General features: G+C 45.4%; 8 protein-coding genes, 5 long non-coding RNA genes and 1 pseudogene across 78 annotated transcripts; 9 read left to right on the top strand and 5 right to left on the bottom strand.

Annotated features, from left to right (window-relative positions):
• Positions 1–23,022: 23,022 nt before the first annotated feature.
• On the top strand, positions 23,023–32,183 carry HPCAL4 (hippocalcin like 4). The gene is made up of 4 exons (XM_082687045.1): positions 23,023–23,180; positions 29,030–29,199; positions 29,384–29,599; positions 31,118–32,183. Exons 2-4 carry the CDS (start codon positions 29,038–29,040, stop codon positions 31,313–31,315), a joined length of 576 nt encoding a protein of 191 aa, XP_082543171.1. The 5' UTR covers positions 23,023–23,180; positions 29,030–29,037; the 3' UTR covers positions 31,316–32,183.
• LOC309842615 lies at positions 31,431–38,922 on the bottom strand. The gene is made up of 2 exons (XR_014299704.1): positions 38,721–38,922; positions 31,431–32,420 (listed from the first exon to the last, which is right to left on the bottom strand). It is a non-coding gene; the product is annotated as an uncharacterized lncRNA (long non-coding RNA).
• A 710-nt stretch (positions 38,923–39,632) lies between these two features.
• NT5C1A (5'-nucleotidase, cytosolic IA) lies at positions 39,633–60,321 on the top strand. Of its 2 annotated transcripts, XR_014299876.1 has the most exons (7): positions 39,633–39,842; positions 46,206–46,373; positions 46,801–46,930; positions 48,567–48,689; positions 51,004–51,188; positions 52,731–53,516; positions 56,119–60,321. XR_014299876.1 is itself a non-coding variant. In XM_082688000.1 (6 exons), exons 1-6 carry the CDS (start codon positions 39,717–39,719, stop codon positions 53,094–53,096), a joined length of 1,098 nt encoding a protein of 365 aa, XP_082544126.1. In that variant the 5' UTR covers positions 39,633–39,716; the 3' UTR covers positions 53,097–60,321. The 2 variants fall into 2 exon arrangements, 1 of the variants encoding a protein (XP_082544126.1); XM_082688000.1 differs by having other exon boundaries at positions 52,731–60,321.
• A 12,424-nt stretch (positions 60,322–72,745) lies between these two features.
• On the top strand, positions 72,746–87,800 carry HEYL (hes related family bHLH transcription factor with YRPW motif like). 3 transcript variants are annotated; one of them, XM_082685227.1, is made up of 5 exons: positions 72,746–72,889; positions 79,240–79,306; positions 80,336–80,419; positions 81,660–81,741; positions 84,825–87,800. In XM_082685227.1, the coding sequence occupies exons 1-5, from the start codon at positions 72,810–72,812 to the stop codon at positions 85,496–85,498; spliced, it is 987 nt and encodes a 328-aa protein (XP_082541353.1). In that variant the 5' UTR covers positions 72,746–72,809; the 3' UTR covers positions 85,499–87,800. The 3 variants fall into 3 exon arrangements, with proteins under 3 accessions (XP_082541353.1, XP_082541354.1, XP_082541355.1); XM_082685228.1 differs by having other exon boundaries at positions 72,785–72,889; positions 79,244–79,306; XM_082685229.1 differs by lacking the exon at positions 72,746–72,889 and adding an exon at positions 78,158–78,425.
• Positions 87,801–119,414: 31,614 nt separating this feature from the next.
• PABPC4 (poly(A) binding protein cytoplasmic 4) lies at positions 119,415–135,252 on the top strand. 15 transcript variants are annotated; one of them, XM_082687035.1, is made up of 17 exons: positions 119,415–119,738; positions 119,956–120,600; positions 123,339–123,532; positions 124,292–124,407; positions 125,660–125,799; positions 126,149–126,243; positions 126,881–127,018; positions 127,620–127,715; positions 130,707–130,979; positions 131,285–131,372; positions 131,499–131,570; positions 132,116–132,202; positions 132,297–132,424; positions 133,318–133,411; positions 133,524–133,654; positions 133,853–133,955; positions 134,945–135,252. In XM_082687035.1, the coding sequence occupies exons 2-16, from the start codon at positions 120,408–120,410 to the stop codon at positions 133,940–133,942; spliced, it is 1,935 nt and encodes a 644-aa protein (XP_082543161.1). In that variant the 5' UTR covers positions 119,415–119,738; positions 119,956–120,407; the 3' UTR covers positions 133,943–133,955; positions 134,945–135,252. The 15 variants fall into 15 exon arrangements, with proteins under 15 accessions (XP_082543161.1, XP_082543152.1, XP_082543162.1 ...); XM_082687036.1 differs by having other exon boundaries at positions 119,416–119,738; positions 133,853–133,912; XM_082687022.1 differs by having other exon boundaries at positions 119,416–119,738; positions 131,499–131,618.
• A 2,408-nt stretch (positions 135,253–137,660) lies between these two features.
• LOC309842613 lies at positions 137,661–168,265 on the top strand. Of its 9 annotated transcripts, none has more exons than XR_014299694.1 (7): positions 137,661–138,006; positions 138,619–138,713; positions 139,794–139,990; positions 145,042–145,139; positions 147,687–147,810; positions 150,075–150,266; positions 167,749–168,265. It is a non-coding gene; the product is annotated as an uncharacterized lncRNA (long non-coding RNA). The 9 variants fall into 9 exon arrangements; XR_014299697.1 differs by lacking the exon at positions 167,749–168,265 and adding an exon at positions 150,659–152,551; XR_014299699.1 differs by lacking the exon at positions 167,749–168,265 and having other exon boundaries at positions 150,075–150,657.
• BMP8A (bone morphogenetic protein 8a) lies at positions 155,079–190,047 on the bottom strand. Its single transcript, XM_082687042.1, has 7 exons — positions 188,625–190,047; positions 175,800–175,989; positions 175,254–175,402; positions 167,274–167,468; positions 166,428–166,507; positions 165,748–165,858; positions 155,079–158,537 (listed from the first exon to the last, which is right to left on the bottom strand). Exons 1-7 carry the CDS (start codon positions 188,956–188,958, stop codon positions 158,388–158,390), a joined length of 1,209 nt encoding a protein of 402 aa, XP_082543168.1. The 5' UTR covers positions 188,959–190,047; the 3' UTR covers positions 155,079–158,387.
• OXCT2 (3-oxoacid CoA-transferase 2) lies at positions 169,408–173,867 on the bottom strand. The gene is given in 6 exon segments (XM_082687046.1): positions 169,408–171,711; positions 171,714–171,750; positions 171,754–171,835; positions 171,837–171,989; positions 171,991–172,056; positions 172,058–173,867. Coding segments are annotated over 6 exon segments (693 nt in total). The 5' UTR covers positions 172,360–173,867; the 3' UTR covers positions 169,408–171,658.
• LOC309842614 lies at positions 189,548–191,425 on the top strand. Its single transcript, XR_014299703.1, has 2 exons — positions 189,548–189,653; positions 190,042–191,425. It is a non-coding gene; the product is annotated as an uncharacterized lncRNA (long non-coding RNA).
• Positions 191,426–193,806: 2,381 nt separating this feature from the next.
• MACF1 (microtubule actin crosslinking factor 1) lies at positions 193,807–533,401 on the bottom strand. 39 transcript variants are annotated; one of them, XM_082686968.1, is made up of 101 exons: positions 533,238–533,401; positions 529,377–529,648; positions 405,969–406,030; positions 393,593–393,682; positions 389,213–389,290; positions 385,646–385,738; positions 361,561–361,727; positions 360,667–360,779; positions 360,459–360,565; positions 359,943–360,062; positions 359,696–359,791; positions 358,798–358,925; positions 358,622–358,715; positions 358,267–358,421; positions 357,192–357,468; positions 355,875–356,003; positions 354,947–355,024; positions 354,174–354,335; positions 352,018–352,122; positions 351,029–351,124; positions 349,891–350,016; positions 347,271–347,423; positions 345,182–345,336; positions 343,748–343,874; positions 342,998–343,181; positions 342,408–342,577; positions 337,773–337,951; positions 336,977–337,115; positions 336,125–336,318; positions 334,767–334,929; positions 333,532–333,615; positions 330,907–331,014; positions 330,602–330,700; positions 328,221–328,373; positions 327,817–327,905; positions 324,577–324,712; positions 315,567–321,011; positions 314,902–315,051; positions 312,843–313,058; positions 312,609–312,755; positions 309,610–309,843; positions 307,192–307,341; positions 305,391–305,624; positions 303,471–303,671; positions 300,316–300,834; positions 299,170–299,346; positions 298,788–298,911; positions 297,767–297,975; positions 297,068–297,385; positions 293,731–293,897; positions 292,102–292,258; positions 290,139–290,256; positions 285,662–285,724; positions 284,768–285,009; positions 283,522–283,651; positions 282,655–282,854; positions 279,020–279,515; positions 276,934–278,405; positions 249,189–249,350; positions 248,827–248,997; positions 248,032–248,198; positions 243,975–244,134; positions 243,286–243,612; positions 242,248–242,332; positions 241,497–241,738; positions 240,600–240,806; positions 238,734–238,853; positions 237,974–238,081; positions 236,670–236,888; positions 235,481–235,684; positions 233,515–233,746; positions 232,293–232,519; positions 230,977–231,099; positions 230,783–230,884; positions 230,064–230,165; positions 229,800–229,973; positions 229,553–229,708; positions 229,210–229,407; positions 228,499–228,627; positions 227,644–227,817; positions 223,890–224,045; positions 223,579–223,785; positions 223,324–223,443; positions 222,682–222,851; positions 221,410–221,569; positions 220,407–220,601; positions 219,948–220,076; positions 218,900–219,043; positions 218,228–218,416; positions 215,538–215,658; positions 214,705–214,868; positions 213,178–213,340; positions 211,718–211,872; positions 210,798–210,872; positions 209,672–209,689; positions 206,624–206,741; positions 205,803–205,871; positions 199,256–199,467; positions 198,636–198,746; positions 196,076–196,205; positions 193,807–195,264 (listed from the first exon to the last, which is right to left on the bottom strand). In XM_082686968.1, exons 2-101 carry the CDS (start codon positions 529,594–529,596, stop codon positions 195,008–195,010), a joined length of 22,650 nt encoding a protein of 7,549 aa, XP_082543094.1. In that variant the 5' UTR covers positions 529,597–529,648; positions 533,238–533,401; the 3' UTR covers positions 193,807–195,007. The 39 variants fall into 39 exon arrangements, with proteins under 39 accessions (XP_082543094.1, XP_082543091.1, XP_082543090.1 ...); XM_082686965.1 differs by having other exon boundaries at positions 533,080–533,240; XM_082686964.1 differs by lacking the exon at positions 533,238–533,401 and adding an exon at positions 533,080–533,163 and having other exon boundaries at positions 349,885–350,016.
• Positions 516,704–519,602, top strand: LOC309842604. Its single transcript, XR_014299692.1, has 3 exons — positions 516,704–516,766; positions 516,847–516,900; positions 519,518–519,602. It is a non-coding gene; the product is annotated as an uncharacterized lncRNA (long non-coding RNA).
• A 19,443-nt stretch (positions 533,402–552,844) lies between the features above and the next one.
• On the top strand, positions 552,845–553,392 carry LOC309842600 (small ribosomal subunit protein eS24 pseudogene; annotated as a pseudogene). The gene has a single exon. The product of its transcript is annotated as a small ribosomal subunit protein eS24 pseudogene (transcript).
• A 15,547-nt stretch (positions 553,393–568,939) lies between these two features.
• On the bottom strand, positions 568,940–574,627 carry NDUFS5 (NADH:ubiquinone oxidoreductase subunit S5). 2 transcript variants are annotated; one of them, XM_082687019.1, is made up of 3 exons: positions 574,445–574,627; positions 572,720–572,937; positions 568,940–569,167 (listed from the first exon to the last, which is right to left on the bottom strand). In XM_082687019.1, exons 2-3 carry the CDS (start codon positions 572,933–572,935, stop codon positions 569,063–569,065), a joined length of 321 nt encoding a protein of 106 aa, XP_082543145.1. In that variant the 5' UTR covers positions 572,936–572,937; positions 574,445–574,627; the 3' UTR covers positions 568,940–569,062. The 2 variants fall into 2 exon arrangements, with proteins under 2 accessions (XP_082543145.1, XP_082543144.1); XM_082687018.1 differs by having other exon boundaries at positions 574,453–574,623.
• On the top strand, positions 574,585–575,473 carry LOC309842605. Its single transcript, XR_014299693.1, has 2 exons — positions 574,585–574,667; positions 575,085–575,473. It is a non-coding gene; the product is annotated as an uncharacterized lncRNA (long non-coding RNA).
• The last annotated feature ends 1,243 nt before the right edge of the window (positions 575,474–576,716 follow it).

Raw genomic sequence — 576,716 nt, 5'->3', positions numbered from 1 at the left:
GTTTAAAAAAAAAATTTTTTTTAAGATTTTATTTATTTATCTGACAGAGAGAGAGTGAGAGAGGGAACACAAGTAGGGGGAGCAGGAGAAGGAGAAGCAGACTTCCCGCTGAGCTGGGAGCCAGATGCAGGGCTCAATCCCAGGACCCTAGGACCATGACCTGAGCCAAAGGCAGACGCTTACCCTCTGAGCCATCCAGGCACCCCTATTTTTATTTTTTTAAAAAAGATTTTATTTATTCATTTGACAGAGGGAGAGATCACTAGAAGGTAGAGAGGCAGGCAGAGAGAGAGGGGGAAGCAGGCTCCCTGCTGAGCAGAGAGCCCGATGCAGGGCTCCATCCCAGGACCTAGACCGTGACCTGAGCAGAAGGCAGAGGCTTATCCCACTGAGCCATCCAAGTGCCCCATATCCCATTTAGTATGTTATGCTATGAAGATATTACATATTTGATTGTCAGAGTTGGTCCAGACTTTGCTGGAGGTGTTATACACAACTTGTACATTGTACTATCTTTCTTTCTTTTTTATTTTTTACTTATTTTTTTTAATTTTTTTTATTTATTTATCAGAGAGAGAGAAGGGGGAGAGAGCGAGCACAGGCAGACAGAATGGCAGGCAGAGGCAGAGGGAGAAGCAGGCTCCCTGCTGAGCAAGGAGCCCGATGTGGGAGTCCATCCCAGGACGCTGGGATCACGACCTGAGCCGAAGGCAGCTGCTTAACCAACTGAGCCACCCAGGCATCCCTGTACTATCTTTCTAAACTCCCAAACCCCAAAGAATTTAAGATAAAGGATTGCAGACTTAGTTTAACCTAATAAAATGAATTGGTCAGGTTTCTTCTCTCTCTTTCTGTTGTTATTTGAAGCCATTTGTATAAGAGAGGGGATCATTTCTTTCTCTGACCCGGGAACACTCTGGGTTTCATGCTGCTGTTATTGCTCATAGCAGGTCACTTTACGTTTCATGCAAATCCCTTCTTTGGTGCCACAATGCCCTGCAGTACTCACCTGGGCCGAGCCTTGCTGATTCCATTTGAAGAAGCCTAATCTTGCAATTCAAAGACATCAGAGACTCTACAGAGTGGTGGTTATTGGGCCATTTGATTTGCAGAAACTACTGGCTTTGTCACTGAACAGTTGGGGAAGTATACGGCTTTTCAGAGCTGTATTTTGTGTAAGGATAGAGCGCAAATTTTAATCTTACCTCTAGGGGGCAGTCATGGACTACAAATTGGTATGCTTTTAAAAAACTGATACAAAATAGATTAAACTGACTGCTCTTTTAGGTATGTATGTATTGTTTTTCCCACTATACAGATGAGGAAACTGAGTTTAGAAAAGCTAAGTAACCTAATGAGTTCATTGAAGTTGTAAGTGGCATAAGGTAAATCTGGAGTTTTAGCCTAGATTTATGGAGCACTAGAGTCCGTGCTCTTAACAATACTATATTCTTATTTATTTATTTACTTATTTATTTGACAGAGAGAAATCACAAGTAGGCAGAGAGGCAGAGAGAGAGGAGGAAGCAGGCTTCCCCGCAAGCAGAGAGCCCGATGTGGGCCTCGATTCCTGGACCCTGGGATCATGACCCGAGCCGAGGGCAGAGGCTTTAATCCCCTGAGCCACCCAGGCGCCCCAGCAATACTATATTCTTGGTCTCTCTTTCTTTCACTCTCACTCTCTCTCTCTCTATTGCCCCCTCCTGTTAGAAAGAGTGTACCAAAGTGGTTAAATATACCAACTCTGAGGTCAACCTGCCTGACCAGGAAGGCTTGGCCTGTATGAAGACCTGTAGGAAAGGAAATACGGCCTCAGGAAACCAATTCCCATGAAAAGCCACCTGCCATACCTACCAATGTCTGGCTCTATCACTGAGCTGCCATGGGACCAACGGGAGGCTGCTTAACTGCTCTGTGGCTCAGGTTCCTCGTGGTAAGAATGAGATGATAAGAAAATGTACGTTTAAATCAACCAATCCCCCTTCTGCTGAAACTGGGGCTGTCACCCTTAGAAACTCACCCTCATGGGACGCCTGGGTGGCTCAGTTGGTTAAGCAGCTGCCTTCGGCTCAGGTCATGATCCCAGCATCCTGGGATCGAGTCCCACATCGGGCTCCTTGCTCAGCGGGGAGCCTGCTTCTCCCTCTGCCTCTGCCTGCCATTCTGTCTGCCTGTGCTCGCTCTCTCCCCTTCTCTCTTTGATAAATAAATAAAATCTTTAAAAAAAAAAAAAAAAGAAACTCACCCTCTGTTTCTACAGGGCATGTTCAGCCCCTGTACATTAACTACCTCGAAGGAAGCCTTCCAGGCATCCCCAGGTATTTGTTAACACTTAATCTGAAGATGCGATCTCCCAGGGCCTCACTTCTCTACTGGATCCAGTTCCCCTGCTTTCCCTGGCCGTGTGTTCAATTGAATACTCACTACAGATAAGTACTTATTTTTCCTTTTATTAGGGATAACAATTCCTATCTCATCAGATTACTTTGACAATTAAATGAAGAAAGGCCTGTAGGGCACTTAGAACAAATCCCGAGGCAGTAAGGCTCATAAGTGTTATTGCCATTAGTTCGACAAATATCTTTTTCAGTGCTACGGTGTCCTGCACTATGGTGTATGTATCAGGAAGGGTCTGATCAGGAGATAGAAACCGCACGATTTATTTGAGCAGAGAGAATTTAACCTCAGTGATTGTCCCCTAGGTCTAAAGTTACTGAGTGGTTAGCTGTGGGTATCTTGGAGGCAGCAATTACTGGAAGCAATACCATCATCTGGGCTGGGAGAACAAAGGGAAGGTATTTAAATTTTTAAAAACTCAAGCTTAGCGGAGAAGCAGGCCTTGCAGAGCGGAGACTGAGATCTCTGAGGAGGGGTACTGTTCAGCTGTGGTTGGGGTTTCTGAGCGAAGCGCAATAAGGTTGGTGTCCCAATGTTGGGAAAAACCCCAAATGGATTCAGCAAGCCCCACAGGAGGGTCTGCTGTGACCATGGTGAAGTGTTCCTGGAGGATACAAGTTTGGGAACTCCAGGGGAAGAAGCCAGTTCCTCCTTCTGGCAATCCTGTCGTCCCTTGTACCGCATGTAGACAGAGACTATAGGGAGCCTACTTTTGGCAGAGCAGAGAAGTGATTGGCGGAGTCCCTGCCCTCACGTTGCAAGGCAAAGTCTGGAAGGGCCGGTTGGAGCTAACAGACAACAGCTTAACGAATGGCACCCTCCCTCCCTTTGGCTATTCCGCATCCCTGTGCACAAGTCTTCACGTATCCCCCAAAGGAGAAGATGCAGTAATGGTTGCAGTAATGGTTGCAGTAATGGTTGTATCCATTTTTAAGACATCCATTTCTAAGATATGTTAATGACTCCTCAAATTCAAGTCATAATCCCAACTGACTATTCATGTGAGCTCATCCATCTTCTTTCCACAAGCACTCTGGGGCATTCAAAAGAATTCATGCCACACCATGGTCCTTGTAGTCATGGTCTCCACCATAGTGACCAAGGGAAGCAGCTGCTTTATCCCCTGGCACTTCCAATAGGCATTTCATCACAGTCAACCAGGGGTGATAGTTTGATTGATTGTGAAGTCTTTGCATGCTACTGTTGTGCCCCAGTTTTCGCGTCTCTCAGAGCCAAGCACCGATACAATCACATGAGGCTTTATTTGACAAGCTTCAGCTTGGGCCCAAGTATACTCAACACAGCAGCGGAGTAGGGACTTGGACCCCGAGCTTAGTTAAGGCAGAGGTAATTATGGGTTCCTGTTACTAAAGCAGGGTGGGGATTCCTGGAACCAAAGCAGGGTGGGGCTTACTAAAGCAAAGTAGGGGAAAGTTCAGCCCTTGGGCACAGGGGTCTGAGATGGCTGCCAGAGCTAAGATGGCTGTACCTATGCTAAGGCTAAACCTGAGGTGGGATGGCCTTAATTTTCTTGGCCTCCACATTTCCCCCTGAACAATTTTGACCTTTAAATCTTTAAGGTTGTTGAAGGTGGGAGGTCTCATCTTCTGTAACTTATTCCTGCTGAGTAGGGGCATAGAGTTGTCCCTACATACTCGGGTCAACATTGATCAGTTGGGGAATGTAGAGGAGAGTTATGAAAGACAGAGGCAACTGAGTCCAGGGGCTTAAATCAATCATTAAAGGAGAGAGGGACTGTTTAAAGTGCTCATCTGAGTAGGTCAGAACCCAAGAAATATTTTGTGATAATCTGGAACATCAAGATGGCTGCACTTATGTCAGGGCTAGACTCGAGATGGGTACAGCCTTGTTTTTCTTGGCCTCCACAGCTACAACTGCTATCATCCCATTGTCCACGGACAAGGAGGTCAGCACCAAATCCAACTCCAAGAACACAACCAAAGCAATGTCCAAAAAATTCCCTCCTGTCACATTGTCTCAGTTAGCCAGAGCCCATTCAGGAAGCAGAAGCCCACCAATGATTGCAACAGAGAGAACGGACTATCAGGAATTGCTAACTAGCTATAAAGGTGTTAACGGACTCAATAAAAGTTGCTAAAGGAGCTCAGAGATGAGAGCTGAGCGATCCAGACTCCGTGTGAGTTTGGAGGAGGGCAAAGCAGAGCAGGAACACTCTAAGGATGGGCACTGTTTGGAGGATGCTGGTGTCTCTGAATCTGGAAGAAGTTTCCATGGGGCTGAGACCCATGTTTGGGAACAGGACACGGGCTGGCTAGTGCTGGTATCTCTGAGATGGGCACAATGGGGCTGGCTTTGCAAGCAGTTAGGAAATTGGACCCTGGAATCTGGGGCTGTAGCGGGAAGGCGCTGCTGTTACTAGGGAGTCAGAGCATTGCTGGAGTGACACAGAAAGTGTCAGCCATCTCAAGAGCCCACGGGAAGTTCGCAGGGCTTGGGGCAAGGGAGTTAGTTTCTTCTTCCATTCTTGTCCTTGCGTGCTCCCTCCCTGTCTAGGCACACCTGGGAGATATGGCAAATTCCCTTCCAGGCCACTGCAAGAAAGCAAATATCAGAATAAAGCAAGTTTTTGGTTTTTTTGAAGTTTTTGGTTTTCCAGTGCATATAAAAGTTAGTTTACACTGTACTGTGGTCTAAAAAAAAAAGTACGTACCTTAATTAAAAAACGCTTCATTGCTAAAAAAGAATGCTAACCATCACTTAGCTTTCAGCAAGTCATAATCACGGATCAACAGATCACCATAACTAATATAATTGTAATGAAATATTGTGAGAATTAGCAAAATGTGACACAGAGACATGAAGTGAACAAATGCTGTTGGAAAAATGGTGTCAATATGGGTGCCTGGGTGGCTCAGTGGGTTGGGCCTCTGCCTTTGGCTCAGGTCATGATCTCAAGGTCCTGGGATCAAGCCCTGCATCAGGCTGTCTGCTCAGTGGGAAGCCTGCTTCCCCCTTTTTCTCTCTGCCTGCCTCTCTGCCTACCTGTGATCTCTCTCTGTGTCAAATGAATGAATAAAATCTTAAAAAAAAAAAAAAAGAAAGAAAGAAAAATGGTGTCAATAGATTTGGTTGACGCAGAGTTGCCACATTTGTTTAAAAAAAAAAAAAACAACACACATTATCTGTGAAGCACAATAAAGTGAACTGCCATAAAACAAGGTATGCCTCTAGTAATTATGCTTTTTGATTCCTTTTATTTGATGCTTTGGCACCTTGGGGACTTACTGGCTCTGGAGGGACTGCTTATACCATCACCTTTAGAGGTAAGGGGCTCCTGGCTGGCTCAGTCTGTTGGGCATCCAGACTCTTGATTTTGGCTCAGGTCATGATCTCAGGGTTGTAAGACTGAGTCCCATGTCAGGCTTTGCGCTCAGCTGGGAAGACTGCTTGGGATTCTCTGCTTCTCCCTCTGCCCCTTCCCCTGCTCTTGCTCTCTCTCTCTCTCTCTCTCTCTCTCAAATAAATAAACAAAACCTTAAAAAATATAGAGGTATGGGCACCTGGGTGGCTCAGTCATTAAGCGTCTACCTTCGGCTCAGGTCAGGATTGAGCCCTGCATCGGGGTCCCTGCTTGGTGGGAAACCTGCTTCTCCCTCTCCCACTCCCCCTGCTTGTATTCCCTCTTGCATTCTCTCTCTCTCTCTCTCTCTGTCAAATAAATAAATAAATAAAATCTTAAAAAAAAACAAACAAACTAGTAGTAGCACACAATTTGCCCTACAGATTGCCTTTCATATGCAAACCAGCCACCTCCTCTAGTGGGCTTTCACACTCAGGGTCACTATTCTCTTGCTCTAGGCACCCCAGAGCCATGTGCCAGACAACTAAGGACAGCCTCTATACCCCAGAGCCCCCGGAAATTACTCAACCTAGTCAATTCAGGACCTGCTAACTCTGCCTTGCCTCTTCCTTCCAGTGGAAGCTGCAACCCATCAGTCAGTTCTCTTCCCCCATTTTCCCCTAAGTCCCTCTCCCTCCTGACCCATCCTGGCATTTCCCGAAGCAGCCCTACACAGCGAGCTCTGCCTTCCTGTTTCCAGGACTGTGCATAAGCAGTCTCCTTCACGACTGTCATTTCTGTGTGTGCATATCCCACCATATCTGATTAAACAAACCCCACGTTCCCCTAGAGCATTCTGTGACAGCCCCAAGGGCAGAGCCCGACTAGCAAAGTCTGCTAGCAAAGCCGAATGCCGGCCCCAGAATCCTGGCTCCAGCCTCACAAAGTCCGTATAGGAAGTGGGTGGGGTTTGCAAATTAAGGAGTTTCTAGTCCAGAGCACAACTGTTGACGATGAGACCGCATGAGCAGAAAACTGTGCCTCTGAGACACGCCTCACCTGAGACCACTTTACAGGGAAGCCCAGCAGAGGGGCGACTGGGTGTGCTGGGACTGTCTGAGAAAGCGTCACAGAGTGACATCCAGCAACACCCACAGGAAGTGAGCGGGGACCTTCTGGATATCCAGGAGTCACGTGGAGCAGAACACTGGGGCAGAGAGAGGAGTGAGGGTGAGGGCCCGAGACAGGACAAAGCGACCTTCAGGGAACGGCAAAAGGGACCGCATGATGCCAATTTTATGTGCCAACGTGGCCAGGCCGTGGTGCCTGGTGTTTCTGTCAAACCAGCTGTTCCTATGAAGGCACTTTTTGGGTGGGATGGATGTTTCCATCAGCAGACTTTGAGCCAGGCGGGTTACCCTCTATGTGCGGGTGGGCCTCATGTAACCAGCTGAAGGCCTGGAGAGCCCAGACTCAAGTGCCCCTGAGGAAGAAGGAAATGCTGCCCCCACGCGGCAACACAGAACTCCTGCTGGACCCCAGACCACACCAACTCCTGCCTGAGTTTCCAGACTGCGGGCCAGCCCTGCGGAGTTCAGACTGGCCTGCCCCAATGTGATGCGGAGAACTCTTTCTCCACACATATGCACGCCCCTCTTGGTTCTGTTTCTCTGAAATAGTCTGCCGAATGCAGGCCAGGGGCACAGAAGAGAGTGGGCGCCATGGGCTGGATGGGACGTGTGGGGCAGGGAGCCCGTGAGGTGAGGCCTTGCGGCCACGGGGAGGATGCTGGCCTCTCCATGGGCTGGGGAGTCCTCAGAGGGTGCTGAGCAAACGGGTGGCCTCATCTGACTTGTGAGCTCAAGGCCACTCTGGCTGCTGCGAGGATCACGGACTGCAGGGCGAGGGCAGAGCCGCGGGTCCCCACGAGGAGGCCGCTGCAGGGATGCGGAGGACAGAGGGACACGCGCTGCTGGCCCGGACCGGACCGGCGGACAGAGGCGCCGCGGTGAGAAGTGGCTGAAGACAGGGCCGTGCCCACGGGATTTGCCCACGGACCAGGTGCGGGCTGTGAGGGAGAGAGGTGTCGGGGACGACCTCGGGGCTTTGGGACAGAGCAGCCAGAAGGACAGAGCGGTCACTTCCTGAGACCAGGAGGAGCTGGGGTGGACGGCGTCAGGGAGGGGGTGGCAATCAGGAGTTCGGTTTTAGACACGTTAGTTGGGGTGCCTCTTAGAGACCTGGCCATGGGGTGTCCACACCTGGACTTCCAGGGCTTGGGCAGCGCTGTGCATTTGGCCACTTGGAGCCGTGGGCCCATGGCTACACAGGGAGGTGGCCGGTGCTCCTCCCAGGACTCGGGCCTGCGTGTTCCCGTCTGCACCTTGCAGTGGGCGGCGCCCTGCGGCCCCGCCGTGCAGCGCCCAAGAGAAGCCCGAGCTCCGGGCCAAGGCTGGGCAGGCGGCGCCCACACCTGCTCTCCACTGTTCCCTGCACAGGGTCATCGCCCCGTGGGTCACAGTTTTCACAGAAAACAGGAACAAATCCCAAACCTGGTTACCCATTAACCCAGCCCTGAGTGAGGGTCACGGGACAGGCCTAGGGTTTTTGTTTGTTTTTTGAAGACTGACTTCTTTCCTTCCTTCCTTCCTTTCTCTCTCTTTCTCTTCCTTATTTCCTTTTCTTTCTTTCTGAGAGAGAGCACACTTGTGCGGGAGGGAACACAACGGGGTGGGAGGAGCAGAGAGGGAGGGAGAGGAAGGGACAATCTCAGGTCGACTCCTCACTGCTCAGTGGAGACTGATGGGGGCGCTCCTTCCCAGGACCCAGAGATCGTGACCCGAGCCGAAACCAGGAGTTGGAAGCTTTACCGACTGAGCCACCCAGATGACCCCTGAGGTCTCATTTTTTCACCAGAGCTGATTACATTTAGTCCCAGGAAGGCCAACAGGTTTCATCTCATGTGGCAATCTTGAATAGCTAAATTCTGGATAAAGTGTCGTAACAAGTGGGAAGCAGCGCAGTCATCCATCAGTAATCTTTCCAGTAATCCGGAAAGGGGCAGGAGAAAGGAAAAGCTGCTCTTTAAATTCCTGTGACATGGTCCTCACATTTAGGGAAGTTGAGGACTGGTATGGGGGTGGCATATACAGCTGAAAGGGTAGGACAAGCAGCTTGTGTGGAGCCCATTCATTCATTCAACAATAATTTTTGCATGCCTACTGTGTGCAGATCACCATGCTAAGTGCAAGGGATAAAAACATAGAGACAAGCAGACTCTGCAAATCTGCTGTCTTAGCGTGGACGGCTATAACAAAATACCACAGCCTGGAGGGCTTATGCAGAAATGTATTTTCTCACCGTTCTAGAGGCTGGGAAATGTCAGATTAAATCCAGTTCCTAGCGTGGGCGCTCTTCCTGGCTTGTAGACAGCCACCTTCTCACTACGTTCTTCCATGGCCTTTCCCTAGGGTGTATACTTGGGGTGGAGGAAAGGGGAAGAAAGATTAAGAGAGAGAGGGAGAGAGGGAAGGAGAACTCTTCCTCTTCTAAGTCCATCAGTCCTATTAGATTTGCACCCCATCCTTATGACTTCATTTAATCTTTTTTTTTTTTTTTTGAGAGAGAGAGCGAGCATGGAAATGTGGGGGTGGGGGGAAGGGCAGAGGGAGAGAGAATCCTAAGCAGGCTCCACAACCAGAACAAAGCCCAAGATGGAGCTTGAGCTCACCATCCTGGGATCGTGACCTGAGCTGACACCAAGCATTGGACGCTTAACCGACTGAGCCACCTCGGGGGGCCCATGACTTCATGTAATCTTAATTACCTCCCAAAGACCATATCTTCAAGCACACTGGGGGTTAGAGCAACTTATGAATTTTGGTGTAGAGGGACACACAATTCAGTCCGTAGCACTCACCCTTATGGAGATTATCATCTCATGAAGATTGACATTTCAACAATATAAACAGGTAAACAAAAATATCATTATGAGTCCTACTGAAAAATAAATAGGGTCCTGTGACAGAGAACAGCAAGAGAGGGAGAACCTAAGTGCTTCTGAGGATATGCCATATGGGTGGGGATCTGAAGCATAAGGAATCGCCATTCAGGATCACCTGGTTGGGTCAGTCTGTTAAGCGTCTGCCTTTGGCTCAGGTTGTGATCACAGGGTCCTGAGATCGAGCCCTGCATTAGGCTCCTTGATCAGTGGGGAACCTGCTTCTCCCTCTGCCTGCCTCTCCTCCTGCTTGTGCACATGCTCTTTCTCTGATAAAGAAAGTAAGAAAGAAAGAAAGAAAGAAAGAAAGAAAGAAAGAAAGAAAGAAAGAAGAAATAGTCATTCAATGTTCCAGGAAAAGAGACCCACAAGTGCAAAGGCCCTGAGGTAGGAAAGTGTTTGGTATGTTTGGGGGACTGAAAAGACAGTTTTTGCTTTTAAAAGATCACTCTGGTTTCTTTGTGGAGAATAAACAATGTAGGAACAAGCATGGAGGAGAGTTGACCAATTCCAAGGCTATTCTATCATCCAGGCACAAGAAGATGGTAGTTGGAACTAGAACAGTAAAAGCAGAGATAGCAAGAAGTTGACTGATCCTGGTGTATATCATTTGAAGTTGGATTTGGTAGGATTTATCCATTGATTAGAGTTTGGGGGTATGAGAAGGAGGTGAAAAGCATGAATCCTGGGTGACTGGCCTGAACAACTATATGAAGCATGGTGCCAAGGGTTGATGTGTGGATGCGTGCAGTGGGTCTGGATCTGGAGGGGTTAATCAGAGTTTCTAATTTGGAGTTGTTTGATTTGAGATATTATTAGATATACAACCAAAGAGCCTGCAAAAGGGATTATGGTGAAGCCAGCATGTTATAGGAAAGGTGTGTTATAGGAGTCCAAGGAAGAAAGTGTCTCAAGGAGGAATTTGTTCAACTGCATTGTTGATGGGATTAAGAGGGACAATAACATAGAAATACTATGGGATTCGGTCAGGGGGAAGATATTTGTACACTTAACTGCCTTTAGGTAGGAGATGAACACTCCTCCAAGTTCATGGGGGCAGAAGAGATGGATCCAGATCTGAGCTCTTTCATAAACTGGGTGATAGAAAGACAATGGAGTTTGCCCTTTTCCTTAACAAAATGCCAACAAAATGAACTCATGTGTTGTGACCATTAGTCAGAAAGAGGTATATGAGATCATCAAAATTCAATCAAACACATCAAAAACAGCTGGTCAGAGCTGCAAGACCAACCCTTTGACACAGTGCCTATACAAAGGGTTCTTGTCACAGTGCGATGTTGAGCACGACCCCCAGAGATGTTCACAGCTCATCAGATCCCACCAGATGAAAGCCTCCAGTTGCGTGTAACTTCAGTAAATGAGCAGAGATGGTTATTAGTCAAGGCAGTGAATGTCGGCTACTGTAGCACACAGCTCCTAACTGTAAATGGCTTAGTAGCAACATGCTCTCATTCATGTATGTCCCAGCCCGGGGCAAGGCAGTGAGGGCTTTGCTCTACCTAGTTCCTCAGAATCCCAGACTACTTCTACATTTGGGTTTTCCCTTCTTCTAGGTCTTTGAATTTCTGTCTGTTGAGCTAATAGATGGAAAAGAGAAAGAGTCATACAGGAAGTTTGTATGGGCCAGGCCTGGAGGAGATCATACCACTTCCACTCATATTCCATTGGCCAGAGCTCAGTCCCATGTCTACACAACAGCTCCGGCTGAGGTCCCCGACTGACTCCAGCATCAAGTCCCTGATGTGCATGTGAAGATGGCCCCAGATGACGTTAGGCCTCCGTCTCTGATTTTCCCAGTTGAACCCCAGATGTTAAGGAACAGAGAGAAGCCACATTTGCCAACTATGCCTTTAAGGGAAACTTACAATTGCATAAACTCTAATCCCTTCATAAATTCCTTTTTCTATATTGTTCATACTGTTTCTGCTTATCTGCTGTAACCCTGATTCATGTAAGCCATGAACTTCGGTAGAACAGATTTGTCATTCCAAAGAGTACAAGCACCAAGGGGCTCGAATACCTTCTACTTTTAGGAAAATTGGGGTAGGCTTTGACCCAACATTTCTATGCCTAGCAATTATTAATACCTTTTTGAATATTTCTCCCTTAGAGCCGGAAGATTTTTCTTTCCGATATTTAAAAGAAACATTTACCCAAACACCACCGTCTTTCTCCTGGATGTTCATCTTTAAATTTTTTTCTGTAAGTTCTGGATCTTCCAAGAAAACGTTAACACCCTGCCCACCTACTACTTATACAAGCATAATGGGCCACCAATTAAAGCCGATGGAAAGGGTAAACTATTTAGAGCCCCTAACACGTGAGTAATTTGAAGATAAAGATAAACTGATGATTCCCCTAGAGCACAGAGTGCTTTAGAAAGAATGAGCAAGGCACCGGGCGCTGGGTGCAAAGACGTGGGCAGAGTCGCTGAGAGCGCCATGGGTGTTTCTCAGCAGTGGTTATTTTAGGAGGACATTTATCAATGTTCATGAGGGTATCCAATGAACTAATGAATCTAGAACTTATATTTATATATAATTAACTTTGCAATTTAGTGAGGCTCCGACTGGTATGTCAGCTGGCAATATTTCCTCACCTGTCCCAGTTGTCCTGCCACGATAGGGGGGCGGGTGTGGGTGGGGCAGAACTGGGTTATTTACTTAGAAAACTCTCCCCACTTGCAAATTCTCCTTTCAGAATTCACATCACAGAAGTGTTTTGTTTGTTCTTTTTTTTTTTTTTTAGAGAGAATCTTTTTTAAAAAATATTTTGTTTATTTGACAGAGATCACAAGTAGGCAGAGAGGCAGGCAGAGAGAGAGAGAGAGAGGAGGAAGCAAGCTCCCTGTGGAGCAGAAAGCCAGATGCGGCACTCGATCTCAGGACTCTGAGATCATGACCTGAGCCGAAGGCAGAGGCTTAACCCACTGAGCCACCCAGGCGCCCCTGTTTGCTCTTTTTAAACAGGAAGAACATTTACCTAATCCAGTCAAGCCCCATGTGTTCACCCGTTGCCTATCTCATTCATTCCAGGGGGTCTTGTCTTTCCCCTCCAGCCTCCTCACCCAAGCGCACCCACTACCCTGCCTTTAGTTCTCCTCCTTTGGCCTCGAGTCTTCATGAACCCAAAATAAATAAAATGGACAAGACAGTAGTTCTCAAACTTCAGTGTACAGAGAATGTAGATTCCCAGAAGTCACCCCAACATTTCCAATTTTATTCTCTGGGTCACTTCAAGCTCTGCCTTTTCTTGCCTCTGGCTACCTCCCCACCTTCCAGACAGATCTCGAGAGAGATTATCCAGCCCCATGTAACCGGGCTCCATCTGCAAGTAGAGGATAAGTGAGGCTTCAGAGCCAGCCCAGATGATATGACCTAGCCCCAGATGACCCTTCAGTCTCAGCCAGAAACTAGAGTTTCTCTGGGCATGAGGATGCAGCTTCCATGTGTTGACTCCCTGCTCTGTGCCTGACACCGTGCTAGGTATTTTTTCATGCATTGCCTCACCCAATGCAGATCACAAATCCTGTGAGCCTAGGACCATTATCAATCTTGCTGACACCAAGTAATTACTGAAGGGGAAGTCCCAGCAGGGAGTTATAGCGCAGAGCTGGGATAGAATCAGACTTGTCCTGAGCTCTCCTCTTTCCCTTCCCACTTGCTCACCCGAGATCAGGAGCTAGAACTCGGATCTGGAATTGACCCCTGAGTTCAGTCTAGCTAGCCGCGGTCTACTAGGAAGAGGGAATAAGTTCAGTGCTTCCCTTTCCATGGGCTGGCTACTGTTGGGGTTCCCCTTCCCCAGCACCCTAAAGCATAGGCACCTACCCACCTGGCACCCAGAGGCCCCCAATATCCAGAACAGTTAGGCTTCCAGTCTCCTTCCACGGTATTGGTGGGGGAGGCCAGGGGAGCAGGCGTAGAGACCCCAATCCCAAGTTTTATCTGTCACCCCTTTCCATCAGGCTGCTGGTGCTCTCCTCAGGACCCAGGCTTCAACCCCCTCCAGCCTGGCCATCTCCACTCTCAGCCCCCTCCAACCCAGTCTCTCCCTAGAAGCCTGAATAACACCAAACAATGTGATTCAGACAGCTCACATAACCCACCACCCACGCACAAAACAGTCTGGTAGCCCTTGGGATAAAACCCCAGCTCCTGGCTATAGTCTTCTCTCAGTGAACTCCCTTCTCTTTCAGCTACAGAGGTCTTTTCCGAGCTCATGTGATAAACCACCCTTCATCACCAGAACAATCATCCTCTTCTTTCCCCTGGCTGGCCACTGCCAATCCTTGACATGTCATCTTCTTAGAGATGCTCCCCTAAACCTCCAATCTGCATTCAGTTCAGTGCCCCCTTATTTGATCACAGACCCTGTTCATTTCTCTCATGGCATATTGTGACAGTACGAATTACATACCCGTGGTTTTACTTTTTGGGTCTGTTGTTCCTGTTGGACCATAAACTGCAGGAGAGGAGTTGCCATGTTGGTCTTTGTAATTGTTAATTTCACAGGTCAACATGACGGGGCCATGGGGTGCCCAGACGTTGTTCTGGGGTGTGCCTGTGGGGTGTTTCTGCACGAGTTAGCATTTGGACCACTGGACTCAGTAAAGCAGACGGCCCTCCACAATGTGGGTGGGCAACATCCAACCATTCAGGCCCTCATAGAACAAAAGGTGAGGAAGAATTTGCTCCTGCTGCCTGACCATCGCCGAGTTAGGACATCCTTTGGATGGATGAAGACTAGAATTTATAGCATCAGCTCTCCTGAGTCCCCAGCAGGCTGACTGCAGATCTTGGGATTTCCTAGCCTCTGTAAGTGCATAAACCTTTCCTTATTATCTATTATCTATCTATCCATCTACCTACCCATCCATCTCTATCATCTTTTGGTTCTGTTTCTCTTGAGAACCCAGACCAATATAGACTCTTTTTTATTTATATCCCCAGAGCTTAATACTTAATAAGCATCCAATAAATATGTATTCAGTAGATGAATGGTGAAAACTTAAAGAAGACAGACATAGGGCTCACATGATAAAGAAGGTCTGGGGCCGTGATAGTGGAGAAGGCTGGGTCTCCCCAGCCACGCCCACCCCCTCACTCTCTGCTAAGCACATGGTGTGCTTTACAAAGACTTGACCTCCACATCTGTACCTAATTTTTCCGGTGTTTGCCTGATTGCCTTTCCTCTTGCCCCAAAGGAGAAAATGCCCCATTTCCCTTTTGCAGACCATTCCACCAACCTTCCTTCCATCCCTTCTCCTCTTCTTCCTCTGTACCAAGGGCTTCCTGATAACATTCCTGTTCTTTGGAAACCTCTGAAGTCTGTGGCCACGGTTCAGTGGTCTTTATTTTTTTTTCCTGTCCCTTGCTATTTTCTGGCTCTTTCTCTGACCCTTTGGTTATGTGCGTGGTGAAATGAGAATAATAATAATAATAACTAAAACCTATTAATAGTGTATTTGCTGGACAATGTTTTGTTTTGTTTTTGTTTTTTAGAGACAGGGAGAGAGAGTACACAAGCATGGGTTGGGGGACAGAGGGAGAGGGAGAGAGAAAATCTTTTTTTTTTTTTTTAATTTTATTTATTTGAGGGAGAATGAGTGAGAGAGAGCATGAGAGAGGAGAAGGCCAGAGGGAGCCTGATGTGGGACTCGATCCTGGAAGTCTGGGATCATGACCTGAGCTGAAGGCAGTTGCTCAACCAACTGAGCCACCCAGGCATGCCACCCAGGCGCCCCAGCCAGGGAGAGAGAAAATCTTAAGCAGGTTCTTTGCCCAGCGTGGAGCCCAGCACGGGCCTGGGATCTCACAACCCTGAGGTCATGATCTAAACTGAAACCAAGAGTGTGATGCTCAACTAGCTGAGCCACTCAGGTGCCCTCCCTACTGCAAGGAAAAGCCTTCTCCCCACTGCCTGGCTCCTCCACCCAACTTCCCTTCAAAGACCTCCAGAACCTTTGGGGCCCACTCAGAAGCCCCTTTAGAATGAGCCCACAGGGGCGCCTGGGTGGCTCGGTGGGTTAAGCCGCTGCCTTCGGCTCAGGTCATGATCTCAGGGTCCTGGGATCGAGTCCCGCATCGGGCTCTCTGCTCAGCAGGGAGCCTGCTTCCTTCTCTCTCTCTCTGCCTGCCTCTCAGTGTACTTGTAATTTCTCTCTGTCAAATAAATAAATAAAAATCTTAAAAAAAAAAAAAAAAAGAATGAGCCCACAGTGCCCTCTGCTGGTCTCTACCTCTCACTGCATCTCCTGTCTCTGACCTTAAATGACCTTTATTAGTTCAATCATTTGACTGAAAGTCATAGAAAACAGCTCTGGCTAACTTAAGGGGGAAAAGGTATGTTGGCGGGTGAGTGAGGAGAGCAGAGGATGAACATTAGAAGAGGTATGGAGTAGCTCATGGATTCCAAGACGGGGTTGAACAACCAAGACAATTCACAGAAGGGCAGGCCTAGAGCCCCCCCAACTCCCCATAGGACTTTCTCCCTAGAGGGCTGCCATCAATGTGCTTCTGCTCTAATGACACTGGGGTTTCTGTGGCTCTCTGTTCAAAATTCCAAATGCCCAGGAAACAACATCTGACTGGTCCCACTTGAGCCAGGCATTTTCCACAAGAGCAGACTGAGGTTATGGGGTCTCTTCATTGGGTCTCCCCCTCTAACGGCCAGACTGGCCCCTGAATGCCTTGATCTGCTCCTGTATTCCCAAAGGACCTTGGGAGTCTTCAGAGCAGACAGGTGTGCTGGGGTATGTGTGTGCATGTAGGTGGCCAAAGGACCAAGCAGGCATTCCCTAGGCTCAGTGGCTGACATCCCAGGGCCAGGGTAAGAGAAGATCTGCCTGGGAGTGGTGATGGCAGACAGGAGAAGGAGGTCCCTAAGGAGATCGGCACTTGAATTAAGGGAGTTGATTCCTTTCACTGGGCCACTCATCCCTACTCCACCCCTGAGCCCAACATCTCAGTCACTTTTGATTCTTGAAATTCAATTAAAGTTTCCATTTCACGTTTGACTCAAAGCTCTTTCCCAGCCCCACCTTATGAAGCGCAGACTTAAGGCTCCAGCAGCTGGAGGCAGCGGGGGAGCTCTTAGACTCTCACTCCTGTCCTTGTGTTTGCTTCTCTGGTCTGGGTTTGAGGATGGAGGGAGACAGGAAAAAACAGGTTCTCATGTGACTGCCCCGAATGAGTTGGGGCAGGCCTCTTCCTTTGGGTCATAACCGCTATTCCCCTGCACAAGGAACCACATGTTGGTTGCTGGGCTTTTAGGGTCCAACAACAGCAGCAAGTGACTTCAGACTTCCAGACTAGCATCAGCAAGAGTAGGAGCTCCTAGCTTCTGGCAGGCAGCAGTGGTGGTGTTCTGATGGTGGCGGTTCTGATGGTGGTGGTTCTGATGGTGATGGCAGCAGGCATTCCACTCGATCTAGCCATGCAGTGAGGAGGGGGCTCTGGCTAATATCATTTTCCCCTTTGCGCCTTCAGCCTAACGGTAGTAGTATCTTCCTCCAATTCGAAATCTCTGGGTCACCTCACTGTCTGCCTCCTCCACTCTCTCTTTACCTTTCCACTGGCTGGAGACCTCAGGGAATGGTGGAACCACACAGGAGATGAACACTTGCTCCCAAATCCCTGTAAAAGGGAGAGCCACCCATCCACCTGACAGTGACCTTAGACTGTATGTAAATGAAAAATAAACCGCTGGGGTGCCTGGGTGGCTCAGTGGGTTAAAGCCTCTGCCTTCGACTCAGGTCATAATCCCGGGGTCCTGGGATCGAGCCCTACATAGGGCTCTCTGCTCAGCAGGGAGCCTGCTTCCTCCTCTCTCTCTGCCTGCCTCTCTGCCTAGTTGTAATCCTGTCTGTCAAATAAATAAATAAATAAATAAATATTTTAAAAAAGAAAAAGAAAAATAAATCTCTCCTTTAAAAAAAAAAAGAAAAAGAAACTGCTATTGCATTTGAGTTTTTGTAGGTTGGGGTGTATCTGTTACAACAGCTTCACCTTTGCCTCAATTAATAAGGCACATTCACAGCCATGGTCGGCATATTTACGTGAATGTCAGGCACTTTGCTAAGCACTCTGTCCTCACTGGAGTCTCACACAACAAGTACTTCTTTTTATTATTCCCATTTGCAGAGTCTCTGAATTGCAGAGAGGTTAAGAACCTTGGCCAAGGGCTGTCTCACTTGGAGCCCTACGCACTTGGGTACATATATAGATAGATATTTTACATGCAAATACATAACATGTGTATCCAGACATTCTCTATTCCCATTAGGTTTGTTTTCTGCTCGTCTCCACTCTCTCCACTCACGAGGTTTCTGTGGGACCGCATGAGTTGGAGCTTCTTTGCTCTCTGGCTTCCAGTTGGGTTTGGACAATAGAAGACATAAGTAGGAGACTCACGGGCTGCGGGCGTAGAAGGAGGTCAAGGTCTTTATTCCACCCACTCTCAGTCTTTCTGTACCAGGCCATGTATTGGCAGTGCCGTATTCCCTTACCAAAGGCTACAACTCCTGCTAGAAGACTCTCTCCTACAACAGTTCTGCTCCCTCCCCTTGCCCCTTGAGGCCTGGAGTTGGTAATGGCTCTCCATTGGCCCTAGTCCCAGCGTTTCAGGATACCTTCTGGATTTCTCTCCCCATAGCCCAAAACTGTGCTAATAGTTCCCTCCCTGACCTATCTTCAGTCATCTCTTTGAGCGCCATCTGTTTCCTGCTTGCACCCTGATAGTACAGCTTGTCTGTGTTTTTATAATTTAGGAATTTCTGCTGTCCTTGGTAAGAACACCCACTTGCCCTAGGCTTCGGACACAAGCTTTGGGAGGAGTTGACTTTATCTAGGGGTAAGTATGTGCCTCAGCTCTGGCCAATTCAAGCACTGTATCCCCTGTTTTAGTGACTGGTTCAGAGCACAGCATGGATCCCAAACCAGCCCAGTACACTGGCTGCCTGCACTGGGGAAAAGAAGCTCTCTTCCTTTCTCTGGTTCTCTAAACTGAGAGTGTGTGGGCCTAGAGATGCTGGCTGATACCTTGCCTTTATGTGGATCTCAAGAATGAAGTCAACACAGAAGAGAAAAGCCATGCCCTGAAAAGAGGTTATATTAATCACACTATTTAAGCCCCTGAATCAAGCCATCCCCAGAGTCCAATCTACTCCTGGGTTTTCTCTTCCTGCATCCTCTTTTTGCTTAACCCATTGTGGGCTGGATTCTCTGTCACTTGCAACCAAGAGCCATAATGGATAGAGAAATATTCCAAACTCATGTTTTCCACAAGTAAGCAGAAATCACCTCTAGATAACTTAAGCTAAAAAAGAAAGAAAGAATAGAAATTTGGGGGAGGGATGTAGAGTGGCTCATAAAACCAAAGGAAAAGCAGAAAAATTAGGTCTTGGAAAGGATATGTACCAGAGTTCACCCCCTGGGGATTCAGATAGGAGGAATGAGTGGACATTCACCAGAGCAGCCTTGGAATAAACCAGTGGTAACCATCTAGAGGGCTTGGGTCACTTCACTCCAGATTCAGATGAGCTTGGGCAGGGGGTAGAGTGTCCCTTTAGCCCTAGTTGAGACTCGTGTCCAACCCTTGTCTACAGAAGGGCAGGACTCCTGGACTGATAATACCACTAAGAAGATATACAGTTGGGGCTGCGTAATTCCCCCATAGCAAAACCTGTTTTAAGCAGTTGGTGCATACTAACTCATTTTAGTACTCAGAGTAGCCCTTTGATATAGGTACTGTTACTACCATCCTTATTTTACAGATGAGGAAATGGACACACAGAGAGGTTAAGTAACTTGCCCATGGTCATACAGCTGGTAAGTGATAGAGTGGGGATGAAAACCTGGGCAGCCTGGCTCCAGAGTCTGTGTGAGTAACCCACTACACTATAGGGTTTCTTCAGAAGAAAGTAAATGAAGGGTGGACAAAAACACAAGGTCCCCTGCAGGTAATGTTCAAGGGAGGAATTACCGGGGAACTTCCACTCTCTCAGTATCATTTTTTTTTTTTAAGCCACCATGTATTAACAGGAAGAGAAAAAAGATAACAGATTTCTATTTTGGAAATTAAAAAAAAAAATTCTTACTTAGCCAATAAGGGAGAGGGAAGGAGTCCAAAGCTGGTGATCTCACTCTCTCCCAGCCATAAAGGCTGTGAAATATCTAGGACCCAGGGGAATTCTAGCTGTCACCAGGCTGCACTAGCCAGGGCTGAGGAAACCCAGGGAGTTAGGGAGGTGTTATCCATCATAAAGGCCTTGTCCCTACCCAACAGTGAGGAATGTTAGCATTTGGGGAAGCAGATTGAAGGGGCCATTGTCTGCAGTTCTCTGCCCTCATCAAAACCCTACTGGGTTTCCCCCTCTGTGCCCCCATCTTGGGTTCTCCCACACAAGCACGCTGTTCCAGGCAGCTTGCTCTGCCCTCCTCACTCTGCAGGGTAGGGCGCACTCCTTCAACAACACGGGACAGGTGTTGTCAAGGCTCCAAGCCTGAGAATAGCAAGGCCACAGCCTAAGTCCCAGAACTTAAATCTCATTCTTTGGGATTGGCTTTTAGCTGCAGGAAGTGGAAACCCTGACTATCTCTTCCTAGGAACACAGGTCAGTCGGTGGTAGGAGTGTGGGTTCTGGAATCAGACCTGAATGGGTATCCCAACTCTGTTGCTAATGACCTATATGAAATAAAGTCATGTTCCCCGGGCTGAAATTCAGTCCCCAGGCCTGGTACAGCTGAGTTGGTTGAGAAAAACATCAAAATACTTCCAGACTGATTGTAAATAGAGAACCACAGGTCTTGGGCTCCCCCAGCCCATCCCTAGCTTCTCTCCTATTTCCCTTGATCCAGTAGCTGAAGTGCTAGCTCTTGGCAGAACAGAGACCTACTAAGTCTTTGGTCTAGCACTAAGGTCAGCATCCACTTTGACTGATCATGCTCCTGTCTGAATGGATTGTTAGGTATTTATTTTTAAAAATTTTATTTGACAGAGAGATATCACAAGTAGGCAGAGAGACAGGCAGAGAGAGAGGAGGAAGCAGGCTCCCCGCTGAGCAGAGAGCCCGATGTAGGGCTTGATCCTGGGATCATGACCTGAGCGGAAGGCAGAGGCTTTAACCCACTGAGCCACCCAGGCACCCCCAGCTGTTGTTGTTTTAAACATCAAACCTAAAGGCAGATGCAGGATCAAGATCAAGTTCTCAAGTCTTAGAGCGGGTGAAGATAGGTTTAGACTGCAAGCTCAGGAACAGTCAGTCACTGGGCTTGAGATGATTCATGGGCAAGGTTGCCTGGGTCCTATGTCTTGCTTCACTAACTGCCCCTTGCATGGACCCCATGCTGATGGCTGGGTGGGGGATGGGGAAGTCAGGAGCAGCCACATTCTAGCCCTCTTGAAGTTCAGGGGAGCTTCTTTTTGTTCTCACAGTTACCAGCTCTACTATGACAGCTACTGCTGGAATCCCGTCTTGACCACTTCAGAGTCAGAGAAGCTGCTCACCAGAAGTTGAGCTTTGCCTTTCCCATGGCTTGGAGGGTCCGAGAAAGAACATTCTAATCCAAGGTTTCTGCACTTAAGGACTTGAAAGATCTTCAAGAGAGGCAGTATTGTTTTCTGGCTAGGAGGGTGGGTCCTGGAGCCAGACTGCTTGGGTTCAAGTCCCAGCCCTGCAGCTTTACTAGCTTTGTGAGCTCCGGCGAGTCACTTAAGCGCTCTGAGCCTCAACTTCCTTATCTGTTAAATGGGAATCATAATCGTACCCGCTTCACTGTGAAGATGGGGAGTTCTTGCCTATCTCTAGGTCCCCAGGGCCCACAGCAGAGAAGGTGCTCAGGAAGTGACACTGTCAGGGCTTTCAAAGCCCTGTCCCGTGAATCATCAACCAAGGGGTCAGGATGTGCCGGCTAACTGGAGGCCTAAGTAGTGCTGTCATCCCGTGGGGACCACCAGAGAGAAGACAGCCTGCAGCCCGAAGAATGGGACTGCAAAACGAGTTCCAGAGGGAATGGGACCTAAACGGGTTCCTAAAAAAAAATATCCTCCGGTTCCTCCCCCACAGAGCCTGATCCAGGAATTTTGAAGATCAGCCTTGGCTGACCTGTCCTCATCCCCCATCACCCGGCTCACTTCAACTTTTGCTCCTGCGGCGGAAGCCCCGCCCCCCATCTTTAGTATCCCAGCTCCCATTCGACCAATCTCCAGAAGCCCCGCCTCACTTTTTTGACAGATGCTTCGAAGTCCCTCCCCCGCACATGGCCCAGTCTGAGAGATACTCGCTCTTATCCCCCGCCCCTCAGCGCCCCCCCACCCAACCCCCAGTTTGGAATAAAAGAGTCCCTTCCCACCGCCTTGGTTCAGGAGCTCTCAGCTGCCAGAGCAGCTAGGGCAACCTGGCCGGGCTTTGGGGAGACCCCCAAGTGCAGGGAAGAGGTGTTCCCGCGGCCCTGAAACCTTCCAGACCCACTCAGTGTAAACCGCCACGGGTTTGTGTCAACATCCGAGGCCGGAGGCTGGCGGCGTCTGGGGACCGGCTCCGTCTGCGGGACGGGAAGATGGGAGTGTGTGGAAAGGAGGGTCCATGGGATAGGCAGAGGGACTTTCTGGAGGCGATCCCGAGAGGCCTGTTGGGGGTCCATGAGCACCAAGCAAGGCCTGTCTGGAGAGGATCGGAATTAAGGGCTGTAGGGAAAGCACGAGGAGTCTGGGGCCAGGTAGAAGTGGGGCGCTTCGCCATCCGTGCTGCGCTCTCGGCGCAGTCCCACGGCGGCAGCGCAGTGGGTGTGTTGCGGAGGCGGCGCGAAGGCGTGGGGACGCAAAGCCGACCACCCCAACTCTTCCCTCCCCCACTCAGCTACTCCACAACTCCTCGTCGCCCTCCTCCGATTTCGGGTGGGACATGGAGGGGGTCACATCTTGTGACTCATCCTCTCTTCCATCCCCACCCCCGTCTGGGGCCCTGGGAGGGAAGGCTTAGAGACTCGGCTGTGGCTCTCACGTTTCCATAGCAACCGTGCGGTTGTTTTTGCGAATCCACTTCAATCATCACTTTTCGCCCCAGACTGCGGCCCGGGGTCTGAACCCTAGGGCGGGGTACCGCTGGGAGCACAGCCCTCCCCCTTCCTCGCGACTCGGAGAAGGTCAGCGCGGGCGGGCGGGGCGCGCACCGGCAGCGGGGCCTCACTGGTCATCCAGTCCCCACCTGAAACCCCGCCTGCCACTCCGCCCCAGCGGAGCCAATCAACGCCCGATCTGCTCGGGATGAGGCGGGGCTTATGCAAATCCTGTCGCCTCCGAGAGACAGAGTGATACAAGAGCTGGGAGGCGGCTCCGGTACGGACCTCGGAGAGCCCGGCCGCCAGTCCGCGAGCCAGTCTCGGTCCCCGCGGCCCGCCGAGGCTCAGAGCCATCCTGCGACCCGGCGAGCGGCCTCAGGTAACGCGGGCGGGGCCGGGCAGAGGCCCCTGTCCCCTCCCCCTCTACTCTCCATTCCCATTCTCCTCTCCTGCTCCCCTCATTCATCCTTGACCCCTGGTTCCCCCCATAGGCGGCAGCATCTGGGGGGCCGCCCTTGGGCAGGGGACTCCCACCCCAGCCCAGGCCCCATGGGTCCCAGGGAAGGGGGCCCAGCCGCCTCCTTACCCCCAGCTCAGGTAAGAACACCCACTGCTCTGGCCCCCCAACTCACTCACACATACACACCTGGGGGTGTGGTGTTGCTGTTGCTTGAGGAGGCGTCAATCACCCTTCTCCTTTGGAGATGGGTAATTTGCCCAGCATCATGGCAACCTCCTACCTCCACAGATAGCCCCCACCCACACATCCCCCCAGCAGCTCCCTGTGCACTTCACACCACAAGGCCGCTGCCCCCAAAGACAGCCTCCACCTCCACAGAGAGCCTACTCCCACTTCACACTGTCCCCTCCGACTGTCCCCACCTCCCACCCTTCAAGCTGCCGGAGCTCACAGCATATCTGGAAGAGGAAAGAAGCGCCCCCCTCCCCCAGTTCTCCTCCTCACATTCTCTAATCAGCAGAACCACCCCACATGGTCCCAGGGCTAGGAGAAGTCCCATGCTTGGCTTCTTTCATCCTGGCTGGAGGATGAACCAGGGGCACCACCTCCCAGCACACCTGTCCGTCAGTGTTGCCAAGGTCCCAGACTTCCCTTTTCCCCTCACTCCTGACAGGCACCAAGTTCTCTCACTCTACTTCGCAAACACTTCTAATTTGGATCCTCTCTGGCCTTCTTGCGCCCAGTCACTCCTGCTCTGCTATCTTCCCGCTGTTCCACAAGGGCCTGCCAAAGCTCCATGTGGACTGTGTCACTCCTTTCCCTAAGGTGGCCTGAATCTGGAAGGCAGAAGAGATGGGTTAAATCTTGCCTTTGCCTCAGCTGCTGTTTGCCTTTGGCCAAGCCACTTCCCTCTCTGATCCTTCATGAAATGGGGAAGGGGCAGGACAGAGGGTGGACTGGATGAGATGGTCTTGAACAGCCTTCCAACCCTGACGTGCTCTGGTTCTGTGGCTGATTATGAGCAAATGGGACCGTTTCACACTTGCCGTGAACCGTTAGGACATTTCAGAGAAGAGGCCTGAGTGGCGTTAGTCCTCACCAAGGGGACTTGCTTCTTACTCAGGCCTCCCCCTCCCACATGTTCTCCAGGCCCAGACCCCTTCTCAGCTGTTGGGAGTCCCTCCCAGGCCACCAGCCCATGTGGCATGGACAGTTCTGCGGTGGAGGTGGTCACTATGGCCCACATCTTGTTTATCATGCCCTGCCCCTCATTAAGGACAGGGAGAAGACCTGGCTGCTGCCGCTATGGCTGCTGCTTGGAGAAGAGCAAAGGGAGGAGAGGAAAGAGAAAATCTCCTGACCAGGGAGCTGTTGTCACTATGGCAACCGTCTCAGCACCAGCTCCTCTGAAGCTGGGTGAGGATGTGGGATTATTGCCTCCCTCAATCCCTCCCACCCTCACCGCCTCTTCCTCATTTGAAACTCAGGACCCCGAGCTCTGCCCTCTGGAAGAAGCCTCTGAGCACAGAGGGGCCGTGGCTTTGTGTATGAGGCAATGCCATCTCCTTCACGGCTGAAGGGCAGCCCGCAAGCAGTAGGCAAGAAGCCTGCCCATGTCCAGCAGGGCCACAGCTCCAACAGAACACGCCATGCCCCCAAGGCCTTTACCTTGCTACTGTGGTTGGCCTTGGGCGAACCCTTCCTTTCCCGGGTCGGGGTTCCATGGTCTCTGAAGTGGGTGCAATGGCAGGAGAACACAGATAAACTAGAAAGCCCGACGCCATTCCGAGGAGGAAGAAGGGGGTTCTGCTCCTCTCATGGAACCCACCAAGGGACATTCATTGAACATCTCTGTGTTCCAGACATGGCCTTTGGGTCTCTGCAGGCAGTTCTGTGTAGCCACAGAGGGGAGAGCAGGACCGGTGTGGGGCAGCTACAAGAGGAGAAACCTCAATGATGGGAAAAATGCTTAATGCTTTTCTCACTCTCTGAGTTGTCCCGAAGAGGACTTGGCTATAGGGGGAGGGGATAAGCTCTTTGCCATTGAGAAAAAGGCTTAAAGGACTTTTTTTTTTTTTTTTTTTTTTTTTTTTTTGGCTTGGGCCAAGGCTTAATACGAAGATTTCTTCCAAATCAGGTTACATTCTGGAATTCTAGAGCACTGGGTGAGGGTCAGAGAGTTCTGGAGTCTACACACTTGTGGGGCTCACTTTCACAGCCCTCAAATGCTGAATCCATGCTGCTGACTGTCCACTGTCCAGGCTGGGAGAGGCTGATCATAAGGAAGTGGGCTTCCGCCAGGCCTGAAGGCTGAGGAGAGCTGCATTAGCCCAGATGGGAGGAAGAGATATTAGGGGAAGGGAAAGCAGCTATGCAATAGGGACGTAGGTCCTGGCTGGGTGAAGACTAACTGGAAAGCATATAGTTGTGCGAGGAGCAGTGGAGATAAGGCTAGACAGGTTGGGCACCATGATGCCAGATTCTAGAGGATTCTAGAGTGTGAGGGGCCTAATGGGCATGTCCACCTCTAGCCTATATTTTCTGGGCAAAACCAGATATGACATTGTCTCAGAACACAGAAGTCAGAAGAAAGGCACTCTCTCTGAGACCCCTGAGCCCATGGGCATGCCTTAGGCTGCAGTGTAGGACCTCAGCCTGTCAGCTGTGCCCCTGGCCCTGACTATGGGGAGAAAGAAGATATGGTGAAGGTTCTAGAAACACTTGAAAAGAAAAAACAACAAGACTTGGTGACAGCCGGACGTAGGGAAAAGGAAGAGGGGAAACTAAAGGTAACTAAGATTGCATTTCGGCCATGGGACAAGGGAGGGAAGGAAGGAAGGGCTGACGGAGAGGGAAGATGGCCACAGGTTGCGAGTGTCTGATTGTAGATGAGCGGAGTCAGAGGAGATGTTGGGCCATTCCAAGGGATGGATGTTTCCTAGATGTCAGATATGGTGGCCTGAAGCTTGGTGAGATGGTCCCCCTGGGGCCAAGAGAGAGATCAGAGCTAGGGTTTTCCCAGAATGCAGGCAGGAGTGGGGAAAGTCTGTACTGGACAAGAGTAGCCATGATTTGGAGAGGGTGGTCCAGGCAGGTGGCATGGACTCCGCCTGGGTGCTCATCTGGATTCTTATACTGACCGGCTGTGTAACTCTGAGCGTTTTCTCCTTTCTCGAGGTTCCAGTTTCCACTAAAATAAGGGGATATCTTGAAGGGACTGCCAACTTTGACTGGCAATGTAAGGACAACAGAGGAAATGAAGAGGGAGATATAGTCTCCAGTAAGCCTGGGACCAGATTTGGGCTGGGAATGTGACCCCAGGACATAGAGAATTGTGGGAAGGGAGCACAGGACAGGGAGGAGGAAAAAGGTGAAAGAAAAGCCACACAGACACCATGATACATACACGTATACACACACACATGTGCTCTGACAGATACGCAATCTCATAAAATGATGTGCTCCCACCCACATCCAGCCCCTTACACAGACACTCGGGCACGTCCCCCAGGAGCATGCTAGAGAGATTTCACTTCCCCTACTGGACACCTCTTTCTCTGGGTTCTCCAGCTTCCTTGACTATACCCCAAGACTTCAGTGTGCTTTGGACTTGGGGATGGATCAACAGAGGGGGAAACCTGTCTTCTTCTGCCCGTAGGTGTCCAAGAGTCATCCTTGCGCCTAATGTGGCTATTTTAGACTGCACATTCCAGGTTCCTAAGATAGCATACCTCCCTCCCCACCGGCTTCTCTCTTCCCCTGGGAGCATGGAGGAGTCCTCATGCTCTGGGGGTGGTGAGCGGGGGAGGATGTTGTTACTCCCGTTGCTGCTTGATCTTCCTGTGGCCCAGTGGAGGAGGCCCAGAGATATCCTATGACTAACTTGAAGCCATGGAGCAAGGGAGGGGGTGTGGCAGAGACCCAGCTCAGGTCTGGTTGTTTGAGGCACTCCCAGCAGTAAGGATTAAAAGCCACACTGGCAGGCGGTGGGCTATGGATGTGGAATTCCTTCTGCTAACCTGATGGTTTCCTTTTCCAAGGTATCTTTATGACAGGCTACCCTGCGGCCGGGGTCTAATGCCCTTCCAAAAAGACTAGACAGGTCAAAGTTACCTCCAGGGCCATGTCCTAAACTCAGGCCCTGGAGGGATATTCCTCCCATGGAGGTCAGACAAGAGTGCCCACCTTGAGGCCCTGGCAGGGCCTCACTCCTGATGCATCCTGGGGAGGTCCTGTACCTCTCTGCAAAAACTGCCTCTGTCACAGGCCACATGAAGGGGCTTCTGTTCCCATGGGGGACTGACTTTTCATCCTCCCCAAACCTGCTTCTCAACACTACCACTTCTCCATTCAGCCCCAAATCTAAGCATCTGCCTCAACTTCTCTGTCCCTCTCACCCCCACATTTGGTCAGCAAGCCCTGCTGATGCCCCTCCTAACACACCTCCATCCATCTATGTCACTCCACAGCCTCTGCCCTAGTGTCACCATCTCTCGCCTGAACTATGCAGCTTGCCTCTCTCTGCTCTACTTGCCCCCACTCCGGCCATCTTGTACATTGTAGCCAAAGGAAAAATTCCTAAATACATTCCTTCTCTCTCATCCCAGCATCTAGTTCAAGATCTGCCACATAAGCATTCTGTGTTTGTGGACTGAGTGCTATGTTCCTAGCCTTTGCTTTAAAATCCCTATGCAGGGGAGGGAGCACCTGGGTGGCTCAGTGGGTTAAAGCCTCTGCCTTCTGCTCAGGTCATGATCCCAGGGTCCTGGGATCGAGCCCCACAACAGGCTGTCTGTTCCATGGGGAGCTTCCTCCTCTCTCTCTGCCTGCCTCTCTGCCTACTTGTGATCTCTGTCTGTCAAATAAATAAATAAAATCTTTTGAAAAAAAAAAATCCCTATGGGTATAAGCCAAGCTCCTTGGCAGGGATTGAAGGGCCTTCACAATCAGCCAGCTACCTCTTTGACCCAATTATGAGTTATTGAAGGTTGGCCCATATTTCCTTTATCCCCATCACTGGCACGGGACCTGGCACACACAGTCAGCCTCAGTAAAGGCTCAGGGAATGAATGACTAATGGAAAGCAGGATGAGTCAAGGTCGTCAGTGCTATCAGCTAGGACTTCTCTTTGTACAGAGGAAGGAGAGAGAGAAGCTTCCTGCTGGGATGGCCCTGAAAGTCTTGAGGAAGAACTTGGGAGATGGTGCCAGGGGGATACACGAGGGACCTTCCTCAGGTCCCGGGCAGAGAAGAGCCTGCCTTGACGGGTGGGGACCAGGGGCTGAAAGCTCTAAATAACAAGGAGAGGATTAAGACTTTCACAGGGTGTGGGGTGCTCTGCCAGGTGTACACAGGAGAAGGAGGATGAAGACTGAGGCATCCGCGCTGGTCTGGTCGGGGAGAAGGTGGGGATCTGAGACCCGGGGGTGGAGAGGAAACCTGTGTGAGGAAAGAAAAGGCCCTGCCATGGGGGAGCTTCATGGGGGAAGGGATCCCCTCCCGTGTGCTGGAAGGGAGACGGGACCTCCTATGGGAAGGAGTGTGAAGGACAGGGCCTAGTTGTAGGAAAGTGAGCTTGTTGAGGGTAGTGATGACCGGAGAGGACTCACCCTGCTGTGGAAGGAGGGATCCTGGCGGTGGGAACGTGAGGTCTGTTATGGGAGGGGTCGTTGTGGAGAAAGGGAACCCTGTCCTCTGGGGACTTGGGGGGCTGCTGCTGAGGTGAGGGCCTTGCCCTGAACCAAACTGAGGGAGCCCATGTCCCCCAGGCCCTGCCATGGGGAAGACCAACAGCAAGCTGGCCCCAGAGGTGCTGGAGGACCTGGTTCAGAACACTGAGTTCAGCGAACAGGAGCTGAAGCAGTGGTACAAGGGCTTCCTGAAGGACTGCCCCAGCGGCATCCTCAACCTGGAGGAATTCCAGCAGCTGTACATCAAGGTGGGCGGGCAGGGAGGCCGGGGGCGGGGCCAGGGAACCCCAGGGGGCGGGGAAGGCGGGTGTGGGCGGGGTCAGGCCACCTAGGGAGCTCGCCGGACGGCCAGGGGGCGGGGCCACGCAATCGCGGAGACCCGCAGAGACCGCGAGGCTGTGGCTTTGCCCCAACGCTCGGTTCACTCCTCAGTTCTTTCCCTATGGCGACGCGTCCAAGTTTGCGCAGCACGCCTTCCGCACCTTCGACAAGAACGGCGACGGTACCATCGACTTCCGGGAGTTCATCTGTGCCCTTTCGGTCACCTCTCGCGGCAGCTTCGAGCAGAAACTCAACTGGGCCTTTGAGATGTACGACCTAGACGGCGACGGGCGCATCACGCGCCTGGAGATGCTGGAGATCATCGAGGTGCGCGGGGGTGGATGCGGGAGGCCAGGTTGTGCTGGGGTGATGCCCCTCCTATTTTCGTGGCGGGTCCTCTCCAGCCCTCCCCAGGCACCCTACTGTCGGGCCTCAGGAGTGTCCTGGCTGTACTCCACCTGTCCCCGCCTCCCGCCTGCCAGGACCCAGTGGCTAACTGGCACTGGTTGGGGGCGCAGTGTAGGACAAGCCTTGTGCTAAGTGCTTTACCCAGCAACCCTATGGAGTAGGTACTGACAGAAACCCCATTTTACATAGGAGGAAACGTAGTGTAATGGTTCTTGAGTCAAATCCAAGGACTCTTGACTTCAGAGCCCAAGTTTCTAATTCATTATTTTTTCAACAAATATCTATTGAGTGCCTACCGTGTGCCAGGCAAAGTTCTGTTTTATTAGGGCACTCATTCTATAGTGAGGAGATTTTATTTATTTATTTTTTAAAGATTTTATTTGATAGAGAGAGAGAGAGCCAGAGAGAGCACAAGCAGGGAGGAGAGGGAGACGCAGACCCCCTCCGAGCAGGGAGCCTGATGCAGGGCTCCATCCCAGGATCCTGACCACAACATGAGCCAAAAGCAGTCACCCAACTGACTAAGCCACCCAGGCACCCCAAAACAGGGAGAAGGTTTTAAAACAAGAAAACAACCTGTGCTATGTCAAGAAGTAAGTGTTATGAAGAAGATAGGCGAAGCTGAGTAAGGAGAGTGAGAGCAATGGAGAAGTCTATGGGGTGAAATTTGAGCATCAACCTCAATAAGGTGAGGGAGCTAATCATGTAAATGCCTGGGGGAACAGTGTTCTATGCAGAGGGAACAGTAAATGCAAAGACACTGAGGTGAGGTTATGTTTGCAGTGTTCAAGAGTAGCCAGGAGGCAAGAGTGGTACGAGAGAAGTGAGTGAGGGGAGCGTGGTAGGAAGCGGTCAGGTAGGCAGCCAGGAACCAAATCACTTAGCATCTCACAGTCTGTCGTAGAGATTTGACTTTATTCTGAGTGAGATGGGAAGCCATTTACAGTGCTCTGTTCTCTGTGTGGAGAACAGACTAAGGGCGCAGGAAGGCAGAAGCAAGGAGACCAGTTAGGATGCGTCCACGGCCAGCCAGTCAGGAGCTGATGGACCCAGCAACTCTGGGGAAGCAGCGGAAGTGATTGGATACGGGACCTGTTGCCAGATTTGAGCTGGCAAGAGTTGCTGAAAGATTGGACATGAGGGAGAGCCAAGAATGGCGTCAGGGTTTTTGGTCTGAACCAGAAGGTTGAATTTTCTATTTACTGAGACTGGGAATGCTGGGGGAAGAGCAGGCTGGAGGTGAAGAGTTGGGTTGTAGACATGTGTGGTATGAGATACCCATTAAATATTCAGTCTTAATGACCACACATCACCTTCCAGTATCCTTGCCATCTCCCATGTTCTCCCTGCCCATCCCCAACCCCCTTCATTCACCCCGGATCATTCCTGCCCACTGTGAGTGTTCACAGTTCCCCCCTTGCCCCCCACCCCCACCAGGCTATCTACAAGATGGTGGGCACTGTGATCATGATGCGCATGAACCAGGATGGGCTCACACCCCAGCAGCGTGTGGACAAGATCTTCAAGAAGATGGACCAGGATAAGGACGACCAGATCACACTGGAGGAGTTCAAGGAGGCGGCCAAAAGTGACCCGTCCATTGTGCTGCTGCTGCAGTGTGACATGCAGAAGTAGAGGCTGGTGAGGGGCAGGGCCCCTGGCCAGGAGGGGCGTGGCCACCTCCCAACCTGATGACCTCTCAGGGGGAGGGGTACTCTAGCCTCACTCTCTGGCCCACCCACCCCTCTGCCCAAGCCCTTGCTCCCCTCAGTTGAGATCCTTGAGGGACCACCTCACCCTGGAAAAGAGACAGATCCTCGGGTATTCTGTGGTCTAGCCCCACCCCGTCTTGGCCCAGAACCAGCATCCTCTGGGCATAGGGAGATGGCTTTTGCCCCAAGAGGCAGGATCGAGGAAAGGGGGCTGCAGGTCTGCTTTGAAATTCTGTTCCTCCTGGGATTACGCTTTACAAGATCCCAGTTAAAGGGCCAAAGTGGGTCTGTCCTTTGCTGAGGACCTAAATTCCTTGAAGGTGGTCTCTGCCCTGCCCCCTTGACTCTACCTGGCCCCTCCGGCCCCAGCCTGTGGAGCGTTCATTCAGTCCTTTCTTCACCTAACGTTTATTGAGCACCTGTTCAATGCCAGGCATCTCTGGGTGCTAAGGTTATGGTAGTTTACAAGACACATTCTGTGCCCTGTGGAAGCTCGTAAGGGAAGAGAGGCAAACGTCCAGTGGTCAGAGGCTCAGCTGGGAGCATGGCACACAGCTGAGCAGCGGGCGTGCTGAGGCCAGTTAGTTTGAAAGGAACCATGAAATACCTTCAGCTCACCTCCACCCGGAGCTGCAGAGGGATGAAATGAAAGATATTCAGAAGTCTAGGAACAGTTGTGAGTGGAAGGTTTAAGAAACACTGATATTTGTGTAATACTTATTTTTTTAGTACCCTTTAGAAGAGCTAAAGTCATTTTATTAGTTTAGGATATTAAAACATACTTTATATTACTTGGTTTCTTGTAAAATGATTAAATGAATATAGAAAATGCTAACTTGGGGAGTGGTGGGGAGGGAGAGCTGAGAAAAAACGAGGGAAAATACCAGCAAACTTACCAAATAACCCTCTTATCAGACTAAGTCCTGAGGCGTCACCATCAGCAGCTTCTGCTGCTTCCTTTTTCATGACCTTTTTCAACTCGGTGGGCAGCTCTCTCTCATTGTGCACTTGCTCTGGCTGGATGCTGACTGCGGAAACAGAAAAAAACAAGGTTTGCTAAGAGTGAGACAAGTGTATCTTCTACATCTTGGTAGTTCCTTTCTGGATTAGGTCTTGTTTCAAGGATGGGCTTGTTCTTTCTGCTACCGAAGCAGAAGAAGCTAGAAGAGAAACGCCCAGCCACTGTTTAGGTTGCCAGACTGCATTAATGGACCAAATGCCTCAAGTGCTGGGGATGTGCTCCATTTGCAAGGCTCTTCCTAACCCCAAATCCTCACTGTGCCAGGTAAATTCATCATCTTCCAGGTGTACTGGCTTTGCTTTCTGCTTTTCTGATTTTGGGTTAGTGAGCTCTACAGCTGCATGCTTTGACTGCCAGAAAACTTATCTTGCTTCTTCAAGCATTTCACTTTATTTTCTCCTGTACTTGTGATCAGAAATTAGCTTTGATGTGCAGTGGCAGTTTTCCTCTTGAGCTGCTGGTGAAAACAGTCTTGTACACAGGTGCTGTCAGCCCAGGGTGGGAGCCGGGAATGATTGCTGAGTCAGCGGGGTGGCATTGTATCTCCGGGAAAGAGGAAAGGCATGCCTCTTCTGGGGGCTCACCTGTCCTCCCTCTCTGAAAGTGGAAGCTCTTGGGGCTGCTGACCTTTGGTCCCAAGCTCTATTGGACCTTCCTTCTTGCTGCCCTTGAAGGTAGCAAGGCCACTTAGTAGCCACTCTCTTTCTGTCTTATGCCTATGACCAGCCATGTGGTGAGGCTGGGAATTTACATCCTCAGGCAGGAACCAGCAGGTTTTTATCCAGTAATGCCTCAAGGAATGTTCCATTGCTTTGAGGAGCGGGTCTTTAGGCGTATCTTGTGCTACTAGTCAGCACCACAGATACATAGATGCTTAACAGCTTGGCTGAGCTGAGCCTGCCAGACTTTTTATTTACCAAGTGGGGTTCCCAACCCCCAAATGTTGAATCTAACCTGATATATAATCACACAGAACTTCACAGCTTTCAGACACTTGCTTGATCTACTCGATCACATTGTATCCTCTGGCCTGGGGAAATAGAGATTTTCATTCCCTTTCTCCAGACTTGGGAAGTGAGGCACAGAAAGGGGGGCTGCCCTTGTGCAAGGAGGGTGGCACAGGCCAGGACTTGAGCCCAAGGCTTTAAGAGGATTTCGTCCTTCAGAGTCTCTCCCTTCTCATCTCTCTGACTCCAAGTCATACCAAGTTGACTGTGGGGCAAACTAAGTTAGCTTTGGTCTTTGACAAGCTTCCTGTGCTCGCTTCGGCAGCACATATACTAAAATTGGAACGATACAGAGAAGATTAGCATGGCCCCTGCGCAAGGATGACAAGCTTCCTGCCAAGAAGTTTCTGAGGCAGTGGTCTTCCAAAAAGAAATAGGATGTTGGCTGAACTCCTGACATTTTCAAGCATCTTGTTGTCTGCTTCTGGGCAGCTCTGCCAACAGGTCAGTGCTGTCCTGGGATGCCTCTGACTAAGCACCCTAGAAGCATCTTGCTATATCTTTACCACCATATTCCTCCCTAAGAGAACAGTTTCTGTTTTTCTCCAGCAGGTGGGCAAGTCCTATCTGTGAGAGCATGTTTGATCACCAAGATTTGGACATATCCCATGGCCAAAAATTCACACCCAGCGGTGTGAACACATAAAGCCAGACTGGGAACTGAGACCAACATCTTGTTGATGAGAGGAGACACAGGCAGGCCAGATCTTGCTCCCACATGCCCCTGGATGTCCCAGGGACTGTGTGCTCAGGGACTCCTGTGGTAGAGCACTGGCCCTCCCTTGAGAAGAGAGGCAGGCCTCTGATCTCCGTGCCAGCTCTGAGGGACTTGCCATAGAGCACATGGTAAGGAGACATTGAATTATGACTGACAGAGACAAAAATATACAGAGAGTGAAAACAATGATACATTCAAACTCTCCTTTTGAAGTTTTATATCTTCTTGCAGCAAGTCTGAATATATATGAATTAAAAGGTTCTAGAATCTACCTCCTAACTGCATTCTGTCCTTCATCCTTTTGGACTAACTGATGAGCCGCTTATTTCTTATCTCTAAAACCATCAGCAGGGTCCACTTCAGATGGCTGCTCTGGTCCTTTCAGCTGTAGTCAGGGTTCTGTAACTTACCTTTAAATCAAAAGTTAAGAAGATACAAGCCCATAAGCAAAGGCACTTAATCTTTTACTGACAGTTTCTAGAGGTAGAAATTCATCCTGCTGCAGAGAGAGAGAGAGAGAGAGAGAAGGAGGCAAGGGAAGAGAAAGGAAAGAGAATGAGAGAACAGCTGGGGTTTCTACACAGGGTAGTAAGCTGACACTGTAGATATTTTTACACAAAAATTTACTAAAACAACAATTTTCCTGAAGATCTGCCCTGGGTGAGGTTTTGTTCTGACTTTAGAGATCACTGTGTAAGAAAGAATATAGTTCTTATGTATTTTATCATTTTTGAAGAAAAATCTTTCAAATCCTATAATTGTGAAGAAGTCTCAGAATAATATGGAATTTTCTTTCTGAAATTTTCAAGGTTTTTCTTTTACCTTTGCCAGAAGGTGGGGCAGAACTGGGCCTCCCAGGGCATATGGCCCTTCCTGCTTGGTGGAGGCTGTGGGGGTATGGAGGCCTGGGGGGAAGGGGGAGCTGGGTGCCAGAGGGGGGGCATCCCAACTCATTCTCTAGTGTGGCCCCTGTCCCTTCCACATGTGCTGCTCCTGGCTGTGGCTGCAGAGACTGTCTTCACTGTTCAACCCTGTGCTGTATGGTGTGTTTGTCACTGACCGTGAATAAAGGTGTGACCATGCTGAGGGCTCTTGCTCTTCCGTAAGCTGAGGTAGCCCTAGGATACAAGACAGGGGGAGAAGAAGCCTGGAGGGAGCTCAACAGTGAGGGTGCCTCAGGAACCTCCTTGGGCCTGAGGGCCTTTTTCTAGCAAGGACTCTGGTTATGTGGAACAGAGACCCACTTGAGCTAGTTCAGAGAAAGGGGTGAGCAGATTTCAAGGGGCCGTGAAGAGGGAAAATCAAGAATGGCTTGGCCTCAGAAGGACTGGAACCGACAATAGGGCCTCACCCTTCTCCTTTCTGGGCCTCTCAGGCTCTCCTCCCCTTGGCAATATTTGCAACTGTGTTCTTTTCCTCGGTTTCTCTTCAGACTTCCTTGGTTTCCCTGCAAAAGTGGCTGCATCCCCAACTCTGTATCAAGACTTCCCAGCAGGGGACAAGTCCCCACTGCACCAGTTAGTTCCAGTTCTCAAGCAAAAGAATCTGACTGGTTGAGCTTGGCTTATGGTGGGAGCCCTTGGTCCATTCATCAATGACCACACCAGGTGCTGATAAGGTGGGCCTGTGGGCGGAGCAGTTTCCCCAGAAGGGAGCCAGTGGCAGACAGCATTGGATGTAGTTTCTCCCTCCGTCCAGTGGAAGGCTCATAGAGCCCCAAAGAGTGAATAGTGGGGAGTGGGGAGTGGGGAGAAAGGCCAAGAGCCAGGATTATAATTAATTAAGCTATATGGTGCCCTTTGTGCAAATTAGGAAAAGACACCCTTCTGGGTGTAAACAGCCTCATAAGAACACAGCTGGGCCAGTGGATGGCACCTTTGGCCTAATGAAAAAGTATACCCGTTCTTCTGAATAAACAGCCTTGTCATGCCATGGTGCATGGCTTGGCAAGTGAAGCATATCTTGAATTTCAGTCCCACCTACCCTGCTGGTGGAGGGTGCAATGCGTTACCTGTTCCTCCGTCCCCAAGGAGACCAGCCCAGGCCCTGAGACCTTCTGGAACGGAGTTAGTGTTGACGTGTTTTTCTTAGAATACCAACTCCCACCCCCACCCAACACAGTGGCCAGAGAGGTACTGCTTGTTGCAGGGAGCTGGGGGCAGTGGCAGCTGGAGGGGACTGCTTGCTCCTGAAACACTCAATTGCATTAACAAGGATTTTCTCAAGGACGCTTGGAGGGGGCCAGCTTCCTTGGCAGGAAGCAATTAGGACAGAGGAAGGAGGCTGACCTGCCCTCAGGGCAGCCATAAACCTCCGGAGGTGACTCAAGAGCCTAAGAACTTGGGGCTGCTATTCTCCGCTGAAGCCTTGCTGGGGGAATCGGGAGGCTTGTTCCCCACCTACTTGGGGTGCACAGGTCCGGGTCCAGGGTTACATCCTCAAAAGTACCCTCCTGGCCTTCAGCACCTCTGACACAGGTTGGTCTGCCTCCTGCTTTCAGGCTTGCCCTCCATGCCATCCAGATGTCCCCAGAAATCAGAGTGATCTTCCTGAAGCGCAAGTCTGACAGTGTCAAACTCCGAAATCTCCACTCTTCCCTCAGTGTGAGTGTGATAAGCTTCCTAAAAGTCCCTTAAGGCCTGGGTGACCCAGTTGGTTAAGCATCTGCCTTGGGCTCAGGTCATGATCCCAGGGTCCTGGGATTGAGCCCCGCATTGGGCTCCCTGCTCAGTGGGGAGTCTGCTTCTCGCTCTCCCTCCCCCCCCCCGCTCATCCTCTTTCTCTCTTAAATAAATAAATAAAATCTTTAAAAAAGGGAGAGAGAGAGAGAGAGTCCCTCAAGGTCCTACAGGATCTGCTTGCCACCTGTTGACCTCCAAAGCCTTTCCTCCCCTACCTCCCCAACCTCCCCATCTTTCACCCTGCACTTGGCCTCCCCATACTGCCCTCCATTTCCCTAAGGCATCTCTCATGCTTCTGTGCTGGTGTGCAAGCCATCGCCTCTCCCTGAGCCCCCATTCCCTATCTCAGTGATGTCCTTCCCTGCGAAGCCCTCCTAAAGCTCAAACAATGACCCCTCTTTCGAACACAGTCCATGATAGCTACCAAACAGTTTTCCATGGGATTACCTGTCAGCTCCAGTTTCCAGTTTAAAGAAACTGGAAGCCAAGTCTCCAGTTTAAAAAAAAGGCAAGGAAATAAAGGCTCAGGGAATGGCAAGAAGACAACTTGAACTCGGGTCTTCTAACATCAAGCCTACTGCTTATTGTGCTTTCTGTGTGGGGGAAGGGGAGAGCAGAGAAGGGTGAAGGGAGCCTTCATGGAGGTGGCTTCTGCCCCAGGTCTTGCTAAAGACCAGCCAACAGGCACGCTGGGGCAGGGCTGGCCAGATGAGCAGTTCAGGCGCGGAGATCCTTGGAGTCATGTGCAGAAGGGTGTGTTCCCGGTTTATCCAGCTGCAAAAGAGCTGAACCCTGAGGTTCAGGTTCAGCTGAACCTTGAAGCACTGGCCCAAGTTCAGCAATGCAGAGCCAGGGAATCCCTGCACCAAGCCCGTGGTCGGAGGTGGCAGAGAAGATAGAGGCAATGGCCCGAAGCCTAATAGAGAGGAAAGAACAGTCTAGCACTGAGTTAGAACCCTTTCAAAGAGGGATCTAGGGAGGATTCTTAAAGGACCTGAACCCAGAGTCAGACAGGATCCTTAGAGGCTTAGTCATGTCCATCTAGATTGGTTGAGATTTTTGGTTTCAAAGGAACAAAACCCAATTCAAACAAGCTCAAGAAAAAAAGGGAGGCTTATTGGCTCCTGTAATTGGGAATTTGGGCACTGCTGGGGCCAGAGGCTCAGTGTCACATCCTCTCTTCCTCTCTCTACTTCTGCTTCTCCACCTCTGTGACCTCGGCGTCTGCTCTGTATGGGCTTCTCCCACGTTCTTTCGCCTGCTGCAGGGAAAGATGGGTTCCCAGCTCTCGCTGCCCCAAATTAATAACCCCAGAGAAGAGCCAAATCTCCCAGCAACCCTAAATAAGAGCACAGGTGGGTGGCTCAGCTGGGGTCCCAGGCTCTTTCCTTGTTCAACTGCTATGTCCAGGGAAATAAGGTTTCCGATTGGACAGGTCTGGTTCACATGCTTACTCCTGTGACTGGGGAAGCCAGGCTCCTGAACTACAACTACCCTTGAACAATGCAAGGATTAGAGGCACTGACCACCCCCTACCACCGAACATTCAAAAAACACATCTATACATTTGGACTGCCCCCAAACTTCATTCTTACAGCCTCCATGTTGCACATGGCTGCAGCCTGCTGAGGCTCACCCAGATCTCTGTCCAAGTCACATTGCCAGAGGGTAGGCAGACGGGAGAGGGTTGGGGCCATCTATGGAAACTATCAAGTCTGGAGAAGAAACATACTTACCCCGATCCCAAATTTTGTTATTATTTCCCTCTTCCTCCCACACAAACTTTCGTTGGTTCCCCCCAGGACATGGTGGAGGCTGGGCATATCTTTCCATTCTGTACCCCCTTCCAGCCAGATGCCTTCCAGGCTAAGCCAGTATGTTCTTCTGCTTCCCCCACTCACCTGTGTGGACTTCTAGGCTCACACAGAGATGCCCCTTGTCTGCTTCCTGACCTGTACTCCAGGACAGGTGACATTAGTGGCCGCACCCCGGGCTCTGCACCAAGAGGGGACAGTGCTCTGGAACTCCAGGATGGTGGTCCAATAGTCTTTGGTACCAAGCTCCTTTTCTACCCTCCCTCTTCAGGTGGACCTGTAGGCGTGAGCCCCCTACTGGCCGTCAAGGGGCCAGGAAGAACCTGGGTTCAGAATCCCTTGGTGTCTTCCTGGCGTGGGTCCCCGGTCAGGCTGTGGGGACCTGGTTTCTCCACCGACTTTAAAGGTCCTTCCGCCTTAGAGGGGAATAGCTGCCCATCCGGGCCGTCTATTGTGCGCCCGGCTAGGAGCAGAATCCAGCTCAAGGATGGAGCTGTCCATCCACAGCCACCTTTCCCTCCGCAGAAGGGACTACGGTCTGCCAATCAGATTCCAAGGGTCCTGGCACCGGAGGGGAAAGCGGCCGCCGGCTAGCTTTTGGCGACGGGAGGCTAGCTTTTCATTTTTTCCTTTTCCTTTTCCCCTCCATCCTGGGGGGAAAAGTTGTCAGACCTCTCCTCTCTTGGCGCCCTTAAGCACCAGCGAAGAACACGATCCCCGAAATCCCGAATCCGCGGCAGCCCGCAAGCCCAGCTTCAGGGCCGGTGCTCCAGGGAGCCCGAAAGGCCAAACCCTCCCCAGTCACCACCCCCCACCCCCACATTCACTTGGGGACTCAGCTGCCCCCTCACCGCCCCCCCCCCCCCCACAGGACACATCCAACATCAGCAACCAGCCGGCAGCGGAGAACGAGTTTAACAAACCCCCGCCCACCCCCACCCCCAGCGGCTCGCGCGCGCGCACACTCCCCGCGCGGCCCGCCCCCTTCTCACTCCCCGGCCGCACCTCCCTGCTGCAGCCCATTCCTGTCAGCGCCGCGTCCCCGCCGCCGCCAGCTCGGGCCGGCAGGGTGGCAGCCGGATCATGGAAGCCGGGGAGCTCCGGGAGCCCCGCGAGCCCGGGCCAGGGGCAGAGACCGCGGCGGCCCGGTGCTGGGAGGAGACCAAGACTTTCTACGAAAACCTCGCGCCCAAGAAGAAACCCAAATCGGTAACAGCAGGGTCTGGGTACGGGGGGAGGGCAGGGGAGGGGTCACTGAGGGAGGGTCGTAAGCCCTCTGGAGAGGGACCCGTGGCAGGCCTCCAGGAGGGGACGCAGCTCCTTAGCACCAGAATGTGCCGGGCCCTTGGCACCGGCTCGCGTTTATTTTGGGAGCTCTGCGCCGGTGTTTTTTTTCCCCGGGCTCGGGTTCCACGCCAGGAACCCCCTTCCCCCATGCTGTCCTCAGAGCCCAGTTCCTCCGAGAGCCTGCCCAAGCGCCCTGGGCTGGGGTAACCTGACCCTGGAAACCCGGCTCCTCGTTGTGCGCTCAGGTCCCTGCCATCTGGGGCATTGGGCTCCGGACCCGAGAGTCTGCGTTCGGGCTCTGGCTCACGGCCCTGCGCTGTGGGCTCCGGGGGCTGCGCTGTCCGCGTCCTAAGGGAAGGGAACTGCACTGGATCTTCGCCCTACGTTCAGGGCTCCCGAGGCTGGACTTTGCCCCACAGCTCCAGGTTCTGGTCCTGTTGCAGTGGGCATCAACATCTCCGTGACTCCCGTGGTGGTCTGGGAGACTCACACAGTGAAGAGAGCTCCTCTTCCCATCGGACAGATTCCTGATGTCCCCGCTGTCCCCTGGGCCTTGCTCATTGCTGCTTCCCAGATCTCAGAGCTTGGGAAGGGGGCTGAACGGAGGTTGGCCCAGAGGCATCCTCCGAAAGGTTCCAGCCTGACCTTAAAGCATCCTGCTGCTTCCCTCCTAGGGCCCTTCCCCAGGAGGCCCACCCTATCAACAGTCATTCCCTGCAGCATCTCCAGGTCCTGCTTGCTCAGCAGTGGGGACTGAGAGATGAATTTGGTTGAGTCCCTGCCTCAGGAGCCCGCGGTGCATTGAGGGAGACTTTTGAGGGAGACCCTGGCCAGGTTGAGTGTTCAGATGAAAGACCCTACATGGTCCAGAGGGAGCATACAGGAGTGAGAGACTGCCCGCTAAGGAAGGCTTTGCAGACACAGACTAAGAAAGGCTTTGCAGACGCAGCGTTTGAGCTCAGCTTAAAGGCTGAGTAGGCAGCATTTCTCAGCCAGACTGGGAAACAGGATGGGCAAACGACTTGAGGATGTCTTTGATACTGGGTGGGAGAATGCAGGATTTTTGGGAGATACATGGGTCAGGTGCCAGAGACCCACATAGGGCCTTGAATGCCATACTCAGGAGCCTGGGTTGTCAGTGGGGTTAGGGGTTTTAAAACCAGGTTCCACTGGGGCCCTATGTTTCTGGAGGTCTGCACACATGCGGATCTAATTTCTTTTCTTTTTTTTCCCAACTACCTCTTAAACAATTAAATGTGTAATAAAACTCCATTCACTCAAATGTGTTATGTGGACATCTTAGCACCTTCAGTACCACCAGCATACTAATTTAATGCTGTAGGTTGATTAGTTGTTGTTGTTGTTGTTTTGTTTGTCTTTTGGTTTCTCATTAGCAAACCTCAAGACAAAGCCTTCCCTTTGTTTTATCTTGAGTTTGCTGGCAATTATTGTTGCCGAGTATCTTGAGGCTTATATTTTAACAGAAAACAAATTTTTTTTTGCGATTTGCAACCACTTATTGATGGGACTCAGGATGTTCTAATACTGTGCACAAACCAATCAAATACAGGAACAAATTAACTAGGAGATGACGTTTAAGTCTGCACCGACAGCCTAATTCCTAGGTTCAAATTTATCACTTACACAACTGTGCTGTTTCCATTGGTTGACATTATAAGAAATAGATCATGTACAGGTAATACACTGGAATCAAAAAGTAAACTAGTAAAATAATTGTATGCTAATCAACTATAGTACTAGCTGATTTACATATTGGGGTTCTACCCAGGAGTTCATGGAAATAAAAGGTCAACCTACCTTTTTAAAAGTATGAAAACCATTTTTCAGCAGGATATTAACTGGTCCCATTTCATTTGAGCGCGATCACTCTGGGGCTGCTTGGGGAGTGGATGGGAGACGGTGAGTCCAGCAGCAAGCAGACCAATGAGGAGCTGGTCCCTGCCTGAGGGGGAACCTTGACTGATCTCATGGCCATGGCTCAGGAGATGGACACTGGGGCTGGAGGGGCGAGTAGAGCCTCACCAATACATCTCCCCCTCAAGGACCATGTAGCCAGGGAGCTCAGGCCTAGTTGTCAGTCATGACCCCTGACGCCTCACGGGCCTCTGGGAGGTAAGGGGCCTGGCAGCCTCCCAGCCTCTACTCCTTCCTGCAGTAGCCCCTCCTCCCACAAGCTATTTTGAGGTCTTTAGGCCTCCTGGGTCCCATTAGAGCCTAGTCTCATTCCCAGGAGCCTGAGTGAAATATTTAAGCCCTGACGGCCCAGAGGAGCCCCTCACCTCATGGGGTCAGAGGACTCCTCAGTCCAGACCTATCTTGTCCCTTTCTCCTCCAGCAGCTCTTCTCCCAGTAAGACTGTTCGGAAAGAACAGCTTTTGGCTGTGTTCCCTACTTGGGCCCAATAGGCAGAATCATGTCGGTCTAAATGAGAGCTCCTCAGGCAGGCTGGCTCTCCTCCATTAATCCCCCACCAGCCCCCCAGCACCAGTGGAAGGCAGAGAACTGGCAGGACCCTAGCTCCCTGGAGCCCATTGTTCCCAGGCTGAGTCCCCTGTCTAGGACAAGGGTCCCCCTGACCCATTTCCCAGTCTGGAATCGGGACTTCTTTCTGTGTTCTGGAGGAACAGTTTGTTCCTAGCCATGCCTAACAACACATGAAGGGGTGGTCTCCCTCTGCAGCTAGGCCCAGGGGTGTCTCTAAGTGTTTGGCTTCTCCCCAGCTCTGGCCAGCCCTTTACCTGTCCCTTCAACTCTGCTGGAGCCTGGAGAGGCTGCTCTTTCTGTATCTTTCACAGCAGTTCACGCCTTCTGGGCCCCAAGACCCTACCCTCCTGTACAGTGTGAGAGCAGGTGGAGCTGGTGGAAAGGTTCTTCCCTGGGGATCCCCATTCTGAGGAGAAAGAGAGCCCTGCAGCTTAGAAACCTCATTCTGGGGGCATGGTGTTCCCCCACCATTTCTCCCAAATCTGGAAGGGGAGGGCTCCCTTCCTGTCCCAAGGAAGTGGCTGAAATGGAAGGGGCTGGGGACATCTGGAAGCTATCGAGGAAGCGTATATGGGGGGATGCTGCTATGTGGACAGAGGCCAGGTTAGAGGCCATAGCCTAGGGATCTTACCTACCTGGATCTGCTTTGACTTTGCTGTGTGACCTAGAGTGATATTCTGTCCATCTCTGAGTCTGCTTGCCCATTTGTAAAAGAAGGAAGTGGAGACTCCTAGGGCCAAGATAACTAGGATATCTTTCTTGTGATGGCCAGAAGTGGGATGGGTAGGGATGGGGTCTGAGCAGCTCAACCAGAGGGGACCCAGAATGGAGAAGACTGGCAGGGACTGTGGGACAACAAGACAAGAGTGAGACCTTGGCTGGCTGCCTGGGCTGGAGCGGCTGGCTTGGGAATCTGCCTGGAGGGGCCAGGAGGGCAGCTGGCTCTCTGTCCTGGATGGAGGGTGTTGGGCCTGTCCCTGGGAAAGTAAGCCCAGCAGGTGGGGCAAACTCAGTCTCCATTCTGAAGGCCATTCCTGGGTTTATGAGAGTTGTCTCCCCAACCCACCAGCCCCACCCACACTTACCATCCCTGGCCATCCCTCTATGCTTTGCTTTTGCTTTCCCTTCTTTCCTTGAAAGCTCACAGTTGCCAAGGGGGCTGGGAGTTCCCCAACCTGTGATCACACAAACAGGGGTGGCTGGCAACTGGGAGAGTACCTGGGTTGAGTCCCCAGAAGAGGCACCTGTCCTGCCTGCCACCGCCTTTCCCTGACCCTGCTGGCTGGATACACCATCTTTGTTGGGGTCAAAGTCAAAGGCAAACTGAGATTTACTGCATGCGCTTGGGGAACTCTTTGGTCTTCCATTTACTGCTTTGAGGTTTAAAGCTTTATTAGCCACTAGCCATTCATAGCTACTCAAATTTAAATTGATTAAAATTAAACACAATTAGAAATCCCATTCCTCAGTCTCAATAGTCACATTGCAAGTGACTGAACGTGTCTGTTATCACAGAAAGTTCTAGTGGATAATGCTCTTCGAAAGGGTGGCACAAATCTCTGCTTAGGGACAGATCATAAGCTCTGTGGGGGCAGGGATCCTGTCTGTGTTGTTTCCTGCCATGTCCCCAGCACAGTGCCTGTCACATGGTAATCACTCAATGTTACCCACTGATTGGGTCCCAGGCTTGATTCCAGAAAGAAGCAGTGGAGTTGGGTACATGGCCTGCAATGCTATCAGGAACAGGCCTGAATTTGAGGTCCATTTATGAATCTTGCCCCCATCTTGAGCCTCTGTTTCCTCACATGCAAAGTGGGAGTCACCCCCCACATTCTGATCCTCCCCAGGGATTCTTAAGGGTCCAGCTGCTGTCTCTCTCTATTCCACAGAGGGTGGTGAAGGAGTTCTGAGGCCCTCCTGGGCCTTGGGGAAGGCCTCCTAGCACCTGCCCACTCTTCTGGACTTATCGGCACTCACGCTCCCTGCCCTGGGCTCTGCTCACCTCTGTGAATGCACTGCGTACCTGCTCACTTCCTGATACCTTCCTTTACCTGATTCCTCCTTCTGGGCTGCACACAAATGCCTCCTCTCCCGTGACAGCCTACTGTGAACCCATCATCAAGACTCTGCTTTCCCTTGTGTCCTATCACTCATGCCAGCCCCTTTTGTGTCTCTGTTTACCTGCCTTTCTTCCTTATCAGCAGGTGACTCTGAGGGCAGGAGCCCTGTCATTGCCAGGACCACTTCCCAGGCAGAGCCCAGGGACCTGGAGCAAAGAACCAGTAAATGTTTGTAAAATTTGCATCAACCAAAAACAAACAAACAAACAAACAACACAATAGAGCACCTATAGAAAACTCAGAGCCCATTCTTGGAGCATCTACTGTATGTCAAGCAATCTGAACAGATTAGGGTATTGTCCTGGAGTTTCTAGGTCATGTTAAATCTGTCATAGCAAATATTGTTTCTCATTGAAATAGATTATGTGAGAGTTCAGGAGCATTACAAATTTACTGAGCATCTACTAGGTGCTGGGCACAATTTTAAGCACTATAGATACTCTGAATGAACAAGATAGTTCTGGCTTATGTTCCCTCCAAACTTAAGCATGGTCCCTGTTTCCTCCCCAGGACTCTGTCTAGAAATAGAAATAGATAAATAAGCAATTAGGGCCATGCTACATTTAATTTAAAAAGGAAATCTATGGGAGAGGTAGGAAACCTATGACTAGGACCAGGAAAGGTAGGGGACAGGTAGTTTGAAACCTGCAGGTTGGGGGGAAGTTAGCTAGACGAAGAACCAGGCAGAGGGCACATCATGTGCAGAGGCTCAGGGACAGACAGGAAACGATACTCAGACACGAGAAAGGTCAGATTGAGCAAAGCTGGATAGCAGAAAGTTGACAGTGTGAAGAGGTAGGCATCTGTCTCCAAGGGCTTCCTACTCCATACTCAAGGCTGTGGAACAGAGTTTGAGAGGAGCAGTTACCACTGAAAGGGGGAGGAACATCCTCAGATGTGAAATTGAGAACACCCCCTAACAACGATATGGATGACCTAGGATGGGAGATGGTGATGGACTGGACTCTGGCAGGGAGGGCACAGAGAAGTGGATGGATTCTATAGAGTTGACAGGTTTGGGTGATTGATTGATTGATTGATTGACTGGTGTAGGGAGGGGAGTTGATGAGCGGGGAGGACTTGAGGTTGACTTCTGGGTTTTGGCCTCAGCGTTGAGTCTATGGTGGTGCTGAGCATTGAGACGAGGAGGCAGATGGGAGACCAGGTTTGGAGGTGCAGGCGGTGGTGGGAATCCAAACTTGGGCATGTTAAGTTTGAGTGTCTGTTAGTCAACTGGGGCAATGAAATATATCAGCCTGGATCTCAGGAGAAAGATCTGGGCTGGAGATGAATTTTCTTACATAACTACCATGTTTCTGGGCACCATTTCTTCCTACAGGGCATGTAGCTCTCATGTTATAATGGAAATCATCTGGAGACCATCTCAAGCATCAGTTACATTCTGGCTACAGGCACTGTATTCATTTTTCCCGTGTGTGCAGATGGCCCACGAGATTGTACACTTCCTGAAGACATGTCTTCCCACTGGATCATGCTCTCTTGGCAGGGAGCCCCCGTCTCCCTTAGGTCCTGGCTGGGTCCCACATGGAAGGGGTCCTGACCCAGGTCTGCCCCTGCCCAAAGCTGGGCACCCAGAGAGGCTGGCACGGGAGACCTGCTTCAGAGTGGGAGTAACAGCCCTCCTCCTGCACCTTCACAGCCCAAGCCTCAGAATGCTGTCACCATTGCTGTGTCCTCCCGAGCCTTGTTCCGCATGGACGAGGAGCAGCGCATCTACACGGAGCAGGGCGTGGAGGAGTATGTACGCTACCAGCTGGAGCACGAGAACGAGCCCTTCAGCCCAGGGCCAGCCTTCCCTTTTGTGAAGGTAGGTGCCATGCAGTGCTTTTGTGGGGATTAGAAAAAAGCCCTCCTGGGTTTGAATAAGGAAAGGGGGCTTCCTCTGGGTAGATGCCAGCCGCAGGAACACGGCTTGACAAGGGGACAGAGCCATCGTGGGAAGAAGCCTCCCTGTCCCCTGCGCTAATGCAACCCCACTCCAGGTCACTAGCTCAGTGAGTGGAGCTGGGCAGGATTTCGACCCCCACTCACCCTGTATGGAGGCGCCCCTGTGCAGATATCAGCCAGCGCAATGGCTGATGTTAGGATGAGACAGTCCATGTCCACAGCCAGCCCTTGACCATCCCTGTCTGCCCCCATTAGATACCAGCTCACTCCTCCTCCCCAAAGCTGGCTACCAACTCCAGATGTCAGTCCCTGGGGTTCTGAGCAGGAGGGTCCCCTCTCCTATCCAGGCTCTGGAGGCTGTGAACAGGAGGCTGCGGGAGCTGTACCCCGATAGTGAGGACATCTTTGATATCGTCCTTGTGACCAACAACCACGCTCAAGTGGGTGTCCGTCTGATCAACAGTATCAACCACTATGGTGAGCATCAGGGGCTTGGCCATGGGACACGCCTACCGGATGCTTGCAGATGGGGCCGCTCCTTTGGGGAGGGGGTAGGTAATACCAGCTAGAACCTGAAGCCCAGAGGTATGCCGGTAATCTGGTTCCTCAAGAAAACAAAACAAACCAAAAGAAATAACAACAAAAACCCTGATTGTAACATAGTCATCTTAGGGTGTGAATATCCCTAGGTGCCTGATTTCAAGTTATCTACAGTTGGACACTCTAACTGGCTCAAAAAAAAAAAAAAAAAAATCCCTGAATGTTTAACCTTCGGCTCCTGCAAGCTGGTGCAGGCCAGCGCCAGCACACCACTGCATAGGCCCTGTTGTATTGGGCAGAGCACCTGCTGCCTCCGTGCCTCAGTTTCTCTTTCGCCAGTGGGGCTCACAGGCCTTACAAGGCTGCTAGGAGAAGCAGGTGCAATTGTCAGAGTGAAGGGACTTTGTGTCTTAGTCCAAACTCTTTTGTTTTTAAGAGTTTATTTATTTATTTGACAGAGATCACAAGTAGGCAGAGAGGCAGGCAGAGAGGAGGAAGCAGGCTCCCCAGTGAGCAGAGAGCCCGATGCAGGGCTTGATCCCAGGACCCTGAGACCATGACCTGAGCTGAAGGCAGAGGCTTAACCCACTGAGCCACCCAGGCGCCCCTTAATCCAAACTCTTGATTGAAACTAACACACCCTCCAGAGCTAGCCTACGCTGGTGAGAATCTTATTAGGTTAAAAGGATGTCTTTTAGAACTACAGGGCAGGAAGTAAAACCCGGCCCAGAGCAGCCTGAATCCAAGTACTGGAAATCTCTCCTGGGCTTTTTCTCTCCGGGCCAGGTGAACCCCTATTTCTGCTTCTCTCGGCCTGTTTCCAGCCCCTCCCCCTACCCACATCTCTCTTCCCAAACTCGGTCTTTCTGCTTTTCCTGAATATGGCCAAAATTTATACGTTTACAAATCCTTGTTTTAAGCAACCAACAGAATTTGGTGGCATTTTCGTAATCCTCATTTCAAATTGCTGGGAGCAGAATGATACTCAAAATATTTAACTACCTCAGGACACAGGCACGGAGCGATCAAGAGACACCAGCCGTAGTACCGGAGCAGGGTCCTGCCGCGCCAGGAATTAGGCCTTCTGTTGTGGATTGTCCCCCATGAGGGACTGGGGTAGTCGTGATGGAGTGACTCAGTAGGCCCAGAGCAGCAGCCTTTTACCAACTGGCAAATCCACTCCAGCCGCTGCGCGCAGGGGTACTGGGTGACCATCAGCCCGGGCTTGCAGAGGATCTGATCCGCCCAGCTTGGGTCAGGTGTCTGCCGCTCTCCAATCAGCTACGGCCAGGAGGGCCAGCCTCTGGCTGGACACCCACCTTCCGTAGCAGTAGTGTGATTATCTGACAAGAGCACATTACCGTGGGCCAAGCGGTCACTCCTGGTTAGTCATCCATGTTTCATGGGTGAAGGATGGAGGGGGAAGGGTGGCCTACAATCACTCCGAGAATCGCTCTGCTGCCCCATCCCCACTCAGAGCCAAGATGGAGCCCACTGGCCACGGAGGGACCCCCCTCTGAGGCCCTGAGGGTTGACTCAGGCATCACCTCGGTGCTCTCTGCCTCCTTCCCAGACCTGTTCATTGAGCGGTTCTGCATGACAGGTGGGAATAGCCCCATCTGCTACCTCAAGGCCTATCACACCAACCTCTACTTGTCAGCTGATGCGGAGAAAGTGCGGGAAGCCATCGATGAAGGTGAGTCATGCTGAGGAGGGAGAATGTGGGGAGTCTGACAAAAGGGTTGCAGAGGTTGCGGGGGGGGGGGGGGGGTGCTGGCCCTAAAGCTCTAAGCAGATGCTAGGGGTTACTGTGGTAATTGGAAAGGGAGTGCCTTCCTTAATTCCTGTGACCTGTCAGGTAAACTGAGAACAAGGCCCACCTGTTCCACTGATTGCCCTTCTATTCCATTCTGCCACCTTCCACCCTCCCGTGGTAAGGATGCCTTTACTCATCAGCATCCCCCAGCCTTCTCTTCCCGTGGAAACCCTCCTTACAGCCTGGAAGGCTACTCACTTTTAAGAGCCCTCCAGGTCGGTAGTTCTGATGCCTGTGTGACCAAAAGCAGCCTTTGCCGCCCGTCTGGGCCAATGGGGAGGAAGGTCAGTATCTAGTTCCTCCTGAGCCCTGGGGTCTGGGCAACGGCTGGCATTCCAGCAGCCGGCCTGGCCAGTGCTGGGGTGAGGTTAGGAGACCCAGCCACAAGGGCTGACAGAGAGAATCTCCCTCCGTGGGTCTCTGTCAAGGGACAGTTTAGGGTTAAACTGTGGGAACCTTGTTTCCCACAGACCTGGTTCTCCGGACACGGTGTGTATCCCTGCTTGTTGCTCATGGAAGAAAACAGGCCCACAGGGGAGGAAGGATTGCCGCACTGCCCACGCGGGCTCCTCAGGCCGAACACTCCCGGCAGGTTTTGCTATCAACCAGCAATATATTCACTTTTTTTTTTTTTTTTAAGATTTTTTAAAAATTTATTTCTGCGCACATGAGAGAGAGCACATGTGAGAGAGAGCACCCGAGAGAGAGAGAGAGAGAGAGAGAGAGAGAGCATGAGGGAGTACAGGTCGGGGGGAAAGGCCAGAGAAAGAAGCAGACTCTCCCCTGAGCAAGGATCCCGATGTGGGACTCCATCCCAGAACCCTGGGATCATAACCCAAGCCACCCAGGTGCCCCACTTTTTTTTTTTTTAATATCCACTGTTCTCTCCCTCTTTCATGCTGTCTCCTGCCTAGAAGCCTGGCCTCTAACCTCGCAATGCCTCACTCCTCTGTGTTGCTTTGGGCTGCAAGAGGCTTTCTTTAACCAGAAACCAGAAGCAATTTCCCTAGGCAGATGGCACACCCTCTGGTTGGTCTGGTTGGGCCCTTGGCACTGGCCTGAGTGCGTGCCTCTCCACATCTGTAATTTGAATGCCTGATAGCAAGCAAGGGATGGTCAGGAGGGAGACCCTGCCCCCAGCTGGGTGGTCCTGGTTCCTCTTGGCTCCCGTGTTGCAGGCACTGAGAAGGTGCCCGGCCTGATGCCCAGGCGCATCTTCTGGCTGCTCAAGTTGCCGGGAGCCTGACACTGCTTTCTCCTCCCAGGACCTCTGCCCTAGCCCAGCCCTTGCGAGCCTGGAGTTCCAAGAGCAGAGCTGAAGCAGCCCTTGGGAGATGACCAGTAGACAACAGACCCCCAGGCCTCCAGCCTCCTAGCATTGGTTCTCTGCTGCCCAGTGCAGCTCCAGTCTGGGGCCTGGGCTCCCACGGGCATCCTTGACTCCTGGAGTAGCCCAGGGTTGCAGAGTCTGTGCATGGTCAGATGGCATTGGTTCTGCCCTTTTTGATCACCGACATTGCCTCAAGGAACCCTGAGTAGGGTATACCTGGGGCCACTGTGGCAGTGAACTGGGGGTGCCCATAGATTTCAGCCTGGAATTCCAGCTCCAGAGCTCGAACACCCTTAATTCTACCTTGGTCCAGAGAGGGTGCTGATTACTTGCAGGAATCAACAGTAGAGAGTAACTGAGGCCAGGCCAGCCCAGCCCCATCGTGCCTGTGAGGATCTGCTAGAAGGACAGCAGTGGCCTGGGGGACCCTTCCTTCTGGTCAGGATTGACATTCAGCTGGTCCATACCAGTGTGACCTTATTAGATTTTAAGGAATTGAATTTTCTCCATACTGATTGGTAAACAGCTGTTTCCCTGAGTCCTCTGAGTTACCTCTCTTTCTGGCACACACAGCCCCACCCCGCAACCTTCCCACAAAGCAGCAACTAAAGGGAAACCCTGACATGGGCCAGGGCCCTCTGAGCCCTCCTCAGAGCAAAAGCCGCTGTCCATTCTTATTGACCAGTTTTTAAATATTCTGAGTATGAGCCCCCATTAGTCTTGCCCTGAGTCCTGGGAGAGGCTGGGGCGGGGGGCCAAAGGCATCCTGAGATGACTTTCTCTTGGCCCCAGGTCTCTGAGGCACGTGTCAGGGGCCCCTGCTACCTAGATGAAGGCAGACAACACTTGCCTCTCTCTGCCTAGGGATCGCAGCGGCCACCATCTTCAGCCCCAGCAGGGACGTGGCTGTGTCCCAGAGCCAGCTGCGCGTGGCCTTCGATGGGGATGCTGTGCTTTTCTCGGATGAGTCGGAACGCATCGTCAAGGCCCATGGGCTGGACAGGTTCTTTGAGCATGAGAAGGCCCACGAGAACAAACCTTTGGCCCAGGTGCTGCATACACTCCCCAGAACCCCTGAGAGGAGCAAGGCGGGTCCCCTAAACTTGCCCTTGGCTGGAACTTCAAGCCCAGAACCAAACCCCAGGCCCAACCCAGAATCCAGACAGTTCCCCTCTCCAGGCCTCCAGCCCTCATCCCTCTCACCTGACTCCTGGCCCCCTCAATGTGTTTCTCCACCTTCACTGACCCTCGGCCCCCTCACTGCAGTCCTATCCTCCACCTCTGAAGCCCCCATTCTCTCTCTAAGCTCCTCTGCCCTCTGAAGCTTCCTTCCTCTTTCTGAAGGCCTCGCTCTGTCTCCAAAACTGCCATCTTCTCTCCGGAACCCTCAACCCCTCTCTGAGATTCACCCACCCCTCTGAGTAGTCTCCCAGGTCCCACGTCCTCAAGAAGCCCCTGTTTCCCTTACTGGAGCAGAGGAAAATCTGGGCAGCTCCTCAGGGGGCAGGGAGACCCCACTGGTTGTGGGGTCTGGAGCAAGCCCCCTGCTTTGGGCCACACCAGCCCTCCTACCTCCGGCCATCCATCCCTTGGCCAGGAGGCTTGGGGACCCTTCCACTGCTTGGAGTCTCCCTGAGAGTAGAATATGCCAGGAAGCCTGGAGAAATTTTCCTGGGTTTGGAGGTGGTGGAATCCACAGACGTCCTGGGAGATCCTATTTGTGCTTTTAACAAAAGTCTGGGTGTGCAATAATCCCAGAACTCTTTCCCCAAGAGCTCAGCAGGCTTTTAGTGGCAGCTCCCAAATACTCATCTGAATTCCATTCTTGTGGAGTCCTCTTGAAATCTCTGGAAACCCGGGACAGGACCAGTTTTACCACTAAGTGGTAGCCAGAGGCCCAGGAGACCACTACTTGCTCCAGGTCACCCAGCCAGGGAGGGGTCTCTAAGATTAGAAGCCCACCTGCCCTTGTTTCCAGCCACAGATACAGCTTTCCCCTTTATCAGCATCTGGTTCTTTATTCACACTTCCTCCTTCAGCTGTGTTGTTCTGGGCACAGCAGAGAGTCGGTCTTTCCCTTGACCCTAGAGAGCTGGGGCGTAACATCCTGAGCCACCTATGCCCAATGGGCAGGGTCGGTGTTTGGCAGGTACCCATTGGTCTGTCTGTCCCTGTTGTTTGCAGCTGGAGTCCATTCTGATTGGAGGTTGCCCATCCCATAATCACTAAAATATCCTCCTGGCTGATATTGCACAGAAGGGCACAGTTACGCAGCTGCATGACTGACAGCCATGTACCTACAGGGCACATAGATGGACATACATAGCAACAGTTGTCCTGGGATGGTTATTCTGACCCAGACAGCCCCAATCACAGCAATATGGATGCCCAGACTGACAGAGGTACCTACAGACCCACTGACGCACACAGTGGCCCCAGCAGGTGTAGCAGAGCTAGGAGATGTAGGGGTCTCGAAAAGCTTTCCCACCCCAAACAGCAGGATCCTAGTGCTTTGGGGAGGAGTCCTGCCGGAGAGGGGGCAAATGTTTGGGAGACAGAGGAGCTCACGGTGTTCCCTTGCCTTCTCCTAGGGCCCCTTGAAGGGCTTTCTGGAGGCACTGGGTAGGCTGCAGAAGAAGTTCTATTCCAAGGGCCTGCGGCTGGAGTGCCCGATCCGTACCTACTTGGTGACAGCACGCAGCGCAGCCAGCTCTGGGGCCCGGGCTCTCAAGACCCTGCGCAGCTGGGGCCTGGAGACGGATGAGGCCTTGTTCCTTGCAGGAGCGCCCAAGGGCCCCCTCCTCGAGAAGATCCGCCCACACATCTTCTTCGATGACCAGATGTTCCACGTAGCCGGGGCTCAGGAGATGGGCACGGTGGCTGCCCATGTGCCTTATGGTGTGGCCCAGAAGCCCCGGCCGCCTGCCCCTCTGAAGCCAGCCCCAGCTGCACAGTGAGCCGCCAGCTTCACTGACTTGCAGGGCTGCGGGCACAGATCCCTGTCTGTATTCCACCCCAACGTCCAGTGGACCCTTCTAGTTCCTCACCGCTCTGTCCTTCTGCACGTCTGCCCTCATCCCCACGAGTGAGGAACTTGTAGGGAATTAGGCAGACTGACCCAGCACCCTCCAGAGCCCTCCCGCAGGGCAAACACTGTGCCACCATCCTGGCTGGAAGAGTAAGATTGTAGAGTAGCTTGGTTTCGGGGGAGGAAGAGGGTGGGTTGATGGGAATGAGGGTGACAGTGTCAGAGGAGCCAGGCTGCCTCCAAGGGGGCTTGGGATTAAGACTAGCTCAGTGTGGTGCAAAGAACTTGGCTTTGAGAGAGAAGGCATCCGGCTTCCAAGCTCTGTGGCAGCGTGCACTGACGACCTGGGGTAAGTCCCTCCCTTTCATGGGCCTCAGTTCCCGCATCTTGTAGGTGGTTTTCCATCTCTCTTGGAGCTGCATTGGCATGGTTTAATAAGATTGCCCGGCCCAGGGCTGCTGCCAGACCGTAGGGTACCTTTGTGCAATTAGAGGAGAACACTGTCTCGAGAGTGAATTTCAAAAAGATGACCCTTGCTCTGCGCTGACCCAGATCCACTCTGGGGTACTTTGCTTGCTCAGAAGCACGTAGCCTGTATCTCAGCCCCCACGGACTCCTCGGCTCGGAGGTCTTTGTCAAAGGGGCAAAATGCACAGTCGTCCGCAGCAACCCTACCTCTCATTCTGCACGTTTGGAAACCACAAGACAAGATGACCTGTCTGCTTCCCATGATCCTCTACTGTGAGTCCCCCATGGGGGGTCAGCTGCCAGGAGCAGGGTTTGTGGAAGGAGAGAAGAGTGAACTTAACCTGCACACAAACTCTCGTTCCGTCAGCAGGGGGCACTGCGGGCTCTTCCCCAGGAGGAGCTTTCGGGACCGCCTGCTCAGGGCCTCCTTTGCTTTTGCTTTTAGCCACAGTTTAGTTGCTCCTGCCTGCCAACCCTCTCCCCTCTGCTCTCAGTCCTTTGGTTACCGTGTTCTGCTGTGTTGCCAAGCAGCTTTGCCAGCGGGGAAGAGGTCGAGTGTTGGGGTTCGCTGTCATGGGTCCAAATGCAGAGGAAGAAAGCTCAGTGGCTGAAGTGGGAGGGTGTCCTGCTTGCCCCTGAGAGAAGGCCTGCCCAGGGTGACATGAGAAAATCTGGTCTGAGACAGTGACCCATTAGACAGGAAAGAGCTGAAAGGTGCACTAGCAAGATCCTCCAGCTATGGGACTATGAGTGAAAGCACTGAGCTCTCTCTCACTGGGATGCTGTGCAAGGGATGCCAGAATGAAGTGACCTCTCCTGGCAGCGGGCCAGTGAATCCCCCATTTGCAGGAGCCTCTGCAGCCTCTTTGTCACTACTTCTAGGGGAGAGCTCTCACTCTTTACTGAGTCCGCTTCTTTTTTTGCTAACGAGCCTGGCTCTCTTTATGAAGGGAGGGTGTGAACAGGGATGGCTGGTCCCTCAGGAAGACCCAGAACAGGTGAGCAGTCATCTGAGAGGGCAGGCGACCGATTATTTGGCTCCTGGGCCATCCCAGCTATAAGCAAGCACTTTGTGAAGGAAGCCAAAGGCCCCATCATAGGGAGCAGGAGCCTGGAGGTGTGTGAGAGAGAGCTGGACCGCTGGTGAGGGTGGGAAAAGGAGGTAAAGGGCTACCTTGGGCCTGACCTTTGTCATCTTGTGGACTCAGTGCAGGATCTGAATGGGGACAAGTTCAGGGCAGTGTATGGCAGGGTAGTAGTTGCAGAAAGATGATCCAGGATGGAAGACAAAGTGAGGAGACAAAACTGTTTCCAAGATGAGCAATAGTTTGGGCCAGAAGAGGAATGCCAGGCTGGCTTTGCACCCACTGTGTGTGGATCTGGGTTGGGGAGCAGGGGGAAGGTCAAGGCCATGCTGAGTTTCTGGGGCAGACCCCACCACTGATTGCCTTATCACAGGAGGGGCATGTGATGATGATATCTTCGTACAGGTCTTTCGATCCACATCCAGGATCCATCTGGCCAACAGAGGAGGCCTCAGGGCAGGGGGCCTGGTTTTGAGCTCTTCCCTCTGCTCCTAGCCCAGCCAGAGATACTAGGAGACATAAGAATCACCTCTAGGAAAAAAAGTGATAGAGGGATTCAGCTTTGATCTTGGCTGAACCATGAAAGGCCCTCTGTCCTTCCCTCAGTCAGAATCACCCCCTTGGATGAGCCTCTAGGGCTCCAAAGCCAGCCAGAGCCATATGCAGCCTGAAAAGCTGGCACAGTTGAGGTTCAAAGAATGGTATTAGTCTGCATGACCAGAATGGGGTATGTACATTAGGCACCAGATGGCACCTAATTAAGATAAACCCTAGGGATTCTGGAAACCAAGAGGTCTTGCCTCCAGGACCTAATGATAAACAGCCCTGATTCTTCCAGGTCTTTCAAGAAGCAGAAAAATATGATGCTGGAAGGAGAAAGATAAGGGGCGGTAAAAGCTGTGGATTTCACTGGAGCCACCAGTAATAGACACAGACTGCCCTGGGCAGTGAGAGCCACTGGGATCTGGTTCTGTTATTGAAACCATAAATGAGCATCTCGGGCCTGGAAAAAAGCTTTAGGGGGCCAGAGTAAAAGGCCAGAATCCTGGGGGCAGGCGAGGCAGTAGCTAGACACACTTTCTGATTCTTTCCAGTGGTGAGGAGGAACCCCAGGCAAGGACCATTGTGCATTGGTTCCCCGGGCAGATTGAAATGCCAGGTGAGCATCACAGCCCGTACTGGACTGCAGCACTGGGCAGGGAATCCCAGCTCCTAAAATGTTGGACCCCTGGAGCCCATAGCTCTGCCCCCCGACAAGTCCCCTGAATGCTTCCCAGGAAGTGCTTGCCCACACTGTCCCAGACGCAGGGGAATCTGCCAGTGAGCAGGAAACCAAGCCCTGTTCCTAGACGCTGAGACTGCAAAGATCATCGCAAAGCTGCTCCCTCCTCTCCCCAGGTGCCCAATCAGATTGGCGGGAACGGAGCAGGAAACTCTAGGAGAAACCAAAACCTGTGAGAAGCTCAAACATGAGATGGATCTGGGATCATAATGATATCCAGCTGGTGTGACAGGTGAGCGCCCGCACACCAAACTGGTGATCAACACATGGAAATACCTCTATGGCAGTTGCGAAATAGCGCTGGCCCAAGCCCCCGAGTGCCCCTCCATGGCCTCTGCTGCACTGGCCTCCCTCCACTGTGACAACGCCGTCTTCCCACAATTCAGCAAAAGGGGCGTCCGGGAGTCTGTGCTAGCCCAATGGTCATCATCCACTCTAGTTGCTCGTCTAGAGAGAGTAACTTACCCAGAGTCATTCAGCTGGTGAGTGGCAGCCCTGGAAATGAGCCCATGTCTGTCCCTTGGGACCCAGGCTCTCAGCCATTCTGCCGTTCAGCCCAGACAGCATAGAGGCCACAAGAGAAGCTTCGTGACAGAGGGGCTTGCCCACCAGTTAGCATGCTGACCTCCTTCCTGTTAAACTGCTATACAATACGTGGTACATTGCTGTTGTAGTGTCCTAAGTAGCTAGGAAGAATTTAAATTAGAGCCAGACATTTGCAGAGCTGCTGAAGCATCACCCAAGTTCTCTGGAACCCAGTCTAAAGGCCCTTGTGTGGGGCTCATGCAGAGTTTAACTGATGATGGGCCAAATCCCTCTCACCACCTGTTTTTGTAAAGAAACTTTCATCAGAACACAGCCATGCCTACTGGTTTTGCACACAACAACAGAGTCGAGGTGTTTCAACAGAGACCAAGGAGCTGAAAATATTTTTCTGACCCTGGACTGAGGCAAACACCCACAGCGTGCCCTTTCGTGGGAGAGACCAGCTCATATCCACCCGAGTGCTGGAGGCAGAGGCTGGTTTCACGGCCAAGGGAGGGCAGCATGGGCCGGCTCTGTGCCCATCTGCGGGGATTGTTAGGGCTGCAGAAAATCATAGGCACTAGCTGAGTACCGTGATGTTGAACACAACAGATCCTTGGTATCGGAGGATTTCAGATTTCAGGTTTTGACCATTTCCAAGTGCCCCATGGCCTGTTATAATTTGAAATGTTGTTGACTCATAAAGTTGACTCGGATGTGCCCTCCTCAGCTGATGGGTGAGGGCAGGGAGCAGGACCCTTGGCTAGGGCTGAGCCCAGCTGGCTGTTCAGCACCTGCTCGGTGTGCCTTTGTGGTTCTCAGCTCGTCATTGCCCTCCTGGGCCTCTTGGGAAATGAAAAGTGCTGGTAGGTGAATGGGCTTTAGCTAAATATTGGTTTTGGATATAATGGAGCAGCCGATGTTGACTTCAGCACTCTGATCTAACAAGTCATCCATATGCTCTCCGTGGAAGCAGGAACAAGGTCTTCATGAAGGCCACTCCAGCGAGCGCTTTAGCTGATCCAGAACTTACTGATCAAGCAAGAGCTAAAACTCCAGTGAAAGTCAAAAGGCAATTGTCTTGGGCTGTGCGTGTGTGAGCAACTCACACGCCCTCATGGTGGAACTGCGGATCAGGAGAAATCTGGGACCCAGCAGCCAGAGGAGTTTACCCAGTCTCCAGGATCCGCTGCAAGAAAGGCAAATGCAGAAGTGGTCCCACCTATAGACATGACTGTTCCATCATTATACTCTTGTCTCTTAAGCCCAGACTTGGCCTCAGAATCCTTCTCAATCCAGCATTCCAGGAGCCCCTACTAGCAAGTTGGAGTTGGTACAGAAGATGGAACCCTATTTTGACATCCTTGTTGGTGTGAGGATCTGCTTTCCAGGGCCTCTGCAAGGCCTTGTTTATTCTCTGATGACACGGTACCACTCAGAATCCGGGGGTCTCACCTTACCCGGGCAGGAGGGGTGCAGGGGGGAATGGAGGGGGGATGGTAGGCATCCTGGGGTTGGCTGCTTCCCCAGACTGGGTGCCTTTAAATGTAGGTCCTTCTCTGGGTTTCACCAGCTCAAAGCAAAGCACGAAAACCCTTCCCATCAGTAGGTGGCGCTAGAGGCCAGCACTCCGCCATTGGCAAAAGTTCCCTGGTTTTCTTCACTGGTTAATTTTCTCTGCTGTGGTACTTGGTGCTGTGCTGGACTCCTTTGTGTAGCTTGGCCTAAAAGCACTATAGGTGCTCTGAAAATTTCCTGTGTGACAAGCTGATTTCTCTTACCAGCAACCACTGTGACTGTGTGTGTGGACAGATTCATATGAGCATGTGCAACAGGATGAAAGCTGCATGTGTCCATGTTTACGTGGGCGTGTAACAGATCAGATATCTCTGTGACAACTCTGTGTGTGTGTGTGTGTGTGTGTGTGTGTGTACATGTACAGTGGACAGGATGGTTATCTCTGTTAACTAAGGATCCTGGGCCCCATATACTTATGGCCAGCCCTGTTTCTTGGGACTGCTTCTGGCCATTCCCATCATCTCATGGGCATTTGCACATGTGCAGCATGGGGGCCACTGAGGCCAAGTTCCATATCTTTCTTTCCAGCTTTCAGATTTGGCCAATAAAATCTTGGCTCCCATCCCTCCGCCTCCAAGCCCTACCTCCCGCAGACTTGGAAAGGAAGTGGTAGAATCTGTGCTAGGATACCCCTTTTGACTGCACCTGCCTCACCATCTCCATTTGTTTCTTTCCTCCTACTGATAGTTCCAGGGCCAATGTGGTCAGTTGGGCAGATTGCATACTGCACAAATCCAGATAGAGTCATTCACGCTATGACTTGAATGGAGCTTTCTAAACACCTGCAAAACCTGCCAACCTCCCATGGCTGTCCTGGTCATCTCATGATCATGGCTAGAAAAGTTACCTTCTTCCCTGCCCCCTGGCCCAGCCCAGCCTAGGCTAGGATTCCTTTCTCTGCTTGGGTGTTCTAGTCTGGCCTAGAAGTGACTAACCCTTGACCTTGATCTGGAAATATCTCCTTGATGTCATTGAGATTGAATTTATGAAAGTGAAGTATGCTGGCAGCTTTTCAGTAACCCATCTTCTCAGAGTTAGTGGTCCCTGTAAGACATACTGGGGTTCTATAGACTAGAGTTACTGCCTCCCACGCTCCTGGCCTGTGGGTGAAGATGCCTTCATGGGCCCACTGGTTAGATGGGTCTGCCACAGAATTAGGGGAAGGCCTCAGGCTAATCTTGGAGTTGCCACCATGTAGAAAATCATGAGGTCACCGCAGACTGGATGCCTGGGCCTGGTCCCAAACCCTGAAGCCTCCCAGGGCCAGGCGGGAAATGTGAGTGAGCGAAGAGATGAGGCCGGCCGGGTCTTTTGGGTAATGGAGCACACATTTGCTCTTTGTCGGACACGGTTGCTGCCGTGTGGGAATGTGTGGGGCTGTTCCCAGATATCGCACCCCATTTTTCAAGGGAAGCTAAAAATCTGGACTTTCAAATGTTGGCAACTATTTTGAATTTGGAAAGGATCGTGCAGGCCAAACAAAACACATCTTGCAGGCCGAAGCCAGCCCTGGAGCCTCCTGTCTGCTCCCTCTGGCCCAGGCCCAGGGAACTGAGTTCTTCAGAACCGACTCACTGAGCATGTGAGGATATTATCCTCAGGCTCACAGAGTCTGGGGTCTCTGAGAGACCTCAGAGATAGCCTAGTTCACCCCTGTGTGTTTTAAACTGTGTACATATAAAGTTCTTTATTAACACACGTATCTTTAGCTTCTGGTATCTATTTAAAAGCATCTCAGTGCCCACCCCCTCGTGTAGAACAAGATTGAAAGTGAAGCCTTACATGTAGTCGTGCTTGTATCTACCTGTCAGAAGCCCTATTTATATCTTTATAGGTCTATTTATATCTTTTGCAAACACGGGCTGCCCTGGTCTTCCTTACAACCGAACCTCCTTGGGTTGCTTTTTTAAATCTCCTAAGTGCCTCCTTAAACAGTTAGAGCATGTTCTTCTTCATCTCTCTGAGTTCTCTCGTCTGAAGAGGGGGTAAGACGGCTCGTACCTTCTCGACTCTGCCCCTCGTTGGTCTGCTCAGCCCTCCCCATGCTCCCGCTCGGTCTGGCTCCCAGCAGCTACCCAGTCACGTGATAAAGGGCGCTGTGTGATCGTCAGTGTGGATGCCTCTCAGTCCTCGTGCTTGTCCTGTAACTGAATTTCACAACATGGGCTTCTGCCTCTTAAAAGCCATTCAAATAAATCGAAGACTTTTAAAATAAACATATACTGTCTTGTCTGCCTTCCTCACGATTGTATCTGCTGACTGACTGACGGCCCCCTGGAGAATTGCCCCTGGCGAGACCTGTAGCAAGCAGGCCTGAGATCAGTTCCATCCTGGGGTACGAGTGTCTACATGAAGACCACCCTGGGGGGAGATTCGGCGGCCCGAGTCCATCAGAAGGCAAGCTTCTCCTAGCGGTGCTCTTGGCGTGGACTCTCTGTTCCCATCTGGAGCTAGCAAGGAAGGGTGGGATGGAGCGGGAGGAAGAGCAGATAAGAGAGGGTGTGAAATGGAGGAGGAAGAGGGTGACTCAGTCTCTAGCCTCAGCCCTCCCATTATCCTTCCTCCTGCACCCCAGTCCCCTCCACAGCCCATCAAACCTGGGCCCAGTACCTTGACCCCATTCTGTCCACCACCCTCATTTCTCATGCCACTTGCTTTCCCCTCCATCTGCTGAGGCCCTGGCAAGACTTAGCTCAAAACACTTTCCTCATGGGGTGCCTGGGTGGCTCAGTAGGTTAAAGCCTCTGCCTTCAGCTCAGGTCATGATCCCGGGGTCCTGGGATCGAGCTCCACATCGGGCTCTCTGCTCGGCAGGGAGCCTGCTTCCCTTCCTCTCTCTTTGCCTGCCTCTCTGCCTACTTGTGATCTCTATCTGTCAAATAAATAAATAAAATCTTAAACAAACAAACAAACAAACAAACACTTTCCTCAGCTAGGCTCCTTCAGAACCTGGTACTTCGTGAGGGAGAGATCACTCTCTCCCATTTTAGCTCCATGGCTCTTTGTCCCATAGTGCAAAGGAGAAATCTCCGGTTTTATTTTGGTGTTCCCGAAGTGACCCCCAAGTGGGGCTCAATAAACATGCCTATAATTGGGGCACCTGAGTGGCTCAGATGGTTAAGCCATCACCTCTTGGTTTCAGCTCAGGTCATGAACTCAGGGTCTTGAAATCAAGCCCTGCATCCGGCTCTGTGTCCAGCACGAAGTCTGCTTGGGATTCTCTCTCTCCCTCCCCCACTGACCCTCCCTTTGTTCTCTCTTGCTCTAAATAAATAAATAAATAAATAAAATCTTTAAAAAAATTTTTAAAAGGTGCCTATAATTGAACAATTGAATTCAGGGCTGTTAGAACTGAGTCTGCTGTTTGTAGCCAATGTCATTTCTGAATTGGTTGTAAAGTATTTTGAATATCTCTCCTAAAAGACCACCAAAGCATCTCCCCCATGTGGGTAGGAAACCAAAGGCATGGGACATTAGTTATCTCTTGCTGTGTCACAAATTACCCCAACTAACTTAGCAGCTTACAGCAGCAAACATTTCTTATCTCATGGTCTCTGTGGGGCTGGAGCCTAGCAGCAGCTGGGCTCGGAGGGTCTTGCTCAGAGTGTCTCAGGAGGTTGTAGTCAGGCTGTCAGCTGGGGGCTGAAGTCACCGGCACACTTGCGGGAGCTGGGGGATCTGCTCTCGCACACACATGGATATCGGCAGGCAGCTTTAGTTCCGGTTGCCCAAGTGTCTTCACAACGTAACTGTGGCTTCCCCCAAAGTAACCAAGAGCAGACAAGGCAAACTTCCTTTGAAAAAACTGTCCTTGAAGGCCCAGCCTCAGAAGCGACATATTATCGCTTCTACCACATGCGGTGGATCATGAAGACCAACCTGTTACAGTGTGGGAGGGCATGATCCAAGGTGTGAACTTAGGAAGTGGAGAAAATCGGCGGCCATCTTGGAGGTCAACTCCCACAAGTCATTACGCTCCCATCTGCCTGCTATCACTAGAGGCCTCCAACGTTATCTTAGCCATTCCCCAGCCTCCAGGCAAGACTAGCCCCAAATGTGCTTCTTTGGTTCTCCCACCTGAAGGTCCTCCACCTTCCCAGACAGTCACCAGGGAGAAGGAGAAATGTGACTCCTCATCCACATCCTTCCACACACCTCCCATCCATCAGATTCCTTCAGGGGCTGTGAGGTCACCTACTTGGGAACGTCATGGAGAGTTTGTGTTCTGAGATGTCTTGGTCTCTCTGTGAAGTTTTCAGGAAGTCTGTACGGCCAATGGTCCCAGAGCTGCTCACGCTGGTTGTAGGTGATGGGCCATGTCTAAGGCGAGGGAAAGGGCAGGGGTACGGAAGGGTGGTGGGGGAGGTCGTTGAACCCTAACTTTCCCCTGCCCAGGCCTCAAGCAAACAGACTCAACCCTCTGGTGCCATAACTGAATCCTCCATTTTCTGACAGGATCTTGGACTGGATCTGGGAGCAAAAATGCTACAACACAGAAGTGTGACTGTGCCTTGGAACAATGGAAAGGAGAAATCACGGTCATAATTCTTTTTCCTCTGTTGTGTCCTCACTTTTCAACCTGCAAAACTGAAAGACCTGAGGGCTGAGCCTTGAGGGCTAAGCGTGTTCTCTTCCTTTGCCTTTACTTTTCCTTATCGGTGGTTGGTTTTCTTTGACAGTAAGCCATTAAAAATTTTTTTACAAACAGGTAACTCGAGGAATAAATGACAAATTCACATCGTAACAACAAACAGAATGATTGTCCTACATGCTTTCTATAAACCGATTTATTTGATCCTCGCAATAACCCCATGAAGTAGGTACTATTATTATCCCATTTTACAGAAGAGGAAACTGAGGTTCAGAGAGGCAAAGTAACTCACCCACAGTCCGTAGCAGAGTTTGATTCAAACTCAAGTTGTCTACATCTTTAGTGCTACGCTATACCGACTCTCTTGTGTATCATTTCAAGATAAAACACACATAAAATTTGAGCTTTCATTGTTAGTTTGAGCTCTGTCCCCCTGAACCTCAGACGTAGTACAGATAGTATTCTGCCACTTGGTTCCTCCAGGGGAAAGTTTCAGGAGTGGCCTTTCATGGGCACCTCTGTAAGAGACACAGCCATCTTTCCAGACACAAAACAACTGGTCCCCTTGTGCCACTGTTTTCGGATCTGGGCAGGGGAGGCGTGAGCGAGATATTCTCTTATTCCCATCTTGCAAAGGTGAAAGCCGCGTGTTAGAGAGGAGAAGCGACTCATCTGAGGACACACGCTGGTGGATGCTGAAAGGACGTGTAATGCCAACCAGCTGCTCCGGGTTCACAGCTATACCCTCTGGAATGTTCCCACCTGACTTCCTCTGAATCTTCATTTTTTCCTTCCTCTGGTGAAGTCCCCCACCCACCCCCCACATCAAGCCCTGTGAAGATCCAAGAGGTTTAAAGGTTAGGCTAGGATGCCTGCAATGCGGGAACGTGAACTTGACACCTGCTCGCTGGCTGGGTGACTTTGCCAAGCACGGACCCTCCGCGGCTGCTGGGGGGCCCGTCACTCCTATGTGTCCTCAAGAGAAGCTGCTGTGAGGAGCATCGTTAGCCAATAGTCCCCTGCTGCTGTGACCTGGATCCACTGGGACTTTCGGGGAGCAGACGGCAGAGGCTCCCTGGACCGCTCGCAGTTGGTGGCTGGGCACCATAGAGAGACCAGAGCTGGGCTATTTCTGCTCACTATTTCTGGGACTCCCCTAGTGGATAATCTCTACTCGGGGCCTGACCAAGACCTTGACAGAGCTGTGTTGCAGTCTGAGGCTCTTTTTCCTTCACAGGCGTCAGAACTCCACCATGCTCAAAAAGGCTCTTTGGTCTTACTTACTCCTGCTCCTTCCCTTTATCTTTACAGGTGGTATCCCCAATAAATCTGCACCTCTCATTTGTCTTAGCATCTGTCTCCTGGAAAACCTGAGCTGACACACATTCTGTGGGCCATGGACCCATGCCCATCTGTCCCCAGGTGGTCTTAAAATTCTCCATCATTACTAGTGGTGCAAGAGAGGGAGGTTTCCTTGTCAATACCAGGGAGCGTGGTGGGACCCAATTCCAGTCACAGCCAGAGGTGAGGGACAGCTGTTTCCCAAGTCCAGGGCTCCCGCTCAACCCAGCGGGGCCCTGCCTTGACCCCATTATCACTTCCCAGCTCTAACCTGCAAGAGGGAGTTAGGGGTAGGAAAAACGGATTTGGGGCTTTAGACTGGGGTAGGAGCCCCGAGTTCTAATCCAGTCTTTACTGCTAATTTCTCTTCTCTGGGGTTCAGTTTTCCCCATCTGTACAGTGGGACTTTGGCTTGGCTGCCCTGGGTGGGGGAAAGGAAACAGTGGCTGTTTCCTGGGTTTAAGAAATGCCTTGACAGCTGGTAAGGACAAAGTACTTCTTTTTCCTGTTAAGACCAAACCAGTGGGACTAGGGGCTAGGGGCTGGGTGGGGGGCAGTTCTACCAGGTAGTATCAGGGTGAGCCTAGAGCCATGTCCTGGTTATATTCTGGCACCCGCAAGTTGTGGGTGGGTGCTGTGTCTGGGCTCCTGAGAGTGGCCATCCTCCCCAGGAAGGACAGCTTCCTAAGAGCCAGTCAGGGGAGGTAAATAGACAGTACAGTATGGGAAGATCAGGCTGCCATAGAGGGAACCATTGGAGTACAAAGAAGCAGTACCAGTGCCCAAGGGAGTCTAGACAGGCATCTTAGAAAGGGGCTTATGTGCTGGGTTCTGAAGGCTGAGTAGGAGTTTTCCAGATAGAGAAAGGAAAGGCTTTCAAGATGGACAGACTCAGAAGTATGAACCTACATTATGTGTTCTAAAACATGAAAAATGGCAGGACTGGGGTGGAGGTCAGGGAAGTGGTGAGAGAGAGAGCTGTGTCTACATCACGAAGGAACTCCAACAAGGGTCAAGATTTTATAGCCTCCATATTACACTTAGGAGGTAGCTGCTAGTCTTATTTCTGTCTTACAGATGAGGAAACTGAGGCCCTAGAGATGGCAAGGGGCTCTGATAGGAATGCCCCGGGCTGTGTCCAGACCTAGTTAGGCTTGGGAGCAAGAGGCCGAGTCATCCTCTCCTTATGGTGGGGGGGCTCTCCCCATGGCCATCTAACTTCTGGGAGCATAGTGTCCTCAGTGCCTCCCCTCCTTCTATCCCCAGTGTCCTTGTCCTGCTGACATCATGCACACATGGAAGAGAAATTCGTGGAGATTCCAGAGGCCAAAGTGTGGGAACTGGGACAGATGCCGTTGGCGCTGCCCCAGGGCTGAGACTCCTTTGGAGCCTCAGGCGCTGCCCAGGGGGCTCTGGAATGTCTGAGGCCTCTGGCTTCCTCCGTCACCGGCCACCCCCCAGGGTCTGGGAAAGAAAGAGAGGCTCTGATCAACCAGGCCACCGTTTTGGTCCTCGCAAGCTCTGGGGAGGTTTTGTGCTACCCGCACACAGGGACAGGGACTATCCGGGCACCAAGCTAGCTGGACCCAGCCAGTCTGCCATCAGGGACCCCAAACTGGGACCACTGGACCCCCATTGATGGGGCATGAACCCTGCAGTCCAGGGGCAGAGAAAGGTACCAAATCAATACTGTCCACCACCATCCCTTGAGAAGGAGGTTAGGAGTGTGTGTGTGTGTCTCTCGTCTCTCTCTCTCTCTCTCTCTCTCTCTCTCTCTCTCTCTCTCTGTGTGTGTGTGTGTGTGTGTGTGTGTGTGTAGTAGATGCATGAACAGACACAGACAGATGGTCCACTCCCCACCCCCGCCTGGCCCCAGGGGTAGCTGTGCACAGCCTGTTCCCCACATGTGGCTCTCAGCAGCTGCGCATTCCGTCAGGGACCAGCTGTGGCGGCAGCTGTGGAGGTGGGGAGTGAGTGCTGATAGGTCCCAGGGGAGCAGGGGAGGAGAGCAAGGGGAGGACAGGAAGGGCCTGGGATGAGCAGAGGTCAGGGAGGGGGTGAGGCAAGGAGGCTCAGATGGGTTCTCAGGGATGGAACAGCAAGCAGGAAAGTGGTGATGGGGACGCTTGACATCTGGGCTGGGAGCCCTGTGGATGTGGGCCTGGGCGCAGAGAGCCGGGGGGGAGGTCCTGGGCAGGCCCGGCACACCCCGCTGGGTCTTGGAACATCGGTGGACCAACAGGAGTATAAGGAGAAAGACGCTGGGCCGTTGGATATATGGGTCCAAAGCTCAGGGGAAAAAAAGGTCTACACTAGAGATATAAATCTGGGAACCGTTGGCTTATAGGAGGTAAAACCACAGAAGCAGATGAATCTCCCAGGGAGAGAATGCACCGAGACAGAGGCTTAGCCCAAATGCTAATATTTCCAACTTTCATCCTGAACACCAGGCACTGCTCTATGCCCCTTACCTTATTTAACCCTCACAACCAGCCTATGGAGTGAATAGCTTTGTTATCAGCTTATTTTACAGATAAGAAAAACAAAGTGCAGAAAGGCCAGACACAAAAGGAGGGGCAAGGCCCTACAGAGGGAAGATGGAGTGGCCCCCAGGAGCTCCAGCCCTCCCCCCAGGCCCTGGCTCAGGAGAGTGCCCCCAAGGACTCCTCCACAGAGCTCCCCAGTACCCCTCTCCATCGCTAGACACTCAGCCAATATTTATCAAACACCTACTAAGTGCCAGATACTGCTAGGCCCTCGGTAAAGGTGCTAGGGGAGATGATGGTGAGCAGACCTGACCTGGGTCCCGCCTCTGGGACATACAGGGACGGACAGAAATCACTGCACAACTAGTAATTCCCAACCACCGCCCTGAGCACCTCCGTGCCAGCCGTCCTTTCCTTTAGGACCCCTCAGATACCGTCGCTAGCCAACAGTCAGAGGCTCAGTGCCTGGCCCAGTGGAGGTATCGTGAAACCCAACTATTTGGAGCCTGGGCCGTGAGCATTCAGGAATCCGAGTACCAGCGCCAACAGGAGATGGGGTGACCTAGAGTGGGGACCAGACATTGAGCTGAAGCTGAAATCTGCCTCTGAAAATCTCCCTGCTCGCTCAGCTCTGGAGTAGGAGGACAGGGAAAGTGGGGGGAACAGAAGTCCCCTCTCGGCCTCTCTCTGAGCCCCAGAAGGGCTCGCTCTTCTGCCTGCTCTGACCCCCCTCCCCCCATCAGCAAGCAAATTCCTCTTGAGGCCCTCTGGGGCGCTTTCATTGACCTGCCTCTTCTTTAAGACTGCTTCTGCCTCCCTCAGACACTTCCCCATCCTGGCCCCTTTCTTGCCTCCTCCACTCATGCCGAGGCCTCTGTGACCTTGTGACTGCTCATCTTCCTCTCTGAGTCGCAGGACTGGTAACCAAGCACTTGTCCTTGGTCCTCTCTGGCCGCGACCCCTGGCCCTCCATTCTTCCCTAATTTTCCTCCATCTTCCTGGAGTTTCTCTGGCTGTTGTTCCCCAGGCTTCTATCCTGGGTCTTTTCCCTCTTGCTTTACACGAGATCCTGTGCCCCACGGCTTCAGCTACTAGTCCCCAGTCTTTACTCCAGTCCAGACTTCTCGCCGGGTTCTATTCCTGGGTATTCATGGGTCTCAGAAAGAACAAGGCGACACTGAACTTCTCCCCTTCTTCTGTGTTCCCCTTGGTGCCTGTCACCTTCATCTCCTCAAGTACCCAGACAGGAATCAAGCATCATTTGGGTTTGTTCCCTCTCTTCCCCCCCAAACCCAGTCCCCATTGCGTGGCCAAATGCTGGAGTCTTGGGCTTGGTTTACCCCACGCTAAGCAGGACACAGAGATGACCAATGTGGATGGTGCCAACCTGCTTGGGTAGAATCCCAGCTCAACTACCCACTAGCTATGTGACCTTGGGGGAGTTACTTAACTTCCCTATGCCTCAGTGAAATGGGACTATAATAGATAGTCATAATACCCTCTAGTATAGGATTGTGGTGAGGTTTAAATGAGTTACTAGATGTCAAAATACTTAGTACAGTAAAAGGGTGAGTGCAATAGAATTTTGTTATTATCATCATCACTATTATTTCGTTTACTTATTTTATAAATATTTTATTTTTATTTATTTATTTATTTTAGATTTTATTTATTTATTTGACAGACAGAGATCACAAGTAGGCAGAGAGGCAGAGCAGGCAGAGAGAGGAGGAAGCAGGCTCCCCTCTGGGCAGAGAGCCCAATATGGGACTCAATCCCAGGACCCTGGGATCATGACCGGAGCCAAAGGCAGAGGTTTTAACCCACTGAGCCACCCAGGCACCCCTATTTTATTAATATTTTAGAATGCCCACTACGTGCTGGGCACTTTCTTTATCATCTAAAGCTGGGGACATGAAAGGACATGGTTGTGAACAACAAAAATGACTCCTAACCCCAGGAACTTCAAGATGGAAGCCTTTTTGTAGTAGAAGTCCTTGCTACTGGATCCAGACCCCACTCTTTCCCGTCTTTAAAAAAAACAAAAGCAAAAGCAAACAAACGCTGAATTTCACATCTCCCTCCAGCCATTGTCCTAGCTTACTCTTCTGCCAGCCAGTTTTTATTCGCTGCACACCCACTACGTGCCAGGCACTGTGCTCGGTGCTAGAGAGTCAGCAGGAAACAAAAGCGACAGATCTCTACCCTCGATGAGTTTATCTTCTGATTGAGGACATGGACAATAAACAAGTATATCCACATACATAATATAACGTCAGCAATATTTGTAGATGCAGTAAAGGAAGACGAAGTGAGGGGGGGAACACAGAGTGACCAGGGGATTGGTGGCTATTTTAGATGGGAGGTGGGGAGGGTCCTCTCTGAGGATGGCAGATCTGAGGGACGCCCTGCATGAAGCGAGGTGATCTAGGATCTGGAGGACGAGGGGTCCAGATAGAGGGAACAGTAAATGTAAAGCCGTGTGATAGCAAAAAACATAAATATTGGTGGAACAGCAAGAAGGCTCTCGCGCTGAGTGAGCAAGGCTGGGACAGGCGCCAGCACTTAGGATGACCCTCCACATCTGGAAGCCTTGGGATGTCCCGCCATAGTTATTACTATTGCCTCCTTTCCCCTCTCAAGGGCGCCCCAGCTTTAGATGATAAGTTACATAGTTACCCTAGATAGAGACCACAGCTGACACTTGGGATTCTATTCCGAATGGGATGGCAAACCTATGGATAGTTTTGAGCAGTAAGGGACATGATCTACTGACACTTTAAAGGAGCTTGACTGAGGACTTGAAACACCCTTCTGGCTGCTGTAACACCCCACTTGGCTCTCCTCCACCTTCCTGGCTGCTCCCTCTCAGTCTCTTCTGGCAGCTCTCTCCTACTCAACGCCTAGTGTTGGGGTTTCCCTAGGCCAGTGGTGCTGTTTCCTCTAGGGGACGTTTCCTACAACACAGGGACATTTTTAAGTGGGGCAGGTGTTACTGGCACTTAGCGAGTAAAAGGCAGGGATGCGGCTAACCCTCCTACAATGCACAGAACAGCTCCACACAAGAAAGAATTTTCCAGCCCCAGGGACACCTGGGTGGCTCAGTCGGTTAAGCATCTGCTTTCAGCTCAGGTCATGATCTCAGGGTCCTGGGACTGAGTCCCCCCAAGGGCACCCTGCTCTGCCTCTCCTCCCACTCAGCACACACTCTCTCTCAAAAATAAATCAGTAAGATCTTAAAAAAAAAAAAAAAAAAAGCCTAAAAGCAAAAAAGAATTTTCCAGCCCCAAAGGAGCTGAGGTTAAGTAACCCTGCACTAGATTAGCACGGTCCAAAGAAATGTAATGAGAGTTGCATAAATTTTTCTAGTAGCCAAATTTAAAAACAAACAAACAACAACAACAGCTAGGGGTGCCTGAGTGGCTCCGTCAGTTAAGCATCTGCCTTTGGCTCAGGTCATGACCACACCACTGAGCCCCATATCAGGCTCCCTGCTCAATGGGGAGTCTGCTTCTCCCTCTGCCCCTCCCTGTCCCCTGCTTGTGCTCACGCTCTCTCTCTCACAAAAATAAATAAAATCGTAAAAAAAAAACTAAAAATAAAAGCGAAGTTAAGTTTAATTTTTTTAGTCCAAAATGTGCAAAGTATTATCATCTTAACATATTAATCAATAGTAAAGACACAAATGAGATTCTTTCCTTCTTTCCTTTCTACCTTCCTTTCTTCTCTCTCTCTTTCAGTTCTGGTATGTACTTCACACTTACTGCACACAGCAATTTAGACCAGCCACGTTTCAACTGCCTAGTAGCTACATGTATCTCATGGCTATAGTACTGATGGCGTAGTTCTAGGCTTAGTACTAGATAAGAGAGCCTAACGTTTAAAAACTATACAAGGTAATAAAGCCTAATGGTTTGGTCCTGGAACCCAGTTGTCTTGTTGAATTCCAGCCCTTCCATTGAATTCCCTGTCCATTTTTTAAAGTTTTTTTTTTTTTTTTTTTTTTTTTTTTGAGAGAGAGAGAGAGAATGCAAGCAGAGTGAGGGGCAGAGGGAGAGAGAAAAAGTCTCAGAACAGACTACCCACTGAGTGTAGAGCCTGATGCAGTGGCTCTATCCCAGAACCTTGAGATCATAACCTGTGCTGAAATCAAGAGTCAGATGCTCAACCAACTGAGTCGCCCAGGTGCCCCTACTCCCTGTCCATTTTATTTTATTTTTAAAGATTTTATTTATTGATTTGACAGACAGAGATCACAAGTAGGCAGAGAGGAAGGCAGAGAGAGAGAGAGAGGAGGAGGAAGCAGGCTTCCCGCGGAGCAGAGAGCTCGATGTGGGGCTCGATCCCAGGACCGTGGGATCATGACCCAAGCTAAAGGCAAAGGCTTTAACCCACTGAGCCACCCAGGCACCCCCTGTCCATTTCAGGTATAGAGTTACTCTACCTCTCAGGGTCTTCGTTTCCTATTTTAAAGTGGGGATGACACAATATTACTACTTTATAGAGCTCTCCGGAATTAAGTGAATTAATACTTACAAAACAGTTTCAGGTGTAATAAAACTATTTAGCTAGACCTCTCTTCTATTTTCATCCACACTTTCTCTCTGGGTAATCCATCTACACCTGTAATTTTAGGTGCCACCTATTACCTAGTGACTTCCAGATTTAAATAGACCTCTTTACTGAGCTCCAGACCCCCTGTTTCACTGTGCATCCCATTTTGATGAATTGGGGCATCTCACATGAACATGCGCACAAAAGAGCCCTTCACCTTCCCCTGCAAATCCACGACACTGCCAGGCCTTGCAGTTGAAGTCCCTACACAGGGGCAGGTACCTCGTGGCATCTCTGATCTCTGCCTTTCCAGGGAATGCACAGTGCGTGGATCATGCCACTTCTATGTTGGTTGCGATTTCCACTCCACTGGTGTGTGCCCACAGAAGGTGTGTGAGCGCTAAGGGCATCTGGGGTAAGAGTTCATAGGTGTGGCTGGGGTGACCACTAGGGCCTTCTGAGAAAGCACTGCGTGTAGGTTCTGACTGTTCCTACTACCCATGTCTCAGAGTGTGTGTGAACGCGTACTTGTCCATGTGTCCGTGGACATGTGTGGAAGGGGGCACAGGGATGTTATTGCCCACTACTGTAATCAAGGGTCCGCAAGCAGGTCTGGAAAGTGCAGGTATGCTCAGATGACCCAAGCAGAGGGGTGGCTTCCTCTGTGTTCTGGTGGGTGGGTGAAGGAGAGAGACTTCTCTGGGGTCTGATGCACCACATCAAGACACTCCCGTCTCTTCCTCCCTGCCTTCCTTGAAGTCCACCTTGTAGGCTGTTCCCTTTCTGCCTCCTTCTGAGCCTTGGGAGCTCCCCTGAGGCACTGGGCCATAAGGTTGGCTGGTGAATCCCTGAGAATCTTCCTTGAGTTTCCCTTCTCAGCTGGAGTCCCTACTGAGTGAACAGTTGGCTCTGGTTGTGTGGGGGACTCAGGAAGGGGGGCTGAAGAGTACTTCTCCACCTTCTTTTTTGAGGCCCTGCCACAGCTTTGGGAATGGAGACCTCTCCTGGTGCTCTTGGCCTCTGGTAACTGGGAACTGATTCCCAGGGACACCCACCACCCCCACCAACCGGTCCAGTTCTCTTGGCCAGAGCCCCGGTACAGCCACAACTTCAGCCGTCCCTTGTGGGAGATGACAGCCGCCTCCCTCATGCTGGAGCCTCCCTCCCGCCCCGCCCCGACACACACACACATTCCACATGCCTTGGACCCCTATGGGAAAAGCTGCCAGAGGGTTCTTGTCAAGCATCAGACCACAGCCACCCCCACCAACCTCACCAAACCCGATGTGTCTGACTCTTCCCAGAACCCCAGGAGGCAGGAGCCGACGGGCTCGACCCTTGTAGAAACTGGGGCATCCCCGAGGGGCGCCCCCAGAGACCCGCAGCGCCCCTGGTGAATCAGGGACAGACGAGGACCCCCGGCTTCCCCGGAGGTGGGCCTCCAAGGGCACCTGCCCAAGGCCACCCAGCGCGCCGCGGCCAGGGCGGCGGAGCGGAGCCGGACCTCCCAGCCGTCGGAGGGGGCGGTGACCGCCCGGGGCCTTCCCACGGCTCGGCCTGCGCGTCACCGCGGGGGCGAGGGGGCGCCGGGGCGCCGGAGCTGCGGCGCAGGAGAGGGCCCTGGGAAAGGGCGGCGGGGCCGGGGCGGGGCGGGGGCGGGGCCGGGGGCGGGGCCCCACTTCCCGGCCGGGAGCGGGCACCGTCGCTCTGAGACCCAGAGCCTGTGCTTGCCATGAAGCGGCCCAGGGAGCCCAGCGGGTCTGACAGCGAGTCCGACGGACCCATCGACGTGGGCCGCGAGGGCGAGTTGAGGTGAGGGCTGGGATGGGGATACTGGGAGTGCCTGGACGGGTTCAGCGGGCCTTAGGACTCTTTCTCCATACGGCCTCAGGAGACGCAGGTGTGGGCGAAGGCCCGCAGGTGTGTGTGTTGGGGGGAGGTGCGAGTGGGGGCACGTGTGCAGCGTGGGCCGTGACACGCACGAGTGTCTGGATCCTCTGCATTTGAGGCCCAGGGTGCCGGGATGGATGTGGAGTTCAGCTCTGGGGTTTCATGCCCAGTTGGTGATAGTCTTTCTGTAGAAGTGCCAGGTTGAAGCTATTGGAGAGGAGTTTTCCCTGAAGATCTTAGGAAACCTTCATTGTTCCACACCCCCGCTGAGTAGGCAGAATAGCCATATTTTCTCTATTCTACCCTAGCGTGGGTGCACTTTCCATCGAGTACACAAAAGGCTCACAGCGGGGAAGGATCTCCTTCCCTTGAGCAAACTGGACTTTGGAATGAAGGTTTTGGTACCGAAGAAAATAATAGCTGACTTGCCAGTGCAGGGGCCTAGATTCCAATTCCAACACTCTTTCTAATGCACACCCTGTTGCCAATGCCTCTCAGCTCCTGGTAAATATTCTGACCTGCTTCAAACCTGTGGAACGAACTCCACCGGCACCATTCCACTTTCCCCAGTTCTGTGAACAATCCAAGCTTCAGTTTCCTCATCGGTGGAATGGGTATAAATAACAGAACCGATTCCAGGTTTACCGGGAAAATCAAATAAGATGATGCATGTATGTCATGGGCTTAGCAGAGGGCTTAGCACGTAGCAAATGTTTAATTCGTGTCACGCACCCAACATGTGATGCCCAGAGCCCTGAAAGAGCAGCAGGAACCAAGTGGGAGTCTGCAGACCCAAACCTGCCACCGACTCACCATGTGACCTTGGGCTGTTGCTTTCTCTTTCTGAGCCTGTTTCCTCATCAATAAAATAAAAGGAAGGTATGGAGTGGGAAAGGGAGGGGGGCTATCTGATCTCTCCTGACTCATCCAAACCTGACTCTCTAGAACAATTTGAAAGGGGGATTCAGTTCATCCTTAGGGATGTTTTTGAGCAGACTTTATCATTTCAGTGACTTCAGTTTTCTGAGACCAGGAGATCCGACCTCAAACACAAATCCTAGTAAAATGTTACCAGTTTCCAAGTATTTATAGCTTATAACGGGACGTAAGGTAATAGATATCCCCCTTGAATCCTGTACATTAATTGGGTTTGGGGATATATAATACAATTTCCTATGCTACTTATTAGCATTCTTAAACTGTTTAGCAGAAATTGCTATTTAGAGAAGCAATTCTCTGAGTCTGGGCCTGCTAGGAGCAGGGGAAGGACCCAGCACCATGTGGTGGTAGTGGAGGGGGTTCTCAAATTCAATGTCATTGGGTCTTCATGAATCAGAGGCATGAAATTGATGCCAGAGAGCTGGCTCTGTCTTCCAAGAATTTGCATTTTGGCCAGTGACCTGCCAGGTCACACAAAGACCATGGACAGAATGGAAGATGGAAGGAGAGACAGACTGTAGGCTGTGAGGACATCCAAGCAGGGAGAGGTCACTTATACACAGAGGGATCAGGGAGGGCTTCTTGAAGGTGGTGGCATTGGGGCAACGGCCTAAAGGATCGGTGGGCAGATTTTTCCTACACGGTATTTTGTCTTTTTAGCCAGAGCCTTTTTAGTTAGAGACTGTTTAGATTCTTAAAGGAGCAGACCCTCTCAGAGCAGAGAAAGCAGTTGGACATCTGGCAGAGGCTGACTTATAGACCCCTCTTTGTAGCACTCACCAAAGGGCCCTCCCCCCAGCAGACATCAATGCTTCAATTCAGGGTGTGCTGAACGATGCCTGCTGTGGCCCAGACCCTGGGCTGGGCGTGGGGGGCCCAGATGTATCCTGCTAAGCCTCTGCCCTCGGGGAACTCTCAGAGAAGAAGAGCTTCATGTACAAAGAGAGCCAGATAAACAGTGGCAAGGGCCACAAGACTGGGGCAGCCAGGCTCCCCGGGGTCAGAGGCAGGGCGCAAATCCCCCACACTTGAAGACGTGAGAATAAGAAATACGGTGTATTCCATTGTTACTGTGGGCGTCTGCCTGGTGGCGGCATCTTGTCCCATATGAGAAAATCACCCACAGATCTCCTATCTGAACCCAGCAATCCCCACCCCCCCCCCCAACTCCGCTGACACATGCTGGGTCCCAAAGGAGAGTACAGCTTCTCTCTCCCCTCCCCCTCTGTGAACATTCAGTGAACACCTGTCATATATCAGGCACTGGGTCAGGGCCTGTGGATCTTTCTTACATGATTTAAGGCACATGGTGGCCTTTGATGTCAGACCTGAGTTTGATTCTCACCACCATTAACATGGGCATTTCTGGACTTCAGATTTTCTTCCTTACAGCACAGGGAAGCTAATACCTACCTCACGGGGTGGGGGTGGCTTTGGTGAGATAATGTTCCTAAACTGCACAGCTCCCTGATTTAGCCCAAGGTAACTTCCAACAAAGGCTGCTCTAGAAGGGGTCACCATTCAATTGGAAGCTGCCATGTTCACAAGGCAGCTTGGCCTAATGAAAAGATCAGGAGCCTGATGATTTGCTGGGCATGATTCTTTTTTTTTTTTTTTTTAATCTTATTTATTTATTTGACAGACAGAGATCACAAGTAGGCAGAGTGGCAGGCAGAGGGAGAGGAAGCTGAGCAGAGAGCCCATGCGGGGCTCCATCCCAGGGCCCTGGGATCATGACCTGAGCTGAAGGAAGAGGCTTTAACCACTGAGCCACCCAGGCACCCCGCTGGGCATGATTCTTAACTCTTTGTGTCTCTGTCACTCCATCTATCAAATGATTATTTTTCCTAATATGAAATAGCCCCAGTAAGATTTAATTCACAGGGCTGTTGTGCAATAAAGGAGACAAGTGAATGTTGAAGTACTGTCTAGAACAAGGAGTACTGGCTATGGGACACACATGGTGGAGGAGGGGGTGGCAATACGGGGTACACTGGGAAGAGTACTGGCTTAAAAGCCAGGAGACTTGGCTCCAGTTCTGGAATTTCCTCTAATTTGCTGTGTGGCCTGGAACAGACCCTTCCCCTCTCAGATTTGCAAGTGGGCTCAGCGCTCCTGAAAACCCTTCACTGGGGATATCATGATTCTGCCTTTGGTTAATGCAAAATGAGTGGAGTCATCTATCTGTAAGGGTTTGGGGGGGAGTGCCCCAGGGGGCCTGAGGGTGAGTGCTGAGGGCAGTCAGGACTGGCAGCCAGACCACCTAGAATGCTGCTCCCCCCGCAACCCCACCCCGAGAGACCTCCCCAGAAATCTGGCTAGGGACCACTGAAGGTCCCTGGAGCAGATCTTGGTGGTCGGCATATCTTCTCTGGGTCCGTGAAAATCTGCCTTATTTTCAGACTGTCAGACAAGAAGCTCTCACACCTCCCCCCAGTGTCAGGGCCAGATCACAGCCTGGAAGTGAGCGCTGGTTGAGCTCTTGGGAGCTTTAAGGATAAGGGGACTGGAGGGCTATTCAGACAGACAGGAAATAGGAATTAAGGGGGAAAACAATGCTGATTTTGGAGCCAGAAGACATGGATTCCCATGCTGGCTTTGCTCTTTAGCAGCTGCGTAGGCTGGGCAAGCTGCCTTTGGTCTTCAAGCCTCAGCATCCTCATCTGTAAAATGGGGCTTTTGTTAGGCTCAAAGGAGGGAAATATACGTAGTGATGCCAAGAAAACTGTGAAATTAGGTTTGCCTGTGAGTTGGGGAAGGGGATAATACTACAGAGAATGAGTGACCAGGAGAGTGGATAAAGGGATTGCAGAGCTATTGTGTCCTACAAGGGGCGTGCCAGCCTCCTACAGATGGTCCCTGAGGAGGGATCAGGCTGAGGGGCAGTGACGTGCACAGTGCTAACCCAATACCCCTAGGGACTCCTTATCCAGTCGGGAGGGGGGGCAGACAAAGGTCATGTTTTAGTATCCCTTGGCTCTTGGGGCTTGTCCTGAGCATAGCTTTGTAAACAAGCTGCCCTACAGATCTCAGGATCTGGCCATCTGAGCCCTGGACCTAGCTTGCTGGGCCATTCCTCCCAGGAGCTTACCAGCCTTTCTCATCCAGATGTTTGGAAGGAGATGCCCTTTTCCAGATGTAGCTGGACAAAGCCAGGGACATAGCAGGGGGATTTGATCACTGTTGATGTGAATTCTCCTGCAACCTTCTTTCTTTGAGCACTTGATGAAAATGATCTAGCCTCTCGTGCCAAGAGGATAATTACATGGGCTGGGACCCTCCTGGTGAGCCACATAGGCCCCCATTCCACAAAGGCCTGGGAGGTAGCATTTATGGTGTCACTTCTCTGGTCCCCGGTGATGCCAAAGATGGGGGCAGGAGGAGGGAGTGCAACCATGAGCTCTGCTGTGCTCCAAGCACTGGCTGGGTACAGGGCCTGCAATGGTGAATGAGACAGACATGGTTTGTGACCTCAGGGAGCCTACGCACTTGCTGGAGAGATAGACATTAATCAAATAATCATATACATAAAAAACAACAAGTGGGTATCCATGCTGTGAACGCAGGATGATAGGAGAGGGTAGATCAGGGGCTATCTAATGGGAGGAGGGATGGCAAAAAAGGCTCTCCCTGGGAAGGTGGCATTTGTGTTGAGATCTGAACAGTGGTAGAAGGTACTAGCCAAGAGGCTGAGGCTTGGGGGTGGGGAGACAGGGAAGCACCAGAGAACTCTAGGCTAGGGGAACAGTATGCGCAGCCACAGGAGGAGTAGAGCGTTCACAGGCTGCAGCACACAGAGCAAAGGAGGGTTGAGTCTAGGAGGTGACAAGAGCCAGCTGGGCCACCTGGAAGATGACAGCCTTGATCCTAAAAGCATTGGGAAAGCCCTGAGGAGTTTTAAGAGAGTGACAAAATCAGATGTGTATTTAAATGATCACTAGGCCTGTTTGTAGGGGGTCAAAGGGTGCAAAGGGACCCAGCGATAGACTCTTGCAGCAGTCCAGGCGACAGATGACAGATTTTGTCCTCTGAGCAGGAGTGGAAATAAGTAGGACAGAGGAGAGATGTATCTCACACGGAACGGGCATTTTTGGATGAGGTGGATGAGGACAGAAGAGGAATCAAAGGTAGTGGTGGCCAGGTGGCCTCACAGAGCTGGGAGATGGGGTGCCTTTGCTGAGATGGGAGCCCCTGGGGAAGACAAGGGTGGTGGTGGAGCAGAGCCAAGCTCACGGGTACATGCTCAGATGTGTGGCATTTTGCATTTGGAAATGGCAGGGGAGTCCCCTTGACTAAAGTTATTTGTTGCTAGGGTATTTCTCCCCCTGGGAGTGGAGTGTCTGGACGGCTGGGGCCTGGCTGACCATGTCCAGTCCAGCCCTGGACCTGAATGGGACCTTCGGGGTGTTGACCAAATGAATGGCCCTCTGTGCAAACCCGCGAATCCCCTGTGTTCCGGGAGAGCCTCTGAAGCAGGAAACCGTTAGCGGGGCGAGCTGTTGGGCTGGAGAAGATATCGGTCAGTCGCGGCAGGAAAGCCGTTCCCCCCCTCCCCAGGGTGGGGGGCCGTTGCTGAACCTCTTCCCGGCAATGGGGACTCCCCGGGGTGCGAGCAAACATCCATCCTGTGCCAGGCCTGCGGAAGGGCGACCCTACGCGATGCAGGGTTGTAGCCTTCGGGGGAGGCCAGGGCAGCGTCCCGAGAGTCCGAGGGGGCCTGTGACCCAGATGCCGCCTCCCCCTCGCCCCGGCCGCGCTGCGTGGGAGGAGGCGGCAGCTGCCGGCGGGGCGGAGGGCGGGCGGCGGGCGGCGGGCGCGCCCGGCCCGTGGGAAGCGGCGGCATCTGCTCTTTCCACGCTCTTCCCAGCGGCTCCCTCTGAAACCCAACCCGCCGGCCCGGCCCCGCCGCCGCCGCCGCCGCCGCCCGTGCCCTCGCCCGCCCCGCCCGGGATCGGGTTGCAGGAGCGCGGCGGCCGGCTGCGGTTCCCCGACGCCCGCGGCGAGGGGCAGGGGGCGAGGCCGAGCGGATAGGGCCCAGAGCCCAGTGACCACCGCCCCCCGCGCCCCCACCCCCCGCAACCTCCACCTCAGCCGTTGCGCGACCCTGGGGCGAAACCCAGCGCAGGGGCGACTTGGCTGTGGAGCAATGGGCCCCCACCCACGCCTGCCCTGCGCCGCCTCCCAGCCTGGGAGTCTTCGGCCGCTGCCGCGGAGACCACAACCAGCCTCGGAGGGGGCAGTGCCCGCCCACATCCCTGCCTCCTTCGAGTTCAGCCCGGGTCAGGGAGATGGTCCCTGAGCGCTGAAAAATCAGCCTTTCTCTTCTTCTGCAGCCAGATGGCCAGGCCGCTGTCCACCCCCAGCCCTTCGCAGATGCAAGCCAGGAAGAAACGCAGAGGGGTGAGTGTCTGTCTGGGCAGAGTTGCCCATCCAGTCTTTGCCCTGAGTCCCCAGGGCCTGGCCAGGAGAACCCAGGTCAGAAACATCACCCCCATCCAGACTGCCTGAAGGCCAACCCTGGCTCTGCCGAGCTAGCAGAGAGACTTTGGGCAAGCCCCCTAACCTCTCCCTGCCTCGTTTCTTCAGCTGTGTAACTGGGCCAGTGAGAGTGCTTGCCTCACAGGGCTATTTTGAAGATTAAATGAATTCATGTAATACACTCAGGACACCTGACACGCAGTTAGGCCTTACTGTTTATTCTGGCCTCCCCTTCTCCTGTCCAACACCAGAACTTTCATTTCCTCTCAGGGTGCTGGGTGGGGGAACAGAAGAAGGTGGCTCCCTGACTCGCTCTCTGCCACCTCATCCCAGCCCCCACCCTCTTATGCCCCCAGGATGCAGCTGTGCTTCTGCCCTGGGCGTCCAAAGACCGGAAATGGGGCAAAGACCAGCCCTGCCACTCACTTAGGCCAACCACTTCCTTCCAGTCCTCATCTTTATCTGTAAAATGGGGGTCATAATGTCTGCCCTGCTATCAGTATTCAGCTACCAGTAGGGGGAGGTCAGAATGAGGTTGTGTGAATGAGAGAGAGGCATTCCCAGCTGGAAGCAGTGCCTGTTCACCACCCAGCAACTGAAGGGGTAAGCTTGGCCGGCTGGAGCCCTCTGGGGCCTGCTGCGGGGCTGTGGCTGATGTCCCTGTTCTGATGGGTCAGTCTCCTGCTGTGCCTGTGGTTGAGCATTTTGAACATCACCCCTCCAGACCGCGACAAGAGATTGGAGTTCCACTCCCAGCTTTGCACTGCCTCGCTGTGTGACCTTAAGCAAGTCACTGCCCCTCTCTGAGCCTCGGTTTCCTCCCTGCTTAAGTAAGAACAGATTTCCCTTCCTCACAGAAGTATTGTGAGAGAAGATATGAGTCAGTGTCCCTCAAAGCACATTGGAAACCGGCGAAGTGCCTGTGAGTAAATTCCTGTCATTGTGTTTTAGATCATAGAGAAACGGCGCCGAGACCGCATCAACAGCAGCCTTTCTGAGTTGCGACGCTTGGTCCCCACCGCCTTTGAGAAACAGGTATGTGATATTCCTGTTGGTGCCAGAGGAAACCCTACACAGGTGGCATGTCATACTGATTGGCAGCAGCTCCTTGACGTGCTGCTGCCTCATTTGCTGATACCTGTCACCTGCTGGTATCAGCCAGGGAGAAAGGGGATAGAAATTTATATTGACTCTGGTGTCTCCAATGTTGGGGCTTTCTTTCCATCACCCCTTGACAGGAATCCTCAAAATGATCTTAAAGGGTAGAGACAATTATGCCCGTTACACAGATAAGGAAACTGAGGCACAGAGAGGTGAAGTACCTTGCACTTGATCACATACCTAAGAGGTCACAGAACAGAACTGGACCACAGAACTGTGTGCCTCTAGAGCCCCCTCACCCTCTGCACTGCTGACAGTTCCAGAGCTGTTTGAAGGCAGAGCGGGCTGCTTGGGGTGTGAGCCCCCTGCCACTGCCCGTGTGGGGTAGGAGCGTGGCAGTGGGAAGGGAGTCAGATGGAGAAATCAATCAGACAGTCTCAAAGGTTCTCCACCCTGTACTCCAAGGCACAGTCATGGGTTATGTGACTTCCTTTACGCTGGTGAGAACAAGTCGGTCTTTCCAGAGGTGTTTGCTGAAATTTTCACAGTCCCAGCCATGACCTAGACCCGGTCCCTGCCCTTAGGAGTTCACGGGGAGAGTCTGACCCTCAGATTTTCCTTAGGAGACCAGGGGATGCTGGAGGCATAGCAAACATTGTTCAGGAGAAAGAACAGGGGAAGAGGAGGTGCTGTGGGGCTAAGAGGGTGAGCTAGATCTTGGGCATGGCAAATGTAAAGTTGGATTCCCAGGAAAGCTGGCCTAGGAAGTTGGTCGGTACATGGGAGTGGGATTCTGCAGATGATGCGCCAAGCCATGGAGGTTGACGAGACCTTCAGGGGAGAATGTGCAAGTGAGAAAAGGGAGCCAGTGCCCGCTGGGGAACAGCCCCATGTTAAGGGAATAGGCAGAGCAAGGTAGAAGAAGCCAGAAAAAGTCAAGGGAAGGAGGGGTTTTGGGAAGGATGCTTGGCAGTGCAGGGGTGCACATGGACTAAAATGGGAACAGAAGAGAATCTATTCGTTTTAGAAACCTTGGCCAAAGCAGAAGGCTGCCTGCAGGCCGTGGTGGAGTGGGAGGAAGATGGGGACCTGGAGCCGGTGAGGGCTGATGACTACAGGGAGGGGAGCGAGAGGTCAGCGGGAGGCCTTCACATTCTGTCTTCTGTGCACACAGGGCTCCTCCAAGCTGGAGAAGGCCGAGGTCCTGCAGATGACAGTGGACCACTTGAAAATGCTCCATGCCACTGGTGGGACAGGTACCCGTGCTTTTCTCTCCGGGGAGTCATTCATGAAACACGTATCTGGGGGCTAGGTCCTGCAGATCCATTGGTGAGCAGAGTAGACATGGTCCTTGGCCTCAAGGAGCTCACGGTCTGTGGTGGGGCTGGAGCAGGTCCAGGGGCAGCAGTCACAAAGCCTGCCTCTCTCCTTTCAGCATTGTCCTCTCTGCTGTCAGGGTCCCCATTGGTCCCCACTTTGTCCTCAACTCTGCTTCTTCCAGCCTTAGCCCTTGGAGGAGCTCATCTACACAGACTGTCCCTACAGGTTCCCCACCTTAACCCCCACCCTCCTTAAACCTTAGCCTGAATGAACTCTTTCTTACTGGGGTCCCAGTTGAAACCTTGGCAGGGGCTGCCTGAGATGTTAACCCACAACTGTTTACTGGTGTGCCTTGTGGGCTAGTGCTGGGGTCCTGTGGTGTCCTTAGCAGCACTGGGACCATAGGTCATGCTCACAGTTGAAGATCCGTCGTGGGATTGAGGTAGAACCCAAATGTAACTCGTACTGTTATTTTGGGCTGGTCCATTACTGTGAAGTCGCGGAACTGTGGCTTTAAAAAGACTTCTGGACAAATGGAAATTCTCATTGCATGAAGCCTATGTATTTTGGCGATTTCACAATTGAGAAATCTTGAAAGCTCCGCAGACCTGGGCCACAAAGACCTAAGTCCTAAAACCTTAACTTGACCACCTTTGGAGGGGTCATTCGAATTTCAAGTGACCCAGCCTGGTGCTTCTCCAGCTTCAGTGAGCCACAGTATCCTCTGGGGGCAGACAGCTATGGGCCACACCCCAGAGATGCTGAGCCAGGTGGCCTGGCCTGGAGGTTAGGAATTTGCATGTTTAGCAAACATGCATGATGACCCTGATGCAGGTGGTCACTTTGAGAACTTCTGCCAAAGGAATGCATGGCTAACAGTGAACACTTCTGATTCTAATCAACCAGTGGGGGAGAGCTCTCCAACTACATTTATGGGTATCCAATTGAAAGAAAAATAGTGACTAATATTTTGGCCAGCATTTTATCGTTTCAAAATGCTTTCACCAATATTATCTCATTTGATTTTCACAAGAATCTCGAGGTTAGGGGTTGTTGGCATCCCCCTTCTCTGGCCAAGGGCTAACGGAGGACAGGACTGGCTTAGAGCCCTGGCTTTGGGTTAGAATCCTGAATCGAATTGATTCAAATCCCATGAATTGTGAATTTGGCTCTATTACTTGCTAGCTTCATGACCTTTGACAGTGATTTAACTTCTGTGTGCCTCAGTGTTCTCATCTCTAGAACAGGAATGATAGGATTTTTCTGAGGATTAAATCAGATAATGGGAATTGAGTGCTTTATAAGAACTCAGAATATGTTAGCTGAAGAAGAACAGCAAACGCAGAAACTGAATGAACTTACTCAAAATCACAAGTATACAGCCAAGAAAGGTCTTGCCCTCAAAGAGGCCTGACTCCAAACACGGTCTCCTGCAGAGCTGCCCGTCTGTGGGAGCCTCAGCCATTAGCCAAGGACCAGATGTTTGCAACCAGAGTCATGAGGCCAGTGCTCATTGAGGCTGGTCTGTCTTTGCACTGAGGATGGTTGGGAGAAGGGCAGGTAGAAAGGCAGTGAGAACTGAATACCTCCGTGGCCAGGCCACCTGGTCAGACCTCACTGAAACCAGTCAGATTGAGTAAGGATCCCAGCCTGGTGGCGGTGGCCACTGAGGACCAGAGTCAGGTCCTGCTTTCCTGACCACCCTGCAGGTGAGGGCACAAACTCACATGCCTCCAAGGGCCAGGCCAGTCATACGCAGTTGAGCCCTGAACACAGGTTTGAATAGTGCAGGTCTACTTACATGCAGAGTTTTTACACTAAGTGGAAACATTTTGGGAGATTTGCAACTGTTTGGGGAAAAAAAAAGGCACACATACCACATAGGCTCGAAATACTGAAAAAATTAAGAGAAAGTTAGGTGTGTCATGAATGTATAAAGTAAACAAAGATACAAGCCTGTTTTATCACTTACTACCTTAATATATACACACATTTATTACTGAAGTTAAAATTTAGCGGAACTTCCTCATACAAATCCTTTCAGATCATACACAGTGCCATTTGCAGCACAGAGAGATGTAGACGTAAAGATGCGGTAGAATTGTAACTGTATCAAGTTAACTGTGGTATGTACATACTATACTCCAGGAATAATTTCCTAGCTGCCTCCTGTTACTCTTGCAATGAATTCACGTGTTGCCAAGTATCTGCTTAAGACCGCAGGTGGCACGAATCATCGTGCCTGAGCTGTCCGTCTTTCCAGACTGCTATCACAGTAAAAAGTGATCTCTGGTAGTTCTCATTACTAGTAGTTTTGTGGGGAGTCAAAAGTTTACTCGGGTGTTCAACTGTGCTGGGGGAGGATCGATGCCCCTAACCCCTGTGTTGTTTGAGGGTCAAGTGTAAATGAGAGCTAACTTAGAAGTCAGGGATGATTTCTGTCCACTGTTGCATTTAATTCCACCTGCACGACCCTGTGCGGCAAGTATTACTCTATGTCCATTTTACAGCCAAGGAAACTGAGGCTTAGAGAGATTAAGAGACGCATCCACAGTCAAGCCACTAGTTAAGTGGTGGAGCTGGTATTTGAACTCAGCTCTCCTGGCCTCCAGAGACCTCAGGCGACGGTATGACACTATACTGCCTTCTCTGAGGAGCCCCCCACTGACCTGCACTGAAGGCTGCTGCTGCCACCTCCCATGGGCACAGGCCTTTCATGCCTGACAAGTATTCACCTAAATGACATTATCCTGGTCACCATGTTTCTTCTTTGCATTCATCATAGATGTTGATGAAAATGGTACTCCATGTTTTATCATGCTTCCTAGTTCAGTGAACTCATTGGATCCTCACAGTGTGTCCCCTCTACCCCACATAGGGGTGATTATTCCCACTTTATGGAGGTGGAGACGGGGTCTCAAAGGAGTGAGGTGGCAGGTGCAAGGTCACACAGGCCTGACCCTAGGATCTGCTCTTGGCCCTTGCCTGGCCCACACCCTCACCACACCTCGCTTTGCAGGATTCTTTGATGCCCGAGCCTTGGCAGTGGACTTCCGCAGCATCGGTTTTCGGGAGTGCCTCACCGAGGTCATCAGGTACCTGGGAGTCCTGGAAGGGCCAAGCAGCCGTGCAGACCCCGTCCGGATTCGTCTTCTCTCGCACCTCAACAGCTATGCAGCCGAGATGGAGCCTTCTCCCACACCTGCTGGCCCCCTGGCCTTCCCTGCCTGGCCCTGGTCCTTCTTCCATAGTTGTCCAGGGCTGTCAGCCCCGAGCAACCAGCTTACTATCCTGGGAAGAGTGCCCGGTCCCATCCTGCCCAGCGCCCCCTCTCTCGCTTACCCCCTCCAGGCCCTCCGAACCGCTCCTGTGCGCAGAGCCACTAGCACCATCCTGCCAGCCCGCAGGAATTTGCTGCCCAGCCGAGGGGCATCTTCCATGCGGAGGGCCCGTCCCTTGGAGAGACCAGCTGCCCCCCTGCCTGTAGCCCCCAGCATCAGGGCTGCCAGAAGCAGCCACACGACACCCCTTCTACGATCTTCTTCCCCTGTACCTCCTGGCATTGTGGGGTCCCCTGCTTATGTGGCTCTTCCTGCCCCCAGACCCTCTTCCCCAGGGGCAGCTGGGAGGCCAGCAGGAGCTGGGCCCTGCCACTCCTGGGTCTCTGAAATCACTGAAATCGGGGCCTTCTGAGCTGGCTTCTCCCAAGGAGCGAGGAGGGTTCTTTTTCCAGGAGCTCTAAACAGTGCTGTCTTCTGCCCTGCTTCCTGACCTGGCTCCTGTCTGTGATGGCATTTCCCTTACCCATCAGAGGCCCCTTCCTCCTTTGGCCCACCTCCCCTCCTCACCGCCCATCCCAGCTTGTCGACCCAGCTCTCCTGGAGCTGTTCTGATCTCAGAGGCCTGGTCTCATTTCTTACCTGGGACAAATAAGTCCTGGGAAGGCCCCGACAAGCATTGCCCAGACCCTTTCCTGTCCCAGCACACAGAGAGCAGCAGGCACAAATCTAAGGTCTGGGAATAAAGCTTGACCCTAAAAGGCACAACAGCCTCAGGCCGGCTGCTTGTCTAGAGAGTTCAGAATCCAGTTTGTGCAGTGACTGGTTCAGCCTTCCCAGGCCCCCAGGGCTAGGACATAGTGTCTGCCTCACTTCCGGAGACCGTAACAGAGCAGGGGACACAAAGTGGTCTCTGGGGAACCCCCGTCTGCCCCTGTCTACCCCACTGCAGTGGGCCACAGGACAGGAACCCCCGTCCACCGCAGCCAAAGCCTGGGGGTTAGGGGCCCAGCATGGCCTGCTCGGGTGTTCTGTCCCACTGCAGACCCCTCCCCTCCAGCTAAGCCACAGTTCCCTACATAGAGACTGGGAGGTTTCTGGGCAGCAGTAAAACTCCAAAACAGGAGGTCCTTACCAGCAGGCCTGGGACAGCACTCCCAGACAAGAGCCGGGTTTGAGTGGAGAACACAAAGGCTCCCTGCCTCTCACCATCCTCCAGATGCCTGATCCCTGTTGGGTGCACAGTGTGGAGGGTCACGTTCCCATGTGATGGCGCCCCAGGAGGAGCCCTCTTGGGATTCAGCACCAGACGTTTGTGCTGCCTGGTTTGCATCCGGCTCGCAGAGCCCAGACTGTGGGACAGCCAAGGGCTGTCAAGCTGGACAAAAATAACTGCAAGGAGGGGACGAGAGGAAGGACAGTCAGAGGCGGTTCGGCCCTTCAAGGTCACACGGTGGGTCAAGGGCCTGAGATCCTGTTCACCCAGGATACCATGCAGCTGGCTCTGCTCAGAGGCCATTTCATGACCCAGCTCCAGCCCTGGCCACTTGTCCTCTAGCAGAGGGAGCAAATGGCCTGGCCCCCATTCCCAGTGGAACAGTAGAGATCAGACAAGATCGGGGCAGACACGGGACTGACGTTCAGCTGGACCCGTGTTGCCAGACCTGTTGTTGAAATGTAGAGCCGCGTCTGTGCTTGCTGGCAAATATCTGCTTCCCTTGAGGGCTCCCAAATGCCCTCCTGCCCCGTGTGGCTTTCCCCCAGGACCCTGCACTGATCAGTGCCAGGCTGACCAGAGGCTACGGCGTCCTCCGGCTGGCAATTCCTTGGAGCTCATTTGCGCTGGTTGGTAAATACTTCTTTCGAATGTCACCCCTGGGAAGATTCTTTCACTCCCGCCCTTTGATGGGACTACCCTCCCCAGAGACTAAATTGAGGAGATCCTTGGGCTCAGACATAGAATTTGCTAAAACCCTGGTGAAAGGGCCCTTTTGGAGAAATGGGACAGAGGGCAGAGATCATTTAAATGACCCAGAAATCTCTTTTGAAAACACAAATTCTTCCAAGAGGCATGAAGAGCTAACATATTCAGTGTTCGTTCAGATTTCTGGGTTTCTAGATGCGTCTGAGACGTGCAGCCTCAGGGAGCGAGGGCAGAATCTCAGGGAGTGGGTCACCAGCCAGGAGGGCTCCTAAGGGAGACAGAGAGGGAGGGCAGGGCAAGTCAGCAGACTGCCAGGACTTGGGAGAGGGGGGCAGGGGGAGGTGGCAGAAGGCAGAGCCCGACTTCACCTTTGTCATAGAGGGTGGGAAGAACGGCTGCTGTTCCTAATCATTCTCCACCCCAGCTCCCCCACCCCACAGCTCTCTCTGCTCCCAGGATACCAGGTCTGGGCTCCAGTCCCGCAGTTTTGACAACTTCATAACCTGAGAAGATGGGAAACCTATTCCCACATTTCTGGGACCCAATTGCAGAAGAATCTGTTGACACCATTGAAGGAGTTGGAAACAGCCCAGATCTTTTCAGCATCTGAGTTGATCTTGGGTTCATTTTCCCCAAGAGGTGGCGGGTGGGAAAGGTGATGTGTATTCGTTTTTGTGGTTGAGGACTTGTATCTTCTGTGTCTATTCCCAAGCCTTTCTGGTGTCCCCGACTCCTACCCCCTTGCTGGGGCTGTAGCAGACATCAAATAAAATTGTTTCAGTTCTTCTAAAAACCTCTGAAAGATTCTACTTCTTGAGATCTCTGGAGTCCATCCACTTCTCTCTGAGCACCACGGCTATCTGCTGATCTGGCCACTTCACCTGTCCGCAGATCACTACCCTCCACAAGGTCACCTTGCTTCCCTTTGCTTTGTCACTCAGTTCCCAAGGCAACCAGAGAGAGCTTTAAACGTGCAAATCATATCACACCAACCCTGGTGTAAAACCCAAGATAAAGACCAAGCTCTTCTCATCCCACCAGTCACTTCCAGCCAATTCTAATCTCATTCGCTGTGCTTCTGCCACCCTGGCTTTCCGTCATTTCCTAGACATTCTGGCCTGTCTCCATCTCTAGGACGTGGCATACATGGTTCCCTTGCCCCGAATGCCCTTCCCCTACCTTTTGCATGGCTGAGCTCTTTATACTCTTGGCTTAAAACTCACCGCCTCAGAGAAGCCTTCCTTGACTACTGTGCTTGAATAGTTAGCGCATCTATCTCAAAGTCCCCTATTCTTTCCGTCCCTGAGGCACTTGCCATCGTGCATCCGCACATCTGTGTGTGTTTACTTCTTGATTGACCGTGTCCCCCACCAGCACATAAGCTCCGTGAGGCCACGGGTGGCTTGCTCCCTGCCCTGGATTCAGTGTCAAGCACTGTACCTGGCTCTAAGTTGGTGTTCAACAAATAATTGTCGAATAAATGAACTGAGGAGGTGAGGAATCTTCCAGACTCAAGCTGCTGGATGACACAAGGCCTCGAGGGGCGGACCCCCGACTGGCTGACTTTGCGGGGAGGCTGGAGAGCAGAGCGAGAGGCAGGGCCAAGGGACTGGAAGTTCTGGCAAATGGTAAGGAGGCTCTGGCCAAAGAAAAGTGTGCGCGCCCTCGCGCTGGAGCACACACCGTCAGCTGAGCACAGGCACACGGCTCTCCAGCACATGTTGTTCTTCACTCTTGCCCTGATGGATCTGGCTTGCGATCAATCTGACAAACATTTGCAGAGGTCCGCTCTGTGCCAGGCCAGGCGTGGGAGAGCCAGGGGTGATGAGCATACCGGTGCTCCGAGGCCTGGGGCCTCTGTCTGGCGACGGTATGCTGAGATGAGAAAGGAGTGGGGCCTCTTGAGATGGTTCAGGGGACCCAGAGGGGATGTCTGCCTCTGCCCGTCGTGGCCATGGTGGCGGGGACAGCTGGGAGAAAGGCTTCCTGAAGGTATACCAGAGGAGGCATTCTACCAGCACAGGGAACCTCTGTGCAAAGACCTGGAGACATCACGGGCTGCCCTGTGAGTTGATTCTAAGTCAAGCATGAGCCTTTGGTGACAAAGGAGAGGCAGGCTAGCCGGGGCACTGAAACCAGACTTCCTGGGTTCAGCCTTCACCTCTGTCACATACTAGGATTGTGGTCTTGGGCAAATTACTTAACACCCCTAAACCTCAATTTCCTCATCAATAAAATAGGGATGAGGCAGTAATGGCTATAAGCTGAGTGGTAACTATGTACCAGGCACTGTTGGTAATGCTTTTCTTGGAGTGTTCCCATTTTACAGATGAGACAACTAAACCAAGACACTGTCTCCTGAAGTTAGATCAAATGGGGTAGCACACAGAAAGCCCTCAGCCCAGGGCTTGGGACATATGAAACATGGAGTCAGTCTTAGCCATTGGTGTCATTAATGGAAAGAGACTGGATCCAAATTGGTGGAAACCTTGGGCACCATGCAGAGTTTGGACTTTAGCTTCTGGGCAATGGAAGCCATGGCAGGTTTTTCCAGGTGAATGCCAAGGTAAATGCCAAGGTTGGACCTATTTAAGAAAGTCTTGCTTGGGGTAGTAACTGGGAGAAGGAGTTTCCAGACTCAAGTCTACCTATTCATTGGAAACACTTAGATGTTTTCAAAAACATCAGTGCCCAGGCCCCAGAGATGATGATTTAACCTGTGTGCAATAGCCCAGACATCCCATAAGGAGGTGTGAAGGAGAGTTGGAATTTCTTTCCCAACATAAATTTCCTAGTCAACATAAATTTCCATTCCGTAGGTGAATTGGACTCTAGTTTGTGAGCCTAAAAAGAACCGATACTTTCTGGGAAACAAAGCAGAAATTAATTTCCAGATGGATGTCTCTGAACCCCAAGCCCCTCCTAGTCCCTGGCCCATGATAGATGTCTAAGAAACATTTTGTGTTGAAAGCTTTGGGGATTTGTAATTCATTCAAGGGTCATTGAGTATTTTTTTGACTTGGTGGAAAACTCAAGATATTAGCTTCCTTCCCTTCCTCCTGGGGAAAAAGTGTAGGAAAAACCAGGCCTGGGTATCAGCTGATTCTATTAATAACAGTAAACATTGCGAGCCCTTGACATTCTCATTATAATCTTCCCTATAGTCCTGGGAGCAAGAACATTATTATCCCCCATTTTACCAAAAAGGAAATTGACACAATTTTTTAGGGAAAGCACCCAACATTTACAATACTAATCAATGTTCTAGTCAAAATGAAAATGAAGATCTGTCTGATTTAGTCTAAACTGGTACAGGACACTGTTTCCTGCCCAAGCTGCCTCCTGTTACAAAGGGGAAGACATTCAGTGGTCGGCTTGAAGGACTTGCTGGACTATTATGTTAGCCTGGGAAGCCTTCATCCCACCATGCTTTTTTCCTCTGTGCTAGTGAAAATAAGGCTTGGCTGCCGTAACAAAGAGGCCCAGCAATAAATAACTCAGTGGATGAAAGAAAACAGAAGCTTATTTATTTCTTATGTAACTGCCTGGTGAATATTCCAAGTCAGCCAGAAGCTCTGCTCAATGCAGGCATTCTAGAACCCAGATTCTTTCCATCTTGATTCCTCACCATCCCTTAGGGCATTGTGTCTTCCTGGTAGAAGTGAGGTCTCCATGGGTTCAAGCCAGCAAGAAGCAAGAAGGGAACAAGATCCTGGTATAGGCATGACCAGTCTTAAAGTCTAGACCCAGGAGTGGCATGTCTATGTCTATCCATTTCTCTAGGTGAGACCTTTGATGGTTGGCCACATCACACTGCAAAGGAGGCTGGGAAATGCATTTTAGTCCTGTTCTCTGCAATAGGTATGAATGGATGTTGACATATTGTCTCTATCGCGAGGCCCTTACCATCCAGCCTGGGAGGGCCATTGGAAGCTACTGACTCCCGTGTGTGTGTGTGTGTGTGTGTATGTGTGTATACACGTGCACGTACATCCACACATGCATGATCTGGAGGTCAATTTGCTTTGAGTTTAAGGAACCAAGTATAGACAGACACTGTATCTACCATCCTCTGATTCCACAAGGGTAGGTTAAATACCTTCAAATGGAATTGTGTCTGCACTGGGCCCAGCACTCCAGAGAACTCCCCCAGAAAACACACTGTAAGAGTAAGAGGACTTGTTGCCAGCGGGCCTCACCCACAGGTGATCAGCCTCCCCTGGAGGGACTGTGTGCCACACGGGGCCTTGAGGGCCTCTTTCCAGCATCCTGGCTCCCCACTGGGGTGGAGGCCCTGTGATGTTCATACCTTCCCGGACCCAGACTAGTTGTCCTGCTTGTTTCTCTTCCAGTTGCCAGGCACACAGCCTACCTGGAGCTCTGGTGAAAGGCCGGGCCTCACGGAGCCATGGGTTCTGTTTGTGGTCTCTCATGAGTCTCTCTCATTTGAGTCTCTCATGAGTAGGGTTTCTGAGATGGCCCTCATTAATTACGTGACATTGGTGGGTGAAGAGGGGCCAGGCACTGGGTCTCCAAAGACTTCAGCTCTCAGGACTTTTTTTTTTAACTTCATGTCAGAGTAGAAAGCAGCAGGAGTATCATTCAGCCCATGGATCTCAGAAAGCTGACTGGCCAACCTCAGAGGCCAACTTGAGCCCAAGGGCCATTTTAAAGTCAGGGTTGGCTCAGAGCTTTGGGCAAAATCTAGGCTGCTTTGCTCTGCTCAAGGAAGTCCAATGTGTCACACCCCAGCCCAGGTACCCAGATGCTCTGTTGGAGCCTCAGTAAAGTAATGAACAACTCCAGCAACCCTAAAAGGAATCAGTCAATGAGAAGGAATGGTAAGAAAGCTCCACAAAGCATAGCATGTTACATTTCAAGAGACTTCAAGGGCTTTACTTCACTTATGTCCCTTGACAATTTGGTCAAGGGACCCAGGGTAGGAATTATTATTTCTGTAATGCAGATGAGAAACCCAGTCATATTTCAGGCACAGTAATTAGCCTCCAGATCAGAAAAACAGCAAATGGCAGAACTTGTTTGGAAACTAGTAGAGAGTCATGGTTCATAAGCAGGCACACGGAAGTCCCAGAACATCATCCAACCATCACTGAGCACTTGCCCTATGCAAGCTCGGTACCAGGTACATGTGAGGTCTGAGTTTGTCTGCACAAGGTCACAGTTTAGTTTTTGTTTCTATTATCTCCATTTTACAGGTGAAGAAATAGAAGCTCAGAGAGATTAAGTGACTTACCTGATGTAACACAGGTGTTGGGGGGCAGAGATCTTAACTGCTAAGTTCTACAGCCTACTTAAGTGCTCCATCTTCTGTGCTCACCCCTTCCACATTTCAGGGTGGGAGGGGTTCCCAGACCTCCACAAGGATTCCTGGCTTACACCTCAAGGCTTTGGCCTCACACCCATCAGTATCAACTCAGGACATAGAAACCAGCTCCCTCTGCCTTCTTAACCAACTGAGCCACCCAGGCGCCCCTCCGTCTGCCTTCTTAACACAGAGGGAGTGTTGACTATGCACCAGGCACTCATCTAGGTGCTGCGATACAGCAGTAAATAAAACAAAGCCCCCAATTCATGGAGGGAGACGGATGATAAACACCTAGACAAATACATAAATACATGGAATGCTTGATGCGGAAGAATGATGGGTTGGATAAGGGGACAGAGAGTGGTGGGGGAAAGTGCTATTTTACTTAGGATGGAAGTAGGGACTGACACTAGAGGGGGGGGCAGAGAGAGGAGAGAAGGGAAGGCAAAGAGGGTGAAGGAAGAAGGAGGGGAGGGGAGGGAGGGAGATATGCAACTCTCAGAGGGCAGGGCATTCTAGGCAGGGAGGATCAAAGGCTAGTCCCAGAGTCCAGTGTACCTGGGGTGTAGACAGCAGGGGGAGATAAAGTCTAAGAGAGGTGGGGGACAGGTCATGGGAGAATGTTAGATTTTACTCTGAGTGAGGCGGGAAGGCATGGGAGGGTTAGTGTCCAGAAGACTCTTGATCTGGCATACATATTAGGAGTCACAGTGTGAAGATCAGACTGAGCGCGGACAGGAGTGGGAGCAGGGAGCCCATGTACACCTCTCCAATTCCAGTGACCACTTTCACACCACCGCAACTGCCTACTCCCACAGAACCCACCATCTCCAAGAAAGCTCCTCTGGAGAATCCTGATTTTTTTTTTTAAGATTTTATTTATTTGTTTGACAGAGATAGATCACAAGTAGGCAGAGAGGCAGGCAGAGAGAGAGAGAGAGAGAGGAGGAAGCAGGCTCCCTGCTGAGCAGAGAGCCCGATGCGGGACTCGATCCCAGGACCCTGAGATCAGGGCGCCCTGGAGAATCCTGATTTCAAACATCCCTTTCTCCGGCTACCATGTGCTCTCCTCCACGCTCCCTCTGCTCAGGCTTCCCACGGCAAAAATTCTTCAACCTCAACAGTTCTTCAAACGGTTGACCCCACCACCCTCTCCCAGCCATTGGTCACCTCCTGGTTTCACTTCTTTCCTTAACTTGTTAAGGCCCCATGGACCCTCATATCTGTAACCATCCCTTCAAATAACCTCAGTCCTTGTCCCATCCCTCCCTTCACTGCAGTCATCAGGTGTGGAGCAGACTTTATAATGGCCCCCATCACCCCATGACACCCCCGCCTCCTGGTGTCCATACCCTATATAATCAATCCTATCCACTCTGTGAAGGCAGAACTTGTGACTTGGTTCTAATCAATGGAATATGGTAAAGATGAGAGGTATCACCCTCATGGAGAAACTACATCCTATGACAAAGGTGATGGGAGGCCCCTCTCCCCGCCCCCTGTGGTTATCTTACCTAACGTAAGATTCTGTCTTGGCCATCTGGAGTAAGATACTCTCCCTGGATGTTTGATGAAGTCAGTGGCTGTGTTGGAGAAGCCCATGGGCAAGGTGCTATGAATGGCCTCTGGGGCCTCAGGGGCAGGCTTCAACTTGCAGCTAGCAAAAAGCCAGGGCCCCATCGTATAGTACAAAGGAGTGAATTCCGCCAACCACCTGAATGAATTTGAGAGTGGATTTTCCTCCAGTTGAGCCTGGTCAGCACCATAATCACAGTCTTCTAAGACCCTGAGCAGGGGACCCATGTAAGCCATACCAGAATTCCTGACCCACAGAAACCATAAGGTAATGAATATGTGTGGCTTAACACACTCAGTTTGTGGTAATTGTTACACAGCAATGGATAATATACCAGGCAAGACCTGAAGCTGGGTTACAACCAACTTCTTGCCTGTTCTACACCTGCTGGACAAGAGTCATTCAACTGACAAGAAAGCCTTTGGTCTGATTTACTCACAATCAGAAATTTCACATGGCGGCCCACTTTGCCTCTCCACCCGCTTCAGCTTTCGGCAGTAAGCACATTACTACTTGGCCTCTCTCCTCACAACCCATTTCCCTTCCCTGTCCATTCTCAGAAGGTGATCATTCTTTATTCCTCATGTGGAATATGGAGGTTTGGGCGACCTTGAGAATAGTGTTATTTTCTAAAAAGCAACAATATCAAGGTATCATTTACATACAATAAAGTTCACTGGTTTTAAATGTGCAGTGTGATGCATCCTGACAAGATACACACTCAGGACATCATAGTTGTGATATAGAACATTTCTGTTACCTAATAAGTTCCCTTGGCATCACCTGGAGCTACCCCAGCCCCTGGAAAACATTGATCTGTTTTCTATTGGAGTCTGGCTTCCTTCACTTTGCATAATGGTTTAGAAAGCCATCAAGTTCTGTGAATAAGTTCCTTCCCTTTTTCATTGTTTAGTACTATTTCACTGCGTGGACGTACCACAGTTTTCTTTTAAGATTTTATTTATTTATTTGACAGACGGAGATCACAAGTAGGCAGAGAGGCAGGCAGCGAGAGAGGAGGAAGCAGGCTCCCTGCTGAACAGAGAGCCCGACGAGGGGCTTGATCCCAGGGCCCTGGGATCATGACCTGAGCCGAAGTCAGAGGCTTTAACCCACTCAGCTACCCAGGTACCCCCACAGTTTGTTTTTTTAAAGATTTACTTATTTATGAGAGAGAGGGAGTGGTGGGGAGGGGCAAGAGAGGGAGAGAGAAAATCTCAAACAGACTCTCCACTGAGTGTGGAGCCCAAGATAGGGCTTGATCTCACGACCCTCAGATCATGACTTGAGCTGAAACAGAGTCAGAGGCTTAACCGACTGAGCCACCCATTTTAGCAAATTCTTCAAATGGGCCTTTAACAAACTGGTGTCTTCGAATATTTTAAGGTGCATCTGTAGATTAATAGATTTGATTTCCTGGGACGCCTGGGTGGCTCAGTTGGTTAAGCAGCTGCCTTCGGCTCAGGTCATGATCCCAGCGTCCTGGGATCGAGTCCCACATCGGGCTCCTTGCTCCGCAGGGAGCCTGCTTCTCCCTCTGCCTCTGCTTTCCACTCTGCCTTCCACTCTGTCTGCCTGTGCTCGCTCTCGCGCTCTCTCTCTCTCTCTGACAAATAAATAAATAAATAAATCTTAAAAAAAAAAAAAAAAAGATTTGATTTCCTTTTCAGGCTCTCACGTATCTGATACAGACAAATCTTTTTTGAGGATTTAGATCATTCACATTAATCTGATAAGCCCAACCTATAAATATTATAAAACTTAAGTCCTTTTAAAAGTCTATTTATATGGGTGCCTGGGTGGCTCAGTGGGTTAAAGCCTCTGCCTTCGGTTCAAGTCATGATCTCAAGGTTCTGGGATTGAGCTCCGCCTCGGGCTCTCTGCTCAGCGGGGAGTCTGCTTCCCTTCCTCTCTCTCTCTGCCTGCCTCTCTGCCTACTTGTGATCTCTGTCTGTTAAATAAATAAATAAAATCATTAAAAAAAAGTCTATTTATAGAAAAAAACAACATACATAGATTTCTTCTTTAAACAGAAAGAGTAATGCTAAAGCTTTAATTCTTGGGTTAGTATGTGATATACTGAGTTCTAAATCTGCCTTGGGTTAACTTGTATACCCTCATCATGTGCCCTCTAAGGAAGAGAGTGTAGTCAGCCTGCTTCCAGAGAGCAGAGGTTCATTAATTCTTTGCCTTCTTGAGGTTGGTCGAAAGCTGTGTTCCAGCTGAAAAGAAAATTAAAAAACAAGACATGGACTTCCCAGTTCATGGAGGTCACCTGACCACTGAGAAAGACAGCAGTGGGCTGCGGTTACCAGTCGTGTCCTCAGCAGGACCTCAGATTCTGTGTCCTTGTATCTCTGATGCAAAGGGCTGCTGAGAGGCCTTCATTATGGAGCCAGTGGGATATGGGATGTGGTGATAGGTGTTGGCTTTGGGAGCTCCGCTGTTTGATTCGGGCAGGACTGAAAGCATCTCGGGCATCCCTGAGAATCTCAGGAAGCCGGCTTCACTGACCCACACTGTTCGGGGCTGCAACAGGCCCTTTTCAGTAAAGACCCATGAGTATCTGCAGGTGAATGACGCAGGACAAACACTGGGCAGGCGAACGGCCGCTTTCAGATCCTGTCCCTGTAGCGGACACGGCTCGTCAATTGCTGTGTCCCCTCCCTCCTGCCAAGACAGCACCATCCAGAGCCTCACCTAATTAACGGAGGCAGCACATGCGCCTAAAGCCCGTGCCTTCCCTGGACCAACCGTAACCAGCTCCGCGGAGAAAACGAGGCCTGTCCCCTGGCCCTCACTCAGAGCTGGGCTAATGGGTAACCGGGTTTGGGATTTGTTCCTGTTTTCTGTGAAAACCGTGACCTGCGGGGTGATGACCCAGTGCAGGGAACAGTGGGGAGCAGGTGTGCACATCGCCCGCCCAGCCTTGGCCGGGAGCTCGGGGCTTCTGTTGGGTGTGGCATGGGGTGCCGCAGGGCGCTGCCCACCACAAGGTGCAGACGGGAACACGCGGGCCCGAGTCCCGGGAGAAGCTCTGCCCGCCTTCCTATGTGGCCAGGGGCCTGGCGGCTCCAAGCGGCCAAATGCACAACACTGCCCAAGCCCTGGAAGTCCAGGTGCGGACACACCACGGCCAGGTCTCTAAGAGGCACCCCAACTAACGTGTCTAAAACCGAACTCCCGATTGCCACCCCCTCCCTGACGCCGTCCACCCCAGCTCCTCCTGGTCTCAGGAAGTGACCGCTCTGTCCTTCTGGCTGCTCTGTCCCAAAGCCCCGAGGTCGTCCCCGACACCTCTCTCCCTCACAGCCCGCACCTGGTCCGTGGGCAAATCCCGTGGGCACGGCCCTGTCTTCAGCCACTTCTCACCGCGGCGCCTCTGTCCGCCGGTCCGGTCCGGGCCAGCAGCGCGTGTCCCTCTGTCCTCTGCATCCCTGCAGCGGCCTCTTCGTGGGGACCCGCGGCTCTGCCCTCGCCCTGCAGTCCGTGATCCTCGCAGCAGCCAGAGTGGCCTTGAGCTCACAAGTCAGATGAGGCCACCCGTTTGCTCAGCACCCTCTGAGGACTCCCCAGCCCATGGAGAGGCCAGCATCCTCCCCGTGGCCGCAAGGCCGCACCTCACGGGCTCCCTGCCCCACACGTCCCATCCAGCCCATGGCGCCCACTCTCTTCTGTGCCCCTGGCCTGCATTCGGCAGACTATTTCAGAGAAACAGAACCAAGAGGGGCGTGCATTTGTGTGGAGAGAGAGTTCTTCGCATCTCGTTGGGGCAGGCCAGTCTGAACTCTGCAGGGCTGGAGTCTGGAAACTCAGGCAGGAGTTGGTGTGGTCTGGGGTCCAGCAGGAGTTCTGTGTTGCCGCGTGGGGGCAGCATTTCCTTCTTCCTCAGGGGCACTTGAGTCTGGGCTCTCCAGGCCTTCAGCTGGTTACATGAGGCCCACCCGCACATAGAGGGTAACCCGCCTGGCTCAAAGTCTGCTGATGGAAACATCCATCCCACCCAAAAAGTGCCTTCATAGGAACAGCTGGTTTGACCGAAACACCAGGCACCACGGCCTGGCCACGTTGGCACATAAAATTGGCATCATGCGGTCCCTTTTGCCGTTCCCTGAAGGTCGCTTTGTCCTGTCTCAGGCCCTCACCCTCGCTCCTCTCTCTGCCCCAGTGTTCTGCTCCACGTGACTCCTGGATATCCAGAAGGTCCCCGCTCACTTCCTGTGGGTGTTGCTGGATGTCATTTTGTGATGCCTTCTCTAACAGCCCATTTCAATCTCAAGACCCCTCTAGCCCTGGAACTAACCCCCCTCCCATGCTCTATTTTTTTGCTAACTTCATTAATCATACTGAAAAAAATATTAGAATTTTAAATTTTGTTTATTGTGGATTTCCCTCCCTAGAATGCCAGCTGCAGGAGGCAGGGATGTGCGTGCTCCATCCCCAGTACCTACAGCAGTGGCATGACAGATGCTAGTCTGTTTAGGGATGCCAAGGTGGCTCAATGGGTTAAGCATCTGCCTTCGGCTCAGGTCATGATCTCAGGGTCCTGGGATCCAGCCCGCATCAGGGTCCCTGCTCGATGGCAGTCTGCTTCTCTGTCTTCCTCTGCCCCTTCCCCTATGCTCTCTTTCTCTCTGTCTCTCAAATAAATAAAGTCTTTAGAAAAAAAAAAAAAAAAGAACACAATAGTCACTTAATAAATATTCTCAAATTCATTAAGTGCTTACTAAGTGCGAGGCGCTGTTTTAAACATTCTTCATGTCTCATCTCATTTCATTTCACATTTTATGAGGTCAATCCTAGTATCACTGCAGACAGATGAGGAAGCCGAGGCACAGTGCCCTCCTGGTGCTAGCTAACATGTGATGGAGTCAGAATTTTAATCCAGGTCACCTGAATCCAAAAACTGAACTCTTAGCCACTCTGTATCTTGCTCTCAAATGAATAAAAACATGAATGAAGAGTCATGATTTACTGTACCTATACCAGAAACAATGAATTTTGGAGTCAGAGCTAAGTTAAAATTCCAGATTTTCTCTCTATATTAGAATATATGATTCAGACAAGTTTCTGAGTTTCCCAAAGTCTCAGGGTCTTTATGATCAGAAAAGGAAAAATGATCTTTTTATCTACCAAAAGTTAGCGGTGTTACTATATTTTATGTGTTCTTGATCCATTACTGCCCCCTCGTGGCCAGTTAAAAAATACCTTTAGCTGCTATGCTAAACACAAAATGCCACCATGATGGGTGTAGCCCCAAAGCCCATAGTTTCTACAAAATAAAATAGCCCATGGTCCTTGGTTTCTTTTGTCCCCTGGATCCTACTGGTCTTCAGGGACTAACTGAAGATCAGGATTCTTCAAAGGGAAATAGGAAAGACTAGCCCGTGTTGGTCCCTGTAGGGCAGAATGGTGCCAAAGAAAATGAAAATGAAAATAAGTTATGAAAAGTATTTCACAATAACTTATGAAAAATAAGTTACCCAACCTCCCTACCCAAACAAATGCACATAAGAAAGTTAACAGGCTCAGGAGGTTTTCCAGTGTGTTTTCCACACCTTCGAAGAACACATTCTCCCTATATAATGGTTAATTTCATGTGTCAAGCTGACTGGGCCATACTCAGACAATATTCTGGGTATATATCTGAGAGTATTTTTGGCTAATACTAACATTGGAATTGGTTGAGCAAATAAGCAAATTGCCCTATATATTGTGGGTGAGCCTTGTCTAATCAGTTGAAGATATGAATAGGAAAAAAAGACTGAAGAGGGGACTTGGCCTGCTGCTCTGTGGGCTGACACACAGGTCTTTCCTGGCTTTCTGACTCAAATGGAAACAACACAACTTTCTGGATCTCCAGACTGCTGGCTTTGCGACTGATCCTTACACCATCAGTTCTGATTCCCAGGTCTTCAGACCTTCAGACTCAGAGTGGAACTACACTCCCCTGGGTCTTGAGCTTGAGGACAGATCTTCAGACTTCTCAGCCTCCATAGATGTGAACCAATTCCTTATAATAAGTTTCTGCCTCTCTCCTTTTCTGTGTGTGTATGCATGTGTTTAAATATACACATACATTCTGTTGGTTCTCTTTCTCTGCAGAATCCTGAATCATAAACCCTGTTTTATACACATTGTTTTAGAAAGTGAAAAAAAGGGAAAGCCACCTCACTCATTTTTCCAATACTAGTATAACCTTGACATCAAGCCAAAGCAAAGGTAATCTGGGGTGAGAACATTAGAGAACAAGCTTCGTTATGATTATAGATGCAAATATCCTAAATAATAAAACATAAAATAGAATCCACATTTTATAGAAAAAATAGAATAGAGTTTAGCCAAAAATGCTAGGATTGTTTAACACCAGAAAAACAATTCCTATATTCTGAATCCTAACACATTACAAGGATAAAAGTGTATGATCACTTTAGTAAATGTGTAAAAATCATTTGATGAAATGAAACACATTTTTTTCTTAATCTTAGAAAATTAAGATGAGGATAATATATCAACTTGATAAGGATATTTGCCAAATATCTAGGCATCATATTTATGGGTAAAACTCTAACATTCCCATAAAAATTTTTTTTAAAAAGATAAGAATGCTCTCTATTCATTACTGGCATTTCTAGCTAATGTAATAAAATAACAGAAAGAGTTTAAGAAATAGAAAGGAAGAGTTAACATCATCCTAACATGCTTATGATTTATTTTATATCTAGAATATAAATGAATCTATATGCAAAGTATTAAACAAAACGAATATTTAGTAAAATTGCTGATGATGATCCTACATAAATTGATCACATTCTTGTTGAATGCTTATTGGATTAGCAACAGGAAACAAGAAAATGTAATCAAAAGAATGCCATTTCCAATAGCAATAAAAATTATAAGAGACCTAGGAATATATATAACAAAAAATTGCTAGATGTTTTCTCAGAAAATTATACAACATTTTTTATGTTGTGGAACACAAACCTAACATATTCTTGCCATACAATTCAGCAATCAGGCTTCTTGCTATTTACCCAAATGATCTGAAATTTTATGTCCATACCAAAACCTCCACACAGATACTTGTGGCTAGCTTTATTTATAATTGCCAAAACTTGGAAACAAACCAAGATCTCCTTCAATAGATGAATAGAAAATTGTGGCACATCCAGACAATGGAATAATATTCAGCTCTTAAAAAAAAAAAGAAGTAAGGAGCGTCTGGATGGCTCAGTTGGTTAAGCGTCTGCCTTCAGCTCAGGTCATGATCCCAGGGTTCTGGGATTGAGCCCCGCATTGGGCTTCCTGTTCCGTGAGGAGCCTGCTTCTCCCTCTCCCTCTGCCTGCTGCTCTGCCTGCTTGTGATCTCTGTCTGTCAAATAAATAAATAAAACCTTTTAAAGAAGAAGAAAAAGTCTAAAAAAAATTTTTTTTTTACTATTTTATTTATTTATTTGACAAAAGGAGATCACAAGTAGGCAGAGAGGCAGGCAAGTAGGCAGAGAGAGGAAAGCAGGCTCCCTGCTGAGCAGAGAGCCTTATGCGGGACTCAATCCCCAGGACCCTGAGACCATGACCTGAGCCAAAGGCAGAGGCTTAACACACTGAGCCACCCAGGCACCCCAGAGTCTAAAAAAATTTTTTTAAAAGTAAGCTATCAAGCTGTGAAAAGACATGGAAGAAACGTCAATGCATATCACTAAGCGAAAGAAGCTAGTGTGAAAGGCTACATACTGTATGATTCTCAATTATAGGGCATTCTGGAAAAGGCAAAACTGTGAAGACAGAAGATCAGTGTCTGCAGGGGTCGTGGGAGAGGAGGAGATAGGGCTAGAGCACAGATGATTTTTATGGCAGTAAAACTATTCCATAGGATAATGGTGGATACGTGCCATTGTACATTCGTCAAAACAGGTAAGATCTATAACACCAAGGGTGAACCCTAATGTAAATTATGGGCTTTGGATGACAATGATGTATCCCTATAGGTTCATCAGTTGTAACAGACAGACTACTCTGGTGTGGGACGTGCAGATGTGGGGGATGTTGACGTTGGAGGAACTATGGGGGTGGGAAGCAAGGAGCATATGGAAATTCTGTATTTTCTGCTCAATTTTGCTGTGAACCCAAAACTGCTCTAGAAGATAAAGTCTATTGTAAGAAGTAAAAGAAGACCTAAAGAAATGGAAATACATCATTTGCTCATGGATGGGAATATTCAATAGAGAAATGATGCAAGGCAACTTGTAAACAAATCAATGATTTCAAAACTATTCCAAAAAACAAGAAAAACAAAACTTGAAGGGCTATTTCATGGAATGGACAAGCTCATTCCAAGTCCATTCAGAAGTGTAAAGGTCCAAAGGGCCTGGAAAATACCACGAAAGGAAAAAAAAATGGAGGAAGGAAGGGGAGAAACGGTGGAAGGAAAGAGGAAGAAAAAAGGAAAAAGCAACTAAAAAAGAAGATAACTAGAGATAAAGGGAATACTGCTGCAGAGCCATTGGACTGGTAAAATCAAAGTCTGATAATAACAGGCTTTGGGTAGGGACTCGTGGAAACTCGCAGGCTGCCAATGGGAGTGTCAGCGATACCTCCACTTAGGGAGCAATGTGACAGTATTTTGAAAATTCGTATTCCCTACCATTCCGCAGTTATAGACCCCTAGGGAAATTCTCCCAAATGTGCCCCAGGAGACATTGTCAAGTCTGTTCAAGGCAGCACAGCTAGCGGAAAAAAATGCATGGACTGTAATGTCCACTGGTAGGAAAAAAAAAAAAAAAAGGATGGCATGTGCTCCAATAAAAAACATCTGAGCAATAAAATAAATGAACCAGACAGACCCACAAGTATCAATATAATGTTGAGCAAGTCAGCAAGGTGCAGGAATAATCCACAGTATGGAAATCTTAGGAAAAACATTTAAAAATTATGTTCTGCTTATTTATTATTGAGATAAAATTCACATAACAAAATTCATCATCTTAACCATTTTGATATGTACATTTCAGTGTGGTTTTTCTTAAGTTTTTATTTATTTATTTATTAAAAAGATTTTATTTATTTATTTGACAGAGATCACACGTAGGCAGAGAGAGGGGGGAAGCAGGATCCCTGCTGAGCAGAGAGCCCAATTCGGGGCTCGATCCCAGGACCCTGAGATCATGACCTGAGCCAAAGGCAGAGACCTTAACCCACTGAGCCACCCAGGCGCCCCTAGTTTTATTTATTTTTAAGTAATTTCTACACCTATTGTGAGGCTTGAACTCATGCATTCTCTTCTGACTGAGCCAGCCAGGCACCCCCATCTCAGTGTTTGTTTTCTATCTACAGAGTTGTGCAACCATTACCACCATCTAATTCCAGAACATTCTTATCACCCAAAAAAGGAGTCTCTTGACTACTGGGCAGTCACGTGCTACTTCTCCTTCCTCCCCACCTAGCAACCACTAATCTCTTTTCTGTCTCTGTGGGTTTGCCTACTCTGTAGATACAGACTCCTATATCTGTGGCCTTTTGTGTCTGGTTTCTTCCTTTATAATTTTTTTTTTAAGATTTTATTTATTGGGGCGCCTGGGTGGCTCAGTGGGTTAAAACCTCTGCCTTTGGCTCAGGTCATGATCCCAGGGTCCTGGGATCGAACCCCGCATCCGGCTCTGTGCTCAGCAGGGAGCCTGCCTCTCTGCCTACTTGTGATTTCTGTCTGTCAAATAAATAAATGAAATCTTAAAAAAAAAAAAGATTTTATTTATTGGGGCACCTGAGTGGCTCAGTTGTTAAGCACGTGCCTTTGGCTCAGGTCATGATTCCAGGGACGTGGGATAGAGCCCTGCATTGGGCTCCCTGCTCAGCAGGAGGTCTGCTTCTCCCTCTCCCTGCTTGTGTTCCCTCTCTAGCTGTGTCTCTCTCTGTCAAAAAAAAAAAAAAAAAAAAAAAAAAAAAAAAAAAAATTTAAAAAAAAAAAAAAGATCTGACTTATTTATTTGAGGTAGGGGTGGAGAGCATAGAGAGGGAAGCCAGCTCCCCACTGAGCAGGGAGCTTGATGTGGGACTCGATCCCAGGACCCTGAGATCCAGACCTGAGCTGAAGGCAAATGCTTAATCGCCTGAGCCACCCAGGTGTCCTTTCCCTTATAATGTTTTTAAGGCTGATCCAAGTTAGCACATAGTGGCCCAACAAATTTCTTTTTAATGTTTAATAATATTCCCTTATGTGGATATACCACATTTTGTGGATCTCTTCATCAACTGATGGGCATTTGGGTTGTTTCCACATTTTGGCTATTACAAACAGTGCTCCTAGGAACACACACTGTTTTGTTCATAAAAATAGATTAGAAGGATACACATTGGATTACTAATAACAACAATTCCTGGGAATCAAGGGAGGGGGGAGGAATGAACCCCAGGAGAGGTACAAAGGGGCCTTCAGCTTTATCTGTGGTGTTCTCTTTATTTTATGTAAAAAAAATACATCTGGAGCAAATATGTTAACAGTTGATTATTCTGGGTGATAAATACATGGGTGTTTGTTACATTATTCTCTCTAGACTTTAAAAAATATTGAAGGGGCGCCTAGGTGGCTCAGTCAGTTATGCAGTTGCCTTCGGCTCAGGTCATGATCTCAGGGACTTGGGATAAAGTCCCACATCGGGCTCCCTGCTCAGTGGGCAGTCTGCTTCTCCCTCTCCCTCTGCTGCTCCCCTTGCTTATGCACTCTCGCTTCCCCCCCTCCAAATTAATAAATAGAAGCTTTTTAAAAAATTAATTAAATTAAAATATATATATATATATATAAGAATTTAAAAATTAAAATTACACATACATGTAAACACACACGCACGCACACACAGAGGACCTATACCTTCCTGTAGCGAAGGTCTGGCATCAGAGGTCTGAGGTGTCTGAGAAGAGCAAACAAAGAGGGAAGGGGAGAGACCAAGAGCAAGAGGCCAGGCCCAAGGCCAGGGAGGAATGGCTGGAGGCCCTTGGAAACTTGAGGCAGAAGCCCTTGACCCTGCCTGCATGTCACTCCTGGGGCCCCTCAGGAAGAATTCTGGTCTCCCTGATCTCTAGTGGCAGAGCCAGGACCAGGTCAAGAAAGAGAGAGAGGAGGGCACCTGGGTGGCTCAGTGGGTTAAAGCCTCTGCCTTCGGCTCGGGTCACGATCCCAGGGTCCTGGGATCGGGCCGAGTCGGGCTCTCTGCTCAGCAGGGAGCCTGCTTCCTCCTCTCTCTCTGCCTGCCTCTCAGCCTACTTGTGATCTCTGTCTGTCAAATAAATAAATAAAATCTTAAAAAAAAAAAAAAAGAGAGAGAGAGAGAGAGGCTACAACCCCTATCCATCCTTCTTTCTCAGCCCTGCTTCTGGAAGAAGTCAACCCCCTCCCCTGTCATGTCACCCCCATCATCCTCACTTCCTCATTTCCTGAACCCTCTGCTCAGAACCAGCTACATAAATTGTGAGGCCTGGTGCAAAATAAAAACATGGGGCCCCTTGTTTAAAGGCCAGTACTGGTGCCATTCCTAATTCCGTGGAGACAGCTGAAAATTCGGAGATGTGAACGATCAGGAGCCTCTAGGTGATTGAACGAATGAACCTGGGCTCATTCATTTGCTCATTCATTCATTCATTCATTCAAATGAGGGCTTCTTATGTGGCTGGGCATTGCGAGGTGAGCAAGGCACAGCCCAGCTTCCAGAAGCCTGCATGCTGGTGGGGGCTGTGGATTTAATCCCAGACACAAAATAGATCATCACAAACGGCGCGAAGTCCGGAAGTGCTGGGAAGGGAAAATGGCGGCGCCTGTGAGATAGACAAGAAAGCCCCCGCCAGAGAGTGATGCAGTAGTGGGGATCCTAGGCACGAGTGATGGGGTGGGAGAGGGGGAGTCGAGCCAGGGAAGAACATCCAGAACATTCCTGGTGGGCTAGTGGGTGATATCTTCAAGGACTTGCAGGTCTTACAATGACAGCCAGCGAGGCCCTGAAGAGACCGAAGAGGGGCCTCTGTTGCTGGAGTACTTCGTTTATGGAATTCCATTCCTACTATTTCCGTTAAAATTGTCTTTAAATTGGCTCCCTTTGTATCCTTACCCTGAGCAATAATATTCATGAAATCAAAGGGCTGACGTGCCGCTTACATTTTTTTCTCATAACACAGCTGAAATTTAAAACAATGTTTAAATCCCTCCATGTCCCACCCAAAATCCTCTCTCTTAACCACCCCAGTTTGGAAAATCCTATTGCCAAGTCCTGTCTCAAGAGCCATGGGAAGCCTGTAACAAGATTTCAGCTGTGTGAGGCCAGGGGCACAGTCTCATTTACATTTTTGAAAAACGATTCTAGCTGCTGTGCGCAGAGTGGATGTCAGGGTGCGCGAGGGACGGAGGGACACCAACGCTGGCGGACACCGCTTCTGGACATGCTTCTGGAAGAAGTCAACCCCCTCCCCGCTCATGTCACCGCTGCATGCATGGCAGTGGCAGGGGGTGGCGAGCCATGGGGGTCTGTGCAGAGGGGCGGCTTGGACTTCCCTTGGGTGCCCACCCAAGCTCCACCCTCCACCCTGAACCCAAAGCTCCTTTCTTTTTTGTCCTTGTGCTGACTCAAGGCCTTCCCAGATAAGTGGGTTCTTCTGGGATCCTCCCACCCCTGTATCAGCACCCGCACTGCCGGGAATCGGGACAGTGTGTCCAGGGCACCCGTGAGAGCCTGGCTTCACAGCCCAGTTCAGGCCGACCACAGTTAGGACCTCTGTGTCACATCCAGTCAGGCCCCGTGTCTCCGGCAGCAAGGGCTCTCACGACTCACCGCTCGGTTCTCAGTGGGCTACGTGGTTTCTACCACCTGCATATGTATGGCTTGTAAACCTATAGGACCCAAAGTCTGCACCCTTAACCACTGGACCCAACCTTCAGCGCCTGCCTTGCTCCCACGCCGTGTGCCTTCTGGAAAACTCGACTCCCTCTGCCGTTGCTTCCTTGAAGACCTATCTGCCCATTCTCCCTGCCCTGACCAAAAGTGGCCTTCTCCATTGCTGCTTCCAAACCATGATTCCTCCATTTTGCAAAACAACAAAACCTATCCGCTCTTAAGTCTCCTGCAAAACTGCCCTCTGCTCCTCCAGTTCTATCAGCTTTTGGATGAGGGAGCTGGGGAGGAGGTCTGCCCCAGGGGCTGCCCTGGGCTAAACTACCAAGGTGTGCCCCCCAGGGGCGGTGGGAAGGAGGCACTTTCAGCACGTCCACACTGGGGAGGGGAGGCAAGATCTGAAGATTGTGAAAAGCCTGGAGCTACACTGGAAGGCTGAGGGTGGGCTATGAATAAGGATCACGGGGAAAGCAGAGGTAAGACAGTTTGGGAAGCCTTTGTTAAGACATTTGAAGTTGGTTCTGAAGGCAACAACGAGCTGTCCAAGGGATGAAGCAGGCGAATGGCAGGTCAGGATTGGTACTTTAGCAAGACAAGTCTGACTGCTACACAGAGAGTGGAAGGGAGTAGAGAGGAGACCCAGGCTGAGGTCAGTTGGCGTGGAAGACAGAGCTGGGTTGGTCCGGGATCAGGATCTAGAGCTTGCCAATTGGCTGGATATGGTTGGGGGATGGGTTGAGAGGAGAAATGCACCATGCCTGGATTCTTCTGGTTTGGACAACTGGGTGAGTAGGAAGGGTGTAGAGCACCTTGTTGGGTGCTAGGAACTGAAGACATGAGCATGAGTAAGACCTATGAGGCCCGTGTCCCCACAGAAAACGTGCTCCAGATATGTGACTACATTCTAGACTTTCATGCATTCTGGGAAGGTAATAAGCAGAGTGCCCTGAGAAGGAATCATAGAGGCACCCACTAGGGAAGGCGGCCTCTCTGAGGAGGACATAATTGAGCTGAGAGCTGGAGAATGAGAAAGGTGTTAGCCAGGGAAAGTGAGTCCTAGGAGAGGTCCCAGCTAATGCAAAGGTCCTACAGGGCATAAGGTCAGTGCGGCTGGAATGTATGTAGGAAGCCGGGGAGGAGTGCTTCCACATGAGTGAGCTTGGAGACACTTCCTGGGGACACTTTCCTCCCCTCCTGAGGAGGGACAGTGGAGGGAATGACATTCCTCAAGATCATCATCACAATGGAGGGAATGATATTCCTCAAGATCAAGCTACTCAAGGACCCAGGCTATGTCCTTCACCAGAGCTCCAGAGCCCACCCCTTCCTCATTCTCTGGAACCCTGTCTCATGATTCTTCACTCCCTCTGGGATCTTCCGTCTCTTCTATGGGTTCATCTCCTTCAGCAGTGAACACCTCTAGTCACCCTCATCTATAAAAGTCTGTCTGGTGGATTTACAGTTTGAAATCCCATCCAGGTAGCACCACTGTGACTGCTCCCACCTGTCTAGATACTTCTCAGTCTCCTTCACTGTCCCTTCCTTGTGGGCCTTCCTTGGGGCTTCTCTCTTCTCCTCTCCACCAACTATTGCATTGGTCGAGGTAACAAATATTGGCCTGCAAGTTCTCTTCTGAGGGCCCCCAAGGCTTGTATGCCCAGGTCTTCCCTGGTCATCCTCCCTCGGTCCTGAGTCCCCATCTTTCACAGAGCCATTGCCATCTCTCCAGTACCCTGCACTAGAAACCTGGGAGTGTCTTCTTCTCCCTCAACCTCTGCTGCATTTGTAAGAGAGGCAAAATAATTTTCTCCCTCCTCTTCTGAGTTCATGGCCAAGGCCCCTGCAATAAAAGGCAGATTAACAAGGTGGGGGGAGTACAAGTTTGTTAACATGTATACCTCAGGCATACGCAAGAGATACTCAGGGGGAAAAAAACCAAGTAACTCTCTAAGGTGGCTTAGAATTCAGGCTTAAATACCTATTTTGATAGGGGAAGGGAAGAGACAATATAGACCTCTTAGGGAAGAGTAAATGATTTTTTAAGAAAGATGAAGTGTCCCCTAGAAGAATAGACAAGAGGGGCATCTGGGTGGCTCAGTTGGTTGAGCATCTGCCTTCGGCTCAGGTCATGATCTGGGCTTCTGGGATCAAGTCCCTCATCCGGCTCCTTGCTCAGTGGGGAACCTGCTTCTCCCTATGCCTGCCACTCCCCTGTTTGTGTGCTCAATCTCTCTCTCTCTCTCTGTCTCTGACAAGTAAATAAAATCTTTAAAAAAAAAAAAAAAGAAGAAGAAGAATAGATGAGAGACACAATAGTTTGTGACAAAGTTTGTCTGGGTGTGGTGTTGACTTCTAGCCTCCTCCTCTATGATAAGTCAATCCTCCTCGGTCGACAAAACTCCCGGGAGAGGACTGATTACCACTGAGTCCTTTTGGAGGATCAATCTTTAGGAAGTTAAGGGGAGTTGAGAGAAAGCCTCTTCCTGCCTTTGCTGTTTTTCAAGAGTTCCAAATAGCAATTTTATGCTATTCCTGAATAAGCCCCTCCCTTTTTTGCTGGTAAAATAACTGACAGATTTATTTTTAAGGTTAACAATCTTTATTCTCTTTCCTAGAGTTTGGCTTGTTTCAATGAACAAGAATCGCTTTTTAGTTTGAAAAAGTAAGTAAGTTATATTGGGACAAAGAGAAGGGCCCAGATGTCCACTTTTGGAGAGAACTTTTCTGGCCTTTGCAGCTAATTACCATCCCTTCCCTTGGACCTACACTACGTCCTGTCCAAGGCATTCATCATGCTTCAGTGAAATGTATTTGTTTGCATGCCTGTCTCCCATGCAAGTCATCTTGGCTCCCTGTATCCAGCATATAATAGATATCAGCTAATTACTGGATGGATAGATGGATGGATGGACAGATGGATGGATAGTTGGATGGATGGATGGATGGATGGATGGATAACCAGCATGTGACAGGTGTCAGGTAATTATTACATGCACAGACAGAAGGTTAGATGGATTGATAGATGAATAGGCAATTTACTTCTCTCTCTTATGGGCTGCCCAACATGTTATCTGTGCCTCATTCAGAAATCATTGTTCATTCTTTTTTGGAATTGTTTTCTTATGCTTTTGTCATTTTTCCCCATAAACTACAAGCTACTCAGGGCAGGGTCTGTGTCTTCTCCATGGTAGCTACTCTTGCCTTACATGCATGGTTTTATTGAGTCCTCACAACAATTTTGTGAATCAGAAACTCTTTTATATATACACTAGCTTCATTGAGATGTAATTTACAAACCATACAATTTACCCATCTAAAGCACGTAACTCAGTTTTTTATAATATATTCACAGAGTTGTACAGCCATCATCACAATCAATTTTAGAACATTATGATCTTCCCAAAATGAAACCCTCTACCCATTATCAGTCGCTCCCCATTTTCCCTCAGCTTCTCCCCACCACCAGTCCTAGGAACCACCAGTCTACTTTCCATTTCTATGGAATTACATCTTCTGCACATTTCGTGTAAATGGAATCCTACAATGTGCTATCTTTTGAGACTGGCTTCTTTCACTTAACATGGTGTTTTCAAGGTTGATTCATTTTGCAGCATATACCAGTACCTTTTTTTAAATTGCTGAATAATAATTGCATTTCATGGATATCACAGTACCCAGACCAGGGAATGGCACTGTGGGTGGAGAACAATAGAATGGAGCTTCTCAAATTTTATTGGGAATCTTGATAAAATGCAGATCCTAGTGCAGCGGGTGAGGAGTGGGACCTGAGATGCTGCATTTCTAAGAGGCTCCCAAGTGATATTGAGCGACACAGAGGGTTTCCATCTAAAGATCAGGGAACTGGGGGCTCTTTCTCATATAAGGTATCCACGTGGCCTTAACTCCACTGGCTGTCAAGATCACATCCCCATGGTGAATGAGTTCTTTCCAGACATCAAATTTCAAGTGAGAATTTAGCACAGTGAGGATGACTACTTTTGAGGGGTGATTTGGTCCATCTCTGAGTGGAGCCTGCTGAAGCCTCCTCTTTTCTCTGGGTCTATTTCTGTGCCAGAACCAGATCACGGGTCAGGAAGCCAAGCTAGTGGCCTGCAGAGCTACCCCGGGTGACATATACATCCCCATCCCTCGTGGGTGTTCCTCTCCCTGCTTACGGCCACCAGACTTTCATGACAGACTCCTGTTCCCAGGTGTTCAGACACTGAGTTACTGAACATGCTTTTGTCAAACCTCACAAATGAATTTGTGGGTATGAACTGCTTTTTCAACTTCTAGGGCCATCTGCAAGAGGCAGGTTTGTTGAGAGTCTGTAGTATTTGGTCGATTTGTTAGCTGAGGTCCTCCAAGAAGCAGACACCAATGTGAGATTTGGCATATGAGATATTTATTGAGAAAATTCCTGTGAAGGATGAGGGGGATGGGAGCAAAAGTCGTCAGGGAGAGCCTACAGACCATGACTTAGGTCTGACACTTGCTAGCTGAATGGAAAGGGAGAGCTTCAGATGGCGATTTTGTTTTGTTTTAGAGAGAGAGAGATCATGCAAGCGGGTGGGTGGGGGGAGGGGAAGAAGGAGAGAAAGAATCTTTTTTTTTTTTTTAATTTTATTTATTTATGAGAGAGACAGAGAACACGAGCAGGGGGAGGGGCAGAGGGAGAGGGAGGAGCAGGCTCCCCACTGAGCAGGAAGCCAGATGTGGGGCTCAATCTCTGGACCCTTGGGATCATGACCTGAGCCAAAGACAGCCACTTAACTGACTGAGCCACCCAGGTGCCCCAAGGGAAGGAATCTAAAGCAGGCACCACACTCTCACAACCTGAGCCAAAGTTAAGAGTCAAATACCTAACCAACTGAGCCACCCAGGAGCCGCCAGACTGTAGCACAGTTTTGAGGAAATCTCGACCAGGCAGATAGGGAGCCCGTGAGCCGAGGATAGCCATTAGAGGAGTCCACTGCCGGACAGGAAAAGGCTGGCGCTCAGATATCCCTCCACCTTGCTCCTTGTTGGCTGTGGCCCCTGCTTGAACATGACAGTGGAGCCAACATGACAACAGCTGCCAATAAGTACACCCCCCGCCCCAGGTGTTCTGAAGGAGTTAGGAGCAGCACGCTTCCATCCTACCAGCTACCAGTGGTCAGGCTGCAGACATCACACAACCTCTCGAGCCTCAGTTTCCTCATCTGTCAAGCTGTTGATAGCACCAACTTTCCATGACCATTGTGAGGATTGAATGAAATGGTATAGGTAAGTCTCAAAAAATGTAGTTGTTGTTATTAGTAGTATTATTTTTGAAAGCATAAGATTTAGAGCAAGAAAAACTCAAGTCTCAGCCCACTCTTGCCAACTTTATGACCTCGGGCAGTTACTCTCCCGGGCTTGGAATAGCGCCTGGCGTAGAGGAAGGACTGTGTAATGTTAGCCGTTAATGTCATTATTTCCAAATAATAGCATCAGGTCCATTACTCCTGGGGAAGGCCACAGTCTAGAATGGCATTCAAGGATCTCTGCAAACTTTCGACTCTACTTTGCAGTTTCCTTCCCCGTTACATGCATGCATGCAGATGTCCACACACACATGCACGCACGCGCACACACACACACACACACCCCTAAAGCCTAGCTTCATTGGACCACTCACAGCGACCTTGAAAATGTCATGCTGTCATAACACAGTATTGTATAAACCACTGTCGGCCAAGTGCTTATTTTATGCCTGGCACTGTGTGGAAGTTTACATATATTATATCATTTCTATTCTACCAGCGAGAAGACTGAGGCCCAGGAATGTGAACTTATCCAAGCTAATAAATGGCCTCTCCATCTCTGGACCTCTGTAGAATGTTCTCCCTGCCTCTGATCCATTTCTTCCCTCTAAAACCCTATTTTCCTTTAAAGGCCCACCTCCCTTGCCACCTCCTTCAGGGAACCTTCCTTGATCGTCAGTTTCAGTGTAGATAATCACTCCCTGAGTGCTGGGGCTCCTGTCCCCTGTCCGTGGCACCTAACTCCATAGGCGTTGGGTTGGAATAATTGATCTGGTAGTCAGTTTTTTCCCAACAGGATTGTGACCAGTACCAGGGAAAATATAATGTCTTCCCCATCTTTGTAGTTGGGATCCAACCCGGGGGCTCTGAACACAAAGATAGCAACTGTGAATCTCCTCATTTATACCCTTGACCTCCACAGAGGATGGGTCTTTTTTAATACCCTGGTCTTTGGCTGTGCCACACACGTTTAGTCCTGGTTTGAGGTTTGAAGATGATGTCTTACACATAGTGTTCAGTTAATGGTGGTTTAGCTGGGGCATTTTCTGACTAACTGTAAAGACCAGCAAGGGGTCATGTGAATTCCCAGCTCTCGATGTGGGGAGTACAGGAAAAGAAATATGTTTTTTCTCCAGTGGTCAGATACTAGGCCCCCCTCTTCATTAAAGGGTTTACTGATCCCATCACACAGATGGGGAAGCCCAGAGATGTGACAACCACTGTTCAAAGTTCGCAGTTTGTCTTGGTGTCTGAACCAAACCTCTAAGATCTCAAAAGACCCTGTCTTTGCACAAGGTCAGGTCTTCCTTCCTGAGGGGCAGGACCATTGTTCCTTATAAGGAAGAGAGCTTTTGTAGGTAGAATTGGCCTCCTGCTGGGAGGATGGGGCTGGGTTTCCCCTGTTCTTACCTTCAAAAAGTCTCTAGATTCAAAGCACTTTTCACAAGTTTTACCCCCTCCCCCCAACACACAGGCACTCACAATACACTTACTTGCTCCTTAGGTCTCTCCCCAAGAAGGACAGATTGACAGAATATTTAGTTCATAGTTCTGTCCCCAGCATTACCCAGAGCAGAGTGAGTCTGGCTCTTAGGAATGCCACACAGAGTTTGTTGAATGACAAACAGATGGATCAGGAAGGCAAAGCGTTTATATTTCTGCTGTAGTACAAAATCAGCTGAGACCTACGCCTGTGTCCATCTCATTACTTTGAAGTTTTGTCTTCTTCTTCCCAACCCGGACTCATTCTTGCTCTTGACAGGTCAGACCATCTATCAAGCACAGACCTGCTAAGAGTAGTATCCACCCCAGTGGGTAAAAAAAAAATTGCACCCCTTCCCACTTTGTTTTTTTTTTTTTTAATTTTTATTTTTTATAAACATATAATATATTTTTATCCCCGGGGTACAGGTCTGTGAATTTCCAGGTTTACACACTTCACAGCACTCACCTTAGCACATACCCTCTCCAATGTCCATAACCCCACCCCCCTCTCACAACCCCCCTCCCCCAGCAACCCTCAGTTTGTTTTGTGAGATTAAGAGTCACTTATGGTTTGTCTCCCTCCCAATCCCATCTTGTTTCATTTATTCTTCTCCTATCCCCTTAACCCCCATGTTGCATCTCCACTTCCTCATATCAGGGAGATCATATGATAGTTGTCTTTCTCCGATTGACTTATTTTGCTAAGCATGATACCCTCTAGTTCCATCCATGTCATCGCAAATGGCAAGATTTCATTTCTTTTGATGGCTGCATAGTATTCCATTGTGTATATATACCACATCTTCTTGATCCATTCATCTGTTGATGGACATCTAGGTTCTTTCCATAGTTTGGCTATTGTGGACATTGCTGCTATAAACATTTGGGTGCACTTGCCCCTTTGGATCACTATGTTTGTATCTTTAGGGTAAATACCCAGTAGTGCAATTGCTGGGTCATAGGGTAGCTCTATTTTCAACATTTTGAGGAACCTGCATGCTGTTTTCCAGAGAGGTTGCACCAGCTTGCATTCCAACCAACAGCGTAGGAGGGTTCCCCTTTCTCCACATCCTTGCCAGCATCTGTCATTTCCTAACTTGTTAATTTTAGCCATTCTTACTGGTGTGAGGTGATACCTCATTGTGGTCTTGATTTGTATTTCCCTGATGCCGAGTGATATGGAGCACTTTTTCATGTGTCTGTTGGCCATCTGGATGTTTTCTTTGCAGAAATGTCTGTTCATGTCTTCTGCCTATTTCTTGATTGGATTATTTGTTCTTTGGGTGTTGAGTTTGCTAAGTTCTTTATAAATTTTGGACACTAGCCCTTTATCTGATATGTCGTTTGCAAATATCTTCTCCCATTCTGTCAGTTGTCTTTTGGTTTTGTTAACTGTTTCCTTTGCTATGCAAAAGTTTTTGATCTTGATGAAATCCCAATAGTTCATTTTTGCCCTTGCTTCTGTTGCCTTTGGCGATGTTCCTAGGAAGATGTTGCTGCGACTGAGGTCGAAGAGATTGCTGCCTGTGTTCTTCTCAAGGATTTTGATGGATTTCTTTCTCACAATGAGGCCCTTCATCCATTTTGAGTCTATTTTCATGTATGGTGTAAGGAAGTAGTCCAATTTCATTTTTCTGCATGTGGCTGTCCAATTTTCCCAACACCATTTATTGAAGAGGCTGTCTTTTTTCCATTGGACATTCTTTCCTGCTTTGTCGAAGTTTAGTTGACCATAGAGTTGAGGGTCTATTTCTGGGCTCTCTATTCTGTTCCATTGATCTATGTCTGTTTTTGTGCCAGTACCATGCTGTCTTGATGATGACAGCTTTGTAATAGAGCTTGAAGTCCAGAATTGTGATGCCACCAACTTTGGCTTTCTTTTTCAATATTCCTTTGGCTATTCGAGGTCTTTTCTGGTTCCATATAAATTTTAGGATTATTTGTTCCATGTCTTTGAAAAAAATGGATGGTATTTTGATAGGAATTACATTAAATGTGTAGATTGCTTTAGGTAGCATAGACATTTTCACAATATTTATTCTTCCAATCCCCACTTTGTTTTTGAATTGAAGTATGGTTGACACACAACTTACATGATATTCAGGCGTACAACACAGCGATTGGATGAGTCCGTACATTGTGCTGTACTCACCCAAGCATAGCTCCCATCTGTCCCCATACAACGCTAGTACAATACCACAGACTGTATCCCCTATGCTGTATGCTTCACCTCTGTGACTCACTCATTCCATAGCTGGAAGCCCTTACCTTCCACTCCCTTCCACCCATTTTGCCCCCTACCCTCTGGCAAGCACCTGTATTTGTGGATCTGTTTCTGCTTTTTGTTTGTTTTATTTTTTAGATTCCACATATAAGTGAAATCATGTGATATTTGTCTTTCTCTATCTGACTTAGTGTAGTACCCTCTTGGTCTATGCATGTTGTCCCAAAAGCTCGTTCTTTTTTGTGGCTGAGTAATATTCCACTGTGTACATCTATGCCCCATCTTCTTTATCCATTCATCTGTCAAGGGACACCTGGGTTGCATCCGTATCTTGGCCATGGTAAACAATGCTATGATAACCATAGGGGTGCATATGTCTTTTTGAATCAGTGCTTTCATTTTCTTTGGGTAAATACCCAGTAGTGGAATTACTGGATCATTTGGTTTTCTTATTTTTTTTAAGAATTTATTCATTTATTTGAGAGAGAGAGAGAGCACATGAGTGTAGTGGTCAGGGGTAGAGGAAGAAGCACACACCTTGCTGAGCAGGGAGCCCTACGTGACATGAGGCTCCACCCCAGGACCCCCAAGATCATGACCTGAGCTAAAGGCAGACACTTAACCAACTGAGCCACCCAGGTGCCCAGTTTTCCTCTTTTTAATTTTTTGAGGAACCTCCCTGCTGTTTTCTATGGTGGCTACACCAACTTACATTCCCACCAATGGTGCATGGAAATTCCTTTTTCTCCACACCCTCAACAACACTTGTTATTTCTTGTCTTTTTGATTGCAGCCATTCTGACAGGTGTGAGGTAATATCTCACTTAGTTTTAATTTCTATATCCCTGATGATGAGTGAGGTTGAACATCGTTTCATGCGTCTGTTGGCCCTCTGTATGTCTTCTTTTTAAAAAATGTCTATGTAGGTCTTCTGTCCATTTTTAATCAGATCATTTGGGTTTTCTTTTTTCTTTTTGATGTTGAATTGTCTAAGTCTTTACATATTTTGGATAGTGACCCCTTATCGGCTTTGTCATTTGCAAATATCTTCTCCCATTCAGTAGGTTGACTGGTCTGGTCATTTGTCCAGCATCTTCTCAGGCTGCTCTTAATTCTGATCAAATCCTATTTGAATTTTGCAGGTTTGGGGTCCCGGTGGCTTTTTTGGTGACTTTGCAAAACTCTCCCTTCTAAGATGAACTAAGGATGCCTCTGTATTTAGTTGTGGGGGAATCTTAATTTTTCTTGATTTCCAGAACCTTGGGAACCATCTGTGATGCTTATCCTTTCACTCCCCATGTCCAATTAATCACAAATCATACTAATTTTTTTAAAAAGTCAAGCCACTTCCTCCACCTCCATAGTCACTACCCCAGTGGCCATCACTTCCAAGTCTCCCCGTCCCCACCCTCTAATCCTTTTCCTTTCTGTGGCCAGAGAGGTGTTTTTAAAAATGTAATTTGAAAAAAAAAAAAGTAATTTGAGCCAAGGCGCTTCTCTGTTAAAACCCTTCAGTTCCACCCTTTGATCTCAGGAAAAAGTCCAAAGTGTTTCAAGTCTCCAAGAGCAGGCAGCCTTTTCCACCTCCCACTGGGCCACAGTCCTGCAGGCTCAGCTCCTGGCCCACTCCTCCTTAGGGCCTTAACACATGCTGTTCTCCCTGTCTTCTTGTGGGTAACTCCCCTCTCTTCTCAGTACCAGGGTAGCTTGAGAATAAGAGCAATTAATATTTACACAAACGACTCATGTGTTATTAGTTTGCTCTTACAATAACCCTACTAAGTGAGTATCTTCATGAGTCTATTTTCAGATTGGAAATCTGAGAGTCAGATGTAAACTTCTTGCTCAAAGTCATATAGGTAGTAACACCCCCCACTAGACAGTCTGCTGCGTGAGGACAGGGATGGTGTGGGCTTTGCTCATGGGTGCCCATTATTCATTGGTTTTATTTAACAAATATTGATTGAACATTAAGAGTGGGCCATGTTAGGCACTGCTCTAGGTCCTTGCTTTCATGAAGCTTGTATACAGTGAGGAAAAGACGGATACCTAGTGGGTAAACACGTATTGGAGCAACGTAATTTTAGGTAGTTAATAAGAGCCTTGAAAGCAAGAGAACAGGATGGTGTGTTAACGATGAACAGTATTGGCAGGCTACTTTAGACCGCAGGGTAGTCTGGGAAGGCTTCTGTGAGGAGGATATCTATCTACAGAAAGAGTATTCCATAAAGGTGTTTCTTGAATTAATGCACCAACTATAATTAGACTATAAACTGCATGAGGCAGAGAGGAACTTCCTATGCCTTGTCTACCGTGGTATCCTCTAATACTCCTCTGGCACTGACATAGATAGAACCCCAACTAACCATTTCTCTGAATGAATGAATCTATAAATACGTGAATTTCTTCATTCCTTTACTCAAATCAGTGGTTTTCAATGTGAGTGTTTGTGTCCTTCTGGTAATTTCTGAATTCCTTTGTCATGATGATAAGGAGGGTGGTTCCTGGCATTTATGGAAGAAGGGATGCTGTAGATCTTGCAACACATGGAGATAGTCTCACGTAATGTTGACTTGTCCCTCATACCACATGACTTTCAAATGATGTCTTAGAACCTCATGTAGGTGAAAAAAATTTTTAACTGATATAGCCTACACTGACTCCTTTTTATGTAGAAACAAAGTATTTTTAACTTATTTTTTATTTTTAAAATTTTTACTGAAGTGTAGTTGACATATAATATATTAGTTTCAGGTATACAAGATACCAGTTCAACAGTTAGGAAATGGTCACCATAGTAAGCGTAGTTACTCTCTGTCGCTGCACAAAGTTATGACAATATTCTTTTTGAAAAAAATATTTTATTTATTTATTTGTCAGAGAGAGAGAGAGAGAGAGAGCGCACAAGCAGGGGGAGCTGCAAGCAGAGGGTGAAGTCCGATGTGGGGCTCGATCCCAGTACTCTGGGATCATGACCTGAGCAGAAGGCAGATGCTTAAGCAACTGAGCCACCCAGGTGCCCCGTTATTACAATACTCTTGACTGTATTTCCTATGTTGTACTTTTCATCTCTGTAATTTATTTCACAACTGGAGTATTGTACTTCTTAATCCCCTTCACCTCTGTCATCTAACCTCTTCTCTCTTAACAGAAATATTTTTGCTCCCTTAAATGTCAACTGAATACCAGGTAGTGGGGGCATGGTTGTATTTTGTTCTTTGGAGGCGTTACCGACATTTAACCCCATCACCCATGGATACTCCTGCAGATGTGGGAGTCGGAGTCTGGGTAACTACCTCTGCGTCCTATTACTCTGAAAACTTCAGAACGTCTTCCGTAGTCGGGCCCAAACATTTACATGCTGAGCCACTTATTATATCGTAACTACTTCATGTCATCTTTATTTTACAAAAAGCAACACGTGGATTATAAACGTTGAGCCTGTGGGTGGGTTACAGGTGTTCTGTTCCCGGAGGGCCTGGCGGTGTGGGGTCTCCCCGGCTGGAAGGCGGCCCCTGGGTCCCGAGGAGACCCCAGCGGAGCGGTCCTCCGCGCACCAGGGGTCGCTGTGGCGCCGCGCGGCCGCGCCGGGTCGCTCTCGCGTGGCCGCCCCGCCTCGGGCCCCCGGGCCGAGTGGGCGGGCACGACTGCGCCCAGGTCGCGAGGCGCCCTTCGACCAGCAGCGCCCGGGGCGGGCGGGTATAAATGGAGCGGTGGCTCCCCCAGCCGCCTCTCTCCGCCCCGGGTCGCCGCAGCCTCCGTCGCCTTCAGGCCTTAGCCTGAAGGAAAAACAAGAAAAGACTAAAAAAAACCCGAAAATGCTTTAAAACCTAAAAAAAAAGAGAGAGAGAGAAGAGAAAGAGAAAAGCGCATCCTCCTCGGAAAGCCCGCGGGGAAGTCACTTCTGCACGCTTCCGGCCTGCCCGCGCCCGCCGCCGCACCTTGGCGTCCGTCGGTCCCGTGGTGAGCCGCCCGCCCGCGTCCACGCGCCTCCGCTCCGGCCGCCCCCGCGCCGCGTGGCAGCCCCGCGCCCGCCGCCCTCGCCCCCCGCGCGTCGGCCCCGGGCGCACCACGTGTCCGCGCTGCCCTTCGCCGGCCCGGCGTGGGAGGAGGCTGCGCGCCCGGCCCCCGGGGCTTGCCGAGTCGGCGCCGACCAAGATTTGGTTTCCCTCTTCCCCAGGCTGCTGTAATCTTAAACCGCCGGGAGCCCGAGGCCTATATTTATAGAGAAACGCGTGTCCCGGAGGCCGCCGTGAGCACTCTTCGGTTGCCTCTTGGAGAATTTTTACAATTTGGAGGGGAGTCCCCGTTTTAGTACGTTATTTTTTTTTTCCCCCTCTTTCGAAATTTGGAGCTTCAGACCAGGACAGCTGCAAAATTACAAACTCCCAGGGAGGGCCATATTGTTTTTGAGAGCCTTTTGTCTGCGGTTTTGCAGTCTCGAACGAGCTGTCCCCGAACTCCTCCTTCCGGTCCCCCGTCTCTCCGAGCCTGCTCCGGCGTCTGTGTAGCTTCGCTCTGCCACCTGTGAGCCGCGGCGCGGGCCACGGCTCCGAGAAGAGCCCCTTTTGTCCTGTGTGGTCCCTATAAGAAGTTCTCCTGGCGGGGCTCGGGGTGGTGGGGGCTGGGGAGATGAACGCTGCGGCCAGCAGCTACCCCATGGCCTCCCTCTACGTGGGTGATCTGCACTCGGACGTCACCGAAGCCATGCTGTATGAAAAGTTCAGTCCTGCGGGGCCTGTGCTGTCCATCCGGGTCTGCCGCGACATGATCACCCGTCGCTCCCTGGGTTATGCCTACGTCAACTTCCAGCAACCGGCTGACGGTGAGTAGACGCTTATATCCCCAGATTCGTGGCATCCTAGGGGGGACCCTGGGAGTCTGCCCGATGCAGGGGTTGAGAATGAAGCTCCTGGCGTCAGGTGACTGGAGTTTCAGTCTTGCTTCCACTGCTTGCTAACTGGGTGACCTTGGGCATAATCAGTGGTGGCGGTGGGGCTGGAACCCGAGGAGACTGTACAATGGGATTTGGGGAAAGTCCCTGTCACTCCATGTATGTGGTCCTGCTTTAGGTGGGACCCTTGTCTGGTCACTGAGCCTGGAATTCATGCTCCTCACGGGCCTGCCAAAAACGCAGAACAATTGAAACACAATTCTTGTAGAAATTTTAGATTCTAAAGCTGTTGCTGCCATCCCTATCTTCATCCTGGACTGAGTCTCTTTGCTTTTGTATGGATAAGGGGTCGGTCTTTCAGGGCAGGTGGGAGGCGGTGGGAACAATTCTGTTCATTTTACTGGAGCAGGGGCTCACGATGGCGCCCTGGGCACGACATGTGCCAGGCCAGCTCCTGGGTCCGTGGCTTTGGTCCTGGGGTGGAGGACTCCTCTACTCCCTGGACGAAGCCCTGGGCGGTGGAGAAGGGGTATCCAGGTAGTCTGGGGAAACAATGCGGGGAAATTGGTTTGGTGGAGATGATGGCCTCGCCTGTGAACAGAGCTTCATCCTTGTCAAAACCCTTCTTCATCCCATCTGAAGAAAATGGGGACTCCTGAGAGGGAAAAGGAACTGCAGAAGGTTGGAGGCTCCGCTGGGAGTGCCAGCGCCGGGCCCCGCCAGCCCAGGCCCAGACCCAGACCCGGGCCCTTGCTTGGAACAGTGGAGAGGTATGCTGCAGGCGTGGCCGGAGCAGGGCCAGAGGAAACCTAATCAGGGGCCGCACGTGACTTCAGATTAAAAGGGAACAACTGTAGAGACCATTACTGGGAGAAACAAGCCATTCTATGGCAAAGGATCTCTGCGTCCCTATTTTTGTCCACACTTTGTTCGCTGTCCATGAAGCACAGAGAATGTCACTTGCCCAGGCTGCAGCTGAGACCAGAGAATCAGACTTGTTGAGAGATGAGAGGCCCTGCTACCCTTAACTCCCTGTGTGTGCTGAGCTGTTTCTGGCCAGAGGGCATAAAGGTGGCCAAGTGTGGCCTTTGGGGGCAAGTAGTGGGTACATTGGCTGTTGCCTGCCTCTTTGACACTTTCTGATCAAAAGTCCTGTCACTTGGTGATAGTAGCAGAAGCCACTGGTCAGTGAGTCTGCCAACACATGCCTCTGCAGGTCCTCTCCCTGCTATAAATAAGCGCAGCCAGATTTGTTAGGCTAAGCCGACTTGTCTTCTGCAGCGCTGTCTGGAAAGACCAGGAGCTGTGTTGAAATGGCTCCTTAGCTGCTAATCATTGAGACCCTGGGGTCCCAGATAATCCTCACAAATGACCGCTTCTGTGCCTGGACTTTTCCTGAGTTGGACCTGCCCCAGTCTCCGCTTCCCATGACCTTCCCTTCCACACTCAACCAGCCCACCTGAGAAGGTGGGAAACATGTTTGGAGAGGAGTGAAAAGGAGATACTCCCTCCGCTGACTGGACAGTTGAGCTTGTGGGGGGTGTGGGGCAGAGTTAGGGAATTTTGTGTTCTGTCTTAAGTGAGGTGGTGCCTTGAGACAGGAGAATCCCCCTCTGACACCCCCCTCAACCCCAGAGATTCTGGGGCGTTTGATTGCGTTAAGTCAGGAAAAGTGCTACCACCTCTGGGATCCTGTTACTTCCAGTAAGAGAAGAGTTCCTCCTGACAGGTGATGGTCTGTTTTAGTTTCTGGTCCTTTAAGTGGTCTCTGGTACACACATGGATTTGTTGGGAAGCTAGGGAAGTGTCCCAAGGTGCTGGATGGAGAACTTGGTTGAGCCACAGGGCATTTGAAGTTCTAGAATTCCAAAGAGCTCAGACTAAGACTTGAGAAGGTCTGGAAACCATGAAGTGCGGAGCCTGCTGTGTTGCCTGCTTAGAAAGATGCGGCTTCATCCTTATTGTCTGGATAATAAAGACTGTTTCCATGTGTGACCATTAGTATCTATCATTTTGAGGTTTTTGAATCAATTTCTGTTTTCAGAAATTGAAAATACAAGAAACTGGGCTGAATTCAGGGATAGCACATTCTCCCCAGTCACTCGTAGGTTTTGTTCTGTCATTTGTCTCGTAGATGGATTGTAGACAAAATGACAGCTAGTTGGTAATTTGATGTAATACCTTACTGAAAAATAATCAGAGTCTGGTATTAGTTTCTTAGTCAGTAGTTAGCTGTGTGGCTTAGCCATCCCGGACATAAGTTTGCTCGTTTTATGAAGTAGATAGTATCTCCTGTCTCTCCTGGGTCACCATGGGTGGTAGGCAGCTCAGTCTTTATAACTGATACCACTTAGTCAAATGTGCAGTATTATGATTTGATCTTGCGGCCAGAAAGCCAGTTAGATGATCTTGCCTGACCCCCTTACCCAGCAAGTGTACAACCCAGAGGGCTGGAGACTTCTGCCAGGAAGCGGAGCTACTGGCCAGAAGGCTGCCCTCAGGAGCAACATAGGCTAGAGGGATTGGATGCCCTTTTATTTTAATAGAGTTGCCTTTTGTCCTAATGATTACCTGAAAAGTCCTAGAGTCATCTGTTCCTAGGATGGTGGCAGTCGTCTACATGAGGTGACATTTTATTTCCTTGATTGAAATGTGTTTCTCTCTTCCAGCCGAGCGGGCCTTGGATACAATGAACTTTGATGTGATTAAGGGAAAGCCAATCCGTATCATGTGGTCTCAGAGGGATCCCTCTTTGAGAAAATCTGGTGTGGGAAATGTCTTCATCAAGAATCTGGACAAATCTATAGATAACAAGGCACTTTATGATACTTTTTCTGCTTTTGGAAACATTCTGTCTTGCAAGGTAAGCACTGATAAAATGACTTCAGAGTAATTACTGACTCACGAGAACAAGAGAAATACCAAAGGGGGAACAGCCTTGGAATTGGGCGACAGGATATGGTCATTTTCGAAATGCTAGAAATGGCTCTGCAGCCTGCGAGTTCCCTGTAGGTAATCTTGTGCCACAACCCAGTGCGACCAGCAGGTGGTTTGTGTCTTCATTTATTCTTTCTTCTGTCTAAAATATCCTTCTTGTTTCCTGCCTTTGGAGGGCATCAAAGGGTTTCTCTTTTCGTGGGGTGGGGGGTTAGAGCAGGGGCTCGGGTCTCCAGGCAGCTGTACTTAGTCATTTCAGCAGCGTAAAATCATCCTCTTCCTTCTCTGCACCTGTTTGTGTGGAGAATTTTGTACAACTGGTGTGGTGGTGGTTTATGTGTCTGACTCTGCACTAGACTGAAATTCTGTTGTGGGCATGGAAACTGGTCACTTTCTCTGCAGCCTGGGGCTTTTGCACCCAGTCTCAAGGTCTTTTAGTGAAATAAAACACTCGGAATAGAAGCAGCCTACTAGTGGCTGCCGTTTGTACACGGAACATCACTAAGGTGCCTGGTGGGATGCTTCACGTTAGGAAAACCTGACTGTGTGCTGTAGTCTTCGGTCTTTGGACCGCAGATGCGCCAGCAGCCTCTCAGATCCGGAGAACTCTGAGCACAAGACCATGTGGTTCTCAGATCTTTGGGGGTGCCGGTGGTGCCACAGTGGTCTGCCTTGTCTCTGGCAGGTGGTGTGTGATGAGAACGGCTCTAAGGGTTATGCCTTTGTCCACTTCGAGACGCAAGAGGCTGCTGACAAGGCCATCGAGAAGATGAACGGCATGCTCCTCAATGACCGCAAAGTGTGAGTGTCCCAGTCCGGAGCGACAGCCATCGCATGAGCCAGCCGTGGCCCCACCTCGGTATTAACTGGCACACACAAGGCGGCTACTGGTTCTCTCGGCCCAAGTGTGGCCTGCTCCTACCTCTCCACTCCAGGGCTGGTGAGTCTCCCTGCCCGAGCCGTGGCAGCCCTTTTGACTCGCCAAGGTGGGCTTCCTGCCCAAGCCATGGCCTGCCTGCCGCCTCTCCCTTAAAAGCATCATCTGTCCATGGGTTTTGTGAGCACCGGCAACTGGGGCTTGCTGGAAGGCAGCTCTGAGCCCTTTCTGAGCAGGGGTCTTGGCCAGCGGCAGAGTGGAGAGGGCCCTGGACTGACCAGGAGCTGTGTACTAGCCATGTGACCTTGGCCTTCTGTGACTCTGGTCTGTCCATGGGGTCATTTGCTAGGGGTTGATGCCAAATTGTCCCCAGATCTCCACTTGGCTAACATGACTCAGTGGCCTTCTCATACAAGGCTGGCTCCACAGTAATACTTAGTTCGGTTATAATGAAAATCTCATCTGATGGTAGAAGACACTGTTCATTATAGATCTTGTCACTTTGGTGTGGTTAATGCAGAATAGGGAGGTGGGGAGGTCTTAGCTAAGCCATGCAGAGAGAGAAGGGAAAATAAGTCTTGGCTATAGCAAACAAAAATCATCTCTCTTTGTGGGGCGCCTTTTTATGTTGAGCAGACCAGGGGATGAATTTTCTTGATAACGTGTATGTGGCCAGTGGTATCACTAGAAAGAGATCAAAAGATTTTCAGTGTATGGCTACATTCCCCCACTTGTGTCAACAACACGGGAATGAGTCCAGTGCAAAAGCAAAGACTACCTCACAGTTCACGTTAGCAATCTCGCCCCTAGCACTAACCCCTGTTAACAGTTTGGTTTGTATCCTTCCAGACCTTTTCTATGCATTTACATAGATGCACAGAAATGAACGTTTTAAAAACATGGTCATCAGGTTTCTTCACGAAGGCAGTGTGATGTGGTAGGAGTAGCCCTGGTCTGAGCCAGGAGTCCTGGGGCTGGTCCTTGCAGGACAGTCCCGCCTCTCTCTTTCTGCTGGGAAGTTGGGGCGTCTCTGAGCTTGCTGTCTTGGTGGTTGGTTGGGGACTCGTGTGTTTTATTTAACCTCTCCTGTCAGCCTTTAACCTGTGTTCCTTTGGGCCCCTGGAAATGACGATTGGTTCTTCCAGGTGTTCACTGTTTTCCATGGTCTCTTTTTAGGTTTGTGGGCAGATTCAAGTCTCGAAAAGAGCGGGAAGCTGAGCTTGGAGCCAAAGCTAAGGAGTTCACCAATGTTTATATCAAAAACTTCGGGGAAGAGGTGGATGATGAGAGTCTGAAAGAGCTGTTTAGCCAGTTCGGTAAGTTGGGCTTCTTCGCCCTGCGTGCACCCTTCCACAGTCCGCCAGATGTAGAGCTCCTGGACCTTAGTTGCTTAAGAGATGTTGGTGTCCCGGCCCAGAATTTAACTACCTTGCTTGACAGGGTCACAGAGTAGATAGGAGTAGACTCTTGGCTTTATCCTCCCTCGTCCCAGCCCCAGGGCCATCTCAGTAGCTTGGCCAGAAGTAGAAGGCTAGGCCTGGGGCCTCTTTCTAGAGCTCATCTGGCTTCAGTGAGAGTTGGCTTCATTTGGGCTCCTAGAGAAGCCGCCTCTCCTTGAGCTGTAATAGAGATGGTGTTACTAATAGTTCTGTCCTTTGGTAATAGGTAAGACCCTAAGTGTCAAGGTGATGAGAGATCCCAGTGGGAAATCCAAAGGCTTTGGCTTTGTGAGTTACGAAAAACACGAGGATGCCAATAAGGTGAGAGTCCCATGAGGGTCGGGGAAACATTTGCAGAAGTAGCCCCCGATTATGGACAGGACCTGGTTGGCACGTAGTGGAGCGGGGCTACCATTGCCCGAGTGTCATAGTGACGTAGTTACTGGCCTCAGGGGACTTCATGTGGTAACCCTTCATTTACCTGTTCTCAGAGCACTTGGCAACTACCTCAATGTTCACCCCTGTAGGTTGAAGGAATAGGATGGGTGTTTGCTCCCCTTCCTGCTGAGGGGACTCGGGCCCGAGGAGTGGTGGAGTTGCTGACCGTAGCGGCTGCTTGTGGGGAAAGCGTGATGCTGGGCGCTCAGCTTGCGCCACTGTCTTCCCACGAGAATGCAAGAGACACCCAGATTAGCAGCCTCGGCTCGTATCTGCCGTGCTTGTATTTATAAAACTACCATTTTTTTCTGTATCATCTGGACCAATAACCCATTTAAGTAGTAACCCCATTTTACTCATGAGGAAGTTTGGATTTGCTTAGCTGCCTTCAGATGGAATGAGATTAGTTCTTAACTCCTATAGGAAAGACTTCCTTCTCCCAGTATTTGGTGGGACTTTCAGGCCTCCAGAGCAAGCCCCCTGCCTCTGCATTTTGATTTAAGACCCGTTTCCTCTTCAGGCCGTGGAAGAGATGAATGGAAAAGAAATCAGTGGGAAAGTGATTTTTGTAGGCCGTGCACAGAAGAAAGTGGAACGGCAGGCTGAGTTAAAGCGGAAATTTGAGCAGCTAAAACAAGAGAGAATTAGTCGGTATCAGGTGAGAGGTGGCCTTAGCACAGCCTCCTATCCAGGGTTTTCCTGTGGAACTGGCAAGAGCATCCTTAGGTTAAGCAGGCTTTCTCTTTGGGGACTGGGAATCTGCCTCTTCCTTTCCTTTCTCCCAGGATCCTCAGGTGTATAAGGAAATACCTACCAGAACAGTAATGATTTTGATACAGGGCAGAAGATTGATTTATTCATTTAGGGACTCATTCTGGAAGCCTCAGTGTGTTCTTATTGGTATGGGTTCTTTGTACTTGAATGCTCACCCTTTGTTTGAGTGGGGGCAGGAGCCCTGCTGGTGCCAGTGGCCGGCCAGAGCAGCTGTGCTGAAAGCCAGGCCCACACTGGGGGTCCTGTCAAGAGTCCTTGGCGGGAATCTCAACCCTGAGCCTGCATCAGGATCCCCCCGCAGGGCTTGTGAGAACATGGCTTTCAGAACCCCAGAATTTTTGATTCAGTGGATTGGGGTTTGGGCCCAAGAATTTGCATTTCTAGGAAGTACCCAAGAAGGGGGGCTAGGACCAAATTTTGAGAACCAGTGTCTTAGGGGATCTGTGGGGTACAGATGTGCATTAACAGTGATCCTTCTGCTTCAGGGGGTGAATCTCTACATTAAGAACTTGGATGATACCATTGATGATGAGAAGTTAAGGAAAGAGTTTTCTCCTTTTGGATCAATCACCAGTGCTAAGGTATTTTATTCTGAGATTTGGGATCGAAAGTAGAAATTGCAATATTAGAGGTTTATTGGCATTTGTTTCATTGAAGGAGTGGACTCTAACTTGTGTTCATTTCTGAGAATAGATATGCTAATCTAGCCAGTCCCTCCTGGCGTTCAGTTATGCATCTGAGTATATGCTCTGGAGAAGGCATTTCGTTACGTGTACGTGCACAGCCTCCCAGACATTGAGGTGTGGAGGTCAATTGAGCAGTCCCCTATCTTGACCCCCCAAGCACCTGAATCTTTCCCATTCTTTGCTGCTCTGTGCTGGCGTGGGGACAGATGGTGCGACAATATGAGCAGAGGAAATCCAGACAGGTTGTTTTCCATTTGTCTTGGGGCCTGTCTCTACGACTCTGCCACACTTCATCCTTGAACAAATGTATTTTGAGGACTTGAGAACTGGGGTTGGGACTTCTGGCCTGGCTGTACAAAGCTAAATTAAAGGTGGAGGACGGGAGTGGAAAGTGGCTCTTTCGCGGTTTGCAGTGTGCATCGTTTCCTTGGTTTTCTTTGATTATCCCGTCAGCTGATGCAGCAGGGCGAGTGCATGTGAATTCCCTCCTAAAGATGAGGACTCGGAGTCTGAGGACAGGAGAACGTGGGTTATGTGAGGGTGGTGCGTGCACGGCCTTGGTCCACGGTGGGTGTCATGGGCAGTGATGGCGTGTGAGAGTTTGGAGTCCTAGCCTGATGCAGACACTGATGCTCCGTGGAGGTGCAGCACACATCAGAGTCCTCTTGGGGTTGAGAACAGAGGCCGAGTGGGCTGGGGAAGATGTGACCCTGCCTTGGCCCTTAGCTTTAAGTCCCGCACAACCTGGGAGCGTCCTCAGAGGAACGTCAGTTGTCCGCAGGGAGTTGATCAGGGCCCACCCCGTCAGGGTTCCTTGTTGCCTCTCGTGCCCCTTCCCTCTTATCACCTCCTTGACTGGCCTTCATCAGTGTGAGGTATGGTGGACTCTTCTTGCTTATCAGCACAGAGCTTGAGTCGGCATTTGTAGGAGGAGAATAAAAACTGTCTTGGCAAGTTTCACAGGCACCATTTTCAAGATCAGGGTATCATGTTTTCAGACACTGTCCTGGCCCATCTTTTTGATGGGGGGTCCATTGAGTTGGCACACATCCTTATTTTCATGTCCTCCACCTCCAGAGGGCTGTCCAGGAGCAAGCTAAGATACAAAATGGTGCTGAGCACACAGTAACCTGTTGCTATCAGTGTTTCTGAGGAGGCAGGCCAGGGGTAAGCTATAAGTGACCTTCTCAGGTGAGGAGAAGAACCATCTGTGAATGACTGGCTGTATGTGGGGAAAGACGGCCCGAACCGGTAGACCTTGGCTTGGTGGCATTTGGCCGTAGGGGGTCTGGTGGGCATTGAGCTTCAGAGCCTTTCACATAGCTTAAGGGCACCTAGCCTAGGTGGCTCAGTCAGTTAAAAGTCTGATTCTTGATTTCAGCTCAGGTCATGATCGCAGGGTCCTCAGATTAAGCCCCACATCTGGGCTCTGCTGAGTGTGGAGCCTGCTTTAAACCTTCCATCCCTCCGGGATGCCTGGGTGGCTCAGTCATTTAAGCATCTGCCTTCAGCTTGTGATGATCCAGGGTGCTGGGATCAAGCCCCAATTAGGCTCCCTGCTCAGGAGGGAGCCTGCTGCTCTTCTGCTTGTGCACACTCTCCCTCCCTGCATCCTCTCCCTCTGCCCACCCTCCACCCCTGCTCCCATGTACGCATGCATGATCATGTGTGCGCACGCTCGCTCTCTCTCTCAAAAATACATATAAATAAACAAGATCTTCGGGGTGGGGGGTGCCTGGGTGGCTCAGTTGGTTGAGCACGTCTTTGGCTCAGGTCATGATCCTGGGGTCCTGGCATCAGGCCCCTTGTCAGGCTCATTGGGGAACCTGCTTCTCCCTCTGCTGCTCCCCCTATTTGTGCTGTATCTATCTCAAATAAATAAAAATCTTTTTTAAAAAAATCGCACAGGGGCGCCTGGGTGGCTCAGTGGGTTAAGCCGCTGCCTTCGGCTCAGGTCATGATCTCAGGGTCCTGAGATCAAGTCCCGCATCGGGCTTTCTGCTCAGCGGGGAGCCTGCTTCCCTCTCTCTCTCTCTGCCTGCCTCTCCATCTACTTGTGATTTCTCTCTGTCAAATAAAAAAAAAAAAAATTTTTTTAATAAAAAAATTAAAAAATCGCACAGCTTAGAAATTGCTGAACTGGGACTAGAATCCAGTTGTCTTTTCTAGCTGGTCATCTTTCTGCTGTTAACACCCATTAAATTAATGGTGGCAGTCATTGGTTTTGTAACTCCTGTGTGTATGTGGTATTTCAAAAGCATATCCTTACCTTGCTAAGAGATGATCAAAGTTTTGTTCACCAAGGTCTTGGGCAGATGAGTTCTACAAGTAAATAACTTAACACTGTCCAGGGCGCCTGGGTGGCTCAGTGGGTTGAGCCGCTGCCTTCAGCTCGGGTCATGATCTCAGGGTCCTGGGATCGAGTCCCGCATCGGGCTCTCTGCTCAGCAGGGAGCCTGCTTCCTCCTCTCTCTCTGCCTGCCTCTCTGCCTACTTGTGATCTCTCTCTGTCAAATAAATAAATAAAATAAAAAAGTTAAAAAAAAAAAAAAAAAAAAAACTTAACACTGTCCAGATTTCTAGTGGGTACCCAAAGGTAGCTACTGCGCTTCTAGGTGTCAAGAAACATCTTTGGGTTCCTGCTTTAACCATTAGCCATATCATAGTGTTTAGAAAATTAGGATCACCTGGGGATCTAACAAAGAAAACGCCTAGGTCCTGTCCTTAGGGGCCGTGACTTAATTGGTCCAGGGTATATCCCGTGACAGGGCTAGAACTCTTCTCCTAGACTTGGGAACTCTTGGAGTGGAAACCAGGTTTTATGGCTCTTAATAGCTGTCCCCTAACATAGAATACCTTTTCCTTAAGTAGCTGGTCCCTTTGTAGGTAATGTTGGAGGATGGGAGAAGCAAAGGGTTTGGCTTTGTCTGCTTCTCATCTCCTGAAGAGGCGACCAAAGCCGTCACTGAGATGAATGGACGCATCGTGGGCTCCAAGCCACTATATGTCGCTCTGGCCCAGAGGAAGGAAGAGAGAAAGGCTCACCTGACCAACCAGTACATGCAGCGGGTGGCTGGAATGCGAGCGCTCCCGGCCAACGCCATCTTAAATCAGTTCCAGCCTGCAGCTGGAGGTTACTTTGTGCCAGCGGTTCCACAGGTGGGTCTGCTGGTGTTCACGGATCTTTGGAACCTGCCCCCGATGGCTGTTCCGCAGCCTGTGGTGGTTGGGGAAAGGGGTTTTGGATATTGTAGTTCAGGTGGTCAGCGTGAAATGAAAACGAATTCATTCTCTCTCTCACGCAGTAGTTAGAATGAAAGAATCCCCATTAACTGGCCTTTGAATACTCTTGAGAATTTCTTGAATAATTAGCCTTGGGCCTGGAAGTGAGAGGAGATGAGACTTTTCTCTCAATGTGGATTCAAGTCCTTCAAGTAAAAGGGCCTGGGTGCTCTTTCTTGCAGGCTCAGGGAAGACCTCCGTATTATACACCTAACCAGTTAGCACAGATGAGGCCTAATCCCCGCTGGCAGCAAGGTGGGAGACCTCAAGGTAGGTGGTGGGGAACGGTGATTTGATCACCCAGGATATGCCTCCCTGCCTTGCCCTGCTCTGAGGCGCAGCCTGGGTTCTGGTCTACATGTTTCATCAGCGATGCACAATTTTTATCTTCACCAGGCTTCCAAGGAATGCCAAGTGCTATCCGCCAGTCTGGGCCTCGTCCCGCTCTTCGCCATCTGGCTCCAACTGGTAATGCTCCGGCCTCTCGCGGCCTCCCTACTACCGCTCAGAGAGTCGGTGAGCAAATTGGCCTTGAGAAGTGTGGCCTGGGGAGGAGGGAGTCAGGTGACTAGGCTCTGCCCAGGGTTGGTCAGTTTGTTGGGCCCACATTCCAGTTCTGGTTCTGTAATCTTAGCTGTGCGCTCTGGTTGGTACATAAGGAGCAGAGAAACAATGGGAGTTCTAGGAGTGTCGGTGACTTCAAGAATGCTGCTCATTGGTGACTCATGTGAGAGAGGTTAATTATAGAAGCTTGTTAGCCGGATGACTACAGAGGCAGCCTATTCTTTTGGGTGGGTTTGGGAGATTGAAGGAGACTGTTCTTTACAGACTGTCCCATATTCCAAGAAGTGGAGAGAGTTGTGTGTTCTTTGTTGGCTGCTCCATGAAAGTAGCAGTCGTGGTCCCGTGTGCGATGTGTTGTGTGAACAGGCTTTGGAATGGCTCCTTCCGTGGGACGTGGCCAGTTGGACACCTGCTGCCGACACTGATGTGCATTTGCTGGTCTGTTGTAGGGTCTGAGTGCCCGGACCGCTTGGCTATGGACTTTGGTGGGGCTGGCGCCGCCCAGCAAGGGCTGACTGACAGCTGCCAGTCTGGAGGTGGTATTGGATGCACACAGAAGGGGGAAAGATGGGATTTGACGGGTCTTTGCCCAGACTGACGGGCTTTAATCTTGCTTGTTCTTTTCCTAAGGTGTTCCTACAGCTGTGCAGACCTTAGCACCTCGTGCTGCCGTCGCTGCTGCTGCTCCACGGGCTGTCGCACCTTACAAATACGCCTCCAGCGTCCGCAGCCCTCACCCCGCCATCCAGCCTCTGCAGGTGAGGCCTGCCAAACCGCATGTTTGCACTTGACTGACAAGGTGCCTGGCTTTGATTCCTCCTGCAGGTACTCAGTGCCCGCTCCGTGTCAGGGTGCCATGTTTCCTGTGGGGACACTGCCTGTCAGGGCCTCTCAGTCCTGGGAGAGAAGGGGCTGGGAACTATTCCTCCCCACAGTAGTCTACTCAGAAATGCCCCAGCAGAAAGAGCTGGTGTTTCCTCCCTCGCTTTACAACGTGTGTGTGCTCGCTTAGCTCTCTGAGCGGCTCGGGTCCGCTGGCTGAGTTGATCTTCGCTGTTTTGCAAAACTGGGTTGTGAAGGCAGGAAAGAGCTTCATCTGACAGAAGAGAAGTCAGCTTTAGAGATCTTAAGTTGGGGTGGGGGACTGGACCCAGAGCCCAGAAGTAACCAGTGTAGAGGAGCCACAGTCTGCCTTGTGACCCCAAAGTGACTTACTCATGCTTTCTGCTGTCTAAATTCAGATGCCTCAGAGCCTTGCTTCAGTATAATAGTCTTTACCTTCAGAGCCTTACTTTCAGGTCCGTGATTGGCATTGACAATGCATGTTGACAGTCCTGGGGCATTTGATAAAATAACATCATTTGTTATGATAAAGTGATGGGGGATATAGTTATAAATGGAATCATTTGACGGTCTGAGCCTTGTAGGTTTATTTTCTTACTCCCTTCCTGTCCCTTTTAATAGCACATGGTTTTTATTTTAGTTGGTTTCGTGTTCAGGCTTATAACTCTGTTGCTCCTGTAACTGCCTCATCCCCAAGGCCTGCTGTTAGTTCCTTGGCAGCAAGGACCGCCACCTCCATCTCTGTCACGTAGTAGGCTTTCAGACACATCAGGCTTGTTGCTAACCTGCTGCCTCTCCTGGTTCCCAGGCACCGCAGCCTGCGGTCCACGTGCAGGGCCAGGAGCCCCTGACCGCCTCCATGCTGGCCGCAGCTCCCCCCCAAGAGCAAAAGCAGATGCTGGGTGAGTGATCCATATGTTTGCAGAAGAGGGGGCCGGAGCCTGGCACTGACCCGAACGCCGTTGTCTGTTCACTAGGAGTCAGCCTGGGCTTTAATTAGATCTCTTTCCCCAGGAGAACGTTTGTTCCCACTCATCCAAACCATGCATTCAAACCTGGCTGGGAAAATCACGGGCATGCTGCTGGAGATTGACAACTCTGAGCTGCTGCACATGCTGGAGTCCCCTGAGTCGCTTCGCTCCAAGGTGAGCTGGTCCCCACACCCTGCGGCGGTGCTCGGGTCTGCCGTCTCCTTGCGCCTTGCCTGTGACTTGCGAGCTGCTGTGGGGGGTGGAATTAGGAAGAGCAGGCCGCACTGGGAGACGCTGCTGCCAGGCCTGTGCGCCAGGGAGGGGCCGAGGCCTCTCCACAGATGTCACTAACTGCCTAGAGATTCCTCACAGGTGGATGAAGCCGTGGCGGTTCTACAGGCTCATCATGCCAAGAAAGAAGCTGCCCAGAAGGTGGGCGCTGTTGCTGCTGCTACCTCTTAGACAAGGAGAAACCGTATGTTTGGCTGTTTTTGTTTTCTGCAATGGCTTTACTTACAAATATCTTCCTAAAAGATTCAGGGCAGCATAGAGAGCTCCTGTAACCCAGTAACCTGGGCAGGCTGTCACCTAGATTCTCTCTGTCACCTGGAAGAGTTAATTTGGAGACGAGAGAACAGGTTGTAAACTGTAAGGAGCAATAACAGTTTTCTTTATGAGGAGCCCCTGGTTAGGTCTTACGAATGACCTTTTTGGTTTAGAATAACAACAGATACACAAGGTGTTGTCATAATCAGATCCCGCAGCTTCATTTCTGTGAACATATCTCCCTGGTTTGCCTTGAGGTCGGGGAGGGCAGCTGTGTGTGCAGCTGCTGTGTGGCTCTGGGAGCACAAGGTGCTTGGGCCCTGGTGTCAGTGTGTGGGAGACCAGACACTCCTGCCTCCAGTTACAGGGTGTGTTCTTGTCCACTCTGACCCTGGCGGCTGTGGCCCCGTCCACAGGGGCAGGGGTAAGTGAGGCTTAGCTGGGAACTTTGACAAGGACTAGCAGGTTCCTCCTGATGGAGGAAGGAGGCAACCAGATAAACCAGAGTCAGAGACAAGGGAAAGGACACATGGTAAGAGCCTGGACTCTTCATTTGGTATCTAAGCAAGAGAGCAGTAGCTTTGAGTACAGGGTGGCCTGGAAGGGTGTGGGGCTTTACAGTACCTAGCTAGCCTCAGAGCAGGGGGTTCTTAGCTGGGAGTGCCCCCTCAGAGGACATTTGCCAATGGAGACCTATTTTGGTTGTCACAACTGGAGAGGTGTCACTGGCATCCCATGGGCAGAGGCTAGGGGTAGTGCTCAGTGCCCACAGTGCACAGGACAGCCCCAGCAAAACCGCCCCACCCTAGTGTCAAGAAGCACTGCTCTCGGCAGTACCTTTTTATAAGTCAGAGATTTCAGGGCAACTCTGGTTTTTCTGATCGTGCATTTAATTTGTGTTGGTGCTTTGCTTTTCAGGATTCAAAAGCCAAATAACCCCTCCTGGAATTCAGCTCAAGGTTTGAAGATTTCTAGCGTGTCCTATGGACCTCAACACCAAGAACCACAAATTGGGAAATTTAATAGGTCATTTTGTATCAAAAGGTCAATTATGAAGCACCTAGAATTTTTCAATTAAAAGAATATATTCTCTGGGTTCTGCTGTGGCCCAGACAGTGTTAACTTTTTTTTTCTATTGTGGGTTTTGATTTTTTCCCCCAAGAAATTGGTTTTATTTGATGTACCAAGTCTTAAGTTTCTCAATAAAGAAAAAAATCTCCATAAAACTGTCGTTTTTACTCTGACCAGTTTTAGTCTTTTAAACCCAGTTTTCATTTGGAAGTAATTTTAGGATGTATTGAGAGTCTAATGAATTTCCCTATAGGGTATCCTTTCCTAATGGCTATGAGCAGCAGGGTACACAGAACTGTCCCATTGCATAATGGACCCCCACTTAAGTAGAAGTCCGATCATAGCAGACTTTGGGTCTGACAGGAGAACTGGGTTCAGGGTGGGGTTGGCTTATGTCCAAAGGATGTATGGTGAGATAGGCAGAACCCAGGCCCTCCCTCCTTGGTTGTGTTAGCTGGCATTTGTGGGTCCCCCTCTTCTGTAGTCAGTTGATTATGCAACTAAGGTTTCCTCTGGCCACGGGACTAGGTCTGAGTGGCAACAGTAAACAAATGCTAGAGTCCAGAGCACTTGGTGGTGCCTTTAGTCCTCACCTGGACAAGGCCAACCAGTCTACTTGTCCTCCCTGTCCTCTGAGAACACTTCTTACCTTCCTTGAAATGTGGCAGGCTGGCCTAACTCGGGACCTTATCCAGGGAGTCTTTTTTTCCTTGGAATATTCTTCCCTCTCAGCAGGCTCCCCATTTTCTTTAAGGTCTGGTCTCAAGTAACTAAATGCCTGACTTACTTAATACTTATAGCAAAGGAAACAACCGGGACAACCTACTGAATGGGAGAAGATATTTGTAGACATCCAATAAAGGGTTTGGATCCAAAATATATAAAGAACTACAACTCAGGGCACCTGGCTAGCTCAGTTGGTAGAGCAGGCAAATCTTAGTCTCAGAGTTGGGAGTTCGAGCCCCATGTTGGGCATAGAACCTACTCAAAAAAAAGGGGGCTGGGAAAGAAACACCAAATAATACAATTAAAGCATGACAGCAGACGTGAACAGATGTTTCCCCAAGGACAGACGGCCAACAGACCCTGAAGGTGCTCGCCATTTGTCAGGGAAGTGCAAATCAAAACAACAATGAAGTACACCTCACACCTGTCAGAACGGCTGAAATCAAAAGAAACGTGTTGAGGACCTGGAGAAATAGGAACCCTTGTGCACTGGGAGTGGTAATGCCATCTGGTGCAGCCACTCTGGAAAACAGTATGGAGGTTCCTCAAAAAAAAAAAAAAATTACCCACCCACTAATAACACCATTGGGTATTTACCTAAAGAATATGAAAATACTGGGGCACCTGGGTGGCTCATTCAGTTAAGGATCTACCTTTGGCTCAAGTCATGCTCCCAGAATCCCAGGATCAAGCCAGCTCTGTTGGGCTCCCTGCCTGGCTGGGGGTCTGTTCTCTCTCCCTCTGTTCCTCCCCCTGATAACTCCCTCTTTCTTACTCTGAAATGGGCAAATAAAATCTTAAAAAAATACAAAAATGCTAATTCAAAGGGATACACGCATCCCTATGTTTATTGCGGCATTACTTAATAGCCAAACTATGGAAGCAGTCCAAGTGCCCACTGATAGACGAATGAATAAAAAGAAGTGTGTTTGTGTGTGTGTGTGTGTACACATATATGTACATTGGAAAATTATTCTGCCATAAAAGAATGAAATTCGCCATTTGAAACAACATGGATGAATAGAGCTAGACCGTGTAATGCTAAGCGAAATAAGCCAGGGAAAGACAAATACCATAACGATTTCACTCAGGTGGAACTTAAGAAACCAAAAGAACAAAGAAAAAGACAAACCAAAAAACACTCTTAACTCTTAAAACAGCCCCCTCCCCAAACCCCTAGACTCTTAAATACAGAGAACAAAGTTACCAGAAAGGTTTGGCAGGGGTGGGGGGGTGAGGGGGGTGTTGGTGTTGGGTAAAATAGGTGATGGGGATTAAGATTACATTTATCTTGGGGCGCCTGGGTGGCTCAGTGGGTTAAGCCGCTGCCTTCAGTTCAGGTCATGATCTCAGGGTCCTGGGATCGAGTCCCGCATCTGGCTCTCTGCTCAGCAGGGAGCCTGCTTCCTCCTCTCTCTGCCTGCCTCTCTGCCTACTTGTGATCTCTCTCTGTCAAATAAATAAATAAAATCTTAAAAATAAAAAGATTACATTTATCTTGAGCACATAGCAGTATATGGATTCGCTGAATCACTATACTGTACACCAGAAACGAATATAACATTGTTGATTATGTTAATCACACCAGCATTAAAATATGTAGAAATAAAATAAAGGCCGGGTCTGAAGTAGAGTCCAGTATTTTCTGACTTCCGCAGTTAATGTGGCTATCATTTGGGCTCTCCGTTACCCTCTGAGTGACACCACCACCACCACCCCTCCCACCCACCCCACCCCCGCCCCCGCAACCAAGAGCCACCTGCCCCTCGACGAGAGCACAGCGCCAGGGTCAGCCAGCGCGGGGGCGGGTCTGGGGCAGGGCCTAGCTACAGCTTCCGGCGGAAGATCCTGGGAGCAAGATGGCTGCCACCCAGCGCGAGCTCTTCGTTTTTGAGGCGGTGTGGGGACTCTACTGAGGCGAACCGAGCGGGTCTCTCGTGGCTCTGCTCCCCCAGCCTGTGAGTAGCGCCCCGCGACTTTTGCTGAGCCCAGCGCTGCCCAGAACGCGTTCCCCTCTGACCCTGGTCTCGGGAGAGTTGGTGAGATCTGTTACCGTGACCTCGGACCGCATTCCAAACTCTCCTGCCCATTCATTCCGTAAACTCCGCAGTCCTGGCCCCTTAGAAGAAGGAACTCACAGAGTAGGTGGAGAATTATGGAAAACATCTTTACTGCAGGGGCTGGTGAGTACCACGGTGCGAGCGGTTGATGGACAGTGTTGATGTCGAGCTGAGGATTTCGGGGAAGGAGCGCTCCATCTGGATACGGGAGGGCAAACTACCCCAAGGCACCGAGGTCAGAGCTGGGTTTGAAAGATCTGGAGTAAGGCTGTTGCCTGAACGGAGAGCAGCAAGACCCTGGAGGGGTGAAGTAGTCTTAGCATTTGGGGGCAAATGATTTGCGTTGAGGGAGCAAGGGACAAAGAAGGACAGATAGGTGGGCAGGGCTCAAGTCAGGAGGGTCTTATATGCCGTGCTAAGGAATTTGGATTCTGTCCGGTGGGCATTAATGAGCTTGTGGAGAATATTAAACAGGATTTGCACTTTCTTGGATTCACTCTAGTGACTATAGAAAAGAGAGTCAAACTGGAAGCGATGAAGGTATCAGAGTAACTAGAGGCGAGATGTAGATCTGAAAGGGGATGGGGAGGAATGTTCCTCACACATCATATTGTATACCCACAAGACTAGGGACTCTCCTTCCCCTCCCCGCTGCTTTCTTGCTAACAGAGTGTTGCCGCAGCTTGTACCAGGAGTGTGGAGGGCATTGGTTCAGAAGGCACTTGGTCTTTGCAGGTGGGCTGGCAGAGGAGGTGGAGGACAGAGTTCTTCATGCTGCTTCTGTTCCTTTTGGAGACATCGCAGATACTTAGTTTCTTCCGGTGAAACAGGTGAGACCTTTCAATGTCTCATTTTCAGATTCCTAACATCAGAAAAAGAATTTCAGAAAAAATTTTAAATCCTGTATAGTTGTGTGTAACAATGTGTGTAGTTGGTATGTAACAAAATTCAGGAGGATGTCTTTCTAGGTCAACATGACTATGATCTTGGTGATGGAAGAGGAACATTCTGAGAACAGTGTGTTGGATTTGAGGAAAGGCTTTCTCCACATTGGAACCATTTGGGGCCTTTGATTTCTGATCATTTAATATACACACTGTATGGTAGTATTCAGTAGGAAGATAGTTTTAGAAAAATCTTGAAAGGTCTGAGTGTTGTTTCATGCCACCTGCTAGGTAGCTATACCCCACTGCACCTGCTGATCAGAACTCCTTTGTTGTCAGCTGTGCTTTTAAATAGCAAAGGGCAGCAGGGACACTCAGCTGCAACAGTAAGGGCTCTGGCCTCTGCTCACCCTGGGGGGGAGTTTCTCTTAAAATGGTATCAAAGTTACTGTGCACATTTCTATGTGATCCTTGGTTGTTATTCTCTAAGATAGGAGTTTTAAACCCAGCTGTGCCACTAACTCTGGGTGTGATACTTAAACTGTCTGAAGCTTTGTTTCTTTGTTTCTTCTTCTTCTTTTTTCTTTTTTTAAAGATTTTATTTATTTATTTGACAGACAGAAGTCACAAGTAGGCAGAGAGGCAGGCAGAGAGAGAGGAGGAAGCAGGCTCCCTGCTGAGCAGAGAACCCAGTGCAGGGCTTGATCCCAGGACCCTGGGACCATGACCTGAGCCGAAGGTAGAGGCTTTAACCTACTGAGCCACCCAGGCACCCCTGAGGCTTCGTTTCTTAAATAAAACAGTAAGAGTCGTTTTTTGAGTGCTGTACCATCCCTGAATTCTATAAATTAGTAACTCCTGTTGCTCTTGCTGTCTGCCAGCCAACATAACCTTTTCCTGAGGACAAGCACTAGGCTTCTTCACAAGTAGTCACCTAACTCAGTAGTGAGGTCGAACTCTGTACTCATTTGGTGCTCAGTTCGAGTGAATAATTTTTTTAAAAGATTTTATTTATTTATTTGACAGAGAAATAGAGAGAGCCAGAGAGGATAAGCAGAGAGAATGGCAGAGAGAAGAGGAGAAGCAGGCTCCCCGTGAGCAGGGAGCCCGACGGGAGGCTCCATCACAGGATCCTGGGATCATGACCCAACTTGAAGGTAGATGCTTAACCAACAGAGCCACAGATGGAGTGAATAACTGATAACCAACTTGATCTACGTTCTGTAAGTCTTACAAACAGAAGTTGTTAAAATGCCTGGAAAGTACCTTACGACTTAAATTCTATAGTGGTAGAATTGGATGGTACGAAGTTTAAAAATTCACTTCCCTGTTTAGCCATGTTTACTTAAAATTATTTTAAAATTTCTGGAAGCATCTAAAAACTAGATTTCTTTATCTTTTTTTTTTTTTAAAGATTTTATTTCTATGTCAGGCATAGCGAGCGAGGAAATACAAGCAGGGGGAGCGAGAGAGGGAGAAGCAGGCTTCCCTCGGAGCAAACAGCCCGATGTGGGGTTTTATCCCAGGACGCTGGGACCATGACCTGAGCTGAAGGCTGACACTTAACGACTGAGCCACCCAGGCACCCCAGATTTCTTTATCTTTTTAAATTTTATTATTTATGGGGCGCCTGGGTGGCTCAGTTGGTTAAGCGTCTGCCTTGGGCTCAGGTCATGATCTCAGTGTCCTGGGATTGAGCCCCTGCACAGGACTCCCTGCTCAGTGGGAGCCTGCTTCTCCCTCTCCCTCTGCCCCAGCCCCCTGCTCTCTTACTCTCTCTGTGTCAAATAAATAAAATCTTTAAAAAAAAAAAAATAAATAAAGACTTTATTTATTTGTCCGAGAGAGAGAGAGCACAAGCAGGGGGAGCGGCAGGCAGGGTGGCTGCACACAACAGAAATTTACTGTCCTAGCTCTTCTACCTCTGCAGGCTAGAAGTCCTCCATCAAGGTGCTGGCAGGTCTGTGCTCCCTCTGAAGGCTCTAGAGAAGAATCCTGCCCTCCCTAGCTTCTGGCAGCTCCTGGCAGTCTTTGGTGTTCTTTGGCTTATAACCACATTAGCCCTGTCTTTGCCCTGTCTGCACGGGGCCTCGTTCCCTGCATGCATCTGTGTCTCCTCTACTTAGAAAGGTACCAGTCATGGCACTTAGGGCCCATCTTAATCCAGTATGAACTCACCTAGACTAATTATGTCCGCAAAGACCCTATTTCTAACTAGGGCCACGTTCCGAGATTTGGGTGGACATGAAATTTCGGGGGACATTCAACCCCCAGATCCCTGGTTTGGTGGGGACTGTTGCTGAGGGACTGGACATTCTGGATGAAGGAAGGTCCACCAGGCCGGGCTCATAGTTCCCCTCATGTAGGCAGAATATGGAAGGCAGACCCTGCAGAGCTCCAAAGCCTTCTGGGGCCTGGTGTTGCCGCTCCTGGCTCCTGTGTGTGTTCTGCTCCCCTAACCTGAACACACGTTCTTACATCACGAGCTCTAACGAGCAGTTAGTGCGCGCTGTTTGTTAAATGCGTCTAACCTCGGTGGTGGGTAGGTAGGAAAGGAAAATGTGTCTTTTTTTCCTGTGCTTGTGCTACTGAGGTTTTATTTCAGTGCAAGTCATAGGAAGAGTGGGACTGTGAGCACGAACCCATGGTCTCTTAGCGGGCGCTCACAGCAGCCGACAGCCTCGTCTGGCTGAGAATCTGCTTTCTGCTGAAGCCCTTCTGGGATACTCGCTGAGGATACAGGAGACCCTCAGGCGCCTGCTGTGTTTCCAGTTTCTACAGTTTCAAAGTTACCTGCGAAGCAGAAGTTGTCATTATGGGAAGGGTGTCACTGGGAACTGGCTGCTCACAAAATGAATTATCATTTACAAATCCTTCCCATTGAACATTCACATAAATGCCAACCGTCAGTGTTGGCCAGTCTCTCCCTGACATGTTTGCATCTGCGCTGGGGGTCAGCAAACTTCAGACAACAGCCCACATCCGGCCTGCAGCCTGTTTTTGTATGGCCTGTGAGCTAAGTCGTTTTTTATATGTTTAATGGGTTGTGGAGGGGAATAAGAATATGCAGCAGAGACTATGACCCACAAAAAATATTTACCGTCTAGCTCTTGACAGAAAGTTTGTTGGCCTCCAGTCTAGGGTGATGTACCGCAAATAGTGGGTAAATGGCTTGCAGGGTAAACTGTGAAGCCGGTGCCAGAGGTGGGGTTCCGCAAAGCATGTGAAAATGATCATGGAAAGCGGCTGTGGTTGGCTCTGGTCAACAGAGCAGAGACTCTTGAGCCCTTGAAAAGTGGCTGTCTCATAAAGTTAAACCAAAAAAAACCTGCAAGGATTGTGATAGGCTGAGTGCTTCAGGAGAAAATGATTTAAATTCCTACTGCTGCTGTAAAAAATTACCACCAATTTAGTGGCTTTAAAAACACCATGAATGTGGGTGCCTGGGTGGCTCAGTGGGTTGGGCCTCTGCCTTCGGCTCAGGTCATGATCCTGGGGTCCTGGAATCAAGCCCCGCATCGTGCTCTCTGCTCGGCGGGAGGCCTGCTTCCTCCTCTCTCTGTCTCTCTGCCTACTTGTGATCTCTCTCTGTCAAATAAATAAATAAAATCTTTAAAAAAAAAACAACACACCATGAATGGGGGCACCTGGGTGGCTCAGTCGTTAAGCGTCTGCCTTCAGCTCAGGTCATGACCCCAGGGTCCTGGGATCGAGCCTCACATCGTGCTCCCTGCTCAGCGCGGAGCCTGCTTCTCCCTCTCCCTCGCCCTGCTTGTGTTCATCTTTCTGTCAGATAATTAAATAAAATCTTAAAAAGAAAAAGCAAAACAGCACAAATGCATTATCTTATAGTTCTAGAGGTCAGAAGTCCAGAGTGGGTCTGAGTGAGCAGAGCTCCATTCCTTTTGGAGGGTCTAGGGAGAGTCTCTTTTTTTTTTCATTTTCCAGCTTATAGAGATTGACCTCATTCCTTGGCTTTTGGTTCCTTCTGTCTTCCAGCCAGCAGTGGCCAGGTGAGTCTTTCTCACGCTGTACCACTCTGAAACTAATTCCTCCTTCCTCTGCACATTTCGAGCCCCCCTGGGATTACCCTGGGTGATCTGAGTAATCCAGTATGATATCCTTATTTTAAGGTCAGCAGACTAGCGACCTTAATTCCGTCTGCAACCTTACTTCCTTCTCGCCATGTAATTCTGCATATTCATAGGTTCTGGGGAATGGGCTGTGGACATCTTGAGGACACCATTGTTTTGCCTACAACAACTCTTAAATGTTTGCACTCTCCCCTTTTTTATCTTTATGATCAATCTTTTATTTTCCTTATGATCAGTCTTCGTGACTGAATATGAAATAAGGATATGTCATGCTGTTTTCAATTTTTTTCTTAATTGCTAGAAGTGAAATTAGTACTTGATTCATCTGTGTTTCTAAGAGTAAGAGGATAGCTCTAATTATGACTCATTAAATTAAGAATTTTTTTTTTTTTAGTTTTCATGAAAAAAAACCAAAACAAACCTTTTTATTTTTAAAGATTTTATTTATTTATTTGACAGCAGAGTGGCAGGTAGAAGGAGAAGAGAAGTAGGCTCTCTGCTGAGCAGGGAGCCCAACGTGGGGCTGGATCTCAGGACCCTGGGATCATGACCTGAGCCGAAGGCAGACATTTAATCAACTGAGTCACCCAAAACCTTTTTAAAAAATCTATCTACTTATCGTTTCCCAGTATCAGTTATTCTTGGATAATAAAATATTCCTATACATTGTTCCATGTTCTCTGTTACTCTTTCATCGGACATGTCCCCCACCAGCCAGCAATACTGTTTTGTCTCCCATTTAGTGCTGATCTTGATTTTTTTCATAAAGATTTTATTAGAGAACTTCTTGGGGGCCAGGGAGAAAGAGAAGCAGACTTCCTGCTGAGCTGGGAGCCCCATGCGGGGCTTGATCCCAGGACCCCAAGATCATGACCTGAGCCAAAGGTGCTCCTGATCTTGAGCCACCCAGGCACCTCTGATCTTGATTTTTTAAAGTGGACTCTACATGGTAACTGCATTTACCCTTATAATTTCCAAGTTCTGAGCTCAGATCCGAAGATGCCAGCACAGAACTTTCTGTTGGTGTTGAAAAAAAAAAAAGAAGTATGTGGTGGCTCAGGGATAGTTGAGCTTTGTGCTTAGTTTGCCATTGGGGGAGTGTGGGCTCCCAGCACAGAATTAATCATGAGCAAGTCTCAGACTTCTTAGAAGTAAATGGAATCTTTTTTTTTTTTTTTTTTCAGATTTTATTTATTTATTTGACAGAGAGAGACACAGAGAGAAGGGGAACATAAACTGAGGGAGTGGAAGAGGGAGAAGCAGGCTTCCTGCCGAGCAGGGACCCGATGTGGGCCTCGATCCTAGGACCCTGGGATCATGACCTGAGCTGAAGGCAGACGCTTAATGACTGAGCCTCCCAGGTGTCCTTTTTTTTTTTTTAAAAAACAAAAACAAAACAAAGTTTAAGGGGCACCTGGATGGCTCAATAGTTCAGCATCTTCCTTCAGCTCAGGTCATGATCCCAGGGTCTTGGGATCAAGTCCCGAGTCGGGCTCCCTGCTTGACAGGAAGCCTGCTTGTCCCTCTCCCACTCCCCCTGCTTGTGTTCCCTTTCTCACAGTCTCTGTCAAATAAATAAATAAAACCTTAAAAAAAAAATAAAACAAGGTTTAAGAAGCTGAGTTGTATTGCAGTCTTTTCAGAATGAATTGAATTCTGTGGGCGGATAATTCGTGTCCATTTAGCCAACCTGGTGAAGATTAAGGAAGGCTCATCATGACCAGGAGAGTGGGGACAACTGCAGATTCCTTGTCATGTCCTAAGCTTTGCCTCTGCTGCCTTTTTTTTTAAAGATTTTTATTCATTTATTAGAGACACAGCTAGAGACATTTGCTGCCGCGGTGGCATGTGTCCATGGGTAGAGGGGTGTATGGCAGGGAAGGGAGTGCGGCAGCTGCCTGGAAACAGAGGCTGAGATTCTCCGCAAAGCTAGAGCCATTGTCCCCATGCAAGTCTTGCTCCGGGACGTAGACACAGACTGTGCCCTTCCAGCCTTGACAGCGGCTAGGACTTCCCTTTTGGCTCGTTTCAGTCCTGCTTTGGTTCTCTCATCTGCCTCTGCGTGAGAGCCCCACGGGGCGTCCACTTTGCTGACAGAATAGCGAAGGACTGGGCACAGCTAGCGAGCTGTGGGCCAGCAGCTGGAATTTCTGAGCATTTATTTGATTCTTTCCTTTCAGTGTGGGCAGTGATGACTGCCCGAAGAAGTTTTCTGGGAAGACTCTCGAAGAGAATATAGAGGAAGAAGGGTCGGAGCCTGTCAGAGGAAGCCCAGGAGGTGAGATGGAAGGCATGCGCCTCCCCAGAAGGGCTGGCACTTTCCACCCAGGGCGCTTCTGAGGTGGGCGGTGCTGGGTGAGCTGAGAGGAGGCTTTCCTCCACGCGGGGCTCTGGGTGAGTAGTCGCTGTGTGTGCTTGGGTACCGGCTTGTGACTGCTAATGGGGGTCTGAGCTGAGAAAGGACCGTGAGGACACCCCCTCACCAGCGCCCGCCATCCTCCTGACCTTTCCTGCAGCCTCACTGAAGCCTTTGGCACCAGCTCGCTGTCTTCCTGTTCCTGGCCTGATTCCAGAGAGGCCCCAGCCCCTCAGAATGTACCAGGTGCCAGGCACTTCCTGCCTCAACACTTTCTCCTGCGTCTCCATACACCATCGCGACCCTTGCTTCTGGGAGTAAATAAGCGAGCTCCCCCTCATCTGCCCACCCTTGGAGCAGCGGTGTTGGTGGGAGCTCCTCGCTTAGCCCCCGGCTCCTCTCTGCACGCTGCCCCTGCAGTTTCGGCCACTGTGGCCTGTGCCTGGGCTTATCACAGCCCCTCAGCCTGCTGCTGATTTCCTGATGGCCAGGGCTAGCCTTGACCTCTCTGCTGAGTTTCATGTGTTTCTGCCTGCAGGTCTCCCAGTCACCATAAATCAGAGCCTGTCCCAAGTGGATTTCCTCTCTCCCAGTCACCATAGATCAGCATAGTACGTGCTAACTGGATTTCCTCTCTCCTTCCGGCCTGACCATCGTGAGTCCCCGATCTGAGTGAATTCTGGTGTCTCCCGCAGCCGCCCAAACCAGGGCTCTCTCCGGCCCCGCACTACCATCCACACCTGCTGTGTTGCCATATACCCTGCTAATGTTCCCTCTGCGTCGGCTCGCATCTTCTCTCCTGTTCGTTCCCGCCGCGGGGGCTTGGCTCAGCCTCTCTCATCGCTCCTAAGAATAGTGACAACCACTCCCTAGCTTGGTGTCCCCGCCCTGGGTCTCTTTGCTCCTGTCCTGAGCAGCCAGAGGGAGCTTTCTGAGGCTCAGAGCAGGCCATATGGCTCTCCCCAAGCTGCCTGAGGACTCCTCTTCTGCAGCGATGAGTCCAGGCTCCTTCAGGGGCCCAGAAGGACCCTCCGTGTTTGGACCCCACTCATGTCTCCACGTTGTGTCCCCATTTGGCATTCTAGGACAGAGTTTGTAGGTCCTTAGAAATCTCTGTGTTTTCACATAAGCAGTTCCTTGGCCTGGACGTTCTCTTTCCAACCGACTTTATCTTACTCACTCCTACTCACCTTTCATCGCTGAGCTCAGTCGCTACCTTTGCCAGGAAACTTTTCTGACTCCTCCAGTGGCGTGAGATAAGGTCCCTTCTGGGCTTCCAGGGGCTCTGGGCCCCTCCGGCACCCCCAGTCCTGGCACTTAGGGCATTATTTTGACCGTATTTTTATAAGAGATGTTGAAATGTTGCTTGCTCTGTACCAGGCACTGTTCTAAGTGCTTTACCAATATTGAATCCTGATGATAACCCTTGGAGGTAAGTACTACTACTGTCTCCAACTCAAGGTGACAAAACTGAGCCCAGGGAGAGCCAATAACTTGCCCAACACATCGCATCTCTGAAGTGGTGGTGGACCCACGATGGGAACGAAGGCTGTGTGGGGCCCGGGCTCTGCGCCTCCCGCGCCCCCGAGGTCAGCGCTCCCCTGCTGGGCCAGGACACCTCAGAGGCCTGATTTCACAGTTCCAGTACTTGGCCTGCAAGCTCAACACATTTATATTGACCTCTTCATCACATCACAGATAACTCAGAGACCGAGGTTTCCTCTAGCAAACGACGGTAGGGCTTATCCTGGCTGCTGTATTTCTCAGTGAGTCATCCTGGGGCACTCGGAGCTCAAGGCAAGGCCTGACCTCCTCGCTGTCTCCTGGGTGCTCGGGGCCCCACCCCAGCGCAGCCCTTTCTGCTTCCGCTGCAGCCAGGCTAGGACCTGTAGGGCCCGGCATGGACGGAAGTCATGGGTCCCTGTGACTCGAGTAAGGGGGGTGGGCTGGAACTGGGGTTGTTTTTCATTTTGTTTTGTTTTTTAAAAGGTTTTATTTATTTATTTGACACAGAGAGAGAGACTAGACGCAGGGGGAGCCGTAGAGAGAGTGGCAGAGGGAGAGGGAGAAGCAGGCTCCCCAATGATCAGGGAGCCCCACCTAGGGCTCAATCCCAGGACCCTGGGACCATGACCTCAGCCAGAGGCAGATACTTAACCTGCTGAGTCACTCAGGTGCTCCTGAACTGGGATTTGCGGGTGTGAAGAGTGGTGCACTGCAGGCCAGGGAGGTGAGGTTCTGTGACCCTGGACCAGGGTGCAGCAATGTGTGTGTGGGGGGGTCCCTATCACTGGGGGTCCAGCTGGCAGCTGCCTTCCACCTCCCCTTCTGTGGCCCCAGACCTTCCCTGAGAGCACCTGGCTGCAGCCTACTCCCCGCATCTGGGTTCTTGGTGTGGATGCAGAAGACTCAGTCTCTGGCTTGGGGAGGCGGGGTGCTCTCCGGCCTGACCATTTCTTCTGCGTCTAGGGGGAGCCCATGGCAAAAAAGGCCCGCTCAAACCCTCAGGTGTACATGGACATCAAAATTGGGAACAAGCCAGCCGGCCGCATCCAGATGCTGCTGCGTTCGGACGTTGTCCCCGTGACGGCAGGTGAGCGGGACTCTGGGCGGGACGCTGGAGGCCAAGCAGGCTGGGGAGGAAGCTGCCTGGAATCGGAGACTTTAGCACTTTTTATCTGAGCCCTTCCGAGGCATCCGGGACCCCAGCATCTCATCACATGAGCCTGAGCACACAGTTTTGGGAACATTAGAAAGAATAGGCAGTTGAAACTCATAAATTGTATTTTTTTTTTTTTTTTTTAGTTTTGTTTTGATATATTTGCAGGCTTACAGATAAGTGGAATAAGAATTCTGTAAGAATAGTACAGGGAACTCATATAGCCTTTATCCACTCATTAATTTATTTTTGCCTCCTACTCTTTTCCATTTAATTCATACACACAGATAGATAAACTTGCCCCCTACTCTGCCAGTTGAGAGGAAGTTGAAGATACCATGCCTCTTGATCCCTACATAGTTGAGTATATATTTCCTAAGAACAAGAATGTTCCCTTACGTGAGCACAGCGTGACCATCAAAATCAGGAAATCGAGCATCTGTGCACTGTTTCTCGTCTTCAGGCCGCGCTCAGATCTCGTCCCCTTCCCCAGTATCGCCCTTTCTAGTAACCATAGCGGTTGGCCTTCCCTGGCAAGGACTCACGCTGCATGGCAGGGTCCAGACTCTAGTCTCCCTCTGTTTGGAGCAGGGTCTCAGTGTCTTTCTTGATCTCGATGACTTTGAAGAGAACAGGCCTGTTTTTTAAGACCGTTTCTCAGTGTTTGCCTGGTACTCCCCAGTGAGGTCCTCCCCCCGGAACACCTCACTAGGGCATCGCGTAAGGACGTGCATGAAGAGGTCACTGCTAGTATTTGTGACGATAACTTCGGCCGCTTGCTTAAGGAGCCGCTGCCAACTTTCCCCACTTTGAAGCGTCCATGTGTGGGCTTTAAATTGAAAGCTGACATTTTTTTCTCCTCACTGCTCCCCCCTCCCCCACCCCTCCACATCTCTTTGAGGTAGCTGCTATTCACCGGTGTTGTATGTTTCCTATTTTCTTACATATTCTTTCTTTTTTTTAAAAGAAGTTTCTTTTTTTTTTTTTAAGTTTTTTATTTTTTAAAATTTTTTATTATTTTTATTTTTTTAATTTGACAGAGATCACAAGTAGGCAGAGAGGCAGGCAGAGGGAGAGTGGAGGAAGCAGGCTCCCTGCTGAGCAGAGAGCCCAATGTGGGGCTTGATCCCAGGACCCTGAGATCATGACCTGGGCTGAAGGCAGAGGACATTTATTGACGTCATCATTGCACACAGTTTAAAGAAAATCGTTGTGAAGTTTGTCATAACGTGATGTTCTTCTGCTCCCTCCTCAGTATCGTAATTTTTCTGCCTCCCAAAGGCAACATTCATTTCTGTCAGATGTTTATTTTGGCTTCTATTGCTCTATTTCTGAAAAACACACTCGCGTTGCCGCTACTTGATTTTTTTTTTCCTTCAGTTTTTGGCTATAATTTAGGTCAGACTTTGTAGGAAACAGACTCCTGGAGGATTGCACGCGGAAAGCTTATCAGGGAGGGACCTCAGGGACCACTCTCGCAGGGGCACGAGGGGAGCAGATTGGGCAGAGAGGGCAATGGAGCCACCGTGCAGGCACACTGAAGCCTTGGCTGGTCCCAGGGGGACACTGGCGCTTTGATAGCCCTTCTGACTTGTTCTGAATTGAGGCCTGGGGGCCAGGCCTCTGAAACCCCCCTCCCCGGGTCATGAATTCTGGCCGATTCCCAGGAGGGGTAAGCAGCTCCCTTCCTCGGAGGACATTTCCTGGGATGCAGCTTCTCCCGGGCCTGGTAGCGTCTCAGGCTCCCAGGAGGTGAGAGAGTGAGGGGGCGGTCTTGAAGGAGATCTGAGTGGCTCCCTGCGCATCACTGCAGTCCACTTCGGCCGCCACTCAGATCCTCCTTGGCTGCTGCGCCTGTCTCCCGTCTCCTCCTCCCGCCCGACCTCTGAGGTGTTGCAAAGACGCAGAGCTCAACCCTTTGTGGTTTCTTAACCTCTTAGCCCAGTGTCTGCTTCTTGGACCTGATTGTTTACTTGGTGGAAATGAAAGTCCCAGCTCTTAGATATTTCCAACACATAGTTTTTAGAAAATAGTGTTATGTCATGATTATAATATAAAATTATAATATGATTAGAATATGATGAAAAATGAAAGTGAGTTCTAATGAAATAGTGTGTTAAATGCTTGGACACAATGAAACGTGAAATATTTATTTATTTATTTATTTATTTTTAAGGTTTTATTTATTCATTTGACAGAGACAGCAAGAAAGGGAACACAGGCAGGGGGAGCAGGAGAGGAAGAGACAGGCTTCCCGCTGAGCAGGGAGCCTGATGTGGGGCTCCATCCCAGGACGCTGGGATCATGACCTGAAGGCAGACGTTTAATGACTGAGCCACCCAGGCACCCCATGTGAAATATTTAAACGTGCACTTCTGCCAAGAGCCACGGTAAGCAGGGCGGACAGATACAGGGGTGTTCTGTTGGCAGGATCACAGTACTGTGATTTTCTGAAACCGAAAATCTCTTGGTAAAATTCTTAACAAAATAAAAAAATTAGGGGCGCTTGAGTGCCTAGTGGGTTAAGCCTCTGCTTTTGGCTCAGGTCATGATCTCGGGGTCCCGAGACCGAACCCTGCATCGGGCTCTCTGCTCAGCTCTCTGCTCTGCTTCCCCCTCTCTCTCTGCCTGCTTCCCTGCCTACTTGTGACCTTTCTCTGTCAAATAAATAAATAAAATCTTTAAGAAAAAAAGAAAATAATTAAATGTTTCCTCAGTTTATGTGGTAGGTCTGTTTCTGGAAAAATTCAATGCAAAAAATAAAGTTTTTTCTTTTTTTAAGGTTTATTTATTTATTGGGCACCTAGGTGGCTCAGTCAGTTAAGCATCTGCCTTCAGCTGGGGTCCTGGTCCCAAGGTCCTAGGATCGAGTCCTGCATCAGGCTCGCTGCTCTGGGGGGAGTCCACTTCTCCCTCTCCCTCGCTTCTCCCCCCCCTTCTCCCTCTTGTGCTCTCCCAATTGCTCACTCTCTTGAATGGATAAATAAAATCTTAAAAAAATTTTTTTTATTTAATTTATTTTAGACAGAGTGGGTTGGGGGCGTCGTGGGGCACACAGAGAGGGAGAAGGAATCTTAAGCATACTTCCCACTGGGTGTGGAACCCAATGCAGGGCTTGATCCCAGGACTCTGAGTTCATGACCTGAGCCAAAACCAAGAGTTGGCCACTTAACCAGCTGAGTCCCCCAGGAACTCCTATAAGTCTTTGGATTTGTATGTAAAATGGAGTTACGTTCTTAAGATAATTCTCTGCTACATGAATGTTTCTCAGGGCATTTGAAAGTCTGAGAGAATTAAGAATAATTCTTCCTTAGGACACCCGGGTAGCTCAGTCAGTTAAGTGTCCAACTCTTGATCTCAGCTCAGGTCTTGATCTCAGGGTCATGAGTTCAAGCCCCATGTTAGGCTCTATGCTGGGCAGGGAGCCTGCTTTAAAAAAACAGAAAAGAAAAAGATTTATTCTTCCTTACGTGGGACATTGCAAGACAATGATTCCTTGCTCCCTTCCCTGTAATGCCAATATCACCCCAGGATTACCAACAACCAAAACATAAACCTTGAAGTTTCCAAGTAGCCTCGAGGGGGCAGTCTTACCCTATTTAGAGCCAGTACCCTCGCCTGTCCCTTCCAGTCCCAGGGCTTCCTGCCCTCCCATCAGCCATGCTGGTCCCCTTGGGGCGTCTCAGAGCTCACGGGCTCTCTTGCTGCTTCCCTGCCAGACACTTCCTCCCCTCTTCCTTGTCTTTGTCCGCGCCAACGCCGCCCACCTAGCTGCCTGCTCAGCTTAGCATCATCATTATTATTGAATTGCAAGAGTTCTTTTAATATTCTAGGTGTAGGTCTCTTATCAGATACATGATTTGCAAGTGTTTTCTGTCATTCTGTGGGATGTTGCCTTCTTTCTTTACAGTGTGCTTTGAAGTACAAAGGTTTTAATTCTGCTGAAGTCCAATTTATCTATTTTTTCTTCCATCAGTATATTTTTGACATCATAACTGAGAAAGTTTTGCCTAACCTAAGATTATGAAGATTTACTCTTATATTTTCTTTTAAGAGTTTTATGGCTTAGCTCTTACATTTAGGACTTTGATCCATTTTGAGTTAATTTTTGTGTTATAGTGTGAGAAAAGAAGTCTCATTTCCTTCTTTTGCATGTGGATGCCCAGTTGTTGCAGGATCAGCTGTTGAAAAGGCTGTTCTTTTCCTGTTTAAATGTCTTGGCATCCCTGTTGATGCCAATAAATAAAACCATCCCTGGGTTGTATTTCTGGCCTTTCTATGCCGTCTCGTTGATCTGTAGATCTGTCCCATGCCAGCCCCATGCTGTCATGTATCCTTCAGCTCCATAGTACATTTTGAATTTGGCAAGTGTGTGTCCTCCATGATTTTGTTCTTTTTTTTCAGATTGTTTTGGCTATTCTAGGTCTCTAGCATTTCCACATGAATTTTGGGAATAACTTGTCAATTTCTGCAAAAAAACCAGCTGGGATTTTGATAGAGGTTGCACTGAATCGATAGATCAGTTTGGAAGGTGTTGCCATCTAAACAGTATTAAGTTTTCCAGTCTGTACATGGGGGTCTTTCCATTTGTTTAGGTTTCCTTTCACCTCTTTCAGTAATATTTTATCATTACCAGAGTATAAGCCTATATTTTCTTTCTTTTTTTTTTTTTTTTTCCCAGGAAACCTCTTTATTGGGCAAAGCCAGCCTACCCTTGGCCTACAAGGGACAAGGAATGTGGAGAAGGAGACAGGGAGCTCACAAGGCCAGGGACCCAGACATTTTGCGGGGCCAGCAGAGGGCAGAAGCGAGGGTGTTGAATTTATTCCTAAGTTTTTAATTTTATTGCTATTATTGGAAATGGAGTTATTTCTTTTTTTAAAGATTTTATTTATTTATTTGACAGAGAGTGAGATAGGACAAGCAGGGAGAGTGACAGCAGAGAGGGAGAAGGAGGCTTCCCACTGAGTAGGAATCCCGACATGGGGCTCGATCCTAGCACCCTGGAACCATGATCTGAGCCAAAGGCAGATGCTTAACTGACTGAGCCACCCAGGCACCCCTAGAATTGTTTTCTTGATTTCATTTTCAGATTGTTCATTGCTAGAGTATAGAAACTGATTTTTGTACATTGATTTCATATTCTGCAACCTTGCTGAATTTATTAGTCCTAATAGTTTTCTAGTGAATTCCTTAGGATTTTTTGTATATACCACCATATCATGTCATCTGCAAATTTCACTTCATTTTTTTGCCATTTCCCCTGACTAGAACCTTTAGTACAATGTTGAATGAAGTGGTGAGGGCAGACATCTTGGTCTTATTCCTGCCTTTAGGGGGGAAATATCTGGTCTTCACCATGTGGGGGTTTTTTGTAGGTGCTCTTTATCAGACTCAGGAAGTTCCCTTCTATTCCTTTTTTGTTGAGTGCTTATCATGAGAAGGTGTTGGTTTTATAGCATGCCTTTTCCGTGTCTATGGAGAGAATTGTGTGTCTTTTGTACTTTATTCTGTTAAGGTGCTGTATTGTATTGCTTTTTTGGATGTTAAACCAGTTTTGCGTTCCCGAGACGAATCCACAGTTACCTTTTGAGTGGCTAGACTGTGAACTACACTGGGGCTTAGCCTGGTTACAAAGTAGAAATGAAAGCACAAACCAATCTAAAATGATTTAAGCAGCTCTGCTCACCATTTCCTTGACTGTCCATTGAGCAAAAAACTAAGGATCCACATGGTGTTGTCCTAGATTCTGAGGGGCCTGCTCGAAGGGCTGTCGGCAGTGTGCACACACACCCCTCTGAGGGCGTCACTTCCCATAACATAAGTCCTAGCTTTTGTGCTGCTGCCCGCCAGCCAGGTCCCAGGAGTCTGCAGAGGTTGCAGCTGTGACTGAACCATCTTCCAAGGCCAAGGACCCTCCCCCGCCGTCTCCCACCCTTGTCCGACCCCCGCAAGCAGCCGAGGTCAGAGCTGGTGCAGGAGGGCCTCGGTCCTCGTGTCCCCTGCTCCCAGGCCAGCAAGGTAGCTGAGCTAGGCTCCACTGGTGCCCTCACACATGGCCGTGAGTGTGATGGGCACCAGGCCACCCGTTGTTCAGTCACTGACCCACTGGTCGGCACTGTCGCACTGAGAAGGCCCGGAGACCTCCTGTGTGCTTGGTGCTGGGGAGTCAGCCAGAGATGCTTCCCACCCCCGGACCCCATAACCAGTGGAAATCGAAGTCTGGTGCCACAGCTTGTAGTGTGGCACACCACGCTGCCTACACCAGTGTTTGGCAGCCGGGCCACCTCCCAGCATGTCCCATCGGTCACCAGAAACAATGTCCAGGGCTGCCGCCCGCTCCCCTGCTGCCAGCCAGGGGCTCTAGATAAGGCTTGAAGCTCAGGAACCACTGGGCAGGGCTGGTTCTCATTTTGGGTTGAAGTCAGGTTGAGCCTGGAAGGGAGGAGAGAAGCCCACTGGCTTGGGACCCCAGGCCAGCTCCTGTGGGGGAGGGGATGCTGCTAGCCCTGTCTCTGGCATCGTAGGCCAACCTTGGCCTCTGCTTTTGGGTGGGACTCGTGCCCCTCTGGTGGGCTGGGGCCCACCTCTGTGGCTGGGATCTCCACCTGCAGGATTCCCAGCAGGGACCCTCGCTCCCTAACCCAGGCCTCCCTCTCACTGCTGCCCAGTCATGGCTGTCAGGACAGGCACCAGTGAGGCCAGGATAATGGCAGCTGCTCGGGGCTGGTGTGACGTCTGTGAGAGGAGAGAGGTCTGCCACGTCCTCAACAAGGCTGGCTCTCAGGAGGGCATGTGGGGAAGGGGAGCAGGCTGGCCTGGAGCCCCAGGAGGGAGGACCCGTCACAACCCTGTGAACCTGGGAGGTGGGAGGGCCGGGTCCCTTACTTTGCTTCCTTGGTCGCCCTGGGAAGGCAGGACCAGCAGGAAGCCGGCAGACCGGGAACCACAGGGTGGCAGCCGCACTCTCTCTGTTGTGCGAGGGCTTCCCCATCACAGGGGTCCACCCGTAACCACCCCCCTGCAGGTGGTGAGATGTAGGGTCCCGAGATTCCTGGCTGGTGACCCGAGCACCCGGCTGCCTGCCTTTCCGGGGCTGGGCCAGGGCTCCCGAGAGCAGGGTCGTGGGTGCCCCACACCTGCCTCCAGGGAAAGAATGGTGACAGAACTGGGACAGAGGTCAAGGGATAGGATGCTGCAAGTTATGTTTTCAAAGAAGATTTAATAACAAATTTTCTAAATATGTCATAGATTGAGTAAATCAGATCAAGTAGTGCATAGAATATGATCCTAACTTTGCAAAAAATCCATATATTCTATATAAAGACAGACATGTGTGTCAAGGAAAAAGACTGGAAGGGATTATTAACAATGCTTAGCTCTGTGTGCTGGGATTATGTGTATTTGTATTCTGCTTTTTATTTTCAAAAATTTCCCTGGCGCACACATAATATTTTCTTCAGCAAGGAAAAAAATTTTAAAGAACCAAGTGCTTGCTCAAGGCTTCCCAGTAAGAAGAGAAATTCCAGGACACCCCCACTTCAGCTTCCTGGAAGTCACAGGTCGGTGCTGGATGTCGGGAGTGGGGACACAACAGCTCCGTCCTCAGCAGAGGTGCCAGGTCGCATGGCTCACTGTGAGTCCCTGTTTGTCCCTGCAGGCTGGGACTTCCACAGGCAGGGGACTGTGTGAGTCCCTACCTCCTCCTGAGATAGGACCACATTTAGATTTTTTAGGAAAAGTGCAGCTTTAAAGTAACACAACATCTCCTGGACATATTCTGGGAGGAGCAGGTGTTAACAGCAAGGCCAACAGGGGAGGCCCAGATACACACATTCATTCAAACTAAGACCTCTGGCAGATGCCGGTCACTGGGCACCATGCAGACGCCGTGCCGAGTGCTTTCGTGGACGCACCAGATCCCACCTGATCTGCCCCTGATGGCCTTGGAAGGGCAGAACCGATACCCCATTCAGAGGGAAAAATCTTCTACCTCAGAATTTGGTCAGTTTAACAAGAGGCAGAGCCAGAATTCCATGCCAGGTCTCCTGGCTCCAAAACCCACCCTGCCTTATTCACAGCCCCCTTTCCTGTGTAGTTCTGGGCATTTCTTGAAGCATGTTATCCACGTCCCTTCAGAGAGACCCAAGAACAGGGCTTTGCCTGATGGGCTGGCATCCGGCCAGGGCTGTGCTATAATGGTGGAGATGCGCTGGGGGGGAGGCACACAGAGCAGTGCCCCCCCCCCCCCCACATACACTAAGGGCCTCAAACTTGGCTATTCCTCTGGCCTCTCTTCCTGGAAGCATTCCTTTGCTGTCAGTGGGCCTGAGGTGACCAGCCTTAGGCTTCTAATGTGCAGCCTTGAACGAAGTCTGGGCTGCCAGGGCAACCATGTAAACAAGATGTCTGTCCCTTTACTGACTTTGCATCCATTGTTCTCTGAAGCCTTTTTTGTTTGGTTTCCATTTGGTGGCTGCCTGGATGGCTGGAGGTTCTAGAAGTCTGTCTGAAAGGCGATGACCAGTCTACTTTTGGCCTGATTGTACAGAAAGGGACTCAGATCATGGTACTGATGTGCCTGCTCGGCATACCCAGTGGCCAAGGCAGTCTGCACCTTTAAAGCATTCATTTTACAAGTTTTCCAGAGCATGCCAGGTTATGTGCTAGGCGCTGGAGAGACCAAATACTGACATTTGTCCAAAGTCTCCAAACCTCCACTGCCTTGATGCTGGGAGGAGAGAGCCATTAGCTAAGGTCCCCAGATGGCAGGTTTCATGTCCTGTGGCAGCTGGACTCAAGCTATGTCTGGGCCGTGGCAGAGAAGGGAGGGTCTGGGTTTCAGGCTGAGGAAGGAGTCCTGTGTCCCCATGTCACAGAAGAGAAACTGAAGCTTGAATCTGGAAGGGGCCTTGTCCGGATAGCAAACAGGTCAGTGGCCGAGTTGGAACCAGAATACAGGTCTCCTGACACTCCAGCCACTTTGTGCTCCAATCCCTGCCAGCCTGAGGTCACAGCCCCGTGCTACTAGGGAACTGCCCACCTCGCAGATAGTCTGGGTGCACCCTCGGTGTACACGGGGAGGGTCTCCCTCTGCACTCACTCCAGACTCCCCTCCCCATCCCTGTGGAGGGGCCGCTGTCCTGCAGCAGGGCCCCAACGTCCACACCTGCTGGCCCAGGCCCCCTCCTCGGGGTGCAGAGCGACTCCTTGTGCACATGGGGGGCTCCACCTGGGCTGGGCTGTGTCTGTGGGGTGGGGCGGGCCCACGAGCTGCTTTTGATGACACAGTATTTTAGGGTTCGGGCAGCTGGACTCTCTCTGTTCCAGCAGGTAAATTACAGGCTTAGCAAGTCAGAAATCAAATAAACAGCCCAGCTGCCTGGGGCGGCTGCTCCAAGGAGAACAGTGGTTTGCGGGAACCTCCCCACCTGGGCCAGCCTCATTACTGCCTGTCACTCCCCCGGGACAGGGGCCTTTTCTTTGGCTCACAGGTCTTGAGAAATAGGAAGGCGCTCCTGGGCGCACAGGGTGGTGCAGACTGGTGAACAACCTGTTCTTAAGTCCTGGACTCTACCAGATAGTTCCCACCCTGGCCCTGGGCCCGGCCTGCGGTGGCCCAGGTACCGTCTGTGGGTGAAATGGTTGCTCCTTAGTATGGCAGAAGGGGGACCCGAGCTCAAGCTGCTGGGTGTCTGGAGTTCTGTGCTGAGGGTTCTGAGGCCAGTCCAGGTCACTGGAAAATCCACCCGGGCTGCTTACTGACGTTGGCTGTGGGTGAGGAGCTGGGGAGCAGGGGCCTGAATGCCATGGACCTCCCACTGTGGCCACTGTCATCACTTCTTGAGAGCTAACTTTGTCTTAATGCAGAACCTCACATGGAAAAGTTGGAGGGAACTGGACGCCCCCTAGGTTATCCACGTCTGCAGGCGGTGGTCACCTCTTCCCCACAGGAGGGGAAGACATGCCATAAATCATCCCTCTTGGCTTCTGTCTGTCTTAGTACGAGGCCTGTCCGGGTTGTTCTGTTTCTAATGTGCTAACTGCTAGTGGGCCAAGTCCTGAGCCCAGTAATACACGGTCCTGAAGGCGAGTGCGTGCTCTGGAAATGCCCAGTGTGCTGCCTGGAAAGGGGAAGACGCCCCCTCCCTGCTCAGAGCCCAGCCAGCCGGCCTCACGCTCCAGATGCCCCTCAGATGGGCCTGGGCCAGCCAGTCTGGGCTGGGGTGGCCCAGCATGCGTCCTAAGGCAGGACTTCCAACTGGAACCCAGTGCGGTCTGTGTGTCTGGGGCTGCTGAGGGCGTTAGGCCAGTCAGAGCTGCGCCAGCCCATCTGCCACAAAGCCCAGGGGAAGGGGCAGAGAGGTCTGGGGAGACCCTGGCAGGCTGTGGCAGGAGTGTGGCGGGTCCTCCCTGCCACTCCACCTGAGCAGTGATGGCCCTGGAAGGTTTCCTGGCTCTGGAGAGGGGCCTACCCTCGGTGGGGGGTCCCCCCGCGGTGGGCACTGGCCTCAGTGGCAGCCACAGGCCCGGACCACCATGTTGCGGTGCTTGCGCAGGATGACATTGTTGCTGCTGTCGTAGTAGAGCACGGATGTGGCGCTCAGCTTGGTGGGGGCGCAGCACGCCTTGGGGACTGCATCTGGCTTCATCAGGTGCACCTGGCCGGAGCAGGGGGGCAGCAAAGGTGTGAACACGGCAGCCTTGCCCTGGCACCCCCGCCCTCGCTGGCCCCAGAGTCTCTGGCCACTCACCCTCCCCTGCTCCATCCTCTGCCTGTAGTGCAGGCAGGTGCTCATGCGGGGACCTACCCCACCCTGTGCCCCTCACCCCTGCCCTGGCCCGCTGCCCTTAGGGCCCACCCGCTCCCCTCAGACAGGACACCCCAGCACATGGTGTGCCCAGGAGCCCTCCGAGGTCCCCTCTGCTCCTCTCTCTGTGCTTTCATGATGTGTCTGATCATCTCTTGTTCCCATTAGCTGTTTGCTGTCTGTCTCCCCTCCCAAATGTGGGCCAGTGAATGTTCCCAGAACCAAACAAAGCCCAGAATCCTCGGTCTGCCCCCGGAGTGTCCGGCGCTCTTACTCCTCAAAGCAATTCCCAGCCCTGACAATGACCTCCAAGGCAGCTCCTATTCTGGGCAGACGGAGACCAGGGATGTGGAGGCCACGTGTGATACTGAGTCACGTGGCTCTCGGCGGCAGGACAGGGACCAGGTGTGGGGACCTGTGACCCTCCTAACAGCCTGACTGCCAGCAAAGAGCCTGCTGAGGGAGTGGCCTCAGGCCTCCTAAAAACAGTTCTCCTGAGCAGTGGTGGGATGGGCTAGGGAGACGGGGAACATGCCAGTAGACAAACAGGACCCACGGGAAAGCACAACAAAGCAGTCCTTCTACTCCAACAGCAACTCTGTCCCCAGACAAGGCCTCCTATCCCTGGGTTCACCTGCAGACCCCAGGGTTCACCCCCACCCCCACCCCCACCTACTCTGGACAGCAGCCCTGCCCCACCCCTTGTCAGGGGACCACAGGGGCCCCGAGCCGCTCCCTGCCTGCCCCACCCTTGATCCTGCCCACCTGCACACTGCAGCCAGAGCAACGCTTCTAGAGTAAGTCAGCTCTGGAGACTTCATTGCTAACCCCCTGCACCAGCTTCTCAGTTTACATAGGATTAAGTCCACCCACCTGGCACCATAAGTGGGACCCCAAGGCCCTGTGACTCGGCCTCTGACCACTTCCAGCATCACCTTCCTGGCCACCCAACACCTCCAGCCGGAGCCCATCGAGCCATCCTGACTTGGGAGCTGCAGGCGCCCAGGAGCCAGGAGGAGCATGAAGCACGTGCATCAAGGACAGCCTGGGGATTCACAGGTCTCATCACCCCTGAGCTCCTCCCGGAAGGTGGCTTCTGGGGGCTGGGGACAGCACATCCATCCCACTTGACGCGAGGAATGCAGGGCTGCAGAGCCGAAGCCCCTGTCAGTGAGGCGCAGTTTCTCTCCCCTGGGGGCCTCACCTTCAACCACCTCTTACTAGACAAATAGGCTCGGGGATACCAGGAACTGGGATTCTAGGTAAACATTCTAGAAAGAAATCTCAACCCCAGAATCAAGAACATTTAAAGCACTTAGGAATGGCAGAGTTGGTAGAAGACGGCAGAGGGGGAGGACCCTGAGCTCACTCCGTCCTGCACATACAGCTAGATGACCTATCCCTGTAAGTAAGGCAGAAAATGACCAAAGGACCAGAACAAACTCCAAAACCAGAGGCAGAGAAGAGGCCACATGGAAGAGAGCAGGAAGGGCAGAAGCGTGGCAGGAAGCTCCCCAGGCCTGGCAGCTGTCTGAGATAGGGGACAGAAACACTAATAAGGAGCTGCGTGGGGAAGGCAAATCCCTATAACATTGGGCTTTGGAAACCAGAGGAGTTGAATTTCATGAGTTCTTACAACCAGCAGGACTTGAATCCTGGAATTTGAAAATTCAGCAGCCTGGTTCTGGGAAGGCTGGAGGAAACAGAGTCCCCGCTTATGGAGACAGTGGGACAGATGGCCCACAGAGATCCAACACAGAAGCAGCAGCTGGAAAAAACCTTGGGCCATAGGGGAGGGAGAGCTGTTTACCCCTGAGTGTGATCCCGGGCACAGAGATGTTGGGGGATTCCTTTGGGAACAAAGGAGTGGACAAGCACCATTTCCCTCCCATCCCCCAGCATAAATACACAGCCTGTGGGGAACCCACAATACCCCCCACCTACATTGCCACCCCCCTCCTGCAGCCATGCCCACCTCAGTTCCAGCACCGTGGGTCCCCTCCTGCAGAGAGAGGGTGGTCGCACAAACCTTGCTCCCACCAGCCCCCCTGAGCTTTGGCTGGCCTCGCTTCCTGCAGAGGCTAGTGTCCTCCTGCAGAGCACCAGCACAGCACCCCCCCTCCCCGGCAAACACTGTGTAGCCCACCTCCCATGAGTGTGGCAAACCCACCCCCTCCAGTAGAGTCTTGGCTGGAGCCCAATCAAGGTTGTACCATAAGCACGGTGGTGTGCACACAGCCCCACAGGACCCCCAACGAGACTCCTGCCCCAGGCAAAGATGACTACATGCACCAGTCAGGCTGCGCCCCAGCAGGTGACTGGGGACAGACAGCGGGTCTTATTATAGGCCCCTCACACCAACAAAAGCTGCTCAGGGGACAACACAGGAAAACACCCTGTGGTTTGGTGCTGCTGCATTTCACAAATGCCTGATATGACTCCACTCAAGGCTTCCGTGGCCCCAGACTGGCCCTCCACCGCCACAGAGACCAAACACTACCCACAACAGGCAGAGAGAGCCATCACGGACAATCAGACTGAAAGAAAAAGCAGCTCAGCCACAACAGCAGGCTGTATCCAACACATATAGGAGACATCTTGTGAGGCATCAGGTTCCAGTGAACAGGGGACACTGTTGTAGGACACTACGGGACCTCTTCTTCAGAAGACCACTACTTATAAGAGTAGGAGACGTAGGTGACCTTCCTAACACAGAGAAACAGACACAGAGAGTTAGACAAAATAAGGAGATAAACATGTTCCAAATGAAAGAACAGGATAAAACCAAAGCAAGAGACCTAAGGAAAACAGGTAAATAATATACCTGATAGAGAATTTAAAATAGTGATCAAAATGATCCCATACTTGCCAAGAATAGAGAATATCAGTGAGACTCCTAACAAAGAGATAAAAGAGGACCAATCGGAGATGAGGGACACAACAAATGACTTTTAAAACACACACACCAGATAGAATAAATAGTAGGCCAGAGGGCTCAGAGAATGACTCAGGGACCTGGAGCACAGGGTAATGGAAAGTAATCATGTTCACCAGGTGAGGGGACAAATACGCAACATGAGACTAGACTTTGGGAACTCAGCAACACCATCAAGCATATAACATCTGCATTATAGGGATCCCAGAACAAGCAGAGAAAAGGAGGCAGAATATTTATTTGAGGAAATAACAGCTGAAGAAGTGGAAGGAAGAAACAGAAATCCAGATTCAGAAGGTACTGAGAATCCCCAAACAAAATCAACCTAAGGAGGGCTACACCAGGACACATAGTAATTAAAATAGCAAAAAGCAGTGATAAAGAGATTTTAAAGTAATGAGAGAGGGTGCCTGGGTGGCTCAGTGAGTTAAGCTTCTGCCTTCAACTCAGGTCATGATCTCAGGGTCCTGGGATCGAGTCCCATATCTGGCTCTCTGCTCAGCAGGGAGCCTGCTTCCCCCCCCCCTCCCACTCTGTCTGCCTCTCTGTCAAATAAATAAATGAAATCTTAAAAAAAAAAAAAAAAAAAAGCAATGAGAGAGAGAGAGGAAAAAAAACAGTCACATACAAGGGAAACCCCATAAGGTTATCAGCTGAGTTTTCAGCAGAAACATCGCAAGCCAGAAGGGAGTGCCGTGATCTCTTCGAAGTGTTGAAAGGAAAAACCTGCAGCCAGGAATAATATTCTATCCAGGAAAGCTATCATTCCAAATAGAAGGACAGATAAAGAGCTTCCCAGAAAACAAAAGTTAAAGGAATTCATGAGCACTAAGCCAGCCCTATAAGAAGTGTTAAGACTTTTTGAGTGGACAGAAAAGACTCTAAAATTAAGAAAAGCAGCACAAAAGCAGTAAAAATAAGTATGTTTATAAAAATCAGTCAAGGGACTCAGAAAATAAAAGGATGTAAAGCAGGACAACATACACCTAAATGAAAAGGGTGGGGGGTTGTAAAGAATGGGCTCATCTTGAACAACCATCAATTTAATATAGACTGCTCTATGCAGCAGATGTTATGTACAAACCTAATGATAACTGCAAATCAAAACCCAGTAACAGATGTGCAAAAATTAAAGGAAAAGGTATCCAAATATGTCACTAAAAAAAGCCACTAGTCATAAGAGAACAAAGGAAGAAAGGAGCAGAGAAATATAAAAACAACTGAAACAGAAGTAACAAAATGGCAATACACACATCCTCATCAGTAATTACTTTGAATGTAAATGGACTAAGTGCTCCAATCAAAAGACTGGGTGATGGAATTGATGCAAAACCAAACCAAACCCATATATATGCTGCCTACATAAGAGACTCATTTCAGATCTAAAGACACCTGCTGTCTAAAGACACAGACTGATGGAGATGGAGGGATGGAGAAGCAGTTATGCAAACAGACACGAAAATAAAATCAGGACACCAATACTCATATGCAACAAAATAGACTTTAAAATAAAGGCTGTGGGGTGCCTGGGTGGCTCAGTGGGCTAAGGCCTCTGCCTTTGGCTCGGGTCGTGATCCCAGGGTCCTAGAATGGAGGCCCACATCAGGCTCTCTGCTCAGTGGGGAACCTGCTTCCCTTCCTCTCTCTCTCTGCTTGCCTCTCTGCCTACTTGTGATCTCTGTCAAATAAATAAAATCTTTTATAAATAAATAAAATATAGGTTGTAACGAGATAAAGAATGACACTATATAATCATAAATGGAACAATCCAACAAGAAGATAAAACAATTGTTTAAAAGGGGGGGGGGGCACCTGAGTGGCTTGGTCAGTTAAGCCTCTACCTTCGGCTCAGGTCATGATCCCAGGGATCTGGGATTGAGCCCTGCATTGGGCTCCCTGCTCAGTAGGGAATCTCCTCCCTCTGCCCCCTTCCCCACTCATGCTCCCTCTCTAATAAATAAAATAAAATCTTTAAAAAGGAAGGTATAACAATTATAAATATTTATAGACCCACCATGGGAGCACTTGAATACATAAAGCAGTAAATAACAAACATGAAGTAACTGATGATAATACAGTAATATCAGGGACTTTAACACCCCAGTCACATTAATGGATAGCTCATTGGAACAAAATCAATAAGAAAACTGTCTTTGAATGACACATTTGACCAGATGGTTTTAACATCTATTCAATGCATTCATACACAATGCATTCATACACATTCTTTACACATTGCATTCATACACATTCTTTACAAGTACACAGGGAGCATTTTCCAGAGCAGATAACATTAGGCCACAAAAGTAGTCTCAACAAATTACAAAAAGATTAAAGTCCTACCAGATATCTTCTAACCATAACACTCTGAAACTAGAAATCCATCCCAAGAGAGTCTGGAAGGAGCTCAAATACATGGCAGTTAAATAACATGCTATCAAATAGTGAATGTGTCAACCAACAAATCAAAGAGGAAATTTAAGAAATACATGGAAACAAATGAAAAAGCACAATTGTCCCAGATGTTTGGGATGCAGCAAAATCTGTCTTAAGAAGGAAGTTTATAGCAATATAGTCCTACCTCAAGAAACAAACAAAAATCTCAAATAACCTAATCTTACACCTAAAGGAGTTAAGGAAAGAATAAACAAAACCAGCAGAAGGAAAGAAATAGTAAAGACTACAGCAGAAGTAAACAAAGTAGAATTGAAAGAAAGAGACAGGGCACCTGGCTGGCACAGTTGGTGGAGCATGGGACTCTTGATCTTGGGTCTGTGAGTTTGAACCTCATTTTGGGTGCAGAGAATACTTAGTAAAACAAAACAATAGATCAGGTCAAGGAAACCGGGAACTAGTTCTTTGAAAAGATCAATAAAATTAGTAAACATTTAGTCAGACTCAAAAAAAAGAGAGAGGAAGCAGACTCAAAATCTGAAGTGAAAGAGGAGTAATAATACCACGGAAATGTAAAAGATCATAAAAGGATATTATGAAAATTATATGCCAGCAAATTGGACAACCTATAAGAAATGAATAAATTCCTAGAAACATATAAACTATGAAAGCTGAAGCAGGAAGAAATAGAAAAGTTGAATAGAGCAATTACCAGCAATGAAATTGAATCAGTAATCGTAAAACACCCAAGAAACAAAAGTCCAAGACCAGAAGGCTTCATTGGTGAATTCTACCAGAAATTTAGAAAGGGGTTACACCTATTCTCAAACTGTCCCAAAAAAGAAGAGTGGAAGGAAAACATCCAAATTCATTCTACAAGGCCAACATTATTACCCTGATCCTAAAACCAGAAAAAGACACCACGGGTAAAGAGAATTATAGGCCAATATTGCTGATGAACATAGATGCAAAATCTTCAACAAAATATTAGCACCCTAAGTCCAACAATACATTAAAAAAATCATTCACGATGATTGAGTGGAATCTACTCCCTGGACGTGACGGTTGTTCAATATTCACAAAGCAGTCAATCTGATACATCAATAAGAGAAAGGGATAAAACCATATAATCATTTCAATAGGTTTTTCAGCTTGTGAAGGTACCCCGGCCACAGCACCCAAAGCCATACCGTCCGTGGAAAGCACAAAGGGAAAAAGCGCCGGTAGGGAGGTGAACAGGGGAGGCCGGAGCCCAGCAGCTCAGCGAGGCACACCCGCGCCCCTCCCTGCACACGCACGCAGCAGGCGGCTGAGCGCACGTGCGTGTCACTCATGTGCACACGGTGATGTGTGTGTTCGGAGCACATGGGCCCCAGGAGGGATGCACGACTGTTAACGCAGGTGTCGTGTGTCTGACCATGAGCAAGCATGTCTTGTAAATCTGGGTACCTACATACTGTCTGTGGAGTCCTCACACGTGTGTGTGCAGTGCACAGAGGTTGGTGTGCACCAGCAGTCAGGGTAAGTCGGGTATATGCAGGTTGAGGTGCATAGGTGTCTACACGGCCATACAGGCACCCGTTTCCCTCCAGGCGCGGGCCATCCTTGCTCATGTGTGCAGGGAAGGTTCTGGGCAGAGAGAGCCCCCTGACCCCCTGGCAGGGGCTTCCATTCACCGGGCCGTGCCAACCCCCGTCCCCGGGAGCCGGACCAGACAGACGCAGTACTGACCAGGGACTGCAGGATGGCGTGGTTGGTGGCATTCATGCACGAATCCAGTGGGAACGAGCACTCCCCCTCACAGTAATAGGCCGAGTAGCCTTGGGGAGCAATGACCCAGTCCTGGGGGTGTAAGGGGAGAAGGTGAGTCCCATCCAGATGCCCCCTCCTGAGCTCCTGAATCTAGCACCCGGCACAGGACGGCTCGGGGCTGCCCCGCACCCAGCCCCTAGCCCCAGGCCAGTCAGCCAACCCCAGGGTCCCTTCAGACAGGCTCCCCCAAGAGGTTGGGCACCACCAGGAGACTCTCAGCAGGTGGGGCTGGGCACAGCTCTGTCCCCCTCATGTGCAGTCAGCCCGTGCCTTGTCCTCCCCACCTGCCCCTACCGCCCACGCCTCCTAGAGCTGCAGTCCCAGCAGGTGCACAGGCGCACTGCCCACCATGGCCTCCCTTTCCCTGTTGCAGATCTGACCTGTTAGGGCTGAGGATTCAAACTATCCCTCTTTTCATGGTTTTTACCAAGAAGCACTTCTCACAATAAAAGTAAGATATTCTCCCTTCAGAAAACACAGAAGAGCCTAATGCATGAGAAAATGAAAATCACCCATAATTCTACCTCCTCCTGGAGCTACACTTAGGATCTTTGGGTGGGGACCATCATTTAAGAAGGAGGAGGATAGTCAGAAATTACCAGCCAGCCGAGGTCCTGGAAGCTGACGTAGAGCTCATGCCGCCGGCAAACCTGCCGGCCATGGGTGCCGTGAACATCGTCTGCAGGGACAGAAGCACAGGTCTTTTCTGGGGTTCCTGCTCACGCAGCTACCCCTGGGGGCTCCCAGGGCAGGGACACCCCACTGGGTACATTTGTTGAATAAATGAAGAGGAATTAAGGCATGTGGTGTCATAAAGCCCATCCTGCAGCTCTGCTGGTGCCCTGACCCAGCTCGAGAAACCCATGGCTTCAGGTGGCTCCTGATAGCTACAGAGTAACCCTGCACTGAGCCCAGCCTCCTTTGACTTCCAACCTGTGGCCCCCGAGGCGCCAAAGCACAGGGTAGGGGGCCCCAGGCCATCAGGCAGCTCCTCATCTGCAGAGACACCTCCTGACCTCCTCCAACTGCTCCTGCCACACCCGTTCCACCAGGTTGAGTGGCTCCATGGAGGCCAAAGGCTGACTCCCCGTGGAGGGCAGGAGGGCAGGGCAGGCCCACCCCGATCCTGAGGGACTCGGTCCGGTGGGGAGACCTTCACATAAACAACTGTGGGTCCTCAGGGTCCCCAGGGGAGACCTGAGAGCCACCAGTGCCTGGAGGAAGGGGCACCTGGTGCTGACAGACTTCTGGAAAAAGCCCTGGTAAGCCAGAGGAGGTCTGAGAAGGCGCTTCTGGGTGGCAGGGACAGGGAGGGCACATGAGGCAAAGGAGGTGTCCGGAAAGTGCTAGAGGGTGAGCACAGGCTTGAACCTACAGGCGGCCTGGAGAGTTTTGTCCCTTGGAGCTGTTCTGGGGCCCAGCCCAAGGCCCGTCCTGGACCTCACCAAAAATCCCTGGGAGTCTGTTCGCGTGTGGCAGCTCGTTGGTTTTCTTCGGCAGCCTCCTCTTCAGGGGCCTGGCTGCCCGAGGGGCTCGGATGGGACTGGGGTTTGCCCTGAAAAAAGTGACCAGGAAAGGCTGCTTGGAGCGCGGTGCCCGTTGCCCCAGCAGACCGGCCAGGCCAGGATCCACGCTGTGCCCTGGGATGGAGACAGGAGAGAGGGCGGTCACTCGCAGGCAGGGCCGGGCACGGGAGACAGCGGGGACCCTTCCACTAGAGCCTACACGGGCTCTGGCGCATAGAGGCGGAGGGCCTCAGTTTCCTCATCTGGAGACCCAAGAGGAAAGGTCCGAGGGAGACGGGGGAGGGGGGCCTTGCCAACACAGGGTCGTCATTTGTGATAGTGGTCAACACTGCCATCTGTGAAGCCCTTAACTGGTTTGAGTGACTCCCACTTGTGACCTTGTGTGTCTCCACAGTAACCTGGACCACATGTCTCATGGGGAAACTTTGGAGCCACACCACCAGGGGAGCACAGAACCATGGTTCCCACTGTTGTCTGAGAGCTTCAAGCCAGAGTTCTCCCGCCCACCCCATACTTTCGGAGGACTCGATGGATTGTGCCCCAGCAGATGGGAGCAGCTGCCAGGACATAGCGAGGGCTTGTTCTGTCTGCTGCTTCCAAGAGCAGGGCCTTAAGTGTCCCCTGATGCCCACAAATAGGACACTGGGGGCAGCAGGGCAGCGACATCAGGGCAAAGTCCCAGAGCTGGGGTTCAGCCCATGTCTAATTCCAGACCCCAAGATCTTATTCATTTAAGGAAATAACCCCAGGTTTGTGGGTCAAAAAAGAAAAGACTGTGGGTCTGGCTAGGTAGAAGGATACCCGTGAAAATGGGATTTGGCTCCAAAGCTGCTTCAAGATGAGGATGCCTTAAGAAACACAGACATGATCCCTGGAAATGTTGACTCTACCAATAAAACTAACTTCCTGTACCTCTTTGTATTTCCAAAGGACCTCCTAATTTTTTAACCATTTATTTATTTATTTTGGTTGGGGAGGGGCAGAGGACAAGGGGAAAAGAATTTCAAGCTGACTCCCAGCTGAGCATAGAGACCCAGGTGGGGCTTGATCCCATGACCTTGAGATCATGACCTGGGCCAAAATCAAGAGTGAGGCAGGCTTCTCAACTGACTGAGCCACTAGGCTCCCTGCCTCTGATTTTTTAATTGTCCAAGTAATACAATAGCAACTGTAAAGTAACCTTTGAGAAAAAAAAAAAAAAGATCCCTCTGAAATCTCTCCACACTACAACACAGCATTTTCATATTTCTGGAATATTTTTATGTCAATTAAAGTTTTACACAATGGTGACCATGAATGTCTATATTTTTTTTCAACTTTTTCACAAAAACATGTTCACTGCTGTTTAAATGTATAAATGCATTTCAAATGTATAAAATCCTTTGAGAAAATACACCATAATATTTAGATATTAGCTTCACTTTAAACACGTCAGTTATTTCCTGGCTTCCACTGTGAAGACGAGAGTGCCACAGACCCCTTCATTTTCTCTTCCTGTGGAATTTTCTTAAACAACAGGAGAGGATTACTAACTCAGTTTTATGCTTTATAACATGCAGAGTCAACTGTTCCCCTTCCGTGTCCCTGTCCCCTCGAAGTGACCACCCTGACATACACACACATATGTATAGAAACACATGCATTTATCATACAGTATACAGACGTCCACATGTACAAATACCTATGTTTGCTCCATTAGTGGGTCTATTATGAGTCACTGGGATACATCACAGGTCAAGGGCATTGCCTGCCCCACCCACAGTGTGCTCGGCTGGTAAAGGTCAGTCCTTCAATAGCTATGCTGTAGGCCCATGTCCTTGGGCCAAGTTGACTGAACAACGAATCAGTCCAGAGACCGAACTCTGACCTATGACATCACCTGCCACACACAAATGCCCTGGACCCATTAGAGGCTCACTTGGGAACAATCCTGCTGGACAGGAGGTCAGCAGCAGCAGGAGCTGACCCTGGAAGGAGCCCAGAGAGAAGCCATTCGGAAGAGTTTGGGTCACAGCAAGTCAGCCACGAGGAAGCAGCAGAACCTAAAGGACACAGAGCCACGAGACACATATATGGCCTGTGAGCAGAGGGGCAATGCCAGAGGCCACGAGGAGCCCAGAGTGGATGGGAGCAGGAGGGTGACTGTTGTTAACATGGCACATGGAGTGGAACTCCATGACCCTGGGTTGGGCAGCACTCCACCCCTGTGGGTGCTGCTATCCTGTCCCTGTTTCCTGGAGAGAACTGGCCACCGAGGAGCCAGGGAGGGCAACCTCGTCTGAGGCTGTGTTCACTATTCACTTTCCTTGTGCACCCATCTGATCAAGGATCTTCTTGGGGTTTCCCGGTGGCAGAGAATGGGCTGCAGGGAAGGCCTGAGCTATCTAGCTGGTGATGCCCTAGGCTGCCCGGCACTGGAAGGCTGCCTTCTAGAAAGGTAGAGGTGGGAGCCTCTGGGGCCCAGGGTCCCTGCCTCTATACCTGACCTTGTGAGGGTGCTGGCAGGTCCCTTTGCACTTGACAGGTGTGTGCAGCCATGCTTGAGAGCGTGGGCCACATTGTGGCCTTTCCCCTTTGGCCTGATGGAATATGCTGCTTCTCTGGGCCAGGGGCACCCATGAGTCCTCCAGCCTCTCCCCACTTCTCAGTCTGCTCCATCAGCACCCAGAGGTCTTGCCAGCTCGCCAGCCCCATCCTGTCCCGGGGCAGGTGCTCAAGGCCTCATTCACCCACCCCCAAACTGTGCCAGGCCTAGATCACTCCCGCCTCTCCCCCAGGCCTCCTGCTCTGGGCGCCATCTGGCTCTTTCCCACAGACCCGGCCCCACTTCAGCCTGTGGTCACGGAGGTGACCATGTGCCAGGCTGAAGGACAACCGGGGTGCCTGTCTGAACCCTCGGAGAATCCCAGCTATGGATCCAGTCTGCTTTTGTTCCTCTGCTTACTTCATGATGGGAGAATGAGGAACTCAACCCTCCTCCTTCTTCCTACCATCTTTACACATCTCACTGTCCGCTCCTGGGGAGCTCTGCCTGTCCACACTGCTGCTGGAAAACTGATGCCCAGGGCCAATCAGGTTCCCTCTGCAGAAGCCCCAAAAGGTGCCCCACTGTCCATCCACTTGTTGCTCTCCCATTCCACACCCAACCCCGTCATGGTCCCTGGCCACTAAACCCCACCCCTCAGGCTGCCCCTCGGGAGCGGTGTCCGCATCCCTCCATTCCAGGAACTGGCCCTTCCTTCGGGGTGAGGCACCAAGGAGGCCTCCCTGAAAGGCCTTCCTTCACCAGCTAGCATCTCCAGTTCTCGCCCACCTGCTCTGATGGTTGTGTGCCCTTGAGAGCTACGCTGAGAATGTGCCTTGTACTCTGTGTCAGGTTTTTTTTTTTTTTTTTTACCTCACACACACGTACACATCTGGACTTGCACATGGCTGCACGGGCATGTGTATGAACCCGTTATGTTCAGGAGGAAACACCCCACGGCCTCTCTTGTGTTACAAGGGAGTAGTGACAAAAGGCCGGTCTAGGGCTCCACAACAGGCAGAAAGGGTCTGAGTGTCCTGGGCGACAAAGGAATCCCATGCCTGAGGATGAGAAAACCCAGAAATCCGTCTTAGGTTTCTAGAACCCCTCCTACCACAAGCCGCAGCCTTCGAAAGCACACGGAGGGACGGCTGTTCGACAGGGGAACCTTGTCACTGCGTTGCCAGTCCTCTGGCCCAGCAAGACAACCTTGCTGTCGTTCCAGACACATCTATCGAGCCACGAGGAGGAGGACATGCAGGGAGGAAGAGGGGAGGCTGCAGGGACACAGAATTTAACCAGAGGACAGAAGGCCCCAGAGGAAAAGTCAGAGGGGCCGCAGGAAGACAAGCTCACCCGGACAGCATACCCCAGGTCACGGGGCGTACGGTGCTGGCAAAGTGGGGCTTTGGGGGTATGGGGGTGGTCACGCCTTTCTCACCATCCCCCCATGTTTCCTGACTCATTCACAAGGGGAGGCCCTTCTGTGAAAGCTGTCCCGTGGGCTCATTCGAGCTGCACACAATGTCATGTAAACAGCACAGTGAGGAGGGCGTTCAAAGCGCCTGACGATGGTACCAGACCATTCTGGGAAGTACAGAACAAACAAGATAAAGGGCTCCGTTCTTCTTTGGCTTTTAATTAAAGCCATATCCCTCTTGGCAGAATAGTCTGGCGGTGGGAAAGCAGGTCAGACAGCCAGCACCATGGAGAGAGGTGACCAGACCTCCTCTGGTTTCCAATGAAACCCACCCTCTGTGACCGGGGCTTCCTTCCCAGCTCAGGCTGCCACCTGCTGTGTGGGTCTGAGGTTTGGGGACAGGGCAAAGGGCTGCCCGAGCTCTTTCTGACGTCGTCCACCATCAGGCCATCCTAGAGTTCGATCCACGTGGGGCCTTTCTTCCCGTGCACGTGGAACACAGCCTTCTTGAGGATGGTTTTGTCCGCACAGCGCCCTGGTCAGCGGCCCAGTGCATTTCTCCAAGACGTGGGGTCCCTTGTCCTTGGTGTGGCGTTGCATGGTGACCACCGTTCTGGCCTTGGTGCTGGACACCAAATCCATGGCTCCCTCCGGGCCACTCCCCTTCTTTCTGGGGGTGACCCGGTTAGCCTGTTACCAGACAGGAAACCTGCACGGCTCTCAGTATGGTGAGATGGAGGTGTCCCCTCGAATTACTATAGACAAGTCTTTGTGGGAGAAAAACAGCCCCCGGGGGAAATGGTGACAGTCTGCTCACCCGCAGTGATGAGATCTGCATCCGCCTCCTCTTTTAATGGAAATGGACCCAAGCCCAGGATCCTATTTTCATGGCGAGGATAAACAGTTACATCCGGGCTGATGTAGTGGCTGGGCAGGAGGGGGATTCCTATGCCCCAGGTGGCGCACATGCCATCCTCGTGTTCAAGAGCTGCCCATGTGATGATCCGGGCCCTGGGGTCACCCACACACTTGGCTTTTTCACCTTCCTCTGGCTGCACCATGAGATGCTCAATTCATTTCTCATATTTTTCCCTCCGGATGACGGTTGCATCAGTGTTAGGAAACTGGACATCTTCGGGGGCAGACTTGCCCACACCCGCAGCTTTGTCCGCCCCCAACCATGGAGGTTTCTGCAGCTTTGCTCGTGGGCACGTTGGAACTCCTGGCGCTTCTTCTGAAGATAAGGTTTCCTCCGCAGTGGGCCTTTCACCCTTTCACCAAAGCAAACGTAGCCAAGATGGCAGCTCTGGAAGACGGAGATCCCTGAGAAAGTCCCTCACCTCTCCACACTGGCTCTGGAGGGCTATGTAGCCTCCTGCAATTACCTGATGGGGGCGCCTCCCTCCTGTACCAGGGTCCTGTAGGCTGTGGGCCTGTAGAACAGGGCCCCGCCCCCGCACCCCCCCAACCCCCGTTGCGGATGCACTCCCTCAGGGAGCCCTGGGAAGGTAGCCCCAGCCCCAGCGGGACAGGTACTGGGTGCTCGCACAGCAAGTTCTCCCCTGCATTGGAGCCGATGATATGGGGGACTGGCTTGGTCTCCAAGAGAACGCCCAGCCCAAAGTCGTCCACCCCCACATTGCTACTTCCTTGACGTGTGTCTTGAGCAGCCCCTTTATCAGGTTCTCTGGAATCCTACAGAGCCCAAAGCCACGACCCTGAGCTTGGTGCTGTCAGAGACGTGCACGGAGTCCGTGTAAAATCTGGAGAACTGATGGAGGGCTGCCATCCTGTGCTCTGCCTCCGGCTCCAGACCTGGTGGGGACTGACTGACTGCCAGAGCTGCCGCATCAGAGAACAGGGAGGGTACACGGGGTGGTGACGCGGGGACAAGGTGACCCCCGACATCCTGGGAAGCATCATGCCTCCCACCCTGTGGGACTTGAACCCAAGACCCTGCGCCTGATGGGGAGGGAGCCATGCCTGCAGAGGCCCCGTGGTAGTGTCTGTGAGGGACTGACCCTGAGCCCTCAGGCTGGCCAAAAGGCCTCCTTCTCCACCCCAGAACCCCCATGGGAAGGAAAGATGCTCCACATCAACCCTTCTGGGCAGCCCTCTCCATGGGGGAAGCCCCAGGGTTCTGGACCGTCCCCTTCCTTCTCCATCCACACCCCTGCCCAGGAGACCTGCTCCAGTTCCAGGCCTCTCAAGCCACTTAGATGTGGGTGCTTCCCACCTGTGCCCCAGCTCTCACCTGTCCTAGCTGACTCTCCATCTGGACGTCAACCAGGGCTCTCAATAACATCGCTGCCGAAAAAGGGCTCCTGGTTTGCTCCCTCAAGCCTGCCCATCTACTACTTTAACTCAGGCAGAAAAATATAAAGATTCTATTAAAAATGGCCACTGGCTCGATCCACGTTTTCCATCATTCCTCCTCTATCCCCTCTTCTCCATTTCTGCTGCTACCAACCAACAAGCACGTCTCCACTCTCCCCTGCAGCTCATGGCTCCTGTTGCTCTGACTTTGCTCTTGTCACCCCCAGACTACTGCAGGGGGACAGGGCCTTTGTTGTACACACACACTAAGTTTTTATTTTACAACAGCTGACATTTACAGAAAAATCGCAAGGACAGTACAGACAGTTCCCAGATACTCAGGCCCGTTTCCCCGGGAAATGCCAACATTGACATTAGCACTGTGCACTTGTCACAACTAAAGGACCAACACTAAGTCCGAGGATAAACTAAACACGATGTATTCGGACCTCACTGGTCTTCCCCAGTGTCCTTTCTCTCCTCCAGGGTCCCATCCTGGATCCCACACGGCATTCCGTTGCTACAACTGCTTAGGCTCCCCGGGCTGTTACTATCTCTCAGACTTTCTTTGTGTTTGACGACCTGGACAGTTTTGAGAAGCACTCGTCAGGCATCTGTAGCAGGTCCTTCGATTTGGATTTGTCTGATGTTTTTCCCACGGTCAGGTGGGGTTCTGGGATGAACGAGATGAAGGGCCCTTCCCATTCCATCACGTCAAGGGGACACAGCAGGTGCAGGACACCTTGAGCCTTGGTCACCTGCTAAGTTAGTGCCATCAGCTTTCTCCTCTGTGAACTCACTTCGCTTGCCCCGTCCCCACTGTACTTATGGGAAGCCTAATTCACTAAGCACCGGGGTAAGTGATGCCCTCCTCCAGGGGCTGTCTCAGAGGGCTCTTTTCTAAAAACCTGACTCAGATCCCGTCATCCTCCACTGCTATGAAATACAGGGAGCCACCCTGACACGGGGCCCGGGTTCACCCACACTCAGGATGTGCCCTGCAGCTCTCAGTTTCCTCTCCCACCTCGCCCCTGCCCGCCCAGCTCCAGCCATGGCGGCCCCTTGCTGTAGCTCAGATCCACCATCCTGTGGATCCTGCCCACTTCCTGCCTCTCCCTCCTCCACTCCACTGCCTGCGATGAAGGAGATTCTCCCCCAGCTGCCTGGGGAATGAATGAAGATGTGAACCCTTGTTCTACAGAGGAGGACACTGAGACCCTGAAGGTAAGTACCCTGCCAAGCTCACCAGGTTAGAGTGCTGAAGAGCTGGGATTCAAACCCAGGCCTCTCTGCTCCCAGTCTGAGGGTGTAACTGCCTCCCTTCAGCCCTGCCCAGTATGGACACGCCCACATACACAGCTGCTCTTGGGGAGGGACAACATGGACTCTCTCTTAGTGACTGAAATGTTGGTTCTGCAAAAGGAGAGGAGGGAGACCAGCATGGTAGGGGCTCCCGCTGTGGGTACCGTGGCTTCTGCACCCCAGTGAGCACCCAAAGTGGTTAGGGGATTATCACCCCAGCTGCTGGGCTGAGAGAGGCCAGGCCTCCAGGGCCAAAGGAGGTGGTTACAGCTGGCTCTGTGCCAGCAGCACTGAAGAGCCCCCAGGAGAAGGTCTGCTGCCCAACCCTGAGCCTTACTGTTGTCCGCTTCCACATAGAGGCGGAGCGCCAGGTCCTTGTTCCGGCTCAACAACCAGCGGTCACTGGCTGCTGTCACGTCCAGCACCAGCCAGCCCTCGTCCCCAGCTCGGAGTGTCTGAAGATCCAAAAACAACAAGTCAGACTCCCTGTGGACATGAAAAAACAATTAACTGAGGGCCGGCACAGCTGCCTTTGCGTTTCTAGAGCCCACCTGGGGGATGCTGTGTGGGGCACCTATCCCGCTTGGCTTCGGGTGGGCGCCCCGTGTGCCTTCTCTCACTGTATGTACTGCACAAAATGCTACTGGGCCCAGCAGGGGTGTGGAAACCAAGGCTCGGGAGCTCAGTGACCTGCCCATGGTCCCACAGCCGGGACAGCATGGCAGGGATGTGAAGCAGGACCTATGTTGGGCCTGACATGAGGCCTTGGCCAAATATCCTTCTGCCTCTGGGGGTGTACTGCCCAGGGAGCTCCCCTTCTGTCCTCTGGGAAGTGTCCCCTCCTCGGCCAGGTTTCATCAGGAGGCAGCGTGAGGGTAGGCACCTGTTGGACTGCTCCCTGACCACCTGGAACATGCTGACGTGCAGGGTCCTGTTGAGCAGGTGGGCGCTGGCCAGCTTGTAAATCCGGAACTCGGCGGCTGTGACTGCCTCGCCCTCTGGGATCTGGGTCAGGTCGAAGCGGAACTCCTTCCAGTGGGGCTCCTGGTAGCCCAGGGTGCGGTCACGCTCCACTGCGAGATAGAGTGGGGCCTTTGGTCACTTGTGCTCTGGACAGAGCTGGGGCTGGGGGAGATGGGGACGGCTCCCTCCTTTGCAAGGGGACTTGCTCCCAAGCTCTGTCTCCTGGTGCTGAGAAGGCATGGCGGGTCAATCGCTGAGGTGTCCGGCACAGGGCCCAGCACACCATGGTGCCAGCAAGAGCTGCCTCTGCTTCTGACCCCCAACCCCCAAACCCAGCCTGCCCCAGCCTTCCCCTGCTGGCTCTGGGACCCAAGGATGGGACCTGAGGGCACGTCCCTCCTCTGGGAAGACTGACATCAGACCCAAGGCAGAAACAGGCCACAGAGTGGACAGGGACAGAGCTGAGTACATTTTTGAGGCCGGGGATGTGCAGAATCTGTCGATGTGTGTGCATGGAAGCCTGGGGGAGAGGGAGTGTTTGCAACTGACCCTGGAGCTGGGCCTCAAGGGCTGAGAGTGGATGTGCCCCCATGTCAAGGGAGTACAATGCAGAGGAATGGCCCAGCCTGAAGAAAGGCCTAGGGCTGAGGAATAGATAGCACAGGCAGGGAAAACAACAGCTACAAACACAGCGAAAGACAAAGGATGGCAGTTCCTGTTTGGTGACAAGATGAGGGAAGAAGGAGTTCAGAGGGAGACCTGGAAAGGAATAAGAAGAAGCAAAGTAGGAGTGACAGCGCCTGGTGACACCTGGTCAGGTCCCAGGGAAGCTGGACGGTCCCATGATGGGTGGGATCTGAGCAGGTTTCCTAGGAGAGGTGCCACCTGAACTGGCCCTGAAGGATGGGACAGAGTCCTGTGGGGTGGAAAAGGTGGCAGGGAAGTCGTTCTAGGCAGAGGGGACCTTGGAGGCACAGGTGTGCATGCAGGGTGGGGGCATCCACAGGTCAGCGCTGTGGGGGACCGGCCCTGAGTCTAGCTGTGGTCTGACTCTGGAGGGCTGGAATTTCAGCCTGGGAGCACCGGCTGTGCATCTGGCCAGCGGGGTGTAGGGTTCTGGGCAGCAGGGGGGCGATGTGGTTTGAAGCGGGGGTAGAAGATAGGCGTGAAGGGGAAAGGGATGCAGAGGCTGTAGGGGAGCCAAGGCGGGGCTGGTCTGTCTGGGCCGGAGGCTGGGGTAGCGAGTCAATCCCACATCCCCCCGCTGCCCGGAAATGCCCAGGACGGTATATTTAGTACCATCCCACTTTAGTCTCCTGTCACTGTCAAACGCCCCAAATCTGTTTCCAGAAAGCAGGGGCGGGAGCCACCCAGCACCTTCCCCCAAACCCAACACTGAGATTTTAATGACATGTCTGTGAGTCTTTTTAAAAACTCTCTCTCTGGCTTCTGGTGTCTGTGACCACAAGTCACCAAGCTGGTGGCAGAGGCGGATGTGGGGAATGCTTCCTGTCCTCACAGTGGGGACAGGGTCCAGAGAGGGACAGGCCAACAGCTGGGCTGGGTGGGGCCGGTGGACTCACCCAGTGGCGGGACAAGGTGGGTTTCTCCTTCCCAGAATGCAGTGGCGAAAAAAGACAACGGCCAGGCTCCACCAGGTTGGCGAACACGCGGCACATGTGCAGCCGGGAGCCAGGCTGCTTTAGGGGCGGTAACCCAGGGAAGGACCCATGTGCTCCCACACACGTGGAAAGCGAGGACTGCAGGGCTCTGGTCCCACACCCGGGGATGCGGGCCACAAGTATTGCCACATGCGTCCTCTCCTCCCTACAGACACTCCCACACGCACAGCTTTGGTGACAATTTCTGTGGATTCAGGGGCCGCACAGACCACCTCTGCCTCGTGGCCGTATAAGAATCCTGGATGTGCAGAACGCCCCAGGTCGAGGCTGCTGGCTGTGACAGGGTATGGCCCAGAGTAGGAAAGAAGGTGGCTCTGTCCCACCCTTCACCTGACTCCTCACAGAGCCTTGAACCCAGATCCGTGAACACATATCTGCTCCCAAGGCTGTGGGGCTGGCGCGCGGGTGGGGCCGCAGGCGATCTCGGCTGATTTCCTGTTGGATCTGGGGGCCGAGGGGACAACCCACAAATCTGCCAGCTCCATTGGGGGACCACGTTCTAGGGACTCCCTCCCTTGCTGACTTGGGGGTCCATGTGTGTAGGGTCAGGGGAGCCTTGTGCACCTGAACTGAACCCGGTTCCAAGCTTCTACCCTATGTGTTTGTGAAATCGATGAACCACCCAGTAGCTCAGCACAGGAAACTGCCTGCCCTGGCTGTTCCAGGCAAGCACCAGAAGCCAGGACGTTGTGAGGAAAGTGATGCTTTTCATCAGAAATTGTTAAAACTTCCTGGGATAGAGCATTATGCTAGACATGACTGTAACTGACCAAAGGGGAGTGGCCCCTCTCTCTATGCTGGAACCTGTAGAAGTATAGCTTTCCAGCAGTTGCTTCTGTGTATTAGAAAAGTTTTCTTTTCTTTTAGGAGGTAAGGGGCAGAGGGAGTGGGAGTTGTATGCAGGCTCCATGCTGGATCTCACAACCCCGAGATCATGACCTGAGCTGAAGTCAAGAGTCTTAACTGACTTAGCCAACTGAGCCACCCAGGTGCCCCAGAAATAGTATTTCTCAAAAGCTGGTGTTGAGGAATAGTAGGATCTGGATTTGCCCCTGCAGTAGCTCCTGGGCCACCTGCCCCTGCTTTTGTCACTAACATAGCACTGAGAAGTATAGGTCCTCTGGCCTGTAGCTCAGGCTTCTGATCCCAGACCTGAGCCTATCAGTGACCAGATACTTTCTCCAGCCTCAATCTTCTCATCTGTGAACTGGAGATACTAGGAGTCTTTCCACAGAGGGGCCTGAAAGGGCTTTGGGAGGGGCAGGCATTATCAGGTAGGTAGGACTGATGGCCATTCCATAGGAACAGGAGTTGAGAAGGAGTGCAGGCCTCCAATTTTCTCACTTCATCCCTCTATCAAAGTGATAACCTCCTGCCAGCACCAGTAGAACCTTCATGTGTGAATCTCGGGAGCCCAGAGGAAGGAGAAGGAGACTTTCAATTTTTCTTTTTCTAAATAAGAGTATGGAACGAAAGGTTATGTAACATAAAAATATATTAATTCAACTGAAAGGCATTTGGATGGTTTCCTTTTTATTTGCCTGACCTTTGTCAAGGCATTTGATCCTCTGGGCCTCATATCCACATCTGCAAAATGACCATTTGATACAGGGTCCATTGAAACTGCAAAAGGCTATGTTTTCTACTGGAGTAGGTACTTGGTTCTGGTCCAGCAAATGCTTCTAACATATCACACAGGAGCATTTCCTTCTTGCCAAGCCTCCACTTTCCCAAGGTCTGGAATCTCCCAAAGATGCCCAGGCTCAGAAAGGCAGCCCCTCAGAACCACCACTGAGGCTGTTCTGGCTCAGGCACAAAATAGAAACTGACCCTTTATGAAAGTGCTGAACATTCCAGAACATCAGAGCTCTAAGGACAGAGGTCACCACACACAGTCTCCTTCCACTTTTATACACACACAGAGATGGAACCCAGGGATCCGGACTCCCATCTGGGTTGCTCCACTACATCAGGCTGGACCTTCACCATCTGATGTTGAAAGGACGGCATAAAAATCCAGCTGGAAGTGGACTGCTGCTGCCTTCCACCCTCTGCCATTGTTGATGGTCTGCAGAGGGAATTTATGGGAAAGGCCAAGGTCTGTGCAATGTGACTTCTTGGGTTTTTCCAGTAATTTTTTTTTTTTTTGCTACTGCTTATGGGTTTGGGAAGTTCATTTCCCAGTCCCTGGCAGATTTGGCTAGGCTGAAGGAGGAGTGGGTGCTCCCCTCCTGGCCTATGTTCTGGATCCCGGCCATCAGAGCTTGTCAGGAATCCTCTCCCTGGGGTGGCTCTGGGGGAACCACTGATGCCTGGGGCAAGATTTCCGGGTAGTCAATTATTTCTTCCATCTGCAACATCTGGGGTGAGGATTCCTAATTGGCGGTGGGGGGTTGGGGGAGGGCAGTCCCATAATTTCATCTTTGACCATATGGGAAAAGACTCCTGACTATACATGCTCAGGATGCTTTCTATAAACCCTCAATCTTCCCATTTGTTTTTCCTGGTGACATCCAGGAGAATTAATTCATTTGCTCCTACACATTTGAAAGCAGTGCTTACTGTATGCAGATCACTATGGAGGCACTAGGGAAACCAGAGCTGGGGACACAGAGGGACCGCCCCTCCACCCCCAAGGAATCTGCAGTGCGTGTGGAAGTAGCAAACAAGGTGATTTTATGTGAGCAGCTATAAAGGATGTCAAGGGAGAGGTGGGACTGGGAATCATGCAGGAAGGGTGTGTGGGAGTCACTTTATGCTTTTAGCTTTATTTTGAAATAATTTTAAGTGATTTAGATTTAGAGAACAGTCTTTGCTAGAATAGTACAGAGACTTCCCCATACTCTTTACCCAGCTTCCCCTAATGATAACATCATGTGTAACTAAACCACAGCCTAATTATCAAAAACCACAAAAGTGATATTGGTACAAGGCTATTAACTACAGTCTTTTCTAGAATTTTGCCATGTTTTCCACTATTTATCTCTTCAATGTTCCCGACTTCCATCCAGGGCCTCACACTGCATTTAGCTGTTAGGTCTCCTGAGACTCCTCTGGCCTGTAACAACTGCTAAATCTTTCCTTTTCTTTCATGAAATTAACATTCGTTTATTTAATTTTTAATTTTTTTAAGTAGTCTCCACGCCCAACATGGAGCTTGAACTAACTACTCTGAGATAAGACCTGAGGTGAGATCAAGAGTCGAATGTTTAACGACTGAGCCACCCAGGTGCCCCTGGACACGGACACTTTTCAAATGCCCCTCAGTGTCAGTTTATCTAATGTTTTCCCATTAGATTGAAGTTATGGATTTTGGAGAAAAACAAGCACATCAACTTGGACAACATGGCAGCACTATTCCTAATAATATTAATTGATTCTTTGATTAAGGTGCTGTCCAAGGATTCAAAGAGGCTTTGTGACCTGGGAAGAATCTCATAAAACTCAACAGTTGTTGATGTTACAACAACAGTCCAGGACCCTGTGAGGTAGGCTGGAAACCATGGATGGTTTTTAGGAGCCCACAGAGGCTCTTGACAGCCACCTCCATCAAGACACTGGGCATGGCAGGGCACGAGCCCACCATCAGGGATAGACAGTGCCGCTACTGTTTCCACAGGTACCTTATTTCCTACAAAGCTCCATGTGAGGAGGCAGAGTTTGCTTTCTTAACTCCATTACTGTGGCTCCAGGCAATTACACAATCATAGGACTCCTGACCTTCTCCTCCCTCCAGCGTCTGATAAAATGACCTCTGCTTTCCACATCTGCTTATGGGTAAGGATGCTGTGTGCCAGAGATGTCCTTGACTGCAAGGCTGCTGACTACGTTCTGCCTTTCTGCCTCTGAGGACCTGCACCCACCACTCATGGGCTAGATCTCCAGTTGCCACAACCTGAATCCAACAGCCCAACACCAACAATGGCTTTGGATATTTTTGTGACTTGGACAAAATTTAAGGGTATTTGGATGATCTAAATCCGTCTTGTTTCTGAGCAAAAAGTAAGACTTTAAAAGATACCCTCTTCCTTTAGCTCAGAGTGGCTGTTAAGAAAACAGAATCGCCTGACCTGTCTGCCCTCAAACCCTTCCACAGCCCCACAGGGTCCCCAGGAGGAGCCCAAGCTCTGGTTCTGCCCCACCAAACCCCCGAGCTCATGGCCTCCTGGGCCTTCTGGCTACAGATACCTCTTCCCTCCCCTGATGGCCCTCCCCAAAGTGCCCTCTCCTGAGTCACCCCCATCTGCCCTGTCTAAAGGATGCTTTTCCTCTCAGTCCAGCTTTCAAGGCCCCTCATCCTCCTCTGACCTCACACAGATCAGCCTGCTGGCCTCTCTCTTTCCCCTGTCCCAGGGGTCCCCATCTCTGGTTCGTGTGTCCCTCTGGACGGTGAGCAATTAAGGGCAGGACTGTACCATGTGGGGTGGAAACGGGAGGCTCTCAGTGGATGTCATTGAGCTCCCTTTGTTCCGGGGGCCCAGAGAGGGCATGTGTCTGCAGGTTCTTCCCAAGCTCCACAGGACAGTGGGGCAGCTGCTGGTCTGGGAATGGCTTTTACAGCACAGCGGGTCTCCGTCAGAAGCCGCTCACGTTTTCACTTTGCTGTGGGACTAGCCCCCCCCCCCCCACCAACGGCGAGGCCGCTGAGGTGGAGGGCAGGCTCCCAAGGGTCCCAGAGGCAGAGACACTGGTCCCGTCCAGTTAGTCCTGCTAGTGACAAGGCTGAGGGGCCCCCTTTAGACCTAAAGCAAGACCCGGGTCTCTGTGCCTGGTGTGGGCCCAGGAAGGAGCTGCAGCACTGATCACCTACCAGTTCTGCGTCTGAAGGGCTTCTCCCTCCTACCCAGAAATCTCAGTACTGTCCAGAGGAGGCCAAGGAGGCTTCATTTCTAAGGTATTTTTAGTCAGTTTTCATTACCGACTTTTTTCAAGAGCTGCTTCCATAAATGGCTCTGCACTCATGATTGCCAGTCCAGACCTCAGACAGCTTTAGACCCCAAATTAAAAGGGGACACCCGCACACTCCACCACATCAAGTCAGTCAAGGCCTAAAATAGATCTAAGGAGATTGAGCAATTCCAGTGCAATTCCGGGGAAAGAACTGAACCATGGGAGTTTTCCAGAAAGATGCGGTCACAGTGACACATCCCTTTTTCCTGTGGGGAATGGGTTCCCATGAGGAGGTGGAGTGGGTGTACCTCCCTGTCCTGGGCCCCAGTGCTGGAGCCCATTCTTTCAGACTTAAAGATGATGTGAGATGCGTGGTACCAGATTCCCTGTAAGTGGCAAAATTAGGATGGGAGGGTCACTTGTCAATGAGGTTCTGCTGTCAAAGGGAGCACCCTAGTCCCCTCAGAATGCCTGCTGAAGCCACCTGCCTCCAGGCAGGGTCCTGGGAGGACTGGAGATCCCAGGAAAGTGTTTAGGGAGATGCTGCACCCATGGTCAGCCTCCATAAGGACAGGGAGGGCAGGCCCTGCTCTGCCCCAGCTGACCAGGCCCAGGCTCCTGCACCTTGCCAATCTGCCCCATGCACCTGCCACACAGGAGCTGGTGTGCACAGTGGGAGGGGGGATGTCATGGAGAGTCAGATCTGGCCCCTGTTCTCAGGTTGTTCATGGTTTCTTAGGGAGCAGGAGAAAGGGGCAAGGCATGGCTCTGAATGAGGCTGGCAGAAAGTGACTCAAATCCTAAGAAAAATACATAGGATGGGGGATGGAACTTCAAGGATAGAAGAAGCCTGTCTCTTTAGGAGTAGTTGGGATGGAGACAGACTTATGGAAACTTCTGCCCACCCCCCCACCTTTTAAAGATCTTATTTATTTGAGACAGAGAGAGAACACAAGTGGGAGGTAGTGGCAGAGGGAGAGGGAGAAACAGGCTTCCCACTGAACCAGGAGCCTGATGTGGAGCTCAATCCGAGGACCCTGAGATCATGACCTGAGCTGAGGGCAGACACTTAACTGACTGAGCCACCCAGGCACCCTGGGCCTATCCTTTTTAAAGTAGAACTGGAGGTGAGGATACTGTATGCAGAGGGTTCAAAATGAGCAGAGGCACAAGTAGAGGGTAACATATTAGAGTTACTAACATTACTCAGTAAGTTCCTGCCATGTAACAAGCATCTAGCTAGCATTACTGCACATTTCGCCTAGTTCCACACAACCCTGGGAGTTAAAGGCCTTAAAGGTGAGGAAATGAGGTTCCAAGACTTTAAAAAGCACCTGTGTATCATCTCCCAGCTCCCAACTGGCAGAGTCAGGATTAAAATACAGGTTTACAACAGTCCCAGCCACATGTGCATGTTCACAGCACCTGTATTCCTTACCCCAAACAAGAAATGACCCAACTATCCATTAATAAAACTGGATAAATGCATATACTTGAGGAATGCAATACAATTCAATTCTTAAAAGAAAAACCATGTGGGTGCCTGGCTGGTTCAGTCAGAAGAGCATCTGACTCTTGATTTGATGTCAGGGTTATGAGTTCAAGCCCCACGCTGGGTGTGGAGATTACTTTAAAAAAAAAAAAAAACAACAACAACACTTAAAAAAGAACTGCAAATACAATAACAAGCACAAATGTCAAAAAAATTATGTTGAGTGAAACAGTAGACATAAAAGCACACACTGTGTGCTTTTGTGCATAGGAAGCTCAATGCATTGTGATAGAAGTGAGAAAGTGGTTGCCCATGGGCTGGTGGGAAAAGGATCCCCAGGAGCACCCGTGTCACCTGTTTCTGTGTGATCTGAATGGTGTATATTGAGCATATCTCATGTCTTACTTTTGTAACCCCCAACAAATAAAGACACTTTAAATAGGATTCTCTTTACAACCTACATTCCAGACAGTCCAGTTCTGCTACACATAATGCACTTATGGGCCAGGGCACCATGGGGGTGGAGAGGCGGCTTCTATACAGGAGAAGAGCAGAGGAGACAGGAAGCGGACCTGCTGGGTGGCCTTGGGAAAATCACCTAACTTCTCCAAGCTTCACTCTCCTCTTTTCCAAAACATAGATGTGACTGTAATTGTACTGCAAATGAAGGCACAGACCTGGAGGTTCTGGGCTCAAGGTCCTCACCAGGCATCATCTCACATGCTCCCAGAACAGCTTCAGTGGGTGGGTACCCTGAGTGCCTCCATTTTACAGAGGAAGAAACTGAGGCTCCTGTAGGTGGACTAGAAGATCCAGATCACACTCACAGCAGGTGGTGGCATTGAGATGCAGATTCTGTCTGAGTCCACGGTCAGAACCCCCCATCCAGGTCCCCTCTGCCTTTCCCTTTCCCTCGGCTCCTGGTTTCTAGATTGGGGGGGGGGTGTGCCACTGTCTACACCACTTGACAACCATCTCTGTGGTTTATGCGTTTATTATTTGCAACCCCCACCCCCGCCCCAAAGGCCAGGTCCACGAGGGCTGGACTTGGTTAGGCTCACTGTCACATCCCAGTAACCAGAACTGTGCCTGGCACATGGCAGTTATCACACAACTATTTGTTGAGTGAATTCATGAAAAATGAAAGAATTCCCTAGTAAAGAACCAAAGAAAGTGACCCTGGGGTCATGGAGACCAAGCATTGCCCCTTCAAGGTCACAGGGCTGAGGAGGATGTGGGCCAGATTCCTCGTTTCCACTCAGCCCTACTGCCCCCAAATCGAACACCTCAGGTCAACACCTACGTCCTCGGCTGCCCAAGGCACGTGAGTAAGTCTGCTCAGAAAGGGCTGGGACAACAGTGAAGATGGCTCCATGTATTTCTGGCTAGACCTCTGCCTGCAGGGCTATCTGTGCCTCAGTTTCTCGACGTGGAACTCGGCATCTTCTGCTCCTGACTCAAGGTGGAGAAGGACCAGAAGGAACATGCAGAGTCAGTCCTTCCCTCCTCATTCCTCCCTCACCAGCCGCAGGGCCAACCCCAGGTGCCTAAGGTACAGCCGGTCAGACCCACCCTCCAGCCCAGGGGATGGGGCAGTGCAGTGAGGAGCTATCTCCAGCACAGGGCCACGGGGTCAGGGCTGGGAGGCCCCTTGCTTCCTGACACCATCGCTGTGGACTGGACGAGAAAGCAGAGGGAAGGGAGGTGACTCAGGACAGGAAGGAATCAGTGGTGGGTCCAGGTGGTGTAAGAATGTGAATGTTGCCTCCCAGCTCAGGGCTCTCCTCTCCCTGAGCACAGGAGACACTCGGGACAGACCCCATCTGCTCCACATGGGCATCAGCCCCCCTCAGCATGTCCTGACCAAGGGGAGCCAAGAGTGTACAGTCTGAGACAGAGAGGCCAGGAAGGGGCCCCAGCTCTGACCACAGCCCTGGCCTCCCTCCAGAGATGCTGGCAGCCATGACAGAGGTGTCCTAAAGCATGTGCTTGGGCACAGATGCCCAGCCTGTGGGCCGGAGGCCTGTGACAGAGCCAAGGCCTCTGGTCCCACATGCTGCCGTGGATGATCAGGGGCCTAGCAGGTACTGGGTCTGGCTTCTAGAGCAGATGAGGCCAGTAGGAGAGGTGGAGCTGGAGGTGTGGGTACAGGAGCCCAGCTGTGGGCGTGGATACCACCATGACTGCCATCAGGCTCTGTGGTGGTTCAAGGGCCTGGGGCCTGGGCCTCCAAAGAAGCAAAGACTCCTGTTAAGTGTCTAACCCTCCCACCCCCACAGCCTAGGTAATTACCAGTTAAACCACTCACACTGCAAGAGTTCTACTAGTGCAATTAGTACATCAGAATAAAAAGGCCCTCTGACAGCTGGCTGGGCCCGCCCACAGACTGGGCTTCCACCAAACAAAGATTTGCTTGTTAATCCCACAGTGTCAGAGGCCTTAGATCTTAATGAAACACACACAGACAGCGTGGGAAGAAGCTGGCATCAGGAATCCACAGGCCCTGGATGATGCCATGGATGAGCTGTGTGGCCCTGGGCTGGCCATTTAACCTCTCTGAGCCCATGCAAAGGGGGCTGGTAAAACAGCTTACATGTCGCTAGATGGGTGCAACAAAGGCTCTTCAGGTGCTCGTTTTTATTTTAAAAATAGGTACAGGCACCTCTTGGTTGGCTTTTAAAATCTGTTTCTGGGTTGCATATAGGAAGTGTGGGACATTCCCAACACACCCAACCAAGGCTGGGCAGCAGCTGGCAGGGAGCTGGGGTGGGGACCAGTCCAGGTGCACCTACTAGAGGGCTGATTTTCTGCTTCTCCCATCTATCAACCCATCCCACAATACCCCTGACGATGCTCTGATCTCTAGGAGCTCCATTTTACAAGGATGGATCTGTGGCTCCAAGAGGGCAAGGGGCTTGCCTGAGGTCACACAGCAGAGGCAGGAGAGAAATCAGATTTGTCTGAGCTAAGGTGCTGCTTAATTCGCAGTAAGAGCTCCCACCAAGGCTGTGCATGCCTTCACCCTGGGGATGCAGGAGAAGCAGGACCCTGGCTAGGCGGTGACTCACTCTAATGGATGCTGCCCTTAGCGACATTCTCAGGATGACTGTATCCACAACCCTTCTTGGTTCTGAGCCCCAGGTCAGCTTGTCCTGAGGACAGGGCTCTAGCCTCGTTCCAAGGTCTCTTATGTCCTGAGTCCCTCACCCTGCCTTTAACCAAGAAGTTGGCATTCAGAACCCACTCACCAAGTCTTATGCCTGGCACCCGGCTCTCAGCAGAGATTAACAGCCACTTCCTGGTGCTCACTCCCCACCTTAGCCCACCCACCAGCTCTGGGGTGTGGTGGACAGAGGTCTCCTTGGCTGTCCACTCTGCCTGCCTTCATAGAGGAAGGAAACGGCTGAAAATCCCACAAAACATGCTGCTGTTCCGTCCCCTGGGTTTCTCTGCCTAAATCCTTCTGGAAGCTCTTTCCACCTGTCCTCCTGACAGTAGAAATATCATCTCCTTGAGGACCCGATGTAGGGCCAAACAATCTGGGCCTGTCCTGACTGGGCCATGGAGAGGCTGTGCTGTCCTGGGCATGACATTACCTCTCTGAGCCTCACTGTCCTCATCTGGGAGATGGGGATGAATATCATGTCTGTTCCCGGGGTTGTGGGGAGGGGTGAGTGTGATGCTGTACGTGAAGGGATGCTTGTGGCTTTGGCAAGGGTCCTGTCTCCACCTCAGCCTGAGCTGTAGTCCTTCAATCCCACATCCAGTCTGGTGTCTGCTCCAGCCCAGAACCCTGGAACTCACTGGCTACAGACAGGAGGCAAAGCAGATAGGGGACATTCACGACTGCAGATTAAAGAGATTTAGTAATGGAGAGACACCTTCGAGTACTCTAACCACAAATGGGTCCACGACTTGGAGAAAAATTACTGTAGAAAGGAAAGGCTGGGCTTTGTGTGGAAGAACGAGGAGGGTCCAAGGGGCCTACTGGGTCCTTCCACCGGCCTGGACATTCACTGCATGCCAGCCATGTCCCAGGTGCTAGGCCCAGGGTGACAGGACCACTGACTGCCTCATTGAGCTCAGAGGCTACTCCTTCCCGCCTGCTGCCCTGGCAGCCACACTCTCACCTGCAGGAGCTGGGGCTCTGGCTAGGGAACAGGCAGCTGTGCACTCAGGACATCTGGGTTCTCAGCTTCGGTCACTTTGATGATGTGACTGGGGCTTTCCACACTGAACTTTGTCCTTTTCCAGTATCGCCCTTATCACTGTGACAGCATCCGGGCCTGTTTACTCATCTGTCTCCCCGGGACCAAACTGTTTTCCTGGCACTGTCCGGTCCACCCGACAGGAGAGGATTCCTACCCTTGGGTGTGTTCGGGGGCGGGACGAACGCGCACATCCCTGGGACTCACATTCGCACCTCTGTCCATTCCCGTCGCTAACCCACGAAGCCCCCACCCACCTTGGACTTGGCCCTGAGCTCCACACTTCTCACCCCTTCTTGGGGGCATGGCTACGACCAGAGGGCACCTGTTCGCGGCAGGGGACGCACTGGCCAAGGCGGTGTACATGCCCCTGCCGCCCGCGAGGGGTCTTCAGCCCCGTCCGCACACGCGCGTCCACGCGGAGGCCGCAGGGTCGTCTGGGCCCCAGACGTCCAGCCGGCGGCCGCACTCACCCATGTTGACGAAGCTCATGACCAGGTCGGCGCGGCCCGGGGGCCACTCCGGGGGGCCGCCGTCCTCGTCATCCTCGTCGGCCATGGCGTGGTACAGGTCCAGCATGAAGAGCGGCGCCGACGCGGGCAGCCGGGCGGTGGCGGGCGGCGCGCGGGGCCGGGGCCGCCCGGGCAGCCCCAGCACCGCCAGGATCTCGCGCTGCATGTCGCGGCGCTCGCGCGGGCCCAGCCGGCGGACTGGGCAGCCGGCCGGGGGGCGCGGGCCGGGACCACCACCGCTCAGCGCGCACAGCGCCAGACCCACCAGCCACAGCGGCCCGGGACGCGCGGCCATGGCGGGCGGGACGGGCGCTCAGCGGGTGCGCGCTCAGAGGGTGCGCATCCACTCTGGGGCCGAGAGGAGGCTGGGGCCGCCCCGACGGCGAGCGGCGGGCGAGGCGCGGGGTCGGCGCCTCCGGTCTGGGTCGCCGGCGGCCGCGGCGCTACCTCAGCCTGCCTCCCGCGCCGCACCTGCTAGGCTCTCGGCGGCGTCGACCAGGCCTCCGTCGCCTCGCGGTAGGCGCTCCTCCGGGGCCGGGGGACTGGCGGCTAATCTGTCTGTGTCCGTTGTGCCCTCAGTCGGCTGCTGCAGAGGCCGCTTCCGAGGCAGGGGCGACGGGCGAGCTCCCGTCGGCTCTGAGTGCGGCGCGGACCCGCGGGCACCTCTTCAGTCGGACCAGCCGTCTGAGCCGCGCGCCCCACCTGTGGGGCCCGCGCGCCGCCGTCAGGCCCCGCCCCCTCAGGCCCCGCCCAATGGTGGCGCGGGGCGGGGCCAAGGCCGCGCAGCCCACTCTGGGGGTGGGGCTGTGGATCTCCATTGGTCTCCCGGGTACTGGGTACCCAGCTATGTGAGCCGTCGTTGGTGCTGGACGGGTCGGTTGAGGGGGTCTCCTGTCTAGACGTCGGGTCTTCGGGGCGGTGCTGGCCTCCTCTCCCAGCCGCTGGGGACGCCGTCGGGCGACCGCAGGGCCTTGGCCTGGGGTTCCCAGGGTAAGGGCTGGTCGGGGAAATCCGAGACCTGCGCTCCCGTGCGATGTGTCCTTGAGCGCTCTCGGCCCGGCGGGGATTCGGAGTCTCCGTCCGGCCAGCGCAGTGACCCGGCAGCCTCGCCTGGTGCGCGGAGGGTTGCTCCAGGACCTGAAAGACCTCAGTGGGGTCTAGAAGTAGAGCGACCCGCTGGTGCCAGTCGCGGCGGGAGAGTGGGACGCGTTCCTCTGCCAGCCGCCGCCTCCGCAGTTCCTCGCTGGCCACCCTGAGTCTCTCGGGCTGTTCCCTTGCGCGCGTTGTTGGCCGGTTCTCCTTCCCTGACTACTGCTCTGTCTCTTGCTCCCCGGCGCCTACCCATCTGGCTCCTGTGAACTCCTGGCCGGCGTTCCAGGCGGGCTCCCCACGCTCCCCTATGATACTGCAACCGCATCGTCACCTCCGGCTCTCGCTCTGCGCGCTGCGGCCCCCTGCTGATCCAGCCGCTCAAGGGAGATGCACACCCTTCTCCAGCTGAGCCAGGGAGCTCTGGAGCCCTTCCGGAGCGTCCAGGAAGCTCCCTTTGCGCATCTTAACTGCTAGGGCCTCCAAGGGCTTGCAAGAGAAGGCTCTACACGGAACCCCTTCCATTGACTCAGCCTCCTCCTCATACTCTGCTCTTCCTGGATGCTCCCTCGCTGCATTTATTCATTTATGGCTAAGGCGCTGAGTTGGGAGGAAGTGACATCTAGACTGAGCTCTGAAGGCTGGAAGGAATGGGCCTGGGATACAGGAAAAGTCAATGGGCAGAGGAAACTGCTGGTGTGCGACGCCAGGGAGTGTAATGCAGGCACCACCCCACTCTTCCAGTGTGCCATGTGTGCTCTGCATTATTGCTTAAATGCTCTCACATAGAGGGTAGACGCCATTTCAACCACGTCTTTTAACAGAGAAGGAAACGGACCCATGCAATAGTTAAGGGATTTGCCCTGTCACACAACCGTGGAGCTGGGCTTGGGCAGGTGAGGTGTTCAGTGGAACCTGGAGAGACAGAGGGGCATATGGCCTGGGTGAGGCTGAGGCTGAGGGGCTGGCAAAGGATGGACCCAAAGGACCTTGCAGGGCCCTGGACAATAGTTGGTTATGGGGCCTCAGTGTGGATTCAGTATTAAACTTCAAAATAAAGTCCACCAAAATAAGAATTTCCCTTGATCTCTTCAGACTTTAAAAAATATCAAAACTAGGTTGCCTGACCAGCTCATTCCATAGTACAGTGTGGGACTCTTGATCTCAAGTTGTGAATTCAAGCCCCACATTGGGTATGGAGCCTACTGTACATAAATTAATTAAGCAAACAATCATTTGTTGGTGCCTTAAGCCCATGCTTAGTCTGTCTTCTATGAATTTTCACACTGCTTATAAGCCTCTTAAGGATGTTGCAGCTTACAAGCAAAATAAGTCAATCAGAGAAAGACAATTATCATATGATCTCACTGATATGAGGAATTTGAGAAACAAGACAGAGGATCCTAAGGGGAAGGAGGGAAAAATGAAACAAGACAAAACCAGAAAGGGAAACAAACCATAAGAAAGCCTCAATCTCAGGAAACAAACTGAAGGTTGCTGGAGGGATGGGGTGGCTGGGTGATGGACATGGAGGAGGGTATGTGTTGTGGTGAGAGCTGTGAACTGTGTAAGGATTGTGTAAGACTAATGAATCACAGACCTGTACCCCTGAAAAAAATACATTATACCTTTAAACATTGTATGTTTAAAAAAATAAAAAAGGGATGTTGCAACTTAGCCACTGACCATGCCTAAGACAGTCTGCTGCAGGGGTGACCATGGATGAAGTTTAGAGTCAGGGCCCACAGCTGGAGGCAGGTATAGTAATGAGGGTGTGCGGACATGACAATGATCCTTTATGGTGATGGGGGGAGGGAGGAGGAGAAAGCAGTTGGGGAGGCTGCATCCCCAGGGCTTGGTGACTGCATGCAGAGGCGGGGGCAGAGTCAAGGGGGCATCCCCGTGTCAGGCTTGTTCACAGCCTCTGAATCGCCTTTCCTCTTCATTGTCCTTCTCTGTACTCCACTTGGAGTCCGCACCACATCATCTGGAGCCTATTGTGCGACACTGGGCTTCCAGCTAGACTGTAAGCCAGCTCAGTGTGGGTCTGATTCTTCAGAGCAGAAATCATTTAGCTCAACTTAGGGCGAACAGAGATACCTGCGTTCTTCCAACAATGGGCCTCCCATTCTTGTAAAACTAAACATCAGGTTTTAGCCATTCCAAAGGATGGCACCCCTTAACTCAGTTCAACAGCAAACACCATGGGCCGCTCAGTCCTTGCCCTGAGCTGGAGATGAAGCCAACCAGTCCCTGCTCCCGAGTGACCCAGGCCCCCAACAGGGGTGATAGTCAGGTGAACACAGTCTTCACAGAAGGCAGAACCAAGGCTGTGCTCTGACCTGAGGGCTGGCAAAGCGCCTGGAAGGACAGAGAACAAGGAGCTGGAACTTGTTGGGGGGGGGGGGGGATGTGAATGGAATCCTCTAACTCAGGAACTGGAAGGGAAGTGAGGTGGGGAAGGTCTTGGAGAAAGTAGTGTCAAACAAGGGCTTTCCCTAGCGGCTGGTGCACTCTGACCTGGGGCAGTTTCTGAACCTCTCAGGCTCTTGCTCATCTGTGAATGGGGTCAGGATGGTAGGGTTGTAGATAGAGCACTTAGCACAGTCACTGGCCTATGGCAAGCAGTCAGTAAATGTCAGCTCTTGTTACTCAAAACCCCAGGGACTCCTGCATCTCTACCCAGCAGACACCAAATTTGTATCACATGTTTAGCACTGGTATCCCAGAACTGTAACTCCAAGCTTTTTTTCTGGCATCCTTATATTCTCTATATGGCCTTGCATGTAGGTGTTTGCTGAATGCAAATACACTTTATGAAGATTTCACCACTAGCTGAGATTTGTTGCAAAGACTAAAGGAAAACCTGAATTACTTGGTTAAAAAAAAATTGTTCATAGTCCAGAATCTTAAAGGGTGGAGGTCAAGCTGTTTTGAGTGTGCTTCTGCTGTCAGGAAGCCTAAAGGAGAAACAAATTTGGGCAAAAACACTATCCTACACAGTTTTGGCAGCTTGAAGTTATGTAATTCCAGGGGGACTAGAGTAAGCACTTACTTCAGAATCCATCAGGTTGGATTTCTTTTAATCTGGATATTTGGGTTTAAACAGCTGTGGCAGGGGCACCTGTGTGGCTAGTTGGTTAAGTGTCTGCCTTTGGCTCCAGTCATGATCCCAGGGACCTGGGACTGTGCTCTGTACCAGGCTCCTTGCTCAGCAGAAAGTTTGCTTCTCCCTCTCCCTGCCACTCCCCCTACCTTTGCTGTCAAAAAAATAAATAAATAAATAAAATCTTTAAAAAAATTCCATCAAACAGCTGTGGCAAACATGTATCCTTCTTACCCAGTTGCTGATCATGAGAGTATGTATGGCTTAATGATCAGAAACACAGGTGGCCCAAGTTTGAAGCCCTTTTTCCTACTTCTACTTCTCTTGTTACTTCCTAGCCTAATTCCTATTAGAATTACATAATATTTGGCTGTTCTAATTCTTATAAAGCCAACTAGGGGCTGGAGGAAATAGAAATGCCAGGCTTCAATAGGGAATCAATGATTTGATTCAAGGTCCACTTTTGCCATTTATTAATTCTCTGATCTCAGGCAGATAACCCTTTCTCCCACTTTCCCATTCCAGTGTCACCATCTGGAAAAGAAAAGAGCTAGATCTATTGGCCAATTTTGCTTCCGCTTTTGAAATTCTATCATTTAACCAGAAATCTCAGCCTACCAAGAGAAACTGGCCCCACCCTCTCAACCCTGGGATCTTTGTGATTTCTAATACCAAAATTTTCTTACATATTGTTATTTGTGTGATCAGCTAAGTGGAGCAGATTCCCCACAGATCTACATTAGCAATAGCCTGATGATTTCTTTGTTGTTTTGTTAAAATCAACAAGGATGAAATAAACAAGAAAAAAATATCTATTAGTGAGCTCCATAATTTATCAACCAAGATATTTTGATTTGAATAATGCATTTAAGTACCTAAAACACAATCATACCCAGGGTAACAAGTTAATTTAAGGTAATAGTTGAGAAGAAAATCAGGAAATACAAATTTGTTACTGCAAGCAATTTTAATACAAAAGTGTGTCTTGTTTTTAAACAGTTCATTGGTAGAGCTTCAGTTTCTGCCTCAATTAAAACCAATTGAGATAATCACACAGCAACATGGTCGGAGCTGAAGAGGAACAGCAGCTAAAAAAAAGGAGCCCCAGACAGCCCCTCTTCATGGTCACTTGGTCAGTTGACTTTATTACTCACAAAAAAAGACGGAAGCAAACGGGACTTGTTAACAAGTGTGCTGGTGAACTCCTTTAAAGGACGAGCAAGTGTTTGTTTTATGTCCACATTTTCAGAATAGGCTCGTGGAATTCATTCCTGTTTGTGGGAAGTTGATCGACCATTTAAATAAATAGCAAAAATGCAGATAAATCTGTAATTCACAGTGCCACCAAGGAGTCTCCCTTTCCCAAGGGCCTGGGTCCCGGTGAGCATAGGAGTTATTGGTGGCTGGGCTGGATAGGACATTACAAACCAGGACTCTTAAAAACCCCAATGTTTTCATGTTTTCTGAACAGTCGTATTTACCCCTGAATTCTAGCAGCTATTTGACCTTTAAACACCCAGTACTGAGACAGGATTCAAAGTATTGCAATGAATTCCTTTTGCTGATCATGTGCAAACATTACCAGAGGAGGTTCCCTCTCTTTAGCTAAAATCACACAGCATAAAAAACATTGGAAAAAGCAGAAGTGCCCTCCCCTCAGTTCTTGCTAATTGAGGTGTCTGTGATTTACAAAAAAAGAGTTCCTTAAACACTGCAGGATTCTTATTATTTTTTTTTAATATAATTTATCTTGCTGGGACAGCAAGTCGAGTTTATAAAGAAGATGCATTTAGGAATAATCCTAAAAGATAAAGCAGGTTTACAACCCTGCACCGCGCAGAAACCCTATTTAGAGCCTTTTTTTTTTTTTTTAATACACATTCTCATCTTGACCTTCTCACTTGTTTTTCTCAAATATTTCATTTCTGGGCCCCATCCATTACAGGGTTACCAGGAGGCAAATTTTATCTACATAAATATTCACATGAAAATAGTAACTTACAAAAAGAAAAAAAAATAAGGCAGCTTCATAACACAATTATTCTTTTACACTTTTAACAATATAACTTCTCCTGTTCAGAATAAATATACACCCAATGTACGGAGCAGGCTTCAAAGTGGATAGAGGCTTGGGGGTGCTTGTACAGTGTTATCGTTTGGGACCTGGAGTCCTGGGGGAGGCAGTGGTGGTCTTCTTAGACATGGTTGGGATTTTGGAAGGCTTGTTGAGCCCTCTCCTGGAGTTGCCCTGGCCCCCTGCGGCGCTGCTCTCCGAAGTGTCTGAACAAGCAGACTGTGTCTCTAAAAGGTCAAAGTCAGAGGCATCGCTTCCTCGCCGGCTACTGGCCCGACTCCCGGCCCGACTCCCGGCCCGACTCCCAGGACGACTGGCTGACTTTTTAGGGTCTGGAATTCGAGAATAAAGCAGCAGACTTAATAGAGACAACATGGGGTGGGGGGTGGCGAGAAGAGTGATGAGAGGTTGGGGCTCTGATTCTAATACCACCTGATCTGCCATGTGACCCTGGGCAAATCAGGGCCTTTCTGGAACCCCTATCTCCCCACCTACACAACAGTGGCTTGAAACCTTTTCTGGCTTTGTGATTCTCCTTGAGAAGCCTGCCTTCTCTCAGGAGCACAGTGACCTTGTGTGGCCCCCCCAAGTGGCACTGAGCAGGACTGCTCAGTCTCCTGGGCATAGCGGAGAGCCTGCTAGAGGGGGTGGGCATCAGGGCCGGGTGAAAAGCGTGCCAGAAATGAGGCCAATTCCTAGGCTCCCATGAGGAACATCAACAGGTGATGACTTTCTCAGCTTGCCAGCAGCTATCATAGTGTTGGAAAAAATTACTAGTAAACTGCCAGTCCCAAAACTGAATGGACTTCTGAGGAAGGCCCATTTCAGAAGGCCCCTCTCTTGCCTTCTACAGTCTCTCAAATATGGTCATTCCTAATTAGAAAACAGGGGGGCTGGCTTTAGCCATGGAAGCCTCTGCTCTGAGAAAGCATAGCTATAGCTAGCTACAATGGTGGGAGGGAAAGGAAAGAGCAGCAACAAATCTGCGGGCCTCTCTGGACATCACATCGAGTGCATCTCTCATCACTTGCTCCCTGGAGAGCAGTAGGGCATTGCTCGGAGACTGCTGTTCTCCAGTTCTCAGCCTGGCCACTCCCCCTCCCCTTTCACCCCAAAAACCTATGAACAGGGGTAGGTACTTACCTGCCCGATTTGTTTTGGCACCTGTGGAGGCTGGGGAAGAGCTATTGCTAGTATCACCAGCAAGGGATGTTCGGCTAGAGTGAAAAGTTGGTGTTGGTCGTTTCAACTTGCTGCCTGTTGATGGAATAACCTTAAAAAAATAATAATAAAATAAAATAAAAGGTCATATTTACTAGATAAAATTTTTGAAATTCAATTTTAAAGGGTCTACTTAAGCCTCCTCACATCTAATTGATTGGAAAGCAAATTAAAAGTCCAGGAAAACAAAAGATTTATTTTGAGTGTCCTCGGGTATATATTTTAATAATTGTACTCCACAAAAGGTCTCATGTTCCAATTTGGAATTTATAAATGTCTTCTAAACTTCTACTAGATAGCTACTGACAAATTTTATGTCACTGACAAATTTCTACTAGAAATGGCAAAAAAAAAAAAAAAAGTCCAAATATTCACAAGTGTCAAAGTGTTGGGGTTAAAAACTTGAAAGATGGGTTCACACCGTAAACATTTAGTATGGAGATGCAGCGATCACTCCAACCCTATCTCAATAGATGCAGGACTGCATGAACTTCAGTCAAGCTGAGATCTATTTCCTCACGGAGAAATGCAGATAACCACATTCCTTCTTGTTCAATCCAGTGGGCTACCCCATATGTGTGTGGGTGTGGCTCACTCCCGTTTCCTTCTAGCGGCGTGGCTAGAAAGGCCAGAGAGGTCTTGCCACACTACTAAAGTGCCACCCCACCTTGCACTCCTCCCCTGCTTTGATCTGGTACACCCACCCTTGTTTGCAGCCTCACCTGCATTCAAGTCTAAGCTTTATTTTGTTCATGGTCACATCCTCAGCACCTCAAACAGTGTCTGGCACAGAGGAGGGGCTCAATAAAAACTTGCTGAATGAATAAATCATGTGTAGAAGTACTTCTTAGTGGAAAAAGAGCTGGATAAATATATATTATTACTGCTACCGAGAGGAGCAACATTTCCCACTTGAGGGTTTTTTTTTTTTTTTTTTTTTTTGCCTTTTTTAAAAAGATAGTAGTAGACTTAATTTGGAGAAGGAATATTTTAAGTCTATTTTAAATACCACTCATGCCACAACACGATGTTCTAATTCTTCTTTGAAATCAACTGTGTAAACTGTTTTCCAGGACCTTTAAGATGTTTATACAAATGGAAAGAGTACAGCAACCCATTTCATTGTGTTTCTTGTATTTCTTTAATTTAGAAAGAAGAAGCAGAAGCCGCAGAAAGTGATTAATGTTCACGCACAAACCCTCCTGGCCCACAGAGGAGTAAGAGCACCAGTTTCAGAAGCTACCGCTTGTGCGTGCGGCCACGGGGAAGACTGCAGCCCTGGAGCCCCTGGGCTGGGAGTCCACGTCAGGACACGGCCTGTACAACACCCACAGGTAAGGAAAGGTGAAACCTCGAAATGAACAAAATGAAAGGTAAAACCTTAAGACAAAACAAAAAGCCTGGCCTATTTGAATCCTGTGAGTCTTTTGTACTTCATAATTAAAACATTTAAAATTTTAAAGAATGTTCCATACTTTCATGAAACTGGAGCCATTAAGGAAGAAGATATGCAAGATAAGCATGTTGAGTCTTGGGGTTCTGGTGCCAAGAGGTCCCCAGATTATGTTCTCAACTGGACAGATTTCTGAACTGGAGGTTTAGCTTGGAGCAAATGAATCCCAAAGCAGCAGCCCATTCACAGGCACTGGCTTCTTAACATTTCCTGCTTCTCAGGCGGAAGCTTTGCGTGACTAAAGGCAATGCTATCTTTTGAGGCACAAGAATCCAGTATTTCCCAGCCGGAGCTAGAACGCAGATCTTCCTGTTATCAGACAAGCCACTGGCCGGTGATTTGTTTCTAAAACACTGCTCTTCCAAAAATGCTTTGGGCATTTTAATACTGCACTCAAACATGCTTAACTGCCAGCCTGTGTATTCCGATCAAGGCTTCGGATACCCAAGTGATGAGGCCAAGAAATTCAGAAGTTAAAATATGAGCTTCAGAGCAGTGTCCACTGATAGTGGGCTTGGCTGAAGTAGGCAGCACCCACGTCTCAGACCAGTCTGGTGATACCAAGCACCCTGGGGACGTGGCTCAGGGCAGGGGACACCAGCCATTCTTCTGTTCTAAGCAAAGATAGAACATGGCTGAACATGCACCACAGTTGAATTTCAAGTGTTCATAACTCGTTTGTGTAGCTCATGTTTGGAGACTCCGAGAGGCCTGAGTTTTATAAATAATATCCATAAACAGATTATCAGAATGACCAATGTTCATCACCCTGGAAAAAACCAACATTCTAAAGACTGTTAGCAAGCTGTCTAATCCGATTTTAGGCATCTCTTATTTATCTCCAATTTTGGTGAGTCCGAGTTAGAAACCCCTGAAAAACACTTGTCTAGATGAATCAGCTGTGACAGCAAGCACCACAGAGACGGAAAAGAGCATGGACTCGTGTCAGGAAGAGTAGCTGATCAAGGTCTGGGCATTAGCAAGGGCCTCGTCTTGACTGTGTCCTTAGTCAGCAAAACCATACTCTACCTCGGGGCTGGGCAGCTGGAGGTCAGGATAATGGCTGTCCCTGACAGGGGTGCCAGCTTTACTGTTTACCAACCAGGGTTTGTCATAACAGCGAGAGAACTGAAGTGGAGTCTGTGAAACGGAAATCCAAAGGGAAGGACGGGAACAATTGAAAATGGAACAGAAAGGAAGCAAATTGGGAACACGAAAAATAGAAGACAATGCATTTTAAAGAAACAGAAAATAAAACAAAACAGGCATCAGTTCAACAGGATAAAAGGGACCAGGCAGAAAGGCAACAGCTTTCTTCATAAGTAGCCCGTCAAAACAAACTTAACCGTTAGCTTTGGCTGCACAGATAATGCCTGGGTTTCCAACATTAGTAACTCTGGATGGAAAAGACATAGCAAAAAGTGTTTCTTACTTAACAATCTGAGTTCATATTTTAATAAATGTCCTTCAGAGTAAAATCTTAAAGGTCCAGTTATCAACTGGGGCCTGGAAAGGCTGGTCTAGGTAGAGCTTGGTCTGTAGGTCCTCATGTCCCTCTCCTTGTGAAAGTACTCAGAGGCTACCCTCCACAACGACCACCTGGAAATATGGGAACAAGGAAGAAGGCCACGAGTGAGGTCAGTACATACCTTGGTACCACTGGCTGGGGTGGCTGGTGAAGACGGCATGGATGTACAACTGTGGTTACTCTGACTAGCGCTGGAGCTGGAGCGGGTCGGGGAAGCAGCCCGGGAAGATGGTTTGGACCTTCGACCCCGTGACCGGAAAGGGGTCATTCCCTGGGATGCCCCCTCAGGCAGGATGAATTTCTCTCTAAGTTCGATGTTAGTTCTACCTCGTGCTAAAAAAAGGAAAAACACACACATACAATGTCAGTGAAATCTTAAAAAAAAAACATGTATCTCTGATGGTCAGACAGCTGCTTGACCCCACAATCACAGTTACAAGGGCTACTGTTGTAGTACCCTCTGTGGAGTCTTCTGAAGTAGAAATAAATTCATATTATGACCCACAGAAGACAATTAACTGATCTGCCCCTTGGTCTGTCATGATGAAGAACTTTATGTACAAAATACCATGCCATTCTGTGGTAATGACCCTGCCTTGGCACTGTCCCCTGGGGCAAGCACACCATAACTCAACATCAAAGAAAGCAGATGCAGCAGTGCACAAACCTCAGACATTAAATCAAAACCCCTCTTTTCTCTCTCATAGTACATGTGTACTTTTTGCTCAGATTTTGCGGGATACGTGGTAACTAAATAGTGTTGAAAAATCATTGAAATCAACTATTCTATTTGAATTCCCCTATACTGGGGAAGGGGTCCAGGAACTCAGGACAGTAGAAAGATCAGGATAAAATCATTAAGAAGTATACATGTGGGAGGAGAGAGAGAAAGATCAAGACCATGCACAAAACTTGCCAGTGAGAAACGTTAATTCAAAACCTGAAAGCAACAAGAAGCTGAAGGGACGATGGCAAATGGGAGGAACGTCACAGTGGAAACAATCTGGAAACTGCTCTGAAGGCCAATAGGTGTTGTCCTATGGCTTTCTGCAGCTGTATGACTGGAACTTAAAATTTGGATTTGGTCAGAAGACTCCAAGGATGGCCAACATAAACGTTAAACGTGAAAGATATTACTAACTTAAAAGAAACAGTCCTCTGGAACATGTCCTTAGATTATTTCTCACCAAAAGGTATTATTCTGCAATAACCTCCTACCTCCTTTTCCACCCTATACTGTTTACTTTTTAGACTACGCTAAGTAGATCTGAACAAAGAGGACTGCTGGTGAAATTTGGGAAAAGGGAATCAATTGTTATACACACAACGTTTGTCATTCTTTTCTAATGTAGTATTTTTCACTCTGGCCAGGAACCACAACTTTAGCAGATCTGAGGTACCTGTGCCGACCCCCTCTTCTGCTCAGGCCTGCATGTCCTCAAGAGAACTGCATAATCTTGAAAGAATCAGATTTTAAATCAGGTTGCATGGGTGTCTAAGCGGGTAGTTCCAAATTCCTAAATCAAATTCTTGTCAATATACTATATTGACAAAACATCTCCAAGTGTCAGGTTAAGAGGGCTGACGTGGATATCAAAACCTGAATGACCGTCTAGGCTCAGTAACCAACCAGGTCTTCCTGATCCAGGCCTGTTTCCTTAGGCTGATCCCAATGTCTGGGTGGTCTGTGAATGCTAAGCTGTTTCCTTCCTCCTCAGGCCCCAACAGAATGTGCCCCTCGAGGCTCATTCCTTGGCTGTGGGTTCTCTACTCATCCATCTTCTGGACTCCGTGCTTTTGTCTGTGTCTACACTAATGATTCTTCAAGAGAACTTCCTTCAGCACTAACACAGAAACTTCAGTAAGACATTCCATCACTGATAACTGGATTCAGGACTTACACTTCTTTATTTGTGTTTGCTAATGTGCCCAGCCTAACAGTGGGCACACAGCAAAAGCATTAAGATAACAGTGATGAATGAAAATTATGACTCAGCCGAGGGTTTACCCCTGAAAGAACTGCTTGTGACCCTGAGCCGTACAGAATTTCAGACATGTAGTTTTAGTAAACATTTAATAGTTAATTTCTGTGCCAAGAACAACAGACAAGAACAACAGAGTGATACAAGGGGAAGACTCTGAAATGGTGTCTCAGATGAGGGCTGGGGTATTTAACATGTCATGATTTAACGACATCAAGCTTTCCACACACTGCACCGTTTGCAGAGTGTGACACATGCAGTTGAGCACCAGTGACTGGTAGAAGTCCCTGTCACAGACAAAGGAAGTGAAGCACTCACAGAGGCTGAAGACAAGGAGAGCCGTGGCAGGGCTGGGACTAGAACCCACGTCTCCCACCTAAGTGCTCTTCCTACTCCCTGGCTCCTCATACCCTCAACTACACTAGTGGTTCTCCACCCGTCCCCCACCCCACTCAGGCTCTCATTCTCACACCACCTAAATCTCCCTGGCAAATTATTACTGATAACTTTAAACTGTGCAAAGGTTGAAATATACAGAAAAGTACAAAGAGAAAAAGTCCTTAATCTGACAACCTAAGGGACATCACCATTAAAATGTTGGTGTGTGAACTGTGCATATATATTCTTAAATACAAAGACATCAGGAACATTCCTCCATGCTTGAGAGGTCTTACATAATTTCAACTAGCTGTAAAGTGTTATTTCATCATATGGATGTCAACTTATTTAACCAACCCTATGTTGTATTTTTAATTTGCTTACAATTTTTTTTTAAGATTTTATTTATTTATTTGACAGAGAGAGATCACAAGTAGTCAGAGAGGCAGGCAGAGAGAGAGAGAGAGGAGGAAACAGGCTCCCTGCTGAGCAGAGAGCCCGACGTGGGACTCGATTCCAGGACCCTGAGATCATGACCTGAGCCGAAGGCAGCGGCTTAACCCACTGAGCCACCCAGGTACCCTAATTCGCTTACAATTTTTAAAACAATGTATACAATGTCACAAGTAGTAACAAACTACTTGTAAAAGGTTTTTGTGCATTATGCCATGATTTCCTTAGAACAAATTTCTTTCTTCTTCTTCTTCTTTTTTTTTTTTTTTAGAGATTTTATCTATTTATTTGACAGAGAGAAAGATAAGTAGGCAGAGAGGGGTAAGCAGGTTCACTGCTGGGCAGAGCCTGATGCGGGGCTCAATCCCAGGACCCCAGGATCATGACCTGAGCTGAAGGCAGAGGCTTAGCCCACTGAGCCACCCAGGCTCCCCTAGGATAAATTTCTTTAAGTGGATTTTCTGGGGAGAAAGAATATACATAAGATCTCTTGTATTTGTCAATCGATCCCTCAAGTTTTATACCAATGTACATTCTCCAAAATAACGTATGAGGACACTGAATTTACTTCACTCTGGCTAATGCTCTCTGTATTAAGAATGTGTGCACACATATTTATGTGTACAGGTAAAAATCTGATAATCTGACCACTCTCTGCTGTTGTAATTTGCACCTGGGGGGATTACTACCTGCTCTCCTCTTGAAATACTCTCTTCCCTTGGCTCCAGGACACCTCCTCTCCTGCTTCTCTTCCTTCTTGCCCATTCTTAGACACTGATGTTCCCCTAGTTCTGTTCACAGTCCTGTTCTCCCTCTTTAACTTTGAACCTGGTGGTGACGAGTTCACCCACGTGACTTCACTGCTGTCATATGGTTCTGCCTGACTCCAATTATATCCCCTGCTCAGACCCTTGCCTGGATGTCAGAACCTTATATCCAATGACTGAGTAGACATCAGAGCCAGAGACTGGGAAGTCAACATAGGACCCTTCCTCCTGATGGTAGTTTGTTCTGATTGTATCTTCTAAATCTTCTCGGACACCCAGAGCATTTCCACACCACCCCTTATAACCCCTTACACTTATGTGATTCATGGAACATCTCCTCCACCCTGGATGGCTTCCAATTGGTCTCATTTCTCATTTCATCCCCCCAAATGGAATTTCTAAATAAAAACGTGATAGCTCGGAATGGCCCCAAATCCTTCCAAGGTCTTCCACTGTTTACAGCAGAGTTTCCCAAACTAAGGTTTTTGAGGGGGTTTCTACAAAAAGAGTTCAATAAATACTCCTTCACCCTTGGGAGATCCCTAATGCAATCAGCGTTTTGTAATCTCTGGAAAGTTCTACAGTAAAGAAACCTTCTTAGCTTTCACCCAGCATCTTCTAAAAGCACTTACTTGATCATGACTTTTTAAAGATCAATCTTGGAGGCCAGGCCCTGAAGGCAACTACTTCAGGTTTTCAATACCAAAGGGGCCACCATTTTCTTTTTCTTTTCTTTTCTTTTTTTTTTTTTTTTAAAGATTTTATTTATTTATTTGACAGAGAGAAAGATCACAAGTAGGCAGAAAGAGGGGGAAGCAGGCTCCCTGCTGAGCAGAGAGCCCGATGCGGGGCTCAATCCCAGGACCCTGAGATCATGACCTGAGCTGAAGGCAGAGGCTTAACCCACTAGGCCACCCATGCGCCCCGGGGCCACCAATTTTCTAAGGGACTCACACTGGCCACATGATGTTGGCTAGTTACAACTGAGTTCTAAGCTGCTTAATGGGTACAAAGTTTCAGTTTTACTAGATGAAAAGAGCTCCATGGATATGTGATGGTAATACAACCACTGAACCAAATGGTTAAGATGGTAAATTTTATGTGTATTTTTACCACCAAAAAAAAAAAAGAAAAAAAAAAAGAAAAAAGAAAAAGAAAAACAGTGAGTTCTCAACCAAACTGTCTTTCCAATCATCATAAATGAAGTTTTCTAGCTCTTCACTTATTTGGGGGAACTAACTTGTCTAATGCTCAAAAACACACCCTCAGATAAAGATGGACCTAGTTCTTAGGCCTTGTTTTTCATCACCATTCAAACCATCATGGTCTCCTTGACCATGGATGAATTCAGAAGCTAAAACCTCCAACTTTTAGCAGTGTCATGAACCTACCAAGCTGAGTATTTTCACTTCACACATTTGGCTAGAGCACTGTACCGTCTGAGCTTTCCCTTGCATTTTGAAATAGCTTTGTGGAAGGTGTGTTCATGTTGGTAGGAACTGTCATCACCTGTGTTCTAGCCTCAGTCTAATATTCTCTGTGGTCCAAACAGCCAAAGAAATGCAACACAAATGAATACAGAATCTCCCTCAAGTGGTGCTTCTAGAAGCCACGTGAATCCTCACAGAATCCCAGAGAGCTTCAGGGAACCGTTCTCTTTGTGATGCCCATGCCCTCCCAGCCACTTTGTACATCTTCCCCAGCCCAAGTGTTCATTCCTCACGCAACTTTTTATTTGATTAGAAATACTCATCCTGTCACTAGATTTATGACATCTAAGACCGCCGGGGAGTTTGGGACTCTGCCATCAAGGGAATCAAGAGGATTACTGGGTGCTAGGAGGGCACTCCTGGAGAGGCACAGAGGAAAGCCTTACCTTGTTTGCTCCCAGGAATCCTGAAAAGGCTACTATGTTCCATAGAGAATAGGTACTAGACCGCCCTCCCAAACTTCCTGGGTGTGGGGGGTGGGAGTTCTAGTTTTTAGCTATTAACATAAGAACAAAGCAAGCAGTGCTGCCCTTGGCCATCAGCATAAAGTTATTGTCAACAGAGCAAGTACAGCAGGCAGCAAACAGGCATCCAGATTCCAAAATGTCACATGCAACGTCTCTTCTGTTTATTTGTTTAGACCAATCATACAGGACAAAATAAATAAATAAAACCTTACTAATAGATTTGCAAAGGAATAATGCTATTTTACTGAGTTATGGTTAAAACCATATATATGGCTCCTGCTCCTGATATAAAACAATGAAAGAGGACTTTTATATCAAGGAAATTAGTTTGCGATACAGTAACTTCTAAAACTGATTAAACCCTTTCAAGTTTTTATCAGAATAGGTGCTTTCAAAATTCACTATCTATATTTTGTTTGCTGGAGTAAATGCAGAATGACATTTAAAATAAGAGAAGCTATGGCATTTCTGAATTCATGTGAGAACTATACCCTTTAGCTCTAAACACTTCAAAATAAGACTATAAATTACTTCCAAAGAAGTTATATAACTGTACTGTAAACTGTAAACATTTCTGCCAGGTTTATAAATATGCCTTACCAAGTAAGTTACTCAGGCTGAACCAGCAATCCACACCCAGGAAGGGGTGGAGGGTATGTTAGCCTCTGAGACACAGAGCACCTCGATCAGGAGCACATACTTTAGAGCCACACTGGTCTTGGACTGCAATCCTGTCTGCCATTTACTAGCTGTCTGTCCTTAGGTAAGTTGTTTAACTTTTCTATACTTTAGTTTCCTATTCTGTAAAATGGAGGCAGTAAAAAATCTATACCTCACAGCAGTGTAAATGTGTTATCTGTCAACTGCTTTTAACAGTGTGTAGTGCCTAAAAAAACTATGTAAGTGTTGGTTAAATACATAGAAACTCACAAATTCCATGGGTACTGTTTCAACAGAAGTGTTCTATGCTCTGTCAAGTTTTAATAATTAGAAAAGCTATGGCCGGACTATTTCAAAGCATTCGTAAAGGCAGCAGATACCATAGAGCCAAGAAGTGCTACAGTTGAAGAAGCAAAAGCCATTCCCAACGGGCTGGGGTGTGGGTAAGGGGGACAAAGCTTAAAAGCCAACCTATGGGAGACTGACTGGAAATCGAAGAGCTGGAATCAGAGCGCTTTATTTTACTCCCAGGATGGTGAACTAGAATTAAAAAAATAAACACAAAGAAACAGAGACAGCAGGAAACGCAGAAACTGGTCAAGAAAGACAGACTGGCAAACAGTGGGGGAGCCTCATGTGTACCCACATGCAGCTCGGCTAACAGGAGAAAGGAAAGGATGCAGTTGAGGAGGATTTAGCCATTGGAAATTGATCACTTGGCCTTGTGGCAGACCTCACACGCCTGGAGCTGCAGGTGCCAGCATTCATACTCAGTTCCCCCTCTTCTTCTGCTTGGGGCTAGCAGGCCCGCCCCTTGTGTTTCATAGCCCCGGTCTTAGTTGGGTAATCAACTCTCTGACAAGTGCCTGGGCTCACTGTTAGGTGTTCTTTATCCCCTCTCCCAGCCAAGGGAGATCCCCGAGTCCTTCCCTGCATGGGAGGGGCTCAACACTCTCCCTGGGTTTCCAGGATAAGAAATACAGGCAGGGGAAACTGGATCACTAACCACGAACCTCAAGGCTTCATTAGGCTCCCTTCTAGGCTAATGTTAACTGAATACCTTTCAAACTGAAACATTTGAAGACCCCAATAAATTCCTAATTCTTGTTACTGCGTCCTTTGAAGCCTGTCTCGCCTGACGGCATCAACCTCTCCTGCTTTCTCTTCCTGTTCTACTCAGATACCCCCAAGTTCTAATCTGTGCTGGTAGAGCGCTATCTGGGCAGCTTAACAAAATAAAAACCAAACAGACCCACTAATGACACTCTGTGTAAGCAGGGAAGATTCCTTACCTCGGCAGGGGTCATTTTTGACTAAAAATTCATCCAGGGCCATCCATCCTCCACCAACTCGGACCATCACGGTGCTGCGCAGGATGCGGACCAGCCGCAGCTGCTGGGAGTCCCCGAACTGCAAGCCAAGGGGACAGGGATGAGTAAGTGTGCCTTAGGGCTGGCCGAGGCCTTCTTCCCACAGCAGACTGTATTCAGACGAGACAAATGACAATCGGACAGTTTGGGGAGAATTTTAACTATCTGATATTTTTCACAATAGAATTTAAAATATGGAAAAGCTGAGATAACAAGGTAAAGACTGGTGTTGGTAGTCTGTCCTTCAGGACAAAGTTAACTTTTGGTGGTCATGCTCCCTCCCCCTGCACCAAAAGGAGGAGGGCAAAGGACAAATGTTAGCTCACCTCAATTCTTTTAAACATTCTGCCCAAATTAAAATGCAGTAATAAAATTGTTATGTTCATTTACTTTCATAAAAGGTAGACGTAAAGTGGATGTCAACTTCTGAATACAGTGTGCTCAAAAGGTAAAGGGAGAACAGCAAATAACTATTTCAAGCCTTAAGGAAACCCTTGCAAGCATCATTATTATTACAAGCTTAGAAGGAAATTTGATTTTCCACACAAGGTTTTCAGAAATAAGCCCTCAGTATTCTCTAATTGTGATGTCACCAAGCAGAAAAGTTTCTTTAGCTGAGCAAATGACTATGCATTTATACTAAAATTTAGTTGAAAAAATTAAAATTGTAATGTAAAAATGTAATTTTGATTATAAATAGTATTCAACAATCATTTTGGGATATTAAGATAAGCATGACTTTCTGAAATTTATGTTTTCCTTTTCCTTTAACATCCCTGCTAACATCTGGAATTTCCTACTGCATAAATTACCCTCTTCCTAAAGTAAGGTAAGAGGCAACAAAAGGGAGTCATCACGAAGAAATCCCAAAATAAGAATCAAACATTTGTTGGAGAAATAGCATTCCTAAAATTATGTAATTCAAGGAGAATGCTGGGGTAGGTTAAAGAGTGAAGGGACTAATTAGCTAATTAAGATTTCTCAAGTTATAAAGGAGAACCATAACTCTGAAAAAAGGCACAAAAATTGAAAATGCCAGAAAAGATGTTTCACAAGGACACATAACCAACCTCCCTCAAAATTAATGTATCTATGGTAATTCTCTGTATTACTCTGTACTGGCTCAAGTACACTGTTCACATAGACTGCAAGGGGACTGAAAAAACACCACCCCACTCCCCAGTCCTTTACTTTGAAAATGAAGAGTCTTACATCTGTCATCTCCCACAGCTGTTAAGATTTTATACAGAGTGACCTCAGCAACAGCATGGTGTAGTATAAAAAGCACTGAAGTGGGTGCCCAGAGATGTGAGGGAATAAATGTCCTGTCCTGGAAGGAAGCTGCCCCTTTGGCTCCTGAGGGAGCTGCCCAATAGAGGAAACAGGGAGGCCCTGTGGGAGAGGTTGAGAATTCTGCCACATCCAAGTGCAGGGAAGGCCTGAGTCACTCGCGTCACTCCTCAGGGTCCTCTGTGGATCAGTGAGAAGAGGGAAGAAATAAGGGCCTCTATGTCCTCCACAGTGAAGCAGGAAGGGACACCAAGAAGTACTTTACCCTTAATGTCACTTATGTGTCTGTCAGCTTTGAGAAATACTCCACTTAACTCATCTTTCCTTCTTCTTAACTTCTTACTAAAGCCCTCTGTGAAAGATTTTAACTATTTTCTGCTGAGCTGTAGGAAAAAGGAGGTTTGATCCAAGCCAGCATCTGAAGTGGCTGGGAATGCTGAGGCCAAGATGAGAGTGGGAAAAGGGGCTTCCACAGCCCTAAAACTGGAAACCTGTGCAAACCTGGCAGAGCTGGGCTATCAGTGAGGCAGAGATGCCAGAAATGTCATGGGGCAACAGTAACTTTGGTTCCCTTAACTGGAAAATCCCTTATGATGACCCGGGTTCTTGCAGTGGCTCTGACACTGGCTGTGTGACTGTCAGCATGGGCGCCCTCAGATCGCAGGTGCCTCATGCACAAAACGGACCCTGTGATTCTGTTCCAACATTGGAACTAACGTGTCTGACCCTCTGCCAGTCAGTGAAGCGTTGGACGGGACATCACTGCCACTTCAGAGGACGCCTGGGTCCCACATGCAGGTATTGGGAAACAGGCCCAGCTTTGAGGTATGCCCCAGCACTGTGCTGCAATGATATTTTAAGCCCTCTTTCACTGTTCTTGTCTTTTGTTTCTACCCTCTGTTCCTCCCACTGGCCCAGAATATTACTGTAGTGAATGATTACTGCGGTGCCTGGGACTTAACACTGACTGAGGGCCTCAAATCAACTGTTAGTGTTTCTGATTTCACATCACAAGACAGACTTTACCCATGCAACTTCCTTCCATTTGAAGACACAGGACCCCAGAGCCCTCAAAAGGTCTATAAGGTTAGAATTACCAAGTGGAGTCAAAAGCATTCAATCTCCTCTTGCAAGTCTAATTTGATCCCTTAGATTCTGGCTAACTGGACATAATCAGCCAAGTTCAGGCTATGACCAAATCATGATTGCTATACTACAGTTCTCAGGTACCTTATAATAAAATATGCTATAAATACAAGTAAATAAGGTATATGAACAGAGTACCCCAAGTCTTTTTGATTTCATGTATGCCATAAAATTTATGTTATCTGTCAAAAGACAGAACTGTGCTGTTTGCTATTCTGACTTCCTGTTCTAAAAAGAAGTGGGATGGATTGATATCACAGCTTCAAATTCCCCTGAACCAGTCCTGCATAATACTGGCTTTAGACAATCTAATTTTGGATGGAAAATTTCATCTCCTTTTAAAAAAAATACTTATATCCTGCTGTTAAGACAGCTTCATAATATTAGCCCTGCTGGCAGTTTCTCCACTTGGTAAGACAACCAGATGTGACCCAGGCATGCTTCAGATCATGTCCTCTCCCCACAGCAAAGAACAGGCAGCATGAGCTACACAGACCATTTCCACCGAGGAGAATGTTGCAAGGCACACTGTACCTGATTGCCGAGGAAGAACTACAGACAAAAGAGTAAAGGATGGAGGAAATAGAAAAAAAAGAGAACATTTTGTCATATTAACACTAAGGAATGAAAATCATGCAATCACATTACCAGCCTTTAAGCATGTTCTTCACAAGGTCCTACCAGGGGGCGTGGTTTTACAAATTAACAAGACCTAACTTTTCCACTCTACTGATTTCTCTTATTAATTCATTTCTCTCACAATAAAAAACAACAACAAGAAAATAAAAAGCAACAAAAAGCAAGCACAAGACTGCTTACAGTTTTATTTACTTACTAAATGCCCTGGGCTGGATCCAGGGCAGAGTCATCCAATACACCCCAGCTAAGAGTAGCCCAGGGTGGTTTTGGTGTACTTTGAAGACATTTTGATGTACTAATCTGATGGACCTATTTCTAACTTACTTCTAACAACAGATAACCGTATGATCTGAACCCTCTTTATCAATCCTAGGTTTTCCTTAGGAATTGACAGAATCTGGATAAGCTGCTAAATATATTTTAGAAGTGTTGTTTCAGATCCCTTCTATCCCCTAACCCTGGTCCTAAAACCAGCTAAAACACAGCATAATTCATGGTTGAATTATGTCCACAGCACAGCTTTCCAGGGAAGACTACTGAGCTGGTGTCCCCTTAGTCCATCTAGGCCTTATTTGTAACCCCGCTCAGAGCAACCGGAGTGTCCCTTGGGACCTTGACGGAGTTCTTTCAGCCCTCTCCGAGCCTGGGAGCAGCGCTTTGGGGTGATGGGTAAGTCTTCAGATAACTGGCACAGGTGGCACCGTCTCCCTAAAGACTCTGGTCAGCCAAAGACAGGACTTTGAAATGTCTCCTGTGCTGGAACTCACATTCAAGCTACTTGTAGCTAAGTACGAAACTATTTTCCAGGTGGAATTATGCAGGGCACTAGGCTTAGCTCAACAGGACACCTGACATTTGGAATCCACACATGAGGGCCAGAGAGTGACCGCATCTTAAGTCCGCCTGGCCCGGTCCTCCCAGCACTGGCAGCGGAAAGGTGGGATCACCCCGCCTGCTGTGTGTCAGGCTGCTTTCACCTGTAAGGGCCACCACCACAAAGGACTGGTTTTCTCTTCCTTACCCGGTATTTATTCTCTCCAATCTGCTCCACCTGAAACCTTTTTGCACACTTGCACTGAGCCACTTGTCTTGTGACCTATTGGTTGTAAACAACAAAAATGAAAAGTGTGAAGGGTAAAACAAGACTTCTCTTAGAGAAACAAAGGTTTTTACATGTAAGCAGAAAGCTATTCATTTTGTTTCTTTGAGGTGTTTTAGCTTTTGATACATGCATTTATCCTCTACTCCAAATTAATACACATTATACATTTGCTTTGAAGTTCCTTCAGAGAAATGTGCTAATATGCATCAAAAGCAAATCAAATCAAGCAAATTATGAACTGATTTGAATTTCCACCTAGGAACCTTTGAGTTCCAGAAGTCAGTCCTGGGATGTTCCAGGCCATACTCACGACCTGCCCCACTAATTTCTCTCATTTCTGGATTAACAGATCCTAGATTCTCCATGTGTTACTAATGAATTTTCTATTTTCAAGGTGATGAGTGTGATTTCCAATGTGAAAAAGCCCTTAAGTAGGCAGAAAGCTTGGTGAGTACACACCATCTTAAACACTACTTCACATTTTACACCTCAAGTGCTTCCTTTGAAGACCACTGCCCCTGGATCCTAATGTGGGATTCCTAGGACTAAGAGTGGCGTCTGTTCTAAGCAACATGGTACCTATGAACCGGGATGAGTGTGTAGGTTTGTGAACTTTGGAGGAATCACATGGATGTTGAGTCTTTTGAGTGAGAAGTCATCTAGACTGCAAGAGAGAGCTCAACAGCCAGAGATCCTATGGGGTGTCATCCTTCAAATGAGGATCCCCAAACAGGACTCCAGATAATGATCTTATAACAGATGAGTCACGGGGCTGATATGGCCACTGCACCCAACCACTGTGGTCAAAAGTTTGCTCAAAATACAGTAATTTCCCATACCTCATCTTCAATTTTATCTGCGTCAGTTGTTGGGCGATAAGCATCCTTGTTGGGATGGAGAGCAGCCACGAATTCATAGTAATCAATGTAGCCATCTCCATCTCGGTCAAAAATGTCAGCAACAGCAGTCATCTCCAACTTGGTGGTAGGGAACTCTGGAGAAAAATAATCACATTTGGAACATTAACTAAGATGGCTTATTTGGGTTGCTGGAGGGCATGCAAATACTTCTTGAAAGAAGAAATATTTATGTCTTGCTTTTTTTCTGAAATGCAATACATGCTCATTTAGAAGATAAAATGTTATAAAGAAGATTTTTTTTTAAAAGTCACCTAGAGATAGATTACCCGAAGACTATTCACTGTTAAGTTTTTTGGTGTTTTTGCTTATAGATTCCCTCCTCCTCCATGCAATTAAAAAACCAAAACAAAACAGTATTTCAGATATACCAAAAGACATAATATTGTAACTACCCATAGATCTACCATCCAACATAAAAATTTATTCATCAACTCTTATCTACTGTTGGATACTTCGATGATTTCAGGATAGTGACAATTTGGAATAGGATGAAGTGTTTTCTATGTTTAGGCAACTGCCTTAGGTTCTTGACAAATTGCTTCCCAAAGGAAGTGTGAACACTTACAGTAGCCAGAGTGACTTATTAAAACATAAGCCAGATTTCTCATGTGAAAACCTCTGGTGGTTTCCCACTGTCTCTAGAGTAAGTAAGAGATCAGATCTACTCTCTTCCCCAGGGCCTACTAGGCCACACATGAACTGGCTGCTGATCCTTCCAACTTCATCTCTTATCACTTCCCTAGATCATGACAACCCAGCCATGTTAATCTTTTTATTCCTAGAACATGCCACGTTCGCGCCCACCTCAGTGCTTCATACCTGTTGTTCCCTCTTGCCTCTAACTCTTCCCTCAAATATCACCTCTGCAGACAGGCCTGTCCTGGCCAGCCATAAAAAGCAGCACAGCTGTGAGATGTGCGAGATGTGCTTTGTGATCCTGGCAAGTTACTTAACTACTTTATGCCTCAATTATTTTTCCTGCTAAAAATGAGATCATGTATTTTGTAAGCTGTTATACAGATGTCAGAAACTGTTGTTACGAAAAATATATTTTCTCATTTTACTTAGAACCTCCTCATTCACAAAGTTGGCTTCTTAACCTATACTTCAAACAGGTTTTATTTGCCATACTATCAAACAAGACCGGTTTTGTTTTGTTTTGTTTTTTAATTCCCAGCAAAATGAAGCTCCTCTTTCCTTCAAAATGAAGCTCTTCTTTCCATCAAAATGATGGGCTAATTTTAGTAATAAGGAGTTACATTACTTCTTCCTTAAGACTACAGCTTTAACCTCAGAAAGACTAGCCAGAATATCACAGGCCTTCACCAAGTGCAAGGAATCCGGGAGTGACCCATGTTTGCAACTATGAGTGAACTCACTGGATGCTAGAATGCCATCAATAAACTCTTGCCGTGTTATCTTCCCATCCTGGTCCTTGTCAATTCGCCGGAAGAAGTCCATCACCCGAGATTTTTTGTGATTCATCCAACGCATATACTTTTTCCTCCAGACATCAAAGTCAAAGTTGGCAAATTCTTTCAACTAGAAAGAAATCACAGGTGTCAACAAGACTTACTATTTTGGCCCTCAAACCTTCCCAGAGCATACCCGAACTTCCAGACATTCAGTAAAGCCATGCAGGCCTTCCAGAGGGGCATCAACAATGATATCCATATGTTGCCTCTTTGATGAAGGCACAATCTGGATCCTTCACTTAAAGCCGTGATTCTTTACATGGGCTATGGCATAATGAAGCAGTGAGAGAAACAGTTAACTGCGTGGCCACCACGGAAACTACGCAGCACATAGAACAAGAATGGGTGGAGCCAGCCCGGCTTTCCCTTTGCACCTTTTCAAAGGATCACCTTCTTAGACGTGAGGGAATGGATTCTATCCCAGAAGAGAAGTCCTTAGCACTCCTTACTTTTGTGATTTGGTAAGAACCATGATCACAGAGAGGCCCATGTCAGAAGGCTCATGTTTCCCATCATTTTCTGAGATGAGATCATTCGAGTTCTGGCTGGAAGCATTAACGATCCAACCCTGCACGCAAGCATGTTTCTTTGGAATGGCACCAGAGGGGGCAAACTGCCCGTCTGACTTCCATGTGAAATATTTGGCTTTGGCAGACAACAGCAGGCCTGTGCAGTGGGCAAGGTGATGTTGAGCTGCTTGGACAATGTTAGTGAGAGAGACTCAAAATGACTGAGACAGTGCAGCAGTTTTCCCCCTGGTCTTTCAAACTCCAAAGTTGGCAGGAATAGGGAAAAAAAAAGCCAAAAGCCAAATATGCTTAAAACTCAACTGACCTACAGAAATAACAACAAAAAACACAGAACACTCACTTCCGGGCATAGCTGCTTTGATATGCATAAATAAAAAAAATATGAAAGGTATTAGAGGTTTTAGAAACTAGGAAGTGTAGTACTATATTTTTTAGGGGGGTTAATGATACTTAAAAATAGATTAGTGACGACTAGGGGAATAACAAGGTTATAAAAGTTACCCTTATATCATAGTTGAGTATCTTAGATCTTTACATAGAGGGCTCAATAATGGTGGCTACTGTGATTAGCTACACACTTGGAGGTAACTTTGCGAAGGCATGCTCCTGATTTTTGACCACAGCCAGGGGCTGAGGAGGGTCGGGTCACAGGCCGGCCCTCAAATGGACCGTCTGGTTGCCTGCTTGCTTTCTACACCTAGGTGCTATGGTCTACCCTGTTGTAAGCCATCTCCTCACCCACATGCTTTTCTCCTAGGAGGCCTAAGGGACAGAGTACTGGCTCACCCTGGTGTGTTTCTACTTCTAGAGAAGCTGGTCAAGGTGCACAGATCACAGTAAGAGGGCCTCAGAAGGTAAGATGTCACCTCCCTTCAGGGAAGGCTGCTGGGCAGGGCCTCACCTCCTCCAGGCGATCCAAGGCGTCGTTCAGCTTCCGCTGCCGCTCCAGTGCTAACAGCCACACCTGCTGCCAGCGGGCGGACAGCTGGTTGATCCGTGGATTTTTTGCTTCGGACTGTGAAAGGATTGGCATGGGAGGAGGTGTGGGCTGATTCAAGGACTTCCCTAAAAGGAAAAATAACTGCGAGATTAGAAAATCTGGTTTTGTCAGTTCACAAAGAGAAAGTGCCATATGTGTTAACTCAGGACACTACAAAACGGTAACTGGTCAGTAAATGTGAAAAGAAACCTGGGACCTGGAAATATTCAGGTATTAAGCATACTAATTTCAAAATTACTGCTCGCCCTCCCAGCCAACAGGTATTTGTCTCCTATCTCCCATTTATTCTGTCCATAGAAAACTGAGGAAATGTCAACTCAACCAAAAAACCAATGGCTCTACAGGAACTGATTTATCTGATAATTAAATGAGTGCAAACCAAATATGAACAGCTGGCACTGATGACCACAACAACAGAAAGATCACTGCAAAGACAATCTGCTGACTACTTCAAAATTTTAGGCCGGTCCATGAAAATGGAATATAGTTACTATGTGTTAGTGTAAGAAAAGTGAGTTTCAAAAAAATGTTTTAGTTTAGTTTTGTTTTGTTTTAAAGTAGACTCCACAGTCAATATGGGGCTTGAATTTACGATCCTGAGATCAAGAGTTGCATGCTCTACTGACTGCGCCAGCCAGGCACCCCAAAAAGAAGTTTACTGACAGGGACTTGGGAAGTGCTCATCTTCCAACAGCCAGAATGAAACACCCCAATACAGGAGACAAGAAACCTACTGCTGCCACTGCGGGATTTCTCGATGAAAGGCGTATGAGCAGGCTCTACATTCTTCCTTTTGTATGTCTTCGTGACCCGGTCCACGTCAGGCTGTTTGCGAGTCATCTCCTCCATAAACGTCTGTCAAACACAAACAGGGAACAGAATTCAGCATTTTCTTGGACTAAGACAGAATCCAGCAACTTCTTACTCACAAAGCCCAGGGTCATGATGGAACAGATGCCTTTTTGTACACTGTCTCATTCCTTTCAAGAAACACAGCTGAGCAAGGCTCTTCATCAGATGCTGGAAACCTGAAGGGATCAGACATGGCTTCTGACTCCAAGAAGCTCACAGCTGAGTGAGGAAAACCAGGAAGTCAGTGCAATGAATGCCACCCAGGATGGCAAAAATAGACCAAGGATGAGCACCCCACAGGCCGAGATGCCAAGGAGAGCTGCCCAGAGATGGGCTCCAACGGAGTAGCGAGGGATGAAGAACTGGCCAAGGACTGGGTAGAGGGCAGTCCCAGCAATAGGCACAGTGCAGACAGATCCAGGGAGCCTGATGGTCTAGTGAGCCAGGGCCCTTTGGATCACTGGCTGAGCCCAAGATGCAATCACAAGAATGGCAGGATGGAGAGCTGGAGAGGTAGGTAGGAGAAAGATCCATTAAGGCCTTGTGTTTGGCTAAGGGACTGGGATTTTATTTGGAGAGTAATGAAAGGCAATTGAGTGATTTTGATCCAGAGAAGAGGCCTGATGAGATCCTTATTTCAGAGCTATGGTTCCTGCTTCAGTGTAGAAGACAAAACATGGTGGGGGATGAGTTAGGAAACCACTGCAGTAACTGAGGCGAAACATGGTGCGGGCCTAGACAGAACCAAGAGGTATTCTGGAAGTAGGACAGCTAGAGCCCAGTGGTTGGCCAGATGTGGGGGGCATAGGAAAGGCAGGCATCCTGGACACATCACAGAAGGTGGGTAGACAAGGAGGCAGGCTTGGGAGGGTAAGGTGTGGCACAGGTAACATGGAGTTTTAGCACTGCCTCTGGTTTATCGTACATCTAGACTTCAAGACATAATGGTACTGGAGATGAAATAGATGTGAAAGGTTTGGATTACAGGCGGCAGCTGAAGCTGTTGACTAGGTAAGACCTCAGCTGTGTGAGAAGAGGGTAAAGAATGGAACTTGTTCAGCAAACACACACTAACAAGGAGAGAGGAAGAGGAACCAGCTGAGAAGACTGAGAAGGAACAGTCAGAGAGAGGGGAGAAAAACAAGTTAGGACAAGAGTCCAAAGAAGAGTTTTCAGAAGGAAGAGGCAACTCTGTCACATGTCAAGTAAGATGAAGACTGAAAGCATTAGCTGGATTTCATCAGTGGGATGTGACTGGGATAGTATTAGTTGGGATGGAAGCCAGACCCCAAGGGCCTGGGTAGTGAGTGGGAAACAAGGAGAGAAGACAGGGGACCAGAAGCTTGTTTGAAGAAGGAGGGAGGGAACAATGAGGGTAATTCAAAGGGAACACAGGGTTGAGAGGACCATGTCTAGAAGGTTTGGAGGTAAGAGCAAAGAGAATGGGAGAGCTTGAAGACACAAGTAAAAGAGGGGATCACAGAAGGGAGAGGAGTGGCCTTGAATATGAAGATAACCTTTCAGAAGAGAAGGTGTCAAAGTATGTAACCTTGACAGGAATACAGGAGGTTTTCAAGGTTTAGGTCTAATTATTTATATATACTAAAAAGACTGTATATCCACAGTATAATTAACCAAGATCCACACTTGTTATCAGTGTAAATGATCACGGTTAAAAACCATCTTTGGGGCGCCTGGGTGGCTCAGTGGGTTAAGCCGCTGCCTTCGGCTCAGGTCATGATCTCAAAATCCTGGGATTGAGTCCCGCATCGAGCTCTCTGCTCAGCAGGGAGCCTGCTTCCCTCTCTCTCTCTCTGCCTACTGTGATCTCGCTCTGTCAAATAAATAAATAAAATCTTTAAGGAAAAAAAAAAAAATCTTTGCCTCCCGAGGATATATTACGAAGACAGCTCAATTGAGCTTTCCTTTGTTCAGTTTAGTTTGATGTGCTGTTCTTGCCCATCTCTGGGTTCAGGCAAGAGAACTTTCTGCACCCAGGTGTAAAACTTTGGCTGATTTCAGAGATGGCCCACAGGAGTCCCACTCCTGGGGTACATGCCCTGTATCAGCTCCTCCCCTTGAGGGAGGGTCACAGCGGTGAAAAGAATGGGAGAATAGTTCCCTTGAATACATTTTACCATATAAGATCTGTCTGAGCAGACTGGAGAGCCTCTCCTGCTGGCATTGAAGACCTATGCTGCTTCACTGTGAGCGTGGTCAGCTAAGACCTGAGGGCAGCCTCTGGGAGCCAAGAGTGACTCCTGGCTGACAGCCAGCAAGAAAACGGAGACCCGGGTCCCACAACCACAAGGAGTTGATTCTGCCAGCAACTTGACTGAGCCTGGGCAAGAGCTACAGTGCTGGCTGATGCCTTGATTGGCCCAGTAAGACACTGAGAGGAGGACCCAGAGGACTCATGCCCCACAGAACTTGCAAGATAATACACGTGTTGTTTTAAGCTAAGTCTGTGCAAATATGATAAGCAACCATTTAAAAACAGATAGACAGGGCAAAGGAAATGGGCTCCAGTAGCCACAAAGGGAATGCCTGAAGCCGGACTCCGCTAAGATACCTGATGCTCGGCGATAAGGGCTTTCACTCGGTCAATGTTCTGAGGGATTGGCTCCTGGTCCCGCTGAATGAGAGTGGTCTCGGCCCACTGAATCCAAGCCAGAAGTTCTTCCAAGAGCTCGGCATTAGCCACCAGTTCTGATAGGGCTGTTTCAAGACGTTGCTGGTGCTGCTTAGCCCAGGTCAGGACCTGGGGAGAGAGAAACCATTGCCTGTCTCAGTCAAGCACATCCTTTGTTTCCAAAGTCCATTTTGTCATCTGATCCTAACAATGACCTTCAGGAGGAAGACCCCCGAAGCACTCAAGAGGCCTCACTCTTACTCCAGTGACAGAGCTGGAATAAGCAATCAGTCACTCCTGGAAACAAATGCAGCACGTACGTCCTATTAAACACAGGATTTCTCAGGAAGAAAGGAGAGACACAAAACCAAGTCCACTGGAATTCATCAGTGAACATGTTTTCACACCAGCACCATTCTTCCAGACTGCTGCTCATTATCTCATCATCAAGGAAACAGTCATCACTAAAACGCTAACTTCTTACTGAGATATCCAGAATGAGTGAAAAATTCCTTATCTGGGGGGTAGGTGGACAAAGCTCAGTAGCATTGTTTCCCCTATAAATCCACCGTGTGGGGTGCATGTCGTCTTCCTCTAAAACCAGGAACTCACCTCCTCAAAGCGAGCCCGGATAATGGTGATCCAGTGCTTGATGGTAGTGATGCAGTCAGGGTGGCAGACCGCCAGAATGGCCTCTCCCATTGCTACCGCTGTGCTAACATCCGCTCTCTTTTCTTCCACTTTCTTCATGAACTCCTAAACAAAAAAGATTTGAAAACCAAAACTGAAGAAATCTATTCTAGCAGCACTGTTAGCTTACACAGTGCAGGAGGAAAGATTTCAATGCAGTTTTTCCCTCTGTGGGTGTTCACACAGGCCCCTAAAGCCTGCATCCTGGTGTCTCTGGTACTTTCTTCCCAGTTCTAAAAGATGGGAGGAGGTGAAGGGTTTATACAAGAATGACTGTCTCTACTACAGATGACAAAGCGCAAGGAGGGACACAGACAGGAGCCCCTTTTCCCAGGCTGGGCATGACCCTTGTCCTATTCTGAATTTGTTTCTCTCTTTTTGAAAAAATCCCGTTTGGATTCACTTCTGTGTGTATAAACAGTGAGCACTGTCTTGGACAAATGACAGCTATAAAACATGATATTTTAAAAATACAAGCAACAGAATACCATGTGCCAAAATCAAGATTAAAATCCCCTGGTGGGTAACACAAAAATTAAAAAAGGAAGTATTTCCCATCTTATTAGGACAGATTGTAGACCCAGATACTGTATTCTATTCTGCAGCTTGGTAAGAGGCTCAGGGCCCAAAACTGGTAACACAAGGAAAGCCAAACCAAGCCATGTGCAGGCGAGAAGTCTAGAAAGGCTGGAATAGTCCAGTTTTCTTCATATGATACCACGTTGTTTCACTTGTTTACAACCAACATGCATTACTTCTGTAAAGATAAATGAGTGATCTTTAAGGTGTCATAAAACCCACCAGTCATCTGTCTCTCATTCTTGCTAAACCAGTAAGCTGGGCTTATTCTGGTTCTAGTTCTTTGCATGTGAGATCTGAAATTCCCAAGCAAAAAGCTACTTTCCTTTAGTGGCGGGCCACCCTCACCCTGGTGGGTGGCATGGGTCAGTTCACGCTGGGGCTGGATTACCTTGTGGGTGTCAATGAGAGACTGTAAAGCCTCTGTGTCATCAGGAAGTGCTCCCCGAAAGCGAAGCGTTTGCTCTGCTTCAGAAAGCCACTCCAACAGCATGTGGACTGTGTCCCGAAACTCTTCCGCCTGAAATAACCAAGCACAACAGATTGAACCTTTCTGCAGCCATTGTCCTGAACACTGGGGTATGGCAGGGAAAGGGTTGGGCCTGAACTCATTAGTGCATCAGAGGCACCAATGGCCCTATCAAAGCCTCCCACAAAGGGCATCTTTCATTTGTAGTTCTTTGAAAACCAACTGAATTCATTTTTTTCCTCCAATACAAATGAACATTAAAATCTTGTAGAACATGCGGAATATCAAGTGTTTGACTATATGTTCATTTTGAGGCTGGGTGGAACTGATCCTGATAAAGAAATGAGAATGTCTTTGGTGGTCCCCACCAAAGTCTCTGACCTGTTTTAAGGCCTGCTCAAGTCGGCTTTGCTTGGAGACAGAGAGTTTGCACACAGTGTCCCAGCGAGTGCTAAGTTCCTGGAGTTGTCCTTTCACCCACGTGGTGTCATCGCGACTGTTTTCAATTAGCTCTCGGCCTGATCGCTTCAGTACCTGAACAGTTCCTGTTCGCTTTCCCAGTTCCTTCTGGAAAACCTAGAAAGAAAAATAGAGGAATTAGTTTGCTGAGAAATGTTTTGAACCCAAGAAGCAAAATGTCAGACAAAAGGAATCATTTAGTTCCGTTCTCCTTGGTAGGTTCCAGTCATGTGTCTTTTTTTACACAGAGGGAGGCAGGACGATATGTAAGAAAGAAACACCCAGAAGAGGTGACTCTAAAGATGAGGCCTGGGTAAGTTGCTCAGCTGGAGTCCCAATTTCCTAACTTGTAACACAGAAATGACATCAGAGCAAAATTTCCAGAACTGTGGGAGTTTAGTAAGAACACATCTGCCACAGGCATAATAAGATGTTAATGTAATTTCAAGTAAAGCTGAATGCTTTGTGCTGAAACATTATGGAGGTTGACACAACAGGTGTAGGTTACACATAAACATTGCTGTGCATGATGCTGGGCTTGCTAGGGTCAGAATCAGCTAAAAAAGTAAAAGAACACATTTTCATTATAGGAGTCCATGAAAATGCATATCTTGAGGGGCTCCTGAGTTTAAATTCATGGTGTGACTCAATGGAGAGATACCAATAGGAAGAGGGGGAAAACCCTAAGATGAAACTTATACATTGCCAAAACTGAATCAAAGCAATCTGGGTAAATTCTCTGTGACTGACACGGAATCCCAGCAATAGTTTAAGGACACAGAGCAAGGAGTGGTCTCTCCGACAAGAGGAGACAAAGGCTCATTGAGGCTTCCTTTCTCCCCTGGGTGGGGAGTGTGAGCAGAAGGTCTGCAGAGGCCAAGGACCCAGTGGCTGTGCCCCCTGTGGTGCAGCTCCCACCTCTCACCTTATGGGCATCCATGAGGTTCATGACGAGGTCGAGGTCTCCGTGCACGGGCTGGTCCTCAGCCAGCTGCGGCTCCACCTTGTACAGCCAGTCGACCAAGGCCTGCAAAGCGTCCATGAACTGACCCGAAAACAGCAGGGCCTCCTCCAACTTGTGCTGCCTGAGAAAAGCACACAACCCTCACCGTTTTTAGAGATCCCGTCTCTTTGGCTGGCTCACAATTCTGACCACTGAATGGAAAAGGAATACTGCTTGAACTCTAGAGAGAGAGGGTCCTCCATGCTGGACTGGTTTGAAATAGAGCAAAAGGTGATTAAGAGATATGCCTAGACATTTTGAATCAAACCACTCTCTAGAATGGAGTAAGGATAGTGTAGGTGGTAGGTACAGAGGCCCTCCTGGTCCCTTAAGAGTCCAATGGTTATACACACAGATACACCATATGACCAAGATCAGTGTTTATTTTATACTACTCAGGTAGAGGATGATGGTTTTCGTCATGGTCTGTGGTCAGGAGTTTAACTCCTAGCTCTAGACCAGTTGTGTAGTCCTGGGCTTTCTCATCACCTCTTTAACCCTCAGTCACTTCATCCAAAAAATGGGAGTATAAATAATATAAAGATATCATATTACTTAGCAAAACATAGTGTATAAGTGGGTGAAAGCACGACTTATGGAACCAAATCCAACAGCGTCAAATCCCAGCTCTGCTGCTTAGTAGGTGAGTGACCTTGGGGGTCACTCTTTATGATCATAACCTCTTTACGATCATTTTTCTCATCTGTAAGATGGGAATAAGTATCCCCCTCAGTGGTCGTTATGAGGATTACATGATTGGTTCGCCTCTATCTGGCAAGTGCTCAGTAGTAACTGTCCAGTAAAGGTTAGGCATTACGGTTAAATGAGGTGATGCGTGCAGAGGTTTTGCTTGCTGTCTGACACAGTGCGAGAACTCACTGAGACAGCTGTTAGTATCACAAACTGGTCATTGACAAATATTTGGAGTTACTAATCTTCTATTGCTGTTGGCTTGAGTTTATGTGCCTCTCTCTAATACAGTAAGATTCAAGCTGAAAATGAGAACTTTAATATTTTATTCAACTTATTTCATAATTCTTATTGAATGAACTAGAAATATTGAGAAGCTATAAAACCTATTATTGATGCATTAGCTTTATGGTCATGTTATGGAATTCCATTTTATGGAAATGAAGAATCTTTGTTAGTTTTGGGATAATATACAGCCCCACTGAAGCAAAAATTCACACTCACCTCTCCACAGACTTGCCACAAACAGTATCCCATTTGTCTCTGACTTCTCCCAGTAAATTGTCAAGTTTCTGAGTGTCATCAGGAAGCAAAGTCTTTTCTTTCAGTGCTCTGCCAGTTCGAATTGTGGTATCATACACAGGCTGTTTGCCACCCAGAGTTTTCTGAAACTCCTGTTTCCAAAAAGGAAAAAAAACCCAAAACTGATGCTAGAAGACAGATGACGTCTTTATTTGGAACAAAGAAAAATTTTCAGTATTCGGGTTGGTAATCAGAGTATGAAGGTCACTTACCTCCTGAATTAACAATAGCTTATCCTTAAGAAATTTATAAATTTTTTTTTATACCATATACGGCAGTGCATAACAATTTCTAGAAGGCTATAGTTTCAACTGGTTACTTCCAAAATCGCTTTGTTTGAACTGTTATTTAAATGCATGACTCTTTTTTTAAAAATTTTTTATTTTTTATAAATAAATGCATGACTCTTAGGGTTTGACACGGTCTAGATATAAAATGGAATGCTGGTTTCATCACTTTGATTTTCCAACATTAACTGATTTTCTTTTGACTAGCTCTGACTTCCATTTTTAGCAATCTTCAGTGAATTCCCAGCTCAGAACCTAAAAGCCACGAATGCTTTACCTTATGCTTAGAGAGCTGGAGTTTAATTTTGTCTGGGTCATTGGATATCTCCAGCTCCGAGTCCAGGTGACTCTCTGCATCTTCCAGCCAGTCGATCAGTTTTTTCCAAGCTTCATGGAACTATAACAATATAAAAAATAACTTATAACAGGAATGACTATGCAAACTAGACTTTCATGAAAATCATTCCCGAGACTCCATACATACAGCCCAAGGTTGTTCAATAAAATTAGGTCTCTTTCTTTCACAACTCACTTGTTTTGCCCGCTTCCTGGCATCATCCAGGGATCGCCCTCTTTCAATAGACCGCTGGACAACCTTCTCCCATCGAGACTGGACGCTGACCAGTAAATTCTTGATCAGAACAACATCCTGTTTTTGGCTAAGGAACTTTAACTGATTCCCAGTTTGATCCAGCTCAATGATCTGGTCTCGATGAGCATTGACCTCATTAGCAAATACCTGAGGGGATAATATTGCTTTCTTTAAACTGAAGATAAGATAGAGGAGCTTCTCTTCCAACTAGTCCTCTCAAAAGGAGGGCAACACCATGACATCATAGTTACCTTGTGCTCCTCTATCTGGGAAAGGACAGTGTTTAGAATCAGGCTGGGAGGAGAGGCAATGTTGAGATTCTGCTCTGCTAGAGTGAGCCAGTTGATAAACTCTTGCAGGGAATTCTGGAATTCTGTTGCCAGGTTGAGGGCCTCTTCCAGCTTTGACTGAATTTTAATTAAAACACACAAAAAGAAAAAGTGCCAAATTCAGGAATTGTAGCTTCAAGAACAAAGGCGTGAATTGTACACCAAATGAAATGACCTCTAAAAAGGAAGCCTCATTTAATCAACCTCCAAACATGCCTTGTTTACAAAAAAGGGGGCAATTTAATGTTAGTGTCTGAAACTGAAACAACCATGTATGAAAAGGAAAGAGCACAATTTGCAGCTATGTGGGCTTTTCTTCAATTCCCCACTTCCTGGGACATTAAAGAACAGGGATAGAACTATTCAGCATATGTAAGTGAACAGTTTCTTCAGTGGTGACAGCTGCAGGGTCTGCAACTTGTTTGGGGCAAAGCCTCACTTCCCTTTAACATACTTTTGTGGTGTAAAAACAACTAAATGAAAAGCACTTTACTGTAAAGATGATGCTCGTGCAATGCTCTCTCTTTAAATATGTTTTCAGCAAATATGGCACCTGAAAATATATGAGGCTGAAGCTTAATCTTTCTTACTTACTGACTTATTTATTTATTTATTTGACAGAGATCACAAGTAGGCAGAGAGGCAGGCAGGAGGCAGGGGGGGAAGCAGACTCCCCACGAGGGGCTTGATTCCAGGATCCTGAGATCATGACCTGAACCGAAGGCAGAGGCTTAACCCACTGAGCCACCCAGGTGCCCAAAGCTTATTCTTTTTTTAATTTTAATTACACACACACACACACACACACACACACACACACGTGTGTGTGTGTATGTATGTATGTGTATATATATATATTTTTTTAAATATTTTATTTATTTATTTGACAGACAGAGATCATAAGTAGGCAGAGGCAGGCAGAGAGAGAGGGGGAAGCAGGCTCCCTGTGCATGTATATATATATATACACCTATATATGTATGTATATATATATGACTTTATTTATTTATTTGAGAGAGAATGAGTGAGAGAGAGCATGAGAGAGGAGAAGGTCAGAGGGAGAAGCAGACTCCCCAAGGAGCTGGGAGCCTGATGCAGGACTCTATCCTGGAAGTCCGGGATCATGACCTGAGCCCAAGGCAGTTGCTCAACCAACTGAGCCACCCAGGCACCCAGTATTTTTAAAAATTTTTATTTTTTAAGTAAGCTCTAGGGCCAATATGGGGTTTGAACTCACAACCCTGAGATCAAGAGTCGAATACTCCTGGGGCACCTGGGTGGCTCAGTCGGTTAAGCATCTGCCTTCAGCTCGGGTCATGATCCTGGGGTCCTGGGATGAGTCCTACCTACATCAGGCTCCCTGCTTAGCCAGGAGCCTGCTTCTCCCTTTCCCTCTGACGCTCCCTGCTTGTGCACATGTATTCTCTCTCAAATAAATAAAATCTTAAAAAAAAAAAAAAAAAAAAAAAGAGTCTTATGCTCTACTGACAGAGCCTGCCAGGTGCCCCTGAAGCTCATTTTTAAGCTACAAGGAGAAAAGGTACTAAAAGCCATAATATTCTAAGCAAACAACACTGGATATAAATTTTTAGACACTTTGATCTAAATAAGAATGACAAAAACAATGGCTCATTCAGGGCATGTGCCAGTGCTAAGAGTACACCCTAATTCCAGAAGCTACAAGCTAAAGAAAGCCTCAGAGATAAACTCTACCCACACACCTAAGTTGATGGCCTCTATTCCTGGTCCATCTACCAGGCAGGTATAGTGGAATAAGGACATGTTGTTAACTCATAAAAAGAAACCAAAGATGTAAATGATAAATGTTAATTGTTGTTAACTGGGTTATACTGTAGAGGTATTTCTCTTTGTGTTTTCAGGTTATTTTATTTATTTATTTTTTTTAAAGATTTTATTTATTTATTTGTCATAGAGAGAGAAGCGAGAGCAAGCACAGGCAGACAGAGTGGCAGGCAGAGGCAGAGGGAGAAGCAGGCTCCCTGCCAAGCAAGGAGCCCGATGTGGGACTCGATCCCAGGACGCTGGGATCATGACCCGAGCCGAAGGCAGCCGCTTAACCAACTGAGCCACCCAGGCGTCCCTCAGGTTATTTTTATAATCTAGAAAAACATTATAATGAATGTTACAAAAATACAAGGACCCAATCTAAACCAATCAAGAGGAAAAAGAAAATCTCCCTTATATTTATCATACAAATGCTTGGAAACTAATACATTGCAAGTTCCCAGATGACAGGAAATCTTTCCACAACATCTTATCTATATATTCTTTAATACAGCACCACACATATTTAATCAATGATTTTAGTGATCCTGAAATGTAATGTTCTGCAAAATCAGAAATAACTATTCTTGACACCTGGCCCTTGTCGGACCGGTTCCACCAGTGATAGAGAACTATTTCTTGAGACAATCTGCTCCACTGATGGGAAAACCTTCAAGAAACCTGATTCTGAGCCAGAATCTGCCTTGGTTTCTTTAATTAGTCCTCGTTCTGCATTCTGCAGGAATAACAGAGGATAGTCTGTCTAAGAATTAAAACAAAACCTTATATTCAGCTCCTCTGGCCATTCTTCATATAAGAGAATTACCAGACCTCACACTAAAAGAATTCTAGGACATTAATGCTTCTCTAAAAATGTTCATTTAGATGTGTGCATATTTGTTTTATGCCCTTCTGCCCATTAAATTTCACAATGATAGGGTCCACACCTTTGTTTCCACTATACTTGTAGCAACCCAGTGCCTCGTACATATTTGCTTAGTAACTGTTGAATGGATGTTGCCAACAGATCTGAAGACATATTTTACATTTGATCTGCCCGGTACAGAAACTCTGTGTTGAGTGATACACCAAAATTCAGTATTCATAAAAAACAGTGTTTTGAGGCCTTGATCCCTGACCACCTTTCTTTAGAGGAGAATTTGATTTTTGAAGAATGGGAGAGGTCACGTAAATAAACTTATCTCCTGACTTTTAGTAAAATTCTCTGCATACTGGATTTATACAAGGGTCCAAATTCCTTGTGGAGAACATTAGCCTGACTTCCTGCATGCTCTGTTCCCACCCTCCCAATCCCAAGCCAGGGACTCCAACTTAACCCGGTTTTTTAGTAGGACGATTAATATGGGCTGTAAGTCCATCACTGAGCAGTAACAGCCAGTAATGTCTGAACTGGTAAGGCAGAAAAGGAATGAATAATAAAAGCAAATAGCAGCAGAAACTAGCACCACCAATGCCACTTGACACAGATACAAAACAGGAATTTAACAGCAGAAAAGACAGCTTGGGGGCGCCTGGGTGGCTCAGTGGGTTAAGCCTCTGCCTTCGGTTCGGGTCATGGTCCCAGGGTCCTGGGATCGAGCCCCGCATCAGGCTCTCTGCTCAGTGGGGAGCCTGCTTCCTCCTCTCTCTCTGCCTGCCTCTCTGCCTACTTGTGATCTGTCAAATGAATAATAAAATCTTAAAAAAAAAAAAAAAAAAGAAAAGACAGCTTGATTAGCACAAAAGTGATCCTGAGGATATCAGTTCTACAACTTCTGGTACCATGTACTGGTCTTCGAAAAGTCTTCACAGAAACTAGATGGTAATTACATGCATTTGGCAAGTAAACGACTCAAGCCCAGGAATCAAACACTGTAATTTGTGGTGATACCTTTCTTTCTTCCATCTTAGTGCTGACCACATGCCACTTCTGCTCCAAGAGAGCTACACTCTGTTCTGTCTTTGAGCCAGACCCAGAATCGTCCCGGCTTAGAAGCATGAGCCTGCCTTTGTCAAGCAGTTGATTATAAGTCTCCTCCTTGGCTTTCAGCTGGGAATAGAGTTCCTGGAAAAAAAAGAAGGCAAGAAGGAGATTGGCAATGCCAATTCCCTAAGAGACACCCACACACAGATTTATGAAGACAGCTGGAAAAGTCCAGGAAGGTCTCATTCTTGATTAAGCCCTTTTTTTCGGATTCAGTTCAACCGCTTAGCAATGAATCCTATCATTCTTCATTAAATTAAAATAATTTTGTTATCAAGTTAAGAGGATTCGAGGATCAGTGATCACAAAAATAGACCCCCCAATAATTTATTTCTGTTTCATGAAACATTTGCCTAGAAATTATGTTACCTTCTTTCTCTTAGCCCCTTTCTTAATACATTGCCAGAATCTATTGAATTCCCTAAGTCCCCCCAAACACTCTTTTCCTAAGTAGAGACACATCTGTGTTCTGTATTTGTCTTCTTGATGCTTTCATCTTCAGGTCAATATTCCTAAGCCAACCGATTGACCAACTCAAACTTTACCAGCTCACCAACGTATTTCCAATCAAGCTTCCCTGTCACCACTGCTGCCTGTGTTAGGTGGTATTAACACCCACATAAAAGCAACAATCCTTAAAGCTGTACTCTATTGTTGGTAAAAATGCATACTTTGTAGACTCCCAGATACATACAGGTCTATGAATTCAGTAAGGAGCTGCTCAACAGGGGATTATGTTCAACTTCAAGGAACATCTATTACCATATGTGTATCAAGCTGTTCCCTAGCAGTTTCAGGAAGTCCTCCCGTGGGCTTAGATGCAGAAAGTTGGGTCTCCATTCTAGTCAGTTCCAGGAGGAAATCTTCAATTTCACTGTGGAAACCCTGGGCCTTTGAGAAAAGACATATCAGCAAGGTCAGTAGTCAATTCTCAGCTTTAAGAGTAAACACTAAATGACCATATGAGAAGCCTATCCTGAAAAAGGAATTCTGGACTGTTCTCAGGGTGGTTCTGTTGCTGGATTAGCATGGAGCTGATATATTTATTTATTTCTAGAATCTAGTAGAATCCTTGTAACCTATCACTGATGTCTGATGTAACTTGATGAACTGATTGACTAAGGTACTGTTGCAAATGGACAGGGGGGCGGGGGAGGAGGGGATACTGACTTGATGCAAAAAATAATGAAATCTGTGAGCAAGCTGGTTATACCCAAGATCTACTAACTACTACTAACTTTGAAGAGAAACTAAAGAGACTAGGCTACAGACAAATCCAAAAAGGACCACTCAATCAAAAGCTATTCTTTCCAGACAAGTTCCAGTGTGGAACTGACTTTCCTCTTAAGACACGGAGTGGAGTGGGTAGAGGGGATGCTATTCCAGATTGCTTTCCTTTGACGGGCTCGGACAGGCGCTCCTCCGGACCCTGCGAGGTGCACAGCCCCACCTACTGATCTGGACAACACGTACCTGCTGCAGTGTCAGCTGGAGCTGCTGCTCTCTCTCCTCCGTTTTTTGTAACACCGACTCCCAGCACTGGTTCATGGTTTCCAAACGGCTTCTCAAGCTGCTCGCATCATCTCCAGCACTAGACTCAAGAAGCTCATTACCAGCTTTGTTGACTGTTTCCACTGTGGCTTGGTGGGCCAAAACATCATTTTTTAGAACCTAAAAAAATGTTGGACATCATCATTTATTTCCACAGATGCCACCAAGCCTGGTTCTCTACAGTGCACACAATATCAAGAGGCTGCTGGTGACAACATCTGGTCTCAAACCAATAGATGGAGAGATGAAAACTGAAAGCACTTACATGGTGCTTTGCGAGCTCAACTTCAATGACTTTTGGGTCTCCACTTATAGGTCTCTGAGCATCTAACAACTCCTCAGTGTGAGTCAGCCAGCTCATCAGTTCCTCTAAGGCATGCTGGAACTGGCCAAGGGCCAGGAGAGCACCTTCTAGTTTGTGCTACTCAGAAAAAGATATAAAGGAGACATTTGTCAGGAAATGAGAAAACAGTAGCTAGTTGCCCACTGACAGACTCTACGACCTGCCTCACCTGTCTATGGGCAATTTTTTCACCCAGGTTCTCCCAGAGGTGTTTGAGTTCCGTCAGTGGTTCTCGGATAATGTCTCTGTCCGTCTCGTCTGTAGCTTTCTTTAACATCAGCTCACCCTGGTGATTCAGCTTTTCCATCTCAATTTGCTGTTGGTAAACTTCCACTTTGAACTCCTACCGGAGACATACTTCATGTTAACATCAAACCAATTCTTTAAAAATGAAAATGCAACTTTCTTTCAAAAGCCATTCCCAGTCACAAACCTTCATTTCATTTAATTGCTCTTTAACAGTGTTGAGGTCAGTGCCGACAGGGGGCATGGTGCACAGCTTAATCACAGTGTTATCTAGCCAGTCAAACATAGCCTAAAACAAAAATACAAACAGTCAAAAACCAAAAAAGCACCAGCTGTTGGGAGAGAATTAGCATCATCTCTGCTGACATAAGCAGACAAAAATCAAAGACCCTGAACTATTTGTGTCTTTAGGTAGGGGGCAGAGGTAAGGGATAATGAACTTTACTCCAGTAATATGGAGATTTAAGAACAGAGCCAGTATTATTAGGATAATGTCCAAAATAAGCTACACTTTGGAAAAACTAAATGTGAATAGAAGTTATTAGTATTTATCACGGCCACCTAGCAAGCTCAGGATGTGGTCAAAGTACTGTGCCAAACTGTTCTTCAAGGTAACCTGGGTTTGGAACCTCTGGCAAGCAAGGATTACACAGTACGACCTGCTTCACTGCATAGCCACCCTGAGGATGAAGATGATGATGAAAAACATGGCAAGAAGAGTAGAAATTTGGAGATCAGTACTTTCCTCACTAGGAACAGGAAAATTGGCTAGAAATACCGAAACAGCACTGTCTTAGGTTTGAGAATGCTCTAGTCCTCCAAAGGTGATCCATACCACCAGATTTAGAATATGACAAAAAGAACACGGAAGCTTCTTTCTGTGGTGGTCACCCTGTGGCACCTCACCTGCAGAGTGTCCTGATATTGCACAGCGGCCTGCATGGCATCCTCAAGCTTTTCTAGCCTCTCTTTCCAGGTTTTGTTTAAGCTCTCCCAGGCATTATTCAGCTAAGGGAAAAACAGATTCTTTAATTAATACCAGTCTTCAGTGTGAGTCCACTAAGGTTTCATCTGAATTCCATATCCATTTTTTTCCACACCTCGTCAATGCTCTTCTTCACTTCAGGTTTCTCCGTTTCTCCACAGGCAAAAATCAAATCTGCTCCAAGGATTCGAATAAACTCCAATTCCTCATGCAGACCATCTGTCTCTTCCTTAATAGTCTACATGTAAATGAACAGATCATAAGCCAAAACAGAAAGCAGAACAGAACTTCCCAAACTTTGCAAATGTAATTTATACCCTCATCAATAGCAGATGTTGAACAGAACTGTCAATTTCACGAAAGCCTTTCAATGTCCTTGATATTTCATCTACCCAAACAGTGCAACTTCAGACTCAGTTCATTTTTCATTTGCTCTCTCACACATATAAATATATTTCATACATCTATATTGTATCTAAAACAGCATTTTTAAAGTACTCTAGGAAAGGTCTATTGAGCTTTAGTAGTTTACTGAAGGTTCATCCTTCCAGCCTCCAAGAGATAATAATCTATACCCAGAAATCTATCATGGGGATTGTGGGATTGAACCCCTTGTCAGGCTCTGTGCTCAGTGTGGAGTCTGCTTCAGACTCTCCCTCTCCCTCCCACTCATTCTCTCTAATAAATTAATAAAATCTAAAAAAAAAAGAAAAAGAAAAAAAAGAACTCTATCACAGGGAAGCATATCTACAAGGATAAAATAATACAGTACAAGGCACCAATCTGAGAGCTGAGAGACTAACACCATAGAAATGCTAGGCTATATAATCTTGGAGACAGTCAGTTCTGGGCCAGATCCTAAAAACTGGTTCATGCACTGGCAGTGACAGGCAGGGAGTGGGGGAGAATGGCCGAAACTAAAGAGACCATGAGGTGAAAATGCATTTAGTAAAAACTAGGCTCTCCAAAAAGGCTAGAAAAAGGTATGTCAAAGTAACCATTGTTATTTCTGGATGATGAATCCAGAATTTATTTTCTATTCTATCTGTTGTTTTTCTACATTAAAGAAATTTACTTGGAAATTAATTGATTAATTAATTAACTTGAGAAATACTGACTCTAGAAAGAACTAAAATCAAAAATACATTCTATTAATGCGAATTGAGTTTAAAATTGATGGGAGAATTACTTCTGAGTGATGGAACTGTCCTACATCACAATTATGGAGGTTGTATGAGTCTATACAAGTGGTACAACGTGTAAGTATAAAAAAGAAAGAAATCTCTACCATATATAGTAGAGCACATATTTTTTTCAAGTGGGAAAAAGTCCTATTAAATAAACAACAAGAATAATAACAACGCCCAAATAAGCTGTTAACTTTTTCTAGAGGACAAACATGTACAAGATGGGGTTTTGTTTCTGTCTCACCTCAGCAGCTTCCACCTGCTGTTTGATTATAGATGGGTCAATGCCTGGGCTTTCTAAATCATGGACGATGTCCTGGGTATCTCTGATAGTGGTCAGGAGAGCTGCCATGTCATACCAGAACTTCTCTGCGAGTTCAAGGACATCAAGGAACTTAATTTCTCGCTCTTCAGCCCGAGCTTTGATGTCCTCCCAGAAGAATACCATTTGATCCAATTTGTCCTGGATTTCTGAGGGAATAAAGAATAGATATGAGTGGGACTCTCTAAGTACTTGAATCTGCTTCATCAGATATTTCACCTAGTTCTTATCCTTTAAAAAGCTCTAAAAATTTAAACTGCAGGACAGTTTTCTACCTTTGCTTTATTTATTATGTAGACATTTGTATTTTCCATGTACGTTGGTCTCCCACAGAAAGAGATCACAGAGGTTAATGTGGAAATGAGTTATCATCTAATATAAAGGTACCACTAAGATACAAAACGACCGAGGGGAACCTGGGTGGCTCAGTTGGTTGAGCATCTGACTCTTGATTTTGGCTCAGGTCATGATTTTAGGGTCAAGAGATCAAGCCCCACATCTGACTCTCTGTTAAGGGGAAGTCTGCTTGGGATTCTCTCTCCCTCTCTCTTTTGCTTCTCCCTTTACTCATACACTATCTCTGAAATAAATAAAATCTTTAAAAGAAAAAAATCAAAACCAAAAGACCTAATTTATAAAGGGGCTGAGATGAGAGTTCTGTTTCCAGTGTTCTGTGTTGGAACTCATTGTTTCCCATATAAAGTGTTATAAAAAAGGTAGTTATGTTCTACCCACTATGGATACTGCAGCATGCTCATGTTAAGGGTTAAAAGAGCATTTGTTTCCTGGCCTGGGAATCTAACTAGCGACTATAATCTTGTTTCAAATGGGGGAGATGTGTTCTGAATTCTAAATGACTTTCAAATGACTGTGGAATACTCATTACTTGGGGACTGCCTTCACATTCGGTGAAATGTATCTGGTGGGATGCTGGAGTCACCAAAGCCTAGAATTTATTCTACTGATTTTCTTTAATAATTAATTAGATTCAGGGGCACCTGGGTGGTTCTCCAGGTTAAGCATGTGACTCTTGACCTCAGCTCAGCTCTTGATCTCAGGGTCTTGAGTTCAAGTCCCATACTGGGTATGGAGTCTACTTAAAGAGAAAAAAAAAAAAAAAAAGAAAATTAGATTCATCAAGCACCTTTTGCAGCGAGATCCTTGTCAGCTCCCTGAGATCGCCCAATGAGCTCTTCTCCACGGCGCTTCAGGGCCTCAAAGGAAGGCTGCAGCTTTTCCAGCTCCACAGTGGCACTCTTATTGTCACTGATGCACTCTCTGATCTTATCTACTTCAGCGGGGATCAGTGGTGGCATCCGCAGGCGAGAGGAGAGATTCTCCAGAGTCTCCAGCATGGGCTCAATTTTATCATGGAACTAAACAGATGTTGGACCATGAGCTATTACAGTAATACCGCATCACACTTCTGGGGGAAATGTTAGGGAATAAGGCCAGACTATAAATCTACCACTGTTTGGGATGACTTGCATTCAGCCTAGCCTGATGGCTGTCAAGTGTTAGGTTTGCCCAAGAAATTGTTTTGGGCACAGCACACCTGTGCTGGCCCACCAAAAAGAGAAAGTAAATGTTTATTTGCAAAACAAACAAACAAAAAGATATTAAGTAATATGCTAGAAATCAACTCAAGTCATTTAGTGCTGTCATAATACTCCCCCTATTGCAACTAGGGTGACAAGAAAGGGACAAGACCATGAAATTGTGAGAGTCAGTGTGTCAACATCTCAGATGACAGTTGCATGCAACAGATTAGACCAACAAGTTAGAGGCCCTCCATCAACTGTGTAAATGAATGGGAACTCAATATGCCACATGATTTGGAGATTAATAGTAACATGGCATGCAATCTAATAACCCACTATATGTAATAGTGAGAAGGGAAAATGTCTGCATGATGAAAGGTATTAAGGAAGGCCAAATCTATCTTTATTCTAAAAGAACAATTTACCTTCCCACTTATCTAGTGCTTTAAAGAACAGGACTATAATCATAAAATTTTCATTTACAATCTGAAGCAGAGAAAGGGGGAAAAGGAGCAATGTAGATAAGCTTGCCCCCTTACAAAGCTCTCTAGAACCAACTCTGGATTCATTGGAAGAAGGCTTATCAACTTGAAGTGTCTTACAGGGAAGATACAGTGGGATTTCAATAAAATCACTCCCTACCAGTCCCTCATTTCTAGGTTTCACCCCAAGTGAGACTGGCATAATAAATCACACTAAGCTTAGTCCACTACTACAGTTAAGGGAATTTCTGTATAGGTAAATTCTCTCAATTGTCAGCTTCATAAGAACCCCCTAATCCCGTGTGGGTGGGCACCTTACCTCTGCAATCTGTAATGGTGGGCGCGGTCAACACAACAATGAAATGTGACGATGTGGGGAAGACAGGAGCAGGCAGCAACAACACAAAGTAACACATTCCACAATGTGAGTGAGAGATGGGACGGAAGGTAGGGGGAAAAACTTGAGTAAGTACAAATATTAACCAAGAGTATTGAGACTAAACATAGGAATAAAATACCCAGACATGACAAAAATACCACTAACAGTAATATATTAGTTGAAAGTATGTAGTTACATGCTTTAAAGTCCACTGCTTGTGGTTTATGTTCCTCTTTGGCTCTTACTTCTCGCTACTTAAGCATCTTTTTCTGAACCAGGAACTAGCTGGTGGCCTCTTGAGTAAGACAACTAATGTGTGTAATGTTCTCTAAATTTCAGAAGTAACAAGCCAAATAGGAACAAGACTTTTCTTGACACATTTGTTGTTTCAAGGAGAATTTATCCAAAATCATCCCTGCTAAAGACTCATCACAATATAAAGTTTTCAAGGAAACCATCAACAGAAAATATATACCAGCCGAGGTGAGTTTTACCCGCCCTCCAAACCCCCCACCGCCCCGCCGCATCAGTATACCAATGTTCCTTGGAACGAAAATAGAGACAGGCAAAGGTTCCTGGACTACTGATGATGTACTGTCAGCATGCTGGACTAGACATTCAAGACCACAGGGGCATACCTGACACACAGACCTCCTGCTTAGACTAAAGGACAGTGTTGAAGGGATCATGAGTTTAAGACACACATACCTGAGCCGACTGGGAAACAGCCTCATCCAGGGCCAGTGCCCGCTGGCGCACCTCCTCTTTTATTTGGGCATACAGGTTTTCTGCTTTCTGGTATTTTTCTTCAACCATTTCCCCCTCCTCAGGGTTTAACTCCTTTAGCTGTGGGCCTATCTTTAGCAGTTTATCGATATGGGGTTTGTGTTCGGCAATGGATTCCCTGAGTTGCTATGTAAAAAAAAATAAAGTGAGCATTTTTATATCAATTTATTTGCTTAAATATTTTGATTGGAGCTCATATCAACTTTGAGAGGAACAAAGTGAACTGCTAAAACCAGCAAGTACCAGCATCTCACCATTTATGAAAGAACAGACAAACATCTAAGTCTTGGGTTCTAATACTACATAATCCTCCTAATTTTCAAAAGCCATCAGATGTCCCATCACTCGGGAAGCCTTCCTAAACACGTCCTGTCCTCTCTTACTCCCCACAACCCTCCCACTGATGCAAGTTTAACCCCCCTCTTCTGTACATATAAATACGTCTGTGTACTATATTATAATTTACATGGTTAAATACCTGTCTCCCTCCCCAAACTGAGAGACACTAAGCAAGACAAGGCACAAATGGCAACATTTAGAGTAATCCAACTACTCCTTGACTTTATTGCTGGTTCCTTCCAGTTTATATCCTTCCATGTACAGGAACACAGAGAAAGGAATAAGCACGAGCCATTAACCACAAATAAAAGAAACATTAAAAACCATCTTTAATGGTAACAGCATTAAGTGTCTACGGATTCCCCTCCTTCCCTAAACGACATGCCACAAATGTTCTCTGCCCTTCCGTCATGGCTCCCACTCCAACTGGGGCCAAACCAAATGGAAAAAGCCATCCAGCCACACCCATCCCACAACATCCCACTGCGGCTGGGAAGATGAAGAATTTCCTTGATGCTCACTTAGTTCTTCACTTCTGCAATGCTCAGGGCTCTGACATCTCCATGCTTTTCTTTAATGCATTCATATTAAGGACCAGGGAAAGAATTCAGGTATGCATTTATATTATGCAAAGAAATGTTAACGGATTAAGAATTAACTTCATAACACAGTACTTATAACCCAGTAGGCACTGATAAACATGCTGTTTTCAAATAAATTGTGGAGCCCATGTTCAGTTCTGCAATGAAATAAAAGCCAGTATGCTCCTTACCCTCATCTCCTCCTGCTGCTGCCTGAGCTGCTCATGATCAATGGCTGGAGGAGGTAACTGTGTTATCAGTGCCCGGGTTTCCTCAATCCAGGGGCTGAGCTCCTCATAAGTTTCCCAAAACTGGTTGACCAAGACTTGGGCCCGCTCGAGGCGGGTGTAACGCTCTGAATTGAGCAGACTAATGGCTTCGTACTGCTGTATTAGAGATTCTGTCTTTTCCTATGAATAACAAAGTATAACATTTATTACTCTATGAACCCTTCTTTTAAGGAAAAATGTAGGTGTATATCACACATTAAAAACCAAAGGATTTCTTTAGTTTTTAATGCTTAGAAATGGATTGAAAAAAATTACAAGTGATTTATATTTTCCTTATACTTACCTGAATTTTCTATTTTTTCCTATCACATATATATTGTTTCTAAACTTTTTAACATATGAAAGTAGTTTCAAAGACAGTCAAACAGAGCAAGCACAACACAGCATTAACCTTTTAGTGAAGACACACAACTTCAGACACAGCCTAATTATGGTGAGTCAGTTCAAGACAGAACAACTCAGGCCTGTGATGGACCCTCTGCCCATCGAGTTTTACTTGGCTCTCTTCCTTTGAGAAAAACGTCTCCACAAACCATAAGTGACTCTTAATCTCACAAAACAAACTGAGGGTTGCTGGGGGGAGGGGGTTTGGGAGAAGGGGGTGGGATTATGGTCATTGGGGAGGGTATGTGCTTTGGTGAGTGCTGTGAAGTGTGTAAACCTGGTGATTCACAGATCTGTACCCCTGGGGATAAAAATATATGTTTATAAAAAATAAAAAATTATTAAAAAAAAAAAAAGAAAAACGTCTCCATAAACCCAACACTTATGCTTCATACATTTTAAAGCAAGTAGCTCGATTTATGAGTATTTCTGAGGAAGCAGTGTAACCCTAACCTTTACAAAAATAAACGAAACTGGTCTGATCATTTAGAAGGACCTGAAGAAAGAATATCTGCATATGGTTCTGAAAAATCCATTATAGATACTTTGAAAGGCAACTAAAAGATCCTTACGGACTAAAGAAGCAATTCCTCTGTTATAAAGAAAATGGATTTGCAGTATATTTCCTATCACAAAGTAGGACTGTTTGGACATCTGCACACACAGGGTTAGGAATGTGAACCCCCCCGCCCCCAGAACATCAAGCTGCACTTTATTACCATTACTGTGACAGAGAAGAAAAAACCTTAACTATCAGTTAATAACTGCACTGATGCATCATGGTCAAGAGAGAACATGGTGAATAAATAAATGCAATTCACCTGTAATACAGCTTTTTGCTCCTCCCCACATGTGCCAAAGATTTCACCACGATGACTGAAGAGTTCATCCATTGAATCTTTGTGTCGAATGATGTCAATGGAGAAAGCCTTTGAAAGTGAACTAGAGTTAGATCATGAAGTAAAAGGACCCCAAGCCTGTTGCCGAAATGTTAGACAAAAGTCTATGAAAAACTCCTTGCTCTGATGAAGCCACATCAAAACTCTTCTATAAAGTCTGACACTTTGCCTATCTATACATCTTTAGTGCTTATCTTTTAACAGCTTATAAAAGTATCATCTCTCCTAAAAATCATCCAGAAAACTGATAACTATTCTTTCCTGAATTAATGGGCCTCTTGCTCCCTTTTCACAAAGCAAAGAATCTCTTCCTGTTCTTAAATATTTTTAATCTCTATCCATCATCATGAAATTGCATTATTCTACCTGCGATAGTCAGAAACTCTCCTGTAGGGCACCTGGGTGGCTCAGTAGGTTAAGCCGCTGCTTTCGGCTCAGGTCATGATCTCGGGGTCCTGGGATCGAGTCCCACATCGGGCTCTCTGCTCAGCGGGGAGCCTGCTTCCCTCTCTCTCTCTGCCTGCCTCTCTACCTATTTGTAATCTCTCTCTGTCAAATAAATAAATAAAATCTTTAAAAAAAAAAAAAAAGAAAGAAAGAAAGAAACTCTCCTGTAGTCACTCTAAGCTGGTGAAGATTCTACTCACTCAGGGCACAGGGGATACATCTGTGTTACACTTACCTTCTGCACCTGCAGCTGAGCTGTGGTCTGGTCTTGTTCCAGGCGAATTGGACCCAGGGCCGTCAGTTTTCGTTTTGTTTCAGCAACCCAAGCTAGTTCTGCATCAGCAGCTTGCTCATACTAATAGACATATTAAAGGAAAATGAGCCAATTACATATAACAATAGTCCATCTCCTTATAATTAGAATTTCTTCAACACAGAAAGGCCTGGATTTTCACTAATATGGTTTATATTACAAAGTAAAGACAAAACGGGGAGAAGTTCATAAAATCATAAATCAAGATGCAGACAACTTGGAATGGATTAGGGGCGCCTGGGTGGCTCATTCACTAAGTGTCTGCCTTCGTCTCAGGTCCTGATCCCAGGGTCCTGGGATCTAGCCCCGCATCAGGCTCCCTGCTCAGCGGGAAGCCTGCTTCTCCCTCTCCCACTCCCCCTGCTTGTGTTCCCTCTCTCACTGTGTCTCTCTGTGTCAAATAAATAAAATAAAATATTAAAAAAGTTTTGAATGGATTATACTTCAAAAAATGTGAGTTGATCCTATTTCAACTTCTTTAGAAAGAAGTTAACAAAACCCAGTTAGTGGTCCTATAGCTAGAAACAACAATGAAAACTGACACTCTTAAAAATACAGTTCTTGGGGTGCCTGGGTGGCTCAGTAGGTTAAAGCCTCTGCCTTCAGCTCAGGTCATGATCCCAGGGTCCTGGGATCGAGCCCCGCATCGGGCTCTCGGCTCAGCAGGGAGCCTGCTTCCTCCTCTCTCTCTGCCGACTTGTGATCTCTGTCAAATAAATAAAATCTTTAAAAAAAAATACACTTCTTATCACAATCTTTTTATGAGCCTGTGCTCTTTCTGCCAGTTCTTTTTCCTACCCATACACTGAAGAGTACTTTTGTCATATGTTTAAATATATCACTAAAAATGGCAGCAGACAGTTGAGTCAAGTTAACTAGGAAGTACTTGCTTGGCAGAAGTGTTAAGAACCCAGGAGAACACCCAACTTTTAAAGGGTCATGCAGAAACTAAGAAAAATGAAGAACATGTTCTATGTGATTGCCGTTTAATGAGGGTCTCCCAATTTCTTCTCTTCTTCAATTTTGCCAACCTACCTACTATCTTTTTAAAGAGGAAAATAAACTCCTCCCAAGCATGATAAATTTCACACTGAAATATTTGGCCAAGATTAGGGATATCAATAAGACACGGGGACACACCTGAAATCACAGCAAACTTTTATGTGGTTCACAAAGATTTTGCTCATCACTGAACCCACGAAGTCATGTTGTATTTACTTTGCACCATGATACATTAATAGGTGCACATCCAGCTACAAAGGAAAGCAAATAACTTTTTCCCGAAAGCAGGAAGGAAAAAAAAATTGAGGGAAATATGACACCTGTGTTTACTGGGAAGGTTCTATTTTGGATGGCTCTGCTATTTTGGTTAGCATATTTGATAGTAATTATAGTTCTTGGTTCCTTCCCCTCTTCCCCCAGCTAATGCTAAAACAGTTGATTATGTCAAACTAAGACTGGGATGTATTTAGACCTCTTGATCCTAGATATTATCTACTTCTATGAGAATCTGCCTCTTAATGGGGCAGTAGCTGAGAAGAGGGACTCTACCACAAATTCCTGTCTTCTCAAAAAGGGTAAAATATTTTCGGTCAAACTAAGATCCACTCTCACATACCTTTATCCAATCACTTCCTATCACTGAAATAATTTGTTACATCAGATTTTGCTTTATCTCATTATTCCTATTCCTGAGCCTGTATTTATGTGGGTCATAGTTTAATACTTTATATATATATATATCACTGCTGTCTAAAATATTAATGCAGAGGTGTTTATAAACATTACCTGTTGTGATCTCTGAATAGCAGCATCAATTTCATCCACCCTTTGTCCCACAGTGTCACTGACCAACTTGTACTGTTCGTTGGCATCAGATACAAGTTTATCCAGCCCTTCTCTGGCTCTCCATGGCACCAGCTCTAAGAGAGCACGGCTCACTTCATTCACTGTGTCCAACACCAGCCTGTGCTCCATGACCTCCTTCTTTAATTCCTAAGGAGGGAAAAAAAGTTTTCAGGCCATTCCTTGCTAAATTAAGCACATTAGCAGCTGTGCTGGGTGGAAAGTGCTATCTCTACCACACATCCCAGCAGGGCTCTGACCTCCTTCCTCCACTTATTTTTTTTCTTGTCTCAGATTTTTCAGTCATTCCACAGCCTGACTTTAGGCTTAGCTGCTGCTTAGAACTGTCTGCAACACTTCTTTGGCCAGACTGTCTCTGGGTAAAACAAAGAGTGTCTCTTTCTTTTTTTCTCCCTACTTCAGTAGAAATGATAAAATAATTCTTTAAGCACAGGCATTTAACTCAATAAGTACCTACACAGTATTTCTGCACATCTAGAACTGTACTAGATCCTGCAGGAAAAACAAATATAACTATGAAGCACTCTCCAGAGAATGAGTTACAGAAGTAAGTTTTTTAAAATGTTACCCTGTAAAGCAAACTTCCCTGGGATCTGTGATTCAGTCCCCCCACCCCCCCTTCAGACCACAGCAAGTAGTCTTAATAAGTCCGCCTTTATGTCAGATCTTACTGTCCATGAGCAAACAAGAAACAAAGGAGGCAGAACTTTTTGGTTTAGATTTAAGGTAGAGACAGCTGGCGATAAAACTTAAAAATCCGAACTTAAGGATTTTAAGAGTAAATTTTTTTTCCCTTTACTGTGTGACATGACAGCTCACCTTCTGTCTTTGTTGAAACTGGGGTATCTGCTCCCCTGTGGGAGACTGTCCTCCACTAGCTGCTAGCTCCTCCTCCACCTCCCTTAGCCACCCAGTCAGTTCCTCATAAGTAGACTGGAACTTGGTGGCCAGCTGCCGGGCTTGCTCCAAAGTTCTAAGGGCCTTGGAGCTAGTGACCGTGATGTCTGCATAGCGAGTCTTGATTCCATCCAGTTTCTCTTGGATAAGCAATACCTCTTCACCTGTGGGGGACAGCGTGCAGTCATTTATATTTAAGAGGAAATGAGGGACTCTCCTTCCAGGGACCAGGAAGTCTCTTTAATCCCCCTTTCTTCAATGTAGAGCTTGAATTTTATAGATGCTCTCTCCCTATGGTAGCAATTTCACCTACCATTCCACACTAAGAGAGGTGGGAAATAAACCTTCTAATTGATAAAAGAAGCTATTTCTGAGATTATTAAGGTCTGAATTCAGCTGCAGGTGTTTCTAGATGTTCCCAGCACCATTCCATGATTGCTGGCCTTACACATACTGGAAGGTAGGGAGAGCCATCATGTACAAACAAACGTGAGACAACAAGGTAATAGGAAATAGGACCCCATGCTGCCAGTGTCCAGGATCACACGGTAATACAATCAGTGAATATAAGCTTCTCCTATATACAAAGAGAAGTGGCTAGTGCAGGGTGCTTATTTCCTGGGAGATGTGATTGAGTGACTACAGAGAGGCAAGAGATGCACTTTCCAAGTACCTGTGGTTTGTTTTAGCAGAGCCTGACCATTTTTAATAGCTTGATCTACATTCTTCTTTCTATTAATGATTTCTTCATTTAAAGCCTGAAGGGAAAGAACAGCATTAATCTTAAAACTATGGCACAACAAAGGGAAAGAAAGGCGAAACCTTTAAGAGACCAAGTTTAAAGTAAAGAGACAAATACCAGGTTAGTTTACACATTGGATATTTGGTTCTTTCATTATCTCTTTGGTTATGCCATTAAGTACTCAGAAAAATTAAATCTGATACTTATAGGCAAGTTCTCCCCTGTACGGGATAGGGAGAGATGTAGAATTAAATCAGTTTTACCAATACACTGGTACCAAATCTGAGCCCAAGAAAGAAGGAAGTAGAATTCAGCAAAAATGTCTACTATGTCCAAAACCAAGACTCAGGAAGTTCAAGAGAAGAAAGTCAGCAAGAACAGGTTGACTTCAATCAGGATACTGCTTAAAAATTCTCAATATCTGAAGTCAATGAAGCAGAATTTTAGGTCATTAACAACAACAGCAAAACAACTGCGTTGTCTATTTTTACTATGAAATTTCATAAAAATTAGATGAACAAAAAATTTTTTTTCTATTAAGATGACAATCCCTGGAATTTGAACCTAGAAAAAATTTCAGAAGTTACAGCTATGTGGTCAAACCTTGGGAAATGTTTAGGTATTTGGCTTTGTTAAATTACATTCTCTTTGATAAAACCGCTCAGATAGAAACTGAGTGACACCTGACCTAATGATGTAAAACATGAGTTGGAGATGGGATGGCCCCTGACTGTACTCTGGATCTTTCAGAGTTACTGATTCAGTTTAAGGGTAAGTATTTCCATGGGCTCATCTAAGAATAGATCAGTCCTTAGCAACAAGTCTATAACTACGTGCTTATGTATAAAATTAAATTGTTTGGAATTAAAATGTTTGGAATGAAAAAGAGAAAAGAAATGAAGAGAAACATGAATCAAAATTACAAAATAACTTCATAACATGACTGATAAAAATGGAAAATGTGAATACCAGGTGGTCAGCATGCTGTTTCTGCAGGACATCCTGTTTGTAATCCTTTACGAACACTGAACTGAGCTTGTCCTCAACCTCAGCCAGCCAGTTGAGCACCTCCACCTCATCCTCCCCGAACAGTCTAGCGTTACACAGTGCTTGTTCAAGCAGGGCTGCTTTTCGACAGCCCCAGTCTTGAATCTCACTGTATCGGGCCTGCAAGGAGTCTAGCTTTTCTGACAGCATGCCCTGCTCTGCAGAGCATGTCAGGGAGGAGAGGGAATGCCCAATTTTGACTGCCTGGTGCACATCTGTTGCATGGCTTTCTATTTCTTCCTCCAGAGCCTGGAAATCCAGATGGAAAAAATGAATAACAGAAACAGAATAAATGAAAAGTAAACATGAAACAATGAATAACAAATGATACAATAAATTAAATAATATAAAAAGTTCACCTACTGAAAGGCAAAAATAATATAAAAAGTGAGAATAAAAGCTGTTTTTTCCTGATGGTAGGCTATTGTTATTTTTACTTCAAGGATGTGACTATTCCCATGGATAATCTGACCATATTTCAAATTAAACTTTAACACCCCCCCAAACATCCCTCCCCCGGCCAAACATATCTTTTAGACTGCTACAGGCAGTTAATTTCTAGGCTTTCTGACTGCAGTGCTGTGTTTTCATTTGCCACAGCCTCTCCCTACCTTGTGCCGGGTGATCTGTTGCTGTATTTTGGCAGTCTGAGTGCCAACAGGTTCTGAGTTAGCGAGTTTTTTCTCTGTGACAGATAAGAAGTCAGAAATAGGTTCAGCTGTCTCATGGAATTGTTTGGCCAGAACCAGGATATCTTCCAGTTGTTTTTGCCTACACAAATATATAGAACAAACTGCTCAGGCAAAAATTCACATTAAGACTAATAGTACTACGTTCAGTGAAATACCAATCTTTAGTGGGTACATTTTAAGTATCAATAGTAAATAGAATGTATATACATAGTACTTTGTGGTTTTAAAGGCTTGCCATAAACATTCCCTTATTTTGGTTCTATCATCACCCTGTAAGATAGGCGGAATTATTATCTCACTATTACAAAAGAGAAAACTGACCCTGAAGGCTTAAAGAAAGATTTGTCTAGTTCACCCAATGAATAGTAACAATGCAATAAAGATTTGAATCAGACTTTCTAATGCTCTTTCTCTTAGGGGATGTAGCACATGCATCATCTAAAGGTGAAACCAAAATCAAGTTTTAACGGAGTCAAAAAAATTACCAGTTTTCATTTCTCTCTCCCTGTCACTGCTACCTTCACTGCTGAGTTAAGAAAAGCGAGCATGTGGGGCGCCTGGGTGGCTCAGTGGGTTAAGCCGCTGCCTTCGGCTCAGGTCATGATCTCAGGGTCCTGGGATCGAGTCCCGCATCGGGCTCTCTGCTCAGCGGAGAGCCTGCTTCCCTCTCTCTCTCTCTGCCTGCCTCTCCATCTACTTGTGATTTCTCTCTGTCAAACAAATAAATAAAATCTTTAAAAAAAAAAAAAAGAGAAAAGAAAAGCGAGCATGTGAGGAGCAAAGGCAGACTATGAACTAGAACTCCTTCACCATCTCCCTCATTCCAATGATTTCGAGCACCAGAACACAACTTTGAATCCAGATCTAAGGCAAAAAAAATGACCTCAGACTAGCTGAATTTGCCAACACACATGGCAGTCAAAAGATTATAGACTTCACAGCTCACTTGGAATCTCAAATCTCATTTAATATAACATCCATACTAAATAAGCTTAGATTTTAAGTATCCTATAGATTAAAAATTACACAGGGGAGGGGGAGTCTGATAGGAATGTGAAAGATAAACAACTACAGAACTGGATTAGCCCACAGATTAAAATATAAGGTCATAATTATGTCTTTGAATCATTAAGAACAGACTAAAGGCTGTGTCATTTGAAAAGGCCTGGAAGTACATGATGCACTTTAGTTCAATAAACCTTTACTGAACAGGATGTGTGCCAGGCCCTATGCTGTGTACCCTGGACAAATTTATTTTCTTTATTTGAGAGAGAGCAAGAGAATATAGGTGTGCATACGGGGCATGGGTGGGAGCTGCAGAGGCAGAGGGACAAGGAGAATCCGTGCTGAGCACAAAGTCTCATGTGGGGCTTGATCTCAGGATCCTGGATCACGACCTGAACTAAAATCAAGAGTCAGACATTTAACCAACTCAGCCACCCAGGCACCTGCAAATTTATTTTAATAAAAAAATGATTTAAATATAAAGGCTTACCATTTTAATGATCTGGAAACCCAATTATGTTTAAATATAAAGAAAAATGTATTGCTAAATACTGTTTTAATTTCAATTTTTAAAAATAAACTTGTTTCTTTTTTAAAGATTTTATTTATTTGAAAGAGAGAGAGAAAGAGCAGGTGCACAGTAAACAGATAGGCAGAGGGGGAGGGAGAGAGAGAATCCCAAGGAGACTCCCTGCTGCGCAGACAGCCCAAAGTGGGGCTTAATCCCACAACCCTGAGATCATGACCTGAGTTGAAATCAAGAGTTGGATGTTCAAGGAACTGAATCACACAGGTGCCCCAATTTTTATTATTACTAATTTTTTAATGTTGAAGAATATGAAGCTGCTCTGTTTATTTTTTAAGTAAACTTTACACTCAATGTGGGGCTCAAACTGACAATCCCAGCCAAACGCCCCTCTAAATGCCTTTTTTTTTTTTTTTAAATTTGACATACAGAGATCACAAGTAGGCAGAGAGAGTCAAGCAGAGAGAGGAGGAAGCAGGCTTCCTGCTGAGCAGAGAGCCTGATGCAGGGCTCGATCCCAGGACCCTGAGATCATGACCTGAGCCAAAGGCAGAGGCTTAACACACTAAGCCACCCAGGCGCCTTGCTATTTTTTTTATTAATTATTTTTATTAACATATAATGTATTATTTGCCCCAGGGGTACAGGTTTGTGAATTGTTAGGCTCTAAGTGCTATTTTTAAATGTCAATATCAACTATGGAATAATCTGTTTGTGCAAGCCTTCAAAACACATCTTCAATTACTATAACTAAAGCACATAATCTTAAAAATTATGTATATACGTACATATGTATATACATGTGTGTGTGTGTGTGTGTATAAAATGAAAAAAATTATCCCTGATTTTTGTGTCTTTCTGACTTATCTCTGGATTTGGGAATGTGAAAGTTTAGAGATTAAGTACATAAAATAATGATAAAGGTAAAAATAAAGAATTACAGCAGTTAAGAGGAAGATGGAGGTATTCCATGCTTGGGGAACAAAGAAAACTTCATAGAAAAGGAGAAGATAAACACAGGTATTTCATGGAAGACGCAACACCATCAGGAAAGACACAGAATTAGGAAGTGAAAGAAGATACTGAAAAATATGGCATACTTCACCTATAATATAAGGAGTGAGAAGAGCAGAGACTAAGAAATGTAGATTAGGCCCAAATAGCTGAGGGCTTCCAATGTTGGGTTAAAGAGCTTAGATTTTATTTCATAAGCAACAGGGAGTCATTAAATTTCTGAGCAAGGCAAAGGGGAAGTCAGAGGGTTAAGCGGTAATTGAGTGATTAAGTGACTAGTGATGAGTTAGTTTGGGGAACTACCTCAAGTAGGCTAGCCCGAGTCAGGAACTGAGCGAGAATTAGAGAAATAAATGAACAGGGCAGACACTATGGAAGTAAAATGGACAGAATTTAGCATTCTAATAGATGTGGGAACACAAAGGAGCAGGGGAGAAAGGATAAAAAATGGAGTTAAGTTTTGAAGCCTGGTAACTGGAAGGTTAATGGCACTATTAATGGAAATGGAGAAAGCAAAGAAAAAAAGCAGTACAATCTAGAAATAAAACTAAGCATAATTTTAAAAATTAGGTTGAGTTCTTTCATTTTTGTTTCTCCCACTAATATGGTCAACAATACTTTGCAACCCAGATAAGTAAGAAAACAAGCACACTGTGGGCCAGTGGAAATAAGGAGACTGAAGAGCTAGTTAGCTGACCACTGCCACTGGCTACCTAGAAAACTGAAAGAATCATAAATGATCATCTACACTACTCTCATACAGATTTAACTAACTAACATTTATTTTTAAAAACTGGGGACAATATAAGGTAAAAGACATTCAGGCGACATACTAAGCTTAAATAATGTTGGGTACATAGCTACAGAAGGAGAAAGCACTTCCTTGAAGGAGAAAAGTATGCCGCCTGTCTTTTGGCCACTTACTGAAGATTGTTCATGCATCTCTTGAATGTCCATTTATTTAAGAGAATCACAGACTAGATCCTAGATGCAAAAACATCTAATATTGGGATAAGCAATCAGAAAAGAAACATGATAAATTTCAATTCCAAGTATCAAAAATATTACTTATAAATATGAAGGGGAAAAAATCTGTCTCAAAAACTCAGAAAATAACTTGGCTGGATTGCAGGCGTCAGTGTCTGTCGGTTTGGAACCACGAATATATCTCAGCAGAACAAAAGCACAGAGCAATGAGTCTTCCAGCTCTCAGAAATTCCTGGAGTAGCTGAGACTTGTTTCCTGAGAGTGACTGTGATTATGAGGATCACCTCCAAAAACTTATTCTTCTTCAAGATAAAAGGCCATGACATACCTGCCCAAACACTCTATGATTCATCCAGGACCTTTTAGAGCACCTTAAGGATAGCAAGTCAAAAACTGGGCAAAACACGTTCTCTGACCCATTCCTCAAAACCCCTTTGGCCTTACCTGGCTGCTGCCTTGCTGAGTAGTCCAGTCCACCTACTTTCAAGACCCTCCAACTGTCCAGTGATTTTCTCCCGATCAGCCAGCTCAGCTGACTGGGCTATTCTGCCTCCTTCCGCTTGAAGCATATCTACTGTGGCCTTCCGATCATCGAGGAGCCGCTGGAGCAACTAGAGCACATAATGTTTAAGGAGAATGAAGAGTGGTAACACAAGGTCACTTTACAATCTGAAATAAGGAAGAAAATACAAACAAAGATCCCCAAGCCCCATCCCACCAAATCCTAAACTGGATCGAGTAGTGGTGGCTTTTTTTCCAACCTGAGGCAAAAACACGAGAGGTGGCAAAGTTGCTACCCCTAGATGGACTTCTCATATGCTTACTTTGGTTTTTAAATGGAGGAGTGATGGTCACTATGTGACTAACAGGGAACTTATTTTGAACCAGGAGAAAAATGCACTGAAATGGAAATTAAGCCAACAAAAAACATAGACAGAAACTTATTTACACATGATATACTGTGTTATTCAGAATACTGCTGACCCTAAAAACCTCATAAGACAGAGCTCTGAGTGAAAACACAAATGCAGACAACTGTTTGGTCCAGTATGTGCCACAGGAAGCTGGTTGATTAAGTAAGATGAGGCAAATCAGTTTTCATTTTTCTTTTCATGATCACACAAAGTAGGTCAGGATTCTCCTAAAACTCTGGAATATGCTCCTGAACTCTTAAGCACATGTGTTGTCTGCCACTCCCCACGGCTGTTTCCAGTTCACCCTCCCAACATTCTTGCTTACCTTCTGTTCTTGGATCTGTGCTTTCACCACTTTATACTCGGCAGATGGAGGCTTCTGATTGGCTATGAGCTCCTCAGTGTCGGCCAACCAGCTGAGCAACGGCTCCAAGGCATCTTGAAACTTCCCACAATGCAACAAAGCCTCCTGCAGTTGTGCAATCCTTTGTGCAACCTGTATCACAGATGTGGGGCCTCGTTAGGAGAAAGGAGAGAGCTTTTTAAATGATTGCCGCCGCCCCAACTCCAGATTGCAACTGCTAAATTTGTATTTGCATTCAGATTGCAGGGAAACCTCAGCTTGAGATGTGCCTTTTCTAAGCTCCCCATTCCCAAGGCACTAGTTACCCCCCACCGGCCACTCGCCTTTTTGTTCAGCGTGTTCCATCGAGCATTGATCTCCTCCATGTCATGTTCCAAACCCTGCACGTCACAGTTTTTCCCCGCACTCTGAATCAACCCCTGGCCGAGTCCATTCACCTGCTGTAGCTTCATTTGAAGGGGATCCACCTGTTCTTTCTGAAACATCTAGATAATTGCAAGTCAAAGATTTAATCTAAAGGCAGCAATCAGACCCTCTACACCACACAATGACTGGTCATTCTTGGGAGATTTATATTTAAGAAAAGAGGGGCAAGAAAAAACAAAGAGAAAAAACAAGCCATCTGTACAGGGAACTATCAAAGAAACATGTGGTTTCATATTTCAGTACATCCTCCTACGGACAAGTAATTACAGAGTTATGGCACTACTTAGGTCTTTTAGCCAATGACTCGTGGTTGGTTGGTTTGTTTCTGCTTGCTTAATTTTTAATGCAAAAAGCTATAGGGAATAGAGAAGCATCAGTCTCAAGATACCATAAAAGTGTGATGTATACCAATCCTAAAAGGGAAGAATATCAAATGACCAGTATTTAAGATTAAAAATACCTTGGGGAACAGCTTTAACATACCACTGATACAGGCAATGCTCTTCTTTGACTAGGAGCAATAACTCAATTAGCCAAAACATTATTAATGTTGTGAGAAATGCCAAACTCATAGTTTAATCCCCCTGTGGTCATTTAATTCCATTCTGGTCTAGGGCCACAGACCACACACCGCTAATAATCTTGGAGCAGTATTCCTGAGATTACAAAGGGAAATGGGCCAGTAATACTGGGAAATGTCCTCACCAACTTCAGACACATACTCTAAGATGCAGATATACATAAAGCATTCTTAAAATTATAATACTGAATATCCATGTTCATCATTAAACAATGGAATTTTAAAACAATGTGAAGGAGTGTAACAAACAATGCATGTTTCTTTCTACTGAAGTTCTTAAGCTCCATTATGACTCAGAAAAGAAACAGAGTCAAAAGAAAATGGTACTTTGACACATTAATGGTATTAAGGAAAAGAATAAAACAGATAATTATCTCAAAGATCAGACTTCTCTCAATTATCAATTATCAGAGGATAAAATCAGCCACATTCCACAGATTTTATAGATCCAATCTGGATCTATTGCCATTCTCTTTTCTTCTATAAAATGTTCCTTCAGTTTCAGTGACACAGGTGAGTCAACTAAAGCCAAAGAAGGACAAAAAATGGAAGAAAACAAAAATGTAAAAGAAAAACATAAACTCAGGTTAGGATTAATTTTGGCCTATATAAAACTACAGATTACACTTGGATTAGGAAACGGATTCTTGAGAGAATGGGCTATGGCTGGATAAGTGACTCACCAGGGAGGAAAAGCCCCAGGGAACACTAAAAAAGGAAGGTTTCAAAGGTAATTACCAGGGAGCTTCATTTTATACTATAATTTGATTACACCATATTTTGTTAGGCAACACTACAAGGCGGTTCAGCTAAAAATGACTGTTGCCCCAACAACATGATTCCCGGAAAAAGCAAGTGCTATGATTCCATTTTCTACTAAAGATGTTTTCACTGCAGGAAAATCAAAGCAGAGGGGGTAAAAAAAACAACTCCAATGTTTTAAGTTGCTTAGGTACAACAAAATAGTGGTGGTGGTGGTGGTAGGGTGTGGGGATTGGAAAGGCAAAGAAAGAAAACCAAAGGGGAGGGGGGAAGACATCAAGTTCACACTGAAGAGCCCACTTTTATCCAGTAAGCAAATCTTGTGTCATACTTAACATTTAAATTCCTTCTGTGCTGTCCAATACGAGGCTATTTAACTAAAATTCAGTTCCTCAACCACACTAAGCCACATTTTGTGGCTGTATGTGGTTAGGTGCCTGTTGTACTGGGCAGTACAGATAGGGAATATCTCCATCTTGGCAAGAAACTACTGGCTAGTGATATACATGACACAGAAAAGTAAAATATATTCAAATAACTTAGTAATCTCTTTCATATAACAGAGGTAATTCTTTTAAAAAATCTGCATTTACTTTGTCAATGAACATTTCCTATGGAAGCATTAGAGATTCCTTCTTTTGTTCCCCAACCTCCATTCCATGGATTGAGTTGACAGGGAATGGGTATATGTCTCAACTTTTGTCCAGAAGTTTGAGAATCTATGATAGTACTTCTAAATAAACACTATCTAAATATTTACTTTGAACACAAGTGAACAGAATGTTATAGAAAGTACATTTGAAAACACTTGCTCCCTTCTCTCAACTCCCAAATAAAGCTGTTCTGCAAAATCAGTGCTTTCAGATGCATTAAAATTCCTACTCCTCAATATTTCAATGGGGCTGTGCCATGTTATTAACCAACCAGAGCTGGCAGACATTTCCCAGAGCAAAACACTACTAAAAATTATTGCAAGAGTGTAAGATGCAACTGGGACATAAAACAGAAAATTTCCCAAAGAGTTTTTTTTTTTTTTTAAAGATTTATTTATTATTTTCTTGTTTGACAGACAGATCACAAGGAGGCAGAGAGGCAGGCAGAGAGAGTGGGGAGCAGAGATCTTGAAGCAAGGCTCAATCCCAAGACCCTGAGATCATGACCTGAGCCAAATGCGGAGGCGTAGCCCACCGAGCCAACCAGAAACCACCTAAAGAACTTCTTCAGGGCGCCTGGGTGGCTCAGTGGGTTAAACCTCCGCTTTCGGCTCAGGTCATGATCTCAGGGTCCTGGGATCGATTGGGCTCTCTGCTCAGCAGTGAGCCTGCTTCCCCCTCTCTCTCTGTCAAATGAATGAATAAAGTCTTAAAAAAAAAAAAAAAAAAGAACTTTTTCTTTTCTTTTTTTTTTTTTTTAAGATTTTATTTATTTGAGAGAGGGTAAGAAAGAGAGCATGAAAGGGGAAAGGTCAGACTCCCTGTGGAGCTGGGAGCCCAATGTGGGACTCGATCCCAGGACTCCAGGATCATGACCTGGGCCGAAGGCAGTTGCCTAACCAACTGAGCCACCCAGGCACCCTTTAAAACACTTTAGTCTTTGGTAATACAACATTCTCCCAGTTTTCATCCTGCCTGATCCATTTTTATCTCCTTTGCTCTCTCCCTCCTCTTCTAGACCTCCAAATGTTCATCTTTGGGAAGTGGGGGTCAGGGGAAGACATCAGTCTTGGGTTCTCTTCTTGGCAATTCTATCTATTCCTGTGGCTTTAAATATTAACCATGATGTTTATGGTATGTGTTTGTATATGTGTGTACAAATACATATGTGCGCATCTGTACATCCAAATATTTTCTTAATATTGCCATACAAATGAATCATGGGTACCTCAAAAACCTAACCATTCTACAACTGGACAGTACCTCCTCCTTTCCTCTTCCCCCAAACCTGTTCTTCCCTAAATCAATAATTTACTATTGCTCCAATCCACTCAGTTGTACAAACTAGAACCTAGAAGCCAACCTTGAGAACTCCCTTTTCTTCTCCTTCTCTCCCTACATAAAGTCATTATCAGGTCTTATTGATTCTGCCTCCAAAATATATCTTGAGTCTAACCAACTGGTCTTCAAATCCACTGATGCCTCTCTAGTCCAAGCCACCTAGACAACTGCAATAACCTAGCAGCCTCGCAACTCTGTCCTTAATCCCTGTTAATGCACTCCACATATAGCAGCCAGTGTGATTTCTTCGTGTATATGTGTTTGTTTTGATTTTTTTTTTGCAAACCATTCAGTGTTTTCTCTATCTCATGCCAATCCCAAGACAAATTAATAAAATGTAAGTCAAAATAAACCTCAGATTTATAAACTCCAGCCAGTGTTGAGAATGTTTACTGTCTAGGTAGGGTGGTTTTCTCTATTGTTAGGCTGAGAGTAATGTTTTAAAAATGTAAATGAGGGGCACCTGGGTGGCTCAGTTGGTTAAGTGGCTGCCTTTGGCTCAGGTCATGATCCCAGAGTCCTGGGATCAAGTCCCGCATCAGGCTCCTTGCTCAGCAGGGAGCCTGCTCCTCCCTCTGCCTGCCTCTCCCCCTGCTTGTGCTCTGTCAAATAAATAAATAAAACCTTCTAAAAATATAAATTAAAAAAAAATAAAATGTAAATGAAATCATTAAAATCCTTCTTTCTTTCTTGGTTTTGACTCAGGTCGTGATCTCATGATCATAGGATTGAGCCCTGTGTGGGGCTCCACAAACAGCATGGTGTGTGCTTGAGATTCTCTCTCCCTCTGAAATAAATAAATCCTTAAAAAAAAAAAAAAAAGTCACATGGTCTTCTAAGCCAGCCAGGTGCTCCTATATTTGTGTCCTCTTTGCTTAATATCTGCTTCTGCTAATACAATGTAAGTTCCACAAGGGCAAGGACTATGCCAATCTTATTCACTGCAGGAGCCCCAATACCTGGCACAGAGTAGGTATGCAATAACTATTTATCCAGTGAATGAATGAATACTTTAATAGAAATGGTATTAGGCAAGGCAAACAAATTTAGGAAGGTTCTGCTGATCAGTTGAACATTCAAACACTGAGCTAAGATTGTAGGGCTCCCCAATTTTTGCTTTAAAAGACTTTCTTATAAATTTTGAATTTTATAGAACCCCTAATTTTATACAAAAGATTTTTTGTCTTCCGTTGAACTAGTGTCTGGAAATAAGACTGAGGAAGTCTGCAAAAGAGAAGAGGGTTTAAATAACCACAGATTGTTCTCTCAGTGGGCCTAGGATCCCACTAAAGGGATAGCAGATTAAGTTCTAGCATTTTGGTTCTTCTATCAATTGCTCACTAATGCTATTAGAAAATTTATATCAGGCCGCCTGGGTGGCCCAGTCGGTTAAGTGGCTGCCTTTGGCTCAGGCCATGATCCCAGGGTCCTGGGATGGTGCCCATGTCCCCAGTGTCCAGGTTCCCTGCTCAGCAGGGAGTCCGCTTCTCCCTCTGCCCACTCCACTCCATGTGCTTATGAGCAAGTGCATGTGCTCTCTCTAATAAAATCTTGAAAAAAAGAGAAAATTTATATCTATTTTAATCATGTATACATGTGTGTATTTGCATATGCACAGACACACAAAATCTAAATTGCATTTCAGGTATGATCACTTGCTGAGTTCTAAGTGTTTATGTATTAAAACAACAGCTTCAGGTGCCTCTAGGAACCCTCTGGGAATAAATGAAATCCATACAGCTCTCATCTTGGAAAAACTTTTTCTCTCAATAATATTTCACCAGTTTAGGAAAATCTGTACACTCATGTTACCTCTATAATGATACATATTTTGTTTCAATAAATATTTCCAAAATAGCCTCTCTACATTCTTATTGGTTAACGTCCTGGCTGTGGCAATGTCTTAGATTTCTTTTTTTGTCCACAAATGCAGACATCAGCTTACCTCCAGATATTCCATAATGTAACCACACTTCAAAGATGATGGACAACCCTGCAACCCGCCACTGCCTTCTCCTGCCATTTTATCAGGTAGTATTTCATAAAATGATTACCTCCTATAGCTGAAGGGATCCTCAGAAATTACCTAGTGCCATTTATTAATTTTATAGATAAAGAAACAGATCTGAGACTGATATGAGGGATTCCTCTGAATTTTTTCTTTATGCAGATTTGATAAGCTCCTTACAAATTTAATCCCTATATTTCATTGATTATGCTGCAGGCTTTATACTAAAAATGTTCTGTATAATAAAAAATGGCTGTGACTTCTGGGATCCCAGTGTCACTCCCAAGTTCAGTAAGACTCAGAAAATGGAATCATTCCCCAATCTGAAAGGTGATACATTATAGCTTGATGGGATGCTACATTACAAAATATCAAAATATTGGTGAATATCTGGTGAAGCCCAAGGTGACACCACCACCACCACCACTCAGCTGTAGGACCTACAGCTAAGTTGGAAGCTTGTGGCCTGTAATCAAAATGACTTTTCATTGCTGGTAGCTGCAGGTTTAACTGGTGCTCTAGCCAAGAAGGCTTCCCAGAAAGGCTCTGGCATGAGGTGGATGTGAGAACCCATCTCTCTGTAGCAACCACAGATATTCAGGAGACTGATACGCACTCCATCAGTCAACACTGAATGCATACCACAAGGAAGGCACTGTTATGGGCCTTAGGGATGGTATAAAATCAAAACCACCTCTGTACTCAGTAATCCCCGACTGTATTAGATGAAACTTCTACCAGCTTCATTCCCTATCACTGACCAAATGACACTGGGGCAGTGAACTGTAGAAAGTAGCCAATCTTAAATGTCTTTGACTAGGAGTGCTCAAGGATGTGAACACAGTTCCCATCAGTTTCCTAACACATTCCATTCTCTAACATTAAGAATCTCAGAATCTTGGAGTTACGAGAGAGGCAGGAGGACATTTAATCTAATTCCCTTATTATATGGATTAGGAAACAAGAGGTCCAGGAAAAAAAAGAGTGACTTGCTTCAGGATACTACATTTGACGAGATGGCTAAAATCTCTTTTCATAAACATTATTATACTTTATTCTGGCTTTAAGAAACACACATTTGTATTAAAAAGCTGCTTTTCATACTTCTAGATATTGCTTTCGCCCAGCCTGTTCTTGTGAATTCTTTCAACTAACCAACACAGCTCTGTGGAAGAGAAATGGAGAGAGTATCGATAGTGATTGAAATCTTACACACTTGGTGTTTTCCATGGGTTATTTCATTATCCTCACAGGATTTTGCCTTAATAAATTAACAAACTGGAGATTAAGGACATCTAACTAACTGGCCAAGTGCAAAGAAGTATCCCAGTTCTCTCTCTGAGACCCAACCTCAGTGCTGACATCACCTATTAAAGAGCAGATTTAGGACAGAACATGGTCACTGCCATTTTCAAAAGCAGAATCACCCTTTCCTGATAATAACCTTTTCCAAAATGTAAACCAACAACTATTTACATCCCTGTTTTCTTTGGGCTTGGTTTATCACCGAACCAAAAAAAAAAAAAGTACGAATTGTCAAGTTTTTCACCAAATAAGACATATTTTCCCCATAATTGCAATAGAAAGACCAGAAAAGCCCAGTGCCCCAAAGAGAACCAAAGAAAGGACTGTCTGTGTCCTTTTTGATCACTGTTAAGTCAGAGAGAACTTGCAAATATCACTTTACTCCCCAGATCCTTTCCCAACGAAATGAGCAACAATTACCTCATTTGAATTTAATCCATCAGTTGTAGCCAGAGGCACTTTCCCATGCAGCACTGTGCCAGTCACCTCTTTTATTCCAAATCCTGGGGAATCAAGGTCCTCCTTGATCCACATATTAGTGGGGGAAGCCTCCTCTAGAACAGGAGTTCCTTCTTCTGAGATAGGCACTGAATCAGTGTGGGCAGTATCTCCCAGGAAGGGTACATCAGCAGGGAACACTTCCTCCATAGCAGGCACTCTATCAGCTGGGGCGATATGCTTCTCCAGGGTGTGTGCTCTAACAGCTGGGGCTATAGGCTCCTCTGGGGTGGGCTCTCTAACAGCTGGGGGGATAGGCTCCTCTGGGGTGGGCACTCTAACAGCTGGGAGGATAGGCTCCTCTGGGGTGGGCTCTCTAACACCTGGGTCCTCTGGGGTGGGTGCTCTAACAGCTGGGGGGATAGGCTCCTCCGGGGTGGGTGCTCTAACAGCTGGGGGCATTGGCTCCTCCAGGGTGGGCACTGCAGCAGCTGGGGTTACAGATCTCTCTGGGATGTCATCCCTTGTGGTGGGCCCTGCAGCAGCTGAAGCAGTCCCCACTGGGGAGGGCTCTGCAACAGCTGCTGCATCCTCCTCCATGATGGCCACTGCAGCAACTGCAACAGTCCCTTCAGAAGCAGGCCCTGCAACAGCTGGGGCAGCAGCCAGGTTAGCCTTCTCTCCAGCGACCACTGAAGCAACTGGGCCATGTGCCTCAATGGCGGCCACCGAAGCAACTGGTACGTCTGCCTCTGGGAAAGGCACTGCAGCAGCTACAGCAGCTCTCTCTGGGACAGGTGCTGCAGCAACCGGGACATCCTCCTCTGGGACAAGCACTGCAGCATCTAGGGCATCTTCCGTAGTGGGCACTGCAGCAGCTGCAACAGGCTTTTGTGGGAGGGTTATCCATCCCTCCAAAGCTGGTTCCGTACTACTAGCCTTGGTAACTTGTTCCTCCAGAAGAATACTCAGTAATGATTCTGTATCTCTCATTTCTGTCTCCTCGCCCTCCAATGACATCACATCCAGCGTGGGCTCTGTATGGTTTATAACTTCCACTCCATCTCTGCTATGTCTCTGTCCACCAAGCAGCAGGGGCAAATTCAGAGTATCTGACTCTGCGGACTTCCTCTGGAGATCCTGGAAGATCTGCTCTGGGAAGGCTCTGTGAAAATGCGCTGGGGCTTGGTCGTCCAAAAGCTTGGCAGGGTAACCCAGCTCTTGGCCCTCCCCATCCTCATCACAAACTTTCTCCTTGGACAATTCACAAGCATCCACATTTCCCGAGGAAGTCAGAATGTTAGTTTCTTGATTAATAGCTCCTGTCTCACTTTCCAAGTGAATCTCATCTGTTAGTAAATGTGAATCACATGAGAACACCTCTACTTCAGGTCCTGAGGTAACATCTGTTAGTTCATAGCTAAAAGCAAAACTGAGGGGGACCCTCCTGACACACTCTTCAACATTCCCCTCAGAGTGACTGCAGTCTACCTGGGACAAACTGCCATTTTCTTTGGCCAGCTCAGCTACAAAGCCTGGTAAGTCATCTTCCTGGGAAGCCCTGTGATCAGAGTTGGGCTGTCCTCCTGGGTCCAGCTTTTCCAGCGACTCCAGATCAGCTGGGTGTCTGAACTTAAATTCCCCTGCAGTCTCGGGGCTAGAAGGCACTTTTTCACGCTCCTCCTCACTAACCGTGGAAGTGTCTCCTCTCCTGGTGTCAGAGTAGACAATAAGTTCCACAACATTAGGCACCTGAGAAGAATCCAGGGCATTAAAATATTCACAATCCAGTCCAGTATCAGAGTCTTTTACCCTTACATTTAAAAGGCCTAAGTGTTCTTCTCCTAAGGCAGCCCCTGGAAAATGACTAATTACAAGTGCATTTTCTTCATCCTGGGATGGGGCCAGCCCTTCAGAAGAGGCTTGACTCTCCAGCTCAGCTAGAGGAGTTACTCCTTCTTCACATAAACACTCCTTTTCAAGTTCGAGAAACATCTGCACCGAATCTGTGTCAGAGAGCTGCTCTGAATCAACAGGACCAATAGTACATTCTAGGTTGGAAACTAGATCCTCCAGCCCCTGAACAGTTTTGCTTGTCAGCTCCCCTACAGCACTTGCGCTTGTGAGAACACAACTGTAACCCAGAGGTGTATCTTCGAGAACAGAAGCTGAATGGTTCTTAGCTGACTGTAGATCATCAGACCAACAAATCTGACCAAGAGCTAGGTGGTCAAAAGTTCTCAAGACAGCAGCTGAGCAATCTGCCCCATCCTCTGCCACTGCTACAGTGTTTGCTTGTTCCCTTTCTTCAAAAATATCAGCCAGGCTGTTCTTTTTCTCATCTGCCGTTAGAAAAATCTTTCCTCTTTCTGACAGTTTCTCTTCCTCCCACTCCTCTTCAGCCTCCATCATGATCCATCGCTCATCCTCCTCAAACTTTAGCTCAGACTCTGTTTTTTCTCTCAGGCTGGGAGTTATGAGAACATGCAATTCTGGATCCAGCAGCTCTTCACTCAGGCAAGGGGAGAGAGGTGGCATTTCCACAGTGCAGGCTGCGTCCCCAAGGGGGTGCTGCTTCTCGCTGAAGCCTCCCTTAGCTAAACTTTTCATGGCTCTGGGCCAGGTTGCACTTGAGAATCTGTGTTCCTGCATTACATCTGTGTTACCACTTGCTGCTGCAGCTTCTGATTCTAGAGGCTGGAATTCACAGGGAGAGCGCTCACTGTGTGGCTGCGATCTGAAGTCCTGGCACTCGCCGCTTAAATTTTTCATATCCTGCGCTTCTGGAATATCTATGGATTTGCACACATGCTCCAGAGTTACTGACCCTGACTGAGGTTCCCGGTGGTCCAAATGACCAGAACTTTCTGTTAATGCAGAACTGGATTCCTTCTTCTCTTGCAAGGAAGGATTTGAAGCACCAGCTTCTGAAACCTCACTGAGAGAAGCTTCTATCCTTTCTGCAAATTCTGGGAAATTGGGTGGCATGAAGGACTTCCACGATCTCCTGTTAACATTGTCTTTGCGTTCTGCATTTGGTCGCCTTCTGGGTGGCACAGGTGCTGACTTCTGTACATCACTGCTTAACTTTAGTGCATCAAATATTATTCTCTCATCTAGCTTTTTGCCTTCTGGGGCTCTAGATTCAAAAACATTAGATGCTGCTCCTAATGTACCGTTGCTGGATATAGTACTTCCTTCCATCTTTTCCATGGTGCTTTTTGATGTCTGGTTGAGCTTTGACCCCTGGTCAATTTGTTCATTTATCCTCATTGTATCATATATAGATCGCTGTGGAACATAACAATCCTCTATATAGCCATCCTCTTCCTCTCCTTTCCCCAGGCAAGTGGGGTTCTGCCTTAAACAGTCTGGCCTGCTGAGTGGCTTACCCATACTTTTTCAATCAAGATGAAACATCAACCTTTTAAAAGTTTTTCACCGGTTACCCAAAAATGCATTCTGCATAAATTAAAAATCCTTTTACATGTTCACAACTGGGGACCACCAATTGGATCTGCCCTCCAGAAAATTCTGTAAGTCCAACTCTGAAACCATACTGGGAGGAGCTCTAAGAGAAACAGCTTTTTCCTCACAGGCTAACAGTCTCATAGCTGCAGACAGTTAAGTGGTATAATTTAGTCAACAACCATAAAATAATTCCTTGTATGGCTTCTTTTGAGTATGTGTCTTTTAAGAGCACTGCTCTAATTCAGTCAGTAAAAAACAACAAAAAACCCCATTTGATATTGACAAGTCTTATTCAGAATCTAGTTCGACTCACTTCTCACCCAGAGTTGGAAGAAGCGTTATACCAATTGTGTCCTTTAATAACAATGGCACCGCCTCCTCAGTCTTCAAGTATAGCCCAAGCTCCTAAGAATTCCTTTCATTTTATCCTCAGTTCCAGTTCTGGAGAGTCCAGCTGGTCTGAATTAGCCATTCGTCCTCCCTAGTTCGGGTGTTTGCATTTGAACTGGGCTGGTCGGCGGATATTCCTGCAACTTTAAACACAGGAAGTCCTTCATTCGGGGCCAGCTTGGGGCTTCCTGTCTCCAAAACATCATGGCATTGTTGTGGCTCCCAGAAGAGCCCTGCGCTGTGACCGCAAAACAAGGCAGTGGAGCCCCGCGCCGGGCCTTCGAGAGGCCGGCAGGCTGCAGCAGCGGCCGAGGGCCGGTCCAAGGGCTCGTTCAGCGCGGCCCACTCCCCCGCGCCATGCCGCGCGCCCCGAGGGCCAGGGATGCCTCACCGCAGGCTGGCAGGTGGCTCCGGGCCGCGCCGGCCTCCAGTCCCGCGCTCAGGAAGTTAGTTTGTCCCTCCGGCAGCTGAGTCCCGCGTGCTGTGGGCGCCGCCTCCCCCGCCGCCGCCAGTCCCCGGCCCGCAGCCGCCGCGCCGTGGGCTGCATGTCAAGCAGCCGCCTCTATTCTCCGCCACCACCGGCCCCACGGCCCCGCCGTCCTCCCCGCCCGCAGCTGTCACGGTCCCGGCATGCAAACTTCTGGCTGGGAACAAAAGGCTCCGCTCGGGCCGGGCGGGGACGAGCCCTCCTCCCTCGCACAGAGCGGCCCGCTCGCCCGCCGCTCGCTGCAAGTGCTAGGCTGGCGGGCGGCTCTCCTCCCCCTTCCCCGCGCCGCGCCACCGCGCCGCCCCGCCCGGGCAGCCCCCCTGGAAGCCCGGGAGCGCAACGCGGAGAGCCAAGGGGAGGAGGGCGGAGGCGGAGCCGTGGCGGGGGCACGAAAAAGGAGCTACCGGAGCCGAGAGGGAGGGGGCGGCGGAGAGGATTGGCGGCCGAGGCGGCAGGGGCGGAGCTTCCGCGCGGTTCGGGACCAGGGAGCCCGGGCACCACCCGCTCGGCTCACCAAGCCCACGCCCACCGCGCCCCAGGGCCCGAGGGAGAGCCCCGCCCCCCGAGAAGGCGCCAGGAGGGGGGCGGTACCCGCGCCCGGCTCCGCCGCGCCGCGCAAATCCCCTGACAAAGGAAAGCCCCGCCCTCCTCCCTCTGGCCCGACCCCCTGCCGGCCCCGCCGCGTCCGGGCCCGCCGGGCTCCGAGCCCAGCCCAAGGGCGAGCGAACCCAGAGGGGGGCCCCCGCCTCCCCACAGCTAGCGGGTTCTGGCAGGGGCTGTTCGGGGCCCATCTGCCGGCTGGGTCGCGCCGGCTGCGGCGGGCCGCACGCATGGCTCTTGGCTCCAGCTCTACCACCAAAGGCTGTCTTAGTCCCTCCAATGTCACCTTTAGCGCGCCCCTTCCGCGCCAAGAACACTCTACCCTTAAACTCGGCACTTTCCTGGTGTCCGAAGGCATTCTGTGAGGCCAAGTTATTGGGTGAACTCTAGGAACCTTCTCTTTTTCCTTTCTCCCGTACATCAGGTCTTGGTCCATCCTCCCACCAGAATCTCTGCTCGCAGACTTTAGAGGTGGCAATGATCGAGGAAGGGGGGCGGGGAGGTGGAGACGCCAGCAGCAGAGACCCACGCCCTAACACCTGGGCTGCTTTATTGCGGCTCACTTCCAAGGAAACCTGAGCCTGCCTGGAGCCAGCTCAAAAGTATGCGTCTGTATTTCAAGTCTCAAAAAGGAAAATACGAGAGAAAAGTGGTCCATATTCCCGGCCACAGCTTCTTGGCTTTTAAGAAAGCCATCTAATCACCTGGTGACTGTTAAACCAGGAAAGTACAAAGGGCAACCCAGGAAACTGTCCAACAGAGGCAGCTGCATTTCTGAAGACGTGCAATACTCTGCTCCCTTTGTGATGGTCATTTTCTGATTTTATGAAGGAAAAGCAACAAAGTCTACTAAAATTTCTGAATCTCTTTTAAACTATGTGGTCAATATAGATGATTAAACTTACATAAAAGTTATTTCTATCCTTTACACAAACAGTGAGTAAAAGCCAATAGTTGGCATATGAAGATCTGGCAGTGAACCTCTGAGCTGAGCCTTAGGCTTTACTCAGAGAGCCAGAGAGGTCCTTGGCAAAAATGAGGTGTGGGCTGAAGCCTATTATCAGAATTAAGCAACTAAAGGGGTGCCTGCCTGGCTCAGTCGTAGAGCATGTCTGCCACTCTTGATCTCGGGGTCATGAGTTCTTAAAAAAAAAAAAAAAAAGAATTAAGCAAATTAAAAAAGACTGCACTGGCAAAATGTGTTATACTCCGCTTCTCCTTCGAAAGAGACTGCTGATCAATTCTGCCCTGTCAAAACCAAAAGACTATCTCCTCATCTGTAAACCGAAGGGGAAAGGGATAGACTAAATTGTGTCTTGATAGCCTTTCTTTTTCTTTAGTTCTAAAAGTTTTAAAGAAGCCATACCAGAATCCTGAGTCTTCCTGGTCCTATACTGTAAGACACTAGAAACCCTGTCCCCTGAAGAACAAACAAGAGAAAGAACCAAGAATTCTTGACCTACAGAAAGTTCCAGGCAATGTGATCAATGTGAAGTATCTGAAGGGCTGGGATGTGGGAGGAAGGAGGCTTGTACTGGATGTCTCCTTAAGCTGGCGCACTAAGATCCAAGGGCGGATTTGAAACCAACAAAAAGCCTTCTCATAGCTATTCAAAGAATAAAGTGTCCCCTAAAATGATGACTTTCCTGACCCTTGAGGTGTTTGAGCAGAAATCCATTACAATCATTTGGCAAGGATTTGGGGAAACAAATCTTCTATCAGTTTGTCAGGGTGAATTTTAAGGTTCCTACTCACGCTGACACACTGTGATCCTAAGGAGTATGATCAGCCTATAGATCTGATACTTAACACTTCAGGGAATCTGGGTCTTAATTTTCCTTTAATTATTCAGTACAACTGGAAAAACCCAGGGAAGGCAAGATCAATTTCACTAGCAAGTCTCCCTGGCCAAATACACTCACTTAAGTGTTCAGATATCATAACAGACTGTTTAGTGTGCCAGGGCCCCTCTGGTTGGAAGAATCTGAGGAATTCTGGCTCTCGACTAGGGTGGGTGGTTATTCCATTATAAAGAATGATCTTGATGTGGAATCACAAACTTCATGGCCAGAAATTCCTTTCCTGTTTCCTCACCCAGTCAGGTGCCAACCAATTCAGTCTTCTTAAGCCCTCCCCATATCTATCTATTTACCTTATTCTCACTATTCTGGCCAAATGCTCCATATTATGATATAAATAAACAGAGCATTTTAACAATTATGAAGTTCAAATTCAAAGTATTTATTGGCTTAAGTTCTACTCTCTGACTATAAAGTGTTAAGAGATTTATTATAGAGAAATCTCCCAAAGTTCAAACACACTCTATAGAAAGGATTACATAAAGTTGCCCAATTCTCTCCCCCACCACAAAAAAAAGAAGCCAGAGAGTGCTATCTGAGTGCACTGCTCCTTTTTTTATCATCAGTATGTGTTTAGGAAGAAATCAGGAGAGGAAGCACAGGGCTCTTTCCTCCACATCTTTTTTTTTTTTTTTTTTTTTTTTTTCAGATCTGTTCATGAGTTTCTCTTTAGTTTTGGTATGTGGAACTCTGCCAATAGCCATCTCAGTGACTGAAATAAATACCTGATATAGCTTTCAGCCTCTTGTTACCCTGATAGCTCCAACAAAAAAAGCATCTGTTCATTTCACATGCTGTGTGTAAACTTTTTAAAAGACAAGTACAGGGAGCTCCAGAGAACCTCTTTGAATGCTTTCCCCACTCCTGTAACCACAAATATAAGTGCTGAAGCCAAATTTCAAATTAGTTTCCAGTTAGTTGATTACAAAGTTCAAAGAATTCTCTACTTAGAGATTCGTAAGAACGAAATTTGGTGTTGGATTTTCTTTCAGTGAACTCAGAAGAAAGAACAATCCTGGTCCTTCCTGCTGTCTTCTTAATTAAAGACAGCTGGGTAGAGTCTCCTCACACCCTAACACAGCTCCCTCTCCAAGTTTTGAACCCGACATTTTGCCTTTGCGCCTATGCTCCAGTCATAAACCACCAGCTTCCTAGGACAATCTGGAGACCCCAGTTCCACACTTCCCCAGATTCTTTAATGCCTCTTCATGCAACCCTCTCTCTTGGAGGATTTGTTCTGATTAGAGGAGGATACAGAAGACTGGTTACATCTTGCACATTTTAAATCTACAAAATGCCTTTCATCTTAGGCTCGCTAGACTTTACAAGCATTTATTTAGTGGCAAGTGGAAACACCACAGTATTAGTCTGTACCTGTTGGGCATCAGTAACTACCATCCTAAGGTGTTTTTATTACATAAAGATGGCTATGGAGTGGCTCATTAAGCAATACAACATGATGTGAAGCTTCTTTTAAATGGGATACTAAGGATTTTGATGCTCTGTGAGCTCACATGTGTTTCCAAACCCATGAGAAAACTTTCCACACACTCTGCAGGAACTCTCATGACCCCTGTAAGCCCTTTCCTGCTTGCAGACTTTCCAAAAAACAGTGTATTAATCCCTCTTTTAGCCACTCACCAAGATAGTAATGACAAAAGCACCGGGCCCTGTGAATTAGAAAAGACTGGACAGGGGGGCCTGGGTGGCTCAGTGGGTTAAGCCGCTGCCTTCGGCTCGGGTCATGATCTCAGGGTCCTGGGATCGAGTCCCGCATCGGGCTCTCTGCTCAGCAGGGAGCCTGCTTCTTCCTCTCTCTCTCTACTTGTGATCTCTCTCTGTCAAATAAATAAATAAAATCTTTAAAAATAAAAAAAAAAAAAAAGAAAAGACTGGACAGAAGAGTAGAGGGAAGGAAGGCAGGGGGAATCAGGGAAGGCTTTATGGAGGGAATTACATTTACTCACTGGGATATGGATATGTAGAGATGGTAAAGACAAGATTTCTAAGTGAAAGGTCAGAGGCAGGGAGCCTACAGAAGCAAATTCAAAGTCAGCATGGCTTACATACAGTGAGTAGAAAAGGGAAAAATGAGAGGTCAAAATGGTAAGTAGCTTAAGGCCAGTTCACCAAGGCCCTTGAATGACAAGCATGAATTTATGCTTCTTTATTCAGAAAACCATTATGACATTGAAATTTACTTATTTAAACTTACCAGGGACTCATGAGAGTTACTGAGTGGTGCGATGAACGTCTCCCAATAGTTTGGGAGTGCTCATTAAACTGCTATTTAATATATGTGATCTCATTTTAAAAATCCAAATTCTTAAATTAAAAATAAAGCTTGAGGTGGTAAATTTACTTGTCTAAAGTAGCACAGCTAGTGAAAATCCAGGCTCTTAAGATTTGAGCTTATGTTTGATGATACTACATTGGTTTCTGTACAGAATAAGCTTAGATGGGGAAGATTGAAGGTGGAGCAATCAGGAGGACTTTGCAGTTCAGTCAAGAGGTACCAAAAGCCTGAACTCATGAAAATGAGGAAGGGAGCTGTGAAGGAAATCACAGAAACAGAATATTTGGACTTCAAAGCTGACCAGACAGAAGGCAGAGGTTAAGGGGAAAATAAAACAATGCTATCGCATTACTCTTGTATTCCTGAGGGCATAATTGTCCTATAAAACAGCAGTAGAGGGGAAGAAACAATTTGAAAATGTAAACATTCAATTTAGAGTATACTGAATGTGAAGTACTCAAAGACAACCTATGGGGAGGTGTCCAGAAAGGCCCCTTACACAAAAGATAGAAGTTTGGGGTAGAGATACAGATTTGGAAGCCTTCCCCATAGAAGAATGAGGGGGTGGACATCCAGGGATTAAATGTGGGTTAAAAGGGAAGAGGGCAGATGACCAAATTTTAGACCACATACTTGGGAAGTAGGAGGACAAACCAAAAAAGAAAGCAGAATAGCAGCCAGAGAAGAGAATGGAGAGAATACCATGTCAGGAAAGAAAATGCACAGGAGGGTTTTGAGAGCGAAGAAGCTATGATATTAAATGCTGCATAACAGATGAGGAGGACGATGAGTTAGACAAGACTATTAGACTTGACAACTAGGACATCAGTGCATACTTCCAAGAAAATAGTCTCAGTGCCATGATAGCGGCTGGATCACATTAGTGGGTTAAGGATAAGCAGTGGTGAGAAAGTACTGATCCTCCCTTCTTCCTGAGACTCTGTTCTTTTGGCTTCCATGACACGATGCTATCCTGACACTATCTTTTTAACTAGTACTTCTTTGACCTTTGGGTTCCTCTTTCTGTCCTCTTAAGGCAAGTAACTTCATAAGATATAGCCTTGATTCTTTTCAACTTGTTCAATATTTACTAGGTCTACTATGTGCTCCAAATTATGCCAGACACCAAAGGGAGAAAAATGATGAGCAATATGCGGTCAGGAACCTATATTCCAGTAGGGGTGGCAGACATACATTTTAATTCACTTGTAGTAAGTACTCTGAAAGAAAAGCAAGCAGTACTAGGAGAGCATCAGTCAAGGCGGCCTGATCTGCAGGCTCAGGAAAGGCTCTCCTGAGAAAATGGCCATGTGGGCATTCACTTGGGACTGAGAGCAGTCATTCCTGCTCCAGGTTTGCAGGACTTTACAACTTTTGCATGTTAACAGCTTCACATAACTGCTTGGTTATTTCTACGAAACAGGCCTTTGGGGTGAATTGCCAAGAAATCTTGCCATAGGGGTCCTTTTTCCAATATTAGAAAAGGAGTTAGGATAAATAATTCAGAGGGAAGAGATTTATGAAAACTGTCTCTTCCATTTTGTTACTAAAGCAGTTCTTACCATCGATCGACAACCAACCAACTTTGGTTTGAATGTAAAGAACTGGACCCAAATCAGAGCTTTTCCTTTGGGAACAAACTGCAAGATGGCAGAGACATTAAATGGGTCACTTAGATAGATGCAATGAATTCAAGCTGGAGGAGGTCTTGGAGAAGTTCAATTTCTTTGAATTCTTAGCATCCTCTTCCCTTGACTCATATATACATAAAACCGAATATTAAAAACATTTCTGCTGAAACTGTGAAGAATTAAAGCTTTTCTGTAAAACTATCTGGATCTGGTATATAGGCTTCACAGAGAGATTAATTATATCTGTGTTTTTTAAGCTGCTTTTCTCTGAAACTAAGCTGATACCTTTTCCCCCTCACACCTCAATGTTTTAATTAAAGATTGATTAATATTAAGAGATATCTCTCCCAAAGATGCTGACTTGGTAGTTGCCACTGTATGGCAACAGGTGAACATAACATGGTCTATGTTAAAAGATAATTAGGTCAAGGACCTTGAGATCATTAAAATTGATCTGATGGGTAACTCTGAGTTACTGAGGAAGTCACTGAGCTGGTAATGGCTTCTGGTTAATTCTGGTTAATGATATGAAAATAACACTGATTTGTAGAACACATAAGCCAAGGTCAAAATGGTCTCAGAAAAACATGCTCTCTGTGGGATTTTGATATGTATAAGTTAACAAGTTAATAAGTAAGTAAGCACATGTATGTACGTGTGCATCAAGTACATTTAAAGTTGTGTTACAAGTCATGGCCCATATTGCGTATATACTGCAACTCTAATGTTAGAAACCAGCTCTATACTTGTTCCCCCCAAAAACTACTCAGGAAAGCTGTTGTCCAACCACCTGTTTCACTGCTACCACCGAGCGAATTTTACTTTACCCTCATAATCTCCATTTTTCCAGGAAAAGAAAGAACTAATCTAATTGGGTACTGGGCCTTAGAGCAAATCTTCTGGAGAATAACTATCTCTAGGCACAAAGGGCATAAACTTCTTATTAAAAAGATTTTATAATATTCTAATTTGTGTGCCTGGATACTTTTTTTTTTTTTTTAATAAGAGATTATAGGGGTGCCTGGGTGGCTCAGTCTGTTGGGCATCTGCCTCCGGCTCAGGTCATGATCCCAGGGTTATAGGACTGAGCCCCACATCTGGCTCCCTGCTTGTCGGGAAGCCTGCTTCTCCCTCTCACCCTGCTGCTCCCCCTGCTTGTGTTCCCTCTCTTGCTCTCTCTGTCAAATAAAATAATAAAATCTTTTAAGAAAAACAAACAAATAAATAAATAAATAATAAAAAATAAGAGATTATTATCATTTACTGAGCACTTAATATATGCCTAGTGCTTTCATCTACATCACTTCATTTAACTCTCATAAAAACTCTAAAGGTAACCATTTCACATTTTATAGTTAAAATAACTATACAGAAAGGTTAAGTGATTTCCCCCAAGGTCACATGCAGCTAGTATATGACAGAGCCAGAACTCAAAGCTGAGTGTTTCTGACTCAGACTCCTTCTTTTTTTTTTTTTTTTTTTAAACTACACTAAGTCGCATGCAGTATGAAGACTCTTTCTAGCTGTGAACTAATCAGGCCAGTGACAATGACTCTAAAGTGATGGGTAACAACTACAAGATGGTATTTCAGGATCTGGCTTTGGTTAAGCATAACTGAAGTAGCAAGTTTCTTTGTTTTGTTCAGGCTAATATCAAAATGAAACTGTGTTCCTTTAACATATGCTAACTAGTAAAGAAGGAAGAGAGCCCACAGGCAAAGAGAGGTGAGGAATCTAGGCTAGAATTAGAATTTCTCAGGATTCACAAGGATTTGCCTCAGGTCTTGCAAAGTAGACAGCATTTTGAATCCCAGAGCTCACATGGCTTATGAGAAATAAAGAGCACTCATCTAATCAGTCATATATTCACTAATCTCCAAGTACATGCACAGCAATATGTTAACTACTTCTAGGGACACAAAAATGCATTCACTGAGATTAGAGATGGGACAAATGCATAGAATCAGAAAATACCAAAGTTTGGCAGTCTATGATAAAGGCCAAATGAGTTACACATCTTAAGTGGTCTAGGAGAACAGGAGAAGTTGTGAGCTGGGTAGATCAAGGAGGCTTTTGGGGGAGACACAGGACTTGGACCAAGCCTTGAGGTTTGGGTAGAGATAGGCAAAATGTATAAGGAGAGTTTGGGATGAGTGGATGGGGTGGATGGGTGGTCTATATAGGAAATAACACTGGAAAAATAGTGGGGATCAAATACGGAGTTTCCATGGCTGCAGAAGGAAAAGACTAGAGGCATAGATATAGATCAGTTCTGAAGGAGGCCATAATTTAATCCATCAGATCAGATGGCTCCTACATTGGTCTGGGTGAAGGATAAGCACCCACAGAAAGAAGGGTGAAAATAGAACCCAAGGGAAAAGCACCTTGGAGGCCCAAGTTCTAGAAGGCTACAGCGTAATTTGTCTTTTTTTTTCCGTGGGAACCATGTGCATACATGCTTGCTGTCCAATCAAAGAAGCTCTCTGCATTCCTAACAGAGGATCCTTTCTTCCAAACAGCAGGGCTCCAAAGAGACAAAGTTTGATAAAATCACACTGAGATCAGGACTCCCAGCTGGTGCTGGGGCTGATGCCATTCCATAACACCCTACAGGAAGCAGCTAGAGATACACAGTTGATTGATTTCCACAGCAGGAGGCATGTGGCGGGGTGGGGACTGGTCAAGTATTAAGAGAATTCTTTAGCCACTGACTCAAATTAGTTCACCAGGATCCTAACTTTATCCAACAGATCTATGTAAGTCACTCTCCGAACTAACACTATTTTAACTTATTTTTGAAAAAAAGGGAGGAAAACCACAAAGCTTTGCCAGGTAGTGCAACTCTTTTGTCAGTTAACTCTTGTCATGGCATCTGGAGAGAGGGAAAAAAATATCAAACCCCCACCTCGCTAGAAGTGGGCTGAATAAGATGCTAGTAGCAGCTCCTCTAGTTGTAGCAGTCAAAATGTCTCTGGATATTGCCAAATGTCCCCAAGGGGGAAAACTGCCCCCAACTATTGGTTAAGCATGTTTTTTTTGTACCAAACAAACCTTTCTAATCCCAGTTCTAACAGTCACTTGCTGTTGGCTTGAACAAGATACTATAACACCTTTAAGTTGCAGTTCTCTTGTCTGCAACTGGAATTTTTTTTTAAAGATTTTATTTATTTATTTGATAGAGAGATCACAAGTAGGCAGAGAGGCAGGCAGAGAGAGAGGGAAGCAGGCTCTATGATGAGCAGAGAGCCCGATGTGGGGCTCGATCCCAGGACCCTGAGACCATAACCTGAGCAGAACGCAGAGGCTTAACCCACCGAGACACCCAGGCACCCATGCAACTGGAATTTTAAATGTCTGATTGATGGGGGATTACGGTTTGAGCTTGGACTTAGGGTGTCTCTCACCGGACTTGCCACCACACATCACTGCCCTTGCACTCCCTTGTGCCTGCTTCTCATAACACACTGTCCCCCCACGAGGCCTGGCACAGAGCAAGTGCTCAGTAAGAACGGACTGAAAGAAATAACGAGCCCCTTCCTCCCAACCCCCACCAAGGGATCCATGGACCATCGCAGCACTTATTCTTATCCTGGAGGGGCCAAAGTTCTGAAAGGTCCATGTTTCAAATCACAGTGTTAGTAGCAGGAAAACAACTTGTTAAGGCCTAGGGAGTAAGTATGTCCCATTAATCTTCCACGGCCAACACCAGAGACTGGTATTTGAAGAGCACTTGGTAGTGGTAATGGCTAAGTATTAAGGAAGGTGGGGAGGGAGCACATTCTTCCCATAGCTAGGTTTCCCAACCGGGACAGCTGAGACTTGGGAAGAATCCGTTTGGCAGGAGACAGCCCTTTGGTGCAGTGATGCTTTGGTGCAGTGACCTGACACGACTCCCCGTGGGACCCATTTCATTCCTGGTGAACCAACCAACCCTAACAATAAAGTGCTCTTCAGAGCAACTCATCACACTTCCTAGAGGCTCCCTGTTTATGCTACGACCTGTGTGCCAGCCAGCTAGCTTGAAAGTGCCTGGGATTTTTCTGAAGCTACAGCTGAGGACTAGGCCAAGGCTTGAGAACGGTTCATTTCCAGACACAATGAGAAACGGGCCTGTTCTGCAAGTCTGTGCTTATCTCAACCGTGTTCACTAATCAAATATTCAACAAATGAAGGTAAGTTCTGCATGGGGTGAATTCTAGTTTTTCTGGAAACATTTTTCTTCCTTCGTGTACAAGATCATATGGTGAACCTCAGTTGCAAATGCTACGTGCGGACACAATCTGTGAAGAATTTCAGTAAATTAAAATCAAACTGCTCAGTCCTTTCTTTTGTTGCTTTAAAATCTTCCCTTGCTATCAAAATTTCCAGACAGATTTTTTTTGGGGGGGGGGAGGGGTTTGAAATCCATCAATGCTTTCTTGACGAGCTTCCATTTGGTTTTACTACCTTCACTGAAGCGTGAGGCTCCTTTAAGATGATGTAATGGCTGCAATCTTGGGATTTTGCTTTGTGATGCTGTTATTTAAAATACTAATGGGGATACTGTAAAATGAGGCTGGAAAGACTTCAACATAAAGCAAACCTGAAGTCCTTAAAGGCACCTTCTTCACCTTCTCCCCACCCAGTTGCTACAGTGGGGGCTGAAGGGATTATTACAGAGCACTGGGATTCTTTGGGTGGGGTGTTGAGGGCTGGTCTCTGAAGGGTTATAAATATCAGCAGCCAAACTGTGAGTTCCTGGGCTGAGGAGAGCAACTGATAGACCATAGTCTCCCCTTAAAGGCAGGGAAGGAGGAAACCTCCTGAAGTATTTCCACACAGGAAGTTCCTCTTCTCTTTAGAAATGCATCATCAACCAAACACCTGCATCAACAACTCCACAAAAAATAAACTGCTGATGCCAGGGAAAGTGCCTAGGAAATTTTAAACCAGACACTGATTAGTACCAGCAAAAATCAGGAGTCCAGGGCTTGGCCTAAAGGAAGGCTGACTTAGAGGCAGTTGCTGCTGCTACCACACAGTCTTCATCAGATTAGGAGAAGGTGTCTGCTACATAAATATTTATGGTTGTTACACTGGGGCAGGGTTGCTACTGGCATCTAGTGGGTAGCGATCAGAGAGGCTGCTGAACATCCTGCCATGCACAGGACAGCCCCCCACCACAAAGAACTATCCAGCCTAAAATGTCAAGGGCATTCTCTCTACTGTTCTAGGACATTCTCTTTACTTCCTTTGGACCCTCATAGTTCCTATTGGAGTAGCCTCGTTTAAGGAAGGAAGGAAGGAAAATAGGAAGGAAGGAAAGAAGGGAAAGGAAAGGAAAAGAAGGAAGGAGGGAGAGAAAAAACCAAAAACCAAGACAGGCCAAGGGTCAGCACAAGGCAGGAGCGGGGCTGCCTACTCAACTTATCTTGCTGTTGTAAAGCTGGAAATAACTGAAACCTCCAGGTGACAGGTCACACCAAGTGTGATTTCCTTTCTTTCCAAGGGCAGGTAGATAATGCTGATCTTATTTGCTTTATTCTCTAGTGAATCTAACTGGCAAAACTGAAGATGGGCTGATACTATCTTTGTAATTGTTTGAAAGGCAGGGAAGTATCTTTGTGCAAATTGGCAGTCTTTCAGCTCCATGTCAAGCCCGGTCTTCTCAAGAGTTTTCAGAGGGAAGCCTAAACTTGCCTTCCATAAAGAGAAAAAAAAAAAAAAAAATCAAAGAGATTTACACGGCTTTCTTGTTCTGGTGTTCTGGTGGGATACTGAGGTCTCCAGACAAAGGCTGTAAGCACGTGCAATCCCTGACCCTGGGCTCTACTCCTCCTGAATTAGGATTAAGGACAGTCCTAAGGAAGCCTGCTGCCTTACCTATCTATATCCCAACAGTCCAGCCTCAAAGGCAAGGAAGGAAAAGACGTAACAGGCTTGGATGCTTCCAGCACACCATTAGGCAAAGTGAACCTTTGTGAGAAACCTATGGACCCTAAAAGGATTTCCATTTTCCCCACTTGTTCTTTCTTGTCACGGAGTGTGGCGTGCTGAATCTGAAGCCTGGCCCAAATACACAGTAAATATAAATTAACACATGAAGGAGCACCTGGGTGGCTCAGAGGGCTGAGCCTCTGCCTTTGGCTATGGTCATGGTCTCAGGGTCCTGGGATCGAGCCCCGAGTTGGGCTCTCTGCTCAGCAGAGAGCCTGTTCCTCCCCCACCCCCTCCTCCTGCCTCTCTGCCTACTTGTGATCTCTGTCTGTCAAATAAATAAATAAAATCTTAAAAAAAAAAAAATCAACACATGAAATACAGAGTGCAAAGAGCATCCGGGTTTCCTGATGCTGCTCTTGATGCCCAAATCACCACCTACTTTCTGACTGAGAGGCCACTGTGGTTCTTGGGCAGAGGTTTGTGTGTGTGTGTGTGTTTGTCTGTCTGTTTCTGTATGTGTGTGCGCGCGTGTGTGTACAGGAAGGGGTTTGAAAGTTTGAGACTCAGAATGATCTCAATTCTTGACTATAAAACTGGCACAGGGAATTTCAAAATGAGGAAAGCCTCTTGTTATCATCAGAGTTACTAGATTTCTTTGGCTTGAGTTTCGGTGAAATAAAGGTCCTTTCTTTCTTGTTAGTGTCCTGTTATGCACATACGATTCCTTCTCCTCAATAATCACTGACTCTCTTGTTCAGGAAAACAGAACTTCCTGAAGAGATTAGCCAACTTCTTTTCCTTTCAGTTTTCTGAAAACACGCTCAACATTCTCATTTGAGATTTCTGGAATGACTGAATCCAGTGAAGCACCTAATTCAGGAAGGTTTGAGGTTTTTGCTTGTTTAGAGTGGGAGAGGATTCTCTGCCCATTTGATAGATCCTCACTGGCTGACCAGATTCTATCATTTATTCAGAAGTAACTGACGGGAAAACCTTCCCTCAGAATAATGGCTTTCAGTTTTTCACGTTCATTTAAGGAAGAAATAACTTTTCCCACAAGCTGCCCTTCTATGCATTTCTCAGCACTACTGCACCGTCCCAAGTAAGCCCGGGGTTGTCCCCAGACCTGACTCATCTGTCTTTTCCACCCATCTGCAGTGGAGTTAGCCAGCTCAGAGCAGAGCCCACGCTTCTGTCTATAGACTCATATCCTCTGCTTGTCAGCAGATTCTTTTTTTTTTTTTTTTTTTTTTTTTTTTTTTTTTTTTTGGGTATTTTTTTTTTTTTTTTTAATATATTTTTTTTTAATTTATTTTTTATTTTCAGCATAACAGTATTCTGTCAGCAGATTCTGTGCTGAGAGTGTGGTCCCACCACTGGACTGGATCCCAGGACCCCGAGACCACAACCTGAGCCAAAGGCAGACGCTTAACTGACTGAGCCACCTAGGCACCCCTCTGGTTTTGGCTTATTAAAAACACTTTGAGTCTGAAAACAGAGTCACACTTTATGATGGAAGATTAATCCATTGCTGGATATAGAGCACATTAATCCAAAACTCAATACTCAAACCATGAAAATGACGCAGTCCTTAGAATGGGTCCAAAAAGACCTTCCCTTTACTCACCCTCTAGGGGACTGTAGAACTGACACACTGAGCTTCCCCCCTCCCATTGTTTTCACTTCCCATGAGCTCAGCAGGAGTTGAGCCAGGAGTGTGCTCCTCCCCTCCAGACCGAAGGCCTTTGCTGGGAGGAGGCAAAAACACTTCCCAACGCCTTTGACTTTATAAGGCGGACCTGTGGAATCAGGCTTCTGATTTGCGCCCTCAACTTGAGGAGGATACACACAGGGCACACAGCTCCACCACCCTCTTTCTCTCTTTTCTTCCAGTCTTGCATTTCAACACCAGTCCCCTGCAGAGAAACACACTCTGAGGTGACAGCTCCTCAGTGTCTGGTCCCAGCCTTTACAAGGTATTGGTAGTGGGAGGCGTATTTTTAGAAATCAGTGAAACAAATATGCTACCTTAAACGAGGAAGCAGACTGAACTTTGAGCACTTTCAGGCTACATATATAGGCTACAAATAAAATACGGTAATGGCCAGTAATTTCTTAAAATCTTCCAGCTACATCAAAATTCAGAATGTTTCTAGCAACTGAGGATTAGATGAAAAGGAAATGATTAGTTATCCTCAAATCCAAACACTCTGTATGCCTGCCTATGGACTCTTTTTGTTATATTCCAGCTTGTATTTAATGCAATTTTAACAGGCTTGTTTACTTCATTTTCTAGCTCACTGAAGATGAGAAGCAAGGGACAGACTGCTAAAGGCAGGCCCAGTGATGGCAGTGAGAAGTTACTGCTAGCCGGGGAAGAGGAAGAAAGAAGCTACACACACGCTAAGAGGCACTAAACAAGAACTTCAATACCCAACTCAACCTGCACAGACATTTAGGAATAGTCAGTACAAAGCAGCCCCAAATGTCTCCAATATCCTTGAGGATATCCCCATCGGAGAGAACAGCATCATCTTTTTACTAATGTTAACCTGCACTCATCAAGAAAAACGTCTATACAACATAGTTAGAAGATTAGGCAAATAAGATTTAAAATAATTCCCATGTAAATCAGAATCTAGTTTGATAAAACTATTTTGGAGCCCAAAGGGATAGGCTTCAGTTTTCTAAGAAATTCATTTAGTTAGTTAGACAGTTAATCCTAAGTAACCCAGAGCCTAGAGAAGACAGTCTCTCCTTGGAGGTGCTTATAGTGGAAGAGGCTGGGACACCACATGTGATGAAGGGAGAGGCCAGAGCTGAACATCCCCCAAGCTGAGGGCCCTTCTGAAATAGCCACCCTTCTTTACTTGGTCTTGTAACTTTTCTCAGGACCACAGGGCTCTGCCCTGGTGTCAATACCACCTCTCCATCTGTGGCTGTACTTGAAAGAATCCTGATAGGCAGGGGTTTTAGGGAACAAAGAGACTTTGATGGCAGTATGATGGTGTACATGGGAATAATTAACACGTGTGGAAGTAAAGTACTCGAAGTAGCCTTTCCACATCTATTCTGTGCACCAAGAAGGAAAAGCAGCAGAGGGGCCGCCAGCAGTGGAGTGAGGCCCTCTTTGGCAGTGACAAAAAAGGAAACTCAGGATGAAAGGCTCCCATCCTGAAAGCCATGACCCACCAGTCCTGAGTTCCAAGCCCCTAACCTGGAAAATCGTATTTTTGAGTCAACTCCTCCCATCTTCCCCTGTTGTTTTAATTCTGGAAATTCTGACTCAGGCAAAGAAATAAAACATTTTTGCAGTTAGGGTGGTGCTTTTCAAACTCTCCTATACAAGTACAAGTTCTCCAAGAACTTGTACTCCTGGGGGTTTGGGTTATAGTCTTAAGCACTGCCTGATATAAGTTGGAAATTTCTTTGAAACGTCACATTTTACCTTAGTAACTCATGAGAATTTTTATTTTACTTCATAATACATCAACAACTTTCCTCTGAAATAGGAGGGAAAAAAATCAACACTTTGGGAAGATGACCCTTGTTTATGACTTCTCACATCTCAACTGAAAAATAGGGACCTGGAGAAAAACCTGGGGCTGTTACAAATCTCAAGAGGAGATTCTCAGAGTAAACAGTAATATTTGGACATTTCTTTCTATACCCTTAGTTGGTTATCAACACTGAAATAAATTACAACAGAAAAATGTTCAAACCAGTTGCCCAGAGTCCAAGAGACTGTTTAGTCTCCAGACAGAGTGCTCTGATGGTGTTGGAAATGAGAACAGAGGCCCCGGAGACAGAAGTTAAGATGTATATACAACGGGTTTTAAGCTACATGAAAAGAAATACATATCAGATAGCAAAAGATTAAAAAACAAAAGGGCAAGACTTACCTTAAAATCTGCTAGTTGTTGGTTGATGAGATCCACTTCGGTCCCCACGACCCACTGAAGTGCCTCCCCTTCCTCTGCTGCCGTGGTCATGTCATTGAGGGCTTTCAGCTTCCTGTAGAAGTCCTCCACGCGGCCCAGCGTCAGCTCCAGCTGCTCCTGGCGAGCCCTGCTCCTCTCTGTCAGTTTACCACACTGTTTGTTCAGGGCTTCCAGCTCCCTCTTGAGACCTAACAAGTCCAAAGTCCCCTCCTCCTCTAGCATCTGCCGACACTCTGCTTCAGAGGCCTCTATATCTAACCTGAGGGCTTGGATTTTGTGGAGGAATAGCCGTACATCCTCAATTTGGGACTGGAGGCTATCGGTGTCTCTGCCGATGGCACCCATGCTGTCTAGCTCATCGTCCAGGTCCGCCAGCTGAGAAAACATCTCTCGAACTCGGCAGTGAAACTGGCCAATCCCCTCCAGCTTGTTTTCCATCGCCATGCAACCACTGTTTACTCTCTGCTTCACTTCCAGGAACTCCTGTTGGGTAACCTCAGCTTGATGTAGAAGTTGGGAAGCATCAGATCCATCTGGGGCATCTTCTACCAAGCCCTGAGTGAAGTTCCTCAGATAGTCTACCTGGGGCTCCAGGGTCTGGAGCACTTCCTGTTGAGCTCTTAGCTTCTCTAGGTTCTTGTTGCTACAGGCTTGAGAGCCCAGAGCATCAAAGATCTCAAGTTGGTGTTTGGCCGCTTCAACCTTCTTTTCAATATTTTTAAAGCTTTCCTGAAACTCCTTGAGTCTCTGAGTCATTTCTTCAAGAGACCCTGTTTTGGTCTGTAGTTCTTCTGTAATGGAATCCATGTTCTGGTTGATCCCAGCCTTCTCATCCCGGATATCATCTTCATCTGTTTCCGAGGAGTTGATCAGAATGTCAGCAGCACTGTTCAGGATTTCTAGCAGGGAGCGGCGCTTTTCCACCTCACTCAGCATAGCCTTTGATCTCAGGAGATTGGACTCCAGCTGCACTGGGTCCAGAGTGACCTGCAAGTCCGGCATCTTGGCCTTACAATCTTCTATCCACGGCACGAGGTCTTCCACGTGCCATTGATATTTCTGAGCTTTCTGCAGACAGTCCTTGAGTCTGGATTGTCTATCTGCAGTTTTTTTACTAAGCTCTTCCCAGTGGCTTTTGAGCTCAACCAACTGGTTTTGTAAAGTCTTCTTTTCTTCTCCAGGAGGTACAGAAAGAAGTAGAGATTCTCCTTCGGCCACAATCACCTCATAGGAACCACTGTGCTGGTTCAGGCTCTTCTGAAACTCTTCATTCTCCTGGAGCTGAGACTGTAGCCGCTCCAATTTTGCAGAAATTGGGCAGTTTTTCGCTTGCTGGCTTTGTTTGTCATCCAACCAAGTTCTCAGTTCATCAAACATTTGCTGGAACTGCTGGGTGCTGGCAAGAGCTGCCTGGAGTCTGTTCATGCGATCAGCTGAAATGAGGAAATCAAATTTAAACCAATCAAATCTGAACATGGCATTTAAAATGTTTGCTGGGAGTATATGGTCTAATCTTAGGGGAAGGAAACTTATGTTAACTGAGGCCCTACCATAAAAGCAGCACAAAGCTGGTCTCCTTCATATACTAGACTTATTTAATCCTCACACCAACCTAATAAGGTGATCTGAATAACAGAAGTAAACTTTTACTTCTAAGCGGGTAAAAAGCCATAAATGTTTCCAGAGAAAGGCAACAAACTGATGACAAAATTCTTCTTGTACAAGGCCATCGTACGCATCTGATTCTGTGTGTGTGCATGTAACTTGACCTGTGAATACACCTATGAGCATGAATCTGGACCTGCAGGCAAAACTGACGTTAGTGCTCTTATCGCTGGAACTGCTCCATAAAGCTTCACATATCGTTAGTGCCCAGTCAGTGTATGATAATCACAGCATTTCTCACCATAGCTGGACAAAGGGTTAGGGTAACACTAGTCTGAATCCAAAAGCTACTTACAGGTCACCCTAGATTCTTGGGACTATCACGAAGCCAATCTTTTGGCTTGCCGCTAATGTCAGCAGTACGTGCCTTACCCTAACTTACCTGCAAGGTCTTCTAAACCTTGGAGAGGCAGGGCAACGGTCTCCAAACGCTTCTTCAGCTCATCCTTAAGGTACTGCTCCCCGATGAGTACTGAGAGCTCATCGCATAGTGTCTGTGCCTCCTTAATCTCATGGTCCAATTGCTCCACATCAGATCGAATCTCACTGGTCTCCTCTAGTTGCTGCTTCACAGCCTCAGGTTGGGTGCTAATGGCCGCCTGGCTACTTAGTCGCTGTCCCACTGCCTTGACCTTCTCTGATAGGTCCTGGAGCAGTTCCTGGTACTGGGTGCTTTTGACAATAGCTTGATCAATTTGGCTGGAACGGGAATTGAGTTTGTCAGTCAGCTCAACCCACTTGTGGTTGATGCTCTGGAGTTCTTTCTGTACCTGGCTGGTGGATGGAGAGACATCTCCAGGGCCTGTTAGGATGCCATGAGCCGCCTCATTCAGCTGCTCATGCTGCTGCCTGCGTGCTTCGAATTCCTTCAGCATAAACTGCAAAAGAATTGACATCAAGATGTTTAGAGAAAAAAGATCTAAAAAGAGTGTCAAAACAAAAACTGATTTTTAGATTGTGCCAACTAGGGCCAACTCCTTTCGAAAATAAACCAGAAAACTCCAAGGACCAGGCTACTAGGAAAATGTAATATCACTTCTAACAACTGCTTAATAAAACTTGTTTTGAAAGGGTCATTGATTGTGCCTATTCTATTTCTTTTCCTTATTTGTCCTATTTTCAACAATAGTTACTAAGGTTGGCCTTGTTTTCTGGATTGGCCCTCATCAGCTTTGCCAGACAAAACCCAGGCCTCTGAATTGCAAGTCTGGAGCTCTGGGCCCAGAGCTAGCTATATTACTGACTGGGCTTGCCATTTCAACGCTCTATACCTCTGATTTTTCAAAGTTTCTTTCTTGGAATTCCAACAGCACATACAATCTATACATTACAGCATAGCATGTAATAGATAATGAACGTCTTTAAAGCAAGTAGCATGTCTTTTTACACTTTGCTATCCATTGTTTCACTCAGCAAAGTAGTTAGGGTTCAAACTACAGGCTCTGGAGTCAGACTGCTGGGTTCATGGGTTCAAATCCTGACTCTATCACTCGTGAACTATATATATAAGCTTGGTCAGTTCTTAAAGTTTTCTAAATCTCAGCTTCCTTATCTATAAAATGAGCATAGAATGTACTTATCTTGGCTGTTTTAAGGATTAAATCAGACAATTTATGGAAAGTATTCATCACTCACACCGTACATAAGTAAGACACAACTTTAAGGAATAACAGATGTGTAAATGATGAACTAAAACAGAATGTAAAAAAAAGTAAGAATGATAAACACCGATGCAAACGTGACACTGTGAAAGCAAGAAGTAAGGATGATTAATTCTGTGGAAGATGACAAAAGTGGGCAAAGGAAGTCAGGAAAGCCTTCACAGAGGACACAAGGAAGGAGTTTTCCCAGTGAGCAGACAGTCAAACTGAGGAACAGCATTACAGGTGGTGGGCCTCGGTAGCAAAGGCACATAAGAGTATGGTGTGTTCAAGGAAAAGGTGAGTTACCTGCTGTGAGCTGAAACCTGGGTATATGGGAGAAGAGTGGGAAACAAGGCTGGCAAGACAAACTGGGACCAGATTGTGGAAAGCCTCATATATGACACTGAGCAGGTACTTGGACTTTGTTCAATTGGCAGCAGAGAGCCAGCGAAGCATTTTCATGTATTCAGATGTGTGAGTTCAGGAGATAATTTGGCAACTGTGTGGAGAATGCACTAGACAAAGAAACTTTAGGAGGCTGTTCCAATGGTATAGGCCTGAGCTCAAACCTCCTTAAGAGAGGAGCTCTCGGAATGGAGGATTGGAACAGTAGTTCTCCAAGTATGCTCTAGGGAGCCTCAGGAGTCTCCAGGCCCTTCCAGAGGGTCCCTGAAGTCAAAATATTTTTGTAACAATACTAAGATATTATTCGCCTTTTATAATTTTTCTCTCATGACTGTTCAGTGGAGTTTTCCAGAGGCTACATGACATCTGGTATTGCAAAGGATCGAGTGCAGAAATAGATAAGAAAATGTATGAAAATATTCTATTAAGTCAGACATAAAAGAGATTCGCAAAGCCATAAAATAATACCACTCTTACTGAAGTTTTTAAGTTTGGAAAATGTTATTTTTTTCATAAAGAAAAAAATGTTAGTTATGTTAATGTTAAATTTTACCAATGTTATTTTAAAATTAATTAATAAATACATATTTTAAAAAATATTTTACTTATTCATTTATTTGTCAGTGAGAGAGTACACACAAGCAGGCAGAGAGACAGGCAGAGGCAACGAGAGAAGCAGGCTCCTCGGAGAGCAAGGAGTCCGATGTGAGACTCGATCCCAGGACCCTGGGATCATGACCTGAGCCAAAGGCAGTGCCCAACCACCTGAGTCACCCAGGCATCCCAGTAAATACATATTTTTAAATTCCTCAGTGTTTTTCTTTGTTTTTATTTTTAAGTAGCCTCCATACTCAGCATGGGGCTTGAACTCACGATCCTGAGATCAACACCTGAGTTGAGATCAAGAGTCAGATACTTAGCCAATTAAACCACCCAAGTGCCCCTTTACTGTTTTAATACAGTAAATATTAATAGATATTAATAGCTAAACAATAGCTCTTTAGGGTCCTCAATAATTTTTTTGAAAAAGATTTTATTTCTTTTAGAGAGAGAGAGAGAGGGCAGAAAGAGGGGCAGAGGGGGAGGAGAGACAGAATCTCAAGCAGTTCTATGCTAAGCACAAAGCCCAATGGGGGGCTTAATTTCATGACTTTGAGTCAAAATCATGAGTCAGATGCTTACCTGACTGAGCTACCCAGGGGCCCCTAGGGTATTCAATAATTTTTAAGAGTGTAAAAGTGTTTTGAAACCAAAGAGTCTGAAAACCACTGGAATAGGAAAATATTTATAAGTGAACTAAAGAGGACTTGATAATTAATTGGATGCAGGGGCTAAAAGAAAGAGTTCCTTCAAAAACTACTCTTAGGTCTTGATTTAGGGAACTTGGTAGATGATGAGAAGGAATAGAACAAATTTGGAAGAGTTTGGAAGGGGATCTAGAATGAGAAGATTCTCTGGAGCTTACCCAAAAAAAGAAGAAGAAGAGGAGGAAGAGGAAGAAGAAAAAGCTCTCAGTGGGAATTCACTAGAAATGACATAATTTGAACAACCTAAATTTTTATGATGGTAGACACTTAAATCAATTTTTTTTTTTGAGGTTTGAGCAACAGAAAATCTTTAAGTGAAGTCAGCAGATATAAGACATTACATTAAGTAAAATGATCACTACCATTGGGGATTAAAAGTAAAATACAATTCTACAAAGTAATCAGAAATCCTCCATTCTCACATGCACTCATTTTACTGCCTCTGTTAATGACATTAATAATACAATTATTGACTATTTACTATTTGACAGGCACTGTGATAAAGTCCTTATACACATCTCATTTAAACCGAGGAAAAGAACTCTGGAAGCTTAAGTGACTTGTCTAGGGTCATTTGAAACCTACTTGCTGAGAGCAGCATTCAAAACCAGATTCACGTGACTCCAATTTCTTTGCTTAACACAGTAAGTTTTGTGGCTCACCTGGACCTGCTGCTTTTGTGCAGTTAGCATGTTGGGGTCAATAGATAGGGGCCCCAGCACCCCCATCATCAGTTCCTTCTCCATTAGCCAGGGCCGGAGCTGGGATTCTGCAGTCTGGAAGCTGGCCAGATGACTTGCAGATTCCTCCAGTTGCCTTTGCCGGGCCATGGTCACTTCGGTGGCCCTTTCCCACCGGGAATCTGTAGAGGGGAAATGAGAGAATGTGTTCCTTTAGTCTCACCAGCCACTGGCCTGATCCCTAAGTTATGTTCCTAATAAACAACAGGAAATGACCACTACAGCATTAGTTAAAAAATTTTAAGTTAAAAATAACCTTCATTTAATTTTAGCTAAAATAACACAGTTCTGTACTTGATTATGGTGGTGGTTATATGAAACTACACAGCACACACACACACACGGATGCAAGTCTATCTTATTACTCTATTATTTTATGGCCTGTTATTTAACTCTTACTATATCATAGACATCTTTCATGCCAGTGATTTTTTTCATGCCAGTAAACATTCATCAGTATCATTTATATATAGTTCAGTATGAACACAGAATAATTCCAGGAAATAGATTATTTCCCATTTTTCATTTTCATCACCAATGCTCTCCTTATCACAACAGACTACCAGATTGACTTGCCCAAGAAAGCCAAACTTCTGAGACTGTTGAGTGGAACCTCTAGATTTATTTTTCCTAATCAAACTCACTCACTCCCTAGCCCTATTTGGGCCTCTTGATTGCTTATGAAAATTAACTAAAAATAAGTCCTGCTTTATACAATGTGCTGAAATTCTATATTTGCTACAAAGAGAAGAAATTTAGTGAATTTGCAACATCCCTCTGAATACTTACTGAGTTCCTCTTGCATTTCCTTCCAGTTTTCTGCTTCTTGTGAGTTGGGAAATGCCATCAGTAATCCAGCCAGGGATTCCTTTACTTTTTGGATTTTGGGAGAATTCTGTTCCAATTCAGCCAGGAAGGCCTAGGAGAGAGAACATCAGGGATGCCATGAGACTTCTGCACAGGAAAGTTATGTGTGTGGAGGAAAGTACTGGAAGACTGGGCCACAATTAGAGGCTCCACTTCTGATTCTATCAGTGACTTATTTCATAATTTTAAGACACTTAACAATTCTGCTTCAATTTTTACTTTAAAATGAAAATCATACAAGATCTAAATTTCTTTTATGTACAACATATCGGTAGAACCCAGTAAAAAGGTATTATTAATCCCATATGATGATGACGATGATGGTGACGTCAAGGACATTTATGTAGCTGGAAAAGATGGCATGCTACATCCAATTAGAATATAAAAAATTTTGGCAAAAACATTTTTTTGATAGGACTTTCTATATGGTTTTATTTTTCCCAATAGTTTTCCTAGTCCTACATGTCAACCTTAAGAAAGAACCATAATCGGGGCGCCTGGGTGGCTCAGTTGGTTAAAGCCTCTGCCTTTGGCTCGGGTCATGATCCCAGGGTCCTGGGATCGAGCCCCGCATCGGGCTCTCTGCTCCGCAGGGAGCCTGCTTCTCTCTCTCTCTCTCTGCCTGCCTCTCTACTTGTGATCTCTCGGTCAAATAAATAAAATTAAAAAAAAAAAAAAAGAAAGAACCATAATCACAGCTACACTTAAATATCCCCAAGAGTTCGGAAGGGGCTTTGATGAGAATGGTTTGACTTATAGCATCATAGGGAAAACAAGATCCCATTCTCAGTGAGCTAATACTTCAGAGGAGGGATATTCTCTTTCTGTAAACAGATGTTTTTTTCTTTTTTTAAGTTTTATTTAGGTAATGTCTACATTCAATGTGGGCCTCAAACTCATGACCCTGAGATCAAGAGTCACATGCTCTTCTGACAGAGCCAATCAGGTATGCCTGGTTTCATTTCTGAATATTATTTATAATAATTTTTCATTTCATAGGTAAGAAAATTTTCTAGGAGAGTTTAGGCATATTAATCCTTTGAAAGGGCTCCTTGTGGCCTGGGTGGGTGGCCGTGTCCTACGTTCAGATCCTGGGCTCAGGCAGGAACACCAGTATGACAGTGCCTTTCGCTTAGCATTTGGGATGCAGCTGATGTGAACACAGTACCTTGTTAGAGTCCGCTTGGGCTCTCACTGTTTCTGGCTTGGTTGGAGATGAAGAGGTATCCATGGCTTTCAGGACTTCCTCTTTTGATTCCAGCCACTGCAGCACTGAGCCAGCTTCCTTCTGAACTTCCTGCATTCGGCTGAGGACAGACTGAAGGCTTTCCTGGCGTTCCCGAAGCACTCCCCCCAGTTTCTCGTATTTCAAGTTTACATCTGACATGTCACACTGGATCTCCGTCAGATCTATCACAGAAACAAAAATCAGATCGGGAATAGCTCTCTAAGCCTCCCCATGGGTTCCTCATGCTAAATTACTCAACAGGATTAAAAGTGTCTCCTACTCCTTCGAGTGAACTAGAGATTCTGTTCCTGCTAAATCACATAAAAGTTCTTGTTTATATATACAAAGCAAAAGAGCTTTCATTAATCTGCTTTCAGATTTTGACATTAGGTACTCAGATGTACAAATAAAATGCTAAATACACTTGGGAACTGCAGAAGTGAAGGGAGTGAAGGATTTGGGGCACTCTTCTGCCCCGCCTTCTCCAAATAACAGAGAAATCATGGAGCCGGAAGGCTGAGGGTTAGACTAGACTACCTCTAATGTGGCTTTCTTTAGGACTCAAAGATTCACATATATTTTCTTTAAGGTCTTTCCTCACTGGTCTTATCTGGTGGCCCAATTTATTTCCTAGTACCGTATCTAACTGGCTGCCAACCCATTTAGCCTTTAGCAACCCAACAAAGAAGCATCACAGTGGCTTCTCCCCAGATTTTTACCCTCATACCCATCCTGGCAGCAGTTCTTTCACATATACGGAAACATACACAGATACCAATGTGAACACTGTCCTAACACATCCAACAAAGAAGCACTGTGAAATGACATTCTCACCTTTGCAGGTGTGGTATCCGTTTACACTGCCTATAGAGCTTCCTACAGAGGGCAGTATGGAACCTGAGCAGAAGGACAGGGAGACAAACAGGGCAAGACAAACGTGTTAGGAATACATACAGGCACTGAATTTGTTCTCTGGCACTCACTTTTAAGCTCAGGTATCAGGAGGTTAACACAGCACAAGACAACATACTCATGGAAAGAGACAAATCATTTTAGCTGCCAGGCAAGAGAGCATCACTCAGATATTTTGGCTTCTTAGCAGTAGAGATTCCTAACCCGTTCTAAATGAAATCTGAATTCCCTTCCTCAATCTCTGACTTGAAATCTTTGGATCCTGCTACAATGTTGCAAAGCAAGTACTGATAAAATGACTACGTCTTTATAATCTGTGCTGTCTGCCACACTTTGGAACAAGAATTTACAATAAAGCCAAAAAGGTTCAACTTTAACATCAATGTCCTTCAACTTGATAAAAATGAACAATGAGTGTAATTAAGGACAGAAGAAGCAGTAGTCTTTTAATAAAGACATCCAAAATGAGTCCTTTTATTGCTTCAAAAGGCAGATTCTCTGTCTTTTCTTCCATGACTTTCTGTTTTCCTTCCCTACCAGAAAACTGAAATTCTAAGCGCCAATAAACCTGACTCATAAATATTCCCATAAATTCTGCTTTGGGCCTTTGTTTCTGTTTCTAATTACCACGATTTTATCTATATTCTCCCCATGTTGATTCCTTGTATTTTAGGAGTGTCCCAAGTTAAATAAAAATGAGATCATGTAATTATAGAAATTATAGAGAAATGTGAAGAATAGTCATGATATAATATTACATTACAAGGAGAGAATAAAACTCTCATGTGCACTGATTTCACTGGAAAAGTTTATGTTAAGGTTATATATCAAAACATAGTTAACTGTGAAACTTTCAAATGCTAACATCACTGTACTTTCTTTTTTTTTCCTTAAGTAGGCTCCACACCCAGTGCGAAGCCCAATGCAGGGCCTGAACTCAGGACCCCGAGATTAAAACCTGAGCTGAGATCAAGAGTTTGACACTTAACTGACCAAGTCACCCAGGCACCCCAATATTACTGTATTTTCAGGGAAAAAATGGATTCAACAAAAAGATTATATTCCACTGCAATAGGGGGATGACGAAAAGAGAAACTGGACTAGTAATTGGGAAAAGAGGGTCCTGGCCAAGACTGTTGCTCACTCGGTATGTGAGCTTTAGTCTGCAGATAGACCTCAATGTCTTCTCTAGTATATGAAGATAATACTAGCTATCCTGTCAGCACTGATGGGGACACCGGAGAGAGGTAATGAGGGAGTGTACGTGAAAGTACTTTATGAAACAAAAAGAGCTACGCAAATGTCAAGAACTGTAATATTCATAATTTTTCAGAGGTAGAACAGAACTTTGAGAGCACTCAGGTTATTGATCTTCAAAGCAGCAAAGGAGGTGCTTTAGGGACTCTGTAAATGTTTGGTTTAGATTTAATCTTCAGAATGTATTTCTGACTACTTAGAAATGGCAAGAAGACACACATATTCGATTATGTTGAACACCACATCTTAACTCACTAGATACAACCAATGTATGCTGCTTTGGGGAGACAATGAAATAGCTCCTATACCTCCCCGCCTACATTTAAACTTCTTTTTGAGTGTCACTGATTGGAAAAACTGTAACTCTTCGCCAGCGCTTGACAGAGGAGTCAAACCTATATGTGTCCGCTCCTACAAAGAAAGACATCTACAGCACATGTTTATATATTAAAGAAAGTGACAAGAAGTCTAAGGTGCATCTACTCAAAGCAGGCTCTCATTAGGGCAGAACCATGTGGTAACAGAATTCTTAACACGTCAGGTTATGATGATGTCAGGTCATAGGCAAGCTTTTGTCCTCTGTGCCAGTTTTAGGTGTTTTCTATGTTTAAGAAAAGAATGTGATTCTTCATTAAAATTCTTGGTGATTTAACTTGTAAACAAGAATTTATTACATCACTTTCAAGCTTCTAGTTTAGTTTAACTGAGGAGTATTCTGAGACTATAAAGTGAACTTTTTTTTCACCTTGAATCAAGTATGTTTGTATTTGAATTTAGGTTGCATCACCTACATAGTGGGTGACATCTTAGTTACTATGCCCTCTCAGTCCCCTTCTTTCACCTGTACTAAATGTCTAATTTCTACCCCATAACTCTTGAGGAAATTAATAAATGAGTAATTAATGGGAAACTGGTAAGCAATCTACAAGACAATAATACTTGAGATTATCTTTCCCATCGGGCAAAATTTACTTGAATTGTTATAGACAAATATCACTTATATTACTATCAATTATCTACAAAACTCTAGGACAGTTAAAGATGCACACTCAGAACCAAATAATTTCCCAAAGCCTATTAGACAATGCCTAACACTTCACTGAAAGGACACCCCATACTTTTCTGTTGTCCATTTCCAAGACTTTTGAAATCTTTTCTGACACAGGTGAACCGTAAAGCGAACTTTTAAAACATTCATCATCCTTTACAACTACTTATCTGCATGACTTATATTTTCTGAATAAAATGCAACCAAACAAAATGGAGAAATAAATCTCACAATAAAGCTATCATCCAAATATCCTTTGTCAAAACTTTATATTCTGGGGCCACTGGGTGGCTCAGTGGATTAAGCCTCTGCCTTCAGCTCAGGTCATGATCTCAGGGTCCTGGAATTGAGCCCCTCGTCAGGCTCTCTGCTCAGCGGGGAGCCTGTTTCCCCCTCTCTCTGCCTGCTGCTCTGCCTACTTGTAATCTCTCTCTCTGTGTCAAATAAATAAATAAAATATTAAAAAGAAAAATACTTTATATTCCCTAAAATAGTCTTAATGTTTTTACTGATGAATTACATAATAGATAAAGTGCTATAAAGTTCTTATAAGTGAACTTTATGCCAACAAAATATCATTTGTATCTGTTTTATGTAGTAGAGTTCTATCTGAGATTATTTAAAAAAATATTTTAGTGTTTTAAAATGTTTGAAAAACCAATGCTCTAGTCTAGGAGTCAAAAAACTATCCTGCCCAAATCTGGCCCTCTGCCTATTTCTGTATATAAAATTTTATTTGAACACAGCCACATCCGTTCACTTGTATATTGTCTATGACTGTTTTTGTGCTCCAGTAGTAGAGATGTGTAGTGTGACAGAGCCCATGTCGCTCACAGCCTTAAATATTTACTATATGGCCCTTTACCAAAAAAGCTTGCTGACTCCTGATGTAGTCACACACTAGTAAGTCCCTGAACTTAAAGGTTTCATGTGTTGCAATATAAGAATCACCAATTCCCTGAAATGTTGTCATTTCTGGGTAGTTCCAAGAGATCTTCAAACTTAACAGAAAAGTGGCTGTTCTCAGGAGGAAAAAATAAACTTTTGCCCTACAACTGAAGTGATTCGTAGGTGTACACTAACACAGTCTGGCAATAAAACCTATGAGATGCCAATTAAAAAACCAGAAAGTGACTGTAAGCTCATACGGATTTTGTTTGAAAGACTTAATTTGCAACCAGAGATTATTCATATATCTGGGCACAATCTTTGTATTCACTTCCAGGAAGTGTGGCAGTCTTTGAAAGACCAACACTGACTCCTAAATACCTAGTCTCTCTCAAGATATCTTGCTTATACTCTTCAGGGCTGACTCTATTTATTTTTTTATTTTTTTATTTTTTTAAAGATTTTATTTATTTATTTGACAGAGAGAGATCACAAGCAGGCAGAGAGGCAGGCAGAGAGAGAGAGGAGGAAGCAGGCTCCTCGCTGAGCAGAGAGCCCGATGCGGGACTCGATCCCAGGACCCTGAGATCATGACCTGAGCCGAAGGCAGCGGCTTAACCCACTGAGCCACCCAGGCGCCCCAAGGCTGACTCTATTTAAAGATGATACATAGGGGCACCTGGGTGGCTCAGTGGGTTAAGCCGCTGCCTTCGGCTCAGGTCATGATCTCAGGGTCCTGGGGTCGAGTCCCGCATCGGGCTCTCTGCTCAGCATGGAGCCTGCTTCCCCTCTCTCTCTCTGTCTGCCTCTCCATCTACTTGTGATTTCTCTCTATCAAATAAATAAATAAAAATCTTTAAAAAAAAAAAAATAAAGATGATACATAGCCATCCATTTCCATGTTTAAAAAAAAGAAACTTGCCAAGATGGAAATCTTATTTTAATCCTTCTCTGTTCATTTAGGCCAACTAATCCCTTAACTTTTTCCCATCACAGGAAGGAATTCTGCAAAGTGGAACAAAGTTATATAGCTAGCAAAAAGGGAACAGATCAGGTTGAGGGGGAAGACTGCTTGTGGGTCGCTCCCCTTCATTCTCATATCAACCTTGATTCTGACTTTTATTAAATAAGGGGTCATAACCAAAGGCTAACAGTCAAAGGGAAGAATGATGTTTATTTACTGCATTTTTAAGAGCCTATACTCACCTGTCTTGGCTTGGGAATCAGGTGCTGTGATCTCCATGATGAGATTTTCTAAGGAAGTGCCTTTGCAGTTGATTTCTTCCACCAAACTTCTTTTACTGGCCCAGTCATCTAGAAGATACTGTTAACATAAGAGCCAAATGTAAGTGACATCTGTGGAAATTCTACTCATTAGTAGGGACACCTGCTCTTGTACATATATCCCCTAAACTTTTGATAAGCATTAAGTGACCACCCTTGTGTATTCAGCCACTGCAAGATCTTGGTTTAGCCAGCAATGATGTGAAAGAATGATATCCTGGAATATTCAGGATCTTCCCATTCATTTGTTCATTCATCAATTATTTATCAAGCCTTACTGTAGGCTAGGCATCGTGCCTAACACTGAGGATACAAAATGGGATTATGGCACAGTTCCTAAAACTAAGAAGTCAGATTATCAACTGAATTATAATGTGATAAATGCTATTACAGAAATATAGACAGTCAGTAAACTCTGAGAGCACAAGAGGAGACACATCTAACTCTGCCTAGAGAGAGTGCAGCTTTGAGTGAAGAATAAGGTAGTAAAAGGGAACAGCATGCATGTAAAGAATAGAAAGGAAATGGCAAATGGAGAGTAAAATGTGGAGCTAGATATTGAGATGTAGAGAAATACACAGAATCACATAGGCTATACTTTGCACTTTCAAGGTAACTTTCATATTGCTCTTAAAGCCGGAGCTCTCACTACCATAGAAAACCATTAGGAAACAAAGGCATCTGAGTAACTAGGTCATATTGTCTCTAGATGTGGATCGCCTGTCACAGAAGTAGAATTCCACTAATTCCAAAGCAGGGGTACCTTCTTAGCCTTGAATCCCTTCCTCCACACTGAATTTCCCTGACAATCTACTTAGTTTGTTTTTGACTTTAAGCTGCCCAGAAGCAGAGATAGAGCCGTGCTCATGATGCCTAACTGCAAACTGAGCCTTGTGAATTCACAACTATCAATTACTTTATTAATCACTCTAGATTCCAAAGAGCCACAGTTAGCAAACCAGGCATGGACTCACAGGGTATTTTAAAATTTTTGAGGGAAGTACAGTGACATCTGTTGGACACCATGTGAACAACCACTATGAAGTTACTAAGACCTAATCAGGTAGCAAATGAGACTTTTTAGTTTTTTCTTTCTTTCTTTTCTTTTTTATCCCTAGAGGAACCCTGAATAATTTCTTGAAGCACTAAGGACACCGTGAACCTAGAAATTGGAAAGCCTTTGCCCTAGAGGATTCCTCATAGCAAATGCTCCTGGCACTCCCTCTGTGAAAGCAACCAAACTCTTTCCCTGTCATCTGGCCGAAAATAAATCCGGCTTTACTAAGCAAATAAGGAGAATGCACAAGCAGTAGCTGGAGGTAGATATGGCTTGATTTCAACAAAAAGAAGAGATGTATTAGAGGCGCAAGCAGAGGCTGAATGACTCAAAGAAGGAATTCTGCCAGGGATGGGAGAAAGGTTGATTCTACTCTGGAAGGTACCATCCAACCATCTGATTCTAACTTTTCCTTTCTTAGCTGTAGAGCTAGTTCTTCTTTCCTCAATTTCCTGATCATGCATCTGGTAACTTGCTCATACATAACTTTCTAATTCTCAAACACACATGAAGAGAGTAAGCTTCTCAAGGACTGGACTTTAACAACTATCTTTTTTATGACTCACCACAGCAGGAGAGACATCTGAAAAACAGCTGAAACCTAATAGACCTTATTCCCAGATTACTTTTTTAGTTTTGTTTTTTAAATAGGAGACATTTTGGTGCTCAGTGCTTGGGTATGGGTAGGTGTGAATCACATAAAGAAAATGGAAGGATTTCTATTCTGATGCAGAAGGATAACTTGGACTTGTCACATCACTTCCCTGGCCACACAAACTTCCAAACTGCTGCCTAGCCTGGCTCCTGGAGCTCTGTTGGTTCACCTACCTTCAGGTGTTCAATCTGCTTTTCCAGCTCTTTCATACTCATAAAAGTCTCTGCAGGTGGAATATTCCCTTCAGTTTCCTTTAGCCATTTTTGGAAGGTCCTAACCAGCTTCCGAAATTCATCCAATTGCTCCCGACAAGATGACGCATCTTCCTCTCTGTCAACAACATCGAAGGCATTTTGTTACTTGCTAGACTAAGCTTCATAAAGATGTCTAATTAGACTAAAACTACACTCATCCTGGGACTCTAAGCATCTTTTCCTTACAGGGCCTGTTCTTTCCCATAATCTGTTCCACAGCAGCTTTGGCTAAATCAGCACATACAATGTAGGAGAACATCAAACTAAGGAATCTGTTGCCCTTGTTTGGACATTTCTGGGGAGAGGAGTCTTCAATCTTACTCCAGGCTAAAGTGAAAGTGAGAGAAACAAAAAGGAACCTGCTATTTAGGTGCAATGATACAATGGAAAGAATGTAGGCTTTGGATCTCAAGTCCAGCTCTGTCACTTTTTAGGTAGTTGATTCTTTCAAGGCCTAATTCAAATGCTAATCCTGATAGCAAACAAAACCCTGAAATGGAGGCTCAGAGAAGTTAGATTTAGTACACTAGGGGCTCCTGGGTGGCTCAGTTGGTTAAGCTCAGGTCATGATCCCAGAGTCCTGGGATTGAGCCCCACATCAGGCTCTCTGCTCAGCGGGGAGCCTGCTTCTCTCTCTCCCCTCTGCTCATTCTCTATTTCCCTAGAGATAGAGGTAAATAAATAAAATCTTTGGGGACAGGGGGAGCATACAAATGGGTAAAATGAGCCAAGGACAAAGGAGAATTCTATTTCAAAATTAAATTTTGGAAGTGGCCACATCTATCAAACTTCAAGCCAGAGATCCTGGTTCTTTCTACAGCTAAATGGCCCTGAATACAGAGGAAGAACAAGCTTTCCTGGCCTCTGTCCCCCTTTTCTCCACTAAGTAACCTGAGGCTTACAGTGTTGTTCTGAGCAACTGTTTTCCTCCAGTCACTTTCCTCAGGTAGTCACTTGCCAAATCAAGATTATATATGGCTAAACCAAGAGAGGAAGTCTGATCAAGCTCCTAAATCCATGTGAGGTTTTCTAATGCAATCATTGCATTTCAACAGTCAGCAGATAATCTGAAATCAGCCACCTCTGTCATATATTTCCATGTTTCCATTAAAAGAAGAATCCAGACTCTCCTCCAAAACAACTTAAATGTGGTCAAAGCAAGCAGAAAGAGAACCAATATATCTATTAATTACATCTGGAAAGTCTCCTCCCATTTTTCTCTTTATTTCAAATTCTGTCACAATCCTACTTGCTGTCCCACATTTATTCTGTTAGGTCCAGGTGATCTGGGCTATTAACTGTACAGAGGGAAACTGAGCCCCATTACTGAGAAGGAATTCATGATTTAGTAACAGAAAACCACTAAGCACCAAGTAGATTAAATAGCTTTTCCTAAAAGAGGCACTTTCCAATCTCCTGTGACTCAGTAGCAGACTTCCTGATGCCATCTTTTCTACTAAAGGAAGAAGAGAAAATCATTTTATTCAATAGCAAAAAAAAAAAAAAAAACAAAACTTCCCCAATTGACCAACACATATGAAAACTCACCTTTCTTTAACTATCTTCTGTAGCTCTGTGAAGTCCTTTCTGAGGTTCAGTACCCTGTCCTGGTGCAGGGATAGGTCCAGTGCAAAGCCAGAGGAGCTCAGTTCTGTGACCAGGTGCTCAAGAGTCTCAAGGTTCTCCTGTTGATCTTCCATTTCTGAATTGAGCTCCTGTTAAGCAAACAGGATAATGTACTAAATCCCTGATTGTTATAAATAAATACACTCTAAAAAAACAGATATCTATATTAAATCGGAGGCAAGTCCCCCCAGTCTGTAGGATAAGAGGGAAAAAGAAAAGAGGCATGCTCACTGGGTCAACTACTAGATCAAAGCAATAAATACGCAGAATTTTTCCAGGCCACCTGAGAGTGGCTATGAATTGAAAATGAATATTGTCTCCTTTATTATTTTTTAAAAGATTTTATTTATTTACTTGGCAGATAGAGAGAGACAGTGAGAGACGGAACACAAGCAGGGGGAATAGAAGAGGGAGAAGCAGGCTTCCCGCTGAGCAGGGAGTCTGACTCGGGGTTCAATCCCAGGACCCTGGGATCATGACCTGAGCCGAAAGCAGGCACTTAACAACTGAGCCACCCAGGTGCCCCAGAATATTGTCTCCTTTAAACAAATGTTCAAAGGTTTGGGAGGCAGCATGACAGAATGAAAAGAATGGAGGTTTCTGGAGTCAAAAAGACTCCTGAAAATCAATCACGGCTTTGCTACTTCTAGCTTATGATCTTAAACTACTAAATTTCTCTAAGCTCCTATAGCCTATCTCTTCCGTAAAACAGGGCAAATATACACTCTCCACTATTATTTAACTCTGTATTCAAGATAATGGCCAATGCAATTAGGTAAGAGAAAATAATCTGTGGTATACAAATTGGAAGAGGTAAGACTATATTTGCAGATTCTATGGAAGTATACTTATAAAACCCAAGAGAATCAATAATACAATTAAACAATGAAATAATCCAATAAGGTAGCAGGATATAAAACCAACACATAAAATCAAGAGTGAAAACTTCATTTACAATATACAGCATAAAAGGTACAATTTTAAGAACCAACTAACAAGAAACATGCAAAACCCTTATGAATAAAACCTTAAAATATCTGACAGACACAAGCACACCTCAATAAATGGGAAGACATCCATAAAGATATGTGTGTGTGCATATGTATGTGTGCATACATGCATGTGTGAATAAATAAATTGAACATGATCCAAATAGAAATACCAATTTTTCAAAAAAAATACCAATTTTCCCCTATGACTAATAAAGTTTATTTTATTTTATTTATTTATTAAAGATTTTATTTATTTATTTGACAGACAGAGACCACAAGTAGGCAGAGAGGCAGGCAGAGAGAGGAAGGGAAGCAGGCTCCTTGCCAAGCAGAGAGCCCTACACGGGGCTCGATCCCAGGACCCTGGGATCATGACCTGAGCCGAAGGCAGAGGCTTTAACCCACTGAGCCACCCAGGCACCCTAATAAAGCTGATTTTAAAGTTCACATGGAAAAATAAATGTACAGTTACTGGTGTGAAAATCCTGAAAGAAAAAGACAGAGAGAGAGACTAGCCCTCCTAGATAGTAAAACATACCATGAAGGCTCTAGAATAAAAAATAGCATGCTCTGGTTCATGAACAGACAGACCAGCAAAGCAGAACAGAAAATCCAGAAACAGACCTGAGTCCACATGGACATTCTGTATCTGATAAAGATGACTTCTCAAATCACTGGGGAAAAGATGGACTTTTCAAAGAAATGATACTGGGAATAACTAGAGAGACGTTTAGAAAAAGAACTTAGATTCATACTGTGCACTCTATCTCAGAATAAACTTGAAATGTTAAAAGATTCAAACGTAAATGAAAGAAATTATCTGAATTCTACAAGCAAGCGTGGGTGAATTCCTTCAAACCTGGGTGTGGTAAAAGACTTTAAAAAATACATGTTCAATAAAAAGTGATAAAATCTACTATGTAAACATTTAAAAGCCTTCTACATGGCCCAAATCCCTATAAGCAGAGACAAAAGACAACTGTGAAAAAGATTTTCAACATATCACACATAAAGAACCAATCTCCCTAATATAAAACTCTCGTAAATTGAAAGAAGAAAACGAACCCCTGACAGAAAATATTAAAGGCCATGAACCAAGAGTTGGCAAATAAATGTCCCTTAAATGTATAAAAATATACTCAACTTCATCAGAGAAGAAATAAAAATAAAAACCACATCGAAATATTATGTTGTATCAATCAGATTAACAGGAACTCAAATGGTGTTCTGCTGGTGAGGCTGCAGGGGAAACAGGTACTTTCATGGATTTTTGGTGAGAATGTAAAATGGTGAAATCCTGACAGACTGGGATCTAGGTGAGAAGGATGCTGGTGCCATTCCTTCTACTTTTCTGTACATCTGAAATCACTCAAAGCAAAACTCAAAAAGGATAGCAAACCGAAGTATGAGATCCCACTTTAATATGGAGAAAGTTAGTTGGATAATCCCAAGGCACCAATGTGGGGACAAAGGAATGCTGAGGTCCTATAGGTGGCAATGTGGGCACCTGGAGCCAAGGTGGCCACTCCTTGGTCAAATTAAGTATAGGCATACACTCTGACCTACTATCCTACTCCTGCACATGTCTCTGTATCTTTCGTAGGTAAGACTTCGTCAAACATTTCTAATTGCACTTACTAGGTATACGGTAGGAACACATTTCTCCACTCGCTTGAAAGCCAGGTGTGAAACCTGCTTTAACTCATGAAATGAAAATGGATTTGATATGCCCTCTCCCTGCTGCAGCGGTAGTCATGAAGGTGCAGGGCAGGATAAAGTCAGCAATGACTTGATCCCTGAGTGACCATGATGAGCTAAATAGCCCCACTGATCTGGGCTGAACATGCAGAATGCATGAAAAATAAATCCAACGTGTTTTTTTAAAAAATGGACAAACAGTATCTAGTTTACAGCGTGGTTGTGATAATTTTTTTTTAAGATTTTATTTATTTATTTGAAAGGGAGAGTGAGAGAGCATGTGCACAAGCAGGGGGAGCTGCAGGCAGAGGCAGAGGGAGAAGCAGACTTCCCACTGAGCAGGAAGCCTAATGCGGGACTCAATCCCAGGACCCTCAGATCATGACCTGAGCCACAGGCAGACGCTCAACGGATTGAGCAACCCAGACGCCCCTGGTTGTGATAATTCTTTAAGAGAATGTAGGTAGGGTTTCTATGACTGACTGACATACTATGGACTCCGTGATTGCTGGTCCCCTCCTTGCCCTTCTTTTCTCTTTGTTCTGCCACTGTGGCAGATATAGTCTCACCTGGATCTGCTGGAAGAAGTGCGCAATATCTTGATCTGGCTGATTTCCAGAAGCTAGCATCCGGCTTTTGTTTTCCATGAATTGCTGCAACTTATCAGAGAGATGTTCAAACATCTCCGCCTGGGGCAGAAGCTTCTTCAGGGAGTTCTCCTTTTCTTGCTGCCGGAGACAGAGCTGTTCAAAGCGCTGGCTCACCTCTGCCAGTTTGCCCTGCAGCACGGCAGCTGTGGCGCTGTCTGCTGTCTCCATGAATCGCGTCACCATCTCACGGGTGGCCTCCAAGCTGCTCTTCTGCCGAGCAATGTCCTGCTTCAATTTCTGTCACCAAAAAATGTGTCGGTCAGCTCCTGGCTCACTTATCCTAGGATATTCAAGCCACAAACCAATAATTTTCTGGTAATTTCAGGCTCACCTGCTCAAGGAAGGCAGGCCTACAAATGAATGAGCTTCTGGAATACAAACATCTATCCCCTTAGTTCCCCACTGCATTCCATTAATGACTTCACTGAGCCACTCTTCCTCAAGCTTAAATGGTTTAGAAATTGGGTAGAAATATCTTTACGTGGATTAGTCATCATCTCCAAGTCTTATTAGAGGATTCATGGAAATGAATTCTTTTCCTGATACTTTTTCAAAATGATGTAATCACGGAACATAGCAAATACACCATTGACGCTAACTCTTGGGCCTATGTCTCACCATATTAGTGGCCAGGGCTTCCTGGATGACTCCCAGGGACAGGGACACCACCTGCTCCTCCTCTAGGTTTTGTTCAACTTCCCTGATGGACTGCAACAAGCTCTCCAGGCTTTCTTGGACACTCTGAGATCGGGCAATTGCCTTCTGCAGCAGAGCAGAACGCTCAGCCAGGCTACTCGACAGGCTCTGAAAACGGCTGAGTATGGAATCTGGAAAACCAAGGCCATGAGAAGAGAGCGGAGACTATTTTCACGTTGTGCTTTTAAAAACAACGTATATAAATCACACGTGTTAATTACAATAATAACAGACATTAAGACAAATAGAAGGGATAAGCTTAAAGTGCAGTTGTATTTGAGCCAAATTCACAAAGCATCATTTAGCCCCTACCAAGTGCCGGAAATTGTGCTGGATGCTGAGGACTGAAGATAATTAAGGTAAGTCCCTGGCTTCTATAAACTTAAGACTATAAACATTCAGCATAGGCAGAAAAGGGTACATCACAACTAGCCATAAAAATAAAACTGCAAGTGCTATACTGACGCTAAGAGTAAGGTATTAGAGAAGGCTGAAAGAAGAATGATTCTTTCTTTTATTTATCTTTTATTTCTTTTGGGGCTTGGAGGTGGTGGCCAGGACTTTACAAAGGAAGTAACCGCTCAGGTACATCTAGGAGCTTGAGCAAGATTTCATCACACATGCTAAGCTCTCAATAAATGTTAGCAGCTGAATCACAGGGAAAACTTCAGGGGTAAAGTAATGAAAAAATGACTAGTTTACTTGGGAAAGGAAAGAAGCAGGGAATGGCTAGAGGGCAGCATGCCTGGGGAAAGGGGCTGAAATCAGATTGCAAAGACCTTCAATGGTACAAGAACAAAGTTCACTGGACAGTAAGCTCTTGCTGTTTGTGTCCCGGCCCCTAGCCAGCACCACACATATTTGTACAATACAGTCTGATGTATTACAAAACAGTGGCATGCACGAGAATTAAGGGAGTGTTCTTGTTATTGCTGCTTCATACCTGTAGTTTCTTGAACATGCTTGCAGTCTGGGGCTGGCTCGCCTTCAATTTCCATGAGGTCATGAGCTACTTTTTGGAGCTTTTCTACAGGGACTTGGTGCTCAGCTAATTCCTCCTGCAACTGCTGCTTGTCCATGAAAAAGGCCAAAAGTAAAACCTCTGAGTAATCAAAGCTGGTTCCAGGAACCAAGGGCTATTTAGCATAGTGTTACTATGAATATTCTACAAAGAATACTTCTGTTTATTCATGCCCACAGATGTTAGAATTAAGTGTTTAAGAATCAGATCTGGTCCAAGGCATCCCAACTACTGCCTTTATGAGTTTTTGTTTTATTTTGGGGTACTCTACCCATCTGGTAGAACAGCCTACGTCCCGGCCTACCTTTGTAGTTGCAAGCTGCTGCTGCAGAACACCAGGGTCTGAGGCAACAGTATCTGAAAGGAGCTTCTCCACACTGGCCTCACAGGCCTGCATCCAAGCCTTCAGGCTGTCAGTACAGCTCTGGAACTGCTGGTACTGGCCTAGGAGCATATTCAGGTGAGAGCCCAATCGTGTACACTGTATCAGAGAAAAAAGGGAGAGCAGGCTTATGCAAGGTCCGGCTAAAGACAGCAGCTTCCTAGGCACAGTCCAAAGAAAAGTCTGGCCTTGGGTGCCTGGGTGGCTCAGTTGGATTAGCCATTGCCTTCGGCTCAGGTCGTGATCCCAGAGTCCTGGGATCAAGTCCCATATCAGGCTCCCAGCTCCATGGAGAGCTTGTTTCTCCCTCTGACCTTCTCTCCTCTCATGCTATCAAATAAATAAATAAAATCTTTAAAAATAAGAAAAGAAAAGTCTGGCCTTGTTACAGGATCTCACTCTAACCACAGTGAAGAGTAGCATCCAGGCCTCCAGGAACAGATGAGTAGCAACCATCTCCGAAAGCTGGGCCTTGATTGTTTGATCCATACTATTCATCCCAACTTTATATTATATACTCATGAAGACTAAGTGAGGTGTAGGACAAGCCACCAAAGAACTACACATCAGGTTGCAGGCTAAGGTAGAAAAGAACAGGGAGGTACAGAGTGCTCCTTTTGGCTAGGTTAGAGACGTTGGCAAAATGCAGAAGACAGGTAAGAACTGAATGGATTCTACAGTTTGGGAGCTAACAGTTCTTTGATAGGGAGGAAGGCAAGGATGTACCCTAGATGCTCTGTGCAGGAATATAGACTGTGTACATGGTTCCAGCTTCCCCTGTACTGTGTCTTTAGGGAGCCCACGTCTGCTGGTCAGGGTACGGCAGGGCGAGCACCTCCACCTTCCATATCAGAGTGACATACCCCTGATACTGCTGGGATCGGGCATTAGCCCACGGGCCTCCACATTTTACATTTTTGCAGAGCTCATAAAGACATTCTGCCTGTGGTCAATATACAATTCAGCTCACTCACTATGTCCTAAGGTTCTTATCCTAAGCCCCAGCAACTACTCACTGTTGTGTGAAGGTTCCCACCCCTACAGAGGCTGTCAGGACTCTCGTGGTACCTTTGAATGGAGAGCAGTGTATCTTTCTGTTGCATCCTTCAGCTTGCCCTTCACTAAGTCTCCAGTGGCTGATGGTTCCCTGCCTTCCTCAAAGCTGTTTTCTGTGTCCAAGACTTTCTGCCCTGAGATAGTCACAAATCGTAAGTCTCCTTTGTGGGAAATGACGTCCTCTGAGAAGCTCCCCTGCCGCTTTAGCAGGGAGGGAAGGGCTTCGGGGCAGCTGCCTCCCTTGTGCATGTTCTCCAGCTCTCTCTCGGACCGCTCCAGCCAGTTCTCAAACTCTTGATGGTCCTGTAGAAACTTCTGCAGCTCGTCCCGTAGTGTCTGAGCCTGCTTCAACTCTGCCTCCGACTGGGCCAGGGAAGTCGCATACTGCCCCTTTAGCTCTCCTAGCTTGTCCTGTAGCACCTGGCGTTCCTCAGGCGTGAGATTGTGGCCATGCTGGGCCAGGAAGGCCTGAGCTGACTGGGTGGCCAAGATGAAATTTTGCTGCTGAGACAGCAATTCTTGGTGACGGGCCTGGCAAAAAAATTCCCCCCAAACAAAGAATGATCAGTAGGGATACCACAAAAATTCGGTTATGTCTACAATTAGAAGTAGAGAGAGATCTCAATAGGCCACTTTTCCAGTTGTTCAAAAATCAGTATCTCTCAATATCTCTCACTTTCTAAGCATTATGCCATATACTATCCCAGCTGAACTGATACATGTAGGATCTCAGGGTTTTCTAAGAGACTTCATGTATAATATCTCAAGTGATTTGGGGCAGAAATGGCAATATAAGTAGACAATATCTATGTATGTTACATGTCTTGACTAAGGTCAGGCAGTTAAGGGACAAATTAAGACTAGAATCTGGCTCTCACTAAACCATTCTTTTTTTTTATTTTTTAATTTATTTGACAGAGATCACAAGCAGGCAGAGAGAGCGAGAGAGGAGGAAGCAGGCTCCCCACGGAGCAGAGAGCCTGATGTGGAGCTCAATCCCAGGACCCTGGGATCATGACCTGAGCCGAAGGCAGAGGCTTTAACCCACTGAGCCACCCAGGCGCCCCTTCACTAAACCATTCTAAGTCTAAGTAAGAGAAGGCACAAGTGGCCAGCTCATAACTACCCACATTAATGGAAGGGGAGAGTAAGTTGGATAAGCCAAACATGACAATATAAAAATTGCAAATAGTTAGCTGTGAAGTACTCCAGTGAGAGTAAACTGTATTTCTGGAGCACAGGTAATTTGTATTTTTTATTTGTATGTGCTATGTCTATGTGCTTACACATGGACCTTTTTTCTATTTCAATGGAATGTAAGTTATTTCAGGGAGATGTGGTTGTCTTTTTTTTTTTTTTTTTCTTAAAATGTTCCTCCTGAGTCTAGGGGTGCCTGGGTGGCTCAGTTAAGTATCTGACTTTTGATTTTGGCTCAGGTTATGACCTCAGCTCAGGTCATGATCTCGGCTCAGGTTACAATCTTCAGGTCATGGGACTCCACACTCAGCAGGGAGTCTACTGGAGGTTCTCTCTCCCTCTCCCCCTCCCCCACCTTGTATGCAAGCTTTCTCTCCCCCAGTAAATATATAAATTTTTAAATAAAACAAAATAAAATGTTCTTCCCGAGTCTAATAGACAATAGTGGGGATTCAATCAGTGTTCTTGCCTACCTATACCGTTTATGCAACTTCCTAGATCAGGACAATAGCCTAATTTTTACCAGAACACTGTCCAGTTTCAACCTGAATCAGCAACCTATAGCATCAGCTTCCAACATTATCTCAGAGAAGCTAGGGCGACAAATCTTTCCTTCTCAAATAGATAGTAAGGGGTAGTACCATAGCTTGTCTGTACACCCCCCCAGGTGTTCCCATTCTCATCCATCCACAAGTAAGGCAGTCTCCTTCCTAGGACGGAGGAGCTCCCTGGTCAGGCTGACTATTGCCAGCAGTTCTGTGACAGCAGGACCATCTCTGCTCTGTGCTGTTATGACTGTCACAGCTTTGGGGGATCCCCTACAATGTATCTCTAAGCATAACAACAGCATGCAAGAGGGGAAAATCCTATTAATACAAAACAAAGCAATGACATAGGCTATTCAGTAGAAGCATTCTAATTAAGCCAAATTTTCTTTGCTATAAAGGTGTCACTACTAAATAGGTGATCCATGTGTTTTCTAATTTCCCTAAACATATTGTTTTTCAATCATGCAATAAAGTATGCCTGCATATGCCAGTTAATATCCTAGGAAACAGTTCCTCTGGTTGGTTCACTGGTTTATCTCCAATGCCTGACATACAGCAGGTGCTCAATATTTGCTGAATAATGAATACATGGGTAGAGATAAAGAGCGAGTAAGGAATAGTTTCTTGAGGGTGACAGGAAACTATTAAAAAAAGGGTTAATCAAGGATATTGCATTTTTAGAAGATCACTTAGTCGTGTAGGAGGGAGGGTAGAAGGCACAAGGCAAGGAGACCAGTCAAAGCTGCCATAACAACTCAAATGGAAGGTGACAGTAGTCCAAACCACAATCATAGCTCAGGGGAAACAGAGAAGCAGCGATGACTCTCAAAGAGATCTAAGAAGAGGGAATTTGATGACTAATTAGATACAGGAGAGTAGGGAGGGAAAGGAAGATGATGTCTAGCTCTGGCAATGAAGTGGGAGTAGAGGAAGGAGAACAAGTTTGATGGGGTGGAGGGTATGTTACAGGAAACCGAAGCTCCATTTTTTGAGGCTGAACTGCTTGTGGTTCCAAGTTACAAACAGGCAGATGGATTTATGTACTGGTTTGAAGCTCCGCACAGGCATTTAGGTAGGAATTCTCCAGTACAGGTGGTAGCTGAAATATCTTGAGTGGATAGAACTGCCCAAAGATAGTATATTCTGAAAGATGAGAAGAGGCTGCGGCTGCCTCCTGGAAGCACAGCAAGTATCTCACAAACTGGCCAGAGGAAAGGAAAAAGGAATACCAGGGCAGAGTAGCACTTTGGAAAAGCAAAGAAGAAAGTGTTTCAACAGTGTCAAAGTGCTGAGGTGTCAAAGAGGGCATGAACTGAGACATACTTACTGTGCTTACTGGATTTAGGGGCAAGGTGGTTATGGTGACTTGCCCAGGGCAGCAGAGAGGTGCCCAGCAGAGTGAAGACAGGCTAACATTCTCACCTTCATCTTCTCACATTGCTTGTCCAGTTCCTCTGGGGCTTGGCTCGCCCCCTTGTGAGCATCCGTGGTATCAAAGGCTCCTTTCCCTAGGCTAGTTCCGGACAGCTGCTCCATCTGTCCTTCAGATCGCACCGCAGTCACCCAGTCCAGGAGAGCATCAATCTTATTCCTATTCTCTGCCAGTTCCTTTGCTGCTTTACTCTGAAAGCCACAGAAGGAGTCTAGTAAGAAGGCCTTAGATACTCAGCTGTACAAACAAAAGTTAAGAAAAAAAGCAAGACTTTCATGCTAAAGAAGAGAAGCTCTAAGACTACATGTAAATGGTCTTTGCATCCACAAAAAAGAATGAGCATCTTCTACATCTGTTGAGAAACAATTAGTTAAAACAATCTCTAGATTTTTGTCTGTATCTCACTGCTTTTATTTCCTTTTTAATCTTTTTTTTAAAAAAAGATTTTATTTATTTATTTGATAGAGAGAGAGATCACAAGTAGGCAGAGAGGCAGGCAGAGGTGGGGTGGGGGGGGAAGCAGGCTCCCTGCTGAGCAGAGAGTCTGATATGGGGCTTGATCCCAGGACCCTGAGATCATGACCTGAGCCGAAGGCAGAGGCTTAACCCACGAGCCACCCAGGTGCCCCTATCTCACTGCTTTAAAAAAGGGGGGGGGGCAACCCCCTTGGGTTCCATCCCACCTCGAGAGCTTTGTACTACCACTTTGCTATTGCAGGATAAACCTTGCTTTGCTGCCTATGATAAAGGGTGTAGGAGAGGTGGGGGGGGGGCAAAACCCAGGATTTAAAAGGCTTTAAGAGATGATTTAGTCCTGGCAGCCCAGCAAGGCTTCATGGAATCCTTCATAGGTGTGCAGAAGTGACGGCCTGGCTTGGCAGGATCAGAAACAGTACAGTCACTCTGGATTACCAGCTGCCCTTCCCTAAGGGAAATGTAGACTTCTCCCAACCTTTTTCTGCCAGACAGAGTATTAAGTCCTAAAACTTGCCTCTTGAATTCCATTTTCTGACTGTTCAAGTACTGTGATTAATTAAACAGGTTATGCCAAGTGATACCTTCATATATTTCAGAATTCCTCTTCAGGTAATTTATTTCTCTTTTCCATATTTTCTATCCGCCGCCCCCCCCCCCCGCCAACATTTATGTCAGAATCCATGGCCAGACAAAGGATTCTAATTCAATCTGCCAGGGTTGAGGGGGGTGCAGAATACCATTTAAGACTTTATCTTCTCCTAGGTCTATCCCAGTGCCTCAGTTTCCATTGATCTGCAAGGACAACCTGGGGATAGTGTGAGGCACACAGAGACTCCCCAGATACTTCCTCTTTGTGCTCTTGGATTATCAATCTAGATTCATGTTTGAAATGTACCATTTGCTTTTTCCTCCCCAAGTTACTACCCTTCTTTTTTTTTTTTTTAAAGATTTTATTTATTAATTTGACAGAGAGAAATTACAAGTAGATGGAGAGGCAGGCAGAGAGAGAGAGATAGGGAAGCAGGCTCCCTGCTGAGCAGAGAGCCTGACGCGGGACTCGATCCCAGGACCCTGAGATCATGACCTGAGCTGAAGGCAGCAGCTTAACCCACTGAGCCACCCAGGCGCCCCGGTACTACCCTTCTTAACTAAGTTCTTTCCAAGATCTTCTAATCAGAGTACTGAGTACACAGAGAGTAAAAATATTTTTTCTTTGGGAGTGGGGTGGGTGATATGAACTTCCTACCAATTATTCCTGACTTAAAGTCCTTTAGGAATTTTCTTCCCAAATCACAGACCAGCTCCTGAAGTAGTCTCTTTTTATGATTCTATGCTCTCTGTAAGGCAGTTTCCCCTTATTACCTTTTCTTCACTTGCCAGATGCCAAAATTTTCTTTTTTGAAAAATACCATGTATCAAAGAAGTCTGGTTACCTTTTCAGTCTCCTGCTGTACGGCTGAGGTCACCACTTCCTCCAGCTCCTTCTGGGCCACCCGAGTCCGTTCCTGGAGAGCCTCATACTGCTCCTTAGCCTGATGAAGCTTCTCCCGAAGAGCTGTCAACTCATGGGGGCTCAGCTTGGCGTGGTTCTCTTCCAGGAAGCCTTCGATGTCCTTGACAACACTGGCAAATGAGGCGGCCCGACTCTGAATATCGTCCTGTAAATCCTTAACACATGAACACGCGGGGGGCAGAGATGTTAACATTCCTTCTTGTAAGGCTGCTAACAGCACACAGATGGCACGGCTAGGATGACACACACCTGCACCAGGCGTGTGTCCCTGACTGTAATCTGCTTAGGGTTTAGGCCTAAACCAATGCAGATAAGAACTTCTAAGAATTTTTTTTTAACTTAAGAAATATTCTAACACTTAATTTTCTTTTTCTTTTAAGATTTTATTTATTTGAGAGAGAGAAAGCGAGAGAAAGCGAGAGAGAGAGAGAGAGAGAGAGAGCGCGAGAGCAAGCACATGAGCAGGGTGAGGGGTAAGGGGAGAAGCAGGCTCTCTGCTGAGCATGTAGTGCTTGAGCGGGTAGCAGGGGCTTGATCCTGGGACTCCAGGGATCATGACCTGAGCAGAAGGTAAATGCTTAACCAACTGAGCCACCCAGGTGCCCCTCTAGTACTTAATTTTCTGAGCAAAATTTAAATTTCTAAGCAAATATTTAATGAAGACAAAAAAGGAGACTGTCCACAAACATGCTGTTTATTTTGTAATGAGTTGTTCTCAAAGAGATCATTCTTCTATACAAAGGAGTTGACAATAGGATTCTAGCTGAGTTGAGACTTAATTGGTCCTCTATACTCTTTTGGTTATCACTCCTTAGCCTTTTTTTTTTTTTTTTTTTTTTTTTAGATTGTAGTTATTTATTTATCAGGGGCGGGGTGGGGGGAGAGAGAAAAAGAAAGAGAGAGAGAGTGAGAGCGCACAAACAGTGGGACTGGCATGCAGAGGGAGAAGCAGGCTTTCCACCAAGCAAGGAGCCTGATGCAGAACTTGATCTCAGGACCCTGGGATCATGACATGAGGCAAAGGCAGATGCTTAACTGACTGAGCCACCCAGGCAACCTTTTTTTTTTTTTTTTTTTAAAGTAATCTCTAGGGCTCCTGGGTGGCTCAGTGGGTTAAGCCTCTGCCTTTGGCTCAGGTCATGGGGTCCTGGGATCTGTCCCTGCATCGGGCTCTCTGCTTAGCAGGGAACCTGCTTCTCCCTCTCTCTGCCTGCTGCTCTGCCTAATTGTGATCTCTCTCTCTCTGTGTCAAATAAATGGATAAAATCTTAAAAAAAAAAAAAAAAAAAGTTAAAGTAATCTCTACACCCACCGTGGAGCTAGAACTCACAACTCCAAGATCAAGAGTCACATGCTCTACTGACTGAGCCAGCCAGGCATCTACCACTCCTTATCCTTAATGCAGCCTACAAGGCCCAGCAGGATATTGGTCTGACATGGGGCTTGATCCCAAGACCCTGAGATCAGGACCTGAGCCAAAATCAAGAGTCAGCCGCTTAACCAACTGAGTTACCAAGGTGCCCCTATATATGTGACAGTTAATAATTACATGTTCACTTTTGTGCTTATCTGTATAATGTTTGTCTCTCCCACTAGACTCTATGCTTCATGAGAACAGAGATATTTACTGTATTGCCAGCATGAAGCACTGTGCCTGGCACATAGTAAGCCTTTATGAAGAATTGCTGAAGGAAGAGAAAAGTGAATTAATTCATACTGACCTTCAAGTCACTCTGGTTCTTCTGCAAAGCAGAGAGATCCTGCTGGGTAGCTCTACCTTGGTGGCCTGCCAATGCACTTTCTGCCCGTCCTAACCAGTTGCAAAGATCCTCCAGTTTCTGGTGACAGGTATTTTGCTGTTTCTGCAGGGTCTAATTAAAATGCAAAGGGGTCAAGAGATGATTAAAAATTCTCATTTTACAAATATAAGATAGCTCCCTGAAATGTAAAACAGAAAGGTTATATCTTAAGGATGGAAGAGTTGGTGAGAGACTAGAACAGGAAAAAGCACAGAAGTCATATTCAGAAAGCTCCCCTCATTTGGACAATCTGTTGATTTGGGTCAACAGTTTAGATTATATTCAGGGGTAATTTCAGGTGAGAACGCTCCCCAGTTTTGGTTGGGAGTTCCTTTCCAGACTGCTGTTACTAGCCCTGGAAATGGAGAACAGAGAACCCAGATGCTTCAAATTCATAAATGATAATGGAGATAATAACAAATTAGTGGTTATGATCAAGTCCTCCACCAGAACTAGAGGATATGCTACATACTAAGTTAAAATACAGAACATTAGAAGGACTGCATCAAGGGGGGGGATCAAGAATCTGCATAATTCATAAGCTAACTGAGCTTCTTAATAATTGAGCCTACTTTATAAATCAAACGTCTCATAAATGCAGATACCCATTAAATGGAATGATTACATGCCAGGCATGAGCGGCTTGGCTATTTTGAGAAGGAAACTGCCCAAGAATAGCAACTGGCTCATTCCTTCAGGTGTCTACAAGTGATATCAAAGACAAAAGTCAGGCCCACAGGGAGGGAGGGAATATGTTTCTGTGCCTGATCCTTTCTCCAAATCTCATCTCGACTATTTGACACTGAAGCACCTAATTGAGCCATTGAGCATGATGTGTTCTCCTGACCATCCTTCTAGGACATTGTCCACCAGTTTCTACCTTCTGATGGTGTTTAGTCACCTGCACTTACAAACAGGTGCCCACATTGGCCCTCTCTCCCCCTCTTTAGGACAAATAGAAGGGCTCTGGAAGAGAACTCCTAAGAGCTCTTCAGCTGTAAAACGGGATCTCCATGGGTTAGGATGGGTGCAGACTGAATCTGAAAAAAGCAAAGCAAACAAGTTAACACACAGACATACACATGCATTCAGGGCAAATATAGAGAGAAGCAGAGCATTTCTGACAATAACAAGGTTAATAAATATTGTGGAATTAATTATGCGCTCGGAGAGAATGTTCACATGCAGTTCTACCACTTGCTGCAACTCAGGGGCCTACCCTGGATCCAGGGTGGGTCTTAAAGTGCCTATTTCATTAATTATCCACAAACTACACCTTGTTATATATGTTTCCAAGTGAGGATATTGCAAATTTTCAGATTTGGAAAGTAACCTGAAAGGTTGCATCCATATTTTATTTCAATTCAGTACAGTTGGAACAACAAGCAGTAATGTGGGGACATACGGAATTGACTAACTTAATTTTGGCTGAGCCTAACTCAAAGGCTCCATTCAACTTTGCACAACATTTAATAAAGGTGACCCTGAGATAGATTGCTGGTGATAATGACATTCTTCTTCTTCTTCTTCTTTTTTTTTTGATAATGACATTCTAATACCATCTTGTTCAACTCCAACTTACTGTTCAAACAGCAAAGATGCCTAAGCATCATTCTTGGTAACCTTAGGTTATGATGTTACCATCAATGGAATTATGTTGAGTTTTGCAATAAGAGGGTTGTGACAGATGGTGATAGGATGGTTTTTTTAAAAAATGTTAACACCTAGTTTTACACTCTGTTTTCCATAACTGAATGAGCACTGGGCATCATAGTGTAAAGAAAGGTGCTAGAAATTAATCATGATTTAAAAAGTGCTAAAAAAATTAATACGATTCTGATAAAAAATTCGTTGTCAGCTGTTTGAAGACGGTCAAAGAATATTACGGTTAATCATGTGAAAAGCCCCAGAAAAAAATTCATTTCAGAACCATTCTTCTCAAGAGCTCAAAATACCTAACAGTTCCTAATGGCTGTCAAAAGAATGCTGAGGGAGAAATGAGGAGAAATAAGGACGAAGGATATGACTTTTGTTTGGAAGTCAGACACAATGAGACACAGTGAGGGTCGAGTCTAACTAAAAGGAAAATACTTGCACGTGCATACATACGTAAACACGCACATTCTCTCACAGCACACATAAAACCAAAAACATGGCAAGAAATACAGCCAGAACAGCTGCCTCCTAGACCAGAACAGAATGGTCTGGAGGAAATGAAATTTCAAAAATTGGTCAACACAGGCTCCTAGAATCATGACAGATGGAGTCTGACCAGAAATCTCAAGGACAGAGAAGGTACCCCAAAAGACAAAGTGAGCCCAGCTGCTGGTTCAGTCTGACCTTGACCTGGGCTGCCTGCTCCATTTGTTGAAAATGGCCTTGCAAGGCATCCATCTGAGCTGCGGTCTGCTCCACAAGATCCTGGAAGGACCTTTGCAGTTCACTCAGAAGGCTCAGCACTTGCCGGTTCTGCTGAGGGGATAGGTCCTGGGCATGCTCTGAGATAAAGAACTGAGTATCAAAAGCAAGAGCATCGAGCTGAGATTTCCTTTCAGCCATGGGCTGCTTCAGATCCTAAGTAAAGAAATAAAAAAAAATTAAAAATAAAAAACACCTTCTCATTCTCTCAAAGCAAAAGCTCCTGGTTTTAATTAAAGAGTCAACATAAATAAAGAGAGATTAACTTGCTGTATTTCTATCATTGATACTGATCATTTCTAGGGCCAAACCAACACAGGAAATCTCTCTCATTTCTGGTCTCTCCAAATTCCTCATATCTTACAATTAGGTTTTCTTTACTGAACCTTATCTCCAAATGCAGTAAATTTTTATTTTTTTATGTTAATAGAATTATACTACTGCTAATCCAGGTCTCTGTAAAAAAATTTTTTTTAACGTTTGGAAAATTTATCATGAATTTCTAGTCTAAGATAGATTGGCTTAATTGTACTTTTTTTTTTTAAAGATTTTATTTATTTATTTGACAGACAGAGATCACAAGTAGGCAGAGAGGCAGGCAGAGACAGAGAGGGGAAGCAGAGAGCCAGATGTGGGGCTCGATTCCAGGACCCTGAGATCATGACCTGAGCCGAAGGCAGAGGCTTAACCCACTGAGCCACTCAGGTGCCCCCTAATCGTACTTTTTAAGGTTCAAATATCTATTTGTATTTGTGCAGCAGTGAGTTGCTAGAAGGCTAGAAGTAGGGAGGTACTCAATTTATTTGTAGTACACCACTACATGGTTTTTAGAGTAAATAAAGTTGCTTATACATTTTAAGGGTATAAAAGATTATAGACTTTCCTGTATAATAGTTACATATATATACCTATCTACCACTAGAATTTGTCTGTTTTTAGATGATTAAAAGCATGCACTTTTTCCACAAATATGTAGTGGTTACCAGCTATGTAACACTGGGTGCAATAAAAACAATTAGATCTCTATCGCTTTGAAACCAACGGTAGTCAGCAATCCTGCAGAGCAGACAGAAAGGGGTTCTTACATATTTATCATTAAGCTAAGTGTCTTTATTCATCTGTGATGAATGGATTTGGGAAACTGTCATTAGGAAAACAAGACCTTAGACTGTGGCTGCCTTTCCAGTAAGGCATTCATTTGAATTATAACTTGGGGAGGAAACCATGCATGAGATGCTGTGTGTGTGTATTTTTTTTTTTTTTGAAGATTTTATTTATTTATTTGACAGAGATCACAAGCAGGCAGAGAGGCTAGCAGAGAGAGAGAGAGGGGAAAGCAGGCTCTCTGATGAGCAGAGAGCCTGATGGGGGGCTAGATCCCAGGATCCTGGGATCATGACCTGAGCTGAAGGCAGAGGCCTTAACCCACTGAGCCACCCAGGCGCCCCAGATGCTCTTGTGTTTTTATATCATATACTATGTCACAGGAATTTTATTCACTCTTGCTTTTTTAATACTCTCCTAGTGAGCAGATCAAGTCTGCAACTCACTCGCCTAACGAAAGATTTGGAGGACAAGGCATGGATAAAAATGGCAGGTCAACTCTTGCAAGACAAGAAGGGATGGGTTGGGATGCCTAGGTGGCTCAGTGGGTCAAGTGTCTGCCTTTGGCTCAGGTCATGATCCCAGGATCCTGGGATCGAATCTCCCATCACGCCCCTTGCTCTGCCTGCCGCTCCCTCTGCTTGTGCGCTGACAAATAAATAAATAAAATCTTTTGAAAAAGGGGGTTGGGGGAAGATGGGTTGCATCCAAGAAGCCTGACCATGGTCAAATTATGTCTGCTTCTCTTAAGACTGGGGAAAAGGCAGAGGATAAAACAGAAGGCAAGGGCATCTTTAGTTCTGCTCTGACTTTAGAAAGAATTTAAGGAGTGTGCTATCTATAGCAGAGGGCAAATAAACCAGTGTGTGATATCTGATATTATCTTAAGTATAACCAAAACAAAGAATAATATTGGGAGGAAAAACAAACATCTCAAGTCTTGAGTATTTCAGTGTTTACTTTTCCCTCACTGACTTATAAAAAGAATCAATTAATTTAAAGCTTAAGGAGAGGGGCGCCTGGGTGGCTCAGTGGGTTAAGCCGCTGCCTTCGGCTCAGGTCATGATCTCAGGGTCCTGGGATCGAGTCCCGCACTGGGTTTTCTGCTCAGCAGGGAGCCTGCTTCTCTCTCTCTCTCTCTCTGCCTGCCTCTCCATCTACTTGTAATCTCTCTCTGTCAAATAAATAAATAAAATATTTTAAAAAAACAAAGCTTAAGGAGAAGAAAAGCATCCCTTTAGATCAATGGTTGGTAATCAAGAGTCCCCAGACCAAATCTGCCTGCCACCTGTTTTTGTAAATAAAGTTTTACTATAACACATCCATGAACATTCATTTATGTACTGTCTACAGATGCTCTGATGTTTCAACAGTAAAGGTGAATGGGTGCTACAGAAATGGTCTATTTGTGTATGACCTGCAAGGCCAAAAATATTTACTATCTGGCCCTCTACAGAAAAAGTTTGCCAAGCCATGCTCTCAATCATGGATCAGTAAGTCTCCTGAAATTCGTGTATGTAAAATTAGAAACAAAGGACAGATACTAGATATTCAGTTATAAAGACAAGATGAAGTTGAAATAGGCCATTCCAGACTCTCTAAGAACAGATGCAAGGAGAAATAACCATAATCGTTGAAGCTCTAAGGGTATGATAACCTAAAAACACAGCAGACTTTACTTCTAAAATGGAATATCAGTTTTCCTGAGAAAGAGAAATACAGATCCTGGTTTGCCTCGCAGGAAAATAAAATTGATGTAATATTGATGTAACTCAGAGGATGATGAAAACCCACTTGAGAATGGGTGGGGCGCATACCTTGTACTGCTGGAGATGGTGTTTCAGACTGTCAGTGTCGGTTTCGTTACATCCCTCACTGTCCAGAAGAAGAGTAATACTGCCAACCCAGGCTCTCAGATCTTGAAGTCGGCCTTTTAACTGTTCATACTGATTCAACACTCTAGTCTAAGAAACAAATGGCAAATTAGATGACAAAAATCTTCAAACCTCCCCAAACTTCATGAGCCTTTGGAAATAAAAACAAGAAGCAACCTTTTTTACTTCCACAGCACTCTGGAGGTGGAGTAGTCTGGAACTCCAGGTGTCACTCACAGAGCTGAGGGACTTCTGAAGATTCTTAGCATCTTTCTCTAGAGCCTTCAACAGTTGAGTGGGGACTTCTTGAGGCTGGCTGATGATTATCTGATTCACACATTCTAATTCCTGATTCACCAAGGTGGACAGATCCTTTAGCTCTCTGTCTAATACCTGGGGGGATAAAGTGGAGTTACCTCCAAAATCAAGACTAGAACTCTTGCTATTTAGGAATAAACTGTGAACACAGTTTTCTGTCACCTCATGCCAACAACTGCTTTACAGCTTATGAAATGTTTTTATGTATGTTCATTTGTTTGTTTGGTTCTCACGATCACTCATTCTTGAGGTAGGCAGAATTGGGATCATTATTATACCGGATTTACAGAAGCGATGCCTCAGCTTTAGAAAATGTTATTCTTTATTTTATTTTTGTCTAAAGTCACGCACCTCAGCGATGGAGCCAGGACTTAGATTCAGGTTTTCTGTTTCAGTGTAGTGCACCTTTCCATACAACTTGCTACCTCTTTGAGAGTGTCAGTATGCTTTATATAATGTGATACAAAATAAGTCAAGTAGAAGAACAACTCTTCCTGGGCTCTTAGGAAGCTCAGTCAGTTAAGTATCTGACTTCAGCTCAGGTCGTGATCTCAGGGTCTTGGGATCGAGCCCCGCATTGGGCTCCAATCTTGCATTGGGCTCCATACTCAATAGGCAGTCTGCTTCTCCCTCTCCTTCTGTCCCTCTCCCTGCTCATGCATGTGCACTCTCTGTTCAAATAAATAAAATCTTAAAAAATAAAAAAATAAAAAAATAAAAAAAATAAAACCTCAAAAAAACCAAAAGAATGACTCTTCCCTCCAAATTCCAATAGGGCAGAAGGAAAAAATAGAAAAACACCCTAACCCAGCCATCTACAATATTCTGATCCTCAGCAATGTAGCCAGAAATATGCTGTGGGAAAGTTGGTGGTTCTGGATATGATCCTCACCTGCTCTTCAGCTGCCCTCCCAAGGCCACCCTCTGGATACTGAGAGAACTTAACCTCTACAGCCTGTCCTCATTGTGACTTCAATCTTGTGACAAGGGTTGAAGAAAAAGGGCTCCTCTTCCTTCCTCTCAAGCTGTCTCATTTTATGTCCTCAGGAATTCAGATCATCCAATATCATTTCTTCTCTCCCCTAACTTCAAGTTCTCCTTTTCTATTGGTTCCTCCTCGTTTTCTATTTGGGTTCCTCCCAAATCCACTCAAAACATTCTTCTTTCAATGATGCATCTCCTCCAGCTAGTGTCCTACCTCTCTCCTCACCTGCACCACCAAGCCTTCTGGAAAGAATGATTTACATTAATAGCTCCCCCTTCCAACCTCCCATTTGTTCTAACTGCAACCTCGTTTATGTCCTATGACTCCACTGAAACTATTCTTATTAAGGTTATCAATGACTCTGGGCACTAAATACCCCTTTTAGTACTCACTTGGTCTCCCTACTGTATTTACTCCTGCTACAACTCCTTGTTGAGTCTCTTCTGCTTTGGTTTCTGTGAAACCAGTGTTTCCTAATGTTCTTTAGAGATCTCCATTTCTTTAAATCTATTTTCTTTTCCTTTCTTTTTTTAAAATAATTTTTAAAAAGATTTTTATTTATTCATTTGAGAGAGAGAGAGACAATGACACGACAAGGAGGGGAAGAGGCAGAGGAAGAGGGAGAAGCAGACCCCCGATGAGCTGGGAGCTGGGAGCCCGACATGGGGCTCGATCATGACCTGAGCTGAAGGTAGATGCTTAATCATCTGAGTCACCTAGGCGCCCCAGTAATTTTTTTTTTAAAGTAGATCCATGCTGAGCCCAATACACGGCTTGAACTCCCGACCCTGAGATCCAGATCTGAGCTGAGATCAAGAATCAGATTGCTTAACTGACTAAGCCACCCAGGTGATCCTGAACAAGTTTTTCTTCCTCAATACTCTCTATTCCCTCCAAAGCTGGTGGGCCTGCAGGAAGTCTCTGGGAACCCACCTTGGCCTGACACAACAGGTCCTGTAGCTCTGCCAGGTTTAGGTCCAGAGGTTGAATCTGTTTGGTCCTCATTTCAATGTCACGTAATAGAGAGAGATAGGATACCAGCTTCTCATCATGTTCCAGACAGAGCTGCCGGTTAAATACATTCTGTGGAGCCAAAAGAAAACTCATTCAGATCAGACTTTCACCTTTAAGTCTGCTTTTAAAAGCAGGCTGGGTCTTACTGATAGACAAATAGAAATTTTTACCACACATAGGGTGGGATGAACTAAAACACATTATGTGTCTATGTTGTCTCAAATCAATAGACAAAAAAGTGATTTTATTAACTTCCTTAGGGAGGAGAGGCTCATAGTTATCAATCCATGAATATCATTTTAGCAAAACCTCCTAAAGCTATTTCGACCATAGGTACCATCACTCTGGTATTTCAACTTGAACCCTTGCAAAATTTCAGAAAGACATTCTGCCTAATTTTCTAACAACTCTGTAACAAACAGATGATGGTACACTAAGTTATACCTTAGAGAATCATCTAGTCCCCTGAAACTGTATATATGCACAAAATTGTATATATGTAAACTCAGTATCCAGTCAAGAGCTTTAGCATTAAACTAATTATATCCAAAATATATATACAAACACACCACAGGAAAACTTACTTTAGCTGTTCTGGAGGGCTCTGGGTTTACACCTTCATTTCCCCTTCCCCCAGCTGTAGTCATGAAGGGTGTCTGTTCACCACCAGGGCTTTCTTTGAGCTTTTCCTGTGGTGTCTTCTCATCCATCTTCACGGTTGGGTATGGGAGTGGCACTGGCTTTTCTTCACTGGTCTCTGGAATAGTGGGACTAATGGTGGCATCCTGTTGCTCTGCCCTCTCTTTTTGAGACACATCTTTGAACAGTTTCTCTGGAAGAAGGGATGCTAAGACTGTGGGAACACCCTGAGTTACCATGCCTTCAAAAGATGCTGCTTCTACACCTGTATCTATAGGGTTTGACATTTCTAGAAATTTCTCTCCAGTCATTTCCTGAGTTGTTAGTATTTTAGATGTGAGAATTCCACAAATTTCACTATCACTTTTGCTGTCCTGATGATGATAGTCCTTGCTGTGTGAGAATTCCAGATAACTGGCTTCTTTGGAGTCTACTGTGGAAACTGTAGATTTTTCTAATTTAAGAGTTCTTGTTGAGTCAAAAGGTACTTCCTGGTATGATCTTTCTTTATATTCATTAGAAGAGCAAATCAGATCTTTGGTTTCTTTGGTCTTAAAAGTAATCCAGGAGTCTTGATAAGAGTTGGTCTCCAGTCTGATGTCTCCTTGGAAAGGTTTGTTTGATTCAGAAATTTGGGATTTGCTTGCAACTTGGGCCTTTCCAACTGATTCCTGGTAGTATAATCCTTCAGGTCTTCGGGTTGTAGAAGAGAATGGTTCACTCTGGGCCACAACAGAAATTTGAGATAAATCTTCTTCTGGTCTTAAGGAAGGGCTTAAATTTTTTCCTTCTTCTTCAGTGACCTGATTAGGTTTGAAGAATGTTAAAACATCCTGATTTACAGAAATTCCTTTGAGTATCATTGGGGAAGAGTTTTCAGTTTTACAAATAATAGAAAATCCCAGCTCTCTACCAGCTTCTTCTCTTCTTTCATTTCTGTTTATTTCCACAGGTGGACTCTCTACATTGGATCTCTGGTCAGTTCTAATGATGGTTTCTTGATTCAGCTTTTCTTCAAAAAGAATTGGCTTGTGTGTTTTGACACTTTCTTCTATAATCATTTCCCTCTTCTCCCTCTTACTTTTCTCCTTGGTATTCATTGGTTTCTGCATAATCTGCTCACTCAGCAATTTGCCTGAAGTTTCATAATCTGATTCTCGTCCTCCTGAAATAATTCTTCCTTGGCTTTCTCTTATTTCTTTAGGATCTTGACCTGATAAAGACTTCTTCATATAAGAAGTAATTTCCATTTTGGCCCCTATGTTTTCTTGCATTTCATTTGTGTTTTTTTCCATGTCATCACTAGCCGCCTCTTTGAGATTAAAATCACGAACTTCCAAGTGAGAGACTGTTACTGAACCTTGGCACAGCAATGTATCTTTATCATCACCAGGAATTATGATACTGACAGATTTTTCAGCTTCTGGAGAAGTACTCCTTTTATCTTGATCCTTGCATTCCAATTCCTTTAATGAAATTTCCCTGCTCTTTTTGGCCTGTCCCCTGGAAGAAACTCTTGTTGTTTTAACCTTTCCTTGTGCAGACTGACTTCTGATCTCAAGTAATTTCTCACCAGCTCCTTTACTATAACTCATTCCAGCAGTCTGATTACAAGCAACTAACATTTCCCTTCTTAGAAATTCCTTCTCTATTACACATACTTCAACCCCATCTTGCTTTTCAACCTGAGCCCCGTGACTGCAGGACTCTGAAGTATCTATCTGGATCATAGTTGCCAGTTCAGGGCTGATAAATCCTTTCTCAACAGCTTCCTTTAGAGTCACTCTTTGATCATTAAATATGTCAACAATTCCTCCATTTAATACCTGATGAGATGCAATAATTCTTGCCATGTTTTCATCTACTATTTTTTGTTCCAAAGCTGAAGCCAATGTCAGTCTTTTCCCTGTGGCAGTATCTATGATTCCCCCAGTATTTGCCTGAGCTTCCAGAACCTTCAGTGTAGATATAAAGTCCACTTTTCCAAGCTGAGTTGCTTGGGACAATGTAAGCACTCTGTTACTTGCTTCATCTTTAATGTCTGAGAAGGGAATTACTTCTAGATATCTCTGTCCAGATTCAATATCAATCTTACATTTCTTTACTAATTCTGAATAAGGAACAATTCTGTAATTTTCAGGATCTACAATCCCATGCATCATTCCTGAAGACAATATTGCTTTATTAGTTAACAGTCCTTCTTTTTCAGCTTCTGCCAAGGTCAATCTCTGGCCAGAAATGAGATCCACAAAGCTTCCAGTCAAAGTCTGAATTTCTTGGATTTCTCTTTTCAAGTCTGGGGTAACAAGATCTAATTTTATGGCTTCAGGAAGGGAAATAGTTTCCTTGGTTTCAGGATGAAAAAACCGACAGAGGCTTAACTTCTCAACTTTTTTGAGCTGCTTGGCTAAATCTTCATCAATGATTCCATGCTCAAAGGCATTATCAACAGAAACTCTCATCCCAGATATATGGTGAATTATACCTCCATCTACCACCTGCTTAGTCAACAACCTAATAGCCTCCTCTCTCTCCAGAAGTCCTCGGTCAATGGACTGCATGATTGTTAAAGGAGCTTTGTTATCAGGGTCCATAATTCCAGTTGTTTCCATTTGTAAGCTAATAAATGTCTCTCTAACTGTTTTCTCAGCATCTCTGCCTTTGGAAGCTTTCTCCAGATTTATAAGCTCTGTCTGGTCTGCACTGTCCACCAAGCCAAGATTTGAGGCCAAAGTTACTGAAACCTTTTTGCCTCGTTTTAGGTCAACAATTCCACCAGTCACCACCTGGCCCTCTAAAATTCTGGAGGCTGTTTGTGTGTCAAGAAGTCCAGCTGCAACTGCTTCCTTCACGGAGCAGAGTGTGTGGGTACGGGGGTCTAAAACGCCGCTAATAGCTTTGTCTGCCATGAGGACATTATGTAGTAATTTCTCATCCATCAGACCTTCATCAATGACTTCTGCAGTGGTCAAAGACTCGCAGGTCTGAGAGTCAAAGAAGCCCCGAAACATGTTCAGTTTTCCCATAAGTTTCACAGCAGTGTGACTGGGCACAATACCTCGGGCTATTGCTTCATTTAGTAAGAGCTTCTGACCTGTTTGGTTGTGAATGATACCACCATCTAGTAATTGTGCAGATAACTTATTTAAGGTAGCTTCCTGAAGCAATTCTGAAGGATGACTGCATGACAGGGAGGTTTCATGACCACTGTCTTCCACATCTGTCTTGTCTAATGTCACCACACTACCGCCTACAATGTCGTGTCCTTCTGGATTTTGTTTATGGTCATCTCTATCCAAAAATGTTTTATTTAAGCTTTTCTTTTTGTCTAGAATAGCCATGTCATTTTCAGACTTCAGTTCTGATTCTAAATCTAGAGTTTTCTTTACTTGAAATTGTGACTTTCTGCTTTGGGGTTTTATGATGGGCCTTCCAGTTTCACCTGGAATTTCAATTTCAAGTGTGTCTGCTTGTTCTGTCTGACACAGAAAGGAAGTCTTTCTAGGAGTCTGCCCTTCTTCCTTCAGTGTTTCAAGAGGAAAAGGATCTTTGCTCACCACCAAGGTCACATCTTCAGCTTCCTCAGTGGGTGCCGTAAGGAGAAATCCCCTGCTAACATTCTCTCTGGTAGCCATTCCTATTAATTCTTCCTTTTTGGTGCCTAACAACTGGCCTTTTAACTCTGATTTGCCTTTATCTAGAACCATCAAAGTATCAACATTTGGATCTCTCGCTTTTTGTTCCCCCACAAACAGGTCCCTCTTAGGGTTCTCCATAGTGGAAGCTTCAATTTCTACAGTGGTCATTTTGCCTTTTGCTTCAGTGCAATCACCCTGATTAGGATATTCTTCATTCTGGAAAGGAACCTGGAATTCACATGGCCTCACATTCAGCCCATCACAGAAAGTTTCTGTGGTTTTGACATTTGCCAATTCTTGTAATTCCTTAGGAGTTTCTAGTCTCTGATGCCCAACTTCAAACACTTCTGGAGGATTTGCTTGATATTCACCTCTTGCTGTCAGTGTCTCCATCAGCTTGTTGTCTAAAAGGAGCAGCCTCTGTCCATCCTGCACATTGATATAGCTGTGAGTCATCAGCTGAAACAACAGCTTCTCACTTGGGCTTACTATGCCCTCAGTTTGACTCTGGCTCTGTGGTAGACCTACTGCTCCAGGATGAATGTTCCATTTGCTTCGTTCTGAAGACTCTGCTAACTGCATGTGGGGCATCACATCAGGTATACAAATTGATTTTAAGTTACTGACAAGATCTTTGTCCAACATACCATCTTCTACTGCTCTTTTCCAGGACCAAACTTCTGTGCTTGCTGGTAGAAACAGAGCTTTAATATGCTGTCGGCCACTAAGGATTTTATGAGCTAATTCAGTAGACACAATACCTTGTTCCAAGGCATCTGTGATTGGGAGGATCTCTCCAGATTCAGGCCACAGCAACCCCATGAATGACCAAAGGGATTCCAGAATCACAAGGGCAATCTTAGCAGCTACTAGATCATTGTTCACTGCTTCATCTATTGTCAGCCTATGTCCAGTGATGGTGTCTATGATGCCTCCTGTCTGAAGCTGCCTTATGAGAAGAGCACAGGCCATATCTTGGTCAATCAGATTATGTCTTACAGCCTCTTCCACAGTAAGTCTGTGTCCTGTTCTTGGATCCACTATGCCACCAGCAAAAAGCTGAGCTTCTAGCAGTCGGACAGTGACCTGTCTGTCTATTAGGCCTTCCTGAACTGCACGGAAAATGCTAACCTTCCGGCCTGACTTCAAGCTCACCATTCCCCCTGCCAACTGCTTGACAGGCAGCAGTTTCAACCCTGAGTCTTGGTGGACAATACATCTCTGCATCAGATCCAGCAAACTGATTTTTTCAGCTGTGTTGGGGTCTATCAAATTCTTGGATGATTTCAGGTAAGACTCTAACACTGAGTGAAGCCTTGGAGAAATGAGGCCTTGGTGAAAAGCCTCCTCTAGGTTAATGCAGCCCTCATTACGGGGGAGACTGAAACCTCCAGTTGCCAGGTGAGCTTCTAAGACTTTCAGTCCAACTTTCTCACTGATTATTTTCTTGTCAATTGCTTCCACTACAGAAAGAAGGCCTTTGCTCTCAGGAAGCCCACTTATTAAGGACAGAGCGTCCTGTAGTTCTTGGAACTGCTGGTACATCTGGGGATTAATGAGGTTCCTGGCTAGACCTCCCTCCAAAGAGAGCTTTTCGCTGGTCTCAGGGGCAATGAGGCCAGACATGATAACCTGGGATTCCAGGAGCACAAGGCCTGTGTCTTGGTCAATGAGGCCCTTTTGCATGGCTCGGAAGATGGGAAATATCTCCACTGTGCCTAGGTCAATCACCCCAGCAACTGCTCTGCAACCCTAAAAAAAAAAAAAAAAAAAAAAAAAATGAGAGAGAGAGAAAGAAAACGGAATCAGAGAAGCCCAGCTATTGAAAGGATTCGTTCACAGAACTATAGTATATCAAATTCTGACCGCAAGAAAAACCCAGACTGGGATGAGCCCCAATGTGTAAGAAACACTCTAAAGCCCGGCAGCATTAATACTAAGACGGAATTTGTCTAAACTGCAGAACGTTGACCATGGCCAGAAGTTCAGATTACTTGATGGATGTAGCATTAAGCATATCTGAGTGACAAGCTCTACAAAATAGCAAGCAATGGAAGTGAAAGGTCAACTATTTCTAAGACTAAATCACCACAAAGATTCTTTTAGAAATATACCAGTTCCCCAGAAGTGAGAAGTCAACTCTACATAGCAAACTTCTCAATGTTGCAACCCATGCAGAAGATTCTTGAAATAGTATTTTGGTGATAATGAGTTGAGGAGGACCAGTTCACAGGATTAGAAGAAATATTCAAGCAAGGCCAGTAGCCACACAATAGGTGTGCATCTCTGTAAACAGCCCAGCATGTAGTACTCAAGCAGCTGTTTTGCAAGTGGGGCAGTCATTGTCAGTGGCCACTGTTAGTGCCTTCCAAGTCTGTAGCCCTGAGTTAAACTAGTTCTGGGAACTGGAAGAAGCAAGTAAAGGAAGGAACAGACTGGGATCATTACCTCTGGAACTACTAGCAACTTTTCTTCTGGTCCAGGCTATATGGCTAATATAAGCACCATACTTATAGTTACGACTTGTGGGGCACTTAATATATGTGCTGAGCACTGATACTTTATCCTCAAAACAATCCTATGAAAGGAATTATTTTAGTCTTTAATTTACAGATGAGAAAATGAGGCACAGTGAAGTTATTAGGTAACTCACCAAGGTCACAAAACAAGTGAGTTCCAGAATAAAATCAAGGTCTGACTCTAAGTCTTGTGCTATCACATTGCTCCCCGCCATCAGATCCAGAAACACATGAATGACAGGTCGGCAGAGTTACATTATACACAGGAGTTATGTTCTAAGTCCAGGAAATAAGGCAAATCTTATACATTGCCAAAGTTACCCTTGCATTAAACCCTAAAAACTCCTGGAAGAATTTCTGTTTTGAAGCCTTTTATCACAGAATTATGGTATTCAGAAATTAAATCATTCAAGTGTTTTGCCATTTAAAAATCTTTCATTACTCTCAACTTCCTACCTCTTGTTCACATTCATTATTTTCTATAGATGATTTCGTCTGTCCCTCTTAGGTCAGTATGACTTTCTGATCCTTATTTAACTCTTGAACTTAACTCCTGAACTTATTCATAGAGGATGTTGTAGCAACTGCCAATCACTTCCCTACCTCCTAAATAATGCATTTCCTTCTGTCTCGGTGAAAGTAAGCTCTGTAAGAGCAGGTACTTTACCCATTCAGTGTCTAGGACCAGTTTCAGCAGTTCAATAAACATTTGCTGAATTAATGAATAAGTTGGTAAATAGTAAGGAAATCCTTAAAATCCTTAAGCTACTTGCTCCTAGATTTTAAAGACATACACTGAGGATTTCAAATTCAATTAGCTGCATGCTCTAAGAGACAAAGAATGGAAGGCAAATGAGGGAACACATTGGTTGACATCCCTAACCCACTGTATTTGTTCAAATAATGAAATAACAATTCATCACACTACTTAAAATATAATGTGTTGTTCCTCATCCCCCTTCTTTGTTCTGACCCAGAAAGCAGTTCAAATTATATATAGCAAATGTTTGTTCACACGAATCTACCAGGTGTCTGTTCTACAGAGATTGAAGGGAAAATCACACCAGCATAACTCTTTGAGATGTATGAATAACTCTTTATATAAAATCCATGTCAAGACAGCTCAGAAGCTGACAAGATGACAGAGGAAAAGATTCTTTTGAGAACTTCTAATTTCTTCTCTGAGGTTCCTCGAGTCTCAAAGATGCTGACATTGAAGAAAGACCTAAAGTCTGGCCAATTGCTAGACAAAGAGAAAAGACTACATGCTGTTCCTTCCAGTATTCTCTTAATTGAAGGACAGGCAGGAAGCACTGAGCTGGGAAATAATCCAGAGAAATCAAGTTCAGTCCTACCAAACATGGGCATTCTGACCTAAACAAGCAGAGCAAGACAGAGGGAGAGGAGGAAGGGAAATGTAAAAGGCTTCTACTTACCAGAGTTGCAGCACGCCTTGGGCAGATAGAGAGAGAGCCTTACGGAGCAGCTCAGCCGCATCGCACACACAGTGTAAGCTTGGGGTTAGCGTCCAGCATGCGACTGTTTTTTGTTTGTTTGGTTTTTTTTTGCAAAAAAGAACCCCAAACAGGTCGTCCTCTTTTCCCTTTTGTGCATTTGTGCTTAAACTCCAAAGGGTTAGTGAAACTTGTAAGCAAGGATGTCAGTTAATCAGAACAATACTTCACATGAAACACACGAACAGTAACAGGGGACACATCATGCTCAATGTAGTGGTGCTTGGCAGCTTGGCTTTCTTTCTGTTCTCCCCTTTTTTAACCTTTCAAAATGAGAACTGGGTGTTCTCAGCAAGCAATTGTTAAAACTTTTCACATACTCCCTTATATGGTGAAGCAATAAGCCATTGGAAGTGGGCTACCTTACACAGAGAACGCTAAACCAGCACATTCTTTCTGAAATTTGCTCCCAAATAAATCATAGCTGGTTCTGTCTTGTGGTCTTTACAACTCTAGCTCCTGATGCACCAATTTCATATCCAAGGACCAGAGTCAAAGCATGTTTTGTTTGAATATCATTTTGAGCGTCATCTAGACCAAATTTGATAATCACATGACTTTAAATTTTGACCTGCCCCACATATGTTGGCCATTGCTTCACAACATAGGAAATAAGCAGGCAAACACACATATATATCCCAAAGACACATGTATATAATATGGTAAGTTTACATATACACACAGGTATCCAGGAAGAACTCAGGACAACCAGGAGGAACTTGACAATTTTGAAATGGCCCAGGAAGTGAACATGAGTGGGAACTGGTAAAGATGTCACATGATGGGATGACCATGGGTAAGGGGAACCAGCGTCTCAGTCAGTACAGCTAATCCACCAGCTTGCTTGGAAGTGAACATTTCTCATTTAGATATGAAAAAAAGAATGGGGGAAGAGGACATGGCTTTTTCTTCCCAATAGTCGGAACTCCTGGCTATCAACTTTTAAGTGACAATGCCATGAAGGAGTAATCTTGCTGCCCTGTGATCAGAAATAATATAGGATTTATGTTCTCCTCAACTGTGGTCTGCTACAAAATGGAAGACAATAGAAATAGTGAACCAGGGTCTACAGGGTTGGCCATGAGTGCCTTCTAGTATTCTTGACTGACCAATACATCATGGAACCCCAGTAAAGAAACACAAGACAAATGGCTGCTATGGTGAAGTTAAAAATTAAGTCACATTGGTCATGGAAAGCTAGTGAACATGATTCTCAAATAGCAAAGCTGTTTTCATACCATTCGAAAGGTACCATTCCCATTTGGAGAAAGAAACTCAAAGTACCTTTTGTTCTGTCTGCTGGGCCAACTGGCTCTGAAGCTGTTGAAGCTGGTTTGCTGAACCATCACAAAGGTCATGGTAAGCCTTATTCAGAGCATTCAACTGCTCAGATATTTGTTCCTTCTCTTTTTCTGAGAGCCTGGAAGTGGAAGTATTGAAGCTCTTTTAGAGAAAAACCTTTCTCCAAACTTTCCCTTATTACTTCAAAGTCATGTCTTCTCCATCTGGATGTCTTTCTTCTTTGTCTCTGTTAACTACAGATCATCTGGTCACTCTTCCATATTCATCGAGCACGTGGGCATCTAGCTCATATTCCTGACTATTTCAAATCAAGTCATGATTCTTGGTGATGTCAATGCTCTTGTCACCAAGTGTCTAAAAGCCTATGCTGTAATCTGAAACCTTCTCAGTACAAACAGCCTCCAATCCAAATGGCCTCTACTCCACTTGAACTGCACCCACACATGGCAAACTGGAACCTGCCATCATTTAAAATTATTCTACCTCTGAACTTTAAAACTTCAAGAATCTACTGTTTGATAGTAACTTCTGATTATAACCCTACCTTTCCAGTTGTGTTTCTTTACTCTATACCACTTCTCTTTTCAAAATAAAACATTTTAGACAAGAGAAAGTAAATAAACTATCATTTACCCACTGCCCAACTTTACCAAATTTTGATATTGTACCAGATTGTACTTCAGATCCTTTTCTTTTCTTTTTTATAAGATTTTAAAAAGAATGAGAGAGAGTGGGGGTGGGAGGGTGGCAGAGGGAAAGAGAGAAGCAGACTCCCTGCTGAGCAAGGAGCCCAACATGGGGCTCAATCCCAGAATCCTGGGATCATGATCTGAGCCCAAGGCAGACGCTTAACCAACTGAGCCACCTCAGGTCTCCTATATGCTTTTCTCTCTTTTTAAAGATTTATTTATTTGAGAGAGAAAAAGAACGAGGTGGGGGGCAGGGGGAGAAACAGAGAGAATCTCAGGCAGACCCCTTGCTAAGTATGGAGTCAGATGTAGGGCTTAGTCTCATGGCTCTGAGATCATTAGCTGAAATGAAACCAAGAGTTGGACCCTCAACCAACAAAGCCACCCAAGTGCCCCAACTTTGGATCCTTTCCACAGAAATAAGACATTACAGATATATTCAAAGTCCAAAGTACATCTGTCACCAACCCCATTCTTTTATCTTTCTCCCTGGAGTTAACCATGATCTTGAATCTAGTGAGTTTTTTAAGTTAGTCACCATACAGTATGACTTTCACAACTTCCTTACCTCATTCTATATTGTTCTTGAGAATGAATCCTATGATTCATATTATAACTACCTATCAACTTACTGAGATTTCTGAAGCCTTCCTTAATTCCCCATTTTTCCTTAATCTGTCAGTCCTCCTCAGGGTCTTCAGTATCTTCTCTCTGGACTTCAGACCCCACAATCCAACATCTCAATCAGGTTCCTGCTATTATCCTTGAACTCTGTCTTTGCTAATCTGATGAAACTCCTGCCCCAGATCAATCAAACCACTGGACTTCTCTGCTCCCGCCTGCAGGTGAAGTATATCATGTATGTATGTGTGTGTATGTGCGTGCACGCACACACACACCTGGGGGGTAGGGAGGGGAGTGTCCCTATGGAAGAGATCCTACTGGTTGCCAGGTTCTACTGGACCTCAGAGCTTCCTGATAACCCTCTTGGAAGCCCCAATCAATCCTAATTCTCTTGCCCTAACTCAACAGCAAACAACCACTCTGCCTATTTCAAAGAGGAAATGCAGACCACTGGGAATGAATTCTTTCACCTTCTGACTTCACTCCTGACATATTTACCTCCACCCACACTTTTCCTAACCTTCCTTTCCTCAAACTTCAGAGGAAAATTTGTCTTGACTCCAGTCTAGCGTTGTACTTTCCATTCATTGATGAATTTTATCCTTTCCTGCATCTTCTGGGACTTGTCTCCCATTACTTCAATCTCTTTCTCCCTTTTGGTACTTGAGATTCAGTCTATAAACACAGCTAAGTCCCTCTCAACTTTTAAGAAAACAAGTCTTCTTTTGTTGTTGTTGTTTTTTTAAGAGGGCTCGGTGCCCAGGCGCAGAGCCCAGTAAAGGGCTTGAACTCACACCCCTGAGATCAAGACCCAGGCTGAGATCAAGAGTCCGACGATTAACTGACTGAGCCAACCAGGCATCCCCAAATAAGCCTTTCTTGAACACAGACTCTATTTAATTATTTACCCTATTATTTCTGTCCTTTCCTATGGCCAGGCTTCTTGAAGGAGTAGTCTAATTGTGCTATCACTACCTTCCTCACCTCATGTGCTCCCTACTCCCAATCATACTCCATCTGACATCATGCCCTAACTTTTCACCAGTCACCAAAAACTCCCAACTTGCCAAATTCAATAAAAATCTCTCAGTCTCAATCTTTTTTGACTTCTGACCACCTTCTTTTTAGAATTCTGTTCTCTGTTGGGTTCTAAGGTATCGCTCATAGTTTTCCCCTCTACTTGTATAAGGCTCTCTTTGCAGGCTGAGGAGCACAGAGAAGCCCTTGAACCCTTAGAAGCTAATCCACTCAAGGTTTCTACTATGCTGATGACTTTAGACTTTCTCATTAATATTAAATTTGCATACTTGGACAACTTTAGTAGAACTATATAAGGTGTAAATTAATGTATTGGGTACTTCCTAATACATTCTAAGTATTTGCACTCTGGCATCTTCTGGGTTCTTCACATTCATAATGTCTAAAACCAAAGCTGCCTTCTCCTTCAATGTGCACCTGCTTTTGGATTCCCTATCCTGGTTAGTGACATTACCATAGACTCAGGGGCCTAAGCCAGAAACCTGGAAGTTATAGCTGACAATTTTCACGTCACCAAACACTCTAAGTTCATCATCCTTAGTATCTTTTGAACCTTTGCCCTTCTCCATCCTCATCATTTCTCACCTGTATCATTACAATAGCCCCTTTACTGGTCTCTCAAGCCTCCATTCTGGCCCCAGGTCAATTTGTTCTCTGTAAAACTGTTCTAGAAACCTTCATCCAGTCATGAATAAGACCCTCCCCATGGCCACCAAGGTAAAATGCAAACATTTTGGCATGAACTACAAGGCTCTTCATAATCTGGCTCTTGCAGCCTTGAACTCTACAGCCAAAAATCTCACCATGACCCTAAGTTTTACTCAGATAGATTCAGTCCCCTAAATGCACCATAAACTCTTTTAATACTCACTTATGACCATGCTTGGCCAAGAAGATCTGCGAAGTTTTAATGGCCTCAGAGACTTGATCCCTCCTGGTTGTCAGCTCCTCTGCCAGAACCTACGTGATAGAAATAAAGATTACAACTTCAGAACCCAAGAAATTAAAGAACCCAAATTATTTGAAATAACATTTTAAAAATCCTAGGGAAAAACCTAGCTTAGGTCAGATTACTATTACCAATGAACTACAGAAAGTTGATTAAGAAGGTAGAAGTAGGAACAGATGACTTCTTAAGTTTCTTAAGTCCTGGGAGTTAACATTTGTTGAGATAATCATTCCTAGAGTGGCCCACATGTGATCTGTTTTATTCCCACCTAATGCGTTATTACATATTGTTCTACCCAACAAGAGATAGACGGACCTTCTACTCACCTGCTGATCTAAAATAGCTTTCTCAATGTCTGTTGATTCTTTGGTCTGGGATGAGGTAGCTTTGCTTTGGGTGTTCCTTGCTAGGGTAGACACCCAGCCCAAAAGTTCTTTAACTTTCTCCACATGTTCCTGCTTTTCCTCTTCTACAACTTTCTAGAATGAGAATTAAAAAATCAGTATCTTAGTCAATGTCTTATTAAACTGGCCTGACTTCTGATTTCCTGAAATAGAGACCTGGAAGTTATCTAAATCAACAGGAAGCTAAAGTAACCCTAAAATAAATATAATTTACCTAACTTAGAGCACTGTTCACAAGTGTCAAACTGTATGAAACTAGCAGCTAAATTCATCATATCTAGGTTTGCACCTTTATTTAAAAAGAAAGCATTTTTTAATAAATGAAGGACGTCCAATAATTATTTACTATTTATTTTTTATTGATTGATTTTTAGGAACCCTTTACATATAGCACTTTTTAAAAAGATTTTATTTATTTATTTGACAAAGAAAGATGACAAGTAGGCAGAGAGGCAGGCAGAGAGAGAAGCAGGCTCCCTGCTGAGCAAAGAGCCCGATGTGGGGCTCAATCCCAGGACCCTGAGATCATGACTCTAGCTGAAGGCAGCGGCGTAACCCACTGAGCCACCCAGGCGCCCCTTCATAGAGCATTTTATTTTCATGATTCTTAGATGTCTAGGTAAAGAAGCTGACATCTACAGAGATTAAGTGAGGCAGTTGTTAACACAAATAAATTTTTTGCTAATTCATATAGAAAAAAATTGGTATAAATTAATGTTTCCAATAGCATTTCTTTTATAAAAGTGGGTGAACTTGCAGAAACTTATTTTTCAAAGACAGAAGTTTTTTTAGAATTACAAAAAGGGGCGCCTGGGTGGCTCAGTTGGTTAAGCAACTGCCTTCAGCTCAGGTCATGACCCTGGAGTCCCAAGATTGAGTCCCACATTAGGCTCTCTGCTCAGCAGGAAGTCTGCTTCTCCCGCTGACCTTCTCCCCTCCCATGCTCTCTCTCTCTCACCTAAATAAATAAAATCTTAAAAAAAAAAAAAAAAAAGAATTACAAAAAGATTAAATACTCATTACAACAAATTTCAAATAATCTGAAATGTATAATGTATCTCTCTTTATTCTTATTTCCCCAGAAATATGGTATATAGCTGATCTTTGAACAGTATGGGTTTGAACTGCTCAGCTCCACCCACACAGGAGGTTTTTCTTTTTTTTCAATAAATACAGTACAGTACTGTATATGCATTTTCTCTTCCTCATGATATTTTTTTTTTAAAGATTTTATTTATTTATTTGACAGAGAGAAATCACAAGTGGGCAGAGAAGCAGAGAGAGAGAGAGGAGGAAGCAGGCTCCCTGCTGAGCAGAGAGGGCCCGATGCGGGACTCGATCCCAGGACCCCGAGATCACGACCTGAGCCGAAGGCAGCGGCTTAACCCACTGAGCCACCCAGGCGCCCCTTCCTCATGATATTCTTAACGTCTTTTTTTCTCTAGCTTACTTTATTATAAGAATGTAATATATAATAAACCTATTTCATTGTTTTTAACAGTTTCATAACATTCCATTGTATGGAATTTGTATGTTTCTAATATTTCCCTTTAAAAAATTGTGTTTTATTAGGGATCTTTGCTCACATTTTCTTTCTTCATGCTTATAATATCTCTACAGTGAAGATACTTGAAGGTGGGAGTATTGGACATAATAGAATTAATCCCCATTATTCACAGATACCAGATTTGTGAATTTGTCTACTCATTAGAACTTATTTGTAAACCCCAAATCAATACGTTTTCGCAGTCATTCATTTCGCAGTCATATGCCCAGTGTTCCCAGCTAAGGCAGAACAAGGGGACACTCTACCTTCTTGTTTCAGCTCTTATAGAGTTCTTAACAAGTGTCCTTTTCACAGTCTATTCAGTGGCATATTTTTCACAATTTTTGTTGGTGATTTCACAGCTTAAAATGTACCCAAGCATAAGGCTGAACTGTTTTCTTGTGTTCCTAAGCACAAGAAGGCTGGGATGTGCCTTACAGAGAGAACGTATGTTAAATAAACTTCATTCAGGTGTGAGTTAGAGTGCGCTTGGCCTGAATCAACAGAATCTATTAAATATAACAAGATTATGTATTATTTGACAGAAATGTGTGATCAGATGCCTCCAGGAGCCTAATCTTGTATTTCCCTCAAATGCAAGAGTCCACGTTCCCTAACGCAGTGTGCATAGCAGTGTCCCAGAACACGAGTGACATGAATAAGGAGAATTGGCTGTGTGCGCACTTTGTTTTTTGACAGATGAGACACAGGATTTTTAATTCTATTTTCAAATGATTTAGGACCCAGCTGTCCTCACCTCCTCCTCTTCTAGTCGCCGGAGGGCATCACTGATATATTTTACATGCTGGGTGGTTAAGGTCACCAGTGCTGTGTAGCGAGTCCTTAAGTCCATGAACTATGGTTCAAAAAAATAAACAACAACAACAATTTAGATAAATTATCTGCCAGAAAAGTGTATTTCAATAGTTGAAAATAAAAGAAGGTTTTCATGAAATCATATGCTCCATAGAAAGATGAGCTCTAAATAGAACTGTCAGGGCCCCAACTAACAAATCTTTCCTTAAGGGAAGAGAGCGGTGTGTCTTTTCCCCAGCCTTTCACCTCTTGTGTGATGGCATCTGAGGAGGAAAGCATCCGACGCCGCTTGCCCGAGGATTTCTGCTGTGATTCCACAAAGGCCTTGTATGTCATCAGTTGCAATTCATAGTCCTGGGGAAGGAAGATATTTCACTATATTTACATAAGGCTTTACAGGTCACATAACTCATACAACAGAATCACAGTATTTCATTGCTGGAAGGGATTTTGGTGATCATTTAAACTAGTGGTTAGCAAACTTTCTCCTTAAAGGGCCACATGGAAACTATTAGGCTGTACGATTTGTCACAGCTGCCATTGTGGGTAAAAGAAGCTGTAGATAATCAGCAAATGAAAGGGTGTGACTGTGTTATGATACAACATCATGTATGGACACTGAAAGTTGAAAGTTCATAGAATTTTCACATGTTATGAAGTATTCGTCTTTCGACTTTTTTTTAAAGCCATTTCTCATGGGCCATGGAAAAATAGGTATGTGGACTCCGTTCAGCCTGTGGGTCACAGTTTGCAGAGTCTTGAGTTTGCAGTTTGTTGTTTGCTGACCATCCTTTTCATCTCATCCACGGGGAAAACGAAGCCCAGAGACAGGAGGTGAGTTTCACTGATTACTCAGTGGGTGAGCAACAGAGTCATCCTAAACCATCGCTCTTCTCCTGTCCCCGTGCTATGCTGACACTCTCTCTACAATCCTGAGACTGCAGCCCCAGACCAGGCCCTCTTCACATCTCATGTGGAAGGGCACAAGAGCCTCTTACCACTCTCCTACTTTGCTCTCTTCCTAATTTATTTTCTATCCTGCCACCACAATAACTTCTCTAAGACACAAAGATGACCATTTCATTCCTCTGTTTGAAAGCTTACAAAGATCTAGAGCAGAGCTTCTCAAATACCAACATGCACACAAATCATTTGGGGATCTTGCTGAAACTGAAATTGTGATTTGGCAGGTGGAAGATTCTGCATTTCTGACAAGCTCCCAGATGATCCTGATGCTCCTGGTTCTAACATCCCACAATGAGGAACAAGAAGAGAAGGTAAAGCAAAAAGAATTAGACATAGCCTTTCACAGACTGGCCTCAACCTCCCCTTCTTCTTTTTCATAGTCTCTGCTTCTTATGTACCATACACCTTCAAGCTATGCCGGCATATTTGCTATTTCCTCATATAATCGTTATATTTCTATTCTTCTGTGCCTTTGATTATGCAGTTCCCTTTGCCTACAATGTCATGATTTCTGTTTTCTACTTAGAAAACTCTAGGCAGAAGGAAAACATACAATGAGTTCCTTAAGTAGCCTATTAAAAAACAGTAATAGTGGGGCACCTGGGTGGCTCAGTTGGTTAAGCGTCTGACTCTTGGTTTCAGCTCAGGTAGTGATCTCGGGGTCATGAGACTGAGCCCTGCGATGGACTTGGTGTTCAGCATGGAGTCTACTTAAGACTACCTCTCTCTAGGATGCCTGGGTGGCTCAATCAGTTAAGCTCCTCCTGCCTTTGGCTCAGGTCATGATCCCAGGGTCCTGGGATCAAGCCCGACACTGGGCTCCCTATTCAGCAGTTATTAACTAAAGAAATTCACTCATTCAGAAAGTATTGTTGAGCATCTACTATGTACCTGTATTGCTCTGAATGCTGTACATATAGTGAAGAACAAGTTAGAAAAAAACTTGTTTCCTTGGAATTTACATTCTAGTGGGAAGGAACATAATATGTAATAAATTCAGGTCATTTTTATTTAAAGATATTATCAGAGTAATCGGGAGGGGGGACCAGATCATGCAGGGCCTCACAGGCCATATACAGCTTTAGAATTCTGTTATGCATAGGATATGAAGTCACTGGACAGTTTTGAGCAAAAGAATGACATGATCCAATTTACTTTATTTCAGCTATTATGAGGTGCACATTTCCCCCACATTTTAGCATCTCTAAAACTAGAATATGTCTTACAATCAATGGTATTTGCATAATTGGCAGTTTCCTCTTTTCTGGTAGTGTATAAAATGATGTCTGAGGTTCAGTGACAGGCAATATGTTCTAAAACGGTAAGTCTGGCTACTATGTGGGAAAATAGCCTGTGGGACAAGGGTAACAGCAAGAGATCAGCTCAGAGGTATTAGAACAGTCTAAGGAAGATTCCTTACTTAGGTGGAAAGCAGGGAAATGGGGGCAGGTGGGTGTGTAACAAAAGACAGATTAAGGACATATTGGAAGATGAAGCCAAATGGTTCACAGACCCAACACAGAGTTTATGGCAAAGCAAAGAATTAAAGATGACTCCCAGGTTTTTTGCTTCACACGTAGGAAAATGGGACACTACTTCCTGGAATAGGCAAGACAATGCAAAGTATATTTGAGAGGAAATTCAAAACACTCTGTTTCTGACATGGCAAGTTTAAAAAACCCGTGGATCATTCAAAGAGTGACTCCTTGAATCAGAGATGTATCTGGTACCCTCTGAGCATTCCCAAATGTAGGGTCAGGAACACTACACATCTGCATTAACTGGAGGATGGGGCCAGCTGCTAGCAGCAGCACTTATTTCTCCAGAAACAAAACCTACAGTGACAAGGAAGATCTTCCCATGCTGGAGATCATTTATGTACCTTTGGGGATATGCTAGAGTTACCTTTACAATAGTGGAGTATTGCTGGGAAAATTTCTGACACTGGTCCAGCTTTGACTGATTCTTCTCGATTTCTGCAAACAGATCCTAGAAACAAAAGTATCACAACAACGTTATCACTGTCCCTACTGTCGTCAAAATAGCTGAGCATTTATTATATTCTAAGGCAGTTTTCAAATCTTAGCTACATCAGAATCACCTGTGAGGCTAAATAAAATATGGATTGCTGGGCTCCATACCCCTGGAGTTTCTGATTTGGTAGGTTGTAGTAGGGCTGAGAACTTGTGTTTCTAACAAACTCCCAGGTGATGCAGATATTACTGGTCAGGAGTCCACACTTCGGAAACCACTGTTCTGCATATTTTATATGTATCATTTCATTTAACCCTAACAATAATAACCTTATGAGTGAGACAGGTTGAACAAGTAATGAACTATATCCATTTTGTTAATGAGGAAGTAGAATACTGACAGGCTAAGTAATTTGGTCAAGGTATCATAGTGAGTGAGTGATCCAGAACTGGAATCCAAGAAATCTAACACCAGACTTCATACTCTAAACTGCAATGCTACACAAAACAAGCCACCAACAACCCCCAAAACAACAATAACAACAACAAACAAAAACAAAAACAAAAACAATCATCAAAATGCTAACAAGGAAAAACCACTTCAAATAATTTTTGTCTGTTCACATCTTTCTGGGTTGTCAGTGCCCTGTGTTCTCATCCTCGTAAGATCAAATGCAGTTATCAAGAAACGAAATGAAGCGAGATAATTTTAATCTGTCCAATCTATGGTTTCAATATAGTCACTACAACTCATGACCGGAGGGCACCTAATGAGTGTGTCTGGCCTAAATGCAAAACCAGTATCATCTTTTTTTTTTTTTTTAAGATTTTTATTTATTTATTTGACAGAGAGAAATCACAAGTAGATGGAGAGGCAGGCAGAGAGAGAGAGAGAAGCAGGCTCCCGCCGAGCAGAGAGCCCGATGCGGGACTTGATCCCAGGACTCCGAGATCATGACCTGAGCCGAAGGCAGCGGCTTAACCCACTGAGCCACCCAGGCGCCCAAAACCAGTATCATCTTGAGACCATTTTGGTTGAACTCTTTTCAGAAGAGGAGGCTCAGAATGTCTTACCATTTGGGGGAAGCTTAATAGGTAGTCCATCATCTTCTTTTACAATGAATTAACCCTCCTGCCCCCCAACTTACACCATGCTGTCACACCCACCGTCTGCTGGCTGAGCTGTTCCGACAGCACTCTGCTATCCTCTGCCTGGCCTGGCTTCATCATTTCCTGCTGGGCAGTGGTTTCCTCAATCCATCTGATGAGCGTTCCATGGCAGGCTCTGTAATCTCCCAGAACTTCCTGGATACTTTCTAGCTCAGATTGGCTGGAGGAGCAAAGGAAAAGAAACTACCATCAGATACTTCAGTACAAACAATAAAATAAATGGTTGTGATTCCCTCCTTAGCCCCTTCCTCTAGTTGGGTTTGTTGTTGGTAGAACAACAGTACAAGGCTGAGACCTATGCTTGTACCCAGTGCTCTGTGGGGTGAAGGTGCAGTTGTGATGTTAGCCCTGGACACTGCCTAGGAGCATCCCATGATGATCCTTGTCAAATTTTTACCTAGGTTGCCAAGGACTGCCAGGTTGCCAATAAGGTAATGCTGGTTATACACTTCTGTTTCCTGATGACAGTACCTAACAGGTACCCTAGTTATGATTTAGGGAGCGCTGTAATTTATTGGGGAAAGATGGACGAAAATAGTTATTTTCTGTTAATTTTGGTAACAGTTTCTTATATCACTTTCATTAGTCTAACTAGACTTTGGATAGTAATTCAATTATAGAGAATCAATCTAAACTTAAGAGCTGCTAGAACTCCTCTCTCCATATATTTGCCTAACCAGCCTAGCCTCAGAAAGGTCATTTTCTATCTTTCTTATTCAACTCAGACAACAGAAGGATTTCAGTGAATACAAATAAAAACAACTGGGGCGCCTGGGATTCTCAGTGGGTTAAAGCCTCTGCCTTCAACTCAGGTCATGATCTCAGGGTCCTGGGATCGAGGCCTGGATTGGGCTCTCTGCTCAGACGGGAGCCTGCTTCCCACTCTCTCTTTGACTGCCTCTCTGCCTACATGTGATCTCTCTCTCTCTCCCTTTCTCTCTGTCAAATAAATAAATAAATAAATAATCTAAAAAAAAAAATAAATAAAAACTGCTGATTTAGCAAATGAAAGTGGAAGCAAGAAATTCTGCAAAGCTCCACTATGAAAAATGGCTCAGAGTTGGAGTCATTGTCTTCAGGCCTTAACTAGATAAAAACTCAAACATGAGCAGCATGGCTAACAAGATCATCACTGCTGATCCGAAAGCAATTCTCAGGTCTGTTTTAGGGTTGGTAGTGCCAATTTTCTATCATTTCTCTTGTCCAGAATTCATATTGTCATTCAATTTGTAACCTTCTCTATCACCTCCTGACTTTAAGTAAGAATACACAGATATAATTTAACTTCTGTTTAAAACTTAGTTCCTGAATAGGTTTAAAGAAAAAAAAAAAAAAAGGATGAGGTCACCACTCACCGGGTCTCCAGCTGAACAATGACCCGGTGCCAACGGTCCTGCAGCTGGGAGCCTTTTTCCTGATAGCGCTCCAAATCCAGGTTTCGCTCTGGGGTCAGACGACTCAGCTGCTCTGCCACCACCTTGGCCTTGGCAATTTCCTCATCCAAGACTGAAAACACTGAATTCTTGTCCTTCACATCACTAAGCCAGTGCTATAGAAACATAAGTACAGCAACAGGTTAAATATACTCCATGCCAAAAAAGAGTAAGGTAGAAAACAAGGACATTGCCTATAGCTGGCTCCACATTATATCTGGAATTCAGAAACCAGACCTTATAATGTTTGTGCTAGAAACATCTCCACAGTGCTCATGCACACCAGGCGGCCCAGGACAGGCAGTACAGTACAGAGACATGTGCAAAGAACTAGTGTTTGAAACCTGGCTCTCCCACTTACAAGCTATGAAACCAAGATAAATTGTTTAGGCAGTCTGAATCTCATTCTGCTCATCTGTGAATGGAGATAAAAATCTCTTCCCTACCCACCTCACAATTCTGTGAGAATCAATGAGATAACAGCTAAGTGATTTACAAACTTACCATGACTGTATCTGATGTGGCTATGATTTTACTGGGGAGAATAGGGAGAAAATAAATAGAAAGTCATAGTCCTTTATTTTCCCTTTCCAGCTAGACCTATTTCTCAGTCCCAACTTCTTTGAATCCACATTAAAATATATTAAATATGATATTCTGCCTATTCAAATGCAAAATTCAGTCACTGTCATGCTATCCAAAATTGCATTTCTCTGCTAACCCAAAGCAATGGATATGTTAAGTCAAGCTCCTATGAAACTCAGAGCAACCAACCCGTAACGTAGACCGATGGGACTCCAGAGCAGAGAGATCTGCGGGTACTGCTTCTTCTTGACTTAGCTTAATCTCATAACCTTTGACCAAGAGTTCAGCGTCCTGGATGCTACGTACTATAACATCGATTGTCTTCAGCCTATGAGGGTAAAGTCACCTTCGTTAACACACAGAAAGAGCTGAGCCACAGACTTGGAGTGCTGTAGAGAGGTTCCCAAATATAACTGCTAATAGTTTTACTATTACTAAATGATGACAGAGTTTCACAAAAACAAGAAAGCATGGTAAACATGTTGCCAATTTAAGCCAATTCAAAATATAGTTCTAGGTGATAATGGGACATGCACACATGTGGTGGATTCATGGGAGAAATGATACGAGGCCAGAAACCCACTCAACACTACAAGAGTCTAAGATCTCTGACACCTCATGGCCATGATGGGTAGAGGGCAAGCCTTCAAAACTTATATTTAGTTTAACTGAAAATTTTTATTTTATTCTTTAGTGTCCCTTTTCTTTTCTTTCTTTTTTTTTTTTCAGAGTTATCTAAACAAACAGAAATGAAGTACAAAATAGTCCTAACACTGCAACATCTCCCTTTCTGTGTCACTGGCATTTTTTCACTGGACCCCAGTGAACCCGCTCCATGTTGCCTGGAACTAAAGCCAAGGTCTCATTTCTATGACTACATGCTCTTTAAGATCTGCAACCTCTCTGGGTTGTTCACAGAACACTTCAGGCCCTTCTCACAAAGTGAAAACACCGCCCTTTGGATCCAAATCCTCAGCTTACTCACTTATTCAGGTAGACAGTGGACAGACCATATACATGGTCTATTTTCTCCACCAGTAGATTGAGCTCTGAGCGCAGACTTGGGACACTCGAACCAGATGGAGACTGATGAAGAAAGCTATTGCATTTCGTGGAAACAACATCAAACTCTGATCTCAGCTGCTGTAAATCCTCTTGAGTGCGCTGTCAGGAACAAGATACGCAACAAAGATGGAGACAGAGTTGAACACATAAGTTAGAAAAACATTCTTGTTTGTAATAAGCATATACTGCAAACAACCTAAATGCCCACATATAAAGGAGTAGCTGAATAAACTACAAAATAGTGCTGATGGGGGAGGATGGGAAGAATACACACAAGTATTTTCTGAATACAGTATTTGGACTGCAGGCTACAGAAAAAAGGAACCAGAAATAAATGTTGAACTCTAGTTAGTAGGTTTGTTTTTTTGTAGTACCATGAGTCAGTAATTCTAAAACTACTTATCGGGGCACCTTGGTGGCTCGGTGGGTTAAGCCTCTGCCTTCGGCTCAGGTTGTGGTCTCAGGGTCCTGAAATTGAGTCCCGCATCGGGCTCACTGCTCAGCAGGGAGCCTGCTTCCTCTGCCTCTCTGCCTACTTGTGACTTCTGTCTGTCAAATAAATAAAATCTTAAAAAAAAAAAACTTATCTTTGCATGTTAGAACTGAGCAGTAAGTAAATTTACTATGGATAACGTAAAGTAGGTTTTTCAGTCTTGGGGAAGGGAGTTACAATTATGGAAAGAAGAGAGGTTAGTATGAACCCTGTGGTACTAGTTTGGAACCAGATGAAGACAGACATAGGAATTCATAGTTATGTCTCTGTGTGTGTGTGTGTGTGTGTGTGTGTGAGTGCCAGAGAGAAGGATTGATAAATTGATCGATATCAGCATATAACCTTTGTGATATATTCATATATATATGTCTACATATATATGTGTGTATGTGTATATATGTGTGTGTATGTGTGTGTATAGGTATATGAAATTATATAATTACACCTATTATATAATTATACCTATACACAGACACACACACACACATATATATACATAAATGTGTGTGTGACATAGGGGTGTTTTTGTATATGTGTATGCAAGTATGTATTTATAAGCATGTATTTTTCTAGCTCTCTCAACTGAGCAGACCTAGAAACAATGACACCCCAATAACAATGAGCATACTCAGCATCCGAATCTTGGTTTCTAAATAGCATTCTCCATCAAAAGGAAGTGAGACTCCTTGGAAAAATGGCTGATTACAGAGGTGGGGCTGGCAAAGGCAAACTGAATCTGAAATATTTTTTTGTTGTTGAGAAATAAGAAAGCACTCAAAGAATGGTGGGGACATTTTAAAATGAAAGGGATGTCAGCAGTAGGCACGCCAGGAAGTTGGCACAGGAAGAAAGGGATGTCAGCTTGAAGCAGCTTTCAATGGCTAAATTTTGGAAATTCTGAACATCAAAATAAAGAGAATAACAACTGACAAACCTTAAGCAACACAAGAGTCCATAAGTCCATAATGACATAAAGAAGGAAAAAAGGAGGAAGGGAAGCAAGCTCTTCCCTTTTGGTAGAATAGAAATTTATTCTATTGTAGTATAATAGGAGTAATGTAAAAAAAGTCCCAATTAGAAAATCACCCTTTGGGAACAGTCATACCAATTAATTCAGTCAAGAATACACACGAGATGCTAAAACCAGTGGGTAAAAGTGTGATATAAAACAGGTTTTTATATAGTCTCAAAGTATCTCCCCATAATTTGCTTAGTAATTATAAAAGGGAAAAGAGCAACAAGCGATACAAGTTTTCACCAGTAATGGGACAAATCAATATGACATGCCTCCTGAGGTCATGCACTAAGGACACAAGATCATTTCTGCAGAGTTCCTGCCAAAAACACGTAACCTATATCTAATCACGGAGAAGCCTCAGATAAACACAAAGGAACATTCTACAAAATAAATGACCTGCCCTCTTCACAAATGTCAGGAGCATGAAATGTCTTGATGAAAAATCAAGAAATTGTTTCAGGTTAAGGAAATTTAAAGAGACACAGCAAATAAACACAATGTGTAGTAAGTACTGGATTGAGTCCTGTACTAAAAATATTCTCTGGTGTGTATGTGTGTGTGTGTGGGGGGTACCCAAAATAGGTATTAGTAGGCCAACTGATGAAATTTTAATGAAGTCTTGGATAACAGCATTATATCAATGTTCATTCCCTGATTTTAATCATTGTCTTCTGGTTACGTAAGAGACTATATTTATGGTGCCTGGGTAGCTCAGTCGGTTCATTCAACTCTCAATTTTGGCTCAGGTCATGATCTCAGGGTTGTGAGATCGAACCTCATGTCAGGCTCTGCACTGAGCAGGGGGAGTCTGCTTGAGATTCTCTCTATCCTTCTGCTCCTCCCTCCAGGCTTATACATGGAAGTTATCTCTCTCACACACAAATAAATTAATAAATCCTTTTTTAAAAAGTTTTATTTATTAATTTGACAGAGAGATAGTGAGAGCAGGAACACAAGCAGGGGGAGTGAGAGAGGGAGAAGCAGGATTCCCACTGAGCAGGGAGCCTGATGTGGGGCTTGATCATGGGATCATGAGCCTGGGATCATGACCTAAGCAGAAGGTAGTTGCTAATGACTGAGCCACCCAGGTACCCCTCAAATAAATTAATAAATCTTTAAAAAGAAAGAGAGAGGGCCTACCCTTCATTTCCGGAAATGCACAATAAAGTATTTAAAGATTTTTTAAAAAGGATTTAGGGATAAAAGAGCATCACGTACAGAACTCACTCTCAAGAAAAGAAAAAAATTATTATAATGTACATTTATAGGAAAAATGATAAAGCAAATAAAGAAAAATGTCAACATCTGTGTGATCTAGGTGAAGGCTATACAATAATAAAAAATTTTCTGTATACTGAAACTACTTGAAAATAAAAAGTAAATCCAGAAAAGGAAAGTCCTTTAGAAGAGCTAAATATTAACATTTCTTGGAATGTTCTATTTTTGCAGAACAAACAGATTTCAGATGACTGTAGAAAACTAAAGTTTCAATATGAAAATTATAGGTTTATATGATATGCCTCATTTGTGAATTTAAATCCATCTCAGCCAAAGAAAATTACACTGCCCTCTCATCTCTTCTTCAAGCTTAGGAATAATTGAGAAAGGTAAGAAAAATCATTCCTCCTAATTTTGCCAGTCCTTTCTATTCCTTTAAGCTCCCAGATCAAATCTACTATTCTTCATAGAGCTCTCTCCTATGGTCCCAAGTAGAAATGGTCTAGTGATACTCTATATTTCTATAGCTATGTTTGCTTTGAAACCTGTAAGTGCTCTTGATACTATCTTATGACGTCTCTTATACTGAAGGTCCTAATTGTGACTTCAACGTTTTATTCTTAACTACACCATAAGCCAAAAGCAAAGACCTTACTCTCTTTACATGCCTATGAGCAGGTAACAAAGCCATTAATATTTGCTTATACTTCAAAAATACTACTCTACATTTTGGTGGCATTTCACTTTTTCAGAAAACTCATTATGTATACACTGTCATTTAATTTCCAAAGTTTTGTGATATAGTTTGGACTCATCCAATATCTCCATTTTCTAAGAAAGGAAACTAGGATGAGAGTTAACTTGCTAAAAGTCAAGTGTGCATCAGAGCCTAGAGTAGAATCTGAGTCTTCCCTTGTATTTTTTGCATGTGATGGCTGATGGCAACCACGTCACAGAAAGTAACACAAGCACATCAGGGATAGAGCAGACAGCAGCATCTTTGCTAAGCACGCTTAAAACATGTAGCCCAAATGCAGTGCATAGAACAATCTGCCAGTCTGTATGCCTTCCCAACTATGTAGAAAACTAATCAATAGTCAGAAACACACCAGGAGCTGAAATCATGCTTTGCCATAGATAAAAGGCATCTGCAGGTTGCAGGGAAGAATTCTCAAGTAGGAATGCCATGAGTCTATTGCCTTATTTCTTAAGCTCCACATTGTTTTTTTGTAGTTTTATGGCTTTATTAACACAAATATGAGGTGCACAACAAGCTATCTATTCATTTTCTTCACTGCACAGCCTGGCATTGGGATTGGTGACTGATGGCCCACTGGGCTGCTCTTTCCACCATGGCTTTGTGGATTTTGGAGATCTTGTGAGCTATCTCTGCACAGTGAGATTTATTGCACATCAGCAGCATTTCAAGTTCCTGGATGTCATGTACTAGGAACTTCCAGAAGCCACTGGGCAGGCAGTATGTGCTCTGCTTTCTTGCTGCTCCCATAACCAATGCTGGGCATCAGGATCTGGCCCTTGAATCTTCTGCGCACTCTATTGTCAATGCCTCTAGGTTTCCACCAGTTGTGCTTAATTTTGACATATTGGTATGACTAGTGCCAGATGAAATTTCCTGGACCCCTTTTTAATGCTCTTGGGTTTCACCAGAGGTCTGAGAGCAGCCATGATGCCCAGTAACAAATGGCCGCCACTTACGCTGACAGCACCAAGGAAGAGAGGGTACAAGCTCCATATTGTCTTGTCATCCAATTCACCCTGAAAACATTTACACTGCAGCCAGCACCCACCCTGCTCTTCAGGTTTACCTCTTGTTCTGCAATCCTTAATGCGTTGTCCTGCCGGGCATCTTTGTCAGTCCTAGAACTGGCTGGAGACTGAATTCGTTTGACCAGCCGCTGTTCACACTCTTCCAGCCGTAGTCGGATATTCTTCAGCTCTGAAATGTACATCTTGGCCACAGTTTCCTCTTTGTCCTCTGTAAATGCAGAAGCACAGGGTAACATGAAGTACCACAAGAGAGGTCAACAAACCTAAGAAAAATAGATTCACCCTTAGAGGGCAGCAGATCTGATATTCTACATATGAAAGCAAGACCTTATATAGGGGGAACATTTTGCCTGATCCTAAGTTCCCTGCATTGTATACTCATCTTTAAAGATCCAAACATGCAAAAGCCACAAGAAAATGCGATACGTTGATTAGCAATAATGCCTGAAATAGGGCCTCTTTGACCATGATCTGATTCTGAGAATTCATCTCTGTAAGTTTTTCCCTTTCTCAAGTTTTGAGCCCCTCAAATGGTAAAAAGGAGGTACTTTCTAGCCTTCATGAAGGTCTAGGAGAACCCTTCAGGGCTCTTAATCCACCACTCTTCTCCCTTTCCCAAAGCACAAACCATTCTCTATGGACTTCATCAGGTGCTGGAAGTGGGTTTTACAAGCCTCCACCTCTTCTTCCAAGCGCAAACGATCAGATACTGAGAAGACCAGAGAGTCACGGCTATCCTGCAAAAAATCTTCATAGTGGGCCTGGAGAGTTTTCATAACCTGGTGGCACTCCCCTGGTGCTGAGGATCGAAGCTAAAGAAAAAAACAAAACACAGAACACAAAACAAAACAAAAACAGAAGAAATTTTAATAGAATGGGACCATAATACATTCTCTATTTCTCCTTTTTATTGATGTTTAACATATACACAAATCAGGTGCACACACCATAACTGCAAACATGTTGATTTTTCAGAAACAGAACTTATCCATATAATCAGCGTTTAGATCAAGAAACAATATGACCAGTATACCAGAAGCACCCACTGTGCCCTCTTGGACACAACCCTTCATAATTTTTAATTCACCAGTATTCCTCTACTACATACACACCTTATACAAGAGCAGAGTGAAAAGAAGCCTACAATCTTCTTGGTTGGCCAAGAAGAGAGAAGATGTCATTTATTTTCGTCAGGAACTTCCTTAACCGTTTAGGCTGCTGGTTTTTAGTTCCTAGGACCCCCTAATTCTGAAACATTATCCCTAACTCCGCTCTACTCCCTTTGGGTGAGTGGGAGTCTCACGGTAATGAGAAAAGTTTCCTTCTGAAAAAAGCTTGCCAGTAGGATATGAACCTGAGGTAAGGCTTTCACACTTACCTTTTCCAGGTTCCAGGTCTTTACAAGGTCCAGGTCCTTCCTCAGATAGTTCCAGGAGATAAGGCTTTTGGTGTTAACATGTAGCTGATGCCAGAGGGCCATCACTTTCTGATAAGACTGCTCCACCCTAGAAACAACAGAGAATCTGGTGATAGCTTTTCTTAAAACTTGAATTCCGCGTTAGAGACCTTCCAGGGGGAAAATGTGATTGCCTTAGCAGAACTGGGTTTGTATACTGAACAGAGAAAGGCAAGGAATCAAATACTAACACAGCAATCTGTAGAACAAAATTAACTGAGCTATTCAAACAATCTGGACTTATCACAGTGTTATGTCTATGATGTCAGCATACGTTTGGCAGCCTAATAAATGTGATCTGTATATAATATAATGGCAAGAAGTGAGAAGATACATCCATGAAGAGAAGTAATGGAGAAAAGTAGAAAAAAAAACCCATCTAGAGAATTGTCGAAAAATGATAATATCAATGCTTAAAAGTACACTGCTATGGTCTATATATTCACAAAACTGCTAAGGTGTTTGAAAATTAAGAGCAACTTAAAAAGTCATCTGGCATATTAAAAATAAAAAAAAAAACTGCAGTATGAAGAACCAGGGAAAATTTTTTCTAAAGCATCCCATGCCTAATTCAATCTCAAATTCTAGACTTACAAACTCACAAATACACAGACATATTCAACACACACTAAATCACCCTGAATTTCTTGAAGTCAAGAAATGTGAGATATAAAGAATAGGATGGAAAACTGGAAGCCAGGGCCTCACTTAAATAAGAAACCTTAGTTTATCTTTTCCCTCTCCAAAAATCCCACTAAAATTCCAGTGATACCAAAATCAATGGTTGAAAATAACAAACTTGGGAAAATAGAACTCTGGGGTAGGTGGGTTTTATTATTAGCTTCGTGGTATACTTCAGCTTTTAAAAATATGTATGTGTATGTCATTAATAAAATACAGAGAAGAAAATTAACTATCAATATAAAAATCAGTCTTCTGAATTTAACTCAAGAATGATCACTGAATATATCTCAATTAAACATAAGCATTTACTGAGAAGCTACAACATAGCTCCCAGTGCAAGATCTTGTATCCTAATAGGAGGCCTTTCCTAGAAGAAACTTAAAAACTTGGCTGCTCTGTTTAAGATCACAAATACAGGGCGCCTGGGTGGCTCAGTGGGTTAAGCCGCTGCCTTCGGCTCAGGTCATGATCTCAGGGTCCTGGGATCGAGTCCCGCATCGGGCTCTCTGCCCAGCAGGGAGCCTGCTTCCTCCTCTCTCTCTCTGCCTACTTGTAATCTCTCTCTATCAAATAAATAAATAAAATCTTTAAAAAAAAAAGATCACAAATACAGATTCATCCCTCCATTAGCTCACTCAGACTAAGCAGCACAATGGGCAACTGAGCAGTTACCTGGTGGCCATCTCAATGGCATCCTTATTGGGTGAGGGGATGAGGAAACAGACGGATGGCACCATTGCCTCATTCCCTGTGGGGCTGATCACTTTCCACTTGGTCCGCTGAGAATTATCTTCCAATACGCACTCATCATTCTTGCAGATGGTGATCTGAGGAGATAAACTCACAAGTTATTGCTAACAGATAAACCAACAACCCATTATGATATGGTACTTGACTCCAAGGCTATGAATTCCTTAAGAAAAAAAATCATTTTTGAAATCTGTCATCAATTAGTGAGGTTTCCTGATTTTGACAAAAAGATAACCTTATAAATACGTAACACAGGAAAGGTTGTGACATCAAATACATCAATGAAGCAAGTGTTTGTTCAATGTTTATTACATGTCCAGTAACTTAGTATATGAATGTTATAAGGAGACTGTCTTAAGATCTCCAAGAGCTATCTCTCTGCATCTACAATCATTAGGATAAAATTTAAAGGGACATGAATAATTGCAACCTTGCTTTTGTGATATTTCCTCTTTCTCCCTTCTTATCATTCCACTCAAATCCCCGAAAAGGTTTAAGCATTCTGAAATCATCAATTCCTTCTCTTGGGAAATAAATAACCAACATGATCATCCCTATTCTATAGACAGAAATACTGAGACACAGAAAAGTGCCAGAGAAGTTCATTCTTTTGCATTACAAATATTTACTGAGCCTAATATGTGCCTGGAATTTTGGTGGGCTACTGGACATAGAATGGTAAAGTGACAGACATGGTCTATATTCGACATATTCTGGTTGGATACAGAATTAGAATACTGTGTGAAAAATGCAATTTACCAGGGGAATGCATGAAAGGGACAATGACCCAGTCTTGCCTAGAGAGGTAAAGAAAGATGAGTTGGGACCTTGAAGCCACATTAAGGAATTTAAACTTTCTAAATGGAATTCAGGAATTGTTACAGAATGTAAGAAGGGGAATGACTTTTTTTTTAAAGATCATGCCAGGGGGCACCTGGGTGGTTGACTCTTGATTTCAGCTCAGGTCATGCTCTTAGGGTCTTAGGAATGAGCCCTGCTTTGGGCTCTGTTCTCAGCAAGGAGTCTGCTTGAGGATTCTCTCTCTCTCTCCTTCTGCCCCTACCCTGCTCACATGCTTTCTCTCTTTCTCTAAAATAAATGATTGAGGGGCACCTGGTGGCTCAGTAGGTTAAAGCCTCTGCTTTCGGCTCAGGTCATGATCCCAGGATCCCAGTCCTGGGATCAGCCCCGCGTCGGGTTCTCTGCTTGGCGGGGAGCCTGCTTCCATCTCTCCTTCTCTGCCTGCCTCTCTGCCTACTTGTGATTTCTGTCTGTCAAATAAATAAATAAAATCTTTAAAAATAAATAAAATAAAATAAAATAAATGAGTGAATCTTAAAAAAGAAAAATCAAAATTGTGCTAGTGTAAAGATAAAGAACGCATTGAATTGGGGAGGCAATGCTATGATCCAAGCAAAATAAACTGATGGTCTAACAGAAAAAACTACATCTAAGAGATATTTACTTACAAGTTGATATTGATTAGGTAGTCCTACTAGTTGTAGGGAATAAGAGGGGGAAAGCCAAAGGTATTGCTCAGGTGCTACGAAGTACCATTTCTGACACCACTTAGGATATGGGGTTGGGGGGGGATGATGACAACAATCTCTGAGGTAGGGAGTAGATCAAGCCTGTAGAGTTCCACCTTTTTTTTTTTTTTTAAAGTATATTTAAGTTCTGGGGCGCCAGGATGGCTCAGTCGTTAAGTGTCTGCCTTTAGCTCAGGTCATGATCCCAGTGTTCTGGGTTTGAGCCCCACATGGGGCTCCCTGTTCAGTGGGAAGCCTGCTTCTCCCTCACCCACTCCCCCTGCTTGTGTTCCCTCTCTTGCTATCTCTCTCTCTGTGTCATATAAATAAATAAAATCGGGGGGGGGGGAGATGTTTAAGTTCTAATTAAACAAAACAAAACACCTCTACCACTGGACCTTTCCCTATCATAACCCTAACTGAAGGTTTTGCTTCTCCCTTGCTTCCCTCCATAGCCAGAGGTAAACCTTCCCTTGCCTCACCTCTATCTGCCGGTAGTCACAGATGGCCTTCACGGAAATGGTACTCTTCAGCACGTGGTCAGGACTGCGTGGCTTTAGCTGGACAATGGTTTTGGATCTCCCAACGAGGCTGGCAACAGAACTCTTGGACTGTATAAGCTGTTCCTTTTCATCCTACAAAGTGAGAAGAAATACAAAAACACATTGATGTTGCCACTCAGGGTGCCGAGTCAACAAAGAAAACTGAGTGCTCCGCTCCCTCAGAGAATGTCATTTCTCAGTTAAGTAGGGATCCGTGGTGGAGCCATCTTAGAAATACAGAGATAAAGAAACAAGGAGAGGATATTTCTGTCTTCTACCAAGTGCTTTTGTACTCAAATTGTTCAGCTTTCTCCCTGTGCTCTTTTCAATGAATCATGAAGCCACATGCAAAAATAATAAAAACATAAAACAAAAAAGAACTGCCAGCTGCCAAATACAGATAAACACAGCTAACACAGGATTTCCCCAAACAAGGTTCAGAAAGCATGGAAGTTTAAGAACAATAATAACAACATTGCCGTTGCTATTATTATTATTATAATCACTTTCTTACTGGTAGAAGCCAGTTCTTGCCTTGTGCTTAGGAGAAGCCAGAATTGTGCTCTTTAAGAAATTTTTAAATAATTATACCTCCCAAGCTCTACTACTGATATTTCACTCTCTTAAATTGAGTCAAACTTTCTAGAGAAAGATCTTAGCTCTTCCACCAACAAGTTATAAACCGATGCTGTTGGTGAAGACATCATGACAAATGATTTAGGATTTACCTTTTAGTGTCTTGCTGTGCCACAGTCATGTATATTTGACTAGTTTGAAAGAAGTACCATGCAAAATTGAAGCTCTCAAGTCTCTGCAAACCCCATTATCTTAAAAACTAATGAACTTCTTGCCCACAAAATTGGTAGTAATCTACTACCAATTGTGTTAGAGAATAAAAGATAACTTTCATGTATTACCAGGATGTGTCAAGCCCATTTTGAGGTATAAAAAGTCCTTAGAAGAGGGCTTTCTTAGGATGGAAGTAGATGTGATGAGAGTAAAGAGTTAATAATGTTAAGAAATGCCATTAAAGAATTAAGAATATGCAAGTAAAGAAAAAGAAATGCTTAAATAAACTACCTGTGCCTGTCCCCGGGAGCATGATTGGAAGAAATACAACTTTAACTTATTAGTTAAGAAAGAGGAATGGAATATATCAGGGAGACAGCCACACTGTTCCATACTTGAGAGCTGGTCTACCCATTTCTGTTTCCTTGCAATAAAGATGTCAATTTCTGTCTAACCCACAGCCAAACATCTCAAGTTCCAGAGACCAAGTGCTCAGCGTGGTAAAAGTTCTGAAAAGAACCAGAAGCCATGACAGATGCTCCCGAACCTGACGGACAAGCTGAGGAAAAGCTGAGGAGCAGACCCAGGTGACTTCATGCCCAGATGACGCCGCCAACCCGATGCCCCTGACCTGGAGAGGAGGGAACAGAGCAGCGACCCTCGAGAAGAGAAGATATGACAACAATTGCAGAGGAGTTACCCTAAGACAGGAAGGTACTCTGTGGAAGGGAGGAGATAATAGCCAAGGATTATTATATTCCTCCTTCATACTTGAAGTACCTTCAAGAGAGACATTCTAGAGACAATATCTAAAACGTCAGGCTTTTATCCTTCATTCCAAGTTAATTAAATTAACAGATTATTTGCCCAGGTGAAACAGTGAATGTGAACCCATTCATGGGTTAATAATACCTGAAAGTGTAAAAATAATAAATAATCAACTAATGTTCACAAATATCCAAGTCTCACTCGTGAAAAAATGGTTCTCTTACTTGTAATTTCCTACTGAAATGAGAGTTCCCGGTTTCTCATATAGAAAAAAATAATTTCCCTATTACATACTGTTCTGTCTTAATTTGTAATGTATCTGGAGCCTTGTCTTGCCAACTCTGTATAATATGCATTCAATACATGTAAACAGTCCTGCTCTGATTTTAATACCAGCATTCCTGAAAGAATAATTCATTGGAGAAAATGAATATAAAATTGAGTTGGATTAAATACTGGATACAAAATTTTTTTAAGTTAATATTGCCACATAAACTGGACAAATATTGCATTATGTCTAAATAAGATTTTAATGTTGTCCTTAGTTAAAATCAATATTCTAATATCTCACTTTACCAAAACAAAATTACCAAAGAGGAAAAATTTGGCTTAGGTCTAATTCATTGGTTTGAATTCTCTTTGCATGAGAGAGTAAAAAATAATTTGGTGTCACCTAATCCCCTTTAATTCTATTTTTCATGCTATACACCACATCTTTGGTCCCAACTACTGAATTAAAATAGGAACAAGCAAAGAAAGTATGCTGAACACAAGGCCATTACTTCAATAGCATACCCAAAGGAATCTTATTCGCAACTTTCTTTTACAGAAAGAAAAGGAAAAAAAGAAAAAGAACAAAATTGAGGTTAAACTCCATTTGAATATGAGCCAGACAGTATAGCAATAACCCACTGCCCAGGAGCTTTCAAGGATATCAACAGCAGCAGCTGGGATGGTTTACTCTGTTTCTCAGAAGTAATCATCCCGCTGATACAACACCCACCATGGAGTCCTGGAGCAGGTCCTCGAGGCGAGATAAGCTGGTGTTGTGGTCACAGGAATATTTTCGTTTGATGGAGTCTTGGAGGTTCCTCAAGAATGACTCGAGGTCCCGGGCATCACTGAAGAACTGTGGCGAGAGGAGGGGTACCTCATGTGCAACTCATCACAACACAAGCATGTTAACTGGGAAAGAGAAAATTGGTGCAGAGCTGCCAGGAACTGATGACACTCCTGGATTAGTGATGCTGTATCACAAGGTCCACAGGAGGAGAAACTGAGGGCCTAAAATGCTACATCCAGGAAATATCAGTGATAACAACCACAAAGCCTATGGCACCCTATAGGAAAGTCAGTTGGCTTCCCCTCCTCGGAAACACTGCTGGTGACAACACTTGGCTATGAGGTAGACGTCATGAAAAGCCTAGAGCTTGAGCGATCAAATGTTCCAATCTACTGATAAGGTTATAAAATGATCAAGAAGATTATATCATTTAGGGCAAACCCAAAGAGAGGTAACAGCTTATTTCCTCCTGCTACCCCTCCACTGAAAACAAGGAGTATATTCTTGAAGTTGTGATGGACTGAAAAAAGAAATATGGTCCTGATATTTTACAGCTTTTCCCATCAAGAGGGAGGGTCTACTTCTCCCCTTGAAGCTGGGCATATAGGCACGTGACTTGCTTTGCCCTGACACATTAATAAATGTGACAGCAGAAGAAAGGGCTTGTGCCCTGGAGCTTGCTCTCTCTGGCTATTTGTGGAACATAGCTACTCTATGAAAAAAGCCTAGGAGAGCCTATTAGATGCCAGAGACTTATATCCCACCATTCCAAACCACTGTCTGACATGGAAGTCATGCCGTTTGGGACTTCACCTGCCTATCAGCCGCCTGCAGCCATCTATAAGTTAGGCAAGAATCATCTTTCCTCATTTCAGCAGAACCTAACCCAAATTACCAACCCACAGAACCAAGAGCTAGCTAAAGGACTGTTGTTCAGCAGCTGTGCTCTGGGGCGGAGGTTTACATAGTACCCATTAACTGATGCAGGTGTGTGTTTCACCCCACCTCTTCCATGCGTGGTCTTGTGTGCACATGCAGACACATAATGTGCACAGACACAAACACAAAGCCCACATACCTGAAAGTAAGCAGTATTCTCTTTCACATGCTGCTCAACACACAAGCACAGCTGCTTCATCCACTGCAACTGGGACTGGGTGGCGGCACTGTAAGCCTGTAGGAACCGAACACGCACACAAAAGGGCAGGGCTTAACAACGTCCGCATGCAGTGCTCTCTTCCAAGCACAGCTCTGCCAGTGACAGGCCAACCAAAGATACATGGAGATACCTAACAGGCATCTGCTGAGCGCCCGCCTTCAGAAAGAGGTTTGCCTTTCATCTAACAGGTTTACACAGAAAAGGCCTTTCCCACACTCAAACTACAGCTGACTCTTGAACAATGGAGGGCCTGAAGGCGCCAAACCTCCGAGCAGTTGGAAATCCACACATGACTGTTGTCTCCCCAGAAACGTAACTACTAATAGCCTACTGTTGACCAGAAGCTTTATAGATAACAGTCAAAGAAGACCTACTTTGTGCGTTATACGTATCACAAACTGTATATATACTATGTACTTGAAATAAAGTAAGCTACAGCAAAGAAAATGTTACTAAAAAATCATAAGGAAGAGAAAATACATTTACAGTACTATATGGTATTTATTTTTTTTAAAATCCATATATAAGTGGAGCCAGACAGTTCAGACCCATGTTGTTCAAGGGTCAGTTGTAAATGATCAGCAAAACCCGAATGTAAATAAATCCCTCCTAGTCCTCCACTGTCTCTCTTCTCTGGGCAAAGGCACCACACCAACAAGAGACAGGATCTGCCTGGATGCTTATCTGAAAAATATGTTCAATAGGCATCTCTAGCTCTTCTAGTTTCTCATCATATTCTCCCCTTATTTATAGTCTTTTGGGGGCTGGGATGACAAGAGAGAGGATCCAAGACAAATGATCACTGACACTTCCTCCAAGGTGCTGCAACAGAACAAAGTCTCAGATTTGAATGCTTCTTTAATGACAAGTTCTGAGCACTGACCCCTTCACGTTCTCAAGTCACATACCTCCACGGTTTGCTTGGCTGGGTGGTTCTCAAGTGACAGCAACTCTGCTGTATCTTGTAGAGACCGAAACACATCCTGTTTCTCCTCCAGTTGCATGGTCAATTCCTGAAAATTGAATTCAGTTGCATGTAGTAAATGCTATCAAAGGGGGAGGAGAATAAGGAAAAGGCTGTATTCTCGGCCCAACTTTATTTATTTATAGAGTTTGTTTGTTTATTTATTTATATTTTTCTAAGATCTTGTTTATTTATTTGACAGAGAGAGATCACAAGGAAGCAGAGAGGTACGCAGAGAGGTGTGTGGTGTGGGGGGAAGCAGGCTCCTCGCTGAGCAGAGAGCCTGATGAGGGGCTCGATCCCAGGACGCTGAGATCATGACCTGAGCAGAAGGCAGAGGCTTAATCCACTGAGCCACCCAGGTGCCCCAAGTTTATTTATTTATTTGGTAGAGAGAGACAGCGAGAGAGGGAGCACAGGCAGGGGGAGTGAGCAAGAGAGAAGCAAGCTTCCCACCAAGGAGGGGACCCGATGCAGGGCTTGCTGGGCTCAGTCATGACCTGAGATCATGACCTGAGCCAAAGGCAGACATTTAATGACTGAGTCACCCAGGCACCCCTCCTGCCCCGCTTTAAAGGAGCATTCAACACAGGGTTAGTGCCAAGATGAGAAGAATAAACAGCATATGCCAGAGCGTTTCAGAGAAGAGCAAAAATGTTAGGATTACTGGAGAATGATTCACAAACGATATGTGACCTGGGCCAGACCTGAGGAAGCAGGGGAACACAGGATGAGCACTGGGCACAGAGGAAGGAGATAACTTGACAGGTGGGTCTGATTCATGTCCCCACTGGCCTAACATAGTACCTGACACACCCTTAGATCCAATCACTGACTGGCAGGCTTTGCTCAGACTATTCCACTAGCCTGCAGTGCCCTCCACTGCCTTTAAATTCTTTTAACGGTACAGGACACAACTTAGATGCTAGCTCTTCTGTGAAGCTAGGTATGGATCCCTGCTGTCAGATCTGGTCCCTTCTTTCTAAGCACTTTCTTTTTATCTTCATCATAGCCTCATTTCTATTCTCAGACAGACTGTTTTCTATATTATAGCATCTATTCTTTCTCCTTTACTACAGAAGGATCAGATACCATTCTCCAATCAGGAGACATTTATATTTTTTAAACTATAATTGAATTTAAAAGTATCTAAATTAAGTGTTAGTATAAAAGCTTCCCATTTGCATAGTTTACAAAATCCTTAAAAATCTCTGAGATGTGGAAATACACTTAACAAAAATGACCCTACTTGTATTCACTGAAAAAGAGTAAAAAGTATTATACCATTCCCCAATGCTGAATTTCCCTTCCCATTTTACAGATGAAGATTTTTGATGAAAAAATTATTAAATGAACTTAAGAAAACTCAGAATTTGTGAGAAGCCAAGAGTATACCTCAATTAAACAATATCTAAGCCCTATACTAAGTGCTTTGCCTATAGTAGCTAGTCAATCTTTTATACAACCCTTTGAAGTGGTACTATTGTCCCATTTTATAGAGGTCCAGAGAGATTAAATAACTTGCTTAGGGACAGAGAGCCAGTAAGTGGAGAAGAATTTGAACCCAGGTCTCTTTCACTCCAAAGCCTACCATCATAAACACAAAGCTATTCTGAAAGGACTCAACTTGCAGACTGATACTCTATTTGTCCAAGACATTGCATTTCTTTTTTTTTTTTTAATTTATTTGAGAGAGACAGTGAGTGAGAGAGAGAGAGAGAAAGAGAGAGAGGGAAAAAAGGAGCAGGGGGAGGGGCAGCAGGAAAGGGAGAAGCAGATACCCCACTGAACAGGGAGCCTCATGTGGGGCTCAATCTCGGGACTCCAGGATCATGACCTGAGCCAAAGGCAGGCACTTAGCCGACAGCCACCCAGGCATCCCAACACACTGCCTTTCTAAATGCATTCTAAGGTAAATACATTCTAGAGCTCAGGTTCCCCTCTCTCCACGTACACTTCTCACACACACAGGTGCATTGAAGCAAGGAAGTCCTTATTTCTACCTAGCGAAATGCAAATCCAGAAATCCAAGCTCTCAACAGACTCTCTGATTTCTTCTGCTAATACATAAATATGACAGGTCTGTTGTGCTAGACTCACAGAGAAGTAATTTCTCTTGGCTGAGATGTTGGGATTGTTGTCACTCCAATCATAAGCAAGCTCCTCCTCCTCCTTCTCATTCAACCAGATCAACTCAGCGGTAGCTCTGGAGACAAATTTATGCAGGCTCTGAAGGTGCCTCATCCGGAAGCTAGAAGTTTCCTAGACAAAGCAAGGATTATAAGGTTAGATTGCCAGCCTTTCCTCTGTAGAAGATAGCACATGTGACATCAAAGCAAAGAATAATCCAGGAAATAAATTGAGCCTTGATTTTTCATCTCTGGGTGCTTCTCCATGAACTCAAATTTAATATAAGTTTGATACAGGACTCCCAGAGCCCTGGTCAATCCCAGCAAGAAATCAGAATTCACCAGGCTTTTCTGGGGCACTCTGAATAAAGAATAATCCTAGGCCTGTCCTACTCTGGACAATCTCAAAAGACAAGAATGAAGAAGAGATTGAAGAGGAGTCTCCTTCCTACTAATCTTGAACTTTTAGTTTTGGTGTCTCAAAGCACGTAAGTCACTGCTTTGGTGAAACACGGAAACTCGGACAGGATTTACTTAATTAAAACTTTCTGGGGCAGTGGTTTCTGATCCACTAAGAAAATTGAGAAATTTTATAATACATATGAATAATTGCAAAGTAAGTGATATAACCTAATAAACAGACAACCAAAACAGGGCTGAACCATAAACTTTCTGAATTAGCAAAGACAATTGTTTGGAAAGAACTGGATTGTCCATAAAAAGAATAAAAGAGCCAAAACTCACCTTCAGTTTACAATATTGTGTCTCCAACTTTCCGAGAGTTTCAACATAACTGGTATGGAAATTTTGGGACATTTTTCCCTGACAAGAAAGGCATGAAATAAAGATACGTTAGAGAAAAAGTAATTATACTATATGTACAGTGTGGTTTCAATTATGTAGGCACACAGATAGGGACTGTTTAGCTGAGATAACAACTCTGGGTCAGGTTTTAAAGCCTGGGGCAGCACTGGGTGAGGGACAGTCCGGGGGGTTAAATACAGCTGACAGATCTTGTGCTTCCAGCAACTCTGGGAGGTTTCTAGAAAAACCTACGTCTGCTGATTCCCAATTGCTTTTTTGAAGGGAAAAGTTAAAATTACAAAAGAGAAGACAGAATGAGGGAGGGAAAGACTTATTGAATAGTTTCTCCATACCACATCTCCCTGCAGGCAGGAGGTGAAGTGGAAGGAACATGAAGTTTGGGAGTAGAGCGCCTGTGTTTGGCAACTGCACTCACTACATACTGATTTTGACCTCACAATTTTTTCAGTATCACAATTCTTTTTAGTAAAAAGGGTTAATAAAAATACCTTGCTCTTAAGGGTATTTCAAAGGGCAGAAGAGATACTTCATGCGGAAAGGGAATTTGTTGTAAACTGCTGCTCATGGTTACCATTCTTTTCCAGAGCCCCCTCATCTTATGTCTGGTTTGTTTTTGTTTTTGTTTTTAAAGTAGGCTCTATGCCCAGCGTGGAGCCCAACATGGAACTTGAACTCACAACCCCAAGAATAAGACCTGAGCTGAGATCAAGAATCAGATGCTGAACTGACTGAGCCACCCAGGTGCCCCCAGAGTCCCCTTCTCGGAAATAGCTGTCTGGTACACACTACTCCATTACCCGCCCTGCCTCACTGCACCCTGCCATAATGTATTCTGAATGCCACACACCTCATACAACCTGGCCTCTTTGACACTTGAGCCCAGTTCTTCCACACTGGTGTGGATATGCTGCTGTGTTTCCAGCTGCAACTCCACACTAGGCAGGTCATTGCCCCACTCTGCTCGCTCCAATTTCATCTGGAAAGGAAAAAAAAAAAACCATATATAATTGACTAAATAGACAAACAGAAAATTTTCAGGACTGCTGTTGGGCAAGGGGGTTGAGGGGTGGAAGACTAGGCAAGAGGACACCTAGGCCATCTCCATCATGGTCTCTTACAGAAAACATGCCAACATTACCCCCACTGAGCTGGAGACTAGACCCCACCAACTACTGCAGCAAGGGTAGCCTTCTGCTGCTGCATTACAGGATACATGCCTGAGTTTATCAGGCAGAAAGGTGTTTCCATGGCTGAAGATTAACTTTATAAACTTTAGGCCTTTTCCTTAATAGACACTCTTCATTTCACAATCAGAATGGATGTAAGAAAGAAACAGCTAAAAATGTTTAACTTCATTCATGGCATCAAATACTGACCAATGGTAGGTAATTTTCAAATAGCTTGTCTTTGGATGTTTTTATTTATTGGTACCTGGGGAATCCACCACCAGGGCATGGGAAGAATTTAAAAGAAAACAAAAGGATGGGGTGCATGGGTGGCTCAGTCAGTTAAGTGTCTACCTTCAACTCAGGTCATGACCTGAGGTCCTGGGACTGAGCCCGTGTCGGGCTCCCTGCTCAAGGATAAGTCTGCTTCTCCCTCTTCCTCCCCCTGTTCATGCACTCACTCTCTCTCTCTCTTTCCAATAAATAAATAAATAAATAGAATCTTAAAAATAAAGAAAACAAAAGGATTAGAAGGATAAAAAGGACAATATCGAATTTGAACCACGATCCCAGAATATGTGTGAACAGTGCCCCTAAGAACTATGAAACACAGGGAGCTGGGCTTCAACTCATGAGGTAAGACCAGCAACAAAGAGTGAAGAATCAGCTCCCCTGCCAATGAGGAAAGGTCCGAAAAGGTGACTGAGAATATGTAGGCTGCAATTTCTTCCATCAACCCCACTTTCAGCAGTTAGCTGAAGGGAACAGACTCCCAAAGGACTTCAAATCAGAAAAGCCTATGATATTTGGTGTAGGATTTTTGAGGATTTGAGATGATCTCACCCACTTAACATTTGAGAAAGGGGCTTGAGTCCCTGGCAGCATTAATAATTAAGAGAGTTTACACCAGGGGCGTAGAGCAACCTGACCCCTTTAGACAAGCTGCTGGATCCAGTAAACCTCAATGTACTGCATAAATATTTGGAACATACACCCACCTGCATTTCTTCTACCCAAGACAGTAGTTCATACACAAATCGAAGATTGCCTTCATCCTCAGAGGAGGAGATAGACACAAGTTCAGCCCGAGTCATGGGCTTCCGGAACCAGGAGGTAGAGGAAGAATGGGTTCCCTTGGTCAAGGGCTCTGCTTTCAGATGAGTAGTGGTTAAAGCAGAGGGCGGAGCCAATTCAAGTGACGTGAAATGGCCCTTTCGATACAAGTTTGTGCACTCTAGACGCAAGGTGACCAGCTCGTCCTGCAGGCGCATAACCCTGAAATGCAAGAAAAGAAAACAGGAAGGGGCTTAAATCTGTAACTCACTTTTTTTTTTTTTTAAGTAGGAAGCCCAACGTGCAGATTGAACTCACAGCCCTGAGATCAGAGTCACATGCTCCACTGACCGAGCCAGTCAGGTGCCCCTGTAATGTAATTTTTAAGATAAAATATTCCTTATCCATTTGACAAGGATGAGATAAAAATAAAAATAAGATCATATTAGGAAAATTGTTCTGAAAAAGAAGTGTTACATGAATGCAAGGTGATATTAACATCTTTATCATTCAGAGCTGTTGAGGCAAATGCCAAATTACAGTGTTAACTGGAAAGAGGCAAACCAGTATCTGCTTATTTAACTTTAGATAGTATAACGGACTGAACAATGGATTATGGGTCAAAATATGTGAGTCTTAGTCTTGGCTCTGTACAAACTACGTGACTTAGATGATCCTTATCCTCTCTATGGGGCTTGGTTTTCTTTTCTACAAAATGATGCATTCAATCACCAGCAGTTCTAACCTAGATGTGGTACTGTATCCTAGCAGGTCACCCTGAAATACGTGTGGGTGTTATAAGATCCCACAATGATGAGGGAAACCTATAGGTACTTAGTGGAAAGGGCCTGCAGTAAGGGGAAATTGTCCTCCACCAGGAGAATTTTCCTGTCCCAAATACCTATAATATCCCCATTGAGCCACTAACCTCTAACCCAAGTTATAAGATTCCGAGGCTGACTCTTGATCTGTAACCCTTAGCAGTAAGCATGCCCTCTGTCTGCGTCTCATGTTCCTCACCTAAAAGCCAGCTCTTCTAGCTGGTAGTAATTCTCATCCCGTAAGATCTGGAGGTCCACCTGCAGCTGCCTGATGAGACCTTCACATTCCTGAATGTACATGATGACATCTGATTCGCACTGTACTGGCTGTCCTGATTCCAGGTGAGCAGCATCCTAAGAGAAAAAGGGAGTAATGGGCGTGGGAGAATACCAGTGCCCCCAGACACACGGACGGAGGGAGCCAAAGGGTCACTGCATATCAAAGAGTGAGGAAGTGACACGGCTGGACTTGTCAGTTGTTAATCTGGACCATTAGAGCACTGGGTGAGAAGGGGAGAACATGGGACATGAGGAGAGAGACAGCACACACTCACAGCCTGCAGTGTATTCTTAGCTAGTGTCAGCTTCTCTTCACAGTTCAAAGCACCATTCTGGATTTTGTTCGCAATCTGTAGCAGCAATTCCAGCCTATATAAGATAAAAACCATAGTCACATGCCAGGCTCCAAGTGGATAGGTAACATCAGGTCGCTTTCAGACTCTGGGCCCACCTCTCCACAGCTGGGCGAAGTGATTTCTCTCGCTCCAGCATCTCAATGATGAGCTTTCCCCACTCTTCCTCCACATCATTCGGGTGATAACCTTGAGGCAGTTTAATTCGGCCAAATTCTATCCACACCTAAAAAATCCCAGAGACAACAATTTATTCCAAAAACACAGCCATGCCCTCAGGCCCAGTTTTATGTATTCTTGCTACCTCACTCGTGCTTCTCCACCCTGCTGCCCACTGTTTCTCCCAATAAGAGGAAACAGCGGAATACTTAGCAGTTTCTCAACCTGAGATGAGAGCTGAGAAACCACCTCCAAAATACAGAGACTTCTGCCTGTTCTAAATCTTTCCATTCCTTCTACATTTTCCATGAATCCTCCTGTCCTCTCAATAACTCCCCCTTCCAGAAACACCCAATGCCCTAATCTATGGTTTCAAACGCTCTAGGAATCAAAATGCGAAAGGAAGTCTCTTTCTCTTCCATCTCAGCAAAACAATTCGCTTCCTTCTGAAAAACAGAAAACTCATTCACAAAACGTGGCATTTCTGAATAAATGTATGCCATTTTTCAAAAGCCTCTTCAAGAAATACAGGTGGGGTATGGACATTGGGGAGGGTATGTGCTTTGGTGAGTGCTGTGAAGTGTGTAAACCTGGCGATTCACAGACCTGTACCTCTGGGGATAAAAATATATGTTTATTAAAAAAAAAAAATACAGATGGCTGATACTGCCCCTTTACCACAAACTTTCAAGACCGGCCTAAAAGTGAGGCTTTTTGTCACCCTGAGAACATTGCTATTAATGCAGGTTGGGAAGAGGATGCAGGCCATCTAACAAAGAAGTAACAATAGGGCAAACCAACACATCCCAAGAATCCACAAAGGATAAGCTTCCTTACCTCTAATAATTTATATAACTCCTCAATTCTTCCTTTTTCTCTCTCCTTGGCCAGAATTTCTGTTTCTTTGAAGTGTATATATTGGTTATAAAGTGCCTACAAAATTAATCTTTGGTAAATGAATGGACAGGTATAAGAAACCTGACCCACCTTTTATCCCACCTCACCCAGGAGCCAGTAGCAACATGCTCTGAGACTTAATCCCAGGAATGAATTTATAAAAAACAACTTAAGTCCATGACTTTACCTTTAGTTCTACAGGGTTCTGGGGGAAAGATTTATCTGACATCAGTATTGTATGCTGTTTGATCCAGGGAATGAGGGAGTCCACTCGGCTTTGGTATTCTTGCCACCTGGAGTCTACTTCCTATTGCCAAAAGGTAGATATCACACACCTTCTGATTAGCGGTACACAAAACAATCACAGGAGACAGTAGCTTAGGCCACCCCAAACCACATAAAATCCCCTTCCTCTAACTGCCTCCATGGCTACTCAGCCTAATGCTTCAAGTCCCAGTTTCAGAGCTCCTCAAGGGCTCTCAAGAGGGGATTCAATTTCCTGACACTAGAATAGTCTATGCGGGATGCTACAAAATTAGCAGCATCTGGATTCGTTCCCAGAGACCAAAGACAAAGACCACGTGTGAAGAGGATGTGGATTCACTTTGCTCTGTATAAACGCACTATGCATACATTGAGTGCTGGAGAAATAAGGTCTAATCAGTACGTCCCACCCAAACACATTGGGAAAGTGTTCTTGTACCGTAGCACTGATCCCTTCTCCACCCTCAGGGACTTTAGGGAAGGCATCATAAATTGAAGACACGTAAGTGATCACAGACTTTTCATCTGGAGATGGCACATCCACATCTGAGAAAGAAAGAATAAGAAATTGCTCAATCAGTACCGATGCAACTGCCAGGAGGACAATTAATATAAGGCAAACATACTCAACTCTGGCCAGGTCTCACCTTCGGCATCCAGCAAGCGGGTAACCCCCAGTCTTTCTGCCACTTCGAAAGCCTGCTCCAAGTTCTCGCGGTTACTTTGGATTTGTACCCTCTCCATATCCACCAGATCAGGTCTGTAAAAGTTCACCAAGGCACATGAAAGGCCACCATCTATCTATACACCACATATGAGTTCACACTAAGTAAACCTCTTAGAAGTACCCGGCTGGAATATGCTGATTGCATTAGAGAGAAAGCAAGAGGTTTAGAAAAGTGCTCATCGCATTTTCAAGTACATGCCAGGAACCCAGCGCTCACTCATTCTAAATACACACAGCAGGTAGGCTGGATTTCAGGGGAAAGGAATCATAAACTAGTAGAGTAAAAACTGGCATGTGTTTCTGACCACTATGAATGCAGTAATTTTGATTTTTGTCAGTAAAATTCCCATCTTCCTGACTCTCACCCCAGCCACCTGTTGTTCCTCATCCACTCTAAGCAAGCCCCCACTTCAAGGCCTCTGCACTTGCTGCTTCCTCCCAGTGCATCACTCTGACCCTGGAAGGCCTGCATGGCTCACTCCTTTACAGCTCTGCTCCAGCACCCTCATCAGAGAGGCATCTCCAGTGACCCTGTCCGAAACAACACACCCCATCTCTCTCTGCCTAGCCATGTGCTTACCATCATATAACACCAGTTATTTGTCACCTAATAACAAATAAGCTCCATGAAAGCAAGAGCTGTTGTTATTTGTACCCAGTGCCTAGAATAGTAGGAGTTCAACACATATTCCTTTTTTAAATAAGTAAAACGAACCAGAGTCTTGAGTTTCGGTTGAGAGGAAAAGCAGCATTATAACTTATTGCAAAAAGATGGGCAGCTCGTCCAGGCACAGGGGAATTCTACTGCATTTACCTGTACCGGTGAATAAGTGCATTGAACATCTTCCCATCACTCCAGCAGGAGGAAAAATTGGTACATTTAATTCCTGTGTAACCAGCTGTCACCTTCTGGGTCCACAAGAGCAGCTTCTCCTTGGCTGACATGTCCCCTGACTCTCCACTAATGTAAATGTCAGAGATCTGCCAAAAGATGGGACACAGAGTTCTTCAGTATAAATAAGATGAAGCCTTCTAGCCTTCTCTTCTTCATGCGTATGGCTCTTAGAAGAAGGAGATCCAAGGCAGGCAGAACTTCAGACAACAACTCCAACACAGATCCATTCTCTTTCATAGTCAAAGCGATGCAAATTAAGACTGCAGAGGTCATTTTTCACCTACCAACCGGGTTAAGTTTTTTTCTAATGATACTGTCAGTACTGGAGAGAATACCTAACATGGGTTCTCACACACCACACTATTGAGAATGCACGTGACCTAACTCCTCCAGATGTCAGGTTTTTTTTTTTTTTTTTTTAAGATTTTATTTATTTATTTGACAGACAGAGATCACAAGTAGGCAGAGAGGCAGATAGAGAGAGAGGAGGATACAGGCTCCCTGTTGAGCAGAGAGCCCGATGCGGGTCTCAATCCCAGGACCCTGGGATCATGACCTGAGCGGAAGGCAGAGGCTTTAACCCACTGAGCCACCCAGGTGCCCCCAGATGTATGTTTTGAATCAAGTCTTAAATCACACATACACTTGGGCGCCTGGGTGGCTCAGTGGGTTGGGCCTCTGCCTTCGGCTCGGGTCATGATCTCAGAGTTCTGGGATCGAGTCCCGCATAGGGCTCTCTGCTCGGCAGGGAGCCTGCTTCCTCCTCTCTCTCTCTCTCTCTCTCCTCTCTCTTTCTCTCTCTCTGTGCCTACTTGTCATCTCTCTCCGTTAAATAAATAAAATCTTAAAAAAAAACCCACACACATACACTTGACAGGAAACCATCAGAGATACATGCAAAAAAGGTTTATACAAGAATGCTTGTCAAAATATGATAAACATTACAGCAAAAATTACAGAGCTTCAACTCCAATGAGGGATTAATTGATTACAAAGTAAGGGTATATATACATAGTAGAATTCTCTATCAGACTTAAAACGGTATGCTTTAGCCAGTCTTAATGACACTGGAAAATTATCACCATATTTTATGAAAAGAAAAAGAACACGAACAAGTAATATATAAGAATAGTGGTTTTGTGTAAAAGATATATTGAATACCTAAGTATACAGTCATATGTACAGATATTTATATGAATACACAAGATATGTGATAAATGCATATGTGTACATGAGAGTAAATAAGGCAAAATATAGGAGAGAAAGACACCAAATTAGTCATCACAGGTATCTCTAAGTGGTAGCATTAGAGGTGATATTTCTATTTTCCAAATTTTTTATGTCATATGCATTTTTATAAGAAAATGAAGTTATTTTATGAAACCCCTCAAATCTAGCACAGGAACTACTTTATTTTATTTTTTATTTTTTAAAGATTTTATTTGTTTATTTGACAGAGAGAAATCACAAGTAGATGGAGAGGCAGGCAGAGAGAGAGAGAGAGGGAAGCAGGCTCTCTGCTGAGCAGAGAGCCCGATGCGGGACTCGATCCCAGGACTCTGAGATCACGACCTGAGCCGAAGGCAGCGGCTTAACCCACTGAGCCACCCAGGCGCCCCGCAGGAACTACTTTAGAGAGAGGATGGTGTAGGAGAGAAGTGCATGCCTTTGGTTCCACACAGACCTGGACTTGAATCTCAACTTCACCAACTGTAAGCTGGGCCTCAGTCATAACGTCTGTAAATTGGGAATACTACCTACTACCTTTTCTCGGGATTGCTATAATAACCAACAAGATTATAAGTAAATCACCTAGTCCAAACACAGGCCTACGCACAACAGAGTTCCATTCACTCTTCCTCATATGGAAGATGGTCTTCCTATAATTCTTACTTCTATATAACTTTAAATGTTATCTTCAATTACTGGGTTTTATTTCATACATTTGATCTTATCTCCCTTAGACTACAGGTTTCCTGAGGAGCCAGTCCCACATCTTAATAATCAGAATGATCTAAAATTCAAGAGTAGCCCCTACGAGGGAAAGCTTGTCAAAGTGGCATGTTCAAGAAGTCGGAATTTTGTGGAAGAAATAACTTCCAACTCTGAGACTCAGTGACCACAGGGCTTCCATGCATCACCTACTACCTAGTGCTGTGCTGGTCACCTGCTGGATACTTAACATGTTTAATTAATATTCACTTAGTCTAAAAAGAAAACAATAGACAAATATAAAAAACTAAAATAAACAAACATATTCTGGGGTAAGACCCACCTAGAATCCTGAGATGCACAATTTTTTTGACAGCAAACTTACCTGTCAGTAAATTCAAAACAGTGTGTAGTATAACCAAACAAGTCTGAGCTAATATCAACAATGGTTGTCTCTCCTGGAGTGGGACTATGGGTAAATTTCTTTTTACTTTTCTTTTCTTCAGACTTTAAAATATGAACACATTTTACTCTTATAATGAAAGCTACAAAATAACCTTTATCAATAAGAAAAAGAATAAGCCACTGAGTCAGAGAGAAATGCATTTGAGAGGAGGTATTTACCAGGAATGTAAACTCGGGCAAATAAATTATCTACGCTCCTTGCACCCCTTCTTCCCCATATTTAAAACAGAATAATAACTTTCTTGTAGGGTCATTATAAGGAGAAAATAAAGTGATGTAGGTAATGTGCCTAGGGAATGAGCATTTCCTTTCTGTCATATTAAAACAGCATGCTGGGGTGCCTGGATGGCTCAGTTGGTTAAGCGTCTGCCTTCGGCTCAGGTCATGATTCCAGGGTCCTGGGATCAAGCCCCACATCAGGCTACCTGTTCAGCGGGGAGCCTGCTTCTCCCTCTCCCCTTCCACCTGCTTCTGCTCCCCCTCTGCCCCATCAAATAAATAAAATGTTTAAAAAAAAAAAAACTGTATGCCCAGCACAATTCTGGGGCTGGGTGTTTTGGGCAGGGAAGGCACAGGCATGTCAGTAGAATACCTGTCTCTCAGCTATCTCCATCAGGTGTAGCACTGTGAAAGGAGTAGCTCCCTGGTGGTTAGTACAAGGGCCAATCAACAATAAGGCACTTCCAAGTCTCTGAATAGAATTTACAAACTCAACTCCTGGCAGATAAGACTAAGTATCTGGTGAACGTATTCTAAATTCAGAAAAACACAGGGTCAGGAACTTTAACACTCCACTAAGTACACAAGAAAGCTGAAGACTACTAAACAGTACTAAGGTGTCTGAAGAAAGACTATAGGAACTCTTACAAGAGTATGAGTAGCCTGCATAGAGTCTAGAAAAGGGGAATCAATATGTGTTGCCTCGAGGACTGTGATGGCAAAATGGTGGCATAACCAGTAAATTCCAGGATTCTCGTCCCCTTGACAGGTGCAATTCTACAGGAGAAATCGGGTTGCCAAACCTTAATGATGCCAGTTAGTAATATCACCCTACAAATCTATCCTCTCCACCCACCATCTCATTGCTTTGACTCCATGTTCACCTGACAATCTTCAGATTAGTTATGATACAGATTTCCTAAAGCAACAAAATGCACTGAGTGGTCAGTTCGAATACTGTAGCACTCAGTATGAGGTTCTAACTCATATGTAAATTAATTAATTTATATCAGTTAATCTCTAGCAAGTATGACCACTGTGAATTAATCCCTTAAAATTTAGTCAACTCCAAGTATGCTGGGGGAAAAAAAATGTACAGAGTTGCAAAGCGGAGGGCCCAACCATGCACCACAGTATCCAAGTCATCATCCTGTGACTCCGGGTGAAAACCAGTCCCTCCCCAGGACCAATTCTATTCCAGTTCTCCTTAACAACATTTCAAGATGCTCATGTCAGTGGCTCGATACCACCCACCACCGACAGATCCCACTGCTTCCACGTTAGCTGCCTCACACACATATGAAGACAAAAACACTGTCAGGAACAGGATATGCTGAAGTGAAAAGGGATAGAATCCGAATAAACAAGAGGAAATCTGAGTATTTGGATTCTTTATTTTTAAAAAATTCCACTTAATTAGCTGGCATTGTATGTCCAATACAACTACAGTCAGTCTCTGGTGTATCCTATCTGCCAATCACAGTTATCTTATATATCACACCGAAAATAGTTCAATGAACAGCTTTCCTTCAGATTTTCCACACAGCTATAATGAGCCAGGGAAATGGCTGGATCCCTCAGGGAAAGGAAAAATGCCCTGTTTGGATTAGGGCCCTTCCTAGCCTGTGAACTGGATGAGAAAAATGGGATTATCATCACAACCATCTCAGTAATTAAACTGGGTTTTTGCTCACCTCTTCATGGAACACTCACATGTGATGAGCACAGTGCTGTCCTTGGGCCTGTGGAGAAGCTTTTACCTTAATCTCCCAAATGCAGAAACCCAGCTTCCATGTCAGGGAGCTTTCTCCCTCATCTGGATTTACTTTTCTTTTCTTTCCTTTTTATTTCATTTCGTTTTAAAGATTTATTTATTTATTTTAGAGAGAAAGAGTGAGCGAGCATGAGCAAGCAAGAAGAGGGACAGAGAAATTCTTCAGCAGACTCCGCACCAAGTGTGGAGCCCAGCATAGGGCTCAATTTCATAACCCTGAGATCATGACCTGAGATGAAACCAAGAGTCACAAACCCAACTGACCGCACCATCCAGGTGTCCTATCTCTTCTGGATTTTTAAAAAGAAGCCATCTGGAGAGGAGGACAGCTTCAACACCATCCCAGAGACTATGCAGGTCCACCTGAATTCTCTTTCACACCACACTTTTCCAAGTCTTGATTAATTCCTTCTCTGAAGTACATCTAAAAATTTAATGTGTTCCTAATAATTCAATAAGTATTTACTGAACAACATCTAGTCTGTGCTTAATATTCCAGACACCATGGAGAAGAACAACAACAAAAAAATCAAACACCATTTAGTCATTCTGTTATTTCTTTGACAACCACTCTATTCTAGGAGCTGTGGTTAAGTTCTTGGTATCTCAAGATAAAAAAGTCAAACACTGGGGCGCCTGGCTGGCTCAGTTGGTAGGGCATGGAACTCTCAATCTCAGGGTTGTGAGCAAGTTCGAGCCCCACACTGGCAGTAGAGATTACTTAAAAATAAAATCTTAAAAAGAAAAAACAAAAAAAAAAGAAAGTCAAACACTAATTATTCATTCTGCTGTTTCTTGACAATCACTATATTCTAGGAGCTGTGTTTAAGTTCTTGGTATCTCAAGACAAAAGCACAACCTCAGGCCTCAAGTCCAAGCAGTTTAACAATATGACACACAGAGGGACCAATGCTGTGACAGAGGTAAACAAGTAACCCAAACTAGCATGCCAACGTGAGATGACATTTATGTTGAGATGGCATTTATGCTGTTTCAAGATATAAGTAGAAGTTAGTCAAGTGAAAAGAGGTAAATAAAAAACCAGACATGCTTGCCTTGAAAAAACTAGGTGATTTTTGCCCTATCTGGCTAAAATAAGACTATCCCAAATATAAGGCCCTCCCCAATTTTTCCAAATGATAACAGATGGATGGAAGAGAGGAATGGAAAAGGGAAGCTTTGTGGTCCTCTTGAATATATAAACTTTTAGAAATGTATTTACATAGATAAACGCTTATATATAAATTAAGCAGTATATCTAATGCATTAGTTTAGAATTAATGCCACTTGCTTTGATGAGCACCAGGCATTATATGGAAGTCAACATCACTACAGAAGTCAACATCACTACGGAAGTCATCACTTCCAATGACTTCCGATCACCACACCCAAAACTAATTATTACACTGCATGATAACTGGAATTTAAATAACAACTGTTTAAAAAATTTGAATTAACGCATTTTATGCTTTTACATTTCATAAAACCACGTTATTCAAACTCTTTGAATGCATCTTTGGCACCAATGCCTTTTTCATCAGTAAAGCTACTTTGAAAGAAAAGTAAAGCTTTTTGAGTGAATATTCTAGAAAATATCATCTATACTTCTAATTAAGATTTCTGAGACACAATAGCACTTTTCTGGATCCATGTTGTCACAGGAAATTTTATCCCCCCGCCACTGGAATCCAGTTGCATAACATTTAGCTAGACTTTTTTCCCCCATTCATTCATTCTATTGGTATTTATTTATGGTTCCCATAAGGTGAACACTTGCTGTGTGTTTCTTAAGAGATGTAAATGATTTTTTTAGGTTTTTAATGTGATTAAGACTTATACACAATACATTCAATGCTTCAAATTAGGATGTTTATATTCTCACAAACAATATAACTAAAACTTTCTTAGTTTTTTTGTTTAACCAGTTATGTGGGTTGCCATCAGCTGAACTAGCAGATGGTGACACTAATCCATTCATCCTTTTTTATGAACTGATTAATTTCACTGGGAGCCCAATAACAAGAAAAACTTTATAAAAAATCAAATACAAAGAGAACCCCTCTTTTCTGAAGGCTAGTTTCTGGAGGGAAAAAAAAAAAATCTTACCTTTCATGTACCATATGTGGTAGGTCATAAGAAAGAGTTATGCTGAAGGCCCCAAAGAAGCAACCATAACTGAGTAACTAGTAATATCAAGTAAAGGATCTCAGCAGATGAAAAGTTAGTAAGAGTTATAGTGGTTAAAAAAAAAATCACATTTTAACAAGTATGATTTAAATTTACCCTTGAAGGATGTTCTAAAATAGACAAAGAGAAAGAAGAAAAGAATTCTAGGCAGAAAGTGAATGCAAACAAAGACTGGAAGTTGAAATAAGTTGAAACTGGAATAGACGGTTGAGGGGTTGACCCATTAGGATAGGTAGGTTCAAAGGGAAAGTTAACACAGGAGAGAAGTTTAGATAGATCACTGAGAGTTGGAAGGCTAGGATATGGAGTTTGAACTTTGTTAAGTCTATGTATAAGTTTCAGGGAATGGGACTAGATATAGTGAGCAAAGAGAGACTCGATTCTCATGTCCTGAAGTTTCTAGCTGACCTCATCCCACAACACAGATAGCATCAGTCTGAAAACTTCCATCCAAAGAGCAGGTGAGGGGAGGTGCCACTGTTCATAACAAATGCCTGGCTAGTTAGAGGGCCCTAAAAGCAGCTGTGTTTATTACCGACATCTGAGTTGGGTAACAGTCAAGGGGTGCTCCTTTCAGCATTCAAATTTAGAACCTTGAAGGGCTGTCTAGGGAATATGATTGGAATGGAAACCCTAGGTCATAAAATATGGGCATCCTTCAATTCTACTAACTTTTGGTAAACAGCTCTCTGAATACCAGTTCTACTTGGAATATCACTTCCATACACAGGGTGTGAAGAGATCTTCCATCACTCTACACCCACATCTGCACTTGGGATTTTCAGACTTTTTATTTTCTGATGGTTATAAAACGCTAACTTGTTTTGATACTTATATCATTGACTACTAGCAAGAAAGGCATGTGTATGAGGCATCTGGGCTTCCTTTTTTGTGAATTGCTTATTCCTGGGTTTCCCCCTTATTTTTCTAAAAGGGTGTTTACCTTTTTCTTATTTGGTAGGAATTCTTTAAATATTAACACTAAGTAATACTAGCATTATTGTGCTAACTTCTAAAAATCCCCACAACTCTTCAAAGTGTATACTACTCTTATCCTCAATTTATAATTGAGGAAATTATATCACAGAGAAGTAACTTGTCCCAAGGTACACTGCTGATAAATAGTAGAGAAGGAATTCAAACTCTGCCTATCTGGCTCCACGCTCTCTCTCTCTCTCTTTTTTAATTAATTAATTAATTAACTTAAGATTTTATTTATTTGATAGACAGCACAAGTAGGCAGAGCAGCAGGCAGAGGAAGAGGGAGAAGCAGGCTCTCCACTGAGCAGGGAGCCCGATGCAGGGCTCGATCCCATGACCCTGGGATCATGACCTGAGCCGAAGGCAGCCACTCACTGACTGAGCCACCTGGATGCCCCTCTTTAAAAAAAAATTAAAAAAAAAAAAAGATTTATTGATTTATTTGTCAGAGAGAGAGCACAAGCATGGGGAGTGACAGGAAGAGGGAGAAGCAAGCTCCCCACTGAGCAAGGATCCTGATGCGGGACTCGATCCCAGGACCCTAGGATCACAACCTGAGCTGAAGGAAGACACTTAACCAACTGAGTCACTCAGGTATCACTGGCTCCACATTCTTAACTGCCTCACTTATACTACAGTTCACAGATTCTGAATATTAATCCTTTTCCAGAATATGCATCATACAGTTAATTACCACTATTTTTCTTTCCATTTGAAATGGAAAATTTCAAATACATGCAAAAAGAAACCAAATACTATAATGAACTCCTAGGTACCCATCACCCAGTTTCAAACATTTCAACTCATAGCTAATCTTGTTTCATCTGCACTCCACCCACTTCACCCTCCCCTGTTATTATGAAGCAAACCCACACACATGGCATTTCTTCCATACACTTTAGAAAGCATCTTTGAAACATGAGGACTGTTTTTTTTTTTTTTAAATATTTTAAGTACTCTTTACACCCAATATGGGGCTCAAACTTAGAACCCTGAGACCAAGAGTTGCATCCTGTACTAACTGAGCAAGCCAGGCACCCCAATAAGAAAGACTTTTTTTTTTTTTAATTTAAATTTTTAAGTAATCTCTATACTTAACATGAGACTTAAACTTACAACCCTGAGATGAGGAGTCACATGCTCTACTGACCAAGCCAGCCAGACATCCCTAAATCACAAGGACTCTTTTTAACATAACCAGATCACTATGTTATACCTAAAAATTCATGATGATTCTTCAGTAGTAATTTTTTGAAAAACAAGAGAGTCCTTTCTTAAAGCTCTAGCTTTGATTTTAACTGCTACATCCATCTAATAGGATCATCTGGTTAATTTTGCTTTCTTCTTGCAATACAAAGCCAATATTAGTAAAACAACTCCCTATAATTAAAGAGGAGAAATGGGGAAGGGATACTTGTAAACTGAAAAGGCTGAGCTCAGAAAATAATATACCAACCAATTTCCTTCTCATCACTTCTAGCCCCCAATGTTATCTTACTATTCACTGCAAGGACTCTAAGGTTTCGTGGTGAGAACACTGGTACACAGCCAGATTCTTCACTTGACAGAACCCACCTACGGTGTGGACAGGAGACTGGCATGGGAGCCAAGCCAGGGAGGGGGAAGGGGTTTTCAGTAATTTTCCTTGTTCCAGTAAGCCAGGTATTATGGATATTGATGGCAGCTGGGGGGAGGGAGTCCTCCGGAGAGAAGGTCTGTGCCTGATACTCCCACCCAGTTCCAAATCCTAGTCCACTTATTCTGAAAACCATTTTTGTTAGCTGGTTCCTGTCATCCTATTTCTGCGTTAACTCTTTCCTGACAAGGGACGTATCAACTATCACAGGTGAACAGCAAAGTAGACCTTTGTTTTCTCCTATCTAAACCCCACACTCAGCAAGAATCAGTTTCCATTTCTCACTACCCTGAAAAGAAACAAAACCCATTGGGAAGTTTATCCAGCCACAGCCTAGTCCCATGCCCATCTATATGACGTGGGCGGATCAACAGGAGAGACGACACAGCCTGAGTTATGCCAACGACAGACAGCATTCTGGAACTTGAATTGCTTCCCGAGGAGGGTTACTACTTTGACATATTAAAAGCAAAACAAGCACCAAAAAGCAAACCAAAAAATCAATTCTGTGGAGAAAAAAAAAAAAAAAAAAAAAAATCAATTCTGTGGAGGTGCGGTGCCAGCTGTCTCCTCTTAGGAAAGAGCTGGAGTGTGACCAGCAGCTGCTCTTCGGACCCTGTGTCTTCCCGGGGCTCTCACACTCCACAGAGGGACGGTCACTCCTGTCAGATGCTCTCGCCTGGAGTCTCAACCCACATTTTACAGGAGGCCTGCGGGGTCAGAGCACACCGCCTCTGTCTCCTTGGCTGCCGCTGTCCTTGAGGCCTGGGAACAGCCTGCTAGTAAGGGAGCAGCTCCCTTAAGACAGCTCCTGTTGGAACCAGTGAGGGTTTCAGGCCTCTTGGCCTAAAGGACCTTAATTCTGAAGGGACCTCACACTTATCTTGAGAGGTTACTTCCCATCTGTGATATAGGATAGTCAAAGTCTGTGGTCCCTGCTTCACATGATAGACATGGAGCCTCAGAAATGTATAAGCCTTCTGAGCTGACAGTCACTGAGGTTTTCAGCCTGGGCTCTTACTGACTGGTCTGGCTATGTCTGCTCTGAAAGGGTAGAAGGAATGGGATGACCAGAAAATACAACACACCAATTTGTCTCATATTGAACAGCCAAAGAATCATGCTGCTGTCAATACTGCTGAACCATAGATCATGGTCCAAATGGTTTCTCCCACCAGTCTTCTCCCTGAGACTACACAGGGCCATTCAGACACTTCCCTTCTCAGTGTGGAGATACCAAACTAAAGTGCCATGGTCTCCTATGGTCCATTATCTAGAACTGATTTCCATTAGGAGTTCCTTAAAATTTGACACTCCAAACTTTCTGACAATCTCACATTCAATTATAAGCATGTTATAACATTACGGTGTTAAAACATTACGGTGCCTCCAAACTTCTACTTTAATGCCAATGGTATCAAAAGTTCAGCAAAGCTGCTCTGCATCCATTCCAAAGACGAGAGCTCAAATACTCGCACACTCTACCCTACCAGCCTCCACCTTCTTCCTCTCCAACTTCTCTCTCCCTTCCTCCCTCCACAACACACATTCTCTACCTATGGAGGCCTCTTGCCCAATCATATATAATAATTATTTTCAATGGCCACCTTTGCCTCTACCTGTTGGGAGTTTCTAAACTCTGTAATAACAAAGGGCGCTGACATGAGCCTACCCATGGAGCAAATTCATCCCCAAAGAGGACATTTTAAGCACTGATCAAGCACAAGAGGCTGTGTCTGCTCAGTCTCATGCTGTCAGGTGGTAAGCAGGGCACCGTACACAGGCTACATCCCCACTCTGCAGACACCGGGGCAGCTGGCCACAGGTAGCAGGGAAAATGCCCTACTTCATCTCCCACCTTTTGCTGCTCTCATTTCCTAAAGTTTTTATTTCTTCTGCTGTAGAAGCTGACATGCCAACAAAAGTTCTTCAATCAACAAATTATAACTTCAGTCACCCATACAATTACACACTCGGGCTGGGTCCTCTCCCCCCGCCTCAGCCTCCAGACCTCTTGAATGCCTACCTGCTCCTTGACCCTAAAAGCATTCACAGCACACTCCACCAACACTACAGCCACCTACACCTCAATATATACCTCACAAACAAAAGCTTGTTAAAGTCATAAACAAGTCCAATCAGAACACAAACTTTTTCAGCCTCGAACCTTCAAACTACCCTAACCCGCCTCTCTGGATTACTCTTCAGGTAATTCTGTGTGCCTCTCCTCTAATGTTGGAGTTAGGAACCAAAGGAGGATCAGCCCTCTCCACCTGTGCGAATATTGGATGGGTATTGTCATCAGCAGTGTCCCTGCAGGAGCACGATTACATCAGCTCGTAAGAACATCACTCTCCAGGGAAGAACAATCCTGCCACTGAGAACTGCCTCACCCCGAACCCTTCAGCACTCTCCAGGTCTTCCACACTTGCTTAGGAGATGCAGCCAGGCCTCCCCTCATCCCTTCCACTACATCACAACTTCTTGCACCAGGGAAGCTGATTAACAGACCTGCCTGAGAAAGTTAAGTGCCATTGAAAGATACCCCGCCAGATAACTCAAGCAATTATGCTGTGTGGTTACTCTGAATCAGGGATTCCCCAGAGACAACAAAAGACTTGGTTTCAAGCATCAAGGGGCAGACCTGAAATAGACTCCGTTTGCCAAACCCAGTCACTAACTCTTGGTACACGGCACAGATAAGCTTGAGAAGAAGCACCAAGATCCTCACTGTTTAGCACACTCCACTTTAATAAGTTTGAGGGCCAGAAATCCAAACATAGCCCACCAACCTAACCTCCTCCAGACCCCACAATGGGGTGTGACTTGCCTCCAAAGAAAGGGTGCCATCCTCTTCCGAGAAAGATGTGGAGCTCTTTTCAGGTTCTGTTTCTCTAGGTTGGAGCCCACGTAAATGTGACCCATCACTGCCATAGCCAGAGGAGGAGGGCAAAATGCTCACAGTCCTACCGCTGATGGATAAATCACTCTGAGAAGTAGGCAGTCTGGGACCCTGGGGGGACACTCGACCCACGGCAGGGATTTCTGTGCGTCTGTGGCCTCTCGACTGGTCCAGGGAGGAAGAAGGGACAGAAGGTTCTGCAATCCAGGAAACTGTGTGAGGGGCACTGCAGAGAGCTGCGGTTCCTGCCCCTGCATGCGAGCCCTCTGAAAGATGGTCTGGAGTCCCTGAGACAGCGGGGTGGTCTGTCCTGGGGAAAGTGCTGCTCCGAAGTCCAAGCAGAGTCCCTCCTTTCCCCACTGCAGTCTCTCCTTGCAAAGGCAGCAGCACAGCCCGGCTGCTGCAGGATGCTGTCCTAGGAAATTCCACCAGTTGGCTCACTGACTTCTCACAGTTCCTTTCTGCTGGGTTATCAAGCAGGTGAGCGATAACAGTCATCCCCTCTTCCAGGGAATCCCAGACCCCTCTGGCAACTGATGACTCATTCTTCAACAAAAGATGAGCAGTCTGGATCTCCCCCTGGAATCTCTCCTTCACCTGCACGATCATGCCCTCATCGCCCACCCCTGAGTTGGGGGCTGAGTTCCGAGGCAGCGAAATGTCTGCAGGAGGATGCTCTACCCCTCCCGCTCCTTCTTCCTTTTGGAGACTCACTGTTAACTTCGGTTGGGTTTCCGTCTCTTCAATGACTCTGGTTGCTTCCAATGGTTCTTCCTCATGAGATACCTCTGGAGTAGGGGTTTTCTTCCCCCTCCACTTCCTTTTAAACCGAACCCTTTTCTTAGGAGATAGGGGAGCCTTCTCAGGAATAGCTACTGAATCTTTCGGCTCCTTAACACAGCCCAGTGAATTTCCCATCGCCTTCCTCTCCTAATCTCATCAAAAACGCAGCTAAGCCGGTCCTGGTATCCCAGAGAAATCCCAACGTTGGCTTCATCGGATTTGATGCACATTTAAAAACATGCACTATGCCGGCAATCCCTCCAATTCTTTCTCCCTCCCTCCCCGCCTCTCCCAGCCGCTGCCGATTCAGACAGCCATCTTACAGGCTCAGAGCTGCAACAAGACAAATTCAAAGCATCTCACTGCAGTTCAGAAATCACTTGACCTAAAAGCAGACAGAAACCGGATTGGCTGCAGCTTCCTCTCTCCAAATATGAGGTAATTGGAGCACTGCCCTCAGAAACACAAACAGAAAGCAAAAAGGAGCTGGAAACCAGGGGAGGGGAAAACCTACGGAGGGTGAGGAGGAGGGGGTGGGATGTAAGAGTAGAGGGAAAAGGGAGGGGAAACAAGAGAGGCCATGGAAGAAGGTAACGGTGAAGGAAGGAGGAGGAGGAGGAAGAGGGGAAAGGAAACCAGCCTGCTGCTACCAAAAGGGCAGGGAAGGGCCAAGAAGAACCAGGGCTGGGGATGCTGCCATTATCACTGCCCCCAGCCTCTGAAAGGAAAGAGATTCCAACTGCTGTGCGAGGATGTCCAAAAGAAAACATCAAGCAATATCTGTTCAAATTTTTCAGGTCAGAAATAATAAAATTATTTTAAACAAAGTATAACCTGAAGAGAGACCCAAGCCTACTCCTCACAGTTAAGACACACAAGGCTTTAAAGATCTAGCCTCCTACAGCATTTATTTCCCTCCTCCTTGCCTTCTCTGAGAGAAAGAGAGCACAGAGATCTGTTAATTCTGTTAGCCAATGACACAGAGGAGACACTCCGAAATCAGTTTGGAGTACTGTTAGGAAGCTCCATAAAAAAGGATACGACTTCCGAATAAAACAGAGATGCCCCGCCTCTGCTGAACAATAGTTGACACACCATTTGCCAGTCCTGCCGATGCCGCCAGCTAACACTTGCTTCCGCATCTGTGCTAAGAGTATGTACTACCTCATTTCATTCTGTCAGTAAACATATGAGGTCAAAATCACTAACCTACAGGTAAAGACAGAGGTTTAAGAAAGTTGATTAATTTGCTCAGGGCTACACAGCCAGTAAGTGGCAAAAGCTAGTATGTGAACTCCTATTTAAGACTTTTCATTTCAACCCCATGTTATAACTGCGCCAGAGATGAGTCTGTTCTCAATTAAGTAAAACAGGAAGATACCCAATGTTCTGAGTTGTCAGCTAGACTCACATGGGCCCAGGGCTCAGACAGTTAACACTGGCTATTGGGAGTAAGAGAGGAAGTTGATAAAATGAGGCCCAGATGGTTTTTACTCAAGTTGCAGTAGGGTAGGAAGTCTGAATTAAAGTTTTAAAAGTTGGATTCAAAAGTCACCCTGTTACATCAGTGGGATTCACCCATCCCAATTCTTAGTACAGTGTCTGACAGATGAGACAACATCATAACCCAAGGGGCTGTGGATGGAGTGGGAAGAGGTTGTATGTGTTTCTTCCCTACTGCCACTGTTTATTCTATACCCAAAGCATCCAGACCACACGGGCAGAGGGAAATGGCCTGCCTGGTTCTATGTGAGCCCCACTCAATCTCTCCTGGAGTCCTGAAAAATGCCCTCCAAATAAGGAAAGCAGTGAGACACCCTAAAGCAATAGCTCCTACATGACTGCTCCTGAGACCCTGCACCCGTCTGCCTCCACTGCGGTAGGTGTTTCTCCCCAAGCCTTTCCCTGCAGCGAGTGTGAAGCGGCAGCACCATCTCATGGTGATCATAAAGGACAGCAAGAAACCAGACGAGGAGACCAGCACGAGAGAGAAACTCAATCAGACTACAGGATACCATTGAATCACCAAAAACCCCTGACATTACAGTATAATTCTCTAGGCAGGCATCAGGCCTTCATTCCTCCAACAAAGAGGACTGGAACCATGGAACTTTCCAGATGCACACCCCAAGGCCCAAGCAAGAATAAAATTCATGAAATCCAAGCAAACCAAATTCCTGAAACTGATCTGCTCCGCGGCAAGAAAGGCAGCTGTTTAGTCTGATGGCTGCTGACAGAGAGGCTTGACAGAACCTAGCATATTTACTTCTAGGAGTCTTTTCTTTTTTAAACTTCTTGCATATGTTGGAAAAATCAGGCCTTCATTTTCTTCTGCTCCAGAGGAAAAACTGGCCTCAGGAAGGAGCAGAGCTTTCAGTAGAGTAGGCCTAGGTTCAAATTCCCAGCTCTAGGAAATTCATAGCTAAGTACTAACTTGCTAGATGGTTCTGTTTCCTTTCCTGTAAAATGTGGATACTACCACCTGTGTAAGGGGGTGAACGAGGGCTGATGAAATAACCCCTATAAAGACATGCTGGGCTCAGTGACCAGCCAATAGTAAATCCTTTTGCTTCTCAATTGTAACTTAAGCCACAAGATAGGAGACACTGTACTATCACCACCACTAGGGTCCTAATATCCTCTCTTTCTTGACTAGGCTCTAAGAAAAGTAGATATATTCTAAGGTCCAAGTTGAAGTGCTTGTTTTCCTTTTTCTTCCTTTTCTTTTTTTTTTTTTTTTTTTTTTTTTAAGATTTCATTTTTAAGCAATCTCTACACCTTACGTGGGACTCAAACTTCCAACCCCAAGATCAAGAGTCACATGCTCCACAGACTGAGCCAAACAGGGGCTCTGGGGGCTTGTTTTACTTCACAGGGGCTCTGCTTCCACTATTTCATTAACTAAGTTAACCCTGATCATCAAGATCTCTCCCTGGACCTTTTTCTCATCTCACCTGAGCTCTGAGCACAGGGCCTGGTGTCTTCTGGGAAAGCCGCCCACTGGGGGGACTAGGGCACAGACATTCTGCAAGTCTTCTACTTTGGCTTTGTCTAGTTAACTGTTTACTGCCCACAACTCTCCCATGGAGACAGCTGGAGTGAATGAGCTCATTCATTTATTCATTCCACAAACATGAATAGTGCCTCATCTATATGACAAGTGCCATAAAGTATACAAAAATGTATACTCGCATCTACCAGTTAAAATGTATAACCTCACATCTACCAGTTAAAACCACTTTTCACCTTAACTCCCTAAACTTTTTTTTTTTTAATATTTCAGAGTGCTAGACATATCCAGATATTTAATAAACATTTGAGAGTTGGAAAGCTAATTTTGTCACAGTCTGACTTTGAAGAACTTATCTTTTAGAAAAACTGTAAATCGGGTCTGGACAAAACCAAGAGACAAGAAATCCTATTATTAGGATCTGGAAGTGTAATCCACAAATGTCCGTTGGATTGCTTCCGTTGCTCATCTGAACAACCAGCATTGGAAAATGGCGATCACAATCTACTTATCTGGTTTACCTACCCCATAGCTTTAAGAAGATGAAATACATAAAATATCCATTTACTTAAGAAATATTTATTAAGTACATGTTCTAAGCCAGGCCAAGAAGAGGACAAAAGAGACAAAACCCATTGTTAAGCTGGCATCTTACTGCAGAGAACCAGACAACACATAAGCAAGTGTTCAAACAGTAGTAGGTGTTATCCAACAAAACACTGTGCATCACATGCTGATTCTGAGAGTAATTTGGCAAAATAAGGAAGTATATAACCCAGCAATTCCAGTCCAGGTATCTATCCAAAAGACCCAATTCTAAACAAAACTAAACTAAACTAAAAACCAAAAACAACAACAACAACAACAACAACTCACTTTCCTATTTGCATAAGGACACAAGTACACAGATATTCATTGTAGCAATGAACGCCTTCTTCACACTGGTAACTAACAGACTACAATAACAGCTGTGCCACACAGCTGCCTGGGGCTCCATTCACGGTATAGTCCACATAGATTAGTTAAAAGGAACAAATCAGGTCCTCTTTTATCAACACAATAAACCTCAAAAACAAAGTTTAGTTTAAGACAGAACGGGTGTATAGAAGATAAGGTGTGTGTCAACTATAGAAACAGCACATGCCATTTATGAATACCTCATCTGTCATAAAGGCACAGAAGCACATATGGGAGTGACCTACGTCAACTTCGTGATAGCATTTACCTGGGGGGTCAAAGGGAACAAGAAGGTTGTATCGGAAATGTTTCATTAGCACCAATAATAGAGATTATAATGACCATTTCACTGATCCCCTAACATTTGATAGCTCTACTCTGCATTTCTCTTTGGCTTTATATAGCATGTGTCCTTGGCAAGAACAGCTAACAGATACTCAATAATAAAAGACTAGAAAACCTCAATAATACATAACTAGCAAGAGATACGTCATATTCTCTTAAGCAAGACAAGGATAGTGGAGGCTCTATGTAACTCTTTATCAGTCAACCAAAAGCTTTGTGAGCAGGGACCCCTTCCCTATGCTCTCAAACACTTAACTAATATAGACAAACACCTAGCCATCAAGAACAGCAAAGAGGGCACCTGGGTGGCTCAGTCGTTAAGCGGCTGCCTTCAGCTCAGCTCATGATACTGGGGTCCTGGGATCAAGCCCCACATGGGGCTCCCTGATTGGTGGAAAATCTGCTTCTCCCTCTCCCACTCCCCCTGCTTGTGTTCCCTCTCTTGCTGTGTCTCTGTCAAATAAATAAAATATTTTTAAAAAACCAAAAGAGTAAAGAAAAAGAATTTGTAGTCAGTTGCATTTGAGAAGATACCCTGGCAGCAGAGCTGCCCTCTACGGAAAGACAAAATAGTTATTCGGCCATGCTGAAATAGTGAATACAGAAAAGCAGGTAGCCAATATGTGTGCAAAAGACAGACGAAACCAAAAGTATTTTATCTTCTAGTGAAACTGGTAACATGGCAGGGAGCAGTGGGCTAAGCCAAAAGCTATGGAAATTATAAGGTCTGTTAATAATTTTAACAATTTGCTACCAATAACTGTTAATTACTGAGTACATACTATGTTCCATCTCCCCGCCTCATACCTTCCTGATTCTTTAAATCTCCATCAAGTTATTTTATGGTGCATCTCTTCTCATTTCCCTGAATTATTCAGTTGAACTTGGGCTGAGTCTGTGTCTAGTTCCCTTTGTATGTCCCACAGACTCTATCTAGGACCTTGTTCATCGTTGGTCCTTAGGAAATGTTTGTGGAATTCAATTAAAGGATACGTTTTCCTGTAAACTAAAACCATAAGAAAATACCACTTCACACCTTCTGTGATGGTTATCATCAAAAGACAGACAATGACATATGGAGAAATAAGAGTCCCCACAGGTTGCTGACGGGGATGTAAAATGGTGTAACCACTCTGGAAGATGGTTTGGCAGTTTCTTAAAAAGTTATGCATAAACTTACCACATAACCCAGTAATTTCCTTCCAAGGTATATATCCAAGGGGGGAAAAAACACATACATCCACACGAAGACTGGTACTCAAATACTCATATCAACATTATTTATAACAGCCAAAAAATGAAAACAACCCAAATGTCCATCAACGGCTGCATAAACAAAATACATGTTGTATCTATACCACAGAAAAGTACTCAGCAATAAAAAGGAATAAAATACTGACACATGCGACAATGGAGATGAACCTCAGAAATTTAAGGCAAAGGGAAAGAGGCCAGACACGAAAGGACACATATGCCATGATCCCATTTATGTGAAATGTCCAGAACAGGCAAATCTATAGAGACCAAAAATAGATGAGTGGCTGTCTGAGGCTGGGAAGGAGAGGGAGGATGGTGGTATAAGTGGGCAGGAAGGGTCTTACTGGTATGATGAAAATGTTCTAACATTGGACTTTGGTGATGGTTATATAACTCATAAAAATCATTGAATTGTATAATGGATATGGGTCAATTTTATGGTATATAAATTATACCTCAATAAAGTCATTTTTTAAAAAGAAAGTATTTTCCTAAAATAAACAAACAATAGAATGGCAACCAAAAAAGTGTTTTAAATGGTTAAGAAACTAAATGGAAGGGAAAGAAATAGGATGGAGAGGACAGGTGTGGAAGCTAGGCTTCTCTGAATATACCTCATGTTCACTTTTAAAACGTCCCTTTGGAACAATACAGATGGTCTATATAATGTGAAATAAAACTGAAAGGGGAAAAAGCAATCCCTAAAAGTGCAGAAGCAAATAAAAACAAATGAACCTAATCATGTATTGAATTAATGGTTTCATAAAAACAGATTATTTTTTTTAAATGACTTTAAAATATAATTATTTGTACATCCTTAGAGGATATACCCAGAGGACAAAGAAAACTGCAACGAAATCATACACTTCTCAGTAATCATACTGTTAATCATACAGTGTTAAGAACACTGAGACTGTGGCTTTGGTTCAAATACATTACATTAACATATACATGTGATTGTACAAAACCTACATGTATGTGTGTTATACAAGGAATTGAAAAAGGAATAAGTAATATGTTATTGTTGTGAGAATCAAGATTTTCAGCATGAGGGAAAGAGATATAAAATCAAATAAGTTAAATAAAACTATAATTTTGAAGCGCCTGCTTGGCTCAGTTGGAAGAGCATGTGACTCTTGATCTTGGAGTCATGAGTTCGAGCCCCACATGAGGTGTAAAGATTACTAAAAAATAAAAAAAGAAACTTAAAAAAAAACTTCTATAATTTAAGTCTGAATGAGATAAATCAGTATAAATTCATGATTTTTTAAAAGAGAAAAATACATTGGCTAGTTTTCTACATCCACAGAAAACTGACCAACCCAGTAGCATTCAGATTGTGGTCAGAATGAGAGTTCCTTAGAGAAATAGCTGTTCAAGCCTGGGACAAGAAATACACAAAAAGAGTCTGGAACATCTCATCACAAGAAATAAAAGACATTGTCAAAAAGTACCAAGGAAATCATGCCAAAGGACTCAGAGTCAACTTTAGGAAGCTCTCACTGGTCAAAGATGAAGTAATTTGAGTATTAGGAAGAATGATAGTTGTATTTTATTGCAAAACATTTAAGTCTGCTAAAAATCTGTAAGTCATAAGTGATACTAAAGGGAAAAAAATGAAAAAGAAAGAAACTTCAGAGAGTTTCTTTGGCTCCCCTTTCCTATGGGAGATACATCTCAGGGTAACTGATGAAGTGAAATTCTTCTTTACAGAAGTACTCCAGCTAAATAACGAAGATGGAATGAAAGAACTTGAGTAGCACCATTCTGTAACTTTTTTTTTTTAAAGATTTTATTTATTTATTTGAGAGAGAGAGACAGTGAGAGAAAGCATGAGCAAGGAGAAGGTCAGAGGGAGAAGCAGACTCCCCATGGAGCTGGGAGCCCAATGCGGGACTCGATCCTGGGATTCTGGGATCATGACCTGAGCCGAAGGCAGTCGTCCAACCAACTGAGCCACCCAGGTGTCCCCAGGTGTAACTTCTAATGAAATAGTGGAACTTGCAATAATGATCAGTAGTTAGGTGAACAGCTAACTACTATTCAGTGAACAGCTCATAGGGAATGGGTGGATCAGGCTAATAACAGCTGAACCACACGTGCCTTCTGATACGTAGCAATAAGCATACAACTCAACACCACCATCCTCACCCTCCACACCACACAAAAAGGAACGTGAATGGGACTGAGCCTCTAGAGCTAAGCCACCAGTTTATAAGCAATACCACAGAGGAATGGAGGTTACTGTTTTAAAAGATATCCCAGAGATCCTATCAGCATCTTTATAAACCTTAAAGGACAAAAGACGTGATTTCCTCAATGAATTGCAAGGTTGCGGAGGGGGTGGGGAATTTAATGCAATACATGGACTTTTCTGGGATTCTGATTCAAAGAAACCAACTGTTTTTTTTAATGAGGTAACTAGGGAAATTGGCACACTAATCAAATATTGATGATTTTAAGAAATTATTGAGGCTTAGAGTGTTATAATAGTTTGCTTAAATTAAGAATCTTTATCTTGGGGTGCCTGGGTGGCTCAGTCCTTAAGCGTCTGCCTTTGACTCAGGTCATGGTCTTGGAGTCCTGGGATGGAGCCCCACATGGGGCTCCTTGACCAGCGGGAACCAGGGAAGCCTGGTTCTCCCTCTCCCTCTGCCTGCCTGTATTCCCTCTCTTGCTGTCAAATAAATAAATAAAAATTTTTAAAAATGAATCTTTATCTTTCAAAGATACACACATACATACAGATGAAATTTGTGATTTCTTTCAAGATAACCTAATGGGGTCAAAGGATACAGGTGAGATCATAGTGGCCATGAGTCAGGAATTGTCAGGTGATGGGTACATAGTAGTTCTTCACACTATTTTCTCTACTTTTATAAATACTTTAAAGTTTTTATAAGAAATTTTTAAAGAAAGAGAAGGTAAGCATTTTCCTGATGGAGATGTTCAGGAAAGGAACAGTTCATTACCCCCAAGTCCTCTGTCCCAAGCAAGGTGTTGATTAACCAATTCAGTTTTTATTCCTTGGCCCATGAGTCTCCCTTTTAAAAAGAGACTGAGTTTCAGTCAGGGAAAACAGAGACATAGTGAATAGAGTCCTCTCACCTCACACCTACGAGACCAACAATGGGCAATCAGAGCGAGGACAGGTCTATGGCAAAAATACAAATGACCAAAACAGTTTCTTTAAAAACTAACAACAAAACAAAACAAACAAACAAACAAACAAAAACAACCTCCCGTGCTCCTAAGGCTTTCCAGGGGATAACTCTAGTCCTCCATGAAAGCTCAACAAAGTTCTTGTTCCCACCCTAAGGCACCCTTGTCAAGTTCATGTTCCTAGTTATCCCACACCAAATGCATGCCTGAAGACACCCTGTGGTTCCACAGAAACACATATTACTTCCATACTTTGCAGATTACCAGCACTGCCTCCAAACCAGAGCCCCAAGAAATAAGCGCCAAACTCAGAATTCTTTTTCTCAGGTAATTGGGAATTCAGGGACACCTGTTGTTCTGCTTGTAACCAGCAGGTGGCTCCAGTGCTCCAACTAGGACATCACAGCCACTCTGTAGCCCCTGGAGTCAGAGCCTTGAGCTATTTATATTAGCCTTCTTTTCTTACCTGCTCAAGAAGTGCTCTTTCAAATCTTTCATCTTCATAAACAGCAACTGTGTATGGGGGAGCTGTCTGAGAAACAGCTTTGTCTGGCTGGGCTAAAATGATTCAAAACAGTCTTTTTATAAAAATAAGACTGGGGCGCCTGTGTGGCTCAGTGGGTTGGGCCTCTGCCTTCAGCTTGGGTCCTGGTCTCAGGACCCAAGGATCCTGGGATGGAGCCCTGAGTTGGGCTTTCTGCTCAGCGGGGAGCCTGCTTCCCCCTCTCTCTCTGCCTGCCTCTCTGCCTATTCTCTTTCTCTCTCTCTGCCAAATAAATAAATAAAATCTTAAAAAAATAAAAAAAGACTGTACTTTTCCAATAGCAATCCAGACTTGAAAAGGATTTGCCCTCTTAGAACGAGAGCAGCAACAAGAAGGCCGTGTGACCATGAGAACACAACCAAGAGGCCACTGCTCTTGAGTCTGATGGAAGCGACACTTGTGCTTGTTAAAAGCACATAAATAGGGGCGCTTGGGTGGCTCAGTGGGTTAAAGCCTCTGCCTTCAGCTCAGGTCATGATCCCAGCGTCCTGGGATCGAGCCCCACATAGGGCTCTCTGCTCAGCAGGGAGCCTGCTTCCTCCTCTCTCTCTGCCTGCCTCTCTGCTTACTTGTAATCTCTGTCTGTCAAATAAATAAATAAAATCTTTAAAAAATATATTTTTTAAAAAGCACATATACAAACCTGGCTGCTAAGGTGCCTGCTATATGGACTGAATGTTTGTGTCTCCTCAAAATTCGAGTTGAAATCCTAGCCCACAATGTGATATATTTGGAGGCGGGGGCCCTTGGGAGGTGATTAGGTTCAGATGACATTATGAGAGCAGAGCCTCCACAACGGGATGAATATAAAAGGATGCGGAGATGTGAGATCGCTTTCTCTGCACACGTGTGCCACGGGAAGGTCACGTGAGGAGCTAACTGGGAATAGGGCACCCACCAACAACCTGCCCAGGCTGCACCCTGATCTCGGACTTGCAGCCTCCACAGCCATGAGAAAAAAAGTATTTGCTGCTTAAGCCACCTAATCAGAGGCTCACCTCGCCCCACTGTGCTTCACTTTATGGCACTCTGAAGATACTGCGTTGTTTTACAAATTGAAAGTCTATGGCAACCATGTGTCAGGCAAGTCTCTCCGTGCCATTTTTTCAACAGTAGTTGCTCACCTTGTGTCTGGGTCCCATTTTGGTAATTTTTCCAACAGTTCAAAATTTTCATTACATCCATTATGTTGATATGTGATCAGTGATTATGACTCACTGAAAATTCAGGTAATAGCATTTTTTAGCAATAAAGTATTTTTTAAATTAAGGTTTGTGCATTTTTTTAAAGATGTAATGCTATTGCACACTTATAGACTATAGTATAGTGTAAACATAACTTTTATACACACTGCAGAAAATTCATCTGACTTGCTTTGGTGTGGTGGTCTGGAAGCAAACCAGCAGTATCTCAAAGGTGCACCTGTATTTCATTAGAGAAGCCCAAACTGACAAAGGCCGTGCTATAATTAACCAGGCTTGTTTTAAGATCATTAGAGATGAGGAAAAGTCTACATCAAAGCAGGATTATAAGCCTTCACTCTACCCTTCTAAAGCATCAAACCCTCCACAATCTGAGTCCCCAAGAGCCAGTTTTGACTCAGCAGAGACTTCTAACAACCTGTCAACACTCAGACAAGTGAAAACTCCCATTTCAGCATGCAAATGAGCAGGAAGTTCTGGGTTTAGGCCACAACAGCTCTGTCCCCAGGCCACTCCTGCTCTCATCCTTATTCCTGGCACAGAGAAGGAAGGCTAGGCGCTCGGTTCATGGAAGGCTGTACAGCTTCCAGCTCTTTCTAGGCAATGTCCAAGCCACGCAACAGTGACCCCAAACTTCAAAGGCCCTACCTGGAAATGTAAAATAATGGTCCAGATCAGGCCCAGGGTCAGCTTGGGGTTGCCATCCGTGATGTCATCATTGCGAATATTCACTAGTTTCACCTGGAAAAGAAACAGAAGTTGATCTCAAAGCTCTGGGAATTTCTGTTGTGAGTTCATTTTTATAGATTTTCAGCATTATATACACTTAAAATGATTGTGTGTGTGTGTACACGCACCTGCACACACAGTTCTGAGTTTCAACATCTGTATAGATGTGGGTAATTACCACACAACCAGGATAATAGAACAGTTCCATTATCGCAAAAAGGTGACTACCCCTCTGTAGTCATGCCCTGCCCCACCCTTAATTCCTGCCAACCAGTGATCCGTTCCCAGTTTTACCTGTTCTGGAATGTTGTATGAATAGAATCATATAGTATGTAAGTTTCCGATACTGGCTTTTTTCCCCCCACTGAGCATAATATCCTTGAGATCTCCATCCTCAATGTTACATATATCAGTAGTTTGCTCCTTTTTATTGCTGAGTAGTATTCAGTTGTATCAACAGACTATGCTGTGTTTACCCATTCATCCACTGAAGAACATTCCGGTTGTTTTCGGTTTGGGGCAATAATTAATAAAGCTCCTAGATTCATGAGCATATGCTTTCATTTCTATACGGTAAATTGGCAGGCGTGGGACTGTTGGTATATGTTGGTGTATGTTTAGCTTTATAAGAAACTGCCGAACTATTTTCCAACAGGATTGCACCAATTTGCATTCCCACCAGCAAGGCAACCTTGTAATAAGCACATGGTATCCTGAGTGGCTTTTTTATTAAGTCATCGCAGCCCTGACTTTTTTTCTTTGTTTTTTCCCTGGGGCAGGGGGTTGAAAGATCTTCCTCCTTACTGGTCTTTGGCCTGCTCCTACCTTCTATTTTCCCTCCTCTGTTAAAGATATCCACACCTGCCCATGCCTCCACTAGCATCTGCTTTTACTTGTAAAATCTCATTCCAACAACACAATGTGCATAGACACAGGGGCCTTATCCCCCGCTGGGTGGCCACAGTCTCACGTGCTGGAAACTGAGAGATTTCCTGGGCTATGGGACTTTTGGTGCTGAAACTGAGAGGATACCATGAAAACCAGCTCAGCTAGCCTCTTCTGTCACACCCTCATGGAGTTCTTGTTCAATTGTGACAAACTGTCCTTGAACCGTCCTATCTCTCCAATTGAAATGAAATCTATGTGTCTCTAAAGAATTCTAGAGACCTTGAAAAAACTTCACTTCTCCCCCACACTAATGGTGGCCTGCTAGTACAGGCTAAATGGCAGTGTCCCTCCAAAATTCATACGTTAAATCCTAACACCCAGTGTGATGGCATTTAGAGGTGAGGAGGTGATTAAGTCATGAGGGGGAAGCCCTCACGAATGGGAATGGTGCCCTTGTAAAAGAGACCCCAGAGAGCTCCCTTGCCCTTCCACCAGATGAGGACCCAGTCAGAAGACTGCAGACTATGAACCAGAACAGAACCTCACCAGACACCGAATCTGCTAGCCATGGCTTGTTCTTGGACTTACCAGTTTCCAGAACTGGGAGAAATACATTGCTGCTGCTTATAAACCACCTTGTCCATAGTATTTTTATTATAGTAGCCTGAACAAAGACGCCTGTATTTCCAGAAAGAAAAGTAGCTCTTATAGATTGAGAATAGTTTTCTAATCACCAATCACTGACCCACAGTTGGCAGGCTGTGGTATCAGCCAAGGCCATATTCTTTGGTCACACTTCCACCAGCTTGCCTCTTCCATTCTGAAGTCTACCTTCCAATCTCTCCTAACCCTTGATGATTTTAACACCTAGCTCCTAAAACTGGCGATATTAGTACTCATTTCAATGACTCAAATATCACCTCATCTGCAAAATTCATGTGCCTTCTCCATTTTGAGGACTTCTGCTTTTACTCTACTTTGGATACCCACACAATTACAACTTGGACCTCCCCATTACCAAGAGCTGTTCTAGAGTTCCCCCTGCCCTTCTCTGAGTCTACCGTTCTTATCTGTATACATTTTCATTTGATTACAGTAACTAAATCTACCCTTGGTCCTTATTTAGATGTGTAGCTAATCAATTCTTCTCAATTGACCCTGGCTATTAAGAACCTCCAGATTCCCTCCAGCTCTACACACAGATACTCCCAATCTTGTTTTCTCTACTCCCCTAAACACTGCCTCTAATTCTCCCACTACTTTTCATTTGTTAATTTATTTCAACAAATAATTATTAAGTGTCAATTACAGACCATTCACTATGGCAGGTGATGAATTTAAAAATATTAAGATCCTGTTCCTGGTCCTCACAGGGCCTATATAACAAGACAGCAAACAGAGAAATAATGAAGTAGTAGATGTTATATTGGGACTAAACTGCTTTGGGAACACAGAGAAGAATTTCCCAAGTTAATAAGAACTACTGATAAAAGTAACAAAAATGAACTAATTCTAAAAATATGCATACCATTCTATGTCAGCTTGGGCCAAGCTATTGTCTGTGGCTAGACCCAGCTCTTCCACATGGCTGGCTCTAAGCAGACAAACTCTCAGACCCCGCGCCCATCTTCCTTCCCGCCACACACCACCCCTACATCACCATCTCTCCCTCCTTCCTGCTCCCTGTATCTCAGAGAAAGGAGCATTTTCCTTTTCTTTTTCAAAGATAACCATACCACCTGTGCTCACATCTCATCCCCAATTCCTGGACTTGGTTCCATCCATCAGGAAGTGGGAAGGAAGGGGGGAAACAGCATGGGTGGTGGCAGGATTACTGAACCTCAATGACAGGAGACTTAGGTAAAAGTTCCAGCTCGCTCCAGCTTGTATGCTTGGGGGCAGGTCACTTTACCTGTCCAGATCTCAGTGTCCTTATCTAGAAGATGCAGAAACTGGGCCTGTACCTCTCTAAGGCATCTCCCAGAGGTAACATTTTATCACTCAGTACTCCTCCTCAGCCTCATTTCTGTTGCCTCTCTTCACGGACTTCTCCTACATCCAAAAACATGTTGAAAACTTCTTTTTTTCCCCTTCTATAACGAAGCCCACTAAACTCCAAGTGCTTTCCTGCTCTATTCAGATCATACTCTTAAGTCACCAATGCTTGGTGGCTCAGACCTTTCCTTCAGACCTCATGTGGCACCAATACAACGGCTAAACCTGACCAGCCCCTCCTCTACTTTTCAGGATAGTGTAACCTTCTTGTTTTTTCTCTTCCTGGATGTTGTACCCTTTTCTATCTTCTTTGCTGACCTTAATTTTCCATCTTTCTTTTGACCTCCACCTAAGGTGAGTCCATAAAGTTCAATCTTCAGATCTTGCTCTTCTCTGTTAACACTGTCCCACTCAGGAAGGCCACAGGCTCTATGCAAGGACGACCAACCATAACACAATTGCTCACTAGCAAGCAAGACTCAGACTGGGCCAGTCAGATGTAGCAATTACCGAGGGTTCATTAGGAGTGCTGAGAACTCCCGTAAGTGGGGACTCAATGCCAGCATTCCCAGGCAGAATAGGGAAAGCATGGACTCATGTTACCTGTCGCTGCTTTAGGAAGTCCAGGGCAATCTGCACATTCTGCAGCCTGTGAAAACGCATCCTGCCCTTCTCCCGGGGCTGCAAACAAACAGAAACACGTGTTAATTTTAGCTACACCAATTTACCCATGCAGACCCCACTTCTTTCTCATTCCAGAGAATCACAAGGAATTCCTCATGGTGGAAGCCAGCCATGGGAGCATTACAAAAAGCACCCCTTAATGGCAGGACTTTTGTGTGTTTTGCCATGCTCCCTGAGGCCTCCAAAATGCTTGTTTACCACTGCCGTTCTATGAGCGCACAGTGTGCACTGAGTCCTAATGCTGAACCAGTGCCATGGCTTCTCTACAGATCCTGTTGCAGCCACAGTGGGGCAAAACCTGATTCTAGGTGTACAGGTAATGGGAACAAATCCTGGTTCTACGGCTCCTAAAATCACGGCTAAATGCTATTTTAAGAGAAGGTGGGAAGTCTTAATTGCATATTGCACATTAATAGAGCCAACCTTATTAAAAACCTGGCAAAAGAAGCTAGAAGTAGCCAATTTTAAACCAGGGAATGAAGAGTTATATATGCTCAATAAATCAGAGAAAAAATGTAAAAATGAGATAAAAATCAGGAAGAAACCTATTTTCCAGGCAGAGGGGTGTCTGTTTAAGAAAGCCACCTTCTACCCACTATGAAATACCATGAGCAACGAAAACCTTGGTGAGGTATGGCTGTTCAACATGATACTCCAAAGAAAGTATTTCCTGATAGTCACTCAGTCCAGGATGTCAGACGAGCCACAGGAAAGAAGCTCACCTCCATCCTCTGGTGCCCTGTCCATAGCTCAGCTATTATCCATTCCAAAGTGCTTGAAATCCATTTGCCCAGTGAGAACATGCAGGGGTGGCTACCTACCTCTGGCACCTTTTCTTCTGCTCATTTTCCAATGTTGCTTTTATTTTACTAAAACTGGGCCTGAGACAACACTCTCACTAGATATATATATATAATATATATGCCCAATTCATTTGTAAATGTCAAAGTGGTACTAATTAAAGACTGATGAATAATAAGGTAGTTCTGCGGCAGGTGCTTGCACCAAGGAACATTGCCCCAGGTTGAACCGCACAAAACGTAAGCCAACATGTGTAAAGATAAGGGTAGAAGCACCTTTCTGAGAGCCCCCAAATAGCGCTCCCACACAAGGATAATCTGCAATGAGGTTGAGTCCTCTCTGGGCAGCAAGATAACTTCTTATATCAAAGATTTAGGAAAATCTTTCTAGCAAGAACCTCTTTTTCAGTCATTTCAGCTAAACTACCTGTGAACATGGCTTTGAGGATGACAGAGCCTGTGAAACTGAAAAGTCTAAGGCAATGGGCAGGGAGATTGAGGAGGTGGGGAAATGACCTTAAGAGGACTGGAAATAGGGATATTGCCTAATCTGTGTTTCTGGAGAAAGAGTATGGGCTATAATATAGGGCCTGCAAACAGGAAATGCCCTTCTTACACATTCTTATCTTTACTCCTCGTACTCCCCACCAAAAATAAATACCCTAAGAGCATGCAAGTTAAAATCACTGTCCTCTACAGCAACTAGAGATATTATTGACAAAGGCAGAGTATCTCCATGCAGTGAGTGGTTTGCAAACAACAGGCTGTTTTGAAAACAGATGACATGGTGTCTGGTGAGAACCTGAAGGCTAGAGGTGGAGAGAGAGTGAGAGTTAGTCTGAAGTGTGGAGCCAAGAGCAATTAACTCTCATGCCTTCAGCTAAACTTTCCACAGCTCTGCAATCCAGACTCAGACAACACAGCAAGGCCACCAGAAGGCTATGGGTCTCCAGGTCACAAGGCACTTGACACCTCCAAACACCATGATTATTTTTCGTGCCAACCACTCTCAGATAAGCAAAACAATCCCCACTTCAGGATCATCTAACAGTGGCAAGAGGCACAATTAGTTTTAACCACTTTCTTTGGGACCCAAATTCCCAGATGCAGAGGGAAGAAGGTGGCTGGTAACTAAGTTACTTGGAGACCTTGAGAACCTCAGACTCTCTGATGGCCCTGCAGTGCCAGCTGGGATCCTGGCATCCCCAGGAGGACCTACTACATCATCATCATCTTCCTCCTCCTGCTCCTCGCTGTTTGTATGGCGCCAGGAGGGCATGCTCACGAGACGGAGGGTCTTCAGCCCTGCTGGCTCCTTTGGCCACCACCAAGGCAAAGACAGGACAGAGTAACAGGAAATTCATAACACAAAAATGAAAAGGAAATGAATGCAACATTTTTTTTTAAAAACTGAAAATAAATATGAAAATATCCTCCCACCTCCCCAAACTTGCAAAACTGAATCAAGACCAGATCACAAGTTATATGGAACACTTAATGTTGAAAAACATCTTCAGGGAGCCTGCGTGGCTCAGTCGGTTAAGCATCTGACTCTTGACTTTGGCTCAGGTCATGATCTCAGGTTCCTGGGATTGAGCCCCGTGTCAGGCTCTGCACTCAGTGTGGAGTCTGCTTGTCCCTCTCTCTCCCTCTTCCACTGTCCCTCTTTTCTCTCCCCTCTCTCTCTGTCTCTGACCCCCTCTCAAATAAATAAAATAAAATATTTAAAAGGAAAAAAAGAGAAAACAAATCTTCAATTCTCCCTGGCCACCCACCCTCTCTTTTTGTGAATTAACTAAAGGAGAAAGAGACTGTGAGAATAAATGTGGAAGAGATATCTGGATGGTTCTCAGTGAAAAGATGACACCCTATGAATACTCCATAAAGAAACTGCAGGTTTCCAAAGGTTGGGCAAAGAAATTAGATTGGAGTGTTTTCAGCCTGTTTTTGTAAGCAGTGTCCCAAAAAGAATCATTTTCAATATAAAAATCACTATGAGTTAATCATATATCCCAGCTAAAATGCCCAAAATGCAACTTTGTGAGTGCTAAAGAATAAAGTCCAGGAATGTGAAAGTGACATTTTGATTACTTATGAGATTTATAACTGAAGGCCAGATAAGAACTGGAATTCACTTGTAGCAGCTGTGCTAATAAAAATGTCTGTCAATTTTGTCCATTAAAAATTATAAAAGTGGGGTGCCTGGGTGGCTCAGTGGGTTAAGCTGCTGCCTTCAGCTCGGGTCATGATCTCAGGGTCCTGGGATCAAGTCCCACATTGGGCTCTCTGCTCAGCAGGGAGCCTGCTTCCTTCTCTCTCTCTGCCTGCCTCTCTGCCTACTTGTGATCTCTCTCTGTCAAATAAATAAATAAAATCTTTAAAAAAAAAATTATAAAAGTAATTCTATTCTAAGACAAAAAAGATGAGAACCCAAAACAAAGGGGCCATGGGAAGCCAAGACCCAAACCTTGAAGAAACTGAATATTACCTTAAGGAGTGAAATTTAATGTGCCAAATTTCCTTCTAGAAACACAGCAAACAATGACTAAGAATTCACCAAAGGCAGTGAGTGGGCTGGATTTCGGTTCTTTCACTCCCCAGAGATGTTTCCAGTATTCAGCGCTGGACTCTTTTGAATGAAAACTACGTTGTCTATGACACTAGAGGCAGAACACAAACTGCATAGGATTCCCCTGCTTCCATCAGGTTCAAATATACAAAACAAAGAGCCCACAAGTGGGGTTATTTTGATCCCTCAAACAAACCAAGTACAAGAACTATCATCTGACAAGCAAAGAAGCCCAGGCAAGATCTGCCTTCAGGTATGTAGGTGTTTCCCACTAAAGAAATGTTTAACACGTTTGGGAGGAGGCAGGCATGTTTAACTATTCAAGGAACTCAAACGTACTGCATATCCAGGGCTGTGGTCACATACCAACTTTAGTACTTTTCCAAACCTGTGAGACTCAGTGAATCAAAGAAGGAAGAAAGTGAGGTGAATTCCAAAAAATAACTCTAAATTACTCTAAAAATAACTCTGAGATTTTAAATGTGAACTCCATATCCTTAGCTGAATACAGAGAATAAAACAATTCAGAGTAGACGGAAAAGGAGGGGAGGCTATATAGATGAGAAATAAAACTCTAGAATGAAAAATACACCTTACTAAAAAATCTTTTAATGTGAATCTACTGTTCCTGAAATACTCTATCTACAAACAGATAAGGAACAAGTAAGGAGAAAAAAATGCAGATATGAAAGAAATAAAACAGATACCTGATTTCATCAAGAAATGAGAATATGATACATCATTTCCCATTAAGATGAAAATTATATCATTCTAAAACAGTCTGAATTAGAAACTAAGTCCACCAGTAATGTCTTCTACTTCTTCCTCCCACATAACCGAGAGCAGGCAGTGGTGGCCAGTCCTGGCATTCAACAAGATGGAACAGTAGGTCATTAATAGGGCTGCATTCATAAGAAGGGAGAAACTCACCAGTTTGATGCCCGAGAGGACCTCCAGCAGAGAGATCAGGTTGTGGCCATCCCGCAGATCTTCATAAAGATCATTGATGTGCTTGCGGACCTGTGGATGAGAATGAAACAGACTGACTTTTATTTGATCTTGAATTTTTTTATTAGTTACCCAAGAATTTCTGGTTCTAGGTAAACACAGATTAAAGACTTTGAAACAGGAAACAATAATAAAATTCAGAAATTTTCAGTTTGGATTACAATACATATGAAATAGTTACACTTAACAGAAATATATGTGTTTTAAAAACTGAAGCCAGATCCATTACATACTATAGCCAACTGTGAATAATGTTCTAGAAAGTCTGGGCAAGTGGAGGGAGAGTCAATCATCCTGAAACCTCTCAGGAATTATTTTGGACAAAAATGTGATACAATGGCCAATAACAGACAGATGAGTCCAGTCAGAATCAGAAAAGCCTTCCAGGGGCACCTGGATGCCTCAGTTGGAACAGCATGCAACTCTTGATCTCAGGGTTGTGAGTTCAAGCCCCACACTGCATGCAGAGATTACGTAAATAAATAAAAACTTAAAAAAAAAGAAAAACCTTCCAGAATGCAAAAGAAACAAAAATGCTAGGTACCCAGTGTTTCACAGGGTGTACCTATATGTTAACTCCTCTCTCTTATCAAATATTTCTTTTTTCAGCCCAGGTCACAATCTCGGGGATATGAGAGCGAGCCCAGCATCTGGCTCCATGCTCAGCATAGCGTCTGCTTGAGATTCTCTGCCCCTCCCTCTGCCCTTCCTACTTACACTCACCCTCTCTCAAAATAAATTAAAAAACCTTTTGAGGGTGGTTTTCCTTGTGAAAAAAAAAAATTCCAATTTTATAAATGAAAATATGGGAAAACAGATCTAACTTTGGGAAAATATGTGGTTAATGTCAAACACCATGCTGAATGCTGTGCACATGATCTCCTCTCTTTCACATTGATAAGGTAGGTAATACTCCTATTTTACACATGAGGCAACAAGGCACAGAGGTTAAGTAATTTGCCCAAGGTCACAAGTGGAAAAACAGGCCTCAGTTTGGGCTTTCTCTGAATTTAGTCTTTGCCATTAACTGCTATGTTTTATAATCAGCCAATATGCATTTTACAATCCATTTTACAATATGCATTTTCCAATATGATTTTACAATCAGCCATAATCTCATTTTATTTATTTAATCCAAACAAATGCCCCATGAAGTTTATTCAGTGCCCTGAAGGAACTGAGGAAACTGAGGCTTTGAGAAGTTAAGGTCACATAACTGCAGGAAGTGGCAATAGGTGTTCTGGTTCGTTCCAAGTCCAGTGACAACTTCACTGAGTGACACAATGCAGAATCAGTGGCAAGTGGCAAGTATAAGGAAGCAGATTCATTTTCAACATAAGTTGTTCTTTAGACAACAATAAAAAGGGCTACTTTCAGAAGTAGCGGCTTTTTTCAAGCATAGACCAGGATACTAGGATTTCACATTTGAATGAAAAACTGTATAGTCGGCATTTCCAGTTATAATATTCTAGCATTCCAAACAGAATGGGAGTCAGAAAAGATCATGGCAATGGGGTGCCTGACTGGCTCAGTGGGTAGAGCATGTGACTTTGATCTTGGGGTCGTGGGTTACAGCCCCACATTGAGTGTAGAGATTACATTGGGTGGGGGGAGATAAAGGCTGGAATTAGCTGGTGAGGCTTCCTGGAAGAGAAAGAACTGGAAAGACTCGGGGCTGGAGGGAGGCGCATTAACATTTTATTTATTTACTTATTTATTTTAGATAGACAGAGAGAGAGAGTGAGCACACCTGGGGAAGGGGCAGAGGGAAAGGGAGAGACTCTCAAGCAGACTCTGTGCTGAGCACAGAGCCTGATGCAGGGCTCAATCTCACAACCCTGAGATCAAGACCTGAGCTGAAATCCAGAGTCAGATGCTTAACCAACTGAGCCACTCGGGACCCCCTGGAAGGATTAGAAAATGTTCTGACAGAAAGAAGATGGTAAAAATCACAGAAGACAAGGTACAGAGCTGGAAATATGAGGATATGAGGTGGAAATGTGAGGGGAAGGTATGAGCGTTTGTCCTTTGTGAATAAAGGATTAAGAAGGTGATAGGTAGATTACCCAGTTGGAGAAAATGGTTCACAATGAATTGGGTAACAGCTTTCAAAAACTGAGGGAATATTTCTTTAATTTTTGTGCTATTCACAATATGAACATAGATATAACATATTTTTTTATTTTAACCAGCAATATTAACATTTCCTCCACCACTTTAAGTCTTAGACAAAGTAACACATCTAGCTCAGACTTGTAGCATTTGTTGATTTCTGTAGTTTAAATACTCCCACCACAATAAATAAATAAATAAATACTCCCACCATGACCAATTTCCAACCACTAATATAATATCACTAACTGCAATGTTGGAAAGAAATATACAACAGCACACCATTATATACTTTTCTGTCAGACATAATTAACATAATTAATGTCAGGAGTGTAGATAATATTAACAAGTAGTAAAATAATTATGAGGTGATGTGTTTTGAGTATTTATTACCTTTATTTTAGAAATAATTTATTTAATTGTAAGTTTATATAATTTAATTTTTCATAATGGCTGTGCTTAGCAACCAGCTCACAAAATTAGTATTCAGCTCTTGTGAGCCCATGTAAGCTGGCTCCAAGATTTCAAGACTTCTCCCTCAAACGGGTCTAAGGTTTCAAAACCACAGTGCACCACTAACAGAAATAAGCGGGTCATGAGGGTTGGGAAGAAAGTGGTTTGAAAAATTCAATATATTTTTTTTTAATTTAAAAAATTTTAAGATTTTATTCTTAAGCAATCTCCACACCCAACATGGGGCTCAAACCTACAACCCCAAGATCAAGAGCTGTACATTCCACTGACTGAGCCAACCAGTGCCCTGAGAAGTTCGTTTTTTTTTTTAAAGATTTTATTTATTTATTTGACAGAGGTCACAAGTAGGCAGACAGGCAGGCAGAGAGAGAGAGAGAGAGAGGGAGGAGGAAGCAAGCTCTCCACTGAGCAGAGAGCCCGATGCGGGGCTTGATCCCAGGACCCCAGGATCACAACCTGCGGAAGGCAGAGGCTTTCACTCACTGAGCCAGCCAGGTACCCCCAAAAAGTTTGATTTTAAATATGCTGAATTTAAAAAAGCAGCAAAGGAGCAACAAATGGTAATGTTCTAGAAGCAGCTGAAAATACCGGAATTCAATTTGGGTCAGCTGAGAACTTAAGTTTAGAAGTCATATGAATAGAGGTGCTAGCTAGCTAAAGACGTGGGAAATGTTGGCCTTTCTGGGTTAGGGGCAAGAAAGAAGAGCAGAGTGCTGAGGACTAAGCCTGTGGGAATAGCCAAAATTGGAAGGCAGGAGATGGAAAAGCAATTAACAAAGCATAGGGGGCAGAAAAGGGCAGGGAAAGAGGTAGGAAAACAAACAAGAAATGGTAATCAAGGAGAAAGGGGATGGATGATCACCAGTATCAAATGCTCTAGGACAAGCATGAAGAAGACCAAGATAGGTCTTAACAAATACTGGTGTTTTTTTTGTGAGACTCATTTTCTAGAGAGTGGTATAATAGAAATCAGATTATAAATGAATTGCAGAGAATATATTAAATACTTTGTATTAAGTTATAAAGAGAAGGGACAACAATGAGGGACTTTTTTTATTTTGATAGATAAGACCTGAGCATAGGGCATTCAAATCAGGAATGGGCACTGAATAATTATTTAAATAAATTATAATGGGAATGAGGACCAAGTGAGATCATATTATCAACAGGACACTAAATACTACAGAGTACTGAAAAGAAAAAGAGGTACTTTGAAATATAAAGTTAATTTCACAATGAGGACTCAACATCTCCTTCTAAAAATTCCAATCATGTTTTACACCTGTGAACAGAAAAATTCAACCACCTTACAAGAAACTTTGCTGAGACTAATTTATTATCTCAGTCTTTCTCTCATTATAATGACTAAATAACTATGAAAAACTAAAAAGACAGGTAATGGGGAAGGGAGGGGTGCATTTTTTCCCTGGAGAATTTTTAGTAACAGAGAACAAGGTTAATTTCTAAAGCATACTGGATGCAGCTCTGCCTGGAGCAGGATCAAGTACCAACTGACACTTACTATGCTTCTGCGTCAGAAAATGTTCAGATACAGAGATGGGATTTGGAGGGCTCAATTCATATCCCAAGATCACACTGCGAGTAAATGGCCAGGCCAATAAAATCCAGGTCTGCCCCATTCCAAAATCTTTACCTCTACTGTAAACACTAAGCTGCCTCCAAAATTTTCCACAAATCTCTTAAGGAAAAGAAAAAAAGCGGGGATGGGGGGGCATCTAATAGTTAACACTGCTGAATGATATATATGAAATCCTAAGAGCTGTCATCACAAGGAAAAAAGTACTTTTTCTTTTTCTGCTTTCCCTTTTTTATCATATTCATATAACACAATAGATGCTAACTAAACTTACTGCTAATCATTTCATAATATATGTAACCCAAACCAATGCACTGTACACATTACACTCATACAGTGATGTATGTCATTTCTGTCTCAGTAAGACTAGAAAAGGGAAAGGAAAGACAAGAAAAAATCCAGTGAGCCAAGCATCAGATGTTTTAGAGGTAGCCAGGCGAAGCTAAAACTGCTCAAGAATCATCAATATGTATGTTTCTCTCCAACAAATACCCATGCTATTCTGTCAAGAAAAAGATGAATCAACCACTTCAACTACCCGGGTCTTTGCCTGTTTGCACTCCCTCTGAAAATCACTGTCAACATTAGTGAATGTCTCGAAAGAATATATGTAAATGGCTAATAAACCCAGGAAAAGGTGCTCGATATCATTAGCATGTGGAAAATGTAAATCAAAACCACAGAAGATACAGCTCCCCACCCAACAGGAGGACTATAAGCAAAAAGACAGATTATAACTGTTGACAAAGGATGTAGAGCAGCTGGAACCTTCATACATTGTTGGTAGAGATGTAAAATGGTACAGCTGCTTTGGAAAACAGTCTGACAGTTCCTCAAAAGGCTGAACACAAGTGGTCATACAACCCAATGACTCCACTCCCAGGTGTATACGAGAGCAGAAAATATACGTTCAGGAAAAAAATGTGTACCTGAATGAATCTTTGTAGCGTTTCTTATTCATAATAGCCAAAAAGTGAAAATAACTCAAATGTCTATAAATTGATAAATTGATAATCTGTCTTTTTGCTTATAGTCCTCCTGTTGGGTGGGGAGCTGTATCTTCTGTGGTTTTGATTTACATTTTCCACATGCTAATGATATCGAGCACCTTTTCCTGGGTTTATTAGCCATTTACATATATTCTTTCGAGACATTCACTAATGTTGACAGTGATTTTCAGAGGGAGTGCAAACAGGCAAAGACCCGGGTAGTTGAAGTGGTTGACTCATCTTTTTCTTGACAGAATAGCATGGGTATTTGTTGGAGATAAACAAAATGTGGGACATCCATACAATGGAATATTACTTAGCAATTAAATACTGATACATGCTATCATGTGGATGAACTCTGAAAACTCTATACTAAGTAAAAGAAGCCAGTTACAAAGAAAAGGATCACATAGTGTATGATTCCATTTATAAAGGATGTCTAGAATGGGCAAATCTATAGAGTCAGAAAGTAGATTAGTGGTTGGGGCTGGGGAAGGTATGTGGGGGTTGGCAGGATGACTGAAAGGTACAGGGTTTCCTTTGGAGTGATGAAATGTTCTAGAATGGATTATGGTGATAGTTGCACAACTCTGAATATACTGTAAGTCACTGAACTGTATTTATTTAAATAGGTGAGTTGTAGGATATGTGAATTAAATCTCAAAAAAGCTATTTTAAAAAAATTAACAAATGAGGGGTGCCTGGGTGGCTCAGTGGGTTAAAGCCTCAGCCTTCAGCTCAGGTCATGATCCCAGAACCTGGGATCGAGCCCCGCATTGGGACCTCTGCTCAGCAGGGAGCCTGCTTCCTCCTCTCTCTCTGCCTGCCTCTCTGCCTACTTGGGATCTCTATCTGTCAAATAAATAAATAAAATCTTCTTAAAAATAAATAAATAAATAGATAGATAGATAGATAGATAAATAAATAAATGGGGGGGGGGATGACTAAATTTTGAGGGATCAAGTCCACCCAGGACAGTCCTCCTCAATTCTTGCACATTAATAAGCCAAGGTAAAGATTAACTTGAAAGTTATGGGCCCCTGGCTGGCTCAATCAGTAGAGCATGCAACTCTTCATCTTGAGGTCGTGAGTTCAAGCCCCATGTTGGGTGTAGAGCTTACTGAAAATAAATAAATAAATAAAAGATTAATGTGAAGTTATAGAAAAACAAACAGCTTCCCCCAACTTCTGAGTGGATTTAGCGAAAGGAATAAATTAAGTACTTGGAATGTAAGTACTTGGAATCAGAATCTAGCCCAAGGAGACAGGTGGCAGATGAGAAAGCATTGCCTGGAGAAGGTAAGTAGCCTGTGTGAGATCATCGAGCTGGGAAGTGTCCCGTCACCATCTCCTGACTCCAAGTTCAGTGTTCTTTCCCTTCACAAGGCCTCCATGATGCCAGAAGGGTAGAAAGAACATATTAAGGGGACCTCCTCTCCTCCAAAAAGAACCAAGGACTGCCACTTGGTATTCTTTGACACTTGTAGCAAACCTCATCAAGAAAAGCTTTCCTCTAAAACTTAAAAAGAAACACAAGCAGCTCTAGGTCCTTGACCCAAACTATGTTGAAGAGCAATAAACAGGTCAGAGGAGAAAGTTTTAAAGAAAAGAATATGTTGTTTATTCTCATCTACATTTATAAAAGGTACAGAGTAAGTGAGAATGAGCCTAGTAACTTTAAATGGATTTCTGAATTTGTAGATTTCTAAACTGTAAGAGGGGAATTCCATATTGATTCAATGGCTAAATTTATCCTCAAGGAAAAGCTTAAATGCTAATGCTAAAAATACTAATGCTTAAAAAATGTTTAAAAAGTGGAAATGTTAATGCTAAAAAACAGAGTGCAGTTGTCCCAGACTTTTTGCCTGTGAAAAAACGATGCTCAAATGCAGGGAATCAGTAGAGGATGGAAACTTATTGGGATGAGCAGAGGGACTCTTTGCCAGTAAGAATTCTATTGTCTCTCTGTTTGGAGAATTCCTTAAATTGAAACTAAAAGTGAGTGACACCTGCCACACCTGACTCACAAAGGGTCTCTGAAGATGAGGATGATTCTAGAATCCACAAAGGGCAGCTTTCTATAACAGGCAGTGAGGGTGCTTAGGTGCAGGGAATAGAAAATCCAGTCCAAAGGTAGGCCCAAAACTTTCAGTAGGGGTTGAGAGGTGTCTAGAGTGAAATCAGGTCCTGAAAACTCAGATCCAGGCACGGGAACCACCACCACAACAAAGCCAATGCTCCTCCCCTCTGGGTCTAAACAGCACTAGCACTACTCTGTCAATCCTTAAATGAAAATCCACTGCCAGTCTCCTTCTGACCTTTCACACAGAGGCCAATAAGCAAAGGCGTGTGAAAGTCCATGCAGTGCTAAGGTGAGCTGTCTCAAGGCTATGGCAGAACAGTAGTGCCCAGGATCACTACAGCTACCTACCAATTCATGTCCAACTAGGGAGCCTCACAAAGAAAAGCTGAGAAGGTCTGGAGTAAAAATTCGGAGTTGGAAAACTTTTCCTGTATACCTACCTAGAATTCTTAACTGAAATTCCAGGAAGACCAGTAGCTTCTAGATTGCTAGACTAAATACTGGCCTCTCCTTTCTACCTATACCTTCTGAAGTCAACAAGAACTGATCAGAGAAAGCATTTCTCTTCCTTAAGGACTCAAGTGCTCAGTTCTCTCATCCTTTCTGGGAGTTCTCTCTGAGGGCATAAACTTTATCAGCTACCTGGACCTAGGGACATGATATAAATATTTAAATAAAACCTCATTTAAAAACTAGATTTTGGGGGGTGCCTGGCTGGCTTAGTCAGTAAAGCATGCCAAGCTTGATCTTGTGGTTGTGAGTTCAAGCCCCACACAGAACCAAACTAAAAAAAAAATTTTTTTTAAGTAATAAAACTCTAGATTTCTCTCTCTCTCTCTCTCTTTTTTTTTTTTTTTTTTTTACATTTTAAAATAATTTCTACACCCAACATGGGGCTCAAACCCACAACCCTAAGAATGAGAGTCACAAGTTCCACTGACTGAGCCAGCCAGGTGCCCCTCTAGATTTCTCTTTCTGACTGTTCTAGCATATGTCCAGAACACTTCAGTTTGTAGACTTGTGTTCTAAATTAGGTTATTTATATATTACAGATGTCAGTGGTCTTAAAAAAAAACCTCTTTTAAGATTGGACCAACAATGTTCTTGACTAATAAAGAGGAATTAATTTGCTAAGCCACAACAAACTATTTCCCACAGAGACAGCTGGGGATCCAAGAGATCCCAGGTCAACTGAATCCAGAGCTTGAAAGGCTTGTTGCTTTGATCTCATATCCATCTACTTGCCAATGGCCACATAAATCTGGGTGTACTTGGGGAGCACAGCAAGGGATGCCTGGATTACAAAAAAACAAATCTCGGTCCCTATTTCTCAGTCCAAAGTTCAAAGACTGCCAGCATGGCACAATGATTCTGATTAGCCGTGAATCCCTCTCTCTGAAATATCCCAAGATGAGAAAAGCCATCACAACTCTAGGGCTGAGGGTCTGAGAAGAGAGGAAAAATAGCCAGGGACTGAAGTAAAGCTCTGGCTGGCCTCCAATTTCTAACAATGCTCTGTTGTGTTCATCTCGTTTCTCCCTCCCTGGGCCTCCTGTCATCACGCAGCACTGAGGCAGAAATCCAACCAGCAATAGCGGAGAGCCAGGGCATTTGTGTTCAACTACAAAGTTAAGGAGACCAGCCTGACTCAGGATAAATTCAAATCTTCCAATTGTTAGAGATGAGGCACAAAAGAGTAAGTTCGGGGCATTTTTAGAAGAAAGAACAAGTAATTTTAATCATAATACTCATGAGTGGTCCCTAGCTCTCTCCTTCACTAGCCGTATGATCTTGGGAAAGTCACTTTACCCCTTCAAATTCTCACTTTCCTTAGCTGGGAAAACTGAGAGAGTGAAATACCTTTACTGCCTTCAGAGTTATCATAAGAATCAAGCCAGATAAGAATGTGCTCTGTAAGCTATAAAACACTATTGAAATATTATTTGCTCACGGCAACAAATCCTGGGTATTTCTCCTATCTGTGGTGCAGTATTTGGTAGAGGAAGTAGTACAATACAGTCTGAGCCCTCGGTGAGCATGCTGATAGGGGAGGCAACGCATGAACACACAAGGCATCACTTCAAAGTGGTGTGGAAGAGAGACAGAGTTGAGATTAATTTAGTCTGAGGATCAGAGGTCAGATTCCCAGGAAGGTGATATCGGACATGGGCCTTGAAGGGTAAGTGGGTGATGGCCAGGCAGAGGAGATTGGGATGTGCATTCTAGGGAGCAAGAGATGAATACGCAAAGAGGTGTGAAAGCATGCAGTGTTTAGGGAGCAGTGACTTATCTCATGTGGGCCCAGCACAGGCTACATAGAGGACAATGCCTGCAAATGAAGCCGGGGGGCTTGAAACCAGGTTGTCAAGGAGTCTGCATCATGACAGAGTTCTGTGTCATCAAACTGGAAGCAAATGGTACATCTTGAAGGAATTAGAGGGAAATAGCCATTTTCTCTTGCTGTCTCTCTTCCCTTCTCTTTATCCTGATGCTAACTTTATCCTGACACAGTATCTGCCTTCAAGTTAAAATCAACAGAAAGATATAGAACATATACAAGTGCTATAACAGAAGTACATAAGGAATACGGTGAGGGCATAAGAAAAGGATAGTCACTCCCATATGGAAGATTCAGGAAAGTATTTATTGAGGTCATGTTCAGTTGGGGTTACATAGGCAGAACAGAGATTGGAGAAGGCTCCACACAGAGGGAGCAGCATGAGCAAGGATACAGCTGTAAAATAGCATGCACATGGCTCTTAGCATGGCACATGGTTCACCAAGTGCCTGAGATAAAAGGGAAATTCGATGCTATGAGCTTGGATGGAAAGGCAGGCAGAAGCCAGGCCATTACTGCAGACATTAAGAACACAGGTTCTATACTTTAGGTTGTCTGAATTCTAAAATTTCAGTTTTGCCTCTTTCTAGTAGCGTGACCCTGAAGAAGTTAAGTTCTCTAAAGTTCATTGCCCTCATTGATAAAATGGGAAAATTGAAAGAGTCTACAGAATAAGTTCACTGAGCAATAAAGAAGCTAATCCATGTTGAGGACCTAGTCCAGAACATCAGCTTTATGGTAAGCACTCAATAAACTATTACTACTATTTGTGTTATCAGTATTACCACAGAAAACCCTACTAGGAGCTATTACAGTGATCAAGGCAAGCTGAAAAGGCCCTGCACTAGAGCAGAGGTCATGGGGATTGAGGAGAAAAGTCAGGTACAAGCATCTTTCTGAGCTAGAAGTGACTGATTGGAACTGATGACAAGGGAGATGATGGGCAGCCTGAAAATAGTTCTAGATTCCTAATTTGGATAGCTAAGTACATGAATGAAAATATTTAGCAATTTGTGCTGTGTTGAATATGGATATGTCTGGGTGACATCTAGATGAAAGTGTCTAGTACACTGTCTTTGGCTTAGGAAAGAACACAGGAAATGGCTCTATCATTATGTCCATATCCAGATCTTGTATTTTGAAAACTGCCCTCACCAGAAGCCCCCATTAAACAGTGGCCCTCAGGAGCCATATTGATTTATGTAACCATCTCCCTAGCCATAGATTACTGAGCTACAGATGGACACCAGACCCATGGAAGAAAAGAACATCCCAGCCAATCAGATTTTCTGTGTTTTGTGTCTACAGAATTCTGTAGCCACAAATTACATCACCATTTGAGAGATAGCCACCACACAAGCAATGGCAGAAGCAATGAATGTAGGAGACATACAGAAAGAAATAAAAATGAGAAAACACAAGGCCTCAATAAAAACAGAGAGTAGCTGCCTGATAATACTTAGCTTTCATAATAAAAACTTGCTCCATCCAGACACCAGATTCTAGGAGATCATCTCATACTTTTTCTGCTTGTGCTTCCTTGTGTTCCACACTACAAATGATCCCTGTGACTAACACAAGACTACCAAAGAAGAGTAGAGAACAAAACAAGAAAATGGGTAAGGTTAGGACCCTGGAAACACCAACATGGAGGAGTCAGAGAAAGAAAAAGGCATTCACAGGATGCGTGGGTGGCTCAGATGGTTAAGTGTCTGCCTTTGGCTCAGGTCATGATTCCAGGGTCCTGGCATCGAGTCCCGCATTGGGCTCCCTGCTCCTTGGGGAGCCTACTTTTCCCTCAGCTTCTGCCTCTGTCTCTCATGAATGAACAGATAAAATCTTGAAAGAAAGAAAGGAAGAAAGAAAGCAAACAAGCAAGCAAGAGAAAAGAGGTAATTCAGGAAAAATCAGTGTTCAGAAGTCAACATAAGAGAGGGTTTTAAGGGATATTAAGTTAGTCAGCAGTATCAGATACTGTAGAGAAACCAAATAAGAGGAAGATAAAACTAGGCTACTGGACATGGCAATTAAGAGGTCACTGGTGACCTTTCCCAGAGCAGTAATCAATATAACTCAAAATTATGTGAAGTATTTGAGTAATTATGATATACTATTCAAAAATGTTATTTTCAAATCTGGACTGCCATATTAGTCATACTGCTTATCCTTAGGTGGGCTTTTAACATGTCTCTGCCTTGGTTTCTCCTCTACTTAAAAACAATAAAATCTTCCCCCAACCCTAGCCGTTCTGGAAGTGTTCTGTGTCTTACACTGCATGATGCTTACGGTGTAAATACACATGTAAAAACAGCTTAAACCAAACATTTAAGATTTGTGCACTTAAAGAACAAAAGCCACTCTGCCCCATCTTTACACAGTAATCAGATCTAGAAATGAAAATAAAGAAGGGAGCTTATAAAATAATTTGTAAAGCTGGAACAAAGTATTCTTTGAATCCAAGAATCACCCCCTGGTACCCTCAACCTTCATGTTCTGAGGTAATGGCATTTCTTACTATCCTCTCCAAGAAACTGATCAGTACAAGTTTCCACACGGTTATGACTATGTTAGTTATTTTTAAAAAGTCACATGTGTATCTGCATCAAGCACATGACAAGCAATCTGAACTCTCTGAGAGAAGGACTGACAGATCCAGCTTAGGTGCAGCCAGAGGTGCTGGGGCAGCAGCTACAAAGGAGTCCTACCTTCATCAGGTGCTTGTTGACCCACTTGGTGAAAGTCTTCTTCTGAACACGGTCCCGTTCATCTGTAAAGCAAACACAGAGAAGGCATTGGCTTAGCACGGCCCGGATAAGTTCCCCTACCCCTGCTTCATCCACAGCCCAGCTTCTCTGTGGACCGTGGAGACAGTTTCCACACACCCATGTTGCTGGGAAAATTTGGCCTGTCTGAACTTCCTCTTCTTTCCTGACCATCTTGCCACTTTATAGATTAGACAGAATCATAAGCCTCAAAAACCGTGACATGGCAAAGTCTCTTTAGCTTCATAATCTGGAGAGTGGATGAGTCTCTACTTCCCCCAAAGCAACCTCCAAAAAGCCAAAGTTGTGAACACCACCCGCAGAAGAGGTTGAGTGGACTTGGCATTTGGGCCACTCGTACTATGGAGATTCCATCATCTCCCTCTTCACTTATGGATCTGTCAGACCAGTGCTCTACTCCCCCACCCTCTCCTGCTCCATTCCGGTTTCCACCCCTAGCTCCCATTTCCGTAGCAGCCATTACCAACCAGGCAACCCCAGAAAGCTGCTCAGTTTAACCCACTGCACACCTGCCCCAGCTCTTCCTTCCCATAATTCCTACAGAGCCACTTCTTTGTAGGCATACTCTCCATTCTCAGTTTTGTGCATCCCATTCACAAAAACATGACTGCCAATACTTGGGAATCACTATTCCAAAGGCCTGATCCTGCAGAGGACTCCCTTTCTCCCACATCTGCCAATTCTCAGAGCACTTCCAGACCAATGATCCATCAGCCCTGCTCCTTTTCTTCTATTTGAAGCCTATGCCACCCACCTAATTATCTTGCTCAAATCATGCTCACTGTCATCGACCACTCCCTGGCGCCTGCCCTCCTCCACATGGCAAATCTACCTTAACCTCCCAACAACTTAGTTCACATTTACTATCTCCACACGCATCCTCTGGCATCATCCACAACTGACTTCATCTCTAGTTCATATCCAGCCACCACACTGTCACGAATTCCTGCTTCAAACAAAGTCATCCTAATCATTCCCAAGCTTTATCACTCCATTCTTATTTTATCCCTTTTATTAAAAGCATCTAAGCTTATCCTGGTCTATGCTAGACATCACAGTTAAGCAATTAAAGCTGCCATCACTAATACCCCAGGAACTGTCACCTGCCTAACCTTCCACCACTAAGTTCACCATGACAATCTGGGAATCTGAATTACCACCACTGCTCAACTCTTCCATTTTTTTCTCCAAGTCAGGGAGCATTTCAGAAGAAAGTGGCAGAATTAAATAACTCTGGTTCACTAGTAATCTTCACAAACATCATTGAGGTCTTCCCTCCCTACTGCCCAGTCACTCCCCTCTGACTGCCTAGTAAGAGCCGCACAGCTGCTGTTCAAACAATGCTGACTCTCTCCACTTCCAGTACTACCTACTCACATTTCTGAGTTCATAGACACTCAGTGCTACCTCATCCCTGTCTTTGCTCTTAATTTCACATCCTTCTTTTCAGCCTTAAACCTTTTCCTGCTTTGCAAGGAACAGTGCTCTCTTGCTACTATATAGTGCTCTCTTACTACTATATAACTCTAATTTAGGAATTAGAGTTAGTTATCTAATCTTGTTCCCTGCTGAAACATGATTCCCTTCAACAACAAAGAATCATCTGTTTAGAGTTGAAAGGTCTGCCCAAATCCTGCACAATTCTATAATATTCCTGATACTTAAAACTTAATAGAGAATTCACTACTCCTAAGGCAATATATCAATTTAATAGTTCTATAAATATGACATCATTTGCTTCCTTATAAATTCTCCCTACTGGCTCTCATTTGGAACTGTTAGAATTTTTTTTTAAGTGTAGGCTACCTCTCACATTTTTTTTTTTTTTTTTAAGATTTATTTCCTTGAGAGAGAGAGAGTGGGGTGAGGGGCAGAGGGAGAAGCAGACTTCCCACTGAGCAGGGAGCCAGATTTGGGGCTGAAGCCCTATGCAGGCCTGATCCCAGAACTCTGGGATCATGCCCCATGAGTGACTCCACGAGCCACCGCAGAGCCCCAGGCTACCTTTCACCTAATAGAGCCCTGCAAGTATTCAAAGCCAGGATTTTTATTAGATTTGAGCACTGTCATCCCACCATATTTTGAGATTTTTAGATGCTGATTCAATTATCCAACATCTTCATTATCCTTTCCAAGCCTGTGTCATCTACAGACTGAATGAGAATCAGCTTACAACTGCAGTCTCATCTACATCATTGACACTGCTCACACTATTTTCTCTTCACGGCATGCCACTCTCTCTCTCTCTCTTACAAGTATTACTTACTCCTTTTTAAAAAGATTTTATTTATTTATTTGAGCATAGTCCTTGACATGGAGCCTGATCCCACGACCCCAAGATCATGACTTGAGCCAAAATCAGGAGTTGGATGCCCAACCAACTGAACCATCCAGGCACCCCAAATACTGTTTACTTTTTAAAATCTAGCTCATTCATTCATTCATTTCTTCTTTGAATACATCTTTTTTTTTTAATACATCTTTTTTTTTAAAGATTTTTTTAATTTATTTGACAGATAGAGATCACAAATAGCCAGAGAGGCAGGCAGAGAGAGAGGGAGAAGCAGGCTCCCTGCTGAGCAGAGAGCCCAATGTGGGGCTCGATCCCAGGACCCTGAGTTCATGACCTGAGACGAAGGCAGAGGTTTAACCCACAGAGCCACCCAGGCACCCCTGAATACATCTTTATTAAGGACCTACATGTTTGGAAGAGCCTGTGTTTGACTCTGATGATAGATACCAAAGTCACTCCCCAGCTCATGGTTTCCCTTGCTCTCTCTCAAATAAATAAATAAAATATTTAAAAAGAAAAAATAGATACCAAAGTCACAGTCTCTATCTTTAAAAGAGATGACAGTCGAGGCACCTGACTGGCTTAGTTGATGGAACACACAATTCCTAATCTTGGGGTCATGCATTCAAGTCCCATGTTGGATGTGGAGACTACTTTATAAAAAAATAATAAAATAAAATAGATGACAGTCTAGCAGAGAAAAGAAATAACTTCAGTGCAGTTTGATACATGCTATAAACAGAGCTAAGCACAGAGTGCTCAAGAACAGAAGAAAAATGGTTAAGCTACCTGAACAGGAGAGGGACACATGGGCAGTTAGTCAAAGTTTCCAGAGAAGGAAGTCTAACGAAACCTTAAGAGATGAGAAGTTAGCGAAGAATTAAAGGGAAGGGACAAAGCTACTACATGCAAATTTCACCTAATGCAAATTCATGGAGACAACCAGGCACTTATGTTCAGAGAAGTGCACAGAATCAAGGATGGTTGAAAGACAGGATGTGTATTAGGTAGTGGAGAGACTTAAAACTAGATAGGATGCCATGGGCCAAATCATGACCTTTTTTTTTTAAAGATTTTTATTTATTTATTTGACAGACAGAGATCACAAGTAGGCAGAGAGGCAGGCAGAGAGAGAGAGGAGGAAGCAGGCTCCCTGCAGAGCAGAGAGCCTGATGTGGGGCTCGATCCCAGGACCCTGGGATCATGACCTGAGCTGAAGGCAGAGGCTTTAACCCACTAAGCCACCCAGGCACCCCGATCATGACCTTTCTTATAAGCTAGTAAGTCCAAACTTTACCACTAAGAAATTGGTAGGAGAAGCTAAGAAAAAGCTTTGAAAATTTTTAAATAAGAGAAAACATGATCAGATGTGTGCTTGAGAAAAATTACTTTGGCAGCCTCTCCTGACAACTCCAGGTCTCAACAGTCTCTTTGTCCTACAAATTTTTATGGTACTTCCCATGCTAATCACTCAATCAGCACTTATATAATAATATGGAGTCCTCAACTTTTAATATGCTTATTCTTACATCATCAATGAGATCACTAACTCCTAAGGAAAGAGATTATGCTTTACTTTTTGTATCTCCCAATGCTGCTAACAGCTACAGCTCTGCAGGATATGACCTAAAACAAAAACAAAAACTTTCTTGACTGGTCAATATATGATTAGAAGACTGGCTAATGAAACACACAGAATGAAATCAGAGCTGAATTCCCCTATGGAGAAAACAGTCCAGTATGTAAAAAACCCCAACACCCCAATAAGTGTCACCTGTGTGCCGAAACATGCAGCCACGATGTGAAAACAAAATTAAAGCCAACTAAAAGCTGTGCCCCTCTACATTTCACCTCTACCAAACCCATTCTGCCTCACTACATTAGTACCTTCATAACCAAGAATGACCATTGCTAGTTTTACAAAAGTCTCACTCTAGAGACACAAGTTTTCCTAGCTATTTTTCTTTTCAGAATTTTTTATTATAAAAGTTAAATGTGTTTACCATGACAGGTTAAATAAGAGACGGAAAACAAAAAGTTAACAAATTTCCTTTTAAACTAACCAACATTTTAAAGAAGGAGCAGGGGGTACCAGGTGGCTCAGTCAGTTAAGCATCTGACTCTTGATCTCAGTTCAGGTCTTGATCTCAGGGTCGTGAGTTCAAGCTCTGTGTTGGGGATATATATATATATGTATGTATATGTATATATATGTATACGTATGTATGTATGTATATGTATATATATATAAATACACATGTGTATGTATATATAAAGAAAAGGCGAATTCATGGGATTTCTTTTCACTCTACTGCCTCCTTTATTTTAGACCTGAAGATGCAACGGGCACAATGGACACTTACTATGTTTCCAATAGCTAAAAAACAGACTTACTATGTTTCCAATAGCTAAAAAACAGACTTCTAATACAGCAGCAAGAGGTCCAAGTATCTATTCTGAGCTTAACTACTAATGGCAACATGATTACAAGCACTTCTCAAGACCAGGTAGCCTGCCTTAGAGCTGAGCTGTAAGTTCCTTAGAAAAGGGTTTTTATGGAACAACTGTGCCCCCAAAGCTAAAGGATCCTTTTTTAGGATCCTTCGTCCCAGACCCATCGAGTATATGCAAGTTCTTTCCTGATTTAAGCATTAAGACAAGAGGATAAAGGGGCGCCTGGGTGGCTCAGTGGGTTAAAGCCTCTGCCTTCTGCTCAGGTCCTGATCCCAAGGTCCCACATCGGGCTCTCTGCTCAGCGGGAAGCCTGCTTCTCGCTCTCTCTCTCTCTGCCTGACTCTCTGCCTACTCGTGATCTCTCTTTGTCAAATAAATAAATAAAATCTTAAAAAAATAAATATATAAATGTTAGTTACCTAATGTTTCCAGCAACTGGAAGGAGTATTATCATAAGATTAGGAAACTAGGAGGCATAGATTGGGTGTTGGGTAGGTTGAGTTAAGTAGAAGAAAAATGAGGTGTTAGCAGACCTTCTTGCTGGCAGTTGGAACGTTAGGTCTAGAGTTCAGAAGAGCAGGCAGAATTGAGGCTACAGATTTGAAGCTAACAGTTGACAGGTGTGGCTGTGGGAAATACAGCAGACAGCCTATCTCAACTTATCTTCCGAAATCACCACTTTGCCCATATCATCCCTCTACTCAAAAATCCTTTAGTGGCTCGCAGAAGACCAAGTCCAGGTCCTTTGTTTCCATAGTCTGTTATAACCCTTTGAAATTAAATTCTGGTTTTTATTCCCTGTGTGTTAGGTAGTTGGAGGAAATAAATACCTGGCCTCTGACCTGAAGAAATTTATAATCTACTCTTCCAACTTTATCTTTGGGCTCTCCCCAGCATGACTCACCTGGGTCATTCTGATATCATTGTTTCCAAACATAACTTGCAAATTCTTGTCTCTGTTGTCCCTACCAGAATATCTGTCTCCCTCATTTTGGGTTATCTAAGTTAGAGCCTCCTTAGAAGGTCCAGTTGAAGTCCCACTTCTCCCTTTACATCTTTCCACCTATGCCAGCCACTTCTAGATGCCTGCAGGTGCCTGTGTTTATTCACTTTACTTGACACGAAGCATATTAAACCTATTGTTACATATCTCTCTGTGTAAATCCTATTTATCTTCAGCTCTTTAGAGTCAAGACCATGTTTTAAGTTTCCTTAAAAACCCAACATTTGGGGTGGCTCAGTTGTTAAGCATCTCCCTTAGATTCAGGTCATGATCCCAGGGTCCTGGGACTGAGCCATACATCGGGCTCTCTGCTTGGCAGGAAGCCTCCTTCTCCCTCTCCCATTCCCCCTGCTTGTGTCCCTCTCTTGCTATGTCTCTCTCTGTCAGATAAATACATAAATAAATAAATCTCTTTTTTTTAAACCAACATTTAAGAAAATAATGGGTGCTCAAGAATACTCATTCATTTAACAAATATATACTGAAAGCCCACTATGCACCAACGTTGTATCTACAAGGACTCTTTAAGATGGTATTTTCAAAGTCAGACTAAGTATTCCCAAATGATAATTAAAAGGCTGCTTTTCAGTAAGGAGCAGGGATTTCCATTCAGATGTCCCAACTACAGTTACAGCTTTCCTAAATTCTTCTTGTCACATCTGGACCCAGAAGACTTTGCACTACTTCATGTAAGCTCAAAGAAAAGAGGCTGAAGAAACAGACCCATACAGAAGACAAACTGATGGCTGCTAGAGGGGAGAGGGGGAGGGGTATGGGCAAAATGGGCAAAGAGGAAAGCGAGATACAGGCTTCCATTTACTTCCATGAGTAAGTCATGGGAATCAAAGGTACAGCACAGGCAATATAGTCAATAATATTGTAATAGCATATGGTGACAGATGGTAGATACATTTGTGGTGAGAAAGAATGTATAAACTTATTGAATCATACATCCAAATCTAATATAACATTATGTGTCAACTATACTTCAAGAAGGAAGAAAGGGAGGGAGGAAGGGGGGGGAAGACAGATACATAGAGATCAAGCAATTAATTGTGCTTACCAAAAATATACAATGGCACCAAAATTATAAATGATTCCTATCCTCAAACATATATAAGTCAATTCTGGGAGATAAGACAGACCTAGATATCGTGTTTACTCTGCGTCAGGCACTGTGCAAGGCCTGTTTCATTTAGTATTCGACTCAGTCCTCACAATCTACCAAGCACACACTATGTATTCTTATTTTTATAGTTCAAATTGAAGCTCAAAAAGGCTTATTAATAATTTGCCCAAAGTCACACAGTTACCTAGTAGCACAATTGCGGTTCAAATCCAAGTCTGTGATGGACTTTTAATCAATCACCAACCCTTGAAATTATTAGAAAGCAACACAATACCGTCCTGAGTAATGACAGGAAGAAGGAAGGTGAAAACTGTAACTGTAACTGGGGTTCGTGACAGGCATCTATCACCAAGGGTTGGTGGGCTTAGAATGTCTCAGTGAACACTGAGAAATGGGAGTTTAGGGAGGTGATAATTCTATAAATTTCAGTACAGAATTAAAGTTTTGTGTTGTTTCTCAGACAAACTGGAACTTTATTAATGATAATTCTTTGCTCTACTGGGAATCTGAGAGTAAACAACAGAAGTTAGATAAAGAAATAAGCCAGGAGTAAGCATGGTCATGAGAGAAATGAGCCATAGAGATGGAGGGAGAGGCATACAAGGCAAAGGGAAGAGGGGGGAAAAACTCAATAGTTTCTTGAATATTCATTAGATTATCAGAAAAGCTAAATCACAGATACAAAGAGATTAAAGGTTTAAGAATCCTCAAAATATCATCTGAAAGATGTCGAAATCCAAGCCCTAAGAAGCCCTCTTAAGTGGGATAAAGTGACACAGGGGCACAATTAGGTCTATAACTTGGGATTTGCTGGCCTCTAGTCTACAATGCTTACCTTACACTCAGCTCCCCTCTTTGAATCTGAGTTTCATCTACAATTTTGGAGTTTGGACTAGGTCAATGGTTCCCAAATACCAGTCTGTGAACCAGTCATATCAAAATCACCTGCAGAGCTTACACTGGGCTAAGGGCTTGAATATCATGTACTCCTCATAATGACACTGAGTTAGGTCTATTTAAACCCCCTTTTTATTTTTTATTTATTTTTTTAAAACACCTTGTTCTTTTTTTTTTTTTTTTAAGATTTTATTTATTTATTTGACAGACAGAGATCACAAGTAGGCAGAGAAGCAGGCAGAGAGAGAGGAGGAAGCAGGCTCCCCACTGAGCAGAGAGCCCGATGCGGGGCTCGATCCCAGTACCCTGAGATCATGACCTGAGCTGAAGGCAGAGGCTTTAACCCACTGAGCCACCCAGGTGCTCCTAAACCCCCTTTTTAAAAATGAGGAAACCAAGGCATAGAAAGATCAAGCAATTCCCCTAGCTCATCTAGCCATTTAGTGATAGGGCTGAAGTCCCAAGCAGACAGGTGATGCCAGAGGCCATTAGGCCACCCTGCCTTGAGGGATTAAACAGGGTATGATGAGAGAGAATGTTTTTGCCCCCAAACTTTCAGTATAGATTCTAAACTTCCTTAAACTTCTCCGTTGGTTAGAGAAAAGGGGCCCTTTTATCTCCAAGCACTTTCAGATGCAGAAGATTCTCTTTTCTAGATCTCAGGAAGGAAATCTCAATGATACCAGAAAGATAGAAGGCTAGACTTGCAGGCATGGCAACAACAGATGAAACCCGCCCCTCCATGTGCCCCAAACATTACTATAATACCACCTTTGTTTCTCACAAAGCACTTAAATATCTGGCAGCACTGGCCTAGCGGTCAGGAGACAGAATCATAACTGTAGCTCTCCTACAGCCCTTCTGAGATTTCTTCTGCTCTCTCCCCTTGATAAAATAGCTGGCTATTTCAATTTTAGTGAAAAATCTGCCTATTTGGGTCACAATTCTGTTCTGCTTTAGAGATTCAAGAAAATAATATCAAAAGTTATTTTGATTATCAAAGTTGATGATCAATCCAGGAGTTTCCAAACCAGTAAGTGTTCCAAAATAAACCAGAAAACCTAACATAAAGCTGTCAACCTTTTCTTTTGCTAAGTAGGGATAATCTAAAACCAAACTACTACGTAAGAAAAATTCTTTCATAAAATAAAGGACATTTTAACACCAGAAAAGTAGGAAGGACAATCACAGTAAAGGACAGGTCTTGAAATGAGTTTCCTTTTATGAAAGGCACACTACTTTCTCCTTACCTTTTTCATTTTACCAAGAACGGACGAACTGATATCTCATTCCAGCACCAAGTCTGTGCACCCTGCAGTTTGGAAGCCAAAGAAATCTGTGGCCAAAAAGCCTGGGCCACTTGCTCAAGATCACAGAACATGATTTAAATGAACTCTTGTCCTTTATCCAGGGAAACCTAAGCCACAGCCTACACAACACTCCTCCTAGCCTGCAATTCTTCTTTAGGTCCCCCGTCCCATCCCAGGTCCCGTTCTCAGACCATCCTGGAGCCCTCTTCCCTCCTCATAGCTGGCAGAAGAGAGCAAGTGAAAGAGGAAACCCAGGCCATGACTCCTCCCTCCCACCCCCCCCATCCAGTCCGCTCAGAGGTGGACTCCGTAACCAACCAACTTCTGCTAAAAATACACCCTGGACTCTCAGAACTATGCAACATAACTTAAAAGTGGTTTCCTGATACAGGCAAAAAGAAGCATGAGCATGAATTCAGCCTCTATAAAAAAGTCCCACACCCAAAGCTCAGGCTCTTAACTGCCAGTCACTACAAGCTTAAGAAGTTCCCCAGGAAGTAGGGCACCCGTGTATTCCCCAGCACATTTTAACAAGCACAAAGGCTGTAACACCTCCAAGACTTCAAAACCCATATACTCCTATGAGTCAATGACAACAGGAGCTATTTGGGATCCACAGGCCCAGACAAGGAAAAATAACTTCACATACTAACCCATACAGCACATGCGGCAAACCAGGTGGGCGTTGAACTCGTGTTCATCTTGGTAACTAGGCCACATGGTACTCTTGTGTCTGCTGACCCCACCCAAAAGGAGGGTATTCCAAAGAATGTCCAGCTAGCGACTCGTGCACCTTCTGCAGCTCCTCAAAAAAGGCTTCGAGGTAAACAGAGATAGATAGCCAAAGGGCTATGCGATGAGCAGAGAGAGACAGCAGAAGTACAGAGTCGTGGCTCCACCCACCACTTCCTAATGACCTCCTCCTCCCCTTGAGGTCAGAGAGGAAGCTCCTCCCTAGGGCACTTCCAAAAACTGGGGTTCAGGTCTTAAGGCAAAAAGCATCCTATTCAAAAGTGGCCGCAGCTTAGTGTTTTCAGACCAACAGCAGCATACAGAGGTGGGAGCTTCATTATGAAAAAGTGCAGCCAAGTTATTGAGTAAGCCTGAGCAGGCTGAAAGAGGCTGGTCTTTGAGTTACCCACCATTTGCAGAGCAGAAGCTTGTGACCTGGTGAATCTTAGACAGTTGCAGAAGAGCTGGTAAGGTAGAACAGCTTACTGCCAAGTCAAGAACAGTACATCCATTGCCCAACAAACTGCTCCTCTGGCAGGCCTCTTCTCAGGCAGAAGTACATGTGAAATGTTAACCAACTGAGAAATGTCCCCCAATGGCAGATACTATAATGGAGTAAATCCCATACACTGTCTACTGCCAAGAGATTCCCAGATTCTAAATGGAGCTCCATTCCCCCACATTTACAGCTGCCCAAAGGCAAAAGTCACAGTCTCTCTGCAATGATTCCACTTACTTGACTGGTTAGCCCAGCCGCAGCCAGCCTCTCAGGTAGATTAACAGGGCAGATTTCATCAACCTCAAAAATATTGTTTGCTTGTTGCTCCATTCTGTCCCCTCATCCAGCCAGGAATATCATCCCAAATCCCCACCTCTTCCCAGACCCTCCCACCCTGTCTTTACAGTCCCAGCACTTAACTCGGCGGTGCCAGAGATCCCTTTATCCATCAGTGGGGGGCTGCTTGCTTGTTTGTCCAACTTGTTTTCTGAGTCTTGGCTAATTGTACCAGACACTGGAATGTTGAAGGAACACAATGAAGGGCTTTTTCATTCGGATGGCCCAGCCCATCTATTGCTTCTTCACACTTCTGACCCAACCAGGGGTTAGAAAAGCCAAGCCTCTGTCAAAGGCAGGATTGCCACTCTGATGGGGCCCCACACCACTCTGAAAGGCCCCACTGCAGATAAGGGCCTAATCACTGGCCCCTTCCCTAAATAGAATGACTTCTTCAGGCTAATGCTACCTCCAATCCTATTCCTAAAAGCAGGGAGGGAGAAACATCCAGGAAAGCAAGTTTGCAGACTAGTCCCAAAGACTGCAAGTGAAAAAGAGTAAAAACGAGCTTGCCTAGCAGACCACTCAATTTACACAAGCTCTGTGACCTGCCTCAGTGTCCTGCCAGCTTTCTTCACTCCCTACTGGGCATCCCTCCCATCTACAAACTAATATTCCTGTTACTACTTAGTAATAACAGGACTCACGGCTGACTTCATTTCTCCTTGACTTAGCTCTCTCAGTCACCCCGATAACCTGCGATACCTCTCCTCAGTTTGCTCCTTTTATCAGACTCTTCTTAGTCAGCCTTGGAAAGGAAGGGTCCTCCTAGAATTTACCTTGTCCTGAGAAGAGAAGTGCACACGAAATACGGAAGAGGGAAGAAAAAGGAATAAATGTTTCCTGATTCATATTTTAGTAAATCTTTCCTTTATCTGATTTAAGTTTCTTGAGTCTTGTGTCTTCTGTCTTCATATTCTGGTCTCTAAAACATTTTGAATGTACTAATAACCTAAGCTAAAATTAACTGAGCATTTACTGTAACTCAGTTTACAAGTAATGTGCTAAGAACTTTAAATAAAATTTCATCTAATCCCAACGATTCTCTAAGGTATTATCATCTCCATTTTGGAAATAAAAATACTTTAAAAAGGCTAAATAACTTGGAGGCACCTGAGTGGTGCAGTCAGTTAAGCATCTGACTGTTGGTTTTGGCTCAAGTTATGATCTCAGAGTCTGGAGAGGGAGGTCTGCCTCTGGCTCCATGCTCAGCAGGGGGCCTGCTTAAAATTGTCTCCTGGCCCCTCTGCCCCTCTCCACGCCACCACCCACCCCCCACCTGAACTAACGCATGCTTGTTATAGCTCTCTCTTTCTCTCTGAAATAAACAAATATTTTTTAAACACTAAATAACTTGACCAAGATTATGTATCCATTTGTCTAGCTCCAAAACCACACCTCCTGTTACACCCTACTGTTTCTGAGAGGGACCTAATCCAAAATAACTACACTGCCATGGGGGAGCTATATATTTAAGGTGGCTGAATATTCCTGGGAAGATTAAAAAATAAAAATATTTGACTATAGCTAAATAGAGATTTAGGGCATATCCCAATGAATATGTGGGGTAACTTCTAGAAATACTAAATAACTTCATAGTCTGAAAGTCAAAATAATCATCCCTGAGTAAGGTCTGCAAAGGTAAATCAAAGGCGGCCTTCTCCTGACTCCTTTGGCATTCAAGCAGAATCTATTTCCTGTAAAAGCATTACAGACTGAGGAAGTTAGGGGAGAGAGTCCTGGGGATAAGGTCAGTCTACCTGCCAGGAGACACAGGCCTTCCCTCCTAGGAGGTCCTGAGCCTCAAAAGGGAAGCTACCACTAACAGCAAGATTTTGATTAAGACAGTCAGCTCTTAATTATTCAGAGGAGACCGGCTGGAGCAGTGATTACCAAGTCATCCCCCTTCTTTTTTGACCAACTTTTAGTCATGTCATTGGTCATGGGTTTCCAGCAATGTTAGAGGCAGGAAAAAAGTGAATCTGACTGCTACCTGCAGAATTTAAAATTCAAGTGGGGTAAAAAAATAAAAATAAAAAATAAAATGTTGAGTGAAAGAAATCCAAGCCAGTATTTCCACACATGGCTAGAAGTTATCAGAGAATTTACAACTATCGGCTTTCTTACAATAGCACAGAAAATCAAAGCTATACATTTATTTCCTTAAATACCAGAATCACCCACTGTTAAGGATATTAAAGTGGACACAGAAGCCTTTCTTTCTAATGTGTAAGACAATGATTCATTATATATCACTAACTTTTTGTATATTCCCACACTGGCTTTTTCACATTTTTTCATTCCCAACTGTAAAGATAAATATTTATATTTTGTTCCTGCGGCATATTGGAAATTACTATGTCCTCAATGATATATTTTGTGAAAAAAGTATCATGAGGATAGTAAACAATTATATTGTCCTTGGGGCGCCTGGCTGGCTTAGTCAGAAGAACATGCGACCCTTGAACTCAGTCGTGAGTTCAAGCCCCACATTGGGGGTAAAGATTACTAAAAAACAAACAAGCAAACAAACAAATCCCTCAATTATATAGTCCTTACTATGTACAGAATGTATTCTAAAAACTAACTCAAAACAACCATGCAGTATTATTAACCTCACTTTATGGATGAGGAAGCACAGACCCAGACAGACTGATGTCAATCTGCAAGCAGTGGCAGAGGTAGGATGGTAACACAGGTAGCCTGACCCAGAACCTCAACCACAGTTCCATGTCACCACATCCAAGTGGAGGCCAGATGATCACACTGCCAGAAGCACAGGAAATTAGAGACCTTAGTCTTTATTCTTCTCATTCAGATGGGAAAAAGCGCAGAGGAAGTAAGTAACCTGTCTAGCATCTCGTGTAGTCAGTAGAAGAACCAGGACTGGGGTTACTGCATGGCTCAGTGGGTTAAGTGTTTGCTTTCAGCTCAGGTCATGATCTCAGAGTTCTGGGATTGAGCCCGTATTGGCCTCCGTGCTCAATGGGAGCTTCTCTCTTTCCCTCTGCTTGCTGTCTCTCACTTGCACCCTCTCTCTCAAATAAACACATAACATCTTTAAAAAAAAAGAAAAGAAAAGAAAAGAAAGGTAGAAAGAAAAGCCAGGACTTGGAACCCAGGTCTCCTGACTCCAAGTTCAAGGGTCTTCCTACACACCACACAGATGTAGGAAAAAAAGCTAAGGAAAGAAAAAGGCAAAGCCTCCATCTTGATTAAGACAGCTAATGGTTTAGTTATTTGAGTAAAGATATAGTAGATACATGGCCATTTATTTATTTATCAAGAGCCTATTACAACAAATTTTTAGATAAGATGAATGGAAGAGGCACAGCTAATATCATAAATGGAGGGATAAACATTCAAAACAATCTCAAAAAGTGATACAAAATCTCATAGGACAAAAGGGAACTAGGATACTTATGTCTTGTACTGAATGAAGTTCAAGAAAACTAAAGGCACAGCAGTGTCTAGAGGGGAGATAATAGCAATTCATGTACCAGGACTGACCATTTTATAACAAATCTTAAGTATAACAAATCTTTTTTTTTTTTTTTTAAAGATTTTATTTATTTATTTGACAGAGATCACAAGTAGGCAGAAAGGCAGATAGAAAGAGGAGGAAGCAGGCTCCCGGCTGAGCAGAGAGCCCGACGCGGGGCTCGATCCCAGGACCTTGAGATCATGACCTGAGCTGAAGGCAGAGGCTTTAACCCACTGAGCCACCCAGGCGCCCCAAGTATAACAAATCTTAAGTTTAATAGACTCAGCAGTGTGACAGAGCTGCTGAAGAGAAGAGGGGAGGGGAGGGGAGGGAAGGGGAGGAGAGAGGAGAGGGGAAACAGGGGAAAGAGGAGAGAGAAAAGAAAAGGTGATGCAATCTTAGGTTGTACTTCATATGGTCCAGATACAGCGATTATAGCTGGTTTTCCTAGTGGGATGTTAGAAATGGAAAGAACCTTAAGAGACTGGACTGTCCAACTCTTACTTTGCAGATAAAGAAAACAAGACCCTAGAGAGAGACACATCCATCCTTTGGCAAACACGCAAAAATTCAAAGGTTCTATGTTACCACAATGTGAGATATTAATAAACTAAAACACAGGGCAACTCTGTATCATTCAATTAATCTATACTGAGCACCTACCTTAGACCACATGTCAAGCTAAGCCAAGCCCTATAAGTACATAAATGAATAAGACAAGTTCCCTGCTACAGCTTATATCTAGTGCTATCTTAATTCTTTCATTTTATTTGTTCGAGTAACATTTACTGACAGCTATTTTGTCCCAGACACTTGGGAAACTGAAATGAGTAAGAGTCCCTGCTCTTAAAGATCTTACAGTCTAGCAGACTGTAATTAGTGGAGAGCAATAGAGACAAGCAGAGCAAGCTGACAATCTAGGTTTGAGCAAGAAGCACTAGCATTGTGCCGCTGGCGCACAGAGGAAGAACTCTCACCTCAGTGGGGAAGGCTTTCCAGAGGCACTAACTACTTACCTTGAAGGGCAAGTATCAAGTAGTCCAGTTGAAAAGAGGGTACGGGCATTTGGGGTAGAGATCTACAAGTTTTTAAACGAGGCTGGTGTACTAGGTGCTTGTAAGGTCAGGAGAGGAAATGGAACTAGTGAAATAGGCAGGGGGCAGATCATAAAAACACTTTTTTTTTTTTTAAAGTAATCTCTATACCCAACATGGGGCTCAAACTCATATAACCCTGAGATCAAGAGTTACATGCTCTACCCACAGAGTTAGCCAGGGCGCTCCATAAAAACACTTTCCCGTCATGCTGAAAAGTTTGAATTTTCTTCTAAAAGCAGAGAGGAAGCATGGATGGATTTTATGCAGGAGAGTGATACAGACAGCTATTTTAGAAAGGTAACTCTGGCAACAGTTAGGCCACAGGTGGGGGTGGGGAAGAGTATGGGGGAAATTGATTATTTCAACAGCCCTAGAGAAAAATAATGAGGATACAAACTAAAACAGTGGGAAGTTTTGGGAATAATGAGATAATATATGTAAATATGAGTAGACAGGGTATATTGAAAGCTATTTAAAAATATAAATACTGGGGCACCTGAGTGGCTCAGTGGGTTAAGCCCCTGCCTTCAGCTCAGGTTATGATCTCAGGGTCCTGGGATCGAGCCCCACATCAGGCTCTCTGCTCAGTAGGGAGCCTGCTTCCACCTGTCTCTCTGCTACTAGTGATCTCTCTCTCTGTCAAATAAATAAATAAAATCTTAAAAAATATATCTAAATACTAACTGAACGCAAAGTTGTCTTACAGGTATTATATGATTTCAATACAAACGGTCTGTGTCTTTCTGTATCTTGTTTACATCCACTGAAGATAAGGTGACTTGGGAACGTGGTTGTAAAAGCCACGTACTTATGTAACCAGAGCTCATCAGTGAACCCATAACACCCAGAAAAAAAAAACAAAAAAACAAACAACAACAAAAAACAAATAAGGAAAATGAAGTAATATGATCAGTGATTCCTTCCTATGTTTCTGCTGTACTCCCTTCACCACTCCACATGTACACCTAGCCTCCAAATTTTCCAAGCAAAAACAATCCATTTAACTATTCAAAGGAATACTAGAATAATAAGGAGTTAGCAAATCGTATACAGTCAATGGAAAGGGAAGTGTCCATTGGCAAAGACAGCCTTCAAACCTAAGCAAGCGTGACACCTAGAAGAGAAAGTAGACTTGATCTTTCCCAGGCAGAATTTGGACCAATGTGCCTAAGTTACAAAGAGGCAACTTCCAACTTAAAAAAGAATTTCCCAGTCACCAACAGAATAAATAGTCCAAAGATTCTATGTTCTATAATCACTTTTTCAAACAAATCTTATATGCAACTCAACTTATAGAACATATAAACACATTGTTCAAAAAAACAAATAAAGGGGTGCCTGGGTGCTCAATGGGTTAAGCCTCTGCCTTCAGCTCAGGTCATGATCTCAGGGTTCTGGGATCAAACCCCGTGAGCCCCGTGTCGGGCTCTCTACTCATCGGGGAGCCTGCTTGCCCCTCTCTCTCTGCCTCCCTCTCTTGTCTTCTTATGATCTGTCAAATAAATAAATAAAATCTTTAAAAAAAAAAAACAACAAATAAAAGCAGTGTTTAATAGTATAAATCAATTTTATGGGTTCAAGTTTATGTTACTTATTTTAAAGCTAAATGATATAACCAGTCAAGTAATTTTTACTAAAATTAGAGATTAATTAATTACAGTTATATCAGCCTCAGCATCCAGTCTATTTCTATGTTGCACGTTATCACAGTGAACCCTTTTTTATAAACTGGTTCATATGAATAGCAACAAACAGTAATAGTTTCACAGTGTGCCCAGTAATCTCAGGGTATTATTCAAAAAAATGGATACAAGAGCCTGAAAGAATAGCAGAAATAGTTTCAAAGTCAAATACCTTGGATATCTAAAAATTGTGTATACTCTTTATAGTATGTAAATATGACTAAAAATGTGCTACGAGAAGTACAAGATCTTTTAGTACATACTCAGCCAATATTACAGTCTCATCACCTGGCAATGTACTACCCACTCAGGACTAAGCACCTGAGCCCATACAACTGAGCCTTGCCTAGAGTTTATCAGGCACAGAACCTATGTTCGGCAGTTTCCCTGCAACAGGGAAACACTCCCAATTTTAAAAAATTTAAAAATAACAGATGAAAGGATACAAACTTCATTTTTTTAGTAAAATGTACATTTATAAGCAGTTTAAATATATACTTAGAGATGGTGGAGAAACTTTATTCTGATGATGTCCAACTAGCATGTAGTACATGAGAGCATAGGTGTTCCTTTTAAATACACTTATAGATAAAATACATCTCAAAATTGAAATTAAAATAAATGGGTACAAGAATCTCTTAAGCACTTCTACAGAAGTTTTGGTATCCATAATCTCCAGTTACAAAACCCCTAATCTAATTTGACAGATAAAGTGAATATGGTACCTTCCCAATTAATTATTAGATACTAGAACCAAAGTTATTTCACAGAAATAAAAAGCTTTTCCAATTTATTTTTCTTTTTATTTCAATGCATTTTATGGCTATTGAAATCGGAGATGGCTCCGATTTCTAAGTATCATAGACAATCCTATACTGAAGATAAACTTTTAAAATATTAATCAATTAGCGGTTTAGAAATGTCATTACCACAGTGCACAAGGAAACTAGCAGCCTCCTCCTGGATGGTAATTACTTTTTCATTGCATATGAAATAGTATATAGGCCGAATAATTCATGCCTGCCTATTTCTTTCTAAGTTCCAATCCAGGCTTTACATTTCAAAAAGGAAAGTCACTTTGGGCTACCTCTTTACACACACCACCACACAAGCAAATATATTTCTAAATGTCTGTTTTTGCTGATATAGACACATGCTGGGATCTGAATATTTAGTCAAAAGCTTTTCTGGGACTTACTGGAAAGGACACTGGGGAACGACTGATTCTGATTCTAATTCTAATTCTGTCAAGCATTCATGAACTTTTAATAGAAAGTAAAGTGATAAGTCATCGAGTCTGCATCATAACTTTTAAGATACAAAGGAACAAGTGTCTTAATACGTTGGCTTACAGGTAGCAGGGAGATCACAAGGACAGTACTGAAGGCACAGAGATCCAAGCAAGGGTGGACTCCAGGAAAAGTTAGACTTTATTAATCCTCAACCATGGAGATTTAGAATCAGCTAAATTTGAGGCTGATTCCTGCACTGGGCTTTTAGAACTCAAAGGAATATAATGTAACTAATAGCAAACACGAGCAGAAAGAGGGGTCTGCTAGCATCTTTTTTTTTTTAAAGTATGGGGGGGGGGGGCTGACTCCCTGGAGACAGGAGCAGTTAACTTCCTCAAATTGAACAGGATGACTTATATAAACAAGTAAACTATATGGCTGCCTGAGGGGAAAGGAACCATTTTAATTCTATCAAAGAGAACAGAGGCACCTCGGCAAGGATACCACTTACCCCTTCCTCTCACTAGCTTTTCTTCCTCTACCTTTTCTCACCCAAAAATAAACCAAATCCAGAAACGTCTCCAATCCCACATGTTTTCTCATATCTCTACCTAGAGGAGGGTGTTAGAATTACTAGATGCTTTTGGTTAAAAACAAAGTCCAGAAGCCACTTTAAGATTGTGAGAAAGTAGGAAAAGGAAGAGCTTGATTCTCGGAGCAAGGACCCAAGTCAGCACAGTCGCCACTTCCCTCAGCTTGGAGCCCAGACGTCACCTCATCAAACCAGCACCCTCTAGCAGAGAGCCACAGACAGTGGGGAAGAGTTCGGGTCTCACACTGGTCCGAGGACAGCCCAGTTTCCTCAGCAGATCCACACACACACGAAGATCTGACAGCACCCCAGTTGAAAAAAGGTACTGGCCCTTTAAGGACAGCCACTAGGAAGCCCTCCGTCATTTACCCCACCCTCAAAAAGCCCCACAGCTGATTTAAAGAATAACTCCCCATCACAGGTTACCTGCTCTGCCTCTGGCACATCTCTTCCAGTAGAGAACGCCCGCAATTCCAAGAACGTGGGTCAAAATAAAGATGGTTGATGGTAAGTAAGAGGAATCTAAGAGAGGCATTTCCAGGCCCGTCCTTCCTCCTTCCCTGAGTTTAGCCACAAGCCCACAGCTCAGCAGGCCTCTGAATGCCTTTCTCCTGAGGTTACTGCTGTCCCAAACTATCAGCACAGAGGCAGCGGCCCACAGCACATAGTTGTCAGTAACTTCCTGGCGGCTTCTCCTCCATCTCGTCGCTGTCTTTCAGCAGGCAGTACTAGATGGGGCTAAAACTGTACAGTGTATCTCAGACAAAGCCCAGGAAACAACTGGCCAGAGGGGGAGGGGAAAGGGAAGGAGGAACCAGGAGAGTGAAAAGGAGCGCCTAAGCTAGTGCTGAGCTGACTCAAATTCTATCTTTGGCATCCTCTGTTCAGCTTAAACAAACAAACCTCAGACCCCTGTACAAGAAGGGAGGGTGTCAGAGGACGTCATGCTCTTAACTTTCCATTTCCAGCCTGGCTGGAATACCAGACTTCAGGATGGAGCCAAAAGAAAAAAGTCCCAGAATTACTAGGGAATCACTTGTGAGGAGGAGGCAAAGTACACAAGGATGTATTTTAAGTATCCATGAGTCCCTGGCCAGTCGGAGGGCAACCCTTCCACACCCATGGCCTAGGAAGAGGAGGCAAGGGACCCGAAGATCATTATGGAGAGTATCACATACACAACAAGCTCCATGAGATAGATCTGACACACAGCATGATGAAGATGAGCAAGGAGGACAAAAAACCAGTGTGTTTTCAGAGCTGGAAAATCCACCTAATCCAGCTAATGCTGCCCAAGGGAATATGGGGATGCTCAATGACAGCAGAAAACAATGCCTTCCAACGAAACAAAGGCTTGCTTACAAATGAAGACTTAAAATGGAGACTGTAGCAGCAACTGAAAACACTTTACCACTATGTACCTAACTAGAATGACTAAAATTAAAAAGATCAACAATATCAAGTCCTGGCAAGGATGTGAAGCAACTAGAACTCTCATACATGGCTGGTGGGAGTATAAATTAGCACAACCCCTCTAGTTTGGCAATTACTTAAAAAGAGTTAGGCATACACATATCAAACAACCAAGCAGTAGCACTGCTAGGATTTACCCAAGAAAAGTGAAAACATGTGTCCACACAAAGATCTGGATGTGAAGGATATTAGTAGCTGTATTCAAAATAATGAAAATCTGGAAACAGCCAAAAGGCCATTGACTGGTGGACTAATAAACAAATCCTAGTGTGTCCATATGGTGGACTATAACACAGCAATAAAAAAGGAACAGACTACTGATAAAACAGCATGGATGGATCTCAAAAGCATTATACTACATGAAAGAAGCCAGACACAAAAGGCTACATACTGTATGGTTCCATCCATATGACATTATGGAAAAGCAGAACTACAGGGGCGGAAATCAGGTAAGTAGTTCAAGGCCTGGGGGTGAGGAATGGAAGTGACTACAAAAAAACACAAGGGAACTTTTGCTGCGATGGTTCCATGACTGTATACATTTGTCAAAACTTACTGGATTGTATGCCCAAAAGGGTGAGTTTTGTTGTACACAATTTATATATAATTTAGCAAACGTAATGCACGGAAAGACTAGAAAGTTCACACAACCTAAGTTGAATATGCAAAGGCCTCACAGTACCACCACTCCTCTTTCCATTTACTTTTCTCTGAAGAGATATTTTATAAAATAAAGTATGGACAAACAACATAACCCAACAGCCTGGAGCACATCTAATACCCTCTGTGACAACTTCCACTCAGGGAAGAGTTATAGCTTCGCTTGTTAACAATCTAGCTCCTATTCATTCCTAAGGTGCCTTTTACACTATGGTATGTAAATATGCTATATTCTCTCACAAATAAGCTTTAAAAAATGCAAATTGCCTTAATACCTGTTATTTTATAATAAATAAAGTTACCTTTATTTATTTTATTAAATTTTTTAGAAGGGGAGGGGCAGAGAGAGAGCAAGAGTCTTTTTTTTTTTTTTATTTGACAGACAGAAATCACAAGTAGGCAGAGAGGCAGGCAGAGAGAGAGGAGGAAGCTGTCACCCTGCTGAGCAGAGGTCCTGATGTGGGGCTCCATCCCAGGACCCTGAGATCATGACCCGAGCAGAAGGCAGAGGCTTTAACCCACTGAGCCACCCAGGCACCCCGAGAGAAAGAGTCTTAAGCAGGGGCTCAAAGCCAAGCATAGAGCACAATGCAGGGCTTGATCTCACAACCCTGAGATCATGACCTGAACTGAAAACAAGAGTCAGACACTTAACCAACTGAACCACCCAGGCAGCCCAACCTTTATTTTCCCCAAAGTTGCATCTTTAAAAATAAATAAATAAAAGGGAAGTGTTTTAGATCCGAATTATCTACTAACCAAAAAGATGATAAAGGGCCCTTGAGGGGAACAAATACAATATGAATATTTTAATATGGCATCCAGATCATCTATAATTTTGTGCTTACCTATACCTCGTTCATCAAATATTTACTGTTTACTATATTCCAGGCACTGTTCTAGACATTGGGAACACAGGAGTGAACAAAACAAAGACCTTGCTCTCACACTTATATACCAGTAGGAGAAGATGGAAAATAAATACAAACAAGCTAGCAAATTCATAGTTTGTCACAAAAATACAATGGAGAATACTAAAAGAGATGAAGAAGAGAAGGGAGTGCCAGTGGGATCAAGTTTCCAGTTTCATGTATAAGATGTTCAGGCAAGGTGTCTCTAATAAGATGGTATTTAAGCAGAGATCTAAAGAATATGAGCTAACAAACCATATGGCTATCTAGAGGAAAAATGAGCCAAACTTTTTAAGAAGCAAGTGCAAAAATCCCGAGGCAAAAGTAGGTATGTTGTGCTCAGGGAACATGGAGAAAACTCTATTGGTTGGAGCTCACAGAGAGAAGGGGAGAATGTCAAGAGATGAAGCAAGAGAGATTATCAGACTACCGATAGCTGTATAAACCACTTACTTATAAAGACTTTGGCTTTTATTCTAAGGGAAGTAGGAATGTTTTGTGTGAGAGAATGACATGATTTAACTTAGGTTCTTAAAAGAATCACCTGCTGCTATACTGAGAACAGACTTGGCAAGGATGGGAGCTGGGCCACTAGTTAAAATGCTGTTCCAATAAGCCAAGTGAAAACTGGTGGCTGAAAAACAATAGCTGGGACCAGAGTGTGGTGATAGAGCTGGTGAGATGTGGCCATATTCTGGGTAAATTATAAAGAAAGAGTCATCACGATTTGCTCATAGACTGGACGTGAGGTGAGCACAGAAAGGATAGAGTCATGGCTCCAAGAGTTTTGGCCTGAGAAACTGAATGAACAGAACTGCTACTTCCTGAGATGGAAAAGACTGCCAGAGACGCAGAGGGTTTGGGACTCACTGGTGGTTGTAGTTGTTCTTTCTTTGGGGCAGGGGGGTGGGTTACAGGCAGGAATTCTCTTTTGGATGCAGTGAGTTTGAAGCACCTAGTTGATAGTTCAGTAGAACTCTGAAAATGCAACTGAATATACGAATCTAGAGTTCTGGGAGAGATCCAGGATGAGTTTCAAAGCCAGGAAACTAGATGAGATCACCTGGGGAGTGAACAGAGAGAAAAGATCAAGCGCATGGATTCAGTGCTGGAAACCCTGCAACATTATATGGGGAAGAGGAAGAACCACCAAAAGAGAAGCCAATGGATTAGGAAAACCAAAAGAGCATGATGCCCCAGAAGACAGGGGAAGGAAGTGTTTTAAGAAGTGATAATTAGGGGTGCCTGGCTGGTTCAGTTGGTGAAGCATGTGACTCTTGGGCTCAGGGTTATAGGTTTGAGCCCCATGTAAGATATAGAGATTACATAAAAATAAAATCTTAAAAAAAAAAAAAAACTAGTAATTAACCATGCCAAAGCTCTTCAGATGTCATGATGAGAATTGAGAATGGACCACTGGATTTAGCAATGTAGAGGTTGCTGGTGACTTTAATAAGGGCAGTTTTGATGCCAGAAAATGCTGGCTGGTTGTGATTCAAGAGGAATGGGATTTATAGGGATATGATGAATAGCATGGTGACTACATGTTAAAAATGACTACAGTTAAAAATTTAAAATGGATAAGTGAAAGTTGTTAAGAGAGTATATCTTAAATGTGCTCATCACAAGAAAGAAAGAAAAAAAAAATCTTTTGGTAACTATATAAGGTGACAAATGTTAACCAGACTTCACTGTAGTAATCATTTCACAATACATGCAAATATCAAATTATTATGTTCTCCACCTGAAACTAATATAATGTGTCAACTATATTTTAATTTTTATAATTTTTAAAAGTTAAATGTAAAAAAGACTGGGAGAAGAGAATTAATGACAACAAAGTAAAAACTACTCAAGGAATTTTGCTATAAAACAAAAGCAGAGAGAGAGAGATGTAGGGTCAAGAGAACTTTTCTTGACATGTGAAATGTATCAGCATTTGCTGAAAGGAATAAGTGCAACAGAAGGAAAACGGATAGTACTCTCCAGGGGAGACTAAGCCAGAGCTCCCTCTGGAGCAGGGCTCTCTTCTGAAATAGACATTTCATTCATTCAATTTAAAAACACAGAGCATCATGCTAAACACAGGAGACACAAAGATGATGATGACACACCCCTTACTGTGGAGAAGCCTTGAGCTGTGACAGCCAAAGACTTGCTTGGAAGGGCATTTATTATAATATACTATACCAATACTACAATACATATTTATTGAGTGGCTACTAGAAAGCACCTTCACATCTGTTACTTCATTTAATCCTGATAATATTATTAGGATTAGTTAACATATTATATATTATTAATTAATATTATAAATGGGGATTTTTATAAAGCAAGAACATGGGGCTCATAACATTGTGTCACCTGTACTCAAATTTTTTTAGATTATAAATAAAAAATAACTTTTTAAAAAGAACTTGAGGCTCAGAAAATTCAAGTTATTTTGTCCAAAGTCACCAAGTAAGAGGATGAACTGACATCTGAACTTTTGTTTGTCTGATTTTAAATCAATATATTTTATCACACTGTCTCCCTTTGCTAAAATGTTCTGGCAAACTAAGTACAATAACTTACAGTTAAACAATTTAAATATTTATATGTTTGGAATACTTCCTCTTTACAAGACAGTCTGTACACAGCCCCACCTGGCTCCAAGGAAAGAATCTCAACTTCGACTCAAACGTTACAGTGCTGGTGCTGTCTATATCACCCATTGTACAATTTTCTTTTTGCAATCTTATAAGTATCTTCACCATATTTTCATTTCCCAAAGTGAAAGCCATGTCTCTGCCTTATTCTACTAACAGAAGCCACTGCAAAACTGTCTTAATTAGAAAATCATGTATCATGCTTGTGCTATTCAAAAATACCTAGGAAATCTGAAGAAAAAAATCCAAAGCACTCAAATGTCAAGACACATTCTGAACCTAGTGTTATTATTAGAGAAGACAATGAAAGGTATCCAAAGTCATTTGCTCCTCATAAGATGGCATGCTATACCCTGGACACACTATTTTTCTACATATGACAGGTAAAGAATTTGTTTCCAGCCTTTGTATAGATGTTATGTTTGTCTGAAGGAAGAAGAGGAGGATTGCCTTTGTGAAAATAAAATAAATTTTTCACTTAGCAAAACTAAGACGGATCTGTGTGCTGTCATTAATAGGAAGTGGTTAGAGGCTGACAGGAGGGAGTGACTGGGGTTTTTTTTAGAGGTCATTTATTATACAAAGAATGCGCCATTTAAAGTCATATTTAGCACCCCCAGGATATCCCTTCCATATAGTCAGTGGGCAGGGCCTCAAACCACCAAAGAAGCCCTGTAACAGCAAGACTGTAAACTTCATGAAAGATTTTAGACCTGCTTCTCTCTAGGATTACTTCACTCACAAGAATTTAGGATGATCACCCACAACCGTTACCCACAAGAAATCTCAAAACAAGGCAACACCCCAGAATCAGTTTCGTGTCTGTGACTGAGATGAAAGCAAGCCCGTGAGAAGGGCTGCTGCAACTGTCACTCACAGTGCCACAGAGTTAGACCTGGTCTCAAAACAACTGACATCCACAAGCTTCTTAACTTGAGCAGATGGAGACTAAAAATTTAGGACCCATCTAAAAGACCGACATCTGGAAAAATCATGCTTTCAAAGACGAGACTTTTTTCAAACAACAAATATATCTGATATTAAAAATTTGGTAGAGACTAGAGGTGCCTGAGTGGCTCAGTCTGTTAGGCATCTGACCCTTGGTTTCAGCTCAGGTCATGATCTCAGGGTCCTGGAGCCTGCTTAAGATTCTCTCTCTCTGTCCAGACACCTGGGTGGCTCAGTTGGTTAAGTGTCTGCCTTCGGCTCAGGTCATGGAGTCACAGGATCAAGCCCAGTTCCTCAGGCTCCCTCCTCAGCGGGGAGTCTCCTTCTCCCTCTCCCTCTGTACTTGCCCCCCAACTTGTGTTCTTTCTCTCTCACTCTCTCAAATGAATAAATAAATTAAATCTTAGAGGAAAAAAAAAAAGATTCTCTCTCCCTCTGTCCCGCCTCCCCACTCACAGGCACATGTGCTCAAGCGCTCTCTTTCTTTCAAAAAAAAAAAAAAAAAAAATTTTTTTTTGGTAGAGACTAGCATATGGCTGATAGCATTGGAAACCCAGGGCTTCTGGGAATCAAAACCTGGCCCTGAATTCTGGTCATCAGTCTCTTCCCATAAGTCCAGTAGGCATCTACCTACAGATAGGCAAAGGATCTGTGCTTCACAGGAGCTAATCAGGAGACACTGTGGCTCCTGCCTTTAACATAGAGCAATGCAGCATTGTGACAACAATCAACATGCAAAGGCCCAGAGTAGCTACATAATATTCTACATATCCAAGTGTCACTAAAAAAAAATACTATTAGAAAACTCTTTCTCCCAAATTTCTTGCTCAGTAACCTAGATGACATGAGCATTACAGTAGCATGGTAACTAAAGGCTCAGTCTGAAGCCACACTGCCTAAGCTCAAATCCAGGCTCTACTATATATGTCACATCAGCATCCCTGGGTAAATTATTTAATTAATCTCATAGAGTCTCAATTTCCTCATCTGTAAAATGATGATACTTACAGTATGGGTCTCAAAGAGCTGTAGTGAGGATTAACTAAATGTATTTAAGGTGCTTAGATAGTGCCTGGGATACAGTATGTGCTCAATAATTACTGGCTACTATTATTATTTGGAGAAGCAGCATACAAACCACATCTGACCACAAAGACCTCTGAATATTGCTCAGATAATTTATCCAATTTTCCTAATCTCAGTCTCCAATTTGCCAATTCTGTCTGCATTCCCTGACACATACATAATGACCAGTACATCTTAATGCTCAATGAATATTCATTTGTAATTTCATTCTAAAATTTCGAATTCCCCACTGTCAGCAAATTAAATCCAAAACTCTCTGGCTTCACAACATTTTCCTCATTTACTCTGGAATGCAATTCCTTCCCATTTCCACAACTCAAAATCCCATTTGTATGGACCAGCTTGTAAGACAGTACTTCCGCAGAATTTTCGTTGGTGACTCCCTCCATCCCAGTCAGAAGTAAACTTCTCCCTCTCTTGAGATTATATTATATTTTATATGTGTGTTTAATTTTTACTCTATCACTAAAGTTCTTGAAGCTAGATGAATTCTCTCATAAGAAATCTCATCACTAAACAACTGAGCCACCTGGGCTCCCCTAGAAAACTCATTTTTTTTAAAGATTTTCTAAAATTTATTCATTTGACAGAGAGATAGCACAAGTAGGCAGAGTGCAGGCAGAGGGAGAGGGAGAAGCAGGCTCCCTGCTGAGGAGAAAACCTGATGCAAGGCTCAATCACAGGTGCCTGGGATCCGGACCTGAGCCAAAAGCAGATGCTTAATCAACTGAGCCACTTAGGCACCCCTAGAAAACTATCTTTTTATTTTATTTTATTTTTCAAAGAATTTATTTGACGGGCACCTGGGTGGCTCAGTTGGTTAAATGACTGCCTGTGGCTCAGGTCATGATCCTGGGAGTCCCAGGATGGAGTCCCGCATTGGGCTCCCTGCTCCACAGGGAGTCTGCTTCTCCCTCTGACCTTCTCCTTTCTCACGCTCTCTCACTCTCTCTCACTCTCTTTCTTAAATAAATAAATAAAATCTTTTAAAACGAGGGGGGGGCTGGGTGGCTCAGTCGTTAAGCATCTGCCTTCAGTTCTGGTCATGAACCCAGGATCCTGGGATCAAGCCCTGCATCCGGCTCCCTGCTCACTGGGAAGCCTGTTTCTCTCTCCCCCACTTCCCCTGCCTGTGTTCCCTCTCTCTGTCTCTCTCTGTCAAATAAATAAATAAAATCTTAAAAAAAAAAAGAATTTATTTGAGAGCGAGCACAAGGGGCAGGGGAGTGGGAGAAGCAGAGAGAGAAGTAGATTTCCCGCTGAGCAGGAAGCCGGATTTGGGGCTCAACCCCAGCACCCTGGGATCATGACAGGAGCTGAAGGCAGATGCTTAACTGACTGAGCCACCCAGGTGCCTCAGGAAACTCATTTTTTTTTTTAAGATTTTAAGTTATTCATTTGACAGACAGAGATCACAAGTAGGCAGAGAAGCAGGCAGAGAGAGAGAGAGAGAGAGAGAGAGAGAGAGAGAGAGAGAGGAGGAAGCAGGCTCCCTGCTGAGCAGAGAGCCCAATGCGGGGCTTGATCCCAGGACCCTGGGATCATGACCCAAGCCGAAGGCAGAGGCTTTAACCCACTGAGCCACCCAGGTGCCCCTCAAGGAAACTCATTCTTAAACCCAAGTGCCTCTCTCTGCCCAGGGCTCTAAACTTAACACAATCTGCTAGTCAAACCTAGATTCAAATTCTGACTTCACAGTTTCTAGCTGTGTATCTTTGAAGGAATTACTTAATCTCTTTAATCCTCAGTTTCTTCATCTGTAAAATGGGGATAATAAAATCACCTCTTCGGGTGCTGCAGTGGGGATTAAGTGAGAAAAGACATGGACTATTTAAAAAAAAATTAAACATTAACTCAATAATGTTAGCTTTTGTTATTAGTGTAACTCTATTAGAGACTTTATGCCTCAGCAGGCTATTGATCCATCTTTAGTGGTCAGGGCAAAGAGGTTAGTCAAGGTAAAACATGGTATTTAACAGCTCTAAGTCACCGAATAAATCAAATTAGGCTTCAATGGCATTGCTTCAAAAAGGGAAAGGACAAGAATATTTAGTCCATCTTAATATTCTATTAATATCATAAGTAATCTCTCTCTTTGGGATTCTGCTCATTTCCTCCCACAAAGCAATAATGAGACCCTGCTATGAAGTTTTTTCCAGGAAACTCTGGTAGCCAGTATCTTAAATAAATGGAGACAATTCAAGGAAAAGAAGTCCTGTCCATGGAGATTGCTCTTGAATTTTGCTAACGATTATTATTTTGTCCAGAAATATCCCTCATTCCAAGTAAATTCATGATGGAGAGTTAGCATCTGACTCCTATTCAGCTTAAGCACAATTTTTAAATGCTTTTCCAAATAAAAATGATTTCTTCCCTTTCCTTTCCTTTTCTTTTTCTTTCTTTCTTCTTCTTCTTTTTTTTTTTTAAATAAAAATGCTTTCAATGGAAAACATCTTTCAGTGTGGTCTGGCTAAGAAACATATGATCCACTTTAATTTCTCTGAGACACCTTGGAACACAAGAGGGCAAAATGAGCATGCATTTGACAAGGGGTCAAGCCCTCAAAAGTAAGAATAAGGTAACCAGCCAGGCCTGAGAATGCAATAGGTAGTTATATTCAAGACTCAGAAAAAGAATCCAGGCCAAGATAAGAGGTAGGTAAGAGAGACCAACTTAAACCATTTATCCATGCATACCACGCTTTGCACACAGCCAATTTAAGATCTCTGTGAGACTGTTTTCTAGATTCTGGCAGTAGCCCTCAACAGTAAAGAAGAAAAACTTGCCACCTGAAGACAAAGACAGACTTGTCAGTTTCTTTAGCCCTGTGGACCCCCTGAGCCTGCTCTGAACCCTAATCCACACACAAGAATCATTTTGGTCTTTTATAAGAGAATCTATCACCAGGCCCTGCTTGACTTCTAGTTAAAACCTGCTCTCACAAACCCTCACCAGGGCCAAGGACCAAAGACAAATGAACGTGCCTGATAGGATCTCCCCTCCTACCATCACTATGGTACTAATTATGTGACCCTAGGAACACCACTTAATAGTTCCGACCTTCAGTTTCCTAAAATGTACAATGTGTATAAATATACCTATTTCTCAGGGCTGTTGTCAGTAGGTAAGTACACACCAGATGCTTAATAAACAGTTTACTTCCCCTGTCCCTTTTCATTTTTTTTAAAAAAGTCTCTTTCAGTCTCATTTATAAAACCAATTCCATCTCAGACTTGGTTTCTTGCTTCACCTAGCATCTGGAATAATTTGTTCTTCGGATACTCAACAGATCCACAAAATTATTTTTCTTTTCTTTTTGTATTTTTTATTTTTCTAATTTTGAAAATTTGTTTTTCATGTTCAAAATTAGACATTTTAAAATGATTGATGTACTCCTGAAACTGATAGAACAGTGTTTATTATTTGTACAGGAATTAAAATTAAAAACTTGATTAACAATGGGGCGCCTAGGTGGCTCAGTGGGTTAAGCCTCTGCCTTTGGCTCAGGTCATGATCTCAGGGTCCTGGGATGGAGCCCCACATCGGGCTTTCTGCTCAGCAGGGAGCCTGCTTCCCCCCTCACTCTCTGCCTGCCTCTCTGCCTACTTGTGATTTTTCTCTCTCTCTCTGTCAAATAAATAAAATCTTTAAAAAATAAATAAAAATAAAAATTATTGAGTTATCTTAATAAAATTAAAAGAACATTTTATAACCTTTTCAGTTTCTTTCCATGATGGAATCTTCAAGTAGCTATGGCTTTATAAAAAAAATTGCTTCACCCTACACTCTTTGACTACAAATATTACCAGAGACTGCTCCTAATAGGTGGCCCTGTAGGCATCCATTTCTTTATAGCTTAGAATTAGTCCTTGAAATCTCCTGGATCCAATAGTCACTGGATCCACAAAATTCTTAATACAAGTTCATATTTCTTATTTCTGCTCTAATATTAAAAGGGGGGGGGGCACAATGTACAAAGACGCCACAATAAAGATAAGGAATCTGATTGGCCCACACTAAGATTAGTGACAGGTTCTCTAATTTGGAGTTTAAACCCCCAGTGACCCCTACTGGACAAAGATAGATCCAGAAGAGTGAGTTTTATAGCTAAGACAAAGAGATTCTGTGACTACTTTTATTCTAGTGAAATCTGTACACATAGAACTCCCCTTACACAAGCTCAAGCTTGCCTCCAAACCCACACACACGACATAAAAGGCAGTGATGCCAGGTCCAGTTGGCTCACTCCTTCCCCGAAAACATGATCACCTCAAAATTGGTTGGCTTACTGGCTGCCCCAACTGGATCCCCAGTATTCACAGCTTTGTGATGAGTTCTTACAGAAGAAAAAACAGGCAGTGAAGAAGCAGTCACTGGTACATAATCCCGCCCCCCCCCCCACTACCCTACATTTTTCCATTTCCAGAGCTGACTCACTCTCAACTCAGCACAGACTCCCCACCAGCAGTCAGGGCCACTATGTGTGCCCAGTGAGTAATGCTTCCCCAATGCCTCCTCCCAGCTGCCTCTGACTTAACAAGTCATAAAAGGAAATATGGGTAAGAGTTTTAAGGGAAGAGAACACAGGCTCCATCCTGGAGGCAGGGATAGATCCTTTCATCACTCTGCAGGGATTCAGAGCTATAGTGAATTCCCTCTAACGGCAGCCAGGTGGCAATGTGGAAACAGCCGAAGGCTGAAACACCGATGAGTACAATAAATCCTTACTCTCTCAAATCTGAGGACAACAGATTCTATTTTGTATAAAACCAAAAGTCATGGGCATTAGGCAGAGCCCAAACCAGCCTGCCGGTTGGTTATGGTTTATCTACCATAGACTGCTTGTCTAGCAACAGCTTGCTGTGGAGATTGCAAGCCAGACTCGGCATCAAACTATCTATAATCATCAGCCTTATTTGTAAGGCAAAAACCTAATGAAAACCAAATCTCAGAAAAAGGGAGCAGCCTCTTAAATACCTGCCCATGTACCCTGAAGTTCCCAAAGGAGGGCAATGAGGAAAAGGATGCACTGGGGTTTTGATTAGTGACTGGCACATCCAATATTCAACAAACAATAAATAGACAACAGTTGTAGTTCAACTTTCCCCAATAAATATTCCTGAGTATCCAAATCTCTTAACCTTATCTCAAACATTTTGGAAATGACTGTCAAGAGCTAGATAATTTTTTATACAACTTACTTTAAAGATACTTTGTTTTGATTTTTCCTAAAGATTTTATTTATTTATTTCACAGAGATCACAAGTAGGCAAAGTAGCAGGCAGAGAGAAGGGGGGAAGCAGACTCCCTCAAGATACTTTGAAGCAGGGGCTCCTGGGTGGCTCAGTTTGTTAAGCATTTGCCTTCGATCAGGTCATGATCCCAGGGTCCTGGGATAAAGCCCCACACCAGACTTCCTATTCAGTGAGAGTCTGCATCTATCTCTGTCTCTTTCTCTCTCAAATAAATAAATCTTTTTTTCTTTGAATATACTTTTTCTTTTGTCTTTTTTGGGGGGGGCATTGCTTTAAAGATTTTATTTATTTGACAGAGAGAGGCACAAGTAGGCAAAGTAGCAGACAGAGGCAAAAGGAGAAGCAGGCTCTGTGCTGAGCAGGGAGCCTGATGGACCCTGGGATCATGATCCAAGCCAAAGGCAGATGCTTAACTGACTGAGCCACCCAGGCGCCCCCCCCCCCCAAAGTTACTTTGAAGCAATAATCCTTGATGAATTATCAAACAGCAAAACTTCAATTAACTAGGACTCATCTAAATTGGGCTTGCAATCTACTGTTAAGTGAAAAAGAATCACCTCAAATACATAATATCACTGATTTTTTAAAGATGTCCTTGAAATCTGGGCACTTTCAGTACAGTTGCTTGCATTTTTCTCTTACCTATAATCCATGGGTCCCTGATGCCTTGGAATAAAACTGTTACCCAGCTCAGTGTTTTATTAAACCTACACTACTGAAGATCCTAATTTATCAAAAGAAGAAGAAGAAGAAAGAAAAGAATAAACGAACCTACCTATGACATTACCTATGACAAAATATCCTATTTACTAAGACCAAAAAGATATATATAACAATGTTCAAGATGAGTGAAACAGAAAGTACCCTTTGGTTGACCCTGGATTAACAAGAATATTTTATTAACAAGATTAAGCACATATCAGATTTTACCACTATGTTTAGCAATTCAAGAAATAGAGAAGGAGGTGACAGCTCCAGTTCTGTTCCTAGTTTATCATATGACTGTAGGATCATTTAATCACACTGGATCTGTTTATTCATTCATAAAATGAGTTGACATTCTAGAGCTCTACATTCTTTTCTAGCACTAAACTTCTGCGAGTCTGTGAAATATGTAGTTGCCTAGGTTCTGTGTTACCCATAACAACAACAACAAATTACAAAGCACTGTTGCAATACCCTTTAAGACCTTACAATCTGGGTACCTGGGTGGCTCAGTGGGTTAAAGCCTCTGCCTTCAGCTCAGGTCATGATCTCAGGGTCCTGGGATCGAGCCCCGCATCGGGCTCTTGCTGGGCAGGGAGCCTGCTTCCCTTCCTCTCTCTCTGCTTGCCTCTCTGCCTACTTGTAATCTCTGTCTGTCACATAAATAAATAAAATCTTTAAAAAAAAAAAATAAAGACCTTACAATCTAACTTGGGAAGCGTTATGTGTACAAATAATTACAGCATAAGGCAATAGACTGTGTCACATGGGTGGCAAGAACACAAGAATTTGGTGAACAAGAAATTTAGAAGTTCAGTCAATGGAATGGTCGTTTTTAGTTAGAAAAATTAAAAAAAAAAAAAAAAGGCTTTCATGTATGAAGCACGTAAACTGGGTCTAAAAGAATGCGTAGGATGTCAACAGTCCGAAATGAGAAGAGCAGACATTCCAAGGAGGAGAGATGGCCTGAGCAAGAAAACAGAAATGAGAAAATACAAGGGATGCTAGAGCATAGGGTTTGTGTATTTTAGAGAAAGAGCACGAATGAGAAGTTGGGAAGATTCACTTCTGCCAACTTAAGGTTATATGTGGCCGACTTAACATGCATAGTTATCTCCATTCTTTCTGAAACCTCAGGAAAATGACAGTCAGGGAATCAAAATGGCACAAGCCCACAGAAAAGAATAAAAAATATCAACAGAAGTTTGGAAAACTGTAGGGTGGATAGATCAATGGCCGCTAATTTAAATTTCAGCTTAATCTTTCTGCTGAGTGCCTGAGAAGAGTGGGGAACAATAAGAAACCAGGTAATCTGTGCTGCAGGGCTCCAGAAAGGCTGGGGAACTGGATGCGCCACGGGCCTCTGAAGGCTGAGAGCAGAAGGAAGCTGCAGGGTGAGGCTGAAAAGAAGACCAGTTGGAAGTCTTTAGCCCCACATGAGGTCGGAAGTGTGCCACCTTAAAAACAGGGGTATTAAGTGAAATGTGACATAATGAACAAACTTCTCCTCCCTGCCCCACTGTCCTGATTGGCAACCCCAGAGCTCTGACTGCCAGGCTTCCGATGCCCCAGTAGCAGATTGGCCAATTCCTCTCTGGAGAAAAAGACCTCCCCCACTACCTGGTGACTCATTAAGAGTACACCAGTCAACAAGTCCTACCAATCAGCCTTTTAAGCTTCCATTCAGCTTTTTTAAGGGCTAAGTCTTACATATAAAGATCATCCAGAAACAGTGAATATTTTAAGTCTTTAACGTGAAAGAGAGAGACCAAAATGGGGGGGGGGGGTATTAAGAGCTTGAAACAGAGATGATATTAGAAGCAGAGGAAAACATCAAGGGAGTTGGGATACTGTAATTAATATCTCAGAGAGCACTAAGGCAATATTGCCATAAAATAAGTAGTATAAAAAAGGAACACTCAGAAAACCTTTAAAACACTTAGAAATAAAAAATACAGGGATGGCTGGGTGGCTCAGTCAATTAAGTGTCTGCCTTTAGCTCAGGTTATGATCCCAGTATCCTGGGATCAAGTCCCACATCGGGCTCCCTGCTCCACGGGGAGACTGCTTCTCCCTCTGCCTTGCCTGCTGCTTCTCCTACTTGTGCGCTCACTGTCTCTCTCTCTCTGCCAAATAAATAAATAAAATCTTTAAAAATAAAAAGAAATAAAAAATACAATCATAAAAATAAATCATTGTAAGGAAGAGTTAGAAGATATAGCCAAGGATCTTTATCATAAATGAGGACAAAAAGAAAAAGAGAAAATATTGGGGGGGGGGGGATTCAGAGAATACATCAAATTAGCCCAATATCAATATAAGTATCTGAAAGAATATGGAAAGGAGGAAATTATCTAAGAATTAATAAAAGATGTGTTTTCAAATGTAAAAGACCCACAGAGAAATCAAATCAGCAAATTTAAAAAGATCCTCACCAATGCACATCATCATCATATTCCAAAACACCAGGGATAAAAATAAAACCATAACAGCTATCAAACAATAACAACAACAACAGGTCACAAACAAAAGTCAGGAACAAGAATGGCACTGGACTTCTCAATAGCAACACTAGAAAACAGGAGGAGGAAAGCCTTCAAAATTCTGATGGAACGTCATTTGCAACCTAGGAGTCTATACTCAAACTCTTAATCAAAGAGAAATTAAAATATTCCCATACAAAGAAATTTTCAGATAAGCAAAGTCATCAAACTATTTACCGCTCATATATCTTTCCTCAGGAAGCTACTCTAAGATATATTCCAATGAAGGGATGGAGTGAACCAAGAAAAATGGCAGCATGAGATCCAGGAAACATGGTTTCAAACACAGAACACAGGTAAAGGAATTTCCGAGTACAATGGCAAAGTCATGTCCCAGGATGATGACTTTACTAAAGGCCTGAGGTGGAAAACATAACCAGAGAAAAGAAAGCTCCTGGGGAATGTCTCCAAAGAAAATATTGAACCAAAAGATTGTTCTATTTAAAAAAAAAAAAAAAAAGATTACTTGATATTTTCCAACATACTGAGAATTGTCTTAGCTTTCCATAGGAAAGCACCAAGATAGAGCCACAGAACAGTAAATAGATGATAAAATAAGGCAATTATTCATTCCGGGGAGAAAAAAGTCAATAGAGAAAGGAAATTTAACTATAGAATACTATGTGACGCACCTTTAGGCAAATATTTATATAGCCATAATAATCTAAACACTGAATACCACATAATGGTAATGGGAAACGGGAAGAGAGCAGGGATGAAAGAAATGGATCCGAATTTTCTATGGTAGATCAACAGATAATGTCTAAAAATGAAAAATCAAGAAGCACTAGTACAAGGGTATATTTAAGAAATATAGTAGAGGGGTGCCTGGCTGGCTCAGTCAGTAGAGAATGCAACTCTTGATCTCAGAGTTGTGAGTTCAAGTCCCATATCTGGCTTATACTACTTTATTTATTTATTTATTTATTTATTTATTTTTAAGATTTTATTTGTGTATTTGACACAGAGCGAGCAAGCAAGTGAGACACAGAGCAAGCACAAGTAGGGGGAGCAGCAGGCAGGGGAGAAGCAGGCTCCCTGCTGAGCAAGGAGCCAGATGTGCGGCTGGATCCCAGGACCCTGGATCATGACCTGAGCCTAAAGCAGATGCTTAAGGGGCTGAGCCACCCAGGCACCCCTGGAGACTACTTTAAAAAAAAAAAAAGAAGAAGAAGAAAGAAATATAGTAGAAAATACTATAAGAAATAGCTAAATGACTTGGAAGCAGTTCTCAGAAGTGAGGAGGGATAGATTACTTTTGTTATAAGCTTCATTATAATATTTGACCTTTTAAAACAAGAATAAATATAATTTGGGGGCAGCTGGGTGGCTCAGTCAGTGAAGCATCTGCTTTTGTTCGGCTCAGGTTGTGATCTCAGGTCCTAGGACTGAGCCTGACTCTAGGCTCCCTGCTCAGCAGGGAGTCTGCTTCTCCCTTTCCCTTTGACCCTCCCCTCAGCTCTTGCTCTTGCATGTGCCCTTGCTCTCTAATATATAAAATCATTTAAAAAAAAAAAGAATATAATTAATATAAAAATAATTTTATAGAAGGTTGGGCTGGACTATGGAAGGTCTTAAAGGACAAGATGAGTTTTCGCCACTGGATTTTATCCTACAGGAGACAATGAGCCCCCAAGAGTCCACTCCTACTTTAAAAAAAAAAAAATCAAAAAGATCTTGGAATCCTAGCCCCCACATAGATTCTCTTAACATTCTGGTTAATTGGTATGTCAGAATATTTCTCCCTTATCACTGCTCAACCTTCTGATTAAAGGACTGTAGCTCATAACCAAGGGGAGAGATCTGTATACATTATGGGCAGGTACACCAAACAGGTTCAGGCCAAGACTGCTGCTTCTGCTCAGACGCATCTGACTCAGTGAGTCAGGTGGTGACTTCTGAAACAGCCTCATCACAGATTACCCTCACAGGGGCTCCCACATCCAACCCACGCTAGAGAACAGTTTTCCCAGGATCTCTTGGCACTTCAGCCTAAAAGTCTCTTCTAATGATTTGCCATTTCATGGAGACCTATAGGGAGAAGCACAACTAAGAGAGGATAAATATTGCCAAGCAGAGCCCAGGCAAACCCAGTACTTTCTCTAAGAAACATTATCTGATTCAGTCCCTTCTGACTCATGTCCTTCTTACTCGAAGGTCAGTTTTAGCCCCATAACAGACTTAGTAATATTAGCCCAAAATAGCCCATGATCAGTCAGAAGGATGCAACAATTAGAGGCAGCACCAGGGGCATCTGGGTGGCTCAGTTGGTTAAGCGTCTGTCTTTGGCTCAGGTCATGATCCCAGTGCCCTGGCATTGAGTCTCCTTGGACTCCTTGCTCAGTGGGGAGTCTGCTTCTCCCTCTCCCCCTGCCCCTTAAATAAATAAGTAAATAAATAAATAAAGACATAAAAATAGCACCAAATAGTAGGCTTCCCTTCCCTTTCCAGTCCTGAGGTTTTTGTATTTTTTTTAACTTTTTCTTCTTGTTTATGATATTTCTTTCTTTTTTTTTTTTTTAAGATTTTATTTATTTACTTGTCAGAGACAAAGAGCACAAACAGGGGGAGAGGCAGGTAACGCACTTTCCAGGCAAGGAGCTTGATACAGGACTTGATCCCAGGACCCTGGGATCATGCCAAAGCTGAAGGCAGATGTTTAACTGACTGAGGCACCCAGGTGCCCTTGCTTATGATATTTCTTAAAGAGAGGCAATATTTATGCTACTTTCAGATAAATGATCCATAAAGTACAAAGGCAGCAACTGATATTGCTAAACCATCTCTCCCCAGATATTTGAGACCTGAATCCCTGACAACAGAATATAAGCAATAAATACCCTCTCTTTTGTCTTTGAAAACCACTAATTTAGCCTCCAACCTCATAATCATACAGACTCTGGTAAGTTTTGTGTTTTGTTTAGTTTAATTTATTTGACAGAGGCAGAGAGATCACAAGTAGTCAGAGAGGGAGGCAGAGAGAGAGGAGGAAGCAGGCTCCCTGCTGAGCAGAGAGCCCAATACGGGTCTCGATCCCAGGACCCTGAGATCATGACCTGAGCTGAAGGCAGAGGCTTTAACCCACCGAGCCACCCAGGTGCCCCCAGACTCTGGTAAATTTTAAAGCATAGTAGTAAACAGGTGCACTCTCTTACAATCTTAATATAAATGGGAGGCTGAGGGTGCCTGGTTGACTCAGTATAGGGGTGCAGGGGTAGCGGGAGCATGTGACTCTTGACCTTGGACTCATGAGTTCAAGTCCCATGTTGTGTGGAGAGATTACTAAAAAATACTTAATTAACTTATAAAATAAAACAAACAGAAGCCTGAATACCTACCAACTTCAGTGATTTGCAATATGAAGCGATACCAAAACTTACTATCATTTCTCCTGACTGTAAGGTTCCCCCACTTATCAGCTTCATCCATAGTCACCAATTCAAACAGGGGGGGAAAAAAAAGAAATTTAACTGAAGTTAGAGCAAAGGTCTAGCTCTTGCCAAAACACTGGAGGGAACTGAAAAATAAAACAAAACAAAGAAATTAAAAACACTGGAGGGAACCAGAGTACTTTTGACAATAAAGTCCATGAGATTTGACCTTCTGATATCTAGGCAAGTTCCTATAACTAATATATCAAGGGAAATGCCACACTTCCAGTCACCATGATCATGTGAGGTTCAATTCCAAGACAAAGACCCTGCTAGCCAGAGAGTTACTGCAGAGTGCAGAATAACAGCACACTGCGTGTCACGAGATGTCTCAGCCAGATACGAACACAGTACACCCAGGACAGGCAGAGACTTGACCACATGCTCTAAAGACACATGAACAGCAATGCCCACACCAGCGCTCATGGGAAAGGAACTAAAAAACAGGTGACGTTTCTTGTGATCTATGCCAGTCAATCATCCTGACTGTCCAGGCAACCATTCTGTTCGACACTTCCCTCCAGCCTCAACCAAGGTTCCTGTCTCCACCTGCTCCTCTGACATCATCCTGTCATTATATTTTCTTTGAAATGCCTTTGATGAAAAATGAATCATCTCTTTCTGCCGATACAGGCCTAAGCCTCTTCCTGGCCAGACATTCTTTCCCGTCAGTCTTCTGAGGTCAAGGCGCCCCCCAGTGGCTCCTCCACCTGCTGTCCTACACCTCCCAGGAGAGACCCTCAGAGCAAGATCAACAGCCTGGAGGAAAAAATGGATGAATCAAAGTGAGGTTCTCAGTGGAGCTGGAATGAGGCCAGTGACCCAAAACATAAACTATCTATGTGGTGTGTGTGGATGACGTTGATAAGATAAATAAGAACCAGGACAGGACACAGAGAGTCACACTTAGAACTTGGAAAGCCTTCAACCTCAGGGCAGTCCCCTTAAAAGGTTTGGCTCCTCATACAGTGTGCCATAAACTATTGTTCTGCATGAAGTGATCATAAACCTAAATTTCTCATCTTGAGGCTTTGGGGCAACAATAACCAGCCCAGTGCTCAGGACAGCGATGCTCTTGGGGCACCTGGGTGGCTCAGTGGGTTAAAGCCTCTGCCTTCTGCTCAGGTCATGATCTCAGGGTCCTGGGATCGAGCCCTGCATCGGGCTCCCTGCTCTGCGGGAAGCCTGCTTCTCCCTCTCATGCTCCTGCTGCTGTGCCTCTCTCTCAAATAAATAAACAAAATCTTACAAACAAACAAAAGACAGTGATGCTCTAACTTCAAGATTCACAGTGGCAGGAATATGAGTATAAGCACAAACTGACAGAATGCTTTTCACACATATAAATCATCCTAAATTTTTTTTATAATAGCTTTACTGAATTTAATTCATATACTATACAATTCGCCCTTTAAAGTATACAAGTCAATAGATCTTAATATAGTAACAGAGTGGTACAGCTATCACCATTATGTAATTTTAGAACATTTCATGACCCTCTAAAGAAACCCTATATCCATTAGCAGTCATGTCCCATTCCACCCTCTCCTAGCCCCAGCAACCACTTATCTACTATCTCTACGGACTTGCCTACTGTGTACAATGGAATCACATAACATGCTTCTTTCACTTAGCATGTTTTTAAGTCTGATCCACGTCAGCATCAATTAGTACTTCATTCCTTTCGATTGCTAAATAATATTCCATTGTATGATATGACACATTTTGTTTATCCATCCATCAGTTGATGGATACTTGGGTTGTCTCCACTTTTGAGCTATTATGAACAATGCTGCTATGAGTAATTGTGTACAAGTTTTATGTGGACATACATATTCCTTTCTCTTGGATATATACTTAGTAGAATTGCTGGGTCTTTCTTTAACTTTTTAAGAAACCAATAAATTAATTTCCAAAGCAGCTGCACCATTTTACATTCCCACCAGCAATGTAGGAGGGTTCCAATTTCTCCACATCCTCACTAACTTTTTTTTAAAGATTTTATTTAATTATTTATTTGCCAGAGAGAGCGAGTGCACAAGTAGGCAGAGTGGCAGGCAGAGGCAGAGAGAGAAGCAGGTTCACCAATGAGCAAGAAGCCTTATTACTGGACTCAATCCCAGGACCCTGGGATCATGACCCAAGCCAAAGACAGCGGCTTAATGGACCAAGCCACCCAGGTGTCCCCTCACTATGTCTTTTTGATTATAGTAGCCATTCTAGTGGGTATGAAGCGGTATTCTCATCATGGTTTTGATTTGTATTTCCTTATTAACTAATGATGTTGAGCATTTTTCATGTGTTTATTGATTACTTCTGTATCTTCTTGCCCATTTTTAACTGAGTTGTCTTTTTATAGTTAAATCTAAAATATATAAAGACGGGGCGGCTAAGTGGTAAAGTCATTTGGGCGTCTGCCTTCAGCTCCCACACTGGGCTCTCTGCTTGGCAGAGAGCTGCTTCTCCCCCTGCCCCTCACTCCCTCTGTCTCTCAAATAAATAAAGTCCTTTAAAAATAAATAAAATAAAATATATAAAGACACACAGGATTTAAGGCCCTTATTAAATATATGATTTACAAGTATTTTCTCCTATTCTGTGGTGTCTCTTCACCTTTAAAATAGTGTCTTTTGAAGGAATAAAATTTTTAATTTTGATGAAGTCAAATTTACCTGCTTTTTTCCTTTTCTTTTGTTGCTTGTGCTTTTGGTGTCAAATTCTAGAAATCATTGCTTAATCTAAGATGGCCAAGCTTTAGTCCTAAGTTTTCTCCTAATAGTTTTATAGTTTTAGCTCTTACACATAGGTCTATGAACCATTTTGAGCTTCTGCATATAGTATCAGGAAGGAGTCCAACTTCATTCTTTTACATATGGATATCTGGTTGTCCCAGTATAATTTGTTGAAAAGACAATCCCTTCCACATTGAATTGTCTTGACACCTTTGTCAAAAATCAATTGATCATAAATGTAGGGGGTTAATTTTGGACTCTCAATTCTATTCCATAGGTCTATATGTCTATTCTTATACCAGGACCACCTTTCCTGATTGCTGTAGCTTTCTAATAAGTTCTCAAATTGGGAACATGAGTCCCCAAGTTTTGTAAGATTATTTTGGCTATTACAGATTCCTTGTGTTGAATTTTAGGGTCAACCTATACATTTCTGCAAAAAAAAGTCAGCAGGGATTTTGGTGGGGACTGTACTGAATCTGTTGATCAACTGGGGGGCACTGCCATCTTAACAATATTAATTCTTCCAGTTCATAAACATATAAGGTAAAAAGCAATCTGAGTCACTGTTTTCCAATACTTTGAGATGATATTTAAATTTCCTTATGCTCTATCAAATACGTAACGCACTCGGATGGTCTGAGTGGCTCAGCTGATTGAGTGTCTGGCACTAGATTTTGGCTCAGGTCCTGATCTCACGGTTGAGGGATCAGGCTCTACATTAGGCTCTGCCCTCAGCTCAGAATCTGCTTGTCTCTATCACTCTGTTTCTCTCCCTACCTCTTCTCTCTCAAATAAATAAATACCTAAATAAAATCTTTTAAAAAAATACTTAGCACACTGGAATGTGTGCTAAGTATTTAAAGGCCTTCCCCCAAAAGAAGTAATATGCTAGAAAATATCAATTAAAAAGCCTCAAAAGTATCTTTCATATTATAACACATTATGCTTTTTAACAAATTTCCAAAACAGCTGAGTACTCTAAGATCTAGAGATTCAGCCAAGCTTAACTAGGGCTGAGAGGAATATCAAAGGCCCTGTGATTTGCCAGGCCCAACTGGCCTTGGCTCATTCCATTTTAGTAAAGGACAAAGGATAGAATAACCATGACCCATTTCTCTCCTAAAATGCCTCAAATAAGACAAAATAAAATTTTCAGAAATTATTTTACAGCTTCTTTTATATAAATTGGCCACAAATCGAATGCATCAATACCACAGTAGGGAACCAGACATTTTTAATAAAATGGACTTATATGTAGCAACTGGGTTGGAAAAGGGGACACAATCATAGTAAGTCTTAATGTTATATTTATATAACAAACAATTTGCACTTAAATTTGTTTATTTAGAGTGGCTGGGGCAAGGGGTGCTGGTGACAGAGGTAGGAAGATGGCAGAGGGGGAGTGGGGGAGACACTAAAGGCCCACCTAGCCCTCCTTTGGGTTGCCACTAATATTTACTAAACCAGAATAAAGGCAAAGAATAGTACGACTTTATGCAACAATATATGAACTATACGATTAACATTACGTAGTTAAGTAGGCAAAAAGCTAATCAAAGGCAGTCCACTAGCTAACATCAACCCTGACTTCTTCAATCACTCAGAAAGCTCCCACTTTCAGACATAATTAAATGCCTTTTGGGTGTGCCAGGCAATGATCTTTCCATGCAAACTCTAATCCTCTCTAAATCCTACTCTTTCAAGTAGGAATTATCACCCCATTTTACAGAGGAGGAAACTGAGACTTACAGAGATTAAGTAACTTGTCCAAGATCATACATCTAATAGGCAGCATGACTGGGATTCAAACCCAGGCATCTTCAATTCTTTATCTGGTGATTCTTCCACTAGTCCAGTGGCTTTCCAAATATCCTAAACCTCCTATAATGCTTCATCCCAAGGCCTTCAAGGAAAAGAAGACACAGAAGAGCAGCCGAGTCCCACTCCAATTCTGTTCTGAGTAGAACTGGCTTTCCTAGACCAAGAAAGCAGCATGGAGTGGGGAAGGAAAAAGGCAGAGGAGAAGGTGGGAAGAAAGGGGGTTGGGAGCATGGACAAAGGAAGAAATATGACCAAAGACAAAGATGGACATCAGTGAAGAAGTGTGTGAGGGAGTTCACCTTGTAGCTAAAAATGAAACTGAAAAAGGGCAGGCAGCCCTGGCCAAGAAAGATAAGACGACTTCAGTCAAAACTACAAACTTTTTTTTTCCACTGATGATTTCCATTTCTCTTCTGTAAACAGAAGTTAAAATATCACTTAATCACTGTTTAATCATTCTCCAAGTTCACTGCGGTTTAACAACTTATATTCTGACAGCTTCCAGCATGCTCCTAGAAAACTCTGGAGGGAGCTAAGGAGACCATCAAAATATGGCTAAAGCTAACAAGAAATCAGAAGGAAACTTTCAGTAAGCATAAGGCTCCAAAACCACTTTACCAAGCCGGAAGTTTAATATGAAGCTCACAGACCACCTGTTTCTTCAGCATTTCGATCTGACACCTAATCCATGCATGGCTACAGCTCGTGGGATTCCATGAGGGAGACGCCAGACCAGAATTTCACTCCTGAGGGCCAGGGCTTTAAGACGGCTGGAATGCGCCTAGTAAAGACATTGGGGTGTCTGGGCAGCTGAGAGCCTCCACAAGGGAATTCAGTAAGAACAACTGCTTTCCCTCAGCCCAAGATTATGAATTTAAAAATAAATCTCAGTGACCCTCATCCCTCAGAATCATTTGGGAAAGAATGTCGCTGAATCCAGCAACCATTTGTCCCATTTGGGTAAACCAGAGAGAGGGGTAAAACACAGAAATGTTCTTACCATCCCTCTCAAGGAGTCTGATTGGACAAAGTAACAAGGGGAATCCTGAGCTGGCTTCCTCAAAAGCCGAGGCTTATAAAGTATATATTTCTAAATTTCTTGTATTTGCAGATTTCAGGAAGAGTATTAGTACACATGCGGCATCTATGAGGCACTAAGATTATGTTCAGTATGTAATGTATTTTTAAAAGGAAAAACTACAGTGTAGTTGTAAAGCAGGCCTCTGTGGACTGCCTGTCATACTGAAGATGGGGACTCAGCCTTGAGGCCTCATGCTCCTCTCCTGGAATTTGTAAATAGAAGGCAGTGGGGAATAACTGTTTCCCTGACAGCCTAGATACTGCGGAAATCCCCTTCTCAGTGATCCCATTTCTCAACTTGATTAAAATAACTACCACCCAGATTCTTGGAAATTGGCATTTTCCTTATTCAATTGGGAGCTTATCACCATGGCAGTGCAGCTTTTCTTTTGAGCCAAATAGCTAAAGGATTTCAGCATTATTCTCACCCAACTGATTCTTAAGACTTGAGGGTCACTGGGAACAGCCTAAGGGCACTTGAGAAGGCCAAAGCTCTCCCATTCACTACAGCTGCTGGTAGAGATAGCAAAGTAAACAGTGCAGAGAGGAGAACTGAGAGGTTTCCACAAAGTCACCTCATGGAGCTGACTCTCTAAAAGGTTATATTATCAATACCAATTAGAAACTGGACACGGGCCTTGCAGTGCTACCTTGCTCTCCACACACAAATGCTCCTACCACCACCAACAACACCCTCTCAGCAATATAAATGTTATGAATGGCATGTGAAATGCTTCCTGTACCCTTCTCTGATGTCCCCTCCTTGCCCAGCAAAATGATGCCCCAAGGCCTGGTATAGTTCTTTGTGCATTAGCCGTCAATCTAGAAAAGTCCTATATAAGAAACTGAGGGGCACCTGGGTGATTCAGTCGGTTAAGAGTCTGCCTTCAGCTCAGGTTATGATCCCAGATCCTGGGATTGAGCCCTGAGGCAGGCTCCCTGATCAGCTGGGAGTCCAGTCTGCTTCTTGTTTTCCCTTTGCCCCCCCCCCCCCCGCTTGTGCTGGCACTTTCGTGTGCACTCTCTCTCTCAAATAAGTAAATAAAATCTTAAAAAAAAAAAAAAAAGAGAGAGAGAGAGAAGAAAAGAAAAAAAGAAATCCTGTGAGGAGGCACAACACCTGAGGCTCTACAGGTCAATCACGGTTGTTGAAGTTTTTGTTTTATTGGAGGGTTTTAATTGTTCAATTTGGAGGGGGGTTCTTGTTTTAGGTTTTTTCCTGGGATAAAGAAGCAGCATAATGTGGCTGAAAATAACCCATTTTTTTTCCTTATGATTAAGAATGCAGGGACTGCAGCTTTGACCTTTGTGACAATGTGATGTTTTGAACCAACAAAAACTGAACCAGCCTGACAACAGGTAAAATGGGGCAGGGTTAAAAAGACCAGAACAATTGCAGACCCTCCCATCCTGAGGCTCCTTCTGCCTCTATGTCTGAAAATACTGACACCAGACTTCCTCCATACTGGTAACTATCTGATTTCACGCCTCAAGGATGATCTTTCACAAATCATTTTTCTTATTAACTACTTATTTCTAATAGACCCTCACTGCTCAAAAGAAATAGTTTTATAAAAAATTTTAAGGATGAGAAATTACGTTGCTTTACCGCTTACCAGTAGTAGCTCCCAGAAGGAAGAACATTAGGAAGAAAAGAAAGGGGTATAAAGAACTCCATTATTCCCCAACTGTTCTTTTCACAGAGTAAATACCACTGCTCCTTGAGACCCTAGGAAAACCCCACCTCGACCTATTTGAGACCAAACTAGCATTCAATGCCTCATGCTATAGAACAGGTTTAGGAGAAGAAAATAAGGATTTAAAAAAACAGAAGAAGACGGGTGACTAGGTGGCTCAGTCATTTAAGCATCAGCCTTCGGCTAAGGTCATGCTCCCAGGGTCCTGGGATAGAGTCCCACTCAAGGTCCCAGCTCAGCAGGGAGCCTGCTTCTTCCTCTCCCCCCTGCTCATGCTCTCTCTCAAATAAATAAATAAAATATTTTAAAAATAATAAAATAAAAATAAAAAAACAGAAGAAGAAATAAGAAAAACAGAAAGCAAAAAAGGATACAGGAGAATCACAACGCACTTGCATTTAACTGTATAAATCTGACCGGAGAGAGCAAAAATTTAAATACACACAGAGGTCTGCTCACGCCTCCACTCAGCGAGGTTCTGCACTAAGGTAAGGTTATGCACCAGAGTGAAAATGAGAGAGGGCACAGGAATCTGAGACATCAGCAAGTCTCGGTTCCCATGTGCCTCTCACACTGCAGGCACCTTGAATACTGAGTATGATTCTAGTGTTTGAGAATACTTATTTTTTCATATGAAATGCCCCCTACTTACCAGCCAACTACTTCATACGGTGTTCTAACTCTGTCCTGGCATGTACACAAAGCCATGTTTGCATATTTTGATTTATGAGTCCTTTAAGGTATTTTTCCAAGATAATTTTGGTTATTTGGGATTTTCACTTTATATGCTGACTTTGGGATCTAATTTCCTGCAGGAGGTAAGATGAGACTTGGCCTCGCAAGGAAGATAGGACAGAAATGGAAACCCTTCCTAAAAGCTAAAGACAATAAAGAAGAGGCCAAGAAGGAGACCACTGGTTTACATTTTGTGTCACACTCAGCAACTTGGGAAAGGAGGTGGCAAGCTTTTAAAACAGCCCAGAGGCTTGCTTAGGGCAAGTGTCTCAGCAGGTCTCTTATCGATGGCCAGGGAGATGCAGTGGCCGGGCACTTGCTCAGAGGCGCCATCAATGACATTCCAAGACCTGGTACTAGAGTCACTAGGGCTAGACCAGTCCTAAGGACACCCACTATCCCATCTGAAATTTCCTTTTCCTGCTTCTCTCATTACTGCATACTTGGAAGACCAGGGGCCCCTCCTCTATATATAGCTCAGTTCAGGCTCTCCTGGAACACAAGAAACTTCCCTATCCTTAGACAAAGACCAAGAAATTAGATGACCTCTTGTAGTCAGGACCTGTGCCCACCCCACAAATAAGAACTGTTTTTGCCAAATAGTACTAATAAAAGTTCCCTATAACGAAATGGAATCCTTGCTGATAGCCAACTGTAGAGACACTGAGCCTCTCAAATGTGTCCAAATAGAGAATAAATTCCTCCCTTTGCTTTTGACTGATAAAAAGATCATGCCTGATGAGAACGTCTGCCTCCTTTTTATTCTAAAAACAAAAAGGCCTGACAGTCTTAGAAAGCAACATTTGAAATCAGGAAAATAAAGCTATACTCAGCATTTGTAGTAGACAGACAGTGTGGTAATAATTACAGAGCTAACAGTCAGTAGTTCCTGAGCACTTAATTTGTGCCAAGCACTGTTCTAAGTCCTTCTTTCATAATTACCTCCCTCAATTCACATTACCACTCTATGAAAATGGCACCATTATAATCCTCATGTTATAACTGAGAAATTCTAGCTTAAAGAGGAAGGTTAAGGAACTTGCCTGTAGTCACACTAAGTGACAGCACGGGATTCAAGGTCATCAGCAGTGTAGGTCCTTGGGGAAATAATATTTTGGATGCATTTCAGAAAAGACAGGAAGAAAGAAAGTCTTGGGCGCCTGGGTGGCTCAGTTGGTTAAGCAACTGCCTTCAGCTCAGGTCACGGTCCCAGAGTGCCGGGATCAAGTCCCGCATCAGGCTCCCAGCTCCATGGGGAGTCTGCTTCTCCCTCTGACCTTCTCGCTTCTCATGCTCTCTCTCACTGTCTCTCTCTCAAATAAATAAATAAAAATCTTTAAAATTAAAAAAAAAAGAAAGAAAGAAAGAAAGAAAGTCTAGCAAAAGCAGTCACCCAAAATTGGACAAATTTTGTTGTTTCCTTTTTTCTATCTCTGCAAAATGGGTGGTAAAACCTGATCAAGTCTCTCCTGGTTCTATTTAGCTGTCTCTCCTTCCCCTCAACCCCTCAAACACAGTACCTTCACAGGCTCTGAAGTCTTCCCACAGCAGCTTAAGGAAAAGAAAAAAATGAGAAGAAGGCCTTAATCAAAAGCCCTCTTCTTCTGGCAAACAAAAGGCCTTGGTATTTCCACAGACAGACTAGTTATTCTTAACCCTAACCAAAGATTCTTTGGCAGAGAAAGAAATATGAAAATGTTAGGCTTGTGAGAATGGCTTGTGCTTTGGGCTTTTGTGTCTCAGTCAGTAAAGCCAGCCCACTGAAACACAAACACATGGCTCCTCAGTCACTCAAAGCTGACTCAGTTAACTCCAGGATCTAGGGAGAGAGAGAGAGAGAGCAGAGGCCCTACTACCCCTGATGGTCTAAGCCCTCTCTCCCCTAACCCCTTCCTGAGAGGGGAGTGCTTGACAGGTTTTCAAGTACATTAGGCAGAGAAATACATCTGAAGAAACAGACACCTAACAGATCAAATTCTGACAGTAGCAGTAGTGGATGCAGGCAGAAAGGAGGCCTCACTCTGGGGGTTCCCACTAGCCCCTCTGTGCTTCACACCCCAAATCAACAGTGCAGAGTTTTAGCACTTTCCTAAGTAAACTGTGAAGATCTGGCAATTGTCTCAAGCGTTTTCTCCACTCAGCACTCCGTTTTAGAGGCATAGTGTGGCCCTGAATGGCTTTAAGTGGTCATTATTTGCCCAGGAGGGAAGAGAAAAATTAAGACTATTTTTAAAAATAGGTCAATAAGGAAAAAAAGGAGGGAAGACAGTCTGCCAGAAGACAGGAAGGCACTAGCAGCATTGACCCCGGTTATGTTTGGGCTAAACTCCAAGTCTATGAAACTCCAATTCCCATCAATTATGATAATAAAGTGCCCAAACCCTTTATATCCAGTCAACAGCACTCTCTCCTTGCTACCTTACCCCTGATACTATGAACAAAACCACTATGAGGACACGGGCCCAACAGCATAACTTCTAGCAGCCAGGTCTCTATCACAGTGGGAAACAAGAGTAGCCGAGTATGAGAAATCTCAGCCTGGCTTTGAAATCCCCTAAAGTGAAGAGCCCAAATTAAGATGTGATTGCTATCTATAATGGTACCCAACCTTGAGGTGTTAAACTGTGAGGTAATAGGGTCCCATGTGGTTTAGGACTCTGAATCCTCTTGATTACCCAGGTAGCACGTCCTTATCTTTCTCCCATGGGGTATCAAAGGCAGGTGGAGTAAAAGGCCCTGCTCAGCCAGGCTCAACCCACTGGCAAGTTTCAAACGTCTGGCATACGGTAGGCACACAAATTTTTGTTGAATGAATAAATGAATTAAACATTTCATCCTCAACTGCTATAATCAGTTCCTTCCTACACCCAAGAGGGTGGAGGCAGTGTCAGAGAATTCTAGACAGCAGGAAGGAAAAAAACTTTCTTTTCCCTGCCATTCCCTGGTGATCAAGCTCTTCTGTTGCAAAGTATAAAGCTCCCTTCAATATAAAATTCATTACTTGACTGTTCTCCCACAGAGTTGGATAACAGGCCACACTATAATAACCAAGGACAATGGTTCCTCTGCAGCTGGTGTACAACATAGAGTCCTTGAAAGATGGCAGGGCATGGCATAGTCAGGGAAATGTCCTTTGCAGCAGTTTTTAGACATCAACAACTTGGAGAAAATCCAAGTATTCAACAATTAAGAAGATGGCTAAGTGAGGCTATTATCGACATTATAACTTAATTTATAATGACTATAGGAAACAGTAATAAATAAATAAATAAATCTTTATAATGTCACATGAAAAAGGCATACAAGCATATATTTATGTGTTAAGTGAAAAAAGTCAGTCACAAAAGACCACATTATAGGATTCCTTTTGTATGAAAGAGTCAGAATAGGCAAGTCAGAAAGGAGATTAGTGGTTGCCAGGGTCTGAGGGAGGAGCAGGGGTAGGGGTGTGTCTGCTTGATGGGTACAGGATTTCCATCTGAAGTCATGAAAAGGTTCAGGAGCTAGACAGTCATGATGGTTGCACAACAGTGCAGATGCAATGTCCATGAACTGTACACTTTCTTTATTAGGCTCCATGCACAAGGCAAAGCTTAACATGGGGCTCAAACCCACAACTGTGAGATGGAGGTCTGAACTGAGATCAAGAGTCAGATGCTTAACTAACCGAGCCACCCAGGTGCCCCTTAACTGTACACTTTAATACAGTTAAAATGAGGGGCACCTGGCTGGCTCAGTCATTTAGATGTCTACCTTCAGCTCAGCTCCTGATCCTGGAGTCCTGGGACAGAGCCCCACATCAGGCTCTCTGCTCATCAGGGAGTCTGCTTCTCCCTCTCCTTTCTGATCTTCCACCCCAACCCTGTCCCCGGCTTATGCTCTTCCTTTCTGTCTCTCTCAAATGAGTAAGTTTTTTTTTTTTTTTTAATCTTTAAAACAGTTACAATGGTAAATTTTATGTTATGTGTATTTTACCACACACACAAAAAAAACAAAAACATAAATAACTTAGATTGGGGGTAACACATAATATAGGCTAGGATTACAATTATGTAGAAAGTAGACATGAACCAGAGGAACACAGACAAGTTTCAACATCTGTTAAATCAAAATGGGACTTCCTTGATGTTGGATAATAAATAAAAATCGAGAAAGGAAAAGAAGGCCAGAAGCATACAGTCAGCCCTAAAGCCACACTTGCAAGCCTCCAAATAAGTGCTGACCAAGTGGGGGACAAGTTATATTGCTCACCAAGCGCCAGAACAGCAGGTGTGTGTGCTATGGGGTGAGGGAGAGAGGTCTCAGGCCCTCCTCAGCCCTGTTCTCTAATCCCCCTTAAAAACACTCCCTAGGGCAGAGAAACCATCTGTTTCAACAAAGCCTAGAGCCCTACAAGCATATTAACTCCTTCACTGCTGACCTGCTAAGATGGGCTTCACTCAATAGTAAATGCTCATTTCAAAAATGCCTTTAAATGTTAGAACATAAGCTCCTTAAAAGGGAAGAGACTTGGCCCTGTTCTCTGGTATATCCCTAATACCAGAATAAATCAACATCAGGGGATACTCAATAAATTATTTTTTCATTTATGTCTATTTTCTAAAGCCTCCCTATTCTCATCATTCGTCCTCACTTAAGAGTCTGACCTGGTTTCCTCAAATTCACTGCACCAATCAATATTTCGTGTACTTCTGTATAAGATCACTAGTCCCCTTGTTGTGCGGTTCATCACCAGGTCACAGTGTCAAGCACAGTACACACAGTGGATGCTCAAATCTATTCGTCGAATGAAAGAATGACTCACTTTGGTCACCACACCTTGTAAGCATTCAGCGATGAGCACTTCAATCTGGCTAGGTTTGAGCTAAGTACCATGAGAGTTATAAAGATAGAATGTCTACAGAAAGGTCCCCCCAAAAGCATACAGTTTTAACGGGAAGAGAAAACTACCATGTAGGAAAGTGACACATCAGTATGGACAATGATAATCCAAGAAGTCTTCATGGAGAAGAAAGGCCTAAAGTGAGGCTGGAAGGGATGGACAGGTTTCAGTCAAGTATGAAGAACAAGGATGTTCCAGGTTAAGAGAACTGCCAAACATTGGCAGTGTAGGAGAGAGTGAACGAGGCACTTCGAGGTACCATGAGGAGATGGGTCTGTCTGCAGAAGGAAGTGTGTTCTAGGAAGTTATGTGAGATGAGCCTGGGAGAGTGGGGGGATGGGAGGGTGGTCAGAACACAAAAGTCTGTCATGGGGTGTCTGACTGGCTCAGTCAGAGGGGTGTGCAACTCTTGGTCTCAGGGTCATGGGTTCGAGTTCTGTGCTGGGTGTAGAGATTACTTAAAATAAATAAACTTGTAAAAAATGTTTTAAAATAAAATAAAAGGTCTGTCCTACTTTTGGTAATAGGAAGCACAGGAAACAAAACATGAGGCAGTTTTAGAGGTTCAGGCATGAGGAGATGAGTGACTGAACCAGAGTCATGGCAAAGGAAGTGGAAAGGGCAAATTTAAGAGAAATTCTGAAGAAACAAAAGGACCCAATGACAGACTCAAAATGGGGGTTGATGCAGAGCGAGAAGCCAGAAATGTTTCCAGGGTTCCTGATCTAGGAGACTGAAAGAATGTGAGCACAACTGTCAAAAATGGGGAATCAAGGAGAAAAGCCAAGTCTAGGCTTGATTTTGAAAATACTGAGTTCGAGGCAATATCCAAGTATAGATGTCCTGCAGGCAGCTGAAAAACAGACCAAAAAATTGAGATTTTTTTTTATACATACAATGGAATGTTATTCAGCCTTAAAAAAAAGAAAAGAAGGAAATCCTGTCACATGCTACAATACAGATGAACCTTGAAGACATTAGGCAAAGTGAAGTAAGCCAGCCACAGAAGGACAAATAAACTCACGGAAGCAGAAAGTAAAGTGGTAGCTGCCAATTGGAGTGGGTGTTGGGGAGGAAGTGATGGGGGCGGGACAGGGAGTTGCTGTTCAACCAGTAGAGTTTCAGTCATGCAAGATGAAAAGTTCTAGAGATCTGTACAACAAATGTGCACACAGGTGGGACGCCTGGGTGGCTCAGTTGGTTGGACGACTGCCTTCGGCTCAGGTCATGATCCTGGAGTCCCGGGATCGAGTCCCGCATCGGGCTCCCAGCTCCATGGGGAGTCTGCTTCTCTCTCTGACCTTCTCCTCATTCATGCTCTCTCTCACTGTCTCTCTCTCAAGTAAATAAATAAAATCTTAAAAAAAAAAAATGTGCACACAGGTAACAATACTCTGCTGTATATGTAAAAATCTGCTAAGAGGGTAGATTTGTTATTTTGTGTTTTTTATCACAATAAAAAATAATCACACCTGAAAACATTGAGAGATTTTTAAGGAGTAGAAGACAGATGTGGGAGTTGGCAACTTAGAAGAAAAGCAGATGTCAAAACAACTGGCTAGAGGGGGGGAAAAAGTCAGGGGCTGTGTAATAATGCCAGCTATGTCTGTTTCATGGGTTTATGTGTCTGTGCTGTGTTAAGACTTTTACCTCTGCCACTCCACTTAATCCTCATAATTCTATGTTAGAGATATTACTATCCCCATATTACAGATGAGAAAATGGAAGCTCAAGAGAGTAACCTGCCCCAAGTCACTCAGCTGGTAAATGTAGAAACTTGGGTTTGAATCCAAACTCACCTGGATCCAAAGCCCATGTTCCTCCCACTTCACCACATTCTCTCACCCCTTAGGAAACTGCCATGGGTAGAGTCAGAAAAAGGAGAGATCCATCAAAAGGCACACAAACAGCAATCAGGTAAAGGAAAATCAAGAAATGCCCTCACAGAAGCTAACAGAAGAGAACCTTTTAAATAGGCAGTGAAGTCATCAACAGTATCAAATACCAACACTCCAACACAGAAGGAGGTCCACACTCCAAGTCTGTCTGTCAAGAGTTGTGTAAAGACAGGCCAAGTACTAGCCTGGAGAACTTGAAAGAAACAGAGGCAAAACCTGGAGCTAAATGGGCTTCTTCTCTCCCTCTTATAACTGACAGGCACCTGGAGCTACTGGTGGCCCAGTCACTCCTGGCCACTCCACGGTCCTCATGCTGCAGTGCACCGCCTGGCCAGACCCAGGAAATACCCACCCAAACACAAATCACCGCACAACAGAGGGACAGGTTCGACTTGAGCAGCAGGAGAAGTGGATCTCCACTCCAACTACAGTGCAATATCCGGTTTGTTTTCAAAACCAAACTCACTTTGAGAAGGATTTCATGCCCCTACACTCTTTACTTCCCTCGTCCTAGACAAACTAAAATCAGCTACGTGCAGCCCCACTTCAACTGTAGCCCGACCTCCCTGTAAATGACCTGTCACACCACTGCCAAAGTCAGACTTCTCTCAAAAAGGCCCGGATGGTTTATATCATTTCTCTGCCTTGAAAATATCTAGTGCCTTCTTCTGCCTATGTTATTCCTCAGCCCTTTATGAACACAGACTCAGCTTTCCAATCCAGCCTCATCTCTCATCCCAAACAACTGCTCATTCTCCCCAGTTTCCTACTTCCTAACACCTCTCATTCTTCCCCAGAGGAAACAGAAACTTCATGAGTCTATTCCTTTGCACACCTGTTGTCTTTCAAAAATACCTTTTCCACCTTCTTAACAGGCAAACTACTACCCAACTTCAAGATTTGGCTCCAGTACGTTCTCCCCTTTCAAAGTCTTCCCTACCACCCACCATGCTGCCCCTAGTAATCACTCCACCTCTGCTCTCACAGCATTTTGTTCATAATCTCTATAAATAGCACCTGGTATGCAGATAGACAGATAACTGTATCTCCTCTAGACAGTCCAGAGGACTGACAATCCCTCAATGCCTTATACAGAAGGTTCTCAATGGGGGTGCCTAGGTGGCTCAGTGGAGCAGGCAACTCTTGATCTCGAGGTTGTCAGTTTGAGCCCCAAACTGGCATAGGGATTACTTTAAAAAATACACACACACAAGCACACGATTAAGGGGGGGATAAATTTTAACAGTACGAAACTGTCATGTACCTAAAAACTACAGGACTTACTGAAGGTCTAAATAAGTGCCTAGTAAGGGCGCCTGGGTGGCTCAGTGTGTTAAGCCTCTGCCTTCGGCTCAGGTCATGATCCCAGGGTCCTGGGATAGAGCCCCGCATCAGGCTCTCTGCTCAGCAGGGAGCCTGCTTCCCTCCCTCTCTCTCTCTCTCTCTCTCTGCCTGCCTCTCTGCCTACTTATTGAACGCTCTCTGTCAAATAAATAAAATCTTTTAAAAAATTAAAAAAATAAATAGGTGCCTAGTGCTATAAAAGATGTGGACAGGCCTCACCCCAGAAACATGCAGATTCCCAGATTCCTTGCACTGGAGAGAATCACCCCATTGAGATAGGTTTGCTTAAGGGCCCTGGGAATGGGAGGGGCAGACAATTCTCACTGTGTGAAGGATGCAATCCTGTGGGTGACTCAAGCCATTTCCCCACTATCCTGGCTGCTATAAAGACAGGCTTTTCTTTTTTTTCTTTTTTTTTTGTTTTTGTTTTTAAGATTTTATTTATTAATTTGACAGAGAGAAATCACAAGTAGACGGAGAGGCAGCCAGAGAGAGAGAGAGGGAAGCAGGCTCCCTGCTGAGCAGAGAGCCCGATGCGGGACTCGATCCCAGGACTCTGAGATCATGACCTGAGCCGAAGGCAGCGGCCCAACCCACTGAGCCACCCAGGCGCCCAAGACAGGCTTTTCAATTGAACCCCAAGCCCCTGCACACAAAGTCGCACACATGTGCCTTCCTTCTATCAGTCCTCAAGCTAATTTCCAAACACGCCAGTGTATCATCAGCTAGAAAACCCACAGTGTCTGCTCCAGGATGTCAACTTCAAGTCAGAAACAAGACTGTACTCTTATTAAGTCTATAATTCTACCCTGAGGCTCTCAGTCTCAAGTAACAGAAACCAATTTACACTTGACTACAATATGTTGATTTAAAACACACCACCAGCTCCATGTTTTCCAGACACAGTCAGTCACCTACCACAAAGCAAGGATAATGACATAGTAGTCTGTCAACCAATTACACCAGGTTAAGCTAGCCTGAGCTACTAGCTAGGTGCTAGCTCAGTAACAGCAAGAAAAGAAAAAGAATCTCAACCTCAGACCAATCTGGGGTGGGGTTCCCATACAGAATTCTATATGGCAGCAATTAGGTCACTTTTGGTATTGCAGTTTCTTGATCAACACTGATGGATCTCTTAGTACAAGTAGAAAAGGTACTAGGGTTAGGAGGATCTATGAAGCCATTTAAATGCCTGGAGTGGGGATGCCTGGGTAGCTCAGTCAGGTAAGTGCCTGCCTTCTGTTCAGGTCATGTGGTCATGTGATCCCGGGGTCCTGGGATAGAGTTCCGCATCGGGCTCTCTGCTCAGTGGGGAGCTTGCTTCTCTCCGTGCTTGTGCTCGCTCGCTCATGCTCACTCTCTCTCTCTCTCTCTCTCTCTCTGACAGATAAAAATTAAAAAAAAAAAATCTAAATGAATGAATGAATGAATGAATGCCTGGAGTTGCTAGGAAAACAGTTTCAGAATAAAACAGTGCAGTGATAAGATGATGACATGTGGGAGCTGCTGACTAAGTGAAAGAGACACTTGGCACCTGTCCCATGATGAAATTAACTGCATAGTAAAATATCTGAACCAGCTGGCCATTAAGTCTGAAGACAGAGCTATCCCTAGAGGGCAAGGGGCCAAGAGCTATCAGAGGGGTATTGAAAGTATTACAGGTAATCTCAAAAGCTTCTAAAAGTGCAATAAAGTTAAAAACCAACACCCAGAGCTTTGAATATATGTATTAAGATCAGTAATTCCACTTCTAGAGATCTATCCTAAAAAGATCATCAGAAATGCACAGAAAATTTTATTTATAATGATGTTGATTATTATATCATAGCAGAAAAAAATTAGAAATGTGCATGCCCCACAACTGGGAAACGTTAAATGAATAATCCCTCCACTTGAGGAAATTCCATATAGTTGTTAAATGTTGTAGACAAGCAGCAGCTCTTTCTGCCCATGGGTCCTATTCCCAAGCTTTAATAAAACCATCATTTTGCACAAAAAGGAAGGAAGGAAGGAAGGAAGGAAGGAAGGAAGGAAGGAAGGAAGGAAGGAAATAGGTAAAGGCATGAAAAATGTTCACAAAACAATAAACAGTAAGATAGAGAACTACATTACAATAATAGAAAATATATAAAAACACTTATGTAAATGTGGACACAAAAAGATTAAATGGAAACAAGCATGAATATAGTAACCTGTGAATCGTAGGATTTTTGTGATTTGGGGGTTTTATTTTTCTATGCTTTCTATTTGGCTAAAGTTGTGCTTCCCATTTAATGGCAGGGGGAAAAAAAAAACCTAAGTTTTTTTTCTTAAGATTCTTTAATCGCCACATTGAAGAGGAAAAAAATTCCCCCCCAAAAGGCCAGTCTCTGAAGGGTACATGTCAGGACATGAGGACTTTCCCCACTTGCCCTGACACAGCACTAAGGGACAATCTCCCAGGCTGGCCAAAAAAGTGGATGTACAAAGTAAAACTGTGAGATAATGGGTGCTGAGTGGCTCAGCTGGTTAAGTAACTGCCTTAGGCTCAGGTCATGATCCCAGAGTGCTGGGATCAAGTCCTGCATTGGGCTCCCAGCTCCACAGGGAGTCTGTTTCTCCCTCTGACCTTCTTCCCCTCTCGTGCTCTCTCTCACTGTCTCACTCTCAAATAAATAAATAAAATCTTAAAAAAAAAATAAGCTGTTAGATAATGAGAAAGACTTGACACACACCTCAGAACTAAGAACCAAAACTGAGCGTGCAGCTCGTTGGCAGTCCCCGTGCTCCCTTGTTCGGTGTTGCCGCCGCCCTCTCCATCAGGGGCCACCTACTGACTAGAAATACCATCTTTCCAAAGTTTTCAAGAGCAGTCCGTTTTCATTCTTTGAGATTGGATTTAATGTTTCAAAACAGCCTCAGTCTTAGTATCATTTTCTGACCAAAAATTAAGTAGGACTATAAAATGACTGCAGTTTCTTATAGGAGTCATAAATCTGGCAGTGAAGAGAAAAACCACAAAAAGGGTTTTTATAAATGTGCACAGGTACTGATGTCAAAGTGGCTTTTATTTAACCCCCTCTGGTGACTACTGAAGGACATCTGGATACAGGAGTGGAATCCAATTCTTCAAACGTCTTTTAAAGCTTAACACGTGCCGGGCAGACAATGAAGATACAAGAAGGGAGTCATAGTTCCCACCTGTGACAACAGTATGATGAACATCTCCTTGACTCTAACTCTGTGCCAGATGTTACACTTACTATTGCATTTAATCTTAACATTTTGTGAGGTAAATTTTATTATCATCCCCATTTTACAGGTGAGAATACTGAGGCTTACAGAAGTTTACAGGAAACTTACCTAAGAAGTAAAGACTAGGAGGAAAACCAAATGTTTAAAAACTATAACTAAGGAGCGCCTGGGTGGCTCAGTTGGTTGAGCATCTGCCTTCGGCTCAGGTTACAATCTTAGGATAGAGCCTCACATCAGGCTGGCTCCCTCCTCAGTGGGGAGCCTGTTTCTCCCTCTCCCTCTCCTACTACCATTCACTCTGTTTTTGCTCTCTGGCTCTCTGTATCTCTCAGTCAAATAAATACATAAAATCTTTTAAAATAAATAAATTAAAACTATAACTAAAACATAACTATAAAATTTTTAATAACTATAACTAGTAAATAATGGCAACCATAAGCATGCTCTAAAATAAGAGTATTTAAAGTGTATGGCAGCACAGATGAGGGAAAGAGAATTCTACCTCAAAATGTAAAGGATGAAGAAAAAGAGAGGGAAAGGAAAGGAGGAACGAGGAAAGGAAAGGGAGAAAACTGGGGGGTGGGGCTAGGTACTAAAAGGTGAGTGGAAGTTTGGTATCTAAAGAGAAGTATGGGGCGCCTGGATGGCTTAGTCACTTAAGCATCCAACTCTTGTTGGTTTTGGCTTAGGTCATGATCTTAGGGTCCTGGGATAGAGCCCAGGCTCCATGCTCAGGGTGGAATCTACTTGTCCCTCTCCCTCTGCTCCTCTCTCCGTGCATTCTCTCTCAAATAAATAAAGTCTTAGAGAAAGAGAGAGAGAGAGAGAGGACAATGGTATTCCAGGCAAAGGCAACAGGACAGTATACGCAAAGGAAGAGAAAGGTGAAAATGTGTGGCTATGCTGGAATATACTGGTTTTTAAATTACCTTACAGACCTATCACAATTTTTTTTAGCAAAGACTAGAGAACCACTTTCTCATCATTCAGCTTCAACTACTTTTCTGCCTGCCTAACTAATCCCCAATTACCAGCCCACAGCACAGGCCTGGAAAAAGCAAAACTTGCCAAAGAGCAGGACTTGGACCAATAGTTGGACCTGTCATACCCACAGGAGAGGTCTGTCTGGGGAGAAATCACTCAATGACTATGGTTTCTGGCAGGGCTGAGAAGTAGAAATTAAAGCCCAGAAGTCACAGCAGCAATGCGATACACTGCACCCCAATACTGGTGTCAGAGCACCAAAGATTCACAGGAAATTGGGGACCGGAACTTCAAAAGACCTCTACAGTGTCTCTATTCTCCCACTGGGCTCCCTTCAACACTAGATGGAAGAATGCCTGCAAGATGAACCACGTCAAGCAAAGTAACTACACGAAAAGGGGAGCCCAGCCCCGCTGGAATACGCAGAGATACAGGTGAAAGGGAAGTAGTTACTCACCATAATCAGGGAGCACAGTGGGTGACACTAGGCCCACAGGACAGTTTGACAAAGGCAGTGGTTTGTACCTAACTGTCTGCCTGGTCGCCCAGGGCTGGGCAAATAATTGTCTAAGACCTATGACAACATTCCAGAAATGATTATAAAGACCAAACCAAAACAACTACGTGCCCTCTTCCAGGCACCTCTTCCACCCGAAAAAGATTCAAGTTCTGGCAAACAAGGAAGGTTATCAGATGAACGAAACAAACTGCCATATCTTTTTTTTTTTTTAAGATTTTATTTATTTATTTGTCAGAGACAGAGGGAGAGAGAGCGAGTGAGCACAGGCAGACAGAGAGGCAGGCAGAGGCAGAGGGAGAAGCAGGCTCCCTGCCGAGCAAGGAGCCCGATGTGGGACTCGATCCCAGGACCCTGGGACCATGACCTGAGCCAAAGGCAGCCGCTTAACCAACTTAGCCACCCAGGCGTCCCGAAACTGCCATATCTTATAAATTTTATGCTATAAAGACTTTCACACATTGTATATAAATACAATTAGAAAATAGAATACAGCTCAAGGAAAATAGTGCAGGTGAAAAAAAAAAATCTATTGCCCTCACCTCAAAGCACATAATCTGCTCTCCCGCAGGGAATAAGGTGCATCAATGTATGTTACACATACACTGGGGCAATTGTGGGTATTCTCCAATATAGCACATGGTCCCCAGCATCGGACAGCAGCACAATATAGCCATCTTGGCTGCTATCTCCCGGGAAGTCCTTAGCAGGACTGATGTTCTCAGACCAGCCAAGCCTTGGGTTTTCCAATGTAAACTACCTACGCTATGGGAGTATTTAAGAGCTACATGGATTAATACATATAAAGTGCTTAGAACTTTATTGTTGTCGTTGTCCATAACTAACATTTGTCGTTATCCATAACTAACATTTGTCGTTGTCCATAACTAACATTTGCTGAGTGCTTGAATTTATTCCTATTATCACTAGTACTACTGTCTTCTCATCCCAATCACCATAATTGTCCTACAGTGAGACCAAGTAAGACCTGGAGCCAACCATGTGGATGGGTGTTTAGGGCTACAACTCCCCAACCAGAGTGTTACTTGACTGAGCTCATCCTAGACTAAAGCAGGCACAAGGACTCACCATGATTCAAAGTCTCCAGCAGGGACTGGGGACAGAAGAGATAGAACCAACATCTGGTGAACTCTGGCAACATTCCAGACACCCAAGTGTATATATATCCTCTTGTTTAATGCCCACAGCAGTAAGTGCTTCTGAGTTCATCTTAGAGAGGCAGAACCAAAATAACCCTAGGATCTGGAGTGGGAAGAGAAGAGTGTGAGCTGCCACTGCAACTGTGGTCTTTTCATTTCCCTGATTTCAGCCCCACACAGGCACACCCCATGATAGGTGTATCTCCTCTGTTACTTGTTCATTCCTAGCATTGTTACTCACTCCTTCCCAGGAAAGACAGGGCAAAGGAGGGAGGGGGTAAAAAATTTTATAGGTGGGTTAAGAAAATAAATGATTGCCAAGCTGGTTTTAATATAACCTCCTTCAAAAGCAGAAATAACCCTTGCTAGAGTGTGATTTCTAACCTCTACATGCCCCAAAAGGATCAAATCAAGACTTACTTGTACCTACTTGTAATGAGAAAGTCAGGAGAGTTAGAGGAAACTGGGGACCAAAGCAATCCCTATTTAAGGAGTGAAAAAGGACTCCTTCCATGCATGTTTTGTGGGAGGAAACCAAGAAGTCCCCCTACCAGTCATATCTGCACTTTGTTCCTGAAGCACCTGCAGCAGAGGAAGACAGGGTTACGTGTGATGCAGTCGCCTAAGAACCTCAGCAATCTACTTAGGTCACGCTAAACTTGATTCACTTAGGCCACGGCCATCCTCATGTGGTTTAATTGCTCATCTAAACCCTTGACACTAAGAGGAACCAAAAAGAAAAGTCATACTCTCCAATTCTGTAAGAAAAGCAAATCTCCTGTAGTTTCCATCCACCACCTGCCCATCTTCAGGAAGCTCTGGCCTTTTATCACAAGACTGGTGCCAAGGATAATAGGGAATACAACTATATTAAGGAGCTCAGTGTCCAAAGACAGGTCTAGGGTTCCTACTCCAAACCTTTTCTTCTACTGAAGGAACACACAAGTTATTAAGTTTGATAGTCCTTCCATGAGTTTTGTAAACAGAGGAGAGAAAGAAAAGGGCTCCTGCTATTGGGTGGGCATTATGCTCAGGAATATAGAAGGATCTCTCTCAGACAGGAACTAGGGCAAGAAAAGGGGGCTCTTCTATGACACAGGGTACATCCTTGTACCTCCCTTCAAGTTCTTCAAGTTCCCAAGAAGGCCCAAGACCTGGAAGAGTCACTAGGAAGCTTCACTGGTTCTGTTCTGCATCTCACACCTCTTCCCCATGAGTCTGGATGAAGTCCAAACTCTTTCTGCCCTCTCAAAACTTCCTTTGACAGGGAAACAACAGTCAACCTCACTCATTCTTGCTAAGACCTGCCTGATGCCTGATGAGCTTGCAGAGTCCCAAACTTAAACAGGAGTCAGAAGTCCCGGAAAAAAAAAAAAAATTTTTAATGCAGTGGGGAGGGGAGAGGGGGAGACAAAAGGGAAGAGAAGATAGAAATTAGTAGAACATTACTTTATAGCTGCATATCCCTTGATAGCATACAAAGCTCTCCATGTATATACTCTCTTAGAAACAGTTTTTCAATAGATAATGGAAGAAAGGAAAATACCAAGAGACCCTGGCAGGATGGAAGTCTCCCACTCCCTCCTCCCTGAAGAATCCCACTTACCCACTCTCTACCTCCCCTACTCTCTCTGCACCCACCCCATGACTGCTGTGGATCCAGAATCCAGACTGCTGATGAAAGAGAGAGGGGTTGAGCACCTTCCTAAGCAGATGGAAATAAAACCACCAAATAATTAGAGAAGCAGCAGCAAAAAGATTTCATTCATCTTTCTCTTCAAGAGGCAAAGAGGCCTGCATTTTTCTTATCTGTGGTCAGTGAAGTGTTTGTCAACCATGTAAAGCAGACAATATTCCCTCTAAATATTATTCTATCAAAAGGTTACCTCCTTTGAAGTCACTGATTTGGGGCGCCTGGGTGGCTCAGTGGGTTAAAGCCTCTGCCTTCGGCTCAGGTCATGGTCCTGGGGTCAGGGGATCGAGCCCCACATCGGGCTCTCTGCTCAGCAGGGAGTCTGCTTCCCTTTCTCTCTCTCTGCCTGCCTCTCTGCCTACCTGTGATCTCTGTCTGTCAAATAAATAAATAAAATCTTAAAAAAATAATAATAATAAAGTCACTGATTTACCCCTTTACATGGCTCTCCTGGCCTGTCAACCTGCATTCCTCCTCCCTGAACCACTCCCTATTCGCTGTTCTCTCCAGGGGGAACTCTGACTCACTGTAGACACAGGCTTTGGAAATCCTAGCCCAAGAAACAGCTACACCTGGGTGAGGCTGCAGCGCCCGATGGCAAGTGCCCTCCACCCACACTGCCCCAGGAGTGCCCTGAGCTCTGCTCAACTCAAGGGAGCAGGGGCATTTCTTCAATGCCCATTCAAGCAAGAGAACAGACTGCTCCTGAAGTAGCTAAGAGAATCCTCTCTCACTCACCCACTGTCACATTTACAGTGCTAGCCCTTCTATGTCATTGCCTAAACACACCAGAAACTATGGCCAGCTCAGAGTAAGAGGGAACCCTGAGCAACTGATGGGAATTTAAAGACTGCACAGAACACCCAACACAGTAAGTGTTCACAAATTCGGCAAGGATAAGGGCAGGGAGTCAGAAGCCTCATCATACCTCTAAGGTTGTTGAGTCCCTCCAGGAACTTCTGGTACTTATAGGCGTTCATGTCCCTGCCCAGCTAGCTGTGTTGGTTCACTGTCTAGAGGCAGGCAGCATGGCACGGTGACAGCTGAGAAGTAAGAGCCTTCCAACCGATTGGTCTCTACCACTGCGCCTCTGAGCCCCCAAGAACTGGACTTTGACCACATTTACATGTGACGTCACCAGAGAGGCCTTATTACATTACAGCCCTTCATGCTCCCTCATTTGTTGCAGCGAGCGGAAATACCTCCCCAGAAGGGGACAGCCCCTCCTTTGCACAGAAATGAGGCGGGAGACCACAACAGGCCCCTGCCTATCATCTGCCACCTCATCTGCCACCTTCTCTCTAGACTCCAGCCCAGGCTCCCCTGGGATTACCGCTCCTCTGGTTTAAACTCTAGGGAAAGAGACTTTAATGCTTTTCAAGACACCAGTCAGGGGTTCATCTAACACTGGAGAACGAAACTTTTAAAGGGCCACACTCACCACAAGAATGTCACTACAGGAGCTCTTGGGCAAATATCACATGGCAACGGGGCAGGCTTTACAAAATAAACAACAGACGCTGCACTCTGCTTACAGCAGTCCTGTTTACAGAATGGAACACAGCCACACACAGGCAAGACGCTGCTAATCAATACAGTCCGAGGCAGGGAGACAGAAGCAGAAACCGTGAAACCCACTTCCTGAGTGCTAAATGCACAGGTCAGGGAGGGAGGACCTTTGCCATAGAAAACTAAGGGGAAAATGAAGTTCAGACGCACCCCCCACTCATGCTCCCCATTCCAGGGCACTATTCAGCTCAGCTGACTTGTTTTTGGTTTGCCTTAATAATGTCAGTAGCTACTGTAAATTTCCTTCTCCATTAGCCCCAAAAAGATGACCCACTCCCCACCCCACCCAATAATCACAGGCTCATAGGATAAGCTACACAGATAATATAATAAGAGGGGAAAACAAAACCCTGAAATTTCTATCGCATTTCATTTTAAGACATTCAAAGGGCTTCATCTGCAGGATGCCTGGGTGGCTCTTGATTTCAGCTCAGGTCACAATCGCAGGGTCATGAGATCAAGCCCTACATGGGGCTCTGTGCTCAGTGGGGAGTCTGCCTGAGATTCTCTCTCTCCCTCTTGCCCCTCCCCCAACTCATGCACATGTGCCCACACTCTCTCTTTCAAATAAATCTTTTTTAAAAAGTGGTTCACCTGCATCATTAAATTCATTTTTTAAAATGTCTTTATAGGGGCACCTGGGTGGCTCAGTGGGTTAAAGCCTCTGCCTTCAGCTCAGGTCATGATCCCAGGGTTCTGGGATCGAGCCCTGCATCGGGCTCTCTGCTCAGCAGGGAGCCTGCTTCCTTCTCTCTCTCTGCCTGCTTCTCTGCCTACTTGTGATCTCTGTCTGTCAAATAAATAAATAAAATCTTAAAAAAAATAAAATAAAATGTCTTTATAAAAATAACTGTAAATTTTAATTTACATATGAGAAAATAGGTTAAACAATCTGCCTAAAAGTCACGCTCTGGTACTCTGGCCCATCTTACCATAAAAGCCTTGGCATCCTAGAAACCCAATGGAGTCAGACTCCACAGAAGTGCCCCTTACAAGAGAGACCCCCCCTCTCAGTCCAGAAGGTTTTCCAAGCAACCTGCCAGGCAGGCTGTCATTCAGCGACTTGGGGGTGGAACTCACAGCGTGTCAAATATAACGTTCCACAAAACTTCCAATTATGCAAGTCAGATGCAGGTGAAGAACCTGTATAAGAAGCACTATGAGAAAAAAAAAAAAAGAGAGAGAGAGTGTGCCCACTTGAAAAGATCAGGCTAAATAATATAACAGCTGCTAAGATAATAGAGAGGGGAACATTTTTAAATAATAAAAAGTATCCAACCGAAGCTTTTGTGCCTTCCTATGCTACCAGTCAGTCAACACTACCAACAAGGTAGCCAACCACTGTGTGCAGATCTTTGTATTTACTAGGAGTCAAAGGGACACACTATGTGCTTCCTTTTCTCAACAGAACAATTTCATGGACAAGAGTCAATGGTTAAAAGGGACCTTAATGTTTACAGAGTGTAAATTAGACAATGGGAAACAGTAAAAAACAAACAAAAATACAGATTCTGTGACACATTACTGTGAGAATCACTGTATCTTTGAGGTCACCTAGTCCAAAAGACCAGGTCCTTGGATTCCTCATCTGTGAAATAAGGCTGTGGACAGAGAAAGGCGAACATTAAATATCAGTTCAGATCATGTGTCTGTTTCCTGGCATTATTGCACTTATTTCTCCAGGAAGAGAATGGATAATTGAGTATAGTGCAAAGAATTTGGGTTGTAGAGTCAAAATACCTGGATTCCAGAGTCTATCTCAAGATCCAACTTTGTCACAAACTAGCTACGTGAGCAGGAGCCCCAAATTCTTATGAAACATCAGTTTTTCTTTTCTTTTTAGGTCATAAACTCTTATGAGAATCTGATGAAAACAAAGGATACTCTCCCTAAAAAAAGGCACATATTCACCTACATACAGGCTGTTGTTTACAAGTGGAGAGGAGTCAATGAACCACAGGTAGATAACCTCTAAACTGATCTCTGTGATCCATCCTGTGTCATGATCTGAAAGCAATTAACATAGTGCAATGTGAATATAAGAATGTGAAAGAACAATCAGTTAGCCAGGGCAGAGCTGGGTCTTCTTGCTTTAACACCATTATAAAATCCTATTCTGAGACTCCTCCCACCCAAAGGAGCAAAGCAGCCCAGATAACAGGAATCTCACAGCAGGAAAAACTGACTTTTAAAATAGCCACTTGAACTAAGTGCATTTAAAAGACAACACATGCTAGTTTGTCATTTCCTCTGTGTGTTTCACCATTGAAATTGTTTAATAACATCTTATCAGATAAAAATTAAACAAAAACAAGGATGTTTGGCATTAAGGAGTGAGAGACAGTTCCAGGGTTTTGAGAAAGGGGAGGGGGGCAGCAGCCTCAACCCCAATTGCACTCTTGCAACCCAGGGACTCTTCCTCAAAATCTGAGCATTTCAAAGCACCTGAGTCCAATACCTCTACATGCTCTGTGGCCCTTCATGGTTTATCCTCCTAGGTCTCACATGGCGAAGAGTGGGCGAAACCTCAGGTGGCAGGAGGGAGGCTCCCCAAAGTTCCAGAGATGAACAATGTCAAAGGCTCAGAATCTGGCAGTCTAATAGGCACTCTCTGGCCAGCTGCTGACAGAGGGGGAAGAAAGCCCCGCTGTCTCCAACAACAGCCCTGACACACACACAGACACCTCAGAACAGAGTGGAACTTGACTGAAAGCAGGCAGATCAGGAAGTGCAGAGGACAGTGCATGAGATGTAGTCCTTCGGGCTGCCTGCTCTCTAGTGACAGAATGACAGTTTAAAAGGAATACCTGCCCTGCCCAGGCTCAGGGACACCAGAACCTTGGTGGAGTGAAGGCCTGAGTCAGGTTCAGGATATCAGTCCTAAAACTCGAGGACAAATCTGCCAGTAGAGAATTACAACTGAGGAGAAAGTTCTAGGCTGATGAAGAAAGAAAAGGCCCTACCTTGGAGTTCACACAGTCCCTCCAAACCCCTCTACGAGTCAATAACTTCCATAATTCTTTCGAAGCTATCTTTCTTCTAAAAACAAAGGTCCCTCTTCCCCAGACACCCCCACGTCAGGGTGAGGGAAGCTAAACCTGGACAGCCAGTTCATTCTACATACATGTGTTGCCTACTCACCACACACCAGGCACCAACCTAGGTGCTGGGAACACAGAACTCAGAGTCTAACGGGACAGAGAGCAGGACAAAAAAGGAATCAATCTGTCTGCTCAAACTCAGGGAAGATGAGGGTCATAGGTGGTCCAACTGAAGGCACAGCTGACTTCCAACTGCTCACTCTCTAGACCAGCCCTAAAGACAAGAGGTTTAGGGACATGAAAGGTAACTCTCCTCATATAAATACATCCATTTCCTTTGAGGCCAGTTGCTACCGTTACTCCCAAGCAGCTGCTGACCCAGGAAGACAGCAAAAATGTCCCCGGTGACTTAAGAAGCCAGTAACAAAAGCAGGTGCCAGGGCTCGTGGTCCTATTCAGGGAGCAACAAAGATCACTTTCTTCATTGTCTCCCCCTGGCAGCAGTGTCTGATGGAGAAAGGGGTTGAATTACACCTCCTCCCTCTGGTCTGCTCGAGAGAGAATGAGTTTGCCATCTGAAGAAAGACCTGTCCCCAGGGCCAGAACTGCCTCTGCAGAGCTGAGGAACAGAAGACAAAAGAAGTCAGACCTCATGCTTAGAAGGAGAAAACCAAAATGGTAAAACCAAGGGAGGCTTTAAAGGGAACTAAGTGTGGGCCTGCTAGCAAAGGTCCAAGGAGTTCTGCCCACTCTGTGCTCACCCCAGGCTTGGAGAGCTACTTTGTGTGGACTAGATTTACACTCTGGGTATGACAACAAGTTTAAAAAGGCCTTGTGCTTTAAGCCACATGCTCTCAAATCAGTTCTCTTTCTTTGATCCTTTTCTTTCTGGCTGTATGGTCCCCGGGAAAATGGGTGAATCCTAGGAGTCCTATCCTCCCTACAGTGGTTCTGTAATACTACAACACCAAACAAGGTGAAAAGGACTGACCAGTTGGGAGGAAAGGCAAAAATACTTGCTCTTAAGGTCAATCTGTACCTGCCATGACCTCTTATTCTAGCTCTACTTGAGACTAAAGATCCCCCCTCTAGGTTTATAATATCATAAAGCAACCTAAAAGCCTCATGAGGCCTTCTGGGGACCTAAGAAAAAGGTCAGAGACAAGAGTCACCTACTACTGGAACAAGGTTATGGACTTCCAGAAGAGATGAGAGGGAAAGACATTTATTTCAACAAAAGCATCCTGACACAGCTACGGGCATCCAGGTGTAATAGAGATCAACAATTTCCCCCTCCTCCAGGAACAGGTTCAGTCACAAAATCCATCAGGACCCAGAGGACACAGCTGCACTCCATGTCAGCTAAAGGTGCCCACTAAAGAGAACCACATTCAGTTATTCTGACAAACCCCAGGGGGCAAAGGGCTTGCTGGCTCAATTCACCTGAGCGCTTCCACCAGCAAATAAAACAAGTCTCCAAGACAACAGGCTACCAACTTCCCATAGCATTCTTATGTTGCTTTTGAGCAGAGGAAGGAGGCAAAATAAACATTTTTGAAACTCAGATTCTAGACACCAAAAATAGCATAATGGAATTTTCCTCTGAAGCTGCCTTTTCCTAAAAATGAGGTTATATTTAAAAAACAAACAAACAAAAAACAGTCCAAGATAGACTCTATAGTGATGACTCCAGGATGGCAGGGTATAAGTTCTAAGAAACTTAGTGTCTTGAGTCCAAGATAATATTCAGTGGGAAAACATCACAATGTTAAGGAGTGGCTAAAAGTACTTAATAGGCAGAACCTAAGTAAGCGGTCAACAGCTGTTTAATGAGTAGTGGGTATATACGTATCTCCTATAGTGTTACCTATACTTGTCTACATGCTTGAAATATTCATAATAAAAAACTGAAGTCATGGATTAGACTACCCACCAAATTTACAAATATATATACTATTTGGCCCAGCAACTGCACACCTAAGAATTTTTCCTATAGATACCATATGCAAAATGACAAGTGTACAACAGGTTTTTCACTGCAGCATTGTGTCATAACAAAAGATCATCCATCAGTAGGAACCTGGCTAAATAAATGATGGTACATCTACATAATGAAATAATAAGTGGGAAGGGGGTCTTTATGAGCTAAAATGGATTAATCTTCAAGATATAATAAATAAAACAAAGAAAGGTCAAACAGTGTATGTTATCCTCTCATTCATGGCTTTTTTCAAAGGAGGGAAGAAAAATATATAGAATTTAGGTTCCAGAAAGTCAGGGACTTTTATCTGTTTTCCTCACTGTTTATCCCTAGAGCCTAGCTTAGTACCTAGCACACAGTAGGTGCTCAACAAATATTTGTTAAATAAATAAGTGCATATATCATCTCTGGAAGGCACAAAAACCTGACAGTACTGATTGTCTTCAAGAAGGGGTACAGATTGGCTGGAGTGAAAGAAAAATTTGTCACTGAACATCTTTTTTGTACCTTTTGAGTAGTCAATTATGTGAACACATTACCTAGGCAAAATAAACAAAAGTTTAAAAGTCAATTATTGGCAATTTTTTTTTAAGATTTTATTTATTTATTTAACAGAGAGAGATCACAAGTAGGCAGAGAGGCAGGCAGACAGAGAGAGGAGGAAGCAGGCTCCCCGCTGAGCAGAGAGCCCGACGTGGGACCCGATCCCAGGACCCTGAGATCACAACCTGAGCCAAAGGCAGGGCCTAACCCACTGAGCCACCCAGGCACCCAATTATTGGCAATTCTAAATCCTGGTCCCAGCACTGCCACTGACCACATACGTCCTCACTCAATCATTCACACATCCAACAAGCCTGCCCTGTGCCTAATTTGTACAGCACCGAGGATGGAGGTGAAGAGCGCAGAGCCTCTTCTCTCAAGCAGTTTGTGATCTAGTGAGTGAGACAAGCATGAGCATTAACATGCAATACAGTGCAGCTGATGCTGGTGAAGGTGCATGGAAGCAAAGAAGCACATGGAAGTCTAGGGAAGGTTTCCCAAAGGAGATGCTGCTGCAACTGGAACTTCAGGGCCAGACAGAACTAGATTGATGGTGGCAGGAGTGCTGTAGACGGAAAAGGCAATGTAGAAACATGAGAGAGCACAATGCATTTAAGGAACTTAAAATAGTTTGACATGGCTAGAGTATAGTAGAGAGTGTACTCTCTACTCTGGAAGAATGATGGCAGGACATGAAAGCTTTGCATGCCATGCTAAAGAAACCATATATCAGCCTGAAGACAATGGAAAGGCATTTAAAGCATCTGTGCTTGGGAGTGACTATTTCTTATAATTAGATTTTAATTTCACAAAGTGCATTCTAGCAGCTGTGAAAGGGAGGGGAACAAGACAGAAGGGAAGGGAACCAGTTAGGACACTATCACAGTTGCTTTTTTTTTTTTTCTCTTAAGATTTTCTTTATTGGGGCGCCTGGGTGGCTCAGTCGTTAAGCATCTGCCTTCAGCTCGGGTCGTGATTCCCAGGGTCCTGGGATTGAGCCCCACATCAGGCTCTCTGCTCAGCGGGGAGCCTGCTTCCTCCTCTCTCTCCACCTGCCTCTCTGCCTACTTGTGATCTACGTCTGTCAAATAAATAAAGAAAATCTTAAAAAATATATATATTTTCTTTATTTATTTGACAGACAGATCACAAGTAGGCAGAGAGGCAGGCAGTGGGGGGAGGAGCAGGCTCCCTGCTGAGCAGGGAGCCTGATGCGGGGCTGGATCCCATGACTCTGGGATCATGACCTGAGCTGAAGGCAGAGACTTTAACCCACTGAACCACCAGGCACCCTATCACAGTTATATGCTGAGAAATAATAAAATCATAACAAAGAAAGCAGCACTGGTAATGTGCAGAAAGGAGGGGGTGTGGGATTTGAGGTGGAATAATTTATATGGCATTTGATCACTATTTTATTTGAGCTAGGGTCAGGGTGGGTGGAAGATTCTCAAATGATTCACAAATATCACACTCATGTGACTAGGTGGAAGTGTCTTACAGTAAGGAATAGGAAAGAGTAAAGCAGGCTTGCTGGGGTGGAGATGAGGGGTTCAGTGTAGAACATGCTGAGTAAAAGACACCTACAAGATATGTAAAACAAATCCTCCAATACCCAGAGATAAGTGCAGGGAGCTCAGGAGAGAGCTCTGACCCAGCAGTTGAATCCATGGGTCTGAGTAAGATCACTCAAGAAAACTCTGTAGAGAGCCAAAGACAAAAATCTTAGAAAGCTCCTTTAAAGGAAGATAAACCTGTAAGTGAAGGAAGAAAATCAGGAGAGGATATAGTCACAATAAGGAAGGGAAGGAGAAACTTTCAAGGAGGATGGAGCGTTTCACAAAGCCAAGTACACAGGAAGATCACGTAAGATCAGAGCTGAAAAATCCCCATTGGATCTGGCAATTAGAAGGTGATTAATGACCTTGGCAACAGCAATTTCAAGAGAGCAGGGGGGTTGGAAGCTAAAGGGCAGGGACATATACCACACTTAAGAACCTTGGAGGAAACAACGAACATGGCTGTGACAGGGGAAACACTTTAGATCTCTTTTTTCCACTTCACCTCCCATAATATATTTGTTTATTTAAGAAAAGTTAGTAGGAAAATGCACAAAAAATAGTGTTAGCACTTTATTAAGTCTTAGGTACAGAGTAATAATACCATATATTAATAATACATTAAGCTGGTACCATTTACTCCATAAATTACCAACTATTTTTGGATACTTATGTGCTGGCAATAATGTGGGAGATAAAATGGAGTTTATCCTCATCCTTGAGGAGCTTCCAATCTTACACACATACAGATGCGATATTAAAGTACAATATAAAAGATAGAGGAAAAAAATGACCCTTAGCATTTAAAGAATTAGGAACTGACTTCCAGTGGGGGTGATCAAAAGCTTCCTGGAGGACTCAGGTGAGTGGTGAACAATGGGTAAGATTCCACACAGCAGACACAGTGAGTGAAGGCCCTCCAGGAAGACAGCCTTGTCTGGCTTAGAACTGAGGCGGCAGCTGGAGAGGGTGCTGGAATGGTTATTATGGAGGGTTTTAAGTATCAAGATGAGATGACTGAGCCTTGCCTCTCTTCTGATTGCTGTTGTGCCATGCCAACTGCCTGCAGGCCATTTCCACCTAAGCATGCCACAACAGCTAGAACTCAGGTTATTAAAAGTGAATCCACAGCTTCCTTCCCCAAATTGATACCTCCTTTTAATTTCCCACTTGCAGTAATAGCACCCTTTACCTAGCCCACTATGGAGTCTTATCAGTTCTTCCCACTGCCTCTCATTGTCTTCTCCTTGATTTAACAGTCAAGCCTCTCCCCTCTAATCCTTGCTACCTCGAACCTGAATTGCTTTAAAATGGCCTCCAAAGAATGATTTCTCTCCTTCTCACCCAATCCATGTTGCACACAGTCTTCCTAAAACACAGCCTTAATTAAATCATTCCAATACATAAAACCACCAATAGCAACACAAAACCTACCAGAGGAAAAAATCTCAAGGTACTGAAAAACTCAACTACATGGTACAATGTCTGTAGAGGGCAAATTAACAAAATATATCTAAAATTTTTTAAAGTATGCAATGAATTTTGACCCGGTAATTTCACTTTTAGGAATTTATACAAAAGAAATGTGGTCACGTGTACTAAGAAAAAATACAGATATATGTACAAGAATATCCATAAATTATTATATGGGTACATTATTTCTTTTCTTTTTTTTTTAAGATTTTATTTATTTATTTGACAGAGATCACAGGTAGGCAGAGAGGCAGGCACAGAGAGAAGAGGAAGCAGGCTCTCCGCTGAGCAGAGAGCCCAATTCAGGGCTCAATCCCAGGACCCCAGGATCGTGACCTGAGCTGAAGGCAGAGGCCCAAACCACCGAGCCACCCAGGCACCCTGGGTACGTTATTTCTTAACACTGACTTTCACCATAAAGAAAACAAGTTACAAACAGTATATTTTTGCAAAATATGTATTTACGTGTATGTATTCACAGAAGAAATATCTGAAAGAAAATACAGCAAAATGTTTATAGTGGTTATCCAAGTGATGTAATTTTAGGTGACTTTAATTTTTTTTTTTAATTTTATTTTTAAGTAATCGCTACACCCAACATAGGACTCACACTAAAAACCTCAAGACCAAGAGTAACATGCTCTACCTACTGAGCCAGACAGGCACCCCTAGGTGATTTTAATTTTACTGTTTTCATTATTTTGTAATTTTCATACAGTACACCCAGCTACTTTGTGAAACAAAGAGAGGGGAGATTACCACAACTAATAATCAACAGCAGCATAGCTCTTTTGGACTTCCCAAATGTGGAGATAGCAGAATCTATATATACAACCCACCAACTCAACCAAGTGTATGGCACCAAAGAAACAAAGATGAAGAAGGTATGGTCTGTCCTCATTAAACTCATGGTGTAAAGGAGTCAGACGATTAAATAGGTAACTGTAAAATAAGATAAGTACTATTACAAAGGGATATATAAAATACAATGAGAAAGATGAGGAGATAAGTTCTATTTTTTCCAGTTGGGGTAGGGGAAAAGAAGCTGGAACACCATGAAAAGTTAGTTAGTTTTGAGCTAGTATGGAAGACTTCTTTATAGTATGAACAGGAGTTTGTGAGCAGATGGAGTAGAAAGAACATCCAAAGTATAGGGAAATGCATAAACAAGGGATGAAACCGAGAATCACACCCATTCTAAGAAGTCTGAACTTCACCCCCGTGAACGAATAGAACGCAGTGAGCACTGGAGTTTTCAACAAGAGATAACATGTAAAACTCAACGACATAGTACAACTTCTATGGAGAGTACTTTCGCAAAAAGTATCTAAAAAAATTTTTTAAGTGTGCAATGACTTTGGACTCCGCAAAAGTTACGGGTAGTAAGCCAAAGATGATGAAGATCTAAAATAGGGCTGTAGGTCCCACCAGGATGGATGGATGAGAAAGGATATTTTTCTGATGTTTCTGAAATGGATGTTCAGAGATGTTTCTGAACTGGAACAAACAGAACTTAGTGTCCAGTCAGATACAGAGAATGAAGAAGACAAAAACACAAAGAAACCCAAAGTCTCTAGCTTGGGCAAATTGGTAGAGAGGGATACTAATAATCGGAGACAGGGAACACAAGAAGAGACATGGGTTTGGTTGGGCAGGGGAAAGAAGGGGAATGATAATGAGCTCTGGTGTTAAAGAGAATTTCTGCAAACTCTTAAGTGGAAAAGGAAATACATTTTGGATCCCAGAAAAATCTGGAAATACAATTTTGAATCCCAGAGAAAAGTCCTTAGAGATTTTGAGAGTCATCACCAAACACATAGACAACATTGATAAATGAAATCACCAGAGTAAGTAAACTTGTCCAGGACAAGTGCACAGAGTGAGAGGGAAAAGAGGTCCAAAGAGGGTCAAATGCTGTGTCAAGGTCAAAGAGCATGAGAAGTGAAGGAGACCCAGGAACTCTACAAGTAGGTCAGCACAGGTGATGGTTGTTTCAGTTAAGATGGTGGTCACAACAGCCAGGCTACAAGAGGTCAATAAGACTAGTGGTTTAAAAAAAAAAAAAAAAAAGGCAAAAAGAAAAAGAAGAGACCAGCCTAAAAGAATCTTTGCCCTAGGATGGAGGAAACCTAAATATATTTATAAAGAGTCACTAGGTGGGAGAAAGACTGCGAATACAAACCATGTGCATGCCCAAAGGCCTCTGACCCAGGGGGAATGTGGGGAGGACTGGAAGATCACAAGTGTACTGAGAGGCAGGGCCATGGGAAGTGCAAGGCTACATGGCATGTTGAGAGTTACCACGTAGGGCAGCACAGCAAGTCTCAGGAGAGGCGAAAGTTTATGGGGAGCTGCCATAGGGACAAGATACACAAGTCAACCAGAAGAGAAGAAACTTCAGGGCAGGGTTCAGAGTCAAGCTCTGGCTGGAGCTTGTAAATTTGTAAAGGAATCAGTCAGCACAAGGCTATGCAGCAGAACTTGGTAGCTCGGTGGAAAAAATGAACATGTGTCCAGCTTTGGGAAAAAAAAAAGTAAGGTGTGGCAGCAAAAGACCTGGAAATGTCAGGGCAGGTGTTGTTGTATAGGATAGAGGTAGGGAAGGCAATGACACCATTCAGAGGCTGAGAGACTGGAAAACAGGCAGAGACCAGGCTTTGTAAGCATAAAGGAAGAGAAGCGGAAGAAAGGAGCTTGTGACCGGACTCTGGGATTTCTAGGAGGAGGAGAGCAATTTCAGGTCACCTCAAATACTCTTCCCCTAGAAACTTAGCCATTAACATGACCCAAATTGATGCCATGCTGACTTCTGAGCCATGCTCTGATCTGTAACCTAGATCTTCAGATGGGCTTTCACCTCAAAAGCTGTTCGACAGAGTTCCAATGAGAGAGTGGAAGGACTGAGTACTCCTAAACCTCTTTCCTGAACTTTAAGATTTGATCTGGAGCCCTGGGTGCATTATCAGTAACTTATTTTTATTGAGTGGGAGATTATAGGAATTGTCATGTGTGCAGAGTTGCTAAAAATAAAAAGTTTAAGAAACTGCCTAATTGCTGGTTTAGCAATTCCCTCAGGGTCCTAGAGCCAGCTGATGTAGGACAGGAGTCACAGCCCTTTTCAGGGACCTGGATCCTTCCCCCAGTGCTAAAGGACAACAGTACGGATAATAAATCAAGGATCATCGTATCCAATAGGGAGGCAGGAATGGGGTTTGCTAGGTGACATCTAGTGAATTCATACCCTTTCATGGTGAAGCCTGAATCTAACCCTTGTCTCACAGGACAGGAAAACCTAAACAAGCTACTTACTAGTTCCCTAAAGTCGAGGCTCCCATGCCACCTCCTGGCCCAGCCTATACAAAGAGACACGAATCCTCTTAGAGGGTGAGTCAGGACAATGCCACCAAAAGGGCTGCTGGCTTACAATGCTGATTCACTCTGAGCCCCAACTTTCTTCCAAACCTTCTCCTTTCACCCAAAGACAAAGGGGTCAATGATTGCAAAAGGTGATTTCTTATGTTAAAGTACACCGATGGACAGATTGAGATTTCCAAGGTGGCTATCTGGATAAGGATCTGGAATTTGGCCCCCAGATCAGCCTGGTTGACTGTTCCATTTGCACTGAGATAGATCCTGCTGTGTGAGACAAAAAGAAAAAAAAAAAAAAGAGTAACTGCAAATATTTGTTTAATGCAGCTCTGGTTCACCTTCACTTGGGTCACCGCCTTCTTTTGCTCACAAACACTTAATTGTCTCTGGAAAGTAGGTCAGCGCCTTGTGGAACAAGCCGGAGGGGGGGCTAAGACCCAGCCTATCACTCCAACAGGCCTGGAGAGGCCCAAGCCGTGTCTAGGAGACCAAGACCAGTCAACAGTGCATCATGCCCAGAGCGCTCCAGGTGCTCCAGGCACCAACCTGGCTCCTGCCATTCCTAGGTGGTGATTCAGCAGGCTGGGAGAGCAGAAGATGCCCAGGATGTGGGGCTGAGGTTCCTGTGAGTCCAAGAAATATTTATCCCACTCTGATTGCTAATGAGGTGTCCCTAATCATCCCTGAATGGAGGGAGCAAGAGGTGAACAATCAGAATGCTAAACCCTCCTCCAGCATCCATATGGTCCCTTCTGCAGAATACCAAGCATTGTTCAACCATAAATGGAGCTGTCTGAACTTCTCCCCACTCCTTTCCCAAATATTTTCTTCAAGACACCCAAAAATAAACACTGCTCCTTGCCCAGGAGCTAGAGGGACATTCTTAGCACTGTAAGCTGGCCTTTGAACATGGCTGATGATGAAGAGGGGTTAAAGTCTTTTTAACAGGACACATTATGTTCCTGGGTCCAAATACTCCATCCACCCAGAATTCTAAGGTGGGAGAGACATCCCCCTCAAACCTCCTCCAACCTCTAGCTGGCTAGTTTACTAAATATAGGATATTGCTTCAAAGTCAAAAAGAAGGGGCCCGGGGAAATGAAGCGACAGAGGGCTGGCAGTTTGGGAAATAGTTACCAGAGGGTCAGCTGTCCAGCTGGCTCTGGAATCTGAAAACTCCCAAACCTAACAACTGCCTTTCTCAGCAAGAATCAAAAGTATGTGAATCAGCTGTGGAGGATCAAGGCTGCAGAGCCCAGCCACAGAAGCCAGTGGCAAACCACTTCCTTAGCCATTGTTCCCCACAAAGAGCAAACTGCCAGGAACTTCACCATCAGACCAGCTGCCAGCTCTATGAAAGAGGAATGAGCAAAGGAGTTGGTTATCTCTCTGGCAAACACAGCATGGGCATCTCTCTTGTCCCATTCCCTTCTCGGCTCTGTCTCTCTCTCTTTTTCCTCTTTCCTGCTTCCTTTCTCTCTCTCTCTCTCTCTCAATCCCTTCAATTCTCTGCTTGTAAAACCAAAGCCACTGACAACCCCAATCTTTCAAAATTCTTATTATAGAACTTTCTATCGTCCACTAGCCCCATGAACCTCTCCTTCTGCTGACCTCCTATCTGCCTCTCCTGCCCCACAACATACACAAACTTCATCTCTAAGGGACTTTAGGGTCAGAACCAATAATCTAATCTCACACTATTTTTTTTATTATTTATTCAATTTAAGTCTAGTCTTTGTAACTAGACTGTAAAATCTACAAAAGAAGGAACCATGTCTTACTACCATTACTATATTTAACACCGCATGTTTACTGTGAGCAAATAACCATTCTAAACACTTTACATGTATTATTTCATTCAGTCTGTATGATGTAGGTACTATCAACATGGTCACTTTACAGATGAGGACTGAAGCACAGAAAGGCTTAAGAACTTGCCCAAGCTCACAGTAAATGGCAGATCTGAGATTCAAACCCTGGTAGCTTAGCTCCAGAGTCCATACTCTTAACCCTTATACTCTACACCAGTGGTCCCAGACCAACAACAGCAGCATCTCCTGGGAATGTGTTAGAAATCAGAAATTCTCAGGGCGCTTGGGTGGCTCAGTGGGTTAAGCCTCTGCCTTGGGCTCGGGTCATGATCTCAGGGTCCTGGGATCAAGCCCCACATCAGGCTCTCTGCTCAGCAGGGAGCCTGTTTCTCCCTCTCTCTCTGTGCCTGCCTCTCTGCATACTTGTGATCTCTCTCTATCTGCAAATAAATAAATTTTTTAAAAAAATTAGAAATTCTCGGATGCCTGGGTAGCTCAGTCCCTTAAGCATCTGCCTTTGGCTCACTCATGATCCCAGAGTCCCAGGATTGAGTCCCTACATGAGGCTCCCTGCGACTCTCCCCTCTTCTCATGCTTTCTCTCTCTCAAATAAATAAAATCTAATAATAATAATAATAATAGTAAATTAGACATTCTCGAGCCCCACCCCAGACTTACTGAAATCAGAAACTGCAGGTGGGGCCCAGCAGTCTGTGTCTGAACAGGCCCTCCAGGTGATTCTGACGGGAACCACTGCTCTACACTACACTCACAAGCTCTCTTTCTTCTGCTTTTCTCAATGTGTGCCACACCCGAGACAGAAAGGAGTCCAGGAGGAACATCACAGTGTACAAATATTCTAAACAACTGATTCTGGCATAATGATCACGAGTGCATGCGGATTCTAAGGCCAACTGCCTGCCAGCCAGTGTGAAACCCAGCTCTGCTGCTTCCCACCTGTGTGTGGCCTTGGGCACGTCACTTAGCCTTTCTGTCCCTCAGTTTCATCAAGTATAAAATGTAAATACAAACAGTACCTACCTCATTTAGTTGTTGAGAAGATTAAATGACTTAATATCATGCAAAGCATTTATAAAAGTATCCGGCACTTAGTAAATGCCATATAAGTGCTGATTAACTACAGCCTTTGATCCATGTTACACTTAAATCCAACAAATACGTATTAGGCATCTATGTGCCAAGCCCTGTGCTAGGTAAATGCATTCACCAACAGCTCCCTAACTCATCATCAGCCCTTCAAATGTTTACTGACGGCTTATTATATGCAATACTCTGTGCTTTGGGATATAAGGGTCACAGAGAACAAGGACGGCACAAAGTAATGCACCAGATAAGATGTTTTCACAAGTAACTGTAACACACAGTAGCAAGAGATAATAATCATTGATAGCATTGTTTGGTAGAAAGAACATGGGGTTTCAGGTCATAAGATTTGTGTTCAGTTCCAGCTGCATGTGACCTCAGGCAAGTCATTTAACCTCCCTGAGCCTCAGTTTCCTCGGCTGTAAAGCAGAAGGCATAAACTGTACACGAAACTCAAAAGAGCTAATATACATGAATAGCATTTTGTAAAAGGCTATGTGAATGTTAGTTATCACTTGTTATTATTAAGTCTGCATCAGGTTCCCTGCTCAGTGGGAAGCCTGCTTCTTCCTCTGACTTTCACCTTCTCTGGGCGCGCACTGAGGAGTGGGGCCCTGGGCTCTCGGCTCCTCCCGGACTTTCACCTTCTCATGCTCTCTTGCTCTCATTCTCTCTCTTCTCTCTCTGTGTCTCTCTCAAATAAATAAATAAATAAAATCTTTAAAAAAAAAGAAAGAAAGAAAGAAAGATGATAGGATTTCTATCTTAAGGGATTAGGAAAACTTTGCATCAAAAGCAGGGACATTCGAGATGGATGTGGGAAGGACAAATAAGATGCAGAAATAAAAGGAAAATTCAGGCAGAGGAAACAGCCTGAGCAAAGGCACAGAAGCAGGAAAACACAGAGAATATGTAGGAAGGGCACAAGTTCATTTTGCTGGAATGTAAAGAATAATGGGTGAGAACATTTAAAAGGGAGGTAAAGAATGAACAAAGGGGGACAATAGGCTCATTTGTTGCCCCTTACAAACATATTTGGTAATTCAAGTAGGACTAATGATAGAACAGTTGGTTAAAATTAGTTTCAGGATTTATCTGTGAGTCTGAAGTATTCAGCACACCCTCTGCTCCATTTTCATGGGTTAAGAGCCAACTATATCGTATGTATGGAAAATGGAATACCTATAATTACGTAGTTTGTGCATGGGCCAATATGAAAGTGATACTGTTATTCTTCATCAAAGCTGCTCATAGGGAATTCAGGAGAGGGATCACTCACAACTAATTGTTTTGGCCTTTAGGACTTTTTGACGACATTATTCAAATAAGAGAAAGCTATGTTCATCTAACACCAGCTATAAAATGAAGCGGAAAGAGTTCAAACCTCTTAGCCATTTTTCAAGAACTTGTTGGTACCTCTACTTACACACAATATGAAGTAGTTCATTTTGTTTTGGTTTTGGTTTGTTGTCACTCATTGTTTTTGTAAAAGAAATTATTTCAACAAAATCCTTAAGTGACTGCTCGCTCATAATCTAGAGTAGTAAGAATTTGCCGATAGAGAAACTGAGGCTTCCAGTAGATTGTTTCGGACAAATTTTTAAAGCTTTGTATGTTGATATTGTTAAATGAAATGTTCAATGTAGTAATTTTTGCTTGCCAAAGAGTATCTGAAAGTAAGAAAATAAATTAAACGAATTTGAGCGAAGTCCATTTTTAGTCGACAGAGTAAATGTAACTTGTTGACTATGCGAAATATTTTTGTTTAAAATCCAACTGTCAGTTTTGCATAAAGAAAACTGCATAAGGGGAAAAAAGAAAACTGCATAAGGAAAAAATATTAACTTTCCAAGAAATATGTTCAAAAATCAAACTGAACACTCTTGTGCATGTCTTTACCGTTATACAAGTGCCCCCTGCTGTCCTTTGTATTTAACCTATGTTTCTCTAAAAGAGATTATTTTTTTTACATTCATTTTTAGATCCTCTCCTGTAGTGGCCCTCACAAAGCACAAACACAATTCTTTAGTCATATATATTTATATAACCGTAACTGAATAATACTAAATATAATCCTTATTAAATTATTATAGAATTAATGTATTCATTATATTGACAACACAAATCATCCTGAATAGCTTTTGAAAGGTAACTGGTATCTAGGCATTGAAGGTGTAAAGCAGGAAATATGAAGACAGGCCAATTCGGGTGGAGGAGCACACGGAAGGGATGTGTCCCTGTATCCATGATACAGTGGGGCAAAAAACCTCAATGACACTGCAGTCCTCTTATGCATAGAGAGGGTGGACTGGAGACAAATCAGTACAAACCACCCATTAGCCCTATAAGCAAACAGGAGAGGCCACATTAAAAGTATCCAGGAGTTTTTGGAGGGGCTACCTCTCCTTCTCAATCTCAGCCTCCATTCCCTGTGTCCAGCATAAGCACAGGATACAGAAGCCTGGGCTCTTGGACTTTTAGAGGTCTAACCCAGGCCTGGTGTGGGGCGAAGAAGTCACACTCTCTTCAGAATTCTGTTAGAAACTGCAAGAGCCTGTCTGAACTATCAAGACCCTCCTGCTAAGGTTCTTTATGCTTCAATCCCCTAGAAAATCTCTCCCATCATCCTGGGACTACCCCCGCACCCCGCCCCGTTGCCAATGTATACCTTTGGGTGGTGGGCTGGGTTGAAGGGAAGTCAGAGGAGAACATGTAGCTTCTATGTTGTGCCAGCTGTCAATGACAGGATATGTGTGTGTATACATGTGTGCATATAAACATGCATACCCACACACATGTGCATATACCCTGTACCCTGTATCCTGCAAGTCAGGCTGGTATACAGCTAACCATGCGTTGTGCTTACCACCCCATGGTACAGCAATTCCTCCTCAGCCCCTGACCTGTGTAACATAAATTAAGAGTCCAGGAGCACCTGGCTGGCTCGATGGGTAGAACATATGACTCTGGATATCAGGGCTGTAAGTTCAAGCCCCAAGTTGGTGTAGAGATTACTTAAAAACAAAATCTTTAAAAACAACAACAACAAACTAAGAGCCTAGATATGTTCCAACAACAAGAATCCCATTCATAATAAAAGCAGAGGCAAGAGGGAGGCAGGCAAGGCTGGTAAGCCACAGGCACTGCAAAACACTCTATCCTTGGAAAAAATTAGACCAGGAAGCAATTCCCCCCCCCCCAGAGTTCTGTCATGCCTGGAACTTCTGTATGGGCTCCAGTGGGTCCATCATAAGTCAGGCTCCTATCAAAATGGGCTCCATTATCCATCAGACTCCTATCAAAATAGGTCCCACAACCAAAGCCCAAAGAGATGAAGTCAACACAAAAACAATGATTATCTTCCTTCACTTCATCCTCTTCCCCCCAGCTTTGGACCTTTAACTGTAGGGAATCAATCCAATATTAATATTTAAAATAATCACATTGTTAGCAACCCAAATGTCCATCAATGAATGAATGAACAAAATGTGGTATATACATGCAAAGGATTATTAAGTCTTAAAAAGGAATAAAATTTTGACACTACAGTACAGATGAACCTTGAAGACATTACACTAAGTGAAATAAGTCAGTCACAAGAAGATAGGCAATTCCCATTACATGAAGTACCTAGAATAGTCAAATTCATAGAGACAGAAAGTAGAATGGTGGTTGCCAAGGGCTGGTGGGGATGGGGGGAGTGAGCAGTTACTGTTTAATGGGTATGGAATTTAAGTTTGGAAGACAAAGTTCTGGAGATGGATGGTGGTAATGGTTGCACAACAGTGTGAATGTACTTAATGACACTCAGGCTACTGTCATCATCTCAGGTCATCATCTCAGGGATCATGGGATCAAGCCTCAATTCAGACTCTGCGCTTAGCTTGGAGTCCACTTGGGACTCTCTCTCCCCCTCCCTCTACCCCTCCCTCCTGCATGTGCACATGTGCCTGCTCTCTCTCTCTCTCTCTCTCTCTCACACACACACACACACACAGTAAATTTTTTAAAAAAATAGTTGAAGAGGTAAATTTTGTTATGTATACTTTGCCACAATTTAAAAAATCATATTTTTATTATGACTCTTTTCCAAAAATTCCAATTATATACTCCCTATGTACCAACCAACAACCTTTACCGGCATTCATTCATTTGACCTTTACAAAAGACCTGCAAGATAGTTACCATCATCAACATCTGCTAATGAAATAGAAAAAGCATGCACATCTCAGAGAGGTTAAGCAACTGTCCAAGGTCACAGAACTAGTATGTAGCAAAACCATGATTCGAACACCTACATCCTTTCTACTGCGAAATGCTGCTTTCCACCCTACAGGAGAAATTTATCTGCCACTGTAAAATAGACTCAAACCAGAAAGTCCCTGGAGCAAGGAGAAAGGGCACACAATCCTCAACAGAAGGAATAATTTACTGTTAAAAGTTAGGCATAGAGGTGCCTGGGTGGCTCAGTGGGTTAAGCCTCTGCCTTCAGCTCAGGTCATGATCTCAGGGTCCTGAGATGGAGCCCCACATCTGGCTCTCTGCTCAGTGGGGAGACTGCTTCCCCCTCTCTCTCTGCCTGCCTCTCTGTCTACTTGTGATCTCCCTCTCTGTCAAATAAACAAATAAAATCTTAAAAAAAAAAAAAAAGTTAGGCACATGCTCTCTGATTCTATTTATAAGGCTGTTCTTCCTCTAATGATCTCCAAGAACTTTAAACGTACCAATTATCCAGCCATGTAAACCCTGGCAAACTAGAAAAAGCGGTTTGTGTTACCACAGAACCTAAAAAATGACATTTCTCATAACCTACCAAGCAATGTCCTATTTTGTAAGAATTTTTAAGGACTTCTCCAAAGTCCAAGAAAAAAAAATCTAAGAATTCGTATGTGGCAAATTAAACTCCAGCTCCCCCAAACACTTAGCAGAGCTCTGCTACAAGCAAAGTGGATCGTGATGCCTTCCTCCCCAGTCCTCTCTTTCTAGTACTCTGCTCTCACTCCAGATGGATCAGGAACAGGCCAATCCGGATGGGCAGGGAGCTCTCGGTTAGCAACACAGAAGCGGTGGCGCGGGTCCACAGGTGGCGCTGCTCGTTACCACCCAGCTCAAGAGGAAGCTAGAGGGTCTGCTCCTAAGGACAGATGACAGGAAATCTGGAGAGTGAGATTCCAGGCCAGTCCCTGTCAGTCGGGACTCAAAGGGGCATCCTGCCGGGTTCCATTCCAAGGGTGGGGTCACTTCCACCAAGGTCGAACAGTGGCTCCCCAGCAGACTCAGGCACCAAAAGGGCTGCGCAAAAGATACGGCTGTGGAATCCAGAGCTGGGTCGCCATGAAGGAGAAGCTTTTCTGAGCGCAGTGGGAAACGGGACTCCACCACCACAGATCAGGTAGGAAAGGGATTCGCAACAAACCCTTTAGGTCCTGTGTCTCCACCAGGGGGACAAGGAAGCTTGGTTTCCTGTATGTGCTTTGAATTCCTCAAACAAAAGCCACTCTGCTGGAAACAAAAGCAGCCTCCCTCCTACCCCACACCCCAAATGATTTATAGTCAGCAAGTGTCTCCTGGTACTCAGAAAATATGCTATCAAACAGGAAATGAGAAAATATCCACTTCTTCCAGAAGGAAGGGGGAGGAATCTCATCCCTGTAGAGACAGGAAATCAGCTGATCAGGATCCAAGCCTCTCTCAGGGAAGCAACTGCTCCCTTCTCAAGGCAGGGGGTTGTGCAAAGTCTAGTTTCCTTCAGGCTTCAGTCACTCCCTAGGTAAGAATGTCCAAACCTGGCCTATCTTGTTATAGATCTTTAGTTTACCAGTTTAGATGTTCAGTTTACCAGTTTAGATAAATTACCAGTTTAGATATTTACTAATTAAATGTGGAAAATAAAGCACCAAATGCTAACCAAAAGCACATCTCCACAAACTCCCTATTTTTTGCTGTTGGAAAGAAGGAAAAGAGCCAAAAATGAAGGTTTGCACAGGACTCCAAAAAACCACAAGGGGCATTTGCCACAGCCACAGGTGACCCCAACATTCAAGTCTGCATCCACCCAATCTGAGTTGGCTGGGTGTGGGATACACACCAAACAAGAGGCTGAGACTTTCTTGTTTGCCAACAGCAATCATCATAATAACAGCTTTATATTTCTACACTGCCTGGCCAGGAGGGCCCAAAGCTTTCTTTCCCCACTCACAGTCTCATCCTGGTCCCCTCCCTTTGCTGAATCCTTCCATTGGGGAGGCAAAGGCAGGTAGATATCTTTAGTATCTGCTATAAAGGTCAGTGACTAGAAACCTTGCCCAAGGTCATTAGCCAGTCAGATGAAACTAACATTCACAACTTCTAATGCTTTCCCACATAAAGGAAAACTGCAAAACAAGTATTTCTCGAGAAATTCTTAGGCAATAAAAATTCTGTCCACAAAAATTATTTTCTTTGTCCATCTCCACTCTCTACTAATGTCTCCCAGTTCAATATGCCAGGCATGCATCTGCCTGCAGTCAATACATTTAATGCCTCTCTCTACTATTCAACTTGACATACATTTATAAGTATTTTGAGTTGGTCACTGTTTTAAACATTAGGGACACAAAGATGAGTAAGACTCCATCCCATCTTTCAAGGTGCTCAGCTTTATGGATGACAGAAAGACAAACAAATAACTGTTATTCAGGGGAATTGGTGACAACAAAAATGAAGAGGATATGCTTATAATTTGTTAGCTCTCCAGCCATAGTCATCTAGGGAGACTCAGGTGTGCCAGTGAAAGGAACATTTCCCTCAAGTAACTTCTGAAAACATTTCTACTTTCCTCATTCCCAACTTAACACCTCCAAATGATGTTACCCAAAATGCCAAGGCTGTAAATTGGTACAACATGTAAAAACAAGAACACCACCACAATGGAAAAGAACTCTTGAGTCAGCTCTTGGAGGAAGCTCTGCAGAACCGCACCCAGGAAAGGACCTGAACAATATGATGAGTGTACTATACCCTCCCCCGACACAACTTCACCTCGTCCATCCCTCCCAGAGCCAGAGAATGGGACATGTAGGAGGATTCATCTGAAGGGAGAGAAAGAAGTAGACACTACAACCCACATCATTCCCGTGGACCAAAACTCTCCCCACCAAGACAGTCTCAGGTAACATAACAATGTTTAACGATCTACAAAAAGTCATTTAGATTGTTATTCTCTCTAGATCAGTCTGCAGCTAAATCATCCCAAAGAAAGCAGGGAGGCATCCAACCTAAAATAATGTACTTTAAAAATGATGTTTTTAACATGGGGGCTTAAGTGGGTACGAGAAGAATCAATGAAACAAGATGGGATTGGGAGGGAGACAAACCATAAGTGACTCTTAATCTCACAAAACAAACTGAGGGTTGCTGGGGGGAGGGGGTTTGGGAGAAGGGGGTGGGATTATGGACATTGGGGAGGGTATGTGCTTGGGTGAGTGCTGTGAAGTGTGTAAACCTGGTGATTCACAGACCTGTACCCCTGGGGATAAAAATATATGTTTATAAAAAATAAAAAATTAATTTAAAAAAAATGATGTTTTTAAAACCCAAAGCCCAATCATTATAAATGCATTAGGGTCTTGGCTTCTCTGTTCGAAACACCATTAATTCTCATAGATAAGGCGATATCCTGTAACAGAAAAAAAAAATTCAAAGAGTGGTCTTTTCCCATTCATGGACAGGTAGCAACCTCCTAATACAAATCTGTTTCTGGGTCGACATATTCAGAGTAAAAGAATGAAGAATGGAGTGATGACTTTCCATCAACAAGAAAATAGGTCTTTATTTTAGGAGACCCCAAGACCCCTAAATCCAGCAATCAAAACATCCTGCCCTCTAAGCCACAGAAGACTTCAACCAATCACACTCCATTTACTTTTCTCTGCCTTCCTACTACTTGAAAAAGGCAGAGGAGTGGAAGATAGACAAATTACATTTGAGGTCTGGACAGCTCTTGGCAGGGTGGTCCACTGCGACTGTCTTCAGAGATGGGAAAGAGGACTAATCTAGTGTGTATGGTAGGAGGGAATCAGGTGAAGGAGAAAAACAAGATGGGGCTCAAGGAAGTAGTAAGGGTGGATATATAAGAGGTTTTATACCACTCCAGTAGCAACTCCTACTAGCAAATGCAAGGGGATTTTGGCAACCAGTAAAGTGCAGGGCTGGTAAGACAAACAAGAGAAAGGAACATTCCCATCCCTTAACCTGCTCTGACTATCCTGCATCTGTCTTGGATTTCCTAATCCTAAACTAAGCCCTTTCTCCAGACTCACACTAATAAGAAAGCAAGTAGCTGGGTGGTACAGTTTTATTGCAAAGAAAATAAATAGCAATTAATAACTGGTTTGCACCAGAGAAGCTGGTTTGTCTAATCAGCCTACTGGTTCCAAGAAGTTTCTCTCAGCATTACACCATCCTTTTATTTATATTTTTAATAAAGATCTCTATGTCTAACAATGTAGCATCCTCCCTTCCAACCCCCTGACAGCCCTACTCCTACACTTACTCTTTTCCCCAATGTGGAGTCTTAATCCCATTCATTAGAGGAGGAAATAGAACCTGTCACACAAGTTATTTCATCTGCCTGACACTCCCTTTGGTGGCACATGCCAAACTGACGGGCAGGCAAGATGATGTCATTAGTTAAGTGTTCCCTTAGCCTTCCGGCTCTGAGCACCCACTCTTTAAAAGGGTGTTAAGTATTAAGAAAATCTAATCGCATCAAACATTTCATGAATACTTGCTAAATGCAGGGCACTATGGTAGCAAAATGAGGACTAGAAAGAAGAATAAATCATAATCTATGAGTCCCAGGAGCACATCTAATTGGACAAAAATATGGGAAGTTTAAATGCAAATAATAAAATACCATGACAATATACAACATTATACTGAAATGAGCGGTATAAGCTAATGCTATGAGTTCAGAAGCAGAATGAGCAATCTCAGGTTAGTATGGTTTACAAAGGATTAATGGGACAGCTGGACAGGTTCAGCTCCACAAATAAGTAGATTTCACTGGGAGAGACAGGGAAAGACTCTTCAGGAGAGGGGTTGGCTCTGGCAATGGCATAAATCATAAGTACCAGGGCGCCTGGGTGGCTCAGTGGGTTAAGCCACTGCCTACTGCTCAGGTCATGGTCTCAGGGTCCTGGGATCGAGTCCCGCATCGGGCTCTCTGCTCGGCAGGGAGCCTGCTTCCTCCTCTCTCTCTCTCTGCCTGCCTCTTTGCCTACTTGTGATCTCTCTCTGTCAAATAAATAAATAAATAAAAATCTTAAAAAAAAAAAACAAAACAAAAATAAGTACCAAATGGAGGCCCAACAGTAAGCCGGATATACGGCAATAAAAATAAATAAGAGGTAAGGCTATGAGACAAGAGGAGACGTGACCAATTCAAAAGACTAAAGGAAGGAAGGGGGCAGTTCTGAAATAAGCCTCACAAAGGAAAAGCTGGAAGAATACAGAATAAACCTTGAACGCTGGTTACACTGACAAGTGGGACAAAGTAGAGAAAAAGACTAGAAAAGAGAACTTTTACCTTTTCCTTTATACTGCTTAAATTTATTACAATGAGCATATCTAATTCTGTAGTAATAATAAAGAGATTAGATAAACATAGGTGAACTGTGTTTTTTTCCTCTTCAGTTCTAGGACAGTATTTGTGTTTTAAAGGAACTCGCAACCTCTCATACCTGACCAGGGCCCCTTGACAAGTCTTAAACTACTAGGTAAAAAGTGCAAGCTTAAGTCACAGTCCCTTTCCCACTCGCAAACAATAAGAGCTCACAAGAATGCAAGTAAAGGTCACTTTCCTGACCCCTTTGGTCGGCATGCTTCCAGAACCAGGAGTTTTTGGAGAAAAGAAGGAGACTCAGGCCAGACAGTTCTATTCAAGGAAGTGAAAGCATAATATAAAAGATGACGGCTAAGAGCTGGAGCTTTGTAGTCCCACAGAGGTAGATTTAAATGCATGCTCTACCATTTACTAGATGTGACCTTGGGAAAGTTACTTCACTGGCTGAGCCCCACTTTTCCCTCATGTAAAAAAATGATAATGTCTACTTCATGAGGCCATTTTGCAAATTAAATGGGCTAATGTACATAAAGTGCTTAACACAGTCCCTGGCACACAGTAAAAACTCAACTAATGGGAACTATTACTATTATTTTTTCTCTCTTTTTTAAAGATTTTATTTATTTGAGTGAGAGAATGAGCTGGGGGTTGAGGAACAGAGGGAGAGGGAGAAGCAGACTCTTCAGTGAGCAGTGAGACAGATGTGGGGCTTGATCCCAGGATTCAGAGATGTCCATGACCCAAGCCCAAGGCTGCTGCTTAACCAACCGAGCCATCCAGGCCACCATTATTATTATTACTTCTATTACTATTATTAATCCAGTCAGCCCATAAAAGTGTCCATGACCTGAGCCAAAGGCAGCTGCTTAACCAACTAGCCATCCAGACACCCCTATAATTATTACTTCTATTACTATTATTAATCCATTCAGCCCATAAAAGTGAAACATCACCCATGGAAGCTAAAAAACCAGATTCATCTCAGCTCTTTCTTAAATGCAGCCAAAACCAGGGAGCAGAATTAGCAAGAGCAGAGTTAAACCTGAGTTCTTCATGTGTCCCTACGCAGAGAATCTTAGCAATAAGTCTTAAGAGACTAGCAAAAGCTAATTTCATATACGCTCCTCTCTCTAAGTTAGAAAGTAGCTAAACCTTCTATTATACGTTGCACTGTGTCCCCCAAAAGATGTTGAAGTCCCAACCCCCAGTACCTGTGAATGTGACTTTACCTAGAAATACAGCCTTTACACATGATGAAGCTCAAAGTTCATTAGGATGGACTCCAACCCAGTATCAGACAGGGGTTCTCATAAAAGGGGAAAATTTGGACACAGAGACACATACAAATGATGCTGTCTACAAGCAAAGGAACTCCTGAAGCGACTAGAAGCTAGGAGGCCTGAACAGATTCTCTCCCCCACAGTCCTCAGAAGGAATTCCCCTCACTGCTGACACCTTGATTTCAGATTGCTGGCCTCCAGAACTTTAAGACAATACATTTCTGTTGTTTAAGCCCCACCAGTTTGTGGTACTTTGTCATGCAGCCCCAGGAAAGTAATATACCATGTTTTTTAATTGATATTTATCCTATTATAAACTATACACTCTGAAAGGATATTTAATTTAAAATCAAAATGTGGGTGAGGCGCCTGGGAGGCTCAGTTGGATAAGCAGCCAACTCTTCATTTCAGCTCGGGTCAGGATCTCAGGGTTTTGAGACCAACCCCATGTCAGCCAGGGGTCTGCTTCTCTCCTCCTCCCTCTCCCTCTGCCCCTGCCCTTGAGTGTGCTCACTTTCTCTCTCTCTCACTCTTGCTCTTTCTCAAATAAATAAATAAATATATATATATATATATATATATTTTTTTTTTTTTTCTTAAATCAAATCATGGGTTATTTTAAAAGACAGGACCTGGCTATATGTACACTTCTTTCTCTACTATTTCTAGTCTCCCAACAGTGAGAACATCATTATGAAAAAAACACATTAGGACCAAGATAGATTCTTACTCTGTCTGAACCTGGTATATCTGCTTCCCTAATCATCCCTAGATGGACAAAAGAAAAGAGAACTAACTCATGTATACTGATTATCCACTGTGTGCCTCACATATGTGAGGGGCTGATCCACATGATTCTTTTTTTTTTTTTTAAGATTTTATTTATTTATCAGAGAGAGAGGGGGGGGGAGAGAGTGAGCACAGGCAGACAGAATGGCAGGCAGAGGCAGAGGGAGAAGCAGGCTCCCTGCTGAGCAAGGAGCCCGATGTGGGACTCGATCCCAGGACGCTGGGATCATGACCTGAGCCGAAGGCAGCTGCCCAACCAACTGAGCCACCCAGGCGTCCCTGATCCACATGATTCTTATTCAAACTTCACATATCCCTGCAAGGTATGCACTATTCTCCTCAACACTAATGAAGAAATAAATCAATGTCTGAAAGGTTAAGGTGCCCAACACCATACAGTCAGGGGGTGGCTGAGCCAAGATTCAAACCCCCCGTTCTTAAATACACCAACCTGCTTGAACAAGAACTTTTGAACCAATTCCCTAGATATGATTTTCTACCAAACTCTCTATTTTAATAACTATGTGCCAAATGAATAAATGAAGAGACCTTATAAATTCTAAGTCTCCCATTTTTCTATTACAGAAATTGGCCTAGACAAGTGAAGTGACTTGACCGAGGTCACAAGTAAGCTAGTGGCAGAGTCATGTAAACAATCAAAGACTTTTGATTTCCACTACACCACATAAATTTGAGGACAACAGAAATCCATGAAAATAGAAGAGCATGGATGCTAGAATCAGACTGTCTCAATTCAAATCTTTGCTCTACAACTTACTGGCTGTGTGATCTTGGGCAAGTCAACCTTTCTGTTTCCTGATCTGAAAACAGGGATAATAATACATATCTCACATGGTTTTTCTAAGGACTGAAAGAATTTATATATAAAGTACTTAAAATGGTGCCTGGCACATTAATAAGTGCTATATTTGTTAACTGCTGCTGCAACTATTATTATTATCAAATAATGCTAAGTAAACACCAAAGAATATACACACACTGACTATACTTTTATAAAATTGCAGACAAGGACACTGAGAGAAAAGAGAGGCTTTTTATTCCTGTAAATTTGTCTAACTTAATTATTAGTAATAATATTTATTACTTACTTTGTGCCAGGCTCAGCGTCTGGTATGTTATAGACATTACTAAATTTCATTTTATCTAAGGTACCATCAATTACAAAATGCATCAATATTTCATTTATTCTCCCCAACTGCCCTATAGAGATAGGAGTTCCCCTATTCTGTATGTGAGAAACTGAGGCACAGAGAAGTTAAATTTATGCAAGATCACACAGCTACTAAATGGTCAAACCAGGTTGCAATCCCAGGGCTATCAGACTCCATAGACCCTTGCAATGAACCACTTAACCACCAACTCCACGCTTCTTAAACTTCCACATGCACAGAATCACCTGGAAATCTTCCTAAAATGAAAACACTCAGCCAGTCTGGGGTTGAGCCCAACATTCTGCACATCTAACAAGGTCCGAGGAGCTACAGATGCTAACAGTCCTCACACCCCCACCACCACCACCACCACCGCCGCCACCGCCACCACCAAGTGCCACACTCTTCCGCACCCCATTACAACCTCTCCCCCTTCCAGGTCTCCACCATCTCAGCAATCAGCTCACAAAAGAACCCAAGTCCCAAATGACAGAGGAATCTCCTAATTAAGCCTTTGTTTCTCTGCCACCTTCTTAATCCCTTTCTCTCTCCTCTGGGCTCTGCCTCTACTCCCTTTCTAAAGGCAGGCGACACAAAGCTACCTGAGAGGAAGCTAACAGGGAGATGAAAATGAATGGTTGTAGAATCCAAGGGGACCTCTTTAATGAAAAAAAAAAAAAAAAAAAAAAGTTACCCTTATGCTTGGATGATTGGGGTGAAAAGGTGCCAACTCAAAAATCCACATCACCGATGTGACTCTGAATGGTGAGTGAATCCTTCTGGAGTAAAATGAAAACTAAGAGTTATTTACTCCCATCATATCTTCAAAGAATGGGTGTGACCTCTTCCCACCCCCACTCTCAGCTCAGGTCTCTGAGCAACACAGGTAATTACCATCTGCCTACTTACCACAAAAACAGCTAGTTTCAATTGGGTTCACTCCTCTCCTGCTCTACCTGTCCTACATTCTAGACATTGTCTTTGTGCTCTGGGCGCTAAGAGCTCTACCAAACACACTCAGAAGCGGCTGCACTGCACAAGAGTATGACATAATCATCTTCCTACAGTGGTCCTGGATGTCTGGGTTAAAAAGGAAGTCTGAACTTAAATTAAATGAGTAGGGGTATACCCCACAGCATGGGATTGTTGGTTGTTTTCGGTTTTGGCTCAAGAGCCCTACAAACTCCTCCCTACTACCACAACCCAACCCCACTGTTACAAGGGGTTGTCTTAATATAAACAATTTCTGCAATTCTACTTGAGCCATTCAAATCAGACCATTTTCAAGAGTAGTCTAACTTGCAAATTTTAAAGCAACTTAGACCACAAATCCAAAAAATTTTATAACACCTTAAGGTAAAAGGGCCTATTGCCAAGTGGAGTTTATCAGTCACTTACCAGGGCTGTGACCCTTGGGCAAGTTATTTAGGTTCCTTAAACCCTAGTTTCCTCATCTGTAAGATCTTACCAATGTCTTTGTACTGTCCTAGGACGTTACTTGTGATGATTAAATGAGATAAAGCACCTGGCACTTAGTAAGGGCTCCATCCATATTAGTTTACTCCCTTGAACTCTGTTCATAGGGATATACAGTTAAGTTCACAAAGCACATCAGTATCAAATCACATAAAAGGAACTTATGAATAAGCATGATTTCATGAAAAAAAAAAAAAAAAAAAAAAAAAAAAAACCACCACTCACCTGGTGAGATCTGGTGTTGGCACTAACTAGTTATATAATCTTGAGCCAGTTATTGACCCTTTCCATGCCTCATTTCATTCCCCTACAAGGAACAAGAAGAGTGAGCTGAACTGATCATTTCCAGTTCATTCACTCAACAAATATTTCTTGAGTATTTACTATATGCCAGACACTCTTCTGGATGCTGGGAATACAAGAGTTAATAAATAAAAATCTCTACTCTCAAGGAGGCTATGTTCTAGTAGAGAGGAAGACTAAGACAATAAAAAAACTAGAATATTCTAGACAGTAATGAGGAGTTCTGGGAGTAAGGTGAAGTAGAATTATAACATTCTAAAACAGAAAGGGAGTTTGAGAAATTGAGCTTAGGGGCATATATAGTCCTAAAATTTCATGAGATGGGACTTAGAAGATCATGTTAGAGAAGTGTATTATATTCTGCACAGTGGAATTCTCCATCTGCTGTAACATACTGCCCTTCAACTCTTGAAAAGAATAGATTATATATTTAGTGTACACAAAGCACTTAGCACAGAAGCATCTCATACTGAACCATAGATGTTAAGCTGGCCACACATTCAGGTAGAGAGCCAGGAATCTAAAAGGATCCTCAGAAGAACAACTGGTTCAGTTTCCCATCTTTACCAAATGAAGAATTATACCACCCATGAAAGTGCTCTATTTCCTTCTTGAAATTCTTCAAGAGCAAAAATGGCATGCCATTCTAACAATCTAATGCTATTATCCCAGTAACAGGAATCCCTGGAATATTTTCTGTTCATATCCATTGCTATATCCTCTTATTTATTATTTAAACTGATTTCATGCAGTGAACAACATTTGTAGCAAATCTGTGCAGAGTCTTTATTCACTGAACAATTCTCCAGCATCTACATGTGCTATGCACTGTGCTAAGGCTCAGGAACAAAGCTTAACCTGTGTACAGGAGATAATCATAAGACCAACCAAGCCACAATCCATTCTAATATGCATATCAGAGGACCACAGCAGGGAGAAAGGAGACTAACCAGGTAGGAAGAAAGGGTAAGGAAAGGCTTCCCAAAAATAACAATGTCTGAATTGTGTTCAAGGGTAAACTGGAGGGGCGCCTGAGTGGCTCCGTGGGTTGGGCCTCTGCCTTAGGCTCGGGTCATGATCTCAGGGTCCTGGGATGGAGCCCCGCATCGGGCTCTCTGCTCAGCAGGGAGCCTGCTTCCTCCCTGACTCTCTGCCTACTTGTGATCTCTCTCTGTCAAATAAATTTTTAAAATCTTAGGAAAAAAAAGAGAAAAGGGTAAACTGGATTTTGCTGGCAGGTGAGGTACACAGGTGAAAGATAAATTGTAGGCAAGGGGAACAACGTGGTCACACACAGACATTCTCCAGCCTGGTAGGCTAAGGCAGCTGAACACATCTTCTTCCCGAAAAGGTGAAAATTTCAAGGAAAATGAGGTTACAGAAGCAGGCAGGAATTAAACTTTTTTTTTTGCAGGCGTAGTCTTTATTGTATGGGCAGTGGGAACCACTGAGGGGTCTCAAGCAGCATACATCTTTACAAATCAAAATATGAAATGTACCCAAGAAAAGGAGAAGGAAGAGAATAAATGAATGCAGGGAGTCCAAGTCTGATCTTAGACTATATATATGCAGGCAAAGGCAAAGGGAAGCAACTCGTGATAGCAATAAATATTTTCTATCTTTATTAGCCCCCTTAATACTGCCCCACACCTATCTTCTCTTACACCACCAGACATGATCAGTTCTGTACTTCTAAAGTTTGGTGGGTTTTTTTTTTTTGGTAGGAGTGTGAAAAAAAGACTGGTGGGGAAGAAAGCATTAAACCATTAGGAGGAATCACAGCAGAAATAAGGCCCTGAGCTCAGGCCTAGGCAATGAGGCTGGAGGTGATGACAGAGGAGGTGGAAGAGATGGAATCAACAGGACCTGCTAAAAGAGTGGCTGCCTGGGCAGCATGAGGGAGAGAGAAGACTGTATGAAGCTGACTGGATGGGTGAGGAAGGCATTCACAGAGATGGGGATGCAGGAGGAGAAGCAGGTCTGGAGGTAGGAATGGAAATGATGGCAGCCATTTTGGACACAGAGAGTTTGAAATGTCTGTGGGACAACCACGTGGAAAAACCCATCATGAAGGATGCTTGAAGTTGACAGAAATACAAAGAAATAGGACAACGACTGCCATTTGCAAAGGGGTTCAATCCATGAAATGCATCTCATTCAACATTACCTATACTTTTCAACAAGATCATGATCACAGTGAGGTTGGGAAGTTCAGACAAATAACACATAAAAAGTTAAGTAACAAAAACACAATAAAAAATGCTACCAGGTAGTTCTGGTTTATGATGAATTGCAAGAAAAACACTTGTTATACTTAAAGACCACACTCAATGGGGCACGTGGGTGGGATAGGCCTCTGCCTTCGGCTCAGGTCATGATCTCACGGTCCTGGAATCGAGCCCCCCCATCAGGCTCTCTGCTCAGCAGGGAGCCTGTCCCCCCCGCCCCGCCGTCTGCCTCTCTGCCTACTTGTGATCTCTGTCAAATAAATAAATAAAATCTTAAAAAAAAAAAAAAAGGAATCAAATCACCACCTAGCTTTTCAATTTACTGGAGCTTTTAACTTTCCATTATTCTCACAAGTCTATTTATTGAAGGTATTATACATCTTTATGTATGCAAATGAGACAGACAGCAAATGAGACAGAATCAAGGAGAAGGAGGAAAAGCAAAAGAATGCTAGGGTTCTGGCTCTGCTCTGAGACAACATACGTAGGCAAAGCCAAAGAGAAGCAACTAATAATGGCAATAAATATTTTCCGCCTTTCCCAGCTCCCTGAATCCTGCCCCCAAACCTATCTTCTCTTGCTAGCATACCGCCTGTGCTACAGTATGTCAGATACTGCCCCTTATCCCTTCTCAACAACATATTTATGCCAGGGCCTTGGCTGCCTCACTCCTTCCCAGGAGCCACCCAAAGGATGATCAGAGAGGAGGCCTAACAGATGAGAATCTAATGCTCCCTCTCCGCCACAGTGAGGGTGGAGGGAAACTGCAGCCCCTGACAGTTCCCCATTCTTCCTTAAAAAGGCAGTATTGGGACGCCTGGGTGGCTCAGTTGGTTGAGCATCCAACTCTTGATTTGGGCTCAGGTCATAATCAGGTCATGGGTTCAAGCCCTGCAATTGGCTCCGTGCTCAGTGGGGAGTCTGCTTCTCTCCCTCTCCCTCTGCCCCTCCCCCGGGTTCAGGCACATGCTCTCTCCCTCTCTCTCTAAAATAAATAAATAAATAATTTTTAAAGATTTTATTTATTGAGAGAGATACAGACAGTGAGAGGGAGCAGGAGCAGGGAGGAGAGAGAAAAGCAGACTCCCCACTGAGCAGGGAGCCCAATGAGGGGCTAAATCCCAGAACCCTGGGATCATGACCTAAGCTGAAGGCAGACTACTAAGCCACGCAGGCACCCCAATAAAACTTGTTTTTTAAAAAAGCAGTATTATGGGGCACCTGGGTGGCTCAGTGGGTTAAGCCTCTGCCCTGGGCTCAGGTCATGATCTCCGGGTCCTGGGATCGAGCCCCACACTGGGCTCTCTGCTCAGCTGTCAAATAAATGTAATCTTTAAAAAAAAAAAAAAAAAAAAGCAGTATTATATGAATACTGTTATTGTACTTATTAACAATAACAAGAATAAAAACAATGAACCAGTCCTCTGAGAGATAGTTGTTAGAAGCACCTCAAAGCATCTCAACTAAACCACCCTGGTCACAGTTTTCCATTTGGGAAACTAGACAACAGAGGCTGGGATGGGTCCTACATTCTTACCATCTAGAGGCGCCCCACACCAGGGCAGACCAGCCTCTTTCAAACCCAACCCTGACCCCAGAGCTCATGGCTCATTTGTGGTATTTGTGAGCACTGGAGTGTTTGCAGTAGGTCTGGGATGAACTTCCTCATATTACAGAGATCATTGTACCAGAGGACCCAAATCTTCTGGGTTGCTGGAGAGGGAGGGCCCTGTTACGATCCTGTCCCCACTGTGCAGAAAGATAACAGCCATAAAATCCTACATGACGAGAAAGGGGATTATAGAGAAACTGCCTGGTATCAAGGAGCCATGGAGGACAGCTGCCCTGCCATCCAAGTTGGAACAGAAGATGACCTTTTCCCTGTTGGTCCCATTTCCCTCAGGACTAGGTCTCTTTTTGGGATATCTTCTACTGTGAAAATGATAGCTAAATGAGGGGGGGCCTTCCATTATTTATTCAACTTCTTACACATTCCTTATTGTCTTTTGTCATTTGTAATGTTTATTGTATACTGTAAACTCCTACACGGCATGCAGAGGGTTTATGAACTCTATTTATTCAGTGTTAGATACTCTACTACATTCAAAGAGGCTCTTAGAGGCATTTTTGCTGCCAGCGATGCCAAGGACAGAGACAGAATCCATACATGCCAAGTGGCATGCCACACACTCACTGCAATATGTGAAACCGGAGGCAAGAGACATGAGTATAAACACACATCTCTGGTAGGACATAGAGAGAAATTGTACCTGATAAGCCAAACCGGGGACTGAAACAAGATCAAAGATTCTCCAAATTAGTGGAGACACACCTTCCACTCCCTGGAGTGACTCATGTCAGGTTTATCCGATACAGAGTCCAAATTTACAAAACAAGGAGCAAAACACAAGCTACACTGTGGGGACCATGCCAATTAATAACCAAAGGATGCACAGCATGCTAAAAGGGAGAAGACCTCAGTCACTTCTGAGCAGGACCTACCTAATACATCAGGAAATATCCTCTTCCCTAGACTTAAAGGGAAGAACCCAAGCAAGAAGAGGACAAAGGAAAGGGTAACCAATACTCTTTTCAGATATAAAGGTCAGATAAATGCTGTAGGACACTATCACCATCTGAAAGGTAGTGATTATGCTGAACCTGTTAAGGTAAGGCAGGGAGGACTATGAGTCATGAGAACAAATCCATCACGTTCGCTGCCTGCCTGCCAAAATAAACAAGGAGGAGGCTGAATATTGTGGAGACAATAGCCACTCTGTCTAGTCTTACAAAGAACCCCGGTCTTCACAAGCCTGGTCCAAACAGACTAGAGAATACTAATCCCGCAGCCTTCATGGAAAGCACAAATGTTTCTAAGCTCAACTACCCTGGGAGAGTAGCGAAGCTAGCCTGTGAGATTTATACCCATGCAAAGCATGGAGTTCCCCTCTCTTACCAGTGAGTCCAGCACTCTCCACATCAGATAGTAAGATGAGGATTAAAGACCACAGGTGAGAAAAGCCTTACAAGTCAAGATGGCCCTAATGACAAAAGTCAGATGAAATTTAAAAAAAAAAAAAAAAAGGTAAGAATCAATCTCTGCCCTGACTTTATGAAATGATAGAAAGGAATGCAAAAGTTATATATTTGGCTCCTGCCCTGAAAGAGCTTACAATATTGCTGGGGGAACAAAACACAAGCCAGCCAGAGAGCAATACAAATAATAATCAAGCAGATGTGTTACATTTTTGGGGAAGGACCCCCTATTCTAAAAGAACCACTTATTCTTCCATCAAACCTATGCTGGAAAGCTGATCGTGGATCAATCCTCCTATATGTCTTCAAGTATCTACACCCAGGTCACCTCCCTCTGCAGCTAGAGAGAGGGGATGTGCTCATATACACAAGTGCATACACACGTGCACATACACAGAGTTCCTACTTTCTGCAGATAACTTTGCCCCCCACTTCAAAGACAGGGTAAGAGCTATCAGGGAACATTCCCTCAAGTTCCTACACCTGTAGCCAACCACATGCATTCTTGCCTTCCTCCCTTCTAATCTTTTTCATCAAACACATTCCTCTTTTTACTCCAGAACCCATTCTTCCATAGATTATTCTCTCTCTCCTTTGAATTTTATTATATCTCTCCTTCTCTACTGACTGTTTCCAAACATCACTTAAACATGTTTACATCTCTATGTTACAATAAACAAACAAAACTCCCAACAACCCCTTCCTTCAAATGCCTTCCTCCCCTGTTTCTGCCAAGTTCAAGTTTCAAAACTCCCAGACTCCATATCTGCACTTCTCATTCACTTCCCAACCCACTGCTTTCAGGACCCGGGTTCCCACAACTCTAGAAATGCTCCAGGAAAGGGGATCTTTATATTTTGGAGCCCGAAGTCCTTATCTTGCTTGACTTCTTCATAATCACATACTGTGTGATATGGCCTCCTTCTTGAACTCACTTCTCTCCCTCCTACATCTCTGGGCACTCCCTTTTGCTGGACAGTTTCCTCCAGGGGATCCTCCTTCTCTCCTCCTAAACCACCACCCGCTCCTTGGAGGTCCCCAGAGTTTTAGTCTCAAACCTCTTCTCATGGTACACATGCTCCCAGCAATCTCCTTGTCCACTCCTCTGATTCCATAAGCTGACAACTGCCCATCCATACCTCTCCTGAGCGCCATACTCTGTACAGCCAGCTACCAGCTAGGCACCTCTGCCCAGCATCCCAAAGAAACCTCAATCTCAGTGCAACCCAAACTAACTCCATATCCTTCCTTGCACCAGCACTGCCACCAAGCCACTGCAAACAACCTCCTACTCTTAGATTCCCTCTTTTAGTAAATGATTATCACTCACCCACACAGAACCCCAAGCCAGAAACCTGCAAGTCATCCTAGGTGCTTCCCTCTCCCCTCATACACCGCACTGGATTAGTTATCAAAACACATGGATTTAACCCTTAAGGAGGTTTCTTGATTTGCCTACTTGGCTGCATTACTACTTGCACAACCTTAAACTCTAATCACTCCCTGCCTAAATTACTGTAACAACCTCCTAACTGTTCTGTCACTGGTCTTATCCCTCTGTAATCCTTCCTCGAACTATTGCCAGAGGGAAAATATTTCCAAAATGTAAATCTAATCAAGGCCTTCCTTGCCCCAAATCCTTCAATGGCTCCCAAAAGCCCACAGGATCAAATCAAAGCCACTCAACACTTTAAGACTGCCCACTTCTCCCTCCTCATCTCACTTCTTCCCTCACACCCTACATTCCGACCTTACTAATACTCTATATTTCCTCCTCAAGCTCTCTCATCCATTCACTTCTGTTCATGGTTCACACTACCCAGAATGCCCTTTATATGAACTTATGGCCCCAAGTCCCGAATCTCTTAGTTGACAGCTCAGTCATGTCCTCTTCGGTGCCTTCACTGACCCTTTTCCACCCTGGCCCTGGTAGTTACTCCTCTTCACTTCCACCGCACCAGCATTTAGCTCCATGATAGCAATCACTACAATGGATGTTAACCATTTGCCAGTATGTTTTCCTCATTAAATGTAAGATCAGGGGCGCCTGGGTGGCTCAGTGGGTTAAAGCCTCTGCCTTCGGCTCGGGTCATGATCCCAGAGTCCTGGGATCGAGCCCCGCATCAGGCTCTCTGCTCTGTGGGGAGCCTGCTTCCTCCTCTCTCTCTCTCTGCCTGCCTCTCTGCCTACTTGTGATCTCTGTCTGTCAAATAAATAAATAAAATCTTTAAAAAAAAAATGTAAGATCATATAGATGCAAGGGCAAAATCTTTGTTACTTCAGCACTGTGCCTACTGCCTGGTTCAGAGAAGACATTCAATAAATGTTTATTAATTAAATGAATGAATGGATCCTCCAAATAAGCCCCCTGACACCCTAGGAGATTAGCATTTCAAGATATAATTGAAGATTTTAGAAGGGATTTAAGAGGATTTCTGATGCAATTCTTAGCAGGTATTCCTGGAAACATACAAGGAAACCTGTCCAGAAAATGGGTAGAATAGGTGTTCTGGGGCATTCAGCATTGTTAATTTAAATTAGAAGACTCGGGGACACCTGGGTGGCTCACTGGGTTAAGCATGGGACTCTTGAGTTCAGCTCAGGTCAAGATCTCAGGGTCATGTGATCTAGACCAGGAATGGCTCTGCACTCAGCGGGGAGTCTGCTTAAGGATTCTCTCTCTCTCTCTCTCTCTCCTACCCCACCACCTCCACACACACACTCTCTAAGTAAATAAATCTTTAAAAAAATAAATAAATGACAAGACTTTGAAATACAACCTTTAGTCATAGCCCTAAATTCACAGCCCTATCTTACAAATTCAGAATGGAGTAAAAATCCTCAAAAGAAGATTTTTATACAAGAAGAAAGAGGACTTTATTTTGGAATAACCCTGGCTTTTTAGGGGGTAATTAATTATTTTTCTCAAGGCAAAATCTCCTAAAAAAGGATTATCAATATTAGAATCTAAACTTAAGTCCCAGGCACCTGGGTGGCTCAGTTGGTTAAGTGGCTGCCTTTGGCTCAGGTCATGATCCCAGGACCCTGGGATTGAGTGCCACATCAGGCTCCCTGCTCAGTTGAGTGGGGAGAGCCCGTTTTTCCCTCTCCCACTCCCTCTGCTTGAGTTCCTTCTCTCACTGCGTATTTCTGTGTCAAATAAATAAATAAAATCTTTAAATTAATTAATTAATTAAAATTAAAATAAAAAACAACTTAAGTCCCTGTACCTGTCCAAAATGTCTCTCAAATATACACCTCTCCTCTTTAACATCCTTTAAACTAACCTCATGACACAATTACAACAGTGGCCTCCTAGAGAATAAAGCTCTACTTTCATCCATCATTTACACAGCCGCTGCGTTAATCCTGTCCATTTTATAATGGTTCTTTATATTAACATTCAGGACCTTCTCTCCCTCCACCCCTAATCCTGATATCATTCTATTAATGTTTCTCAGTGCCCCCCTAACTCCCCACTACCACTTTCCCCAACACAGTATCTGCTTATAAGCTAGCAGAGTGCACTACAATGTGAGCTTATTTACTGCTGTTGACTGACTACAAAGTACAGCCAAAAAAAAAAATCCTTCCTGTATATCTCAATCCAACATACTCCTGCGAGCTGAAACCATCTCTGCTCCAAGACACTTCAAGCAAGCTCATTCTTTTTATTGACACAAAGAAATTGTGTTTACCTTTCTGAACAAAATTCACAATAGAAATTAGCTATGGTGAGAGGGAATCCAGTAGTACAGCTGGCAAAGCCCTTGCCCAAAAGAAGGATACTGACTGACCAATTAATTAACTTGTCCTAGGCAAGAACCCAAACCATCCCTGATCACTGGCACATTCCAGATGACTGACACATGGTTATGCAGAAGAAAGCAAATTCTGAACAGAGAAAGAAAAATAAATGTTTGTGCCCAATGACAATAAACTTAACACTGTCACAAAAATTTACGGAGCCACAACAAGCTGAGGGTATCAGACCCCCAGATGGCCAAAGAGGGCCTATCCTTGAGCACGGCATTCTCCCCAGGCAGAGCACATCTAGCTGTTGGTTGGCCTGCCTCTTCACTCTCCTCCTACACACACACCACACACACACACACTCTAAAACTCTATATACTTTCCTGTATTTCTTATAAATTTCCACATTAAACATATATTACTTTTATAATTGAAAAGAAAATTTTAAAATATGACTTGAGAGTGCTCATATGATTGCCCCTTCTCTCCTGAGAGAAACTCCCTGACAATCAACCACATACAAAAGAAGTATAAAAAGTACCTGCGCTGTAAGAGCATAAAACTTCATTAAGGAAACAATTCTAACAGACATGAGGCAATGCAAAAATAATATAAACAGAATAGAGGTAAGAGACTGTGAGGCAGACACTGTACAAATAAGGAAGAAGAGGGTTGCCTGAATGGCTCAGTGGGTTAAGCATCTGCCTTCAGCTCAGGTTATGATCTCCAAGTCCTGGGATCGAGTTCCGTGTCAGGCTCCCTGCTCAGTGAGAAGTCTGTTTCTCTCTCTCTCTCCCTCTGCCCCTCCCTCCCTGCTCATTCTCTCTCTAATATATAAAATCTTAAAAAAAAATAATAAGATAGAAAAGATTAATTTCTGAAGGGGTAAGGGGAGAAAGCTGCATGGAGCACGAAGTTCCCACACTTAGCTTTCATTCTTTTTAAAAAACGTAGGATTTGAATAATCAGAGAGAAAGGCAGAGAGCATTTCAGGAAGAGAGACCATAAAAGCACAGGGGCAAATATGAAGACCTAAGGGGAAGGAATACTGAGACCAGCCCAAATGGAGCAGAGAGCTGTGTTGGACAACAACAGTTGATACAGTTAGGTATGCAGAATAAGTCAAACAATGGAAGGCCCTGAAAGTTAGAGACAAAGAATCAGTGATTCATTATAATTTATTCCAGGAACTGAGACATTCTGGAAGGAAAAATAATATTTTATTAGAAGAAACCCAAAACGAGGCACCTGGCTGAGCATCCAACTCTTGGTTTTGGCTCATGTGGTGATCTCAGGGTCAAGAGATCGAGCCCCTAGTTGGGCTCCATGCTCAGGATGGAGTCTGCCAGAGAGTCTCTCTCTCTCTCTCTGCCCCTCCCTCTTGTAGTCTCTCTCAAAAAAAAAAAAAAAAAAGTAACCCCACAAAAGTTGAAATAAACATTCTTAGATACTGCATACCAAGCTAACAGGCCTAAAAGGGCTCCTCCAGACCAGAAATGAGCAAATGCCCCAGTAGAAGCAAGACAGACAAGAGAAGCTTAAACTCCAATCAAAACCATGAAAAGTGGGATGCCTGGGTGGTTCAGTCAGTTGAGTGGCCAACTCTGGATTTCAGTTTGGGTCATGACCTCAGGGTTGTTGGATCTAGCCCCCCACTGGGCTCCTCTACATGTAGTCTGCTTGGGATTCTTTTCCGCTCCCTCTGTCCCTCCACCCACTCGTGTGTTCTCTCTCTCTCTCTCCCTAAAATAAATGGATAAACAAAATCTTAAACAAACAAAAAACCATGAAGAGCAAAAGCAGGACCTTTAGCACACCATATAACCTCATCACAACATGGCTCAACATATAATTACCAGAAGCTAAAGGGCCAACCTTATTTAAGTTGGGAGGGCCTTGGGTGTTTTCTAGACCACTGAAAAAAATGCTACAAATTCATCTTGCATTTTGTTTACCTTGTGACCTTTGATCTTGGAATGTGTACTCTGAACAGTTTTCTTTCTACCCTCATCTCCAAAAACTGGCACTGAAAAATACCAGGATAATAAGGCCTCAGCTGATACATTTCCCTGGCGTGTATTATGTCACTTGCCAGGCAAGCCCAAGATGAAAGCAGTAGCTCCCATAAGCACTGTTAGCACATGCACACATTTTATGATTTCAACAGCATGAATGTGGCCAAAGTTTGTGATTTCCCAGCAGATGGACTTGACTCACTTTCTGAATTAACAGTGTCCATGTCCAGAAGCAGCAATTATTCTATTGTTCTGTCTAGAAGCTATCCACTCCAATTCAAGGGCTGTGTTCTAAAAAGGAACTTAAAAACTGAGTTTACATTTAACCAAGAGGCTGCTTCAGAGAGTCGCTTGGTTAAACAATATTAAAGCCTTAGCCTATATTTTCTAACCACTGTGTTAACAAAACTTCATCACTTTGCATTACATTGTTTTGGTATAAAAATTTCAAAGTGTTCCATGGAGCACAAATTTCATATGCTCCATGGAACATGTGATTCTTGATCTCAAGGTCCTGAGTTCGAGCCCTACCAAGGTGTAAAGATTACTTTAAAAAACTCAGAAGTGGGGGGCATGCCTGAATGACTCACTCACTTGGCTAAATGTCTGACTCTTGATCTCGGCTCAGGTCTTGATCTCAGGGTCGTGAGTTCAAGCCCGAAGATGCGCTCCATGCTAGGCGTGGAGCCTGCTAAAATTTAAAAAATATGTATGTATTTTTAAATGTCAAAGTAATTTACATACCATGAAACCTCTCCCATAATAAAAGGAAAGGAGAAGAAATTCTCCACAGTTCAGAGATTTGGAAATGTACGCCACATAAGGGATGGAAGTATAGTTCAAATGCTAAAAACTAACAGTGATATTAACAATTAAACTATTTTCACAATTATCTCACTTAACTCAGGTCACTGCTGATTTTAAGATTACCTTCTGTGATATAATGTGAAACCATCTAGAAATCTGGGATCCTGGCTCTTAGACAATAATTTAAGTCTACATGCCTAAATGTAACCATGTGTATAATACCTCCCTTACAAATATTATAAAGATCAAATAAGATAATAAATATGAAACTACCTTGTAAAAAATAAAGTGTTATCTACATGGAAGTTTTTCTAAATCTTTTTTTTTTTTTTTAAGATTTTATTTATTTATTTGACAGACAGAAATCACAAGTAGGCAGAGAGGCAGGCAGAGAGAGAGAGAGGGGGAAGCAGGCTCCCTGCCGAGCAGAGAGCCCAATGCGGGGCTCGATCCCAGGACCCTGGGATCGTGACCTGAGCCGAAGGCAGAGGCTTTAACCCACTGTGCCACCCAGGTGCCCCTACATGGAAGTTTTTCTAAACATGACTTGCCTAATATGTGTCAGGAGGTCATGAATCTCATGAATCCCAAGGAGTTAGTATTATCATTCCCATTTTAACAGATGTGAAACCCAAGGGAGATGTTAAATGGCAGAACTAGGACTGGACCACAAGACTAAAGAAATTCAAAGCCTCATCTCTACTATATTGTGCTGTCTTGCTAATTTTGAATGTTAAATAATGTGCAGACCCTTCACTCCTTCTATACAGTAAGTTCTTTAAGTTCTTTTTTGTGATACAATAAATAAATATCGGTCATAACTACTTTGTATAATCCATGGGACCTACTAAGAACTCTGAAGTTTTTAAGTACCAGATAGTCCATGTTACCAAAGTTGAAATGTGAATGTTTTTTACTCCTAGTTGAGCCTGGCATATAAAGAATCTTTAGTCTATAAGGGCTTTGTGAAAACACAAAATCTAATTCCACTCAAATCAACTTACACATTACCCTTCTATTTAACCAACCACCAGGAACCTGGATTGTGTTTCTTTTTAAACTTCTCTAAAATCTAAAACTATGCCCATTTGTGGCCTGCTACTTCCACAGAGTTTGTCCCGACCCCAGGAAAAGAATCAGATCCTCGTTCTCCTACCTCTCTGTTTTTCCTAGTTTGCTTTGGTGTTCACAAGGACCTCAATCCATTGAAAGGAAAATTTTGCAAGTGGCCCAAATCATCTGGATGAAATATTCCTCAAAACAAGGCATGTCTCTTTTCTTTGTTTCCATGTGCACAAAGCAACCATCTGATTACTAGCTTCATAATCACTCCATACAAGGAAAAGGGTGTCCCAGACAGCAATGAGTATTCCAATCATTGGGTAGGTGTGTCCTCTATCACGAATTAATAAAATTGGTATGCTTGTTGCTTTTTTTTTTTAACTTTTAACTTTCAATGGCTCCCCCGCTGTCCATGGAATAAAGCCATAAAAAAATATCTTTATAAGTTGGACTCTGGATCCTTTACAGTATCATCTGCTCCCAAAACTCTTGCTGTTTGTTCATACCCAACTATTCACATTCTGTTCCTTGAACCCACCCCTCCATTCACTTTTACCTTCAAACCTTTGCATGTGGTATTTATTCCTGTCTTCTCTCCTCCCCACCCTCTTCCATCTGACTAAATTTCATTCATCCCTAAAGGTCCACTCAAGGGTCACCTCCTTTGTTAAATCTCCCAATGAACCCCAAGTGGAAATATTCATCCCTCCTTTTGCTTCCACAGTCCTTTATACATACTTCTGTTCTAGCACTTATAGTATCATAATTACTTATTTGCATAGGTCTTTCCTTTGTTAGATGTGAATAACCAAGGGCAGCAACCAGATCTCACTCATTATTCTGGCATCTCCAGCGCCTAACACTGTGTTACTTGCAATAGGTACCTAATACTTGCTTTTTGGAGAACTGTTAAGAACATGTCCTGGCTCTGCTGGTTGCAACCCACTCTGAAATGTTAGGATAGAAAGTTATTAGCTACTACGTCCTATTTGCTGGACACTCAGGCTCTGAAAGAACCTTTGGGATATTTAGGAAATGAGAGAGAGTGTTTATGTCCATGCTGAATCACCTAATTCTGCCAAAACCATGCTCACTACCAACACACAGGGAAATGGTTGCCAGGCACAATTATGGAAAATCCATGCCTGACAACCATTCCTAATACAGCTGCAATACATACTGTTCTACTCCCTTCACAAAGCAAATGCATCACTTCCCTTCTAGCCTCTGCCCCTTCCAGGGACAGTTTATGCAGCTGAAAACTTTAGCTCTCCTGAATACAAAAATCCTGTTTCATTTGTAGAATGAGGTGACTATAAATTTACAGCAGAGAGAGAGAGAGAGAGAGAGAGAGATCCAAGGAATCTGGTGGCCAACCAATGAGAGCCTAGCACCCCAACATCATCAGTATCTATTTCCCCAAGTCTCTCCAAAACTAATTCTGGTCTTTGTTCTCACAAAGTACACCCCTGGTCACTCTGTTGATTCTAGCTTAGGCTAAGTGTTCTCCCATAAAGGCAGTAAGGGGATTTCTAAGTCTGGAAAATGCAAGAATTCCATACAGCAAAGTAACAAAGGCCTGGATCCTAATCCACCCTGACTTCCCAGTGAGAATGATGCAGTGGGGGGGTGAGAAATTCTTCTACAACTATCATAGAGCAGCCTGTACAACCATTCAAACAGCTCAAGTTAATTTATTTTGGCCATTTTCAACTCATTCCTCCCAAGAAAGAGATCTGTGCCTGGAAAGGATCAAATTCCTACACACCTGATCAAAGTTTTTCAGAGGAAACCAAACTAAGTGAGCCAGCTAAAAGGACTCTCCTGAAACCAGCCCTACTTCCCCCTTCTTTCCTCCTTTCATTTGCTAGAAATCCAACTTCCTTTCAGTTGGAGGCCACCAGCAACATGATCCGGCGAGGTGCTGAGATTGAGATTTCTTCACCTATTTGTGTTATAATTCTGCGAGCTGTTAAAGCTCTCACAGCCCAACACAGGCACAGAGTGTCCTCTCTTTGAAGAGTGCAGTGTTGCTCCAAAGCCTGCGAGGAAACTTAAGGGAACTAACCATTCACTTAGCAGCATTTTTTCAATGAAGTTCAGCAGTACAATCTAACCTCTTTGTGCTCTGAAATGAACCAATTTCTTAAAAGAAAGACCACAGGGGGGTGACAGAACATTTGCTGCAGGCAGGGAAACCTGGACAGCTTACAGAAGCTGATGCAGAAGGGAACCAGCAGACCTCCTCAGCAGGTCCCTTTCAGCATTTCATTTCTCTCTCTCTCTCCTGCTGCATTCTCAAGCCACAAGGGAAGAAAAAGAGGGAGGGTTTTACAGCTTCTGCATTAGTTTCCCTTCACTGGCTAGGTGTCGTAAACAAGTATGCTGGACTCAGTCATAAGGGCTGAAGTTTCCTTCCGATGAAAAGAAACTAGAGGCCCAGTCACAAGGGCGCCGCTGAATAAAATAGGAGAAAAGTGCTGCCTCTGGAGTTTCTGGGGGGGGAATCTCCCGGGCTGGAAAGCTCAACTGGCACACAAAGCAAAAGCCCAGCCCTGGATGTTCAAGATCAGGGCAGGGGCCCCCGGGAGCGCGCACCCCGGCCTCGAGCGCGAAGGGCGCCTCGGGCATCAGGGGACACGTCGGGGAGCCGCAGTCCGCAGACCCTCCGCCTGTCAAAACTTTCTCGCGGACACCCAGGCCTTGCAGGAGGCACTGGAGTGCGGGGCTGCGCGGCCATAGCGCCTCCCGGCTGCCACCCGAGTCGACGGCAAGCCTTTCGGTGGGAGGGAGAGCGGCGGCAGACCCCCGCCTCCACCGGCTCGAAGCCCCCGGGGCTGCGCGGGGGAGGAGGCCTCTCCCCAAAAGTGCACACTCACCGACCCCGGCCGCCACGCGACGGAGAGGAGACTGAGGGAGACAAAGGGGGGCGAGAGCCCCCGGGCGGGCTCGCGGCCGCCCGAGCCTCGGCGAGAGGAGCTGGACACTTGGAGCGGACCGGGAGGCTGCTCCCGCCCGACTCCTCCTCCTCCCCGGCAACTCCCTACGGCGCCGGGGCTCGGGAGGCAGCCCCCGGGCTCGCCCCCTTCCAGATAGTAGGGCGGCTAATGTAGCCAGCGTTGGGGAAAGCGCCGTCTCCCGCAGGCTTATCTCAACTCCGCAAATAAGCTGGCCCGAGAAAGAGCAGGTCCGGGGCCAGCCCCGACGCCGGGGTGGGCGCCACCCCGCCCCCCCGCCCGGCCGCCCGTCCCTCGCCGCGCCGCCCGCCGCACCTTTGTAGCGCTCCAGCACATCCTCGTACGCCTGCACGAACTCCTTCTCCTGGCTGCGGTTGGCCGGCTGCTGACCCGGCACGTAGCCGGCCATGGCCGCCCGCGCCGCGCTCTCCCCGGGCCCCGGCGAGCGCCGGCTCCAGGCCCGTGCGCTGAGGCGGCGGCGGCGGCGGCCCCAGCCTCGGCCCTTTGTGCGGCTCGGGGGCGGCGGCGCCCCGGCTGTCCGCTTTCCGCTGTCCGCTCTTCGTCCGCCTCGCCCGGCCTGGCAGTAGCACTCCGCTCCTCAGCCTGCCCGCAGCCGGCCGCTCGCACTCCGCCGGTCCCGGCTCGCGTTTCCGCCTCCCCACCCCTCGCTCCGCTCCTCCCTCAGCCCGCCCCGGCGCAGCGGCGGCGGCGGCGGCGGCGACTCCTCCTGTCAGGAGCGGCAGGCCCGGCAGGTTCCCGCCCCTCTCCCGCCGCCTCGGCTGCCGGGCCCCCTGACTGCCCACGCGGGGCCCGGCTAGCTGCGGACCACCGCGGGCAGGGCAGGGGGCGCGGGCCGAGGGAGGCGGGGGCCGCCGGGAGGGAGGCCCCACGCGCGTGCGAATGAAGGACTGGGCGGGCCGCAGCGGCGGGGAGACCCCCGGCCGACGCCACAGGGCGAGCGGGCGGGCACCCGGCTCGGCGCTGACCTACACCCGCCGCTGGGACAAAGGAGGGAGCCCCTGACTGGAGGAAACCGGGCCGGGCCTGTGCAGCCGCAGGAGAAGGGCCTAGGGAAGCTGAGGGGAAGGGAGACAGCGAAAGACCTAGATAGATCCGGAGCTAGACACGGTCAGAAGGAGGACAGGGGCAGGATCCAGACAGGGCTGCAGTGAGAGGCTGAAGGCCACACTGAGGCCACACGGAATCCCAGAAACAAAGGGTTTTCCAGAAACGGAAGAAACTGAACTTGAAATGAGAGGGCACGCCAAGCACCATGAAGTAAACCAGGCCAAGGATGAGGAGCCAGAAGCTGAGAAATGACCAGGGGGTGGGGGGTGGGGAGGATGAAAACGGGACTCTGACCGCACGGTGAGGGGAGTAAGAGAGACAGAAGGACATAAATCTACGGGGGGGGGGGGGGGGGGGACCAGGATTATGGCGCTGTGACAGCCATCAAAACAGAGACCTAGATGGGAAGGGAGAAATGTGGGGACCTGTTACGGAACAAAGAAAAGAATCCTGGAACCTAACTGGTCAGGGAAGAAGGAGGAAGCCAAGCATTTTCCGTCCGGGGAAAGGCTAGCGAAGGACGGAAACTGGTAAATACAGGTAGGGATTTACGTGGAACCATTTTGAGAAAGGGAGTTCTCAATGTCATCCCATCCTCCATTCATCCGTGTACCCTTCAGTCCCAATATTCACAGACCGCACTGGGGGCCCACAGCTGTGAACCAGCAACTCAGGTAAATGCAGGTGATTGGTTTTTTTTGTTTTTTTTTTTTTTTTTGGCCCCCAGCTCCCCTCACCCAGCCATTATCCTCCAGGGCCTCATCAAGTCTGCTAACTTGATTTTTCATGGGGTAGGGAGGTGGTTGTGGGTAAAAGTTAAGCTGGCCGATTTCACAATAGCAGCATATTAGCAAGTAAAAAAAGAATTCATGGGACATTGAACAGGCAAAATTGGAACTTGGGTTTCCATTTCAGTTCCCATTCTCAAGGTTTTTGAAGAGGAGCTTCTTCCCCCTGGGGCAAGGCCTGCCTCTTTATGGACTATGAATAGTTGCCAAGTACTTGGTCAGTGCTCAGCACATTAGTAAGAAGAGATGATGCTTTTCACTAATAGGTGCACACTGGTTGTTTCCACACCATACCATGATCAAAAATCGGGTGAGCAAGTCATTAATCATATCTTTCCCCATCCATCAAGTTCTGCTGGCCTGCCCAAGTTCTAGGCATGAAAATCATGTATGGAAGGGCCTAAAAGAGAGCGGACAAGGGACGGTGTTTGGACAAAGGCTCATTTCCTTCCAGTTTAATCCTCTGTGCTTAAAAAAAAGCTAGACCACAGTTTGGTGTCAGCTGCTAGTGAGCTCAGTTTAAAAAAAGAAGGAAAATAAGCCTGAAGTTTTTGGTTGTTGTTGTTGTTTTTTTTTTAAGATTTTATTTATTTATTTGACAGAGAGAGATGGCAGAAGGAACACAAGGCGGGGGGGGGGGGGATCAATGGGAGAGGGAGAAGCAGGCCTCCCACTGAGCAGGGAGCCCAGTGTGGGGGGGGGGGGGTCATCCCAGGACCCTGGGATCAAGACCTGAGCTGAAGGCAGATGCTTAATGACTGAGCCACTCAGGTGCCCCAAGCTTGAGATTTATTATTTTTCAAATAAGAGACTTAGTGGAAAATGCAGGGTGAAGGAGTTGGAGATTGATGGCATAAGCACATTTTTCGTAAACAGCAGAGAATATAGAAATGCTAACTCTGGGGACCTTGACTGTATCCGTGCTGAGTCATCTGCATTTCCTATATTATTTTATTCCAGTAGGGCTAAGAAGGCCCAGACACAAATACACATACACACACCTCCACTCTCACCCCCAGACATCTGCCTCATTTTCATTACAGTAAATAGCAAAGTCCCTCCATCCCCTCCTGGGGCTGCTACGTGTGTCACTTTGTAAGCAGGTTCCTCAAGAATTGTGACTGAGGCTTGCCAAAAGTGAAGACAGGGGCAAGAAGGGAGAGAGAGTCTGTTCTGGGAATCAGACTTTGTTGAAGGCTTAGGGGGCTTAGAGGGGAGAGGGCAAGAGGTTGAGATTCCTTTTAAGAAACATGGTATTCAAGGAAGAAAGTTCTGGTTTGGGTTGTGGCTGGAGGGCTTCTCAGACTCAAGTAGCTTTCTTGACAAGATTTGCATTTAAATGCTCCCATGAGATTTTGAAGTAATGAATTCTTCTAATGAATGGAACAGGGGAAGTCCACATGTTTGGCTGATGTTTCTGTTTTATACAGAGAAAATTTTATAAGGATAGAGGAACAAAGCAGCTGCTGGAGGGTGGGGGGATGGGAAGAAGAAAGACTATGAAGGGGAGGTTTCTGGGTTTTTCCAAGCAACAGTCTAAATTTATAGCCAGACCACACAATCAGGACAGCTCTGAGGCTTTCTTCTTTAGGTCTACGATTTTCCTTTGCTCCTGGTGGCGACACTACTATTGCATTTCTAAGGAGGCTGCAATGGGGAAGCCGAAGGAGGCAGGATGTACTCAGAAGGACATCTAGTGGGAGGAAAGGGTAAATAAAGTAAATAAAGCCTTATTTTTCCACCACATCCTCCCCCACTCAAGCCTCACCAAGGGCCCCTCTCTGTAAGGTCCAGCCTCTTTCAACTTCTTTCAGCTTCTCAAACATGTGCTCTCTTACCTCAGGGCCTTCCCACCTGCTCTTTTCTCAGGCTGTAATCCTTCAATGCTCTCCTCTTTTGGCCTGGCTCATCCTACTCACACCTTTGCTGAAACTCCTGCAGAGAAGCCTGCCTTGATCCCTGGGATTAGTAGGTCTTCCCACCCCCTCTACTCCCCTTTGGTAATATCCATCACACTTGAAGCTATCAGTTCCATGTCTTTAATCCTTACTAAACCATTAGCTCCCTGAGGACCGGGGCTGTTGTCTGCCTTGTTCAACACTAGACCTGCATCTAGCAAATGATCTGGCACGTGCAGGGCACCTGGCAAATACTTGTTTAAAATTTTGACTCAGTGGATGCATGAGTGGACCAGATGATCCTAAAATACTCAGCTGCCTGTGGCTTCTGACTAGCTGAAGGCTAGAGTATTTAAGAAGAGAATATGCTTGTCTCCCACAGTGTCCCTTATCTGTGCCTGGCATTCAAAGTCCTCCAAATTTTGACATCTACTTTCCTGTACGCACTGGCCTCCCGCGATGCCCTCATGTGTGGGGTCTTCCCCTATAATCAAACTCTGAGCCTTTGCCTGGAATGTCCTCCACTCTCCAACTTCACCTAATAAAATCCTACCCATCTTGGAAGCTCACCCAAAATGACATGAAGTTATTTTTAATCAACCCAGGTAGAAGAGACTCCTCTCAAAATTCCGGCCACATTGTCTTCCTCTCACTCCCGGGACTCCAGCCACATGTATTGTGGGTGTCTGCATCACTGCCTCCTTAACATCCTCATTCAGAAGTTCTTTGAGACTCATCTATTTCATCTTCCTTCATCATATGACCTAACACAACGCTTTGCATCTACTAGATGTTCAAGAAATATTTGCTGAAGGCATAGATGTCTCAAGTGAAGACATGGGGGTGGGAGATGTGGGCAAGAATCCAATTCAGTGTCCACTCAGTGGCCAAGGGCTTCAGGTGCAGAGGAGAAAGAAGAAAATGAAAATGTTTCTCTTTCTGCTAGCACTCCTCCTCCAACCTCTAGAAGGTTTACTCCCAGCACTTCTTCAGCTTGGCTCCTACTGCATTATTTTACATGTGTTAATGGATGCTTTATAAATTCTTTGCTAGTAGTGCGTGTGTGCGTCCGTTCATCTGCGCACGCGCTCTGTTCCTCCTTGCGGGGGTAAGCTGTCTTCTGTGCCTTTTACATTCCCCGGTAGTAGCTGGAACCAGACACTGAAGGGGCTGGATCTTGGAAGAAGATCATCCGGTTCTGGTCTCAGGACACCTGCCTCCAGGCCCAGCGCCCCCAGTCTTCCATCACCAGCTAAAACTCCCTTCCCGCCCAGCCCCTGGAAACACTTCACTAAGCTTTGCCTCCAGTTTCCCAGACCCCTCTGGGGTAGGAAGCGTCTGCCCACCATCATGCTGCCCTCTTCTGTTCAGAAAGTGCAACGTCGCTAATTTAAGAGGTCTGGATGGTGCCAGCCACCCAGGAAGACAAGATCCCTGCCACAGGCAGCCCGTCACCATAGCAACCCTCAAAATGGTTACTCAGCCATCTGGGTTACCATAGCAACTGGCCAAGTCTCTCCACCTCAGCCTCCCTAGGCCTTCTCCCCTGACTTGTCAGAGCCAATGCCAAAGAATCTCCAATCCTTACATGAGGGAAATGAGCAGAAGCTGGACCTCTGATAGGCAGCTGTCCCGAAGGGGCGTGGAATGCTTCACCCGCCCGGGGCTTCCTAAGGCACAGTGGAGATAATGGGAGTTAAGGCACTCCGTGAACCTTGAAGTGCCGCGCAGATGTTAGCTATTATTAAACTATCCTTCCTTGTAATGGGGGAGGCAGTGGGTTGCCCTAGGCAGAGCTAGAGCCATTCCCGGCATGGCCTCTTACTGGCCCAGAGACCTTGAGCAAGTTATGGGACTCTCTGGGTTTCTATTCTATCTACCAAGGCACATCTGCCTCCTAAAGTTGAGGTCAAAGGAAGCCTGTAAGCTACTAAGCACAAACCTGGCATTCAGAACATATCAATAGGACCTAGGAATGTTAGTGGCCCCTCTGCGGTCTCCCAGGCTTTCTGTGACTCTAACCATTTTTTTTTTCTCTCTTGAAGGAAACAGGCGAATGTGAGCCCCACTCATTCTGCCCCAATCTCCTTTCCTGCTCATCCTGTGTAGGGGCTCTTTGGTTCCTCCCAAACAGGGCTATAGGCACTCTGCACACTTTGGGGGAATTGGGAGGTTCCCCAAATTAGGCGCTGTGGCTAATCCCTCCACTTGAAATAGCATTGCCTGTGGCACCTGGATGGCTTAGTCAGTTAAGCATCTGCCTGCGGCTCAGGTCCTGATCCCAGAGTCCCAGGATCAAGCCCCTCATCAGGCTCCCTGCTCAGCAGAGAGCCTGCGTTTCCCTCTGCCTCTCACCCCGCTCATGCTCAAGTGACCTCTCTCTCTCAAAAATATAAATAAAATCCTAAGGGAAAAAAATAATAACATTTCCTTATCCAATACTACCTCAGGACAGAAACCCCTAAAGGGTTAGTGAGAGAGGCAGCCTGGAAGCTGAGTACGGATCCCAGAGAAGCCCTGGAGAGGAAACAGCTCACCAACATCAGGGCAGGCCTGGGGTGCAGGCCCCTCTCACAAAACCAGAATCCCTTCCCTCTGTGATTTTAAAGACTTCAGTCCTAATGCATCTCAGGTTCAGTATCTTAAGACTGAATCTTTGAAATCCATCTTCAGGGGACTTTCTTAATTACACTGGCAGGGTCCTGATTCATTTGAAGTGGTTTAGGCAAAACAAACAGATATCACTTCAGAAATCAAATTTCCAGACACAGAGCCAGGAATGTTTGAGCCCAGCTCTGCGTATTCTGGGAGTAGGGCATGAACCGTAAGCTGGAAGGGCCAGAAGATCAGATAAGCAACATTGGAAGGGACATGTGGGGCCCTGGGATTCAGAAGTCAGAATCCCACATGATGCCCCTGGGAAATGGGTTGAGTGGGACGGTTCCCATTAAGATATGACTACTGAACAGATAAACCAATATTCTGACTACAGGGGGGAAAGCAATATGATAGATTTTATTTATTTATTTGACAGAGAGATAAATCACAAGTAGGCGGGGGGGGGGGCAGGCTCCCTGCTGAGCAGAGCACCTGATGCGGGGCTTGATCCCAGGACCCTGAGATCATCATGACCTGAGCCCAAGGCAGAGGCTTAACCCACTGAGCCACCCAGGTGCCCCAATATGATAGTTAAATGTGAGGTGGTGAGTGTGTGATTACTGGAAATTCCAACTCTGTAATTGGGGAGGCAGAAATGAGGTGCATGGCTGAAATAAGATTGGCCATGAATTGATCATTCTTGAATCTGGGTGATGGGGGTTCACTATACTATTCCCACAACTTTAGTGTATGTTTGAAATGTTCTGAAGAACGTGGGGAATTTAGAGTTAGGCCCGGAATTTGGAGTTAGGCCAACCTGAGCCACGGCAACCAGGGGGCGCCATACACACTCAGAGACGCTGAACCCTAGCTCCACTAGTCCCTTACCGTCTGACTTCAGACAAGTTCCTTCTCCTCCTTACTGTAAAACCGGGAGAGTAGTAACTAGTTCCCAGGGTTTTGGGAGGACTGAATGATATAGGCACACATCTAGGACTCAATATACAGTGGCTTTTACAACTATTATTTCCTAGGGGATCCCAGCTGACATAAGCTCCTAGGAGCTCCTGGACTGAGTCCAGAGTTCAAATCCCCAAACCACCCACTGAATTCCTTAATTCCTATCTCCTCCTGGCTGTTCGCTCTTCATTTCCCTTCCTTCCTTTCTGCTGAGGCCGAAGAGAGGAGAACAGGAATAGAAACAAACAACAGGGATATGCCCTTTCTCCTCAGGTTGTCCTGGCAGTCTTATTTCTTTCCCAAGGCCCAAATCAAATGCTATCATAGTGCTAAGCTAGCAGTGGGGACAGAAGTAGGGAAAAAGGCCTTCCCATTTGGAACTTCCAGATAACTCCGGCTTGCCACGTGCGCCACTCAGGATGCGTGCTGGCTGCCTGCACGGGAGGGAGCTGGGTTCTGAAGCCCAGTTGGAGCCTAGCACAAAGCAGCTCTAGAAATATGTGGCAAACAAGCAAGTGCATGATCAATGAATAAGAAAAGGAATGAATCGATGCATTCATGAATTAGTGAACAAGTGTATGAGCAAATGAATGACATTCATGTAATGGTTAATGTGTATCTAGTGCTGGTTACCTAACAAGCATTGAGCCAAGCACCTCACTCTCACTATCTCATTTAACCCACCCCATGAGACTCTGCAGTGGCACTCTTGCTCCCCCCATTTTAACTGTGGGAAAGTGAGGCTCAGTGAGGTTAGTCATTTCCTCGGGCTCACCCAACTGGCAAGTGATGGAACTGGACCTGGGACTCCAGCTGACTCCCAAAGCCATGCCCTTGAGTGAATGAATAGAAGAGAGAGCACAGGAGGGAGGAAACAGTAAGGAGGGAATGCAGAGGGAAAGGCATGCCCAGAGACACACCCACTAAGGCTCCAGGCAGAACCTCCCCCTAGACACAAGGCAAAACCCTGGTAACTTCTTGAGTAGGGGTGAGACACAGCTGAGGACAGAAACTTCCACCCATCATTGGTTTTCAGATTGCAGGGGATGCCAGACCATCTCTGCAGCAGCCTCCTAAATCCAGGCAAAGACTGCAGCCAGGTGCACCAGTTCTGCTCCTGCAGGAGCGCCAAGGCAGAGCCAGGAAGCTGGCCCACTTCTACCTGACAGGTGGCAACTGGCAGACTCAGGGCCAAATCACGGCAGGTCCTAGCCGCAGCAACTGGCTGGGCACAGGATCGCACTTTGGTGGTGGTGGGTTGGTTATTAATACTCCCCCCATCCAGATATGTTCACAGACCTCTTCCTGGGGGGAAGGCTGCAGCAACAAAAGAAAACACAGCCCTAGATTCCGCTGTACGGTCAGCTCCTCTGGTGTCATGTCATCTCTAACCCCGTGGGATTGAGAAATGACAGGCTTCCGTAGCCCCCGAATGAACCAGTCCTTCCTCCGCATTCCTAACCTCAGCCCTTAGCTGCTCCAGAACAGAGAGGCATGAGTCAGACTGCCATTCCAAACCTGTCTCCGTGTCACCTGGGAAGTCACTGGAAAAGCATGATGGGAAACCAACAGCACAAAGCCGACACCTTGCAATGTGGCAATCACCTTCCTTTGCCAGCTGGGGTCCCACAAAGACCCTGAGCCTCAGAGGAAAGACAGTCAGGCTGTCTTTTCTGCTGCCTGCACAAAATTCTGCCCACGTGGTCCCTTTCCATTCCTGCAGCTACTGTGACCCAGATTCGCTTTCAAAGGGCTGGGCTGAGCTGGTGGTGTGTAGCTACAATTCTTTCTGCCCCACTTTCATGGGACTTTCCTGCTACCGAAACCAAGCTCCAGGATAGGATCAGGGGACTCCCGAGGATACTGCCAGGAAGAAGCAAAGAAGCTAGGAAGTAAGAGGAGCCTCCCTGGGTGCAAAGGTCAAAGAACCTGGGGCAAGCAAGACTGGAGGCTCTGGAGTAAGGGTTCCCAGTGGAATTGTTTTTAGGGCTCCCTTTCCTGCCCCTGCTTTCCTTTCTTCTCAACATGGTTTGGCCAGAGGGAAAAAAGAAAAAAAAAAGCCTTTCCACCTGCCCTCTGACAAAGCCCTAGTGTGAACAGAAGAAAGGGATGGAATTAAGAGGCCCAGGGCCCCTCCCTGGCTCACCTGGGAAACTGCTGCCTTTCTGGAGACTCCATTGACTCTTCCAGTGGCCCAGAGAGCTCACAAGGAATGACACGCTAAGTGCAGTAACGGGCATGTTAACCCATGTTGTCTAACACGTCCCGACTCTCACTCAATGATCATTCAAAGCAGATGCCATCATCTCCCTTTTACAGACAAGGAAACTGAGGCTCTAGGAAGTGAAGTCATTCACCCAAGTTTTCTGCCTCTAGGTCCACTTGTCTCCAATGGGCCTGGCATCTAACTGGGGCTAAATCCATTTTTTTATTGAACAAATGAATGAACGAACAAGCAAAGAGACTCCTTCTCAGAGCTTCCATCCTGGAGGAGAGATGCATAGGTGCAGAGAAGCAGGCCCCTTCTTCTGACCAGGCATAAGCTCTCAAACACTGGTTCCCCAAAGGGAAGCCCTTGAGAGACTCCAGCAGCAGAGGTGAGGTGAGCTCTCAAAGCTGGGCCAACCAGCATTGGAGCTGCATCTCATGGCCCTCACCAGGCTTCTAGATTCCAGTAAGCCCACGCCTTCAGGGTGAGATTCTGGGGCAACACCAGGCAGGGTAAGATGGGACTCCTGACTACAGCAACCTCTAGATCTGGTGGCGGAAACAATGAACTGTAACATAAATCAACTGAAACAAGGGCTGGGCAGAGATACAATTGCTGTCTGTGTGGAGGGATCAGGGAAGGCTTCCTGGGGGAGGCCACATGGGAGAAGATGTTGGGAATGATGATTTCACCAGCACCTTCTGAGGGGTGGGTTGCTTTCTACTGGTTAACTGGAAGGCCAGTCCTTAGCCCTGAGTCCCTATGCTCCCCTGTTTCACAGTGCACACAGGAATGTAATTATTTTTTCCCTGCTGTCCTCTCAACCAGACTGAGCTTTGTGAAGAAGGGATCACATCTTCAGCCATCTTTGAATATCAATGCCGAGAACAGGGAGGGTCCTGAAGATGTAAGGTTAAGTGGATGAATACTGGATTGATAGGTAGATGGGGAATTCTCCCTGCACCCCAGTCCCGGCCCAAAGGGGATCTCTTCTTCAGGACACTTTACTGCCATCTGCAGGAAATTTGTCATAATAAATATACAAAGCCACAATGACAGAAAGGAGGAATGGCGCCCCCTTAGAACTGTACAGCGTGCAACTGTGTTACACTCGGTCCTATACCCGGCTTTTCTCTGGGGGGTGGGGAGCACCCCAAAAGCCCCAAAATATACAACCTTCTTTCCTCTCCTGTGGGGTTGTGGTCCTTCGAAGACTACCTTCCCCAATCCCTCCCATTCCTTGTTGCCTCCCGCCAATGAGTAAGGCTATCACTAAAGCTGGCTGGGCAGTAACAGAGAGCCAGAGGTCTTCAAAGAGGCAAAGTTTCAGAGATCTTTGTCTCTGCCTTTTTACGGGCCAAGATCTTGAGACCTCCACCAGAAGTGAGCAGGAGGGCACTCAGGTGAGTCTGAAGACCGGCTCAGCTTTTTAGATTGTCATCTGCACAAGATTCAGGCTGGCCCGGTTGCCACACGTTGCCTGAGGAAATGGAAATAACAGTGTACCCGGAGTCAGAGGCCCTGTCTCTGCCAGCACGGTGTGACTACAGGCAAGTTGTTTAAATCCTCTGGGCCTCAGATCCTGACACATGTCCTACCTAACTCACAGTTATTGTGAAATCTCTATGCAAACCAAAACACAGATGGACAGAAAACGGCTTTCTTGGTAATGGACTATTGTTCCATTGTAAGGGGAAGAGGCTTAAGGAGTTGAGAACAGGGCTGGCCAAGAAGAGAGAGAAAATCTGGCGGGAAAGGATGAGGATGGGAAGAATCGGGTTACAGCACGCATGCAGGCCCCAGAACCTGTGTGGGCTTTGTAGACTGAGATCAGCAGGTTTCTCGTCCTGACACGCCTCTCTGGTCCGACATGTGTGACCAGCAGGGCCCCTCCTCCCCCGCCCCCAATCAGGCCTCTCAAGCGCAGGATGCTGAATGGGGCCAGGGAAGGAGGGAGGTCTCTGCATTTAGGAAGACTGATTCAGACACCCCCACTTGGCTTCACACCCAGACCCATGGGGAGGAGAAAACTGTATGGGCCACAGCTGGCTCCCAGGGCCAGAATGACTTCATTTCCTCCCAGAATGAAAGTTGTGACTTCAGAGAGACTCGGAGCACCCAGGGTCTCCCAGACATGCCCTTCCTGCACCTCACAGGAAGCAGTCCCCAAAGAAGCCAGGTTGCCTTTTAAATAACCCTGGTCGAACCCCCACCAATGCTTCGAAATCACAGCAAGATTGCAGCCAGGCCCTGCAGCAGCCGGCCCGCCTCTTCTCTGCTGCTAACGAAACACGCCCAACTGCAGCACACGAGTTATTTTTAACCATGACAGTCTCCACATTTTCAGCCTCCCTGGCCCAGCCCCCTCCCCAGGACTGTCATTTGGCAGCATCAAGAGGTGCAGAAGATCAGCATGGATGCCGGAAACACAACACAGTGCCCGCTGCCCCTCTGCTTAGTTGACCCAACAGCATCTTTAGAGACGTTGCCTGGGGCCCAAGCCCTCTCAAGCCCGCTCCACTCCTGTGCTAGACTTGCAATATTGAACGACAGGCAAGTCATCCCGTGGGGCCCCTCAGAGCAGCCTGGAAGGGGAACTCACCCCAAAGGGACCTAGAAGTATGTCTACGTGGTGGAGGATGGGGCTAGAGAGCATACGGAGGGAGGAGGCCACCTTCAGGAAAACGAGAGCTTTGTGGGTCCTGAGACCTCCTGGTCGGGGCCCCTCAAGGTTGGAGACTCTACAGACTGGGAAACTCTACAGACTGGCTGATGCCACAGGTCCAGACATCTTGAGGAGGACCCTTCTCCAAGGACTTCCTGGTGCCCACAAAAGCAGTGTAAACTTTCCAGCTTGCCTGCAGGGTCTCCTTGGAAGTTCACCTTCTGCTAAAACCCTCCCTTGAGGAGGACTTGAGCCCACAGAACCCTCTCCCTACCTAGCATCCCTTTACAGCTCACTGCCTGCTCCTGGATCACTCACAATTGGTCACACATTCTCCCCAAACGCTCCTTGCACTCCTCCCATCATTTGGGGTTCGCTGATCCCCAGTATGCACAAGGCCCTGTGCAAGTAGCTGGGGGCAAACACAGAAGCAAGACATGGTCTGGTGTTGCTAACAGTCCTGAGGGAGTGACAGGTTCCCTGGGGGATAACTGCCGAGCTGGTCAAGGGAGCACAGGGGAGGGAAAAGTACAAATATGAGAGCGAAGGAGGGAGCTCTGGATACCGCTGGGGGTACTGGGGACAGAGGAGGTCGCACTTTCCCAGTGCCTTACAGAGAAGAAAGCTACATCATGGGAGGTCTGAGCCCGCAAGGCGTACAGCTCTAGGCGTCAAGGTACAGCTCAGTGTGACAAGGTGCTTAGAGGTGGAGATAGCAGGAAGGTGAAGCTCAGGAGGGACCTGATTTCAGGGGCCTCTATTCCCCAGGCAAGGAAGAGCCAAAAAAGGCTCAGAAGCAGCTGAGTGACAAACAGGATCAGGTTCACATTTTAGAATGAAATACTCTAGTGAGTCACATGGAAGAGGGTCAAGACCACGAGAACTGAGAGGTGCAGGTTGGAAGACCCAGGTGGGAGGGGACAAAGCAGCAGAGGCGGCCGGGGCATTTGTTGAGAGACACCAAAGAGGGAGCAGGACAGGCCTTGGTGAAGGAATGAAAGCGGGTGATGTCACTGAACAAGCTGCTGCTCGGCTTACTCTAACTTGGTCTCTGTACTCTGGGCCCACTGGCAGCGGGTGACGCTAAGCATAGCTCCTGGAGGAGGCTTGGATGCCCTCGAGGAAGCAGCAGAGGGAGCACTCCACAACACTCCCCCCCCTTCCTAACCCAGAAACAGTGCTGAGAGCTTTCCATACATTATCTCATCTCATCCTCAAGGCAGCTCGGCACAGGAAGCAGTCTCAAGACAGGAAAGTGAGTCTCAGAGAGGACAGGAGACTTGCCTAGAGCCACACAGCTGGCTTGTGGCAGGATCACTGGCCAGCACTTCTCCTCCCTGACTGCGGAGCCCGCACTCCTGACCGTGGCCCGAGGCCTGGCCAGCTCAGTTCACCTGCCAGCAGAGAAGCGGGCATATCCCACAGCAGCAGGCAGCCCCAGCCCTCGGGCCGCAGGGGGGCTAAGTGTGTACCACATTTTCAGAAAGCAGTGTGAGTGAAACTGCCCTCTCCAAGCACTTACTCCAAGGAAATAACTCAACAGAAGTCAAGTGCTATTATTCATAAAGATGTTCTTTGCAGCACTGTCTATTGCGGCAAAAAAAAAAAAAATTAGAAAATGAGTAGGATTTTTAAAATCATGAAATGTTACACAGCCTTTATAAATGGTAACTCTAAAGCCTAAGGTGTAATAGGGAAAATCATTTGGATGTAAGAGTAAGTGAAAAAGGTCAGATCCAGAATGGTGCGTAGGCCACAAAGGCAACTGCATGGGGACAAAGATGGAGAAGGTGCAAAACTGCATCCAGGCCTCTGGCCAGCTCATGGGGGTGAGGAATGGCAGAGTCTACAATCTTGGGTTGTTCTTTAACGTTATTCCATCATCTTTCCAACAGTAACAATGCCAAATTGGACTCCAGCTGGTTTGTCAGAGCGCCCCAGGAGGCCCCCTGCATGACCCACCCCCAGCTGGTGTACACAGGCCCAGTGTCACCTTGCCTCCCGCCACCCTGCTCGCTAGGGCCTCTCTTACCAGCGACTCTGACCACGGCCCGCTCCGCAGGGTCCAGCACCGAGTCCTGGCTCTTTCGTTTCTTCTGCTCATGCAGTGGAAGGTTCCAGGGTAAGGTGTCCCCGGGGGGACATGGGGAGAGGCTCCCTGACCTCTCGCTCCTATACGATCTCTCACTCCGGCAGGACCGCTCACTCCGGCAGGACCGCTCACTGAGCGTTTCTTCGTCTGAGGAAGACATTGCCCAGGCAGGGGCTGCCGTGGGAGGGCCTGGGAGCCCAGGGACAGGTGGTCTGTGGAGAGAGGAGAGCACATGAGTAGGTGAAAGGTCGGTCATATAAGGCACACTGGGACTTGAGAAGCAGGTGCTAGTCGTAGTTCTGCCATTGACTTGACCTCTGAATCTCAGTTTCTTCATCTGGAAAATAGGATGATGATAATGCAGGGCAGTATGAATTCACAGGGGTTGACAGAAATCCCAGGATACAATATGTAAAGATGTTCATAAATATGAAAATACTCAGGGCGCCTGGGTGGCTCAGTTAGTTGAACGTCCGACTGTTGGTTTCACCTCAGGTCATAATCTCAGGGTCGTGGGGTCCAGGCCCTCATCAGGCTCTGTGCTCAGTGGGGAGCCTGCTGGAGATTCTCTCCCTCTCCCTCTGTGCCTCGCCCTACTCTCTCTCTCTCAAAAGAAATAAATAAAATCTTAAAAACAAATAAATAAATAAATCTGAAAATACTCTGTAAAAGTTAAGCTCCTATTCCTAGTAAGCGCCATTATTGTTAGTTGGTCATTTGGACCTTTCAAGTCCCACAGATCATAAGACGTGGATTCAGGTTCTGCCCTAAGGAAGCTATTTGACCACTGAGCCTCAGCATCCTCATCTATAAAGTGAGGATGAGGATAGCAGCTACACCTCCCAGGGCTGTTTGCAAGGCACAAATGAGATCCTGCAGGTAAAGCGTGGAACAGGGCACATTAGTAAGCACTTAATGGACAGCATCTACTGTTCTATTCCTGTTCGACCTACCTCCCAGGAATGTTGTAAGGATAAAATGGGGCAGCAGATGGGAAGTATTTTCAAAAAGCTAAAGCACGATCTCACTGGCAGGCCTGAAACAAAGCTTGAGCTAGAATAGACAGAAATTCTACATCTGTCCCATTCCATCTTTGGCCAAGTCTATTGAGAAAAGTACTGAACTTGAAGTAAGACCGACCTGCGTGTCAACTCTGGTCTGGCCACTTTACAACTGGTGTGGTCTGGGGCAAGTCACTTCACCTCTCTGGGACTCAGTTTCCTCATCAGCAAAATGGGGACACTAGTTCACCTTAGAGGATGTTTTAAGAACATAGTAAAATGCAAATATAAAACTGGCTGGAACCACACAGGGCGCACAATGGGTGTTAGATAAAATGTTCATTTGCTTATTCCAAGGACTGCTGTGTGAATAAGTGGCACAGCATGGGGGTGGGGGCGGTGATACAGAAAGTTTTTCTGGTCATTTTAGCTAGTGGAGAGACCTGAATGGAAACACAACCACTCTGAGGCCAGCTGGGCTCCACCAGCCAGACTAGGCAGCCATCCCTCAGCCAAGCCAAGCTCCTTTCCCAGAACCATCTGCTACACATGACCCACCACCCCAGCGGCCTCATCAGAGCGCGGATGGTGCATGCCTTCAGCTTCCAGCCTCCCTGGAGGCCCCAAATCCAGCTCAACTAAGCAGCTCTCACTTTGGCTCTAGGGCCCAGGTGGGCGGGACACGGTCAGCTTTCCCTTATGGGGGAATACCTGCACCTAGGTCTCTGGGTACAGCTCCTCCCGGATTCTGGGAACCTCAACCTGAAGGGAGCAAGGGGCAGGGGCGAGCTCCTGGGTCATTGGCAGATCCCCACCAGAAGCACAGAATGTGAAAAGATAACAAAAGAAACATCAAACGTTTGCAAGAGGCCTCCAAGCAGCCACGGGCGGATAGAACAGCCCTTCCAGGGCCCCTCCTGTGCGGGAAGCATTCGGGCCCTTTTCCCATGGAACATCAAGAAGGAATCTAGCCACAGAAAGGAAAGGACCCAGGATCTGGCACAGCTCTGCCTTTTATCCTAGCATTCCCCCCTCCCCGCAATTACTTCTGGTGCCCGCCTCCCACAGCCACGTCCGATGCCCAAGCGACTGCCCCCGCCTGGGGGGAAATTCAGGCCAGGCTTCCCTCCCCAGCGTCAGCCGCGGCCGGGAAAACGCCCCTCCTCCCAGACCACCTGCTTCAAACCAGAACCGCCCATTCCTCCCCAAGACGCCCATTTACTACAAAGGCCGGCACATCCCCAGCCTCCTCCCGGGGAGACCATCTCTCCCCGGCTCTACCCGGGTCAGTCAGCCTCCCCTCGCAAACACCTGTTTGACCTCGGGGCTCTCGCCCCACCCCTCGCTCACCTGAGTCACTCCATCAGCCCCCGAGTCGCCGGAGCGCGCGCCCACGCCCCCAGCCCACTCCCAAGGCCGTAGGCCCGGTGCGCGACGGGCACCTCACCTGGCTCTCGCCCGCTGAGGCCCTCCCGCCCCCCGCCCCCCACACTTGCCCCGCGGTGGGGGAGGGGCGCGCCCGCGAACCCGGGGCCCCGCGGGTGGGTCCGCGTGCCTGCCGCGCGCGGCTGACAAAGAGCGGGGCCGCGCCATGCGGACGCGCGACCGGGAGCCGAGCGGGCGCCCAGGCCCGCGGCGAAAACCTGGGGCCGGGAAGCACCTTCCCCGGCCGGGCCCTGGCCGCTCCCGCAAATGTCTCGCCCGTCCCGAGAGGGCTGGGCGTCCCATCTTCCCGGAGAACACGCCTCCCTCTGGCCCGGGCAGCGCCCGCCGCGGGGAGACCCCCGCCCCGCGTGCTAGGCGCTCCCCCGCCCCGGCCGCTGAGGCTGCAGGTGCGAGGCCCGGGCGGCCGCGATGCCCGCGCCTGTCAAGCCGCCTCCCCGCTGCCGCCGGCCACCCGGACTCGGGCGCGGCCGCCCCGCGCCATCCAGCACCGCGCCCCGCCGCCGCCGCGCACCCGGTGGACAGGCAGGGAGCCTGCAGCCAGCCCCGCGCCCAGCGCCTTACCCTGGGAGCCGGAGCAGGGGAGACCGGCCGGTGGCAGCAGCAAAGGCGGCGGCGGCGGCGGGGCGCGCCCCGGGCTGCAGCGCAGAGGAGCCGAGGGGAGCGGCTCCCACAATGGCCGAGCTCGCGGCGCCGAGCCCCCCGCCCCCCGCGCCCTAGCGGCAGCGGCTGAAGCGGAGCCGACGCAGCCGCCCAACCCGCTCCCCCACCCCCGGCGCCGACGCCGCCCCCCGCCCCTCGATGCGCGCTCCCCCCGCCCCGCACCCCACCCGCGGCCACTGTCTCGCTCCCCTCGCGCCCCTGCCCGGCCGCAGCCCGGCGCCCCCCCCCCCGCACTGCCCCCCTGCGCCCTCCCTCTGGGTCCCTCCCCCCCGCAACTCCTCCGGTGCGGCCGCCGGGTTCCCAGGCCAATTCACACCCCCACATTCCCCGCCCTGTGCTCCCGCGCCCTCTCCGCCCTGGCCCCGCGGCCGCTCGCTGACCCGGGCCTGGCTCATCCGCCCGGACCTTTGAAGCTCCTCACCGCCGGTCCCCGAGTCGCTGTCCCAGGCTGCCGGGCCGTCTCTCAGCCCGGACCTGGTTCTTAAACGGCCCATTCCCCGGCCTGCCCCTCCTTTGCCCGCTTTCCCCAGACCCACATTCTTTCCCTGTTCCTGGGGCTTCTGCTTCCGCTCGGGAGAGCGCCCGAGCCGGTCCACATACCCGCTGGGCTTCTGGTAGGAGGGATCAGAAGGAGGCCCCATCTTCCCCACAGGGTAAAGGGCAGAGGGGAACCAGGCCCCATGAGGCAACTCACTCTTGTGCTGCGTCTCCTGAGAAAAAATTTATTGAGCGGTTTCTGCATGCTCCGCCTAGTAATACAGAAAATAAGAGCCAGAAATGCCTTCAGTGCTTTCATAGTACAGATAAGGGAGTATCTTCAGAGAAGGGATGGTATTTGCTTCAAGTCACTCCTCGAGTGACCTGCATAGCAACAGCTGCTATTTGGGTGTGCCTCCTGGGCGACCATGCAAGGACCGTGCGAGGTGCTTTACCTGGGTCTTGCCGTATCTGATCCTCACAATCCTGTTCATTCATTCTTTCAACAAATCTATGTACTGAACATCTACCCTGTGCCAGGCCCTGGGCTCTGTGCTAAGAATATAAGAATGAGCAAGATACTTCTGGTCCTGCCCACTGGCTCCACTGGACTCAGCAGTAAAGGCAGAATATAAACCTCAGTGGATCCCTTAAGGCCATATTATGATCACCAATTTCTGGGTGTAGAAACTGACTAAATAATTTACTCAGTCATCTAGGAAGAAAGTAGCCAATTCAGGACTAGGATCCATGTCCTCAGACTCCATATCCTGGGTCCTTTTTCTCTGTAAAGGTTAGGAAAAAGTGGGTGGGATCAACTTAGAAGCCCTTGAATCTCAAGCTAAGAAATCTGGTCTAAATTATGTGGTTATGAGCAGCCAAGGAAGGAAGGAAAGCAGAAGAGTGAACGCAATCCAAAGACAGGCACAAGATGAGTGTGGATGGCTATGCAAGAAGACTATTGCAATAGTCCCAGCGAAAGGTAATGAGGCTCTGATCCCAAGAAGGGACAGTGGAGACGGGAAGGGGGGATTTCCACCCACTGACACCTTCTAGGTTTCTGTCTGCATGTACCTCCCATATTAAATAAAGGAAAGGAACCACCATTATTAAATTTCTACTAAGTGCGAGGCAATGCTCCAGGCATTTATGTCCATTATCTTGTTAAATCCTCCTCATAACCCTGTGCAGTAGGTATCTTTAGGATTCTCATTTTAGAATAAAGAGACAGCGACTTTGAGAGGTTAAATGACTTGCTGATGCCCACAAAGCAAGCTAGTGTTGGGGCTTGGGTTAAAGCCCAGGTTAAAGTGCAAATTTCATGCTGTAACCATTGTTCTTCACTGTCTGAAGCCAAGGCAAAGAACCCAAGACCTTTGATCCAGCCAAGGGTTCTTCACTGTGGACCACAGGTACCTTTTGGACTTCCAGAGAAAGGTCAGGGGTCCACAAATGTAACTGGGCTGGTACCATAGGGACATCTCTCCCCAGAAGCCTGCAGAGGCCTCAGCCCAGAATTCAACAGACCGGTTCGAAAGTTCCTGTGGGGATGTGCTTAGAAAACGTGAGGCAGAAGCAGAAATGCAAAAACCCTTCTCTGGTGAGAGGGTCACATAGGTGCCAAGGGGAAGACATAACAAGGGTGCCAGTAGCTGGGTATGAGACTGAGTATCTGCAGGGGCTGGGATCTGTGGTCCCAAGCTCTGGAGACAGGACCAGCTGAGGAGATCTCCTGGGGCAGGGCTGTCTCATTCCCTAAGAAGCCTGCAACCCCAGCCTTTCTGACTGGAGAGCATAGAATGGTTTGCCTCTTCTCAACCTCATTGTCCTTCCCAAATCTGACCACCAGTCCTGTCCTGAATTATTCATGCTGTGGGCTGAGAGAAGGTGGAGCTTCCAGAGGCTTCGGGACTCAGGACCTAGGACGTTCAGCTTTGTCTCCCCAGGACTTTAGCTCCAGCACTGCTGCCCTGGAACTGAGCTGCTGGTAAGATCTGCCAAGCTTTCTGCAGCTGGCTGCTGGCCAGTAACCTTGGGCTACTGGGCTTTGATTCATTTCAGCCAATCTTTTATTGAGGAATACCATGTGCCGGGGACAGTTCTGTGTCCTGTCAGGAACACGGGAGTGAATCTGTTCAGGTCTTTGTCCTTGAGGATTTGTGGCCTAGTGGAGGGGGCAGACACTTAAAAATTATTCCCTTCTACCATGTCCCCTGCGTCTGGTAAGTGTTCCCCTTCACTGTCCCCCATTTCACCAACTGAAGTCCTCTGCTAATTCCCTCCAGAAGTCCGTGGCCTTGGAACTAGGGATCCTCACAACCCAAGCACCTGAGCAAGGTTCTTGCCTTGGAGGGGCCCCAAAACAACCTCTTACCCAGAACTATTTGGAGTCCTGAACTTGGCCCCAGACTGTAGCTCGGGCCCCTAGGTTTCCAGCCACATCAGGAAAATGACACTCACTCTCGAATCCATCCATTCAGCAAACACTAATTAAGCATGGAATCAGTGCCAAGCACCCAGCTTTGTGCTGTGCAGCTGGTTCAAAACCAAATCACACAGGCATGGCCCCTGTTCTCATGCTGCTCACAGTCTCAGTGGGGAGAAAGACAAGCAAAAGGGCAATTATACTTGAACGACAGTGCAGAGATGACAGGGCGAGTAGTATAGGACACCCTGGGAGGGAGCACAGCACGGAGGCCAGATCATTTTACCAGGACTTTCATCTTTGTCTTTCTTGGTCTTTGCATAAAGGAAGACTCTTCCAGTAGCCTATGTAGTCTTCCATCCTGGCTTTTCCTTCCACTTTATCCTGTATTCCAACCTATTCCTCTGGACCCTTTGGAATCAGACAGGTGTCCAACGGAAGGTGGAGGTAAACATGAACCTGAGTGGAGACTGGAGTGTGAAGTAATACTATCCAGAGGAAAGAGCACAGGATCCCCAAACTCAGAGGGACTTTGAAGATTTCTAAGCTCTGCCTAGAACATTTCCTGCCCACCTTTCACTGAGCGATTCCTCACATCCAGACACAGGTGATGTCCAGATATGTATCCCATCTGTGTCTCATCCCAGCTCCAGATTCAGATCCAACTGCCTCCTTGACATCCCCGTCCCCACCCAGATATCTGATAAGCATCTCAAACTCACAACGTCCCCCACAGCGCTCTTGGTGTCTGCCCCTACCACCCACAAACCTGTTCTTCCCCATCTCTGCCATCTCACAAAAAATGGCCCCACTACCTACCCATATACTCAAGTCAAAGATCTAGGATTTACTCTTGATTTTTCTTTCTCTCATTCTCTTCCACATCAGTGAGGGCTGACAAACTACCTCCATAATGTATCCTAAACTCATCAACTTCTTCTGTCTTTTTATGACTGCCTTAATCCATCATTTACCTGGACAACTGCACTAGACTTCTGAATGGCCTTCCTGTTTCCCCTTTTGCTCCCATCCACTTCAATCCATAAAGCAGCCAAGAGCAGACCTTTTAAAACCTAAATCATGTCATGTCACCCCCCACACAGTTCCAAGTTACACTTAGAATAAAATATAAACTCCCTATAATGGTCCATAATGAGCTGGCCCTTGCTTAGACCGAATCTCAAGACTCCCGTGCTTGCTGGATTCCAACACATCAGACCTTCTTTCTGTTCCTCTCACAAGCTAATCTCATTCCCATTTTAGGGCTTTGCAAAGTGTCTGAGCTACCTAGAATTCCCTTCTCTAAAGTGTTGCATAATTGGGGCACTAGCTGGGCAGAGCATGGGACTCTTACTCTTGGTGTCATGAGTTCAAGCCCCATGTTGGGCATGGAGCCCACTTAAAATTAAAAGAAAAAAATTAAGGGGCACCTGGGTGGCTCAGTCAGTCAAGCATCTGCCTTTGGCTCTGGTCATGACCCCAGGGTCCTGGGATCAAGCCCCACATCAGGCTCCTTGCTCAGCGGGGAGCCTGCTTCTCCTGCTCCCTCTGCCTGTTGTTCCCCTTCTGTGTGCTCTCTTTCTCTGTCGAATAAATAAAATCTTTTTTAAAAAAACTAAAATATTGTATAATTGGTGTAGTTTTCATTTTCCAGGACTCAGCTTAAAAATCATCCCCTAGGGGCTCCTGGGTAGCACAGTGGGTTAAGCCTCTGCCTTTGGCTCAGGTCGTGGTCCCAGGGTCCTAGGATTGAGCCCCGCATCGGGCTCTCTGCTCAGCGGGGAGCCTGCTTCCCCCTCGCTCTCTGCCTTCTTGTGATCTCTGTCAAATAAATAAATAAAATCTTTTTAAAAAAAAATCACCCCCATAAAAGGCCTTTTTTGACCACTCATCTACATAACCGCATTTGTTAAACATCGTTATTTTCCTGGTAACAGTTCTCACTCTGTCATTATCTTGCTGATTTGTTTGCTTGCTTTTTTTCTGTCTCCACCCCACCCAGCCCAAAGCTCCAGGAGAGTGAGGAAGCTGTCTGCGATGTTAACTGCTGTATCCCCACAGTGGCTGGCACACCGGAGGCTCGCAGAGACGCTTGTTGAATGAATGAGCTTGAATGAGTGAATCGGTGAAGAGAGAACAGCAGAGGAAGAGACTTACCAGCAGAGAGATCAGTATGTACAATGACCTAAAGTTGAGAGAGAATATCTAATCCTTGAGAAATTGAAAGTAGTTCAGAATAACTGGCTTGAAGAGCTGTGGGGGTGTGGGTTGTCCAAAATAAGGCTTGAGAAGTAGTTAGGGGAAATTATGGAGAATGTTGGGTTTTAGATTCTCTTCCAAGTTCCATGTGAAGCCACGGGAGGGTTGGATTGTTGGGGTTTTCTTCCTTTTTTTTTTTCTTTTCAGCTTTATTAAGATACAACTGACAAATAAATTATAAGGCATTTAAAGTATACACAATGATGATTTGGTATACAAATACACATGGAAGCATTCCCTCCATCTAGTGAACTAACACATCACACACACACACACAATTTTGGGGTGTGTGTGAGAACATTTAAGTTTTAAGTTCTACTTTTAGCAAATTTCAATTATATAAAACAATTTATCAACTATAGCCACCATCTTTTACATTAGATTTTCAAACTTTATTCATCTTATAGCTTGAAGTGTGTATACTTTTAACCAACTTATTTCCCTATTTCCCAGCCCCTGGCAACCACTTTTCTACTCTCTGTTTTTATAACTTTGACAATTTTTTTTTTTAACTCCACATATAAGTGATACCACGTGCTCTTGGTCTTTGTCTGGTTTCTTCCATTTAGCATAATGCCCTCAAGGTCATCCACATTGTCCAAATGGCAGGACTTCCTGATTTCTCATGGCTGAGTCATATTCTGTTGCACACATATAGCACCACATCTTCTTTATCCATTTGTCTATTGATGCACACTTAGGTTGTTTCCATATCTTGGCTGTTGTGAATAATGTACAGTGAACACAAGAGTGCAGAGATCTCTGAGATTCTGTTTTCATTTCTTTTTTTTTTCTTCCAGATTTTAATTTATTTGTCAGAGAGAGAGAGGGCACAAGGAGGGGGAGAGGCAGACAGAGGGAGAAGTAGACTCCCTGCTGAGCAAGGAGCCCGATGTGGGACTCGATTCTAGGACCCTGGGATCAGGACCTGAGCTGAAGGCAGCTGCTTAACAAACTGAGCCACCCAGGCAACCCTCTGTTTTCATTTCTATTGGGTAAATACCCAGAAGTAGGATTGTTAGATAGTATGGTAGCTCTATTTTTAATTTTTGGAGAAACCTCTGTACTTTTTGCCACAGTGCATGCACCAATTTACATAATCACCAACAGTGCATGAGGGTTTCCTTTTCTCCAAATCCTCACCAACACCTGTTATCTCTTGTCTTTTTGATGATGGCCATTCAGACATTTCAAACAGGGCAGGGACTTAATCCAATAGGCGTTCTAGAAAAAAAAAAAAAAATCATTCCGGGTGCTGGGACCAGAATAGACTTCAGGGAGGCTAAATTGAGGGTGAGAAAGCTACTGATGGGTGCCAGTGAAAAGACATTTCAACTTGTCCTGACAAGACTGGGCAAGAATGATAATAGTGAAGATGGGGAGAATTGTAAGGAATTAAAGGCCTTTAAAAGGGGCACCTGGTGGCTCAGTGAGTGGAGTGTATGACTCTTGATCCCAGGGTTGTGAGTTTGAATCCCACATTGGGCACAGAGATTACTTAAAAGTAAATCTTTAAAAAATAAAAAAATAAATAATAAAAGGACATCAACAGGGGTGTGTGCCTGGCTCATTCAATAGAGCATACAACTCTTGATCTTGGGGTCATGACTTTGAGCCCCACATTGAGGGCAGAGGTTAAGAGTTTAGTTTAAAAAAGGGACATCAGCTGGACTTAAGGATGAACTAGATGTGGAGGGTGAGGGAGAAGAGGAGCCAAACATAACTTGCTGATTTCTGTACCAGACAGGTTAAGTGTCATTTTCTAAGTTTATATAGAAGGAAGTACAGGTTTGGGAAGAAAGATACTGTGTTCATTTTTAGACATGCTACCTTCAAAGTACCCTAGCGCTACTCAGTGGAGATATTCAGACCTGGAGCTCAGAAGAAAGGTCAAGGCCAGAACTAGATTTGGCAAGTGAAGGAGGGTGGGTGTCTGCATGAGGACAAGGACAGAAAGTTAAGCATCCATGTTGAGCTCACCGAGGGCAAGTGAAGAGTGAGGAGGGAGGAGGGAGGAGGACAGAGCCTTGAGTGCGTCAACTTCGGACCCCAGGAGGTAGGAAGAAAAGTAGGAGAGTGTCATGCGACAACGGGAAGGAGATTTTCAGTCAGAAGAGAGTGGCTGAAAAGTTGAGCAATAAATAAATTTATATGCAGTAAATATTTACTGAATGAATGAATGAGTAAATGAATGAACTCTAGCCGCTGAGAGGTCTGGTCAAAACCCAACCAGAGGGGCACCTGGGTGGCTCAGTGGGTTAAAGCCTCTGTCTTCGGCTCAGGTCATGGTCCCAGGGTCCTGGGATCGAGCCCCACATGGGGCTCTCTGCTCAGCGGAGAGCCTGCTTCTCCCTCTCTCTCTTCCTGTCTCTCTGCCTACCTGTGATCTCTCTCTATGGCAAATAAATAAATAAAATCTTAAAAAAAAAAAAAGTTGAGCGTGGAAAGGAATGAAAATGGCAGTGCCTAAGGCAGTAGGTGATAGGCTTTTCCCCTGGCCCCGGAGACTGGTTTTGGCATGGACCTGGACCACTTTAAACCAGACACACACAGAAGATCAGTATAGAAGATCCTTTACTTTCAAGAGAGTCGCCAGGGGAGACTTCTGTCTCTTCTCATTGTTGTCATCATGGTCATTTCAGTTACTTGGCTCAAGACACTTTTGGCTTTAGCAATATTGAAATTAATTAATTAATTAAGCGAGTACTTATTGGGAACCTATTGTGTGCCAGCTACTGTTAGAGGAGCTGGGGACACAGTGAAAAACAAGACAGAGGAAGTATCTGTGTCCACAGAACTTGAAGTCTAGTAGGGGAGACAGACATTAAATGTATAACTACATTTTGGTGTGATACAGTTTTTAATAAAACTGACAGGAAGCCCCACGCTGGGCGCCAAAAAAAAAAAAAAAAAAAAAAAAAAAAAAAAACTGACAGGAAGAAGAATAAAGTAGAAAGGAAAATATGGGACTGCTATTTTATTTTATTTTTAAAGATTTTATTTATTTATCAGAGAGAGGGGGAGAGAGCGAACACAGGCAGACAGAATGGCAGGCAGAGGCAGAGGGAGAAGCAGGCTCCCTGCCGAGCAAGGAGCCCGATGTGGGACTCGATCCCAGGACGCCGGGATCATGACCTGAGCCGAAGGCAGCTGCTTAACCAACTGAGCCACCCAGGTGTCCCAGGACTGCTATTTTAGATAGAGTGGGCTGGTCAGGGAAAGCCTTGCTGAGGAGGTGATCTTGGAGCCGAGACCCGAAGAGAAGAAGACAGACCGACCTGTGAACTTCTAGAGGGTGCTGTCTGATGGAAACAGGGTGCAAGCTAAATTATGTTAAAATTTCTAGAAGCCACAAGAAGGAAAATAAAAAAAACAAACATCACTCGTTGCCAGGGTTTATGGGGGAGGGAGGGAGGGATGGACAGGCAGAGCATGGAGTGTTTTTAGGGCTGTACTCTGAATGGTGGATAAATGTCATTACGCATTTGTCAAAACTCACAGAATGTACAACATTAAAAGTGAACCTTAATATAAACTGTGGACTTCTGATGGTGATGTGTCGGGTTCATGGAAGTTTATTGATGGTAACCACTGTGTCTGGTACCACCACGGGTATGTATCACTGTGATGCAGGGCGATGGTAGCAGGCGTGGCTGTGTGTCTATGGGGCAGGAGGTATATGGAAACTCTCTGGACTTGCCATTCAGTTTGGCTGTGAACCTAAATCCAGTTGAAAAATCAAAGTCTATTTAAAAAAAGTAAAGAGCAACAGGTGAAATTAATTTGGGTGATACATCTCAAATATCGACAATCCTCTGCATCCCACATATCCAAAATACTGTCATTTTTTAAGAGTAATTGACATTAAAAATTAATTAGCTATATTTTTAAGATTTTTTCATTTATTTATTTGACAGAGAGGTATCACTAGCAGGCGGAGAGGCAGGCAGAGAGAGTAGGAAGCAGGCTCCCCGCCGATCAGGGAGTCCAATGCGGGGCTCGATCCCAAGACCCTGGGATCATGACTCCAGTGGAAGGCAGAGGCCCCAACCCACTGAGCCACCCAGGTGTACCTAAAATTAGATATTTAAACATCTTTTTTTGTGAACTAGGTCCTCAAAAATCCCGTGTGCCTTTGACACTCACAGCACGTCTCAATTTGGAGCAGGCACATGTGGCTGGAAGTTTCCAAATCGGGCGATGTAGAGGAGGAATGTTTCAGGCAAAGGAAACAGTAAATGCAAGAGCGCTGAGGCAAGAATAAGTTTTGTGTGTTTAGGGAGCGCCAGCAGGCGTGGGAGGAGCAGGGTGAGTGGGTGGAATTCTGGATGAGGCTGGTTGCGGAGAAGGGCAGGAGCTAGACCCCAGAGGGGGCCCTGGTCACAGCGGTCTGGAATTATTGTGTGTGTGATCAGGAAAGCACTGAAGCCCTCTGAGCAGGGAACATGTGAGGTCCCTTTGTGACATGCAATGCAGCACACATGTTCCTTATCATTATGCTGTTTCTAATTATAGGGGAGGCAGCACGGGGGCCTTGGATCCCTCTTCTGCTGCACAGGGAAACCAGCCCTGTCTCCACTTTCACCCTTGCAGACTCCAGGCCCAGAGATGAAGAGCGCCTACACCAGGAGGCTCAGCACGACTTTCTGTGTTACTGGTGATTGGGTGTGAACGGGCTCAGGGGACTTTGGAGGGTATCAGCCAGGCTGGCCTGTGTTGAGAAGGAGATGGAGAAGTCTGGCAGGGAAGGAAAGGAGAAATGATAGGGTAGTAATTGGAGGGATGTGAAGTTTGTTTGGTTGTTTGTTTTGAGGCAGGGAAAGATTTGAGCATGATTGAAAATTGATATGAAAGGAGGAGGAGTAGAGAGGGAGAGGCTGGGGAGAATAGATTATAGATAGTGGGGGAGGGGCGGGACAGAAATGTGGCAGGGACTGACTCTGGGAGTAGAGGAAGGCTAAGAGGTGAGGAGGGTAGGCCTGGGGACTTGGTGATGGCAGGCTCTGTCCCAGACTTCCATGGTGCCCATCCCCTTGCCATCCGGGTTCCAGTGACCTGCATGCCATCTCCAGTCTGCTGCCCACTCTTCTCTTGGCGAGTCACTCTCAGACCCCCAGACCAGAGATGATCTCAGCAGGGCCAACACCCACCATCTGCCCCTCCTTCCACTCGGAGCTCCTGTGCTCTGGCTAGGGACTCCTAGAGCCTGCTTCTCCTTTACTCTCTTCCATTCTCTTGCCCCAGTTCCTGGAGGCTGACTCACTCTACCTTCCAAGCTGAGCACAAGTGTCCTGGTTCTGACATCCCAAACCCACACATCTACCATGTGCAACCCCCTCGCTGTTTAGGCACGATGCTCCCTGCTTCACAATTAACAGTGTATTATATTCAGTCCTTATGATGACACTACAAGGTATGTGCTGTCAGCGTCCCATTTTACAGATGAGGAAATCAGGGCTCAGAATGGAGAATTGTCTTCAGCAAGGGCTCATAGCCAGGAAGTGTGCAAGGGAAGATCCCATCCCGGGTCTGAGCTCTAAAAACTGACCTCTTTCTATGATGCCACATTGTCTTTCAAGTGTCAGAAACAGAGCTGATACTTTGCAGATCTTATCTCATCTGGGCAATGGGCTATGGGCATAAGCAGCAGAAAGTAGGGCTCAGGGGTGCCTGGGTTTCTCTGTTGGTTAAACGTCTGCCTAGGGCTCAGGTCGTGATCCCAAAGTCCTGGGATTGAGCCCTGCATCGGGCTCCCTGCTCGGTGGAAAGCCTGCCTCTCCCTTTCCCATTCCCCCTGCTTGTGTTCCCTCTCTTGCTGTCAAATAAATAAATAAAACCTAAAAAAGAAAGAAGAAAGAGAGAGAGAGAGAGAGAGAGAGAGAGAAAGAAAGAAAGAAAGAAAGAAAGAAAGAAAGAAAGAAAGAAAGAAAGAAAGAAAGAAAGAAAGAAAGAGGAGCTCAGCTCTGGGGAGATTGGTTCCCAGGGAGAGCTTGGAATATAAGTTCTACGAAGGCAAGGATTTGTGCCTGTTTGATCACTGCTGTACCTCCTCCACCTCCAGCCCACCCCTGTCCCCAGAAGAGTATCTGGCACAAAATTATATGCAGTAAATATTTACTGAATGAATGAATGAGTAAATGAATGAACTCTAGCTGCTGAGAGGTCTGGTCAAAACCCAACCAGAGGGGCACCTGGGTGGCTCAGTGGGTTAAAGCCTCTGCCTTCGGCTCAGGTCATGATCCCAGGGTCCTGGGATCGAGCCCCACATTGGGCTCTCTGCTCGGCGGCTCTCTGCTCGGCGGGGAGCCTGCTTCCTCCTCTCGCTCTCTCTCTCTGCCTGCCTCTATGCTTACTTGTGATCTGTCAAATAAATAAATAAAATCTTAAAAAAAAAAAAACCCAACCAGAGACAAAATTAGGCAGGAGTACAAAGCAGTACAAAGCAGGGAGCAAGTGCCCAGAATTGGCCAAGGTACAGCTGGGTTACAGGAAAAAGACAAAGGTCCAGGAGGATTTGACCTCAAGGCTTCTTCCCCAACCCACATGGAGGGATCTTATAAATTCAGCCTAAACCAATCAGGACATTGCATTTCTTGGCCACAATAATCAATTCAGAGAAAAACACATAAAGAGCTGCTTTAGTCTTTATAAATAATTGTGTATAATTTCATTTTATGGATTATCATAATTAATTTCACTGGTACCCTGATGATGGGCTTTTAGGCAATTTCTCATCTTTTGCTACTACAAATAATGTTGCCAGGAAGAACTGTATATAAATGTCAATTCTCACAGATATATCATATCTGAAATACGGATTTCTAGAAGTGAAATCTCTGAGCTGAAATGTGTATGCATTTATACTTTTCATAGATATTGCAAATTGCCCACCACTGAGGTTGTACACATGAAAACTTCCTCTGAAATGTGGGAGAAGATCTGCTTACTGTATTCCAGCCAAAATGTTTTATCCTTGATAGTCTGACAGGTAAAAAATGAAATGCTAGTACAATGTCAGCTCACACTGCTCTCTCTCTCTTTTAATTTAAATTCAATTAGCCAACACATTAGTTTCAGATGTAGAGTTGAGTAATTCATCAGTTGCCTGTAACATCCAGTGCTCATCACATCACGTGCCCTCCTTACTCACACTACTCTTTTTTAAAAAATTTTATTTATTTATTTGACAGAGAGAGAGACACAGCGAGAGAGGGAACACAAGCAGGGGGAGCGAGAGAGGGAGAAGCAGGCTTCCCATTGAGCAGGGAGCCCGATGTGGAGCTAGATTTTAGGACCCTGGGATCATGATCTGAGCCGAAGGCAGACGCTTAACAACTGAGTCACCCAGGCACCCCTCACACTACTCTTAATATAATTGATAGTCAGTGTGTTTTCATGGATCTAAGACGGTTTTTTAAAAAATCCTACTATGGGGGGTGCCTGGGTGGCTCAGTGGGTAAAGCCTTTGCCTTCAGCTCAGGTCATGGTCCCAGGGTCCTGGAATCGAGCCCCACATCAGGCTCTCTGCTCAGCGGGGAGCCTGCTTCCTCCTCTCTCTCTGCCTGCCTCTCCGCCTACTTGTGATCTCTGTCTGTCAAATAAATAAACAAAATCTTAAAAAAAAAAAAATCCTACTATGGGGCACCGCGGTGGGTCAGTTGGTTTGGGATTGGTTTTGGCTCAGGTCCTGATCTCATCAAGGTCATGAGATCAAGCCCCACATCCTGCTCTGCGCTCAATGTGGAGTCTGCTTGAGATTCTTTCCCCCTCTGCTCCTTCCCATTCTTGCTCTATCTCTCTCTAAAATAAATAAATAGGGGCACCTGGGTGGCTCAGCCCTTTCCCTCTGCTGCTTCCCCTGCTTACGCTTTCTCTGCCAAATAAAAAAATAAAATCCTTTTTAAGAATTTAAATAGATAAAATCTTTTTAAAAAATACTACTACTTAAAAAAATTAAATAAAGAAGTAAAAGTTTGTCTCTAACCCCAGATTCCAAAAACAGTTAGTGTTCAACTGTTATTATGTACTTCTAGACTTTTCCTTAAATTCATATGTATATATATAATTTCACTTTAAAAGTAAACATGTGTATACATACATGTGTAATACACCTGGACTCTGAAACCTGCATTTTCTTCCTTTTTTTATCTTTTGCCAATTATGTTTTTATTTTAGTTGCTTTGCATTTCAGTTTATTATTTTAATTTTATTTATTTATTTATTTAAAGTGGTCTCCTTGCCCAGCGTGGAGCTTGAACTCATGACCTTGAGATCGAGTCACGTGCTCCACTGAGCCAGCCAGGTGCCCCATTTATTTTAATATTTAATTTAATTTTTATTTTATTTTATTTTAAAGATTTTGTTTATTTGTTTGACAGAGAGAGACACAGCGAGAGAAGGAACACAAGCAGCGGGGTGGGAGAGGGAGAAGCAGGCTTCCCACCCAGCAGGGAGCATGATGTGGGGCTCGATCCCAGAACCCTGGGATCATGACCTGAGCTAAAGGCAGAGGCTTAATAACTAAGCCACCAGGTACCCCTACTTTAATATTTTAAAAGATTTTATTGTTAGGCAACCTGTATGCCCAACTCACTACCCTGAGATCAAGAGTTGCTTGCTCCACTGACAGGGGTGGCCAGGCACCCCATATGCCTTGCATTTTATTTTTAAAGATATATTTACTCATTTCAGAGAAAGGGAGAGAGAAGGCATGCATGAGCGAGTACGGGGCAGGATGGAGGGAGAAACTAACCAAGCCAACTCTGCCGAGCGCAGAGCCCAACTCCAGGCTTGATATCAGGACCCCAAGATCATGACCTGAGCTGAAACCAGGAATCAGATGCTCAACCAACAGAGCCACTCAGGTGCCCCCAAAGACTGATTTATTTTTGAAAGAGAGAGACAGACAGACAGACTCTGAGGGGAGGGGTAGAGGGAGAGGGAGAAAGGGAATTACAAGCAGACTCTGTGCTGAGCGTGGAGCCCAACTTGCAGCTCAATCTCACGACCCTGAGATCACGACCTGAGCCAAAACCTAGAGCTGGTGGCTTAACTGACTGAGCCAGCCCTGCGCCCTGCATTTTAGTTTTAATATGGAACTTTTTCAAGGTCTGATTCCCATTTCTTCAAGGCTACTTAGTATGACATTTGGAGCATGCGATAATCTATTTCTTCTTAGACATTTTGATTATTTTCAGTTTGTTAAATCCCAATCATGCTGCAACAAATATTCTTCTGCGTGCATTTTTATTTACATGTGCGTTTATTTCTTTAGGCTTTATTCTTCAAAGTGGTCTTGGGCTGCTTTTGATGACAAACTGGAAGCTAAGTAGGTTGATTTGGGATGGGAAAGGCTTCCATGTAAGTATTTCACCTGCTGTCTTCAGCACAAGAGAACAGGTCCACTTTCTTTTTTTTTTTTTTTTTTTTTTTTTATTTATTTATTTGAAAGACGGAGATCACAAGTAGGCAGAGAGGCAGGCAGAGAGAGAGAGAGAGGGAAGCAGGCTTCCTGCGGAGCAGGGAGCCCGATGCGGGGCTCGATCCCAGGACCCTGAAATCATGACCCAAGCCAAAGGCAGCAGCCCAAACCACTGAGCCACCCAGGTGCCCCCAGGTCCACTTTCTAATTTGTTCCCATTCATATCATAAACAGCTGGGGACTTCCCTGAACAAACAGTACCACAGTTCATCATGGGCAAAGGATTCTTGAGTGGCTGCTGCGTTGAACGTAAGGAACGAGAGTGTTAGAACAACATAGAAAGTTCTCTGCCTTCCAACTCAGTTTAACAGAGAAGTGGGATATAGAAAGAGAAATAACAATCCAAATGATACAAAGAGTAATCGCTCCTCTCCAGACTTGCTTCTCCATGTCCTGAAGCACTTACCGTCTGTGACCTACAGCAGACCGACTTTAGGTGCTTGCTCCTTGGATGATGAGGAGAGAGTGGCTCCAGATATGCAAGCAGGAGAGGATCTACATTATTCCATTAGGCTGGAAGCCCCAGGGTCTCTGTCTCCTTTCCAGCACACCTTCATCTGGTAAACATTGACCTGTCTTGATTCCTTGTCTGATGCTGGAGGGGCAGTGGAACCCCACACTCAAGTCCTTAGGAATACGTGTTGATTGGGAAGGTCCTGGGTGACAAGAGATAAAATAGTCCAATGTTTGGACTAGAAAAACTCAGGCTGAAAGCTGGTGTATTTTTGTTTTTGTTTTTGTTTACTCCATATTCTGTTGCCGTTAAACTTAAAATACTTTATTGCGGTAAAGTTTATAGGCAACATCAGGCACACATTTTAAGAGAATGGTTAGGTAAGTTTTGAGAGCTGTCCTCACTGATGTAACCACTACCACAAACAAAGCCTACAGAAGATGTCCCTCCTTCCACCTCCAAAGTTCCCTCATGCTATTTAACTTTAAAAAAAAATTACACTTTTATTTTGTTTTTAAGTTTATTCATTTATTTCAGTAATCTGTATAACTACCGTGGGCCTTGAACTCATGATCCTGACATCAAGAGTTGCACACCACTCTGACTGAGCCAGCCAGGCACTCCAAAACCTTTCATTTTGAAATAATTGGGGTGCCTGGGTGGCTCAGTTGTTGATCGTCTGCCTTTGGCTTGGGTCGTGGTCCCAGGGTCCTGGGATCGAGTCCTGCATTGGAGGGGTCCTTGCTCAACAGGAGGCCTGCTTCTACTTCTCCCACTCCCCCTTCTTGTTTTCCCTCTCTTGCTCTCTGTCAAATAAATAAATAAAATATTAAAAAGAAAGAAAAAAGAAAAAGAAAAGAATCATAAGGATTCCTGGGTAGCTCAGTGAGTTAAGCGTCTACCTTCAGCTCAGGTCATGATCGCAGAGTCCTGGAATCAAGCCCCGCATCAGGCTCCCTGTTCAGTGGGGAAGTCGGCCTCTCCTTCTCCATCTGCCTCTCTCTCCCACTCATGCTCTCTCTCACTCTCTCAATTAAATAAATAAAATCTTTTTTTTAAAAAAGAAATAACTATAGATTGACGGGAAGTTGCAAAGATAGGGCTGAAGAGTGCCAGGCACCCTTCACTCAGTTCCCGGGAAGTGGTTACTTTTCTTTTTTTTTTTTTTAGATTATTTATTTATTTGGAGGGAGCACACAAGAAGTAGGCAGAGATTTTTTTTTAGATTATTTATTTATTTGGAGGGAGATCACAAGTAGGCAGAGAGACAAGCAGAGAGAGAGGGGAAGCAGTCTCCCCACTGAGCAGAGAGCCCGATGTGGGGCTCGATCCCAAGACCCTGGGATCATGACCTGAGCCGAAGGCAGAGGCTTTAACCCACTGAGCCACCCAGTGCTCCCGTCCCCCAGTGGTTACATCTTAGAGAATTGTAGTACAATATCAGGAGCAGAAATTTACACTATACAATGTGAATAGTTAACATGAATAAACAGTTCTTTGTCATTTTTAAAAAAGATTTATTTATTTGAGAGAGAGAAGAGTGTGTGTACACGTTAGTGGAAGAGAAACAGAGGTAGGGGGAAAGAATCTCGAGCCGACTCCCCGCTCAGTATGGAGCCCGATGGGGAGCTCGATGCAGGTCTCGATCTCACGACCTGAGCCGAAATCACGAGTCAGACGCTTAATGGACTGAGCTTCCCAGCCACCCCCAATAGCCTCTGTGTCTTTCTGTCACTTTTAGATTCATGTGACCACCACTGCAAGATACAGAAGTGTTCCATCATCCCAGAGATCCCCTAGTGGGGTCCCTTTATAATAGCGTTCCTGTCTACCCCACCATCCCTGACCTCTGGCGACTGGGAACCTCTTTTCCACCCCTTAGTTTTGTTTCTTCAGGAATTCTACATAAATGGAGTTATACAGTGTGTGACCTTTTGAGATGGCTTTTTTCTTTAAGATTTTATTTATCTTATTAAAGAGACAGTCAGCGAGAGAGGGACCCCAGAGAGGGATCCCAGGACCCCAGAACCATGACCCAAGCCGAAGGCAGATCCCTAATGACTGAGCTACCCAGGTGTCCCGAGATGGCTTTTTTCACTCAGTCCTTGAGAGCCATCTAAGCTGTTGCCAAATTGAGTTCGGTCCTTGTCAGGAAGGAGTGGTGTTCCATAGTATATTTAAATGAGCACAGACTTGGTGGCTTATAACAACAGAAATTTGTACTTGCCTCTCTGGAGGCTGTAAGTCCTAAACCAGGGTGTCAATAGGGCTGTGCTCCCTCCAAAAACTTGAAAGGAGGTTCTTCCCTTGTCTTCTCCAGCTTCTTTGGGTTCCCCCCATTCCTTGGCTTGTGGCTGCATACCCCCAGTGTCCATCTCTATCTGAACATGGCCTTCGCCAAAATGTCTGTGTCTTCCCTTCTATCTCTTACCAGGACACCTGTGGTTGGATTTAAGTCCCACTGAGAAAATCCAGGATGATCTTCTCTCAAGACTCTTAACTTCAGCCAGGGTTTTTAGCCATACTTAGCAGAAGGAATAGGGAAAAGTATGTCTGTCCATCTTTCTAGAAGGGACGTTGCTCTACATTCTTTAAAAACATTAAGACCCCCCATGGGATGCCTGGGTGGCTCAGTCCGTTTAGCTGCTGTCTTTAGCTTGGGTCATGATCCCAGAGTCCTGGAATCGAGTCCCACATCCGGCTCCTTTCTTGGCAGGGAGCCTGCTTCTTTCTCGGCCTCTGCCTGCCACTCTGTCCACCTGTCTCTCTCCCTCTGACAAATAAATAAATAAATAGAATCTTAAAAAAAAAAAATTAAGACCCCCATTTAAGGGGTGTCTGGGTGGCTCAGTGGGTTAAAGCCTCTGCCTTCGGCTCAGGTCATGATCGCAGGGTCCTGGGACTGAGTCCCGCACTGGGATCCTTGCTCAGTGGGAAGCCTGCTTCTCCCTCTCCCACTCCCCCTGTTGTGTTCTCTCTCTCGCTGTGTGTGTCTCTCTCTCTGTCAAATAAATAAATAAAATCTTCAAAAAAAAAAAAAAAAAAGAGAGACCCCCCCCCCCATTTAAACATCACACATTTCTCATGAAAATGTAGACTTCTGGTTTCTCATAAGCCACTGGAGAAGTCATCCTGGCCTGCACTTCTGCTTAGTAACACTTGGCCAGAGCGGGACATCCGCTGTTCCCATGGATGAACTTGTATTTGGTCTCCAGCAAGTGCTGGCCACAACAAAGATGGGATGTGACACCAGAAAAGGAGCCACTGGCGAGATCTTTACAGGATTCTGCTATATCATTGTGGAAATGTTCTCTCTCTCCCAGCACAAAACAAAACTCTGCTCTAGCACAGACTGTTCTAAGCAGTTACAGTAAAAAAAAAAAAAAAAAAAAAAAAAAAAATCTCGTGTCAGGAAACCGCTCGCTCATCCCTCCTCTTGAGAACCCCTAATCATGACACGACCCAGAGTTAAGCTCCCAGCCCACTCTTGTGGAAGCATGACACAGTGAGCCAGCTGGCCCAGAAAAATACCATGTCAGCAAAGCCTTGGATTCTTGGTGGCTGCAAAGCGAAGCCCCAAGGGGAGGCAGCTTTGTGTTCCGAACAGCCAAGGATGTTGTGTTGGAAGCTCTGGCCAGGCTGACCTGGTCATGCGGGAGTGTTCGCGGAACAATGGGAAGGCCTAACCGTGGTCCTTTTCTCATCACAGGTTCAAACAAGTGGTTCTGTTTAGCCTGGTCGGCGGTCACTTCCATGCACAAACTGGGGGGCTTGCGGGGGCAGAGTCATGGTCGGGGAAGATGTTTTCAAATTGTTGAGTTCACTGACTCCTTTCGGAGACTTGAGGCCTCCTGATCGGCCTAGTAGCTTCGCTCCAGAGTGCTCCGGCTCCTTCCCGCGAGGGAACTATCAAGAGGAAGCCATCGGTCTTCCGTGCATGAATCCTCCCCACTTCTTGTCCCCAGAGCATCACCTCTGGCCTCCTTCGTGCAGGTCCAGTCCCCACTGCTTCTGGCCAGAGCGGAAGGAGGGGAAACCTGTCTGCTCTGTCGAGATAAAGCAAAGCCCAACCACTGACAGAGGACAGAAACTTTCTGAGAGACCCTGGGTTCCCTTATGTGCTCAGTCTTTGGGAGATCAAACACAAAACAATCTGGGCCGCCAGCAAGGGCACCAGCTCGATACATCCTGAGGGTGTGTTTGACCTGGGACATCCCTACTCTCTGTGGCCAGAGCCATATGCTGGGCCCTCTGTGCCGTAAGGAAACAGAAGCACTGGTGCCCACCGGGAGGAAACTCACCCCCAAGAGACCCCTCGAGAGGGCTGGGCACAGATAATGTAATAGTGAAAGTACTGAGCAAGAGGAGGAGGAGGAAAATGTCCAGGCTGTCCAGAGCCGCTGTGGTCTCCAGCCAGGTCTGACAGGTAAGCGCCTCTAAATGATACGCAGATTAATAACAGTAAGTCCCTGTGGCCTGGGTCATTTCTGCCAGGACCTCTATGGTGTGCAAAAGACAGGGCCACTGTGATTTTGAATCATCACTGGAACCGAAAGAGTCCTCCAGGTGCCGAGGCTAGAGAGTCGGGCAGGAGAGAGGACACCATTCTGACCGACTCTAGGCAGGGACCTCAGGGCTGCCCTCTCAGGAGGGTAGGGCCCTTACCTCCAGGCCTGCCTCCCTTCCAGGCCCTCCTATGCTCTCCTACCACCACTAATCTAGGCCGAGTCCATGCCCTTGCATCAGTCCCCACCATTCTCCCTGCTTCCTCCAAGCGGAGACGGCAGACCAACTAGTGCCTCCTAAAAACGCAGATCGAGCCTTCCTCGCCCTCACCACCTGGCCCTCTCAGAGGCACTTGGTCAATCTTTCGAAGCTCTGCTCATGTTACTCCTTTGTTCCTAAACCTATAGGGGCTCCGCAAAGCTGTCAGTAAACTCCTGCACTTACATTCATGGCTCATCTTGATGTGGGAAAGACTTTAGGGTTCAAAGCTGATGGTCAAGAAAGAATTCTTGAGGGGCGCCTGGGTGGCTCAGTGGGTTAAAGCCTCTGCCTTCGGCTCAGGTCATGATCCAGGGTCCTGGGATCGAGCTCCGAATTGGGCTCTCTGCTCAGCAGGGAGCCTGCTTCCTCCTCTCTCTGTGTCTGCCTCTACTTATGATCTCTGTCAAATAAATAAATAAAAATATTAAAAAAAAAAAAAAGAAAGACTCTTTTCCTCTCCGGCTGCTTGAAGCTCGGCCGCCATCATGAACGACACAGTAACTATCCGGACCAGGAAGTTCATGACCAACCGACTACTTCAGCGCAAACAAATGGTTATTGATGTCCTTCATCCTGGAAAGGCAACAGTACCTAAGACAGAAATTCGGGAAAAACTAGCCAAAATGTACAAGACCACACCAGATGTCATATTTGTATTTGGATTCAGAACCCATTATGGTGGTGGCAAGACAACTGGCTTTGGCATGATTTATGATTCCTTGGATTATGCAAAGAAAAATGAACCCAAACATAGACTTGCAAGACATGGTCTGTATGAGAAGAAAAAGACCTCAAGAAAACAGCGAAAAGAACGCAAGAACAGAATGAAGAAAGTCAGGGGGACTGCGAAAGCCAATGTTGGTGCTGGCAAAAAGGAGTAAAGATGCTGCAGTGGCTTTATCTTTGGTGATTGTGCAGATTTTTCATGAGAGGATTAATAAACTAAGAATGTTAATGTGTCAAAAAAAAAAAAAAAAAGAAAGAAAGAATTCTTGAGATGTCTTTGGTGCGAAAAGGTAATTGTATGAAAGCACAGGGACAGGACCTGTGGGCAGAAAGAGCTACACCGGGGTCATGAGAGTGGCTCATTATATACTTTCAAGTTGGGAGGGGGTTAGGGATAGCGTGTCTCTAAGGAATTTGGAAGCAAGGTTTCCAGGACCTTGAGGGAATTATTGTTGGGAAAGGGTCATTTATTACTGTCCAATAAAACCTGAGTCATGAGACCCTTCAGGTGTGTATCGGTGGGTCATATGCTTGGAGGATGATTGTCAACATGTATCTTGGGGGATAAAGATGAAGTAAGTTTCCAAAATATTTTTATTTGTTCAAGTAGACATAGGATCCTGGGGGTTGAGCTAAGATTGCCTTTTGCCCTCAGCAAAGTGTCAACATCGGAGCAGCTGAGTCCCTAGAGGAATGTCACTTTGCCTGTTCCAAGGACTTGTCAGTGAGCTGTAGATAGTAAGGAAATTTAATAATTTTCCTTCTGCCTATCTCTTCCACATCAATCTCATCATTTCAGTCAGGTCCCTCTCTTTGCTCCCCCTTGGCTACTCCACATTTGGGCCCCATGGCTCTTGAACATACTTTGGTCGCACCAGAACGCTACACATAAGCCATTTCCCAATGAGGACCTCTGAGGAGGAACTGAAGGACCCACTAATAATCCCTTCTCCCCTTTTGCTTGAAAACCATTGCTTGGGGATGCCTGGGTGGCTCAGTCAATTAAGCACCTGCCTTCTGCTCAGGTCACGATCCCAGGTCCTTGGGATGAGCCCCACACTGGGCTCCCTGCTCAGCAGGGTGTCTGCTTCTCCCTCTCCCAATGCTCCTCCCCCAGCTCCTGCACTCACTCTCTGTCTCTGTCTCAAACAAATAAAATCTTTAAAAAGAAAGGAAGAAAGAAAGAAAGAAAGAAAGAAAACAAGCCAGTGCTTGAACCAAGTGATTCTGAGCACAGTTGCTCTCTAATACCTCTAGGCTTTTGCTCACGTACCCTCTGTCTGGAATGTGCGGCACATCTTCACGTCCAAATCCTGTCTGCCCTTTGAGGCTCAACAGGAGTGCCACAGAGCCTCCAGCCCCTCCCTGTCCCCTAGCCCACAACATCCACTCTCATACCAGCAAGGGTTTCTCCCTTCCCCAGGTTCACACAGATTCACAAGAGGTTTGCCTCATGGAATAGGGCGAGTACTTTCTTTTTTTTTTTTTTTTGAAAGATTTTATTTATTTATTTGACAGAGAGAACTCACAAGTAGGCAGAGAGGCAGGCAGGGAGAGAGAGGGGGAAGCAGACTCCCCACTGAGCAGAGAGCCTTATATGGGCCTCAATCCCAGGACGCTGAGATCATGACCTGAGCCTAAGGCGGAGGCTTAAACCACTGAGCCACCCAAGCGCCCCAGGGCGAGTACTTTCTACCATGAACTGATCATTTGTGTCCATATTTCGTCTCTCACTGTACTGTGACCTCCGTGAGGGTAGGGACCATGTTCTATCACCCTTGACTCTATCACAAGGCCTAACTGAGTATCTTGTACATGGTTTCTTTTTTATTTTTTTAAAGATTTTATTCATTTATTTGACAGAGAGAACATAAGCAGGGGGCGCTGGAGGCAGAGGAAGAGGGAAAAGCAGACTCCACACTGAGCAGGGAGCCTGATGTGGGGCCACCTGAGCTGAAGGCAGATGCTGAACCAACTGAGCCATGCAGGTGTCCCTCTTGTACTTGGTTTCATGTCGAATGCCATGCCTTGAATAAAAACCATGATAGGTAAATGAAAGTAGGTTGGCCAGTTTCTTCTTTATTCTTGTAGATAAGAAACTTTTAATCCAGGGCGCCTGGGTGGCTCAGTGGGTTAAGCCTCTGCCTTTGGCTCAGGTCATGATCTCAGGGTCCTGGGATTGAGCCCCACTTTGGGCTCTGCTCAGCAGGGAGCCTGCTTCCCACCACCCATGCCATCTGCCTCTCTGTCTACTTGTAATCTCTTTCTCTGTCAAATAAATAAATAAAATCTAAAAAAAAGAAAGAAAGAAAGAAAGAAACTTCTAATCCTTCATTTTCCAAACTGGGTACTGGGTCCCTGTGTGTCCAGTACTAGGACACCAGACCCATGACATGCTTCATCATAAGTGGGTTCTTGGGCGCCTGGGTGGCTCAGTGGGTTAAGCCGCTGCCTTCCGCTCAGGTCATGATCTCAGGGTCCTGGGATCGAGTTCTGCATCAGGCTCTCTGCTCGGCGGGGAGCTTGCTTCCCTTCTTCTCTCTCTGCCTGCCTCTCTGTCTACTTGTGATCTCTCTCTATCACATAAATAAATAAAATCTTTAAAAAAAAAAAAAAAGTGGGTTCTTACACCAAATACAGTTGGGTAACATTGTATAGTCTATCCTCTTCTTGGAGATTCACAAACTCTATTAGCATAGTAGAAGTTCTTTTTTTTTAAAGATTTTTATTTATTTAAGATTTTATTTATTTATTTTTTTTTTTAAAGATTTTTATTTATTTGACAGACAGAGATCACAAGTAGGCAGAGAGGCAGGCAGAGAGAGAGAGGAAGGGAAGCAGGCTCCCTGGTAAGCAGAGAGCCTGATGCGGGACTCAATCCCAGGACGCTGGGATCATAACCCGAGCCGAAGGCAGAGGCTTTAACCCACTGAGCCACCCAGGTGCCCCATAGTAGAAGTTCTAAGTTCTGCAGTTAAAAATAACAACTTGGTTTACTCAGCTTTACCGAATTATATTTAACCTTTACCAGCAACCCCAAAGAATACACACTGCCATCTCATAAAAGTGCAGCACAGCACATACTAGGAATGCTGTCCTAAATTCCTTTTGAAAGGTTGAATCTCGTGCCCTCCCTCACATGACCTAGTGTAACATTTAGGAGGACCGGCTTTAGGTCAAATACGGCAGCGACGTTGAGTAAGACTGCAACATCTTTCAGATCTGGGACCTTTTTTTACTGCATGTAAGCACCAAGAAAAGAGACATACATGTGGGGAAGGACTAGATTTAGAACCTGTTCGCTTTCCTTCTGCTGTCCCCTTTCTCCCAGACGCTTCTGGAATCCTGTACTCTTAGATGAGATTCCTAGTCTGGCAGTCAGTCTAGCCTCACCTACCTTTTTAGGTTTTCTCCCCACGACTCCCCAATACATCCTTAACCTTCACCGTGGAGATGGGGCTCTTGCTCCTCCCTGAGCAGAGCGATGCTTTCCAACTACCACACCTCTGCCTGTGGGGCACTCTACCTGAACCGCCCTGCTCACAAGTTTGCCAGTGGGAACCCTGCCCAACCTTTCAAGGTCTCAACACAACCCGCACTGGATTAGCTAGCTGAAAGTTCACAGCTGAGTGAACTTGAGTGCTGGAAGAAAACTTAGAATTGCTCTAATCCAAACCCTCCACTTCAGGAAACAGTGATTCAGACAGGCTTAAGTGACTTAGGTGGTAGAGCTCAGCAGAGGATAATCTAGAACACAAGTTCCTCTTCGGTCTTTTAAATTCCCCCCCACCAGTTGTATTTATCGTATTGTGCATTATCATATTGGGCACTGAATTATGGTTAAATTGTTGAGTCCCTCAGAGGAATTTACTTTTTCTTGCCATTGATAAATCATAATGCTCTGACCAGAGGATACAGAGAGATGGATGTAGATTGAATATCTTTCAAGAGTGTTAGCTTTGGAGTTCAATAAACCAGAATTTTTTTTTTAATGGAGGTACAGTTTACATGAAAAATGCACACATTTTAAAGTGTATAATTCTAGAAGTTTTGAAACATTCATGTGACCACCACCGTTATAAAAATATGGAAGTTTCCTGGGGTGCCTGGGTGGCTCAGTGAGTTAAAGCCTCTGCCTTTGGCTCAGGTCATGATCTCAGGGTCCTGGGATCGAGCCCCACATCCGCGCTCTGCTCAGCAGGGGGCCTGTTTCTCTCTCTGCCTCTCTGCCTACTTTTGATCTCTCGCTCTGTGTCTAATAAATAATAAAATCTTTAAAAAAATATGGAAGTTTCCATTACCCCAAAAGGTTTTCTTGTGCTGCTTCCCAGTCAGCCCCCTTCCCTAACCACTGAGCTGCCCTCTGTATATGGGTTCCATCTGTCTTTATCAGAATGTTGTGTAAATGGAATCATACTATGTACACTGTGTCTGGCTTCTTTTACTCAACATAAAGACTTTAAGATCTATCTAAGTGCTTGCATGTTTCTGCAGTTTATTCATTGTTTTGCTGGGAAGAATTTCATTATATGGATATACCACAATTGATTATACTGATGATCATCTGGGTTTTTTGCTGTTATGAATAAAGCTGTTATGAACATTCAATACTTTGAATAAATGTGCATTTTCACTTATCTTGAGAAAACATCTCACAGTGAAACTTCTTGGTCATGGGATCAATGTATATTTAACTTTAAGAAACTGCAAAATAGGAGGGCAGCTGGGTGGTTCAGCCAGTGAGCATGTGACTCTTGGTTTCAGCTCAGGTCATGATCTCATGGGCTGTAGGACTGAGCCCCATGTCGGACTTCATGCTCACTGGGGAGTCTGCTTGAAGAGTCTCTCCCTCTGCCCCTCCCCCCATGCCTGCACATGCTCTCTAAAATAAAAAGAAACTGTAAAATAATTTTCCAAAGTGGTAATACCATTTTATACTCCCATCAGCAGTGTAAGAGTTTTCCAAATATTCCACATTCTCACAAACATTTGGTATTGTTAGTTTATAAAAATTTTTGGCCATTCTTGGGGCACCTGGGTACCTCAGTCAGTTAAGTGTCTGCCTCTGGCTCAGGTCATGATCTCAGGGTCCTGGGATCGAGACCCACATTGGGCTCTCTGCTTAGCAGGGAGCCTGCTTCCCCCACCCCTTCCCTCTGCCTGCCTCTCTGCCTACTTGTGATCTCGGTCTGTCAAATTAAAAAAAAAAAATTTTTTTTTAAATTGGGTTGTTAGCCATTTTACTACAGATTTGCAGAAATGCAAGTTACAGGTGCAAAAATGTGTGTATACACACACATACATATTCTAGATATAAGACTTTTATCATATTTATGTCTTTTAGAGATTTCTCTCAATCGTGGCTTGCCCCTTCACTTTTTTTTTAAAAGATTTTATTTATTTGACACAGAGAGAGAGAGCACAAGCAGGGGGAGCAGCAGAGGGAGAGGGAGAAGCAGGCTCCTGGCTGAGCAGGGAGCCCAATACAGGACTCAAGCCCAGGACCCCAGAATCATGACTCAAGCTGATGGCGGACGCTTAACCGACTGAGCCACCCAGGTGCCCCGGCTTGCCTATTCATTTTTTTTTTAAGATTTTATTTATTTATTAGACAGAGATCACACGTAGGCAGAGAGGCAGGCAGAGAGAGAGGGGGAAGCAGGCTCCCCACCGAGCAGAGAGTGCGATGCAGGGCTCGATCCCAGGACCACGACCTGAATCGAAGGCAGAGGCTTAACCCACTGAACCACCCAGGCACACCCCGCCTATTCATTTTTAATACTGTCTTCTCATGAACAGAAGTTGTAATTTAATAAAATCCAATTTATCGATTTCTTTTAATGGTCAGTGGCTTCTGTGTTCTTTGTAAGATATCTTTGTCAACCTAAGATCATATACATATACTCTCTTACATTTTCTAGAACTGTACTACTAGTAAATTCACTGAGTCTTCTGTCATTTGGATACTGAGCTCATCCAGTGAGTTCTTCTTTTCAGCTCAGTAATTTCTGATTGGTTCCCATGTTTTTCTACTTGCTGAGATTTTTATTTTATTTCAGAGTTTGTAATTGCTCACTGAAGTATTTTTATGATGACTGCTTTAAAATCTTTGTCAGATAATTCCAACATCTGAATTATCTTTGTGTTAGCATCACAGATCATTCAAGTTCCAAGTTCTTGGCATGATGAGTGATTATCTATTGAAACCTGGACATTTCGTGTATTGGGTTATGAGACTCTGGATCCTATTTAAATCTATTTTGGCTGGAAGTCACACTAGTTTAGTGCCCAGGTCCTGGTTTAATTTTGAGAGCTGTCATTCCCAAGACAATTTAGTTTCCAGAGTGCCTGCAGTGCTATTCTGGTCTGCTTCTTGTGTGTGCTACCAGAGACCAATCTGAAAACTTGCACTGTAGTCAGTTCCCAAATATTTGCCATACAAATTATATTCATTTTGACCTGTGGGTTATTCTGGGGTCTGCCTAGAACTTCATATATAGGTTTTTTAAATTTTTATTTATTTGAGAGAGAGAGTGTGTGCACAGCAGGAGGAGTGGCAGAGGAAGAGGGAGAAGCAGGCTCCCCACTGAGCAAGGAGCCTGATGTGGGGCTTGATCCCAGGACCCTGTGACCATGACCTGAGCCGAAGGCAAACACCCAACTGACGGAGCCACCCAGGTGCTCCTCACATATAGGTTGGTGTTTTTGTTGTTGTTGTTTTAAGATTTCATTTATTTATTTGAGAGAGAGAGCATGAGAGGGGAGAGGTCAGAGGGAGAAGCAGACTCCCCACCCAGCAAGGAGCCTGATGTGGGACTTGATCCCCGGACTCCAGGATCATGACCTGAGCCGAAGGCAGTTGCTTAACCAACTGAGCCACCCAGGTGCCCCACAAACATAGGTTTTAAACAAACTCTTTCAGGCCCCCTGGGTGCCTCAGTTGGTTGGGTGTCTGCCTTCAGCTCAGGTCATGATCCCAGGGTCCTGGGATCATGCCCCACATCAGGCTCTCTGCTCGGTGGGAAGCCTGCTTCTTCCTCTCCCGCCCCGCTGTTGTGTTCCCTCTCTCGTTGTGTCTCTGTCAAATAAATAAATAAAATCTTAAAAAAAAAAAAAAAAAAAAAAAAAAAAACCTCTGTCATCAGTTTCCTCATCTCCAAAACCCTCCTCTGCATGGATGAGGGTTACTTCACTGCTCTTGGATGGGTGGTGGGGGTAGCTATTAAAGTCCAAGGCACCTTGCTTCTTCAAAGTGAGCAAGTGAGCAGAGTGAGTGAGGGAGAGATCGAGCCAGCAAAGTGGAAATAACAGTCCTATGCATCCTGTCCCCTTTGACATACTCTATCTGTTAGAAACAAGCCACAAAGTCAGGCTTAACACCATAAAAGGGAATTACAGAGAACATGAATATCGGGGGATGGAGATCACTAGGAGTCATTTTAGAAGCAGCCTACCACAGTTGTCTTTAATTTTTATCATTTTGCAGTTTTCAGAGACATTCAGAGAAGCAAAAAAGCTGCCTTTTACATTTACTTATGTATTTACCATTTCGTAAGTATCAATCTGGCTGGGTTTAAATATACCACTTTTCCACTTGTCTATCTATTTTACCTGTTTTGTTCCTGTTCCTTTTGGTAGGCCTTCTGGTAGGTTAATCTTACACATACACATACAATGAAACACACAGCTCTTAAGTGCAGTTTCCTGAGTTCTGATGACTGTATGCATCTATGTAATCACCACTACAATCAAGAAAAAGAACCTTTCTGCCACCCTCAAAAGTCCTCATGTTCTCTCCTGTTCAATTCCCATCCAATTGTCCCTCATAGGCACTTACTGCTTTTTCTGTTACCAGAGATTACTTTGTCTGGTCTTAAAACTCCTGTGAATGAAATCATACAGTACATGCAGTCTCTTGTGTCTGACTTCCTTCAGACACTTGCTTTTGAGACTCCTTCTATTGGCTTTTATGCTTTCTTTGTAATTAAACCTCTTTGATTGATCTTCAGTGTCACTGAACCTTATTTTGTCTCTGATTTGTTGTTAAGCCCATCTAGTGAATTTTTCATTTTAAGATTTTTAAAACTCATCCATTGAGAGTGAGGAGGGGGAGGAAGGGGAGCGGCAGAGGAAGAGGTAGACAATCTCAAGAAGACTCCACCCTGAGCAAAGAGCTTGATGTGGGGCTTGAACTCATGATCCTGAGATCATGACCTGAGCCAAAATCAAGTCAGTGGCTTAACCGACTAAGCCACTCAGGCACCCCCAATGAATTTTTCATTTTAGATATGGTAGTTTTCAGTTCTAAAATTTCATTTGCTTTCCCATGTTTTCATTTCTCTTCTAAGATACCCTATTTCTTCACGTACTTCTTCATGTACATGAACATTTTTTTTTTTTAATATTTATTTGAGAGAGACAGAGAGAGCAAGAAGGGAAGGGGCTAGGGGCACCTGGGTGGCTCAGTGGGTCAAAGCCTCTGCCTTTGGCTCGGGTCATGATCTCGGGGTTCTGGGATCGAGCCCTGCATTGGGCTCTCTGCTCGGAGGGGAGCCTGCTTTCCCCTTTCTCTGCCTGCCTCTCTGCCTGCTTGTGATCTCTGTCAAATAAATAAATATTTAAAAAAAAAAAAAAAAAGAAGGGAAGGGGCTAAAGGAGATGGAGAGAGAATCTCAAGCAGACCCTGCTGAATCTGAAGCCCAACACAGGCTGGATCTCACGACCCTGAGATCATGATCTGAACTCAAATCAAGAGTCAATCACTTAACTGACTGAGCCACCCAGGGACCCCATGAACACATTTTTAACAGATGCTTTTAAGTCCTTTGTCTGCTATCTGAATTCCTGAGTCATCTTGGGGTCTATTTCTGTTGACTGCTTTTTCCCCTTACTATGGGTCACATTTCCCATTTACAGTATACATGTCCACTATATACTGAATATTTTGAGAGATAAAAGTAGTAGAGACTCTGGCTTCTATTATTATCTTCTCAAGAGTGTTGATTTTATTCTGTCAGGTAGCCATATTATTGGCTGATCTCTTTGGACCTGTGGAAATTTAATTTTATCCAATGTCAAAAATCAATTGACCAATAAATATATGGGTTTACTTCTGGCTCTCAATTCTGTTCCACTAATCCATGTATGTCTATACTTATGCCAGTATCACACTATCTTCATTTCTAATGCTTGGTAGTATTTTTGAAATTAGGAAGTGAGAGCCCTCCTCTTTGTTCTTCATTTTCAAGACTACTCTGGCTATTCTGGGTCCCTTATAATTCCATAAGAATTTTAAGATCCAGTTTGTCAATTTCTACAAAGAAGCTAGCTGGGATTCTGATAGGGATTATGTTAAATCTGTGGATCAATTTGGGAAGTAATACCATCTTCCCAATAGAATCTTCTGATCCATGAATGTGTCTCTCCATTTTACAGATTTTAATTTCTTTCACCCATGTTTTAAGAGTTAAGTTTTATACTTTTGCTAAATTTATTCCTAAGTGTTTTATTTTTTTCAGGGAATATGGAGCCTGATGTGGGGCTAGATTCTGGGACCCTGGGATCATGACCTGGGATCATCAACTGAGCCACCCAGGTGCTCTGGAAGTAGAATTTGAATCTAAGTCTAGGTTTCCTCTTTTAGTTGACCTTTTGCTAATGTGATAAGAAAAACCCAGAAAAAAATGCAAGGTTTTCCATGGTGCTAATTTAAAAATGGTATATATAAGGAAGCCTTGAACTGAACTCCAAAAAAATATTTAGGTAAAAGAACTGGTCAGCTTCTAGTCTGGGGAGCAGGTGCAGGGCTCCTAGTATGGGTATGGGTAGGCCTGCCATTGGTAAGGAGATATTGCAGGGTTAAGGGGAAGTCAGCTGCTGCCTTCCCCTAAATATAAATAATGTAGCTGTGCACATTCTTGGGGGTGATTACATTCTGGGACCCTGTCAGAGTTGATGCCAAAGGTGAACTGAGAATATCTAGAAATGCACCCAACCCAAATTCTTCCCAGCTAAAATTCTGACAAGATCAAAAAGACAACATCTAGGAAGGTTGGGAGTTGGGTTAATCACAGGTGAAATCAATTTAAAGCCACAATTCAGCTCTAACCCTACTCTAAGACCAATCTGAATGATGTATCCCTCTGATGGTTAGAGAAAAGGGTTTCTATAAAACAAGTATTATATTTTATTTGTTCTTACTGTTTATTTCCTTTTTATTGTTTCTTTAATAAGAAACTATTCTTTTATATAAACAGTATTTAAAATACACTATCGAACTGTAAGACATGCAAAGAACTGAGAAAATACGACCCAGAGGTGCCTGGGTGATTCAGGTGGTTAAGCTTCTTCCACTCCCTCTGCACCTCCCCTTGCCTGTGGTCTCTTTCTCACTCACTCTCTCTCACATAAATAAATAAAAACTTTTTAAAAAATTCTGTTTCTAATACTTAGATGTTTGATCCTTGGTAGGTTACTTCACTCTTCGAAGCTTGTTTCCTAAGATGTAAAATGACACAATTCTGATGTACTTGCTATTCAGTGGGGCCTCTTTTTATTGGAAGTGACAAAAATCCAACTGGCACTGGTTTAGGGAAAAGGGAATTTATTGGCTTATACAACTTCAAAGTCAAAGAACAGGACTAGTTTTATACAAGTTGATGTGGAAGCTCAGGTTACCAGAGAGCAGTTTTTCTAAACGACTGTTCCTTTTCATCTACTGAATATATACCTTTATATTATGCTAGTAACATGGTTGCTTAATCAAATGAATAAAACATGTCTTTAGTACCTATCGAACTTAAACCTCCTTTGCCTTAAATCCAGAGGAAACATCATTCCTCTCTTCTAGGATTCTAAGTCTCACTCATTGGCTCCAACTGGGTCATATGCTTGATTTGGAACATTCCTGAAAATACAGTTAAGTGAAGAAAGCAAAATACAAAAATTATGTGCATAACTTGCTACCATTTGTTTAAAAAAGGACAAGGGGGCACCTGGGTGGCTCAGGTGGTTAAGCATCTGCCTTCAGCTCAGGTCATGATCCCAGGATCCTGCGATGGAGCTCCAAATCCAGCTCCTTGCTTAGCAGGGAGCCTGCTTCTCCCTCTCCCTCTGCCTGCTACTCCCCCAACTTGTGCTCTCTCTCTGTCAAATAAATAAATTTAAAAAAATTTTTTAAAAAGCACAAAGAAAATGTGTGTATGGGCACAGAGTTATCTCTAGGATATTCAAAATACTGGTTGCCTTTGGGTAGGGGTACTATATGACTGGGGAAGACTTTTCATTATGTATCTTTCATACCTTTTGAATTCTGAACAATAGCAATTACCTATTCAAAAACATTAAATGAAAACGCAGCTGCCAAAGCACTCAGTGGTTTCCCTTTTGTGCTGAGTTGAGCACTCAGAGTCAAGAAGCACAGGCCAAAGGGGTCATAGTCCCACTTACCAGAGTGTAGGAAAGGAAGGGGCAAGGGGAACAATAATGCTGTTCTGAGGAAGCAAGTAATTTGCCCTCTGTTTAATCATCAGTTGCAAAGAACCTCACAGCTTTGTCCCTCCTGCCTCCCAAACTCAGTTCTGCACCAACCTAGTTGGCCCAAAAGATGCAGTCCTGGGGCGCCTGGGTGGTTCAACTGGTTAAGCATCTGATTTGACTCTGATCATGATCTCAGAGTCCTGGGATCAAGCCCTGTGCCCACTTGGCTCCCCACTCAGCAGGGAGTCTGCTTGTCCCTCTCCCTCTATCCCCTCCTCATGCTCAGTCTGTCACTCAAATAAATAAAATTTTAAAAATAATAATAAAAAAAAGATAGTCCTATTTGTGCTTATTCGAACTGCTTAAAGAACAGGGGTCTTGGAGCTGGCTCCTTGCTTTCAACAGTTCATTAAAAAAAAAAAAAAGTTCTCAAAAAAGCATTACAGGGAGAACATTGACCAAGCAGACAAAAGCAAAAGGCAAGGTTGCTTACCCACAAGCTATTTACGGATATTTGATAGAAATGAAGGCTTTTGATATTCTGTAAGGACATGAAGGCAATGTTTTCCAACAAACACAATTAAGTATTCTCTGCCACTCATGTTTTACCTTCAGGTAAATACAATCTAATGGAATTTGGTTTCCTATCATTCTACAACCAAGAGCTCAGAAATAAAACATCTTTGAATGTTTCATTCAAATAAAAGATCTTTGCATGAAAGGGCATGTACCTACTTTAAGCCTTGATCAATAATCTGTTTTCTTCTCTGGCATTTCCAATTGCCCTCTCTGATTCTCAAAAAAATATATATGCAAGGAATTCCGTTTTGGACTTAAAAAACTCAGAAAAGCTTGTGTGCACAATGAAACAACCTGACACAGGACACGCACAGCATGGGATCTTGCTGGAAGGACTCCAGGTTGTTTTTCCATTGTGACTGGTGAGTAAGTAGTTTAAGAATGCTGCTTGGATAAAGATTTGCCCTTCAACACAAAGAATAAGAAGGATCTTGCTCAAATGCCAAATCCCTTCCTTCCAATTTTGAGAGTACAAGGCAATGTACTTTCTCTTTTGAGGAGAATCTTATATTTGAGCCCTACAGCTGGTATTTTTATTTTTTTTAAGATTTTATTTATTTATTTTGACAGAGATCACAAGAAGGCAGAGAGGAAGGCAGAGAGAGAGGAGGAAGCAGGCTCCCCGCTGAGCAGAAAGCCGGATGTGGGGCTTGATCCCAGAACCCTGGGATCATGACCTGAGCCGAAGGCAGAGGCTTTAACCCTCTGAGCCACCCAGGCGCCCGTATAGCTGGTATTTTTAACTCAAAATGCTGCCAGACTAATAATGAACAATACAAAAAGGAGATTACAGGGCGCCTGGGTGGCTCAGTGGGTTAAGCCGCTGCCTTCGGCTCAGGTCATGATCTCAGGGTCCTGGGATCGAGTCCCGCGTCGGGCTCTCTGCTCAGCGGGGAGCCTGCTTCCATCTCTCTCTCTCTCTCTCTGCCTGTCTCTCCATCTACTTGTGATCTCTATCAAATAAATAAATAAAATCTTAAAAAAAAAAAAAGGAGATTACAATATCAACTCTACTTAAAGTAGCATTTAAAAAAAACCCAGGGCACTGGCTGGCTCAAATGGTAGAGCATGGGAGTCTTCATCTTGGGGCTGATAGTTCAAAACCCACACTGGGTGTAGAGATTACGAAAAAATAAATAAATAAATAAACTTAGAAAAAAAACTTTAAAACAGCTGCATGTATTAAAAAACAAAAACCACCAACTTGGGAATTAACCAAGGAGATGAAAGACTTGTACAGTGAAAATTACAAAATATTGCTAAAAGAAACTAAAGAAGACATAAACACAAAAAGATATCCTGTCTTCATGAATTAAGATTTAGTGTCATTGTCAATATTACCCAAAGCAAGCTACGGATTTAATACAATCCCTATCAAAATCCCAGTATTTTTTGAAAAAGAGAAAAACCCATCCTAAGATTCATACAGAATCTCAAGGGACCCTGAAGAGCCAAAATAATCCTGAAAAACAAAAACAAAGCTGGAAGACTCACTCCTCCTTCCTTAAAACTTAACTCATACGCTACAGTAATCAAAACAGTGTGGTAGTGGGAGAAAGACAGACACACAGACAAAATTGAGCAGTATCCAGAAATAAACCCTTGCATGTATGACAAAATGAATTCTGAGAAGGGTATCAGGACCATTCACTAGGGAAGAGAATCTCCAACAAATGCTGGAAAAGCTGGATATCTACATGCAAAAGAACGAAGTTGGACACTTACGTAACACCATACACAAAAATTAACTAGAAGTGGATCCAGGTCCTAAATATAAGACCTAAAACTATAAAATTGAAAAGAAAACAGGAGAAAAGCTTCCCGACACTGTATCTGAAATGATTACTTGGATACAACATCAAAAGCAACAATGAAAAACAAATTCGACTTCATAAAAAATTTAAAACTTGGTGCATCAAAAAACATTATCAGAAGAGTAAACCTACAAAATAAAAATATTTGCAAATTACATATCTGATAAGGAATCAATATCCCAAATATACAGAGAACTCCTAAAACTCAACGACAAAAAATTCAATTAAAAAGTGGGCAAAGGACTTGAATAGATACTTATCCAAAGAAGATACACAAATGACCAATAAGCACATGAAAAGATTCAACATCGCTAATCACTACAAAATGCAAAATCAAAACTACAGTGAGGGGCACCTGGGTGGCTTAGTTGGTAAAGTGTCTGCCTTTGGCTAAGGTCATGATCCCAAGGACTTGGAATCTAGACCCGAGTTGGGTACCTTGCTCAGTGGGGAGTCTGCTTCTCCCTCTCCCTCCCAACCCCTACTCGTGCTCTCTCTCAAATAAATATAATCTTAAAAAAAAAAAAAAAGTACAGTGAGATAACACCTCGTATCTATTAGATAGCTACTAACAACAACAACAAAAAAAAACCCAGAAAATAACAAGTGTTGGCGAGGATATGGAGACTGGAACACGTGTGCTGTTGGTGGGAATGTAAAAAATGATGCAGCCACTGTGGAAAATGGCATGGCAGTCCCAATTTTATATTTATATTAAAGTAAAAGCTATTCCATTTCTCAAGAAGGATGACGGTGATGGTTGTACAATGTGAATATACTTAGTATCAGTAACTGTATACTTAAAAGGAGTTAATACAAGGGAAAAAGTGGTTAAAATGGTAAACCTTGTGTTATGTGTATTTTACCACACGCACAAAAAAGCACTGGAAAAATTCTAAAAGATGGGGTGCATAAGTGGCTCAGTGGGTTAAAGCCTCTGCCTTCAGCTCAGGTCATGATCCCAGGGTCCTGGGATCGAGCCCCACATCCGGCTCTCTGCTCTCTGGGGAGTCAGCTTCCTCCTCTCTCTCTGCCTGCCTCTCTGCCTACTTGTGATCTCTGTCAAATGAATAAATAAAATCTTAAAAAAAAAATTCTAAAAGATATCTGAGGTCTTAATTGTATTCTCAATACTTATATTAATTTTTTAAGGTTCATACTTCCCTTCTACATCTGGATTTTTCTTTTAAAAGGGGCACCTGGGATTGGGTTCCTCATTGAGCTCCCTGCTCAGCAGGGAGTCTGCTTATCCCTCCCCTCTGCCCCATGACTTATGTTGTCTCTCTCTGTTTCAAATAAATAAATAAATAAAATCTTAAAAAAAACAACAACAAAAATTCCTAGAGACACCTAGGTGGCTCAGTGAAGCATCTGCCTTCAGCTCAGGTCATAATCCCAGGGTCCTGGGATCGAGTCCCATATAGGGCTCCTTGCTCAGTGGGGAGCCTGCTTCTCCCTCTGCCTGCCACTCCCCCTGCTTGTGTTCTCTCTCTGATAAATGAATAAAATATTAAAAAACAAACAAAATTCCTGAATATGTCAATTAGAAGTACTAATATGCCACTGATATAAAATAGCAAACTGAAACTATGGGATTGCTTCTTCAAAATTATCTGGGGAAGAAATTTATTAATTAAATGAAATAAAAACAAAATTAAGTTATCTGAGCATGCACAACCATTCTCTCTACTGCCTCCCCCTCCCAGCCTGAGTCAATGTTTTATAGAAGATAAACCAAAACGAAAGCAGTAGAGAATCCTGCAACTTCTTAAACAAGTTAACATACTTAAAGTACCTAGATATACTAAGTGTCATTACATGCTGCTTACTATTACCTACATGCTAATTTTTAAGGCACAGGTAAAGGCATTTTTCCAAATTTTAAAAAAAGGTTGCAATCTCATTATAGAAAAGTATGATCCAAGAGAAAATAGAATAAATAGGACAGAGCAATCCTTTATTTTTAGACATTTTCACAAAGAGGTTTTCGGTAAATGAACTTTCCAGTGGAGAAGAGAGAACATGAAAATCAGCCTCCAGCCATCAGCAGCGGCTCTGCTCAGGGCCTAGGGTCCTCCTTGCCCAAGTGGTGAGGTGGAGGTGTGTACTTCCCTTCCTTTATTAGTTTATTCCGCTGCCTTCTGATCTCACTCAGACGTTTCATCTGTCAAAGGAAAGAAGTATTTAAACTAGGGGGAAATATGTATCATAAAGTTGAGGCCTAGAGAAACAGAATGAAAATTGGTTTCATGGGGAGCCTGGGTGGCTCAGTGGGTTAAAGCCTCTGCCTTCAGCTCAGGTCATGATCCCAGGGTCCTGGGATCGAGCCCCACATCCGACTCTCTGCTCAGCGGGTAGCCTGCTTCCTCCTCTTTCTCTGCCTACTTGTGATCTCTGTCTGTCAAATAAATAAATAAAATCTTAAAAAAATATATTGGTTTCATTTTTAAACTATGGAAGCTTGTCATCCTAGAGGTCCTCTGAGATGAAATCTTTCTTTAAAGAAGTAACTTGAAATCACTTCCCACACCTTTTAACAAATTTCTGGTATGCATAATAATACGTCCTTTAAAAATAGTAACTAAAATGTTCCTGTTATATATAGGAATACAGGTATTTACAGAAACCATAACAAAACATAGATCAAAAACCTTTAAGGGGCGTAGTTGTGCATACTTAAAATCTTTATATAATATTAAGATGGTCTCACAGCTGATACAATCCTGATCTCTCTATGTTTAACTGGCACTGCTGCTGGTGACTGTTCACTGGGTATGAAGGAAGCAGAAATAACCAATATAAGGTTTCCTTTTATCACACTGAAATAAAGACCTGGTATGTGATCAGCCACTAGCCACTACTGAGCCCTGAGTTCTGCCTCTTCCTCTCAGTAGGACACTGGTTGTCTCCCAAACAATGAGAGCCATGCTGTATGAGATTGTAGGAAAGCTGTAATTCCCATGGATTCTGTGACACAGATAATATACCCCTTAATCCTGACTGCATCATTCCTCTGCCCCAAACCCAATGGCTTCCCATCTTACTGAGAAAAAAGCTGAATCCCTCTTTGTAACAACTTAGAGGCCTCCCTCTGACTTTACATCTTGTTTCCCCCTCCACCCCGCCCGCACTCTGGCCTACATCTTAATACTTTCCCTCATTTTCTCTCTTCTAGCTTGGTTACCTTTTCACTTGCTCTTTCCTCTAACCAGAACATTCTTATTCCCATCCACGTGGCACACTTTAAGTCTCTGCTCAAACACCTTCTAGTGTTGAGCTCTTCTCTGACCACTCTATTTAAAAGAAAAAGAGCATCCACTTAGCTCCCACACGCAGTGCTTTCTATCTTTATTTTCTCTGCTGCACTAACACCTAACACACTATTTTAACTTGTTTGTTAATTCTGACACCCCTTACCCAAATATAAGCTCCATTAGGGTAGAGACATTTTGCTGTTTTCTTACTGTATATCCCTAGCACCTACAAAATAAATACATTTTTTTTTTTTGATGAATAAGTTTCTACAAAGGCATGAAAAGTTAGTATATTCAGTAAAATATCCCATGTTGTAGTCTTGCTCCAAGTTTTTTAAAATTCTAGGAAAGCATCTCCCAGGATTATTGTGTGAAATAATTCCACTATTACAAGCTAAGAACTTAGAACAGTGCTTGATTCTAATTTCCTGACTCACTAGCTAGCTAGTCATTCAGTGTGATGGCTAAAACAGAAATAGACCTATTTACAAATTCAAAGGATGAGAAAGTGACTTGAGAGCAACTCTTGGATATCTCCAGATAAGGAAACTAAGACCAAAAAAGGGAAGTGACTTTCCCAAAGTCACAAAACCAGTGGTGGCAGAACCAGCAACAAAACCCAGCTCTCGGGGCGCCTGGGTGGCTCAGTGGTTTAAGCCGCTGCCTTCGGCTCAGGTCACGATCTCAGGGTCCTGGGATCGAGTCCCACATCGGGCTCTCTGCTCAGCAGGGAGCCTGCTTCCTTCTCTCTCTCTCTGCCTGCCTCTCTCTCCATCTACTTGTGATCTCTCTCTGTCAAATAAATAAATAAAATCTTAAAAAAAAAAAAAAAAAACCAGCTCTCTGAGAGCACCCTGCTGGCTCAGTAGATGGAGCATGTGACTCTTTATCTCCAGGTTGTGGGTTCGAGCCCCATATTGGGTAGAGTTTACTTAGAAATAAAATCTTAAAAAAAAATTAAAAACAAACAAACAAACAAACCCACCCAACAACAAAACCAACCCTCCGAACTCCCAATCCAATGTTCTTTCTACCTCTCCACACTGCCTCCTTTTGGTGTAAATTTTCCAGGAAGAGTAGTCTTAATCTGAGTAATAAGTAACCAGGGCCCACAAGAAGACAAATTAATACATACTGTGACCTATCCCTCAGTAATACTTCAATATTACTCACTTAAAGATTAATGTTCCTGCAGAGATCAATACAAAATTATTACCTGATACCCTCTAATTTCTTCCAAGTTTGGTTTCACTTTACCCAAATGCCAATAGCAAATGTTAAAAGATAGGAAATTTTAAAAAAATTTTTCTTAAGATTTTATTTATTTATTTGACAGGGAGAGATCAGAAGTACGCAGCGAGGCAGGCAGAGAAAGAAGGGGAAGCAGGCTCCCTGCTGAGCAGAGAGCCCGAAGTGGGGCTCGATCTCAGGACCCTGAGATCAAGACCTGAGCCAAAGGCAGAGGCTTAACTCACTGAGCCACCCAGGTACCCCAGGAAATTAAAAATTTTTGATACAAAGAACTGTGATAAATTTAACTAAAAATCTAAATTGCCTTCCTGAACTTCAAGAAGTTGGGAGTAATAAAAACATTTCTATTTGTTATATCTGGAGCAGAGAAATAGGCAAAACAGCCCATACCCAAAGATTTCTTCTCTAAGGGAGAATACAGCCCACATGTTATACAACTCATTCAACTCTTGAGGAGAGACATCACCCCCTTAATATCCTTTTTCCCCCTGCCTCTTTGATCAGGCTCACCTAAAGCAATCTCATTAACACCTCCATCTTTCCCAGAGTAGAAATTAATCCAAAGATTGTTATAACAGGTTCAATGTAATAGATTTGCAGGGTTTTAACCTCTTCTCCACTGAGGGTTCAATGAACTTGGAACATTTTCATGCAGAGATGTTTAAGGACCAACATCCAAAGCTGGTTGGTAACTTCTTCTTTACAGCCTACTGCTAAAAAGGGAATACACATGGGACGCCTGGGTGGCTCAGTTGGTTGGTGACTGCCTTCGGCTCAGGTCATGATCCTGGAGTCCCGGGATCGAGTCCCGCATCGGACTCCCAGCTCCATGGGGAGTCTGCTTCTCTCTCTGACCTTCTCCTCGTTCATGCTCTCTCTCTCAAGTAAATAAAAATTAAAAAATAAATAAATAAATAAAAAGGGAATACACACACATGGGATTTCTAATCTGGTGGCTATAGCAGGGTACAATGCTAAGGAAAATATGTCAGAAGATGAGAAAGAACACTGAGGAACAATAGACCCTCCTCAGATCTGAAGGCATTTAAGTTCCTCAACATGCTTGCTACCTATATAGAGAAAATGTTTCACCACAAAAGTTTTGCCAATTTGCATTGGGCAAGCCACTGCCAATAACCAATTAAAAATACTTAAAAGCAGCCCTAAAAAAACAAGAAAATTATTCAGCTCCCGTCTCCATCACTCCTCACCGTTTTCTGCCGAAGCAGACATTCTACGAAATCATCCAATTCTATCTTGCACTCTTTCGCTGCACGGGTAGCACCGATTCCATGCGCACATTCTATCCATTCTTTTTCAAAAGCATGGCATCGAGCTGGAATCTTGTGAGGCTGCTCAGCACTCTGGATTGTCATCCACTGATCTAAGTCAATGCCCAGCCTTTTCTGCACATCAAAGAAAGGCATGGCTGAAATGGAAAATAAAAAAAGAAATAATGCCATAACAGTGCAATCAAATGAGAAACTTCTAAGAAAAATGAGATAGTTAATTTTAAGTATCCCTCTAGAAAGATATTTTATGCTATTCTCCCAATATATTCTCATTTTTTCATTTGACAGGTTCCTCCAGTTTCTGGTAGATTAGCAATATCTGTGTTTTCACAAACCCGGGGGGGGGGGGAGGGGAGAACCCATGAGAACTAAAAAACAATACGTAAAAATCATCTCTGTATTAATAAGGTCATTTTTTAAATAAGGTAATTTTAATCAAAAGTCAGTCTTTATGTTTTGACTCAATAATCCCAATTCTTTGAGATAGACCTGAAGAAATAACTGAAAAGAACAAAAAAGCACAAGCACAAAAACATTTTACATTTTTCTATTTGTATCAATTCAGATGACACTTCTGTTGTGAAACTATCCTGAATCTGGTGTCCCTCCTCTGTGTTCACACAGCATCTGAACTTCTCACAGAAGTACTCTGCATGGATTATTAACCTGAATGTCTCCATTACTGAACAATGACTGCTGTGGGGACATGGCAGGTAGGGGCTCAGTAACTGTTAGGAGAAAAAAAAAATTTCAAACAACTTAAGTGTGCAACAATAAGGAAATGGATAATTTAGGTAACCGCCTAGTAGAATACGACAGACATTAGGAAAAACAAATAATATATTTGGTACGTGCATTTTAATGTTAAACCAAAAAAAAAAGGGGGGGGTCTACAGTGTCAAAGAAGAGACTGGAAGGAAACACAAAAAATGTCAGGGAAGTCATGTATGAGCGGTAGATTTACAGGTGAACTTAATTTTTATATTTTCTACCCATTCTTTCTTTTACTGAGTAATAACGTTCCAGGCACTGGAATGAGAGGAATGCAGCAGATGCAACGAAAGCACTAGAATGGGGACACACACACGCAAGGAAACGGGAACCCAACGGACAAGAGGGTATGGCTCGAAGAAGTAAGCACCAACTCTGCCCAGGAGACTTGAAAATGCCTTTAAGATGGGTTGAGTTTGCCAAGTTAAGGTCAGTGGGCAGAGTACTCCACTAAAGCACAGCACAAATGACAACCGGCGGTACTGGGTATGTCTGTGGGACGCCGAGCAACCAGACGTGGCTGGAGCGTACAGCGCATGTCGTGAAGAAGAACGAAAGGAGCTGGAGGTTGGCGGCGCCGCAATCACTCAGCGCCTTGATAGATCAGGTGGGTGGACCTCTGATTAAGAAACAGAAAGCCAAAGCATTACTCCGGCAGAAAGCTAAATTAATCTGGACAGAGAGCCGAGAAAGGCGCGGTCTACAGGCTTCATGGCACTGGCTGAAGCGCAGAAGGCCTGGGAATGCACAAAACATGCCCAGAGTTCGGGCCCGGAAATTCGGACCCTCGGGAAAACAAGAGAAAATTCGTTAAAGAAATCTTGGAAGGAAACTCCTTAAGCTAAACTGCCCGCAGACAAACGCAGCCCCTACCGTTGCACCGGTATGCCCTTGTCCCTTCGCTGACTGCCGCTCCCGGATGATCTGCGAGCGCCGCAGAGACCTGCCGCAAAGGACGCCCGCAGCGCGACGCTTGCAGTGCGACGCTTGCGGCGCGACGTGAGTCCAGACCTTCCCTCCGCGGTCGCGCCCGGAAACCATAGAAACCAAGCCCTTCGGTCTGCGCCTGCGCAGCCGTCAGCGGCAGCTACTGAAGGTACGGGCTTGTAAATAAACTGATCTTTAGGTGACTCAGTTAGACGGGGCCCGGGGGGTAGTTCCTACTATCTGCTCGCTTGGTGCCTAGCATTCTCACCACAGTTCGGATTGGTGAGGGGCTTGAGCCAGGCCACAAGAGAAAAAGTAGTGCCTACCCCACCTCCACCCCTTGCCAGTACTAGTTGAGCTCATGGGCTGTGGTGGGTTCAAATTCTGGCTCCGCCACTTCGGTGTGACCCTGAGAATGTGTTTTAACCTCACTATGCCTCAGTTTTCTCATTTTAAGTACCTGCAGTGTAGGGTTGCTTTGGGGATTAAAAGAGGTAAGTGTAAAACACCGAGGCTGTTCCTGGCACGTGGAAAGCTCCCGAGGGCAACCACAGTTCGTTGATGCTTCAACTTCTAAACTTTTCAGATTCGAGAAAGTCAACAGAGACCATGCCGCTCCTGTTTCAGAACATCCACGGGCTCTCTTTAAGAGACTTCAGAAGGGCCTCCGATGTGGCATCTGTGATATACACGGGGAGTGAGGGAAGAAAATACTCAAATACTTACGTTTTTAAATCTTATCTTTTTAAAATTTCTATGTTTAAATGCTTTTTTTATTCAGTAAACTTTGCACCCGACATAGGATTCAAACTCACGACTGTGAGATCAAGAGTTGCAATCCTGCAGTTATTGAGGCACCCAGTTGCCCCTTTAATTTCCATCTTTTGGTGTAAATGTTTATGAAATATGTAATGTTATTGCAATTGTACATATAAGTAATTTATTAAAAAATATGTGAGGTTTGGGCTTAAAAAATATTCTTTTAAATGATGTGCTCTCAGAAACGTTTATAGAAGTCAAGTCTTCTAGCCTTCCCAGCCTCATTGTCCAAAATTCTCTGCTTACATCTTCCCCATCTTCTAGCCTTCCCAGCCTCATTGTCCAAAATTCTCTGCTTACATCTTCCCCATCCAAGAGCTTGTTGTTCCATTGTATTCTTGGAAAAGTCCTGCCAGCCAGTCTCTGATTTTTTTTTTCCCCTTTCCCCTAGAAGGACATCATTTTCACCCTATCTCCATTTCTATGTGTCAAATTCTTGCTCTGCTGCAGGACTTTTGTATAAGTTTTTCCCTTGGATGCTTGGAGGCATCCAAGCCCTAGGATCACCAACTCTGGAGTGAATTCCTAAGGTCCCACAGCTTAACTGGTTTTCTTTTAAGCATTCCAATTCTTCCTCTGCTCCCCCCAGCCCATCAGATCTATAACTCCCAACTGGAATCAGAGTTTCAATTCAGCTAGAATTTCCTAAACACCTAATGCATGTTCATCAGAGTATTGGAAGTTTATGGGATTGGTAATTCATGGGTCTTGTGCACAAAATAGTAGAGGTAGTAGCAAGATATTGAATGCCAACTCCTTCAGTACCTTCAATATCTTTCACTTTCTTGTTTAAATTGGTGATATCATCCACCCAGTCATTCAGGCAGGAAACTCTGAAGTTGTGTTTCGCCTTTTCCTCATCTTTTATCCATCCTTTAATTACTGGCCACGTTCTCTCAAATATTCTTTAAACAGGTTTCTAATTCATTTCTTTCACTCTGCCTCAGAGCTCCTCACTTTATTCTGTTTTTCACTGAATAATGTTTCTAAAATATTAATTTCATTGTATCATTCCTCAGATACCAAGCAGGATGGATTAGTACAAAGACGGGTGACTCAAAAGCAAATCAGAGTTCACTAAAGGAAACAAAAACATGCACCATAATAAATAGCAGCTGGTATTTGGCCTCAGTTTGACTGATGGAAGGAGTCATGTGGAATGTGACAAACAGGAGAGGATATGTCCTGTCTGAAGGCAGCGGCAGCTACTCGGCTGCATCCTGTAGTTATTAAGAAAATCAGGGCCCTCAAATTGTCAAATCACCTAAGTTTTTCAAGAGAAGCCAGAAATCTTATGTTACTGTTTAAATGTGAAACCTGCTACTTTTAAAATGCAGGATGAGTAAATTTTTTTTTTTTTTCAAGTGCTGGCCCAACAAAACCCACATTGGAAATGTAT

Source organism: Mustela nivalis, assembly GCF_964662115.1.
Source record: "Mustela nivalis genome assembly, chromosome: 10".
Classification (NCBI taxonomy): domain Eukaryota; kingdom Metazoa; phylum Chordata; class Mammalia; order Carnivora; family Mustelidae; genus Mustela; species Mustela nivalis.
The sequence above is the reverse complement of the archived record's forward strand: the minus strand, read 5'-3'. Positions and strand labels throughout refer to the sequence as shown.

Coding starts and splice junctions, on each gene's coding strand:
- PABPC4 (XM_082687022.1), top strand. CDS start 120,408: ATGAACGCTGCGGCCAGCAGCTACCCCATGGCCTCCCTCTACGTGGGT. Junction 124,408..125,659: donor CTCCTCAATGACCGCAAAGT/GTGAGTGTCCCA, acceptor GTCTCTTTTTAG/GTTTGTGGGCAGATTCAAGT. Junction 127,019..127,619: donor AGAGAATTAGTCGGTATCAG/GTGAGAGGTGGC, acceptor CTTCTGCTTCAG/GGGGTGAATCTCTACATTAA.
- HPCAL4 (XM_082687045.1), top strand. CDS start 29,038: ATGGGGAAGACCAACAGCAAGCTGGCCCCAGAGGTGCTGGAGGACCTG. Junction 29,200..29,383: donor TCCAGCAGCTGTACATCAAG/GTGGGCGGGCAG, acceptor TTCACTCCTCAG/TTCTTTCCCTATGGCGACGC. Junction 29,600..31,117: donor AGATGCTGGAGATCATCGAG/GTGCGCGGGGGT, acceptor CACCCCCACCAG/GCTATCTACAAGATGGTGGG.
- BMP8A (XM_082687042.1), bottom strand. CDS start 188,958: ATGGCCGCGCGTCCCGGGCCGCTGTGGCTGGTGGGTCTGGCGCTGTGC. Junction 166,508..167,273: donor CAGACTCCCAGGGATTTTTG/GTGAGGTCCAGG, acceptor CTGTCCCTGCAG/ACGATGTTCACGGCACCCAT. Junction 158,538..165,747: donor ACGCCATCCTGCAGTCCCTG/GTCAGTACTGCG, acceptor TGCTCCGGCCAG/GTGCACCTGATGAAGCCAGA.
- NT5C1A (XM_082688000.1), top strand. CDS start 39,717: ATGGAAGCCGGGGAGCTCCGGGAGCCCCGCGAGCCCGGGCCAGGGGCA. Junction 39,843..46,205: donor CCAAGAAGAAACCCAAATCG/GTAACAGCAGGG, acceptor GCACCTTCACAG/CCCAAGCCTCAGAATGCTGT. Junction 48,690..51,003: donor GCGGGAAGCCATCGATGAAG/GTGAGTCATGCT, acceptor CTCTCTGCCTAG/GGATCGCAGCGGCCACCATC.
- NDUFS5 (XM_082687018.1), bottom strand. CDS start 574,612: ATGGTTTCCGGGCGCGACCGCGGAGGGAAGGTCTGGACTCACGTCGCG. Junction 572,938..574,452: donor GAAGGGACAAGGGCATACCG/GTGCAACGGTAG, acceptor TTTCCATTTCAG/CCATGCCTTTCTTTGATGTG. Junction 569,168..572,719: donor GTCTGCTTCGGCAGAAAACG/GTGAGGAGTGAT, acceptor TTCCTTTGACAG/ATGAAACGTCTGAGTGAGAT.
- MACF1 (XM_082686970.1), bottom strand. CDS start 374,655: ATGGGAAATTCACTGGGCTGTGTTAAGGAGCCGAAAGATTCAGTAGCT. Junction 356,004..357,191: donor CTTGGGTAGAAGAAATGCAG/GTGGGTGTATGT, acceptor TTTCCTTTCCAG/ATGAAATTGGAGCGAGCAGA. Junction 327,906..328,220: donor AAGCTATTTTAGATCAGCAG/GTGAGTAGAAGG, acceptor TCTATCACGTAG/GTTCTGGCAGAGGAGCTGAC.
- HEYL (XM_082685227.1), top strand. CDS start 72,810: ATGAAGCGGCCCAGGGAGCCCAGCGGGTCTGACAGCGAGTCCGACGGA. Junction 79,307..80,335: donor CCAGGAAGAAACGCAGAGGG/GTGAGTGTCTGT, acceptor ATTGTGTTTTAG/ATCATAGAGAAACGGCGCCG. Junction 81,742..84,824: donor CCATGCCACTGGTGGGACAG/GTACCCGTGCTT, acceptor CTCGCTTTGCAG/GATTCTTTGATGCCCGAGCC.